Source organism: Hemicordylus capensis, chromosome 3, assembly GCF_027244095.1.
Source record: "Hemicordylus capensis ecotype Gifberg chromosome 3, rHemCap1.1.pri, whole genome shotgun sequence".
Classification (NCBI taxonomy): Eukaryota; Metazoa; Chordata; class Lepidosauria; order Squamata; family Cordylidae; genus Hemicordylus; species Hemicordylus capensis.
This window is the reverse complement of record NC_069659.1, coordinates 138,943,719-139,423,348: the sequence shown is the minus strand read 5'-3', so window position 1 is coordinate 139,423,348 and position 479,630 is coordinate 138,943,719. Positions and strand designations below refer to the sequence as shown.

The following is a 479,630-nucleotide window of genomic DNA, read 5'->3' as shown; positions in this document are numbered from 1 at the left end:
TGCATGCTAAAGGTTGGTTGAGATGTTTCTTCCAATTAAATAATGGCATGCCAGATGGGAGAAAGATGTGTGCCCATGGGCTTAAATGGGTTTCGGAGGATTGTCCAAACCAGCCCAGTATCTTTTCATTAATTTGACATAATTGAAAACCTAGTAAGAACGCCCATATAATTCACTCCTGCAAATATTTTTGACATTTCCACATGATATTCTCATGAACAAGCTGTAAGAAATATAAACAGGCCATTGGATTTAAAGCAGTGCTTGAATTGTAATTGTTAAAGAAACCAGGTAGTGCTTTGGTGTTAAACATGAAGTAGGTATATTTTCCACAAGGATTATTCCTGTGTAGAATTGTCTCTAGGCAGGGCTAGATCCAAAGAATGGTAAAAGCAGATTTTCTTCACGGTGCTCTGTGCATCCACACTCATGGAAATACGCCTGCACAAGGCAACATCCAGGACACTTCAAGAGCTTCTTGAGATGTTTCAATGTGGCCCTGAAGCGCTGGGTGTAACCTTTAAGGCAGGGAGGTTGGAGCTTCAGTTATTTTATGACCGCTGCTGAGGAAACATTGGACCTCCTCATTTTGTGCTGACAGTCCCTAGAAGAGATCACAAATATTCACAGTTATTTTGGCTGAACTCAACCTTGTTCAAGTTCTTCTGTTCAAACATATTTCTCTTGAGTGAAGTTAACTCCATTTTGATTTTGATGGACTTAAAAAAAGAAGACTTTCAAATGCTGTTTGGTCTGTGAGGGGAAATTACCATAGGCATGACTTATGTATGTTCTACCTCCAAGACGGTCACCAAGTGAACTCTTGCACAATTTGAGTTCACTTTTCTAAGCAAACAAGGAGGATTAGGGCGCTTAGATTGAGAACCTCTGGCTATGAATCCGCTCTAAAACCTCCCTCAGTGTTACTCGCAGCTGTGTCACAGTCACAGCAATGCTGCTGTGCTGCCTTATCAGTTAACAGATGTCTAATCCTTATATGTCTGTATTGTCAGAAACCTTTAAGAATTCAAAGTGTAAGTCCTTGATATCAGAGCAGCAAGATGAGGAGGATGCCTCTATTATTCCTCTAGGATGATCTTATTCTTCTTTCTTCCCTAAAAAAAAAAAAAAAAAGGTCTTGCCTAATGCAAGGCTTGCTTGAGCTTATGTCCAGGAGTTTGGTGGAATGGACGTTTTCAGTCATTTGCCTCAATTAACAAAACCACAGGGTGACACTGTAAAGATTTATGTGTTTAAAAAGGAAAGTAGCTTGAAAACTTTAAATGCTGGATGTTGCATATATGTAATGCCAAGAGCTTTGAGCCACTGGTTGACATTCAGAGCAAGGATACAATTAGAGCTGCATCCTTGCAACCAGAGGTCTCCCCACTGCTGCTGTAATCCTGCATTTTGGAGGACGCGTTCTGGGTAATTTCCCCTATCATTAGAAGTGCCCAGCACCTTCTCAAACAATGTCCCTGAGGGCCATGCAGCCCTCAGCAACACAGTTTTGGAAGGCAGAGGGCACTTCTGAAAGCACGGAAGATTGTCCCAAATAGCAACCTGCCTAATATAGGGAAGCTGCAGCTGTGGAGAAGCCTCTGACTGGACATACAGCTCCTCTGCTGCTCTGGATGTCAACTGCTGTGTTTACTTCCTTGCTGTAACTGGAAGCAGCTTGAGCAGAGTTCTCTGTCTTATATATCAGTCTTTTCCATTTTCTGCTATAAACTGAGGGAAAGAGATGTAAAATTAAAAAAAAATCTTGATAATTGAAAGGGAGCTGATTGTCCAGGAGTTTAGTGGAAATGGGCCACCATGTGGAATCTGAGTTATTTTATATAGATTAGAAGATGAGGTTGTACTTGATCTTGGGGAAAGCTACTTTTCCATTTGGGACATTTGACTATAGATAAGACAGAAGTGTGATAAATGAAGGCAGTTGGCAGAGGGAGTTGTTATGGGAACTGATGCTGCAGAAACATGTTAAATGGTGCTGCTTCAGGTCAGTGAGGTCATTGCTAGGAGGATAATCACAGAGCCTTCCATTAGACTACACAGTGGAGGAACACCTGAGCCCTACGAATATAACCAGAGCCATGTGAGACATAAAAATCTAATGGATTTGGGGGAAATCCCTCAAAAGATATCCTTATTTGTCTTATTGATGCATGGACACTAGGGAATATAAGAAAAATCAGAAGTGGGCATTCCATACACTGGTAGTTAAGATATTTTTAGTGGAGTAAAGAACTTCACCATAATGAGATTCCCGTCTTAGGGCCACCCCTCCACATTTGAAAATGAATGATGTGCAATAGGCTGAAACGGAATTGGATGCTGTGTTGTGTTTCCTGACCAATTTGCATCAATGACCACTCCCAACTATGCATTGTTCTTGATCTTCTGTTCAGTATTTGATGATTATTATTTACTACACTGTTATACTGCCTTTCTGCCTTGACAAAGGCATGAAAGCAATTTACAGAAGATTTTTTAAAAAGGTTGTCTCAGGCTGTTGGTCTTTCCAGGAGCTGAGGACAAGAGCTCCCTGGCCTGGATGCCTCCTTGCTTACCTTCCTCTCAGGGCACACTGGTCTTTCAGTACTCCTGGGAAGGTGGGGGGCTGTGATTGGTTCACATTTTCTTCTCTCTGTGACTTTTCATGAAGACAAATGCTTTTATCATGTTTTGGTAACTAGCTAGTACAACTCTCTCCTTCGCTCTTGCCATTTTTCTTGCCTTGAGTCGATAGAGAGTCCTTGTCATAAACTCTCTCACCTGGGAGTTATCTAGACATGGCTTCTTGCTGCGGGGTATCCAGAGAGCAAACCTGCTTTGCAGTCGATCCAGAGCTGTTTAATTTGGGTGATTAGATGGGCCGTTCACATAGGGTTGGTTCTTGTCCACATTCCCTGTGGATCTTTTTCCTGTGTGCTTGCTCTGGGTTTTTTCTCCAACCAATCACATCCCAGGACCAGATGAGAGACACTTCCCTTCATTATTACTTTTTTTTTTAGTTTGACAGTTTGTAGCATTCTGCAAGATTGACTCGTCAGAACACTGTGGTTCTGGGTACAGGCAGGCAAGGCTTCACAACTCTTCTGATACCCAGCAAGAAGCCCCTCACAATCTGCAGGCTCTTTCTGAAGCTGATCGGTGCTGCTTGAAGTTAAAAAAAAAAAAAAAAGGTTTTGGAAAAAGTCGAATTATTGGCAATGGCCCCTCCACACATCGCGGGAGAAGCAGCGGGGCATACCAGAATACTTGGGTTTCCCCCCCAAAAAACTGCCACAAATAGAATTTTTTTTTAACCCCGGACATAATTCAGGCTAAGCTAGAATGTGCACAGTAATCTGGGAGAAAGCAGAATCGTGTGTGAACTGGTCCCTGATACCCCTCTGAGACTTTGGAGGTAAATCCAGCTGATATGTGGACTCACACCCTCCATTCCAGAGGAGACACAAACTCAAAGCCATGTGTGTAAAACTCCCTGAGGAGTTTGATGACCTCCTTTTGCTTATGGTCTTGTGCGTTCAGGCTAAACTTTCCTTCTCTTTACTTAACCAAGAGTTGCTTTGCTACCACCCAACTCCTCAGGGAGGAGTCTTTTGTTACCCTGGATCATCTTTGGGGACACTGGAATATTTAGCTTGGAGAAGTTGACTTGTAATATTTGCAAAAACATGTTCAATGCTGATTGGGGTTGTGTTAGAATTTTCCTATAGTTGGCTCCTGTTTTCCTGCCTCATGTTACAATAACTATGCATGGTATTCACCAGCAGATGATGCTCAACCACCATGCTCTCACTGCTACACAGGCTCTATAAACTAGCAATCAGATGCCCTAGATAATCTTCTTTTAAAAATTAAACAGGCTTATGCAATCTGCATCTAAACTTTGTATATTATATATTATTTAAATGTCTAATTATGTTACATTCTTCAGGTCTGAAAAAATTTAATTTTTCCATGAAAAAAAGAATGAAGGAAAGCTTGATTTTCAGACTACCGGCAGGCTTGTCAATTGTGTGATTCAACAAATTTGAGGGGGTGATAATCCCAGAAGTCTTTGAATTCACATACCAAACACCCATAATGAGGACTAGCTGGGTTCTGGTGGTAACATGTGCTTTGCATGCGGTCAGAGCCAGTCCCAAGCATCTTCAGTGAAAAGGAATGTGGGTAGGACACGGAAGGATTTTTGCCTGATGCTCTGGAGAGCTTTTGTGGAGTAACGTAGACACAGCCCAGGACTTAACTGACCAATGGTCTGACTTGCTTTAAGGCACATTCATGTGTTTAGTGAAAATGCTGTGTGTTATTCTCCAACTGGAAGGGGTGTTTTTCCAATACTTTCAACTGAGTGTGCATTGGGATGTGCACCTCCATACGCATGTTGAAATGTGCACTCCATTTAAAGCAATGTTGCAAGTAGGCATCTGCAAAAGCTCTGTCTTCTGCAGCCCACCTATCCAAGTGCATCTCTAGCTTATGTCCACTGCTGATTCAGCTGGAGACTTTCATGCAGAAGTCTGCTTTTTCTTGTGGACCTCCTGGGAAGCACCTTGGGCTCAGCTGCTCCTTGGCTTTAGAGACAACCACCACTGTTGCCGCCCCTCCTCCACACATCAGAAGCATCCTGCTTAGCTGTCTAAACTTCCCTGATGGCAGTTTTCAGGGCATAAGGGGGAAAGCCCTAAAACAGGCACCCCCAAACTGCGGCCCTCCAGATGTTGCTGAACTACAACTCCCAGCATCCCTAGATACAATTTTTTGCGGCTGGGTATGCTGGAAGTTGTAGTTCATCAACATCTGGAGGGCCGCAGTTTGGGGATGCCTGCCCTAAAATCATGAAGCGGGGCAGCTTGTCCTTTGCTAGGGTTAGGGTTCCTCCCCCAGTGGAAAAGACAGAGGAGCTACTGAGCTCATAGGCACATTTCACCTCCCCCTGCCCAGGCCCCAGGGAAGTAAGCATCTGAACCAGTATGCATGCACAACCCTTATCCCCTGCTGCTTGGGAGTGGGAAAGCTGGGGCGGGGGGGGAGGTCTCTTAAAATATAAGATTTTTCTGCATATCTCTGGAGCCCCTTATGCACCCATAGCAGCACCGGGGGGGATGGGGACTGAGGGGGTGCACAGAAGGGACAAAGTGCACTTATGGGTAGGTGAGCTGTGTCCCACATATTAGATTTCTAAAACACAAATGGGGGCAAGTTGGGGGGCACTTGCCCCTCTCACCCCACTGGAGCAGCCCTTGGCAATAGCCTATGAGAGCCAGCATGGTGTAGTGGTTAGAGTGCTGGACTAGGACCGGGGAGACCCGAGTTCAAATCCCCATTCAGCCATGAAACTAGCTGGGTGACTCTGGGCCAGTCACCTCTCTCTCAGCCTAACCTACTTCACAGGATTGTTGTGAGGAGAAACACAAGTATGTAGTACACCGCTCTGGGCTCTTTGGAGGAAGAGCGGGATATAAATGTAAAAATAATAACAATAATTGGATTCCCTTTTGGACACCTAGTACATTTGCATGAGAATGATCACTGAAGCCCAGCTTAAGAGGAAAGGCATGCCTGCATTATTCCAGCATGTGAATAAATTAAGATAAATTGGGTTGCAATCTGGATGTCGATTAGATTCAGAGGGAAATTCCTGAAGAGGATAAGGAACTAAGCTCTCCTTTGTATAGGTCTGTTAAGGGTTTTGCTAGATCACAGAGCATATATGAGATTAAGATGCAAGTCCTTTACCTAACAGATTTTATTCACAAGCAGCTTCCTAAACTGTTTGTAGTTTGAAGCAACGGCCTTTAAAAGGATACCCACACACACACACCAGCAATCCTGGGAAACTGACTTTCCATGTATTTCGATGCAACCCTATGCAATGTACTTTAACTGGAAACTTTAGAAAAATATTTCCAGATATCTGATCTTGATTCTTGCACCAGCTATTTGTGTATTTGATCGTGAAAAGACTGTACATCATAACAAAGACCAGAAAACTACTAAGAAGGACTTGGGCAATAAGGCTTCTGCAGGAAGTATTTCCACTGAGGGGGGAAATCACAGGTTTGGAAAGGATTGAAAACGGGCAGACTGATCAAAGGCAGAAAGGTAGTGGTCCAAAAAGGTGGCTGCTTTGCCTGTAAGCTCATATGATCCTGTTTAACAAAGAACGTTGTAAATTCACTGCTGAAACCATCAATGAAAACTGACATTCAGCCCCTAGGCTGAAACACCCTAGCCACTTATGTCTGTAGATACACAGGAACAAGGCTCAAGGCAATTTATTTAAATATATATTTATTTGCTCAATTAATGTCCCACATTTGTTTCACAATGGAAAACATAGCAGCTAACAAACAGTAAGATTACCATGAAAACTCATTAAAAAATCAATAACAGGACCTACAACATTAAAATAAATCCAGGTCTTATAAGAGCAGATCAAATCAACCATCTGATATGCACATCTGACAGGACAACCAGGAGTCACCAACACTCAGGCATTAAGTCAGGAACTGCTCTGTGTCTATTGTGATGAAGTAATGGAGTTTCTAGTAAGCAATTTCTTTTCTGCTCCATTTTGGAATAGATATTGGGTTGCTAGGCAACATTTTCCATGTAGCATGCTTCTCATCAAGAGCACTAGATAAAAATCAAAAAAAATTTAACCTCCTCCTGGGTCAAGTTATTTTGGCGATATGACAAGACAAATTAAGTTAGGAAAATAGTTCTCAAAAGGGAGACTGTCTCTATTTTAATTTATCATAGTTGGCGAAGTCTGATCCAATTTATTTATAATCTGTCACTATAATGTTACTGCCTGATAATCTTTATAAGAAATTTTCAGATGAAGTGAAAATCATATTCCAGAGAACTCAAGGAGGGAGAAATCTATGGACATCTAGAGTAGAAAGCCAACCAATTTGCTGAGAAAACAACGCATTAATATCTTTTATCAAAAGCCAATAAAGCTGCTGTTGGTTCTGGTGTACAGCCGAGAGTTTCTAAAAACATCTCTGAGGAAAAATCCAATATTTTAGAAAATTGTGTTCTCTTTGAAGGCTTAATTTCTCTTGTCAAAGAGAAGAACCTGCCACTGCTCCAATTCTCCCTCTGTACAAATATTTGATGCACAGAAATCACGTGTTGTACTGAAGAGAGACACGCAGAAAGCTGGATTAATGTGTTGCTAATCTAATTGACATGTGTAAGTAACATTGGGTCACTGTTCTCTGAATATAAGTGGTAATATGTCTGTGGAGAGTAATATTGAACTCAAGTGCTTCATATATGGACTTTGTTTTGTTGCCAGAGAGATTCCAGCAGCCAGCCAATGACCCAAGAGAGTTCTGACACTCTCTCTCTCTCTCTCTCTCTCTCTCTCTCTCACACACACACACACCCCGCCCCGTTCTTGTGGGACACCATAGTTTTCCCAAGCCTTCTAGCCTTTGCGATCCCTGACTCCTCTCTGAGGAAACTTGAAATGTCCAGTCCTAAACTTTTCAACTCTTCATTTTGAAAGGTCACAGGGAGCTTTCCCAGACAGCAGGCTTTACTGTGGGTTTACTGTGAGTTTGAAGTTTCCTCCCAAAACCAATGCAAACAGTGGATTTTTTAAACCCCAGATATAAATCGGGCTGCGCGAAGGAAAAGCCTAATTGTGTGTGAAGTGCTCCCCGATAGCTCACAAGGACTTCAGGGTAAATTTGGCCAATATGTGAATGCACACTTCTATTCCTGAGGAGATGCAAACTAAAAACCATGTGTTAAAAACTTCCCTGTAGTGCTGTTATCACATTGGCTGCCATCTGAATGAAGCATGCATGTAAAGTGGGCCTGTGGGGGACACAACCTGCAACTCCCCTAGCCCCTCTATGCACGTGCAAGCAGACAGCTCTGCCTATGCTCCAGAAGTGATCTGTAAGAGAGAAAACATGTCACTATGCTGTATGGGGCATTGATTCCACAGTGGATGCCAACCCCAACCAATGCAATACTAGAGAGCAGTGAGAGAAAAAGAAAAAGATGTACTGAAACGTCTTCAAATAGCATGAGGAAGGGCACTTTCCGTCTAGTATCCTCCTGAATACTATAAGCAAGACTGATGGCAAGGTGAGGGAATAGGGAGATGTGGCCATGTTATGTGAGGCAGAAGGTCTCGGTATGACTCTTCACCCTTGCTTTCTGCATGCAGAATGATGCTAGCCTTCTCTCTTTCTGCATTTGGTGCAGTTGTAATCCCAGGAGAATTCTAGCCTTTCCCTGCCATTGCTCTAACCCTACATGCTTTCCAAATCTGTCTCCACCTCTGCAAATGTAATTACTACTTTGTGTCATATGACCTTATTGCTTACCTCATAAGCATCCTGTGATGACTGTAGAGTGGTGACTCTCTCTTATTTAGAAAAGGGGAAAGCATCAGGCCCTCTCCAACCCCAGCACAGCATTCCTCTAGGGCTCATCATCTAAAAAGAAACACAAGGTACCAGGGAACCACCTTTATTTGTTTTATGTTTTTCTGTGTAAGCCACTTTGAGAATTTGGTTTGAAAAACATTATATACAGTAAATACTTGCAATAGTAGTAGTTAGAGGGTCATAGTTTTCCCATTTCCATTCTCTGGCTCCTGGAAGGCAGTGAGGATGCCCAACAGTTGTCAAGCTTTAATCTGTAGGTTTTAAATTGCCTTTTATTTAAATCTATGGATTGATTTAAGTTGGAAGCCTACTCTGTGAAGAGCAGACACAGCTTGAGGAGGTGAGCAAGCTTTTCTAAACATCTTGCCTTCCCCCCCTTCAAACTAACTAACAGGAGGAGGGGAGATTTTGAGGGGCTGCGCTCTCTCTCTCTCGCTCTCTCTTTCTGATTTGCCAGGGCTAGCAAACTCCAGTGTTTTTGTTTGTCCCTGCCTGGAGGGGGTGGAGTCAGTTTTTGTTTGTCCCTGCCTGGAGGGAGTGGAGTCAGCTAGGCTGGGGGAGGCCCCACATTCCTTTGACATTCCTTTGACTCACATCCTGTGTCTCAGTTGGAAGACTACTCTCTACATAAGAGGTGAAGGTCCGAGAACACAGTGAACAGAACATAGCCAACAGGAATAGCAAACAGGACGTTGGAGTTTTGCAGTAGTTTAGCAGGAAGTGTGCGGTGGAGCCTGGAACAAGCTCCTGTAATCACAAGGAGCCTGGTGGAGAAGAGAACGTAAGCACAAATCCCTCCCTCATATTCTTGGGAAAGGCTGTTTGGACAGTTAAATAGCTGACCTTTACAGCTGAGACCTATCCTTCTAATAAACTATCTCTAAATACTGTAAACAGCCAACAAAACCAGTATGAAGATAGAAAGTCAGCAGGGGAGGGGGCACTTCTCAGTGTATTGCATAGAGAGTGCCACGTGTATGACTATTTGCCCCATGGGCAGAAGTCATGGGTGTGTGCTTGGTGCAAGGAGCTCCTGGCTCTCAGGGAACAAATTCGTTCCCTTGAGACCAAGGTGGCGGATCTGGAGAAGCTCAGAGAGACAAAGAGGCATGTGGATGAGACCTTCAGGGATGTGATAGAAGCATCCCACTCCAGGGCTGATAGCTATCAGGGAGAATGAAGGTCTCGGGCAAGGAGGACATCGGTATGAGGAAGAGGGAAATGTGCCTTTAGAAGGGACCCCTTCCATAGATGATGAGCCCATAACCTCTCGCACAGGGGATACTCCTCTGGTGGGTGGGGGCCTCCTTGTAGTGGGTGATTTGATCATTAGAGGTATATAGAGATGGGTTTGTGACCCGCATGTTGACTGCATGGTGACTTGCCTGCCTGGTGCAAAGGTTGCGGACATTACGCAGTGTCTAGATAGGCTCTTAGGCAGTGCACCACAGCTGTTGTGGTGCACTTCAGCAACAACGATGTGGGGAAATGTAGTCGGGAGGTCCTGGAAGCCAAATTTAGGCTGATAGGTAGAGTATTGAAGTCCAGGACCCCCGAGGTAGCATTCTCAGAAATGCTACCTGTTACCTGCGCAGGTACAGTGAGACAGGCAGAGCTGAGGGGTTTCAATGCGTGGATGAGATGCTGGTACTGGGAGGAGAGGTTTAGATTTGTTAGGCACTAGGATACATTTTGGGGCAAGCAAGGCCTGTACAAAAGGGACGGGCTGCACTTGAACGAAGACGGAACCAGACTGCTGGTGCTTAAAATCAAAAAGGTTGCAGAGCAGCTTTTAAAATGATGCCTGGAGAATAGCTGACGGGAGCTGGGCAGTATCCGGTTCGACAAATGCTGTCCTTTAAAGTGCAAGGGTGCAAAAGATTCAGATAAAACAGAAGGGGACAGAGCAGAACCGCATAAAGAGCAGACAGGAGCCTGTGTCAGCTAGGAAATATAGGAAATCTAGGACCAACAAACGGAAGTACTTTTTAACATAACGCATAATCAGCTTGTGGAATTCTCTGCCACAAGATGTGGTGACAGCCAACAACCTGGAAGGCTTTAAGAGGGGTTTGGATAACTTCATGGAGGAGAGGTCTATCATTGGCTACTAGTTGGACTGGTACTCAGGATGCCTCTGAGTACCAGTTGCATGGGAGAAATGGCAGGAGAGAGGGCATGCCCTCAACTCCTGCCTGTGGCTTCCAGCAGCATCTGGTGGGCCACTGTGCAAAACAGGATGCTGGACTAGATGGGCCTTGGGCCTGATCCAGCAGGGCTGTTTTTATGTTCTTATGTTTTTATGATATGTCTGCATATTGTGGGAATCCCTTGAGTATATAGGATTCAGTCTTTTATTTTGGGGTGGCCCCATATTGCTAAACAATTGATAGGCACTGGGGCACACCCAAGTTCAGTATTATAAGAAACAAGTGGGGACCCACAACCAAGTGGTTCCCCAGTCTTGTTAGGGATCCTGTTCAGGGCTCCAGCCAGCTTGTAGAACTAGGTGGGACTCACAAAGCAGGAGGGGGGGAGTTTCAGGAGGAGGGAAAAATTGTTTTTCTTTCCCATTCTTCAGGAACCTTCCCTCATTATAAAAATTATAACGGTATTCCCTCGGTATAAAAAATTAACAATAAATAAATAAAATATGAGTGTTGGTATGTCTGCAATATCTATAGCATACATTTAAGGTCGCGTACACGACTGTTCCTGGGGTAGGGAGAGAGGGTGGGTGGGTGGGTAGGGAAGGCAAAATTCGACCTACCTTCCCACCAGATGATCTGCAGCCTCCTCCTCGGTGCACTATTGCGCACCCACACATTCTGCACTGCTGGGAGGCCAGGAAAACAAATCCTGGCCTCCAGTTATCCCACAATGCACCGCACAATGAGGGTGGTGCATTGGGGGAATCCCTGTGAGTCAGGCACTCTAGCCACCTGACTCTGTTGCACTTGGGCTGCTTGACCCCGGTGCCAGGGTTAAGGATGTGCTGGGGTAAAGATTTGGGTTAGGCGGGGCAGAAGTGCCAGGATTGGGAGCGATCGGTATCTCACCGCTCCTCACAAGAAGCCTAATCCAGGCTGGGCAGCGCTGTGAGTATAACAATACACATGCAAGCATATGTATGTATAATTTCTATGCACATAGGCTGCAAACAAATGGTCTCTCACTCCCCCCATGCATATTTGCAGTATGTTTGTTTGTTGTATTGTCATAGGTACAAGAATTATATCCTCCTTTTCCTTTAGTCATTTAATTGAATTTGCACCTAGAAAATAATGACCTTCTTAGCTGTATCCTTTTTTCCTGAAACCTAATTTTTTCAAGATGTCTTTGTGAATCAGATGTTTTCACGATAAAATAGTTATCTAGTTCTTCTCTGTTCCTAAAATCTAACAATTAGAGAAGGAATTTATGTCTATATGAAAGGGGTTAATAATATATTTGAGCTGGTGTAACAATAGATCAAAGGAAGGATGGCACAAGGCTATACATGCTGTCCTGATTTCTATTAAGAGAAGACAGGAATGCTGACACATTTCTTTTGGGGTTTTTAGTTTTTTGCATGGTCAAGAGAAATTTTAAAATAAAGAAGGGTTAAACTCAAAATGGTGAGTCAGGATGTGTTCAATACCTCAGCTTGATTCTGGGCAGCTTGAGGAAAGTTGTGGGTAAGACTGAATTAAGAACTGACGAGCTCCTTCTAATTATGTTCACATAAAGCCCTGGTTTTTTGCTGATATTTTATGCTTTGTCATGTTTTATAATGCTTTACTAGAAGTTATAGAAGATCTTAATTCGAGAGACACTTTTTGTCTCTTGAATTATTATCTTTTAACATTGTTGTTACAATATCTTACTTCAACACGGTCTTATCTGGTGGTGTTTTGTCTCAGTGTTTGCACTCTGCTACCTGAAGAGCTTAAGGCTAATCTAAATGCTAAGAGTGCGAAAAGAAGTCTGTGACAGTACGACCAGCACTATTGAAATGACTGACTTTGGTACTGACTTCTCTCTACTCTTGACACATTTTAGGTCCTGGTGTGGTGGTTGTTTAATTTAATTTACAAATGGATATCATTCAGTGTATCTAAGCAGTCCTCCAAATATGTAGAAACCATTAACTTATTTTTGGTTGTCCTAGTTTTGCTTCCAAACTGATAGGATAGGCACTTGACCACTTGAGTTCTTCATTAGTGGGATGATGATAATGCTATGATGCTCCATTCCATTACGCTGATTCTGTGCCAGTGGCTTTCAAGCTTTCTTCTGTAGAGGAAGAATCCTTTGCATATCAGCTCGTCAACTGAAGAACTTTTGCATGCTACAAAGGATCTTGGGTCGGGTTCTAGGGTACCCAATTTGACCAGAGCCTATTGGGCCTTACTGTTACCCTAGGTGAACTGAGAGTACATCCTAAAGCTAAAGTGTGCCATCAAGTCGATTTTGACTCCTGGCGCCCACAGAGCCCTGTGGTTGTCTTTGGCAGAATACAGAAGGAGTTTACTATTGCCTCCTCCCACACAGCATGAGATGATGCTTTTCAGCATCTTCCTATATCGCTGCTGCCTGATATAGGTGTTTCCCATAGTCTGGGAAACACACCAGCGGGGATTCGAACCGGCAACCTTCTGCTTGTTAGTCAAGCATTCTGCTTGATAAAGTCATGCTGCACCACTTAAGGTGGTGAGAGTACATCCTACTATACCCAATACTCTTGCATATTGCAGGGATTGATTGACAGCAGCTGCATTCAAGGAAGCATCCCCCATCACTACTGGTTTTGAAGAACACCTGTCAAGCATCATACAGGTTTTAAATCCCTGTTCTAGGCAGTCCAAAATACCAGCCTCCCAATGGCTTGGGGGAACCACAATTGGAGATTCTATCCAGTCAGCTGATGGCAGTCAAGAGCTCTCTGGCTGCATAAACGACATTATGGCTACTGAAGAGGATTCATTTTCCTTCAGCACCTTCAATATATTTTTTCCGAGTCTTTTCTCTCTCCAGCTTCCAGCTTCCTTTTCCCGCTCCCTTTGTAATGATGAATTGGTGCTAATAGATGGGCCACAGTCCAGCTGAAGTGGCAAGCTGTGCTGTTGGGTGTGTGTCTCTGCTGAGCGCACGCGGCTGATTCAGGCCATTACTCAAACAGTATGTCCCAGCTCAATGGTTGATCTAATTGACTTTTTTGTTTCGCCTCCCAGTTGAGCAAGGCAGCCATAAAACAACTCTGAATTATGGATGTGTCTCCACCAGTAGTGCAAAGGGAGAATGAATGCAGAATGTGGAGTGTGGAGCTTGAAGGATCAGACTCCGCAGAACATTCCTTCACACCCATTCCTGAACCAGTCTCCTGTCAAAGGAACAAGCACCTTTAAGGAATTGAAACCTAGGATTCTTGGCATTTCTAGAAAGCAGTTGTTGTGTACAGGGAAGATGGGCCGCTTACCTGTTTTTACACAGCTACGTTGCATAGTTTACTTGCTTTATGGTCAGTTTTGTAAAAAAAAAAGTACAAAAGCCTCTAACTAGCGAAATAGTTGACCTACATATGCAGGCAAATCATATGGTGCAGTGTTTCCAGGATAAATATATAACTATTTTTATGGAAAGTAGTTCTCTGGAACTGCGTGCAGGCAATGTTTGTAGTTACCTCATGAACAGGCTGGCCTGCGGCTGCTGTCTCCCTATGTGTCATACAGAAATGGCACTGCCTCTTTCCCAGATTTCTGTCTGTCCAGTTGTTTTGGATGTCTCTGATTAGTGGCTAAATGCGTTTCGAGAGTATAGCACCTACTTCTTTCCATATTGCCATTGATGGTTGCAAGTGGAAATTAAAATTATGGCCTGTGGTTGCTGCTGCCTATGTGGGGAATTGCATATTTAAATGTCCTCCCACATTAAAAAAGAAAGAACTCTTGGCATATAGAAAACTGGAATGCCAAGGAGAAAGATTTCAGCCTAGCTTTCTCCCAAAATGCACCCCCCCGCCCACGAATCATTCAATCTTGCAATCTCTACCTGCAAGCTAAAGCAATTCAGATTCTCTTGATTAGGTAACTTGGCTTTCTATTGCACCCAAGTCCTGTTGATATCACTATAATAAGCAAATCATTACAAGCATAAGTCTCATTAGCTGGGATTCAATGAGGCCCATACACACATTCAGGGGTCTTTCTCCCCTGTTATGTAGGACAAAGCATGTGTACACTGCGAGAACTTCACAGTGAAGGCTAACCTGGGCACTGATGTGGGAACGATACAAAGCAAAATACCACAAGCAAAATACCACAAGCAAATGCAAAATACTAAACATTTATTGAATGACAATCAAAATATACATTCTCATTTGGGGAATATATAAAATAGGTTCCTGATTGTTGTGGGCGTGCACGCACATGGCAGGCGCATGTGTGTACCTGTGCCCAGAGCACACAGACACGCCTGATACTTCCGGTCATTCCCGGGAGACGTGGCAATGGGGCAGCGGGGAGGTACCTCATTAAGGCCCCTGAGGGGCTTTACCAAAACGGAGCACCGGCGGAGAAAATGTGGTGGGAGGGGTAAGTGCACCCTCCTCCGCCCTTAAAGATGCACCCCTCCGCCAACAAACCACCCCCGCCTGGTTCCGTGCACGTCCCTACATGGGGATGGTTCCTGAGACAGGTGGGAAGTTAATTAACATGAGGAACCGCAAGTCAGAGGAATAGGCTGGTTAGAAAAGGAGAAGATAGGCAAGAAACATTAATGCCATGCAGCTACTTTTGCAGGTGAATCAAGGGGCTTAACTCAACAAGGTCTGCACATTGTTCTGAAAGCCTAAAGGCAGAATAGGATTTAAGAGGTGGGGAGCGTGGAAAGACTCGGCTCCTGGTTTCACTATAACATAGGCAAGTGGTGGAAGGAGTCTGGATGGGGAATTTCGGAGGGTTTAAGCCAATGTTAAGTGTAGTTGGAGAAACCTATTTGTGAACATGGAACTCCACTATGCTCTTGGGAATCTCTAGAGATTCCCTAGAGAATGAACACTCTTGAGTTTTCAGTGGGGTGGATGGTCAGGGCAACGAGAATTAGGGCAACCTCAATCCATGGGAGCAGCTCAATGCACTGTGGGCAGGTGGGCAAACTGTACACATGACTAAGGGAGGGGTTTTTTTATCCTAAAGAAGCATGTGAGGACCTTTTTTGGTGTTGTGGTCTAGCGATCTGTTGTTTCTGGGGGACTCAGATAAGCCAAATTGCCTAAGTGTAGAGCTCTCTATGGGTGTGTGGCTCATCTGTTGAGATTGATCTCAAGGCTTAATCAGCAGTAGGAAATTGATTTTGTACTTGAACGGGGAGATTGCTTTGTTGGGGAATTTCTTTGTTTATTATTTTAATTTCCTTGGGAAGCTTCTTAATTTATGAATACCAAGCTTAGTTTCTGTTCTTCCAGAGTCTTCCCAAATCATTGATTTACTCAAAGGCCTTTTCAGCCCTTTTGTTACTGGTATCCAGTACGGGAGATGGACACTATTGACAAGCCTTCTCTCATGTCCTGTTGCCAAATATTTTCTTCTGTTTGGTCTCTAGTAATGCAAGTCTGAACCTGAAAGTCCTGGGAATGGAATCTGGACCCAAAAAGTCCTGGTGCTGACTGGGAGACCCATAAGCATGCAGTTTGGGCTAAAAAAGGGGCTTGCTCCTACCCCCCCCCCCCGGTCCCCCCCCTTGCCAATATTCCTTCAGATTCTCATACTACGTGAAATTCCATTCCAGGAGTTCCCCTGTACTCTGGGGGTGGCTATATGAGCAGGCGGGCTCTGAGAGCTACCACTAGAAAGAGGAGATTGCAAAGCTTCCATCTGAGTGCAGTGCATGTGCACGGCCCTTTTGATCTCAGCCAAAGATTTCACTGGGACTTAGGTGTGACTAATTTACTTTGGAGCACGGCCCATAATGAATTAGGTTGCAATCCTTCCGGTGAACATTTAACTTCAATGGACTAAATAATTGTTAATCTAATCACAAGTATATAACTTGGCAGGGTTGGGCTCTTCATCAGTGTTTCCCTCACTCCCCAAAGAGTATTACATCAGAGAGGAAATTAGCTACTATAATGAGCAATAATGCACGATGCATCTTACTTAAAGACACAAGTATCAAAAGACTTATCTATGCCCTTCCTGTAGAATCAAGATATATTTCCTAGAGTACTTTCTAAAAATAAATGAGAAAATTGAGTGATGCTTATTAGGCTATGATGAATGTTTAAGTAGGGCATTATTAAAGAGAGAGAGTTCAGGGTAACATATTGGATTTGCCATACTTCTGTTACGTGAAAGGCAGCAGTGGCAGCATGCTCGCCTTTCATTTACAAAATATGCCCTATGACCATTACAGTGCAAACAGTCAGCTTCTGATATCTATTTCTGAAGGAGCTGGAAATAACTGGAGCACCTGCGGGTGAGAGGGCAGTACTGGCAGACTTGGAGTAACCTGCAGATATGTTGGTTTCACAAAAATATGAAGATGACGGCGACTAAGGGGGCAACCCCACAAAACTGCCCCAATGTAACTCAATGGAGTGGAATGTTCATGAACTCAGAGGGCAGTTAACAGACAACCATGTAGAGCTAATGGAACTCAGTAGCGAGAGAGGGGAGGGGGGCTTGAACAAAACAGCAGAGAATTTCTCAGCTTGAAGAATACTTCCTTGAGACAATCACAACCCTTTCTGCTTCTTAGGGAGAAAGGTGCCATGCTCAGTCATAGGTGCAGCTGGCACATGCATAGTGGGAATATACTGCAACATTTTGTATGTTCATACTTTTGTAGGAAAGATAATTTTTAATTTGGAACAAAGCAATGGCTACTTTAACATGGCTGATAAGAAACATGAGGCATGGCTAAACATTTATTTATTTATTTATTTATTTATTTATTTATTTATTATTTAATTTATATACCGCCCTTCCAAAATGGCTCAGGGCGGTTTACAATTAAAACAACTCATAAAACAATGAAAAGCTAAAACAAATTAAAAACAATAAAACAACTAACAATTTAAGAACATTTTAAAACAAAAATTAAACATTGTCCCCAGACCCCAACTCAAGAAAACACGTAGACTTAGTATGGAAGAAAAGGGCCACAACTTTGTTAACTATTACACAAAGCATGGCAGACTGGAACACCAGGTGATTAATCACCCTTAGAGAACAGTGCGGGCCAATAGAAGCAGGTCAGAACTCTGAAATCCTACCCAGCGCCCTACTGGGAGACACACCCTGGCTCGGGAATGGGCAGGTACGCTCCACCCAATTCCTTCAAAGCCGACCCCCCCTTCTGTAAGAGAGGATCTGGATACTTCTAGGCATTCGTCCACCCCGGACCACACAGCCCAAAGGTTGGAGAAGTCCTGAAGCAGGGTTCATGGCAATCATTCTCCCCGTGCCGCACAGGCTACAAAGGAGCGATTAACCAATCACCCCTTTTACATATCCGAGGGTGCTCACCGATGTTCTAACCCTCAAATTACCACCCCGCCCGCACTGTTCCTGCCATTGTGGCTGACCTAACTCTAACTACGCACCCAGGACACAGAACGGAGTAGGCGAAAAAACCATGTAAACATGGAAGTAATATGTATGTATGTCGTACGAATGTGCATGGACTGCTTGCGGTTTGGTCTGAATTTGGTCCGTGAGCAGGTTCGGTTGAACCGAACAGCTAGGCTGGTCCATTCAATGACCCAGCTCAAACTGGCCTTCATGATTTCATGCTTGAACTGGCCCAGTTCGCGGTGGCCTGGCTCTCAATCGAACCGGTTCTGCACATCTATGTATGTATCTATGTGTGTATATATATTTGACTGGCACTGAGGCTTTGCACCTCAGAGATGTTTCTGTTTTCATTATGTGACTGCAAGTTAGTCCCAAAGACCATTTTCACTAATGCTACAGAACAAGGTGAAAAATAAAAATGAAGATTTACTCTTTGTTCAATGAGAAGTGGATTTTAACTACACTAGCAGGCTTGGCTGCAAAGCTTGATGACAAAGGATCTCTTGGTGTGAAAATTGAAAGGAAAAGCTCATCTGGATGCGATCATAATGAAACTAAACAGAATTTTTCGGTTGCCTTCATTGTATGCCACAGCCTGAATTCTTAATTGAAACGGATAGCTCCCTGGGTAGCTGGGAGGCGCATGGCAGCTTTTTATTGCACCCTCGATGACTTAGCTATTTTTGGAAAAGGCAGTGGATTTTATTGATATGAAGGGTAACCTCACATTATTTTTTTCTTTCCCCTCAAAACACTTAATGGGGAGTTGATTATTACTTTCTGGAATTTGATGTAAAAAAAGCCGAATTACATGAATTATCAAAGTCATCGAGAGAATACACATACATGCGCGTACACACACACACGGTAAATTTTAAAGGGCAAAAAGTTCTTTATGAAAGAAGCTGGAATAGGCATAATTTTTTCCTAAGCAGCTGTCTGAGGGGTTCATTTATCAAATGGAGAAGATTATAAAATATATGAGGTTTTACATATTCATTAAAGACTTTGCTTTAGAAAGCCAGATAAGACTAATGACAAAATAAATCATTTTGTATCCATTTAGCAATGACACTTTAGGACTAATGAACTATTGTGGGGGGCGGGTGACCTTTCCTGAGTTATAGGCTTGGTGCAGAAATGGTTGGTTAACGCCACAGCTTTGACTGGCTATAGCACAATGGCTGGAAGTTGCCCACACAAGGCCAATTGTGACTAGGGATGAGCACAAGCCTGTTTGGTGCTTCCTTTTCCAAGTGCTGAACAGGCTCATATGCCAGCATTTGAGCCAGCTTGACAAGCAGGGAGGGTGCCTTTAAGATGCAGATAAGGAGCTCCTTACTTGCTCACCCCCACCCCTTCCCCCCAACCAGCATTTTAGAAACAGCCTCGCAGGGCTGCTTCCTGCACGGCAGTTTCTAAAATAGAGCCGGGGAGGGGGGGAAGCAGCAGGGTTGGGGTGAGCAGGTATGGAGCACCTTACCTGCACCTTGAAGGTACACCTCCCTGCCCCACAAGGAAGTGCATGAACAGCTCGTGCACAAACAGCTCATGCACATCCCTAATTGTGACCTACATGGCTGTTCTCCACAGAGGAAACCATGTTGTCAGGAAGATTTGTAATCAGGAAGCTAGATTCCTGTCTCCTCCTGTTTATGGATATGTCTTGAATATTCCATGTGAATCTTGCATTCGAACATAATGCTTGGAAAATGAAAATGACAAAAGTGTGCATTGCATAGACATATTTGACCACATACCTGTTTTATAGCTGCTTCCCTTACAAACACAAAGTAATCTTAAATAGATTTAACAAAGAGTTTATTCAGAAACAACTCAATTTTTCTCCTTCTCCTTTCCCTCCTTTCCTTTCCTTTCTGGCTCTCCATCCCCCCCTCCCCCTGGACCCCCACTGGGACAAACTTCTAAGCAACAAAACATAAAAAGATACTGTGTAGCCTACAACGCATCCCTCCCCTTTATAACAACCAGAATTTAATTGATTTAAAATTAAGTGACTAAGTCTTGAAGTCTTCTAGGTAGCCTCCTGTCATGCACCCTTCTCCTAATTCTTGGGTTCTTTGACACAGGAGCTGTTAGTGATGTTCTTTCTGGTAAAGAGGACTGTCCATTATTCTCATCAGCTTCCTCTGTGAGGTCAAAACTGGTGGCAAGAGCAAACTTGTCTACAGTTCCTCTCTCAAGACCAGACTTCCTTCCCTTCCTTCCCTGCTAGGAAGTCTTGAACTGTTCAATTTCTTTCCATCATCCAATATGACAGAATCTCTTCGGATTGTGATTATTTGTTTTGGTCCAGAATATCGGGAACATCCCTTTCTCACTTTATAAGGCAGCCATAGTCAAACAAAGTCCCCCATCTGATATGTTCATTGTTTCACAGCCCATTTCTGATCCACATACAATTTGTATTTTTGTTGCTTCTCCCTTACTTGATCAGGAATCTCTGCATCCTCAGGGTGAGATGGCACGGAAACCCCTATCAATTGTTGCCACTGTATAAGTTTGGTTGTAGCTTTGTGTACTCTCAGCAGTTCAAAAAGTGGGTTTCCTGTAGTGGAATGAGGAGTAGTTCAATAAGCAAATAAAGTTTCACGGATTAGGGATGTGCGGTTCGGATTTGGAGGTTCGAATCCGGACCGAATCGGGCCCTTTTGGGCCGGATCCGAACCGAATCCGGGCCAGTTCGGATCCGAACCGGTTCAGATTTTCTGAACCGGTTCGGATGTCCCATAGGCTTCTATTGACTGGTTGGAGTGTTTATTTTAAGTTTAGAGTGTGTCCTCCATTTTGTGGCTCCTTTCTGAAACTTTTGCTCCTGGCATCCATTTTGTGGGGCTATTTTCAGGCATTGCATTGGCTGTGCTATTGATCCTTTGATTGGCCAGAATGAGTCCTTTGGTCTGGCAGGCTGCTTGGCTGTTGTACTGTTGAGAGCTGGCACCCTGTTGGCCGTGGGGGGAGTGCAAAGGTGGGGGCTCCCAAAGGAGGGAGTTTCAAACCTGCTATATAAACCCAAGCCTCTTGCCTAGAAACTTCTCTTTGGCTGCAGTTGTGGGATCATCATCTGAGACCCTTGCTCTTTTGCTGCTGGTGTCTGTGAGTCCCTGACTGTGTCCTATATTAGTGTGTGTCTCTGCTCTCTCTGTGTGTTGTTGTGTGCCACCTTCTTTTGTCCATCTGCCCTCTGTATCTGTCTGTCTGTCTGCCCAAAGTTACCTTCTTTACTTTTCCCTCAACTTTCCGCTACATTTCCTGTTGTTTTTTCTTCTGTTCTCTCCTCCTTTCCCCTCCCTCCCTTTACCCCCCCACCCTCTCTCACTCATTCCTCCAAAAGTTTTGGCTTCCTCTCCCCCACCCCCACCCATCTGCATTGCTTTCATTTATTGCTGTTTTGTGCCTTGCTTGTCTTGTTTTTGTTCCACTTTTTGATTTTCATTCAATTTGATTGTTTATTGCTTCTGTGTTAATTTATATATTTGCTGCTTTGGTTGGTTTGATTGTTAATTAATAATTTGTGCCATTGCCTGTGTTGTTGCTGGCCGCCTGAGTTCTGTTTCTTTTTGTTCAGTCTGAGGATGTAGTTTATATTATTGTTGCAATTGATTCATTGGATTCTGATTGTTAATTTGTTCCCCTCTGTGTGGCCCTGCTCCTAGCTTCCCCCCTCCATCCCATCCAGATTGTTCCCCCATCCTCGCTGGTGCTGCTTCCTGTTGAGTCCTGCCTTCCTTTGGATTTTGTTGTGAAATTAGCTTCTTTTGGTTCTGGTTTTGCTGTGTGTGTCCCACCCTTCCTCCCTGCTGGTTGTTGTTGGTCCCCCCCCCCCGAGACTTTCTGCCCAGTTTGGTCCAAGGTTTTCTTTTTTTGACTTTGCATATTGATTGCCATTGGTTTGATTCATTGATTGTTCCCCTCTGTGTGGCCCTGCTCCTAGCTTCCCCCCTCCCTCCCATCCAGAAATCCACTCCCCCCACCACCACCTCCACTCCTGCCCTGCCCCCTCCCATCCAGATTGTTCCCCCCATCCTCGCTGGTGCTGCTGCCTGTTGAGTCCTGCCTTCCTTTGGATTTTGTTGTGAAATTAGCTTCTTTTGGTTCTGGTTTTGCTGTGTGTGTCCCAGTCCCACTCCCTTCCTCCCTGCTGGTTGTTGTTGGTTCCTCCCCTCCCCGCCCCCAAGACTTTCTGCCCAGTTTGGTCCAAGGTTTTCTTTTTTTGACTTTGCATATTGATTGCCATTGGTTTGATTCGTTGATTGTTCCCCTCTGTGTGGCCCTGCTCCTAGATTTCCCCCTCTCTCCCATCCAGAAACCCACTCCCCCCACCACCACCTCCACTCCTGCCCTGCCCCCTCCCATCCAGATTGTGCCCCCTTGACACACTAACCCCCCCGAAACACATCCTCTGGACTTCCCCTCTTCTTGCCCCTGACTCCCTGTTACATACCCCAGACCCCTTGCAACACACTCCACCTCCCCAAACACCCTCTGGACTTCCCCTCTTCTTGCCCCTGACTCCCTGTTACATACCCCAGACCCCTTGTGACACACTCCACCCCTCCAAACACCCTCTGGACTTCCCCTCTTCTTGCCCCTGACTCCCTGTTACATACCCCAGACCCCTTGCGACACACTCCACCCCCCAAACACCCTCTGGACTTCCCTTCTTCTTGCCCCTGACTCCCTGTTACATACCCCAGACCCTTTGCAACACACTCCAAGCCCAAAACACCCTCTGGTCTCTCCTCCTCTTGCCCCCCTGACTCCCTGTTACATACCCCAGACCCCTTGCAACACACTCCACGCCCAAAACACCCTCTGGACTTCCCCTCTTCTTGCCCCTGACTCCCTGTTACATACCCCAGACCTCTTGCAACACACTCCACCCCCCCAAACACCCTCTGGTCCCTCCTCTTGGGACCGCTGCTGCTGCTGTCCCCCCCCACCCGATTCCCCCCTCCCTGCTGCTACATTACAGCTCCCCCCCATGCTGCTCCTCCTCTCTTCTCTCTCTCTCTCTCTCTCCCCTCATCCCTTCACTTCTTCCTCCCACAGCTGCAGCCACACAGTAGCCTACCTCCGACCTCACCTGGAGGTCCCTGCCATCGGGTTTTTTTTTCTTTTGAAAGTTGTTTGTTCATTTCATTTGTCTCTGCTTGGGGGTGAGTGAGCGACACAAATAGTGTTGTCTGTCTCCTCACTTCTGCCCCTCCATCGTTGACCTACCCCGGCTGCCTGTGCCTCGTGCGGCCGCCCTGTTGTGTCCCAGCCCAGGGGTGGCTGGCTGGCGGCGGCGCATCCGTGACCAGCAGTGAGCGGCAGGAGAAGGACCGGAAGAAGAGGCGTTAGTGCGTGTGCAATTGTGCACCTTTTGTTGCCCCCTTTCTCTCCCTAGTTGGCGGTTTTAAATAGGGACACCCCTATTTTGAAATGCATTTGGGTTGTGTGGGGGGAGGGACCCTTGGAGATGTACTGTTGTGACTTGTGTCTTGCTTGATGAAGAAATTACTGCTGTATGTTGTTGCATTGCATGCTGAGGTGGTTTTTTAACAGGTTCCCCAACACACCACCACACCGTCCCCAGGTCATTATGTTTGGAAGATAGATGATGATGTTCCTTCCATGCTGCCAAGTGTTTGATGCCCTGCTTGCTCTTGCCTTGGGCAGCAGACAGAGTGTGTGGGTGGGTTGGGTTCTCTCTCTCTGTGAAAGTGCAATTGGCTTTTGGGAAGTGCAATTTGGGTTCTGTGTCAGTGAAAGTTCCAGATAGGCTGGCTCTGTTCATCAATCATCATCAGTTCGCCAAAGAAGGGTTTCCTAATTCCTTCCTGGGGCCATTCTAGTAATCTTTGAAAGATATACGATGATGATGATGTTCCATGCTGCCAAGTGTTTGATGCCCTGCTTGCTTGCCAAGGCATTGGGCGGGCAGAGTCACAGTGGTGGGTGGGTTCTGTGAAAGTGCGACTGGGTTCTGGTTTGGGTCATGTGAAATTTAAAGTCACTAAATAGGCTGCATTGAGGTTCATGATGCTCCCCCACCTCCCCCCCCACCCCCCAGAACCATACCACACTGTGTTTCAATTCACTAAATAAGGGTTTCCTCCTTTGATCTGCAGGTTCCCAAGCTTTGACTGTGTCCCTCCCCCCCCCGGTAGGTGCTGTGCCCTCCCCCCATCCATTATCCCCCAAAATAATAAAAAGACCTGCCACCCACACCACAACTACTCCACCCAACTGCCCGTGCCACCCACACCAGGGGTCCACCCTTTAATCCCCATTAAAAAAAAACAAAAAACTCCCAGCCCCATCTCCCCCCAATTGGCTTGACACCCAAATTTTAAAAGGTCACCCTCCCCCTCACTTCAATTGGCTCCCCCCCCATCAAAAAGTCTTCCTTTCCCCCCTAATTGGCTTGCTTTTTCAAAACAGACTCCCCCCCCCGCCGGCTCCCAATCGATTGGGGTTTTTTTGCCCCTTCCAACCCCCTCCAAATTATTTTTTTGCCCCTTTCTGGCCTTACTCTTAAAGTCTCCCTCCCTCCTCCTAGATAACAACTAGGATGCCTGGCAAAGGCGATCGCCGTGTTCCGGCCAGGCCTTCTGCTAGCTTGCCAGGCAGAGGATGTGGGAGAGGCCAGGTGTGGGGTGCGCCTGCGGCACGGAGAGGGAGAGGACGTGGGGAGCCTGAGGACACCCCGCTCCTCCCCATTGGGCAAATCTTTGCCCCGGCTCCGAGTTTGGTCCGCAGGATCAATGTCCCCACGCCGCCTGCTGCCGGCAGTCACAGCAGAGGTGTCGTTAGGGCTGTGGCGGGTCCCTCCTTGGCGGCACCAGGTGCTGCTGGGGTACCACCAGTTGTTGTGGTGGAGGAGACTGAGGATGTGGAAGAGCAGGTAGAGGGCGGTGAAGACCGTGCAGCCAGGTTCTCCCTCCCTCTGGGGCCCCTTCCCCCAGCCCTTTTGCCGCTCAGTGGGGCCCCCCCTCGTGAAGCCCGACACTCTGGTGGGGAGTGGTCTGGCAAGGTGGTGGAGGAGAGGCCTGCGTCTCCGATGCCAGTTGAGCTGGGCCCTTCCTCTGGTGTGGAGGGCGGAAGGGGCGGGTTGGGTGGCAGCAGTGGGTAGGCAGCAGCGGCGACCCCCCCCCCAGGACTGCAGCCACCCTGCGAGAAACAGCCTAGGACAGCGCCCAGGGCGCAGGAGGCCAAGGGCAGTGGTGTATGGGTGCATTTTGAGGTCCCTCAAGATGCCCCATTCCACGCCCGCTGTGTCCACTGCAGGATGCAGGTCAGCCGTGGAAAGGACCCTGGGCACCTGGGTACGACACCTATGTGGAGACACATAGAGCGTCACCACCCAGGTCTCAGGGGACAGGCTGGCAGCACTAGTGCGCCTTGTGCATCTGCCACTAGGGCGGGCAGCGGCAGTGTGCCAGACAAAAGGCAGGGTACACTGCCAGTCCAGCGGTGGACGCAGTTGTCGGGCAGTCAGCGTATTGTTCGCGTGGACCATCATCACCTCACCCGCCTCATAGGGGAGATGATTTCCACTGATGACCAACCTTTTCAGGTAGTCAAGAACAATGGCTTCCGCCGGATTCTCCAATACCTGGTGCCCGAATATGTCATCCCCTCAAGAACCACACTCAGCCGGAACGTGGTCCCCTCCCTGTACCGCAAGTGCAGGGAGCTCGTGTCGGCCGGGATGACCTTGGGCTTCCTCGCCATCTCATCCCTACGGATGTTGAGACGCGGTGGAACTCCACCTTCCTCCTGTTCCAGCGCCTGTTGGAGCAGGAGAGAGCCCTTGTTGCCCTGGCGAGGGACGAGTCCTTGGACGTCTGTGACCTCTCGAACACAGAGTGGAAGCAGATGTCCGAGGCGGTGTCAGCACTCGAGCCCTTCCAGCTTGCCACGAAGGGCTTGTGTGGCGACACCACTCCCTTGAGCCAGGCGCTGCCCACAGCTATGGGTCTGGATAAGCTGATGGGTGAACTCCAGATTTCTCTGACCATGCCAGAGGGTCGTGCTCTGGCTGGGAGGCTGAAGTCAGGGGTTGACAGGCGGCTTGTTGGTGCGCTGGGAGACAGGGAGGAGTATGTCCTTGCTTGTCTCTGTAACCCAGCCATCAAGGGCAATGCCGTGAGTGCTGGCGACTTGCCCGGGTGGAGGGACATGGTACCTTCTGGTAAACCTTCTGGTAAAGAAGGTTAGGGAGGAGGAGGCCGCTAGGGCCCGCAGAGACCAGGATGTTGGTAGTGGTGCGGGGGTGGCCCCCACGGCCCAACCCGCACTCAGCAGCAGCATGGGCGGCCAGCCGGCATCAGCTTCCCCTTCCCCTCCCTCTTCCCAGTCCAGCAGCGCGGCATCCCAGGCAGCGCCATTGCAGTAGCCATTTGCTCCCGGCTCGAAATCCGCCCAGTGGTTTCAGCGGTTCTGCTATGGCGCCATGCCTGGTATGCGGGAGGCTCGACCTGCCAGGCCCCCCTCCAGTGCTGAGCAATGTGTTGCGCAGTACTTGGAGGAGCCTGTGGAGGGAGACGGCACGGACTGCGCACAGTTCTGGGCGAGCCGCCGCCAAGTCTGGCCGGACCTGGCGGTGGTGGCTGTGCGCCTCCTCTCCTGCCCCCCAACCAGTGTCCAGAGCGAGCGGGTGTTTTCACGTGCCGGGGACGTGGTGATACCCGCTCGCTCACGCTTGGACCCTGGTCTGGTGGAGCAGCTGGTCTTCCTTAAGGTGAATCTCCCCCTGCTGGGCTACCCCAAGCTGGATTTTGAGCTGGGTGAGTGATTACCATGGGTTGCCCAATGCCCCATGGTTGGTCACCTGCCTGGCTCGACCTCTGTGCTTCTCCCTACCCTCCCCCCTTCCACCTCTAGCTGAGCTGACGTGCCAGATGCTGAGCCGTGCCAGCCAGTCGCAGCGTGTAGTGTGCCCACACACAGATGCAGTGGTTGGTAGTAGTAGTTGTAGTGCTGTGACTGGCCAAACTTTTACAACGCCCACGCCCACCTAAAAAGAAACCCAATGCTGACCAGCAGCACAGGCCCTTATCTCTCCACCTGTCAGCATTTGGGGACCTGGCGTGGGCACGGCACACACATCCAAAGTAGCACAGCCCAAATAGTACTAGACTTAGCGGCAGCGGCGGGTATACGTTCTAAAATGCAGTGTAAATATGTAAATACTTGTATGTAAATAAACATGTAAATAATTTTTTCTTTAAAACCCCATGTTAAAATCAACCCTCAAAATTATGCAAAAGAGGAAAAAAAGGTAACAAAGGGAGAACAAAATGATGAATTCTAAATGAATTGATTCTATTGAAAATGTTACCAGAAATCATGTGTGGGGGGCTTGGTTTACATGGAGAAAATAATTTGATGATTTTTTTATAATGAAATGAATGAATTATTTTCATCTTATGTTCATCTTTATTGTGGTCACTGTTGATGTTGATGTTGGCTGATGGCAAAAAAACAAAAACCATCAGAATAGCAATGAACTGGCTGCCAACACAACATATTGATTGATAACTATGCAGGGGGGAATTGGGTCTGTGTGTCTGTGTGTGTGTGTGTGTGTGGTGCAGGCTCAGTCTGTCTCTTCCTGTTGTGTGTCTGTCTGTCTGTGTGAATGGATGCCTAGCACTGTCTGTGTGTGTGGATGCTTTCTGTGTAGTCTGCTGTCTTCTGTGTCTGTGCGCTGTGTATCTGTGTCTACATGTTTTTTTTCCTCCCCCCTCCGCTTCCTTCCCCCCCCATGCCTCCCTCCATCCCTGCCCTCATCCTCCCCCCTTCCTCTTCACCACCCTCCATCCTCCCTTCCAGCCCACCACCACCTCACCTGCCCCCAAACCCCGGTCTGGCAGATGATGAGAATCTGGTCTCCCACCGAAGCACACACGTGATCACGTGTGTGCATAATATGTGGCTGACCCAACTCTGAGCTGGACCCTCCTCCCCCTTCAATCCCCTCTGCCACATCCCTCTCCCCTTCCCCTTTCTTCCCCCCTTTCCTCCCCCCTTTCCTCCCTCCCTCCCTCCCCCTCCTAGCTAGCAGCACACACAAAACACCTGTGGTGGCAAACACCACCAGCACACATGCACTCACACTGGTGCCACCACCTGCCTTGGGCCTCTCTGTGTCCTTGAGCAAATATGTGGTGGTGGACCAGAGAAGCATTTCTTTCAAGTAAGGCAAAAGGCATGCACTCACTACACACACACACGAAGAAGAGGTGAAAAGACGAGAAGAGGCAACTTCTAACCAGCAGCAGGAGGTGAGTGTTGTGTTGCTTCCCAATGCCATTGCCCATGCTCAATGCTCAATGCTCAGTCTGCTGAAACTAAACTAAATACTATCATCCTCACACGCAGCTCAGCTCAGCTCAGCTCAGCTGCACAGCACTCACTAACTAGACACTACAGCTGGTGGTAGAAAGAAGAAGCTGTCCTGGTGGATTTTAAACTTTCAAATCTGTGCTAGGATTGCCTCGCCTCCTCCTCCTGCCTGTAATTGCGCCCTCTCCCCTTGCAGTTGCGTCGTGATGGGTTGGTGTGCGTGCGCCGTCTACTTAGCTCTCTCCTCATGTTGGCTTGGCACTGACTGGCAGCAGCTGTTGGCTGTGTGCTAGGCTCAGGCTGTGGTGCACGTGACTGGACTGGAAATGTTAGTGTAGCAGCAACACTGGTTGTGGTGGTAGCAGTAGTAGTAGTTGTTGTTGCTGGGCTGGTGGCTGCTGCCCTGTGCTGACTCTGCGCACTTGGTCTGGTTTGGATGCAGATGTGTGTGCATCATCCATGGGGAGCAGCAGAACAGAGCAGAGCAGGTTGGCTGGCTTCTGTCTGTCGGGCCTAGTCAGTGGCAGGCACTGAGTGAGGTGATGGTTTCTTTGGGCATCACATCACCCATCATGCAGAGCAGCAGGTCTACTGCTCTGCTGCTCCACCTCCTGCTTCTTCTCTGTGTGTGTGCTGTTGTGCTTAGTGTGCTGCTCCACTGCTGCTGCTGGCAGGCAGCAGCAGCAGTGGCCTTTTTGTTAGATCAGAGAGTGGGTGTTGTCTCTCTGAGTGTCATCTTAGTTGCTTGGATGGGTGGTAGTAGGTAGGCATTAAGGTGGACTGACTGGGTGTTACATGTTAGGGCGCCCAGAGAGAGGGCCAAAAAAGCTGGGGTGGCAATTGTTGGGTTGCCCCTAGCATTGTTGGTGGATTTCTTGAAAAGAAGAGAAAATATCCCATTGGCTAGATTGGGGTTTTTTGGGGGGCAGCCCCGGACCCGCCTCTGTGGGGTGGCAGCCCCCCCAAAGTGGGTCTGGGGGGCCATGGCAAAAATGGCCTCAGTCCCTCCCGGCAATCCCCGGAGCGATAGGAGTGATGGTTTTTTTATTAGGATTTCCTAGGCATTAAATAACTGTCTCTCTATGTGGCTTTACCTTTCACCCACTGACACACATTCTATTGTTTCCAATTAGATATTATTTAATGCCTTAGAAAATCTTAATTAAAAAACCATCACTCCTATCTCTCCGGGGATTGATGGGAGGGACTGAGGCCATTTTTGCCATGGCCCCGGACCCACTTTGGGCGTGCTGCTGCCCCACAGAGGTGGGTCTGGGGCAGCCCCAAACCCCCATTCTAGCCAATGGGATTTCCCCCCCCCAAAATTCACCAATAATACTAGGAGCAACCAATTGCCTTGGGATTGTTGGGGTGGAGGACACCCATGGGTGGCTACCACCCACCCGAGCTTTTTGCCCCTAAGTGCTCCACATAGGGAGTTATGGGAAAAAATTGAATTTTTTTTTAAAAAATGTAAAAAATCAGAGGAAGGTCCAATCGACTTGAAATTTGGGTGGCAGGTAGAACACAAGGTCCCCTTTAAAACCAGCTATTTTTTGAGATCCGAACCAGTTGGGTTCAGATCCGAACCTGTTCAAATCCGAACCAGACGGGGGGTGGTCCGGACAAAACCAAAACCGAACCACCCCAGTCCGGTTCGGACCCGGTTTGGATCCGAACCGAACCGGGCGAACCGGTTTTGTGCACATCCCTATCACGGATTGCCTCTTTCCAGGATTGTTGTTGCGTAGTAGCCGGTTGTAAACTTTCTTTTACTAATCTGTTCATTCTTTTCACTCGAGGATGGTACAAGGAAAGAGTGTTGTGTTTTATCCTATGGTTATGCAAATATTGCTCCATTTCAAATGAGGTAAGCTGTGTCCCATTGCTAGTTACTAGTGACTTTGTGACTTTCTCTCACAAAACTGTAGTCGTGAATGGGATCACCTTGTTTGTAGTAATGTTGTCAGCAAATGAAACCTCTGGCCACCTGGAATAGAAATCTACCATCACAATAACATATCTCTGTATTGTGGGTTGGTTATCAAAACGCCCCATTATATCCAGAGCAAGTTTTCCCCAGGGACCATTGGGATACTCAATCCCAATGGAGTCAAGGGGGTGGCGAATGTCTTCTGCGACTTGTTAGATACAGCACAAGCTATTCAGTGCCTATTCAGTGTCCACTAACAGAGAAATCTCCAGGGAGTTATTCACACATGGCTTCATGCTGTGGGGTAAATGTTGAGTGAAACTACTTCGAATTACACTCCCAGCTTTGAGGGAAGCAGCCCCACCCATCTGCTCTCGGGTTTTATTTTGAAACAAGTTCATATGGCATGCGTCTAGCCTTCTAGCCAATGCAGGGGTGGGTGGGTGGGGAGAGATTACTAAAGTGCTACATCTGCATTTCTAAAGAGAGTATCCCTCTTATCATGCTAATTATTCTACGTCAGTGCCTCTCCTATTTGCTCCAGCATTTTCAGAAAAAGTAGCTTAAAACTAGCATTTTAAAAACCCGGAAATACAGCGAGATAAGCTAGAATTCTCAAGACAAAGCCCAACTTGTGTGTGGTGTGGGTCCAAAGATCTCGAAGGGACTTTGTGGTAAGTTTGTCTGGTGTGTGAATGCACACACTATCTTCTGAAGGAGATTCAGGATAGAAGTCCTCTCTGTAAAGCCTCCTGGAGTTCGTTTTAATGAGCGGAGGCCACACCATCCATCAGGTTCAGCTTTTATTATCACGACATGCAGTGTCCCTGCACATCCAGTAGACTTAGCAAGAGTGCTTTACACTGTTAGAGATCTTAATGCAAACATAGGCCCACCAATCAGGGGCTTACAGCATACTGTCTGAACCAATCATGATAGAACAAAGTATCAGCATGATGCAAAGTAAATACAAACTGCCCTGAACCACTTTTGGAAGGGAAGAACAGAAATCAAATAAATTAAGTAAGGAAGGATTGTAAAGTCCCCCCCCGCCAAACCAGGAGATTAAAACATAACTAGTTACCCAATTACAGTAAAGGTCAAACATCAGACCATATAACTAATAATATTGAGAGTATGCACCAATCACCATTTACCAGCAGTTCTTAACTCTCCAATCTATAGGTTGTTCCAATTTCCTCCAAACAGTATACTGGTACATTATGTTACCATAATAACCCTTGCAGCAGTACTGAAGTTTATAACTCACAGGCCAAGTTTAGTTACTTGACTAGGCCCAAACCAGACCCAAATAAAATTTTTCTTCATCACCACCAAAACTTTATCTGATTCACCTTTTAGTCAAACTCATGCCCAGGTGACCTTCGTGGGCAACTTTGATCACTTTTGCTTGTAAGGAGGTTGGTTTTGGGGTACCTAGGTAAGTTTCCACTCCGGTAGCAGTTTTTCATGCAGTTTGTAGTAGTTTATTTTCATAACAATCTGATCCCTGATCAGTTCATCTGTAAAGTTGGCAAACTCACAGGTTACACTTAAGGCATGCAATGCTGTGACATAGATTCACCAGGCAGCTGGAATCTAGAACAGAACTTGTAATGTTCAGCAGTCACATTCAAAGTAGGGTTCAAATCTAAGGCGTCATAAGAATTGGCAATTAGGGATGTGTATGGAACTGGTTCGCCCGGTTTGGTTCAAATTTGAACTGGGTTCGAACCAGTGGGTGGTGGTTCGATTTTGGTTCGAATCAAACCACTCCTGGTTTGGTTTGAATTTGAACCTGTTTTGAACCAGTTTGAACTTGTTTGAACCTCAAAAAGTAGGTAGGGTGGTAGACACCCGTGGATGCCAACTACCACCCAAACCTCAAAGTGATTGGACCTTCCTATGATTTTATATGAATTTTTTAAATATTTTCAATTTTTGCCCATAACTCCCTATGCGGAGCACTTAGGGGCAAAAAGCTGGGATGGGTGTTAGGCACCCATGGGTGTTCCCCACCCCAAAATTCCCAAGGCAATTGGTTGCTCCTAGTATTAATGGTGAATTTTTTGGGGGGAAATTTCCCATTGGATATAATGAGGATTTTTGGCAGCCCCGAGCCTGCCTCTATGGGGTGGCAGCACCCCCAAAGTGGGTCTGGGGCCATGGCAAAAATGGCCTCAGTCCCGGATTGATAGGAGTGATGGGTTTTTTAATTAGGATTTTCTAAGGCATTAAATAATATCTAATTGGAAAGAATGGAATGTGTGTCAGTGGGTGAAAGGTTAAGCCAGCAATCCCTATGAGAGATATTTCTTTAATGCCTTAGAAAATCCTAAAAAAACCTCATCACTCCTATCAATCTGGGGATGCCTGGGAGGGACTGAGGCCATTTTTGCCATGGCCCCAGACCCACTTTGGGGGTGCTGCCACCCCACAGAGGCGGGTTCGGGGGGCTGCTCCAAATCCTCATGATAGCCAATGGGAAATCCCACCCCCCCCCAAATTCACCACCAATACTAGGGGCACCCATCAATTACCACCCCAGCTTTTTTGCCCCTATCTGGGCTTCCTAACACGTAACATCACCCAGGCCAGTCCACCTTACCTACCCAAGCAACTAGATGACACAGACCACCAACTAGTGTTGACAATGACACTGATCTAAAAAAGGCCACTGCTGCTGCCTGCCAGCAGCACAGCACACACACAGAAGAGAAGCAGTAGACCTGCTCTGCTGCTCCTGCAGGATGGATGATGTGATGCCCAAAGAAACCACTGAGGCCACCACGCAGACAGAAGCTGACCTGCTCTGCTCTGCTGTTCCCCTCCTTCATCATGGATGCACACTAGTTGCACACACACGCTACATCCGATCTGAAATTAAAAGGCCAAGAAGTGGTCCAGGCAGGCCAGGGGACCAATCCAAACCAAACCAAGCACAGACTACTAGCAACTACTACTACTAGTAGTGCTACACCACCAACATCACACACCACAGCATGAGCATAGCACACAGCCAGCAGCAGCTGCTGCCCACACAAGCCAACAAGACCTAACTAGATGGCGGCGCACGGCAGTAGTAGCCAACCCATGTGACGACGCAACTGCAAGGGGAGAGCATAATTACAGGCAGGAGGTAATTCTTACACAGATAGAAAGTTGACATTAAGAACCACCAGTGTGTCTACATAGTGCAGAGCAGCTGAGCTGAGTGTGATGATAGTTAGCAGAGCATTGAGCATTGGCAATGGCAACACTCACCTGCTGGTTCAGTAGTTCTCTACTAGTAGTAGTTCTCTCTTGTCCACGCTGGTGTCTTCAACTCTTCATGAGTGCAGTGCATGCCTTTTGCCTTGCTTGGGGAAAGAAATGGCTCTGGTCCACCACATCTTTGCTCTAGGACACAGTGGCCCAAGGCAGGTGGTGACACCAGTGTGAGTGCATGCGTGTTTTGCTTGGCCAGGTGTGTGTGTGTGTGTGTGTGTGTGTGTGCGCGCGCGTGCTGCTAGTTAGGAGGGGGGAAGGGAGGGGGAGGGGTGGGGGAGAGAGGGGTGTTGCAGAGGGGATTGAAGGGGGTGGAGGGTCTGGCTCAGAGTTGGTCATATGCCACATATATGCTGCACACATGTGATGTGTGTGTGTGCTTCGGTGGGAGACCAGTTCTCATCAGCTTGCCAGACCAGGGGCAGGAGGTTGTGGAAGGGAGAATGGAAGGGTGATGAAGAGGATGGAGGGAGGGATGAGGGGAGGGATGGGGGGGAAGGGAGGGTTGGGGAGGAGGGAAAAAACATGTGGACACAGACAGACACTAGTGCACACTAGCAAGCATCCAGACACACAGACAGTGCTAACATCCATCCACACAGACAGACACAACAAAAACACACACACACACTTTTCTCTCCAGACAAGCACGAGCATAGACACACAGACCCAATTCCCTTTCCTCCCCCCAAGAACCCAGACAATCAAATCAATCATCAATATGTTGTGTTGACAGGTTTATTTCTAGTATTATGATTTGGGGTTTTTTTGCCATCAGTCAACACATCAACAGTAACCATAATCAACAACATCAGAATTCATTCAGCAACCATTAAAAAGACATTAAACACATTTTGCATGAAAACCAACTCCACACATGGTTTCTTTGGTAACATATTTTTGAAAATCAATCCTTTTTGGAGTCCTCTATTACTTCCTTTGTTTACCAGTATGATTTTCAATATTTTGGGGGGGTTGATTAACATAACTTTTTTTTAAAAAAAATTTACATCTTTATTTACATATTTACAGAACGTGTACCCACCACTGCCCCTGATAGTCTAGTGTTATTAGGGCTGTGCTACTTTAGGTATGTGTGCCGTGCCCACGCCAGGTCCCCAAGTGCTGACAGGTGGAGATAAGGGCTTGTGGTGGTCAGCATTGGGTTTCTTTTTACGTGGGCTTGGGCGTTGTATAAACGTTTGGCCAGTTGCAGCACTAGTTGTAGTGTGGGCACTGCATGCTGCTACTGGCTGGCACGGCTCAGTATCTGTCACGTCAGCTCAGCTAGAGGTGGAAGGGGGAGGGGAGGGATGAGTGCAGAAGATGAGCCAGGCAGGTGACCAAGCATGGGGCAACCACGGTAATCACTCACCCAGCTCAAACTCCAGCTCGGGGTAGCCCAGCAAGGGGAGGTTGATCTTGAGAAAGACCAACTGCTCCACCAGACCAGCATCCAAGTGGGAGCGAGAGGGTGTCACCACATCCCCGGCACGTGAGAACACCCGCTCACTCTGGACACTGGTTGGCGGGGGGCAGGAGAGGAGGCGCACAGCAACCACTGCCAGGTCCGGCCAGACTTGGCGGTGGGTTGCCCAGAACTGTGCGCAGTCCATCGAGCTGTCTTCCTCCATAGGCTCATCTAAGTACTGGGCAACGCATTGCTCAGCACTGGAGGGCCTGGCAGGTCAAGCCTCCCGCACACCAGGCAAGGTGCCAAAGCACACCCGCTGAAACCACTGGGCAGATTTCATGGCGGGAGCAAGTGGCTGCTGCGTTAGCGCTGCCTGGGATGCCACACTGCTGGACTGGGAAGAGGAAGGGGAAGGGGAAGCTGACACCGGCTGGCCGCCCACTACACTGCAGCTGCTGGGTGCGGGTCGGGTGTGTGTGTGGGTGCACCCGCACCACTACCACTCTCCTGGACCTAGCGACCTCCTCCTCCTTCACCTTCTGGACCAGGAGGTCCCTCCACCTGGGCAAGTCACCAGCACTAATGACATTGCCCTTGATGGCTGGGTTGCAGAGACAAGCGAGGACATACTCCTCCCTGCTTCCCAACTCACCAAAAAGCTGCTTGGCCACCCCAGACTTCAGCCTTCCAGCCAGAGCACGACCCTGTGGCGTGGTCCAGAAGCCTGGAGTTCACCCATCAGCTTCTCCAGGCCCTCAATGCTGTGGGCAGCGCCTGGCTCAAGGGAGTGGTGTCACCACACAAGCCCTTCATGGCAAGCTGGAAAGGCTCGAGTGCCAACACCGCCTCGGACATCTGCTTCCACTCAGCATTAGAGAGGTTGCAGACGGCCAAGGACTCGTCCTTGCCAGGGTGCCAAGGGCTTTCTCCTGCTCCAACAGGCGCAGGAACAGGAGGAAGGTGGAGTTCCACCGCATCTCTACATCCGTAGGGAAGAGATGGCAAGGAAGCCCAAGGTCATCCTGCTTCTCGCGAAGCAGTCACCTGGACTTCTCGGTGTGGTGGAAGTGGGCAACCAGCTTGCAAGCCTTCTCGACAAGCATGGCTGTGGCAGCAACAGCACCGTGGGGGGCACGGGCCTGGGCCTCGGACACCTTCAGCTCCATAAGGCCGTGGGCGTCCCTGACGGTCAGATGGAGCATATACCATATGTTCACACAGCCCATGACTGTCTCGACAGCGGGGGTAACGTTGGATCCATTGTCAGTGACAATGAATCCCCTAGAGAGGTGTGGACACCTGCCAATCCACTCCTCTATCTGGCGGTTGCGTATGGCCTCCACCTCCTCCCTGGTGTGCCTCGTGTCCATCGTCTCCCCATGCAGAATGGCCCACCTGTGCCGTAGTGCTGTGGGAGCTGTGCCGGACCCAGAAGCATTGCCCAAGGAGGACCCCTCACTCTCCGGGCCCCACCAGTGGGCAGTGAGTGCCAGGAAAGCAGCATGCATCCCACTGACACTGGTCCAGAGGTCAGTTGTGAAATGCACGCTGGTGCCAGCTGGAGCCGCACGCAGTCCAGCTGACACGAACAGGGAGGGGACCACATTCCGGCTGAACGTGGTCCTTGAGGGGATGATGTAGTCGGGCACAAGGTATTGGAGTATCTGGCGGAAGCCAGAGTTCTCAACCACCTGAAATGGCTGGTCATCGGTGGAAATCATCTCCCCTATGAGGTGGGTGAGGTGATGATGAGCCACACAAACAGTCCGCTTGCTGCCCGACACCTGTGTCCACCGCTGAACTGGCAGTATAGCCTGCTTTTTGGCTGGTGCAGGCACACTGCCCTTGTCCACCCTAGTGGCAGGTGCACCAGGCGCACTTTCCTGTTTGTTTGTTTGTTTGGTTGGTTTGTGTATGATTTGTTCCCCTTGATCAAGCTACCATGTTGATCACTCTCCCCCACACCCCCATGAACTGTGTGTGTGTTGTACATGTGAGAGAAGTCCCATTGTGTGTGTGTGTGTGTGAGAGAGAGAGAGAGAATTCTTAAGCTTAAAAAACACACACAACACAAACATTTTCAAAGTATGCCAAAACTATTCTAGTGCAAACTTGTAAGAAAAACCCTCCTCATCCCAACAGTATACCTTGTTGTGAGGAAATTAGTTAGTGCAAAAGTATTAAACGCTTTGAAAAGAATGCGGGGGGGGGGGGATGCTCTGACAAAATGGATATGTTTTGTTTTTGTTCCTTTTTATTTCTGAAGTTACACTGCTTATATCTTTAATCTGGTCTCTGTGTGTGTTGCTTTCTCTCCCCTGGCCCTTATTAAAAATATTTATATGTTGCTTTTTTAGCAACAAAGTTCTCACAATGGCTTAAATGGCAAAATATGAGAAAATGGTTCTCTTAACATATTTCCACTTTTAAACATTACTATTTTATTTTATTTTGCTTTGTGCTTGTAGCATGCTCCCCCACCAAAAGTCTGTTTTTGTACTGTGTATACTTGCTTCAAAATAAGGCTTTGCAAATCAGTTCACAAGAAACTCATTTTTAAATTGCACATGAAATGATTGGTTGTCTTTAAATTCTGCAAAATTGGGGTAACTCCATATATGACATTCTGCTGTCCTATTTGGAATCAAAATGGTGGCTTTTCTTTCTGTAGCGTATAGACACACTATACATTGTATATATCCTGTAGTATGTAGACATACACTACAGTTGCATACGATTTTTTTGGCATATGATTTTCTTGCTTAAATGAAATATACTAAATAAAAGATCAAACTGAATTGCATGCTGCTGTGATTGGTGTACAAAACACTATTTGAATGTGCTTCTGAGTACATGCTTAGGATTGGAGTACTTGTGATGAAAAGTCACACACACAGAGACACACACAAATGACACACATCCTGTTCTTCCTCCAAAGAGGTCAGAGTAGTGTACATGTTCTTCCTCCCCACTTTTATCCTCACCGCAATCTTGTGAGGCAGGTTTGGAGGGGAGAGAGAGAGTGTCTCTCTCAGCTAAAGTCCCACAGTGAGTTTCATGACTGAATGGGGAATGCAGTTCTCACAATCCTAGTCTTAACACTCTAATCACTACACCACCCTGGTTCTCAGCTGTGAGCGTAGGATACAGGAGAAATCTGATGCAGGAGAAAAAGGAGATTCATTTTTAGCTGTGAAGCAAGCTAGTGGGGAGGAGAGTGTTGAATACCTTTAAGAGAGCATGAAAGGGTTTCATTATCAAAACGTGGGGAGGCTGTGGGCCCAAGCCCTGGATCTTTTAAGTACCTAGCAACACCTTTGTAAGGGAGAGAGGAAGAATGATAGGATTTTCCAGGCAAAAGTTGGTATTACCGGGTATGTTCCAAATTTCTTCTAAAAATAATTTTTTTAAAAATCAATCTTTCCCTGAGTGTATTTTTGTGTAAAATTAGTGAATTCAGCTAATTTAAGGGTGGGGGGAGAAAAGGAATGAGAGGAAGAGCAGAGAGGAGGAGGAAGATAGGTGGTGTGAGGTGGGCGCAAGGCTATGTGTGGCTCCTCAGAGGTGCATCAGAAGCTAATCTGGCCCACCACCAAATTTTAGTTTGACACCCCCTGGCATAGTGCATTTGCAAGAGAGAGAAAATCCAAGCCCCAATATTTATATGGGACGGGGAAATCTTTTAGGGGGGGATTCTCATTGCACCCCCTGTAATTCCCTGCTGGATCCGCCCCTGTGAACTAGATATTCACCGTATTTATATAGGGGATGTGAGTGTGAGTGCACTATATATTGTGAAGTGTGTTTGTGTGTGTATATCAGCGAGGGGCCCATTTTAAAATCTTGTCTCTGGGCCCTTGCTACACTCCTGTGGGGGGGGGGGGAGTAACTTCTCCCTGAGCCTTCCCTACCCACCCAGGGTGCTTGTGGGAATCACCCCGTAGTTTGTGACCATGGATAATCCCAGTAATCGGAAAGGTGAATGTTTGCTGTTTACAATCTCTGCTCTGTTCTGTAAGGTGAAAGGAAGGACGATCTTATTTCCTGGAAGATTTCCTATGGGTACTCTCAGGGAAAAACCAGTGTCTGAATTAACTAGATTTTCCAGTGTTCTTGTTTGGCTTAGTTCATGGTTCAGTAACAAGGGGACATAAAGCCTTGGATGCTGCTGCTTCTGAATTCTGGTGAGACAGTGACCTGTCCTCCTGCCTTTTGTACTCTTGCAAACCTATTAATGTGGGTGTATGTCATAGTGCAGAGCTGTTGGTGTACCTATTTAGCATGAGTTCAAACAAAAATTATCTGACCCAAAGAATGGACAACAATTCTGAGAGCAGGATGTATATATGAACTGAGAATGCACAAACAGTAGTACAGGCCACTGAAGAACAAACAGAACAAAGCTAACCAGAAGAAAAACCACATATCTGTAGTAGATAACTCCTGGTAAAAACACACCCCAAAAGTTAGGGCTGAACAACAGGAAGGCGGAATTTTAGTATGCCCATTGCCATAGGTTGCTTACTAAATTCTCACTTCATCTGGATATTTGTGGGATGCTTTTCAGCTGCGGTGGCACAGCAGGGAAGCAGCTTGCCTAGGGAGCAAGAGGCTGTTAGTTCGAATCCCCGCCGGTGTGTTCCCCAGACTGTGCCTAGTAAATATATATTTGTAGACACAGCTATATAGGTAGCAGCGATATAGGAAATGTGCTGGAGGCAGATGGCTGCTCACTTCACTGACATCAGCAAAGGCATCATCTCATACTGCACGGGAGAAAGGCAATGGTAAACCACTCCTGTATTCGACCAAGAAAACCACATGGCTCTGTGGTCGCCAGGAGTCCACACCGACTTGAGAGCACAATCTGTCCTCCCCCCCGCCAGCACCACTTTCTTCCCAAACAGTAAGCACGAAGCTCGGGGTGCAACTACCTGTAGATGTGACATCAGGAGGTCTGTGACTAGATGTTCTGCTGCTGTTGTTTTTAAGTATCTCTCTGTGTGTGTGAATCTAATTAGGTGGAGGTGGACAAGGATTACACCCTGCCCCGCTGAGTGCCATCATCCTGATGGGTTGGGGGGCTTCTGAAGCTGTTATTAGACTTTTAAGAAACAACAGGGAATTGGGTCATGGATCTTCCAATGTCACCTCCAGCTTGGCCTTTAGTTCTTTTCCTATTATCATTTTCCACTTCAGGGTTTTAATAGGTGTTGATAGTTTAGGGCTGATTGTTATAGCTAGGCTGTTCATTGTCTTGCTAGACTGTTGGTTTATTGTCACTGAGTTTGTTGGCTTTATTACTTTGGCTTTCTTAATTGTATTTCCACTTGTCTTGACCACTTTTTGGTTTTCTTGATAATTTGGTAGCAAGACTTCTACCTAAACATATAATTAGAATAGTCTTTAGTACTGTGTGTGTGTGTGTGTGTGTGTGTGGCATTTACTTGAATGGAAAACAGTGAATTAAAAGGGGTTGGGCAATCCTGGGTGGCATTTGGTGTGGCAAGGTGCTGGGCAGGGGCTTGGGCCAGCCCGAGTGCAGTAGTGTTGCATTTTGTCTCCCGTGCTATTGAACATCTTCATGGGACTGTTGGGTGAGGCTGCCTGGGTATTTGGGATGAGATATTATCAGATTGCCAAGGACACCCATGTCTGTTTTTACCTTTCGTTGCATTACATGCATTTCATTACACTGGGCATGCTGAATAGGTGTCTGGAGTTGGCCATGGACCAACTGAACTTCCGTACAGAGAAGGCAAATATACTGTGAATGGGGAACTGGTGTCAGCAGGAAAGTGGAACTTGTTCTAGATGGGGTGAACTCCTCATTAAGGACTAGGGCCACCATTTGGTGCTGCTTTTAGGTCTGGACTGAGCAATGCGGCATGCAGTGCTTTTCACCAACTTTGAATTGTTCATCGGCTGTCCTCCGTTCTCCTCCATCCTCCTCCTCCTCCTCGAAATGACCTCACTGTTATACATGCTCTGGTTATGTCTAAATTGGACTACTGCAACATGTTGTACAAGGGGCTGCCTTTTGGAGACCAAATTTCAGTAGATTCAGAATGCAGCAGCCAGAATGTTAATAGGGACTTGTCACAATTAACAGATGGCACTCATGTTGAAAGATCTACATTAGCTTCCAGTTAGCTGCTCAGAGTGGGGAGCAGTTCGGTTCCAGTATCAATTTAGCAGTTCTGGAGTATTTGGAAAGGTTGAGGAGACGTAGGTACAGTTTAAAAGCGTTATTAAGGGTAAAAATGGAGGTTACAGAAGGCAAAAGGAGAGTTGCAATTCAATCATTTAGCTAAGGTCCTCAATGAGAGTCCTGGTTAGAGGCTTGCAGTAATTTGGCTAGAGTACCGAATAGAAGCCTACTTAGAGGCTTGCAATAAAACCTGCTGGGAGAGCGGCGGAGGGAGCAGAAAGGGAGGCGAGCGAGAGAGCTGAGGGAAAGGTGAGAGGCCAGTTTACCTCTCCTTCCTGGACGCTTTGGTTGCATGATGACGGCTAACGTGCCTCTTATGGAGCAAAGCGTGGGGTGAAGTGGGGATATAGCGAGGGAAGCAGTGCTTCCAGCTCACTGGTGAGAATCTGTGGATAGGTGGAATTTGGGCAGAGTCCCACCAGGATCCAAGCATCTGAGGCCATGATGGCCCAGCTGGGGTATGGATCTCTGACATGTCCTGAGGCAACTATCGACTCACTCAGGCGGCTTCTCCTTCCCTGCAGGGAGAGGAGTTCTGTGCAAGACAACAGGGTCCATTGATAGTCACTTTAGGTGGGTCCTTTCTGGACAAAAGCTGAGAGCAAGCTATGCAAATGTAACTGTGTGAGGTAAATGGGCTATGTTTGTTTACTATCTCAGAGACCACGATATCTCCAGGTGTAAAGATACATGTCTTTTATTTGTTTATGAGCATCTCTCCCTTATCTTATCTTATCTTATCTTATCTTATCTTATCTTATCTTATCTTATCTTATCTTATCTTATCTTATCTTATCTTATCTTATCAGCATCTCTCCCTTATCTCTCCCATCTCTCCCTTATCTCTCCCAGTCAATCAATTTTAATGGGATGGGAAGTAGCCATTTCAGTGCTCTTGCTAAGAAGCATCCCATATGTTATCTATAGGCAGCAGGATCTCCTCCCCAGCCCATTTACTTTGACTGGTCTATTGGCCGGCTTCCTTGTTAGGGAGGGGGTCCTGTGTCCCATTTTTGTATGTTCTCTCTTTAACCTAGGGGCCAGCCTCACAATCTTTTGTTAAAGAGCAAGGTAAAAAGTTAAAGGGAACTACAATCTCATGGTCCCATGCTGTGAATGTATCGAGAGGGGTGCTTCTTGTTAAGGATGTGCAAAACGTTTCAGATACAAAACATTTCGTACTCGAAATGGGCCATTTCGGGTGTTTTGTAGTCAAAACAAAATGCCCATTTTCCAAATAGAAAAGTTTTGTACACAAAACAAAATGTCCCTGTTTCAGCTACAAAACTTTTTGTTGTTTTAGACCTCCATTTTGTGGCGATCTCTGAGTCAGTCTCCATTTTGTGTTTGACATCTCTTTGAATTTCCCACCCTTCCAGCCTTCCGATTGGTGACCTAAAGCATGGGCTGACCTGCTGATGATTCCCTCCTTGTTCCCCATTGGCTCTTTTGCCTCTTGCCACTCTTTACTGACCCCACATTGGCCAGGGGAAGAGTTGAAGAAGGGGGCAAGGGTGGGGGGGAGTTCAAGGAGGGGTTTTCAATTCATTCAACAAGTTAGTTACTCATTCACCATTCTGCCTTTCTGCCTCATTGAAGAGAGAGAGAGAGAGAACTAGTTTGCATTGCATGCCATGCCTCAAGTTGCCATGATGATGCCATGCCATTGCCTATGCCTGTCTGCCTTGTTGCCAGCCTGAGCCCAGCCTGCCAGCCTGCTATGGCTACTGCATGCCAGCCTGGGAATGGATTTATCTGCTGCATTGCTTTTTTGTTCCAGAAGAATTTTTTCCACCCCATTGAGAGATGCCATGCCATTGCCTATGCCTGCCTTGTTGCCAGCTTGAGCCCAGCCTGTAGTTTCTCTGGTAGCATATGAGATTTTCAATGAGAAACCATGAATCCACTATCATATGCTATGAGATAATCTACACTCAAAACATCTCAGAAACAACAGAACCCAGTACCCCATTATTATTATTATTATTTTATTATTTTTACATTTATATCCCGCTCTTCCTCCAAGGAGCCCAGAGCGGTGTACTACATACTTGAGTTTCTCTTTCACAACAACTCTGTGAAGTAGGTTAGGCTGAGTGAGAAGTGACTGGCCCAGAGTCACCCAGCTAGTATTATGGCTGAATGGGGATTTGAACTCGGGTTTCCCCGGTCCTAGTCCAGCACTCTAACCACTACACCACGCTGGCTCTCATGGGGGTGGTTGGCACCCTATGTGCTCTATACCACCACTTGCTCTGGGCCACCCCGGTGCCCCCCAAGTGCAGTTATGGGGCTGCTGAAACCTCCATCATCCCCTGTGGGAAGAACCTTAAAGATGCATAAACTTCATTAAATTTTTAAAAATCAGCCCTATGCCAAATTCTTTTGAAATAATTCTGGCAGCTTCCTTGCCCCCACTGGGCACTACCACCCACCCTACTCTGCTCTGGGCCACCCCCTTTCCCCCCAACATGAAGCTATACTTTTGCTGAAAGCTCCATTATTCCCTATGGGAAAAATATTAAACTTCAAAAATTCACCAAAAATCAGCCCTTTGCCCAATTTCTCTGAAATTTGGGTGGTAGCTTCCACCCATTGGACACTACTACCCCCACCCACTAGTTTTGTCCTAGGGCCATTTTTTAAAATCCAAAACATTTCAGATTTGGATTCTGCAATTTTGAACAAAGAACAAAATGGGGGTGTTTCAGGTTGGCTGATTTCAAACAAAGAACAAAATGGGGGTGTTTTGGATTTGGGCCAAAAACAAAACAGAAAAACAACAAAATGCACAACCTTACTTCTTGTGCTACCCCAAAACATGGCTTTCTGGCAACAGCCGGTAGGGCTGGGAAAGACTCCTGCCTGAAACCTTGGAGAGCCACAACCAGTCAGTGTAGACAATACTGAGCTAGATGGACCAATGGTTTGACTCAGTATAAGGCAGCTTCCTGTCTTCCTGTGACTTGCAGATTAGGCATGTGGTGACAGGGCACAAGGCTCTCTCTTTGGTGGCGCTATACCTCTGGAACTCCTTCCCACAAGGCATCATTGCTGGTTATGAGGGCACCAAACGAGAACCATTTTATGCTCATCAGATTTCAGTTAGGCTTTGTTCATTTATTAGGGTCTATTAATTGTTCAGGTAGTGACTATTGTGTTAATTTCATTTTATGCTTATGATTGCGCATTCTTGTAAGCCACTTTGAACCCTTAGTAGAAAAGCAGGATATAAGTTTATTAATAAATATAAAATGACCGAGTCCTTGTTTTCATTCTATGCATTTACACAAAGAAAGCAGAAAAGAAATGGGGCCATTCTAACCAAACATCCTTTTCTGTGATGGCAATGCTGCTGTCTCTTCTACTTTTATGAGCTGTAGCCATATCAAGTGATCTCTCTGTCCCCACATAATCAAAGAGTTTGCAGGTAGGACAGGCCATTCTTAAATTGTGTGGGGAGAGTAAGGTTGTGGCCTCAAAAGAAAAAGACAGGAGGGAAAGAACAGAACGGTGGGAAACCGTTCAAGATCTGTACAAAATGGCACAGATAGGTGTGGTAGGGATGTGATGCCAAAGACAGTCCAAGACATTTGGTGCCTGAGAAAGATTAACAAATGTTGCTGCTTATTACAGTAAAAATATAAGCAATGGACTACATCCAGATTAAGTTAATCATGACTAAGTCCCATTGAAATAAATGGGATTAATTCATTCATTCATCATTATCTAAGTTAGTCGTGACTAACCTATCTCATCTATTACAGTGGTACTCAGCTGTGACTAACAAGTCTGGATGTTGCCCAAAGAAAATAATGGGCTATTTGCTTCCTTCCAATGGTGCCTCACAATTTGCCTCCTCTTGAGGCAGGCAGTGTTACATTGCTTAATGGCAGGGCTGGCCTGCATAGTGACCCTTGCAGTGAAGTTACACTCACCAGCCAGCTGGTAATTGTGATCCTAGTGCAACCACTACATCAAAACAACCTGTGACACAGTTGCATTTGCTGTGCAAAATCATCAACTTCCCAGCAACCTGGGTTAGCAGTTTGAGTGATGGTAATTAACAATCCCATTCTACCACTACCACCACCACCCAAGTGCCTGATTGTCATCTGGGGGGATAAGTGATGACTGTATAGTCTTAATGGGCCACCCACAGAATCCGGCAAGGCCCAGAGAATGTATACCAGAGAACTGTTGTGGCATATACTGTTGAGTGGTGTTCTTTCCATGTTTTTACTATCAATGGAAGGAGCAATGGTTCCAGTCCTACCTCTCAGGCAGATTCAGATGGTGTCCCTTGGAAACCATTGCTCTTTAAAATCTGAACTTTCATGTAATATCCCTCAGGGCTCCATATTGTCTCCAATGTTCTTTCACATCTACATGAAACTACTGAGAGAGATTATCAGGAGATTTGGTGCAGGGTGTTTTCAGTATGCTGATGACACCCAGATCTCTTTCTCCATGTCAACATAATCGGGAGAAGGAATAACTGGTGATGGGTTGGATGAGGGACAACAAATAGAGACTGCATCCAGATAAGATTGAGGTACTTATGGTGTGGGGTTGGATGAGGGATAACAAATTGAGACTGAATCCAGATAAGACATAGGTACTTATTGTGTGGGGTCGCAACTCCAGGGATTATTTTGATCTGCTGGTCACACTTCCCCAGAAGGAACAGGTATGCAGTCTGGGGGTGCTTCTGGATCCTAACCCCTCTCTGGTGTCCCAGGTTGAGGTGGTGGCCAGAGGTGCTTTTTATCAGCTTTGGTTGATATGCCAGCTGTGTCTGTTCCTTGAGATAAATGACCTCAGAACAGTGGTACATATGCTGGTAACCTCCAGGCTGGATTACTGCAATGTGCTCTATGTGGGGGTGCCTTTGTATGTAGACTGGACACTGCAGATGGTACAGAATGCAGCAGCCATGTTGGTCTCTGAGTCATCTCGGTAAAATGTCGAAAGAGCTACACTGGCTGCTGATAAGTTTCCAGGCAAAATACAAGGTGCTGGTTATAACCTATAAAACCCTAAACAGCTTGAGCCCTGGGTATTTGAGAGAACGTCTTCTTTGCTATGAACCCCATCACCCTTTGAGATCATCTGGAGAGGTTTGTCTACAGTTGCCACTGGCTTGTCTCCTCTGTTGTTGCCCCGAGGCTCTGGAATGCACTCTCTGTTGAAATAAGAGCCTCCCCATCTCTGTCAATGTTTTAAAAGACAGTTAAGACACATCTGTTCACCCAGGCTTGTAATTAGATTTACAGTTTTTAAATAGTTTTAATGTTGTGTTAAATTGTAAATTGTTTTAATGTTTTAATTGTACTGTCTATTCTAAACCATCCAGGGACATAAGTTTTGGGCAGTATACAAATATGTTAAATATGATAGATAGATAGATAGATAGAGTTGTTAGCTTTTCTGATGACGTAGGCATGACTGGAACGCCAGGGCCTTTCTCAGACAGCAGGATTAAGAAGGGTGAAATACTGTGTGTTATGGGGCATATAGGATATTTCAAATTTGCCCACAAACCTGATGCAAAAAGTGGAATTTTTACCCCGGACATAAATCAGGCTAAGCTCCAATGCGCAATGAAAAACCCTAATCATGTATGGAGTGCTCCCCAATAGCTCGCAGTTACCTCAACATAAATCTGGATGATATAAGAATGTCCATGTTTTAGGGAGGAGGAATTCTCTAGATAAACTTTTCATCCTCTTGCCCTTGAATTATAGGCACAGGCATTTGCCTCAGAGTTGTGCGAGGAGGGACATATATTCAGTCCATTCCTTCCTCTATCAGTGGGAGCAAAAAGCCTGAGCTCCTCTCTGGGAGTCCATCAGACCGACAAACTGTTGGAAGTGAAGGACTCTGTGCTGTCTCTTGTCTCAGTGACAGAGGGGGACAGATTAGTGAGTCAGAGGGCTAGAGGGGTCAAGACATTGGTCATCCCTTCTCTACTGCTCTGACACTATCCCTTTGATACATAGATTGCTACTCTCAGGGACTTCCTTCCTGCCTCCCTTCCTAACTTCCTTTCCCCCTTTCTTCTCTCTTGCAGCACACACGCTCCTCTCTCCCTGTACCATGTGTGCAGAGATGCAGAAACCATCCCTCTCCATCCAGCTAGCTAGATAGAATAGAGATCCTATCTCTCCACTTTCCTATCTAGAATGGAGTTCACCAATAAAGATTCCTTATATTGATTTGAAACTATGAACTGGATCCAAGTTTCTTTTGACTCTCAGCATACACGCATGCCTAGGCAGACTCTGCTGTGTTGTGCCTCAGTGCACTCTGCTGTAAAAGAAGGGTATCTCTTACCAGAAATAATTCCAACACAAATCTCATCCGTGCTGATTCTCTCGTCTTTGGCAGCCCCTCCCTGCCTTAAATAAAGACCTACATTTAGGACACTCCTCCCCCTCCCCGCTTTCTCTTCCTTCCCTGGCCAGGCAAGTGAATTGATCACCCAATCCCTGGTTTCCAAAGGGGAGTTGTTCTCCAACTCCACCCCCTTCATTAGCCTTTCTAAACCCATTTGTAGCTGTGGAGCTGATATCATCGCTATTCCCTCTCCACCATTCTGCTGTTTCTTGGGCTGCACCCGCTCATCTCCAGCAGCTGTTTCACGTCCCTCTGAACCCTTCCTGACTTCTGAATGGTAATTACTGGGGTTGTCCCACTTCTCTCAGCAAACCACCGTTTGACTGGGTAAACAACTCTGTCTCACGGAGGAGGGTAGGAACTCCCGACAAAGAACATAAGAATGGCCCTGTTGGATCAGGCCCAAGACCCATCTAGTCCAGCATCCTGTTTCACACAGTGGCCCACCAGATACCTACTGAAGCCCAGGCAAGAGCTGAGGGCATGCCGTCTCTCCTGCTATTACTCCTCTGCAACTGGTATTCAGAGGCATACCTGACCATGCAAGGTAAAATTGCTGTCTGGCATGACTAGAGGAAGTGGTAGAAGCAGGGAAAAACGTTGTCTATTCTCCCACACTGCTCCGTATAAACTACAGAGTTCAATAAGAATGTGCTAAATGTGTAGAGAACACATCAAATTATATGATTATCCATGTAATAAGGTCAGATATGACTTTGGTGTAGAATATAATAAAGTTGTAGAATAGAATAAATAATATAATAAAATAGCTGGGCCAGGCGCAGAGCATCTGTGCCTCCGCTGGCTCGCTTCTCTCCCCCCCCCCACGGTTTCTGGCTGGCGGGCTGGCAAGCCGGCCCGCCACCTCCTCCTGCCCACCAATTCCTGGCGGCCAAGCTGGCCCACCGCCTCCGCCTGTTGCTCCCGGCGGCCAGGCTGGCCCACCGCCACCTGTTGCTCCCACTGCCTCCTGCTCCCACCAGCCGGCCCCTGGCAAGAGCAGCCCGTTTCTTTGCCCACCCGCCTGCGGTTTCTGGTTGGTGGGCTGGCCAGAAAGCTGGCCCGCCCCCCCTCCCTCCTGCCGGCCAATTCCTGGTGGTCAGCCTGCCAGCGGCCGCATCCCTATTTTCTCCCCATCTCTCACAATTGCTGAGAGCTGAGAGAACTCTTGCGAGAGCTGCCATGTATAGGCTTAACGACTGGTACGCCTAGGAGAAATAAATATATAGATAATTATCTGACCTAATTATCGACCCTTTAACTACTCTGAAAATGGGGGAGACAACATTTGTTTTCACAAGCCTGACAATGCCTTTGCAAATCAGTACCCACTAATTTGAGAAATGGAACGTGTTGAGAGCACAGAAGGATGCCTCCCTGTTCCTCTTGCACACAGTAAAAGCAGATGACAAAACGGGACGTAGAAATAACAGGATTAGATTAATGGCTGCCTTGTAATCTCCCAAGTTTACCTTCTAAATATGCAAATGCTAAAAATATGGCTAACACTCTGCAAAATTGTTTAAAAAATTATTGGGAATAGGACTGGAAAATCGAATCATTTGGTCTGGTCCATTTAAAATAATACGGAAATGCTGGCCTTCATAGTTGAACTGTTACACACATTGATGATTTTTATGAACTGGAAGCCAATTTCACCTCCCTACATTATGAAATACTCTCATCAGAAGTTAAAACACCCTTCTCCCAATCCCACCTAAATTTGCATTTAGATTGTTTGGTGCCAACATTCTCAATAAGATACTTTTCAGCTCTGTCAAACAAAACCTGATTGTCATTTAGCACAGTGGCAGTCAATTTACATTTCCATTAATGTAGATCCCAGACAATTATCGGAGGAAATAAAAAAGAAAAAGAATCTAATAGAACCAGTCTTCTGCCTGCAGTTCTTATAGAGCCCAGAAGCTGATAAAGGCACACATCACTGTCAGCACTGCAAACAGCAAGGAGGATGAGGCTCTTCTGGAAGAAAGGATTTTGGCAGGATGGGAGAGAACATCATGTTTTGGAGATGACACATAGAATAATGACCAGGAAGCCAGCTTGCAGCAGAACTGTAGAAGCAAACAGGGACTGATTCAGTGAACCAAATACTAGTCAAAAGCTGAGAATGAAGATCCAAGGAAAGAGGTGAGATAGGTACAGGGACAGTGAACAGGGTCAGGAAGAAGAGCAGAAGCAAGACGACTATATATATATATATATAGTCATACATATATACACGTATATGGATGCAATAATGTTTATTCAAACGATAATTTAAAACATCAGAAACCTGTAAAACAGAGTAAAATATCACAAAAGAAAGGCAAAGTGTTTTAACATAAACAATGAAATATCCAATATATAATATACAAAACATGTAAACCAGAGACCTGAACATTGCTTAATAAATATAAAGAAAAGAAGAAAGTTCTGATCCAGTGTTCAAGTGGACAGTTTGTCGGTGGTAAATTATTGGTTAGACACATTTTGATCTCTCCTTGTCTTCATGAATTGAACTGGAGTCTACAAATTGGCACGCCTCCTTTATTTTTGGTTTCTATTCATCACTGCTGCTTGAACTACGTTCTCTTCTATAACCACTCATCTCTTTTCTGTTGCCACTTCTTGTAATAAATTTCAAAATGACAAAATGGTATAGCAACAGATTTTCTCTATTGTGATGATAATTTCCCTTTAAGTCTCTCATATTTTATGAATATATTTATAAATATATACTTGGCCCTGCCCCCCATCCCCCAACATTCCTGTGGATGCCCATGGAGAAGGAGAGGAGAAAACAGGGGGGGGGGATGTTCAAAGTAGTGTGAAAATGCACTGAGTGCACATTCTCTGCTCTGAAGACAAATGCCTTGGAGTAGGGGTGTGCACGGACTGGTAGTGGTGGTTTGATCCGATTACTCTGCAAACCAGTTCGGTTGAACCGATGAACCAGCTTGAACTGGTTTGAAGTGGTTCACGATCAAACGGCTCGAATCGTCCCAGTTTGTGATGGATCAGTTCAATCGCAAACCGGTTCTGCATGTCTCTACATTGAAGTGCACCAAGTGCACCTTGGAATTGACACTTGGGATTGTCTGTCTTCGTCTGAGCATCATAGCGACACAAGGAAATGTGCTGCTCAGCCAAAGGCTGACCCAGAAGTATTTATTATGCATGGCCTGAGCTCATGCAAGGTCATTATCTTGGTGGTGGAGGTCCTAATGCCTGACAGCGCTACTACTACTACTACTATTACTATTACTACGACTACTACTACTACGACCACGACCACTACTACTACTACTACAGCATGTCTATAGAGTTCTAATGTTTTTAATGTAGTTCACATATGTCATCTCAGGAATTTTTACAACAGTCTTATAAATTTGGCCAGTATTATTATCTCCATTTTGCAAAGGGGGAGAGGTGCCGCTAAGATGCTGTAGCCGCTACAGGCTGATGTGCAGCCTTGCTCTGCATTTCAGCCATTATGTCATAAACAGCAAATCGGAAGGGCAGATCTGTTGCTTTAACAACAACAGATACAAATCAGTTGAAACAGCCGGTGCCAGTGCACTGACACAATCTTTTATTGCCTGGTTCAGACAACAGTAGCCCTCTTTGGACTGGTCTTCCAGCGCTCCTTGGACCGGAAGTCCACTCTTTGGACTGGACTCCCGGTCCTCCACCACTCAGGGCCCCCCAAAGGCCCCGCAGCAATCCACCCACCTGCTGATCTTGCAGGCTTGAAGTCCACGCAGCCCGCCCACCCACCCACCTAGTCTCCTGTTGAGGGTGTGTGCAGGGCCGGATTAAGCTAGTGTGGGGCCTGTAGCATATGTTATAAAGGGGCCCTAATTTTTTTGGAAAATGCACATAAATATTAAAACGTAAAATATTTACTTGCATAGTAAAGTAATTCAATTTCTTCATTTGCTATATTTTGGAGTATGGGAGACCAAGCCACAAACCCACACTTACTACAACAACAGCGAACATTTATATACTGTTTTTCAATCAAAATTCTCAAAGTGGTTTACGTAGAAAAATAAAGAGTGGATAGATGCTTCTCTGTCTCCAAAGGGCTCACACTCTAAAAAGAAAAATGTGGTATGCACCAGCAACAGCCACTAGACAGAGGCTGTGCTGGGCCTTCTCTTAAAATGCACATTTAGCAGAAAAGGGATATTTTATCTAACATGGACCAAATAAAACAAGTAAAGTTTTAACTTTAATTCCCAGTTAGAAGCTGGGTGTGTGGGGCCCTCAAAAACGTGGGGCCCGTAGCAAATGCTACATTTGCTACTATGTTAATCCACCTCTGGGTGTGTGTGTGCTGAGGGCCAGGTGTGATTGGCCAGGTGTGGCTGGGCCTGCTCTGCTTGCCCGTTGCAGTGGTGGGGTGCTGAGGGCCATGTGGAACTGGGCTTGCTCTGCCTGAGCTCCTGTTGCAGGGTTGGGGTGTATGCTGAGACTAGGTGTGGCTGGGTCTGCTCTGCCAGCCCATGCAGCATCGGCTCCCCCAAAAAGCCTTTAGGTCCAGGCTCCAAAATTACCCTAACTTCTGGCAGGCAATCATCTAGCCCACTTTCCCACTGGCTCAGAATTCGAGCGTTCTAAAAGGCAACTCCTGTTCAGCTGCCATAGAGCTGTCATTGAAAAGAATGCTTCCTGTGAAGCTCCATGTCCCTTACTGACTATAAAGCGGAGGTTGGGAAACATACAAGGTGATGTTGGCAGGAAGCAGAGCCACTTGGTGTGAACACAGGGGGCGTAACTACTATTAGGCAAGGGGAGGCGGCTGTCTGGGGCCCCCCACGCCTCGAGGGCCCCCCCCGAGGCAAGTCACATGTGAAGTGTGTGTGTGTGTATCAGCGAGGGGCCCAATTTAAAATTTTGTCTCTGGGCCCACTCCAGCCTTGTTACGCCCCTGTGTGAACATGCAGATGTCATGGGCCAGGAGACAACCTCTTGCTCCCGGGCAAACAGCTGATATGATGCGCCACTGTGAACCATGTGGGGGCTGCTGTGGAGCTGTCGAGCAGCCCCGACACTGCAGAGAACACATAGTTGCTCAAGCAGCGCTGCCACAGTTATCCCCAACTACACCACAGTTACTTCTCCCAGAATGAGAGAAACTGTGGCAGCGCTGCTTGCAGAACTATGCATTCTCTATAGTGTTGCGGCTGCCTTATGGGTCTGCAGCAGCTCTGAAGCCGTTTATTTTGTAGTGGCTCCCACAGTGCTGCGCATCATGTCAGCCACTGTTTTGAGAGGCACACCTGTGATACCGTTAATGTGTTCGCTGCACCTAACTAGGACACTTGGGCCCTATGGATGCTTGTAAAGGACCTCTGACATTTGCCTCATCTTTACCCTGCATGCTTCAGTATCCCTTAGTATTTCACTGGTCTGTTTTCATGACTTCATAGTCAAAATAGATTTTTTTTTTTTACAACCCCCATCCCCCTGCAAATCAGTCTGTACATCCTCTGGAAGTTATTTCAGAATAGAGGGAAGTCTACAATGTGGGCTTCTCTAAACTGTATCGAACGCTGGCTCTCTTGCTAGTACAGATCATATATTTGCCTTGGCACTAACTAGCCTAGCGTTATAGCTGCCAGTTTTGCCATGTTGCTGAGGTCAGGAAGTGCTCTTGAGACTATGAAAATACCACAAATGCTGGATCTGTTTCCCAGAAGATTTTAGAAATAGGCATAGCATAGATTTTTGAAAACAAATTGGAATGTTCTATCAAACAAAAATCGAGACCCTCCATGGAATCAAAATGCTGGAAGTGATACAGGGCCCAGTCAGCTGCTTTATTGCTTCCCTTTAGAGCAGGCCTGTACAACCCAAATAACCTGGAAGGCCAAAACTGACCGTGACTTGGTTCATGGGGTCGAGGACAATTTTTAGGGTGCTGATGATCAAAGTAACACTAAATAGCAATCAATTAATTAAATCAAATTAAAGTGAAATTAATTAAAATGAATTTAATCAAAATTTAAATTTGAAGCTCTGGCAGGGCAAGAGTAATTTAAATTAAAATAAAATGAATAGAATTAAAAATTCTAATAAAATAAATTCAATACAATCTGTACAAAATACATAACAATAAAATGCATTGTTCTTCCTTTCCACCTCTGCCAAATAATCACACTTAATACGGAGCACTTTTAAGGAAAAAAATTAGAGAGAATTTTCTATTAATTTTTGATAAGAAGGTTACACTTTGATAAGAAGGTTACACTTTGGAAATAGCTACCCCACCGCACATGGCCTGCATTACAGAGAGCTTCTTCAGCACCAGGAAATCACGACTCTGCTTCCGAGATAAGAACAGGGGAGGGGACTCAAGAATGCAACTTGGCCCTTTCTGCCTTTGTTGGCCAAACACTTACCGCACACGCGACAAGGGTGGGCTGCTGCAAATATTCTGGGGCGCTGCAGCAGTGGCTGACCTCGAAGGTGTTGTGAGAATTGAGGCTGATGTCCATGAAGGCCAGAGGGGAGCCCAAGCAAGGGAGAGTCCTGGTTGGGGAAGCCGGGCTCTCCGCTTCCTCAGAAGCAGGCGAAGAAGGGCTCCCCAAGGAAGAGGAGGAAGGCGAAGGTGACATGGCAGGAGCAGTGGCCCCGGTCAAACTGCAGCTCTTCAGCAGCTCCTCGAGAGCCACCACACTGCTCCCTCCCCCACTGCCCTGGGCCCCCAGCAGGTAAAAGGCGCAGCCCCCGTTGTGGAGCTTTTCTTCCCCATGCTCCGGAGCTGGTGGCCCAGGCGGGTCCTGGGAGCTCGGCAGGTCCTCCTGAGGCGGCAGCAGCAACAGGAAGCCACCTCTTGCCAAGTAGTGCTGCAGGCGGGCTCCGGTGCCCTCTTGGCTCCCATCCCTCTCGCTGTCCTTCTCCGATGCCGCCTCCTCCTCCTCCTGGCCTGAGGGAAGCAAGGCTGCCCCAGCTAATGAGCGAGGCAAGAGGTGTGCGCGTGTGTGCGCCCAAGCAGGGTACACGCGCTGGACTTGCACCTGCCCCGCTCTCGCTGGCCTGCTGGGAGCCAGAGATTAGAGAAAGGGTGGGAAAGCGAGTGAGGGAAGAGGAAAGGCTCCTCCACCCCGCGGGAAAGCCGCGCAGGTGCTGCTCGGACACGCAGCGGCTAGAGTTGGAATTTTTTTAAAAAAAATCACGGAGGTTTGTAGCAGGGAGAGGCAGGGAGAATGGCCCAGTGGGCCAGGAAAAAAGGCCTCATGGGCCACATGCGGCCTGCAGGCCGCATGTTGTGCAGGCCTGATTTAGAGCTAAAAAGTGGTGTTACTTTTTACCTTGTTGCTGTGCTATCACCTAGGTTCTCAGTGCAGCCTGTAACATGCCCAGGAGGCTTCCTAGAATCCTTCCCATGGGCCTGTAGTTGTTAAATTGCAGATTGCTTGGAGGAGATTCCATGAAGCTGAAGAAATTCCTTCAGAGAGGCCACTCATACAAGTTTCAGTAGATGACCATTCCATGGGGAAATGTCCTCTGATGAACTAACCAATGGATGCTAAAGGTTATGTTGATATTGGCCCCCAAAAGTCTGTCCAATGCTGAGTAGCATTTTGACAGTGGATGCCAACAGTGAATGGTATTTCTTAACAACCACCACCAAATATTTATATACCACTTTTCAACAAAAGTTTCCAAAGCGGTTTACATAGAGAAATAATAAATAGATAAATAAGATGGATCCCTGTCCCTGAAGGGCTCACCATCTAAAAAGACACCAGCAACAGTTACTGGAAGTACTTTGCTGGGGGTGGATAGGACCAGTTACTCTCCCCCTGCTCAATAAAGAGAATCGCCATGTTAAAAAGGTGCCTCTTTGCCCAGTTAGCAGGTATATCTCAGCCAAAAATAGGTAAGTTTCTATTTAGGAAAAAGAAAGAAAAAGAAATCTATTCTCATACTTGACTCCGGCTCTTGAACTCATCAGGATATTACACTTGCTGCCAAAATATTAATCATCCCTATTGAACTCTATTGACCCGCCTCAGTGGGCCTGTCCAGCTCTTCCAACTGGCCTTTGGAGAACATGCTTCTTCCCCCCACCCAATGCATCCTTATTGCAGCCTTTTCTGTGGTTTGCAGAAGCTCCCAGCATCCTGGTACTGGCACGTTTACGCTATGGCAAATGGCGGGCTTGTCCATCCCATGTTTAACAGAATAAACTGCAGCAGAGCTACAATACCCAGGCATTTGAGAACACAACTCTTTACAAGAAAATGGTTTACAGCTTTTGAGGTATCTGACTATGTTGCCTTTGCAAGTAACCTTTTCACCGATGTGGTTGGTTCACATCTACTGTCAAGTGCATCTGGATGTTATATGACCAAGCCTCAGTCTCACACGCACCTGCTTCTTGTCCTCATGCCTGCTCTACTTAATTAGTTAATTAATTCCTGGTTTGTTGCAAACCATCGTTTGCCAGTTTAGATTTGTGTAGCAGGGCAAGAAATGACATTAAGCAGAGCATGTGAGGGGAAGAGGAGGGCCTGCATGAGCACAGGGCTTATCCCCGTATCACCTAACGATGGTTTCATGCCCCACTGTTTTTGACTCTGCTTCTTGCCTCTGTGTGCTGCTCCCCATCCAGTAAAAGAATGCCACTTCACTCAGGTTACATTAATGGTTATTTTATTTAAAGGATGAGAAACACAGTCATTGCAGTTCATTTGTACTCATAATAACCATTGACTTTTCCTAAATTATATGTTGACATTCATATGTAACAAAAACCTTTTCTGGTAAAACCTTTTCAGTAAACTGTGCAAAGTACAAAGGGTTTGTTCAGTTAGCAGAAACCTTTTCCAGTACAATAAACCTGGCATTTTACAAAACAAGGTTGCCAGGACAATTTGTTTTCAATTGTCCGTTATAGGAAATGCACACATGCGTACACGCACACTTCCCTCCCCTCCCCATGCTTCTGTCCTTTGAATGAAATTTATCAATGGACCACTGTAGAAGTCAATTCATTGCCATGAACTCCTGTATGATGGGGAGGTCATTGTCTGGAGTCATTGGCTTGTCTTTGCATCCTGTATTTGTGCTATTTGCATCGGACTGATCTGCCACAGGAAACGACTTCAAACTTTGATGATGAATGAGAACTAAGTGCTAAAAATGAATCTTTTCAGGGCGCCAGACATTCAATGAATCTCTTTTAGCTTCAGATCACATGTGACTGAAGAATCAAATGCGGGGGGGGGGGACTTTCCTGATAGCCAAACACATTTAAAATAACAAATCCAGGACAGGTGTTTGTAAATTGGTCGTTGTGGTTTAAAGTTTGTCCTAGTGGAGTTCATGGATTAACGCTTGTGCATAGAAATGTGCAACAGCTCTAGCCAAACACCGGCTATAATGTTCCTGCCAAAAGGTGATCATCCCCTCATGTTGCTGTTGTGTGAATGCTGCTTTCAGCTGCTGGTTGAATACAATATATAAACCCCAAGGAACTTCTTTGCTGTGATATATTCTGAACACAGCAAAGAAACCATTTCTAGATAAGAGCTGGCCTCCAGTTTATCAAATAAAAAGTTGCTTGTGGTGAACAAATGGGCTTGTGTGCCTCGCAGGATTTGTGTCTTGTTTTTCTTTGAACAGTGAAGTCCACATATCATCTCACGAATTGCCTGTGAGACTTTCCTCAGTTTTAAAAGTGGCTTCGCACATAGGATAGGGTGGTTGTGATTCCATCCAGGAAACACAAGTCTGGTGCCTGCTTAGGCATATTACACTAGTTGCATGGTTCTTTGTATCCTCGGTTTTGTCTTTTTACAATGGACACCTCTGTGTAAACTCCTTTTATAACATGTATGAGAGAGATCAGTGGCTATTTGCATCAAAGGCAAGCAGGAAACACTTTTGGGCTAGCATAGATGGCCACCCAGGCACCAGACTAGATATTTGGGGGAAATCATGCATTCATTAAACAAGTGATTTCCATATTCACCTGTAAAGCAGGGGGAGAAGTGGGGTCCTACTTATACCAGCACCTGGGAGAGGGACACCTACCCCCGCCTTGCCATGCCTCACAGTGTTATGCTGCTTGAGCAGTCCCCTCACCCTGCCCCAATGGCTTCAAAGCCAGAAGCGAGACAGACAGAAAGCTGCTTAAAGCTGATATGTATGGCAAGAGAAGGTAGGGAATGGGGCGGCTTTCACTCCTCTGCCTCATGCACACCTAACTGTATACACATCAGAACGACAGCCTTGCTCTATAGGCAAATGGGGTAAACACATGCTTACCAAATGTGTGGCTGCCCCAAATATCTAATTTAGCCCCGAAGGTGTGTACAATTGTACACTGTTTTGACCTGAAATTTTCTGGGTTTTTATTTTTTAAAACCATATGAGCTGTAAAAATGCAGTGGCTGACATCCAAAGCAGCTAAATTGGGATCTGGTGGAGCTGTGTTTGGTGTCGAGAGGCTGATCTGAGCTCAGCCAGAATGTTGCCGAGCAGCAGGGTGTGGGGGATGAGGGGACGATGTTCGTTGCTTTCCTCTGTGCCTAGAAGTGCTCTTTGCCTTCAAAAATACATCCCTGAGGGCTGTGAGACATACTTCGTGGACATACTGAGGGGGCGTTGCAGTCATCTTTCGAGAGACCCTCCCCGTTTCCAGATGCCCGGTCAGGCAATCTCAGAATTTCGAGTGTTTGTCCTTGAGGCTGGGCCTCCGAGATAGGCTGGGGATTCTGTTGGTGTACCAACCACCCCGCTGCACTTCAGTCTCCCTACCTGAGCTGGCGGGAGTAGTCTCGGAGGTGGCCTTGGGTTGCCTCAGGCTTATTGTTTTGGGGGATTTCAATGTCCATGCTGAGGCCCCCCCAGTGGGTGCGGCTCAGGATTTCATGGCCTCCATGGCAACCACGGGCCTGTCTCAGTTGGTATCGGGCCCTACCCGTATGGCAGGACATACTATGGATCTGGTTTTTGCCGACTGGGGAATAAATGATCTGGAGGTGGGGGAATTTGAGACAACTCCCTTGTCATGGACAGATCATCATCTGGTGGGTTTTAGTTTGACTGCTCCATCTGCCCTCTGCAGGGGTGGTGGGCCGATTAGGATGGTCCGCCCTCGGAGGCTTATGGATCTGTTTGGATTCCAGATAGCCCTCAGGGAGTTTCCAGTGTCCAGAGCTGGTGGCCTTGTTGAGGCCCTGGTCGATCTCTGGAATTGAGAGACAGCCCGGGCTGTTGACACAGTTGCTCCTAAACACCCTCTCCGGCTTGGTGGAGCCCGATCTGCTCCTTGGTTTTCCTCAGAGCTTAGGGCAATGAAACAACTCGGATGACAGTTGGAACGATGCTGGAGGAAGAGTCGTGACGAATCCGACCAAACACGGGCTAGAGCCCATTTTAGGGACTACTCTGTGGCAGTGGGGGCGGCGAAGAAACATTTTTCTCCGCCTCCATTGCATCTGCTGACCTGGACTCCAGCGTTTTGGCAGTTCCAGCAGATGTGCCTCTGGTACCATCTGGTCCCGTTGTGTTGGATTCTTTTCAGTTGGTGCAGCCTGAGGATGTGGACAAGATCCTGGGCAGTGTGCGGGTGACATCATGTGCTCTTGACCTTTGCTCTTCATGGCTAACAAAAGCTGCCAAAGAGGGTACAGGTAGATGGTTGGAGGCGACTATTAATGCTTCATCAAGGGAGGGCAGGATGCCACCGTGCCTCAAGGAAGCGGTGGTAAGAACATTATTAAGAAAGCCCTCCCTTGATCCCTCCAACCTGGATAACTATAGACCGGTCTCTAACCTGCCCCTTTTGGGCAAGGTGATAGAGCGTGTGGTGGCGTCCCAGCTGCAGAGGGTCTTGGATGATACGGATTATCTGGACCCATTTCAGTCTGGCTTCTGCCCCGGGTATGGTACTGAGACTGCCTTGGTAGCTCTAGTGGATTACCTATGCAGGGAACAGGACAGGGGGAGTGCGTTCCTGTTGGTTCTGCTGGACCGCTCGGCGGTGTTCGATACCATCGACCATGGTACCCTTCTGGACCGCCTCTCAAGTATGGGAATCGGAGGCACTGCGTTGCAGTGGTTCTGGTCCTTTCTTGAGGGAAGGGTCCAGAAGGTGGTGCTGGGGGACTACTGCTCGGCTCCGTGGCCATTGGCCTGTGGTGTCCCGCAAGGTTCAGTCTTGTCCCCCATGCTGTTAACATCTACATGAAACCGCTGGGAGAGGACATCCGGGGACTTGGACTTTATTGTCAGCAATATGAAGATGACACTCAGCTCTATCTCTCCTTGTCATCTGATCCTAGGGAGGCAGTGGATGTCCTGAATCATGGGCCGGAGGCTGTGATGGGTTGGATGTGGGCTAATAAACTGAAATTGAATCCAAACAAGACGGAGGTACTGTTGGTCAGTAGGAGAGCCAATCGGGATGAGGAGATTTTACCGGTTCTGGATGGGGTTGCACTCCCCTTGAAGGAGCAAGTACGCAGCTTGGGGGTACTACTGGACCCGGCTCTGCCTTTGGAAGCTCAGGTGGAGGTGGTGGCCAGGGGTGCCTTTGCACGGCTTCGGCTAGTGCACCAGCTGTGTCCCGTTCTCAAGAAAGCAGATCTGGCCACAGTTACCCATGCCTTAGTCACATCACGGCTGGATTACTGTAACATGCTCTACATGGGGCTGCCCTTGAAGAATATCCGGAAACTGCAGCTAGTGCAAAACGGGGCAGCTAGGGTTTTATCCGGAGCTGCCTGATGGGAGCACATTACACCCATTCTGAAAGAGTTGCACTGGCTGCCAGTTCATTTCTGGGTCTGATTCAAGGTGCTGGTTTTGACCTTTAAAGCCCTTAACGGTTTGGGCCAGGGGTATCTGAGGGACCACCTGCTCCCAATGGTTGTTGCCCGCTTGACGAGGTCATCTGAGGGGGCTCTGCTCCAGGTGCCGACAATGAGGGAGGCTCGGTTGTCATGCACTCAGGACAGGGCCTTCTCTGTTGCTGCCCCCAGACTCTGGAATGCTCTCCCAGTGGCCATTCGCTCCTCAGACTCCACCAGTTTTTAGAAAGCTTGTTAAATCTTGGCTTTTTATCCAGGCTTTTACATGATTGTTTTTATTGCTGCTTCTATGTGTTTTTACTTGTGTATAGTTTTTTATGCTTGTATTTTATAGATTTTAAATTGCTATTGCTATTGCTAAGTGCTATTTTAAATTTGGTTTGTTTTTATATTTTTAGCTTAATATTTTTATTGTCATTTTACTGTATGTTTTTTAACTTTTGTAAACTGCCTTGAGATTGTTTTTAATGAAAGGCGATATATAAATACAACAATAAATAAATACATAAATACTGTATTGTTGAAGGCAAAGAGCACTTATGGGGCAAGTGAGAACAGGGAAAATTTGCTTTCACCCCATCCCCCATGCTCTGCTGTTCGGCAATACTCTAGCTGAACTCCATGACATCCCCAATCGGGTGCTCTGGGCGTAATCCAGTGTTCTCATCACTGTTGACTTCCTGACACTTTTCTTCTCAAGCAAATGAAGGACCAACTGTGGTTTGGTCTAACCAGCTTGATGCAAAAATGACAAGCAGCGTACAGATACTTCACTCTCCCTCCACTGGGCTTTCTGCTTCCTCATACACACACTTCTGCATCTTGTGCTACACAATAAAGGAGAACAAAAGAGTTGGAGAATGAAAAAAAACCCTCCTCCACCTTCTCAGGTTCCCAGCAGGAGGGAGGTCTGACTTCTAGCCTTTCCTTCTATGCACCCCACCCCCTGTAGGAAAGAGATGCATTTTACTGTGCCAGTCGTAAATATTTGTGCACCTCTCCTGAAGCAGCTTTGTTTGAAAGGCACCAGAGCACCCATACACATATTAATGTGTAGTGTGTAGTTTGTCCCAAGTGTTTTATGCTCGATGGAAGAGATAAGTATGTGCTTCAACATCCTCCACTGAAGAAGAAAAAATAGACTTAAAAGTGCTTTGCTTTGGCTGTTTCAAGACTGCCAGGAATCTGCTGCCCAAAGTGACTGGCTCCAATAATGTCATAGTAAGGCTGGTTCAGGCATTACAGGCCCCCCCAGCAACAGTCCCTTCTGTAGAAGAGGAGAGGATCATACTAATTTCCCCAACAGAGTCTTGTGCTATAGTGGTGTTTTGTTCATTCCAGGCAGGGAGGGTTTGGAGACACCTATGACACCTGGAAAATAAGGATGTGCACTGGAACTTCCCCTTTCAAGAAGAGAGGGGTAAGTGCTCAGTGGTGTGATTAAAGTCGTGTCTAAAAGTCATGGCCCAAAGAGGCTCCTTGGGTGCCTAAGTACAAGCCAGACTACTGCAATTTTGCTTCTAGTTCTTTTTGGGTTTGCAAAATAATTGAAGGGATTATTTGCATACTTCTTGCTACTGAACATTTTAGCTACTGACTGATTCCTTCATAGCATATGGCCTATACCCGAGTCCTAAATATCTGTGCATGAGTATCTGCCTGCAGTGGTGGTGTCATCAGAAATGAGTCTGATCAATCTCCTTGCTGCTTCAGCAAGTCTTAAGACTGGGTCACTAGTTCAGTAGCATTAAAATTAGAAAATCCAAATATAATGATTCTGCATTTTGAGCGAGTGGTGGTCTTTATTTCTGGCACTTGTCTGTATCATAGGACAAGAACAGCATAACATATGCAGCACAAAGTTATATATTTCACTTTTATGGCATTGTTTTGGGTGACGTCTCTAGTATTTGTTGCCGGCACAAGGCCAAGCACACCTGGCTAAAAATATTCTTGCACCTTAAAAAAACAAAGTTCAGATGTCACCAGTTGACTTATTACAGTTTTATTTTCTTGCATCCTATTTATTGCACCTTGAAGTTCCTGGTAGCTGGAAATTTCTATTGCCTGAGATATTTTATTATGTAGCTTGACCAAGAATAGCAAACCAAACATTGTTCAGAATGATACATTTCTACAGTAACAAATCACATGTTGAAAGTGGTAATTACAGCCATCTTCTCTCTGAAGTTAAGACAGAGAGAAAGAAAAACTTCCAATGTTCTGTGCTTGTGGAAACCTGCAGTGTTCTTTTTATTGCCATGTAGAAGTCAATTAAAATGAATCCTCTTGGAAAAGCTCCCAAATCTTCAGTAATGATCACTGTCTAGACAGAAAAGTGTGCTTTGAAGAGGCTTCTGATACAATCTGTTTGTGTGTGATGGACTGGCCATTGTATCTAACAACATCCCATAAGATCACACATACACACACACCCCGCAAATCTGGTTGCATGTAGCAAGCAGGAAAAGGATTTGATCTTCAGAAATCTGTTATGCTACAATGTGATACAGAATACACAGAGTACTATCTTTTAATACAACAGTTGGAGTATGGAGTATGTAAGCATGTGTGTTTACCAGGAGAGGTTTATTCAATAAAAGATAATGGATTTGAGCCAAAGGTTCCCTTCTCCATGCAGAAGACATCATAAGAACACAAGGATGGTCCTGCTGGATTAGGCTCAAAGCCTATCTAGTCAAGCATCCTGTTAAACACAGTGGCCCACCAGATGTCTCTGAGAAGCCCAAAGGGAAAAGGTGGGGGCATGCCCTCTCTCCTGCTGTTGTTCCTCTGCAGGTATTTAGAGGTATCTTGCTGCTGAGGCTGAGGTTAGTCTGATTAGCCATCAGACTAGTAACCATTGATATACCTGTCCTCCATGAATTTGTCTAAGCCCCTTTTAAAGCCATCCAAGCTAGTGGCCATCACTGCCACATCCTGTGGCAGACAATCCTATAGATTATGTACTGTGTGAAAAAGTACTTCCTTTTGTTGTTCTTAAATTTCCCAGTCTTCAGTTTCATGTGATGACCACTGGTCCTAGTGTTGTGAGAGAGGGAGAAAATTTTCTCTCTTTCCACTCTCTCAACTCCATACATAATTTTATACACCTCTATCATGTCTCCCTGTAGTCACCTCTTTTCCAAACTAAAACCCCCCAGATACAGTAGCCTTGTCTCATAAGGAAGGTGCTCCAGGCCCTTGGTTGCCCTCTTCTGCACCTTTTCTAGTTCTACAATGTTCTCCTTAAAATACGGTGACCAAAATTGTATGCAGTACTCCAAATGTGGCCACACCATAGAGTTGTATAAGGGTATTATAAGGGCATTATAATATAATACTAATATTATAACCCCAACCCCATTTCTAATGATCCCTAGCTTGGAATTGGCCTATTTCACAGCTTCCTCACACTGAGTCAACGAGCTGTCCGCCACGACCCCAAGATCTCTCTCCTGGTCAATCACTGACAGGTCAGGCCCCATCAGTGTATATATAAAATTGGGCATTTTTGCCCCAATATGCACCACTTTACACTTGCTTGCACTGTATAACTCTTTACACTCTTCTGCCTTCGAGAAGGAGGTACAGGGTGATAAAAGCCAGGACCAGCCGCTTGAGAAATAGTTTCTATCCAAAAGCGGTGTTAGCTCTGAACGCAGCAAAATACAGTTTCTGATGGGGTTTTTGTTTTCAGTTTTTTAGAGGTTTTGTAAGAGCAATGCGTATATGGGTGGGGGGGGCGGTATATTGGGATATATTTAGTTATTTCTTGTTAGGTCCTGTAGAGGTTGCTGTAGATTCTTTCAATCTCGTTGTTCTGTACAGGACAATGACAATAAAGATTTATCGTATTATCGTATAACATTTGCCATTTTATCGCCCATTCACCCAATTTGGTGAGACCCTTTTTGGAGATCCCTATAATCTGTTTTGGATTTCACTACCCTAAATAGTTTAGTGTCATCTGAAAATCTGTCCATATTGCTACCAACCCCAACTTTTAGATCATTTATGAACAAGTTAAAGAGCACTGGTCCCAGTACTGATCCCTGGGGGACCCCACTTCTTATTTCCCTCCATTGTGAAGACCGTCCATTTACTTCTACTCTCTGTTTCCTGTCCTTCAACCAGTTACCAATCCACACATGAACCTGTCCCCTTATCCCATGACTGCTAAGTTTCCTCAAGAGCCTCTAGTGGGGAACTCTGTCAAAAGCTTTTTGGAAGTCCAAGTATACTGTGTCAACCAGATCACCTTTATCCACATGCATGTTGACACTTTCAAATAACTCCAAAAGGCTAGTGAGGCAAGACTTGCCCTTGCAGATGCTGGTTCTCCTTCAGCAAAGCCTGTTCTTCTATATGTTTAACAATTTTGTGCTTAAGTATGCTTTCCATCAATTTACTTGGCACAGATTAAGCTAACTGGCCTGCAGTATACATTCCAACTGAGCTTCTATTATTGTGGTTTTAAAGAGGTTCTATGCTTTCTGGAGTGATATGACTCTCCGGACTTTCCCTTTCAGCTTCCTGTTTACCAGTCCCTTGTGACCAGTCATTTACCAGTCATTTGTGAGAAGTTTCCTCCTCTGACATCCAACAACATCTGTTCATGGAGGGACTGTTTTACATCTCGTGCTGAAACACTGCACAAGAAGAGTGAAACTAAATCCACAGATATTCTTGTTTGACTGGAAGCATGAGAACAACTACAGAACCTCCCTATTCTAGCACTATGTGATATTTTGAACAAGCATTTGCAGAATGGCACTAGTGGCTAGTTTCACTGAGCTCATGCTTCTTTGGATCCAACCCAATTGGGTCTTTCTTGCTCTTGGGGATGGGCATAGCCCACAACAGTTGTTGATCAGAATCCAGGGATTCTTTTCTACATACAGAGCAAATATTTTCCTTGTGCAACCAACTTTCACGAGAGAAGTCAAGATGCCTCCTTCCAGAGCACTCCTTCCTTACTCAGAAGCCAGTGTCACACAATTAACTGTGCTTGTACAGGGCCTGCACATCCATATGCAGAACTGCACTGCTAGTATTATCTTTTCCTCATGTGATCCTCTCTCTGGACCCTGGCCCAGAATCACCTTCAGCACTATATGGCAACAGTAAGATCTCTTGCATGTTTAATAAAGATGGTAACAGTTATTTCTGGTATGCTAAACCAAATCTGAACTGTCTTTAAAAAAAAGTAGTGCCATATGTTTGCAAAAGAAGAATTTCCTTATCTATATGGAATATGCAATGTATAATGTTTGTTGCATTAGAAAAACATATTTTACAAAAAAGCTTTCCTATCTGAAATACCAAAAAAATAAAGCAACGATAAACATTAGAATGCTGCAAGAAAGTTGGGTAAAAAGACTTCTCAGCTAACCAAAACGTCATAGAAACTCCTAGCTGTCAAGGGTCAGTCCAGTATATCACATTTGTGGCTCTCCAAATAACATGTTTGATCACTGATGGAACTGAAGGGCTATTCACAAACCTTTTGGACATGTGGTGGCCATAGAAAAAGCATGTGGCACCCTTTTGTCTGAGCTGAACGAATCATGTGACACACATAGCATTCCTTTTCAGAACATGTTGAGAAGCAATGGGAAAGTCCTCTTCCCAGTATTGAAAGTTGAATTCTATGTATGGCAGCAGATGTACATGATTAATGCATCTCAGGCTGGCAGTTGCCAGCTCCAAGCTTTTCCTATGGCCACCGTGCACCCAAGATGTAAGAGCAGGCTCTGACTGGTCTTCTCATGAAGAATATTTTTGAGGCATATAAAAAAGAATGACAGTAATGTCTTGGGCTCCTAATTCTGGCTGGCTGGACAATGTGCAACTTTAATTGGGTATTATTTCCTCCATATGCTCCCTTCTTCCCATATGGGGAAACAAATATGTTCATTGTTCAAGGGTTTCTTTGTTCCCCTCTTGAAATTCAATCCCTCTTGCATAGGCCAGTAATAAGAACACTGCAGCTCTGACAAATAAATTACAGCAATATAACAAGTTTCTTAATTTTTTAAAACATATTTTCTCTATCATTTACACAAAGTATAGCGGCTGGATTTTCGCTTAGATACAACTCGAACTGTGTCCTCTCTGTCTTTGATTCCAAGTGGAAGGCACTACTCCAACATACTGCTGTATGCGCTGTACCTGGGTTCGAAAGCACAGCAAGAGACCTCGTCTCCAGGGCCAAATATCAAAGAGCCCGGGGAGTCTTTGGAAAGAATAATTACAGTTCTTATTATGGCAGTGGATATTAGGAACAGTTCCCTTTGCTGTTGCTTTTTGTGCTATGGAATTTCCTCTGAAAGGTCCCTGGAGTCCAGAAAGTACAGGATGCAACCCTCAGAAGCTCTCCACAAAGCTTCCAGGGAAAAGGCCTGACCTGCCATTTCTCTGTAATGTCCCTTTGTACCAGCCATCTTCTCTTTTCTTGTGGACAAACACAATGTCACCTTCCTTCAGTTCAATCTCAGCTTCGCTTTGCGGGGGATATGGAACCACAACGCGATACCTTTCAAGACAAAAGCACAGACCTTATTGCAGATGACTGGGGATCCATTCATATGCACCTGGGCAACCTGACTGCTGTCTATTTGAGTATGCTCAGACATTTACAGCACAGTGGTAACCTCTGGAACCAGCAACCATGTGAGTTGGCCAGGGGATGTGCAAAGTTCCCATGCAGCATATTTACTTGATGTGTTTTACTGCACATCAAATAAAAGCCACTGGCTGACATCTTAACGAAGTGCATGTGTCAGGAGGCTCTGCAGGAGTGCACCAGGAGCCCACATGCCACTCCTACAGCCCTGTCTGTTGCACAAGGGGGTAGAGACATCTGAGCACTGCTCAAGTTCTGGAAGTGCTCTATAGGATTGGAAACACATCACTGAGAGTCAGCAATATGTGTCTGATCTTACAGAACGCTTCCAGTGCACAAGTAGTGCTCAGAAGTCCTACCTTCTTGCGGGAAGACCTTGGGGAGATCTGTATGGACTCCTGGTGTGCCCCCATAGAGTCTCTTTACACATGTACTTTGTTAATTAAGGTGGCAGCCACTGGCTAATCTTATTTATTATACTCCTTATTCTGTTAGAAAGCTCAGAATGGTTCCAAGTGTGGTCTTGCATCTGGTCAGTGAGGAGGTCCATTGTGCTAGCTTAGTTTCAACAATGTTCAGCATGCGGCGCAGGGGTGGATTAAGCTCTTTGCTGCCCATAGGCAAAAAGGATTTTGCCACCCTTTTACCTTAAACAAAAAAGGTTTGCCTTTAAAAAAAAAAAAGGTAAGGGGGGGATTTCTCCTTGCCCACTCCATCCTTGTTGCAGTCGCCACTGCCCAGAGAGGGGTGGCAAAATTTGACATAGTCATGAAGAATACATATTAGTGTTCATGAGCCATCCAAAATCAATTGGTCATCTTCTCCCTTCCCCAGTAAATCTAATTGCCATTTCTTTCATGTGGGCATAAGCAAGTAATTGAGGCTGAAATGTGAGCTGCTGGCTGCCTATGGAGAAACAGTCTACCCTACTGTCATTGGCAGAGCTGCTCCATTTTCTTTAGGAAGCATTGCCAATTTCAGCCATTATGCTAATGAATGTCCACATTATTTTAGACATGCGGCTCCAGTACTGACTAATTATATTATTAGATTAGAGTAATTTTAGCTAAAATGATGCCAGATTTCAAAACTTGTAACTGCGTATGGATGTGCATTATGAAACATACACAAATAGGTATAGTTTATTGAACCACATCATGTTGGCACCAAGCTTTCAAATTATTCAGAAGGCCTCAAATTATGCACATTCCAGTGGCAAAAATTCTCCACAAGAAGAACTCAGGTTCTCAAGCTGTTTTATAAATGACAGAAAAATCAGACTTCCTAACAATTTCCCCCATGAGGAATGATTTTCATTTCCAAATGGTGAAACTTAAAAGGATATATATGAACAGGCATGAATACCGACACAAGCATACATTACTGCTATTATTATTATTATTGGGTCAGCTTAGACTTTATGTTCAAGCCAACCTTACCCACACACGCAATTAGGGATCTGTTTGCTCACATCCTGCTTCTCCCCCGGCACACTGTTCCTCTTCTCATAATTGCATGTGTGTGTGTGTGTGTGTGTGTGTGTGTGTGTGTGTGTGTCTGCAGCGGGGTGGGAGTGGAATTAATCCAAGCCCCCTCACTACACTTTAAAATACTACACTTTAGAACACTGATTTTCAAGAAAAACACTCCAAGCAGTTTACATAGCAAAAAGAATCAGAAAAGGGGCTCACAATCTAAAAAGACACAAGAGAGACACAAGTGAAGACTCACTGGAAAAGAGACTGCTTTACATACTCCGCAGTGCGTTGCCCATGGAAGAGTGGGGTGAATTTGCTGGCTCCACCTGAGTTCAAACTGTGTATTTGCTTTTAACTGAGCATGCAGAGGCTCCGTCACTACTAACAACTGCATCATCACTGCAGTGACAAGCCTCCATTGGGAATAATGGTAAAAAATTTAACTGGACTGAAGCAGCAAGTATTAAATTTTGCTGGCAGGGAAGTTTTGAGGGCTTAATTAAAAGGTTGCTTTATTTCTTTGCCACCTGTACACTTAAAGTGTGATGGTTCCAAATAAAGCACATATAATGTGGTAATGTGGGAGGGATACACACTGGAGAATTGTGATTTAGAGGTGTCTGTCTTTCCATCATATTTTGTGTGCATAAGCATCAAAACACAGTTGCTGCATAAACTATGCTGCATGACAATATGAAGTATGAAATCGGTAGCTCTTGATTTCATGCATCATCTGAATTCGTTGATCTGATTCACCACCTCCGCTTTATGGATACAATAATTTGTTCTGCTTTGCAGATGAAATACAATAGAATGTAAAGAAGCAAAATTATGGAGTGCAGAGATGCAGAAGTTCCTGTACTACCCGGCTAGGGATGTGCAGAGATATGGAAGTTAATTCATAAATCAATTAGGAAACCTTGCCTGCTGAGTATAATTAAAGTTATTTTAATTAGAGGTTATTATCAGAGTTAAGACTCTGAAAGTTAAAATGCCTAAAAATCAGAATAAAATTCGGTGTCTGAATCACTAACACAGTCCCTTTAAAAATGAGAGCTTCCACAGCCCCTTTAACAAGGAGGAGAGCAGGTCCATACATGCTCTTCCTCCCACCCACTGCCATTTCTGTAATCTCGGTGCTCCTCCTGGATATCTTCGAGCACCAGCAGGTGTCTCCCAGCTGCCCCTGTGCATGACGCCAGCACACACATGGCCTCCATGCATGGTGGCCATGTGTATGCTGGCGTCACACGCAGAGGCACTGGGAGATGTCTGCTGGTGTGCGAAGATATCCGGGAGGAGCACTGAGATTACAGAAGTGGCGGCGAGTGGGATGAGGAGCATGTATGGACCTGCTCCCCTCCTTGTTAAAGGGTGTAAGCCCACTTTTTTAAAGGGACTGTGCCAGCAATCTGGATGCCGAATCACATTTCAGCAGTAGATGTGAAATGTAACTTCACACGTGTAACTTTTTTTTAAAAAAAGATACTCCTCAGCAATTTGGTGGCTTAAGGAGCATAAATAGTGATGAAATGAAATTCTAGACAAGTGCTCAAATGTAGTTGCTCAGATGATTCCAGGACTACGTATTATCCTTCTGAATTTGTGGAGATAATTAATATTCCTCATTTATAGGCATAAAGAACCATATGATCAGTTAAGAAATGTAGATAAAGCAGAGATATGGAAGTTAATTCATAAATCAATTAGGAAACCTTGCCTGCTGAGTCTAATTAAGGTTATTTTAATTAGAGGTTATTATCAGACTTAAGACTCTGAAAGTTAAAATGCCTAAAAATCAGAATAAAATTCTTAACTACTGCATAGCACAGCAATTAGCATTATCTGCAGTGTTTTAATGGATCCATCTATATAAATCCAAGTGCAGCTCATTGTAATATTATCAAGCAATGTACATAGAGGAGGCCTTCTGACTCCAAACATAGCCCATTTCATAACTTTACAATTCTGCTTTCAGTTAACTTTCATTTTCAGGGCTACAAATGCACTTTATATTATGTCCGTGTCCTGTGGACATCTGATGTGTATTTGGCTGGGGCGCAGGAACGAACCTCTCTGTGGTCATTACGTAATTCCCTTCTGAGGGAGGCACACTTTGTTTATCTTCTGGCAGTGTTTCACCGCCAGGTTCCTATTCTGCTAGGCTTTTAACATCTCTGTTGTATGACTATGTAAGTGCTAAGTGCTATCTTTTTGCCCTGAAATTACTGATGGTGTTTTTACTGATGATGCTATTTATCACATTATCTGCTATGATGATGTTTTTATGTACTATATCTGTTGCTCTTTTATTGTTTTTTAAAATATGTAGTATTTTAGTGGTTTTACTGTATTTTATCTGTTTGCTATTAGCAGCCTTGAGCATTTTATATAAAATGGAAGGGCAGGATATCTCTCTGTCTCTTGATATAGATATAAATAAAAGTATTTGGTTTAAAAAACATCAGTTTTCTACTTTTGAAAAATATGACGGGAGAGGTAGTTCTCCACAAATCCACTCATCAGCAACCAAGACCTTGTGCCCTCTGACAAGCAGTATGTCCTGCCAAACAAGGTCCTGCCACTGGAGTTCTCAGCAAATTGAAGGGATCAGCAGGGTAGGACTAGAAGACCTCTAAGGTCCTTCCAACTCTAATATCTTATTATTCTTTCAGAAATAGTAGAAGACTTTCAAACTGTTTGGAAATTATCTTGCTGGGGTCCCCTTCACATTCTCCAACCCAGGGCACAAATGAAAGAAGACGCTGCCTCTCTCTTGGATCCTCTGGGTGGACTCAGCAGAAGGGAAAGAATTGGTGGCAACCACAAAAAGACTGGCTAGGATGCTGAGCCAACATTTATCGACCCCCGGGGAATAGGCCTCCAGGCTTTGAAGTTTGGGGATACTCCTATTGGCCTGTCTTAGGAGTAACCATACAGAGCAATCTTTCAAAGAAATCTGCAAGGTCCCCCACCCCCGCCCACTTGTCTAAACACTCCTATTTTAAACATTTGTGACCAGAAGAAAAAGAGAATTCACTTTTATATTGCTTGTTTGCCTGGTGGCAATTTTAACTTTCCTTAGGTGATTGTCTGTTTACATACCCAATACATGGTTTGGGGTTTTTTTTGTTTGGGTTTTTTTTTTTTTGGCATGGTGTCTGAGCTTCCAGTTCACAGTATTAGTTATTACATGTAAGCTCTGCTTCTCCTCAGAATAGCTGACATATGCGGGCCAGGAGGCTTCTCATCTAGACAGTTTTCAGGGTCAGACCTGTTTAGTTTCAGCAGCAGAACTTACATTATATGCCTTCAGATCATTCTCTGGATCGTGTGGCTTTATATAGTAACACCACAATACAGCTGCCATGTTAGCACTGCTGCTGCTTGGAGACAGATGACAGGGTACTTGTTGAGAGGGTGTGGGAAAGCCCTCTAGAACAAAATTAGAAGTAGGCCCCAGAATGCCAAGGGTAGCAGTGGACGTGCCAGAGACTGGACAAACAGGCTGTCTGCTGCCCATCAAGGGTTCAGCCAGGAGATATACTTGGCAGAAGTGCGAGTCCTCCTGTTTTGAACAAAGGAGCAGAATGACCAGGGTCTAATTTGTATCAGGGTTGCATGTATTTTAATGCCAGGGCTTAATCCTGGAATGTATGGAAGTGCTCTTGATGAGGTTCAGTGCATTTCCCTTTTCACTGAGTCTGTAGGGACAGTCTCTGCACCTCTAGGATTAGGGGAATGACTTTCAGGTAAGAGGTACTGTTTCTTGACAGATATGAGGGCCCTGAATCATTTTTGTAGAGATTAAGCACCAAGAATGGAGTTTCTGATGATGCTTGAGAGCTGGACTGGTCATAAGCTTGTGACTTGTAATGAAGCTGTTGGAAGTGACTGTAGCTGTTCTGTTTTGCTGAAAGTTAATGGGAAGAATGAGAAGGGAGTTTGGAACCTTGTGCAGGAATCTCCAACATCCAACAGCATTTGGGGTTATGAAGAGAGAGAGAGAGAGAGAAAGATACTCTAGCAGACCCAATTGACATGATAAACTGGCCTTCCAGTTAAAACAAGTCTTGCATTGCAATCAAAATATTACATTTTTCAAATTTTCATATGTTGGTTAGCTAAAAATATATGCAAGTACAAATATGTAAGTGTGGCATACCTTTCTCGAGACAATGGCTTGGGTTCTGGACGGATGGCAGCCATTGAAGGTGGTGGCTGCCTTATAGGAGAAGGAATAGAAAAATTCAAATCCAAGGATCCTGTTTTTCTGTGCAGAGGTTCCATCTCCATCGTTCCTTGCATTTCACTTTCAATCGGGCATGAGCCTGCCCTTCCATGGCTGGAGAGCGAAGAGAGTTCAGGCCCCACTGCACCCTGCAGCATACCCTCCATCAACACCAGGGGGTCATGGGTTGGGGACATCGATGGAGGAGACCGGGATTTCTTTTTTGCTGATGCGCCTGCTAGAAGTTTCAACAGTCCACTTTTCTTTTCTTTCTGCACATAAATGAAACAAAACATAAAAAGTGAGATGTTTTAATTACAAGATTTAAATGAATGCCACTCGTTTTGTATATCCTTCAAGATCAAAGGTAGATGTTTAGATGTGGAATAATGCTAAGCCCAAGCAAGAGGCAGGCTTCTGTCAATATATATTCTATTAAAGCAGCACAGGAAGGTTTTATTTAGGTAGCAGAGTAAACAAGAAATAATATGTATCATTTGCAAATCATTTTTGCTAAGACAGCTAGATCATTATGTATTGTAAAGGTGATGCACAGTGGAGCTTCTATTGAACTGCTACCAAAACAAACATGAATGACTCATCCCGAAAAAGGAAAGTCAACCTAAACAGCTGGAATTTGAAAAGGCAATACAATATGAGTCTACTCGTGGGGGAAACAAAGCACTATTTTATAATTCTACACTGGTAATTGAATGTTCGACATCCGTATGACAACTAAGTTGCATGTGGTTTACGATTGCTGCTTCTCTCTTCATTTTGATTGCTGATTCTTTGTGCTTCCTTCTTTTTGGCTGATCTGATTAAATCCCAGTGTAAAGGACACCAGAACAAACAATCAGCATTCGAATGATGCTCTCTCATCACTTCTTTTAAGTTGTAGCTAGGCCAAGCTTTACATAATTACAACTTATTTATTATAGAAACCTTGGCTACTTCTATAGAAGCACAGTAGAAATCAGGGTGGGAGTAGTGTCTATGGAGTGTGTTGTTTGGACATGGGAGGGAAACCTATAACATAGCTATGAAATTCCTGCTCAGCTATGAAACTCACTGGGAGACTTTTGGCAACTCATTTCCTACCTCCCAGATTTATTGTGAAGCTAATATACATTGCCCTGAGCTTCTGGGGAGGAAAAAAAATGGTATACACATTATGCAAAACTGCAGATATATGATTATATTACACAATAATTAATTCTGCTTCTAATATCTGGCTTTTAGAAGCATATATATATATATATATATATATATATATATATATATATATATATATATATCCTTACTTATGTACTTATGACAATTGTATATGGGGGTTCAATTCCCATCCAGGTGGCTGAAAGACCATCTGCTTAGCTTCAGCAATTCCATGATTTGACTCAGTATAAGGCAGCATCCTATTATGTAGGATTTGGACTGGTTTTTGATGGCCAAGGATAGGCTATTCATTTATCATTTATCAAAACGTTCTTATATACCACCGTCTCCAAACACTCTAGGCGGTGAACAACAATACCAATACAAACTAATGAAATTTATTATTATTATTGTTTACACAGTCAGACAGGTGTTATTGACTGGTTTGTTTTATCCAGACATCGAGTCCTTCCCAAGGACCTGGGATGGCTGAATTTTATTGTCAATTTTCTTGCTGTTGTAATATTATTATTATTTTACACAGTCAGACAGGTGTTATTGACCGGTTTGTTTTATCCAGACATCGAGTCCTTACCAAGGACCTGGGATGGCTGAATTTTATTGTCAGTGTTGTTGCTGTTGTTATAGATATCGTTGCAGAATATAGGCTGTTCCCAGTAAAGCTGCTTTTTGTAATTGGCTGATGGTGATTTCTGTGGCCCCTATGGTGTTGAGGTGCTCTTCAAGTTGTTTTGGAACTCCACCCAGGGCGCCAATTACCACTGGGATCATTTTGGTCTTTTTCACCACAGCCTTTCAATTTCAATTTGTAGATCTTTGTATTTGGTGATTTTTTCGATTTCTTTTTCTTCTATTCTGCTATCCCCTGGTATTGCTATGTCGATTATTTTGACTTGTTTTTCTTTCTTCTCGACTACAGTTATATCTGGTGTATTGTGTGGCAGATGTTTGTCTGTTTGTAGTCGGAAGTCCCATAATATTTTTACATCTTCATTTTCTACCACTTTTTCAATTTTATGGTCCCACCAATTTTTGGCTACAGGTAGCTTGTATTTTTTGCAGATGTTCCAGTGTATCATCCCTGCTACTTTGTCATGCCGTTGTTTGTAGTCAGTCTGTGCGATCTTTTTACAACAGCTGATTAGGTGGTCCACGGTTTCATCTGCTTCTTTACAAAGGTGGCACTTGCTGTTTGTTGTTGGTTTTTTGACTTTTGCTCTTATTGCATTTGTTCTTAGTGCCTGTTCTTGTGCAGCCAGTATTAAAACCTCTGTTTCTTTCTTTAAGTTGCCATTCTAAGAATGGAAGACCATTGCCAGGTCTTGGTGATGTCTGATTTTCCACTTATATTGTGCAAATATTGACCATGCAGGGGCTTCTTTTTCCATTTTTCTGCTCGGTTCTTGATTGTTCTTTCTTGTAGGCCTGCTTTGTTTCATTGGTGTTGAATAGTTTCTCGTTCTTGACCATTTTAAGTGCATCTTCTTCACTGTCCTTGATATATTCTTCAAGGCCTCTCTCCTCCTCCTCTACTGTTTGATGGACTTGCAGCATTCCTCTTCCAACTGAGCTGCGAGGGAGGTAGAGCCTATCTACATCACTGCGGGGGTGCAGAGCATGATTGATGGTTATGATTTTCCTGGTCTTACGATCTAGCGTCTCTAGCTCTGCCTGGGTCCAGTCTATTATTCCTGCGGTGTATCTGATAACAGGTATAGCCCAGGTGTTTATGGCTTGTATGGTGTTCCCGCCATTGAGTTTGGACTTGAGGATTTTTTAAACTCTCCTGATGTATTCACTTCCAATTTTTCTTTTAACTTCAGCGTGTGCGATGTTATCAGCCTGGAGAATGCTCAAGTATTTGTAATGTTCTTTCTCTTCCAGGTTCTTGATCTTGCTTCCATTGGGCAGTTCTATTCCTTCTGTTTTTCTTATTTTCCCTCTGTTCATTATTAATGCAGCACACTTGTCTAGTCCAAACTCCATTGCTATATCGCTACTGAATATACGGACAGTGTTTAGCAGTGATTCGATTTCTGACTGGGACTTTCCATACAACTTCAGATCGTCCATGTACAGCAGATGGTTGATTTGACTTGATGTTTTAGATGTTTGGTATCCGAGGCCTGTTTTGTTTAGTATTTGTGAAAGTGGGGTCATGGTGATTACAAACAGAGGGGATAGTGAGTCCCCTTGGAAAATGCCTCTTCTAATGCTAACCTGTCCAAGTGTCTCACCATTGATTGTTAACCATGTATTCCACATGCTCAAGGCTTTTTTAATATATATCTGAATGTTTTTGCTGACACCAGTTGTTTCTAAACATTTTAGTATCCATGTGTGAGGCAATGAATCGAAGGCTTTGTTGTAATCAATCCATGCAACACTTAGATTGGTTTTTCTTCTCTTGCAATTTTTTAAAATCATTTTGTCAATCAGCAGCTGGTCTTTTGTGCCTCTGGTGTTCGGGCAATTTCCTTTCTGTTCAACAGGAAGCTCTTTGTTAGTTAATAAGTGTTGCATCACTTCATCTGCTATTATTTCTGTTACTAATTTGAACATGGTTGGCAGGCAGGTTATCGGTCTATATTTACTTGGAACTGCACCTTTTGCTGGGTCTTTCATTATGAGATGAGTTTTCCCAGTTGTTAGCCATTGTTCAATATCACCTCCTTGCAAAATGTGATTGAACTGTTTTGATAGTTGTTTATGAAGGCTTGTTAGGTGTTTAAGCCAAAAGCCATGCAATTCATCGTCGCCTGGAGCAGTCAAATTTTTAATTTTCTTTGCTCTTTCACTTATGAATTTTGGTGTTATTATTAGATCTTGCATTTGTTGGTTACATTTTTTGACCTCTTTCACCCAGCCTGCTTTTTTATTATAATCTATTGGATTGTCCCATAATTTCCCCCAGAATTGCACTGTTTCTTCTTTATTTGGTGTTTCTATGTTTCTTGTCGTTTCTCCTTCTATGCTTTGGTAGAAACGTCTCTGATTCGACTGGAATTGGAGATTCTGTCTGTGTTTTGTAGTTCTGGCTTCATATCTGCTAATCTTCTTTGACACTGCTGTTATTTGCTGCTTTATTATTTCCAGGACTTCTCTAATTCTCCTTGAATCTAGGTGGTATTTTTGGATCAGTTTTCATTCTTCAGCTTCTTGTCTTTCATATCTTTCAATTTACTAGCATCTGATCTAAGCCTGGAGATTTTATTTTCTAATCTAATCTTCCATTTAGGTGATGTACTACTTTCTTTTTTGACAGGGCCACTGATCTTATATCCGAGTTCTTGTTTTGTTATTGTTGCTGCACTGTACATCAGTTGGTTTGTTTCTTGCAAATATTGGTTGTTATTTCTGCAAGTGCAGCATTGACATCTTTTAATGTCTGAGCAAGGTTTTTTTTTGGCAACTGTTTTTAGAGCTGGAAGTCGAACCCTGGTGGTTGTTTGGTTCATGTGTTCAGTTTTTTTTTTGCTTTAGTTATTGTTGCTTTTCTGTTAAACGGCATTTGGGTTTTTGAGGTGAAGGCAAAGGGAAGGTTGCCTGGTTTTGATTTTGAAACAGTTCAGCAACAGTGGCATCTTCTATTTCCAATACCTCCTCCACCTGCGTAATATTATTATTGCTATTATTATTATTATTATTATTATTATTATTATTAAAGGGCAAACGCCAGGCGAAACAGGTGGGTCTTGAGAAGGGCCTTAAAAGCAGCCAGGGAGGGGGCTGAACGAATCTTGGGGGTAGGAAGAGTGTTCCAAAGAAGTAAACTGATATGACAGTTTTAAATACTTGTAAGGGTTTTATGTTTTGTTCAGATTCTTTTCCATTAAAAAACCTCGGGGTATAGGAGACTGAAAAAACACATACCAAACATAATACAACACAGAACAATAGAACATACAGTTGAATATTATAATTGCATTTCTTATTCCAGTATTGATTAAATAATGCCCAGACCACAAACTTATCTAGTTGGCATACTTCCCTAGCCCTTACATATTTTATCACTTTTGTCCTTTCAACTACTTGCCAGATTTTAAGCTTAGGAACAGCAGCCTTCTTCCGATTTGCTGCCAAATAAATCCTAGCATCACACACACACAAAAGAATATATGCAAAGTCACATATTTCAACATTTCAGTTGACAAAGAAGTATAGTTAAGAGGTCTAATGGTAATTCATAATCAGTAATATCTTGAGTAAGTCAAATTATTGCTTCCCAGTATATTTGTACTGTCAAGCATCACTACCAGATGTGGATAAAATCTACGGGGGAAATATCGCATCTGCAATAGTTAACTTAGTCAGTTTATATATACAGATAACAGTTTGAAAGGTGTTGAATGCCACTAATAGAATTCTTATATTTTTTTTTCTTTCAAATTTGCATAAATTAATTTCAAGGGTACATTAAGCCAATTCAATTTCAATACATTTTGTGATATTGATAGCTCAGATCTCCCTCCTGCTTTCTTTGAGATTGCTGAATTTCATCTTGATTTAAGACCTGTGAAATAACTGGGGTTTGACTCTGGTGTGTGCGTATGCATGTATCAAGGGGGCATTTACACAGTGCTCTGCATTGTCCAAGAGTACTGAGTAAATATGTCTATACAAATGTTTATCCTAGTTCTGCACCATTCAGCTTTAATGTTCTTTTAAAAACATGTTGTTAGTCATCATGAACCCTTGAGATGGGGCACCTTGAAAATAAATTATATCTGTGCATGGACTTCCACTTGCCAGGAATTAGATTCAACTTTAGCACCAGCACCAATTTCCATTTGCACTTAGAAACAAGTCCTCCCTAGGCAGTCCCTTTGCCTTGTGGGTTTCAAATTTAAATATGTAAGTGTGGCTTTCACTGGGAAAAGTTATAATGTTTTGATACTCTGACAAAAGCAATAGCCGCATACTTGGCATACGGTTGAGGGAGCCACTTCAAACGGCAAATGCTTCTTTGGGTTTACTGCACAACAGCATGTTGAAAAAGAGTACCGATGAAGAAAAACATTCTTAGTTGGAAGAAGAAAAATTTTCTTTAAGAATTCTTTTTTGTTCCAAATCTATAATTACATGGTCACATTATGATAGGAAAAGTCACTATATAGCTGAGCTTTCCCCCCCTGAGAATATCTGGGTTTTCAAACCAATTTTATAGGCAAAAGTGAAGGAAAACAAAGGCACTTTACTACAGCACTGGTGGTAAGCCCCCCCGCCCCCCGGCCAGGATATCACAAATTCCTAGTTTAACCAACCCAAGAAAGAACAAGGCTAGAAAATGAAGAGAGGGGAAAAAGCCAGGCAGGGTGATAGTAGGGGGAGCAGAAATGTGGAAAGAGCACATCAACTCTATCCCTAAAGCATGTGGGGCTTTAGTCCATGATCTGGAAGAATGCTCCTCAACACAGCATTGCCAGCTACCGAGCAGAACCTTCCCAAGCCACTCACCCTCCCTAAACATCTGCCATACATGAAGCCCAGAAAATGCAGTGTTTCTGCATAGCTGCAGTGCTTCTTCTGGCAACACGGTTGAAGTGAGATGGTGATGGTTCAACAACTGTCAGTTATGACCTGCAGGACCATAGCAGTCCATTCCATGGATGGGAACTATTTGACCTATGATTAATTGCAACAGCACTTCAGGAACAGAGTGTCTGAGGCTTGCAGCTCCTGGCCAGGGACAGTGGGAATAGCTTTTTGCAGCCACAGCGATACAGTGCCCTACAATGCTGTGTACTGTTGTAGTTCGGACTCTCAGTCTTCATAAATGTCAGTGAAATGATGCCAAAAAGAGACGGAAGGTCACCTGTAGTAGTTACACTATCCTTTCCTTATCCCTCATGTCTTCCACTCATAGTGCCACTGTTGAGTAATCCTGGGTGTCCGCTGCTGTGGTAAAACATTCTTGTGAATGGGCCCCCACATAACCAGGTTAAATCGCATTATGAACAATGATTAATGACAAACCTCCATACTGCAATTTGACCAGAATAAGATATTTTTGCAAGAAAAGGATTTCTGTAGGAGAATGAAAGGGAAAATATACAACATGTGACTTCCCTTTTCCATAAATAATTGTGTGAAGCCACCCCAAGAAAACGGTGTGGCATCTACACCCACTTCCTTATTCATCAAAACATTTGCAGTAAAAAGGCATGACAAAAGTTCTGAAGATGTTGAAAGAGATTTTTTAATAGAATAATGATACAGATCAATTCAGAGTGATAAAAACTTCCAGTCTTTTTAAGTGTACATCCCTACAGAATTCTTTCATCCCACGTTTGGTTTTCAAACTAGCACGGCATGTTTTCAAAAGATTGAGCTCAGCCATGTAATCAATGTGTACGTTAATTAGGCGATCTGTGTGAAATATTGCACAGTTTTGAAAGGCTGGATGATATATGAGCATCCAATAAATTCTGAAGTGTGCCCGGCTACTTGATATTTCTGAAGAATCTAATGAAACAGATGACTTGAAATATTTTTTGAAAACTTATAAGGAAATAAGTAAAGATTTATTTGAAACATTGGGGAAAACCACCCTCACAAATCTACTGCAACATTGCATCGATAAACAAGGTTTTCTAGTTAATAGAAATGAAATGAGCACTAAATTGGTTAGATTATTGACCAGTGCTCTCATGTTCTGGCATTCTATATATGCAAGAAAATGGTTTATTGGCTAGTATGATTTAAACGCCCACACATAGAAAGGAAAAGTTAGCTAATGTGCTGAATATTCTGGAAAGTGAATAAAAGATTCAATGATGAAATGCAGCTTGCAGCTTGATAATACTTTAACATTACACTTATAAGCTTAGCTCAATTTCCTGGCTTTCACCAAAGTGGATTTTATTTTGGAAGCAAAACAGATAAAATTACTTTAACTTTGCATTCTTTAACCTCATTAAACAGCAGACATTTGATATGTATAACTTACAGAAAAAATAAACATCTGAAATGAACATCTAGATTTTTGTAGGTGGTCTTTGTTTCATGTGTTTTTGTTTTTTTAAAAAAACTTCTCACTTGGCTAATGCAGTTGTAGTAACCATTTTTCTCAGACTCCGCACATGATTAAAGATGCAATTCTGTGCATACTTATTTGACAGCAGGTCTTGCTGAACTCAGTGAGTCCATTTATAAAATCTAAATATAAACCTCAAAACCTAATTACAGACTGAAAAAAGAATCAGCATGACTCATATGAGACTTATTTCCGAGTAAACCTGTGTAGGATTGGATCGCTTTATCCTTGGAAATCAGCACAAAATTCCTGCCAGTGATTAGCACCCTCAACTGTGTAATAATGAACATGAACTGTGCCCACCTTTGCTTTACAAAACAATGTTTTGTGAGCTCTTATCGAAATTTAGAAGTAGCTCATCTACTTGAAGGTATGAACATCTCAAAGATCCAAGAATGGCAGAATTCTTGGATCTATGCAATCAGCCACTTATGAACTCTTGTCCATCCTAGTTAATTAGAACAGTGAAGCCAGGACCTCCTGCCTGGACAGCAGAGGCAATACGTGCCTCTTTAAGAGGAGCACATGTGCTATCAGTTTTGAAAGTATTACCTGTACAACCCTTACTGGAGAAACCATCTTTGGATCACTCTATAGCACTAATTACTATCCTTGTAGTAATTACCATCTAATTTCTAACATTCTGTTCTCGAGCAAGGTGGCATCACAGTTTAATAATCTGCTGATATTATTGTTGTTGGCTTATATTTTGTTTTGTTGCTTTTTTGTTGTGTAATCTGCTACATTTTAAAATTGTGTTTTTTATAGATTGGTTTATTAGCCACTTTGTTTTTAATGTGAGAAAAGTGAGATAAAAATATTTTAAGATAAAATAAACAAACTGAAGTATATATGAAGAATAAGACCACAATTTGTCATGGCTACTACCATTTTCTAGGAGTTTGGGGGATGTTTCATGTGTTATACAGGAACAGGATCTGCCATAACGTATATATACTCATCAAAAAGCCACAGCCAATCCTGATTCTTGGACAACTGTATCTGTACAATACATGTATTTTCAACCTTGTTTGCAACATTCACAATTCAGATTTTTAAGTGTATACCTAAACAATGTAATGTAGTGAATGTAATGAACAGAGAAGTGTGAGCTCAATCATGGTTCCCATTTACAACTGCAAATTTCCATTAGTAGTTTGAATAAGCCAAGGGCTGCTCAGTTCACCAGCCCCTTCCTGCATCGTTTCTTCCCATCCAGTCTTCTCTAGCGAGTTGGAAAATAGGAGGACAAAAGGGACACACTCATATGCTGCTTAGATCCTGTCTACATGGGTCTTTTGACCCTCAAGATCCTCTCATGGTGTGGGTAGTGGTGGGTGGGACTGAGTTCCAATTCCACTGGCATCTTGGGGCTTTCTCTACTACACTACCTGTTTTTCCCTATGGGAGAAGTCAGGAGGGTGATGGGGACTGAACTTTCATCCTGACATGTTGCCTCTCAGGATGCTTAGAAATGTGAACACATTTTGCAGATTAAGAAAATCAACCTTAATCAGCATGGGAGTAGAATAAGCACTGAGGTCCATGAAGAATGATGGGAAGTCTGTAAAACAAAGACATCACCTTTGAAAAATCTCCTATGCATAGACATGCAGTTTGACATACGTATAAGCATCAGGCAGTAGCAATGGACCACACTTTCCCAAAGCATGTGCACCCTAAGTCATAATTAACACACAAAGTTAGGAGTGCTTAAACATAGAGGCTGAGATCCAGACTAATAGGACAAGGGTGCTATGTGGCACAGAGTGTTTCTGGAGAAAGGGGAGGTTGTCAACCCCCATCCCCCATGTGCGCATTGGTGCTGCATTAGTCAAACATCAATGCTCACCAGTGCTTCTCATATATGTACAAGCAGTAAAGTACATGTGTGTGCAATTGCCACATATGAATATCTACATTTAGGTTATATCCTAAAACCCTCAGAAGTGCTTTTCATGTAGAAATTCTGTAATGTGTAAAATGGCCCAGTGGCGGACCGGGACCGCAGGTGGCCTGTGTGCGGCCGCTGCCGCGGCCCCACTGACTCTGCCCCGGCATCTGATGTCAGACGCTGCGGCTAGCCACGCCCCCGTGTCTGACATCAGGCGCGGGGGCGTGGTCTGGCTGAACGAAGCCTTGAGGCTCCGTTCGGCCGGGAGTTTCCCTTTAACTGCCGAAGGGGCCGCGCAGCCCCTTCGGCAGTTAAATGAAGGCTGGCAGTGCTTTTGCAACGCAGCCCAGGAGCAGATCTTCCCTGCAGGGAAGAGCCACTCCTGGGCTGCGTTGCAAAAGCACCGCCAGTCTTTTAGCTCCTGAAGGGGCCGCACAGCCTCTTCAGGAGCTAGTTAGGCTGGCGCTGCATTTGCAGCGCGCAGCCAGGAGCGACTATTCCCTGCCGCTCCTGGCTGGTGCTGCAAACGCAGCGCCAGCCTTAGTTTAGTTCCCGAAGGGGCCGCGCAGCCCCCGCTCAGGAGCTAAACTAGCCTCCCACCCCCTTTCCTCCACACCCAGCAGGCCCATCGAGGTCAGTGCCCGTGCGCCTGCCCAGTCTCCCTCCTCCCCAGACAGCCCAATGGATAATTTGGCCGTACAGGGCCCCCTCTCTCTCCTGCCTCTCCTGGGAGTTGCTCCCAGCTCCCCGATGGCTTCTCCCAATGGCTGAGTGCCCCGCTCCTGCTCTCTCTGCCTGGAGTTGCACGGCGCCTTCTCCCACCCCACCCGATCGGTCCCCCTGGCTCGGCTCAAAGTCCGTCTTTCCCTCATCCAGGCCCTTTCTTCGGCTCCCTGAATACGTCCCCGCCTCTGACATCAGACGCGGGGGGGGGGGGCGTGTCGGGGCCACTCTCGCGGCTCCTGATTGGTCGGCGGCCCGGGTTCTTTGAACCCATTGGCCCAATGGTGGCTCCGCCCCTGAAATGGCCTTTAAATTAATGTAAACTCCATCTTCAAATATTTTCCCTTCATATTTTTAAAGTTTCACTTTAAATGCTAAAGTGCATGGCACAGAACCACTTCAGATGACACTGGGAACATTCCACTGTGGTCACTTGGGAAGAACCCTCTGATAACATTGAAGAAAATTTGCTTTCTGGGGATAGCTTGGCAGTAAATTCAAAATGGCATCTGGATCTCCAGCATCTAAAGCATTTCTGAACATCAAAAGTGTTTCAGGAAAGTCGTTTTTTGAATCTTGTCAAATTACATTTGTAAATGAGCTAGAGCCAACAAAGGGGAAAATCTGCTGTATAGCATCTGAAGTATACTATGTTTTGACAGCTGTGGTTCATACGTTTGGCTGGGTTAATTGCCAGCCTGAGAAATATTCATCAGTTGATTGCCAGTTTTTTGTCCTTATGTTCTAACACTTTTTTTAGAAGTTGGGAAGATGCTAAGCATGAGTTTACTACTCTAGATAAACATTTTTTGATCAGAAGCCTCCATGACTGTGAAACAAATGAGACAAAAGAAATGTACAGCTCACAGTCAAATCCACACCCCAGGTAATACCAAGTAATACCAGTTGTCTGAATTTACAGCAGAGAATTTCAGCCTATCTGGACTGTTGATCCATACAGCTGGAAGACAGTGGACGCATTGGAGAAGGCAGGAAGATGTGTGCTTACAGGTGCATTCAGTCTCTCTGCTTGAGGAACTTGATGTTTGAGAGCCAACTGGTATGCATTTTGTTATTAAGAAGAGCTGTTTGTAGCTCTGTCATTAAAGGGCTTGTCTAGCTAAAAAACAAAAATATGAAAACGTCTCAGTTAAAGAAATGTAGACACATCTAAGGCCTAATGCAATAGCAATGGTATATTTTATTTGTCATCATAGTAATAGATACTGAGATGTGCAAAACTGCCCTAAATATTCTTACTCAGAAGTATCACTGAATTCAATGGAATTTAATCGCTAGTAAGTTGCTGACATCCAGAGTAAGTTTCTCACAAGTAGTACTCGGGAATTATTCTAAAAGGATTACTCTAAAGTACTACTTAATTTCTATAGGACTTCAACTGATTGAAGTCCTTCAATCTTCCTCCACATTCCTCTTTCTGGCATCTTCTTAGCTATAAAGGTGTACCCTTCTGGTAGTTTAGAGGGGAACTGGGTTAACATCTGGTGCAAATTCAACCTGCACTCGTGTTCTACCATTGCTGCTCTCCAGTTGTCTACACTACAGGCTGAAGGATCAATTTAGTGTAGGCCATTGTTCCCAGCCTTGGATCCCCAGACGTTGGACTACAACTCTCATCATCCCTAGCCATTGTGGCTGGGGATGATGGGAGTTGTAGTCCAATAACATTGGGAACTTAAGGTTTGGAACTCCTAGTGTAGACCATAAAGAATAAATGGCTAGAGTCAGACTTCAAGCCCCCGCCCCCAGAAAGCTTTTCACTATGCTTTCTTTAACCTATGCATTCCTTGTCTATGGTACTAAACAGAAACATGGAAAGCTGCCCCCAGATGTGTTCCAAGAGAGACTTTATTTATGTATGAATTTTTTATCAGCATCCAAAATTAAAAATGAGCAAAACAGGCTAAAAGCAATAAGAACAATAAAATGTGGTGCAAAAACAAGACAGAGCTAGCAACAGAACCACCATCACACCAGCATAACAGGCTATCTAATGGAGCAGCTCCTTTCATACATACCTGCCTGTGCATTAAGATTGACTGGAGGGGGTCTTATCCATGTTCCCCCAGTATTAGAACCGCATTCAGTTAACATGCGAGAGGGCCTGCTCAGTGGCTGTGCCCAGTTGTGGAATTGCTTCCCCAAGAAAGGTCTGTTTTGGGTTTTGGTCTTGTATTGATGTTTTTAATAGGTAGATATATGAACACATGCACAAACAAGCAAATAAATAAAGGCTAAAATCAGCTTGAACCCAATTCAAAACAGGAAACAGAAAATGCCCTCAAAAATAGCCTTGTGAAAAACCATCAGAGAGGGAGCTGGGTAGACTTCCCTGGAAAGTGCCTTCCACAGTGCGGATAGATACCACCACAGTGAAGGTCTGGCTCTGTACCCTCATCTGTGGGAAAGGAGGGATGCAAAGAAAAGCCTCCTGACCTTCACAAACTTAAAGGATTGAGGAGGATCTATTAGAAGTAAGAATTCTAAAACATTGCTTTTAGCACCGCAGTAACCTCTTCTGACCACTAGAGGCATAATAAGATGCTAATACTAGGTCTGTCTTGGTCAGTTAGAATTGTTCAGTTGTTGTTGTTTGGGTATGTTCAATCTCTCTCTCTCAGTAAGTGATGATTTAGTTTCTTAATAAACCTTTATTTGTTTATTTGAACTCAACCTAGTGTATCTGGGTAATCTCTTGGGCTAAACTTCTTTTCCACAAGAGCATACTCTGCTGTGTGAGGATTTTAATGTTTCTCCTCACACCCCTCAACAGGCTCTTGTCTACTTATTATTATTGGCTTACATTATGAGAAAAATTACTCAAAAGTATTCCCACTTAATCTTTTCAGTTTCAATGGGATTACTTTGAGTAATTTCCCTTATGTCATAAATAAATAAATAAATAAATAAATCTCAATTCATTTTGCTTTGCAACAAAAATGTTCTCAAAGTGGTTTACATAGAAAAAAAGATTTTTTATTTTATTTATATACCACCTGACTCCAAAGGCTCTAGGCGGCTCACAAAAATTAACCCCATAAAAACTAATTATTAAACAATTAAAAAAATTTGAACATTCAAAGATTACAGCAATTTTAAAAAGTAAACAGCAATTAAAAATTTAAAACATGCAGAGAGTATTAAAAGCCTGGCCAAAAAAAAGTGTCTTAATGGCTCTTTTAAAGGCTGGTAAATAAATTAAGCCACAAATGTCTATAGGAAGCGCATTCCAAAGCCCAGGAGTGACTATAGAGAAGGCCCATTCCTGAGTCACTGCCAGATGAGCTGGAGGTATATGGAGATGGACCTCTCTTGATTACCTTAATGTGCGGTGGGGATTATGCAGAAGAAGGTGCTCTCCCAGGTAACCTAAGCTATTTAGGGCTTTAAAGGTAATTACCAGCACTTTGTATTTTGCTGGGAAACCTATTGGCAGCCAATGCAGTTGCTTTAAAACAGGCACAAAATATGGTCTCTCCGAAAAACACAAGAGACTAATCTAGCCGCTGCATTTTGAACCAAATGAAGTTTCCGAACTACATACAAAGGCAGCCCCACATAGAGTGCATTGCAGTAGTCAAGCTTAGCGGTTACCAGAGAGTGCACCACAGTTCTGAGATCATTGTTTTTAAGGAACAGATGCAGCTGTCGTATTAACCGAAGTTGATAGAAAGCACTCCTGGCCATAGGCTCAACCTGAGAAACCAGAGTGAGATCTGGGTCCAGAACCACTCCCAAGCTACATACCTGTTCCTTTGGGGGAGTGCAATTCCATTCATAAAAGGAAGATCTATCACATCCCTCGAAGTATGACCCCTTACCATGAGTAACCTCTGTCTTGCTTGGATTCAGCTTCAATTTACTATCCCTCATCCAGTCCATTACTGCCTGTAGGCAGAAATTTAGGGGGGGCTATGCTATTTCCTGATGATGATGTCATGGAGAAATAGATTTGGGTGTCATCAGACTATTGATAACATCCTGCTCCAAATCTCCTGATGATCTCACGCAGCTGTTTCATATAGATGTTAAAAAGCATCAGAGATAGGATGGAGCCCTGAGGGGCACCCTACAATAGCTCTCGTTTCAGAGAGCAACTATCTCTGAGCGATACCATCTGGAATCTACCTGAGAGATAGGAATGGAACCACTGCAGAGCAGTGCCACCTATTCCAAAATCCCCCAAGCAATCCAGAAGGATACCATGGTTGATCGTATCAAAACAGCAGAAAGGTTAAAAAAAACCCATTCTGGACATTCCTTCTGTCCTTTCCTTGGTAGAGATCATCCCTCAGGCCGACCAAGGCTGTGTCCACCCCATAGTCCACGCTAACGCCAGTTTGAAATGGCTCTAGATAGTCAGTATCATCCCAAACTGCCTGGAGTTGATCAGCCACCCCCCTTTCAATTACCTTGCCCACCCAAGGGAGGTTGGAGACTAGCCTATAATTATACATCACTGAGGGATCTAGGGAAGACTTCTTAAACAAAGATGTCACAATTGCCTCCTTCAAAAATGGAGGCATCCTGCCCTCCCTCAGCAAGGCATTTATGATGTCAACTAGGCCATCTCTAACAACATCCCTGCTAGATGTGATACACCATGTTGGGCATGGATCCAGAATAATATAAGAAAACGATCCTATTCAGGGTTTTATAGCTTTGCCTTTCCCATTCTGGCTTGAAGGTGTGCATTCAGGAAGCCTCTTTCAATAGAGGCTGATCCAGCAAGGAACATCACTGAAATTTTCTTTTGTCTCATATTCAGTGAGTACTAAACAGTTACCAGGGGTGGGGGGGTGGGGAGGCTCTTTTAGACAAACCAGGCTCCTAATGAATCACTTGATAATTCTTCTGGAGCAGGGAAGACGTGAGCCATGTGCACTGGATACAGCCCCATATGTGCATTGAAAGGAAATTGAAGTTTAGCAGTACATGAATTATATTTGAGATTTTATCACTGCAATGTAAAACTTGGCAGAGCTATGTTTCTATAGTTAGAACAAATTAGAAATGAGGAGAACCAGTGTGTGCAGCTGTGAGCTATTTGGTTATACTTATTATATTATCTTCTGGATTTAAAATCTGTACCAGTCCCCACAAAAAGGCAAGACTCTCAAGCACTTCATATGTACTAAGTTGAAATAAAACATCCAACTTGATTTTAGGTCAGACATAGGCCACTTCCTTACAACAATAAAGTGTTGGATATTCGAAACTCGTGTTCAAGTTCCAAGAGTGATCTACTCGCTGTGCACACGGCTGCTGCAGAGTTCCACGCTGATTCTTAGCATTATCTTACCCTCTGTACACATGCTAAGCAGGGACCCCGTACAATTTTTGCAGTGCCACCAGCAGGCCAGCTCTTCAGTTCTGAGTAGAATCCGCCCTTTCCCGCAGTTACTACAGAAGTGGTAACGAAAAAGGAGGGGTGTGTGTTTCTTCTCAGAATGGAAGGGCTAGCCAGCAGATGACACTGAGAAAATCGCAGAAGGTCCCTGCTCAGCGTGTGCCCAGAGGCTGAGATCATGCTAGGAAGTAGCATGGGATCCCGTAGAAGCATGTGTACAGGGAGCAAGATGGTGCTTCGAACTCAGGCAAAAGTTTTGAGTATCTCACACTTCATTGTTCTATGGAAGCAGTCATGCTTAATGATTGATTTTATCCCGATTACCACAAATGCGTACTGACTGAGAGCACAATATGAATTTTGTGTTTGCAGAATACATTGAGAATATATGATAGGCACTTATCTTATTCTTATCTTTCACAATTCTGCTTAATATGTTACATGAGAATGGGAATTTGGACATATTGTATTTTTCACAGAGCTGGCCATTTTTAAATGTTTCGAAAAAGAAATCTGTCTTCTTCCTAGGAGCTATGTGCAGACAAAAGCACTTTTTCTTTTTGAACAAGCTTAAACAAGAAGTAGTTGAAATACAGATGTTAATACTTAGTCAACCTTGTCTGAAGGATGAGGTTTTTTTATGCACAGCCTACGGTTACAAGTGATCATATTAATATTCTGATTCAAACCAATTTAAGTGAGCAATTTGAAGTTTTATTTTTAAAAAACACCCTCTCTGATGAAACAGGAAGACAATTCATTTTTCTTCAACAGAAATGTTCAAGAAAAGTTTGTATCCAGAATACATCTACACACAATGCTATATAGTGTTGTTGTTTTTTTAAAAAATATGATAGTATGGAATTTGCAATCATATATATTTTGGGAAGCAAATTCTTCAGTTTTCACAACCAAAACTATTAGAATATGGAAGCATGGAAAACTATACCCAAGCCCCATCTGGAGTGGTGGACCGTAGGGATGTGCGAACCGGTTCAAATTCTAACCAGTTCGAATTCGAACCAGAGTGATTCGAAGGTTCGAATTCGAACCGAACCAGCCATCAGGTTCGAGCTGCAGGTCTGAATTCGAACCAAACCAGGGGGTGGTTTGATTCGAACTGGTTTGAACCAGTTTGGACATCCAAAAATTGGTAGGATGGTAGCTGGCACCCAGGGGTACCTGCCACCCAAACCCCAAAGCAATCGGACACTCGTACGATTTTTTTATGAATTTTTGAAAATTATTTTTATTTTTTTCCTCATAGAATATAATGGGACTCCAACCAGCCCATTATTCCTTATTGTGGATGCCAACAACCATGCAAACCCTGAACCAATCAGACACCCCTATGATTTTTTATGAATATTTGAAATATTTTCAATTATTTTTCTCATAGAGTATAATGGGACCAGAACCAGTCCATATCCCCTATTGTGGAGCACCTAGGGGCACAAAAGTGGGGTGGGTGATAGACAGACAGAGGTGCCTACCACCCACAAAACCCCAAGGCAATTGGACACTCCTCTGATTACTGGTGAATTGTTAAAGTATTTTTGAATTCCTCATAGGGACTAATGAGGATTGCAGCAAATGTATAGCTTCACGTCGGGGGGAAAGGGGTGTTGTAGAGCGGAGTGTGGTGGGTCGTAGGGTGGGCAAGGAAGCTATCAGAATTATTTGAAAGGAATTGGGCAAAGGGCTGATTTTTAAGTGATTTTTGAAGTTTACGTGTCTTTAAGGTTTTTCTCCATAAAGAAGCATGGAGGTGTCCGCAAATGTATAGCTTCACATTGGGGGCAAAGGGGTGGACTAGAGCAGAGTGTGGTGGGTGGTAGTGCCCAAGGGGGGCCAGGAAGCGATCAGAATTATTTGAAAGGAATTGGGCAAAGAGCTGATTTTTAAGTGATTTTTGAAGTTTATATGTCTTTAAGGTTAGCAATGAGAGTGGATTCATGGTTTGTCATTGAAAATCTTATATGCTACCAAAGAATCTACACTCAGAACACTTCAGAAACAACAAAACCCAGTACCCCATGGGTTAGCAACCCATGGGGGTGGTCGGCACCCTCTTTGCACTAGACCACCACTCACTCTGGGACACCCCAGCACCCCACAAGTGGCTTTAAGGTTTTTCTCCATAGGGAAGAATGGAGGTTTCAGCAGCCCCATAACTGCACTTGGGGGGGCTGGGGGGGCCCAGAGCGAGGGTGCCAACCACCTCCATGGGTTGCTAAAATAGAAATAATTTTCAAAAATTCATAAAAAATCGTACGAGTGTCCGATTGCTTTGGGGTTTGGGTGGCAGGTACCCCTGGGTGCCAGCTACCATTCTACCAATTTTAGGGTGTCTGAACCAGTTCGAACCAGTTCGAATTCGAATTCCGTCTACAAACATACAGACATCTGCCACACAATACACCAGATATAACTGTAGTCGAGAAGAAAGAAAAACAAGTCAAAATAATCGACATAGCAATACCAGGGGATAGCAGAATAGAAGAAAAAGAAATAGAAAAAAATAACAAAATACAAAGTTCTACAAATTGAAATTGAAAGGCTGTGGCAGAAGAAGACCAAAATAATCGCAGTGGTAATTGGCGTCCTAGGTGCAATTCCAAAACAACTTGAAGAGCACCTCAACACTATAAGGGCCTCAGAAATCACCACCAGGCAATTACAAAAAGCAACATTACTGGGAACACCCTATATTCTGCGACAATATCTATAATAATAGCAGCAACAACATTGATAATAAAATTCAGTCATCCCAGGTCCTTGGGAAGGACTCAATGTCTGGCTAAAACAAACCAGTCAATAACGCCTGTCTGACTGTGTAAATAGCAATAGTAGTAGTAGTAGTAGTAGTAATAATAATAATAATAATAATAATAATAAATAAGATGGTACAACATAATTTCTGAATAGGGCTATGGAAATCAAATCTTGTAAGCCCCTTCAGTAACGATCAACACTTTGAACAACACTTTACTGTTCACTGAGAACAGATGATTATTTCAGATAGTTTTTTTTCAAATAGTTTGGGGTAAATTCTGCTATTAGAAAACAATAAAGACACACTGTAGCTTATGGTAAATTAATGAACTGCTCCAAGAAGCAACAACTTATTCATCACTTTAACAGTCACTGTGCCTGATGTTTTGGAGAAGTTTAATCAACATTCTCATCAAAAGCCAAACCAGTAGATTTTTCAGAAAGAATAATGAAGTGCTTAAACTACCCAGTGTGATTTACTTTATCAGATTAAGCTGTTGGAACCACATCCGTTCATTAAAATTAGTTATCTGGGGTGGCAACCATTAGCGAAATTATGACAGTCATATGAATAATTGGTTGATATGAAACCATAAACTAGTTTATAATTATCTTATCAGGCAATATTTAACCTAGCTGATGAGAAAACCTCAACTGATGACATTAACAAATACTATGCATTGGCTCAGATAAATTTTATAACTAGGATTTCCCACCCTATTCCTTCAGAGAATGGGAAGAAATTCAGTATGCTTAAATGACAGCATTGGTTTTATATGTGTTTGTATGTAGCTCCGGATAATCACTGATGCACACAATTAATAGGTTATTAGATGAAATAAATGTTGGGGTTTGTGATTATTTCGCAAAGTGCCAAAAGAAGTTACCCACTCTAGTTACAGAGTAGAGTGCAGAATCTAGTTGTTGTAGTTATTTAAAAAACTTGCATGGAGATTGTTGTACAATCTAAACCAAATAGGTTTATCGGTGAAGTACATTTGAGATAGGAAAGGCCTAGTCCTATCTATCAGCTCCATAATGGATAGGTAGAGAGAGCGAGAGATGTTTCCATCTTCTCTCTAGAAGCAAAGGAAGAGGACTGACTCACTACAGGATGTACCCAAGGAGTCAAGGCAGGGGTCATAGAGTAGAGGCAAGCAGGGTCAGGTAAGGAGACCCTCACTAACTACCTCTACTCCCAATGCCCCTAGTGGTCATTAGGATAGTTGGTGCAAAAGGTCGATGCACTGGAACTCTATCTCCAACAAGAAACTGATGCAATTTCTACTCTAGAAATGATGCCACTGACACATGGTTATAAATTTCATTCTACCTCTTCTATGTCTTGGTACTATTGGTAGGAGTGACCCTGTCTCTGGTAAATGGGTTGTTTCAATGCTTCCTCTTAGACTAGGCAAATATTATTTAGCAGTAGTAATCATTTTTATAACAGAGTGAAATAGGACATTTTGAACAATGGGATTAGTCTTCTTCTCAACAGTGCTGAACATCTCCAACTTCACTGGCATTTTTCCTTCCCAGAGTATCTCCTAAATTTCTCTTTTTGGTCCTGCTTCTTCTGCTAATCCTCCCTTATATCATCCTGTTAAATTGTCCTGCATAGACAATTGGCCCATTGCTCCTACTTGAGACTTCTCATTTATTGTCACACTTTTAACTTCAGGCAATGCTCTCATAGTTTAGCTCCTCTCTTCTGCTTTCTAGAGTGTTCCATTATTGCTTTGCTTGTGTCAACATTCTAGCATTCTGTAGAAAATCAGTTTGCCTTCAAAACTGGCCTGGTCCAGCTTTGCTCCTATTCCAGGTAGGGATGTCACTAGGTTTTAGAATTGGAAGGCAGGGGTAATGAACTCCCCCAGTTTGGAAATGCTGGGACAACCATAAGTTGGGCCGAACTCTCCTCTGAAACTGAACTTAGCTCACAATTAGTTCAGCTCAGCACAACAGTTCCCAGCCTTTCTGACTACTGGTTTCCCTCATCACCTCTTTTCCAAACTTACCTTAAAAAAGGAGATAATGTAAAACTGGCATCAGGGAAGGCTGGAGGCAGTGGAAGATTTAGGTTTCAATTGTGTCCCCAGCAACACAGTGGAGATTCCAAACATGCTAAAAAGTCTCAATTGCAGCTGGGAATGCTGGGTTGTGTTATTTTCATTCCTTCTGGCCCAATGAACAGTCAGGAATCCCACTGTTCTCAGTGGTTATGGAAGGCTTCTGAATATGCTTGGAAGCCTCCATCATATTACTGGGAACAAAATGAGAACTTAAAACTGGGCCCTCCACTGTCCCTTGATTCTAATTTCTGCCTCCCCTCACAAGACAAGTTTGGGAAGTGGGAGAGAAGAGGGAAACTGTAGTCAGGAAGGTATAGGACGGAAGAAGGTGGATGGGGAACTCCTGAATGAATGTGATCTTTCCAGTTTTCAGATGACTCTTAGGAAAAGCCTGAACTGCTTATGAGAATTACCATATTTTTTGGACCATAAGACGCACTTCCCCCCCAAAAAAAGTGGGGGGGAAATGAGGGTGCGTCTTATGGTCCGAATGCTGTCGCCCGCCCGCCCGGATTAGGGGCCGAATCAGCCCAAGCTACTGCCGCCGCGGCCGCCGACCGCCCAGATTAGGGGCTGAATCGGCCCAAGCTACTGCCGCCGCCGACCGCCCTCCCAGCTGCCCGAGTCCTCACCACCTTCAGGGACCCGCAATTGGAGAAGGAGAGAGGAGCTCGCAAACAGAGCTCCTCTCTCTGCAAAGCCTCGGCCCGAACTGGCGCTTTGGGTGCAAAGGACGCCTGGGAGTTCCGACGCTCTTCGGAACTCCCAGGCGTCCTTTGCGCCCAAAGCGCCAGTTCGGGCCGAGGCTTTGTAGAGAGAGGAGCTCTGTTTGCAAGCTCCTCTCTCCTTCTCCAATTGCGGGTCCCTGAAGTGGTGAGGACTCGGGCAGCTAGGAGGGCGGGCGGGCGGTCGGCGGCGGCGGCAGTAGCTTGGGCCGATTCGGCCCCTAATCCGGGCGGTCGGCGGCCGCGGCGGCAGTATCTTGGGCTGATTCGGCCCCTAATCCAGGCGGGTGGGCGGGCGGCGGCAGTATCTTGGGCCGATTCGGCCCCTAATCCGGGGGTGCGTCTTATGGTCAGGTGCGTCTTATGGTCTGAAAAATACGGTATCTGAAAAGGCTTGGAAAGACCAAATCCATTTGGAATCAAGGCAGGTAAGTTTTGCCCACCTCTAATCCCAACCCTGTTTATCTTGTGCCTCTGCTCTACTTTTCACTAAGGCAGGTTTCTTACCTGCAGCCGTAATTCTTTTAGTGTGCACTGCTTTCACACCATTTGATATGTGCCTGCACAGAACCACATTTTGAAACTTTATAGAACTTTACCTTATAAATAAAATTTTGTGGGAACCCCACCCCTCCTAAGGGGTGCTCCACCTCTTCTCTTCAGTCTGAGCAACCGCCATAAACCCAGTGTTAAGTCATGACAGGCTGCTGCAGTGGAGAAGGGTAGGATGTGTGGATGCATGGAAGACCACTTGATGAATTAAAGTTACATGTAAGAAACCTGCTTTCTTCTTCATAATCTCTGTGGATATCCACTATTGGGATCATACCAAATACCATTTTACCTGGATGGAAGGTGCAGCCTATGCAGATATAGACTCGAGGAAGGCAGCTTCAAAGGAAGCGTGAGATCTGGCTCATAGGTCCAGAGTGTAGTGTCTGATGCATGTAGAGGGAGATGCCCAGGTTGCTTCTTTACATACTGCATCCAACAGTATCCCTCTACAGAAAACCATGTGTGTAGCTGTTGTCAGAGCTGAATGAACTCCAATGGGATCAGGCAAAGGTGGCTTTGCCAACTGCTATGATATGTGGATAGCATCAGTAATTTAAGTGGATAGACTCTGAGCAGAGATTTGCAGTCCTTTATGTTGGAAGTGAAGGACTATACACTGTCTCTTGTCTCAGTGACATAGGAGGACAGACTAGTGAGTGAGCGGGCTAGAGGGTCAAGACATTGGTCATCCCTTCTCTACTACTCTGACACTATCCCTTTGATATGTAGATTGTTAATCTCAGGGACTTTGTTCCTTCCTTCCTTCCTGCCACTTCCTCTTCCCTTCCTTCTCCCTTGCAACATGCAAGCTCCTCTCTCCCTACACCATGTGTACAGAGATGCAGAATCCATCTGCTTCCAGCTAGCAAGACAGATTAGAGATCCTATCTCTTCACTTTACTATCTAGAATGGAGTTCTATAATAAATACTCCTTATATTGATTTGAAACTATGAACTGGCTCCAAGTTATTTTACTCTCAGCATACACACATGCCTAACCAGATTCCCCTGTGTTGTGACTCTGTGCACTCTGCTATAATGAAAAAGGGTTTCTCTTACCAGAGGGAATTCCCAACACTTTATTATGGCCTCCATAAACCACAAATTAGGCTTGAGATTTAAGAAAGAGTTTTAGTTCTATAAACACACACACACTCTCTCTCTCTCTCTCCCCTCAGGCAAAGCAAGTCCACAGACTGGATAAAAGACCTGAAGATATGCTTACTGAGGTGGTCAACGAAAGGCTGAGGAGAAGAGGTGAAGCAGCCCCGGGGGGTGGGTGGGTGGGGACAAGGTTCCCACCAAAAATTCCTTATAAGGTAAAGCTGTAGAAAGGACCAAGATGCAGCTCTGCGCAGGCACATACCCAATAGCACGAAAAGCACAGAGATCACAAAGAAGAATGTTAGAATAAGGAAAAGGCACTCTATATCTCTGCAGCTGCTCCCTCTTTCATCAGGCTGACATGAGTCATAAAGTTGGTGAAAGGACAGCAGCTGTACCAGACTACAACCGTGAACAAGCAGTTGATTAAAATGCGGAGCAAAAGTATAGGCAAAGTCCCTGGTACCGCGCAGCTCTGCTGAGCATTGAAATAAAAATGATAATATGTATGCGGAGGTTAGTTATGATAATAGGTATGCAGATTTGACTAGCTCTGCAGTTAGCCATCTTCTGTGAGCAGCTATTGTATGAAGTCTGTTGAGGGGCTCTGGCTTACCTCAAAAAACTCTCTATTGAAATTGAAAATTGAATTACAGTCATTTTTTTTTTGTTTTTTTTAAATGAGCAAAAGAGAAGAGATGTTTTGTTTGAAAGGTTTTAAGAAGCAGGCTGGTATGCTTACTCAGGAGCAGATGTGTCTGGGAATAAAGTGAGTTAACAAAACCTTTCTCCTTTATAGGAATTTGGATGGCTAAATCCAAATGGATTGGAGTTAGGGGCACACCTAGGTAATTTTGGCACCTGGACCTGAAGGGCTTTGGAGGCCCTGCCACTGTGAGCCCCCCCCCTTTAATAATTTTTAAAGGATACCATACCTCCCCCTGCCGCTGCTCCTTCTTCCTGGGGGTCCTCCAAATGATCTAGGGGCCTCCCCATAGCCCTGCCGCTGCTGCCCCACCACCGCCCCACTGCTGCTGCCCCACTGCTATTTCCTCCTCTTCATCACTGGGGTGGGGGGTGAGCTGAGCGGATCAGGCCACCGCCACCTCTTCCATGGCAGCGGTGGGTGCCGGTGGGTCTCCTTGGCTGGCGCACTGGTGCAGTTTGAGTATGGAGCATTGCATGCCTGTGACATCACGGGCCCATGACGAACTTAGGTATAACTAATCTCTGCTCTAAAGCCTTTGGCTCCCCTCTTCTTCTGCTTCCTTTAAATCCAAAGCTGTTCTCTAAGACCATTTCTCTGGTCAGCCTTGGGTGGATTTAATATGGATCTCAAGCCAAAATGCCTCCTTGTGAGCTTCAATTTAGTACTATTAATGTTATCAGCCTGGTTATTTTTGTTAGTTAATATTGCGTTGCTTGCTAATGAAGATTTCTTTCCTGTACCCCAAAACTCTTAAATAAACCAGATTCTGTTTTTGAACTTCAAACTCTCTGTCAGTCATTTCTGTGACTCTGAGCCATCCCTAGGGGAGTGCGGGGCTGGGGGCGAATCAGCATGTGTGGGACCTCCTTAACATTTCATATTGTTACAGAATCGTACTGATCAATGACATACAGTGTAAATAGTGTAAGTGAAGTTTTTGGACATGTCCAACCAGCTTGGACATATAATGCATTTCTAAAGAAATAAAAATAAAAAGCACAATACATGCTTCATATTTCTCAGACCTTCTGGGTTGCAAATTAATTTGAGCATAGTGCATTTATATATAAATATACATATTATATATTGTTCAAGATATTTTTGTAATTTTCTGCCATAAAACAAGCCACTTATAGGACTTTTTAAATGGGTATTTTCACCAACAATTTGTCCAAACCACTTCAATTTAAATATACCTATTCCTCCCACCCTGCCCTACATCTCTGCTCAATACCAAAGCCCTATGGCAAGCCAATTCCTAAATATTCAAGGCAAGGGGATAGCCACATCATAATCACATAATACCTCCATCACTAAGCAGGCAAAGGCTGGGCAGGGCAGGGCAGAGGGTCTGTAGAGAGCTGTGGTGGGCAAGGGCAGCCAGCGCTGGACACTTTGCCTGCCTCCTTCCTTTCTTCCTGAGCTTCAGGTTTTAGCGAGGCCTGCATGGAGACCTTTCTTGAAGCCCCACCCACATGCTGAACAGGTGAGAGGTGGAGAGAGAAGGAGCTCTAGCAGCTTGCCTGGGAGCCTTTCAAGCTGCACATCCACACAAAAGATTGGCTCTGGCTGTGCTGTGCTGTGCTGGGGAAAGATAAGTGGCTGGGAATGGGGGAGAGAGGAGGGCAGGTTGCACTGCAGTGTGCCCAGAGTGGGGCCTGTGCCAGCGTGGGGCTTGGGGCAATCGCCCCAGTCGCTCCCGCCCTATGGATGACCCTGCTGTGACAGAACCTTTGCACACATTTATTCTGAAAATGAGCTGCTCCATCTAAACTTGCTTGTTTCCACACAAGCCCAAAGGTAGTCAAGGGTATCTGCCAATTCCCCCAGGAGCAGTATCATTAACGACGCCACATGTGTGCTGGCAAGGAGGACCTGCTCTCCTCTTTTTTAAAGATCCCACTTGCCACTCCACTCCCCACAGTGCTGAACCAGTGCATGAACTCGGTTTGTGCACATCCCTATTACACATGTAGTCTCCCATTGAAATGCAAACCAGGGTAGATTCTGATCAGCAAATGGGACAATTCATGCTTGCTCTTACAAGAACAGCTGGTGACAATGAGGCAGTTCAGGAGCTTGTAGAAGGGTTTAGGGTGTGGCTTTTGGCTTTGTCAAGTTTGAAAAGTTTGTCACTAGTGTCATCACACTAGGGAGAGTGAAGAGGTCTGTATTTTGGAATGAGTTCTATAGTAGAAACTATACAAATTATTTCCTATTTTTCTTCTTCAGAAGAAAACCCTGCAAATTAGTTGAGCCTACTCCAAATAGTTTTAGTCATCACGTAATATAACTAGTGATGAAAATGACACAGTATAACTAGAAGATGACATAACAACTGTTTCCCCAAAATATCCAGTGATGAACATATTTTTGAATACATGTTTACAGATCTTAGATTGCATTACTCATTACTTGTCCTACAGGCTCCTTTTTTATTTCAAAACAACTAAATCTTTAAAACCTTTAAAGCCCTGAACAGCTTGGGTCCAAGATATCTTAGAGAGAGCCTTCTTCTACATGATCCCCACCGCACGTTAAGGTCATCTGAGGAGGTCTGTCTCCAGTTACCACCAGTTCGTTTGGTGGCGACTCAGAGGCAGGCCTTCTCTGTAGCTGCTTCTGGGCTGTGGAATGCACTCCCAGCAGAAATTCGTAATCTTAATTCCTTACTGACCTTCAAGAGAGCCCTTAAAACCCATCTGTTTGGCCTGGACTTTCAGGGTTTTTAATTAGTTTTAATTGTTTTAATGTTTGCCCTGGTTTTCCAGAGGTTTTAGCTGTTTGAATGTTTAATTGGTTTTATTCTGTTTTCATAGTTTTGATTTTAATTGTTAACTGGTTTTACTTGTTTTTATTCTGTTGTAAACCGCCCTGAGCCATTTTGGAAGGGTGGTATATTAAATTGAATAAACAAACAAACAAACAAATAAATAAATAATTTTAAAAGATACTTATTACCCATCAGTGCTTTTAGCTGTATGGCAATGTAAAAGTCTAAAAAGTAAACAGGCTAAATATAATGGGCCAGTATATGGAACTCATTATTTGGAAAGAAAGACTCCTAAGCATTGAATATGAGATGTGATGTCCATGTCCTTTTGTTCTACAAAAATCCCCAGAGACGTTCAAGAAGGGTGACTAAATGAACCACATAAAAGCTCAGTGTCTTTAGTTTCAGTGACCAGCTGTGAAGCTGACCACTCATCCGATTCATTAGATGTTCTTCAGCACACTCAGCAGATCTCTAAATGTGGATTTTAGCACACAGGCGCGTAACAACGATCGGGCAAGGGGAGACAGTTGTCTGGGGGCCCCACTGCCTGGAGGGGCCCCCCAGAGGCACCTCACGTGACTCCCCATTGCCCCCTGCCCAGCCCCAAGGCCCCTCAGCCACTTGCCCTGTTCGCCGTCTCTCCAGCTTGTTCTCCTGGCCGGCAATGGAAGCAGCAGGCAAGCTGCAAAGAGCTCCTTTTCTCCCGCCTCTCAGCTGATCGGCGGGTGGGCGGGGCTTCCACGGAGGCCTCCTGTAGGCCTCTGTGAAGCCTGAACTCCAGTAGGGCCCAAGCCAGCCTGGAAGGAGGAGGCAGCCAGAGTGGCCACCACTGGTCTCTGCAGCAGAAGACCCCTTGCTGCCAGGTAGAGTGTGAACTCCTTTTGGTGGTTACCTTCCCCACCCCCACCCGGATATATAGGGATCTGCTTGCCATAGGGCTTTGATATGGGGGGGAGGGACTGAGAAGTCTCTGAATATTTATTTTTAAACAGCTTGGAAAATTTGCTGGCTTAAAAAAAACTATCTAAAAAGTCCTATAAGTGGCTTGTTTCATGGCAGAAAATTACAAAAACTTCTGGAAGAAACAGTATTATATTTATTTTATTCATTCATTTATAAATGCACTTATGTTCAAGTTGTTTTGCAACCCAGAAGGTCTGAGTGAGAACTGTGAAGCATGCCTTCTGCTTTTATTTTATTTTATTTTTCTTGTGTGTGAACTGCTCCCCAATAACTTGCAGGGACTTCAGGGTAAATCTGGCCAACATGTGAATGCAGCACCTCTATTCCAGAGGAGATGTGTGTTAAAGGGCTTTAAAAGCCTCCTGTGAAAAACCTCCTGCAATCAAACTTGACTGAATTTGTTCAGAATTCTGAGAAAACAAACATAGGCTCACCCTGCATGGTTGAAAGTCTCCTTGGCTAATCTGCAGCGAGGGGCCCATTTTAATCATTCATCTTTCTAGTGTGTTCTAGGCATTAAAAGTAAAACAAATGTATAGTACTCAATGTATATCACTGTATATTGTGACGTGTGCGTGTGTGTATTCAGTGAAATGTATTTCCAGGCAGCATACTTATTTTGGAATATCAGACTTAAATCCTTGGGGGCCTGGGGTGTGCGGAGGCCCTGGACTTTGAGTGGGGGGGCCCCATTTTAAAATCTTGTCTCTGGGCCCACTCCAACCTTGCTACGCCCCTGTTAGCACATCTACACACACACACCACAAGTTAAGAGGAAAATCTAGGCCTCCTCCTCCTATACAGTTCTAGGCAAGCTCTGCAATAAATTTCCACTGAAACAGGCTTCAGCACTGATGTATAGGATTGTTAGCAAAGTGTAAACTCTGTACGAAAGCAAAATACTGCATTTGTTAAAGACCTAACAGGCTGAGCTTGTTTAAAGCAGCTTGACACTAGCTTTCATTAACAACACGTTTAATGTGCTGACATTAAAATATTACTCCTAAGGCTGAATCCTAAAAGCTTGCACCTACAATGTATCAATCACATATTGCAACGAGTCATATTTAATCCCGTTCTCTTTCTCTTTTTCACTGAAGCAAGGCAATGCAATTTTCTGAAAGTGGAGATGTTTAACATTACTGTATAGAGCTTCAGCCATTTACAAGTCAGTGTTTTATTATGGCTCTGACTGCAAGCCCCCAAGGCCTGAACCTCATATAACATCTTCTGTTTAACTAGGCAGATAGATGTCTGACTTGGCCATATGGTGATGAAGGCTGTGACACTCCTTGGATATCTTTCTGTGCTGTTTCAAAGATTTAGACAAAGAGCATGTCAAGTGCTAGAAGAGGAAAAGACAGCAGATGGAGACCTCAACTGAGTTCTTGTGTGCAGGTGGGCACTCAACCAACCAGCACCAAAAATAAATCAATACAAACTGTGTAAATAGCTTTAGGCCATAAATGCTCAGCTTAAAAAACTATTGTTACTCATTCACCAGTCACTTGGTAAGTGCCACTTTCCCTTTCTAATCAATTAAATTTTTGAAGATGATAGCCAGATACTTTCAGAGGCCTTGTTATTTATTTCTCCATAGATAGTAGTCAGCAAGGGATAAGAGCAGCCTATGAAAAGCAGGCCTGATGATTACCAGACAAACTTCTCTACAAAGAGAGAGAGAGAGAGAGAACCATTTTAAAGATGCTAACCAACAGCACCTTCGATTCTCTCTATCTGTATTTGTTCTGTTTATACATTGGGCTCTAGTGGTCTGCCATCGAGGTCTGCAGCTGCTTAGCTTAGCAATTCTGCAGCATTGTTGAAACCCTAACCATTCACTGAACCTTGTATTTTTAGGGAAGGGAATAAATCTTGCTCCACTCTGATTCTTTGCTACACCAAAGAAGTAAATTACCTTTTCATTTTTCCTCTCTTCTGCTTTGCAGGCTGTGTTGGTTGGACTGCAGGTTGTGATGCTGCTGATGGGCCCGCTTTCTCCATTCAGGTTGATGGCAGTGACATTGGGAGGAGTAATAGCGGCTGCTGCTGAAGTAAGAGGAATGATGGGCCTGGCACACTGTGCTCCAGGAATGACATGCACAGGGGAATGATGGATATGCTGTGGAGAAACCACTGAGTGTGGCCTGACCACAGTTGCCGGGAGACGGGATGGAGAATTCTGGGTTCTCAATGGTGAAACTGTTGCTGTGGGCCGGTCCTGTGCCTGCACAGAAGTATGCACCACTAGAAAGTTTAAAAAAAAAAAAAGGAGGGGGAAAAGGCACAATAAGAAAGAACGTGACTACTGACATTATCAAAATAGCAAGGGGCATGATATAGCCATGCAAATTCAGCACTTCTAAAAGTCCAGTTGGAATGAATAGGATTTTTAAAAGCCTAGCTTTGTCGGGTTTGCACCTAAGCTCTGTGATTACCATCTGGAATTTTGGCTTCTCAAGTTATAATATCAAAAGTTGTACTAAAAAGCCTCACTGTTAATGTAAACACCCCATAGGGTGTATTACTTGGTTCAGGATGGTGGGTGTGGTTAGGGGGAGGCTAGCTCTGCTGTGAGTAGACCCAGAGGGAGATAATGAATGTCTGTCTTTCTTATGCATGAGACAGAAATTGAATCAGCCTGAACCCCTTGCTTAGATAAGCAGATGTGTATTTAGTTATAAGTGCAGCCTGGGGGTTTGTTTTGTTTTGTTGTTACTATATGTATCTATTATTTAATTGCAGGGCATTGTGATTCTTGAGTTTGTCTTGTGGGCCTTCCTGGAAAGCTGCAAGTGCTTGAAAGAAAAGAGGAGCTGGATCAAGTCTGCAAATTCAGAAGGCAGGAGTTTCAAGTTGGACAGTTTTTTCTTTGTTCCAAAGCTGTTTGGATCAGTTAAAAATTGGACTTTCTAAAGAAAAAGAGCGGGTGTGTGTGTATGTAAGAATATGTTAACTGTTTCTCTAAATGTATATTTGCATAAATATACTTATATAACTTGTTTTACTTTTAATACTCTTGCAAATTTGATTGCTGTTTGGGCCTTTAAGAACCCATGTGTTACACTAAGAATATCAAACATGGAATAAACAGTATTTTAAAAAATCTGTGGGACATGCATTCATTGCAAATGACTGAATACATTTTGCAATCTGCAGCCAAAACTATCTGTACACTTAATTTAGAAGCAAGTTTATTTCCAAGCTAATGTTTTCAGGATTAGGGTGATATGAGGTTCTGTAGGAATAGCCTCTTACAAAAGCTATGAAGGTTACCTCATTTAATACCACAAAGTAATCTTAAACCAGTATTATTTTCCATACTTGACATTTTCCATCAGATAGTTATTACTGGGAGAGATATTTTCAGTATAGTTTTAAACACTTCCATTCATAAAACTATAAAGAGCAACAAGTTGTTTCTGTCACATGGGATTCATGGGTCATTACAGAACTGCAAGAATGAATTAACCCACCTGGTGCAAGAAGCTGCCTCACCTTCCTTTACATTCAGACTCATATACAGTATGACGTTCATACAATACCCCCATCATTATGACATACCCAGGAGAAATTTTAAAATCTTTGAAGGCTTCTCCTCCTTAGTATTCTCCTAAGGAGATGTGGAATTTCATTCCTTCTTCTGACTTCCTACTGCATAGCTTTTATCAATGTATTGTTTATTATATATGAAACCATATTCTCCATTTTTAAAAAGCTAGATCTCTGTCATCTATTAGTCTCCCTGAACACCCTGGGGTAGCACAAGTTGTTCACTCTAGGACTGAAACAATCAATTAACCCCCTCATCCACAATGTGGCACTTCTGCCATATGCTGAGTTAAATAAATTAAAAATGCTCAGGACAAATTAGATAACTCTGCAGGATAGCAAAGCAAATTGGCAGCCATCAGAAAACAACTCTGAAAAGCCTTTGAATTGCCACAAGGATATTTAATTAACTATTGTTGCCAGTGCTGTGAAAGTAGTATGGATGTGTATGCAGGGAATTCTTCTTTGAATTTCTGCAATGCCATCTAGGAAAAAGGTTCACTACAAAGGCATATTTTATTTACATGTATTTAAAAAGGTAGCTGTAGTCAGATCTCTGAATTTATCACTTGTGTTTGCTTTACATAATAAACACCTTTCATCTTTCAAAGCTTAATAAAATGTTTTAAAATGTAAAAGCCATGCAGTGCCTGTCAAGTGGATTTGGAAGTGTTAGCCCTCTTATGCAGGATGTTTTATGATACAAAATGAATTTGTGCAAATATTTGTAAGCGCTGTAACTGAATTCAGATGTGGCAACAGGACAACTTGATAAACAAAATGTAGTTCCATACAATCAATGAATACTACCCTAAATACCTCAGGCAAATAAAGCCTATCCTTGTTGCATGCTGGGTTCTAAATAAAGCAAAAGATTTCCTGAGGAAACCTACAGAGACAAAATGATTCCAGTGGCTTGTACATCAGAGATATAATATCGGATTGGGAGAATGGAATGTCTGCACACATGAAGGACTTGACGTACCCATTTGTACTGAAGTGCGAGGCTGCATAACCGTTTGCTGGGAGGAATACCTCGAACAGTTATTCATCTGTGGGGAGGCTGTAGGCAGCTGGGGCTGAGAGGGAGGGGTAGTGATTGGAACAGCTGGTCGGATAACAGTAGCAGTGTTTGTAAGAGCTGGACCTCCTGGGTGTGCAGCTCCTGGAGAACTTTTCGCAGTTGGAGACCCTCCTGCAATGCTCCTTGACTGACCAGCTCCTGCAGGAACTCTGGAAAACGAACAAGTGCAGATATGTACAGACATTCAAGACGAGACAAGCCATACCCAAGAGGATTCTCCATGCTTTCTCCAGCAAAATCAGGGTTTGAGATTATGTACTGTGATGCCAAATTGCTGTAAGAATATCTTAGGGAGACACAGGAGCTAAATTTGAGGCAAGTTATCATATTTTCATTCACATGAATTTAAAGCTGTATGAGATCACTGGCTGACATCCAGACTAACAGCGCTGGTTCTACAGGGGTGGGACAATTTCCATCTATCACCCCTTCATTCTGATGCCCACTGTGCCTGCCAAAAATATGTTCTTGAGGGTTGTGCATAGGGATGTACACGAACTGGTTTGGAGGTCCTTTTCCGGACCTCTGGACCAGTCCAGTGTTCAAGCTGGTCCAGCAGTAGGGGGGTTACTTTTAAGGAGCAGGGAGGGTGCCCAACTAGGAATGTGCACAAACCGGGGGTGGGCCGGTTCAGTAGGGGGTTACCTTTAAGGAGCAGGGAGGGTGCTCTTTCCTCCTGGCATTTCCCCCGCAGGCGCTGTGTCCAAAATTGCTGCATGGGGCAGCAGCATACCTTCTTGCCACTCTTGCTGGCATCAGACTGCAAGTGGGTGGTGCGCGTGCTCACATCACACGTGTGCACCGGCCACTGATGCCGACCAGTGTGGCAAGAGGGTACGCTTCCGCCCCACGCAGAGATTTTGGACACAGTGCTGGTGGGGGAAACACCATGGGAGGGGAGGGAAAGAGCACCCTCCCTGCTCCTTAAAGGTACCCTCCCTGCCAAACGGGCCCATCGCCGGTTCATGCACATCCCTAGTTGTGCAACCTTCAGGGACATATTTTTAGCAAGCATAGTGGGATTCAGAAAGAAGGGAAGATTGACAAAAATTGCATCTCCTCCTAGGATTAGTGCAGAGTTAGTAGCTCAAGCACGATATTACTGGATGTCAGCGACTAATTTTAACTGGCAAAAGGGGCACACCTAGGTCCAAAAGCAGCCTGGACCTGAAGGGCTTCAGAGGTCCTCCCATCGTGAGGCTCACCTTAATCTTAAAAAAAAAAAATTCCTGATGCTGCTGCGGTAGGCACGGGGCGGTGGTGGGGTTCTCCTCCACTCGCTGCTCACCCCACACCCCTAGCAGTGAAGATGGCAAATATTGGTGCAGAGCAGTGGTGGGGGGGCAGTGCAGCTCTGGGAGGCTCCCCGATCATTTGGGGGGCCCCCAGGAGGCCACAGACCTTGTCCCCGAGGTCCATGGTTAAATCTGCCTCTGACTGGCAAGGCAGTTTCTAATTTTGCTAGACTTCTTCAGGGCAGGCCTCCTTCTTTGCTTCATAATTACTGTAAATAAGTAGCTAAAGAAGAAATATCCAATGCAAAATACATATTTGAAAAATCACCAGTGCCTAAAATGGAAATCAATAGGCTCAAGCACACTTTACATAGGATTGCAACCTTTGTTTTCAAGTGCTGTTTCTTGCACATAGAGTCCTTATATATGTTAGAGAGAGCCAAAGAGAAATCCTTAATTTCACAATTGTTTACCTAAGCAGATAAAAATTCTGTCGTGCAAACGGCATGTGGGCTGTATGATCAGAAGTTCTGAACTATGTCCCTGGGTAGTATAAAAGCTGTATATACAGTATGGTTGCAAACAGATATATAATAATTACTTTGCAACCAATTAGAATGCATGCTTGTTCAGTAAATAACATGAATTGGAAACTTAGATCAGTGATTTAAGATCAACTCTTAGATCAACTCTTTTTGGTGATTTGTAGCATGAATCAAACAAACAATTTGAATTGGCTAGATTAAAATTAATCCACTCTGCTGGAAACTGGTAAAGGAAAAAAGTAAAGAATGGAGAAAAAAATTAAGCAGCCTGGATTAAACATGGACGTAAATGTCATAAGGATAGAAGAAGCTAGCTACCCTATTTGTTAACACTTTATTGAAATATTTTTGGTTTTATAAACTTCTCTAGTTCCCCTTGCCCATTTCCCTCTCCCATCCCATTCGTCTCACATAAACTTAAAAGCACATATACAAATAGTTAAAAGGAAAGAAAAAAGAACAATTAATAAAAATAAAACCCAAGCATCCTATAGTGCACTCCTGATAGATAGATAGAAGCTGCACAGAATTGGAGCATCTACCCCAAAACTATCTAAGCCGAGTCTGCATGGAACCGACTGGCCCGGTTCGGTTAGATCTCAGGTATCAGAGATCCAAATATAAAATGTTAAAAAACATTTAAAAAACCATCAACCTCAGACCAGCACTGGGTCTGAGGCCACACAGAGGCAAAGCTTGTGGTCTGCCACCGAGCTGCAGCCAGGGCACTGATGTGGCCTCAGAGATCAAGGTCATTTGCAAGTTGCGTATCAGATGCCTTGAAAATGCACATCCCGTCCTGTAAGAATGGCTCTTGCAGATACATCCTGAAGATGATGTTATTAAAAAATGTCTTATGAAATGGAAAGCAATTTCAATAGGAAAAGCAAACAAATGGAAATAACTAAAGTGCTATTGTTTCTATGTATCTGTTCTTGTAACTGGGCTCAGGAGGTGTCTGACTTCCCATAGCCTCTCACCTGGAAACAGGAGTTACATAATTGCCTGGAAAGACTCCAGATGTGCCATTTCTCAAAGATGTCCCTTTGAACCATCCATCCTGACATTTCTCAATAACACGATACATTTCGCCCTTTCGTAGCTCCAGCTCATCCGTCTTCTGAGGCTTGTATGCATATAATGCTAAGTAGCTGCAGGAAATAAATGACATAACCCCTCAATGGATGAAGCTGAAACACATGTGATCATCTACTATAAATTTTGAATAATATGTTTGTATGCTTTGTGCAAAATAAAGTGATACTTCCCGATGACCTACAGATACCAAATTTTGCATATGCAACCCTACTGCTGAAATCAGTAGTGAATACACTACTTTCCCCCACTGAAATATGCTTGGGAACATTTTTTATTTTAAAAAAACCATTTTAGCAGAAATTCTGAATTGATATTTTATTCTTAATGTTTTTTAACTCAATAATTTTAATCTCAATAACTTTAACACTTTAATCAGCTCAAAAACTCCAAAATGACATCATGCCCAAGAAAAGCAGAAGAAATGTCTCAGTTTCAAATTTATTATGATTCAAATTTACCTTATATGGTCATTATACAATAAAATGAATAATGTTTGAAGTTGAAATCCTACAAATTGTAAACTTCCCTTTTGCAAGCACATTAATACAATATTCTATTACATATATTTAATGTCTTGAACTTTCCTAGAGGTGTAGTCTATGCAAAATTACTTTGCCCAGTCAACAATGGGCCTCACCTACTAGTCAGCCTATATTTTAGCTTAACAGATGAGATAGTCCTGTTTATGAGAAATATAGTACATAGGTAAGAGGGGAGTTACTAGAATTATAAAGAATGACAAATAATATTAATGAAAATAAGAAAAAATGAAAACTCAGTGGTCCCAATCCAGCTAATGTTACTCATTACTTCTAAGACCCATTGAATGCAATTAAATTGTTCCATCTAACTTTAGATAGGGGGCCACTGAAATGAAAAGCAACAAATGAAAAAGAATGATGGAAATGATGTCATAATCAAAAAATGCTGCAGAAAGTTCTACATAAAAAGTGCACAGCTAGCCAGTGGCATTAATTATGAGGCCATTGAGATCATTAACATCTTAAAAGACTAGAAATAATTTATAAAAGGGGCACAAGAGTGCCCCTTTAGTAAGGCAAGCAGTAAACAAAGGTTCTGCAATGATAAGACTCAATATTCTAGTGCATATAAATATGACAACTATTGAGCTAATAACTTGAAACCTGGCATGTGTGTTTTACTTGGTGAGGTCTACAAATGTACCTAATTTCAAGGAGATCTGATAAGAAATGTCACAGCTACAGCAGTTAAAAAGTGCTGAAAACTGACAAATTGACTTCTTTTGTCCAAACTTTATCCAGGTGTATCATCTAATTCTTTCAAATTTTGGTTAAAATGACTGATTTACTCTGTCAGGCTTGTTTAGGAGTGCCACCTTTTAATGGTTTGGTGAAGTTTTGAACAGTAGCTCAAACGTTATTAAGGGTTTCTTGCCCCACTAAAGCATATAGGAAGCAAGTGCTGGCAAATACAGTAGGGATGTACAGAACGATTCACAGTTGGAATTATTATTTATTTATTTGATTTGTATCTTCCAAAATGGCTCAGGGCGGTTTACAATTAAAACAAACCACTAAAACAACAAAGAGCTAAAACAAATTAAAAACAATATAACAACAATTAACAATTTAAAAACATTTTAAAACAACAATTAAACAATTACAGTGATTAAAAGCCCTCAAATCAGGTTAGAATATTAAAGCAGATTTTAAAACCCTGGAAAGCCAGGCCAAACAAATATGTTTTAAGGGCTCTCCTAAAGGCTAATAGAGAATTCAAATTGCGGATTTCCGCAGGGAGCGCATTCCACAGCCCTGGAGCAGCTACAGAGAAGGCCCGCCTCCAAGTCGCCACTAGACGAGCTGGTGGTATCTGGAGATGGACCTCCTTAGATGACCTTAATGTGCGGTGGGGATTATGCAGAAGAAGGTGCTCTTTAAGGTAACTTGGGCCTAAGCTGTTCAGGGGTTTAAAGGTAATAACCAGCACTTTGTACTTTGCCCAGAAACATATCAGCAGCCAGTGCAATTGTTTCAAAATAGGCGTAATATGGTCTCTCCGGGTTACCAGAGAATGAGTGCCATTTCCTGAAGATGAAAGGGAGAAGTAGATTTAGGTGTCATCAGCATACTGATAACACCCAGCACCAAATCTCCTGACGCACCCAGCATCCAGTGGTTTCATGTAGATATTAAAAAGCATTGGTGACAGAATGGAACACCGAGGAACTCCATATAACAGCTCCTGCTTTGAGGAGTGACTGTCACCAAGCTCCACCATCTGGGATCTACCCAAGAGGTAGGAACGGAACCAATGCAGAGCAGTGCCCCCTATTCCCAACTCCCCCAGGCAACCCAGAAGGATACCATGGTCGATGGTATTGAACGCCGCCGAGAGATCCAAGAGGACCAACAGAGTCACATTCCCTCTGTCAGTTCCCCGGTAAAGGTCATCCATCAGGCTGACCAAGGCTGTCTCAACCCCATAGCCCGTTCTAAAGCCATTTCAAATCAGTTTCCTCCAAAACCGCCTGGAGCTGGTTAGCCACCACCCTCTTGATTACCTTGATTTGATTGCGAACCAGGCCATTCCAAGTGTTCCAAGCTCAGAACAGAACACCCTTCAGATGAAGGGCCTTTTCTAGGCTTGGACTGGAGGGACCCTGTTCCAAGCTCAGAACAGTTGGACCATTCAGTGTGCCATTTTGTAGTCCAAAATGACACTCTTCTGGCCTCTGCACATGCCTGGTGGCCATTTGCGTGGTCAGCACCACCATACAAATGGCCAGTGCATGTGTGCAGAGGCCAGAAGATTACCATTTTGGAGTCCAAAATGGTGCTCAGAACAGTCCGACAGAATGGGGTCATTCTGTCAGAAGAACCAGCATGACCAGTTTTTCCAGCGGACCACTCCACGGATCTTGTGTTCTGTCCCAAACTTAGAACGGAACACAAGATCCAAGATCCATTTAATGCACATCCCTACTGGCAAAGTTATGCAGAGTATGACTGTTTTGATAATGAACTGGAATGTTGACAAGGTTTTGCCAGTAGTGTGACATCAGCAGGAGGAACTAGCTACTGGATTCTATTGTAGGTGCATTGCCTGTTCTGTTAGTGATGGAATGTGAACTCCCAGGGAAGGGCAGAAGAGGGAGGCATATTGGGAAAGCCAGGTGAGGAATTAGAGCAGTGTGGGCAAGAAGCAGTGTGTGGGATTATTTCTGAGAAAGCCTGCCCAAGATTGCAGCATTCTTTTCTTCCATTCCCCCTCCTCCCTTATCTGTTATGCAGAGTGGGCCTATTCACACAAATGTGTGGGCACAGTTGGTTGGGGGGGAGGCAGGGTTCAACCAACTTTCCCCTCTGAGCCCCAGCGGTGTGCAAGCTGCGCACCCACAACCACCACTGCCGGGAGCAGCATGGGTAAGCAGCAGGCCATTGTCCTGGCCTCTGGGAATCCCACAGTGCACCACATGCCAAGCGCAGTGCACTGGATGATTCCCCCAGGAGATGAGCACTCTAGGCACCCATCTCTATGTCAATGTGAGCTGTAAGCCGCTCACGTTGACACACAATCAAAGGAGCCAGTTCAAGGCTAACCGTTCAGTGCTGGGTTTAGCGCTGCAGCACTGCCGGGATCATTGTGAATCCTGGCAGTTCTCAAGGGCAGCCAATCCCAGCCTTAGCTGTGTAAGCCTGGAGTTGGCTGCTTGTGAGAACAGCCTCAGTGACTCCCTGACACTGCTTCAGAATTACCTCAGTTGACACTATCTTTGCTGCCCATCCCCCATTGTCAGGATATTGACTGCACTGGAAGGTCTCATTGACTTCAGTGGGCAGGGCTACTTTACCTACACCTATTTTATATAAAATAACAGTAACACTGAGGTGTTACTTCAGTGGGCAGGGCAACAGAAATGGAGAACACAAACAAAGAAATGGAGAAACACACACTTGTGTTTCTCCATTTCTGTGTTTGTTTCATGTGAATGACAATGTTTCATGTGAAGGTGTCATGTGAATTTGCATGTTTGTGTCATGTGAATGTGTGTGTTTGTGTTCAACACAAACACACATATTCACATGACACAAACATGTGTACACTCATAAGCACATGCAAACAATACAAACAAGTGTATATAGACACTCATAGAGGTACAGAAACATGCACACGAGAAAACAAGTATATTCACACACAAACGCACACACACATGAACATGTACCCAAACAGAAATACCAATACATGCATATGCAATACAAGCATACACACAAGCATGTGGAAATATATGCACACACATGTGCAACACAGGACACACACAAACACAAGTGCCTCCACCAACAGTGCAAACAGAAATGCATTCTCTTTCCACATAAATGCAAACATACTCACACACATGGAAACACAAGCATAAATTTCCTTTTCACATACCAGGGAAATGTGATGAACAAAAAACCTGCCAATTTAAGACCAAAGTTCAGGTTCTTTCAATCTGGCTCAAGCTCCACAAAGCCAGGAAAAGGAAACCTATGCCTGATGCCTGAACAGACATGCCACGTGATTAGTAATGATGTAGTGTAGTGTCACAAACTGTGCTCACTTCCAACTTGCCCTCCATGGACCCACACTTTTCCTTGGTCTTTGAGGCCCAAATCAAGATGGGGGGGGTGGAGAGCCTGGCACCAGCAAAGATGCCCCATGTTGTCCTGCTCTTGTACTGCCTTATGAAGCATCTGAGCGTTACTGCAGGGTTCATTACTGATCACGTGGCACATGAGTTAAGGCATCAGCCTTAGATTCCAATTTCCTGGTTCTGTGGAGCTTGAGCCAGATTGAGAGAGTCTGAACTTTGGTCTTAAATTGGCAGGTTTTTTGACCATCAAATAATGAAGGCAATTCCCAAACTTCACTGTGTATGGATTCACGAGTACTGCACTCTTTTACAGGTTACAAAGAAGGATGGGCTGTGGTATATAAAGCTATATTTATGCTACTAAATTCAGTGTGAATCTCTCTTGTAATAGGTGTAATGTACAGTGGAGTGGAAAAAGAAGATCAGTCTCACAGAACAGACCAAAGACATAAAATAAAATAAATACCTAACATTATTACCACCATAACTATAGACTGCGGCCAATACATATGAAGCATGACTTCTTTTACTTGTGCTCTCTCAGTAACATAATTGAGGAATAAATCCTGTTTGTTTTATTTATTCTATTCCTTTGTAATACCAAGATTGTTTTAAACTGCTTTGCAGACAGGAAATAAGCAGCAGAAATTATTAGAACACTTATATTTTGTAACAGCTCCTCTAGGCATACTTTGGCTCAATTCACCATGCGCTTGCAGCACACAATATCTTGGTAAAATAATTTATGCTTTTATTTAACAAAGGACTTAAAGCATTCTGGTGTCCATTTTTTGGCCATGCATGTGCATATAGCATTGGCCTCCTTCTCAGGCCTGGTTACAATCAAGGCTGGGCAGAATAAACTGGACAGGCATAAAGCCTGAAGGTCTGCTCAATGCACTAGAACAGAGTAGAAGTCAAACTTCCCAGCATAAAGGGACACATTGAGCTTATTTTCACATGCACCATAACCCAGGCTAGGGTTTGACTGCGTGTGAGAATCACTGGGATTGGGTCTGAACCCCGCAGGGCAGTGCTGCCTAGCCCCGCTTTTAAACCCAGCTCTTAGCTTGGGTTAAAGGCTTGAGTAAGCCCCTAACCTGGGCTCTGGCATTGTGTGTTCGCTGGAACTATGTTCAGCCCCAGCGGACACAGAGATGGGCACCTAGAGCACCCGTCTTCTGGGGGAATCCCCCAATGCATAGCCCATGCTGCACAGTGCATTGTGAGATATCTGGAGGCCAGACGGGGACGTAGCAAGGTTGGTGTGGGCCCAGAGACAAGATTTTAAAATGCCCCCCCCCTTCACTGAAGCTCAGCTCATGAAGTAAAGAAATCTTTAATGAGGAGGTTTTGTAAATTGTGGATGATGCAAGTCATGTAATGGTACAAGAGAAAGACATGCTGTTCTGGTAGCTCCAGTTCTTAACACTCACATCAGTTTCGGAGGATGAATACAACTGAAGGAAGCCCGGGCGGGTTCGCGGCTGGGGGAGTCAGTCATGTGACTTGTCTCTGGGGGGCCCCTCCAAGGCAGTGGGCCCCCAGACAACTGTCTCCCCTTTCCCTATTATAGTTACGCCCCTGAGGCCAGAATGTGTCATCCTGGCCTTGGAAGCTCCATGCTGCAGCACATAGCATGGATTGTCTGTGCTCCAAGGAACAATCCAGAGCTCATGGGGGGGTGGTTCCTGATCAGCTTTCCCACCCACCTGGTTGTGTGAACGACCTCACTATTTCTTTGCTTTGGTGCTGGGAGCTTGCCATTCCTTCTGTGCTCGGGCAGCTGCAGGAACTATGGAGTAGGGGGTAACTTCCTTTGTGTCTCAGAAGAATTGTTTAAAGGGCTTCCAAGGGCAGGAAGAGAATTTAAGAGATGGTGGAGAGCAAGGTGCCATGCCCCCAAGAGTAACTTGCTCCTAAGGGCCTAAGGGCTGCCATACCCAAGGCCTAGTGCTATGTTGCTGATCAGGAACTATACTATCATTGAGTTGTTCAGATGTAATGCTAAAGGATGAAGAAACCATGAGGCGCTTCACATGAGCAAAGTGAAGTTGCCTTGAGGTGGTGAGCAGGGAGAGCAGGCTTAGCCCGCTCTTCCAGCACATGAGCAGGGAGCTGTTCCTGGGCGGCTGGATCAGCTGCCCACACAATTACCAGCTCCATCATGGAGCTGGTAGGGGTCGTGGGGATCGAGGGCCGCCTGGCCCCCAGTAGTATCAGGATGCCCTGTGCAAGTGCGTGGGGCATCCAGTCAGCCCCTCTGCCAGTCCATCACTGACAGGGAGAGGAAGCAGCGGCGGCGAGAGCCTGGTTTAGAAAAGTCCGTGACTGCCACTCCCAGAGGAGCCGCTGCTCTTGCTCATGCGGGGAGAGACCACAAGATCTCCTCCCGGGCAGCCCGCTCCCCCCTCACTTCAGACTGTTTGCCCTCACTGGAAGAGCGCTTGCCTCCCCTCCCTCTGCCTCCACCATTGGATTTTTTAAAAAAGTATCTTTCCTTGCACAAGCCCACAATGATGAAAGGCATTGTTTTGGAATGGCGCTTCCCCCTGCTGGTGGATTTGCTCAAGTGCACCAAGAATTCTTTTTTTTTTTTTAAATGTTCTGTCGCATCAGTGATCTCCCTCTCCCGCTGCAACCCCATTAACCCAAAATTGAGGAGAAGGAGGGGCCAGTGAATGAGTTCCAGAGGTGGAATATGGACACTCCTTGCCTGGAAAAACTGCTGCATTGACAGGCAAAACCTTGTCACGTTGCATATAATATTGCCTGAGAATTGCTGCACTTGTGGTTTCAAACTGCTGCCTCATTCTGTTACACATTGCAACACTTTAAGTGTTAAAAATCTTGTAGTTTGGAAAATGCTCTGGAAGTTCAAACTATAATGTAAATCCTTAACTATGATTAGCACAGATCATGGGTTTGTGTTAATTTTGAACACAGCCAATATCTAAAGTGTTGGATAAGACAAAGCTGAGAGCTATCAGTTTTATTTTGTTTACCAGTTTTCAGTCCTTATTATCTTTCAGCAGCGTTAATCAGAATTGCTGTTGGGATCATGTCTGAGCCCTGTGTTGTCTCTTTATTGACTATTAGTATAATTGATACATAGTTTATAAAAATAGCTGTATTTGCAATTCTAAGTCGATTTAACACTGTGTAGACTGAACTTCACACATGTGGGCTGGATGAAGGTAGAAGAGAGCTCTGCTTGACACCTGTGTCAAAAACATAAAAGCTATTTTTGTGCAGAGATGGTATAGATAACTAGAAAAATATTTTAATATTTCCTTGGAGTGCATTCTTGGCAAAGAACTGAGATTAACAGCGTTATCCAGCTGTGAAGTGTCTGTACAGGACTGCTTTTAATCATTTGCTACCCTACACTTTGAGGCAAAGCTAAAACTATGAAAATCACCCTAACACCTTCAAAGCTGCAATGAGATGACATTTTGCAGTATTCTGGGTGGGTTCTAGTTAACTGACACAGTTTTAAACTATGATATTCAGCACTAAAAGTTGCCTGCCAGAATTTCCAGCGTTAACTTTAGCCTGAGGGACTCAACTGTGACTGAATTTATAATGTTGAATTCATGGTGCTACGGTTAATGTCATCTCTGTGGGTCCATTATAAGTCTGAGATACAATTGCTTTGAAGTGAAGCCTCGCATCCAGGCAAGAAGAGCATGAAGGTACTTATTTCGTTCCCTCTACATATATTAAAAGACTCAATATCTTGGACAAATGAAGTGTTGTAGACAGCTAAAATTAAAAGGGCATCTGCCTTATTTTTTAATGCAACACAGAGAATTAAGCATTCATTATAGACTGAGAATATTGCAGATTGAAATATCTGCTATTTGTATAATACACAGTTATTATATGTGGTGAAATGTTGCATCTATGCAATTTCGTTCACTGTGGTAGAAAAAACACCTTAAGAGCCAGTTTGGAAATTCCAAAGAAGCTGGGAAGAAAGAGGTGGGAGTAACTTGTGCTTCCTCCTGCCAAGATTTCCTCATTTAAAGTGAAATGTTATTGCAGTTCTCAGATGCCTTGGACAGTGATTCAGAGACAAAACCTATAGAAGTGGGTAAGCTGAAGTCTGTCTTAGGGGTCCTGGAGGCCCAAAGATGATCCAAGCCTAGTCTGAGGGATGGCACTCTGCAGGCCCTCCAGAGGAAGAGGAGTTAATACTGACACTGTATATGAAGCTGGGAGTTTAGGCCATATTCCACCCAGGGGCATAAAACTGAACAAGGGGGAGGACAGACCAACTATTATCATCATCATCATCATCATCATCATCATCATCAATTCAATTTCTATACCGCCCTTCCAAAAATGGCTCAGGGCGCTTTACACAGAGAAATAACAAATAAATAAGATGGCTTCCTGTCCCCAAAGAGCTCACAAACCAAAAAGAATCATAAGATAGACACCAGCAACAGTCACTGGAGGTACTGTACTGGGGGTGGATAGGGCCAGTTACTCTCCCCCTGCTAAATAAAGAGAATCACCATGTTAAAAGGTGCCTCTTTGCCAAGTTAGCAAATGTCCCAGGCCCCTGAGGGAGAGGGGGCCCATAAGCTGAGTGCGAGTTTGCTCTTTGCTCTCTCCCTCATGTCTTTCCGAAGAATAAGGCGGGGAGGTTGGGGTGGAGACAAGAGCCCATCTTAAGCTTTTCCCCAGGGTCCACTCCAACCTTGCTATGCCCCTCCTGACAGAGAAGACAGACATTCATCAGATGCATATTTTATAAATTTGACCTCAAGAGGAAAAGGTCAGATTTATAACACATATGAACACACTCATACCTGTTGTACTTTGGGAAGCCCAGATAAAAGTTCTGCCTTCCCTTGACATAAAGGAACTGTGCAGCAGCAACATCAACAAATCAATTATGTAAATCCACAACCAATGATGTTATCAGCACAGAGGGGTACACTGTATGGCCAGGTTAAATACAGATATGTTCATTCTAATCTAATTGAACTATATCATACAGTACATTAGTATGCATTTTAAAAATTAAATTATATTGTTGACAATACAGGAACTTAAAAAATTCTGTTTTTCAAAAGACATACCAAATGAATTGTATCATAAGTTATATATTCATAGTTCCTTGAATTTCTCCTTTGGGCAGAACAGATGATTAAATCCAGAGCTCATTTGAGAGGAATATATTGTGTACAGGAATCTCATTTGGATTTTCTGTTTGTACAGTGTAAATTGTTTCAACTATCTACAAATGTAAAGAATGAAAACCCACTGGAAAACTTTTATAACACATTTTTGAATTTCTGAGCTAGTTAACCTTATATTCTTCCAAGTAACATTTAAGCCTGCTACCTGCTTGTATTTAAGCTAAAATTCTTGTATGTATCATGTTAATGTTATATTCTCATTTGTTTGTACTACAATACATATCTGGATCATTTTTATGCTAGAAACTATGATTCCTAACAATGATAGTCCCAGGTGTTCAACTGTATGGGAACGTTATTTCATAAATGGATTAATTTAAAGGAGCAGATTTTCTCCAGCTGATAGGCACTCAGCCTTCCATATAATGATTCATTGAGCTCTAATAAATATCTTGGAAGCTAAAAATGGACTATGTAAAAAAGATGACCTGGCCTTTCACTGCTCATTTTTCAATTCTGGCAGAAGGCTGGGCCATGTCCAAGATAACAATAGCTGCATGTAAAATGTTCCTCATAGAGGACCTATTCTCTCAAATAATACAACCAAAATGATTAGGTGACTGTTAAAACTGCATTCAAGGCAAAACTGATACTTACATGTTGAGGGGTAGCTGGACCTTTGGTGGTGTTCCCTGATCTCCAATTATTGCACTTGTTCTGGGTCCAGCCATGGTTGCAGAACCAGCTAAGGTAGAATCCTAGAAACAATATAAAAATGGAATAAAATGAATTACATCATTTCATGAAACATTTTAGAGCTGTGTTCTTTCTTAATCCCAAATATTGGCACTTGCATAGTGACCAGTAACACTGATGCCTCATTCCTGTAATTCTTGTAATGTCAACTTAAAGTTAACACAGTTAACATTAACTTAATGTTCCAAACATGCAAAGAGTCTATTAGAGGGTTAGAATGCTTCCCAGACAGACAGGTTTTCACATGATCAGTGTTCTGAGTCAGTTCCATGGTCACTCTCATACCATATAATTGGCACAGGAATACAGCTACCAAAAACAGTGGCACTAGCTCTAAACATTTTTTCAGTGAAAGGTTTACTTTCACTTTGTGCTTCCTGGGTGTTGCTATTGGAAGTGTCTTTAGGCATATGTAAGTGAGGGCACCAAGACAGTTTTAGACGTCCCTGTCTAAAACTGCAGGTCCTCATGCTACTGGGTTTCTCCAAAATTCTCTTTGAGATGAGCAACAGAGGGGGTTATTTCAAAGGGGAGGCAATTGCCTAACTGTGTTCATGGAAGCCCGCTTCAGGATTCACTATATCCCGGCTACGGACTGGATGGGACATTAGCAATAGCAATAGCAATAGCACTTACATTTATATACCGCTTTTATAGCCGGAGCTCTCTAAGCGGTTTACAATGATTTAGCATATTGCCCCCAACATTCTGGGTACTCATTTTACCGACCTCGGAAGGATGGAAGGCTGAGTCAACCTTGAGCCCCTGGTCAGGATTGAACTTATAACCTTCTGGTTACAGGGCGGCAGTTTTACCACTGCGCCACCAGGGGCTCAAAAAAACATTGTGAATAGGGTGCAGCAAACGATACACCTCCGGAATACTTATGAGCTGGTATATCACAAGGCTCTAAACATGATCTGTGTGTAGGGCCTAACTGGGCTCTGCAAGGAGCTCGCCCGGAGCGGCCCAATAGGCTGCCCACACAATTACTGGCTCCATCACGGAGCCAGTAGGGGCGGTGGGGATCAGGGGCCTCCTGGCCTGCAGAAGTCCCAGGATGTCCTGCACGAGTGTGTGGGGCATTCTGCGGAGACCTATGAGCCGGGAGGCTTGTAGGAGCCTCCTGGTTGGGGGTCTCCTCGTGAGTTGCTGTGGCACAGAGCCGCAACATGGCAACAAACGATTGGTGAAATGGGGTTAGTGGAGTGCTCACTCTGCTAACCTTGTTTAAGGGTGGGGCCCGTAAAGGAGGTTTGCTGCTGGGAGCCGCATGGCTCCTGTTGCAGCGCATGACCTCCGAAAACCGGGTTGGGCTCCCGCCCAGTTTTCGGAGGTCGTGAGAATAGCCTCCATGTCTTGTGACTGAAATGTCAGCACTTCAAATAATGCATAATTATTTTAGTTGCTTTGTTATTTTTTAACAAAGCAAATGAAAGAAATATGCACTATTTGAAGTGCTTACACTTCAAATAAAAGGAATATGCATTATTTGAAGTGCTTTTAGAGTGCCTCTTTATTACATTGAAGCATGTACTTTTAGCTTTACAATTTCTAAAAATACCATTCTGACACACGGAACACTTGCTTATTAACAGCAATTACAGTTCAGCTGCAACATGCCTATTGCTAGATTAAGATGAAACACAAAACCATGGTTTCTTTAGCTAAAACCAACCCTCCCCACAACCATGGTTAGTTTGAAGCCAACAAACCAGGACCTGAAACCACAGTTTGAAGCTGCTTTGTAAACACAGAGAGGTGGGTCTCATGATTGGTAAGACCTGCCATAACGGGGTTAGCAGGGAGAATGGGCTTAGACGATATCTGCTGCAACCTTTGGCAGCTGGATCGGCTGCCCACACAACTGCTGGCTCTGTCATGGAGCCGGTGGAAGCTTGGGAGTTTGGGTGCCGTGTGGCCTCTGGAAGTTCCAGCATGCTCTGTGTGAGCGTGCAGAGCATGCTGGAGAGACCCCCAAGCCGGGAGGTTGCTTTTTAGCTTCCCAGGTTGGGGTCTCCTCGTGAGTTGCCACGGCGTAGAGCCGCGCCACGGCAACACACAATCTGGAAACTCCGGTTAGCGGAGTGCTCGTTCCGCTAACCTGGGCTAAGGGGAGGGCTTTGCAAGCGGGTTACCAACTTGTAAACCACCGGGCTCACCTGCGAGCCCGATGGTTTACACGACCAGCAAAAATCGGGCTAGGCTCTCCTAGCCCGATTTTTGCTGGACATGAGAATAGCCTCATTGGCTATTCACACGCATGGAGGAAACTGGGCTAAGGGAGCCAAGCTCGCTTTCCCCTGCGTGCATGAACTGCTGGGAAATGTGCAGCTCCCACAACCTGCCTAATTGTCCCCCCCAAAAAACAAGCTCAGCAGAGCGAGCACTCCGCTAACCCCATTATGGCGATCGTGAGGCTCTGCAGCATGATTCTGAGCCGCAGTGACTCACGAGTAGACCCCCGATTGAGAGGCTACAGCAAGCCTCCCAGCCTTGGGGGTCTCCCCAGAATGCTCGCATGGGGCATCCTGGGACTTCCAGGGGGTGGCCCATGATCCCCACCAGCTCCATGATGGAGCTGGTAGTTGTGCAGGTGGTCAATCTGGTCGTCCAGGGCTAGCCTGGGGATTGTCTGCGGGCAGAGCGGGCTTGACCCACTCTCCCCGCTGAACCCCTTAAGGTGAAGCTCTATACACTGTGTATAGAGCTTCACAGTTATATTTATATTTGAGTCCACAGATCATCAACAAAAACCAGTTAGGGTTACTTCTCTACCCCAACGAAGCTACTGCACCATGGAGATGAGAATGGGCTTATGAATCTGAATCCTGAGTACACGGAAGACTAAAGTGCTCTAAACTATGCCTCCCCTGCTATATGTCTGCAAGCTCAGCCCATGATTTGAATTCTGAACTATGGTTACCACAAACCATGGGTTTGCTTAGCCTATAAATCTCAGCACTCTGCATTTGGAAAGCAAATTTTTATAACTAATTTACAAGATATGCTCAGTTTTTCGATCCCTGGAAGAGCATTTAAATTGATAAGTGGCATCATTCTCCAGCTACTTCATCTTCTGTTTAGTTCTTTGTGTAATAATAACATTTCACATGCTTGATGAAAAATAGATTATCATAGTTTAATCCAGTATGGTTTTATTCTGATTATTAGTTTTTATTACCAGGAATGTTGATCTTGCGAGCGCAAAGGGGCACACCGCAGAGCAATGAAATCATCATGATCATTTCAACATTGTTTGTACTGAAGTTTACATTGCTTTTCACTCTCAGCTCACAAAGCACTTTCAAATAGGAAATCAGACAGAATTTTACCTATGACTAGGGATATGCACCCTTTTAAATGAAGGTGGTAGGTCTTCTGTAGATGATCATAGCTAAAAAAGCTAAGTCATTATGATGGATGGTGTGCATGTGCATTGGAAGCAGGAGTTGTGGAATCCCTGTCAATAAGAGCCAGGCCACCCCGTGTAACTTTCAAGTTAGAATAAAAGCAATGCAGGGGTGGGCGGGTGGGGGTGGGAATTCTTTTTTATGGATTGTTAGTGGATGGATGGCCAGCAGATGGCGAAATTATGTTCTTTAACATTATCTGGATATTTCATTACATCTCCCATTGAAATTTGTGCTGAAGTTGGAATAAATTACCATCTGGAAGAGCCCCCTGTGAGTAGTGGCCAGATTATCCCTTTCCAGTTGATGTGCCTTTGAAAAGGCAAGCCAGAAATAAATAAGGCTGGGTTCTGCCATGGGGGCGGGGAGAGCCTTTCACTCTGCAGACTGTTAAGAACAGTAATAACAATAATCAGAATGGGACAAAAAACTCCAATAGAACAGCAGCAGCTTTATTGCAAAAACTCCTCTTCAGAGAACACAAGCTGACTCCTCTTAAATTTCCACTCTCTATAAGTCCCTTGGTTCCTCCCCTGGGCAGGATCATATTTCTCTACAGAAACCATAGTGAGCCAGTGAAAGAGGGCATCCTTCTTTAGGGATGTACATGAACCTGTTTTGAAGCCCTTTTACAGGCCTCCAAACAGGTTCAAACACTGGGCGATTCGAAGGCAGGGATGGGACAAATTTAAGGGCGGGGGAGGGTGCACTTACCCCTCCCTCCGCTCCCCCCCTGCTGGCACCTGCTTGAAAACCTGTCTGGCGGGGTGGCAGTGTACCTCCGTCACCCCATCCACTCTTCGGACTGGAAGTAGGCAGAAATTGCTTGCGCGTGGAGAGAGGGGTAAGTGCACCCTCCCCTGCCCTTAAAGTTGTCCCACCCCTGCCTTCAAACCAGCCCCCATTGGTTCTGTGCACATCCCTATCCTTCTTCCCGACATGGCTTCCTCCTTGCAATTGAAGAGGTAGACCAGCAGCAAAGGGAGACAGAGGTATGTTGTGAAATTTGTGAGGAGGGTGTCTTGGTGTGCTTGGTGATGGAGAAATTCCGGGAATTCTGGGTTCATTTAATGGGCAGAGGCCCTCACCATCCTTCAGGTTCAAGCTTTATTGATCATGGCATGCTGGGTGTCTCTCTTCCAAGAGCACACACTCAGGCTTTTGGCAAGAGTATTTTATACTGTTTACATACAGGCTATAGGATTGAGTACAGAGCCTATCAGAGGCCAAAGTTTCATGGTATATACCAATCATACTAGTACAAGCAGAATAAAGCTTAGCCATTGGTAGACAAGGTGAACCAATTACAAGGCAGAAACCAGCAATAATGAACCAATCAGCTTTAGCTATGTTTATGCCTAGTCAGGACAGGGCAAGCTGTAGTCGACATGTGTCTATCTCTACTCAGGTGGGGCAGAGTATTGTTTCCAAGAAAAGGGGCCCTTGTAAAAGCAGGGTGCAGAAACCTGTGACTTTTAGGACTTATGTAGGTTACACAACTAGGTGAAAGGGGACAGTGAAATTTGCCTTCATCATTGGTGAATATTTTTATGTTTATGACGATTCACAGAATCTTATGTATCCACACCTTACATACTAGCAATATACAAATATCTTTCACCACCCAACCATTTACTATGACAGCAGAAACTGATGTGCCATTATTATATTTACAGCACCCTATAACTGATTCATTTTGTGAGAACTGAATAATTTATTTTATTTCATGATCCAGTTCTATGCATATTTAGAACTGGGAAGGAACTGGCTAATGGTCCTAGGTTGGGGACTATTAGCCAGTTCCTTCCCAATTCTAAATATGCATAGAACCGGAGCATGAAATAAAATAAATTATTCAGTTCTCACAAAGTGAAACAATTATAGGGTTTCCCCTTATGGCAAGTGGCTTGACTTACTTGCCCGAGTAATCTACATCTCTTCTGCAGACAACTTTGGCATGGCAACCTCTCTGCTTGTGACATACTATAACCTAGATCCAAATTTCTAGAAGACTGATGGGTCTAGGATCCTATTTTAAGGCAGGTGGCTAGACTTCATGACCTTGGGTTCTCCTTAGTCCTTTGATTCCAATAGTGATTTCAGCTAAATTTAGGAGGCTTAAATAGAGGCTCTATTCTGAAGAAAGAATGTGAAACCCTTTGAAACCAAAGAGACAGCACTGGTGTCAGTAAGGCAATAGTTTAAATTATGGCTGTCAACATCAAATAGTAGATTGTTGGTTGATTAATCATTTGATTTTTAACTCATTCAACAATTAATTGATTAAGTGTAAACAAAGATGAATATTAACAAAAGTTTAATTTTGGTGTGCTTTTGAAATTGAAGAAACACGACAACTTACAATTTAATAATCAAAAGCTACCACTCACTGCTGGAAGGAAAGAATTTTTTTTCATTTCTTATTTCAATAATTCACCAGGGTCAAAATATGTTCTTCAGAGAAACAAGGTTGCCCTTAATTTGCAGCTCCACCAATTAAAGTCTTTGGCCATCAATTAACCAATTAAAGTTTAATCAATGAATTCACTAATTAAATTTATTAAAGTTTGCAAGCTCTTTGAGCCAAACCACACAATTATGTTAAATGCAGTTTGGCCCAGTGTGTTTATTTTTTAAAATTGTAAATACTGGTCATGCGGTGGGAATCAGAACTGGGACTGCATTTTTTTTAAAAACCTTTCTCCTCATGTTCTGAGGAGAATAAAAAGCCCCTCCCTTGAAGCTGCTATTTACTTTGGGAGGTAAGGTGGCAGGGACAGCTTTCCTTTCAAGACAAAAAGCAGCTGGAGGAGCAGATTTTTGTCAGGACTGCAGCATAAAGGAGACAGGTTAAACTCTTCTTGTATTGTGGTCTTTATTGTGATCAGAGCTCGCACAGCTACTATTTCCCATTTTAAAACAAGTTTTTCTAGTAAGAACTAATCAGCCTACTTTCTTTTCACTGTCCCTACATCTGGACTAAATTTGTTGCAAATCGAGGTCCACAAGTCAGATCTCTTGTGCCTCAAATGTTCATGCGTCTGCCATCTTCAATCGGGGTGCATGTCATCATTACAAACTACATCATTGAGGCGTCCCTGTGTGTCACTCACTACCACTGTTCCAAATTTGGTTCAAATCTGTTAGACAGTCCTCAAGTTAGTGCACTTGCATGTCAAAAGTTTATGCATCCGCCATCTTGGATCAGCGTGGGTAACATAATCACAAACTACACCATTGGGGCATCCCCATGTGTCCATTCAGTTGTAGCAAATTTGGTTCAAATTGGCTGTCAACAAGTTAGTGCACTTGTGCCTCAGATGTTTGTGCCCACCATCTTGAATTGGGGTGGATGACATCGTCACAATCTTCACTGTTGAGGTGTCTCTATGTGTCCCTACAGCTGTAGAAAATTTGGTTCAAATCGGTTAAATGGTTCACAAGTTAGCTCACGTGCCTCAAAGGTTTATGCCTCCGCCATCTTGAATCAGGGTGGATTACATCACCACTAACTACCCACTGAGGTGTCCCTGTGTGTCATTCACTACAATTGTATGTAATTTGTTTCAAATCAGTTAGACAGTCCACAAGTTAGCCCACTTGCACCTCAAACATTCATATGTCCACCATCTTGGATTGGGGTAGATGACATCATCACAAACTATACCACTGAGGTGTCCCTACAGCTGCAGCAAATTTGGTTCAAATTGGTTAAGTGGTTCACAAGTTAGCCCACTTGCACCTCAAAGGCTTACATGTCCGCCATCTTGAATTGGTGTGGATGACATCATCACAAGCTATGCCATTGACATGTCCGTGTGTCACTCATTGCAACTGTACACAATTTGGGTCAAATAAGTTAGGCAGTCCACAAATTAGCCTGCTTGTGCCTCAGATATTCATGCATCTGCCATGCACATCACCTGGAGTGAATGACATCATCACACACTATGCTATTAGGGCATCCCTATGTGTCCCTAAAGCTGTATCAAATTTGGTTCAAATCGGTTAAGCAGTTCACAATTTAGCCCACTTGGCCTCAAAAGTTTACACATCCGCCATCTTGGATTGGTGTGGATGACATCATCATAGACTATGCCATTGAGGTTTCTCTGTGTGTCATTCACTGCAGCTGTACCCAATTTGGTTCAAAGGCAGTCCACAAATTAGCCCACTTGCACCTCAGATGTTCACACAGCTGCCATCTTGAATTGGATTGGGTGACATCATCACACACCACGCCATTTGGGCATCCCTATGTGTCCCTACATCTGTAGCAAATGTGGGCCAAATTGGTTAGGCGGTTCACAAGTTAGCCCATTTGCGCCTCAAACGTTTATGCGTCCGCTATCTTGGATCAGGGTTGATGACATCATCACAAACCATGCTGTTGAGGTGTCCCTATGTGTCCCTACAACTATACCTGATCTGGTTCATATTGGTCTAGGTGTTGCAAAATTGATGGGGGACACACATGGACGGACACACAGACAGAATGCCAGGTAATTTCATAAGCCTACTGGAAAGTAGGCTAAAAATCAACATTCAGGGCCAAAGTGTGCATTTAACATGCAGTCTGTAAATGTTTCAAGAACATTGATCAAAGATAATCACATTCATGAGGGGTTTTTTTTTGTTTTTTTGTACATACATTCAAAATATATGTAGACTAAACATGTAGAAGGAGGAGCTGGACTGCACCCACTATTTCAGACCTTGACCCTCCATGTGTTCATCAGCCTCTGTAAACAGAGCCAATGAATGAGTAGAGATCCAGGACAGAGACAGAGGAATGTTCTCGCTCACTCCCCTACAAGTTGACTCCCCTTCTCCCTTGTGTGCATTTCAAACACATATACAGATCTTCTGAAGATAAGAAGCACAGCTTCTCTTCCACAATCCAGTTTGACTTTCCAAGAATGGCAGCTAGGAGTTGTTGTTTGTAAAAATTAATTCAATAAGAAACTTCTTATCATCATCATTTTAAGTTATTTTGGAAAATGAAATTATTTCAAACTTCTGATTTACAGAGAGAATAAATGTTTCAGGCTTTAATAATGGTAATATTAACAAACAAGTATACTTTTCAAAGGAACAAATTTAGAGCACTTCTCAGTTCAGAAGCACTAGTGCTTCTAGATTTGAACACAGTTTGAAACACATTTGGCTCAATTGTAGGTTCTATATCCATTCTAAAGTGATGGATCCATTTATTCAGTTATTAAGGGGATGAAATATATTTCTAAATTCTCCACCTCTTTATGGTCTTGTGGGATTTTTCAGATCCATGAGGCACTTTTTATAAGCTGTGAAGTGTGACAAAGTTTTAATTCTTATTTTCACCTCACCGTCTTTTAATTTTAAAACTTCTACCAGTCATTTACTTAGCTGATGCCAGCACCAGGATGTGGTACAAAGGTAATGATGAAGAATCAGCTCTCTCTGAGGCTGAGCTGTGTGTCTGGTTGTGTGTTCATTGCCCTTCTGAAAAGGACAGGTATTGGGATATTACAGAGGAGCAGAGGTTTTAGCAGCAGAGAAGAATCAGGAGGGAGAAACACATTGTACCTCAATCCACTGTACATTAGGCGGCCTGATCATTAAGAAGAGTACAGGTGGCTCTCGTTACCTGCGGTCACGGCAACTGCAGGTTTTTAATTTTTTTTTTACATATTTATACTGCCCAAAACTTATGTCTCTGGGCGGTTTACAAGATAAAACATTAAAAAATTAGTTAAAAACAAAAAAAAATTAACACACAACAATTTAAATTTTTTTAAAACAATATTCTAAAACAACATTAAAAACAATCAAAACAATATCAGTTAAAAGCCTGGGTGAAAAGATGCATCTTTAAAGATTTTTTAAAAATTGTCAGAGATGAGGAGGCTCTTATTTCACTAGGCAGAGCATTCCAAAGCCTTGGGGCAGCAACAGAGAAGGCCTGTTTTGCGTATCCATAGATGGGCCTTAGAGGCCTGGTTTCATTATCCGTGAGGCAAAAATAGGGTTATTTTTGCCTATTCGTGGTTGCTGAGTGGCCGGAAACGACTTCCAGTGACATTTCCGGCCACCATTTTAAAACATTGAGTCATTTGAGGTTCCTTCTGTTTAAAAAACTCTTTTGGGGGTGAATATTCTCCAAAAATTAAGCCAGTTTGCAGTTTTCCTAGGGTATTTCTGGAGCTCTGGAGAGCAAGGTACTGTTCATTTCTACTCTTATTTTTTTCCCCCTCCCACTTTTTTGGCATTTGTGTGTATAGGAACCTAACCCCTAGATTCCCATAGAATTCCCTAGATTCACAGTTTCCGTATTTGCGGTTACAGGCGAGAACAGAACCCCAGCCACCTGTACTCTGGGAACTGAGATGAGTGTGTGTTCCATTCTCTTCAGTTATCCAGTTCAGACACTTAACTACCTGAGCAGTGACAGCCTTCATGTGGAGATGGGCAGGCACTCTCTTCCACATACCCATAACATAATGAGGAAATGCACATAAGCAGCTCTACCCAGGCTCGCACAGCCCTATTTGGGTAGGGCTGCCCATGTGCAGCGCCAGGATCAAACCCAATCCCGATGCTGCCATACCAGGTAACCCAAGTATTTTACCCAGGCTATTATTGAGGTAGAAGGGTGCAAGCGTGCCCTTCTACCTCAATTTCTGGTCATGTGCATGCTCAGGCTGCTTGCAAAGCCAGGTGGCAAGAGTGTCTGGCAGTCAGAGAATCCCCTGATGCACCACACTCCTGGTACAGTGCATTGTGGGATGCTGGAGGACTTCCTCCTCCGGCTCTCAGCTCTGCTGCTTGCCATGGCGCTGATCATGTGTCGGGCAGGCGGTGGAGATAAGGTATGCTGGGACATCATGTGTGTGGAGGCATGCAGGAGCCTGTCTCCACGCCTTCCCTCTCCAGCGAGATCATGAGAACGACCTCAGTTTGTGACATGGGTGCTCCATGTGGAGGTCCATGCATGACTGCCCAATACTTCTCTCATACAGAAAAAAAGAGAAAGGCACAAAATGGCACAAATCAGGTGTTTATGTGTATGGATCTTCAGGTGGTGCTCCTGTATCTTACAGTTTAAGCGGAGAGGAAGAGCACACTCCTTCAGCATGCAAGGGCTGTTGCTGCCTGGGTAAGTGTCTGAATTGGATCTATGTGAAGGGAAACTGTAACATATCCAATAGGATTCCACTGCCCATGCAAAGTTGCATTTCATAGGAAAAAATGGGAACATTTGTGTAGCATAGGTTTACAATTACAGTGTGCCTAATTTCCTGGTAGTAATTGTTACCTGTTGTGTTTATTATTTATTTACATTCCTTTCCCACCTGATCCCAAGTGTCCAAGGTGAGTTACAATATAATCTGCAGGATAGTTTTGTCTCATGAAGACCCTGTGAATTCAGCTAAGGGACAATTATTTTCCCAAGACCATACAATGTACTTCATGGCTGAGAATGGTTAGACTGTGGGCATATATCTTTAGATCCAAGACTCTCTGCTGCATATTAGAAATACTCTATAATTAATTTTTCTTATTCCCAAACACTGCATATGGATGGTTAAAACCAAATACCTTGTCCAAAAAACAAACGTGGTACAAATTCGCTTCCTTGGAGTTTGGCTTTGTTATGCACTAAGTACATACATTCAAAGTACACATATTTAGTTGCTTTAAGCAGCATTCTTAGTATTATCACCAATAAACAGGGAAGCACGTTGTTCACAATGGGGAATTGTGATTTACAGGCCCATAATCTATAGAAAATTACATTGCATTGATCTGTTATCAGAATGATGTTGACAGATTTCTTGCTTGTCAGCAGGTCATCTGTTGTTTGTTAGCAAAGGATCAATTTCTAGAGCAGAAATTCCACCATCTAGCAAAATAACAGAATGGATCCCTCTTACTTGGGAGTTTGGCCAGACATTACATTACATGTTTAACAGGGCTATTTGAAGGGAATATGACCCTCTCTACATACATACACCTGCAACAACAGTCAAACACAAAATAAGGTAGAAAGCAGCTAATTCCAACTGCCATGTCTTAGCTGTGTTTGTAAATATGTTACTACAAGTAAGAACCTGCAAGCAATTGTGAGCAGGAGGAAGGGGGAGGGGATCCTTTATCCTTCCCTCCCTTTTACCTCAGTCTACCATTTGTTGCCCCACTGTTCCCCATTCACATCTTCTTCTCTCTCCTCACCCAACCTTTCCCCCAATCCTTCCCGTGCCCTTAGCTCACTTTTCTACTCACTCATTCAACTCCCATTTGAGCTCTCCTTATTCCATCCCCCAAATCCTCCCTGAGATAATCTTCCTCCCTCCTTGACCTTCTTTGCGATAACCACAGGTAACATTAATAGTGCTTCTGAATATCATGCTTAAGAGTGGTCATAGCGCTTTCTTTTCAAAAGACCACAATGGTGGCGAGGCCCTGGTCCAAATGAAAACCATAGGAGTGGGGAAAAGAGAGTTTAGCACTTTCCCCTGCACTGTTTCCCCTTTGGAACCCACCCCACCCACCCACCCATGATAGTGAGTGTGGCTGGTAACACTTGGTCTCCTTTGTCCTCAAAGTGATTGGTGGTGCTTAAATTTATCATGGTAGGGAGCAGAACCGAAGAACGGGCACATTGGAGGATGCAATAACTCTCAGGCTGAAGCTGGTTTCTCCAGAGTTGTCCTGCCCAGCGGCTGCTAGTGTTGGCTGATCAAGAAACAAGTTAAGCTTGTTTCCTGATCAGCCAACACAGTTCCTCTTCAGGAATTTCTGTCCTCTTCAGGAAGGTCCTCCCAGGAAGATCACTACTGCTGGTGATATTCTCCATTGACATGAGAAGTTCACATGTGCATGGGCAGGACATCAGGAGTCTGCTGAGGGGTGGGTGGTGCTTGTTTTGACATCGTCCCCTGATATTTTTATGCTCTCTCCAGCATTGCTCTGTCCTTGCTTAGGGTCTTAGGACATCCCATTTTACAATTATAAGTAGTGACTGGTTTGAACTGTTTTTAATTTAAGAAAAGTGGAATATGTTAAAATATCTAAAAATAAATCAATTCCACAAATAAACAAACAATAAATATTAAACTGTAGCAACAGCATGCATTTTCAGTCTACATTCTGTCCCGTCCCACCCCCCACTTTTTCATTATAGGTGGGGATTTCTAAAAAGCAAATCCCAAATGTTTTTTAGTCTGTTTGAGGGTTATGGAAGACTTTGTTAAAGCCTGGGAGCCAGGAGGACAGTCGTAAAAATACCAAGAGAATCCAATTTCGCTGCAAGTTGGAGGGGGAAATTGCTGTTTTTATTAGATAAGCGTTATCTTTAACAAAACCAACAACTCAGTATTGCTTATCCCAACTTTAAAACACATATATCCAAATCTCACCATGAGGTAATTCTGGCTAAGGATGTGCGTTTTGTTTCGGATACAAAACGTTTTGTGCACAAAGCAGGCCATTTCGGCTGTTTTGTAGCCAAAGCAAAACACCCAATGCTCAAAACAGAAAATTTTGTAGCCAAAACGTCCCTGTTTCGGATACAAAACATTTTGTTGTTTTCGGCTGTTTTGGAAACTCCATTTTGCAATCACAAAAAGTCTTTCTCCCTCAGTCTCCATTTTGAGTTTTGACATCTGTTTGAATTTCCAGCCCTTCCAGCCTGCAGATTGGCCAGCGAAAGCATGGGGCTGATCTGCTGGCAATTGCCTCCTTATTCCTTTTAAGCAAATTTAAGGGTAAATTTTACCCTCATTGGCTAGTGGGGCAGTGTGCATTTACCCTCATTGGCCAGTGGGACAGTGTGCATTTCATTGTTGTTGTTTCACACTGTTGTGTGTAGATCAATTGCATTTTGGGTGGGGGGGATGTGGATGTGCATGACCTTTGGAAACCGGCCTGATTTTTTCCAAAGCTCTGCTGTTGTTAATGTGTGATGTTGATGTTATTTGGGGTGGATTTGGGGCAGAAAGGGGGATTTGGGGCAGAAGAGTAGTTCAGGTGGTAATGCCCCCCATGGGTGCCTGCTGCCACCCAGATTCCAAAGGGTCATTCTTTAATTTTTTAAAAAGAATTTCTGAAGTTGGCATGTCTTTGGGGCAGATTCGGGGCAAAAAGGGGGCTGAGGGGAAAAACAGTGGGTTGGGTGGCAGTGCCCCAAGGGGTGCCTGCCACAACCCAGATTCCAAAGGAATAGGGCAAAGGGCTGATTTCTTAGGAATTGTTGAAGTTTACGCTTCTTTAAGGTCCCCCCCCCAAGGAATAATGGAGGTTTCAGCAGACCCATAACTCCACCTGGGGGGCACTGGGGTGGCCTGGAGCGAGTGGTGGTGTAGTGCTCATAGGGTGCCAACCACCCCCATGCTGGATCTGTTGTTTTTGAGGTGTTCTGAGTGTAGATTCTCTGTAGCATATGAATATGAGATTTTCAATGACAAACCATGAATCCACTCTCATATGCTAACAGAGAATCTGAATCTACACTCAAAACATCTCAAACAACAGAACCCAGTACCCCATGGGTTAGCAACCCATGAGGGTGGTTGGCACCCTATGTGCTCTACACCACCACTCATTCTGGGTCAACCTGGTGCCCCCCAAGTGCAGTTATGGGGCAGGAATTTTGGAGGTCCATCATTCCCTATGGGGAAGAACTTTACAGATGCACAAACTCCATTACATCTTTAAAAATCAGCCCTCTGCCCAATTCCTTTGGAATAATTCTGGCAGCTTCCTTGCCCCCACTGGGCACTACCACCCACCCTACTCTGCTCTGGGCCACCCCTTTCCCCCCAACATGAAGCTATACTTTTGCTGAAACCTCCATTCTTCCCTATGGGAAAAATCCTATACTTCAAAAATTCACCAAAAATCAGCCCTTTGCCCAATTCCTCTGAAATTTGGGTGGTAGTTTCCACCCATTGGACACTACCACCCCCACCCACTAGTTTTTCCCCGGGGCCATTTTTTAAAATCCAAAACATTTCAGATTCAGATTTAGCAATTTCGAACGAAGAACAAAATTGGGGTGTTTCGGATTGGCTGATTTCGAACAAAGAACAAAATGGGGGTGTTTCAGATTCGGGCCAAAAACAAAACAGAAAACAAAACAAAACGCACAACCCTAATTCTGGCTACATTCATTAATGAAAGGGAAATGCACTGATATATTTTATTTTCTACAAAAATGTTTAGTCTTCTCCAAGAAGGTGTGTGTGTATGTGTGTGTGTGCGTGTGTGTGTGTGTGGTGTGTGTGTGGTGTATGTGGTCCTATCTAAGAAGTAAGACACACACACACTCAGATATTTCATGCATAGTGATTAATATGCCAACTCCTGGAAATATCTGAGCTAGAAAACCAGCTAATGGTCCTTGAGATTTATGCTCCTCATTTCTGTCAAATTCACTGACTCCATAAAACAATGGGTCATGCAATCACTCCAGGTCTTAATGTTCTTCGAAATAATGTGAAAGCACTTAATTCATAGTTGTGCTACCAAGTATTGGCAAGAAAGAGCTACAGTCAAGAAAGATCAAGTGGTCTCATCAAATCTTAATTACTGAAGTGGGAGGTAAAACACCCAGTAGCTCTGGAATAAGACTTTTAATAGTGATATATATATATAACACCCTTATATACACAGATAAACATAATTACAGCTGCAGATGGGCACATACAACTATTTGTCTATTGCAGAAGGTGATAAACATCAATCTCTGGCTATAGGTTTATCTAGCCTATAAATTACTGAACCATCTGTGGTACTTCCAGCTTTCCCTACTACAGGCAGCATGGGTGGCTGGAGAATGTTTTTTCAATCAGTTTTTTTCTATTATAGCTGGACAGGGACATACTGATGGCTTAGAAATACCCAGGAACATCTGCTCCATGAAATAGTACAGCGGGGAAGATCTGGACTGCAGAATTCATGTGAATGGGTTTTTCAGTTTCCATTTGCATGATGAATAGCTTATGCTTATCCTAACCAGGATATCCCCTAATGGGCATTACTATCTTTTGAGTCTTATGTGAGATAAGCAAGTCACTTAGCCTGTTCCTATGAATTTTTACTCAGTAGGAAGCCCCACAAAATTCATTTGACATAGGCTTGCAGTAAACTGCAGTTTAAAAAGGCAGATTTAGCAAAGTGAATAGGAAATTTCTATTGCTCACCTACAATAGATGGCTCAGCTTCAGCAAGTTGACACTTTGATTTTGGAAAAACAGCTACTCTGCATAGTTACAAGCATTACCAAAAGTGCTGGCCTTTCTGTTATAAGGTTCCATAACATTTCCTCCAATCACTTCCTACCTCTCTGTGCTACAGTGCCAAGTCAGGAGTCCAAAAAGCTGCGGCTTCAACAATTGAAAGCACTAGCAGAGGTTTCCTTATGTGGGCAATTCCCATGGCCCTCACAGTCTGAATAGTGATCTCTGATTTAATTTAATTTAATGTTTATTTTGAAGTAAATCCTGTTGTGTTCAATGGGACTTATTCACAGGTGAACATTTATTTATTTTTATTTATTAAGAAATTTAACATACCACCCAATCCACAGACTCAGGGCAGTGTACAAACAAGAACAGCATCTGAGATTTTAAATCAATCAATCAATCAGTAACTAAATGGGCAAACGCCTGGTGGAAAATAAATGTCTACAATAAGGCTGAAAGGGAGGAGACAGACCGAATCTGGGGGGGAAGAGAATTCCAAAGTGAAGGGGCAGCAACAGAGAAAGCCCTTCCATGGGCCCTAGTACTATGGACCTCTCCGAGACCAGGGACCGAAAGAAGGGCAACCTGAGAAGATCTCACAGGACGGGACAGGACTGGCCAGGAGAGGCGGTCCTGAAGGTAAACAGGTGCTAAGCCCTGAGGGGTTTTAAAGGTGAGAACCGGCACTTTGAATTGAATCCAGAAACAAACAGGTAACCTGTGCAGCGACCGCAAGAGAGGTGGCACATGATCATAGTTCCTAGCGCCCATAAGCAGGCGGGCTGCCGCATTCTGGAAAAACTGAAGTTTCTGGGTCATCTTCAAAGGCAACCCCAAGTAGAGCGCATCACAGTAATCCAGACGAGAGATGGCGAGGGCATGAGTTACCATTGCCAGGGCCTGCCAGTCAAGATAGGCCACAACTGGTGGACCAGCTGAAGCTGGGCAAAGGCACCTCTGGCCACGGCCTCCACCTGCTGCTCAAGCAGGAGCCGTGAGTCCAAGAGGACCCCCAGGTTGCGGACCACCTCTTTCAGGGGCAGCGCAACTGCGTCCAAGGGGAGACTCAGAATCTCACCCCAAACTGACGGATGACCTGCCTCAGTGGTTTCATGTAGATGTTAAAAAGAATGGGTGCGAGAACTGATCCCCGAGGCACCCCACAAAGGAGTGGCCACAGGGCAGAGCACTCTCTACCAACACACACTGACTGAAAGCGTCCACTAAGGAAGAAACGGAACCACTGCAAAACAGTGCCCCCAATACCCAATCTGTGCAGGCACTCCAGAAGGATTCAACTGTTGATGGTATCAAAAGCTGCTGAGAGAACTAAAAGGAACAAGAGAGGGGTGCTACCCTTCATTAAGGTCATGATACAAGTCATCAACCAGAGCGACCAGTGCTGTTTCTGTGCTATGCCGTGGCCTGAAACCTGACTGACAAGGATAAGATTGCAGCCTTAGAGTCTGCATGACTCAGTATTCATTTCTGCTTCATGTTAAGTGTTTTGGCCACCAGAAGCAAGATTCCTAGTGCTAGATTAGAGATTTGAAAAGCTTATCCATGCAACACATGCCAATAGTTCCTGAGGATACCTTCACAAGGAGAACATATTTGTGACATGAGTGATCCATGGATACTAGGGATGTGTACGAACCGGTTCGAAGGTCGAGTGTTTGGCCAGTTCATTGGTAGGGGGAGGGGTTACCTTTAAGGAGCAGGGAGGGTGCCCATCCCCTCCACCACGTTTTTCCCACCGACACTGTCTGCAAAACTGGTGCCGTGGGGCAGCTGTGTGCCTCCTTGCAGCCCCATTCAGCATGCGCACCGGCAACTTTCGGTACACCACTGGATGGGGCTTCAAGGAGCTATGCAGCAGTCCCTCAGAACCGGTTTTTCAGACAGCGCCGGTGGGCACCTCTCCCTGCTCCTTAAAGCTAATCCACTCACCACCACACCAGCCGATAGATATACTGGTAGATATGATAAGATGGATACGGCCTATCCAACCCCAGCATGGCATCGCTCCAGTGGCTGTTGCTGGTGTCTACCTTGTGTTTCTTTTTAGACTGTGAGCCCTTTGGGGCAAGCAGCCATCTTATTTATGGATTTATTTTTCTATGTAAACTACTTTGAGAACTTTGGTTGAAGGAAAGGAAGGATTGTGCAGTCAAGTTGGAGTCCACTCTTGGCAACCAAAGAGCCATGTGATTGTCTTTGGTAGAATACAGAAGGGGTTTACCATTGCCTCCTCCCGTGCAGTATGAGATGATGCCTTTCAGCACTTTCCTATATTGCTGCTGCCCAATATAGGTGTTTCCCATAGTCTGGGAAACATACCAGCAGGGATTCAAAACTAACAGCCTCTTGCTCCTTAGGCAAGTTGCTTCCCCGTGCGCCATTAGGCGAGAGCAGTATATAAATATTCTTCATAGTAGCAGTCGTAGCCAAAGCTACCAGAAGCAAATCTTGTTATTGTGGCAGCTGAAACATGTGTGGCTCCGTTAGTGGAAAGCATGAAAGATGAAGCTGTGTACTTGGGTGTCTTGGACAACACACCAAATTCTTTATGTAAATGCATACCTGTGTACCCGTGGGCAGTTTGGACAAGGTCAGTACTAGTTGTGAGGCTGGGGCAAAGTCATGCACCAGGCCCCTCAAGGCATGTTGAGCCCACCTTCCATAGCACTCCCCGATGGCACCTGGGAAAGCTAATTGCACTGGCTGCAATGCTGAAGGAGGAACATCCAACCATTACCTAGTTGGCTTTCCCAGCTCCAGGGGCTGGGCTGTGGTACTGAAGAGGTGCTGAAGGACAAGCATCTACTGCTCCATTACTGCCTGGGCAAGCTCCCCAATGCAGGCAAGCTTACTTGGCAATGGCGGGTATAGTCAGGAGGTGGAATATGGGGAATCTAAAACAGCGCTGCTGATGAAAGAGGATGGTCCTCTGCTGCCACCCACCATCACCCAGTAAACCTGCCTCCCAGTAAGGGATCAATGAGGAGGCTTACCCGGCAATGGTGGGCAGCAGCAGCAGCAGCTCCTAAGGATCGATGCTTCAGGGGCTTCAAAGACTGGCCAGGTGGAACTTCAAGCCTGTTCATTTTTACATCCTTTGTGGACTGGGCCCTAAGCACAGAGCAAATTCATAGCCAGCGTGGTGTAGTGGTTAGAGTGCTGGACTAGGACCGGGGAGACCAGAGTTCAAATCCCCATTCAGCCATGAAACTAGCTGGGTGACTCTGGGCCAGTCACCTCTCTCTCAGCCTAAACTACTTCACAGGGTTGTTGTGAGGAGAAACTTCAGTATGTAGTACACTGCTCTGGGCTCCTTGGAGGAAGAGAGGGATATAAAATGTAAAAATAAATAAATAGACAGATCAATAAATAAATATTAACAGCCCAATTCATAATCCAGATAAGAAAAGTAATTGGATTTAAGATGTCTGGCAGTCTAATTCCTAAAAAAAAAATTACTTGGAATTAAATCTAATTATTGTAAATGGAACTAAAGTTCCACTTAGTTGGCATAATCTAGATGCCAAAAACCCCCTTAGGTGTCCCCCTGCCCCCAGGCACATAGAGGCAGATGTGACAGGCAGCAATTCCCAGTGGATTTATAGAGCAAAAAGCAGTTGTGCAAATGTTCTTCAGTGACATGGTGTCGCTACATGTATTAATAGGAATGGCTAGAAACAATTACCCAATTACACTTGCACAACATGCACGGAAAAGGGTAACATGCCTAGGGGAAAAATCAGTAACACAGCTTTTGGCATGCTACAAGTATATGTGAATCTATCCTGATTTTCCAAAAAATGTACTTATGATGTTCAAGCTGTTTTGCCTAGAGGTTGCTAAATCAGCTCAAATGGGTTAGGGAGTGGGCCTAATGTGATGCAAAAGAATGTTAAATTCATGAGCTCATATGATATGCGTAAGCGTGGTTATCATTATCCATAAAAGCAACATTTCTTTGGAGTCAAACAGAGAATGGTTCGTGTGCAGAATAAACAGGCTCAGTTCAAGTGCTAAACCAGAAGGGATTTGAATGGTTTCTCTTCCAGTTGCCTATGCACGGACATAAAGCTAAAGCTTTGCCTTTGGCGCCTTTCTGTTCTAAACATAATCTGTATGATTCTTTTCTCCAGTCTCCCATTGCAATGATATAGTTTGCAGTGTTAAAATCCTTCCCCTTGCTAGGACTCAGCTGCCACTGCCCCAACTCCTTCTATATTGGAGAATTGTTTAGGAGGGCTCTATTTGTTTCGTGTTGCTGTCACAACTTGGAGCAGATGACTCTAGTTGTTTGTTGTTCTTTTCCAAATGTGTGCTTTGCAGTTGAGAACTATGTGGGTTGCTCTTATCGTGAACAAACTGACTTCCTCTTCAAGATTAGAATTTATTTTGAATGCACTGATGCAATGCTGTTTTCTCTTTCCTTCCCTGCTCAGATTATATAGTGGGGTTCAGGCAGCATACTTCATTATTTACGAGATCCATCTTTGGTCAGAAAAACCTTGGGATTTGCAGCAGGCTGACCTCTGACCTTTCCAAATAGCAAGGAAGAATAATTCATAAGGGTTGCAAATGGAGAGAAGATGAGCCATCTGAGGCCTAGCTGAGATTAGTGAGCCAAGGGGGACCTACTCAGATATACAGGGCTGCTCACTTGAGGACAACTCCTCCACTAACCTAAGAGCTAACCTCACTCAGGCTCAGTTTTATCATTGGCCTGCAGCTGTACTACATTCTCAGTACAAATCAATTTAACTAGCCTGTTAGAACACTCTGTGTGACAGACAGACACAATTTAGAAGGCAGTTTTTTATGTTTAATGGGTTGTACTCAACATGCAGGCGTCAAATATGCTGGATGCAAATTCTCTTGAAAGGGAACACAATGGTGATCAAGACAATAGTTGTTTTCACAACCCAGTCCCCTAAACAACAATACATTTGCTTCCTAGCTGCTGCAGAACTCTACTAGAAGCTCAGTCTGTGTCCTATCATTTTTCTGTACATTGTGATTGGAATCTCATGGTTTTTTTTACTTTCAAGCTTCTCAGACAATGAAAAGGTTTTTAAGACCACCACAAATTTTCAAAGGCATTCAAAGCAGCACAAAAGATCTATACAATTCTAATTAAATAGCAGGGATTATATCACATATCAAAAATGACAAAGCAAACCTCTCAGTCATCAATAGTTAGCAAAGTGGTATCTCTAAATGTAATTTTTGTTTAAACTTCTATACTATATAGTGGTGACTTCTTTGCAATGCTAAACATATTTTGTAAGAGTATTTCTTATCAGGTGAATATCTTACAAGGATAAGTGTATGTGAAAAAGAAGTCTAAACCTGCAGTCTTGAATATACTGACTTGGTGGTCACTCACTGAAGACAATATTAATGAATAACATTCTTTGGACTGGGAAGCAAGTAACATTAAAGGTCTGATACATTTACAAAATGGCTAATAATATTTTAAAAATAAAAATAAAATTTACAGAACACTATCTATTGAAATGATTTTTAAAGTAGCCAAATGTGCCATCTCTAAATCAATAAACATAAATCCTTGGGATTTTGTATAGATGTAACATGTTACAACTTCGTGTATACTAGCATAGGCAAAACTACTCTACTTTCTTTTATAGATTCAGAAAATACTTCATTAAAGATAAATAGGTTAGCCTCGCTATTTCAAAAGGGAACCTAAGGATAAGAGATACATCATATCGCATGAGAGGTATAGATTCATCTATTTTAAAAAGCACCATGAAATGGTTTTCTGTACAGTACTTGGATCCTAATTAGTCAAGGAATACAGAAACCTATAACCATTTTAAAAGAAGGAGGAAATCCTATGTTTTGATGTGAGGTTTTTTTTTAGTTAATCATTCTTGGGAAATTCAACCACCAACAAACCTATCCAGAAATAATTCAGGTTATCCAGCCTTTTACCACTGCACCTTATGGATGTATGCTACCCACCAACACCCATATCAAGTAAGACCCAATTCATATATACCTCTAGCACAGGTGGAGTACTTTCCCCAAGTAACACCCAATTCACATATATCTCTGGCACATGTGGAATGCTTTTCCCATGTCAAGATTCCACATTATTGTGGGAGACAGCTGGGTCCTTTTGATCCAGTCAGACAGTTCTGCTGACATAGCTCCAGTATTCACATAAGTACCACTAGGAAGCTGCCATATACTGAGTGAGACCTCTGGTTCAGCGACTTCAGTATTGCCTATACCAGGGTTTCTCAACGTGTGGGTCCCCAGATGTTATTGGACTTCAACTCCCATAATCCCCAGCTCCAGTGGCCTTCTGTTGGGGATTATGGGAGTTGAAGTCCAATAACATCTGGAGGCCCAACATTGAAAATCCTTGGCCTATAAAGAGCCCCTGGTGGCGCAGTGGTAAAACTGCTGCCCTGTAACCAGAAGGTTACAAGTTCGATCCTGACCAGGGGCTCAAGGTTGACTCAGCCTTCCATCCTTCCGAGGTCGGTAAAATGAGTACCCAGAATGTTGGGGGCAATATGCTAAATCATTGTAAACCGCTTAGAGAGCTCCGGCTATAGAGCGGTATATAAATGTAAGTGCTATTGCTATTGCTATTGCTATACTATGGCTGCAGAACTGTAGCCCTCCTGCAGATGGTGGATTACAGCTCCCATCATCCCTGAATACTGGCCCCATAACTGAGGATGATGGGAGTTGTAGTCCAAAACCAGCTGTGGACCCAAAGTTGTGCAGTACTAGTCTAACAAAACTGCCTGGTAGTGACTCTTCAAAGTTTCAAGCAGGAGTCTTTGCCTAGCCTACCTGGAGATGCAAGAGATTGATCTTGGGACCAGAGGCATAACTAGGGAAAACGGCGCCTGGGGCAAGCACTGAAATTGCACCCCCCCCGCCGCCCCCCCAGCATACATCTGACTGACACACATGTTTCAGAAAACTTTTATTTTAAAACTTTTAAAAATTACAAAAATTACCAAAAATTTCAAAATGCACTACATACTTAGGTTTTTCCTCACAACAACCCTGTGAAGTTGGCTTGTATCTCAAACATCAGAATTATGATGCAATGATGATTATTATGATTATGATGCCCCTCCCTCACGCCCTGGTTCTGTTCCTGACTTTCCCTTGTGAGTGACTGTATTTTAACAAAATTAAAACCAAGGACTCCAAAGTAATTCGTGGGACTAGGGTGATAGTGCTAAAGACTCCTTATTCTCCCACTGTTAAAAAAAGACTCCCCTTTTCCAAAACCGCGTGCTATTTACACCAGAAAAGGTTTCAAATGGAGGGGGAAGCATTTATGCATTTATGCTTTGTTTTATGTTACAATTTCAAAGTTAGAAAAACTATAAAAGGGCCATTTTAGAGAAGATATGCACTGCCTTAGTTGCAAATCCTGCTTTTTTGAGATTCCCTGCAATTGAATAAAGCGATAATATACACATTTGCTATTTAAATTGGTTGGAGAGTATTTATGACAATAAAAAATGAAGTGGCATTTCAGTTGCAACATTGGTTGCCTAAGACCACTCAGATTTAACTAATCTTCGTCACATTGACAAAAAGAGCAATTAAAATTAAAATCCATGATTAAAACCAAACCACTTTGGGGTTGTTTTTAATGAAAGGTGGTATATAAATTTAACAATAAATGTTTAGAAGTATATACTTTCACCCCCTGCCCAACCTACAATTAATTCCAGCTTATTTTCAAAGGGCTTCTAGTTTTATTTACAAATTGCTTGGCAGCACCAATGTTTAAGTAATCGCTAATTGCTCCTAATGATAGTTTTACTTATTGTTAAATTTATATACCACCTTTCATTAAAACATTCTCTGTTCATCTGATTTTCAGTCTGGTTAATTAAATCGGTGGAGGTTTAGACTTTCCTGATGGGCTGAAACAGCTAATCCATTTTGATGATGACATATAATTAAATTAGCTTGCATTACATAGTGAAAAAGTCCAGGAAGGGAGAGATGGGGGGATGTGGAACCCAAGGTTCCACATCCCCCCATCTCCCCCTCCCTGAACCTTTTCAGTTAAAACGTGGTTAGATTATAGGGGAGGAAGGACTTGAATGAGCAAAAAGGGGAACTGGTTCGGGCGTTCAGGAAGTTGTTCAGAAGAGGGAGTTGTTCAGGAAGTTTGCTCTGGTGCGTGTCTTCCTCTCGACGCATGTGCGACTGGTGGCGGGGCGGCGGGGCGCGCCGGGGAGTGAGAGACAGAGACTTGGACTATGAAGATGCCACGGTGCCCAGTGCTGGATGAGCAATGCCAATGGGGGGGGGGCGCGCCAGGACCAGGGGAGGGGGACTGCTCTGCAAAAATAAAAAATAAACAAAAAATAATAAAAAAAAATTTTCCGGCAAATCGGCGGGGGCACTTTTTGGCGCCCCCTGCCAAGTGGCGCCCGGGGCACGTGCCCCCCTGCCCCCCATAGTTACGCCTATGCTTGGGACCTTCTATATCTAAAGCAGATGTTCTATCAGTGAGCTATGACCCTATCCCTTGCAGCATGGTTATTTATGTATGGAGCCTATGTTTCTGGTTTTGCAGGAGGGCAAGGAAAAACACTCTGCAGCATGTCACTTTAGAAATCCAGAGAAGTGCTTGAAACCTAAAGTCAGTGTGTAGAAATGTGCTGTAATAGCTTCAGCCAGTAAGTTTAGTTAGTAAATGTACTAACATTTAAACGTAACTAAAATATCGTTAGTAAATGCACTAGCATTTACTAGTAGTGATCTTTATTGGAGGCAGCGTCCCTTCCTTCTTCCTGCCTGTACTTCTTGTTGAACTTGTCTCTTCCTGTACAGAAGTCATAGCCTATAATGGCTGCCTTCCTCTGAACTCTCATGACATGGTATCAGAAGTCTGAGTTTGAATCCACAGACTTTGAAATGGCTCACTTTCCTGCACCAGAAGCCCTCAGCTTTGGCAAACCTACTGCCTGGTCAGAATGGAAAGTAATATTTGCCTGCTTCAGACTAACTACAAGGGTCTACTAAGAAGAAGGCATTGTACAAGTAAGTTTCCTTCTCTATACCATTGAAAAAGAAGAAAACAACTATAAATCCTTTACCTTTGCTGAAGAGGGTAATAAGAATGACTATGAGACTTTTGGCTAAATCTGATGCCCATTTCATTCCAAAACAGAATGTGCTCTATGAGAGGGCTTGCTTTTCTCAAAGGACACAACAGCCTGGAGAAAACATGGAGGCGCTTCACACAAGCAGTGTGAAGCACCATAAGGAGGGTTGTGGGGAGAGCGGGCTTGACCACATGAGCAGGCAGCTTGCCCTGGGCAGCCGAATCAGCTGCCCACACAATTACAGGCTCTGTCATGGAGCTGGTTGAGACAGTGGGGATTGGGGGCCTTGTGGCCCCTGGAAGTCCCACAATGCCCTGTGTGAGTGTGTGGGACATTCTCGGGAGCCTCCCAATGCTGGGAGGCTTCTTGTAGCCTCCCTGTCGGTGGTCTACACATGAGTCACCATGGAGCAGAGCCATGCCGTGGCGACACGCGACCAAAAAAGGGGTTAGCAGAGCACGCGCTCCGCTAACCTCATTTAATCAGGAGTGGGGGGATTTAAGAGGGCTGGCTGCTGGGAGCCGCATGGCTACCATTGCAGCACATGAGCAGCAGAAACTGGGCTGGGCTCCCTTAGCCTGGTTTCTGCTGCTCGTGAGAATAGCTTCACTGAGTCATTTCTTAAGAGGTCTGTAAGAGCTCTCTAAGAGCTCTCTGAGTATTGTGATATTGCACATAAGACATCTCAAAGACAGGCTTGTCCTTGGGATTCTAGATAAAGGATTATCGGAGCAAATGCAACTCACAAAGCCATTGTAATGGCAAGGCAACCAGAGTTAATAAAAGTACAGATCAGGGAGCAGAGGAAACCTGAAACCAGTTTGGAAGAAATAGCCTTATTTACAGCAAAAAGGCATACACTCCCTGTCTGTATGAACAAGATGTGGGAGGATGCGTAACATTGAAGGAATTTGTCCTACTAGAGGTGCTTAGTGCAAGAAATTTTAAAAAATAGGGCATTTTGCAATAGCATATCGTATACAAATAGTACAAGAAGTTACACAGAAGTGGAGGATCAGTTTTCTTAGGCTCCATTTTTTGCAAAGGCTCTGAACCTGCATGGAGGATTGATTTAATGATTAATGGCAAGCCTGTAAATTTTCAAAACAGAATCGGGGCAGATGTCTCAGTAGTCTCAGAGGAGACCTATCCTAGCCTCCAGAATCCTCCTCCACTACACAAAGCAGAGACTGTTCTACGCAGCCCAGGAGGTCCCCTGGACCATATTGGACACTATATAACACAAACCAGTCATAAAGGCAACCAATACAAGTTTTCTGTGTATGTGATTAGAGGCCATGATCTGGATAATCTCAGTTGTGGAAAAGCTACCACAATGGAACTGATGAAAGCAGTGGGAGAAATGGAAGAAGTGTTTGGTAACGTTGGCCTACTCAAGGGAGACATTGTGGACATTGTCTTAAGACCAGATGCTAAGCCATATAGTGTCCACGCTCCCTACAGGATTCCCATTCCCTTACTCCAGAAAGTAGAAATAGAACTGAAAAAGGATGAAGGTACATGACATAATTAGGGAAATCACAGAGCCTACACCATGGTGTGCTCAAATGGTCCCAGTCACAAAGGAAAAAAGAAAAATCCATATCTGTGTAGATCTGAAAAGGCTCAATGAAGCAGTAGTTAAGAGAAAAATATGTACTTCCTACGCTGGAAGATCTACTTCCAAAAGTGATTGTAGCGAAAGTATTTTCCAAATTAGATGCTTCAAGTGGCTTCTGGCAAATATCTCTGACAGATCAGAGTGCCAAACTAACAACATTTAAATCACCCTTGGGGAGATTCTGTTTTCAGTGCTTGCGCTTCGGGATCACCAATGCTCCTGAGATCTTCCAGAGGAATGTAACAGAACTCCTTAGAGACATAAAAAGGGCCATTGTTTTCATGGATGATATTTTAGTACATGGCACATCACTAGAAGAGCATGATAAAACTCCAACCCTCATCCTAAATTTGATCCAGGAGTCTGGACTTAAACTAAACAAAGAAAAATGCATTTTCCGCTAAACTGAAATAGTTTTCTTAGGACAAGTGATTACAGAACAGAGTATGAAGCTGTGCCCCAAGAAAGTAAAAGTCATTAGAAATGTTAAAGTACCTACAAATGTCACTAAATTGAGACACCTTTTAGGAATGGCGAATTATCTCAGTCGATACCTGCAGGACCTCTCTACAGAGACACAGCTTCTAAACCTGCTACTGCGATCCAATACATCCTGGAGTTGGGTTGGGGGCCAGATCAAGAGGCCGCCTTTATAAAAATAAAGGACATGATATCAAATGCTCCAGTTTATGCCAACAAGCCGACAACGGTTAGTGCTGATGCAAGCAGTTATGGACTAGGTGGGGTTCTATTCGAGTAATACAGTACTAGAGGTGGAGCCTGACCGCCGGTGGCCTGTGTGCGGCGGCGGCAGCCACACTGACCCTGCCCCCCGCATCTGACATCAGATGCAGGGGCTAGCCACGCCCCCGTGTCTGACGTCAGACGCGGGGTGTGTGGTTTGGCTCCCAAACAGAGCCTTGAGGCTCCGTTCAGGAGTTGAACTACTGAAGGGGCCGCGTGGCCCCTTCGGGAGCTAAACTAAGGCTGGTGCTGCTTTCACAGTGCCAGCCTTTTAACTCCTGAAGGGGCTGCACCCTTACCTACTAGACCTTGGAAGAAACTTGCAACAGACCTGCGTGAATTTCAAGGCTGACACTATTTGATCATCATAGACTATTTGTTTAGATACACTGAGATACTTTCCTTGTCTACTATCACATGCCACAGCATCATTATACAACTGAAGAAAACTTTTGCCCGTTTTGGCATTCCAAAAGAGCTCATGACAGACAATGCATCCCAGTTTATAGTAGTGGAATTCTTTACGGCAGTGGGATTCAAGCTCTTTTACACGCCATTTAACTTTAACCATGTTACTACAAGTCCTCACTATCTTCAGGCAAATGGGGAAGCAGAGACGGCAGAACAGACTAAGAAAATTTTGTGCCAGGATGATCTACATCTTGCTCTCCTCAGCTAGAGAGCCACAACATGGATAGCTACTGGATATAGCTCTGCAGAGCTGTTAATGGGCAGACAAATCAGAACACCTGTTCCAACCCTAGAGAAAAATCTGGCTCCAGGGTGGCCCGATCTGCACAAAGTTGCATCTTCAGATCACAAGGCCAAAGACTGCTATGGGCAGTTACAGTAGGTAATGTTCAGTATAACTGCTACCACACTTAAAGCCTGGCAATATAATATATATAAAGCATGATGGAGAAAAGTCATGGCAGACTCCTGCTACAGATGTAGGAAGGAGAGACACACCCAGATCATATTCAGTCCAGACGGATAGTGGAATAAACAGAAATTGCAGATATCTTCTTTTCATACCTAAGAATGAACAACCTTCTGCTGAGGAAACAGAACCTGCAACCCCAAGTTCTTCTTTAGAAACTGTGCTGGAGCCAGCCACCAAAAATGAAAATGATACCAGCACTACTCATTCTCATCGAATTATCCGGAAACCCCTGAGGTTTTAAGATGAGTAATAGACCTATGATTTGCCAATTGTTTAGATGTGCTGTTTTATTGTTGTTGGTTTAAGAAAGTGGGGGAGATGTGCGGAAATGTGCTGTAATATGTAATATGTCCAGTAGTGATCCTAATTGTAGGCAGAGTTCCTTCCTACTTCCTGCCTGTACTTCTTGTTGAACTTGTCTCTTCTTATAACACAATAAATAAATCTTAGCCTATAATTTCTGCCTTCCTCTGAACTCTCATGACAGTCATTTCACACAAACAAGCACTGCTTATTTTATACAGATATACTATTCAATGGAAAAACTTTAGTGTGAACCAGCTGCTTACATAAGAGCAGCTGCAGCCACTGTCATGATCAAAGCTGCTGTTTCTAGGTCACCACCATCACTAAATGGTTGCCACAACACCTTTGCAAGTGGCGCTGTCAAGGGTATATTTTCTCTACAGTCATGTACCTGAGTTTATGCATGGAGAAAACAAGGGGCATTTGTTTGTGTAAACTTAATTCTGCTTACCCAGGGAGGCTTTATTTTTATTTTCTCCCTCTAACAGCAGCTCTTCCACACCATTCACTACTTGTGTTTTAAACTCAAGGGAGCTGTGAAAACAGCACATAGAGGCTCTTACTGTGGGTAAAAGGTTTAAAGACAATCTGGGCACGGACAAGCCATTTTGTATGCCTGAAGGGACTTACTGGATTGCATACTGTGGGCGCATCTCCAAGAGCAGGATTCACAGCCACATAATTTTGAATCTGTTACATGGATAAATAGGACATGCAAGTCCACTGTGTTATGACTGCACGATAAAAAGCTCTGTATTTTCCATCTGTTTTCTGAAAACAGTGAGGTGTAAAAGGCAGGGCATACTCCCAGCTGAAGAAAAGGCAGGTAAAGGTTCAAGAATTCTGTTCCTCCTGGCAGATAAACACTTTAGGGAAAATATAGTTAATATATGGCTAGCATGGAGCTTAGCAAAAGCATTATCTTCTATCATACACTTTGAAATTCTCATTAAAGGTATTCAAGAGCATAGTCACTGCTAATAGTACTATAAGTAAATAGGCCATACTAGTGACTATGTGTGTTGGGTAAATAGCCAATTGCCAAACTTTAGCCAATAGAAAACAGCTGATCAGTGCTCCAAAATGTCTTCTAAAGGATCTCATTAAAGCTATTTTGTCTTTTGTTTGGAAATAACTTCTTAGCTGATAAATCATATAGACAAATAGGCATGAAATCATTCTGCCTGTTGCACTACACTGTCCCCAGACCCACAGCTCTCAGCCTATTGAGTCATCAAGCCCACTAATGGGAAAACCTAAGACGTATGTGTGGTGAGAAATTACTGGCTACTTGTCTTGATGGCTATATGCTACCTCAAAATTCAGAGATGGTGAGGCTCTTCACATGATTAGTGTGAAGAGCCGTAAGGGGGTTTCTAGGGAGAGTGGGTTTGACCTGCTCTCCCCACAGACGATCAGCCCGTTGCTGGGTGGGTGGATTGCCTGCCCAGACGAGTGGCGGCTTTGCTTGGGAGCTCTTGCGCCTGGCCATGGCTTGTAAGGCAGCTCCAGGGGTTGGGTAAAGGGAAGTGCCACAGCGTGGTGCCCCATCCCCCGGAACACCAGTAATGTGCCACACGAGTGCACGGTGCATTCCTGGGGTCTGCCCTTCTGTCTTCCCCTTCCTTGAGTGTGGCAGACACATGACCAAAGAAACTGGGTTAACTGAGCGCTTGCTCCGTTAACCTCGTTTAAGGGGGAGGGCATTTAGGTGGGCTTGCTGCCGAGAGCCGCACAGCTTCCGTTGCTGCACATGAGCAGCAGAAACCAGGCTGGGCTCCCTTAGCCCGGTTTCTGCTGCTCATGTGAATTGCCTCAGTATGTCTGCAGTACCAGTTGCAGGAGAGCAATGGCAGGAGAGGGGGTATGCCTTCATCTCCTGGTTGTGGACTTCCCAGAGGTATCTAGTGGGCCATTGTAAAAAAAAACAGGATGGTTGACCAGCTAGGTCTTGGGTCTGAACCAGCAGGATACTTCTTGCATTTTATGTATGAGCACATGGACAATTCGCACCATGTGTTCGTAATTAGCCTCCTAACATGCCAACATTTATTAATGTATTGAGAATAAAGGCTTATGAGAGAAATTACATCAAATATTTCAGCAGAGCTGATATTAAAACTATATAATAATCCTCTCTAAAGAAGGGTACACCAGAGAGAGTAATAGAAATATACTACAGAATTCTGACACATTGCCTGCAATGTAACATGATGCAAAAAAAAAAAAAAACACCCTTCAGTACCTTGTCTAAGGGCCAACAGGTTACCATACTTTTTCTATTCAGTTCTCCCACCAACATCATTTTGCCCTTATTTGGTTCATCTGATGGATGATTAAGAAGTTATCACCACTGGGGAATATGTGTCAAAACTCAACATCTGGCTTAGGCAATTGTGATGTGATAGCCCAAGCACATGGAACTAATTTTAGCTGGCTTGCCTCTTCCTCACAGTTACGGTTAATTTATCCATAGTTTACCTGGACTGGAGCGCTGGATGAGAGATGAGTCACATCTCCAATTCTGGCAGCAGCACGGGGGTCACTTGAGCTGATGAGGACAGGGGCACTAATCTCCATGGAATGCCTGTTATTCATGGCTTGGGAGGACTTATGCGTCATACTGAGAGCAGTGAAGGAGTGGCGCTTCTTGGCATTCTTCTTGCCGTCAATATGCCGCTGAATGGCACTGACTGCTCCGGCACTGTTCAATGTACAGCACTGGGCTGTGTTTACTGCCAGGTTAGTGTCAGCTGGCAAAGGGACATCACTGCCAGATGCAGCAGCTAGATTGGTCTTGTCCATCTCAATAAGCTGTTTGGCTGATTCGTTGAGCTAAATGAAGAAATAAAAAAAGAAGGGAAGAGGTGGGCATTACAGAACTGTTATGTCTGTATAGTCCAAGAGCTCAAATTCTACACTCAGATGTGCCTTCACTTATACGAGCCCTAAAAATACACAATTGAGGTCCATCTTCCTGCTACTGAACATTTAACAGAACTTGACGCTAAGACTGTAGCTTTCAAAAGTGACTAAAACACAGAGGGGGATATTACTGAATAGAAATACTCCTTTTTGACAGATATAGTATGATCCCAGCAAATTCCTCCCATGGGCAAGTAGATGGCTTGCTCTGTAAAGTGTAAGAGTATGAAATCCCAGTGACAGTTAAGGGATCTGCTGAGAAATTAAAGAGCATGTATTATTTATTCATAATAGAATTTATTTATCTATCTACCTATCTATTTATTTATTTATTTTTACATTTTATATCCCGCTCTTCCTCCAAGGAGCCCAGAGCGGTGTACTACATACTTAGCTTTCTCCTCACAACAACAACCCTGTGAAGTAGGTTAGGCTGAGAGAGAGTGACTGGCCCAGAGTCACCCAGCTAGTTTCATGGCTGAATGGGGATTTGAAGTCGGGTCTCCCCGGTCCTAGTCCGGCACTCTTGCCACTACACCATGCTGGCTCCCATGGTGCTTGTGATACACACATGGAAGTAACAGAAGAAGAAGAATAGAAGACGGGCACATTATAGAACTATCCCTTTGGTGCAATCCTAGCATTCAGATTTTTGAAATGCGCCATAGGTATTGGATCTTCACAAATGCAGATGCGTATCTAGGGAAAATAGCGCCTAGGGCAAGAACTGAAATTGTGCCCCCTGCCAAACATCTGACACTCATCTTTCAGATAACTTTATCATAATATCAGCTGAAAAATATAAGTCAAGCTTGTTAATTTTTTAATATTTCAAAAACTATGTAGCAGTGGATGTAGCCAGACCAAAAAATGCTGGAAAACTACAAATTTCAGTATGCTGGGGTTCATGAAATACCCAAATACTATGTGGAGGTATACTTGGAAAACTAAACAGAAGTGCCTGTCTAATTCTCTACTATGCATTGTAGCATCACTATTATATAAGTTCTAAAAATAAATGGAGAATGTGACTTTTCCCAGATACTCTGAAAATAATTAAAGGATATGCAGAGTAAACTGTGTGACTGCTTAGAATATCTATATATATATTTCTCCTGGGTGTGCCCAGGAGAAATGTGTCCTGGCAGCCCAGCTGATTGGCTGGGCTGCGGGGGCGCCTGATTGGTCCTGGTGCACCCAGGAGAACGGCGGCGGCCATGGCCGGGGAGCCAGGCGGGCCCGGCCACAGAGTCGAGGCGGCGGGCCTGGCCGGGCCCGGCGGCGGCACTCTTGGGCCCGGCCACGGCGGCACTCTTGGGCCCGGTGGCGGCGGCACCCTCGGGCCCGGAGGCGGCACCCTTGGGCCTGGCCGTGGAGGTAAGGCGGCGGGCCCGGCCACAGCGCAGGCGGCGGTGGGCCCGGCCGCACTAGAGGCACAGATGCTCTGTGCTCGGGCCCACTAGTATTCTAGTATTTCAGAAAGACAGTTAAAATGAGAGAAGGGACGCAAGAAACTCCCAGTGGGCCTTAATACTAAGGATTTCACACTGATTCAAAGACAAACTCACCATTAATAGCCATATTATTAAGACATCATATTTAACTCACTTATCACAAGAAGCAAAGTAAGAGCGAATGAATACAATCCTAGCTCATAAGCTTCAGCTCAGTATTCACAAGCCCCGATTCTCTGTACAAAGTGCCACACTGAACATGTGTACAGTGACTTATATTAAATCAAAAAAATTTTTTATCTGTAGCCCCTTCGGGGGTCTTCTTAAAGGCTGGGGGTGGGGTTTGCAAAAGTTCCCCACCCCCCACCCCCTGCTGGCCTCTAGGGCCTCGCATGGACCATTTGAGCATGTGTGGTGGCCATTTTTAAAAATAACTGTTTTTTTAAAAAGTGGCAGCTGAAAACAAAATGGACACCATGCATGCTCAAATGGCCTCTGTGAGACCTGGCATGGCCTAGGGCCTCACTGAGGCCATATGAGCATGTGTGATGACCATTTCAGTGGCCATTAAAAAAAATTAATTTTAAGAAATGGCGCCCCCTTCAAGTGGCGCCTGAGGCACGTGCCCTGCCTGCCCCACCCTAGATACACCCCTGAACAAATGCAAATCATAAAGACAAACAACAATGCCAAACGACCCTAACTATTATAAGTGATCACTAACTAATATACCCCTTTATTAAAATTTGAGGGTGGGGCTGCATTTCGTGTTACTTTTTGCAAACACATGATGGGCCCAGGAAGTGACTTTCATGCTGAACACCACTGGCCTTTTGACTAATCTGTGAGGTGCAAGAGTGAAGAACCTGTTGCAGCATATATTACACATTCTCAAAAGATCCATAAGAGGCATCCTAAGTCTGAAAAAGTTCTGTGAGAAGCAGTCTTCACATTCCAAGCCTAAAGGTAAGAGGAGATATGCTGAGTGCTTCAAAACTACCTGGCTCCCTGAAGTTCTATTCAGTTGACACTGTTGGCTTCCAGCTTCTGCCCTGGGAAGAAGGTACCTGCATTTTCCCAAGGGACTTCCTCCACTGCTAGACATGTGCTATAGAATCAAAAAGGGAACACAGGAAGATGTTGCTTGGCCATGCCATAAGATTGTGTTGGCACTAGCACAAACTCAGGAGTCTGCTCCAAACCAGATGAAGAATCTGGTGAGAATCTGCATGGTGAAAAGGTTGCAAATCAAGTGTGTTCATTACCCTGTGCTACCCACAGAGTGTGGTGTCAGCATGTTTAACTACTTCCCCCTGATTCCTTTAGCCACTTTAGAGTCTCTCTCTCTCTCTCTCTCTCTCTCTCTCTCTCTCTCTCTCTCTCTCTCTCTCTCTCTCTCTCTCAGCACCCCCTCCTTAAGTGACATGAAGTGGCAGGTTTCTTCTTAAATGCCATGAAAGTTCTTCAGAACTTTGGTTAGCTACTTTTTGCCTCAATTCCCTGTACTTTCTACTCTTTTCCTTGAGCCTTTCTCCACCTACCCGTGCTTCAGGTCCCCCTTTCTTGGTACACTGCCTGATGTATACCCTGCCTTCCACTTCTTTGCCTCTGGGCTCCCTTGTCACTTGACTTCCCCAAGTCCTGGAACCTCTTTCTTGCTTTCAATCATCTTCTGTGTGTGGTTTTAATCCCTGCCAGCTTTCTCTTCCCTCACAGAAGCTTTACTGCAAATTGTTTTGTTCCCTGAGCAATTAAACATTTTGACCTGTCACATCAGTTCAACAAATCTATGTGAGAATCTTTACTGTCACAAGCATAACACAGATATTGTTGGCAGAAAAGATCTTTACAACTTGTAACTTACCATATACCGTGGCCTGCCAAGTGCTTGAAAAAAGACAGATATTCTGTCTTTGCAAAAATTTAAAGGTTTATTTGTGGTAGTTCCTGCAGGCACATTCGCAGCTGATGAGCTGTGTGTGTGTGTGTGTGTGTGTGTGGCTGTGTTCACACAATCACAATAACCCTGGTTAAAGAATTAACCAGGATCACTAAGCCCTGTGGAGCTGTTTGTGAGAATCCAGAATTTCTGGACAACCCTGATCAAACTGCTGTGGTTAAACCACATTTAACCAGGTTAGATAACCAAGATCAGATCCTAGTTGTCTCTCCTGGTTAAATGTGGTTTAACTACAGAAGTTTGATCAGGATTGCCTGGAAATTCATAACCTGCTCCATGATCCTCAGGATCCTTTCCCGAGCAGGAAATTCTTATCCTGCTCAGTGATCCTGGTTAACTCTTTAACCAGGATCACTGTGGTTGTGTATGAACACAGCCTATGTCTCAAGTTTCCCTGATGCAAAGGTTGTGAGTTTTATCAGATAAACTTGACTATGCATTTGACTGAAAATCTTCCTTTTCTTCTTCTTCACCACTGACAACCTTTTCTACAAACAAAAGCATTTCCAAAAATGGTAGTAGTACATCTGATAACTAAAAATACAGACAGATAAGTCCTTCAGCTTTTTTTTTAGGAGAAGGAAAACAACAAAAAGCCCAATATCTCTGCCACTAGTATAAACACCAACACAAACGTTCTGAGCAAAAGAAAATAAAGATCCAACTCAAATGGAAATGAAAATCCTGAGGATTTTCTGCTCTCTCAGAAAAGGATTAAGCTGTGCCATATTCAGAAATTCTGTTTTTCTAAAAGTGTGTTACATATGCAGACTACATACAAGGTTACTCAAAGTTTGCCACCAATAACTTCTTTAAGTTAGGAAAAAAGTTGAACCTCCTGAACTATAACAATCCTCAGTCTATTGTTTGGCTGTCCAATGAGAAAGGCAAGGGTAGCCTAGAAGGAAGAGTGTATTATGCACTGCACTGGGCATCATACTTATAGAAATCTTATCTCATTTGCAATACATATAAAAGAGGCCTGCAACTGGTTCCTTCTCATCCCTTTCTTCTTGGAGGTAACAGAATGGAGAGGGTGACTCCCAAATAAGCACCCACCTTGAAATCTACCCTTTTGTTCTTCCTGTTTTATCAATACATCTTTGCATGGGCCAGAATCATTTTCTGGATAAAAAGACTGAGAGGCGTCCTCTCGGGATTTTTTTGAGAGGATAATAGAACTCAGAGTAGAGGCGAGGACAGAAAGTGACCATCATCCTCTTATTCTATCTTGCATATTAGCAGCTTTTGATTTTAAAGATTTACCGGGTAATTTAAACATGGATGCAAATATTGATATAAACACAGCCCGACAAAAGATTAAATGGACACAAAGATCCGCCCAGACAATAAATGAGTGGTGTAGCTCTGAAATATGTCGGAGGATACGTGATTATTTCATAGGTCAGTTAGGACAGACTGATCATATATCTGATATGGATATGACTCAGACAACAGTTAAGCATAATGAGATGATGACAAATTATGAGTATTTGATCTGCCAGCTTAGGCCACTGCTGTCAAGATTGAGTAAATGTGGTGGGGGTAACCAGACTAGAAGTAACAAAAAATGGTTCGATCAAGAATATATTACGGCTAAGAGAGCCTTAGTCCAATTATCAGGTTACTTCAAACAAAATCCGTCTTTTATCTTACAACAACAATTAAAGGAAAATAAAAGGCAATATAAATCTCTTCTAAGAGTTAAACAGGAAATTGCTATGAAAGAGCGATGGGCGGCAATTATAAAAGCTGTCAAAAATAATGATTCAGTTGGATTTTGGCGGTTAACCCAGATGCAGGCATATTTACAGAGATCTATCCCCATCTCCCCAGAACAATGGGAGAACCACTTCCCAACGCTCTACAGCAAGACCTCCTTTTACCCGCAACCGGATATTTCCCTGACCTCCTTACCTTATTGGTCCCCAGTAACAATTCAGGAAGTGAAATGCTTAATCGGCCAACTTAAGAGGGGTAAATCTCCAGGAAATGATTATATTCCTCCAGATTTCTTGATAGCAAACATAGATTGGTGGGCGCCAATCTTAGCTGCACTATTTACCTATATAGACTGAACAACTCATATCCTCACTGATTGGGGCCTTGCAGTTGTCGTCCCAATATATAAAAAGGGAGCGCGGGATGACCCTTTGAATTATAGGCCGATAAGTCTCCTCAATGTCATCAGCAAGTTGTATGCTAAGCATTTGTGCCTCGAACTTTGTGAGTGGATGGACCGAGAGGACATTCTGCAACAAGAACAAGCAGGTTTTAGACCTGGGAGATCAGTGATGGATCACTGTATTGTGCTCCAATAACTAATAGAAAAATATGTTTATACTAAGAAAATCCCATTTTATGCAGCTTTCATTGATTTTCAGATGGCGTTTGATTCCATCTCAAGAGGCATCCTCTGGTCTAAATTACTTAACATATCAATTGATAGGCGACTATTACTACTAATATATAGGCTTTATGAAAATTCGACTCTCTGCGTTTGTCTTACCCCTGCAGGTCATCTTTCAAAGAAGATTCCAACAAATAAGGGAGTCAGACAGGGCTGCATCTTAGCGCCGTTTTTATTTAAGTTTTATGTGAATAACTTAATTCAGTGTCTACAACAAACAGATATTCATGCGCCCAAACTATCAGATAGATGCATACCAATCCTTATGTACGCTGATGATGCAGTTATTTTGTCTCAGAGTAGAATAGGCTTGAAGAAAGCCTTGGGTGTGTTGGTTGGTTTTTGCAAAGAAGAACAGGTAGTAATAAATTATACTAAAATGAAGATAGTTCATTTTAGTAAGGAAAACCAAAGTTATAATTGGTCAGTAGATGGCCACAAAATAGACCAGGTTAAACAATTTAAATATTTAGGGATGACCTTCCAGTCCAATGGCTCCAAAAATGCTCACATCAGCTTAATGGCTGAAGTGGCTAAACGTAATATTGCAGCAATACAGAGATTTTTTTGGTCTAAGGGGGGGAACTATATTCCAGTAGCAATCAAACTCTATAAGATCAAGGTGGTTCCTCAATTACTATATGGAGCCCAATTGGGGATGTATGCAAAATCTGGCGAACTCAAAAAAATCCAAACGGGTTTCTTGAGGAAGCTATTCAGTGCCCCCAACTGTGTGTCCAATGCAGTGATCTGCTCAGAAGCGGGCATTCTTAAATTGGAGTCCAAGGCCTGGATGTTATCGATAAACTATTGGATAAAACTGCATCTTTTCCTGACAGGATTACTCCCCAAATTACTGGCAGCAGAACCACAAGCATCCTGGTGCAAGGAAATAATGCATAAGCTTTCCTGCTGCGGATTATCTCCCACTTTTTTGTTGGAGGCTGGTGCATCTACAGCACGCAAATTGGTGCAGCAAAGACTGGTCGACATAGAAATACAAAATGAGAAGGCTATTTTACCACAATTTTTCAAATCTGTACAGTTTAAGACAGATTTAAGTCCAGCTACTTATTTGTTTATGATTACTCATTGTAATAATAGATGGGCCTTCTCTAGGGCGAGGTTTAATGCCTTTCCATCAGCACTATTATACGGGAAGTATAACAAATTGCCCTATGAAAAGCGCATATGTCCTTGCGCCCAGGAGATCGAGTCAATGGCCCATATTCTTTTAAAGTGCCCACTTTACCAGGATGTGAGACAGCAATTAATTAATCCCCTGCTAAATAATCTGAAGGGAAAAACTGGGGATTTCCTCGTAAAGTATTTATTAGCTGATGAAGATTCAGTAATTTCTAGAATAGTTGCTAAGTACTGTTATGTGGTTTTTAAAATAAGAGTCTCAAAGTTATGAGTGTATTTTAAAATTGCCATTTTTAGATACATGTATATGCTTATTTTAAGGATATTATGCTATTTTATGTCATTTACCATTGAATATCTCTCTTTTGGTCATTGACCGTAAATAAAGTAATCTGAATCTACCCTTCCTGTTTTATCAATACATCTTTGCATGGGCCAGAATCATTTCCTGGACAAAAAACATTATGCATTTGGTGGGATTTGCTGAACTTTCCTAGCACATGCTTGTGTCTTCTTATAGAAGTTTGATCACCCACACTGGACACTATAGTCATAAACTTTATAAAAAGATAGACCAGAATGATAACATTACAACCAAGTTCCTCCAACTTCATTGAGAATATCTTATTGATATATAAAGTCCCTTCAATGCTTTGTGATTCATGGAGCCGGATCTCACGATCAGTGAGACCCGGTTCTGGAGAGTGCGTGGGGAGAGTGGGCTAAGCCTCTCTCCCCACACACGAGCATGGAAGGAGCCCTGGACACGATTGCTGGCTCCGTGACAGAGCTGGGTAGGGGTGTGCATTTTGGAATTTTCTTGTTTCGATTTGTATCCAAATTGAAACACCCCATTTTGTTTTGTACCCAAATTTTCTGAATCCGAATCAGCCCTGTTTCGTTTTGTAGCCGAGTTTTCCGAATCCAAATCGATTTGGATTTTTAAAAAGGGTACCAGGGCAAAAAGAGTGGGTGGTGCTGGTAGTGTCCAGTGGGTGGAAGCTACCACCCAAATTTCAAAGGAATTAGCCGAAGGGCTGAATTTTTGTGAATTTTTTAAAGTTTACACATCTTTAAGAATTTTCCCATAGGGAATAATGGGGATTCCAGCAAATGTATCGCTTCAAATCAAGGGGAAAGGGATTACCCAGAGTGGAGTGTGGTGGGTGGTAGTGCCCAAAGGGGGCAAGGAAACTTCCAGAATTATCTCACGATTTTAAAAAAAACCTGGGTTTGTGGAGCACTCGCTCCGCAAACCCAGTTTTAGGGGAGGGGTACTTGAGCAGGTTACCTGCTCTAGAACCACCAGGCTTGCAGCCGAGCCTGGTGGTTCATACAATTGCAGATGTCATTGTCAATCTGGAGCAAGACAGTTTAGCAATTCATAGCCAAGCAGAGAAACCCACTTGTGTTCAGTTAAAAAATAAAATATGGGTTAAACTTCTGATGAATATATAGTACAATGATTAGATCTATGTTGCTCAATGCCACTTCAGTCTTTACTTGGAATTTCCAACACTCTTGTCCATTCTACTGCTGACAGCTTGGCAAAACTTGCCCAAAACTTCTACAGTTCATTACCATTTGCAGCTTACTATTGTAAGGAATATGGATCAATGGATGTTAATGATTTGCCCCTCTGAAAACAGATATTGAAGTTCATATAACTCACTTCCTTACCTATCTGCTGAAGCGAGTGGTACATGTGGACCTCATTATCCATGGGGGTTCCATTCCCACAGATTATCGTTGGTAATGAAACCGCAGAGAATGAAACCACGGATAATGAGGCACTGAGACTATGTGGACGTGGGGGTTAGGTTCCCAGATCTCCCCAAATTGCCCCCAAATTGCGCAAATGGGCCAAACAAAGTGCCCTACCATGTTCCACAGGTCTCCTGGCATCCCGCAATGCCCCTAAAAGCCCCTCAATGGTCTCAAAAAGTTGTGGATTCCCCACGCCTTTGTTGTTTTTGATGAAATGAGCCACAAAATGGCTCCTGCAGACTTTTCTGGCCTTCTAGGAACCGTGGATTTAACTCATGGATTTTAACCCTTTTGTATCCACAGATAAGGATGTTGGGTGTATATCTGATACCAGTGGATATGTAAAACCGCAAATAGTGGTTCTGCATATAACGAGGTTTGCCTGTTCTCCAATTTTGCCCCACAGCAGGCAGGCGAAGAGGAGAATTGATGGAGCTCAGGATAAAATAAGGAGGTACTGTGGTGGCAACCCTTCCTACTTCACGGACATTATTCAACGTGCAATTTCCAAGTGTGAAGTATTTTCCTATTACATGTTACTCTACCGGGCTTCTCTTCTTTCGGTTTTGACTTTCCATTCAGTCAAGAAGCTTAAAATGGCTTTTTGTTTGCTCCAAGTTTCTCTGGGGTTGACATCCATTCATAAAGCTACAAACATACTGGGTTTGCTGGATAGAGGTCATTATGCATTTGGTGGGATATTATGCAAGATTTTCAATAGAACATTCTGTATTTTTTTTTAAATTATTCCTGCCCCATCATCATAGCAACCGCAACAAATGATGGAAATATAAGAGATGGTTGCCATCTCCCGCACAGTATGAGATGATGCCTTTCAGCATCTTCCTATATCACTGCTGCTTGATATAGGTGGAAACATACCAGCGGGGATTTGAACCTGCAACCTCTGGCATGCTAGTCAAGTCATTTCCCCACTGCACCATTAGGTGGCTGTTAATCAAATTTAGGCATACACCAAAGTATCATATTCTTTTAAGCCCTTTTAAGGTGGGGATAGGAAGAATAAGACATAATGAAATGGAATGATCAAGGTGGGGGAGGAAATGAAACCCTGTATTCAAATATTGACATGCCCCCTCTTAAACTATCAATAACATACCAAAAAGGTTTTCATCATTTCTCATCACCTAAGAGAAATATTAAAAAATATTGGTGCACAGATATTTTATAACAAATGTTTCACCTGGGTCTGCTGCTCGGAGGGGGTGGCAGCCATTGCACCTATAAAGGTGAGGGCTGTGCCATGGGTGCAGCTGTTGGCATGGCTGATGGTGGGCCGCTGGACGGGCTGTCTGTAGGTGGCTGCTGAAGCCAACTGCCAAAAGGGGCAGGCCTTTGGGGGCAGGCTTTGGGGGTGGGGCAGAGGGCTGAAGCAAGTCATGCTGTTGCTTTAAAAACGTCTCTATTTGCTAGATTTTATGCAGGTATGTGTTTTGGTGTGTACCTGGAGTTGTGAGGAGCGTGTTCACTGTCCCTGGGGTGATTCCAGTGGTGGTGGGTAATAGAGGAAGATGTGATGTTGGCAAGGTAGCAGGCCGTTATAGAGGAAGGGAGATCAGAAATTTAATAGCTATTAACCCTTCCAGCTTCCCTGCCAGCTCTTTTACCTTGAGGAGCAGTACCAAACTCCCAAAGAACCTCAGATTGCTTCTTTGTAATGCCAGGTCAGTTCAAAACAAAACAGAAACCATCCATGATTTGATTGTGGATGATGGAGCTGACCTAGTATGTATTACAGAGACCTGGATGGACCTGGGCAGAGATCTAATGGTCCAGTTTGGGCCTAGCTTCTCCTGGCAGGATACTCTGTTGTGGAGCAGGTGAGAGGATGTGGGTGGGGATCAGGAGTGGCTGTGGCCTATAAGAATAAAATCTCTCTTACCAGGGTTCCTGTCAGGGAATTGGCCTATATTGGATGTGTGTACCTATGTCTGGATAGACTGGGACTTCTGTTGGTGTACCATTCACCCACTGCCCAACAGAGTCTCTAATTGAGCTGACTGACTTGGTTGTAATTTACACACCTTTCTACACTGTTATAACAACTTACTAATGTCCACATGTTTTTGATGATAACCAATTAAGTTGTGGGTTGTTTGACCCTATTCTCTTACCACTTATGAGCATAACAAGATGGATAATAGAAGAAGCTATTCAGGAAAATGCTAAACAAACAAGAAATAAAAACAACAGATCAAAATCTATGGCTAGTTCCAAAGAATTGTGGAACTAATTCTGTGAGAACTTGTTCTTTAACAGCGGGCTCTCATTCTAAACAACAAACTGCTTTTGACACTGAGGGGAAATTCAAAAGCACTGAGAGGAAATCCAAACGCATGAGAGGGGTAGTGGTCAGCTGTTAGAAAATTCCATTGGGCTGGAGAAAGCCTGTTTCATCCCAGCCTCTGTTTTCCTCTACAGCATGGGAAGCCAACCCAATTCTGCTCTACAGGGTCCAACATCACTCCTAAGTGGAATCAAGTAGAAAAGAGGAAGTGTGTGTGTGTCTCGGAGGGGGAAAGTTATAATATTAAAGCTACTGGAAGAAACCAAATGGTCCTAGTGATGCCAGCTGTTTAGAGACAATGTTGAATATCATTTGCATGCTTTAACAGTTGATCTTGTAATTACACAGTGTATACAGTTAACACAATTTTAATCTGAACCATTCTGAAGAATCACAACACATGCATGTGAAATAATCGGAAAATACGATTTGAACAATGTACATGAAAAATCATTTGGTAAATATACAATGATATTTTCCTTCAAAAGCTGTTTTGCACACAAGAACCATTTTTGTGTATAAGAAATTCAATTCAGGTGCATATCTAGGGGAGAGTGGGCTTGTGCTCACCCCTCTCCCTAGAGACCTCATGCACAGGGGTGTTGCCAGCACCCAGAAGAGCTAGCATAGCCCTCCTGAGTTCATTTCCTAGCAGCTTCTTTGATGGCTGGGTGTTTCCTTCATTCTCTCCTTCGCTCTGACGTGGGAGAGAACAAAGAAAATACTCATCTGATAACTAAGCCGGCTGGGAAATGAGCTCGGGAGAGCTATGCTGGTGTTTCCAGGTGCTGGCCATGCCCCCACCATGTGATGTTATGCGCAGGGGCATGGCCAGCACCCAGAAAGGCCAGCATGGCCCTCTGGAGCTCATTTTCCAGCCAGCTTAATTTTCGGCTGGGAATTTCCCTTGTCAGAGTGAGGGAGAGAACAAAGAAAATACCTAGATGACAACTAAGCTAGCTGGAAATTAGGCCAGACTGGAGCTTGGGGGAGGGGCAAGGCGTGAGGCAGGAGGCTCTTAGGAGCTGGGCGGCTCAGGTCCTTTGAATTGGCCCACCCAATTATAGTTCCGCCCCTGTGATTATTCATGTGCTAACATCTTAAGTGTTTTTAAATGAAATCTATGAATTACTTTTTGTGTCCATTGGAGTGCTGATGCACACATGGAGAGCCTCCTCATTCATTTCAAAGGCAGAAGCAGATTTACATGCATGTTCAGGATTATAGTTCTGCTTGATCCAGTGAAATGAATGGGAGAGGCAGTGGCGTACAGGTCTCTGCACTGGGAAGAAGAGATAACTGACTTCCATTGGAAGGTGACTGATTACTCAAATATTGGGATTATCAAATTTTGTTGTATTTCTGTCTGTGAAGAAGGGAGAGATTTTTGCCTCAGAGTAGAAGGCTTCTTCTTTGTATGAAAGGTTTGCTTGCCTTAAGATCTCTATACAGTTCTTAAATCTACGTAGTGTGTTCAGTAGCAAAGCGTTAACTACCTTACCAAACTCAGCCACCAGGTAGTAGTTTTCACCTTGGTCTGTTCAAGTAGAGATGTGCAAATCGATTCGAGTTGAATCGATATGAACTCAAATCAGGATGATTTGAGTAATTAAAACTCGAATTGAATCACCCATAAAATAGAAGGTCGTGATTTGAGTTCAAAATGAATCAGCCCCAATTTGAGCTCGAATCAATTCGAGTGATGGGTGCCATTTTGGAGGGCTGTTTTTCCCTTGCTGATTGGTTTGCTGGTATTGGCTTCCAATGAAATCTTGCTTCTTGAATGGCTTGTTATCATTCAAATCAAGTGTTGTCAGGGGCAGCTGTGCCCCATTGGCTGGGAGGAGGGAGCAGGGAGAGGGGAGGCCAAAGGAGGGATTTTCAAAATGTAAAGGGGCTATTTGGAGGCAGAGAAACAGAGAGCCATTTTTTGCCTCAGCAGATAAGGATCATCAGAGAGAGACTGTAGCAGAAGCAGCACTAAGAGCAGAGACTGGTGGTGGTGGTTTGGGCCAGCCTGCCTGCCTGTTGGACCCAGTGAATGGAGAGAGAGACAGAGAGTGCCTGCTGATTTATCTCTCTCTCCATTTTTAAAATCCCTTTAATTTGCACTGCCACTACCCACAACTGCTTTTGTTTTCTTTTTATATTTTTAAATAAAATAGTACTAGCAGCCCCCAGTGTCTTTAACTGGGTGCTACTTGGAACTTTAAAAAATTGAATTTCTTATTACTGCTTGTAGCCAGCTTACAGAGGCTTTAATAACTGGGATGCTGTGTGGATCTCCCCGCCCCCCCACCCCCCACTATCCTAAAAAAAAATGTACCAACAGTGGCTTTAACTGGGTGCTTTTTCCTTCGTGTATTTTTTCTTTTAGCTTGTAGCTTCCAGTGGCTTTAATAACTGGGGTGCTGTGCTGTTCTCCCACGGCCTAATTTTAAAAAAAAATGTACCAGCAGCCCCCAGTGGTAAAGGTGCCAGCACCTTTAACTGGGTGCTGCTTTAAACTTTCTTTTCCTTCTGTGCATTTTTTCTTCTTGCTTGTAGCCCCCAGTGGCTTTAATAAATGGGATGCTGTGTAGAGATGTGCACGAATCGCAATTTGAAGCACAATTTGGAGGCCATGTGTGTGCCAGGGTTCGAAACCGGACCGCTTGAACTGGGCCGGCTTGATGTCAAGCCCGTCTCGAAGTGAGATGGTTCACACATCCCTACCTTGCCCAGGGGTATGGGAGGAACCCACTGAGCCCTGCAGCAGTGCTGAGCAGTGTGTGCTGCAGTACCTGCAGGAGCTGGTCACAGGCCAGGAGATAGAGCCGATCCAGTTTTGGACAAGGCATCGCCAAGTCTGGGCAGATGGTTTCTCTCAGCATGGTGATACCCCACTGCACACACATCGATGCAGTGGCTGATCTTTCTGAAGGCCAACCTCCCCCTGCTGGGCTATCCTGAGCTGGCCATGGAGGATCAGTGACTAATGGTCACCCCCTCCCCTGCAACAGCACTGGCAGCTCATCCCACCCTGGCCAATGCCAAACCCAGATGTGTCACAGTCTGTCTGTTAGTGCTGCTGACACACAGAAATGCATGCACGCCACCGCCATCACCGATGATGAGATGATGGACTGGTACCCTGACCCATGTGTCAGGCTGTCAGCTGGGGTCCAGCACCAATCTGGGGCCTTGGTGTTATCCAGACACAGGCAGGCAGAGATGTACACTGGATAAGAAAAGAAGACTTCTCATGGTAAGAGTATAAGAGACTGTTCTCATGCACACCCTAAGTCAGGCTAGGGAAGCCCAGCCTGGATTTTGTTGCAGGCCCGATCCCGGTGGGGCAGCACTGCCTAGCACAGCTTTTAAAACCAGCTTTTTGCTGGGGTTAAAGGCTCGGGCAAGCCCTCAACCTGGGTTCATGTGTTCGCTGGGGCTGTATTCAGCCTCAGCGGACACAGAGACGTGCGCCTAGAGCACCCGTCTCCTGGGGTATTCTCCCAATATACCATGCATGTCACACAGTGATTTGTGGGATATCTGGAGGTGGGGACGCATCATCCCAGCCTCCGTAACTCTGTGCTGCACCACACAGTGCAGATCATCAGGGAGCACAGTCTCCCAAACTGTTTCTGGGCCCAATTCAAAAACAAAGCAGGGACAATGGAGAAAGCCCTGATAATGTCCCCAGACAAGGAGGAGAAAAGAGAAACAGCTTAACTTTGATTCATTCTTACCTGAGAGAGTGCCTTACCCCATATGTCCCAACCTGGCCCTTAAGATCTTCTTTGGAGGCCCTCCTCCAGGTATCCCTGCCAAATGAGGTAAGGCAGGTGGCTACTAGGGAGAGGAACTTTTTGGTGGTTGCACCCTGTTTATGGAATAGCCTTCCCAGTGAGGTTCACCTGGCTTCATCACTTTGTTCTTTTAGATGCCAGGTAAAGACCTTTTTGTTCACCCAAGCCTTTTAAATACTAATTTTCAGATCTGATCTGATCTTTAACTAATTTTAAAATGAGTTTTTAAACTGCTTTGTATTGTATTTTGAATTTTCTTTTCTTGCTTTTTGTCTGTTATGACGTAATGTGTTATGTGTTTTTATTGTATCGGCAGAAGGTGGGTTGGATCAGCCTTCCCCTCCACTTCATGCTCCCAGTCATATGAATGGCCTCTAAGTTTGTGTTTTGTCAGACCACTAGTCCATGTTTTTTGTCAGGCCATGAGTAACTGCTTTGTTCTCCTGTCTCTCTGTGACAGGCAGGATGGTCTTCAATATGCTTGCTGTTAACTATCTGGTTTTGCTGGATCTCAGATTGACCATGGCAGAACTTGGGTGTCTTCCTGCTGTCTTTGAGTTATGGTTTTGTCCATTTGTGAGATGGTGTTGTGGCAAGAAATGGACAGTGGTAGCTCTCTTTCCCTATATCTGTAATATTTCTTGGTGATTGCTGTGATGAGCTCCATGTCTGGCCTTGAGACTAACTTGTGCTTCATTCACTACTCTGGTCTGCTCTGCAATCTACATTGCAAAGTGTACTCAGTCAAAATGTGGCTGAAGACGTTGTTCTAGTTGAGTTTATGGCTATGCATGCTGGCTGCTAAGAGTGCTGCTGTGGCAGCTGTTGCAATGCTATGAAGTAACGTAAAGAGTCATGATCGTGTGTGAGAGAGCAACTTGTGCCAGTGATGTTACTACAGCGCAGGAACTGTGGCTGGCAGTGGATTCTGCCATTTTTGGACTGTGTGTTTGACAAAATGTGGTGTCCTGTGTTGGTAGGAACGGTATGCTTCTATTCTGCAGTGTTTTTCAAGGCAGGGTTGCAAAATTTGTGGCTTGTTTTGGCCATTGGGAACAATGGGGAACTTGAAATACACCACTGTTCCCCATAGGTATGTCCAAAGTCACTAGAGTGGGCTGGATGGTACGGCATGATGTACCTACCATCTAACCCACAAAAGAAATGAGCAAGCAGGTGATTTTTAGAAAAACGTTAACCTTTCCCAAAAAACCCACGTAGGATCCTATAGGGTTTTTTGGTTAACAAGGGTTTTTTTTAATTGCCTGCTTGCTCATTTCTTTTAAGTGGGTTGGATGGTAGGTAGCACCCATCATGCCCTGACACCGAACCCACTTTGGTGTCCTTATGACCTACCCACAGGGAATAATCGGGTGTTTAGAGTCTCCTATTGTTCCCTATGGCCTAATAAAATGATTTGAGCTGATTCGTTGAAACAGCAGGCAATGGCCGCTGTTTCAACAAATTTATTCAAGTATTTTGCTATTCGATTCAAGCTCGAATTGAATTGCAAAATACGATTTGTGCACATCTCTAGTCAGTTGCTAGTCACATTCCTTTCCAGGAGCTCTGCAACAAACTGACCTCTCCCATCTGTCTTCTTCTTTTATGCCTCTCTGCCTGAAGCTGTGTGGCCAGCATTTCCTGCTTGGCCTTCCTTCCCGTTTCCTGTTCTTTCTTTTATTCTGAAGCAGAGGTGCACCTAGGCAATTTTGGAGCCTGGACCTAAAGGCCTTTGGAGCCCTCCACCCCACACCATGACACACACAGCAGTTTTAACACGTGGGTTCTTAAGGGCACAAACAGCAACTGAACTCAGAGGAATGGAAGAATATAAAAGAGGTATATGTATGTAAATATGCTTTAGCAGAAACATTTCAGCATGCAACTTAACATATTCCTATCCCACATATTTCTCTCCCCTCCCTGATCTATCTCTAAAGCGCAGGCTGGTGGTGCGCGGCGACTACACCACCCAGGGCAGACTCAAGAGGATTTGAGGGCCCTCAGAAGGTGTGGAGGCCTTGGACTTTGGCCCCAAAGTCCAGGGGTAAGAGCACCTGAAGCCTAGAACTCCTGGGAAGACACTGAGGTAAAGGCTTTTCTTCTTTAGTTTCTCTGACACTGTCACATGGTTCTACCTCATGTTATCCCTATGAAAAGACTATCAATTTTACTCTAACATATAATTCTGAACTTTTAAAAATTGGTCTTCCTCTGTTTGCAGAAAGGAGGCTCCAGGGAAGGTACTACCAATGGCAAAGAATGTCATGAAAAATGATGCATTACTCAATGGTTCTCAACAATGATTGTTGAAACTATTCATTGTTATGCATATGTTAATTTATGGCTGGACAGGGACTCACAAGCACAAAGCACATTTTTCTAGAAATGGTTCATCCATCCTGGAAGGTTCATCCATCCCACACTCTCTACTATGATTCAAAACAGATTTACCTGTCATGTATATTTACATGATTGAGTATGACACATCACCCAGACAGTTCACACAAGCACACAGGACACAGATAAAGAGAGGAATGAAGTGTAATTAATGTATTTAAGAGTACTTAATTTTCTGTTAGACTGTGGTAACAGATTAATACACAAAATTTCTTCGCTAGCATAGAGTACAAAGGTTTAGACACAGACTCTCTGTAGATGGGATGCAGACATGTGTTCTTGCTAAATTGTACTCATATGCAAAAATGAAAGAGATGAATTTGTAAATACAGAACTACTCAGATATTAATGGCTCTTCAGCGCACATTCTTCTGACAGTGTTGAATGCATTCATGAATATCTGTGGAACCACTGTTTCTCTCCCTTTAGTATTTTAGTATTTAATGCTTTTGTAGTGACATACAAAAAACATGCACTTGGCAACAATATGATCTTTAAATGAGATCCTTATTATTTACCAGCAGTGTTGTCTCTAAGATATCTGAAGGCCAAAGGAATGCTGTCAGGGAGAACTGCGTGTACTTGGGACAGGACGTCACCATGAGCTTGGAGGATGAAAAAAATATGATGCATTCAGCAACAGTAAACATTAATCCCTGAGTACTGAACTGGGAATTAGTCTCTCCTCAGCAACTACAGGATTCAAATAGGAAATGCCACAGTTGTATTGTACCTGAGCCAAAAATCCTTGGTAGCAGGGAGGGGAGAATTATGCTCGTCCATAACCTTTATCAGAAATGTTACATGTCCTGAATACAAAGTATTCAAGAGACATCTTTAATTCCAAATATGACAGATTGAAGATATTGAGGGCGGGCGGGGGGAACCCTTGAACAGATTGTTTAATCCCTTCACCTCATAACTTCACACCAAACACATCCTGGCTCTTCCTCAGCTGTGATTTGCTGACAGGCAGCACAATCTAGCTGTGTTAAAGGCTCCATAACAGAGCCCAATGATATAGGTCCCAGTCTTTGATGTATGGGATTATTCTGCCAGAACTTCTATTCTGAATGGCAAGCTCTGCAGCCAGAATGTACAACTTGGTAGATTTAGCTTCAAGTTTGCAATTCTTCAACTGCTTAGTGGCTGAGGCTGCAGCAGAGCAAAAGGGGAATAAAGCACCAGGACATACCCTCACATTACTTGCACAGAAACAAGCTGAAATGTTTACTGGCTGTACCACCAACTTATAATACATGGCCAAAGAGACCTGTAATACCATCATTTTATTTTATTTTATTTTATTTTATTTTTACATTTATATCCCGCTGTTCCTCCAAGGAGCCCAGAGCGGTGTACTACATACTTGAGTTTCTCTTTCACAACAACCCTGTGAAGTAGGTTAGGCTGAGAGAGAAGTGACTGGCCCAGAGTCACCCAGCAAGTCTCATGGCTGAATGGGGATTTGAACTCGGGTCTCCCCGGTCCTAGTCCAGCACTCTAGCCACTATACCACGCTGGTCTCTTGCATGGTCTCATCATGCATGGCAACCAGCCCTGTAATACCATCAGGATATTAAAAAGGAATGAGAGGGCAAAAAAACACATGAGCAGAGGGGAGTCCATATGGTGGGATAGAATTCATGGCCAATCCCAGGGACATGATCTGTCAGTGGCAAAATATCAGAAGGATTCACAGTCCTCTTAAAGATCACTCTTGAAAAGGTTATTCCAATGGCTACAGGTGTTCCAGTTCATCCCCTTTGAAATGTGATGAGTCCTTGTCTATTAACCATCATGTAAACCAGAACTCACTGAGGAATTTTGCACTGGAATTGTTGAGATTGGAGAAGTCATAGACCAAGAATAAGTCCTAAGTAGGACTCCAGTGTTTAGTTGGTCAGAAATTAATTGATAACAACTCTTCTAACTGATTAATCAGACAGCAAATTTAAATTTTTGTTCTTGTAGATTCAATCAATCAAACAAAAAGGAAATATAGTTCATAAAATCAATCACTAATTTCTTTGATTTATTGAACAGGTTAACAGTTCTAGTTCTGGGACAACCAGCATTGATATCACAGTATGGGACGAAGTATGCACAACCAGGGCAACCCTCCCTTCCCAAACACAGGGTATATTCAGGCCAAGTTGGAGACATCCATTATGCTTTATACTGCACCTGCTGAACAGGGCAGAAGCACACTGAAATATATTTACATTGACAAAAGAGATATATAAGGAGAAAAAGGGCTAGATAGGTAGAAAACATTTTCCTGTTGACTGAGATTGGCTTTGGATGTTACACTGATGCAAAGCACTAGCTCCTCACACTTCCTCTACATTGTTATGATGTCCAACCCCCCGCCCCACCCCCAAACAAAAACTTTACACCTCTTCTGTCAAAGCTGCTGCTTTGAGGTAGGCTTGCAGATCTCCCCCACAGACAAGCATGCAAAAGACCTAGTTCCAACACTAAAATGATATGGAGAAACAGGAAGTACAATGCACTAGAACTTACTGCCACCTTCATGTTACATAACATCCACAGTTGTTCAAAGCACGAGGCTGCTTGGACACAGGACATTAGATAAAAGTGATCTTTTATCATTTTGTACCACTGGGGTCAAGAACAACAAAAGTACAAGCGCTTCCCTGAGCAGGGAAATAATTCCCACCCACCCCTAATACACGGCAGTGAAAACTCTGAGGAAAAAGAGGTGTGTGTGTGGGGGGGGACTTGCAGGGGGAAAGCATAAAAGCCCCTCTGTTCCCACCATCTCAGACCTACCCCTCACCCACTTGACAACTCTCTTTCACAAGAAACAAGTGACATGCAATAAGTTTTCTTTTCTCTGTCTCCGGACATCCTTACTGTGAGAGAAGCTGTCCCCTTACTGTCCCCTCCTAACTGGGTAAAGAGGCACCTTTTTAACGTGGTGATGCTTTCTTTCTTTCTTTTTTAGCAGGGGGACAGTAACTGGCCCTATTCACCCCCAGGACAGTACCTCCAGTTACTGTTGCTGGTGTCTATCTTGTGTTTCTTTTTAGATTGTGAGCCCTTTGGGGACAATCTTATCTATATATTTAATTCTCCTAAATGTACCTGTCACTAATCCCATGTGTGGCAGCTCTCGCGAGAGCAGCTGCCTGGGGATAGCGATGGGGACAGGAGACAATGGCGGTGGGCCAGCCTGACCCGGCCACCCACCGGGAGGAGGAGGCGGTGGGCTGGCCTGGCTGCTGGTAGGCCGGAAGAGGCAGCGGGCTGGCCTGGCTGCCCGCCGGGAGGAGAAGGCGGGAGGAGGAGGTAGGCCCGGGCACTGGGAGGAAGGAGTGGGAGGTGGTGGTGGGCCGGCTTTCCGGCTGGCCTGCAAGCTAGAAAGCATGGGGTGTGGGGAGAGGAAACAGACTGGCCCGCCGGCCCGCCAGAAAGCGCGCGGGGGGAGTAGGGGGGGAGCAGCCAGCTGACTAGCCAGAAAGCCAGGCATGCCGGCGTGGTGGTGGTGGTGGTATTGGGGGAACAGTGCCGGTGCGTGGGTTGGCTGGAGGCACTGATGCTCTGCGTCCAGCCCAGCTAGTTTATTTGTTATTTCTCTGTGTAAACCGCTTTGGAAAATTTGGTTGAAAAGCAGTATATAAATTGTTATTGTTGTTATTGGTACTGGTACAGAAAGCGCTGCAGTAGGCTCCTGGAGATTATGAGCCCTGGAAATTATTTCCTCTTACTCTGCTCTCAGATAGGAAAACGTGAAGCATAAACTGATAATTTCAAAAAACAAAGTCCCACTGAAGACAGAGGCCTTATATGATAACTCCGTTGATTCTCCTGGACCTCTCAGAGGCTTTCAATATTATCAAGCATGATATCCGTGGCTGCGGTGTGTGTGTCTCCTGATGTCCTCCCTCCTGCCGCCGGCCTACCCCAGTCGTTTTTGGCCCATCATGGGCTGTTTTTGGACCATTTCGAGCTGTTTTCTCTTTGTGGTGGCTATTTTGGAGGCCACCACACATGCCTAATAGCCATCTGCATGGCCTGGGTCATGCCCCGGCCATGCAGATGGCCACTGGGCATGCGCGGTGAAATGGGCCAAAAACAGCCCGTAAAGGGCCAAAAATAACTGGGGGGAGGGGACATCAGGAGACCCCTCCCATGGCTGCAGAGCCCAGCAATGGTGATAAGTCTGCCTTTTTTTTTTTCAAAAAAAAGAAAAAACACACACCCCTGAATTGACCCCAAACCGGTTAATTTTGAGCCAAACAGGGCCTGGTCTGGTTTGAGGGTGAGCCCTTGAGTTGGGCCAGTTCAAATGCAAGCTGGCTTGAACTCGAGCTGGCTCACACATCCCTAGTTATATAGTGGCTCCGTTCCTACCTGGAGGGTCATACCTGGGGGACACCTTTGGCCTATAGGGTGTCACAGGGATCTATTCTGTCCTATGCTGTTTAACGTCTACATGAAACCTCTGGGAGAGGTCATTTGTGGGTGTGGCCTGTGGTACCATCAATATGCTGATGTCACCCAGCTCTACCTATCTTTTAAATCAGAAGATACTAGGGTGGTAGTGGATGCTCTAAACTGGGGTTTGGAAGCTGTTTCGGACTGGATGGGGGCAAACAAGCTGAAACTTAATCCAGATAAGATGGAAGTGTTCTGGGTTGGTAAAACTGATCATCCAAGTAGTGAGGTATGGATGGGGTCTTGGACAGGGTCACACTCCCTCTGAAAGACAAAGTCTGCAGCTTGAGGGTATTTCTGGACCAGACACTGTCCTTGGAAGCACAGGTGGCGGTGGTGTGCAGAGGTGCTTTTTACCAGTTATGGCTGGCACACCAGCCGTGACCCTACTTGGTGAAGTTGGATCTGACCTCAGTCACTCATGCTTCGGTAACATCCAGATTGGACTACTGACATGCGCTCTACATGGGGCTGCCTTGAAGATGGTTCGGAAGCTTCAGCTGGTCCAGAACACTGCTGCAAGGATGCTCATTGGCACAAGTCACTTCATGAGTGTTACACCCATCTTGTGGCAGCTTCATTGGTTACCAATCCTCTTCCACCCTAGATTCAAGGTGTTGGTCTTGACCTTTTAAGTTCTACATGGCTTGGGGCTGGGGTACTTGTCGAACCACATTCACCCATCAGAACCTGCCAGGACCCTCCGCTCGGCATCTCAGGCCCTGCTCATGGAACATAGGAACATAGGAAGCTGCCATATACTGAGTCAGACCATTGGTCTATCTAGCTCAGTATTGTCTTCACAGACCGGCAGTGGCTCCTCCAAGGTTGTAGGCAGGAATCTCTCTCAGTCCTATCTTGGAGAAGCCAGGGAGGGAACTTGAAACCTTCTGCTCATTCCCAGAGCGGCACCATACCCTGAGGGGAATATCTTACAGTGCTCACACTTCTAGTATGCCTTTCATATGCAACCAGGGCAGACCCTGCTTAGCTAAAGGGACAAGTCATGCTTGCTACCACTTGACCAGCTCTCCTCCTCACCACATGGCCCCACCACTAACACAGATCTGGTTGGCAGGGACTATAGACAGGCCTTTTCGTGTGTGGCCCTTCGGCTTTGGAACACCCTCCCTGAAGAGCTTCGCCATGCTTCCTCCCTCAGTGTTTGAAAACAATTAACACACATATTTTTAAAAAGAGGCTTTTTATGTTTTATCTGCTGCTGATATCTGGTAGGTTCTTTCATTTTTATTGTCCTCAGTTTTTAGCTTTTTATTAATTTTTAATTTGAAACTTTTTTAAAAATGTAGTTTTAAATGTGGTTTTAGTCTGGTCTTTTAACTTGTTTATTAATTGTTTTAATTTTACATTGTATTTATTTTATTAATGTTGTGAGCCGCCCTGAGCAGTAGTGTATTGGAGGAGCAGGGTATAAATATTCTAAATGAATGAATGACATTAATCAGTGTCAAAATTAGTTAGGATGGATAGTAGCCTTACATGCCTTCAGTTCTCAGAATGTTTTTGACTGAACATTCCACTCAAGATTCCTTTACAGAAGGGCTGCTCAACTTTGGCCTTCCTGCAGATGTTGGCCTACAACTTCCACAATCCCGGGTGATTGGCCAATGTGGCTGGGGATTATGGGAATTGTAGTCCAAAAACAACTGGGGGGCCTAAATTGAGCAGGCCTGCATTACAGTAATTAGCTTTTTCCTGGAGCAGTGACTGGATATTAATATAACAGCTAGGAGAAGCCCACTGTGTATCATTTAATCAGATAACTGCCTGCTTCTAACATTACAAGAAGAGAACATCACCAGCCATTAAGCTTCCATAAGCAGTCAATGTTTCAATAGTTACTAAATTCTCAGTTTAAAATTATAGCTCTTGTCAATTGAGCAATTTATATTCACAATGCTTTACTTAATATTGGCTACTGCTGTAGTAAATAATTAGGCAGGTTGCAAGAGTTTTTTGGTGAGGACGATGGCATTGGCAAAGACTTATTTCTGAGGGATGTCATGTTACCATTAGGCCTGTGCAGAAGGGTTGAAGCGGAATTGTGTACACATCACCCCAGGCCCTGTGGACACTCCTACTACTAACCTCTGCACAGAGTAGTCCTGCACACAGAGCGGAGAGGGTCCATAAAAGGAAGCAGAGCTGCAGGAAGCCCAATGACATCTTGGGAGGCACATGGGGAGTGTTGGGAATGCAGTCCTTCCCAGTGATTTCCCCATAGAGTTCTATGGGGAAAGCTCTGGATAGGACTACATTTCCCAGAACTCCCTACACACCTTCCAAAACAGCATTGGAGTTTTGCATGGCTCTGAATCCTTTAGAGGGCTCTTCCCAGCACTGTGCACAGGACCTCTGTGTCCTCTTTGTGTGGAAGCTTTGGGAACAACCACCTCTATATAGGGCTAGGGACAACTGAACCCTTGTTCTGCTTCAACCTTTCCAAACTGAATATTTGCATATGCTTAATTACCATGGTCTACTATGGCTCTGATTCTCTATGTGGTTTAACAAGAACAAACCAGGAACAATGGTAGATAATTCATTAAAACAATTCAAGTATTAAGGTCAGAGACAGGTCTGTTTTTAGTGGTGGTCAGAGAATGGCTTTATTTTATTTTATTTTATTTTATTTTATTTATTATTTATTTATTTATTTATTTATTTATTTATTTATTTATTTATTTATTTATAATATTTCTATACCGCCCAAAACCTATGTCTCTGGGTGGTTTACAATTAAAATAATTTAAAACATCAAATCACTTAACAATTAAAACTATTTAAATCATAGAAAACATCTAAAACCCGACATTAAAATATTAAAACTATTTTATACAGAACCTCAAAGGGCTGTGGGGCTCTATCTTACCCCCACCCCAATGTAATTTAACATCCACGTGAAACTGTCCAAGACTGGGGTGGGGAGCCATTAACATGATGAGGATACCCAGCTCTTTCTCTCCTTTACAACAGTTACCAGAGAATTGGTGAAGTTTCTGAACTGGTGTTTGAGATGGCCTGATGTGGACTAGCAAGTTGGGACTTAATTCAGATAGGGCAGAATGCCTTTGGTCAATAAGAAAGCTGCCCTTGAAGCATCAGGTTTTCAGCTTGGAAATGCTGCTGGACCCAGCTTTGTTTTTGCATGATGAGGTAGCAGCTGTAGCCAGAAATACTTTTGCACAGCTTTGGCATGTGTGCCAGCTGCACCCTTTTCTAGAGAAGGAGGATCTGCCCATTATCACATCTACCTTGGTCATATTTGGGTTGAACTACTGCAACACACTCCATGTAGGATTGCCTTTGACAAGTGGTGCAAAATGAGGGCGTTTTGACAGAGCCCATGTGATTCCATCACTGTAACACCATAATTGGTCCCAAGCCCAAATCAAAAGCTTGTTTATAATCTTTAAAGCCCTAAATGGTTTGAGAGTTGGAACCAGGATACTTAAAAGGACCATCTTCTCCTATATGATCCTTCTTAATTATTCAGGTTTTCAATGGAAGCCTTGCTCCTTGCCCCACCATGAGCAGAACAGAGGTATGGCTGGTAGGCATGTGGGATGGCTACCCATAGCCATCTCCATAGACCGAGAAAGTTCATTTAGCCTCTTCCCAGTTGGTATTCAGACACCAGGAAAAACCCTATATTGTTCTACCATAGTTTTGGGATGGTTGAGGTTTGAAATTCTGCTCTTCTCTTGGTTATGTTATGAAAGTTTTTCTGCTATGCTTCTCATTTTGAAAAAAGATTTTATTGTTTTTTATTTTAATCTCTGTTTGCAAGCCAACTTGGGGGTTCCAATGCTGAGCAGAAATATGGGTAAATATTTTAATATATATATATTTTATTTATTTATTTTTATTATAAAAGTATATTTTAAACTCAAGTATACAAGCCACTGTGAGATGATGTTTAAATCTGAAAACTTTTAGAAAGGATTTTCCTTTACTATAACTTGAATCTTTTGCATGGTAAACATGGTACTCAACTGAATCATGAGGCATTAAAAATCCCCTACTGAAATAACTACTAAGAAATAATTCTATACCGTTGCTAGCACACACAAGGGCTAAATAATAAAAGAACTGCAAGGAACCCCAAAGGTAATTTGATCCAACTCTCTGTAGGACTTCTTTGATTAAAACCACCCCCACCAGATGCTCATTTCAGCTCATTTCTTATGTTAGCTTGGCAACCTGTAGAATTGAAATCTCATGATTAGGTCTTTATGTTCCAGCAGTATCTGTGGGTATTTCCCATATCAGTGCAGTACTACATTTATATCTCTTCATTCTAATATCTGCAGTAGATAACTTCAATAATTTTATGGAAATAATAATAGAGTTTTTGCCTGCAACAAAGTTTTGCTTGAAAGACATTGGACACTTGCCTTTTTGACATTAAACTACCTGTTGATTTTGCTTTTTTATGGTCAATATTCCTTGCTGATTCTACAAGTAAGTGTGTGTGTGTGTGTGTGTGTGTGTGTGTGTGTGTGTGTTGGGAATTGACCATGCAATTTGGCCAAAACATTTGGCAGGTGTTTGCATATGTTACCAATGCAAAGTGGAGCTCAACCATGTAGCAATGAGTTTTCCTGGGATGGGCTACCACAACATCAAGGAAGTATAACCAGCCATGCCTTCTATTTCTGGTAGGTAAAGACTGCTCCTACTCAAGGGATTGGTTAGCAAGAAGTTAGGTATTACAGCAGCTACCAGTTGGGTTAGCAGAGGATTAAAAAGTACTCCAGTGATTCATGGAAACAGAAAACAGAACAAGAAAATATAGTTTCTGGGGGAAATACATTCCTATACTATAGAGACTGCAAATAAAATTTGAGACTGAAGTTTGGGCTTCAATTGTTGTCTCGCATTTCCCCCATGCATCAGCTGAGATAAAGTCATATACACTTGACAGAAAAGCATTTGACAGTTTTCAAGAGTACACTGGATGCATGATATAAATTACATTGAATAATATATGCATTTTTCATTGGATGGCTGATATCACAGCAACATGAAAATTCTATGCTTTGCAGTTTTGCCTTCCAAAAGAGTTTGCATTTCTCATTCTCTCTCTTTTAGAAATATCATGATTATGGCTTTGATATGCTTTCTTGTTAAGATATAAGACTCTAGGTCAAATTTTGTATATTTTTATTTTCTTGTCAGTTTTTTCTTCTTTTTGTAAAATTAGAACTCTTTCAACAATAACTAATCTTAAAAATTAAGATTAAAAAATATATATCATGATTACAATAACCGGCTTTGTCTTCGCATAAACAAGCAAAAGGCAATCTGCGCTTACCTCAACATAGAGGATAGGAAATATTCCAATCTTATCTCCCAGCATTCCTTCTGCCCAATTATCATCTACTCTCCTGATGACAGTCAAAATTTCATCCTAAAATCATAGAGATCACAACATTATATAGGACATAGATATATATTTCCTGTTCCTTTGGGGAAAAAAATGCTGGCTGACATCTAGACTAATAAAGATTATGTGCAGAGACATAGAGTTGATTCTTGTTGATTTCCCCTTCGTTCTGAGGCTGACTTCCAACATTATGTCCCTGACAGCTACACGGCCCTCAGGGTCATATTTTCAGGAGTCTCTATTGGCTCCAGTGTGACGGTGGAAACATGAAAATCACCCTTCTCCTGGAGTTCGAGCTGTGAATTTGCTGCACAAGTGCTTTATTAGTCTGGATGATGGCCAGCAATTTCTTCAAATACAGTCCATAAATTTCCCACAAGGCAAAACAGCATTCCAGGAATCAATCAAGTCTTCCATAAGAGGAAGACATGATGGGTTGCACCTTTCAACTTTCTTTTTTAATTATAGTATTTAGCTTCTGGAAACAGGAATAGTAATGCAAATTCCTATATAGGTTACATCCTATTGAGTTGTCTGGATGTTTTTGCACACTCTTCCAACTCTGAATAAAATGCTGCCTAGTTTAAAAAATGTTGAAGATGCAATTCATTTGATGCAAAAGGAATGGATCAGCTTCAGAATGCATGTGCCGAAATAGAGAGGTTATTGCATTCCCTGGAACGTTCACTTCGCTGTTCCCTGAAACAAATTATAGGCTAATTATTTCAGCTGAAGAGATATAAAGGAAGTTCATGCCCCCGGTTATATATAAAACCAGATCACACTGCATTTCAAATCTGTATTGATACACCCATTTCTGGGTTGAGTAGAGAATTTCGAATAACTTGACTTAGAAAATGCAAAGTGATTATATTCCCTACATTATATTCTATCAATAGTTACACATTTCTGTAAAAATGAATCCATAGCTCAGGTGAATGAAATCTGAAATCTACAAGATTATATTGATTCAAAGTGTTCACCAAAATATTCTTCTTGTTACATTTGTTTAGTTCATGAAGTTGCTCGGAAGACAATACTCTAATGACTGAACGCTTTGAAGCAGGAAGATAAACTTCTGGGTCTGAAATGTTCAATGACTAAGTTGTACCTGCCCAATCTCCACACTCACTGCAGCTGTGGAATTTGCATATGTGCAGGGGGGGGAGTCAGTGGATGACACTTTCTGGCACTCAGAATGAACAATTTGCAGGAGAAAAGCACAGCTGTTGACAATGCTGTAACATGCCTTTGAGCAGAATGTAGAGAAAGTCTATGGATTGCACCATATCCTGTTCTGACTGAGAACAGATTCAGAAGTCACATTATATGTATGAATGGCAGATGTGAGAACACTTGGCCTTCTGCTCCCACACTAATAATGTAGCATACAAATGACTAATACACCGTTCTCAGGGCTATGTATAATTCACACTTTTAAAAACACCCCAACAGCATTCAGGCAATCCAGATTTTACACTGTAACGTATTCTACAGTAAAGCAGGGCTTACGAACTTCCTAGGAAGCTCTGCACCATGAAAAACTGAATTCTGCAATTTCCGCATATCCTGCTTACATGAATTTGGCAAGTTCACTATACTGCATGCTTTATTCTGGTTTTGCTAGTCATGAGGAGGGAGAAGGAGTTATGCAGGGCACAGGAGTGCCGCCCTAGCCAAAAGGGAATTTGGGGGCCCAACTAGACATGACATTCATCATGTGACTTGGCCTTGAATGCTAAGGGGTTTGGGGTTTTTTTAAATGTAGATAGCAGCGCCAAGCAGTGTGTTCTCTCTAATTTTTTTCATCTGTGTGCGGAATGAGTTTTGTTCTGGGCGCAGTATCAAGGCAGTGTGCGAGCACATATATTCAGAGTGGGACCTTCCTAATGCAAGTTGAGCGGAATCTAAAATTGACTGAGTGGACAGCAAAAAATGTGAGCGTGCGCACACCGGCACCAAAGGTTCTCCACCCAAATTGGGGCTGCAGAGAAGAAATTAGGTCCTCTCCTCCTATTTAGTCCAGATGGTCTGTCCCCAAGCTTGCTCTTTATATTGAAAATGGCCAAGCATACAGGGCCAGATAATATGATTAATGTCACTTGAGTCTGGTCCTTATTTATTTATCATATTTTTTATACTGCCTGATATGTACATCTCTAGGCGGTGTTAGAGATAATACATCTCTTATTCAGCTCCTGTATGACTTCTGAGATTGCAGCAGGAATTGCCAAGAATCTTCAAGCACATATTTGCAGCCATAAGCACTAGGAACCTTTTTGTTAAAAGGCTGAGATTCTCAGAAAGCTGAAACCTTTGCTCAATGTCACATTTGGTGCTTTTTCTGTGCTTTTTCTGCTGAGGAATCGTGGCATAAATCCAGCCCCAGCCATGACCAGTTCCACATGTTCCAAGAGCTTGTTCATTTCCGGACATAGATCAAAGAAGGATGACTTCCATCTATCCTTATTGAGGTTGCGCACATGAGCAGCTCTCCCCAGGTTAGGGCTGTTCGTGTGCAGTGCTGGAATCGAGGCTGATCTCAGCACTGCCTCCCCGGTAGCCCAAGGCTTTTACCTGGGTTATAGGGCACGAGAGCGCTCTTTACCCCAGTTCTGGTGTCGTGTGTATGCCCGGGCTGCATGTAGCCCTAGCATACACAGGCACCTAGAATGCCCGACTCCTGGGGGAATTGCACAATGCATGGCACTCATTGCACGGTGTGTTGTGAGATTCCTGGAGGCCAGGAAAATGAGTTCCGGACTCCAGAGGTCCGTGCTACATGGAGCAGTGTGGATTGTGTGGGCATGCGCCAGCACGCCAAAGAAGACTTACTGATCATCTGGGGAGAAGGTAGGTCCATCCCTGCCTCCCCCCCCCGCCCACAACCTCATTGACTTCTGATGTAATAATGGGCTTTAAAATGGAATAAAAGAATTCATCAAGGATAGGTCTTATCAATGGCAGTTAATCCCAAGATTCAGAGCGATACCACACTTGCTCCTGACACTCCAGGTAGTGTAAACTACCACATGTCTATGCTTTTAACTGACTTGGGGGAATTAGCTCAAAAACCATACTGGCAAGTGTGCATAACAAAAGGATTACAGTCAACACAGGCAAATGCCAATATTAGGGTACCTCAGAGGAGCAAGGCTTTTTGAAACAAAGAAATAAAAGGCTCATTCACACGACTGCCAGCAGGGTAGGGGTAGCACCCAGTATCAGTAAGAGAGCTGGGCATGCTCCTGACCAGCGGTCATGTGTTTGTAAACATCAAGTTAAGACGAGGGGAGATCATGTGTGCGGCGGCAGTTGGATAGAAAGGCTTTCCCTCCTACATCAGTAAAATGCTGGGGACGGAACCTGGATGGGGTGTGCTCATCCTACCCAGCTGCTGCCTTGCACACAATCATACCCCCCCTTCTACCTTGATGTTTGCAAACACATGACTGCTGATCAGGGGCTTTTCCTACCCTGCTGGCGGTTGTGTTAATGAGCCTAATGTGTATTATAGTATTTGGCAACCTTGGTAACACAAAGGATACAGGGAGTTCCCGGGGATTAAACAAGGAGGAAGAGGAGTGAGTGAGTGAGTGAGTGAAAGTTCTGAGAGCCTGCACTGGAATATGGGTGAAGGGGGGGAGGGAGGGGCAGAGAGAGAGAGAGAGAGAGAGAGAGAGAGAATAATGGGAGAAAGAAAAAGAGATTAGTTATTCTTTCTGTTATTTTGTGTGTGCAAAAGGGAGAAGGGGTCTCTTGAAAAGGTTCTGCCAAAACAAAGCAAGGATAGATAGCAGGGTGTTAGTTAAGCACACATAGACTGTGGTTCCACGCAAAACCACAGCAGGCAAGAGGAGCACTGACATTCTCATGCAGTCAGGCACAGGAGTCAGTCTGCATTTAGTCCGCATTGGGAAGGACTTAGCCTCAAATACTTCTATCTAGGGGTTTGGCTCAGGAATCTCTCTGGGTTTCCCACTCAGGGAGTCTGGAGTTTCTCAGGCAGTCAGACACAACCGTGATCTCATGCAACACCATGCACAGAAGGGACTAAAGAACACTCAGGGAAGTGCAGAGCAGAGTCCCCCTCAAACTGTCCCCATAACAAGTGCTCACAGAGTTTAGGGATTCAGCTCAGGATTGGACTTTTTCCAGTCCAGTCCATTTGGCTTGCTGAATCTTTCTGAGCATAGTTATTAGGCCAGAGGCGTATCTAGGGAAAATAGTGCCTAGGGCTAGCACTGAAATTGCGCCCCTATCCAAACAGGGATGATGGGACTTGTAATCAACAATATCTGGAAATCCCTGTTAAAAGGAACACTGTACCATCTAGACATGGTTGTTGATCAAAACCTGAAAACGTGAGCCATCTCTGTAAAAGACTTAGAACAACAGTCAGGAGTTATGTGAGGATTCCAAGTGTCATTTTCTCTGTCTCATCTCATGCTTTTTAAAAAATATGACTTTGTCCTAGAGGATTACCTGCCCAAATAGCCACTAACAAAATAGGGGAAGAAGAAGATGGCGGGGCGGAGGGAGTCTATAAACCAGTGAATGATTCCTGCCAGCCTTTGTCTTGTAATGACTGTTGGCTCATGATGGGGTATATGTGCATTCACCATTCTAGTGCTTACTTTGGCACCAGGAAGGAGGAGGATACATTAGTTTGCCACACTAGACAGAGGAATTTGCAACAGGAGCAAACAGCCAAGTTCTGCCAGGACCAAAAACAGCCCCTGCCAGACTAAGAAATCATTGTAATTTGCCTCTTCCTGTCACAAGCAGTGTGCTGTTCTTTTATTATTGACTCTAACTCTCAGATATCCCAGTCATGGATGGAAAATTCAGGGTCAATTTACAAGGGACACATTTTCTACATGGAAGTTTCTTCTGTGCAGGTGTTGTGCAGAAACCCATGTGTAGTGGGCAATACATATGTATCTATTCCACCGGGGGCATAGCAAGGTTGGAATGGGTCAAGACGAGATTTTAAAATGGGCCCCCAGCCCCTCAAAGTCCAGGGCCTCCACACACCCCAGGCCCCCAAGGATTTAAGACTGATATTTCAAAATAAGTATGCTGCCTGGAAATACATTACACTGAATACACACATGCACACTTCACAATATATAGTGATATACACAGAGTACTATATATTTGTGCCACTTTTAACGCCTAGAACACACTAGAAACACTAATTATTAAAATGGCCCCCTTGCTGCAGTTTAACAAAGGAGACATTCAACCATGCAGTGTGAGCCTATGTATGTTTTCTCAGAATTCTGAACAAATTCAGTAAAGTTTGATTCCAGGATGTTTTTCACAGGAGGCTTTTAAAGCCCTTTAACACACATCTCCTCTGGAATGGAGGTGCTACATTCACATGTTGGCCAGATTTACCCTGAAGTCCCTGCAGGTTATTGGGGAGCAGTTCACACACAAGAAAAATAAAATAAAATAAAATAAAAGCACAACACATGCTTCACAGTTCTCACTCAGACCTTCTGGGTTGCAAAACAACTTGAACATAAGTGCATTTATAAATGAATGAATGAATAAATGAATAAATAAATATAATCTTGTTTCAGAAGTTTTTGTAATTTTCTGCCATGAAACAAGCCACTTATAGGCCTTTTAAGGCAGTTTTTGTTTTTAAAGCCAGCAAAGTTTCCAATCTGTTTTAAATTAAATATTCAGAGGCTTCTCAGTCTCCGCCCCCCACACTCCATATCAAAGCCCTATGGCAAGCAGATCCCTATATATGGCGGGGGGAGGTAACCACAAAAAGAAATTCCCATTCTACCTGGCAAAAGCTGTGCTGGATGGTCTGGGCAGAGGGTCTTCTGCTGCAGAGAACTCTGCCTGCTTGCCTGCCTGCCTGCCTCCTTGCTTTCTTGGGGCCTGCCGAGTTCAGGCTTCAGGGAGGCCTGCACAGAGGCTTCTCTGTAAGCCCCGCCCACCCACCAATCAGCTGAGAGGCGGGGAGAGAATAGCTCTGCAGTTTGCAGGCCAATCCTAGGCCGGAGGGCAAGGCAAGCAGGACGGCAAGTGGCTGAGGGACCCTGGGGCTGGGCAGGTGGGCAATGGGGTGGGGGAGCAGGCACTGGCATGGCACCCCCCTCAGTGGCACCTAGGGCACATGCCCTGGCTGCCCTCCCCCAATTACACCCATGTAGTAGGCTGCCCCACAAGGGTGCAGCAGCAGCAGCAGCAGCAGGCTTTGCTACTTCTTAGGCATCTTCTTCACAGAAACAGAACAATCACACAGGCTTGGGGGAGATATCAGCTTTTATAGGGTTTTGTCTTGTGTAAGGTCTCAAAGGTGGAAAACTCTTAATTCAAAAACAGGTTCAGGGGAGAAGACCTTGGAAAGGGTGTGAGTGTGGCTTGGTCCATTTAGAAAGGAAGAACAGAACAAAAGGGATCTATTGTCCATAATCTGCATGCCTAGCTTAGGTTCCTGGCCTTGACTACATTCCGGGGGTGTCTGAATAAGCTGAAGGCTACTCTGGCCTCATATGCCTCCCAGCACATTAGCATTTCTTTTGTCCGTCAGGAACTCAGGCTTCCTCAGGGAGGCACATGACTCTATGGGGGAGTGGGTGCTCCCATTTCCCAGGTGGCTTTCCCTCTCATCTAGTCTAGTTTTTGTACAACATTCCCATCTGATTTATTGTGAGGCCAACTGCCTCTGTGGCATCAGATGCCTGCTTATGCTGGGATGCTTCCAATGGCAAATCATAGTTTTCCAACACAGATAAAAGGAAAAAGCGGGGAGGGGAAGCAGACTGTGAGCTAACAGCAGTGTTCCTCTGAATGCCAGTTGCGGAGGAACAAGCAACAGCAGAAGGCTGCCACAGAAGCAATTGTCCAACCAGTGCATGTAAGAGGATATTGGACTAAATAGACCAAGGGTTTCCAGTTGGAACTCCTGAGAAAGACCATCAGTCTGATCTGATGGATAGCTCTCCTTGCATTGTTATGTGCTTAATCTATATCCTTGAAAAAAGCCCCTTCATCTTTCTGCACCGTCTGTTATTCCATACACAGTATAGCAAAGCTTGAAAACCATTATTTCAAAAGCAACTTCCATTGTTCTGCAGTGACATTTTATGTCTTTTCTTTTGTTTATTGTGGCTCAAATGCCTCAGTCTGACAATCTCTTCAACAGTATTGTTAAGATGTGCAATTCCATTTTATAACTACTGTCATAAGCTATGTTGAAGATCAATCTTTCCAAGCAAGATTGATTTATCAAAAAGACTCCAAAAAAAAGAGGTAAAATATTTTGTAGGAAAAATTACATGAAATCAGGTATCAAATCCAGCTCAAATATAACGTGAAGTGGCATTTAATAAAGTCATTCATGACATTTTACTGGGAAAGCTTAAGAAAACTGAGTAATGGGAAGATTTCAGTGATGGCAAAATGGCATCATGGCATTTGCTGTGCTGCTGTCACCACCATCATTAGGTATTACCTGCCAATAACTGTGCACACATTTATAATCTTAAAGGAATATGAATACGAATATGATGAATATTTACATACTGCTTTAAAACAGAAGTTCCAAAAGTGTTTTAAATAGATTTAAACAAACAAACAATCAAATGAAATGGGAGAAATACTCTCTCTGAGTAAATGACCAAGGATCTAACACTAGAATATTCTGATCATGCACTGCTACTCCCAATGGCAAAATAATTTTGGCAATGTGTGTGTGTGTGTGTGTGTGTGTGTGTGTGTGTGTGTGTGTGTGTTGGGAGGGGGTCAACACTTCATTCTCTTAGCTCTAATTTTGGTCACTTTTATAATAGGCCGCATAAGAATTAAGGACTTTATATTAAATGAGTTAAAGCTCCTTTGATTGTTAAAGGAGCTGAGCTGAGAATGAGAAGCTGAGAATGAGAGCCTAGGAAAATCTAAGAATCATGAGAAGCTTACTATTGAGACGACTTGTATTTACACAGCAATACTTAGTTTGCTATGTAGAGTTTTGGAGCCCAGCTATCTCCTTTTTCATAGTAATCTCATCAGGAAAAGATTCAGTTTTCAAAGGACATATTGAATATGCCATGTGGACACTTAACCTAAATATAAGGAATGCCAAGTAATATTGAATGGTCTATGAATGGGAGATAGGGTGGGGGGTTTCCCCCTCAGGAATGCAAAAATGAGAACTGTATGTGATGGCATTCAAGATGCTTGGGTGATGGTGCATGCACTGATGCTGCTTTTGGAATGGTGCTGCTTGTGCTAACTACAGCTTCAGGTAAGAGATTCAGCACATAAGTGCTTATATGCCAATGGCAGAAGCTTGGTTGCTAATGAAAAAATTGATATAGTGGGCATAACAGAAATATGGTGGAACAGTGAGAACCCATGGGACACTGTTATTTCTGGATACAAACTTTATAGAAAGGACAGGGAGGGGCGAATTGGAGGTGGAATAGCACTATATGATAAAGAAGGGATAGAATCTAATAAGCTAGAACATCTAGGAAGACAGGAGCTGTCCACAGAAACTCTGTGGGTGACAATACAAGGCCTGAAAGGAAATGTGCTACTAAGAACATGCTATCGCCCTCCTGACCAAAACGCTGACAGTGACTGAGAGGTGCAGAATGAAATCAGGGAGGTAGCAAACAGAGACAGAGCTGTAATAATGGGTGACTTTAATTACCCACACTTAGACTGGGTAAATTCCATTCAGTTAATGAAAAAGAGGCCAGATTTCTAGATACGCTAAATGACTGTGCCACAGAATAGTTGGTCATGGAAACAAGCAGAGAGAAGGTGACCTCGGACTTAATCCTGAGTGGTGCCCAGGATTAATCCCGAGTGGTGCCCAGGTGCGAGATGTCAGTGTCATGAAACCTTTAGGGAACAATGACCATAGTGTGATCAAATCCAGCATACATGCGAGGAGAGAATCGCCAAAGAAGTCTAACACAGACACTTTGGACTTCAGATGAGGAAGCTTCTCTAAAATGAGGAGTTTGGTGAAAAGAACATTGAAAGGGAAAATCAAGAGAGTCACTTTGCACCAGAATGCATGGAGTTTATTTATTTAAAACCACAATACTAGAAGCCCAGTTAGAATCTGTATACCAAAAAGGAGGAAAGGTACCACCAAGTCCGGGAGGATGCCAGCCAGCATGGTTAACAGGTAAAGTCAAGGAAGCAATAAAGGGAAAGAAGTCCTTCTTATTCAGAAATGGGAAGGACTGCCGAAATGAAGAGAACAGAAAGGAACAAGAAGAAGAAATGCAAGGAGACAATAAGGGATGCAAAAAGAGAGTTTGAGCAACATTTCACTAAAAGCATCAAGAGGAATAACAAAAATGACTTTAAATACATCAGAATCAGAAAATCTGCCAAGAAGGCAGTTGGATGATGAGGGAGTGAAAGGGATTATTAAGGAGACTATGGAGATTGCAGAGACACTAAACAGATTATTCGCATCTGTCTTTACAGCAGAGGACAGTGGCTGAGCTTGACGGCTGGTGGCCTGTGTGCAGCCATGGTGCCAGCCCCACTGAGCCTGCCCCCACGTCTGACGTCAGACGCAGGGCGCCCCCGCACCTGCCGTCAGACGTGGGGGCATGGTCTGGCTCCTGAACGGAGCCTTGAGGCTTCGTTCAGGAGTTGGGGTTTAACTACCGAAGGGGCCCCGTGGCCCCCGCTTAGGAGCTAAACTTGCACCCCCGTGTCTGATGTCAGACGTGGGGTGTGCGTCAGGGCTGCAAAGCGTGGCCCCTGATTGGGCACAGCCCGGGTTCTTTGAAGAAGAATTCTTGAGAAGGCAGATCTGGCCACAGTTACCCATGCCTTAGTCACGTCACGGCTGGATTATGGTAACACGTTCTACGTGGGGCTGCCCTTGAAGAATATCCGGAAACTGCAGCTAGCACAAAATGAGGCAGCTAGGTTTTATCTGGAGCTGCCCGGTGGGAGCACACCACACCCATTTTTAAAGAGATGCACTGGCTACCAGTTTGTTTCCGGGTCCAATTCAAGGTGCTGGTTTTGACCTTTAAAGCCTTTAACGGTTTGGGCCCAGGATACCTAAGGGACTGCCTGCTCCCAAGGGTTGCTGCCCGCTTGACGGGGTAATCTGAGGGGGCTCTGCTCCAGGTTCCGACAATGAGGGCAGCTCAGTTGTCGTGCACGCAGGATGGGGCCTTCTCTGTTGCTGCCCCCAGACTCTGGAATACTCTCCTGGTGGCTATTCGCTCCTTGGTCTCCATCACAGCTTTTAGAAAGCATGTTAAATCATGGCTTTTTACCCAGGCTTATATTTGATTGTCTCTGCTGCTGCTCTTTGTACTCTGTATTCCTTTTATGCTTTTGTTTTAAATTTTTAATCAGATTTGTTTTATATTTTTAGCTTAATATTTTAATTGTGTTTTTTTGGGGTTTTTTTTTTACAATCTTGTTTTTAAATTTTGCTGTAAACCGCCTTGGGATTATTTTTTAATGAAAGGCGGTATATAAATTTAACAAAAAATAAATAAATAACCCGTTGGCCCAATGGTGGCTCTGCCCCGGCGGAGGATACTGAGTATATACCTGTGCCTGAACCAAGCTCCTCAGGGAAAGAGGCTAAAGAACTGAGCCAGACAGAAGTGATGAGAGATAATATTCTAAACTGTCTGGAAAAATTAAAAACTAACAAATCACTAGGGCCGGATGGCATCCACCTGAGAGTCCTTAAAGAACTCAAATGTGAAACTGCCGACCTCCTTGCAAAAATACTGTATATAGCTTATCCCTACAATCAGGCTCTGTATCAGAGAGCTGGAAAGTAGCTAATGTAACAACAATTTTCAAAAAGGGATCTTGGGGGGGATCTGGGAAATTACAGGCCGGTTAGCTTAAAGTCTCTTCTGGGCAAATTGATGGAAAACATTTTCAAGCATAAAATTGTTAAGCATATAGAAGAACAGGCCCTACTGTAGGAGAACTAGCATGGCTTAGGCAAAGGTAAATCTTGTTTCACCAGCCTTTTGGAGTTTTCTGAGTGTGTCAACAGGTGTGTGGATAAAGGTGATCCAGTTGACATAGCATACTTGGACTTTTAAAAAGCTTTCAGCAAAGTTCCTCATCAAAGACTCTTGAGAAAACTTAGCAGTCATGGGATAAGGGGACTGGTTCATGTGTGGATTGGTAACTGGTTGAAGGACAGGAAACCAAGGTTAGGTATAAATGGACAGTTCTCTAAATGGAGCCAAGTAAGAAGTGGGGTACCCCAGGGATCTGTACTGAGACCAGTGCTTTTTAATTTATTCATATCTGATCTAGAAGTTGGGATACAAAGGCCAATTCCATGATTGGAATCATTAGGAAAGGGATTAAAAATAAAACTGCTAATATAATAATGCCAATTTATAAAACTATGGTGCAGCCACATTTGGAGTACTGCGTACACTTCTGTTCACCATTCCTCAGAAAGGACATTATAGAACTCTGGAGAAGGTGCAGAAGAGGGCAACCTAGATGATCAGGGTCCTAAAGCACCTGGGGCTTTTTAGTTTAGGAAAAAAAGACAACTGAGGGGATGACATGATAGAGGTCTATAAAATCGTGCATGGTGTGGAGAAAGTTGATAGAGATAAATTTTTCTCCCTCTCTCATAATACTAGAACCGGGGTTATCCTGTGAAATGGACTGTCAGGAAATTTAGGACCAACAAAAGGAAGTACTTTTTCACACGATCCACAATCAACCTATGGAATTCTCTGTCACAAGATGTGGTGACAGCCAACAGCCTGGATGGCTTTAAGAAGGGTTTAGATAAATTCATGGGCTTATCAATGGCTACTAGTCTAAGAGCTATAGGCCACCTCCAACCTAAGTGGCAAGGTGCCTCTAAATACCAGTTGGAGGGGGGAAACAGCAGGAGAGAGGGTATGCCCTCACTGCTTGCCTGTGGGCTTCCCAGAGGCATCTGTGTGAAATAGGATGCTGGGCTAGATAGGCCTTGGGCCTGATCCAGCAGGGTTGTTCTTATCTGCTCCTTGTTCTTATCTGCTGCTTATTTCAGGAACAGCATTAAGGCTGAAAACATAATGTCCTTCCTGTATCCAAATATATATTTGTGATTACCTCGCAGGAAAGTGGGATGCCCACTTTACCAAGGATCTAACCCTACAGTAAACTGTAGTTCACCTTACAGTGGAGTTGGCTATGACAGTCTTCTGACAACTGGCTGGAATTTTATAAGCTTACCTCCCATTTTATCCTTTTAGTTAAATGCAAGGTTGCAAAACCAGAAAGATTCCAGCAGAACTGTCTTTTTCTTATCAGTGTGCTTTCATATACTGTTAGAGTGGACCAATACACATGAAGATGTTATGTAGGGGTGGTTTCATTTGTAGTGTAATAAGCATGCATGCACTTTGCACACCATGCATACTGTAAATCCATTTGTTCTTGTCCTGGGCATGGAGATCTGACTCAGTCTCTCAGTAACCAGAACATGAGAGGTGACTGGTTTTGCATGGTGCATCTGGCTAGACTGTTTACATGTGCATTGCTTGCCCAGAGACTGCTGTGAAGACAAACCATGCCATAACTGAGTCCAAGCCTCTTCTACTTAGTTGAATAATTTCCTCCTAACTTGTCTCAGGTCACCTCTTATCCATGCACTGGGCCTTTGAGGCCCTTTCCCCCCATAGTGTTTTCCTCACATGGGAAAGAGGCTCTACACATGCTCAGAAAACAAAAAGTTGACAATCTTGATCATAAGAGTCAGAAAAGATCTCTGAACAAAAGGGTCATTGCAATATTTGTTGAATTACTGAAGGAGGCCATAGGTTCCTTGGAACATAGGAAGCTGCCATATACTGAGTCAGACCATTGATCTATCCAGCTCAGTATTGTCTTCACAGACTGGCAGCAGCTTCTCCAAGGTTGCAGGCAGGAATCTCTCTCGGCCCTATCTTGGAGATGACAGGGAGGGAACTTGGAACCTTCTGCTCTTCCCAAAGCGGCTCCATCCCCTGAGGGGAATCTCTTCCAGTGCTCACAATGCTAGTCTCCCATTCATATGCAACTAGGGCGGACCCTGCTTAGCTAAGGGGACAAGTCATGCTTGCTACCACAAGACCAGCTCTTTGCACAGAAACACAACTAATGGGAATGTGAGTGAACAGCTGCTACTACCCGAACAGGAATGTGGCAGTGAGAAAGCTTCTGAGTTTGGGGGCTTGAAACACTGAATTTGAATTCCACCATAAAAGGAAGAACATTGTTATGGCACATATTATTTGACAGTAAAATAGGTTTTATTAGTACATTTTTCAAAATTGGCCCCTGTAATATGCTTATTAATACAGTCACTTCTAAATGTCTTGTTATGATTTTAAGTGAACTGGTTGGTCATTTAAAGTAAGGCAAGGAAGTAATTCTCTTCTTATTTATGCTGAATTTGACACTTGCAACCCTACTGACTCCAGTGAAAGTCATTAATAGAAATGAGATTGAAATCCAGCCTGGGTCTCCAGAACACAAATAGGTTCACTTTCTTTCTCAGTCACACTGAAATGAAATCTCAAAGTCTAAAAGTCATCTGACTGACAAACCATATCTATGGCAATAGGTAGCTCACACCATTCACCATTCGTGGAGGAGTGAACTGACTAAGACTTGAGCAGCGTGTGGGATCTTGAAATCCAGCTGAACAGGAAGCTTCATCAGCAAGGTGACAGCTGCAATTAGCATAGAAAAGCCTGATGAAATAAAGACAGAGTGAAGTCCCGAGATGAGAAATAGATTATCTGCTGTCAGAGAAAACAACAGACAAGAGACAAAAGCACAGTTACTAGGTGACAGGGTCTATATAGCAGGAAGCAAGCTGAAGAATAAAAATGCTGTGGAGGAGCAATCAGAGTCCCTGAGGCAAAACAAAGCAGCTATTGGTAGAGGAGGGAAGAAGCATTAATAGAGACAGTAACATGATCAAAGATGGATGAGAAAGCAGTTATAAAGCTTACTGGGGCGGGGGGGGGGGGGACACACGACTTGTATTTGAAAATGATACCATTTATTCTCAATAGAAGAGGAGTAGTAGTGTGTTGCTAGAAGCAGCAGCAAGTCATCTGTCATTTATGCCCAAAAAGTTACTCCAGTCAAGTCAACCGTGGAAGTGCATTTATGAAAAGATGTCCTTTCTATTATGACTGCTACTGAGAGACAACAATATGCACGATTGGTTATTATTCATGGAGCTGCCGTCACAAGATAATATTTAGCTGCTTCCCTGCCACATGCATCCCAAATAGATCTATCTCAGAGGAATTCCTTTATCACTCACAGTGATGTTCATAGACCCCTGACTGGTCCTATGAGTACATCATTGTATGAATAGATCAATATTTAAGCATATCCTGGAAAATGTTGATTTTCTGTTGATTTCTAGGATAATTTCTCTTTGGAAAAATGTCAAGAAGAATTTGGAGTTCTTTGAGAGTGTCAACAGGCATGTGGATAAAGGTTGACATAGTGTACTTGGACTTCCAAAAGGCTTTTGACAAAGTTCCCCATCAAAGGCTCTTGAGAAAAATTAGCAGTTCAATTCTGGATTGGTAACTGGTTGAAGGATAGGAAACAGAAGTTAAGAATAACAGATTTCACTATGGAGGGAAGTAAGAAGTGGGGTCCCCCAGGGATCTGTACTGGGACCAGTACTCTTTAATTTGTTCATAAATGATCTAGAAGTTGGGGTAGGCAGCAAAGTGGCCAAATTTGCAGATGACAAACTATTTGGGGTATTGAAATCTACAACAGATTGTGAGGAGCCCCAAAAGGATCTCTCCAAACAGGGTGAATGGGTGATAAAATGGTAAATGCAGTTCAATGTAAGCAAGTGTAAAGTGAGTGGACAGAGATAATTTTTTCTCCCTCTCTCACAATACTAGAACCCGGGGTCATCCCATGAAGCTAACAGCCAGAAAATTTAGGACTGACAAAAGGAAGTACTTTTTCACATGGTGCATAATTAATGTACGGAATTCACTGCCACAGGATGTGATGATTGCCACTAGCTTGGATGGCTTTAAAAGGGGCTTAGACAAATTCATGGAGGCCAGATCTATCAATGGTTACTAGTCGGATCAGACTAATCTCCAGTCTCAGAGGCTAGATGCCTCTAAATACCAGCTGCAGAGGAGCAACTGTAGGAGAGAGGACATGCCCTCAGCTCTTGCCTATGGACTTCTCAGAGGTATCTGGTGGGCCACTTTGTGAAACAGAATGCTGGACTAGATAGGCCTTGAGCCTGATCCAGCAGGGTTCTTTTTATGAACCTTCATTTAGACATCTTTCCAGCTAAATCATTTGTGAAAAGCTACCCCTAACATTAATTTTTTTAGACTGCAAGTCCTTTTGGGACAGGAGACTGTTATCTCACATGTTTTGCTTTGAGAATGCTTTTATTGAAAAATGGTATAATAATAATAATAATAATAATAATAATAATAATAATAATAATAATAATATAATAATAATAATAAATAGTCTTGTACCTATCAGCAGGACAGTGGACCTGTAGGCCTGTGCAAACAAAGCAGGCCTACAAGAAAGAACAAGTAAAGAACCGAGCAGAAAATGGAAAAAATAAGCCACTGCATGGTCAATATTTGCACAATATAACCAGAAAATCAAACATCACCAAGACCTGGCAGTGGCTCAAGAAAGGCAACTTGAAGAAAGAAACAGAGGGTTTAATACTGGCTGCACAAGAACAGGCACTAAGAACAAATGCAATAAGAGCAAAAGCAGAAAAATCAACAACAAATAGCAAGTATAAAGAAGCAGATGAAAATGGCTTCTCTGTAAAGAAGCAGATGAAACAGTGGACCACCTAATCAGCTATTGTAAAAAGATTGCACAGACTGACTACAAACAAAGGCATGACAAGGTAGCAGCAATTATACTCTGGAACATCTGCAAAAAATACAAGCTACTTGTAGCCAAAAACTGGCGGGACCACAACACTGAAAAAGTTGTAGAAAATGAAGCTGTAAAAATATTATGGGACTTTAGACTACAAACAGACAAACATCTGCCAAACAGTACATCAGATATAACTGTAGTTGAGAAGAAAGAAAAACAAGACAAAATAATCAACATAGCAATACCAGGTGACAGCAGAATAAAAGAAAAAAGAAAAAACAAAAAACAAAACAAAATACAAAGATCTACAAATCAAAATTGAAAGGCTGTGGCAGAAGAAGACCAAAATAATCCCAGTAGTAATTGGCGCCCTAGGTGCAATTCTAAAACATCTTGAAGAGCACCTAAACACCATAGGGGCCACAGAAATCACCATCAGTCAACTACAAAAAACAACTTTCTTGAGAACAGCCTACATTTTGCGGCGATACCTATAACAACAACAATATTGATAACAAAATTCTGGCATCCCAGGTCTTTGGGAAGGACTCGATGTCTGGATAAAACAAACCAGTCAATAACACCTGTTTGACTGTGCAAACGAGAAATAATGGTCTTGTACCTATCAGCAGGACAGTGGACCAGGGCATCCACAAACAGGGCTGCATACTCAAAGATTTCCAGTTATGCAGAAAAAATAGGAGCTTGTAAATTGAAAAAAAGATAGGAGAAAAATTCAAACATAGCCCAGTAAGGACTAAGCAAGCTCACTGCCCTCCTAAGCGTCAACTAGGAACTAACTGGCCAATGGTTCCTTCCAATGAACTGTTACAATGTTTCCTGGGTTGTTCCAGGACCTTGCCAGATGAACAGGAAGGGCTACAGAAGTAGACTTCAGGGGGACTTTGAATTCCTCCAACATCAAGGAGCTCTGAGCTTCATGAAATATTCAGTAGTAAAGCTGAAGAAATTAAGTGTGGTAAAAGCTCTAAATTCTGAAGGAATTTGATATTAGCTGTAAAGCTTCTTTCTCCAGTGCACCTACTCTGTTGAGTAGAGTAGACTATCAGCTACTCAACTGACTATCTTCACTCATCAATTCAACTAATCAGTGAAGACTGCTGGCACAGCTATATAGCAGGAAGTTCAGCTTGATGGCCATCTGCTCCCTTCATAATCAAGGTTTCTATGATAAATCTGCCCCATCCCATGAACCTGCTTGACTTCAAGCATCTTAAGTGGCATACATGAGAATGTGACAAGTCTAGCCACGTCACAGTACGTGAAAGGATCCCCACATTTTTTGTCCCGAAATCTCTTCCTAGTTTTTAAACAATACAAAATCCACCCTAAATGCTGAGAGGAGCTCATAAAAACATAGGGACAAGGATTTGACTCATAGTGTAATTGCTGCTGGATTCTTTGGAACAACAAAGGTTTTGAATCACACATATACTAATTAGGAAGGGACGAGGTATTCTACTTTACCTTAGTAAAAGTCAAACAGTCCTTGTCTTGATCCTTGTCCTTTATTTCAAAGTCATAAAGTGCTTTGCCTTGAGGTGGAGCTGGTGGAAGAGGCTTGATACACTGGATATAGCTTGCTGGGAAAAATCCATGATTCCCATTGAGTTCCCCGTGATACCAGTTCTCATCTACTTTTCGTCGCAGTGTAATAATGTCTCCTTTGTTGAACTTGAGGTCACCTGGTTCTTTCCCCTCGTAAGCATAGAGAGCTTTCCCATATGGAAGCTGAGAGGAATTCTGCAACAACAAAGAGAGAAAGATCTGTAATTTCAAATTAATTATACTACTAATATATTCATTTTTACTTTGTCTGCATAAAGACAAGGTTGTGTGAAATACACAATTGTATGAAAATTCATATATTGGTGTGGTCACGGATGCAAAACTTAAGCTTCCTAAAAAAACCTCAGCTTTTGCTTACTGAAGTAAAGTAGCTGACATCCTAACAAGGTGTGCACATTAGGAGTGTATGTGGGGATATGCTGGGAGCCCTTGTGCAAGTCTCCCAGTCCTCATGCGCTTGCACTTTTGCACAAGGAAGCGAATACTTCCAAGTGCTGCTCACACTCCAGAAGTGCTCTGTCAGGGTGGAAACACATTGCTGATCCTCAGTGGCATGTTTTCACTCTTCCAGAGTACTTCTAGAATGTGAACAGCATTCGGATGTATTAGTCTTGTGCAACGACAGGTTGCTTACCTGTAACTTGGGTTCTTCTAGTGGTCATCTGTGCTCTTACACGAATGGGCTTTGCACCTGCGCAGAGACCACATCGGAGCTTCCAAGCTAGAGATCTAACTTTTTGGTGGTAACCCCGTCCCCTCAGTATATAGGTGGCTGCGCGGGCTTCCCTCTCCAGTCTTCTGAATCTGCAAATCTGAAAGATTAGCAGAAAAGACATTAGAAGAGGGGAGGAAGGGTGGGCATGTAAGAGCACAGATGACCACTAGAAGAACCCAAGTTACAGGTAAGCAACCTGTTGTTCTTCAACGTGGTCTCTGTGCTTTACATGAATAGGTGCATAGCAAGCTGCACCCGTGCCATGCTCACCTGGAGGAGGGATCAGGCAAAGATGGATTGTATCACCGCCCTGCCAAACGCTGTGACTTTTCTGGCTTAGACATCTAGGGCGTAGTGCTGTACGAATGAGTGTTTTGACGCCCACGTAGCCACCTGGCAGATGATGTCCAAAGGAATGGACCTGTCAAAGGCAGTGGAAGCTGCGACCGCCCTCATTGAGTGCGCTTTGATGGAGGGTGGGAGAGGCTTCCTGGAGAGTTGGTTAACTAGAGAGATGGTGCGAACCACCCATCTGGATATAGTTTGTGTAGAAGCCTGCTTGCCTGTAACTTGGCCTCTATTGGGTCCAGAGTAAAGTACGAAGAGAGAGTTAGAAGTACGGAGAGTGGAGGTCCGGTCTACGTAGAAGGCAAGTGACCTGCGAACGTCGAGAGTGTGGAGACATCGTTCGGCCTCAGTCGACGGCTCAGAGAAGAACGCAGGTAAGGAGATTGGCTGGGAGCGATGAAAAGAAGTGACTACCTTTGGTAGGAAGGTAATGTCCGATCTAAGAACGACTTTTTCCTTGTGAAAAACCAGGTAAGGAGGGTCAACTCTTAAGTGCTCTGAGTTCACTGACCTGCCTGGCAGAAGTGATGGCTGTGAGGAAGGCTACTTTGCAGGAAAGTAGGTCCAAAGAAATTGTAGCCATGGGTTTGAAGGGAGGGTGCATGAGAGAGCAGAGGACTAAAGTCAGGTCCCATGCAGGTGCCATGATCGGAGGGTCTGGGTAGAGGTGAGTGAGTCCTTTGAGGAAATGTTTGACCGTAGGGTGTTGGAACCATGATGGCGTAGACGGTGGGGAGTTAGCCACTATGGCAGCGAGATGAACTTGCAAGGAAGGTATCTTGAGACCAGCCTCCTTGAGGGAGAGTAAGTAGGAGCAAACATGTTCCACAGAGAGGGAATGTAAGGGGACATCCTGTCCTTTAGAAAGTTCTGAAAATGTGTCCATTTATGGGAGTAGAAGGCGGCGGTAGCAGGTTTACGTGAGGCATTGACTATCCTCTGTAGATCTATGGGCAGGTTGGGACTATGTGCCAAGCCATGAGATGGAGACGCTGTAGGTCTGGATGTAGGAGGCGACCACCCTGCAGGGATAGGAGGTGAGGGATATGTGGTAGATGGTGATACTGATGGTTGGAGAGGCAGAGGAGGTGGGGGAACCAGGGCCTCCTGGGCCACCACGGGGCAATGAGTATGCAGTGCGGCCAGTCCTGGGAGATTTTCTGAAGGACTTGAGGAAGTAGAGGAATTGGAGGGAAAGCGTAAACTAGATGTCCTGTCCAGTTCAAGGCAAACCCCGCCTACTCCTCCGCCCTGAGGGAGTTGGGTCCGATCCCTGACCTGGAGCAAGACAGGTGGCACTGCGCATTCATCTCTGATGCAAAGAGGTCTATTTCTGGGAGAAACCAGCATCGGAAGAGGGAGCGGAGCATGGGGGGGATGTAGTTGCCATTCGTGTGACATTGATTGGGTCCTGTTCAATCTGTCTGCCGTGGTGTTTTTCTGTCCCTGAATATGGACCGCCTGGGGGGTGATGCCATGGCGAATGCACCAGAACCACATTTCCATGGCTAGAAATAGGAGGGAGCCGGAAGAGGTGCCACCCTGCCTGTTCAGGTAGGCTTTGGTGGTAGTATTGTACGTTTGGACCAGAATGTGAGATTCCCGTATCAGAGGGAGAAAAGCCCTTAGAGACTTGAAAATGGCCATCAGTTCAAGGTAGTTGATATGGTGAGCGGCCTCGGACGGAGACCAGGTACCGTGGATGTTGTGGTTGCTGGCGTGGGCACCCCAGTCATTCATGGACACGTCCGTAGTGAGTAGGAGGACATGACGCAGGGCTTGGAAGGGGGAGCCGATGCTGAGGTTGGCAGGGTCCGTCCACCACAGCAGGGAATGCAGGATTCGAGGTGGGAGCATAAGGGGGTGGGTGAGGGAGTCTTCGTGTGGGGAGAACAGGGAGAGGAACCAATGTTGCAGAGTCCTGGCACGCAGATGAGCATGAGGTAGAATGTAGGTGGTGGAAGCCATGTGGCTCAAGAGGCACTGGATCGTTTGAGCTGGCTGACACGGGTGGTAGAGAAGGTCGGATGACAAGTCAAGGATGGCCTGGATCCTGCACTGAGGTAGGAAGATCCTCGAATGGATGGAGTCGAAGACGATCCCCCAAATTCTATGGTTCTGGAAGGGTTGAGCTTCGACTTTTCATAATTCACCTGGAGCCCCAGGTTGGAAAGGAGGTCGATAACCGTGTGGAGATCCTTCAGAAGGGATTGTGGGTTGTCGGCTACCACGAGCCAGTCGCCGAGGTACAGAAAAATTTGAATGTTTTGTTGTTGCAGGGCCACCACCACTGGAGCCATGCATTTGGTGAACACCTGCAGAGTGGATGCCAGCCCGAAGGGAAGGGTGCGAAACTGTTAAGTGGTGTCCACTATCTGGAAGCGGAGGAAACGACAGTGCTGGGGTCTGATGGTGACATGACAGTAGGCATCCCTGAGGTCTATTGAAATGAACCATTGGTTCTTGTGCAGGAGGGAGATGATGGTGGGAATGTTGACCATACAAAACCTCCGGTATGTGACATAAGAGATCCAGGAAAGGGCGGAGGCAGCCGTCCGGCTTGAGTACGGTGAAGTATAGGGAATGGAAACCCGGGGACTGTGGGTTGTGAACCAGTTCTATTGCAGATTTCGTGAGCAGAGAGTCGACTTCCGCTACGAGAGCTGGGGTGGCCGGCATGGGGAGCGGGGGGTTGTACAGAGGGGTGGATGCAAATTCTATAGCATAACCGACCCTCACAATGGTAAGAGCCCAAGAGTCGGCGGTGATATTTTCCCAAGTGGAGACGAAGGGGGAGTCTGGTGCCCCAATGGGGAGGGGGCTTCAAGTCTGTCTCTTGGTTTGGGGCTGAGACCCCTTAGAGCGTAACTGCTGCTTGGAGCCGGAGAAGTTGGAGCGCTTTCTGTATGGCTGGTACCTGGCAGAATGAAAGGATCTGTCTTGTGGTTGGTAGTAATGGTGTTTGGAGGAGTATGGCTGTTGCTGCCATTTCTGAGGCTTGTAAGGCCTGGATGAGGACTGTTGAAATCCCATAGACCGGGCCATGTTATGAGGTTTCTGGACTTTCTGAAGTGTATCATCCATCTTTTCTCCAAACAGGGATGAACCGTCAAAGGGAAGATCCTCCACCCTGGACCTAGCATCGGGCGTAAGGCTGGAAGATCGGAGCCAGGCGAGTCGACGAAGAGCTACGGAGTTTGTCATCACTTTAGCAGCGCCTTCAGATAGGTGGCGGATTGCATGGAGTTCCTGTTTAGAGACCTGCGTGGATTCATGCAGAAAAACTTTCGCAGGGCCCTGCTGCTCTTCAGGCAAATTATCTAAGAAGAGGGCTACATGGTCCCACAGGAAATACTGGTATCTGGCGTAGTAGGCCTGATAATTTATAATTCTGGTCAATAAAGATGAAATGGAATACAAACGCCTGCTAAACATGTCCAGTTTCTTTCCTTCTTTGTCAGGTGGTGTGGATGAGGTGTATCCATGGAACTTAGAGAGTGAGGACTCTACTACAATAGAGTCCGTGGAAGGGTGTGCTTCAGAAAGGAGTCATCCTGATCAGCAGAGGCATGCATCTTAAGAAGGAATCGAGCTTCTTCGATATCTGGGGCAAGGAAGAGGGTTTTGACCAAGAGGCCTTGGTGACCTTGAGGATGGATGGATTCAAAGGGAGCGATACCGATGGGCGGGCATCGTCCTCAATTAATTGAAAAAGCGGGTCTGGCTCGGATTTATCTCCTTGGGAAAGTTGAACACCCAGGGAGGTCGCCATACGGGAGACAAAGTCAGTATATATTCAGAAATCTTCCGATGCAGAGCTGGGCCTAGGTTCCATAATAAGGGTAGGGGGCGAAGAGCCCAAGGATTTCCTGTCAGATTGAGGAATCTGGTCCCTCTTCATCCGAAGATGAATCTGAGGAGTCACTTGAGACTGGAGGAGGAAGGAGTCGGATTCAAAGCCGAGTAGGAGGTGATAGAGAATTTGGGATGATCGTAGCCGTGGCCCCCTGCATGGGAGAGCTTCGCAGTGGAACCCATGGCGGTAGCAGAGACGTGGTTCGGGGTGGAGGCGGAGGGAGAAGAGCTGTAGTGTCAGAGCGTGGGTTTGGTATTGAAGCTGGTACCGAGGTTGATGGCTGAGGTGAGAGAGAACGCCAAAGGGGCGGTTCCGTGGCAGCTGCAGCTCGGCAGTGTTGGCGAACCTCTTGGTGGGTGTAAAAGTAGTCCGCCTCCTGCTCAACTTGACGGGCACAGTGCTCATCGAGAGCAGCTTTGAGTTCCCGATTGGACCAACGACAGGGCTGCTCAGGGGTGATCTCTTCAGGTTCAGAATTGTGCTTGGATTCGTATACGGGATCATGGGAACTAGCTGCATAGACCACCTAAGCATCCAGGATAGTCTCCGTTTGGAGCGTACAGGATCGGTGTTCGGTATCGTAGGTCGATCTATACTTTTTCTTAGGAGGCTCTGTAGGAGCATGACGGGCCTTTTCTCTCTTCTTCTTTTTGGCAGATTGAACCGAGCGCAGTTCAATAAGTGCCGTCGTCGAGATCGACGCTGCTACAGAACTCTTCGGTACCGAAGTCGAGGCCCGAGCCACGGGATCGACCGGTACATTGGCCTCTGGAGTGGTAACTGAGATCCCCGGTGGGGAGGAAACGAGCTGTAAACCCCAGGCCAAAGGAGAAGCTCTTGAAGGGGCCTGCATTGTAGGCGGTTTGTCCGATCCCAAACACTTAAAGGCCTGTTCCCAGAGCCAAGACCGAAGTTGAGACGCTCGATTCTTGCTTGCTGTTTGGTAAAGGCTGCGCAGTGAGCAAGAGCCAACTTTAAGGGCCTTGCGCAAGCAGAAAAGGCAAAGTTTGTGGCTGTTGGTCGAGGGGATTTTAGATCTGCAGCGACCACACTGCTTAAAGTTAGTAGTTTGGGCCATAGGTCGAAGAAAGACCAGAGAGTCCATAACATGCCGGGCCCGAAGGCCACGATGTGACGGCGAACTCGAAGAACTTCGAGGGGGGAAAGGGGGGGTACCGAGGATGAAATAAAGACGCTAACGAGGGGGAGTACTGAACAAAAGATAGGGTAAAACCAGCAAGGGTAAATACTCAACATTGTAGTCTAGCAAGGAGTGCTCAACGATGTCTTCTATTGCGGACGAAGAAAGACTGGAGAGGGAAGCCCGCGCAGCCGCCTATATACCAAGGGGGCGGGATTACCGCCAAAAGTTAGATCTCTAGCTTGAAAGCTCCGATGTGGTCTCTGCGCAGGCACAAAGCCCATTCGTGTAAAAAGAACAGAGGATGTCAGCCAGCGCTGACATAGTTAGGATGTCAGCCAGCGCTTTTAGCTTTCATGTATATGGAATACAGGTGAAACTCGGAAAATTAGAATATCGTGCAAAAGTCCATTAATTTCAGTAATGCAAATTAAAAGGTGAAACTGATATATGAGACAGACGCATTACATGCAAAGCGAGATAAGTCAAGCCTTAATTTGTTATAATTGTGATGATCATGGTGTACAGCTCATGAAAACCCCAAATCCACAATCCCAGAAAATTAGAATATTACATGGAACCAAGAAGACAAGGATTAAAGAATAGAACAATATCGGACCTCTGAAAAGTATAAGCATGCATATGTATTCAGTACTTGGTTTGGGCCCCTTTTGCAGCAATTACTGCCTCAATGCGGCGTGGCATGGATGCTAACAGCCTGTGGCACTGATGAGGTATTATGGAAGACCAGGATGCTTCATTAGCAGCCTTCAATAATTCTGCATTGTTTGGTCTCATGTCTCTCATCCTTCTCTTGGCAATGCCCCATAGATTTTCTATGGGGTCAGGTCAGGTGAGTTTGCTGGCCAATCAAGCACAGTACACTGTATACTTTTCAGAGGTCCGATATTGTTCTATTCTTCAATCCTTGTCTTCTTGGTTCCATGTAATATTCTAATTTTCTGGGATTGTGGATTTGGGGTTTTCATGAGCTGTACACCATGATCATCACAATTATAACAAATTAAGGCTTGACTTATCTCGCTTTGCATGTAATGCGTCTGTCTCATATATCAGTTTCACCTTTTAATTTGCATTACTGAAATTAATGGACTTTTGCACGATATTCTAATTTTCCGAGTTTCACCTGTACCTGAAAGTGTTAAGACATGTGTCTGGAAATCTCAGAAGCCAGAATGGGTGGCTGTACAAGATTTCCAAAGGCTAGGGACATAAAAATCAGAATTATATAAATTATGCAAAATATGAACAATTGTAAATAAATTATACATAACAAGGTAAATGATGTACATCTGATGATGCACAATTCATACAGGAGCTGTTCAGCATAGAATTTCAATGGTCTGGGTGCAGAATTTAATTTTTTTTATCATTGTATGTAGAGACCTGCATAAAAGGTTACTAATTACAAGCAGGATGTTTTCACACATGCTAGATGCAGCTGGCTCAGTATTTTTGTATACCTATTAACTACACACAGTGTCAGCACCCTGCAAAACTATCAGCATTATCAGCTTTAGGTTTTCTCACTCATGTGCAGAGATATATAGCTGATCACAGCCACCTCCATCCACTGCCAGAAGTCAACTACAAAAACCCATCATAAAAAGGTTTTTTAAAAATCACAGAAGATAATGCTTCATCTAAGCATTAGGTACTTGTGTCTAATGTCAGAGTTTAATAAATTATTCACAGGGCTGACATCCACACTAACACTGTGCTGGTACTACAGTGGCTGACATCCAGACTTACACTGCGCTGGGGCTAAGGAACGGGCAATTTTCAACGAGCTCCCCTTCTCTTACTCTCAAGGTCAGCTAGGTTGGCTATCAACCAATGTTATTGTTTTGGACTCTTTCCTTGTTTGTAAATCTTCAGACATCTACCTCTGATCATAGAAGCATCCACTCTCCCTTCCATCTCATGGTGCTATACAATAAAGTATCAAATACTCCAGTAAACAATTAGCTTAGACATCTCACCTGCTAAAAATTCTACTTCTAAAACTCATTACTCAGAGTCAAATTTGTGATGTATATAATGCTTAATATTAGCTTCCAAAATAACACACTGGACACATTTAGCAAATTTCATTTATAAAGAATTCTATAGACATAAAGGGGCTACTGGATATATAATTATCTCCTAACCTCCATTAGTGGAAAAAAGAATGAGTAACCAGAGTATGTTTCCTTTTCATTCATCTGGATGAAAGCTTGACATCTTACACTCTTTTTCATTATCAGAACTCATCTAATAAAAAGACACAGTCTGCCTGATTTATGCCATTCATTTGCTGAGATCAACAGGGCTGTAGAACTACCTTATAAAAGGCTCTGCCTGCCTCCCAGAATAGTTTCTATCAGCAACTGTTCCAGCTGGCTGCATCAGAGGGAGAGGTGAGACAGGGAGGCCATTTCTACCAGCCTAGGTGGGACAAAGGGTGCTTCTAGATGGCTATTTAGTCTAGGATTGTCACATTTTGCTCACACACTCATACAGGGAGTTCACATGGCATCATCATCCATCTGCTGGCCACCTGTATTTTCTCTACACTTAAATTTCTTGCATTTACTAATGCATGGGAAATCCAGCTTTTTTTTTTTTTTTAAGAACAAAACTACAGCTGTGATATGTCTGCATGAGTGGACTTTTGTTAGGGTTATGTCCCACTTTTTCTGACAGGTGAGGTTTTGAGGTATTTCACTTGTTCAGTTTTCATGCCCAGATACAAGAGGAGGAGTAAAAGGAGGGAGCTGTTCACACTATTTTACACTATGGATCACCGACAAGTGTGGATGGGAGACATTGAGTTAGCAAGGCTAAGAAGGTTTTGCTATCAACAATTACTGCTGTTGTGAACTGTCACTGAGATGATCTTATATACACTAATTAACACTTGTATGTGGCACCATTGTTTTCTCAAATCAAGCCTGAATAAACAGAATAAAATATTTTGATCAGCTCTAATTCAGTTGTTTAATCAAATTAAATATGGATTCTTGTTTATTTCAATGTACCAGATTATCCTCTGAGAGAGTCAATTTGTTTACCATCTTCTACATTTATTTCTGAATAAAATATATTAATTGCCTAGCTGCCTATAAGGGACCCAAGATGAATTGCAATTAACTCTGCATGTCTATCTACACACACACACACACACACACACACACATACCACATTCCAAAAATGTTCATATGAATTATTTTTAAAGCTCAGTTAAATGCTAAAAAAATTTTTTTAAGCATACTTAAATAAAGCATACATACAAAGAAGACACTAATTTGTAACGTTTTTTCATTTCATCCAAATCCAGCTTGACTGTTATGCTATTGCTACTGGGCAAACATCCTTCAGATTTCAGTTCAGTGTCTTCATATCTTTCTTGCACTTCATCAGCAATTGAATACAATGGGACAAAAGTGGAAATATTCACTGCACCATCAATGAAAAATTGCTGTGTGTGAGTGGATATGGTTAAGCTAAGGAGAAGAAACAAATCTTTACTTTTACTTGAAGGGCATTCCACACATTCTTGTATATAGGAGAGGAGAGCTGGTCTTGTGGTAGCAAGCATGACTTGTTTCCTTAGCTAAGCAAGGTCTGCCCTGGTTATTTTATTATTTATTTATTTAACATATTTTTACACCGTCCCAAACCTATGTCTCTGGGTGATTTACAACGAAACAAAATAAATGACCATAAATAAAAATAAAAATGTAAAAGTTTAGTTAAAATAAATGACAGCAAAAAAGTTAAAACATTAAAACAATTTAAAATTTTAAAACTTTTTAGAACAATGTAAAAACTATTAAAACAGTAATAATAAACTATTAAAAAGTATTAAAACAGTAATAGTTTAAAACTATTAAAAAAGTAATTAAAACATCTGGGTGAGCAGATGCTTCTGGTGAGTCAGCATGGTGTAGTGGTTAGAGTGCTGGACTAGGACCGGGGAGACCCGACCAGTGGCGTAACTATAGGGGGGGCTGGGGGGGCACGTGCCCCGGGCGCCACCCCGGCGTGTCATGTGGGGGGCACCAAAAAGTGGCTTTTCCGCCGCCGCCCCCCTGTATCGCCTGCCAAGTGTGGCGGCGGGTGTGCGGCGGCAATTCGGCGGCGGGTCACCCGCCGAGTGGTGGCGGGTCGCCCGCCGAGTGCGGCGGTGGCTGGTGTGGTGGCTGGCGGCATCCCATGGCCTGTGTAGCGGCGGCGCGGAGTGCAGGCAGCGACGCCGAGCCGAGCAGCCCGGCGTCGCTTCCCAACTGCGCAGGCGTGCCAGGCGCACCTGCGCAGTTGGAATGCCGACGCCGGGCCGCTCGGCTCGGCGTCGCGGCCTGCACTCTGCGCCGCCGCTACACAGGCCATGGGATGCCGCCAGCCACCACACCAGCCACCGCCGCACTCGGCGGGTGACCCACCGCCGCCGCCGCCACTCGCGACCCGCCGTCGCCAAATCCCCGCCACCCCGCCACCGCCGAATCGCCAGCCGGGCCAGGTATGTGGGGGTGGGGGGCGCCATTTCAGGGCCATAGCTTGCCCTGGGCGCCATTTCCCCCCGGTACGCCACTGGACCTGACTTCAAATCCCCATTCAGCCATGAAACTAGCTGGGTGACTCTGGGCCAGTCACTTCTCTCTCAGCCTAACCTACTTCACAGGGTTGTTGTGAAAGAGAAACTCAAGTATGTAGTACACTGCTCTGGGCTCCTTGGAGGAAGAGCGGGATATAAATGTAAAATAATATTAATAATAATAATAAAGATTTTTTTTTAAACTGTCAAAGATGAGGAGGCTCTTATTTCAGCAGGGAGCACATTCCAAAGCTTCGGGGCAGCAGTGGAGAAGGCCCGGCCCTGAGTAGCCACCAGACGAGCTGGTGGCAAATGCAGACGGACCTCTCTGGATGATCTCAATGGGCAGTGGGGTTCATGATGAAGAAGATGTTCTCATATTTTATTTATTTATTTGTTTGTTTGTTTGTTTTGTATACCGCCCTTCCAAAATGGCTCAGGGCGGTTTACAATTAAAACACACCACTAAAACAGTAAAGAGCTAACACAAATTAAAAAACAATATAACAATTAACAATTTAAAAACATTTTAAAACAACAATTAAACAATTACAATGATTAAAAACCCCGAAATTGGGTTTTGAATTTTAAATTAAACCAGAAATTAAAAACCCCACAATTTAGGAAGCTGAGAAAGCTTGGGTGAAAAGAAGGCTTTTCAGGTGTTTTTTGAAAATGGCCAGAAATGGGGAGGATCGTATCTCAGCAGGGAGCGCATTCCATAATCTCGGGGCAGCGACCGAGAAAGCCCGTCTCTGTGTAGCCACCAAACGAGTTGGCAGTAACTGGAGACGGAACTCCTCAGATGACCTCAATGGGCGGTGGGACTCATAACAAAGAAGAGGCTCTCTTAGGTACCCAGGTCCTAAGCCGTTTAGGGCTTTGTAAGTTATAACTAGCACTTTGTATTCTGTCCAGGAACCTATTGGCAGCCAGTGTAACTCCATCAGTAAAGGAGTAACATGGTCTCTCCGAGATGACCCAGAGACCAACCTGGCTGCCATGTTCTGAACCAACTGAAGTTTCTGGACTACATACAAAGGCAGCCCCACATAGAGCGCATTACAAAAGTCACGTCTGGAGGTTACCAGCAGATATACCACAGTATGGTTGCATATGAATGGGAGACTTGATGTGTGAGCACTGTAAGATATTCCCCTTAGGGGATTTAGGGGATGGAGCCACTCTGGGAAGAGCAGAAGGTTCCAAGTTTCCTCCCTGGAATCTCCAAGATAGGGCTGAGAGAGATTCCTGCCTGCAACTGTGGATAAGCCACTGCCAGTCAGTGTAGACAATACTGAAATAGATGGACTTATGGTCTGACTCAGGATATGGCAGCTTCCTATGCTCCTATATACAGTATGTGTAAGTGCCAAACGACACATTATGTTAAGACCGTTATTAAGACTGATGCACTTAACTGAGTAAATAACAGCCTTGTTGGGGCCCCCATGGATTAAATCCACAGTTTGTGTTTGTGTGGGGGTAGCAATTTTGCTCATAATCATGTGGTGGATAGCACGGGCGGATGATATGGGCCCAAGTTAGCATATGTCAGAAGTTTAGCTGTGGGCAGCAGTCACTAGAGGTGCAAGAACTCAGGTTGAGCCATAACTGGGAGAACCAGGAATATGTTAGGGGTCAAGCCAGGTAGACAGTCAGGAGCCAAGGGCCAAGACAGGAGCCGAGAATCAGTAAAATGCCAAAGGTCAAGCCCAGTAGCAGTCAACAACCAGAGGGTCACAACAGCCGTCAGGAACAAGCCAAGGATATCACCATGCAGGCCATCAGGAGGAACAATGGGACCAACATATCAGCACAAGAGGGCCCTGGTAACAAGGCAAGGCCTGCCTTAGCTGGGGAGCCTTTTATACTTCCTGCTGCAAGGAGAGCCAATGGGTGAACCTGTGGTCCTCCAGATTTTGCTGAACTACGACTCCCATCACCCCCAACCACAATACATTGGATGAAGATGGTGGGAGTTGTAGTTCAGCAACATCTGGCAGACCACAGGTTGAGAACCCCTGCTTTAGAGAATAAAAACCCTGCTACAGTGCAGCCACAAAGGGGCAGCATTGTGTGTGGCTTTGGATAAAGTAAGATATGACTGTCCACATTCCACAAATTATATTTAAAAAACTTCCTTAGGTGGCAAGGAGGTAGGCTTCTCCCTGTTTTCATTATGAATGATATAAAAATAGTACAAGAATAAAAGATTTTCTTTTAAAAAAAACCTATCACATACATAACAGATAAGGTCTGAAATGGACCTGAGAAGAAGACATCCCAGAATTCCTCCTCTTCTTAGCACTTTCTGATTGCCATGCAAGAGAAGAAACCTGCTTTATTCTCTTGCATGGCACTTCAACTGGCCATTGTCTCTCCCACTTGGGAAGCACTTTTCTCATGTAATTCCTGCAGTTGTCTTGATAAAAAGGTCATTCTGAAAATGCAGCTTCACAATAATGCAGAATCTGTACAAAATGTACTTGCACTAGGAAAATTGATTAGTTATATTGATTTTCCTATGCATTTCTTATATTAACAAGAAATAAAACAAGAATGTCCATTTACTATGGATTTAAGTATGTCACAAAAATATTGAAGGCAGGGGGGAGCCTCGCCAGTCCGTGTAGTTCAGTGTTTTCTGAATTGTGTAGAAGGGTTTCCCCCCCTATTGTAATCAATCAGTTCTGACAAGGGAGCTTGAAGCATTAATACTCTGAAAAAGTATTTTACTGGGGTCCTAATGATGTGCTGGCAACTCATTCTGCATTTATGTTTCAGCCAAACCAAACAGCAGCACTTAAAGCAAGTACCTGCTGGCAAACTGACAAACAACATTCATGAGGCGAATTCAATTAAATGGTAACTAGAAGCCTGCATTGATGAATTGGGTGGTTAGCTGAAATGCATATATGAAATTCAGCCCCAACTATCTCCCTATGCTCCCTTAGGACCTTAGCCCAGTGTGGTCAGGCCTCTAGATCTCCCTTATCTGACCACTCATCCATGCCAACAGCACATAACTTCTTCTGTTCTTTGGCTCTAAGTGAGAGTTGGCCTCAGTGCTACTTTCTCCTCTGCTCCTCCTTTTTTCAGCTCCATGTCTCCTCTACCCAGTGTTTACTAAAGTTCCTGCTTCTATTTGCTGCTCTCCTTTCTCCACCCTGTCTCTTAGTCTGCTACCTAAGCATGTGATCCTGCCTTGCTCCCCACCCCACCACACAGCTATGCTTGCCCTTAAGTGCCGCAAGGTCTCCTCAGAATCCCCTTTCATTAACCCCTTCTTCTCTCAGATCCTTGTCTTTTCTACACTTTTCTTTCACCTACTTTTGTTTCTCTTCTTGTTTCTAAGCCAAAGCCTACTCTTCACCTTTTCTTTGGGTTGTCCAATCTTTTTGCATGAGGGGACATGTCAAAATTTTAACTTACTCAGGAGGCTATGAGCAAGAAATTTCTAGAATGAGGCTAGACATTTCTTATGTTATTAATCAAAACAACAAAAAAGTGCTTATCTTGTCATCACTAGTCTGAATACTGATTTAGTGAGATATCTGACTTTCATTTTTGCTTTATCTCCTACACATATCCGACACAAGAAGCTTTCGCTGTCCAACAAAAAATCTACCTAAGAGCCTTTGGAGACCGATATTCAGTATCTTCCCTCTTCTTGCTAGTAATTATGGGGGCCACCATCTTTGTTTTTATAAGCTATTATTTAAAATGCATTCATTAAATTGTTCATATATTTGAAAATATTCAATTATACCATTTTTTGCTACGCTTGATCTTGCTTCTACATATTGTTTTTGTCCATCCATTCCTTCCTTTCTCTCTCATCCATCCGCATGGAGAACTCATTCAGAGCTCCCTTCTTCTTCCCATCCCCACCCCCAGCAACTAAAACAGTGGAATAAATTAGTGTGGGAGAGAGGGAACCTGCTCAATCATGCACGCACACACAGAGAACTCAGTTAGGATCCCCCTCTTTTCCCCACACACCCAATGCAGGCTAAGAGTGGTGGTGCATCAGAGTTGACATGTGGTCACCCTACTGCAATCCCACACCCCATAAGAAGGAAAGAAATGCAGGAGGATTTCTCTTCCCACCCAACAAATTGCTCACCACTGTTGAGATACAGACAGTCAGACACAGTGGATTGGGTCTCCCTGCTGCCATTCTCTTTCTTATCATCGAAGGTTTGCTTGCTGGCAAGGCATAACCCAGAAACCACCATTCTTGTGTAAGATGGGTGGAGTAAGCAATCAGGGAAAGCAGGAGAGGATGTCAGGCTGGCTTCCCACCAGGAGGATTGGTGGGTGTGCACCAGGACAGGTTGGCAAATGCACAGGATGTCTCCTCTGCTTTGCTTTCTTTCCTGGCTCGGATCAGCCACGGCATTGAGTTGCAGGGGCAAATAGAAGCTTGGATGTAAGTGCAAGTGGGCGAGATAAGTAAGACAGGCTGGATGAAAATCTTTGTTAGTCCATGCACTGGCCACAAGACCCTGCTTTAGCCTGATAATAATAAACTTCCAGTGTATTAATTGTTTTGTATCCTGAGGCCTCTTCCTAGTCTTCAGCTTGCCCCACAAAGCTGCTCCTAAATCCTGGGTGAGATTTTAATTCCAGCCAAACAGACAGCTTTCCTTCTCATCATACCAGCTGGATTGCAAGCAACTTTGTTCCTGAAGAATTGCAATGTTTATGAGCCAGCTCAGCCAATCACTACTAGTACTTCCACAAGTGAAGAAATACAGGGTTTTTCTTACTGAGGATTTTTCTTACTGAGCCCAAAGAACAAAAGAGGGAAAGTGTTGCCAATAAGTCTACCGCTGGCAAGCCTTGTACTATAATTACAATACTTTTCAAAAATAAATCTTTCTTTCTAGTGAGCATTTTGTCAATATGCTTCAAATAATACAATACTGAAAGGGATGTCAGGGGTTATCTCAGCTCCAACAATCAATAAAGACCATCTTTACAACAAAACAAGTTCCATTTGGCACATTCCTTAATATTTTTGTGAACTGCTTACAAAATGTGACTTCGTTACATTTAAAAAAACATGGACACCACCACTCAAGATTTTGAAGCAAACACTTTACTGATACAGCTCAAGAGCTTTAAGCCAGGATCCAAAGAACCATGCAAGTAGTTTCACATGCCTAAAGGGGCTTTGGATCTGAGTTTCTTGAATATCAGTCCTCCCATCCCAAGCCACAAGGCAAAGCCCATTGAAATGGAGGAATCTTACAAAAGCAGATTGTAATATAGTATGGTACCCCTGCTAACTTGGCAAAGAGGCACCTTTTAATGTGGTGATTCTCTTTATTGAGCAGGGGGAGAGTAACTGGACCTATCCACCCCCAGCACAGTACCTTCAGTGACTGTTGCTGGTATCTATCTTGTTTCTTTTTAGATTGTGAGCCCTTTGGGGACAGGATTCCATCTTATTTGTTCTTTCTCTGTGTAAACCGCCCTGTGCCATTTTTGGAAGGGTGATAGAGAAATAGAAATTAATAATAATAATAATAATAATAATAATAATAATAATAATAATAGGGCCTCCTGTTCAAGAAGGGGGAAAGTAAACAACCAACCAACCACTGAGCATGCCCAAATCCATAGATAGGCTTAAAATAGTTCTTTGTATCCTTGCCTTGATTTCTAAATGCAGAGGAAATGTCAACAATACAAATAATACCTTCCTGCTCCCAAGCAATTCAGGGAATGGTAGTTTTGTAAGGAGACAAAGGGACAATCTACATGTTACAAAAAGCACATGATTGGTCCCCCCCACACACACACACACACCACAGAGGCTCTCTGGTATATGGGCTGGTTGGGAATAACTCAGTAGGAAAGGAAAGGTGCTCTGTATGTGCTCAGAGGGCACACTCTATTATCTCACACAATCCAGAGTTGATCCCTGGCACTGAACTACTGTCACAGGTTCCATGGCGAAGTCCTCTGAAAACACCACTAGCCAATATATCCAGGCAAAATATGGAAGGAAAATAAGGACACCAGCATGATAGCCATGTGGCATCGAAACAACAAATGCCTGCATAAGACATTAATAACAATTAAAACACATAATGCTAATTTTGCGGCTCATTACTTGGAAAGTATCACACCACACACTCACTCTGCACAAGACGTGTGGCAGAACTCAGAGGAGTTCCTCCGCATTCTGATGGATGCTTCTTGCAGGCAGCCAGGACAAGGCTTCAGCATATGGTATCTGTCATGCATAACAGCTTCTTGGAAATCACATCAGCTGTATCCAGAAGGGAAAGGGGCTTTCTTATTGGAATATATATTAAAATAATTTCAACAAACGGAAGTAGTGGTTGTGGTGGGGAGAGGCAGCAGGGTAGAGAAACTGCATGAATTGGAGCATTCACACCGTGATATGTAGGCTTTCATGCTTGAAGCAGTAATTTGAAGCAGTTCAACCATAACTAAAAGGCACAATCCTGTGATGACTGTTCAGTTACCTCTGTTTAAAAAAACCCTACTCAGAATATAAAAAGATGGAAGAAACTGATAAAAGCCTCAGCAGATAAAAGTATTTCTCAGTTGACAGATTCAGTTACATGCTCATGTTCAACAGAACAATCGGCAACTTTGTTTGACAGCTTGAAGGAAAGGTCAAGAAATAATTCTGCACAGCAGTTATAGACAGTTCCTGCCATGTTGGCACTATAAAAATAAGCCATACATAACACAGTTAATGAATGATCTTTTATGGAATCAAGGTCTGTTGGTGTAGATGTATGCCAGCTTTTGAATTACACAATACTTTACATCAGGCAGAGAACTACTAAGGTCATTCACATGACCACTGGGGTTGGGGTTGAGGAAAGCTGGAGGAAAGGCAGGATCCTATCTACCTTACCCCCACATGGCTGCCATTTCTGCTGGGCGCCACCGCCACTCAAATACTCAGATGATCAGCGCTGTGGCAAGCGGCGTGGTGATCCAGAGGCAGGAGGAAGGAAGCTTAGCCACCAGGAATCCAGCAATCACAGTGTGAGCAACATGGTGCACTGGGGGAACTCCTGCTACTGGGTCCCTCCTCCCCCCGGCTCTATGATCCAGATGGCTACCAGCAGCCTGAAAGGAGCTGCTGGCATCCCGATCATCCAGATAACCCAGGCATGAGTTAGGAGACGTGCATGGAGTGAGACCTCCTACCTCACTTTTAGGCTGGGTTTAGGACCAGGGCTACCCAGCGGAGGAGCGATGGGATCACATGCGATCCTGGTGGTTCTCATGACCATCTCTACCCAGGCTAGTATTGCCCTAACCAGGTAGGGCTGGTCACGAGAACGACCTCACTATGTGATTCAAAAGCTTTCATAAATGCCAGAAGGAATTGGCCAAATGAAAGGTACCAGCTTATCTAATTTCTTAATTGTGCCATTATTAGGAATGGAAAACCTATTTTGCTAACATCTTTCCCCTCAGATCATTCAAGCATCTCACAATCAGAACTGGTTTAATTGTACCAATGATGTCCACAATTTATGTCTTTGGGGGACACTTTCCACATTAACTTGCCTACTGAGAAAACCCTGCCATGGAATTCTCAGATCATTCACAGATCAACCGACCGACCATTAGGCCTCACTTTCGCCCCTCGTGAACTGAGAACATATCCACTCCTCTGTTTCTGAATGCTGCAGGAGAAGATTGGTAGTGATAGGCAAGCTGTCTTGCAGGGATGCTTGTCTGCCATTATTGATTTTCTCATTGAAGAGCTCCTGATAAGTCTCCAAGGAACTCCAGGGTTCCTCAACACAAAGTAGGACAGTTCACACAATCAACAAAAGGAAATGCCTTTTACCCCAATAAGTAAGAGCAGGGAACACTCCCAATTTTCGATTGTGTGTTAGGTTTAAAAAAAAAAAATTGGAGTGCGGGAGCTTGATCATCAGTCAAGCCCCAGCTGGCTAGGATAATTTTCCCACCTACCTTGTTCCATATTGCCTACCTTGTTCAGAAGCTGGAGGCAGAAGCTGGGAAGGGCGTGCTCGTCCTACCCAGTTGGGGCTTGCCTGATGATCAAGTTCCCCCACTCCGAACATGCTTTTATCCAACAGAAAATCAAAAATCAGGAGTGTGCAAATCTCCTGGATTAGGGTAGGAGTCTTATCCTACCTGAATGTCAATTGTGTGAACTGCCCTAGCCAATTTAAAACAATAGTGACTCCTATGGCAGGGTATTTTTAGTTCAATTTTGTGGTAGACATTTGATGCACAGATAAAACAGCATAACCAGATGCACAGATAAAACAGCTTTTGATGCACAGATAAAACAGCATAAACAGTTGTACAGATAAAACAGCATTTGATGCACAGATAAAACAGCACAAACTTACTATGAGTCATGGGGTTATAGTGAGGCTGAAATGAAAGAACCCATATATATCACTCTTTGGAAGAAAGGTTGGATTAAAACGTGATAAACAAAATTGCTGAGCATTCCTTTTTCTAAACTTATCATGAGCTTTTTACATGAGATGATTACAGGGAAAGGAAATGTAATGGCTCTCTTTCCCATAGGAACATTTGAATAGATATATGCTCCAAGAAAGCTTACCAAGTGCAAGTCTTCATGCAGAAGTGTAAATAAAGAATTCCAACCAAAGTCTATCTTCCAGTCAGTGAGAAAGATTTATTATTTTATTTATTTATTTAAAATATTTATACCTCGCCCCTCCAGCGCATTACTGCTCGGGACAGCTTACAACAATAAAATAGATACAAGATACAATTAAAGTAATAAAATTAGACACGTTGAACAAACAAGTTAAAAGGTTAAAAACCACAATCATTATTAGATTTAAATTAAAAATTATTTTTAAAAACTAAAAACTAAAGTTATAAAAAGATTTAAAAAACCCCACCAGATATAACAAAAAATTGAGCATTAAAAAATGTGATGATCCAGAGACAGGGGGAAGGAAGCCTAGCCACCAGAAATCCCACAATCACTGTGTGAGCAACATGGTGCATTGGGGGAACTCCTGCTGCTGTGTCACTCCTTCCCCCCCCTTCCTGGCTCTATGAAAAGGCTGTATTTTGGAAAAGCATGCCTATAGGAATAAGTATTTTAGTCTTGCTAGAGAAACAAGGGTGTTTTTAATTTTCTCCAACAATAAGGGAAGACTGAACAATAACTCTTGGCCCAAGGGATATATTTTATGCCATAAAAAGATGCAGCAATGTTCTTCTATAAAAGATTTGTGTTCACACAGAAATTGGCAAGTGTCTATTCCTTTTTAGTTTTGAAAGCTTCAAACTGAGAAGGTTATAAGAAGTGAAACTATTCCTCTCGTGAAAACATATTTTTGAAATAATAGGCATTTTTGCATTCTTAAAGGCCTGGGAGATGGAGAAGGATAACATCAGGCCAAAATACAGGGCTCAGTCCTAAGGCCAATGGCTCAGTGAGGAGCTACCTACATCGAGCTGTTGCACCAGTGGATGGCAGGCAGAGAAGGAAAGGTACAGTATTTGAAGCACCTGGCTGCTCTGCCCCTTACAGGATCTCACCTGGATCTTAGCTCAAGGAGGGCAAGTGTTTGTTCTTGCTTCTTCCTCCTGGATAGGTCTGCAGGAATGGAGGCCTCAGGCAACCAAATGGATGGTTAGTCTCCTGATCTGGCCTTCTAAGGTGCGTTGTCACTACTGCTCTTGGGGTCTGCGGGTGACAAAAGGGTTGGATCTAGAACTAGAGAAGGATCCAGACAGGGGTCATTGGATCCCCTGATATCTCAGCTTCCTTGAGTGGGATGTTACATGCCTGGAGGAAATTATGGCTGCCCCTCTGGAGCTGTTGACTTCTGAGGGTCCCCATCTGAACTGGTAGCCACAAAAGAGTTTCTCTGTCTCTTGCTCTCCAGCATAGGTCTCAACAGGGTCATGGTCTGGTTTGATTCTAATATCTGCTAACTCTTAGAGTTTGTACAGAAAGCTTCCTCAAGCCACTTGATTTTAGCTTCTCTATGAAATACAACTGAAGAAAAATTGGCCTACAGAGTTTGTTTATTTATAGTTACACGTATAAACCACCATTCGCCAAATGGCTCCAAGGCAATGTTCACCATTGTCTCATGAAGATTCTAGGAAAAGAGAGGGGCAGCATTACATGGGCCCATAAGTTCGATAAAGTCCACATGCGAAACAAAATGTAGGAAAAGGCAAAGCACAGATTAATCCATATTATCCAGACTGGAATGAGAAAAGACTTATATTTTGCTCCTGGCCAGCTCACAACCTACACAAAATATGTGGCAGGGTGGCCTACAGGCTCATTCTTTCACAATTTCTCATTCATCCATAGGAAGATTCAACCCATGATGCATCTTTGTTTGAGGCCCGTTTACATACTGGTGAACCTATAATTCATGGACCCGACATCTGTGGTTCCGCACATCCATAATCGGGTAATTGACACCTGACCTCGACTTACACAGGGGAAAAGTGAGTTGAAAGGTTATTTTCCACAAATCCAGTTTCAGGGAAACTGGAAATTACCTCAGAGGTCCTTTTCGGCTCCCATTTTGTAAAAAGGAGCCATTTTGTGGCTCATTTGGTTATATTAAAAAAAATTCCCCTTAAAAATTGTGGGGAAATGGCAGTTTCAGACACTTGGGGGCGCGCTGTGGGACAGCTGCATTAGGGGACTTTCTTTATTTTTTATTTATTTTAAATATTTCCATTTGAAATATTTATTTGCATTATTTCCACGTCTCACCATCCCCCCTCCCCCACAATTTTGAACCCTCCAGGAACCTTAGCCCACCAGTCCTGATGACTTAATGCCCCAGTGTCCCTGCTAACTTGGCAAAGAGGCACCTTTTACCGTAGTGATTCTCTTTATTTAGCAGGTGGAGAGTAACTGGCCCTATGCACTCCCAGCACAGTACTTCCAGTGACTGTCACTGGTGTCTATCTAATGTTTCTTTTTAGACTATGAGCCCTTTGGGGACAGGGATCCATTTTATTTATCTTATTTATTTGTTATTTCTCTGTGTAAACCGCCCTGAGCCATTTATGGAAGGGCGGTATAGAAATCTAATAAATAAATAAATATCCGTTCTCTGTGCGATGGTAGTGGAGAATGGAACCCCCACAGATAACAGGGTTCACTTGTATTTAACTTTTGGTTTTGGATAGAGGAAAATCCAATTTAAATGTCTGGAAAAGCACATGGAACATGGAAAGCACACATAATAGGTGCTTACTACGTGCACCAGGCCATTCATACACAGTGTTAGCTAGGAAGTGACACATTTGTCTAGGCCATAGACCACTCGTATGTTAGCTGTGCATTGGAATGATCTTTTAAATGAGACGATGGCAGTAGGGAACACTTTGTTTTACACGTAGCCTTGCAACGCATTTTGAAGACAAAACTATGGGCTACGGTAAATTACTGTTATTCTTAAATTACACTAATGGGGAAAAATAGAAAATCTTATGCCAAAACTTGTTTTGGTACAGTTCCATTAAAAGCAATGTGGGAAGTCTGTGGTTTGGCCAATAGGATTCTAAGGTTGTTGCTTAAGCAAGAATCTAAAGAAGAAGTATAACATGTAAAGGCCTACAAGTATTTTTACACTTCTGGAGAAACAAGGCTTCGCTTTGCAGTTCTGGAGTGATGCGTAGTCTTCTCAAGGGCTGCCAGTTCACAATTACATTAGGGCTGCTTTGGTGCTGTGGTCTCTGAACTATAAGATATCTGTTATGGAAACATACTGTATTATGTGCAATATGATACGGTTTTCTTGGCCTTTTTTGACCCACTGTGTAAAGTTTCTCCCCCACTCGATATCTATGCATACATATAGAGTAATAGAATGTTTGAGTTGGAAGGGACCTTGGAAGTCTTCTAGCCCAATCCCATGCTCAGAGCACATGACCTCAACTAGGGTGAATATTTCACACATCTGAAAAAGTGAGCTCTTACTGGTCAAAGCTCATGCCACAATGTATTTGATAGCTCTTCAGCTGTCACAGAACAATTTTTTGGGGAAACATGATACACATGTTCTTTCATTGAATATTGATTCTTTACAGTAATGGCGCAGCGGGGAAATAACTTGATTAGCAAGCCAGAGGTTGCCAGTTCGAATCCCTGCTGGTATGTTTCCCAGACGATGGGAATGTTTCCCAGACTATGGGAAACACCTATATTGGGCAGCAGCGATATAAGAAGATGATGAAAAGAATAATCACATACTGTGCGGGAGATGGCAATGGTAAACCCCTCCTGTATTCTACCAAAGAGCTCTGGGGTTGCCAGGAGTCAACACTGACTTGACGCCTCATTCTACCTTTACAGTAGTGTAAGGAAAAAATCCTGAATTTTTCAAGTCCAAGTGTTTTCAAATTATATGCACATTATTTAACAATATATGTTTTCTCTCTGCTTCAGTTCTGGCTGCTTTTCTAACAATTAATGTACAAGCACCTTCTTGTTGAATTCAAGTGATATATAAGCTATCTGGTTAAATAGGGGATAGGCACATGGAATGAATGAAGCCCCACAAGCTTTTCTGAACTTATTAAAAAATCAAAAAGAAGAAAAATAAAGTTCCTGGCTCTTGTGGTTACAGAAGTAACTTCGTGGTGAAAAAAGAATCAGAAACCAAACAAAAAATGAAGAATGAACTTTAAAACAAATTCTAATGGCTTACATATCAAGATCTGTCAAGGACTGTTTTTTTAATGTATTTATTGTTTTCATACTTGAAGGAATCAGTTTCTGAACAGATGTACAATGAATGCATTTATAGATTGCACTCACCATCATAATGAAAATGGTATGCAAATTATGCTAAATCATAATTTAAATGATACAAAAGGCTATAGCCCTTGGGTTTGTGACTGTTTTCTGACATGCCCCTTACCGCTGAAGAAATTGCCACTTTCTGAACCAAATCATGGCAGCATGTTTCCTCCCTTCTTTAATTTTCTAGATCCCTCCATTTAATAAGTGCTGTAACATATGAACATTTGGGAGTCAAATTAGGTGTTTTGTTTTCCAAAAACTTTTAGTAGTATCTTCAGTGGAGCTGCATATTTGTGCAGTTATATAGTTAGAACTTGGCTCTGTATTCTCCACTGGGAGACAGTTGAAGCGCTAAACTAACTAATTTTTACACTAGTTGTTCCAAGAAAAGTATGGGATGGATGAAGAACACAGATTTGGCAGCTGGTTCCTATCAAGACAGTTAATTCTAGAGGTTTAAGCTTTCATTAATGGGGAATGACTTTATTCAGGTGAGGGAGGCAGCAGGGCTGTCCTTAGAGAGCCCTGGCAGGGTGCGGGGGCCCCCTTCCAGGGGGTTAAAAGAGCGGGGCCCGGGGCAGTCGCCCTGCTTGCCATGCCATAAGGACAGCCCTGGGAGGCAGGCAGGCAGGCACAGGCAGGCAGGGAAACAGAAAGACACGGCAACAGAGTTGACTGGGTCCTCCTTTATCCATCATAGTAAGATGGCACAACTTGTGATCTAACAAGTTAAACACAGCCCATTAGCCACGTACAGCAGCCCATCAGGGTGTTAACAAGCCTAATTTGTTTTGTTTTGTTGCTGTTTGTCTGGAACTGCAACAATGGGAGTGGTGTGGGTGGTGTCAAGAGCTCACTATGGATGATTAGCTGGCTGTTGTTAGCTTGGTGTACCACAAGTTGTGCAAGGACTGTACCATAGTTGCCATCTTGCTAAAAATTGAGCTTTCTTTTTCAATGCACTCTTAAATACTCCATTATGAAAATGAAGTAGCCTTGGGAACCCACTTCACACTTTTCTGGATTAATGACTTCAGTTTGGTTGACAATCCACTCAGTGTTTATCAAAAGGAATAGTGATTTCGGAAGGCATTCAAAACAATGCAAGGCAAGAGGGTAGTTTCATGCCTGGCAGATTTTCTGATATGTGAAAGTACTATAGGTGTACTGCCAGATGCATAAAACAGATAGTCTGCAATACTAATGGAAGCACCCTTAGGGCTTCATAAAAACAGCAACAAACAACAGAATTAAACTCTGTTATGCAAGTGCTCAAGTAGCAAAATGTTTAGAGTTGCTGAGTCTTTTGCACTCTAAACAGTGTGTTAATCCTTTCAACATACATAAAATCTCTCATTTGATAATTGCTCAAATGACACTATTTCACTAAGTTCTACAAATGCTGCACTTTTTGGGGTTCATTTCATTTTCATGATCTGGCAAGCAATAGCTTTAAAGCAAAATAAAATGAAAACCTTTCCTTCCTAATGTATTTCCCTTCCCTCCCTAACCAATTTCATGGCAATATTATAGACCTGGGACTGCGTGCATCACATTAAGCTGCAGGGCAAAACTCATTCATCTCATCTTACTCATTCATCTTTCATCTTTACATACTTACTAGGGATGTGCACGGAGACAAGTATCTTTATTTCTACTACCCCATACTTTCCCTTCAGAAGGTGGTAGTGGGGATGATGTCTGAATGGCTGACAGGCTATCATTGGCATAGACTGTTGTGAAGCAGGTATTCTTCAGTAATTTGCCACTGCTTGTCCTCAAAACCGAAAGGACAAAGGCTGTTGAAGTTAGTGTTCTTCAACACATCAGAAAAGAACAGATAAGAACATAGTCTTATGATCATAGGCAAAATGGATAACCAAGTCATGACACACTTCTTTTTCAGGTCTGAAAAAGTTGGCAATCTGAGGATCTGCAGACTATAAAGTAAGCATAGGAGGAATGCTATGAGAGCCCAGAGGGCAGCAGTTCAGGTTATACACACATCCTCCATTTCTGTTGGTAATTTACCACTGTTAAAGTGAAGGCGTTGTTTTTTTAAAATTAAAATTATAGACCTGAAGATGTTTTTGTACTAGAACTGAAAAGGAGGCTCTTAAGGATGTAGGTCAACTCTGGGTGCTGATAGTGGATCAATACTGGAATGGAAACTGATGAGGACACTACAATGGGAAGCCTTCAACAGCAAAGCTTTGTTATGTTGTCATCAATATGTTTAGGTATATTTGCACATCCTGGACCTGTCCACCTGATCAGTTTACCAATCAGATAGTGATCAAATAGATTTGACTGTACTCCATACTGGAATATGCTTCTGGGGTACTTCCACACTAGCCTTTTTCTGGTCTCAACATCAATTGTTCACTCATTTATTCCAGAGAAGTCAGATTACATTCCTTTCAAACTGTTGTTTCCTTGGTGTCTTCCCCTACACACCCCCAGGTTCTAGCTATTTTTAGAGTTTTAAGGGCAAGATCAGTGCAGAGCTTTCCAGTGTGAATTGATCTGTGCTACTGCCCTCCATAGTTTGGAGGCATGGTTTTTGATGTGGTTGGTTACAGTCCTGCCTCATTCTATTGCCTGCCCTCCCTTCCATTATTACCAACATAGTCTCCCTATTTTGTTCTCTGGTGAAACTGACAAGGTGGGAGCAACTGATAAGGTGTGAGCAAAGCGTTGGCAGTTTCATTTCTGCCTTATAAATTCTGCATTGGGGGAAAAAATATTATTATGTGCACCAGCAATGCTGCACATACATTACATGACCTTTGCAGGGAATGCAGGGGTGGAGAGAGAACATGCTCTTTGGAAGTAAGTAAGGAAGGAAGGAAGGAAGGAATAAAGGAGTGAAGGAGGCAAAGGGGCAGGACTGTAGCTCAGTGGTAGAGCAGTTGCTCTTCATGCGGCGGGTTCTAGAACTTCCCTTCCAAGAAAGAAGAGCAAATTTGTGCAAGTGAAACCACCACCTTTTATTTCTCCAGAAGTACCCCTTTCTGCTGTGGCTTAGCAAAGTGGCTCCACAATCTTCTTCCAGCTGCCTTTCTGACCAAAATAGAAAAGATGCTGGCACAAAAATTTTACATGGATGAGAAAGTGGTAGGCCTGATTCTGAGTGGACAAATGACTGACAAGGAAAGGGTTAAACCTCTCCTCCCCACGGCCACTGGTTCTCCACACCATCTGAATCACTATGGCTGCTTTGCATTTTTTTAAAAAAAAACTATCACAGAACTTCATGGACTGTCTAGTTTGACCCTAAGGATTTAGTTTGTCCCTAAGGATTTGTTACAAAGAGGCACACGCCAAAATTCCTACACGAGAATCCTGCATTTAGCATGTGGGATAAGTCTGTTCTGCTTGTTGCCTCTTATGCCTAGTTCTTGTGGAGATGGTAAATTTGTATTTGGGCTGTACTACATCAGGCGGCACAAAAGTGTATATTCCTCCACGCACAAAAAATTCCCTGCACAAAACTATCATGCTATGGAGAAGATTCAGCTAGAACCCTTGCCCCGGCACACTACTTTTCTATGTGCACTGATTCTTTCCTTATATGGAAGAATGGGCAGCATTAAGTGGTACAGCCCAGATACATGTTTATCATTTCCGTGAAAACTATACCTCAGTTGCAATGCCATCAGAACAGGTGTCTATCATATATCAAATGCAGCTATGATGTCAATGTAATTGGCTCCAGAATAGTCCAAATGACTTTCAGATACTTTAAAGATCAAATGTCACAATCCTGGTCTTATACCTTTTCTCCAGACACTGCTGTGTCAGTAACTTTGTGTGACAATATAAGGGCCATTTTATAGGGCAAGGGCCATTGCTAAGGCAGTGGTGTCTACCCTACTACTACTACAACAAGGAATATTTATATACTGTTTTTCAACAAAAGTTTCCAGAACAGTTTCCAGAGGGGGGGGGGAGATGGTTCTCTGTCCCCAAAGGGTTCACAATCTAAAAAAACACACAAAGGAGATATCAGCAACAACCACTGGTGGGATGCTATGCTGAGGCTAGACAGGGACAATTGCTTTCTCCTGCTAAACAAAAAAGAATCACAACTTTACAAGGTGCCTCTTGATCCGTTAGCTCTGCCATCACATCTGCTAGCATGTCATGGGATATGAAATTGCACTGATAGAGAGTATTCATCATGCCCCATCCTAAATATAAAGTTGCTAAAAAAGAATCTTATAGGATTAGGTCATCTGACTACTTCACAGCAAACAAACGATACAATCAATAACAAGGCATTATAAATAGGCTCTAAGCAACATTATGAAGCATGATAAAGAGTTCAGTAAATCAGGCTGATAAGCCAAGTGTTGAAAATCTGTGATCTGGCACACTGTCGCTTTCTTATGATTTTATTAAAGTGTTTTATCTTGTGCTTTGTAATAAATTATTATAGTTCCCAGGAGGTGACTTTTTTATTACCTTCACAGCTCATGATCATGAAACTAATCTAGCTTTGCATGCATACACACTGTTGTCTTCTTACCCAGAAATTCATGAAGCACCTTCCAAAAGTGCCCTCTGGGCACTTTATAAAGCAGTATTAATGGTTTCCTTGAGATCAGATTAACAAAAAGAACACTAGCTAAAGCTGCCAGAAAGTCTGATAGTGAAGAGACTGGTTTCTTTTTTTAAAAAAAAACTTTATTTACCTTGGAATTTTGCAGCAAAACTCTACATTCTCATGACACCGGATTAATATTTATGGCCGGATCATACTTAACAGTGAAACAAATATCCTACTTAAAGAATTTTTTAAATTAAAATTTCAGATTTTTTTTCAAAAAAGTGACACCCCTTTTCTTCAAAGGGCTAGCCATCAAATGCAATTTTGGCTCACAGGTAAAAGGAATTTTGGCTCAGCTAATGATAGAATATTTTATTCATTCATTCTGCAGACAATATGAATGGTTCTGTCTTGCTTGATCAGACTAAGATCTTTTTAGCTCAGTATGCTTTCTATAGCCATGGCCAGCCAGATGCTTGGAAGCTCAGCAGCCCGGCATGAAGCTTATAGCCTTCCACTGTTGTTTATCCCCAGTGTAAAAAACAGGAGGGGGAGGAAATGAGGCTTGGCAAGGTCTCATGTCCTTTTGGCCTCGGAACTGACAGAAAAAGACAATGGAGCTCTTTTCATGATCAAGGAGAAGAGCTCCATGGAGGTCTGTGGGGAGAGTGGGTTTCACTTACCCTCTCTGCAGATGATCCCCTGTTTGCTCCTGGGTGGGCTGATCGCCTGCCTGGATGAGCGGCGGATTCCCCTGCGGCTCGCCCAGCAGCTCCAGGGTCAGGGTGCCGGGACACGCTGTCGTGTGTCTCCCTGTCCCCTGGAGCCCAAATAATGCACCACGCAAGTGTATGGTGTATTACTGGGACACATCCCCATGTGATCCAAAAATGAGGTCAAGGGAGCACTCACTCAATTAACCTCATTTTAGTAAGAGGCTACTTAGGTGGGTTTGTCGGTGTGTAGCCACTGGGATTGGGCGCGATCTTGGTGGTTCACAAGCGTGTGCAAAACCGGGCTGGGCTCCCTTAGCCTGGTTTTGCCCGCTCATGTGAATAGCCTCAATATGTCACCCAAAGCTCTGCTCCACAGCCACTGATCTCTGGATGTCAGGAGATGGGGGAGGGGTTGGGGGAAGTCTTTAACAATCCTGCCTTGCCTGCTTCCCTTCCCTTAGGGAGAGCTGCACACGGTGTGCATGCTTGTCACCACCCAGATTTGTCACCCAAACACCAGGTGTAAACTTCCCTCCCTCACCTAGAAGCTCTGCTGGCCCTTCTCTGATCCCTTGCTACCTCTTATAGCTGAACTGCCTCAGGCTAAGCTGCCTCTATTAATTGGGCAAGAGGCACTTTTTAAAGTATTGATGCTGTTATGTTTAGTAGTGGGGTCCCCAGCAGAGAAGCCCTCTCAGAAACTGTGGTTTGTTTATTTTGCATATTGGTATACCGCCTACAACAAATGTCTCAAGATGGTTTCCTTAAGAATTAAAATACAGCCACAAAAATTAAAATAAACAGAACATTTAAAGAGTTTAAAATTTAACTAAAAGCTTGGTTGAATGATACATCTTCAAGATTTTTCTAAAAACAGTCAGAGATAGTGCAGCTCTTATTCCAGCAGGGAGGGCATTCCAAAGTCCCTGCTGCTGTCTCCCTTGTATTTCTTTTTTGACTGCGAAGTCATTCACACAATCAAAAATGGTGTTCTACCCAGGTTAGGGATCTGTGTGTGCTCCCAATTTTCAGTGGTGTGGAAGCAAGGTAGGAGGAAAACCGGGGTAGCTTTACCTTCTACCTTGCTTCCACACTATGGACCGGGTCTCATGATCCGTGACACCCGGTTTGGGGCGGTGAGCGGGAAGAGCGGGCTAAGCCAGCTCTCCCTACTCACAAGCCGGCTGCTCACACAATTGCCAGCTCTGAGACGGAGCCGGCAGGGGCTGGGGGCAGCGGGGGCCCCCGCAAGCTCCAGCATGCCCTGTGCAAGCACTCAGGGCATGCTGGCAAGGCCCCTGGAGCCGGGAGGCGGCTTTTTGCCTCCCCTCCGGGGGTCTCTTCGTGAGTAGCCACGGCGCGGAGCCGTGCCGCGGCTACTCACGATCCAATAGCCCCGGTTTGCGGAGCACTCGCTCCGCAAACCCGGGCTAAGGGGCTGGCTACTTGAGGGGGTTAGCCACTCAAGAACCATTGGGCTCAGCTGCAAGCCCGATGGTTCTTATGACTGAAGACAATCGGGCTAGCAGAGGCTAGCCCGATTTTCTTCAATTGTGTGAACAGCCCCTATGAGGCTCTTCCACGATGAATGGAAAGCAGGCTAAGGGAGCTTAGCACACTTTCCGTGGAGCATGAGAACCACCGGGCTCGTGGGCGAGCCTGGTGCTCCCAAGTCAGCTAGCCCGCCTAAAACATGACCCCCTTAAATGAGGATAACAGAGCGAGGACTCATTTTGTTGCTTGTGTATCACCGTGTAGTGCGGCAACACACGAGTAGACCCCCAGCTGGAAGGCTGCAAGCAGCCTCCTGGGCTCGGGGGTCTCACTTGCACGGGGCATCCTGGGACTTCCGGGGGCGATGCGCCCCCCGATCTCCGCAGCCCGCACCGGCTGACTCCTGTCAGCTGTGACTCTTGTCAGGCGCTTCGCATGTGTCATGTGAAGCGCCTCAATCACTTCTACACAGGTTTTCCTAGTATCTTGCAATCAAAATTTGGGAGCAATCGAAAATTGGGAACAAACACAATTCCCAAACTTGGGTAGAACACAGTTTTTGATTGTGTGAATGGCCTCTGTGAGTCCATGCAGGACAGGAACCATCTTCTCATACTTATTGCTTCATAAATTGCTTTGAGAACTGTTGCTGTTGCTGAAAAGCAGTATATAAATATTCTAAACAATAGGCACTAAGTTCCTTGCAGTCTTGCTGGCTACTGCCCTTAGTCAATGAGAAAGAAGTCTCATCTCACACTAGCAAATAATACTCATATCCAAAATATACTGCCTCTGAACATGGAATATTCAATTTGGTAACTATGGCTAGTAGCTGCTGACACACCTGCCTGCTATAAATGTGTCTTTAATAGGCTGCCATCTTAAGTGTACTGACTAGGGCGTTATCCCCATTGTACACAGCAGGGTTTACTTCTGATTAAACAGGCTACAAGTCTTCCCTTGTTTAAAGACACAACAAACCATCTAAAATATGCCTTATGTGTTTGTCAAAAACTAAAAATAACCAAGTCAATAACTGTATTAGAAATTCAACACAGCAGCTATGTTTTTCAGTTGTTTATATACATGGTCTTATAGAAATACTTCCAGTCATAACAACTCAAATGTTGTATATAATAGGAGCCAAACCCAGCAAACTTTAATAACATTTAAATTACAGGAGCGACAACATTGCCTTACAAACCACATACTACTTTTATGCTAAAGATGAGCTACAACCCCAACCCTCGCCCGAAAGTGGTATTTTCAGCACCTCACTGTTTTGATCCTTTCACCCAGATCCATTGCATGTAGAGACTCATTAACTGCAATTCACTGGCACACACACTCCTCATAAAGACGATTAAGAGGCTCTTGAAAGTCTAAATCCTGCTGACAGTACAGATTGGCACATTCTCATACAAGCACGTTAGTCTGCCGACTGTCAGAGGGTCTTTAATCAGCTCAGCCTTTGATAAGTGCTGAGTGGGTCGAGGAGACAGCTTGCTACAACATTGACCTGTGCCTCCAACAAGCTCTGAATACTGAAGAGGTCAAGCACCCTCACATTTCAAATTGCCTTCTTTAAAAGAGGAGAGCTCTTTGCAGATAAAGGCTCCCATTAAGAAGTGTTCTGCCTCTTTTTTACTTCAACTAGAATAAACCCTGGCATCATTATATATTTTTTGATCAAATAAAGCAGCAGTACTTTTCTAGAACAAGCTAGTACTTTTCTAGAACAAGCTAGAAAAAGGCATCAAGAAGAGGCAAATATACAGAATGAAAGTTAGTCTTTCATGTCACCCCACTGGATCTCTTAAGGTAGAAAACAGTTGATTGTCTCCAATATTTGGATTACCTTAGACCACTCTAGCAGGGATTCCCAGATGTTGCTGACTACAACTCCCAGGATTCCCCAGCTGCAATGGCTTTTGCTTGGGGATTATGGGAATTGTAGTCAACAACATCTGGGATTCCCTGTTAGAGGGAACACTGCTTAAGACTCATCAGTTTAATTCCAGCTAATGTGTTCCTGAGATCTTTGGTGCAAGTAACAATTTGACCATGTCACCTCTCTGCAAAAGAACAGGAACAATAATAAATACTTCAATTCTTGTGATCTATTCCCAAATGCTTTTTGAGCATCAGATTTAATTGATACTGTCTACTGCCTCTCTGTGAATGATTTAAACAAATTTTATGCAAAATTGAAGGTGACTTTTGCTTACATGTCTCAAAGGGACGGGGCTCAGAGCAAATACTGCTGGCAGCCTTCTGCTTTTTTTGGATTATTATGCTTGCAAGTCATCAAGACCACAGCTCAGTTAGGTTCTGATCATGATTGGTGCATTTTAGTGCTACCACAATAAAAACCAACAATAAGAACTATAATAATATAATTCTAGCAGAGACGCAAGTTTTGGGCGGTATAGAAATATTTAAATATATATTTTTAAAAAATCAATAATGGGGTATAGCAATCTGACATGCCCAGAATCATGAGGTAGATGGACTTAAATTGAATTCTGAACATGCTTGCATATCTCTGTTCAGTCTGACCCTTTTTATGCTTATAGTTCTTGTCTAAGACAGGTATGTAGGCAAGGGGTTCTAGAAGATGGTATTTCCTGAACATGGCCATAAAGTGCCAACAGCATTTTAAGAGCATTATACTGTTCTGATGAGAACTCATGTTATCAGCATTTACACGCTCACGTGTGATCCTGTAAACATTATCCAATCATCTTCAGGATGAGGGTTCTGCTTGTCTGGTTACCTTTAATTTCTACAAATTGGATAGAGATGATGAAGAAGTTTTGCTGATATTCATGCAGTTGTTGTTGTTGTGCATGCCTCATATAGCCTGCTGAATTTAATGTTATTTTTAAAGTGAAATTCTCATTGCATTTGTACCTGGTGAAATACAGATATATGTATTTGTCATATGCAATGGTGTGTATTTATCTGTGTTATATTAGTAATTTCCTAGTACACAGGGGTATGCCTGCATCCCAGGTCATGCTATACCTGCAAGAGGTGAATGTGTATATGGCACAGGCTTGCTCTCCCACTACATATACAGAATTTCCATACTGGAGATTATGCAAAACAGCCTTTACTCTCAAGTAAATGTGTTTGTGGACTGGGATACAAGATATCCAGGGTGAAAACAAAAACAAAAACAAAACAAAACAATGATTGTCCTTCCTTTCATCTCCCTTCAAAGGCCTCAAAATGCAGTAATTGTATGTAGTATTAAATTAAAACATATTGCCAATCACAACACATCAAGTTGCTTATTGCTTTAGGCATCTCTTTTAATTCTCATTTTCCTCTGGTACGACCTGTGAAGTAAGCTGTGAAACACCCAATTATCTGAGTTCGTAGATGCCAGAAATGGAAGCGAAGATAGCTGTAGGTCTGATGGTAAGCCATCTTGGTTGAAAGATTTGCAAAATTTGGCTCCATGGGCTAGAGAGATGACTCCTTCTAGCCTACTGGATCTTCAAGGGAGAACAAAGAAGAAAGACTAGTTGCCACATTACAACAGTTTCTTCCTTCCAGTTTCTCTATCATTCTTTTCTCTATCTCTTAGAATGGCAAGAAAAGAAACTCGGAAGACAGCATTTCAGATAGTAAGGAGGAAAAAGATCCCTCACACCCAGGGAAAATGTAGCTGTCAGACTTTGGAAATAAGTCCTGCTAGATCAGGCCACCCATCTATCTAGACCAGCCTTTCCACAGTGGTCAGCCAGAAGACTCCAGAAAGCCAAGGAGCAGGACAAGAAGGCGACAGACCTGGCCTGTTGTTGCCCCTCAGAAACTGGTACACTGCCTCTGAACATGGAGGTTTCATTTAGCCGTCATACATAATAGCCACTGATAGACCAATCTGTCTCCATGAATTTGTTTAATCTTTTAATGCCAGATAAGGTAATAGCCACATGGCGGAACTTAGTGCTGGGAATTATGTTTTGACAGTGATTCAAGAGCAAGAGCAACGTAACTGTGACCCAAAATATAAAAGATCAGCAGGTTACATATAAATCCAGAACAAGCCATTAGATTATCCATCACTCCAAACATACATTACATTGTTAGAATGACAATTAATTATTTAAATAATTATCATATAGTAGCAATCTCAATTTATCAATTTATCTACTGCTAATTTATCAATGTATCTTTATTTACTAATACATTTATCAATTTATTAGTAAATTGATATCGCAATCAATTTACTAGAATTGGACCCTCTACACAAGGTTGGGCCTTTTATGAGGCAAGATGGGGCAGCTATCTCAGGTGGCAGATTGCTGAGGCACCAGGTGGGTGGCAAAATGCCCCGCCATTGTCATCAGAGCCACCTGACCCTTACAAGTTTTGCAAGGAGCATATCCCCTCACATGTCTTGCAAAGCTTGCAAGATGAATGAGGCTGCTGGCAATCTCCCCTCCTTCCCACCCCGGGTCACTTCCAAAGCTTGTAAGTGTTAGTTTTGAAAGGGAGTTGGCTCCTACCTGGGGCGTGTGGCATGGCAGGATTTGCACCCTGCCTCAGGCACCACAATACCTCGGGCTGCCCCTGCCCCTACACAAATACAAAAGTGCAGAAAAAGAAGGTGCCACAGGGCACTACTGAGAATGCCTTAAGGACCCATGGGCACACACCAGAGCTTTTCCAGCTTTTTTCCTTTTGGTCCTAAAAACAGCTCCCTTCACCACAAGTCATATCTAACCTTCCCTCTAAGTTTCAAATGAGCTTATCAAATAGTGCCAGAAGCTGCTGCTAAGGGAATTTTGAAAAGAAAGCTTATGAAGCCCTACTGCTTGTGCGGAACTTACTATGTGATTATCTGGATCACAGCCAGAAGTGTTTGCAAAGGTTCAGAATTCATTTCAATTAAACCTGAGATATGCTGACTACAAAAGAAAGTTCCTGTAGACTGCTCAGAAAACAACAGAGCTTAATGATGTCCAGAGGAAAAAGAACAATACTGATTAAAGGGAGATCAAAGAACATTATTCTTGAAGATCTGCTACATGAAAAGGCTAGTGCAGAGAAATTACTCATTCGTTTTAGTAGTGTTACACGGATTGTACACCCAGATGATCCTCCGCTGCCTCAGGCAGCGCAGAGGGTCGGGGGCCAGGGCGTGTCATTCCGGCCCCTGGAAAACCCATAATGCACAATGCAAGTGCATGGTGCATTATGGGTAACGCCCCCCAGTGATGGGCGGGGGCCCTCTTGTCTCCCAGCCCCAGTTGCAAAGCACCGTCAGGATTGGGTGCGAGCCTGGCAGATTTCACGATCAGCCAAACTTCCATAGACTTGGCTTCCTTAGCCCGGTTTTGGCTGATCATAAGAACATCCTCTAGGTGGTGGGGCAAACTATCAACACAACAGCTTCTTTTTCGTTAACTTTAAATTCTGCTCTATTTTCAGCATAGCAGTGAATTACTATGATTCTATGGTATGGCTAACTATCCTCCATGTACACAAAGAAATTTCCATTTGTAAGCAGCCATTTTGGAGATTACACCTGGAAAACAACATATATATCAAATGAAGTTGGAATTTTGTAGGATAAAACATGTTTGTCTCTTTTAAAACATTTCATGCTGAAAACAAACCAGATGAATTGCATATTTATCATGGGAAAGTAAAAAGATTAACTCAGAACCACAAAACAGTGTGGAAGTTTACTTCAAAGAAATGAAATGGATGCATTAGCTATAGTTATACCATGTGTATTTCGACAGCTGGTGTAATCTGGTGACAAATAGTCCTTTGTTTTGCTTGAGGAAAAGGCCACCTGATATACTAGCAGTAATCTAAGTTAATTAAGTTGGGTACTTCATTGTGGCAAGAAGCCATTCAATCACAAACCATTCAAAAGATTTTGCTTGCCATCCACATGGAATATACAAGCTTTACCAGAAACCTAATCCTTGATGTTTGCAAGTGCGTCCTGAGTGCACCTGCCCATGAGATGGTTGGTACTGTCAGTTGTGATAGTGCTGTTCATCTACTGGAGAAGTGGTTGGGGGTGGGGCTGGATTCAGTCCCTGTACATGATAATGACACAATTGAGAATATCCTAATATCCGTTTGATGCAAGAGAACTACATCACCAGGTTCAGGATGTAGAATCTAGCAAAGGGACACCCCCTAATTTAAATACACGGAACCAAGGCAAGTCCCATTTCAAACTGGCTTTTGTGTGGGCTATGGGGTTGAGAATGCCTTGGTCGGCCTGATGGATGATCTCCAACTGGCTATTGACAGAGGGAGTGTGACTCTGCTGATCCTTTTGGATCTCTCTGCGGCTTTCATTACCATTGACCATGGTATCCTTCTGGACCGCCTAAGGGAGGTGGGATTGGGTGGCACTGTTTTACGGTGCTTCCGCTCCTACCTCTCTAGCAGATACGAGATGGTGTAGCTTGTAGACTGTTGTTCCACTAAGCAAGAACTGAAGTGTGGAGCCCCCCAAGGCTCCATACTGTCTCCAGTGCTTTTTAACATCTACATGAAACCGCTGGAAGAGATCATCAGGAGGTTTGGTGCTAGGTGTTACCAATATGCTGATGACACCCAGATCTACTTCTCTATGCCAACCTCACCAGGAAATGGCATATCTTCCCTAAATGCCTGCCTGGTGGCAGTAATGGGATGGATGAGGGATAACAAACTGAAATTGAATCAAAATAAGATGGAAGTACTGACGGAGGGGAGGGGCAGGACCTGAGAGATGGTTTACATCTGCCTGTTCTGGATGGGGTTACACTCACCCTGAAAGATCAGGTACACAGCTTGGGAGTGCTCCTGGACCCAAAGCTCTCCCTGGTTCCTCAAGTTGAGGCAGTGGCCAGGAGTGCTTTTTATCAGCTTCAGCTGATACATCAGCTACATCCATTTCTATAGGTTAATGATCTTATAACAGTGGTACATATGCTGATAAGTTCCAGGCTTTACTGTAATGCATTCTACATGGGGCTGCCTTGTATGTAGTCCAGAAACTCCAATTGGTACAGAATGGGGCAGCCAGAATGGTCTCTGGGACAACAGGAAGGGGCCACGTTGACACCAATTTTAAAAAAACTGCACAAGCTGCCAATATGTTTCCAGGTGAAATACAAACTGCTGGTTATAACCTATAAAGCCCTTAACGGCTTAGGTCCAGGCTATTTAAGAAAGCACCTCCTTTGTCATAAACCCTGCCGCCTGTTATGATTTTCTGGAGAGGTCCAGTTATGGTTGCTTGTATGGTGGTGACCCATGACTGGGCTCCCTCTGTGATGGGTCACAGCTTGTAAAGGTGTAGGTGTTTGTATTGTGTTTTATTGTGTTTTTTTTTTCTTATTTCCCAATTTTGGGCTAAGCCACTATGAGTTCTTTTTTGAAGAATGGTGGGATATAAATCTTTAAAATAAATAAATAAGAACTAATTACAAAGCAGTTCATTATTTTCAACTAGTTCTAATAACTTGTTTACTTCTCTAGGTCTCACTTCCTCTTCATTCCTTTAAGAAAGATGCTCTTAAAGATCCAGTGTTTCAATTGGAAACTATACTTTTTATAGCAGTCATTCCCAAGCTGTGCGCCATGGCCATGAGAAAGATATTAGTTAAATAATTAAGGCCTCCTGTAAGACTCTGAGCACATCCGCTTTTAGAGCAGATCAATCTGCTGTGTCTCCACACTGGGTATGATAGAATGTCCAATTCCACCTGATACAGAAATTCAGAAATACCTGCCCTCAGTGGAAGTTACTCCCTTGATCACTGCATGAGTCACTGATTTAGGTGCTTCTCCTTCCAGTAATCTAGGTTGTAACAGTGAAGTCAGCCATCAATATTAATACAGAAAAATAGTGTGCAATGATCAGAGGTTTAGAAAAGATTGTTTTTTAGGGACCCATACTGGAAGCCCACTTTTGCTCTCATAGATCATCCCTGCTAGACTGAGGAACTGTTCTCCAGGTATGAGTTTGGATTAAAATCTGTCATTTGGGACTGGCTGTCTTGGATGTCATAGCTGAACCCAAGTAGAAGCAAGCAACCATACTGTGTTTATTTGACTGTGAAGTCCACACTGAAGATATCTTGGGGCAAGCAATGATTCTGCTAACTGCTGTTTCCTAGCCATTCCTCCTCAGCCACTATATATGTAAATAAGCAGATTTTTCACAAAGATATTGCAACATTCCAGTTCCTCTGTCTCCTTCAAAACAAACTGATTTGAGAAAACTGATTTGAGGACAAACTGATTTGTCCTTGTGTGACATTCTGCTGCACAGAAAGGAAGAAGCAAAACAACATCATAAGCAAACATACCAGATATGTATGTGCAATCGTATTCCCTCCAAAGGGGATCCAAATAGGGTAAGGAAAATTCACAAATCTACTGTGTTAACATGACATTTGAAAGAATATGATCAACATGGAAACAAATGCTTTTAAATTAACCATAAAAAGCAGCAGTTCCTTTCTCTTGGAGATAGGAAAGTCAATAAAAATGAAAATATCCAATTATAAAGCAACCACAACAGCATACAATGTCCCCCGCCGCCCTTTTCATTGTTATACTTGTTCTCACTAAAAGGTTAGTTACATTTTCCTGAGCCAATGTGCACAGTATATGTTGATCATGTCCTTTCTGACTATCACAGTGTGAAGCATGAACTTAATGCAACAGCAATTTACTAAGGTATATCTGGAATCAGTTCCTGAATGATACGACGAGTGATAATGAATCTGCTTCTTCAGACTCTATGGGACCTTAGTAACAGCCACACAATTTGGCTAGATATTTTGCTGTGTGCTAGGGAAAAACTCTGTGCCCTGTTGTGCATCATGCTAATTCAAAGTGTATGCATACATATTCCCCTCAAAGTTTGCAAGATGTAAATCTATCAGCTAGGTTAGTAGGGAAATATGTGAACAGGCTGCTTCCAAACATTGTAATAGCTTCCATCTAGAGAAGAAAGTTTGGAAATTTAACTTAAAATACACATCTGCTCACTGTATTTCTTAAATAAAAGTTAATATGATCCCTGTTAAATAAAAGTAAATAGAAATGGCACTTCCTGGTTCAGAACTCAGCCCACAGAATCTGTAGACTGTCAATTCCACTATCTACAGTGAGGACTTCCTAGTTACTTTTTATACATTTTTATTTTGATCTTAAGGCACAAATGCCAACTGCCCATGGAAAACAATGGCAATATCTAGGAGATTAGCAGAGCTGTAATTGGCTGTCAGCATGTTTCCCCTACACCTCAAACTAAAGGTGGAAGCAGACAGGAATTCCTGTTCTAGCCCAGATCCTGATCTTGTGATTAACAATATAATAAAATAAAAGTCATCCAGTCAATTAAAATGCAAATATAGCCTATAATTACCATTCCATTATTACAGGGTTGTTGGGTTTCTTTGCGGGGGGTGTGTGTGCTATGGCTGATAGAGGGTGGCTTACCACAAGTTGGCAATATAGTGCACTACTAATATTGCAGGTTAAAGATGGAGCTGCAATTGAGATAATGGCTTACAACAATCCTGCATTTTAGTCGAGTGTTGCTATACCCATATTGCCAAGAAGTGGAGGCTAAGACACAGTAAAGTAGTGCTGTCAAGTCCGTGTCGACTCCTGGAGACCACAGAGCTATGTTGAATAGTGTATGACAATCCTGCATTGTAGTCCAGTGTTATTATCCAGTCTTTGGGTTCCCCCTGCCTTTTAAAGGGAAATATGGTAAGCTGAGCACAGGAACAGTTTTGTGCAAAGGAATAATTAACCCTTCCCCCTCAGGCTATCTTTCTACTCAAAATCACACCTTACTCCTGCTTTTTCATCTCTGGAAGTTCAGCAGTTTCTATCCCCACAGGTGGGAAAGCAGCTGGGGAGGATATTAATAACAAAAATGGCCCGTGGGGAATGGAGGGTTTCAGGTTTAGCGGCTGAGGAACTGGGTGAATTTGAGGTGACAAGGGAAGATGTTCTAAACTGTCTTGAAAAGCTAAAAAATAACAAATCGCCAGGGCCAGATGGCATCCACCCAAGAGTTCTGAAGGAACTCAAATGTGAAATTGCCTTTTTCCTAGCAAAAATATATAACTTGTCCCTACAATCAGGCTCTGTACCAGAGGACTGGAAAGTAGCCAATGTGACTCCAATTTTGAAGAAGGGATCCAGGGGGGATCCAAGAAATTACAGGCCGGTCAGCTTAACTTCAATGCCAGGTAAATTGATGGAAAGCATACTTAAGGACAAAATTGTTAAGCACACAGAAGAACAGACCTTGTTGAAAGAGAAATAGCATGGCTTCTGCAAGGGCAAGTCATGTCTCACTAACCTTTTGGAGTTCTTTGAGAGTGTCAACAGGCATGTGGATAAAGGTGATCCGGCTGACATAGTATATTTGGACTTCAAAAAAGCTTTTGATACAGTTCCCTACCAAAGGCTCTTGAGTAAACTTAGCAATCATTGAACAAGGGGACAGGTTCATCTGTGGATCGGTAACTGGTTGAAGGACAGGAAACAGAGAGTAAGAATAAATGGAAAGTTTTCACAATGGAGGTATGTAGAAAGTGGGGTCCCCCAGGGATTGGTACTGGGAACAGTGCTCTTTCACTTGTCCATAAATGATCTAGAAGTTGGGGTGACCAGCGAAGTGGCCAAATTTGCAGATGGCACTAAACTCTTCCAGGTAGTGAAATCCACAACGGATTGTGAGGAACTCCAAAAAGATCTCTCCAAACTGGGGGAGTGGGCGGCAAAATAGCAAGTGCAGTTCAGTGTTGGCAAGTGTAAAGTGAGGCACATTGGAGCAAAAAACACCAACATCACATATATGCTGATGAGATCTGAGCTGTTGGTGACTGACCAGGAGAGAGATTTTGGGGTCATGGTGGACAGCTAATTGAAAGTGTCATCTCAGTGCGTGGCAGCTGTGAAAAAAGCTAATTCCATGCTAGGAATCATTAGGAGGGGGATGAAAATAAAAATGCTAATATTATAATGCCCTTCTACAAATCTATGGTGTGGCCACATCTGGAGTACTGCAAACCATTTTGGCCACCATATCTTAAGAAGGATATTTTCGAACTGGAAAAGGTGCAGAAGAGAGCAACCAAAATGATCATGGGCCTGGAGCACCTTCCTTATGAGGCTAGGCTACAACATCTGGGGCTCTTTACCTTGGAAAAGAGGCAACTAAGAGGAGACATGATCAAAGTGTATAAAATTATGCATGGAGTGGAGAGGGTAGACAGAGAGAAATTTTTCTACCTCTCTCACAACACTAGAACCAGGGGTCACCCCATGAAACTAATGGTTGGGAAATTTAGGACCGACAAGTGGAAGTACTTTTTCACACAGTGCATAATTAATCTATGGAATTCCTTGCCATGGGATGTGGTGATGGCCACCAGCTTGGATGGCTTTAAAATGGGCTTAGACAGATTCATGGTGGACAGGTCTGGTCTGATATCTGTGGACCATCTTCAGCCTCAGAGGCACGATGCCTCTCAATTCCAGTTGCAGGGAACAACAACAGGAGAGAGGGAATGCACACACCTCTTGACTGTGGGCTCCCCAGAGGCATCTAGTGGGCCACTGTGTGAAACAGGATGCTGGACTAAATGGGCCTTGTGCCTGATCGAGCAGCTGTTCTTATGTTATCTTTATCACTCTGTTTCCCCGCCCCACCTCACTGCTGTGATTAGCTTTGCAGTTTCACCAACATTATACTTCCCTTAATCATGTGTGATTTGAGTTTCAGGATAGTCAAATAATGCTTTAAAAGGCTGTAGTGGAAGTTTTTGATACACACACAAACACCCACTCTTCAGTTTTTAACAAGAGCTTGTTTGGATTTCCAGAAAAAAAATCCCATGCCCCACAAAACACACCTCACCCAGGCTGCAGTAAAGGTTAAATTGTCTCCTCATAGCTGTGCAAGCCCAAGGTTGGAGCCCCATTGTATGCAGAAGCTTGGTGCTTCACTGATATACATGAAGCCAATCTGCACCCCTTGCATGTTCAAATTTCCAAGAAGAAAGCTGGGAGATCAGGAGATGTGAGTCTAGGGATTTGTATGTCTGTGGTTCAGCCATTAACTTTCTAGCTAGCATCAGGCAAGCCACTCTTAGCTCACTGTTGCTCTTCCTTACTCACTGTCTTGCGCACACACACACACACACACACACACACACACACACACCCCTTTGCAATTAATTCATTGAACAGAATTTCCTTTCACTTTTTGAGCCAAACAGGTTCGCAGAGTAGGTCACAATAAATCTAAAAGCACCGATATAAAATAGACACATCATTAAAAATAAATTACAATACCCGCAAAGGTCTGAACAGAACCTCAACCTAATTCAATTGATTCAGAAAATCACCCAAAATAAAACTCTTCACCTTACACCTGAGCAGGGGCATAACAAGGTTGGAGTGGGCCCAGAGATAAGATTTTAAAATGGGCCCCCCTCACTGAAGCTCAGCTCATGAAGTAAAGAAATCTTAAATGAGGCTGAATAGTGGTAACAAAAAGCATATGCATATATATATAATATATATATATATATATGCCACCATAGAACATCATCCTAGTTTTTTGTTTTTTTTAAGGTTTTGTAAATTGTGGACAATGTAAGCAATTTAATGGTACTAAAGAAAGACATGCTGTTCTGGTAGCTCCAGGTCTTAACACTCACATCAATTTCTGAGGATGAATACAACTGAAGGAAGCCCAGGCAGGTGCGTGGCGGGGGAGTCAGTCATGTGACTTGCCTCTGGGGGGGGCCTCCAAGGCAGTGGGCCCCCAGACAATTGTCTCCCCATGCCCTATTATAGTTACGCCCCTGCACCTGAGTGCAAGCAATGAATGAACAAAAACAGCTAGGAAGAGGATTTTGATCACAAAAATGGCCTATGGAAAAAGGTCTAATAACGCATGACCCTCCGAGACATATTTTCAGGAGGCATAATAGGCTTCAGAGGGAAAGGGAGATAAGATGATTTGTGAAATTCTTCCCTCAAAGGCTCCAACAAATTCACTGTACACATTTCAGAATGACAGAGCTTGGGCAGCAGGATTTTAGCAGCATTCCCCCTAGTACAGGCCTTGTGTTTTTTAGCTTTGCATCTCAGAAAGAAATTGCTTCAGCTTAAGCAACAACAGAATGTCATCTCATCCAAATTTGTGTCCGAACAGATCTGGACACACAGATCAGTTCTGAAATGCCTTCCAAGTGACCGGAAAACACAGAGGTTGCTTATCTAACTACTCCTCAAAAGGTAAGATCTATGCAGACCAACTTCCAAACAGTTTGCTCTCTGGAGTTAATTTCCTGAAAGTTGCTAGCACAAAGATTTCTTTCTGATAAGATGGCTTGTCATCTGTAACCAGAAGGATGCCTGTTAGGTTACATCTAGCAGTAAAGGATCACTATCCAAATAAGGAATGGCATTTTTAAAAGAAAGGATGAAGTTGATGCATTGACTCAGGTTATACTGAGTCAGGTTATACAGGTTATACTCTGTGAGAATGTGACTCAACAATGTATCACCTTGTCTTTGAATAGAACACATTAAGGTTGCTTATAAGGTTTGCCAGCACCAATTAGCATGGGGCTGGTTAGGATGAGACAGCCGACATGTTTAAACAAGTATTTGAAGTGCATGTACAGGGGCCATTCAGACAAACAGTCCACCTCCACAAAATAAAGTGATGTGCCAGGAGGGCATTAGGATGGCTGCAGAGGACATCCCAATGGGTACGCTCTTGGCGCCTCCCTTTCCTGATTGTGTGTGCCAGTGGCTGTCTTGTCTGAACCAGCCCACAGGGTATCAAAGTCACTAGAGCTTCCAAAGAGTCAGTCCTACCCAGCCTGAACCAAGTGATACTGGATGCCTTAACGTGGGCCACACTGCACTAAAGCCATTGGGAAGAAAACAATCATTAAAATGTTTTTATTTTGATGTAAACCAGCCTGATCCATTTTTGGAAGGGTGGTATATAAATCAAATAAATACATAAATACATAAATGAATGAATGAATGAATGAAAGAATGAATTCAGCATAAGCAGTAAAACAGATTGTTGTAATCTTTAAAGGAGTGGTTTTCATATTTTCCACATTCTAGAAACCTTTGTCACATCAACTTGTCTTTCCAGCATCTGTCACAGAACCCCAAATGCAGAACCCCAAATGCACAGCAGATAATTCTGAACTTGTTCTAGAGTACACACGCTGTTCACATGGAGTACTTCCCATGCCTGCTAGGCCCCACTTCCTTGCACAGTGGATGTTTCCCAGGCTATGGGGAACACCTATATCGGGCAGCAGCAATATAGGAAGGTGTTGAAAGGTATAATCTCATACTGCATGGGCGATGGCAATGGTAAACCCCTCCTGTATTCTACCAAAGACAACCACAGGGCTCTGTGGTAGCCAGGAGTCGACACCGACTCAATGGCACAACTGTAACACAACCAATATGTTTGCTGACATGCTTGCTCACAAATGTGTATACTAACCATATGTGTATCTAGATGTTTATGACAAACTGGGGGAATTTAGCAAGTGTGCATAACAAATGGACTGCAGTCTGGACACAGGCAAATGCCTCTGTTAGGGTAGCCCAGAGGAGCAACAGCCTTTGAAAGACAAAAAATAAATTAATAAAACAGATGCAGAATGCAAAGAGTAGTATTTGGCAACTTTGATAAAACTTTGTTGCAGTTGCACAGGGAGTGTAGCAACTCCCACGGAATAGATGAAGAGGGAGGGTGGGAGGGAGAATGAAGCCTCTGGCGGGCATTGGAATGTGGGCAGAAAGAAAAGGGAGGGAGGGAGAGAGAGAAAGCATAAAGAATGGAGGGGAAATAGCAGCTTATTACTTGCTCATGCCTGATATTTATTTATTGTTTATTTTTATTTATTTATCATATTTTTATACTGCCTGATATGCAAATTTCTAGGTGGTGTACAATTTTTAACATTAAAAATCACAAGTTAAAACACAACAAAAACAATATAAAACAAATGATTGAAATAATTAAAATCCTAATTAAAAGCTTGCAAGAACAGGAGAGTCTTGAGAGTCTTGCTGAAAACAAACAGAGTCGGAGATGCTCTTATTTCAGCAGGGAGCATATTCCAAAGCCCTGGGGCAGCCACAGAGAAAGCTGGTCCTGAGTTGCCACCAGATGAGCTGGTGGCAACCGTAACAGGACTTCTCAGAAATTCCATGTATGATTCTGAAAGGAGTAACTTCCCACCCTAAAGAAGATCCGGGGTCCCTCACGAAGGTTTTGCCAAAGCAAGGGCAAGGAGAGGTGAAGGGGTGCTGGTGTGGCATCAAGGTCTATGGCACTATGCATGCCTACAAAGGGGAGCACCAGGATTCCTCACCAATCAGGCGAAGGGGTTATCCCATGGCAAGCCCACACAGGGAATGACCCTGCCTCTAGGTTTCTCTCTAGGGTTCTACTGGAGAGTTGAGGGGCTCTCAGGTAGCCACACACAGGAATAGTCCTATGGCAAGCCCACATAGAAAGTGACCCAAGAAGACTCTGGTATCCAAGAGTGTTGAGGGCAGTCCAGGGCAGATCTCCCCACAGCAGTCCTATGTAAAATACCTTCAAGGCTAGTGATTTCAGCTCAGCAGTAATTCTGAACCCTCTGGTCCAGTATTCCAACTTGGGGCTAAGCAGCTCAGTGATTCAGCTTAGAAAAGTGAAAGGATATAACTACATGCAAGTTCTTAGTCAAGTGAGCTTCTGAATACTCTTCTGAGTACTCTAAGTATTCTAAGTAGACAGCTTAGGCCCTACAATTTCAGCAGCAGCAGTGGCGGTGTTTCAGGAAGAATCACCAAAAAGCCACATGTGTCTGGGGGCGACAAGAGCTTTGATAAGGTTCTGTGTCCAGCAAAATCCCTAAGGCAGGAAAGCTCTAGGTACAAAGACAGACAAAGTGGACTGGACTTGAGGAGGGTGTGGGTACAGCAATGTCTATTCAGAGGAAGCACAGAACAAAAGGGATCTGTTATGCCAAATCTGCATAACTGGTTTGGGACCTGATCTTGATTGCATTCTGGGGTGTTTTTACAGATATACAGCTCTTCAAGCCTCATATACTTTTAGAACTTCTTTTGTTGTGGCAGGAACTCAGGCTTAATCAAGCATAAACAGGATTCAAAGCAGGGGAAACCACACTTCCTAGGCAGCTTTTGCATTGGTTCAATTTCTACATAATGCTTCTGCGTAATCCAAGAAGAGGCCAATTTCCTCTATGGCACCAAGTGCCTGTCTGTTATGTTTCTATTGCATTTTTGCAGGAAAGCAGAGTTTCCCAATGATAAGGGGGTGAGGAAAGAGGCTGTCTGCTAACTTTTTCCTATAACTTAATGTTGTAGTAAAAAATTGGAAATAGTGGACAAGGGGGCTTTCAGGAAAACTTGTCTGTCAGCACCAATGTTCTTATTGAGGATCCCCTGAAAAACTTCCAAGGGACCCCAGGTTTTCCCATGAATACAATCTGAAAACTATTGCTCTAAAGACACATTAAAAGGACAAATATCAATAGTGGTTTAGCCACTATCCACAAAACTAAAAATGCTGCAGATTAATTTAATCAGCAGGGGGGAGAGCTCTGATGCCATAATGTAGGGCAAACAGCTTTAGGTTCAATCCTAAACACAATTACTTAGAGAGTAAGCTCAACTGAACACAGTGGAACTTGCTTCCAAATAAACATGCAAAAGAACTGCCCTGATGGATCAGGCCCAAGGTCTATCTAATCCAGCATCTTGTTTCACACAGTAGCCCAGCAGATGGCTCTGAGAAGCCCACAGGCAAGAAGTGATGGCATGCTCTCTCTCTCTCCTGCTGTTGCTCCCCTGCAACTGGTGTTCCGAAGTATATTGCCTCTGAGGCTGGAGCTGGCCTATAGTCATCAGATTAATAACCATTGATAGACCTGTTCTTCATGAATGTGTCTAAGCCCCTTTTAAAGCCCACCAACCTAGTGGCCATCACCACATTCTGTGGCAGAGAACTCCATAGATTAATTATGTGATGTGTGAAAATGTACTTCCTTTTGTTGGTCCTAAATTTCCTGGCCATAAGTTTCATGGGATGACCCCTGGTTCTAGTGTTGTGAAAAGGAGAGAAATATATCTCTCTCCACTCCAGGCATAATTTTATAAACCTCTATCATGGCTCCCTCCCCATAGTCACTAAAAGGTTCCAGATGCTCTAGCCTTGTCTCATAAGGAAGGTGCTTTAGGCCCTTGATCACCTTGGTTGCCCTCTTCAACACCTTTTCCAGTTCTACAATGTCCTTTAAATACAGTGACCAAAACTGTACAAAGTACTTGTGAAGGAATCACTCCTTCCCATTATGTTTTGTAGTGTGCTTTCTTTAATTTGTTCTGTGTCCCTGCCAGGCTCTGCAGAGGCCAAAAGATAGCAACCTCTTACAGCCAAGTCTGAGGTAAAAGTTGAGCTCTTTCTTATGAGCCAGTGAGAAAGGGCTACCTGGTTTGCGAGGAGGGAGCCCGAATGCACTTACCTCCCTGCAGAGGATTGTTCCACCATCCCTGGGCGGGCAGATTGCCTGCCCAGATCAGCACCGGCTGCTGCCGGTAGCTCCAAGGGTTGGGGTGCTGGGATGCGCCACCCCACCTCTGGAGCTTCAATAATGTACTGTGCAAGTACATTATGGGGATCCCGCTCCTCGAGTCTGCCAGCCACAGCCACGGCTGACACATGATTGTAAAAAACCACCAGGGTTAGGAGAGCACTCACTCTCCAAACCCTGTTTTAAAGGGTGGCTCCGTAGTTGGGTTTGTCGCCATGGTGCCGCCAGGATCAGGCTTGATCCTGGCAGTTCACACACACGTGCAAAAATGGGCTGGGATCTCTTAGCCCTGTTTTGCATGCACGTGTGAATAGCCTCACTGTCTGCTGCAGAGTTTTGGAGGGAAGGTTACAAAGTGTTATGGTTGTCTCCAGGCAGAGACAAGAGATTCTGGCTGCCTGGGGGAAGAAATTCCCTGAATGGTTAATGTATACCTTTGGAACTGGATAAAAAGGAAGGTTGAACAGCCAGGAGGAGGAGGGCTGTAGGAGAAGAGTTCTGTAAGAGAGTGTGCGAGCTGCTGAGTGCTGTGTGTGCTGGAAGGCTGGAATACCACCAGTGTAGGGTCAGGCTTAAACTGCTAGGGAAAGTAGCAGTGAGGGAGCTGATCCTTCTAGAAGCTGCTAGGCCTTGGGAGAGAAGGCTAGCAAGCTCGTTTTATATTTTGTATTTTGTACAAAAATGAACTTTATATCATTTGTTCCTGTACTGTTTTTTAAATTTTTACCTTTTATAATAGTAAACCTGTTATCATTTAATACTGTTTTAATGGTGTCTCTGTCTGTTATTTTAGTCCCACCTCATGCCTACCTGCCCATTTTATTTACCACACTACTGAGTTTTTATATATATTTGAAATACAGTGGGTTCAGTGACTAGGAGTGAAACTAGTCACACTAGCTATCTTATTTTGGTGGCAGTGGATGGTTAGACTGAGGGTCAGCTGCGGCCAAGCCCTCACAATACTCCAAATGTGGCCACATCGTAGATTTGTGCAAGGGCATTGCAATATTAGCATTTTTATTTTCATTCCCCTTCCTAATGATCTATAGCATGGAATTGGCCTTTTTCACAGCTGCATGCCACACACTGAGTCAACACTTTCAATGAGCTGTCCACCATAACCCCAAGATTCCTCTCCTTGTCAGTTGCCAACAGCTCAGACCCCATAAGTGTGTATGTGAAGTGTGGTCTGGTGGGGGGGGGAGGGTTGCCCCAATATGCATCACCTTACACTTGCTTACACTGAGTTGCACTCGCCATTTTCTCGTCCACTCCAACAGTTTGGAGAGATCCTTTTGGAGCTCCTCACAATCTGTTTTGGATTTTATCACCCTGAATAGTTTAGTGTCATCTGCAAATGAATAAATTAAAGAACACTGGCCCCAGTACAGATCCCTCACGGTGCACAGGACTGCACTGTTAAGTTGTCTTAATGCAAGGTCCCATTCTAGTTTCCAGGAGTTGATGAGTTGAGGAGCTTCCATGAGTTGATCAAGTCAGGCACCAGCACAAGTGCTCATGGCCAAACTCTCAAGGTCTCAGGCCATATGGGAGATGGCAGAGACACTGTTGCCATGAGCCTCTCCAGCGGAGCTTCTTCTCTCACTGACTCCCTCCCAGAGCTGCCTGTGATGGCACGTGGGTTCTGAGAGGAAATTCTATTCACTGACAGAGAGGGGATGGGACGGAACAGGAACTCATCATCCTCAACCAGGGGCGTAACAAGGCTGGAGTGGCCCAGAGACAAAAATTTAAAATGGGCCCCTCGCTGATACACACACACACACACACACACACACACACACACACACACACACTTCACAACATATAGTCATGTGACTTGCCTCTGGGGGGCCCCTCGAGGCGTGGGGGGCCCCAGGCAGCCGCCTCCCCTTGCCTAATAGTAGTTACGCCCCTGTCCTCAACTCTTCCTTCACCAGATCTCATTGATATGGCACTAGCAGCAACTGCAGCAGTTCTTCCTTCTCCCACTGACAGGAGTGGACAGAGGAAGAGTGGTTGCTGCTGTATTGATGAGGAAGGTGGAAAAAGAAGGAGCTTCTGTTGAGGGCAGGTCCCTAGGCGGCAATTACTTTCCCTCCCATCTTCCATATTAATACGGAAGCAGTTTTTCATCTCCATCCTTCAAGGGTGGTGTAAGGAGGAACTGCTGCTCCATCAATAAGGAAGGAGCTGATGCCATGCCCCCCTCATAAAAGGAGCTGATGCCATGCCCCCCTCATAAAAAACTGCCCCCCCACATGGATATGGGGGCCCCTTGGCGTTCATGTGGCAGCTTCCTATGTTCCTATGTTCCATGTGGCCCCCACAGACCTGGAGCCTGCCCTGCCAGTTTTATGTTTGTAGAAACTGAAACAATCCATTTGTGAAAGTAGTTCCTGTGTGAGGTAAAAAGCTACAGGGTTCTGATGCCATAATAAATGTAGCATAGTATATGGGGAAAGCGGAGAGGGTGGCTATGTGTGTGTTGTCAAAATATAGCATTTGCTTTCCATTTTTCTTTTCCGATTCCAAGTGTATGAAGGCTTGGCAAAGAATCCAAGACATCTCCTGCCTAGCTTATATCTGGCTCTTGATTGCACCCTCCTTAAACTCTGAACTGTCTTTAAATCAAACTCAGCTTCAATTCTGATGAAGTTATTTGGAAATGTGTGAACCTGGCTGCTCAAATATTCTCCCAGTGGGGAAGTCATGCCAGAACTAACTTCATTAAACCCATCATAAATCTTTCACACAGTGAAGAAATCTAGTTGAAACACCAGAGGAAGCTGCCTTCTAGGTCGCATGCAGACAATGGAGGGGAATGAATTATTATGAACATGTGATTGAAGAATTTAAAAGAGAGAGAGAGAGAGAATTATTTATTGCTGATGATAAAACTATCAGTAAGTAACACACACCCCTTCAAGAAAGCCGTGCCTTCTCTTGTCTCAAAAAGGAATCATGCCTAGACTTCTTCCCCTAAGGATATGGTTTTCCAAAAATAATAACTTAAACATTATATAGATGATGTCACTGACAAAAAATATTTCCCATGGTCTCCGGAGTTCATTTCTTCCTGCTTTTCCCCTCTGATTAGGCCATATCAGGGAGCACAGACTTCAATATAAAGGCGTTATATATGTGGTATAAGGAATATGCAAAGTCTGTACGGAAACATAGCAGTACAGTGGAACTTGAACCCTTCTACTAGAATGTCTGTGTGCAAGATTCCTAACCACTGCGCTATGGTGTGTTCTGAGAGGGGAGGCACTGACAGTGTGATTATGTATTGTGTATATGAGGGGCTATAGGCTGGCTTCTGTGACATCACTATAGCATTTGTGCCATCATTATGTGTCTTCTGTGCATAGGGTGTGTGTGTGTGTGTGTGTGTGTGTGTGTGTGTGTGTGTGTGTGTGTGTGTGATCAACAAGCAGCACCATGATTGGTGGGTGCTGATAGCCAGGAATGCTATGGGTATGGCTGTAAGTGTAACTACATTGGCTTTTCTTCTAATGGTATTCACTTTGTTTATTTTGCTGCTGCGAAAGCACTGAATTTCAACAACTCTATGCTGGTGTTGCCCTTGAAAAAGCAGCCACTAGTGTGCTTAGCGCAACCACAAGACCAGCTAGCTCACCGCATACATCAGCACACATAATTTTTTAATGAATAGTGCAAGCACCAAAGTACATATGGTAGCTTTGATGCAAAAATGTTTGCAGTTCCAAACTGAAGAATCTTAGTTAGAATTTGAAAATTGCTGATAATATGGACTAATATGCTTCCGATGCAAAGAACATTAAAACTGAGAATGTAGCCAAAAGGCAAAGGTTCACAGGAAAGGGCAGTCATGCTGGACAAGAATTGAGGGAAATGTCTATTTAGGGAAACCTGAATTAGTGTGGAAATAAAAAAGAGACATGAGAAAGCAAAGTTTAAATAGTTCAGTACAATCTGCATTCAGCTTTGTTCACCATTGCAATATAAGAAAGCCAATCCATATATCCTTTGCAATGCCTGAGGTTGAGTTGATATCAAACTGTTAGAAAATGCCAACTGTTCACCATGAGATGATACCACCGAAGAATAAATCAAAAGTGAGTTATCTAATGATTATGGAAATGCTATACTCAATTCAACTGTAGTAAAAATAAAAAAAAAGTTCTCACAGAGGTGAGAAATAAGAATCTTTTTGAAAAATGAGACCATATAGGCCAAAGAAAATCTCCACCCACACACTCCCCTGCCCATCTCAGTGCCATTTCACCCATGACAAAGTGCCTACATTGTAGTCACTTTCTAAATCTAAGAGTGGCACACCCAAATCTTCAAATATAGGCAAAAGATATGAGACATATATCACATCATTGTTTTTGTGTGTTGGCTAATCTGGTGAACTTTACTTAAAAGGCAGAATAAAAATATTTCAATACATTCAATAAATAATAAACAAACTACTTTACTTGTGTCACCCTCTTTCCGGAAGCCCACTTTGTCCTTCCTCCTAACCCAACAGACATTACGCATCCAAACACACATGAACCCAGGGCTGGCATCAGGGTTGAGTCAACTTGGCCCAGGGCCATTAAAGGACCCATGACTGCACCTAAGGCAAGTGTTCTTAAACTTGGGTGGCCAGATGTTGTTGGACTTAAACTTCCATAATCCCTAGCCACAATGGGGACCATTTTGACTAGGGATTATGGAAGTTGAAGTCCAACAACATCTGATGACCCCAGTTTGAGAATCTCTGACCTAGGGCTTTGATGAAAAAAGATGGCAGGCTGTTGCCACTACCACCAGGTAAGCCTTGTGGGAATTAACATTAGTTGGGGTGATGGCTTGGGGCACTAGTCAGCTGCCACCATCTTCCTTTATTTATAAGTGATGTATTAGTAGAAGGCAGGGGCATTGCATTATAGGTCAAAACCATAGCAGTTGCCAGTACAGTTCTCCACCCTCCACCTCTAAGGAAGTTTGCAAAGGTATTTGGCGGAGTGTCTCCTCCCACCCTCACAAACCTGATGCCAGCACTGCACCAGCCACTGCTGCTCCTTCTTTACCTACTCTAGTCCTAGAAATACTAGCCAACACCCAGACTAGTTAATCATTACTAAGCACCTCTGAAATAAATAGGGCAAGTTACTCATGAGCAACTTAAACCCCATTAAATTCAGTGGCATTTATTCATGACTAACTTATTGATGCCATAGAAATCACACACTGCTGTTGATGTTACTGCCATTCTTACGGTTGATTGATTCAAATTATTTTATTTATATATTTATTGATTTCATTCATTCATTCATTCAGTATATTTGTTCAGCACCCCAGACTCATGTCCCTGGGCAGTTTAAAGTTCCTCAGTTGTATTTCAGAGATTAAATTGTTGTAAACTCTCAACCATTTTTGGAAGGTAGGTATATAAATGAAATATGAATGAATGAATGAATGAATGAATGAATAAATAGGACAATGTAATTTATCACTAAATGAAATATTTACACTGGCTGTCATCCTAAGCATCTGCTTCTGAAGCATGAATTTAGCTGATTTTCTCCTGATGCACTCTGTGCAATGCACAAATATGTCCCTGAGGATCATGCAGCCCTCAGAGACCAATCTGCATCTTGTACAGAGTGCTGCTGGGAGATGGGAAGACTGCCAAACCCCAAACCCCATGCAAGTATCCATACTTAGGATGCGGGAATATATCCACTGCACAAATGCTTCTTTGGGTTGAATGTATGCAGTATTTGTTAGGATGCTGGCCACTATCTAGCAGATAATCCAAAATTTGGCTAATGTAGCTCACACATCTCTTGCAATTAATTGTTCTATCTGCTTAGAGATGGAGTAGAGCAAGCATGAAAATTATTATTATTACATTTATATCTCGCTCTTCCTCCAAGGAGCCCTGAGTGGTGTACTACATACTTAAGTTTCTCCTCACAACAACCGTGTGAAGTAGGTTAGGCTGAGAGAGAAGTGACTGGCCCAGAGTCACCCAGCAAATCTCATGGCTGAATGGGGATTTGAACCCAGTTCTCCCCGGTCCTAGTCCAGCACTCTAACCACTATACCACACTGGCTCTACCAAAATGGCAACCCTGTCAATTTCTTCCTGTCATTATGCTGAGTATCTCCCCAGCTTTACCAATAGCAGCCCATGTTGTGGAGCAGACCAGGCATGGGGAAATAATGATGTCAGCATAATGATTCCAGGACATAGGTTGTACAGTATTACATGTTACAGAATGGAAAGGGGAACTAACAAATAAAAGTACTGCGTGCTAGTTTCTTTTAATATGTAGTTCTTCTGTAAGCAAGATCATTTTGAGTGCCCAGAATTTTCCAGAAGGTAAGAGCTAGAAATTTATAAATCACTGTTCTAGATCACAAAAAGAACAGTCCATTTTGTTGGCACTCAGTAATTTTATTTAATTAACACCAAAAAAATTCTTCAGTCAAGTTCATGGCAATATATATAGGGTTCCCTGGAGATCTCCCATTTGGGAGCTAACCACCAGACTCAGACCTGCTTGGCTTTAGTAAGGTTGTCACATCATGTACTTTAGGCCATAGCCCTCGCTTGCTCCATCCTTTCTTATGTGGTAGTCTCCCACACTGAACAGACCATTAAGGGATTTGGTGAGTCTGATTACCCATCCCATCCAAATTAATGACTGTGCCTGCAACTGAACTCCGACTGCAAATTCAACACGGTGGTATAAAGAATGTGGTTGTACATAGGTCAAGTAGGCAGGACATTTTGTATTAAGAAAGAAAGAAAGAAAGAAAGAAAGAAAGAAAGAAAGAAAGAAAGAAAGAGAATCCTACATATGAAGGCATTTTTCTTTTCTAATATAATTACTTTACTGAAAATAAATACAATGTTTTGAAATAGAAATACCAAATTTAAAACACAAAACGTATTTCATAGTTCTGGTCTATTATATAGATCTATACACATTGCTATACTGTAAAAGCAAGACTTGGTGGATAAAAATTTAAATGCTACAAACATACTTTGCACTTCTGCCTTTTAAAAAAAATTAGTCCTTATCAAGGCCAGAGCTGCATTTACCTGTAGGCTGCACTATTAAAACAAAAATGGACCACAGAAGAACATATTCTGCGCCAAGAAAAGTATTCAAATTAAACCAGTTCACTTCTGCTAGTTGGAGGCATAACTGGAAAGTTATATATAGAATTGAAGCCATTAAAGTGGAAACCCTGCTTTACCTACTGCCATCCCATACCCAACTTCTCTGATTTCATCAGGCACTGCCAAAATACTTTCTTCACTGCCTTGAGGGCTGGAAGCCCACTTATTGTTTTTGTTGACATACTGACAGCTTTTGTTAAAGAACTTGCTTAGTTCTTTGCCCAAGACCAAATTCCACAATTGGGAAATTACAGAATACACAGATTTCTCAACATCTAATAAAACAGTGTAGCCAAGAGAAACAAGTCTCCCAATTCTCAATCTATTTGAGAAGTCCTTAACTCCATGTTTCACATCGTGACCTTTCCATTAAAACAAAGTTCTTTTAAAAAAAATTCTGTCCTTTTACGCTTTGACACTACCTTTCCCCACATTCTGTGGCCATGATTGCCCTGAAACATTTTTATCATACTTCTGAGAATTGCAGCGTGTATGTTGAGAACCCATTTTGTAGCAGTCATGGGAAAATGTCAGACTTTTTGACAGGATAATTAGTCTCCACACAGCGTCAAGTGAGGTGAATAGGGCAGGATGCACTTTTAAGGACCAATTCACATCACTGGCTCTCCTTGACACCAAACAGATCCCTAGTTGTCAGCAGTTACAGGGTACAGCAAAAAGAGGATATTCTATTCCAAATCCTTATTGGTACTTTCACATCTACCTTTTCCAGCAGTAACTTTATCAAGTAAGGTACTATCCTCATTAACACTATAGCTAACAAAATACTGCTGCTAAGGAGTAATAGAGTGGCTCCAGAACCTGTTGGCACAAACACTCCTGTCTGTGTCACCCACAATCCTCCAAGGAATCACCGGCCCCTGCAGGTACAATGTAGAAATGAATACCTTGTGCAACATTTATGTACTTCTTTACTATTTCTTCTTTTCAATCCACCAGTAATATGAACAAACAACAAGCAGTAGATGTATGAATTTAACAAATTTATTCTGGTGTCAGTAGGCCTAAGGAGGAGGAGATCACCCCATCAAATGTTATTACTAAATGCTACTTGAGGAAATGTTTGCTGTCATTTTAATAGCATTTAAAAGAAGGAAAATACACGAACTTTTTTTAAATCCTAAAATGTTTTTTAAGATTCCCTGCTCCCCATTTTATAAAAGCATATGAATAATACAGAGGAAACAATTTTAGCAGATTTTGAATTATGAAGCCAGTCAAATAGTACATTTTATAAGTTTTATTTACAGAACAATATGTATAATGGACAGACACAATATGTCCCATTGATTTCAGTAGTTTAACCACGTACCTTACTATTTCCTGCTGAAATAAATGGGACTTTAAAGTGCTTTGTTTTGGCTGGATCATCTGCTTTACCACCATTAACTATCCCCTAGTGTGGAAAAAACATAATTTTGATCCACCAGTGTTAAACAGCAGCTGTTTTACTGTTCCCTTGACAGACCAGATAGGTCAATTTTCACACTGCTCTGATCAATTTCTCAATGTTTTAGATCAATTCACAAGTCAGGATACATGCTGAAAATATGCCATATATATGGAAACACTGTGAAGGAATTAACAACAGCAGTGTCAATTGCTATAATCTTGCTACGAGCACTACAGAATTTTTATCCAATGGGTAGGACTGGTGGACCAATAGTTTGCTATATAAAGAGCCTGGAAGGGACATTTTTCATATGCATAATTATTCAGCAGTGATTAATTTTAGAACTAGGTGCTATATTATTTCTGTAGAAGTCTCTGAGAACATTGCTTCTTTACATATAGAGAGAACTATATTAGGGTGTGTAAACATTTTAAAATTGAACCATGTTTTAGAACTGCCATTAGTACTGCCAGTAAATATAGTGCCTTTCACCTGCTTAATATCTTCAAGCTTGGCTGCCATTAAAGGCATTGGAGCAGGGTAGAGACTGTGGAATGGGATGGAGTAGGAAAGCTGGATGGCAACTCTATCAAGATGTTATTTGAAACAGGTGTTCTCAAACTTGGGGCTTATCCACCTGGTTTTTCATTGTTTCATTGATCGTAGAATGACAGCTTTTTCCTGAGTGCAGTTTTACGAGTGGGTTAGAGATATCTTCTATTACCTTTTAAAATATTATTATTATTTATTTAATCTATTAATTAACATATAATCCAATAACAGTATTGGATTAGTACCCTATTTCACAGATGTTTGCACGCAGCAGATGGCAACATATGTGTGGCTACATAAAAGATTCTTACTCATTCTGTTGCGGAACAAATAGTTGGTGCTAGGCTGCAGGAGTTGAGGGACATGGCAAAATAGAAAATGTTTACATGGGGGGTGCCCAGGTTCAAAACTATCATGTGGATCCTGCTCCTCCACCACTATATAACTATATATTCTTAGATCAACACACTCTCAATAATTTTGAGAAGAATCCCACTCCTATGCATACATTAGGGCAGTTCATATCGTCAAAAATAGCATAGGAGGCTCCACCTACCGTATTTTTGGTCAAGTGAACTGCCCTAGTTCGGGAGCTGTGTATGCTCCCAATATGTGATTGTCAGTTAAAATCAAGGTTGGAGGCGCTGTCTGTGATTATGTGCTAAGCAGAACTGGATTCTACCCTATTTTTTATCATGTGAACTGCCCTATTTTCTGGTCCACCTGTTTCTTGTCCACCTCCCTACTCTTAAACAGACTCTTAGAAATTATCTTACAATTGACTCCTGTGCCATGTCACCTCAACAGTAACTTGGTTTCAGTTATCCAATATTGTGCAATAATATATTTTGCCTACCCTCTTGTTTTTTACAATCAGACAAAAGTATCTGCAACTATATAAAGAAAAGTTTGTTATGCTGTTCAGGGATCTTTCACCACTAATGCCCAAAAGTTCTGCTTTAGTTGAGACTGCAATGGTACTCTTTTCAGTTAATATAAGAGCCAAGATGAAATTTTCTTCTCAAGTTCTGAAGCAATTTCAACATGGCAAGACACAATAATATTTTAATTGGGTCACTTGGGAACCAGTCAGATTTGAATTCCTGATTTATGCTAATAACTATCTGAAAAGTCTGTTTCTCTTTATACCATCTTCATTTTATGTATAAGCAAGCACATAATTAACATTAATACATATGTGTTCTATAATTTGGGGGGGGGGGACAAACCAAAATTATCATTTCTCTCAATGTGTTTTTGTAAAATATCTTTACTTATGCTTTAAAAGTTTTACTTATTTCAGTCTAATATTCCCACAATATTGCCTCTCCTGTTCTACCATTTTTGTGTGCTTTCCCAAGTACATTCATGTAAAGGCCACACTTGAACTCTGCCCTTCTTAAGACAGGTACAAGTCAGAGTTGCTGTAAAGCTGTCATCCAGAATTCATGGGATTTCTAAGTCTGCAAACTATTTTCACCATCACAATATTTCACATGAAATCATTTGAGCCAAGAGACCTTGTCTAACTGCCCCAACCTGGATAAAAAGGTTCTTCTCTTGGTAATCCCTGGTGCTCCCTTTCCTCCTTAGAAAGTTCATATGAAAACAAAAATAACTCCATTCCATAATAAGTAGAAATGAACAGTCAATGATTTCCAAATTATGTTTTGAGGGATTTTAGGGGTTGTTTGAAAGTTTATCAGAGGATCCTTAATACAAAGACCAGTAACAGATAAGTTCACTTAAAGACAATGTACAACTGCAGAAGAGGGTTCTAGGGCATAACCTCAGATGTCGGAGCATTTGGTTTTAACTGTGAATGGGACAAAATCCCATTGCATCTCTAACCTAACAGCAACCTGGTTCTTCCTTCAAATCTATCCAGTGATTCCTTATCGTCCATGTAACCCATTTGCACTTGGCCACAAAAGATCAAACATACTGGCTGACATCCTGACTAATGTAGCATGAGTGCTATATGAGATGTGCACAGGCTGGGATGGCTTCAATTAACTCAGTAGCAACGATTGCATGGGGGAGGCAAATCTTGCTATTCTCCTCTACCCCCAGAAGGACCCTGCACCATCAGAAAATATATCCCTGAGGGCCAAACCACAAATTTCTGTGCCACCAGAAAATATGTCCCTGAGGAAGGAGACTATACTGTGAACATAAGAACAGCCCTGCTGGATCAGGCCCAAGGCCCATCTAGTCCAACATCCTGTTTTGCACAGTGGCCCACCAGATACCGCTGGAAGCCACAGGCAGGAGTTGAGGGCATGCCCTCTCTCCTCCTGTTACTCCCCTGCAACTGGTACTCAGAGGCATCCTGCCTTTGAGGCTGGAGGTGGCCTGTAGCCCTCCAACTAGTAGCCGATGAAAGATCTATCCTCCATGAAGTTATCCAAACCCCTCTTAAAGCCTTCCAGGTTGTTGGCTGTCACCACATCTCGTAGCAGAGAATTCCACAAGTTGATTATGCGTTGTGTGAAAAAGTACTTCCGTTTGTTTGTCCAACCTTAGTGCTATATTTAATGCTATTTCTGTTAGCTTTGGGATCTGTTCTTACTGAATTGTTTTCTTTTAAGTGTGCTGTGAGCCACCTTGGGACACTTGTGCAGAAAGGTGACATAGGAGTAAAAAAAACCCCAATAGAACAGAATAAATAAAGCCTAATTTAGGGATACTTATCTGTTATGACTGATCTTAGAATGAACACTTGGATTTCTTTGGTGTTTTGACAGTGGAAGGGGAAAAAAACCCAATATTGCAAAGGTTAATTGAGTAAAGGGCAGAACATTAAGATTGAGTTGGGGGGATGAGAATCATACACTGTTGCTATGAGCAGTCATTCTTGCGGAACGCTGATTGTCAAAATCAAAACAATATATATATTTTAAAATTGCAAAGGCACACCTCGCATGCACCATTCAGAAAAAGGGAGGTGTGGCATCCCGCTTTCTCTAGGAAGCAATTGGCTAGAGAAAAACCCAGAGCAAGCTGTGCGAATGCAACAGAAAAAAATATTCACAGGGAATGCGGAGAGGAACTGCATCTACCACATCCCTATGCGAACAGCCACATTAATCCCCCCAATTTAACTGGCACAATTCTGGGGCAAAGTGGATTCACTCCTCGGATGCCCCGCTCCATTAAGCCAAGTGTGAAAAAGTTCCAGGGGAATGAACTTAATCTTCAAGTCCTGTTTGCACATGCCCAGCAGCATCTGCCTGGCTGGCTAGTTGAAACAGAATCCTGAACCAGATGGATCTTCAAATCAAGCAAGGCACTTTGTATGTATAGTGCTAAAGACAAAACATAAGTTAAAATTAGCTGACCATTTTGTAGGGGCTCCCTTACCATCTGCTAAAGAGCTGTTTTCCCTGAACAGTCTCCCAGAATTCAAGACAGGCAGATTAAATAGAATTCCTTCATTTCTACTAACAGAGCCATTGCACAGAGTGCCCTGCAAGTCTCTTCTATTCAGCAGTTATTTATTGTTAATAATTCACTGCCTGCTGACAGAGAAGGGCATGATGGAGCTAATTTAACATTTCTTTGGTCGGATTCTATTCATATCTGAGCGAAGTATCAGTAAATAAAAGTGAAGCACCATTTATTACATTGCTGGAATTGTCACAGGTTAGGTTATCATACACCTTGTGCTTGTGGCAGGAAGATTAATTCCCAGTTTTGTTCACACACAAGACATTCAGCCCAGGTGACCTGACTTCTCAGAGGCATCGTCCTCTAAATATATGGCTTCCCCCAGAATGTCTGGCTGCGAAAAGTACAGCAAAAATAGTGAATGTGGCAATTTAAATTGAACTGTTCTTGCAGCTTACTGCCTTTTAATGTGGAGATGCATACATTTTCTGTCTTACAGACACTCCTATTATTTTTGTTTTACATAGTTCTGTGCCAGCTTGAGCATAGGAAAGGCAACTTATAAATGATTTAGATAAATAAATAAATAAAAGTATATAACTTTTTTTTAGTCCCACCTAACCATACTTAATACAGAATTGATTCTGTGCTTGTGATGTATTTTCACAGCAGCCAATCTCTGGTTTTCCAAGATTTCTCTGGAAATGCTCAGTGAATTCTGCTCTCCATGGACTCAGCACAGGTATGGGCACTCCAAGAAGAACCACATCATCATCATCATCATCATCATCATCATCATTATTATTAACATTTCTATACCACCCAAAACTTGCGTCTTTGAGCAGTTTACAATTAAAATAATTTAAAACCATCAAATCACTTAAAAATTAAAATCATTTAAAACATGAAAAATTTAATACATTTAAAACCCAGTATTTAAAAAAACCAATTGTTTTTTTAGCACCATAGTTCTAATTATATAATTAATATCATTTGTGCAACTCCTTGAAGCTTTTCTCAAGATCTGTGAGAAGAGCTTCCTTCGGGTCTGCATGGAGAGCGGGCTCAGCCCATTCTCCCCACAGACACTCAAAAGGCAGCCCTGGGTGGCTGGATCTTAGCCTGCTTTCCAGGGATCATGGGAACCACCGGGCTCGCAGGCGAGCCCAGTGCTCCCAGGTGGCTAGCCCGCCTAATCCCTCTCCCCTTAAATGATGTTAACGGAGCAAGTGCGCTGTTAACCTCATGTTTTTGCTCATGTGTTGCTGTGGCGCGGCTCGGGGGTCTCTGCAGGATGCCCCATGCACTTGCATGGGGCATCCTAGAACTTCTGGGGGCCACATGGCCCCCAATCCCCGCAGCCCCCACTAACTCCTTTAGCCTGCTTTCCAGGGATCGTGTGAATAGCTTCCTTGTGAGAAAAGATTTGGGGGTTGGGTTTTTTTTTTTGGTGATGGAACCAATGAAACAAGATGAAGGGCAGACATTTTCATATGTGTAACCTGCATAAGCTGTTTCAGTTTGCTGTTTCTGATAGGGTATACATCTCCCATGAGATTGTATATCCTCCGCAGCGCATGTGGGGAATCATTTCTATGAAAGCAGCTCCATGTCAAAGTCTATTTGTGCAAGGGAAGATTTACCTAGTCAGGGACAACATTAGTTGGGCAGGGAGACTATGACGTGCGGTAGCTTTCAAACAAGAGACTCCTCTCATATGCATTCATTGGAACATAGGAAGCTGCCATATACCAAGTCAGACCATAGGTCCATCTAGCTCAGTATTGTCTACACAGACTGGCAGTGGTTTCTCCAGGGTTGCAGGCAGGAATCTCTCTCAGCTCTATCTTGGAGATACTGCCAGGGAGGGAACTTGGAACCTTCTGCTCTTCCCAGAGTGGCTCCATCCCCTGAGGGGAATATCTTACAGTGCTCACACATCAAGTCTTCCATTCATATGTAACCAGGGCAGACCCTGCTTAGCTAAGGGGACAAGTCATGCTTGCTACCACAAGACCAGCTCTCCTCTCTTCAGAGTGGGATATAAAATGTAAAATAAATAAATAAAAATAAATTTCTGTGATTAAAAAAAAATGTAACATATCAAATACAATAGCTGACATTCTGACTAATGCTCTGTGTGTGCTCCTAACAATAGCGCTTATACAGTAGTAACCCAGAATACTTCTGAAGTGTGGGCGCTCTTGCACATAACATGACCTCTTGCACATAACACAACTATTTGTTGTCCTCTCCCAGTGCTCTGGAATCACCCTGTTACAGTGGAAATATATTCTTGACCCTCTGTGATGTGTTTCCACTATAACAGAGCACTTTCGGAGCACTGAGAGAATGTGAAAAATAGTTGTGTCCTTGCACAAGAGCACCCGTGCTTTAGAAGCTAGGGGATAGCGCTGCATGTGCACTATTAGAAGCACGCACATAGCATTCGGATGTCAGCAAATGTGTTTATAAACGCAAGACTCGTTTTAGGAGGAACTGCTATTCATGGTTTCATGTATCCACGAGTGGTAAAAAAGACTCCCAACCTCTCTATCTGTGGATATGAAAGGGTTAAAGCCCATGTATCCATGGTTCCTAGAAGGCCGGAAATGACTGTGAAGGTAATTTCCAGGCACCATTTTAAGAAACCGAGCCATTTTGTGGCTTTTCTCCTTTAAAAAAGAGACCCCCCCCCGTGATTTTTCATCTGTTTTGGGGGGCATTCTGGGGTTTTGGTAGGCATTCCTTGACACATGGAGACCCTGTAGAGCACAGTACTGTAAATACTTTCTTTTATTTTTGCCTGAAATTGCTGGGTTTTAAAACCCTTTTTTCACTGTTTTTTCACTATTTTCCCCATTCTGGAACCTAACTTCTGTTTTCCCATAGGCATAATGCCTAGTTACTCATAGTTTCGTTTCTCATGGTAGTAGGCAAGGAACAGAACCCCCGTGAGTAACAAGGTATACCACATTTGAAAGTCAATCCAGAACAAAAAAGAGGTGTGAGGGCAACTTTTACATTTTGATCCACACATAAATCTTAATAAGTATGGTAAAAGAGCAAGAGGCACAATCTGCTGTGATGTCTGAGGATGCAAAATCAGTCCAAGTTATCTAATCTGAACTTAAACATGATAACACTTTATATTATCCTGCTATTGAATGTAACAAATATTTAGTGGCACTCAGTCCACTTTTTTTGGAATGGCTAATTTAGTAGCTATTGTGCATTTATTCATGGTGAATGTTTTAATATGTCACATCCATATCATATGCCACATTTGTTCACTATCAGCTCTTAATGTAGTAGACCATTGGTTTTCGGCTGGCGGGTCCTAAGCCACAAGTGGACAACAACCTAAAAGAAGATGTGTCACATCAGATCCATCATCACCATTTCTCTTCTAGTTATTATTTAATGTGTTTTTGAGGGGCGGGTGTTAAGAGCAGAGAGAAAATTGTTATAGGAGAAACAGAAATGTAGAAAGGATAACAAAGAAAGGAGAACCACAGACAAAAGAAATGATGCATACATTAAAAAAGAGAGTCCTATGTTGTTGAAAGATGGGACCCAAGTTTGAAAAAGCTGCAGATTATTTATACAGATGGCAAGGCCACTACTGTGGAATCACAACACGCTATTGCATACATCCCAAATTCACTGGATGTTCTTTATCTAAGGCACTCAATTCTAGAAATACTATGCACAAGTACAAAAATTTTAGACCAGTTTTGCATTCTATACTGAAATTCTCGGCTACATCTACTGCCATTTGGGAGAATTTAATCAAGTAGTTTCTTTAAACTTATCTATATTTGCAAAGTTTCAAGGACCAATCAAACATTACAATGCAAATTTCTATAAGGGAACAATGCATAGCTTTTCCAGACTTGAAAGGAATGTGAAGCTACTGAAGGCTAAGAAGTGTTTCTAATAACTCCTAACCACTAAATCAAGCATTCCAGGATCCATAATTCATAATAAAGTGCAAGACTTGAAGCACCAATATTGAAAGGAAAGAAATTCAAACGATTGTGGAAACTAGAGGAGCTAGACAACTGCATGCGTTAGCAAAGTTCATGATGCTAGGGCTATGATTTATGCTATGGCTCACACCATTCATTAGAATGTCATAGTCCATCTGAAGTGAGTGCTATATTTAAAATCTAGTCATGCAAAAAGGTACAGAGGAGAATCACCCACTTTAATACAGTTCATCAATCAAAAGGGATATTTGCATTGACTTACATCTCTAATAAAGCAGCAAATCATTCTCTAGTTTTGCTCTCAAGGGTCATTACTTTTAAGAAGTGCTGTATGTGAAACAAAAATTCATCTATTACAGCCAAGTAGCAATCTGGTAAATTAGAGGGCAGAGACATCTTCCCTTCCTAAACATTTTAGAAAAGTGTGGCTGTTTTGAATTGTGGAAGACACTGCAGTGCTTAATTGGCCAAAGTTGCTTGCTATAGTTTATTATTCTTGCTCCTGACACTGCTATGGGCAACTCCACACATTTATTACTCTCAAAGACATTCTGGGGTGATTTTAATACTCATGATCCATACTAGGCTTCATTTTTGGGGGGACATCTCTTTATTTAAACCCAAGCAGGTACAGGTTCCTGGGTATAAAAAAAACAAAACAATTAAAAATAGCTGACATTTAACACTGTTTCTTACAAATGGATTCCCAACCTATCACATGTCCATTGCTGTATTATATCATGGTCAGTTAAGCAAGGTAGTGTGAGTGAGAGCTTTCAATAAGCCTTGGAGAAATGAGGAACTATTAAACCAAAGGAAGATTTACCCAGAAAAAATAATTTTGGAATGTCAAAGGGATCATAAAATGGCATTTAAGTCAATGTGACTCTAATTTTTACCACTGGTGGCGCAGTGGTGGCGCAGTGGTAAAACTGCCGCCCTGTATCCAGAAGGTTACAAGTTCGATCCTGACCAGGGGCTCAAGGTTGACTCAGCCTTCCATCCTTCCGAGGTCGGTAAAATGAGTACCCAGAATGTTGGGGGCAATATGCTAAAATCATTGTAAACCGCTTAGAGAGCTCCGGCTATAGAGCGGTATATAAATGTAAGTGCTATTGCTATTGCTATTGCTATTGCTAATTTCCACAATAGAATAAAGAGAGATGAAGATTCTTATTTTAAAAGTTTACAAAATTATTTGTCTGGGACATAGTAAGGCTGATCTCACAAGCAGCCTGGTTGGGCTGCTCATGTGGTGCGCTGGGATTGAGCCCAATTCACGGAGGTAGCCCGACTTTTTACCCTGGACTTTAGCCAGGGTTTAAGGGTGTGAGCATGTCCTTAAGCCCGAGGCCGGGATTGTGTGTATGCTCAGGCTACATGCAGAGTTAGGTGCCTAGAGCTCATGTGGTGCATGTAGGGATTCTTGGAGTCTGGGCCTCATTTTCTGCTGGGAACAGTGTGAATCCTGTGAGTGTGTGAGCTGCATGCCACATAAAAGAAGCCTGATGTCTATGGGGAAGATAAGCTTTGTCTTGCCTTCTCCCCCTCCCCTGGGCCCTCCCTCCCTGCCGTGAATGGTTGTTGCACAACCTTATTGTATAGGGTAAAAACAGGTACATCAACAATGCTTATGGAGGTTCTAAAGGCTCCATCTTGTTCCTTGTGCTATTCAACATCTACATGAAACCACTGATGGGGGTTGTGCACAGATTAGGATATGGTGCCATCTATAAATTGACAATACCCAATTTTGTCTCTCTTCTAAATCACATTCCTGGAAACTGGTGGAGGTCATGAACTGCTATCTGATCAGAGATTGACTGGATGTGGGCTAGCAAGCTAAGACTTAATAATCCAGGTTAAGACAAAATATTTTTGGTCTGTGGGACTGCTGATTTGGTGATAGGGATACAGCTTGCTTTAGACAGCATCTTGAAGAATGAGATTTGCAGTTTGAGAGTGCTCCTGGACCCAGCTTTGCTTTTGTTTGGCTATGTGGCAGCTTTGGCCAGAAATGTGTCAGCTGTGTTTGTACCTGAAGGAAGTGGACCTGGCCATGATAACACATACTTTGGTCACATCCAGGTTCGGGTACTGTAACATGCAGTGTGTGGGACTGTTTTGGTTTGGTACCTTTTTATTTTCTTACATTACACTGTGGTGTTTTGTTATGTTTTATTATTGTTAGCTTCTTTGGGTGTCCCTGTGATAGGACAGAAATGTAGAGTGTAAATATTTTAAATCTAAACATATAGACCAGAAGGAATTGTTGCTAGCAAAATGTATCCGTCAAGCAATAAAGGAATAACAATGACCACGAATCAGACAAAATTGTCTCGTAATCAAAGGAGTGGTATAGCATCACAGCTACACATGGAGAGAAAATGTGCACTCTCACCTGATCAAGGAAATCTTAGTGCATTAAACATGCAGGGCTTACTCAATCAATCAATCAATCAATCAATTTTTACATATGAATAAATAATTCTGATGAAAACATAGTCTCTTTGTTTTCAGATAATGCCCACATATGTCATAGCAGGCATAATCTTAGACAAAGTGAGTCCCTTTTATATGAGAGAGGAGAAGGAAAGATTATAGCTGTCATCCACAGTTTTTGTAAATATTTAATATTAAAAATAATTCAGTTTTTAAAAAATCTGCTGCCTGATTAGTTTGATAGAACTTTTTAATACACAAAAAATGTTTAATAGGTTAATATTACAGATTTAATAATATACAATGCAATCCTAGGCATGTTTTATCAAAACTCCCACTAAATTAATTGGGACTTATTCTCCAGTAAATGGGTGTTGGATTGCAACCTATATGTTGCAGTCCTAGAGTCCCTACAGTCCTAGGGAATACATTTCTGCAAAGAGTATGATTACATGCACACGCACACCCCTCTGCACTGCCGAACTTGCTTCAAAAATAGTCACCCAATAATTACAAAAGGGATAGAATTGGCAATGAATGACAAAACTGTGCAGAACACTCTGCCTGCCTAGCTAGAATCTGTTTAGGTCTCCTGCCACATATTTCCAAGTAGGTTTGTTGTGGTACAAGACATCTGAATGGTCACTGCTTGTCCTAACATGTCTCCACCCATCAGCCACACACCAGAAATCCTAGCTCCTTCTCTATGGGTCAAATACTGCCCACAGATATTATACGACCTGATTTGCCACCAGGGGGAGGAGGGGCTGGCAGGAAGGAAGGGCTGGCAGGGAGGCAGGCAGGAGACTCTATCCCCCATTCACTTTGCTATTCTCTTCAACACACAAGCAGCAAGTGTCACAGCAGGGAGTCAGGAAGTCCTCCAGCATCCCTCCATGCACCTTACCAGGAGCGCAGTGCACTGAGGGATCCTCCCTCAGCCATCCTCTCTTGCTGTTCAGCTATGTTTGTGCGTGGGCAGCCTGCAGCCCACTCACACGCACAAACCTGAACCAGGAGTTAAGGTCGCACTTGAGCTCTTAAGCCCAGGTTAAAGTCTGGGGTAAATTCCTTGGCTTGGGGCCGAGGCAGTACCGGGAATATATACTGAATATTACTAAGACTACCAACCTGCCACGTGGATAGCATACGTAACTTACATAAAATAAGGGTTAACTGTTTGTTATTTGGTATTTGGCCACACAGTAGGTAATCTCAGCATCGGAGTCAGAGAGGAGGAGATTTACATAAAAGTCGTCTGGCCTGCCTGGATAGTGTAAAAAAAAAAAAAAAAGGATGAATAAGAAAAGAGAATGTATATCGCTGTAAAATACACAATAAAGTAATACATGCTCCACTGACTCGATCATGCCTGAGTGGCAGGGGTAGGGACAATGGGAATATAGCATACAGCTAAATCTACCCTCCAAAACAGCCAAAGATAACACATTTGAACGGGTCAAATTAAAAGCATCGCGGAACTTAGGGAAAGTAAGTTTGCGTAAGTAATTAGCCAAGGTCCGGGGGTTAGAGTGCCTCTGACAACATCTGCCTTGACCAATAGGTATAATAGTGGAAGTGTAGACCATGACCATAGTTTTTTGATAGTTAATTTCTAATTTTTCCTCCAAACAATAGGCAGTGAATGACTTAAAAGCTCTTTGCAAGCCTATTTCAGAAAAGGATAATATTACCATATTGTCTGCATAGAGAAGGAATTGGATGGTCCAGGAACTGGATGCCAAATTAAAAGTGCAGGAATTGGAAGCAACTTCTGCAACTGTGAGCAGAATTCCTGTCCCCTTCTCCAGATACAAAACTGGAAGTGGGCAATAAAGCCAGCCTGGGCAGAAAAGTCATTGTTCCTGCCTTCTATAAAAGAAAAGGGGGAAAAGGGGGGGTTGTAATCTGTATTTTGGCCCTTGAAAACTTTCCTTCATGAATATAATATAGATGTACAAAATTACCTTGTACAAACTGCTTTAAAAATGTAATATAGGTGATAAACGAGACTAGATAAACGTTATCTTAATCATTCTCTCTTCTACCAAATTCCTCTGTGGCTGATCATGTCTGTTAATTCATGAGCAAATGAGGGAAATCACTTTGCAGAATCATTGTCAGCTGTGTGTATATACTTAAAAGCCCAAAGGAAACCAGGTTCAGGATATAACTCTGTGCACCATTAATCCAAAAAGAGTATTTTTCTTTCCTACATATTTGTTTCAATTAGAGCTCACTGAATCATCTTCACAGCCCCAGAGAGAACCCTGAGCAAGCATCACTATTGCTAAAAGATAATTGAGAATGCTGCCTGGAATATTTGTTCTTTCTAATCATCTGTGACACTCTGCTCTTTTAGTATGTTTCCACTCAGACACATGAGAACAGAAAAGTGAATCAAAGTGAATGAGCACACACTGGAATTTGGCAATTCTGTGCATACAAATGAGCTCCACTAATAAGGAAGCCTAACCTTTCCTCAGGCAGTATTTCAAGCCCTCGTTTAGTCCCAGCCTCAAAGGAATGTAATATCACTATATAATTTGAATGAGAGAGAGAGAGAGAGAGAGAGAGAGTTTACCATGTGTCTGTCATCTGAAAAGTATTCTTGACAATTAAGTGATCCAACATTCTTGTCAGAACTATTCCATTTTGGAACAGCAAGCAAGCAAGCAAAAGGATATTTGTGACATATGTACGAAAACCATTACTCTAACAACTGTTTAAAAAAAATTCCCAGGAAACAAAATAGTAACACTCACAGCCTTGTTCTAAAACAAAGTTACACAGAGACACACAACAAAATTATAATAGATTACACAGACAAGTCCTCACTGAACCTAATGCAAAATGTGTACTTAAGCTCTTTATCTCAAGGTGATTAACTGCAGTGAAAAGTTTAGCAGCTGATAGTGCCTGGGTTGGAAGAGCTTTAGAGGCAGATCCTGATCTCAGTTGTGATTGTAAATCCACTCTAAATCCACAGGCTTTAAAATAATGATTCTGTGTGAACACTGGAAGAGCTCAGATCAGATGATCCAGGAACAAGCAATGTTGTTGCTTTTCAAATCCCATTGTTCAAATGTTATTACAGAAAAATACACCCCTAGAAAGTTGAAACCAATTTCTTAAAGATAATGAAGAGTTACACCTGTAACTAATTTACTGTGGCATAAACATTCATAGTCAATTTCATCAGATGTGTGAAATATAAGAGACACATTTGTGACATTAATGAAAAGACAAAGAACGTGAGTTCCGGGTGGAGGATACTGACCATATACCCTCTGAGAATTGAGCTTCTCAGACCTGGAGGCTAAAGAACTGGGCCAATTTGAGGTGATGAGAGAGGATGTTCTAGACTGTCTTGAAAAACTAAAAATTAACAAATTGTCAGGGCCAGATGGCATCCACACAAGAGTTCCAAAAGAATTCAAATGTGAAATTGCTGATCTCCTAGCAAAAATATGTAACTTGTCCCTATGATCAGGCTCTGTACCAGAGAACTGTAAAGTAGCTAATGTAACTCAGATTTTCAAAAAATACAATACAACTTTTTTTGTTAATTAGATGTATGCTGATATGCGAATATCAAAATAACATTGGCATACATTCTGATGAGAAAAACCATTTACAAAAGGCTAGAGAGTGGTTTCTAAATTAGTTGCAACAACTCCATGTTTAAATCCATTATCTCAACTATCTACTATATACATAGCCAGCGTGGTGTAGTGGTTAGAGTGCTGGACTAGGACCGGGGAGACCCGAGTTCAAATCCCCATTCAGCCATGAAAACTAGCTGGGTGACTCTGGGCCAGTCACATCTCTCTCAGCCTAATCTACTTCACAGGGTTGTTGTGAAAGAGAAACTCAAGTATGTAGTACACCGCTCTAGGCTCCTTGGAGGAAGAGCGGGATATAAAAGTAATAATAATATGGATTGGTGGCTGCCGGTATTAGCCTCTCTGTTTACAGCAATTGATCAGACGACCTCGCCCCCTAGTGAATGGGGATTGGCAATTGTAATTCCTATATATAAGAGAGGCCAAAGACATTTGCCATCTAATTATCACCCTATCAGCCTTCTTAATGTTATTGGCAAAATGTATGCATTTTACCTACTTAACAAATTCCAGGACTGGATGGATAAAGAGCAGGTGCTGGCTGATGAGCAGGCAGGCTTTAGGGCCAATCATTCTACTATTGAGCATGCTTTAGTCTTACAACATCTAGCGGAGAAATATTCTAATCTACCCCATTCCACTCTTTTTGCTGCCTTTGTGGATTTTAAATCAGCATTCGACTCCATATCCAGAGATAAACTATGGGAAAGACTGTTTAACTCCTCTATTGATCGACGTCTGCTACTTTTAATATATAAACTCCACAAGAACTCACGTCTGAAGGTTCGATGTAGCTCAGCTGGAATCCTCACTAAAGAAATTCCTACCTTTCAAGGAGTGAGGCAAGGCTGTATACTTGCCCCAGCTCTTTTCAATTATTATATTAACCCCATTGTGGATATTATTACTAATCCATCTTTCCATCCACCTAAATTGGCCAGTAGACAGGTTAATATTTTGCTTTATGCAGATGATGCAGTAATTTTATCTCGGACTCCTGTTGGCCTCCGTAGAGCGCTTTGCTCTCTGGCTAATTTTTGCCATGAATACGCTCTGGAAATCAATTATAGCAAGACCAAAATTATGGCCTTTGCTAAACACCCAAAGACCTTGAAATGGTCTTTGGCTGGACATAAACTAGAACAGGTTAAGACCTTTAAATATCTAGGGGTTGTTTTCCAGGCCTCTATGAAACGCCAAGCACATCTGCAATACGTTACCCAAAATGCACGTAAATCGGCATTGGCCATTGAACCATATTTCCACCAAGATGGGGCTCAATTTGTACCAGCCGCCCTTAAGTTATTTACAGCTAAAGCCTGCTCTCAGTTGCTTTATGGGTCGCAGTTGGGCCCGTATACTAACTGCACTCCACTAGAGATAGTTCAGACAAAGTTTCTGAGATCTATTCTACAGATCCCTAGATGTGTTCCCAATGTAATATTGAGGATGGAAACTGGCATGCCTAAGATGGAAGCCCGGATGTGGTTTTCCATTCTCAGCTTCTGGTTGAGATTGTCTTTCTTTTCTACAGGCCTTGCTCACTTAATTTTTATTGATAAATTTAATTCTAGCTGGAAGCAGTCAATATCTCGCCAAATAAGTTTATATGGCTTTAGCCTGGATGGTCTATTAGAAATGGGTTTTTGTCACACGAGACTGATATTAAAGCAGCGGATCTATGATATGGAAATGCAGACTGATCGATCTTTAATCTCTAAAGAAGTTTTCCTAGGTTTACAAATGTATAATACTAAACCTGCGAATTACCTGGGTAAGATTACTATCACTAAATATCGCAGGATGTTTACATTGGCCAGATTTAATGTGCTACCTTCAGCTGAATTAGAAGGTAAATTTAGAGGGATCCCAAAAGAACAGAGACTATGTCCTTGTGGCTCTGGAGAACTGGAGTCTATCTTTCATATCTTACTCCGCTGTCTTTTTTATAGGGACTTACGAACTTGTTATATTTCCTCCTTACTGACTGATTTCCCAGGGCATACAGATGCATTTTACGTCAACTATCTGCTCTCAGATCAGAAGGAGGAAGTAACATTTAAAGTTGCTAAGTTCTGTGAGGCAGCTAAGAAGGCTAGACAACAGATGGTAAATCAGATTATGCTAACGGGAAATTGCTGATTAGGATGAGTCCATGTTCCTGATTATATTATGTATATATTATTACTATATTACATGTATTATTATGTATGTAAATTTTGGTCTATGACCGTAAATAAACATGACTATGACTAATAATAATAATAATAATAATAAATAGGTGCCAAAATGTCTCCAAGGCGAGGCAATATTGTTCCTCCTGTATCTCATTATCTAGAGTAACAGTCAGATAACAACATCCTTTCCCTACAGAAAGCACTGATACCATATAATCTTTTTAATATCTAGCTTAATGCTTGCTTAGGTGCATCCATCACCCAAATACCCAGAGGATTCTCAGATGATTTATTAGCATTAGATGTTGCTAACCACTTTTTCCTCAAGGTGCTGAACCCACGAAAGCTTTGCAAAGTATATGTATGATGACCAGTCACTAGCTAGATTCAGACATAATGCAAAATCAAAGTTTGTGCTAACTGTAGTAAGAACACACAACACGGCCTGAAATTTTAGGCTTATAACAGCCAACCCATAGTTGTGAGCTGCTTGTCTGATTTTGTTTCTCATCTCAGGACTTGCTTTCACACATTCCAGAGATGTGGGCTGGAACATTTTCCAAAATGGAAACATTTCCAGAAATTTTTCTAATACTTAATTTTTTCACAGAAATATTTCCATTTCTAAAATTTCATTGGCTGACATCCAGACTAGCATTGCACACGTGCAGCAGTTTCAGATTACTACTATGCTGTAACTTGAGCAGGCAAAGGGACAACCCTAGGGGACATATTTTGGTAATGTACAGTGGGCTTAAGAGGGAAGAGAAGATTAGTGAAAATTGCCCTTTTCCTCACTCAAATGACGATGCAATGGTAATCCTGAACTCTCACTGCTGTATGTATGCAATGCTAGTCCACCTGACCCACATGGCTTCATAAAATTCATTATTCCATCATGAAATTGATGACAATGCAATTAGGCAAGTTTAGCCATTTCAAAGTTATAGTTACTATTTTTTAGGTGATTAGTCTATCAAATATTTCAGTTCAACGGCTACTTGAAATACTTTTGAGATAAAGTGTGGGAAATTTATATGATGGAGGGTGGTTTTTTTAACTGTATAAATAGATCAAATAACAAATCAAATGAGATCACATTGCATCAGGAAAATCTGTACTGTATTTTTTTAAGGAGAAATTTAAACTAAATATTATGCAAATAAGGGGGACATTTGCATGTGGTGACATTCCCCCCCCCAGAAGATATTCTGGAAAATTTTCCAATTCAAAATTCAACACCACCTATCACTGCACGAGTGCTTCAAACATCAGCATGTACACAGCATTAGCCACTGCACTAGTCCCTAAACTTTCAAAGTGTGGGTGCTCTTGCACAAGAGCATAAATGCCTCAGAGCTCTCTCAGTGCTCTGAAAGTGCTCTGTTAGACTGCATGTCGCTGAGGGTCAGTGATGTGTTTTTGGTCTAACAGAGTGCTTCTGGTGTACTCGGAAAGCTCTGAAGTATTTTTGCTCTTGCACAAGAGTGCCCATTTTTCAGCTACTTAAATCACCCTTCCAACACCAAAAGGAGCAACTATAGTCACATCATCATAATGATAGCCAATTCTATACAGTTAATTGCTCCATTAATGCTGGATCATAAAATTTGAATGATGAACTCAGATACTTAGGCCAGGATACAAAGACTTGCTTTAAATTAATTTGCTCAGTGGAATTTTTGCCTTCCCCCCCTCAAAATGGTACATTCTGAATGGTAGACTAAGAACATGAAGATGGCCCTCATTCTCCATGGTCCTGGCACCTGCAGATTCGCATATCTGTGATCAGGCAATATAGACCTGACCTTGTTATACATAGTGAGGGGGGGGGGAATAAGAAGAATTTGCCAATCTGCTGTTCCTGGGTGGACAGAAATGGCCTCAGAGGTCATTTCCACCAACCATTTTGCTGAATGGAGCAATTTTGTGGCTCTTGTTGGGCTCTGCGTGTGATTTTTCACAGAAAATCAGCAGAATTGGGGGTTTGGGCGGCGTTGCTGGACAGCTGGAGACCTGGAGAGCATGGTATGGCACTTTATTTATTTCTGCCTTTTAAAGCCATTTTTTCCACTTCCAGGAACCTAACCCCTCAATTCCCATTGCCTCAAGGTCTTGTTATCCACCGTTTCATTATTTGCAGTTGTAGATGAGAATGGAGGCCCCGTGGATAACGAGGGTCACCTGTATCACAAACTTGTTATGAAATACCATTCAGTTAAAATAATGGACTGCTGTGCAGCATGAAGAGCCGTTCTTCAAAAAACACAAGTCCAGTCCTCCCATGGGCACACAAAACTAGCGATATGGTCCTTTGGATCTAGGCCATAACCTTTGTCAAGCACAACTTATTCTTAAGTACATTTCTGTTCATCCAAACTCCATATAACACCCGTCACTATTTATGAGAGCATCCCTTAACAGTGAATTAATCAGTTACCTAGTTTTGTATTTCTTCACTATATTACAGAGATTGAGGACACAAAATGCATACCCCAGACCCCTGATACCTGTATTACTGGACAATACCACTGCAGCAGTCAGGGCTATCCCTAGGGGGGTGAGGGGCTGGGGGCGAATCAGCATGTGCAAGGCCCCCTTAATATTTCAAATAAATAAATAATATACATTTGTATGTAAAACCAAAACACAAACACACACAGCTTAACACAGCAATGGTGCACCTAGGTAATTTTGGAGCCTGGACTTACGTAAAGGCCTTTGGAGCCCCTCACCCCACTGGCTGGAGTCCCCCCCCCCGCAAGTTAAGCATCACCCCCCCTACACATGTGCACAAAACCTGTGACATGCAGTATTTTTAACCCATAGGTTCCTGAGGGCACAAACGGCAACTGAACTCACAAGAAAGTAATTTCTTTTATATTAAAATAATCAATCAATGTATGTGGATTTTATTTGTCATCATTTTAATTTGTATTGTAAGCCATTTTTAATTACTAATTACTGAAGACCTTGCAGAGCAGAAGCAGAGTAGAAAGAGCACCAGAGGGGCAGGCCAGCTCCTCAGAAGCTGCAAATAAAGGCAGCTGCAAGCACAGAAGCAGGGTGGAGATTCAACCCCCAAGGCTTTCCTTCCGAAGTTCCGCGCACCTTCTGCCCTGCCACCGCCACTCCCCCCACATCACACATGGATGGTGGCTGCCACACCGCTGGAAGCTCAGTTGGGGCACGGAGAGGCAGGCTGCTTGCTGCTCACTCAGCCACTACTGGTGATGTCACTGACATTCGCTGGAGCCAGTGCTCCTCCCACCCAAGCACACATCATGGTGGCTGTCTTCCAAGCTGCTGGCCTGGGAGCTGAGGCAGATGTGTGACACATGGCTGCTGAGCGAGCAACTGCTTGCCGCTCGTGTTGCTGACATGGCACTACTGCCACCGCGAGGCCCATCCAAGCACAGGGCCCAGGACAATCGCACCAGTCGCCCCGCCCTAAGGACGGGCCTGGCAGCAGTATTAGTATGCAGCTTTATGGGGATATGTGACATGCATCCAGGCAAAGAAAAATGGTTTTACATTACGACTGTATTTTTAAGTACTTTAGCAGATTTCTATAGTTTATTAACATAAAGCAGTTTCAGACATCAGGCTGTAGGCCTGATCTTTTCTTGTTCCAACGGTACTCTTACTAGCAGGGTCAGTGTCAGCACATGGCACTCTTGGGCAAATACTGGGGTCCCAGTGCCCCAAGAGGGTCCACAGCTGCAGATGCTTTCATTGGGTCTCCATTTCAAAAAATGCCTAAATGCCTTTTCATTCCTGGCACTTATCTTGTCAGCATGATGGAGCAATCATTTTGATTCCTCCCATGCTGATGTAATATAACTGGAGCAACCAGTGACTCACCAGGGCTCACTGGCAATGCTGAAAAGAGCACTGCTGCTATTTATTTATTTATTTATTTATTTATTTAACACATTTTTATACCGCCCAAAACTTACATCTCTGGGCGGTTTACAACAAGATAAAAACATTGAAACATTCATTAAAAACAAAAACAAGAAATTTAAAACATAACAATTTAAAAAATTTTAAACAGTGCTAGTCACCACTGTTCCCACTGCACAGTAAGAGCATTACTGAGCTTGCTGAGGGGCCCATTGGTAAAGGAAGGGACCCACTGGAGTCAGTTTGACCAAGGCCCATTCAAATTTGGAGCCAGCTCCACTTACCAGTGTGCCCTCAGCAAGGGAACCGTTCCACATTGAGACTTCTCAGTCCAAGACTTCTTACACAAGAACAGCCCTCTTGGATCAGGCCCAAGACCTATCTAGTCCAGCATCTGTTTCACACAGTAGCCCACGAGATACTCCTGGGAAGCCCACAGGCAAGAGCTGAGGCATGCACTCTCTGCTGCTCTTACTCCCCTGCAGGGGTATTTGGAGGCATCCTGCCTCTGAGGTTGGAGGTGGCCTATAGCGCTCAGACTAGTAGCCATTGATAGTCCTGTACTCCATGAATTTATCTAAACCCTTCTTACAGTCACCCACATTGTTGGCTGTCACCATGTCTTGTGGAAGAGAATTTCACAGGTTAATTATGCATTGTGTGAAAACGTATTTTGTCGATCCTAAATTTCTTGGTAATCAGTTTCACAGGATGACCCCTGGTTCTAGTGTTATGTGTGTGTGTGTGTGGGGGGGGATTTCTCTCTATCAACTTTCTCTGCACCATACATTATTTTATACACCTCTATCATGTATCCCCTCAGTTATCTTTTTTCTAAATTAAAAAGTCCCAGGTGTTGCAGCCTTACCTCTTAAGGAAGGTCCTTGCCCTCTTCTGCACATTTTCCATTTCTACAACATCCTTCTTAAGGTATGGTGACTAGAATTGTATGCAGCACTCCAAATGTGGCCACACCATAGTTTGGATAAGGCATTATTATATTAGCAGTTTTATTTTCAACCCTGTTCCTTACAATTCCAAGCATTGATTTGGCCTTTTTTACAGCAGCCGCACATTGAGTCGACACTTTCAATGAACTGTCCATCACAACCCCAAGATCCCTTTCCTGGTCAGTTACTGTCAGCTCATATCCCATCAGTGTATATGTGAAGTAGCTGTTTTTTGTCCCAATAAGCATCACTTTATACTTGCTAACATTGAACCACATTTTCCATTTTGTTGCCCACTCCCCCAGTTTGGAGAGATCCTTTTGGAGCTCCTCACAATCTGTTTTGGATTTCACTACTCTAAATAGTTTGGTGTCATCTGCAAACTTGTCCACTTCGCTGCTTACCCTAACTTCTAGATCATCTATGAATAAATTAAAAAGTATCAGTCCCAGTACAGATCCCTGGGGGACCCCACTTCTTACTTCACTCCATTTAGATAACAGTTGTTATCTGACTGTTACACAAGGAACTTTGTAGAAAGGTTTTTGAAAGCCCAGGTATACTATGTCAACTGGATCACCTTTATCCACACACCATTTGACACCCTCAAAGAACTCCAAAAGTTTACTAAGGCAAGATTTACCTTTGCAGAAGCCATGCTGGTTCTCCCACAGCAGGGCCTGTTCTTCTATGTGTTTAACAATTTTGTCCTTAAGTATGCTTTCCATCAATTTGCTTGGAACAGAAGTTACGCTAACTGGTCAGTTTGCATTCCCAGCTATTTTCTCCTCTGGATCCTGAGTCTCTCCATTTAGTTCTATTAATCATACCATTCATATTGGTTTATTTACTGAGGCATTGAACACTTAAGGAGTATCTACATTTCAGACAAAATATAATGGGGATCTTGGTAACTATGTGCAGGGAGGAGTAGGGACCTCTAACATAACTCTTATTGCCACAGTTTCCTGAATGTAATTTCGTGTTAAAGTAAGAACTTTGCCGGCTAGTCTCCTTTGTTCAGACTAGGAAATGGATTGCTGCCTCCCACTCCTCCTGCCAGGCCAGGGAATCAGTTTGGCTTTGTTCTGCTCTTGCTCAGCTGCTTTAGTTGGAGCTGTGGCCTTCCTACCTGATTGCCTGATTAGTTGCACCTGCAGGCATTACTTACCATCAGCCAAGTCTCAGAGTCTCTTGTGAGAGGGGAGGCTCTGGATTTCTTGGGCTTATAAGGAAGGAAGGCATGCCAGAGGTGTGGCCAACAGAAGGCAGCTAACCTGTAGGTGGTTTCCAAAGCCAGTCATCATAGGGGGCCAGCTTTTAGTGCTGGGTCTTCAGTGTGGGATGTGGGGCTGAGGCAAAATATATTATTCTATGGCTATTTTAGAAGCTGAAGCTGTTGTTTAGATAGCTTGTGCAGTCTTGAATCTTGGATGAGATTAGTCTACCATGTGTCTAGGCTTGTCTGGAGATGGGTAAATGCAGGGGGGGGTGTCCATTGATAATGGGGTGGCTATTCTGGTGATGGTGGGGAATAGAAGAAGTAACATTGGCAGGTCAGCAAGCTGTTACAGGGGAAGGAAAATCAGAAATCAAATAGAAGTTTCCCCTTCCAGCTGTCCTGCCAGCTCTTTGACCTTGGGGAGCAGTGCCAACTACCCACAGAGCCTCACCTTGCTCCTTTGTAATTACTGGTCCATCCAGAATAAATCAGACATCATCCATGATCTGATTGTGGATGAGGGGGCCAACTTGTACCGCAGAGACTTTGTTGCGGAAGCCTGGTGGCCCAGACTGGTCCCAGCTTCTCCCTCCAGGATACTCTGTTGAGGAGCAGGTGAAAGGACATGGGCAGGGAGGTGGAATGGCTGTGGTCTATAAGAATAATATTTCCCTTATCAGAATCCATGTCGAAGTGTCTGACCATATCGAATGTGTGTACTTACGTTTGCGGACCAGGGATAGACTGGGTCTTTTGTTGGTGTACTGATCACCCCGCTGCCAACAGAGTCACTAACTGAGCTGACGGACTTGGTCTCTGGCTTAGAGTTGGAGTCTCCTAGGCCTATGGTGATGGGGGACTTCAATGTTAATTTTGAGATCAATTTGTCCAGTGTGGCTCAGTTCATTGTGGCCATGACAACTACAGGCCTATTTCAAGTTGTCTTGGGACCGACGCATGTTGCTGGACACACCCTTGAACTGGTCCTTTACTGTGATTAGGGTAGTGTTCCAGGGGTGGGGACTCTTGTTATTTTCCTATTTTCATGGACCATCTGGTTAAGGAAGGACTTACAATCATGTCCCACCTCCGCAGGGGTGAGGGGCCTATTAGGATGGTCTGCCTGAGAAGGTTATTGGATCCAATAGGATTCTAAGAAGTCTTGGAAGAATTTAGTGTTGGCTCTGCCAGTGATTCTGTTGGTGCCCTGGTGGAGAACTGGAACAACAAACTCACAAGCGCAGTAGACATGATAGCTCCTAAGCATCCTCCAATAAGTTGCTGGGAAAAATACAAGATGTTGATTATAACCTATAAAGCCCTACGCAGCTTAGGCCCAGGGTATTTCAGAGAATGTCTTCTACACTATGAGCCCATCGCCCATTGAGATCATCCAGAGAGATTCATCTGCAGTTGCCACCAGCTCGTCTGGTGACTGCACAAGAACAGGCCTTCTCCGTTGCCACCCCGAGACTCTGGAATGCGCTCCCTGCTGAAATAAGAGCCTCCCCATCTTTGACAACTTTTAGAAATATTCTAAAGACACATTTATTCACCCAAGCTTTTAACTAGACTTGTGGATTTAAATTGTTTTAAGGTTTTTAGTTTATGTTTTAATTTGTTTTATGTTGCTGTCTCTTACCCAGAGACGGAAGTTTGGGGTGGTTTACGGATATAAGTGAGTAATGGCAGTTAAAGTGATATAAAACCAACATACATTCTTTCTTAGGGAAGATACCATTAGATATGCTGGCTAACATCCTAACAATTGCTTGCATAATGGGCAGAGTTGTGCTAGCATAAGGTCACATAAAGGAAAGATTGTGCCGTCGAGTCAGTGTCAACTCCTGGCAGCCACAGAACCATGTGGTTTTCTTGGTAGAATACTGGAGTGGTTTACCATTGCCTTTCTCCCACGCAGTATGAGATGATGCCTTTGCCATTGTCCCTGAAGTGAGCATCCATCCACCTCCAGCACCTTCCTATATCGCTGGTGCCCAATATAGGTGACTACAAATATATATTTACTAGGCACAGTCTGGGAAGCACACCAGCAGGGATTCGAAATAACAGTCTCTTGCTCCATAGGCAAGCTGCTTCCCCACTGCAATCACATAGTGGCACTAAAAAATGGGAATTTGTGAAATTACACTATAACATTCTTGCACAAAAGTTCTCTTTTAAAAAAAGGTATTCCACATGTTGTGCAACTGTTGCACACACGCAAGCAGGCTTGCAGTAGTGCAGAACATGTATGGAATGCAAGTTCCAAACTTAGTGCAAGTTTTGAGCTAGCGCTGCGCAACAACCTTCCACAAGTGCTCCATTAGGATGTACAAGCCAATGCAGTCATAATGGGTTCTGACACTATCCTTTGTAAAAATATCAGGGCTGCAGACTAGGCTTCCCCCCATTAACTTAATAAAGGTGCATCTGTGCAGCACTACTACTTCCCATTTCTCATGCATATTTCCACTGCATAGTGTAAACTGAAGCTTGGCTGGTTCCAAAATTCATTTTCAAGCTCTTGAACAATCTACATTACAAGTCAGAATGTTCACAGCTGATTAGGAACCAGCTGCCTGGTGCGCTTGTGCTTATTTATACAGTCAAAGTCATCTCTGCAAACAGGTGTGGACTTCATTTTTCCTCAGCCTCCCTAACCCCCACCATAAGAATATTATTATGACTAACATGACTAACAACTGTACTATATTGTTCCAGGTCCATGAAGTTAATGCTATTCCAAATTTACTGCACATGAGAATGTAGAATAGGTTTACATCAGCACTGAACATTTTATTTTTGGAACAGGAATACAGTACTTCTTTCTCTCTCTCTCCCTGAAGCAATACTAGTCGAATTTAATTTTATTTTGGGCACACAGACTCAAGCTGATAATCAGAGTTGAAAAAGCAATTCCAGTGTTATAAGGAGTCCAACAAAATCCAAGCCTATCCAGCTCTCTAAAACTCTTCTAGAGTTTTCTGATTTCTCTTGAGACATAAATCACAGATAATGTGGAAGGTATAAACATAAGCAGCATAAACTAGCAAGCTTATGCACCTCCCATAGTGTGGGCCCCCACAGCTTAGTGACTATGGCTGCAATCCTAAATACAATTAGCAAATTCCATTCCACTCAGAGTAGGTAAGAACTCAGATAACTGAATAACCTGTTTAGGATTGTGCTGTCAGCAAACACACTGTCAGGTGGTGCATGAATGACAAATAATGTACTGCTGTCAATGCCTGCATGTGTGTGTGTGGAATAAGTTAAGAGAGGAGAGCAAGATTGCTATTATGTATTTAAATCCCAGCCACAGGGTACACAAGGCTCGGTTTCATAAGTTAAGGCCACAGGGTCTAAACTAAAGCATGTTTAATACACTTGGCCCTCACACATGATGTCTGTTCTTACTCACTCTCTTCCTCATATGGAATAATGTTTGCTTATTGTAATATTAAAACAAAAACATTTCTGTGTTTGGACATGCAGCACATTAATTATTAGTGTTGTCTTACAAGATAATAAAGATTGGTGTTGCATGCAAGTCATTCGATCTAGAGTCAGTTCGTTTTGTAGCAGTTGTTTGTTCCACATCAGCCTGAATATCATGTAGTTTTTGTTTTCATTTATTGTTTGTAGTAGTTAAAAAACATTTTAAAATATTTGTACAAAATATAGAGAGGACAGGAGTGTAGGGATGAGCCCAAATGGGCTTGGGCAGCCATGCGTGGGGCGGGGAGCGGTTCCCTTAAAAAGCAGTTAAGCAGGTCCAGACCTGCTCTTACATCACCCCACAGCTTTTCCGGTGCCCGCTCTACAAAAGGCTGCGCGCGGCTGTGGCGTTGCTCCCTACAGGCTTTGTGTGGCGTGCATGTGTGGTGGCCATGTGCATTTTGTAGCCACACACAGGCTGCAGGGAGCAGTGCCATAGCCACGCACAGCCTTTTGTAGAGTGAGCATCGTGCCCGGAAAAGCAGTGGGTGGTGCAGGAACAGGTAAGTACCTACTTACCTGCTTTTTAAGGGAACCGTTCCTGTCCTGCCAAACCAGTTTGGCTGCAGTTGTCCAAGCTGGTTTGGCACTTCCCTATGGAGATGCTGAACTGGTTTGTGCACATCCCCACAGGAGGGGTGGGAGGAAAAACAGAATATGTAACATAATGGGAGTTTCTCATTTTAAAATAAATGACACAAAACAGAATATATATGCTTATGTATTTTAGTTGTATTTGTTGAGGAGCTGCACAGTGGTAGTATTCTTTATCACTACATGGCACCAGTGGTGTAGCAACATTAGTAGCAGCCTGTGACTCGAATTTTTGACGGGCAGGTTGCTGCTACTTGCCTCCACAGTTCCCTGCCTATTCGCTATTTGCCTCTGAGGCCTCTGCTTGGCCACTCACCCACTGCTGCCAGTTTGCCTTCCTTTACCACTGACAGTGATGTATGTGGCTAATGACTTCACAGCCCCTGTGTTAGCCCATCCCAGAGAGAACAGGCACCAGGGCAGTGAGGTCATTAGGCCTCATTGCAGCTGGCAACAAAGGGAGGCAAGTTGACAGTGACAACAGTGGTGGATTGTGGATGAGCAGCTGAGTGGGGGCTGTGGAAGCCATTGGCAGGGGCTGTGGTGGCAGAAGCTCCATTAGCGCCAGGAGGTGCATGGCAGCACCGTTTCATGACCCTACTTGGCGGCCCATGTACTTTGCATATGGCTGCTCAATTATGGATCTGCCCCTGCATGGTGCATGTGCAGACACACACATATATAGTTCTTGTATTTATTTAACACAAATATATACACCTCTCTCTCTCTCTCTCTCTCTCTCTCTCTCTCTCTCTCTCTCTCTCTCTCTCTCTCACTCACACGCACATACACACACGGCATTAGGAAAAGAATACTTACTTCTTTCAATATCTTATAGTGTCAATGGACTCTCCCTTGCTTGTGCTCAAATGCCTTGAAAATAATGAATAGTTTCATGTCACCTAACCTAGCCATAACAGAGAATCTGTTCCAATTACATTCTCTAACATGTAAAGACCTGTGAAAATGTTTTTGATTAAATCTGTGCTAGATATCTTACTCTAAGTAGGCTGACCACATATAAAAGTGTGCTGTAGTGGTCAGAGTGCTAGGCTACAATCAGTGAGACCAAAGTTTAAATCCCACTCAGTCAAGTGGGTGATTTTCAGCAAGTCACTGTCTCTAGGCCTAACCTACCGTCAACACAGCCTTCATCTAGAACAGAACAGAACACACTGCATCATCACTTTGTTAGTCATGATGTTAGGCACTGAATTTAGTTTGTACAAAATAACCTCAGCTTATACGAAATCTTATGTGTAATGATGTCATTGAGGGAACTGGGGAAGGGGAGCACAGTCATTTTGAATTTTCACTTCAGATGCAAATATATTTAAGGTCAGGACCACATATTAATACTATTTTAGCTGTCTTCTATGGGGTTTTATTTGCACTCAGTAGCAAATTGTGTGTTGGAATTATCTAGGATATCTCCTCAGATAAGGAGGATCTGGACTATGAGATCATGAGAGGGACCCCCAAGACCCCTGTTTGAGACACCAGCCATGACCCAGAAGAAGCTGCAGATGAGTAGCACCCCCCAAAGTTCCCTGGGGACACCCAGGAAGAGAGGGAGGAAACCCAGCAGGACCCAGTGATCCCTTCATCAATAGACTCGCTGTAATATAGCCCCTGTGAGGAAGAATTGCCCAAGGAGACTCGCCCACCAGAGTGCGAGGGACCCTCCACTGACCTCCCCCTGAGGAATTCTCTCCCTTTACCTCCGCAGAATCCAAGAGGTGACATTGAGCCAGTCTCACGCTGCTGCTGCAGCAGAAGAGTGCCAGATTGGCAGCTCACCAGCTTAACTGCAAAAGGACTACTCAAGAGGAAGGATCTACTCAGGAGGAGGACTGATAATACAAGCCAGCAGTGGGAAATTAGCTCTGGGAGGACCAAGAAGGCTCAAAGCTTCTATTTAAGCCTGAGAATCCCAGGGGAAGGTGCTGCTTCATCAGCTCATTTACTGATGGCCTTAGTTCAGGCTCTCATCCTGCATCTCAGAGTGACCTTCTCTGTCCTTTTTAGATTCTTGCCTGGCTCAGAAACCTATGCTGCCTGTGTGAGTGCTCCTGCCAGACTATGACCTACCCTCACCAGCCACACTCGCCTCCTTGAGGGCTTGCCTACCTCTCAGGGGTTTGCAGCTCCATTTTCCCAAGGAAATGGGCCAACTGAGTGCGTAAGCGAACATGACACTGTGAAAGAGAGGAAACATTGCCACGTTTCCCTGTTCAGTAGTGCTCACCAGCCCATATCAGGAAAGACATGTTTCCCGTGACCAGAATGGATAGTGCTATTGATTTTGTGAAGCTTCACAGAAGCTCCTCCTCTGTTTTCAGATTCTTTCATGTACAGTGATAAATTACTTCTGTGCCCTGCTTTAATCTAGCTGCAATTATGAGATAAGAAGAATCTGACTGCATTCTGAAGCCACCTGTTGCAAAGGACTTGAAACAATGCATACTGAGAGCTGCAGCTGTTTACTGAATTGTGCTTTATTTTTAAAGCCAGAAATTGTTTTATTAGTTTCAGAAATGGTGCAATCAGTACAACAGAAAACCAGCATTGGACTAAGAAAAGAAAAATCAAAGAGCTTGAAAATAGTACTGCAGTTATTCTAAAGAAAACAGAGAGGAACATACCATGCATTCCCCATATAAGAACTCTGATGTCAGGTCCAGACCCAGCCTTATCCATACAAGCTGTCCAGGACTACTCACATGAGTAATAACAGTGCAACAGTCCTTGGTTTTATTACCATGGCAACTTGGGTCTTTCAATAAATCCATCACTGTCACTTACTTCACACAGCTATCCTACTGAGTCGCCTATATTAAAATTCCATCTTAAGACTCTTGCGTAAATGGAGCATGCAATGAAAGAACCATCCAAAAGGAATGAAGGAAGCTACAGTCATACAGGCAGGAAGTCTGTATACACAGATTGTGTGAAATATTTTTTCCTTTATATACCCCATTATATATTAGACCACTTTTACCTTTGTAATATTCAAAGCATTTCCCTAAATTTCACTGGTAGGATGTTTTCATGATATGCTCTATTCTGTAAAATCACTTAACTTGGTTCTGAAATAGTTTTATGAAGATCCTGCATCGCAAACACATGGAGTTTCTACCCAGAACCCTTTAACATTCACTGTGACTGTACATAAAGTCTCGTTACTTTCAATCTTCTTACATAAAAACAGTTCAAAGGTTGTGTCGTTCAATTTAATGCTGCCACAAAAGCTTCATTGTGAAATCCTGCTCCCAGACTCCACAACATAAATCAATGTAGTGTCCAAGATGGTCTTCACCATTATAGGTCTTCTTCAACTAGCTCCATCAATAGCTTGCTCTTTTGTCTATTTCCTGCAATAGCCATGCAAATCAAACAAGTGATGCATGCACATTTATAATTGATGTGTTCTGGGTGAAACAATCACCTTCAGCAAAATTGCAGAAAAGGGACTTCAGCAAAGAAATACTGAAGTCAATGAACTAAAGTGCCTTGTAAGAGAAAGGTGTGTCATACAGTATCTGCGGCTGTACAGAAATACATATTTCTAAAGGGGGATTTTTAAAAGTGCTATTATTGTACAAGAAGCTTTATGCCATTTCAACCTGTCACATAAAATATAACTCTTTTCATTTCAAGCTTTATTTCAATGAATTAAAAAACCTATACTCAAAATTTTAATAGTAAATCCAGATCTGTTGGAAGGCATAATCTTTCATTTTTATTATATTGGCACAGTTGTGCCAGTATAGTTAAGATGAAGAGTAGTTTCAACATTCCACCATTATAAGCCCTGAACATTCTATTGCTTATAAAAACAAAACCATTGGTCTGATCTGCCTGGACATCAGCACACATTCACTAGGTGACATGAGACACCTACCCTGCAAATTTGGTGAAGATCTGTTGAAAAATGGCTTAGATAAAGCAGTTTAACGTTTTTCTGTTTTGAACAGGGATTTAAAGGGTTGGCAACACTCTTTCAGGCTGAGGAAGTGATATTTAAATGATTTTGTAGTCCATGTGCATAGTTTCAGCCTTTAGACTGCATGCCAGAAATGTGCCTTTTGTATATCCCTCTGGGACCCAATCAATGGTTATTTCACAACTGATCCTCAAAGTTACATTTTAAGAGACTGAAAAATACATCTTTACTGCTAAAAGAGTCTGAGCAGTAGGACTTTTGAGGCTGCAGTGCCCACAGCATTGCTCACAACCAGTATGGTGGTCAGCTCCTTGCCTGTCCTAGCCTTGGGAGCACAGCCCTTCAGTTTCCTTCCCTGCCCTCTTTTTTCCTTCCCTCAATGCAGCTACTGTATACCTCTTAATACTGTTTCTTTGCCTTCAAAAAAGCGCTGTTCAACTCCAGTTGTTGGTTACCCCACAGTCATCAGTTCTTCAAAACCACGTTCTGACCTCCAGCAAAAACTGGCATGCTGCTCTGTGCAGCCGGGTGTAATCAGGAGCGGGGGGGGGGGAGACGTGCTCCATTTAGCTAGCCTGCAAAGGGCTCCTCTGGGCTGCTGCTGTGTGTGTGTGTGTGTGTGTGTGTGTGTGTGTGTAATGGCTGCAATGTGTGTGTGGGAGGATGGCTGCAGTGTGTGTGTGATAGCCGTCTGTTCTCTAAAACCACATATGGTTTGTTCTGACCACTAGCCCAAACTAGTGCACTGCTCTGTGTGGTTGGGTGTAATGAGGAGGGGAGGATATGCACTCCGTTTAACTAGGCTGCGAAGGGCACCTCTAGGCTGCAGTGTGTGTGTGTGTGTGTGTGTGTGATTTTAAGAAAAAGAAAAAATGAAGTACAGTGAACACAAATTACCTGCTTCTTGTTGTGTCCTTAATCACTGCTGAATAATTATGAGGTGGGAATCACACTGTCACTATTACTGAATCCATTAATTTCATGTAATTGTGTTTTTTTTCAGATGGGTGGGGGGCATGTGACTTTATCTTAGTTGAAGATTTTACAAAGTTTTTTGTGTTCAGCATCAGCAAGTTCTATCTTGTGGTTTTTGGGTAAGCTCTTCCCCATAGTGTCTAATCAGATTTCCCTTTTAAAAACATCTCGGAAATCAGTAATCCAACAACCTTCAGTTTAAGATGAGAGTTAAGATTCTTTACGTTTTTGCTCATGCTCTAAAAAGAATGAAAATGGCAAGTTAAGGTGCCCATCTTAACTTCCTCACCATATCAGCTGTAAATATTTTGTAAGTCTGGTTGATGATGATGGCTTTAGAAATGAGGCTCCATGCACCCACACTTTGCCTTGGTCTTTCAGTTGGACACTGGACTGGGGAGGGATGTATCCAGGCAAACATTTAACAGGTGCAGTTTCCCTAATCACTTCCTAGAGATGCCCCTGATGAATTTCTGCCTGATGCATCTCTGATCAAGGCAAAGTGTGGTTGCATGGAGCTTCATTTCTAAAGCCATCATCATATACCATACTGTACAAATAAAAGTCTTTATAGCTGATATGGTATGCAAGTAAAGATGGGCACCTTAACTTAAAATTTCCTTTCTTTTTAGAGCACAAGTGAAATTGTAAAGCATCTTAACTCTCAGACTTAAAATGAAGGTTTTTGAATTACTGAATTAAACTTATGTCACAGATTCTTTTAAGGCCTGGTCACATATATAATGGTGTTCATTCCCTAAATACCTGCCTACAGGCAGTAATGGGCTGGATGAGGATCAAATTGAAGCTGAATCCAAGCAAGATGGAGGTGCTCATTGTAGGGCTCAGAATCTGAGGGATGAGTTTAGATCTCCCTGTGCTGGATGGGGTTACACTCCCCCGGAAGGAAGCAGGTACGCAGCTTGGGGGTACTCCTGGATCCAGGCCTCACTCTGGTATCTCAGGTGGAGGCTGTGGCCAGGAGTGCTTTTTATCGGCAGGTTGATTCGACAGCTGTGTCCATTCCTAGAGGAAGATGACCTCAGAACAGTGGTGCACCAGCTGGTAACCCCCAGGCTTGACTACTGTAATGTGCTCTCATGGGGCTGCCTTTGTACGTACAGGTGAAACTCGGAAAATTAGACTATCGTGCAAAAGTCCATTAATTTCAGTAATGCAAATTAAAAGGTGAAACTGATATATGAGACAGACGCATTACATGCAAAGCGAGATAAGTCAAGCCTTAATTTGTTATAATTGTGATGATCATGGCGTACAGCTCATGAAAACCCCAAATCCACAATCTCAGAAAATTAGAATATTACATGGAACCAAGAAGACAAGGATTGAAGAACAGAACAATATCGGACCTCTGAAAAGTATACAGTGTACTGTGCTTGATTGGCCAGCAAACTCGCCTGACCTGACCCCATAGAGAATCTATGGGGCATTGCCAAGAGAAGGATGAGAGACATGAGACCAAACAATGCAGAATTGCTGAAGGCCGCTAATGAAGCATCCTGGTCTTCCATAATACCTCATCAGTGCCACAGGCTGATAGCATCCATGCCACGCCGCATTGAGGCAGTAATTGCTGCAAAAGGGGCCCAAACCAAGTACTGAATACATATGCATGCTTATACTTTTCAGAGGTCCGATATTGTTCTATTCTTCAATCCTTGTCTTCTTGGTTCCATGTAATATTCTAATTTTCTGAGATTGTGGATTTGGGGTTTTCATGAGCTGTACGCCATGATCATCACAATTATAACAAATTAAGGCTTGACTTATCTTGCTTTGCATGTAATGCGTCTGTCTCATATATCAGTTTCACCTTTTAATTTGCATTACTGAAATTAATGGACTTTTGCACGATATTCTAATTTTCCGAGTTTCACCTGTAGTTCGGAAACTTCAGTTAGTTCAAAATGCGGCAGCAAGGCTGGTCTCCGGGGCAACCCGGAGAGACCATATTATTATGCCTGTTTTGAAACAGCTGCACTGGCTGCTGATATGTTTCTCAGCAAAATACAAAGTGCTGGTAATCACCTTTAAAGCCCTGAACGGCTTAGGTCCAAGTTACCTTAGAGAGCACCTTCTTCGGTCTGATCCCCACTGCACACTAAGATCATCTGAGGAGGTCCGGCTCCAGTTGCCACCAGCTCGTCTGGTGGCGACCCAGAGGCGGGCCTTCTCTGTAGCCGCTCCTGGACTGTGGAATGCGCTCCCTGCAGACATCTGTAATTTGAATTCTTTATTGCTATTTAGGAGAGCCCTAAAGACCTACCTGTTCGGCCTGGCCTTCCAGTGCTCTTAAATTGTTAAAGTGTCTTTGATGTTTGTGAACCGCCCTGAGCTATTTTGTAAGGGCGGTCTAAAAATCGAACAAACAAACAAACAAATAAATATATCCTGGAAACAGAAAGTTCCATTAACAGGCAGATGGCCAAGATCACCCAATAGATCCTTCTGATATATAATCTCAGTTTATGAATGGCTGATCATATTTGGACAAAAAGTATTCTGAATATAATACAATGAATAAAATAGTAATAAATAATAAATATATCCAGAACTTGAAACAGCACATGAGATGTCAAAGATTTCTTGCTTTATAGCTGAAGACAGATAATCCACTCAAACTGAACTGCTTGGAAATCAGACAATTTGGCATTACTACTTTACTGACATTAATAAATTTAAACTGTCTTAAATCTGACCATTCCCACTTAATCCATTTGTAAATCTGGATGTCTGAAACATATTTAGAAAACTCCATCAATACGTTTATTTTCTACTCATTCTTCTCTTCTGTGATTTGTGAGAGGAGGCCCACACAGTTCTTAAAAGGGAATGGAAGGGATAGTCAAGCCTTTGCTTTTGGGATGCAAAATGCTAAAGCACTTCAGTGGCAAGTTGGAGTTCAACACATCTCATCATCTTCCACAAGGCAGGATGATCACTTCAGGAGCAACTTACGAGTTCAGTAAACTCATCCCTCCCGCAAGGCAATAGTGGCAGCATTAATACTGATAGACTGAAGATGCTGCCAGGGTGTTTTCCAGATCATACACTGCAATCAGAGGCGGAGCCACCATTGGGCAAACAGGTTCAAAGAACCCGGGCCACTGCCAATCAGGGGCCGCACCTCATGGCTCTGACATGCCCCCAGTGTCAGACCTGGGGGTGCTGGTTAGCTCCTGAGTGGGGGCTGTGCAGCCCCCGTTCGGAATTTAAATGGCCTCTGCTTTTGCGGCGTGGCCAGGAGCGGCTCTTCCCTGCCTTTTAGGAAGGGAAGAGCTGCTCCTGGCTGTGCTGCGAATGCAGCACCGGCCGGACTCTAACTCCCGAACAGAGCCGCGTGGCTCCTTTCGGGAGCCAGACCACACACGTGCAATCCCACATGCTTAAGAGCTTCCCCATCAACAAAGAACAAAATGAGGGTGTTTCGGATTTGGGCCAAAACAAAACAGGCAAAAAAACCCAAAACACACAACCCTAGTTACAAATTAGGCATCACACACCTATATTTTGTCTTTGTCATGCAGCTCAACAACATTAGACTGGGGAGGGATGTGCCTGGGCAGAAATTCAACAGGTGCTACCTCTGAAAATCACTTACCAAAGACTAACCTGTTTAATTTCTGCCTAATTCATCTCTACAAGGCACAGTGTTTCTCCAAAATGCCACCTGCTTCAGAAGACAGAAATTAAACTGGCCCAAGCACTTCTGCAGACTAAGAAATGGAAGGGTGAAAGAAAGCCAATTAAATCAGACCAGACAATTAGCAGATAATAAGTAACAACATATTTTGGGGCATGTTATATCTATTGAATTTCTACATGGACAGGTAGCTTGTTTCTAGTTACCCTGGGTCTAGAGTGGGGGGTTGGAATTGGACTGGGCTTGGAGGCCATGCAGTCCCACATACATGGATATCTTCAGCAGCAAGGGGTAAGGATGTGCACGGAACCGTTCGGCACCCATTCTAGGAGCACCAAGATGGTTCCGCAACGGATGTTTGAACTGGTTCAGAGGGAAAGGTGGTTGCTTTAAATGGCAGGGAAGGTGCTGCCAACCTGCCAGCCCTCGCCCCACCGCTTTTCCCCTGCCGGCGCTCTTCCAAAAAGCGGGCATGCAGGGCTGTGGTGTGCTTCCTTGCAGCCTAGACCAGCATCTCCATGCAAATGGCCGACACGCATGCGTGCCATGTACACACACGTTGACCATTTGCGTTGTGACGCTGGTCTACACTGCAGCTCCACGCACCTGCTTTTTGGAAGAGCGCCGGCATGGGAAGGAGGAGTGGTGGGGCGGGGGCTGTCAGGTAGGATAGGAAGTGCCTTTCCTGCGACTTAAAATGCCCCCCCTCCCAGGAGTGGGGAGTTGGAATTGGACTGGGCTTGGAATTGGACTGGGCATCCCTAGCAAGGGGTGGTGCTCCTTTGTAGGCTGAGACCTGGATATTATAGATATAAGAAAGCAAAGTTTTATTGATAACCTGCTCTCTGTATATCCATAGAATTATTTATGTTCTACTCTCCATGCTTCAGAGGGATAACTGGGCAAAGATGCACCTTTTACCATGGTGATTCTCTTTATTTAGCAGGGGGAGAGTAACTGGCCCTATCCACCCCCAGCACAGTACTTCCAGTGACTGTTGCTGGGGTATATCTTATGTTTCTTTTTAGAATGTGAGCCCTTTGGGGACAGGGAGCCATCTTATTTATTTGTTTGTTATTTCTCGGTGTAAACCGCCCTGAGCCATTTTTGGAAGGGCGGTATAGAAATCAAATAATTATTATTATTATTATTATTATTATTATTATTATTATTATTATTATTATTATTATCCATTTCCTAACAAAGCTAAGAAACCCATCATTATTTTAAAATTTTGTTTTATTTTGCTGTATGTTAATTAGATTATAATTTTAAAATATTGTATTTATCAAATAATTACATAGTTGTGAGTGCCAGAAAACTAGTTTACCTATTTGAGAGACTGAATTTTTCACTAGTCTTTCTGGACAAACTCTGAAAAATATTATTTCCATTCCTGTTCGGAAAATATGGACCCCAGCAAATATTGCTAGCAATGAAGTTGTTCTTAGAATCAAATATGATTTTGTAAAGTTCTGTTCAATATATTTATTAAGCTATTTTACACTAGGCTTTGTACAATTGCTTTGGAATGTCCTCTTTTTTGCATATAATAAAATGTCCAATTTAATTGAGAGTAACTGGCCCCATCCACCGCCAGCTCAGTACTTCCAGTGACTGTTGCTGGTGTGTGTCTTATGTTTCTTTTTAGAATGTGAGCCCTTTCAGGACAGGGAGCCATTTTATTTGTTTGTTATTTCTCTTTGTAAACCGCCCAGAGCCATTTTGGAAGGGCGGTATAGAAATCGAATTATTATTATTATTATTATTATTATTATTATTATTATTATTATTAATGTCACTTCACAACTGCAGTTCTATTTGCTTGCACAGTTCTCTAAAACAAAGAAGAGATAGTTAAAAGATTATTTGAGCTACACATAACTTTAGCTTTACAACTTTTTGAATTTGGGAAATATGCAAGTACTTGGCATTAATCCATAGTATATATTTAGTGCAATCTAGAATTTGATACTATTCCAAGCAAGAGTGAATGCTAAGAGGGCATGTAGCCAGGCATAAGGGCCCCCAAACTGATACAAAAAGTGCAGCTCATGGCACTGCAGCAGGACTAGCATCCTATCCCAGACCCAACCTGGTAGCCTGTTTTGGGCACGGCTAAGGAAAGTGGCCACTTCCTCCCCAACATCATCATCATCATTATTATTATTTATTTGATTTCTATACCACGCTTCCAAAAATGGCTCAGGGCGATTTACACAGAGAAATAACAAATAAATAAGATGGATCCCTGTCCCCAAAGGGCTCACAATCTAAAAAGAAACACAAAATAGATACCAGCAAGAGTCACTGGAGGTACTGTCTAGGGGTGTGCAATTCGGGATTTTGGGTGATTCGGCTCGGACCCGAACCGAATCACCCCTGTTCTGTTTTGTGCCCGAATCTGGGTCACCCGAATCACCCTTGATTTGGTTCGGATTCGGATTTAATCCGAATCCAAATCGATTCGGAGGGGTAAAAAGGGGCCCAGGGGCAAAATTTTTGGGTGGGGTGGTAGTGCCCAATGGGTAGAGTCTACCACACCAATTTCAGGGGGATTGGGCAAAATCCTGATTTTTGGTGAATTTTTAAAGTTTTAGTGACTTTGGGGCAGTTCGGGGGCATAGCATGGGATCTGGGCAAAAGGAGTGGGGTGGGGTGGTAGTGCCTAATGGGTGCAGGCTACCACCCCAATTTCAGGGGGATTGGGCAAAGGGCTGATTTTTGGTAAATTTCTGAAAATTTCATGTCTTTGGGGCAGATTGGGGCATATTGGGGCAGAAAGTGGGGCCTGGGGCAGAATAGTGGGGTGGGGTGGTAGTGCCTGATGGATGGAGGCTACCACCCCAATTTCAGGGGGTTTGGACAAAGGGCTGATTTTTTGAGAATTTTTGAAGTTTTAGTGACTTTGGGGCAGTTTGGGGGCAGAAAGTGGATCTGCCCCAAAATAGTGGGGTGGGGTGGTAGTGCCTAATGGGTGGAGGCTACCACCCCAATTTCAGGGGGATTGGGCAGAGGGCTGATTTTTTGAGAATTTTTGAAGTTTGGGTGTCTTTGGGGCAGATTGGGGGCAGAAAGTGGATCTGCCCCAAAGGAGTGGGGTGGGCTGGTAGATAGTGCCTAATGGGTGGAGGCTACCACCCATCCCCAATTTAAGAGTGATTGGGCAGAGGGGTGAATTATGGTGAATTTATTTGTATGAGGTTTGTCTTCATAAGGTGAAGTGTGCTAAATTGATTACTTCCTCATATTATTCATAGTAAAGGAAAGTGTGAAAAAGTGAATGTGGGGTCATGAGAGTTGTTTAATTGAAAAAAATCTCATTTGCTATGATAGAATGAGAATTCACACAATTCTCATTCTATCATAGCAAATGAGATTTTTTTCAATATTCACTTTTTCACACTTTCCTTTACTATGAATAATATGAGGAAGTAATCAATTTAGCACACTTCACCTTATGAAGACAAACCTCATACAAATAAATTCACCATAATTCACCCCTCTGCCCAATCACTCTTAAATTGGGGATGGGTGGTAGCCTCCACCCATTAGGCACTATCTACCAGCCCACCCCACTCCTTTGGGGCAGATCCACTTTCTGCCCCCAATCTGCCCCAAAGACACCCAAACTTCAAAAATTCTCAAAAAATCAGCCCTCTGCCCAATCCCCCTGAAATTGGGGTGGTAGCCTCCACCCATTAGGCACTACCACCCCACCCCACTATTTTGGGGCAGATCCACTTTCTGCCCCCAAACTGCCCCAAAGTCACTAAAACTTCAAAAATTCTCAAAAAATCAGCCCTTTGTCCAAACCCCCTGAAATTGGGGTGGTAGCCTCCACCCATCAGGCACTACCACCCCACCCCACTATTCTGCCCCAGGCCCCACTTTCTGCCCCAATATGCCCCAATCTGCCCCAAAGACATGAAATTTTCAGAAATTTACCAAAAATCAGCCCTTTGCCCAATCCCCCTGAAATTGGGGTGGTAGCCTGCACCCATTAGGCACTACCACCCCATCCCACTCCTTTTGCCCAGATCCCATGCTATGCCCCCTAACTGCCCCAAAGTCACTAAAACTTTAAAAAATAGCCAAAAATCAACTGTGAACCCAATCACCTGAATTTTTCATGCCCGAAATTCGGGTGACTCAGCTCGTGCCCGAAAAATATCGGGGGACATAGGGGGTGATTCGGTTCGGCCCCGAATCACCCAAAATTGTTCGTTTCGGGCACAGATCGTTCTGTGCCCGAAATTTTTTGCACATCCCTAGTACTGTCCTGGGGGTGGTGAAACATGATGAAACAATTAATGCTACACATTTCCATGTAGAGAGACAGTGTACCAGCGACCACCACATGAGAACTTTATATCCAGTAGAACCACAGAAGGCTGACAAAAACTTCTGTATGCTATGACATTGCTTTTTGGGAGTTTTTCTTTAGCAGAAAATATTCCTATGGTAGGGCAAGATACAATGGCATTTGTGGAGACTGGTATTCCTGCTGTACGGATGGGATGTGCAAGCCAGCTCACTTCGAGCTGGGCACAACATCGAGCTGACCAGATCAGGCGGTCTGAATTTGAATGGGAAAAGCCCCCCAAAGGGGCCTACCGGTCTGAGTTCAAACTGGGCCGGCCCCCAGTTCAAAGAACTTGAGGATTACCCTTTACAAACAAAGGACATCCCTAATCTCAATGGTAAAGGTGACACAGGTGGGGGGCGAGCTAAAGAAAGCGGACTCCATTGGCCTCTGTACCTTCAGGGGAGGCAGAGGTGGTGGGGGGCAGAGGGGTCTCCTCCAAGCCCCCCCCCACCATTGGCCTCCAAATGACATCCCGGGCCAGCTGCGAAGCCTCTGCTGCTGACACCACTTCTCTGCCACCTCCTCTAAAGGTATGAAGGCCACTTTCTTTAACTATCCCCCACCCATGCCTCCTTTACCTTTAGGCTTAGGGATATCCTTTACTTGTAAAGGGAAATCTTCAAGGACGAATCGGACTGGGCCCAATTTGGCTGAGCCCAATGCCGAACTGAGCTGGCTCACACACCCCTATCCTGCTGCTTCAGGTTTTTAAAACATTTTTTTAAAAATCATCATTCAAAATGAAAGAAAACCAAGATAAGAGGCTTGGAATTGTATTTAATTTAAAATGGGTATTCAGATAGATACAAACTGGTTTTCCGACCTGTTTGAATTTAAGATAATAATCAACATCATTCTCTGTGTTCAAATTCAATCACTCTAATCTAGCAAGAGAGATCTACATGAGGAAATAGGTTCAAGTCTATGGATATTTTCTAATGACAATGCAAAAGTTCATGGAGGAGCCACATCAAATACTAGGGATACACCAATCACTCATCAGGAAAGAAGGCAAAATAGGCACAAAGTTCTGTCCAGACATCCTTCACCTAACCACCTAACAGGTGATCACTAGTGTCAGAACTGACTGCATTTCTCATGAAGCAGACACATAGGAGGAGATCTGCAAGGGCAGAAGGAGCAGTTTGACTCCTCAGTCTCCTGTTCTGCTCCCCGTTCCCTAGATTAGGCCTATGAATTCATTTTCTCAAATTGGGGTAAACCATTAATTCTGGGATATACAAACCAATCCAATTTTTTTAATTGGTCTGTTACTGGAATTCTAGTTTTTGCACTGAAAAACAATGTCTGCTTTGCTATACTTAAAATTATAGAATAATCAATACAGTTCTCAGATTCAGCATTTGGTATTCAGGGCATTTATTAGTGACATGAACAAACCACCAGTATGTAGAAAATTTTTATGTTTTCTTCCTAAATTCATTCCTATTATCTTGGGGCTGTTTCTAATAGTTATACTAGCAATTTTAAAGAAAGATCAAAAAGCAAAGAGACATCCCTGTCTTGTCCCTCTGAAGGATTGTGATTTGTCCACATCAATCATTAGACAGACTTGAAGGACTTGACTGAATCACTTTAATCGCTTTAATTCAAGCTATGAATTTTGCTCCAAGGCCATATTGCTGAAATGCCTTCAAAACAGATAGAACATAAAATAGTTTCACTTTCATAAATATTTAGGTATATGATATGCCACTGGGCTTTTTAAGGACAGATTCAGGCAAGGCCTTGCACAGAGTGGAATGGGTGTTTATGTTTCAGGCAAGAGTCAATTGGGCATGGAAAATGGGGCTGTAGCAAAATACTGTTGTCATCTGGGAGAAAATATCCCGTTAATCCTGGTTTAAGTAATCATGTCATCAGCTCAATATGAAGCCCATAGTGTGCAACTGGCACAGGATGGGTTGAGGAGAGTTTATGTCCTTCTAATTCCCAGTGGCTGATTGACCGAGAGGATTCTGTTCTATTGAGGATCTATCTAATATAATCAAATTAAATATTTTGAAGCGAAGAACCTATCAGTTCAAAAAGTAATATAAAATTGTAAACTTTAAAATAAGTCTCAGTTCATCACTCTGGTTGCACTTAACGGTCAATATTATCCATAATTCTATTTACATATTATTTCAAGTGTACTTAACTTGTCCCCTGCCAATCCATTCATGTTTTTCAAAACTTTAATGTATATTTTCCTGTCCCATTTCTCTCTTGTATGTGCCTGTCCTCCAGAATAGCCAAGCATATGTGGAATGTTCTGCTTTCCAGACTAAAGTAGTGTGGGTGGGCACTGAACCTGCTTTCCCTCTGAAGTACTCTGTGTCACCTGAAAATATATTCCTGAGGGTTACGCAGCCCTCAGGGACATATTTTCAGGATGCGAAGAACACTTCTGGGGGAAGATGAAATTGATGGAGATAGCCCCCTACCTACACGAGGACCCATACTACTTTAGTCTGAAATGCAGCATGCATTTTCATTTGTGTAGATGTTGGCCCCTGTTGTAAAAAGCAGTTGATAATATATAGTTTTTTGTAGATTTGTTTATAAGATGTATTCCACATCTTTTATCTAAGAAGGCACTCAAAGTGAGATATGATAAATGTTAATGCATGTGAGAGATTCTCAAAATCACATTCAAAATGATGCCCATACACATGATATAAATCAAATAACAAAATCATGCAGAGAATGAGGGCTTGATATGTGTCCTCCCTACCGCTGTCCTAATTCCTTTTGAAGCATGGAATTATAGCTTCTTCACTGACCGCATATAGCATGAATTACTCAATTTTATGCTTGTTTTCTAGTATTTAACATTTCTTAGGCTGCAATATGAAACTTACTTATTTGGTTGTAAATCCAGCTGAAATCAATGGCCTCATAATGTAAAATATGCATGACCAGAGAGTTAACCATATGCATTTAACTATGTGTTTGTTATTGTTTTGCTTTATACTTTTGAAGTGCCAGATATAAATGATCGAGGTACACTGTACTATTTCCAGGTGATGCATTTCACTAAATAGGAAATATTGTTCTGAACTCCAAAATGTTGTCTGTTAAAGACATTTCCCCATTAATTCTTTTCCTCCCCTTCCATAATATCCCATCATTTTCACACTTTCCATTCATACTTCCCCTTGAAGTGAAGAGGTGAAGGCCCGAGAGCATAGCGAACAGGGATAGCAAACAGGACATTGGAGTTTTGTTGGAGTTTAGCAGGAAGTGTGTGTTGGAGCCTGGAACAAGCCCCTTTTATCACAGTGGATAAGATATCACAGTGTTATCACGGTGGAGAAGAGAAGGTAAGTACAAATCCCTCCCTCATATTCTTGAGAAAGGCTGTTTGGACAGTTAAATAGCTGACCATTACAGCTGAGACCTATCCTTCTAATAAACTATCTCTAAATACTGTAAACAGCCAACAAAACCAGCATGAAGATAGAAAGTCAGCAGGGGAGGAGGCACTTCTCAGTGTATTACAGAGTGCCAAATGTATGACTCTTTGCCCCGTGGGCAGAAGTCATGGGTGTGTGCTCTGTGCAAGGAGCTCCTGGCTCTCAGGGAACAAGTTTGTTCCCTTGAGACCAAGCTGGTGGATCTGGAGAAGCTCAGAGAGACAGAGAGGCATGTGACCGAGACCTTCATGGATGTGATAGAGACATCCCACTCCAGAGCTGATAGCTCCTCTGCTGTCAGGGAGAATGAGGGTCTCAGGGAAGGAGGCCATCGGTCTCCTTTAGAAGGGAGATCCTTTAGAAAGGATCCCTTCTGTGGAAGATGAGCCCATAACCTCTCGTACAGGAGATACTCCTCCAGTGGGTGGGGGCCTCCTTGTAGTGGGTGATTTGATCATTAGAGGTATAGAGAGATGGGTTTGTGACCCACGTGTTGACCGAAAGGTGACTTGCCTGCCTGGTGTGAAGGTTGCAGACATCACACAGCGTCTAGATAGGTTCTTAGGCAGTGCTGGTGAGGAGACAGCTGTCGTGGTGCACAACGGCACCAACGATGTGAGGAAATGTAGTCGGGAGATCCTGGAAGCCAAATTTAGGAATTGATTGCCAGGAAATCTAGGACCAAGAAACAGAAGTACTTTTTCACACAATGCATAATCCACTTGTGGACTTCTCTGCCACAAGATGTGGTGACAGCCAACAACCTGGAAGGCTTTAAGAGGAGTTTGGATAACTTCATGGAGGAGGGGTCTATCATCGGCTACTGAACGGAGGGCTACAGGCCACCTCCAGCCTCAAAGGCAGGATGCCTCTGAGTACCAGTTGCAGGGGAGTAACAACAGGAGGGAGGGCATGCCCTCAACTCCTGCCTGTAGACTTCCAGCGGCATCTGGTGGCATCTTCCAGCGGCATCTGGTGTGAAACAGGATGCTGGACTAGATGGGCCTTGGGCCTGATCCAGCAGGGCTGTTCTTATCTTTTTAAGTGTGAAAGGGGGAATGTATAGCTTTTCTTAACATTAATCTGCCAGCCAGAATAATCTCTCTCTTTCTCTCTTAAAAAAAAGCCTCCTCCATTCTTATGAATCCAACTTGTTGCCATGCTCATATTCCCTGCTCTGTTTAACCAACATTCTGAATCCTTTACAAATTTGCTTCAGAGGGCACTGAAAAATGCAGAAACAATTAATTGCATGCTCACATTGATGTTTTGCCCCATGAGAAAAAACCTGGCCCATGTATTTCTGTCTCCTGCTTAGAACATTGGATGGCTCAGAAAATTTAATAGGAAGACCGAATTCTTTGAAACAATCACAGATACTTTTCAGAGCTGCTGATTAATGTGAACACTTACTAAAGAGCGACACTGTGGGGAAACAATGATGAAAAGAATTAGTTATTTTATGGCTACAGTTAAATAAAGCTGGTGCTCTTCTGTATTTTGAATTATTTTGAGTCATGACCCGCTTCTTTCTCTTCAGCCCCTTTTCATAATTTGAAGTTCTTTTCCTGAAGATATTGTCTCAGTGTGTTGGCTTACCAAGGTCTAAATGTGTTCAGACTGCAACCTAAAGTTAATTCTGTTGGCAAATATTTGTGCACAATAACTAATATAATAGTACGTAACACTGTAATGTGCTATGCTTTTCAAACCTGGAAAGGAAAAATTGTGCTGTTGAGTCAGTGTTGACTTCTGGCGACTACAGAGCCATGTGGTTTTCTTAGTAGAATACTAAGTGGTTTACCATTGCCTTCTCCCATGCAGTATGAGATGATGCCTTTCAGCACATTCCTATATCGCTGCTCCCCAATATAGGAGTTTCCCATATTCTGAGAAACACACCAGCAGGGATTTGAACCAACAGCCTCCTGCTCTCTAGGCAGGTTGCTTCCTCCCTTTGCCATTAGGTGGCTCTTTTCAAATTTACTTCCCATCTATTTTACTTTAGCGTTTTATAAAATGACATAACACATCTGCAGTGGCTGGCAACTTAATGTTAAGTGTACCAAATAACATTTCACAGGTACAATTTTGCTGATCTCACCCCCCCTCTGCAGCCCTCTTTGCCTTAAGGAAATTTGTCCCTAAGGGTTGCAGGATGTTTAGGGACATTTTTTTCGGAGGTACAGAGAGCTGCAGATAGTTGAAAATCACCCTTCCGTTGTGTGTGCTAAATGTTATTTGCCACATGAAACATTAGTTGATAGCAACCACTAGCTGCACGCATACTGACAGTCTACTAAATATATGATATAATCTTTTGACACTCTTAATAATTAAAACTGTTCCTGATGTCATGAACATTAGGCAGAATAATCTTTTCTTAGTTTCACTGCCTGAAACTGAATTTTCCTGAACTTAAAGTATGTATATGTGATCTAGATAGACAGTGGTGAATCCAGAAATCCAGAAGATGAAAATGATAACAGTAATGCAGTAGTTGTTACTCCACTGATTGAGTAATGAACAAGGAACTACTGCGCTACTCTTCAAAATTAAACCAGATATCCACCATTACTTGTATTCATTATGAAGACCACAACACATTTGTAAGAAGACAAAGAGGCTCTACACAAATCAACATGTGGAGCCTTACCAGGCTCTGCGGGGAGAGTGGGCTTAGCCCATTCTCCCTGCAGAGGAGCAGGGAGCTCACATGCTCTGTCATGGAGCTGGTAGGGGCGGCAGGCATTGAGGGTCGCCTTGCCTCCGGAAGTCCCAGGATGCCCTGCACAAGTGCACAGGGCATTCTGGGGTGACTCGGGTTGCGAGTCGCCACAGTGCAGAGCCCCACTGCAGTGTCTCACAATCTTGGAAATGGGGCTAGTGGAGTGCTCTCTCTGCTAACCTCACTTAAGGGGAGGGGTACTTTAGGAGGTTTGCTGCCGGGAGCCGCGCGGCTCCCATTGCAGCACAAGACCTCCCCAAAGTGAGCTGGGCTCCCTTAGCCTGCTTTTGGGAGGTCGTGTGAATAGCCTCAAAATGTTGGATGAAAATGACATCTAGTTAGGCTTTTGCAACTTTCACATATTCTGTTTTCACAAATTTATCCTATAATTTCTATGCTACCCATATTTAGCCCTCTTGCAGTCAGTTACTCATTAGCATTACTTAGCACTAACAAGGAGGCACTATCTTTCATAACTTAAAAAATAACTACTTTCCAATAACATATAAATGAAAAGGAGCTGCATCACAACCAAAATCACAAACCACCCTGAATGCTGCATATCACTTTCAAGTGCTTCAGATATATTATCTTGATGCAATCCTTACAACAATTCTGTAAGGCAAGAATTACTATCCCCATACTGTAACTGGGGAGCTGAGGCTGAGAGGGAACCTTGCCTAAGGCTGCCCAGCGAATTTATGGCAAAGGGGAGAATTAGGGAAAACTTTATTTACAGCTTAGTCTCTTAGTCACTATGTTACATCAGCTCTCACTGAATACGTGGGTAATATAAGTCCCACTCAAGTACATTACATGGAAGCTTGATCTATCATTAGTGAGGCTCAATTTCAAGAAAAAATTATTTGTTTATTATTTATTAGTTTATTTGAAATATTTATACCCCCGTCCATCCAGTACACTACTGCCTGGGGGAACATTAATACAATATATACTATGTAAAATAAAAGATTAATAAAGTCAAACAACTGAAAAGACCAGACTAAAACCACATTTTAAATTACAATTTTTAAAGTTTCAAATAAAAAGTTATTAATAAACAGCTAAAAACTGATAATTATAAAAAATAAAGAACATGCCAGATATAAGCAATAGCGGGAGGGAGCATGGCGAAGCTCTTCGAGGAGGGCATTCCTAAGCTGAGGGGCCACAACTGAAAAGGCCATCTCTAGTAACCACCATCTGGGTCTCTGTTAGTGACGAGGCCATGAGCAAGGCCTGAGATGACAAGTGGAGGGCCCTGGCAGGTTCCTATGGGCAAATGAGGCCCGATAGGTACCCCAGCCCCACGCCGTGTAGAGTTTTAAAGGTCAAGACAAGCACCTTGAATCTAGCCTGGAAGTGGACTGGTAACCAACGAAGCTGCCGCAGGATGGGTGTGACATTCATGAAGTGACTTGTGCCAATGAGCATCCTTGCAGCAGTGTTCTGGACCAGCTGAAGCTTCCGAACCAACTTCAAGGGCAGCCCCACATAAAGCGCATTGCACTAGTCTAATCTGGATGTTACAAAAGCATGATTGACTGAGGTCAGGTCCGACTCCAAGTAGGGTTGAAGCTGGCATACCAGCTGTAACTCGTAAAAAGCACCTCTGCACACCACCATCACCTTTGCCTCCAAGGACAGCATCGAGCCCAGAAATTCTCCGAAGTTGCAGACTTTGTCTTTCAGAGGGAGTGTGATCCTGTCCAAGATTACCTTTGAGATTACCTGCCAGGATTATTTACTGTTAATATTATTATTATATTATTTATTATTCCTGTATTGAGACTCCTGTAGTTTGATAAACTTCACATGGAATACGCTATAACTTTTTTTTTAAAAGTCCAAGCTTTTAATTAAGAGGAAAAACAGATACTTTATATAGATTTTTTTAAAATATAGTTTTCTGGGATCTCAAACATGGTTAAAGCCAAAAGGAACTCCGAGAATATGTGCTAAACAAGGTGTCCTTAATTGATTCCTTATTCTGAAGTTTCTATACTGTGATAATTAGAGTTTGCTGGGATTTTTGTCACTAAATATGTCAAGACATCAACCTGTTTATTAGAAGGCAGCACACAAATGTCCGATATTTCAGCAAATTTGTGAGGGAGAATGGAAATATAGATTGGAAAGGTCTGGCCAATTTTCTCTCATTATTGTCATATTATATAAATACATATTTCAAATGTCTATCATCAACTTATGTGCAATCCAAGTTATTTCATTCAATCCAATCCAATATTATTCATTCTGCACAGGCAAGCTCTAACCTATTTCAAATGCACTGTGAAGCAGTGAACAATTTCATCTTTCACAGAGAATGTGAGAAAAAGCAGCATATAAACAAAAATCAAATCAAATCAAATGGAAATAAATATGTACACGGTAAAAACAAGTACAGGAGACTGAAGAAATGAAGTTGCACAGTTTGATGAAAAGGGTAAAAATTAGGACTGCAAAGATTTGGCTTTGAAGCAGCAATGCCACAATTGTCTGCCGCAAGCAGCAATTGTCTGCACATCATCCAAGCCCCAGAGGGAGTGCTTGTCTCTGCACCTAGCAGTCCTCTGCACAGCACTGGGGAGGGGCTTAACAGGGATTCAGAACAGGAAGCCCAGTGATGTTTTGGAAGGTGCAGGGCAAGGTGCATGAAGAGTGCTGGAACATGCAGCCCTTCTCAATGCTTTCCCCACAGAGCTCAATGTAGTCTTTCCCAGAACTTCATGGGGAAAATGCTGAAAAGGTCTACATTTCCCAGCACTCTCTGTGCACTTTGCCACATGCTTTCCAAGACTAGGGATGGGCAGAACTGGTTCGATCACAAACTGGGCTGCTGTAAACTGGGACAGTTTGATTGGTTCGATCATTAACTGCTTCAAACCACTTCGAGCTGGTTCATCAAACCAACCAGCCCAGACCACGGTTTGGTCTGAATTCAGACCGAACTGTGAAAATGGGTCCATGCACACCCCTATCCAAGATATCACTGAGGCTTCCTGTGGCTCCAAATCCTTTCAACACCCTCCCCTGTGCTGTGCAGACGAGTGCTCTGCATGGAGGCAAGCACTGGGAACTGTCACCTCTCTGTGGGGCCAGTAGTGATGTGCAGATTTTTCAATTTCACAGCCCTAATTAACATGTATCCCAATGGTGATTGATTATAATGAAGCCATGAGTTTGTCACTCCATGAAATTGATTTCCAGGAAGTCTAGGGCCAACAAACGGAAGTACTTTTTCACACAACACATGATCCGCTTGTGGAACTCTCTGCCACAGGATGTGGTGACAGCCAACAACCGGGATGGCTTTGAGAGGGGTTTGGATAACTTCATGGAGGAGAGGTCCATCAATGGCTACCAGTCGGAGGGCTGTGGGCCACCTCCAGTCTCAAAGGCAGGATGGCTCTGAGAACCAGTTGCAGGGGAGTAATGGCAGGAGAGAGGGCATGCCCTCAACTCCTGCCTGTGGCTTCCAGCAGCATCTGGTGGGCCACTGTGAGAAACAGGATGCTGGACTAGATGGGCCTTGGGCCTTATGTTGTTATGCTAAAGATTTTAAATCCTGAAATAGTGTTTGAAAGACAAAATATTTGGAAGATTTCCCCCTCTGTTGCCACCACTGCAGAAGTGGGCAATTGCGCACAGCATTGCTTAACTCATATTTAGATAATGTGATGTGCCATGCAAAAATTAGAGGTCTGTGCTTGTGGCAAACACTTGCCACAAGCATAATCTGGAAACAGAAAAGAACCCAGCGATGAGTAAAGCAGTCATGTGAATCACTCTCTCACACACAGAGCTGGCTGAAAAGGTCCTGTGAGAGGCCAAAAGTGGGCTCTAATTTGTTTTATTAATAATCAAATCAAATCAAATCAAATAAGATGACAGGCTTACAGTTTGAATGAGGCAGAAAGCTGCTTTCTAGAAACTGAGTGCAGACTGGGGGAGGATTGGAGATGTGTTGCTAGGCAAATCCACTTCCTTTCCTCCTCCTCCTCCCATTACTTCCCAGATATAGACCTTTCAGACAGATAAAGGATCAAGACTGAGGTGGCATTAAGTCAAGAAGCAAGTAAGGTAGAGTGCAGAGCTGGGGTGTGCAGAAAAGTGAGACGTATAAGCAACTGAGATAAAATATGCACGTGAAGAAGAGGGAACAAAGAGGAAACGTTTGTGTATCCAGCCTGGCTACTTTGAAGAGATGGGAAGGGACAGCCCTAATCCCTGAGAATGTAATTACATCTCACTATACCATTTTCCTACTATCAAATGCATAAGAATAAAATGTTGATCCAACATCATAATCATGTTATTGACTAAAGAAATAAAGCCGTATCTAACACCAAAATTTGATCGTTAAGTTTGTTCCTTCTGTAGCTACCAGAAAGAAAAGATGGAGATTTCACAACAGACTTTAGAAATGCATTGTGATAAATGCTAGGAGACTCATGGTGCACTTGGCCATCTTGATCCCTCTGAATGAACTTCTCACTGCTCAAGGAAGTAGGAATAATTGATTCCTTGGAAAGAAAATGTGAAAGGGTGAGAAGATTGTGATGAAACAAACAGCAGCAAAGCTCTAACAGCACTCAGAGTATCAATAATCTTTGTCTGTATTGGAGTCTTTGAGTGATGGCCATGAAAGGCTGGAAGAGTACAAGAAATAGGAAATGCCACAAGTCTGTGTGACAGAAGTACATAAGCTGAAGTCTCCTGCTATGGGTGAGCAAAACCTTTTTTATAGACGTCCCCCGCAGAAGTGAGCCAAGAAGTGAACCAGGGGTGTCAAACTCAATCAGGTGGTGGGCCAGATTTTATTCTGATGCACATCTGGGGTTGGTGGCTGCACATAGCCTTGTGCTGCCTTCCATTGCTTCATGCCCGCCTTGTGCTGCCTTCAAGTCCTCCTCCTCACCCTTTCTCTCACTCTCTTCCTTTCTTCCTCTCTCCCTTGCCCTGCCACTTAAATTAGCTGAATACACTACTTTTAAACCAGAATATGCTCCAGACAAAGAGGGAGGCGGAGAGGGAGGGAGTTAATTTGCATCCTGATAGAACCCAGGGCAGAAATGTTGAACCTTCACTTTTTTTGCATTTTTCTTTTTCAACATTTCGCATCACAGTGAATCCACAAAGGAATACATGATAAAAATATATTTGAAAAATATATCCATCAGAAGATTCTTCTCTTGTGTCCCAGCTGATTTGCATGTGTTCAAACATCAGCACACCAAGACCTACTAATTAAGAAATTCTTTTTATAGCAGGCTGGGGAAAATCCTCCTGTTCCCTTGCATATAGCAAGTTAAATGCTATCTAGGCCATTTCTTTTAAAAAGTGAAGTTTTTGCCTTCTAAACAAGAAAGACATGACACCTGCAGGTCTACATCTGTGGTACTAAAAAGGGGGTGCAGGGCAATGCTAAGCCATCAAGTTCTAGCATTTTTATAACTGAATAGGGAACATTCATTTGGCCAGGTCTGAGGTTAGAGTTTGAGTGGAAGAGGTACTTTTCAAAAACTTCATTATGGTTTTTTGAACCCATTCATTCATTTATATTCCACTCTTTCTCCAAGGAGTCCAGTGTGGTGTACGTGGTTATGTTTATCCTCACAGGTAGGTTAGCCTGAGAGATACATTACTGGCCCAGAGACAGGTCCCAAACAGGTCCTCAACAGGTCCCAACAGGTCCTCAATGCCAGTGTTGTGTTGCAAGGAATGTTGGCCTGTATGTTCTATTCTGTGAAGAACTGTGGAGTACAGGAAGCAGGGTAAATATACTTACTAACCCAGATCCACCATAGCAGGGACCCTACACTGAAATAGGTTCCTTCTTAATTGCGTGTCAGTCTCAGAGTGTGAAGCTAAGAGCATGTTGCATCTCAGTTATATGCAAGAATCTTCAGCTCAATTATAAAGAAATGTAGCAAAGTGATTTGATTTTTAACAGGTATACCAAAATTAAAGGGCTTGCTAAAACAGATGTTTTGACTTATGGAATTACTTTCCATAAAGGAATTTTCCCCACTTCCAGCATTCAAGCATAGCCATCAGAACTATTTGGCTATAAAAAAACAAGTCTATGGTCCCTATATATTATTTTATTATACCTGAGTCTCAATTTATCACACACTTAATAAATACTAGTTGTAGTACAACACATTTTGAGTTTGAGTACCTCCTTTTGTTTTTAATGAAGCAATACTTAATGTTTCAGTTGTGGCAAATATTAAAGGAAGAATCTGAATTAAATAGTGTACATAACTTTTTTTTTAACTGCAGACACTTCTGCAAAGTTTTCATTGTGTCTGGCACTTCCAGAGGGATTAAGATTCTTTATTTCTCCATCAATCTTAATAATCATGTTTGAGCATGATTTGCTTCCCTTTGAGTATGATTTTCTTGCTTCCCTTTAGATCTATTTAGAAGTTTATATGACTTTCAATACATAGTTGCATTAACTTGATTACTTGATTGTTGCTTTCAGTCACCAAATCTCATTGCTCATCCTTTCCTTAGAGAGAAAACAATTCTTCAATGCTTCTAGTATAAATCAATACTTTATATATACAATTCAGAGTTACCACATTTAATGTGTTATATCTAGATAATTCAGTAGTGCTGACTGATCGACATACTATACTAATATCCAAGTCTACTAAAGCTGTAAAACAGCAAGACTATACATCCTCTCATTTTACTGTTATTTTGTTTGTCTCTCTTTAGTAGCTGTAAAACACATGTATATAATACATATACTTGCACAGCTCTGCTACCATTAATATCTCTACTCTTCTGGTCACATAATCTGTTTCTTTCTTATGTAAATATTCTAATCATTAAAGAGCAAAACACTAGTTTGTTAGTAGAAAGTGAGAAATATAAACAGAGAAATTCTACAGCAGGTAAGTGTTCTATTTTTCTGTCTATAAATGCACTTCCCTCTACGTGCATGGAGCTTTCTGCTCCACTGAATGGAACAGGAAAGCCCTTGCTTTGCTTGCAGCCAAAGGTGTTCCACATATACAGTATAGCTCCAAATCCTGGAAGAAAATCACTGAACTGAGAACTATTTGTTAAACTCAAATTTGTGATTAAAATCCACACAACTATCCATTTTTAACTATTAGGGTTGTTGCAGTTAACAAAAATGACACTCAGATGTGGGAAGCTTAGAAAAGACCAACCAATATGATTATTGATGCGGGTGGGGCTATTATTAAAGGTGAAAACAACATACTTAGCCTAGGACAGAAACCAATTGTTCTGCTTGACCTATCGGTGGCATTCAATACCCCTGCTAACTTGGCAAAGAGGCACCTTTGAATGTGGTGATTCTCTTTATTTAGCAGGGGGAGAGTAACTGGCCCTATCCCTCCCCAGCACAGTACCTCCAGTGACTGTTGCTGGTATCTGTCTTAAGTTTCTTTTTAGATTGTGAGCCCTTTGGGGACAGGGATCCATCTTGTTTATTTTATCTCTGTGTAAACCGCCCTGAGCCATTTTTGGAAGGCTGGTATAGAAATCGAAATAAATAATAACAATAACAACAACAACAACAATAATAATAATAATACCCCCAGTGAGGCACTACCTTGGCATCGTTGTGGGGCTTGTGTGCTCTGAGGAAGGTGAGAGCTATGCCAGAGGTCCAACCATACTGGACAGGTCTCACCAGAGGAGCCAGACAAAGAGTCCCTCTCCCATCAACAATATGGTGAGACGTAACTTTAATAAATCTATACCGGATCGGTCGTCGCCCAGGTCAACAAGGACTGCACCAGGTGCTATAGTCCCTGGACATCTGGTGGCAAGTGGGCAACAGGACTCAGGATCTTCAATTGAGCAACCAGGGCTGGAGACTGCAAGGTTACTGGAAGAAACGTTGCTTAACCGAAAAAAATATATGAAAAACACCAACAAGGAAATAATGATCTGCTATTACAAGTCTAGTCCAACTAGAAGAGGTTATTTAAAAGAATGTACCAAATTTGGAAAGAGAAGCATCCAGATACAGAAATAACAGAACAAAGGCTAGCAGACCAGAGAAGATTCATAATAAAAAAACCCAAATGCCGTTTAACAGAAAAGCAACAAGAACTAAAGCAAAAAATAACTTAGCACATGAACCAAACAACCACCAGGGTTCGACTTCCAGCTCTAAAAACAGTTGCCAAAAAACAACTTGCTCAGGCGTTAAAAGATGTCAATTCTGCACTTGCAGAAATATCAACCAATAATTTGCAAGAAACAAACCAACTAATGTACAGTGCAGCAACAATAACAACACAAGAGTTCAGATATAAGATCAGTGGACCTGTAAAAAAAGAAAGCAGTACATCACCTAAATGGAAGATTAGATTAGAAAATAAAATCGCCAGGCTTAGATCAGATGCTAGTAAATTGAAAGATATGAAAGACAAGAAGCTGAAGAATGAAAACACCAAACAGTATCTGATCCAAAAATACCACCTAGATTCAAGGAAAATTAGAGAAGTCCTCAAAATAATAAAGCAGCAAATAACAGCAGTGTCAAAGAAGATTAGCAGATATGAATCCAGAATTACACAACACGGGCAGAATCTCCAATTCCAGTCGAATCAGAGACGTTCCTACCAAAGTATAGAAGGAGAAACTGCAAGAAACCTAGAAACACCAAATAAAGACGAAACACTGCAATTCTGGGGGAAATTATGGGACAATCCAATAGCTTATAATAAAAAAGCAGGCTGGAGGAAAGAGGTCAAAAATGTAACCAACAAATGTAAGATCTAATAATAACACCAGAATTAATAAGTGAAAGAGCAAAGAAATTAAAAATTGGACTGCTCCAGGCGACGATAAACTGCATGGCTTTTGGCTTAAACACCTAACAAGCCTTCATAAACAACTATCAAAACAGTTCAATCACATTTTGCAAGGCGGTGATGTTCAACAATGGCTAACAACTGGGAAAACTCATCTCATCATGAAAGACCCAGCAAAAGGTGCAGTTCCAAGTAATTATAGACTGATAACCTGCCTGCCAACCATGTTCAAATTATTAACTGGAATAATAGCAGATGAAGTGATGCAACACTTATTAACTAACAAACAGCTTCCAGTTGAGCAGAAAGGAAATTGCCCAAACACCAGAGGCACAAAAGACCAGCTGCTGATTGACAAAATGATTTTAGAAAACTGCAAGAGAAGAAAAACAAATCTAAGTGCTGCATGGATTGACTACAAGAAAGCCTTCGATTCATTGCCTCACACATGGATACTAAAATGTTTAGAAACAACTGGTGTCAGCAAAAACATTCAGATATTTATAAAAAAAGCAATGAGCATGTGGAGTACACAGTTCACAATCACTGGCGAGACACCTGGACAGGTTAGCATTAGAAAAGGCATTTTCCAAGGGGACTCACTATCACCATGACCCCGCTTTCACAAATACCTAAACAAAACAGGCCTCAGATACCAAACATCTAAAACATCAAGTATAATAAACCATCTGCTGTACATGGACGATCTGAAGTTGTATGGAAAGTCCCAGTCAGAAATCGAATCACTGCTAAACACTGTCTGTATATTCAGTAGCGATATAGCAATGGAGTTTGGACTAGACAAGTGTGCTGCATTAATAATGAACAGAGGAAAAATAAGAAAAACTGAAGGAATAGTAGAACAGCCCAATGGAAGCAAGATCAAGAACCTGGAAGAGAAAGAACATTACAAATACTTGTGCATTCTCCAGGCTGATAACATTGCACACACTGAAGTTAAAAGAAAAATTGGAAGTGAATACATCAGGAGAGTTACAACAATCCTCAAGTCCAAACTCAAAGGCGGGAACACCATACAAGCCATAAACACCTGGGCTATACCTGTTATCAGATACACCGCAGGAATAATAGACTGGACCCAGGCAGAGCTACAAACGCTGGATCGTAAGACCAGGAAAATCATGACCATCAATCATGCTCTGCACCCCCGCAGTGATGTCGATAGGCTATACCTCCCTCACAGCTCAGGTGGAAGAGGAATGCTGCAAGTCCATCAAACAGTAGAGGAGGAGAAAAGAGGCCTTGAAGAATATATCAAGGACAGTGAAGAAGATGCACTTCAAATGGTCAATAACACGGAAATATTCAACACCAATGAAAGAAAGCAGGCCTACAAGAAAGAACAAGTCAAGAACCGAGCAGAAAAATGGAAAAAGAAGCCCCTGTATGGTCAATATTTGCACAATATAAGTGGAAAATCAGACATCACCAAGACCTGGCAATGGCTTAAGAATGGCAACTTGAAGAAAGAAACAGAGGGTTTAATACTGGCTGCACAAGAACAGGCACTAAGAACAAATGCAATAAGAGCAAAAGTCGAAAAATCCACCACAAACAGCAAGTGCCGCCTTTGTAAAGAAGCAGATGAAACTGTAGACCACCTAATCAGCTGTTGTAAAAAGATCGCACAGACTGACTACAAACAAAGGCATGATAAGGTAGCAGGGATGATACACAGGAACATCTGCAAAAAATACAAGCTACCTGTAGCCAAAAATTGGTGGGACCATCAAAAAAAGTGGTAGAAAATGAAGATGTAAAAATATTATGGGACATCCGACTACAAACAGACAAACATCTGCCACACAATACACCAGATATAACTGTTGTCGAGAAGAAAGAAAAACAAGTGAAAATAATCGACATACAGTAGCAATACCAGGGGATAGCAGAATAGAAGAAAAAGAAATAGAAAAAATCACCAAATACAAAGATCTACAAATTGAAATTGAAAGGCTGTGGCAGAAAAAGACCAAAATCATCCCAGTGGTAATTGGTGCCCTGGGTGCAGTTCCAAAAGACCTTGAAGAGCACCTCAACGCCATAGGGGCCACAGAAATCATCATCAGCCAATTACAAAAAGCAGCTTTACTGGGAACAGCCTATATTCTGCGACGATATCTATAACAACTGATAATAAAATTCAGCCATTCCAGGTCTTTGGGAAGGACTCGATGTCTGGATAAAACAAACCAGTCAATAACACCTGTCTGACTGTGTAAACAAGAAATAATAATAATATAATCAACCATGGTATCCTGAATCGCCTCTTGAGTGTGGTGATTGGCGTGGATTCTGTCCTTTCTCAGGGTCCAGAAGGTAGTGCTGGGGAACTACTGCTTGGCTCCTTGGCCTCTGGTATCTCACAGGGCTTGGTTTTGTCCCACGCACTGTGCAACATCTACATGAAACCACTATGAGAGGTAATCTGGGGGTTTGGACTGAGTTATTAGCAATATGCGGATGACATGCAACTCTATCTCTCCTTATCATCTGATCCAAAGAAGGCAGTGGATGTCCTGAATCGGGGGCTGGAGGTAGTAATGTGGTGGATGTAAGCTAGTAAATTTAGATTGAATCCAGACAAGACAGAGGTGCTGTTGGTCAGTAGGAGAGCCAATCCAGATGAAGGGATTCAACCAGTTCTGGATAGGGTTGTACTCTCCTTGAAAGAGCAAGTGCGCAGCTTGGGGGTACTGATAGACCTGGTTCTGCTTTTGGATACTCAGGTGGAAGCAGTGACCAGGGTTGCCTTTGCACAACTTTGGCCAGTGCACCAGCTGCAATCCTTTCTTTAGAAGGCAGATTTGGCCACAGTCACCCACGCCTTAGTCATGTCACAGCTGGATTTCTGTAACATACTCTATATGGGGCTTCCTTTGAAAAAATATTCAGAAACTGCAGCTAGTGCAAAATGCAGCAGCTAGGATTTTATCTGGAATTGCTCATTGGGTCTATAATAAGCCCAACCCAAAAGAGTTACATTGGCTGCCAATTTGTTTCCAAGTTCAATTCAAGGTGCTAGTTTTAACCTTTGAAACCTTAACAGTTTGGGCCTTGGATATCTGAAGGATCAACTGCTCCCAAGGGTTTCTGCCTGCCTGAAAAGACCATCAGATGAAGCTCTGCTCCATGTGCCAACAATGAGGGAGGCTTGGCTGTCATGCACGTGGGTCAGAGCCTTGTCAGTCATTGCCCCAAGGCTTTGGGATGCTCTCCCAACTGGCATACGGTCCTCAGCTTCCATTCTGGCTTTAAGAAAGCAAGTAAAAACATGGGGTTTTTTTTTACCCAGGCTTTTAGATGAGTGTTATGTTCTGTGCTGATAGTGGTCCTCAGGATATTGTTGTGGTTTTGTGTGTTTGTGTGTGTAGATAGATAGATAGATAGATAGATAGATAGAGTTGTTCTATTTGTAATATTGAAATTTAATACTTGTATTGTTTTAAGTGTGTAGAGACTGAAGTTAGTGATGTGCATGCCCCCTGAACCGGTCCGGATGGGCACGGGGGGGTTGTAGCTTTAAGGGCGGGGGGTAGTACTTACCCCCCCGCCGCTCTTCCCCCTCCGGCGCTGTGACTTTCGCAAAAGTTTCTGGGGCCGCCGTGCACGCGCCGCCCCAGTGCACCGCCCCAGTGCCCCGTCGACATGTGACGTGTAGGGAGGGCGCGCATGGCGGCCGCGAGTGCGCACGCACGTCAGAACGGGCGCATGCGTGGAGCGTGTTTGAGCTTGATCGGGCTAACGACGGGGCCAGGGGCGGCAGGGAGGAACGCTGCCACCCCAGAAACTTTTGCGAACATCACAGTGCCGGAGGGGGAAGAGCGGCAGGGGGGTAAGTACTACCCCCCGCCCTTAAAGCTACAACCCCCCTCCATGCCAAGCCGCCGGACCGGCTCGGAACCGGACCGGTTCGGAGGCCTCCAGAATGGCCTCCGAACCAGTTCGGGCACACCCCTAACTAAAGTGTGTAACTAGTCAGTGAAAGTGGAATGGAGAAGAAAAGAGACTTCCTATTGTTTCTTTTTCTGAAGGTCTCCAATGTCAGGACTTCTTGGAGCCCTTCTTGGAGTTCTACACTACATTGTTTTAATGCTACTAAGTGCCTTTGTTATTCATTCATACCCTCAGAGGAAAAACATATAAATTTAGTTGAAGACGCTTACTGGAGGTGATATAAAATGACCACAAACCATTCCACCTAATAGTGATTTCAGATATTGGCATTTACAGTAAACAAAGTGAAAACCATACAGCTATAGCTGCCAAATTTTTGTGGAGCTAATTCCTTTTGAAGTGTGTGTGTGTGTGTGTGTGTGTCTAAAAGAATAATGTTCCTTTTACAAAAATGCTTCTTACTGTACAAAGGGAAGGTTATTTCATGATCTTTTGGGGGATATGAACACTGGTAAAAAGGTTCAGCTCGTTTAAAGACAGGGAAAGTTGTGATACACAAACACTGCTGTACCTGGACAAAATGTCTAGCATATTACAAATATAAGGGTTGACATGATGAAGAAAATTACTCAAAGTAGCCCCATTGAAATTACAAGAAGTTAGGCATTGGCTAATTTGTCCTTTTAATTTAAATACTTGAAGTAATTTTGAAAATACTTGAAGTAATTTTCCTCATGTCAGCCAATGTATATACCATAAATAGAAGTGTAGAATCTTACCTTATTGGTTAATCTTGTTGCTGAAATAACTTTGTTCATTAAAATGTTTTGTTTCAAATTTAATTTTTTTTAAATTATTGCCAGTGGCCCACATTCTTTGCTGCTTTAGGAGGGTGGAGCCAGGATACCAGCTGCATTGCAGCCTTGCATCACAGACAAGCATGTGGAGGGGCAGGAGATGGGGAAGCAATTTTAACTTCTCTTGCAAAAGCCCTGTTCATTGCCAGAAATATGTCCCAGAGGGCCCTGGCTTGATGTGAGGGTTGAATGCTTGTTCCACCCTCATAAAGCTGTGGAGAATGTGGGCCAGTATTACCAACTGCTGTGACAGAAACTTAGATAAGCAACTATATGAGCTGTTTCCAGTTACTTGGCTTTTCTTTTGACAGCAGTAACTTATGGAATATATCATATAAGCTGATATGGTGAAGACAGTCATAAAGCTCATTCAGTCACTGTCAAGAATTTATGATGCCTAAAAGTAGGCATTAAGAGTTTTTGCTCAGTTATTTAATCTTTATAGTTATACTCCTCTACTTGTTTTGTAAAAGACAGAAGAGAACAGAGAGGGTCAAAGAAGCGAGAATGAATTACATCATAACTAAAAATAATTTCAATGGCAATCTACAGTTTGCCACGTTTCCTTAGAGACTCAACTATTTTAAATGGTTAGCTTCATTCAAAAAGCTGTCTAAAAGGCAATCTGTTGCACACAGCATTTTTTCCTTGTCAGTCCAATTTGTTACCCTGTTTTCTTAAGGCATCTGAAAGCAGATTCTTGCAGAATTTTGCATATGTAAGTAATTTTATCTAGGGTTATAGTATTAAAGCACATACTATTCTAAACCCACTGACCTTTTCATCATTTTGCTCCTCCATACAGTAATCTTAAATTAGCTTATCTACCTCTGACAAGAACTCATGCTAATGAAAAATAAGAATGTCACGCATTGGCCTGGGATCACAGTCTCCAACCACCTCCCTTCCTCTGATCCTGTTCATAGGCTGTGGAAGTGGCCTCAGAAGTGCTGGGGAGGGGGTTAATTGCCACCTCTTTTCCTCCACCAGCTGTCAGGGAGCGGGGTCAGACTGCTCCTCACCAGGAGTCTCTAGGCCCAAATTACTCCCATCTCTCCAGACTTCCTCATCCCTGGCCATTCAAGACTTAAATAAAGCCTTGCAATCAGAGCAATTCCAACCTCTCTCTCCAGACTCCGCTCTCTGCAGTGTAGCTGCCTGCATCCTTCCTCCTTCAGCTGTTGCCTGTCTTGCCAGCTGTTGAGGCCCTGCCTTCTCCTCTCCACCACCAGGAGGCAACCTGTTGGGCCCTGCTGGCCCATCCACGGTCTGTGGGTTCCTGGGTGTCCTGGCTCTCCCTGACAGCCATGTAAGGTCCCAGCTGGCTTTGTCTGTACCCAGGAGCTGTATTGCCTCCATCTTCTCACCCCCCATGACCGGGAGCGTACTCGGGCCTCCCCATGGAAACTAGGAAAAAACCTTATACCAGGCTCCAAGGGTTGCAATCACTGTTCCCTCTAAGCTGTGCGCATGTGCGCACGCTCTCAAGTTTTCTGATGTCTGCTCAGTTAATTTTAGATCCCACTCAGGTTGAATTAGGAAAGCCCCACTCTGAATGCGTGTGCGCACACAGTGCCTTGATACTGCCGCCCACAACAAAACTCATTCTGCACAGACATGGAAAAAATTAGAGGGACCAATGGTTGCAATAATTATAGGTATCATAAACTCTTCCTTTCATATGAGAACCTTTTATGTATGTATGTATGTATGTATGTATGTATGTATGTATGTATTTATTTATTTATTTGAGTTCTATACTGCCCTTCCAAAAATGGCCCACCTCTTCTTATCACTTTGGACACCTTTTGTAAGGGAGTGGGGCAGCAAAAAGCTTCTTTTAACATATATAAACATAAACACACACAAACTTTCTAAAATCCTGTATGATGAATCTAGGTGGATCTCCTTAGATAACAAGTTATAGAGCACTAGAGCCACAACCTAGAAAGCCTGCCTAGATCTCCACTTAAGGATCCTAAGAAGAGCTAGGGATGCAACAACAGAAAAGAGGGCTCATATAGAGAAAGAAGAACTTCTTGAGACAGGCAAGAGGCAGACTGTAAATCAGCACATTCAACTGATAAGCAAATGACCACTGGAGCAGGTGACTGTTTTTATTTATATGCTATTGAATTATGGTTGCCAGATTATTCCAGTGATATTCTACCCTGTGTTCAAGTTGTTTAGAATGGCATATCCATTTGACAACCCTCTGAGGCAGGTTGGACCAAGAAAAAAATGCATTTGGCCAATGTTAGGCTGAGCAGGAATTTGAACCCTGGTAATCCCAATCTCAGTTCAATACCCAACTGACTAGATTAGTTATTGGGCAGTAAGCTAATCACCACAGTCTTTAAATCTGATGGGTATGGGACAGCTTCTTTTCTCATTTGAGCAACATGTGTCCCCCAGCCCCACCTTAATTTGTGTGCTTGGAATTATGCACCCAATACAAAATAGCAAAGCCCTGTAAACAACAGAGGAGTGAAACACAGTAGCAGATGCTAAATGGGTTTCATAGAAAGGGGGTCTTTGATTCATTGCTAATGGCTTACTGAAATTCATCTGCTTCAATGGCAACCATGGAAGAGGAAGACAGAATGCTAGGATTGCCCTAGGGAGAAAGAGAGGAAAATCCATAAGTCCTCTCTATACATCCATTGTGTGCCCATATGCAAAACTATATGTGCAAGTTTTGTTGTCCAGTGTTGTCTAACAGAACTAGAAAGAATATGGCACATGTGAACAGCAGCAAATTAGGATATTTGTTTTATAAAGATAATCAGCATTTACAACCATTAAACTTAAAGTGGGGTGGAAATTTAAATAGATTTTATGATAAATAAATAAAATTTATTATTGGATTACATTTTTTATTCCATCCTTCTTCCAAGAATGGCATACACACACACACACACACACACCCGCATTATCCTTGCAACCATGCAGTAAGTGTGAAACTGACTTCTGGAAGAACTATTGCTGTCTAAGGCTGGAAACACACAACAGTGTTTAAGTGAGTTGAAGATGGAATGGCAGGGGCTTCATTGCCCATGGTGTACACATATGTTTATTTTGTCCCACTTTGCCTCTGGTCAAACTGGTTTTGAAGAGTCTAAAAGGTGAAAAAACCTTTTTAAAAAATCAAATGAGTAGATACACATCATAAGCAATGATGACTTGTTCATGGCACTTTCAGCTCTCTGAAAAAAACCTATTGTCTGTGTCAACCTAAGATGTGAAGGTCAGTCATACCACAATCTGGCATCCAGACTAAGCTTCCATTGATTGACACACCAAGGTTTTTCAGTGTGTGTGGGTGTGTGTGGGTGTGTGTGGGTGTGTGTGGCGGGTGGGTGGGGAGGTGTGATTTTCAACAATCCTTCCTTCTCTTTATATTTGCTTGTGCCTCCCAAAATGGTGTCCCTGAGAGTACTGCAACCCTCAGGTACATACTTCCAGAAGGCAGAGGTGGCTGGAGAGTGAAAGAAGTTCTCAAAAAACACACCTTCACGTGTTTTAAAACACTGAAAGTTGATCACTGTTCTTTTATTTAAAAACAAAAACGACAAACGTTTGAGAGTTACTGTTCTTAGATCAGCTACAAACCTGACTTATTACGTATGAACAGGAGATGATATATTATTAGCTACTCGGCAAGCTTTCTAAATTTTCCTCCATAATATGCAGCTGAAGCCATAGTTTGTAATAAAAGATGCAATACTGGGTGTGTAATATGTTTTCATAAAGTATTTGCACTTTGTGTGCTGAAATCCAGAAAATGCAGGGCTAATATACTGACTGTAATTTGAGACAAACCAAGTGGATTATGAAATAAATCTGGAGCCCATATCTGAAGGCTAAGGGAAGGTATGAAAAAGAAAGGCTAATAGTTATATATGTAGTTATCCCAAATAGGTCACAGTTGCCACCTGGGCCAGACAGTCATCATAACATTGGTGTGTTACAATGGCATACTACCTTAGAAAGGAATATTTGGAAGCATGCTACTCTTCAATTTAAAATGATAAACAATACAAATAATTGCCAGTGTTTTGTTTCTGCAGGTAATCAGTCAATATATAATTAACATTTTGCTGGAATGTTTTTTCTGCTTTAATGCTGCCACACACTGTGATATATTGGTGTCCCTGCTATATGCAATAAAAAATCTGAGTACATAAATTCTGTATGTCAAAAATAGGAACACAATTTCCATATAAATGTATGACATCAGTCCTAAATGGACAATAAGTGTTAGAAATTGGAAGGAGGGGGGAAGACTTATTGCTTAGTGTAAACTTGGTGTAGGAGGTTTGCTTTTAATATGGCAATAACCAAAACTGTGACCTCTCATTAATTGGATTTTTGCAGTTAGGGTTTTTAAAGTTATGCTACAATGGCCTGAGTGCCTTTGCTTCTTTACGTTTAGCAGGTTGGACAAGAGAAAATGCACATTTAATGCAATCACTGCCACTCTTGAATCATTCAGTTCAAAGTCTTCTGTCAAAATCTCCTTATTGAGAATCAGAAAAAAGGCTATAATGTTCATTTTAACCAGCTGAATCAAGATCTGTCAATCTGGACTCACTGAATAAAAATGAAAAATGAAAAGGATGCAGAAAAATCATTTCTAATTATTTGTGGAATGGTATCTTTGGCTTTATTTTTATAGAACATTCTAAACATATCATTTTACTATTACAATTAAGAAAAAATATAATTAATAACAGGAGAAATCCCAGATTTCCCTTCTCAATATTTTTCTCCAATTAAAAAGATCAAGAACATGAATAAAATAAAATGGTTGTGGGTTGGGATAAAGGATCAAAAATAATGTATATGTTTTTCAATAGATTAGTGGAACTGGAAGGTTCCCCCCACTTATTCTGTTCTCTTACTTCAACCACCATCCACCTGGGCTCCTATCACTTTGATTAATGGCTAGGCTAGTTTATTATGTTTTTCAGTTCTTTTGACTTCATCATCATTACTCTGTCAAAGACATTTTTATTTGTTGAATGAATTCTCTCAAATTTGAAGCAGCAGTTTTACAGAAACACGCCTTTTCAGGTTCCATGTCTGTATAAAGGATATACAAATAACGTCAACTACCTGAAAGTAAGGGAGACAAATTAGCAGTTACCTTCTGCTTTTTGATATGCGTCCATCAAGGCCTTAGAGCAATTAACAATGTTACTTCCCTGCAGTCTAGGAAATTTGCAGAATAAAGCACATTGTATATGAAACAGTTGATTTCATATGATTCTATTTACTAAGCTAAAAAAAATCAGTTGACAATGGCAACTGTGATTAAAACTGGAGAGACAGATGGCAAGTATACACAAGTCTTCAGAAAATAAAAAATGGGGTGATAGATCAAATATTACTTTAAATTCTCAGCCATGTATACCAATGCGTTCTTCAAAGAATGCATTGTTTGCCATATGCACTGTAGCATTCCTGAAGCTGCCAAAACTTTAACCATCATAAGGTTGTTCACAGTCTGCATATCAAACACAGTTTTGGAAACTGTACACAAATCAGCACAATTATGTCTTGGCAGGGAGTCCTAATGGTTAGCTAGGCCAGAAAACCACTCTCTCCCATCTGTTGTGAATGGTACAGAGGTATATCTTGGCAATTGCTCTCACAGCAGAAGGTCTCTGTGAACAACTGAATTCAGAAACAAGTTTATTACACAGATTTACTGAAGGCTTCTGCTCTCTGTTCAAAATGCTGACAGGACAGCATAAAATGTCCACGGAAAAAATATTTTTAAAAAACTATTACACAGCCTGGCAAAAATGCCCTCAAAAGTTACCAGTTCACAGCATAGACATAACATATGCCTATGTTAGAAATGTGTAGCATACTGTACTGACAACCAAAAAGGAAAAAAAAGCTCATTTCCTTTTGGTTTACAAGACTGTCGCCTTTCCATTTAGAAGTGATTGTTACTTACCACAGCAAGTGACTATTTACAGTTCTGATCTAACTATATGGGATCCCCAGGGAAGTTCTGTGATCATCTTCTGACTTTTTGTTAAGTCTTGTTTTGGGGCGCATGTGTGCTGCAAATTTGATTGCAGCAAGGGTAATGGGGCAGAGGGTGAAAAATCAAAATTGCTTCCTTGGTCTACTTTCCTATTTGCAGAGGGGAAACATGGCATTTCTCCTCAACCCCCGCTGGGTGGAAGAGCCATGGGAGGAGTAATTTTTATTCCAAAGCAGCTTGTGAGCAAGTTGAGCATGCCCTTCCCCAGCATGCTGCTTCAATCAAACTGCAGTCCCTGAAGGCTACATTCCAGATCCAATAAGATAAACATAAAATAAAATAATAAATCAAAAAACTGTCAGGAGACTGCTCAAGAAGCATCTCCCAGGTTTGTGTAGTTTGGTCCTGCATTGCCCTGAAACTGAAGTGATTGGTATTCCGTTAGTAAACATCACTGCAAGAATGTTTCCCAGCAGCTTTATGCTGTGGCAATAGAAGTGTAATGTCAAATGGTGCTGTTTTAAAGCTTGATCTTGAACAGTGGGCATATTTTAAAAAAAAAAATCCATTTGAAAGAACATCTGAACTTTATTCACAAAAACATTAAATATTCATGACAGACTATTAAAATATATGTACAAAATCCAAACCAGCACATACTCTGTTATCAAGCACACATTTGAAATTCAGACCAATCTGTTTTGCTACCTTGTTGACACAAAGCGAGTTAGTGCCAGTGAGCTAGATGGATGATTACTTCTGTAGCTCCTAGCTTCCTAAATCTCCTTTCCTTAGCCTTCACCTTGTGCTTCCTTGTTTCCTTGACCCTTCTGCCTGCCCTGAGCCATTCAGAAGATGTGAGCAGCTTAATCAAGAGCAGCAAGAAACACTTCAACCTCTCATGCCCCTCTGTGACACTGAGAAAGTTCAGCCCATCACCTTAAAATACCCTTTGCTCATAGCAACATAATGTGTGCCTTTCATAAGACTAAGAGCAAGATTAAAAAAAAAAAATCGACAGTGCAGACTGTATTCACTTAATTGTTCTTTTGGTTTACTTAACAGAACTGATTGTATCTCACTTGACTAACAGGCAACTTCATTTGCGTTTGTTCAGCCTAATCCCTTTATCAAATATTAAACTTAATATGCTAGCTTTTTTCTAAAGCATAATTTTATATTGCTTGAGTTGTGGTAAATTTAATTTTCATTCTTACATGTAGCATTTGATTGAATGGACATCTAAGCACCAGAGACCAAAACAATAGAATTCATAGTTTTAATTGCAATAACATAGCTGTGTCCAAATATTTAAAGATGTATTCTCCAGAGAGTCCCAGAGGGCATACTACCAGTAGGGATGGTGCCTTCCTCTGGATTAGTTGGCAGGGTCTTTACACAGAGACTTCTTCAGGGGAAGGGGCCACCTTGCCATCCCATACTGGCCCTGTCTGGCGATCAGGAAGGTAGTGTGTGTGTGTGTGTTTGCGAACTCTGTAAAGCTCACTTTCCTTTCTCCTCCTCCTCCTCCCAGGGGCATAGCTATAATTGAGCAAAAAGGTTCAAAGAACACAGGCCCCCAGCTCCTAAGGGCCCTCCAGCTCCATCCCTCCCTATTTTCTTCATTATCTCCCTCACTCTAGGGGGCCGCCAGAGAGACGGATGAACACAGGCCCCTTCTCCCCTAGCTATGCCCCTGCCTCCTCCTTTCCCTTTTGGGGAAAAATTTTCTCCCTTTTATATCCTGTCCCGTCTCTCTAGCCAAGGTTAGGGCCTTTTCACAATTAGAATTGGCAGTTCTAATAAGACTTGGCAGTTCTCGAGGAGGAGAGCGTGTTGTTTTTTTAAGCACTTGTCTTTTCTCCTCTCTGAGCTGTTGACAATGGTTCAGCAGCTCTTCCAGCTCCTAAGTGGCCCAGTACAGCCGAATTGGCCCTGGTAATAGCTCTGGGAAATCGGGGCAGAGCAGACCCCCCCCCATCAGAGTGGGGAACAGGCACATGCTGCAGAGCATGGCAGCAGATATTCTCTTGATTGCCCCCCCACTGTCCGAGATGCCTCTGGTTTCCAGCTGGAGACTGCCAGTAAGCCAGGACCTTCTGTCTCAGGTGATGGAGTTCCATCCACAGCCAGAACAGTTCTGTCTGACAGCTTGGAGGCTAAGCAGGAAGGGTTACGAGTATCCAGAGGCAGTGTTTGAAACATTACTGTCTTCTTACTGTTCAGCTAATCAAATTTACAGCACTACGAGGAAAGCTTTTTTGATGTAGAGAACACATCAGGGTAGTTCACACTTGCATTTGGACATTTTGGATATCTTGGGGTTTCTGCAAGCGGGTCTCGACAAACATCTTCGTACCAGCTCCTTAAAGCAGCAGGAGCACCTTAAAACAGAAGGTAGCAGCCCTTAATAGCATCTTGGAGAATAATGGGACGTCCTCGATCTCATCCCATCCCCATGTCAAGCACTTCCTCAAAGGGGCAGCCTTGTTGAATCCTCTGGTCATCCTTTTCCTATCTGGAACTTGAACTGAGTCCTAATGGCACATGTACATTATGTACATTTTGTTCTCTTTACGGGTTTGTTTTTTGCTTGTAGTAATTTTCTCTTCCAGTTGGCATCTATGGTTGAAGGGTGTCCTAGTTCTGCCAGTCTGGTCTGGAAGGGGAGCATAGCCCCTCCCCCTGGAGAAGTCTCTGTGTAAAGACCCTACCCACTGATACAGTGGGAGGTGCCATCCCTCTGAATAGAACAAGGAAGGAACAAGCCTAAGATAAGAAAGCAAGGAGTTCCAAAGAGCCAGGGCCACCACTGACAAAGTCTGCTTGTGTGTCTCCAATAACCATACTTCAGAAGGTGGTGGGACATATGGGAGATCTCACAAGCCAAGCGAAATAAGTGCAGTCCTTCAGGGAACATGGCCCTAAACCTGAAGCACTTTAAAAGTCAAAACTAGCACCCTGAATTGCACCCAGAAAAACAGTGGCAACTAGTGTAACTGGCACAGTAGTGTAGTGATAAGAGCCAAACATCCAGCTGCTTTTAGAACCCTTGCCACTGTATTCGGCACCAGCTGTAACAATGGTGTATTTTCATAATAATGTTTAAGCTCCATGCTTGTATTAATGTACTTTGATTTAAATGATTGCAAATACCTAACTACAAATATAATTATATCATAGATTATACATCATTATTTGTCAACCCATAATAAGGATTAATCACAAAGAGGGCATATGGAAAAGAACTGCATCATACTGACTACACCAGAGATCTTAAGTATTTTTCAAGTAGGTGCAAGTCTGGCAAAAAAAAAAAAAAAATTCAGTGTGAGAGCCATTTCTCACTGTGCTAACCTCTGTGAGTATTGTACTTTTCCCAGTGCTGGAAGGGGTGTGTGTGTGTAATTGTTGGTATTAGAGAAACAGAGCCCTGTCAAGCCCCAGCATCATTTTAGAAGCTGCACAGGGGTTGCTGGGAAGTGTAATCCTTCCCAGCGCTTCCCCCTAGAGCCTTATAGGAAAGTGCCAGGAAGGACTACGCTTCCCAGTGTACCATGAGCACCTTCAATATGGTGCTGGGGATAGACAGGACTCTGTTTCCCTTAAAGGAGCCTAGGGTTGTGCCCAAATCGGCCTGGGCAGCTGTGGGCAGGGCAGGGATCGGTTCCTTTAAAAACCAGGTAAGCATGTCCTTACCTGCTCCTCCACCCCACTGCTTTTCTGGCTGCAGCACTCACTTTCCAAAAGACCACACATGGCTGCAGCGCTGCTCCCAGCAGCCTGTGCATGGCTTCGGCATGTACATAGCCACTGTGCATATATGTCGGCCATGTGTGTGCTGATGCTGCATGCAGGCTGCTGAGAGCAGTGCTGCAGACACACATGGCCTTTTGGAAAGCGAGCGCTGCAGCCGGAAAAGCAGTGGGGTGGCGAAGGAGCAGGTAAGGTTTTTAAAGGAACCAATCCCCACCACAGTGAACTGGTTTGGATGCAGGCACCCGAGTCGGTTCGGTGCTTTCCGCAGGAGGCACTGAACCGATTTGGGCACATCCCTAAAGGAGCCCCACCAGTCTGGGAAATGCACAGCATTGCATGGTGGGTATGGTTGCTTCTGCATAGAGCCAGAGGAGCTGGGTAGAGTATTTGGCTTGGGCTGAAGTTGTGCACAGGCCTAATAAACAATTAAGTCATGAAGCCACCATTGGATCCCTGGCCTTGCAATGAAGATCACTGAATCAAACAATTGAAGCAATCTCAATTCGTGTAATTATATGGCTCAGTCATTAGGTGATACTGGATTTAATTGTATCCAAGGTGAAGTCAAGAGTTTCTCCTTCCTATTTCAAAAGAATAACATTGTGTTCTGAATACTGAATGGCATCCTATGGTCTTCTCATGACCCCTCTTTTTTATAAGCTTGATGTTTTGCAATTATGAATTTATAGATCTATTCAGACTGTCCATAGTACCTGGGAGGAGATCAGGAGTGGCTCTCAGGTTTGCATGCTCCCTCCCCTGCTAGAAAGCAGATTTTCTCTTGCAGACTGAGAAAGATCCTACATTCAAATAACAAACACAAATCATTTCTCCCAATTCCTTTGTGCATGTCTTCTTACAGTGAGGGAGGAGTATGAAAGGGAGAAGCAGAGACCAAAGCCTGCTTCTGATTTTCCCTTGTGAGTGAAATGTCATCTGAAAAAGCTCTATGTAACCTGAAGGGATTGCCTTGTTATCCTGTCTGTACCTGAGAATAAACTAAAAATAGCTTAAAAGTAACCAACAGGCATAAAAGCAGAAGTGGATAAACAATTTAGAGTCCAGAGACCAATCTGTATGCAAATGCAGCTGCACAATTGTCCAAACACAATGGGAATTAATGCAAGCCAGCCTTGTTAGTAGGGATATGCTCGAACTGCACTTTTAACCGCAGTTCAAAGTGCAGTTCGAGCACTTTGAGGAAAATTAAAAAGGAACATTGGTCTTACCTGTGAAGGGTCCTTTCCCCCTGTATCTGGAGCTCATCAGTATGGGATCAATCACTGATCATGCTCAAGACAGGCTGGAAACTCTTAATCTGTAGCTCCTCCCACCACAGGGAACCATCCCCAGTTCCAGGACTGAAGCGAATAGTGGTGAGGACAAGTAAGGCTCTGCTAGGAAATAACTAAACCAGAAAGGTAAGGTCAAACAAGTCAACAGGTAAGAGCTGGTAAGAACCAGCAGGAAGAAGAAGGACAGGTCAGAACAAGGAGAGGAGACCAAAGGTAAGGGTGGAAGAAGAAACTATGACCCTGGAACCTGCCTCCACCCAAAAGCGACCTATCCTAGCAAACACTAGCAACAAACTCAGGGAGAAAAAACATCTGGGTGGGCCTGACAAGCTCCAGATACAGGGGGAAAGGACCCTTCACAGGTAAGACCAATGTTCCTTTCCCGCCTGTCTGCAGCTCATCAGTATGGGACATGCCCAAGAAGTAACCCTGGATAATCCAGAGGGAGGAAGAATGTTCAAACCACTAGCTGTAGCACCCTGTGACCGAAGGCCGCCTGAGATGCTCTGAGTGAAGGAATCTTATAGTGCCGAATGAAGGGAGTAGTAGAACTCCACGTGGCTGCCCTACAGATGTCCGCCAATGGTGCCTGAGTAGAGAATGCCGCTGACACTGCCGCACTCCGTGTAGAATGGGCCATAATACCTGGCGGAGGGGTCAAATCCTGGGCCTTGTAAGCCATATGGATGCAAGCCCTGATCCAAGCTGCCAGGGAAGGCTTAGAGGGCCTCTGACCGAGGTTATGAGAGGAGAAAGACACAAACAGAGCATCCGACCTTCTGATACCTTTGGTGCGTAGCACATAAAAATGCAATGTGCACCGAACATCCAACTTACACCAGAGTTGCTCCATCAGATGGGATGGGCTCGGGCAGAAAGAGGGCAAAATGACCTCCTGCGTGCAATGAAACACCGAGCTCACTTTGGGTAGGAATGTCGGGTCCAATCTCAGAACAGCCTCCTCTGGCTGAAACATGCAGAGCTCTTTGTGGGATGAAGGAGCGCCCAACTCGGAGATGCTGCATATTGAGGTAATAGCCACCAGGAACAGGGTTTTGTATGACAAAACCTTGAGTGGGATAGAACTAAGTGGCTTGAAAGGAGGCACCATAAGGGCGTCCAACACTTTGCTAAAATTCCACGAGGGAAATCGAGGAACCGGAGGAGGGACCAGATTGGATGCTCCCTTCAAAAAACGTGAAATATGAGGGTGCAGAGACTGGGTACCTGGGTCAGAAATGTTAAGGACCAATGCCAGTGTGGAGACCTGTCTCCTTAAGATAGACTGTTTCAGGTGAAGAGATAAAATGGCCTGGAAGAATTCCAGGACTTCCAGAACGGCTGCCAAGAGTGGGTCCAAACGTTTCCATCGTGCCCATCTAGAGAATGCAGCCCAAGAAGCCTGACAGATATGTTGAATGGATGGGTGACAGGCAGCAAGAATGGTACCTAGGACCTGAGAGTACCCTTCTCTGCTCAGTCTGCTGCGCTCAACCTCCATGTGAAGAGTTGGAGCCAACTTGGTTCTGGATGATCAATGGGCCCCTGTGCTAGGAGGTCTGGGAGAAGAGGTAGATGCCATGGGGGGAGGGGGGTGCCAGGTTGATCAGATCTGCAAACCATGCCTTCCAAGGTCAGTGGGGCACGACGAGGATGACCTCTGCATGTTCCAGACGTAATTTTCTGATGACCTGAGGCAGAATCAGAATCGGTGGGAATGCGTACAGTAGGCCCGAGGGCCAAGCTGTCAAGAGGGTGTCCATGTCTTCTGTGTGGGGTGAGAGGAACCTTGAAAAGAACCTCAGAACCTGGGCATTGAGGTAGGATGCAACAGATAGATCAGAGGGGTGCCCATGCGCTGGGTGAACTGCTGAAAAACTTGAGGATGAAGCTTCCATTCCAACGGATTAACAGTCTGGCAACTCAACCAATCTGCCTGTGTGTTGTCGACAACTCAGGTGTTCTGCCATCATGGAGAGAATATGCCCTTCGGCCCAGGCAAAGAGGAGGTCTGTCTCCTTCATCAATCCTTTGGAACGCATCCCCTGGCAACTGATATGAGCTTTGTTGGTCATATTGGCTGTCCTGATGAGGACATGCTTTCCCTGGACCAGCTTCTGAAAATGCAAGAGGGCCAGCCTTGCTGCCCGGAGATCGAGACGGTTGATACTCCACTTCTTTTCTGACTGACCAGCAACCTTGGGTTGGACGGCCCTCGCAAATTGTGCCGCAGCCTGAACAACTGGCATCCATCGTAATCAGGATCCTGCTCTCAGTGAAGGGCAGGCCCTGCTCCAGGGCTGGAGACAGCCACCAATGGAAGGAATGCTTCATCTCATTCGAAAGAGGGACTGAAATATATGATACTGACATGATTTCCCCCGAAGAGGCAACAGGAGCCACTGAAGGGGCCGAGAGTGCCGTCATCAGACCTAAGATCTGTGCCAGGAACATCAGATCTGCCGATTCGGCATGGAGAAGAGGAGACAGAGCGGCAACTATCTTGACCTTCCTGTCCTCTGGAAGCATCACCAAAGCTGGAATTGTGGGGGGAAATGTCCCCAGGTGCTAGAATGACGGTGAGGAATGAAGACGACTTTTGTCCCGATTCACAATGAATCCGTGATCCTTCAGGCATTCCAGTGTGACCTGCACTTGTTGCGCAGCGTTCGTGAATGATGACATCCTGATCAGCAGATCGTCTAAAAAGGGGAATCGTGGGGGAAGAAGAGTGAGGTCCAGTGAGTAACCTTTGGTTACTGTGTTCAGTACCCACTGATCCTGGGTCATGGACAGCCAGGGGGCAAAGTGTTGGAGCCTGCCCCCTATGGATTGATAGTCATTGTCTCTTACCATAGTGGGCGAAGGAGCTGGAGGGCTTGCCCCCCTGTTGTCTGAATGACCCCCTGCCCCATGGTCTCCACTGGGATCTGCCAGAGCCCCTGAAGGCTGACTGCCTGTTATCACCGTATCGAAAGGAAGGTTGATACTGGAACTGCCTTTGGCTACGAAAGGAAGCATCCTGGTTATGAAATAATACGCCCTTCTGGTGGTAGGCATCGCCTTCTTGTTATCCTTGGTTTCCACCAGGACATAATCTAGCGAAGGACCAAAGAGGTTAGTGCCTGAATAAGGTGAAGCCTGCAATGCGAGTTTGGGTTTTGAGTCAACTTTCCATCCTTTAAGCCAGAGGCCAACAGAGAGGTAATTTCAGGTGACAGTGTATAGTGCTTCCTAGGAATAGACCCAATGGGTCTGTAAGAAACAGAATTTTGCCATTCTGCCATCATTACTTGCTTGAGAGGGGTAAGGAAAGGCACCGAAACCAAAGCCCCCGAAGAGGAGAGGAAAATCTCCTGGACAAACTTGGAAGGAGGTACAACATCTTTACATGCTTGATAGCCCTCTTAGCCTTGGCCAGAACGAGCTCAAAGTCAGAGGAGGAAAAAAGGCGAGCTGATATAGATGCAGCTGGAGTAGCCTCCTCTTTGGAAAGCTCTCCTTCCTCCTTATCTGATCCCCCCTGGTGTGTTGGGAGATCTGCATCAGACACCAATGCAGGCTGTTGGAGAGACAACAGGGATGCAGGGAAGACAGGGTTGAACACAGTAACAGGAAGGGAGGTATCAGGGTGGCCGCATGGTTCGGCCGGGGCCACTGGGTCTGCTGGGAGCGGCATATCCCCGTGCCTCCTCGTTTCCTTGGATGGTCTAGTCTCAGGCTCAGAATCAGAGGATGGCGAGGGCATGCACCTCCTGTGCCTGGAGCCCGGCAGCTTGGGTGCGAAACAGCTTCGCTCGGACAGGGGAATTGCATCTCTCCATAGACTTGATGCCGGGGGAGAGGAGGAGAGGCGACAGGGCAGCCGCTGGGGCACAGCAGCAACATCCAATGGCTGGAGGCCGAGGCGCGGAGGAGCTGTCAGATCACTGCCGTGAGGCTGCGGAATTAAAGGAAGGCATTGCCTAACAAAAGAAGTTTTTAACCAATCCGCCACATCCACAGGGAAGGGAGAGAAGGGCAATTCCAAAGGGGGAGGGGGACGGCATCTCAGCTGACAATTCACGTGCGAGGTTGTCTGAGGGTGGTTCTCCCCATCCTTCTGCACTCGATAGCTCAGCACCATCGCCCGCCAGGCGTGGCTGGGATGGGGCAGCAGGAGGGGCGGGTAACACGGTCCAGCTAGTTCTCTGCCCCCAACAATAACTGGCGAAGTGCTGATAGAAGCCGACTCACTCTGCAGGTGTGAACCACTTTTGGTTTTTTTGGTCTTTGGCTCCTTGGAACACTTAGAGCGTTTGCAAACAGCTTGGATCAAGAGCCTTTTGCTTAAATGTGAAAGCTTTTTCGCCTTTTTTGCCTTTTCTGCCGTTCCCCTCCTTAGATTGTTTACTCCGCCTTCATAAACAACTATCAAAACAGTTCAATCACATTTTGCAAGGAGGTGATATTGAACAATGGCTAACAACTGGGAAAACTCATCTCATAATCAAAGACCCAGCAAAAGGTGCAGTTCCAAGTAATTATAGACCGATAACCTGTCTGCCAACCATGTTCAAATTATTAACTGGAATAATAGCAGATGAAGTGATGCAACACTTATTAACTAACAGACAGCTTCCAGTTGAGCACAAAGGAAATTGCCCGAACACCAGAGGCACAAAAGACCAGCTGCTGATTGACAAAATGATTTTAGAAAACTGCAAGAAAAGAAAAACAAATCTAAGTGTTGCATGGATTGACTACAAGAAAGCCTTCGATTCATTGCCTCACACATGGATACTAAAATGTTTAGAAACAACTGGTGACAGCAAAAACATTAAGATATTTATTAACAAAGCAATGAGCATGTGGAGTACACAGTTAACAATCAATGGCGAGACACTTGGACAGGTTAGCATTAGAAGAGTTATTTTCCAAGGGGACTCACTATCCCCTCTGTTGTTTGTAATCGCCATGACTCCACTTTCACAAATACTAAACAAAACAGGCCTCGGATACCAAACATATAAAACATCAAGTCAAATTAACCATCTGCTGTACATGGACGATCTGAAGTTGTATGGAAAGTCCCAGTCAGAAATTGAATCACTGCTAAACACTGTCCGTATATTCAGTAGCGATATAGCAATGGAGTTTGGACTAGACAAGTGTGCTGCATTAATAATGAACAGAGGGAAAAGAACAAAAACAGAAGGAATAGAACTGCCCAATGGAAGCAAGATCAAGAACCTGGAAGAGAAAGAACATTACAAATACTTGGGCATTCTCCAGGCTGATAACATTGCACACACTGAAGCTCAAAGAAAAATTGGAAATGAATACATCAGGAGAGTTACAACAATCCTCAAGTCCAAATTCAATGGCGGGAACACCATACAAGCCATAAACACCTGGGCTATACCTGTTATCAGATACACTGCAGGAATAATAGACTGGACCCAGGCAGAGCTAGAGATGCTAGATCGTAAGACTAGGAAAATCATGACCATCAGTCATGCTCTGCACCCCTGCAGTGATGTCAATAGGCTATACCTCCCTCGCAGCTCAGGTGGAAGAGGAATGCTGCAAGTCCATCAAACAGTAGAGGAGGAGAATAGAGGCCTTGAAGAATATATCAAGGACAGTGAAGAAGATGCACTTCAAATGGTCAATAATGCGAAACTATTCAACACCAACGAAACAAAGCAGGCCTACAAGAAAGAACAACAACAACAACAATAATAATAATAATAATAATTCGATTTCTATACCGCCCTTCCAAAAATGGCTCAGGGCGGTTTACAAAGAGAAATAACAAACAAATAAGTCAAGAACCGACAGAAAAATGGAAAAATAAGCCCCTGCATGGTCAATATTTGCACAATATAAGTGGAAAATCAGACATCACCAAGACCTGGCAATGGCTTAAGAATGGCAACTTGAAGAAAGAAACAGAGGGTTCAATACTGGCTGCACAAGAACAGGCACTAAGAACAAATGCAATAAGAGCAAAAGTCGAAAAATCCACCACAAACAGCAAGTCCCGCCTTTGTAAAGAAGCAGATGAAACTGTGGACCACCTAATCAGCTGTTGTAAAAAGATCGCACATACTGACTACAAGCAAAGGCATGACAAGGTAGCAGGGATGATACACTGGAACATCTGCAAAAAATACAAGCTACCTGTAGCCAAAAACTGGTGGGACCATAAAATTGTAAAAGTTGAAGAAAATGAAGATGCAAAAATATTATGGGACTTCCGATTACAAACAGACAAACATCTGCCACACAATACACCAGATATAACTGCAGTCGAGAAGAAAGAAAAACAAGTCAAAATAATCAACATAGCAATACCAGGGGATAGCAGAATAGAAGACAAAGAAATAGAAAAAAATCACCAAATACAAAGATCTACAAATTGAAATTGAAAGGCTGTGGCAGAAAAAGACCAAAATCATCCCAGTGGTAACTGGCGCCCTGGGTGCAGTTCCAAAAGACCTTGAAGAGCACCTCAACACCATAGGGGCCACAGAAATCACCATCAGCCAATTACAAAAAGCAGCTTTACTGGGAACAGCCTATATTCTGCAACGATATCTATAACAACAGCAACAACATTGACAATAAAATTCTGGCATCCCAGGTCCTTGGGAAGGACTCGATGTCTGGATAAAACAAACCAGTCAATAACACCTGTCTGACTGTGTAAATAAAAATGGCAAATTAACTGCAAATTCAGAAAAAGGTAACAAGAGATCAACTCGTACATCACAAAATGTTTACGGAAAACTCTTTTCTATAGACGTAAAAGGCTAAGGCCCTGCAGCTGTCCAGAGTATGCCACTTTCGTTTCTTTGTAGTCTGGGGAGTAGGAAAAAGCACCAGGAGAGAGATCACCTGAGACAAGTGGAACTGAGAAACCACCTTAGGCAGAAAAGTTATATCTGGAGGTAAGGAGCCCTTATCCTTGTGGAAGATCAGAAAACGTGGATTAGCCAGGGACTTTTACACCCAGCAGGCTTTACCACAAGGTTACTGGTTTGTTTTACTGCAAACTCAAAGTTGTCCCCCAAAAGCAATGCAAATAATAGATTATTTTTACCCTGGATATAAATCGGGCTACAATCTAACGTGCAATGAAAAAACCAAATTGTGTGTGAACTGCTCCCTGATAGGGACTTCGGTGTAAATGTGCCCAATATGTTAATGTACCCCCTCCATTCCAGAGGAGATGCGAGTTAAAGGGCTTTAAAAGCCCCATGTGAAAAACTTCCTGGAGGGCTCTGAGCTTGCTGACATGGTGGGCCAAAGTGATCATGTTCAAGAAGGTCATTTTCAATATAAGTAGGCCGAGGTCAGTGGTAGCCATGGGCTCAAATGGCTTAGCAGTTTGCTTATTAAAGACTAAGCCATTTCAAACTGGCGTTTGTGTAGGCTATGGGGTTGAGACTGCCTTGGTCGGTCTAATGCATGATCTCCAACTGGCTATCGACAGAGGGAGTGTGACTCTGCTGATCCATTTGGATCTTTCTGTGGCTTTCAATACCATCGGCCATGGTATTCTTCTGGGCCACCTGAGGGAGGTGGGATTGGGTGGCACTGCTTTACAGCGGTTCCACTCTCACCTCTCTGGCAGATTCCAGATGGTGTCCCTTGGAGCCTGCTGTTCTGCTAAGCGAGAGCTGAAGTGTGAAGTTCCACAAGGCTCCATACTGTCTCCAATGCTTTTTAACATCTAGATGAAACCGCTGGGAGAGATCATCGGGAGGTTTGGTCCTAGGTGTTATCAATATGTTGATGACACCCAGATCTACTTCTCCATGCTGACTTCATCAGGAAATGGCATATCTTCCCTAAATGCCTGCCTGGAGACAGTAATGGGCTGGATGAGGGATAACAAATTGAGGTTGAATCAAAATAAGATGGAGGTACTGACTGTGGGGGGCCAGGACCCAAGAGATGGTTTACATCTGTCTGTTCTGGATGGGGTTACACTCACCCTGAAAGATCAGGTACATAGCTTGGGAGTGCTCCTGGACCAAAAGCTCTCCCTGGTTTCTCAGGTTGAGGCGGTGGCCAGGAGCGTTTTTTATCAGCTTTGGCTGATACATCAGCAACATCCATTCTAGAGGTGAATGACCTTAAAACCATGGTACATATGCTGGTAACCTCCAGGCTTGACTACTTACTGTAATGCGCTTTATGTGAGGCTTCCTTTGTACATAGTCCGGAAACTACAATTGGTACAGAATGTGGCAGCCAGATTGGTCTTTGGAACAACACGAAGGGACCACATAACACCAGTTTTGAAAGAACTGCACTGGCTGCCAATATGTTTCTCTCCAATGCTTTGGATATTCCCTATAAAGTGCTGGATATTCCCTATAAAGCCCTTAACGGCTTAGGTCTAGGCTCTTTAAAAGAGCACCTCTTTTGTTATAAACCCTGCAACATGTTACAATCTTCTGGAAAGGTCCAGTTACGGATGCCACTGATTTGTCTGGTGGCAACCCATGACCAGCCTTTCTCTGTGGCTATCCCAGGACTTTGGAATATACGCCCTGCTGAAATAAGAGCATCTCCTTCTCTGTTTGTTTTTAGGAAGAACCTCAAGACTCTCCTGTTTTTGCAGGCTTTTAATTAGAATTAATTTTTAATAATTTTAAAAAACTTGTTTTAATAACTATTTTATTCTATTGTTTTTATTGTCATGTATCCTAAATTGTGACTTTTAAATATTTTAAATTTTGTACACCGTCTAGAAATGTACATATCAGGCGGTATAGAAATATGATGAAGGAAGGAAGGAAGGAAGATCCCAGGATGGTGCTAGTCTGGGAGTTGGGAAAAACAAATGATCTAACCCCTTGAAAAGCTTTTTAACAGGAAGTTTAAAGAAAGAACCAGTAACATGAGGCAATGAGATGGCCACTAGGGATGTGCATGAATCTGTTCAGAGGCCCTTTTATGGTTTTGAACACCCGGGGGTTCGAAGTTCGAGGCCGGGGGGATGCCGCTTTAAGGGCGGGGGAGGGTGCACTTACCCCCCGCTGGTGCTCATTGCCGTTAAAAGCCTCCAGGGCAGCAGTGTACCTCCCTACTGCCCCTTCCCCCTCATCGACCGGAAGTGGCCAGAAGAACCGGGTGTGCATGCACCCGTTGCATGCGTGTGCTTGTCAGACGGGCGCAACGAGCACTGGTGGGGGGAAAGCGGCGGGATGGGTAAGTGCACCCTCCCTCGCCCTTAAAGTGGCACCCCCACCGCCTTCAGTCAGTGATGAGGTGGTCTACGTTAGTCCACTAGAATGCTGCTTGTGAGACTATAGGTGGTGGGCTGGTGAATTCTATGAAATAACCATGTTTGACGACGGAGAGAAGCCAAGAATCTGTTGAAATAAGTTGCCATGGGGGAAGGTAGGGTGCTAGTCTTGGTGTGTAGACAACCCTTTTTGGTACAGGTAGATCAGTGCCATCCTTTGGGCGGGATGACTGGGGCGATAGCCTTGAGCTTTGCGCTCCTGCAGGCCTTGCTGTCTTTCCCCGCCAACCACCCGCCAGGCCAGGGGCAGCAGTGGAGGTAGCACGTGAATTCTTTTAAAAGGGCCAAACTTTGCCCTGTTGGGCACCTGGCAGCAACCTCTGAAAAGTGGCAGAGGCTCACCCAGCACCCTGCAGGGAAGCTGCCCCACCTCCACCATTCAGCTAGCTTCCACACAGGCTTCATAGAAGCTGCTGCTGGGTGCTCAAGAGGGCGAAGAGCAGTGCTGTTAGAAGAAACCAAGTGCCTCCTCTGCCGCTGCCTGCCTCACCGGCTGCTGGTCCGGCAGGTAGTTGGGGGAGGGAGACAGTGCGGCCTTGGCAGCAGTGGCGGCTCCTGCACCTCTCACTCCTGCTGCTGCTGCCCAGGCTCTGCTGAGGAGCCTTGACCCCAGCAAGAGGCAGAGGAGGGTAGCCAGATGGGCAGGGCAGCTGCTGCACCTCTCTTGCTCTTCCACCGGGCTCTGGCCATCTTGGCCCAGCCCTCCTCTTTCCTTCCAGGGCAGCCTTGATCACAGGAGAAGGAGGAGAAGGATGTGGGAATGGGGGGGCAGCCATGGCCCTCTTGCACAAGCAGCATGGCAGTGTATGTCTGAGGAGGAGGACTGCTTGCCCCCAGCTCAGCACCCTCCTATGGCCCTGAGGTAGACTGCCGAGGTTCTGATGTAGCTGCCCTAGCTGAAGATTGGATAGCGGTCCTGCGAAAAGAGTTGTATTTAGCATTGCGATATATTTCAGAGTGTGGTAGATAGGACGTGTTAGATGTAGGTGGCCTGTTTCATTGTCTACCTTTCCCTGGGCAACAGAGTTATTGTAGATTGGTCATCATCAAACGAGCTGTGGATTTCAGTTTCTGAACATGCTCTAGGGCAGGGATTCTCAACGTTGGGTCCCCAGATGTTATTGGACTTCAACTCCCATAATCTCCAGCCGCAGTGGCCTTTGGTTGGGGATAATGGGAGTTGAAGTCCAATAACATCTGGGGACCCAACGTTGAGAATCCCTGATCTAGGGTATCATCGGTCTTGTTTCCAAAGAGATGTTCCAAGCCAGCCAATGTTTTCTTCGATTCTAGATTTTGCTTCAGACATCAGAGACGTGGATCTAAACCAGGCCTGCTCAACTTAGGCCCCCCAGCTGTTTTTGGACTACAACTCCCATAATCCCCAGCCACAGTGGCCAATAGCCAGGGATTATAGGAGTTGTAGGCCAACATCTGCAGGAGGGCCAAAGTTGAGCAGGCCTGATCTAAACCAAGCATGTCTCCATAGGGCAGGGCTGCTCAACTTCAGCCCTCCTGAAGATGTTGGCCTACAACTCCCATAATCCCTGGCTATTGGCCACTGTGGCTGGGGATTGTGGGAGTTGTAGTCCAAAAACATCTGGGGGGCCTAAGTTGAGCAGGCCTGCCATAGGGCCACAGAAGTTGAAATGGTGCATAAAGTCCTCAGTATGGCAAGTGGAGTGAAGAATCTTCTGATCTTCATTAAGGATAGAGCAGGATGTTTCTCAGTGGTTGGGCTGGAGTCGCTGGTCCAGGAACAAGGACAGCTTTTTGAAGAGCATGTGGACATAGTGTGCCATGTAGGCTTGGTAACTGGCAATGCTCATGTAGTTGGCAATGCACAGTTGTAGTTGGCAATGCGCAGTTGGCAATGTGCATGTAATTGACAATACTCAGTTGTAGCGCTGCTATGGAACAGTTCCTATTGCCAATCACTTCTATCTTATGCCCATCTCAGTCTGTTGGGATTGAGACATCTCTACCTCTACTGAGTTTGGAATTGGGCATTTGAACAAAAAGTTACAATCTGTATTCTGTGTGTGGTACATGTGGTACAGGTGCCTCGCCATGGAAGAACTTGTGGCTGGCTTGTCCCATGCGTGTTTGACTAGTTCCAGTATAATGGGAATGAGAGGCAGTGAGAGTGGTGTTTTAGTATCTTGTGAGTTATTAAAAAGTTTTTTAGTATTTACCCCCTCCTGGAGCTTCTCCGAGGCCACAGGGGTGGGTCCATGGAGGTTCCCCCTGCCCCTCCGGCCTTCCTCATGCCAAAAATAGCCCTGTTTTGGCATTCTTCAGCCCTTTCCAGGCCTTTCCCCCGCACGACAGCCATTTTAGAGGTCACCGCGAATGCTCAGTGGGCCTCTGCATGGCCTGACTCATTACGCATGCACGTGGCCTCAAAAATGGCAGCTGTGAAGGGAGAAAGGCCTGGAAAGGGCTGAAGAATGCCCAAACCAGGCTATTTTTTGCATGAGGGAGTCCATGAGACTGCAGTATGTTTCATGTCTCCAGTTGGGAGATCAGTTTTCTGTGATGTCTAAATTTATCATAGTATCTGGAACTTGTACTAAACACTGGACAAAACAGAGTACAATTGATAGTTCCACTCATAACATCGTCTACTGAACTTGTTACTTGCTAGCTTAATAGCAAAATTTCATTTTCTGAGCTGAACAACCCAGTCAAGAAGCTTGGCAGAAATTCAAAAAAACAGGCTTTTTTTCTTTTCTTTTCGACTGAAAAGCTTGCTCTCTCTGAGCTATGTGTTGTCATGGAAATCTTCTTTCTCCCCCAAAGATGTTTAAAGTAAACAGCCACCTTTCTGCCTTCCCTCCATTTTAATGAATGACAGCTTAACTGCTACCGCTACCTCTAATCCACAGGTGTTTGGGGCATTTTAGGGAGCATTTCTCATACTTTTTTACTTAATAGAGGTCAAGCCATTCTTTTCTAATAGTTGTCCCTTCTTCCCCTCAATTTCTTTTGAAACTCCAGCTGCCAGAAAAACTGCAGTGGTAGTCATTCATTCATTTAGGGGAATTCAAAGACAGAAATAACTCCTTGTAGTTAGCAATCTCCTTTCCTTTTATAAAGCCATGACAACATTAATATCTACAAAAGTGGAATATATTTTTAATTGCTGGAAGGGGGAAAACTGCTTACTATCCATATGCACTGAAAATAAGTCACATTTTCTTAAAGAGCCTAATGCTATTTAGGGACATCTGCAACATCATAAGATTATTATGTTGTGGCCATGCACGCTTACTCCTGAGTAAGTATTATTGAATTCAACAAGATTATTTTCAGCAAAGAGTGCAATCCTATACCCATTTACTTGGAAATAACTACAGGGCTTGAATTATGCACTAAAAGGTGGAGGGGGGCTTTATGAATCCCCCAGTTCCAATCCCCTGACTTCTCTCAAACCATGTGAATCCCTTAGCCTTATAAAAAAGAATAAGTGGGGTTAGAATTGATGTTTGTTGAACTTTAATATGAAGAGAACATGGAGACTAGAATGCTGCTGAGCAGGTAGAAAACGAAAGAGAATAACCAGTTCTAAGCAATAGTTTTCTGGTATGTTTAGAAACTCAAGCCGTGGTTTGGTATAAGTAGCACAAACCAAGGTTTGGCATGATATCGTAACTGAATCTACGCTATTGTTAACTTTTTATTGGTTATGTATTGCTTATGTTTAAAATGTGTGTATTATTGATTTATTAATAAGTCTAAATGGGCATTCCTCCCACACCCTTAGTCAAAAAGGGTATGTTTTTTCCTGTATATCATTTGTATCAAACCAGTGGATGACAAAAGTCAATTTAAAAAACAAAAACTATCCTCATTATTAGGCTATTTTAAAATATTTTAAATCGATTTGGGAATACTGCTTTATTACAGTAACACACTGCAATATGTTTATATATTATATTTGTAGCCAAGCTGTTTAAAAAAAAAAAGGTTTTATGGCCCATCTGTATTGTGGAAGATCCAGATTTAAAAGATGTACTGACACTAATTTCAGCCATGCATGTCAGCTTGTATTGTCTTTGTGTCTTACTGCAAGAAGAAAAGACATAGAGGCTGACATTCTGGCTAACAAGTCCCAGTGAAACAGGAGAAGCACCAGTGCTTCTCAAAAGCTCAACTAACTCAGCGTCATTGTTGGCTCAACAGTGGGGACAAATTTTGATGACACAGGCCTCAGGGACCATTTCCCAAGTGGCATTCAGAGGAAGGGAGGTCACTGATATCCCCTCCACCCACACTCACTCACACTAGTGCAGTTAGTCTGGAACACTTCAGAAGTGCCAGTGCTACAGCAGTGCTTCTCCCATTGCACTGGTGCTTCATTAGTTAGAATGTCAGCCAGTGATTTTATCCTGAAATGCAAAATATCTGCTACCTCTGGTTGTAAAGAAAAGCCATTTTTACATTTCTTTTTCATAAAATCCAGGAGTTGGCTAGTGCATCTGAGGCTTGTGTTCCATTTAGCCACACCCAACCTATTGTAGTAGATTTTAATTTGTATAAAGTAAGTAAAATGTGCCGTTGAGTCAGTGTCAACTCCTGGAGACTGCAGAGCCCTGTGGTTGTCATTAGTGGAATACAGGAGGGGGTTACCATTGCTATCTCCCGCACAGTATGAGATGATGCCTTTCAGCATCTTCCTATATCACTGCTGCCCAATATAGGTGTTTCCCATAGTCTGGGAAACATACCAGTGAGGATTCAAACCAGCAACCTCTGACTTGCTAATCAAGTAATTTCCCTGTTGTGCCATTAGATGGCTTAGTAGATTTTAATTTGTGACTGAAACTTTTCCAATTAATTCCACCAATAAAATTTGATGGATAAGCTAAGGAAAAAAATGACAATATTTTAAAAATGAACCATGGTATAGGCCCAGTTCAGACATCATACCAAAGCATGGTCTGCATTATTCATATCAAGCAATGGCTTGAGTTTTCAAACAGGCCATGGCTTAAAAGTCATAAATGTCGGCAAGGGCTAGCGAACTAGACCCTTGACCGGGAATGCCTTTCAACAAATCAGCCGCAACTTCCCCAGCAGCCGAAACTGCACCCAAAATGGCCAACGGCACAGAATTAGGCAGGAAACAATCGGGCAGCTGCCCTTGAACTGCTTGTAGCTGCAGCCTTTCACTGAGCGGGGCTCCTGGAGCACGCTTGCGTTTTCTTCTCTTTTTAGCGCCCTCCGAATCCTTGACATGCTTTTTCTTTGCCGCTTTGAGCAGTGCAACAGGCGTGGTGGGATCCCCCGCCGAACACGGAGCCCTCGAGTGACTAGACGTGCCGGCCAAATGAGGAGAAGCTGATCCAGGAGTCTCTGATGCGGGAAGGAGCCCCTGTTGGGGTTCCTTGCCCCAAAATTCCAAAAGAGGACCCTCCGAGAGGGAGCCCTTCAATAAGTCCCCAACTTGGGACGTCTCCATAGCCCAACAGTACTTCAGTAAATCAATGAATTAATAAATTTGAAATTAAATAGAAAAACAACAAATAATTTGATAAAACACAATTCCCTTCCCCTCCTTGCACACAGAAGAAGTAGGAAAGGAAAAAACTAGCCTGAGTAGCCTGAAAAAAATTATATGAAGAGTTAAGATACTCCAACCAAGAACTGTCTATCAGAATGAGACAGGACCGGAACTGGGGTTTGAGTGACAGATGCCTGACTAGATATACAGCGCCTGAATTTTGATTGGTCCTGTCTGCAGCATGCAGAGACTGACAACCCATCATGTTAGGATGACCTCCCTATACTATTAAAAAAACACTGAGTTTTCTTCCTATAGGACAAAGCAGTATTACTATAATGGTGAGTAGTAAACTGTGATGGTGAGTAGTAAACTGTGTTGGTGAGTAGTACTTCTTACATGGAACACAGGGCAAGGAAGGACTGGAAGGAGACACTCCGGTATTGTATTTACTGTTGCTTGTATTTTTCAGAACTGGTAGTACAGATACTTGGAGGCCTCAAAATATGTGACCCTCATTAAGAGGTTAACATGAATTGACCCCCAAAAGATATTGCAAATTATTTTGATAAATAAAGGATTTGTTCTGTATGTAAGGTTGGCAAGATCCCTGGTAATGTTATTCTTGAGCCAAATCCCTGGGCACATCAAGTCTAAGTTTGAACTTCGTGCCTCAGGGCCCCATCTCCAACAGTTATGCATGATTATGCAGGTCTGTTCTCCAAGGGCTTCACTCAGCTCATGAATATGAAGGTACAACAGAATGTATCTTTAGTGATATTATATTATTCTGTTTAAGTTCTTTATGAATACTGCCTTCTAAAGCATGCTTCTAAATTATAATTCTTTTTCTCTGTGAAGAAAAAAATACATTCATTCTTACCATGGGGAATACCTTAATCTGTTTCTCAGTGACCACCATGTTTACTGTAATCCAGTTATGGGTAAGAAACTTCACAGCACATGTCACAGAAAAGGTCAAACTCATTTGAGATATAAAAGTTGTTGTTTAACTGGGCAATGCAAAGATGAGATTCATTACTTATAATTAATCCTCAAGGTTCCTGAATGTCAGCTTACAGAGACAGCAGAAGATGCAGTTCATGGGAGGTAATTAATATTTGTTATTACCCTCGTTTGAAAAGACTGCAGGGGGAAAAACTAGTCTGTCTGCTTATGACCAAGGTAATTTATTTTTGTGATCATATTCTTTATAGAACCCTATAAAAGGATATTCCTTGATAAAGCTGCCGTTAGTGTGATAGCAATTATTGTATCCCTTTAATTCTTTTTTCTTATCATTAGTACATGTTGTTTTTAATTAAATGGCATTAATTCATATAAATACCATATTCAAAATATTTAGACCCTGCGTTTTTCCAAACCAAAGTTGTTTTAAATATTTTTTAGAAAAATAAGAGGCCTTTTATTGTATCTTAAGAAAATACTGATTTATTAATTGTTAAGCAGATTGGTTTATTTAGCATATGTATATAATGCACAAAACTCATGTCTCTGGACAGTTTACAATAGAACACAGATTAAGACAAATTAAAACATTAAAACAATTTTAAAACTATGACAAATTCTATAAGGCTAATTAAAACTGCATTTATGGATCTGTTATTTTTCCCCTATTAGATAAGTAATATTTCTTCCAAAATTATTTCTGAGGTTTTAAAATGCGATCCTTAAACTACCGGTTCAGTCTTTTTCAGTCTTGGCTGATCCTGGCCTGAGTCTGGGCTGAGCCAGGGCAAATCAAAGTTGGAGACTGGTTGGTACACTGTCCAACGCCATGGCAAAACAAAAAACAAAAATACAGTCACCTGGCCAGGTCTGAGGTTTGCTGGCTTTTCAGAACTTGATATTGGCTACCTGTCACAATGCATGTTTACTAGTTGGGCCAGTAAAATACAATTATTATTTTATTATTTATTATTTTACATTTATATCCCACTCTTCCTCCAAGGAGCCCAGAGCGGTGTACTACATACTTAAGTTTATCTTTCACAACAACCCTGTGAAGTAGGTTAGGCTGAGAGAGAAGTGACTGGCCCAGAGTCACCCAGCTAGTTTCATGGCTGAATGGGGATTTGAACTCGGGTCTCCTCAGTCCTAGTCCAGCACTCTAACCACTACAACACACTGGCTACTACACCACGCTGGCTCAATAGCCAATTGGCACTCTAGTGAAATCACCCTCCTACCAACAAAAGCCTAGCAGGCAGGGAAAATCATGGACACAGTTTTTAAGGCAGGAATAGGCAACCTTGTCTCTCCAGCTGTTGTTGAACTACAACTCCCATCATTCAGAACCACAAAGAAGTACTGGCTCATACATGCTCGCCGGGAGCCAGTAGTTCCCTCCTACTTACTTTCTGCCATTATGTCTGAAGCCACCCATTGTATTTCTTATAAATTAGAACTTAACACGTGTCATTTTTTCAATTGAATGAAAAATTGTTTTCACAATATCAAGCCATTAAAATCTCCAGTACTGCATTCAACAGTCACCTGGAGATTGATGCTGATACCTGCAGACTATTATTTTATGTATCAATCAGTGGAAAGTCCAGTCAGCAACCCTAATTTCTACAAACTGTGATTAATTAATCATCCCCATGCTAAATTAAATGTGAAAACAGTGAGGCTATTCACACGAGTGTGCAAAACCGGGCTATGGGAGCCCAGGCCAGTTTTGCATGCTCATGTGAACCACCAGGATTGTGGCCGATCACGGTGGCAAACCCGCCAAACTAGCCTCCTAGTTAAACAAGGTTAAGGGAGCAAGCACTCCCTTACCCTCGTTTATTTGATCGTGTGTCTGCAGGAAGGAAAGCCCAATAATGTGCCATGCACTCGCGTGGTGCATTATTTGGGTTCCGGTGGGGTGGGGCGCTATGTGGCGGCACTTCCCTATGCCCGGACCCCGAAGCGGCCGGGCGACATGCAGGCGATCCGCTGTTTGTCTGGGCGGGCGATCCGTCCGTCCAGAGACTTCCTGGACCTACGTACAAAGGCAGCCCCACGTAGAGCATATTGCAACAGTCAAGCCTGGAGATTACCAGCTGATGCAACATTGTTTTGAGATTGTTCTCTTCAAGGAATGGATGCAGCTGTTGAATTAGCCGAAGCTGATAGAAAGGGCTTCTGGCCATAGCCTCCACCTGAGATACCAGGGTGAGGCCTAGATCCAAGAGCACTCCCAAGCTGCATACCTGTTCCTTCTGGGGGAGTGCTTCCCATCCCTCAAATTCCAATCCCACACAATGAGCACCTCCATCTTGCTTGGATTCCGCTTCAGTTTGTTATCCCTCATCCAGCCCATTACTGCCTGCAGGCAGGCATTTGGGGAGTGAATGCCATTTCCTAATGATGTTGATGAGGAGGAGAAACAGATTTGGGTGTCATCAGCATACTGATAACACTCTGCACCAAATCTCCTGATGACCTTGCCCAGCGGTTTCATGTAGATGTTAAAAGCACTGGTGACAGAATGGAGCCCTGCAGGACAGCTCCCATTTTGAAGAGCAACCATCACCAAGCTCCACCATCTGCCTGAGAGATAGGAGTGGAACCACTGCAAAGCAGTGCCTCCTATCCCCAACTCCCTCAAGCGAGCCAAAAGGATACCAAGGTCGATGGTATCAAACGCTGCCGAGAGAGCCAAAAGAACCAACAGTGTCACACTCTCTCTGTCAGTTCCCTGGTAAAGGTCACCCATCAGGCCGACCAAGGCAGACTCAACCCCATAGCCTGCTCTAAAGCCAGTTTGAAATGAGGCTAGATAATTGGTTTCCTCTAAAACTTCCTGGAGCTGGTTAGCCACCACTCTCTCAATTACCTTGCCCAAACATGGGAGATTGGAGACTGGCCTATAACTATCCATCACTGAGGGATCTAGGGAAGGCTTCTTAAGAAGTGGTCTAATCATTGCCTCCTTCAAACAAGTAGGCATCCTACCCTCCCTCAGCACTGAGTTGGTATTAACTAGGCCACCTCCAATAATTTCCCTGCTAGATAGCAGCAGACAAGATGGGCAAGGATCCAGAGAACAAGTGGTAAGCTGCACTTCCCCAAACAGCTTGTCCACATCCTCAGATCACAGATTGAAACTGATCCAATCAAATACTGCAAGAGGGATTGCTGGACACCACCCTAATAGACTCTACAAAAAACAGTGGAGTCCAAGTTGGCCTGAATAAAAGAGATTTTGTCAGCAAAGAATCCATTAAAAGCATCACAGCAGAACAAAGTCTTTGGGGACTGGTTTGAAATTGAAGGAGCCTGAATCAAACTGCTCACAACCCAGAACTGAACGCAAATCTGCAGAAGCAATGTGTGCAGACCAGAATTGGTTTTTTGCTGTACGCACCACTTCCGCATAAACGTTCAAATGGGCTCTATGCTGTGTCCTGTCAATTTCAAGCAGAGTTCTCCTCCACTTGTGCTCCAGTCGCCTGCCTTGCTGCTTCAGATCCTGCAACTCCTCTGTATACCAAGGGGCCACTTTTAAAGCAGGCTGGAAGGGACACTTAGGAACAATCGTATTGACTGCTCTGGTGAGTTCCTTATTCCAGGTTCCCACAAGGGCACTGACAGAATCACTGGCTGGACTAACATTAAACTCCTCCAAGGTCTTTTGGAATTCTACTGGGTCCAGCAGCAATCTCAGGTGGAACATCTTAATAGGTCCTCCACTCCTGCAGGCCTGGGTTGTGTATAGTCTAGCATTCCCCCTGACATGCTAGTTTTCTATGTGCAGGGACTTTTTTGTGTGTAAGGAGGACCACACAATCATGTGCACTTGCACCTACAATCTGAAATGGTCACACACGATTTGGACTTCCACTAATTCCAGGCTAACGATTCTTCACAAATGAACAGGAGGAAACCACAAGGATCTCACAAAATGATGAAGACTAATTTGCTTGTTATATAGCTTTCCCACTTCAATGATAAATATACTTCCGCTAAGATAAAGTGATACAGATACTGGGGCCACAAAAGAACAGACAATATGAGTACTTCTGTAAGATAGGGATGAGCCTGAAAGGGCTCAGGCAGCTGCAGGTGGGGCAAGGAATGGTTCCATAAAAAAGCAGGTAAGCAGCTCCTTACTTGTTCCTGCACTGCCCCACGGCTCTTCCGGACACGGCACTTGCTCTACAAAAGGCCACATGTGGCTGCATTGCTGCTCCCTGCAGCCTGTGCACAGCATCAGCATGCACATGGCCTCCACACATGCGCAGTAGCCATATGCATGCTGATGCCACATGCAGGCTGCAGGGAGCAGCACTGCAGCCTTTTGTAGAGTGAGCACCATACCCAGAAAAGCAGTGGGGCAGCGCAGGAGCATGTAAGGACATGCTTACCTGCTTGTAAAGGGAACAGCTCCCCGTTCCACCAAACCAGTTTGGCTCCGAGCTCCCGAACTGGTTTGGCACTTCCCTAAGGAAGTTCCAAACTAGTTCGTGCACATCCCTACTCTAAAATAGTTATGCCATTGGGAAATGGTGGGCACTGTATTTCTAAACAGCTTGACTGCAACCTGGATGTTTTTCACTCACAGCCCTTTAAAGCCCTTTAGCTCGCATTTCCTCCAGAATGGAGGGTGTGTGTTCGCATATTGGGCAGATTTTTGCTGGTCGAATGACCGTAACAATAAAGATTTGAGTTAATGGGCAGATTTAGCCCAAAGTCCCTGCGAGATATCAGGGAGCACTTCTCACACAATTCAGCTTTTGCTTTTGCTTTTAAACTGAGCATTAGAGTGTAGCCCGGTTTATATCTGGGGTACAAAAATCCACTTTTTGCATTGTTTTTATGGGACAACTTTGAACTCGCAGTAAAGCCTCGCAGAAAATCTGTGGTAAAGCCGGATGCCTGGGAAAGCTTCTGAAGGTAAATCCCATTACTTTCAAGGGGCTTTACTTCCAAGTACTTAGATTTATGTTTGAAGAGTATAAAAATGTAAACATTTGAATCCATTTGATATAACAACATTGCACTGATGTACAGTATAAGAAACAATGTCTACAAAAACTACAAGAAACTGTGTCTCTTGGGAAAGCAGCCTTACAGGTTACAGGAAATTCAGATATGAAAGATTGTTTCATTTAATTTTTCTATTAAATTGAATCTTGGTTGCCCCCATATCTTATATCCTACAAAGCTAGTTTGTGGCTTAAGGTAATTGAATAATCCAATAACTCATACAAGCCACATACTATTCAATCTCCTACTAATTCCAAGCTAATGATGCCTCACAAATGAACTGGAGGAAACCGCAAGGTAAATGGGTCTTTCAAAATGATGAAGTCTTATATGCTTGCTTAAATTCATGCATTCATGTCATCACAGAACAAAGAGTAACAACATGAGAATGTAATACTGTACTTGAATCTCTCCCTCCCTCATCAAGAAACATGTTAGCATTATGCATATTTTAGTCAGAGGTTCTTCTTTACTTCATGGCTTTTTCATGTAAATGTAACCTCATACTCAGATCTACTTCTACATGTCCAGTGGGAACAATGTATGAACAGTTTGCCAAAACCCACAAAATCTTGGCTTGCGCACAAAACAGGATTCCAAGGCTATAGAAAGTGGGGGAGGGAGGGAAGGAAACTGAAAAACTATCCAACCCCTAGCAAACCTTCTGGGATATAGGAAAACAAACTTGATTTTCAGCAACTGATTGCCTACATAAAATATTAAAATGCATGATAGAGGAGCTTGCTATTTTTCAGAACCATAACCATATCTGAAATCACTACTCTCCTTGACTAGAACGATACACAAACAGTTTTTCAACACACTGCTATGGTAAACACATTGTTAACAGTCATAGGCAGGGGCCATTCACAGGCACATGCAGGCAAAACCAGGCTAAGGAAGCCCAGCCCGGTTTTGCCCAAGCGTGTGAACTGCCAGCATGGCACGGCAGCAAACCTGCTGCTTAGCCCAGGCATAAGGGTGCCCTTAAACCAGGCTTAGTGCTTTTGTGTTGCTGCTGTGCAGCTTTGCGCAGCACCTACACGTGAGTAGCTTCCTGGCCCGTGCCAAAAGGATCCACACATATAGGAGTTCCTGAGGCGGGGAAGACACATCCCAGCCCCCAACTCTCCATGCTGCCGACAGTAGCTGAGAAAGCGCCCAGGAAAGAGCCCTCAATCATCTGCCGGGGAGATAAGCATTTTAAGGCTTCCTCTCCTGCAGATCAGAGCCCTTTCTCACTGACTGTGAGAAAGGGCTCATATAGTTCAGGGCACTTAAGCCCTCAGATTCGAATAGGCCCAAGCACACACTACTGTTTTAGCCATTATATAAAAGTAACATTCCACTGAAATCAACAGGACATTTTCAAGCACTGTGATTAGGACTGGATGAAAGATTTCATATGAGTCAAACGAATACTGATGCAAACGTTGACAGAAATTAGAGAACAAGGAAAGAAGAGGATTATGTCAAGATGACTTTTAATAGGCTTCCGCTACACCTGTTTGGGGACATATTCTTGAAAATATACAGGAAGTTATTCTCCAATTAAACAATTTTATTTAATAGCAGTCACATCGGCATTCTGAGACTGTTAAAATATTTTAACATTAATAAGACAAAATTATGTAAGGCCTACACAACTTGAAACTCATAAAGCCTAACACAGCCTACAGCCATAATGGTAGCCAGTTAGGAGCTTGACAGGCCTTCTATTTTTGCTGTTTGCAAATGGAAAAATAGGTTTCAAGCAGCTGGAAGGCCACAAAGTGCATTGGAGGAACTGCATTTGACTTGCTGGGTCACAATTACATAGTACAATAACAAGTATGGTTAGTGTTGTTTCTAACCACTCAGCTGAGCACCACAGGAGTACTGGAATTTTATTGTATTAGGGTGAATGGTGGTGTTCGCCCTCCTCTTCTTTCTCTTAATCATTTGTTTTGCCACAATTTGGTGGGCAGTGGAAGATTCAGCAGTGCTTGAAGCAGCTGCTTTATATCACCATCTACTATAAGATGAGGCAGAAATGACTCAAGGTCATTTCCATCTCTTTGAAAAGTTAAAAAGATGGACAATGGTAGAAACTTGCTTCTGAAAACACTATCTCTCTTTCCCCTCTGTAAACCACTTGGGGAACATTTGTTGAAAAGCAGTATATAAATATTCTTCATATTCGTATTCAAGCACTGCTGAATCCACTGCCACCCAGAGAGATGTGGTAGAAAAAAGGAGAGAGAGAGAGAGAGAGAGAGAGAGAGAGAGAGAGAGAGAGAGACTAACTTAGCGGGCAGTTTAATTTGCAGGTTAATTTTAAGAGCTTAATAACAAGATTGCATATCAGCATGAGGCTCTGTTTATTGTGTATACAATAATGTATACATGCTACCCCATACAACAATTAATGCCTGTCCAGTCTGGACAAATAATACCTGTCCAGTCAATAATGTCTGTCCAGTCTGGCAATTTTTAAAAAATATTTGAAAACTCATTTTTTACCCAAGCTTTCTCAGGTTTTTAAAAAATAAATACTGTTTGTTTAATTTTATGGTGTTTAAATTATTGTATTGTTTTGACTTTTATATGTATTTTAATTGTTCTTAGGCGCCCAGAGACATAAGTTTGGGTAGGGTATAAATTTGGTAAATAAATAAATAAATAGTAAATATTTTCTTCAGAAACACAAAGTCAGTTTGTTCCAATTTGCTCCAAAGACATTTTGAGCTCTTTCTCATGCTTAGTGAGAAAGGACTTAAAGAAGTACATGGGAGGAAGGCTGCTAATGCTCACCTTCCTGCAGACAATCCTATCGTTTCTCTCCGGGCAGGCAGATCGCCCGCCCAATCACCAGCAGCCCCTGACAGCATGGAGGGTCAGGGGACCAGCATCCTCCTGACCCTTAGAACTAGAGGTGCACCTAGGTAATTTTGGAGCCTGGACCTCAAGGCCTTTGGAGACCCCCTCCCCTGCAAATTACCTGTTCTGAATCCAGCACAGACTAAAGAGGATTTGGGGGGGGCCCAGGGGCTGTGGAGGCCCTGGACTTCAGCCCTGAAGTCCAGGGGTAAGAGCGCATCTGCTTGGAACTCCCATAATGCGCCATGCAATTGCGTGGGTATGGGTATCCCATACCTATTATGGATATGCCAGCATTGATGGGCAGGGGCCATCACAGCTGCAGCACTGGCTAAAAGCAGCCAGCGCTGCACACAAGCAGGGCCAGGGAAATGGTGTTAAGGGAGTGAGTGCTCCCTTAACCTCATTTAAGAGGGTGGCTGCACAAGCAAATTTGCCACCGAAGTGCCTCCAGCAACTGCATGGCTGCTGGTTGTTCTTATGAACAGCCAAGACAAGGCTTCACTTCCTTAGCCCGGTTTTGGCTGACCGCAAGAACAGCCTCCTTGCTTCAGCATTTAGATTGTGAGCCCTTTGGGGACAGGGATCCATCTTATTTCTTTATTATTTCTCTGTGTAAACCGCCCTGAGCCATTTTTGGAAGGGCAGTATAGAAATTGAATGAATGAACAAATAAACAAACAAATAAATAAGAACATTAACACTAGTTCTGTGAGATGATTCATATTCAAACAAGTGACTGATGTGTGATATGCAGATCTACGTTTCTGTGCAGGGCTGGAGACAATTTTGCAATCCCTAACCTTAGCAGTTTTAGAGTAGCTGTCAAGAGTAGTTCCCTGCTCCTAGAAAACATGGTTAGAAAGAAATGAGATTTGATTGCAATTCTGCCACTACACTATGGCTTATGCCTTGTGGGGATGCAAACAAATATCATTCAACTTCATCCAAGTAAGTTCTTGACTCACTGTATGAATAAACTCTTTACAGAAAAAGTCCATGACCCTTTAGTTCCTTGTTCAAAAGGGAATAGAAGGGTTTATTGTACTGGGAAGTTACATCTTGCTCATATGAAGTTATAACTGACCTGGGGCACAGTGCATGAGTGAGAGCATCAGATGCTCCAGTATTGATGTGTGGATAATTACTAAGTACCTTGAATTGAAGCCTTATGCAAGAGCAGAATATAAGCCCCTCCCGCAAATTCAGTGAGTCAATAAAAGAATGGTTCCTTCATATTAAAGAAAGAACAGTTCAAAATATTAACAAATACAATGATTGTTAGAACCTTGCTTTTTGATATAATCTTGTTTCTGATAAGAGGGTATTCAAAGCACAGCAAGACCTCTAAAACTAATGGAGCAGTTATTTGTACTGTTTAACAAAAGTCCAGTAATTGTATTGTTCACTTTTAATATAGTTATTCATAGAGAGAGGCTACTACACATAGGAACCTAGGAAACTGCCATATACTAAGTCAGACCATTGGTCTATCTAGCTCAGTATTGTCTTCACAGACCGGCAGTGGCTTCTCCAAGGTTGCAGGCAGGAATCTCTCTCAGTCCTATCTTGGAGAAGCCAAGGAAAGAACTTGGAACCTTCTGCTCTTCCCAAAGCGACTTCATCCCCTGAGGGGAATATCTTGCAGTGCTCACACATCAAGTCTCCCATTCAGATGCAACCAGGGCAAACCCTGCTTAGCTATGGGGAAAAGTCATGCTTGCTACCACAAGACCAGCTCTCCTCTCCAGTATAGTATAGTATAGTATAGTATAGTATAGTATAGTATAGTATAGTATAGTATCGTATCGTATCGTATCGTATCGTATCGTATAGCTAGATACACTTACAGAGCATGTGTCCTAAAATTTCAGCTAACTAGAGACAAAAGTCTACAAGCCAAATGAACTGTTAATAACAGCTGGTAAATTGTCCCTGCAAAAACGGAATCAAAAGTAATATTGATCCCATAAAGAGACAGCAACTGGAAAGGCGAGAAATAAGGGTCGTATCGAACAGGTGACAATTCATAGAGGATATTTAGATAAAGCCCACTAGTGCAATACTCGTTAAATGAAATGCGGCTGGATTGATTTCTCTTTGCCTTTGTTTTTCTGAATGGATCTGGGCAGGTGAGGGGGAGGGGGGTAGAGGAGGCAGGTCAGTTCATTATGTGTAATTTATCTTTTTTTTGCAGGAGATTATAATTCTTTACTAAATTAAATTCAGAATCACTAACATGTACCTATCCATTCTCCCTCTCAGGGCAGCAGAAATGTACTTGGTCCACTACACATTCACTCATCAGAGCTGAATAAATGGGAAAGCATATGTCCAACACATCTCCGTGGGAGCTCAAATCTATTCCTGCTTCATACTGTGTTTCCCCCTCAAGTCATATTTTATATAATAGCCCAAGCTAAATTTATGTTGTAATATTCAACTTCTCTAGCTTTAATAGCATATCTGCCAACATGCCCCTATTTTCCTATTCAGGTGAATGGGAAAATAGGGACATGTTGGCAGGTATGTAATAGTATCATTTCTAAAGATCTACTATAATGATAAAAAGCTTCTGATTTAAAGTGGTCTTATGAGATCATCTTACTGCCTGTGGGTCCCTGTGTGTGAGTGTGTGTGTGTGTGTGTGTGTGTGTGTGTGAGGGTGTGAGGGTGTGTGTGTGTGTGTGTGTCCCTAACAACTTCACAATGCTGGGACCAATCTGAATCATATTTAGTACAGTTGTAGTGTCCCATAGGGACATTTCAACAGCATGTTTTTAACATACTTTTCTCATGGAAAGTTGCCTTATGAGATAGCCTTGCTGTCCGTGTGTGTGTGTGTACGTGTGTACATCCCTCCCCCCCCCCGCCACAACTTTGTGATTCCTGGACCAGTTTGGATCAAATTAAGTACAGTTGTAGTGCCACATATGGACATTTTAATGGCATTTTTAAATAATGATGTCATTTTCTCATTGCCATCCTCCACCTATGTGTGGTGTTTTTACATACGAGGCTTTGGCAACTACTATTCTACTGTACCCTGCATATCACATTTGGTATTTAACAATAAAAAGTGCATGAATTTGAAGATGGTAATGATCAATTAAAAGTACAGTGAAAGGAAATTAGGCAGATTAGTTCTTACCAGAACTACTTGTTTCTTAGTGCTGTACCAGCTCAAGCTTTAGTGCAATACTAGTGGAACTATATTGTCTCAACTTAATGGATAAGGGTTGCCTTGTCCTGGAAGACCGTCTTTCTACCATTCACCAGTACAATGTATTTATCAAACACTGAGGGAAGATGTGCATTTCGATGATGGAGTGTACACAGAATCAGTGAAGTAAATAAAGGGAGCACCACACAAAGAATAAACTAGTGACTTTGATATAGTAAGGGAATGCCTGAAGCCACTTTGAGAAATTTGAGTGGCTCAGTAGTTCTGGTCTCTTTCTCCAAAACTGATACATGCCTTCCCTAGGTTATTTTTACTTGTGGGATGAGGGAGCAAAGCGTTCACTGGGAAGCTGTCCTCAATTTGTTTTCCTAGATTGGATAGGAGACCTTGAAATTTTTATGCACAGTGTAATTGTTACTTTAGAAATGGCCCATTCTTCTAGGAGGAGCAAACATTTAATTCCACACATATATTTTCAGCCCCTGTCAAAATACTTTCAAGACCTCTTGCCTGTTCTCAGACAACTGCTGTTCAGGGAAATGCTTTATACAACCCTTACTAAGTTACATTTCATGCCCTTCTGGAACTTGCTATTCAGTGAAACCTATAGAACTGCTGAGCCAGGCTGCTCAACCCACTCCACACAAATTACCTCATGTTTCCAGCAAAATATTTACCCCCTGTGCACAGCTTAGCTAGAAGAAATCAAAAGCCAGTTTAACAAATCTAGCTACTAATCTGGTTTACCAGGACATTCCCAAGAAATACATGGACTTCTTGCAGGCTGTCCTCCCTGATCTACTGCTAGAGAATAACGTAGAAGGGATTTTGCAGCAAATTTGCAGGATATTATCAGGGCTTCCTTCTTTGTGCCCTTCAGCTAGGCTTCATCCAGCCCTGTTATCTCTGCTGCATCCCACACATCCTGCCTCCATTCTCCCAGAAGGCGAAAGGTTGTAATCTAGAGATGTTGGATTTGCCTTTACACATTGCAAGCTGCAGCTTCTCCTGCCCTGTGCCTTCAATGTTTGCTTGTTTTCCCCACCTGGAGGTTTTACGCACAGCAGATTTTACCATGGGTTTACCGGGCGGCTTTACCGTGAACTTAAAGCTGTCCCAAAAAAACTGCTGAACATAGTGGCGTTTTTTTACTCCAGAGATAAATCGGGCTACATTCGGGCGCAGTTGAAAACCCAAACTGCACGTTTGGACTGCTCCTTGATAACTCGCAGGGACTTCGAGGAAAATCTGGCCAATATGTGTACTTGCACCCCCCATTCTGGAGGAGAAGCAAAAACCTCACAGTAAAACTGCTGTGTGTAAAACTTCCTGCACTAGCAAGCAGAACTCCAATCCCACCCCTCAGCAGGCAGGGGAGGATGATGGGAAAAGGAAACAATGAAGGAATAGGACAGGAGAAATTCAGCTATATATATTGTATATTTGTATTTTCAGAGAAACATACCACTTTCCCCAAATCCTATTCCTGTTATTCAAGTATTCAAGCTAATAGACTACTAGACATTTAAAAGTTTTCACATACGCTCTGACACATACATAAATCAAGCACACATGAGCTCATTCTGATTGTATATGTACTGTACATACAACAAATGTTCTCAATGCCTCTGGTGAACAATGGGTGGAAGCAAATGCAGACATAGTGAGGAGAATGCAGGCATGCATAATTCATTATGAAAGAGGAAAAAAATCAGATATTATTATGTGAAAAAGGAAGGATTAAGCAGAAATGCCTCTGGCTATGTTTTTATCGATTAAAGACAAGGTGTTGAGACAGTCAAAGTAATCAACCGAGGCTCATCAAGCATTGATCAGTACTAGGCTATCTCCAACCACTTTGGAGAAGTTTAACACAATCTTGGTGAGTGTATAGGCTTGCAAACACAGTAACTGTAGCCCTTAGATGGCAGCAGATCAAACCTATGTGTCTAGAATGACACTCTGAAGCATCAGCATGCACATATATTAACGGTGCCATGCACAGAATAGACCATACTTCACATATGCACCAATATAGCAGCCAAGACTGCAGATGTTCCTTGGAGAATAGTAGCAAGAGTAGCAGATGCTGGATGTGAAGTTTTATATGTTGTACCACAACTTATTAGGCCCATAGGAGCAAATCCAGCAAGGGACACCATTGGATAAGGATGGCTGAGCTCCAATCAAATACATGGAAGTTGAGCTGCTTATTCCAGGCCCAGGCAGGAATAATGTGCCTTTAAAAGTAGCCTGGCAGGAACATTCTATGAGGTCTGTCACTGCAGCTCTGGGAAAAGCCCCACTTGGAGAAATGCTCTCTTCTACACCATGGTTACTTGATTAGTATAGATGGGTCCATTGCTATGATTTCACCTGAAAGACTGAAGGTCAGTCAGAGATGTTAGTCTTCTTTACTGACGGGGGGGGGGGTTCTTTAATGGTCTGGAACTCTCTGCCTTCAGAATGTGACAACAATTAGAGCTATAGGGAGAAGCAGAGAAATAGTGTGTAGAACGTTGAATGTAGAGTCAGGAAGCAGAAGAGAAAACGTTTAGCTGGACTGGAAGCAGCCAGATGTACTGTGGGGTTCCTACTGGATCTTTGGGAATCTCAGGATTGGTAGTTTTGCTGCTTGCTTTTAATTGTTTCCATTATGCTTGCATATTTGTAAATAAAACAAAATATTATAAGAAAATCTTAAGACTCTAGTACTATCTCATCCAAAGGAAACGAAGTCCCATAGCACTATCCCTGAACTCTTCACTATTTTGAGGAACTGGGGAATGTATAACAGTATTTATAAAAGCCCTTATTGTACTTGGAAATTATAAACAACGCTGGCACAAGATAATACTTTCCTTAGAGAAGCCCATTACAGAGACTTCTTGGCATTATAGAATAATTAAATACAATCTCTGTCAGCAAAGCAGCAGCCACTGATGTATTTCTATTGTCAAAGCAAGGCTCTTCTCTTCCTAGGGTCACAGGAAGATACATACACAGCATAATACTTGGGGGTGATGGTACTGACAAATCAACCAAAAAAACTATACTGATGCTTCCTAAACTTATTGACATTTTTGCCTGGTTATTCAGAACATTGTTACAAAAGCTGTTGATCGCTTAGCAAACCTGCTTACAAATAGCTTTCTGGTACTTCTTGTAAACACACAGATTCCAAACTTCAGTATAATGTTCACAGTCCTCCAGAGCATAGTTCTGCTAACTGGGCAAAGAGGCACCTTTTACCGTGGTGATTCTCTTTATTTAGCAGGGGGAGAGTAACTGGCCCTATCCACCCCCAGCACAGTACTTCCAGTGACTGTTGCTGGTGTGTGTCTTATGTTTCTTTTTAGAATGTGAGCCCTTTGGGGACAGAGAGCCATCTTATTTGTTTGTTATTTCTCTTTGTAAACCGCCCTGAGCCATTTTTGGAAGGGTGGTATAGAAATCAAATTAATAATAATAATAATAATAATAATAATAATAATAATAATAATAATAATAATAATAATAAATGGCAACCAATTAGTAGGCACCATAGATGTAAAGCCAACATTTCAATTAGGGACATTTTCATGAACCTTAAGATCATTTCAAATTTGACATCATGTTGACATCAGAAGTGGTACCACACAGAGTATTTGTCACAAATTTAAAACAAATAAATTTTCCTGGGGTGGGGATCAAAAATTTGTGATTGGTGGCTCTCTCAGACCATATGTTTCCAGATGACACACACAGGGCAGCATCCAGACTAAGCCCCATTGGAATTCATCAGACTTAAATTAATAACGAATAACTTGTCTCATTGATTTTAATGGTGCTTAGTCACTACTGTCTAGTTTGCATGTTGCCCACTTTGTCAAAAGCATAGCATGTTCAAATGAAACTCCCCAAAATGAAATTTTAAGTGCCAGTCTCCTTCATCACACAAAACATGTGCATTCTCTCAGACTCTTCTCAACACGTTCTCAATGTCATGTTTTCATAGTGTTTTAAACTTCCTTTTTTATTTAATACATTTTAATGTACAACATTTTTATAAAATAGCATGTGACTTGACAGTCTCCACATTTTTACACCCCCACATACGGGATACTAGTGTTACATGACCCTGAATCAACTCCTGTGGTTGTATACAAGGAGGAAATGTCACCAAGCATGGCTTTTCCCATCATAAAGCTGTGGTGTCAGGAGACACCAAAACTAATGGAATTTCCCCCTCTGTGTTTTGTAAACTACCTTGATTGCCATGTGAAAAAGTAGAGAAAGCAATATATAAATGAATTAAATATGTATTTCTTTAGGATTTTTACCCCACCTCTCTACAAGCAATGGCCTTCAAGACTGCTTATATTCCATAAAAACAACAATTAAAAAACAGAATTACACAGCGAGGCTGTTGGGTAGCTGTTGCTTGTTAAGAGACCAGCCACTGACCTCCAAATGAGGTCCCTCAGAGAGGGAACCCGCCAACATGTCTCCCATATGGGAGAGCTCCTTTGGGAGAGGATAAAAGAAAAAGATGAAAGCAACCAAAAGCAAAATACCCAATCAGCCAAACTGAAAAAGTAAAAAATTGCCCGATTTCTTGGAAAATCAAAACGAAGAATGACTCCCTTGATACCTTAAAGCTAAGAGAGGGGTACAGAAAGAAGCAAGCCTAATAGTGAAAGAAAAAATGGAGCTATTTCGCAGCTCAGAGCAAGACAGGACTAGAATGGGGTTTTGGCATTTCCTGAGCACTGGAAACTGGGTGTGTGTGTGTGTGTGTGTGTGTGTGTGTGTGTGTGTGTGTCAGAATTTGTGGGTTGGTGGGTGGAGTTTTTGAGGGAGTCTTTTGAGGGGACAGAGCAGCAATGGTGCAAGTCTAACGGAAGAGAAGGCAAAGGACAGGGGATTACTGTTGATGTGTTTTGTCTAACCCAAGTTCACCGCTCCTTCCTACACCCCTAACACTACCCACTAATCCCCCATCCCCAAACTAGACCCTATTTAAAGAACATGACCAAGGCGGCAGTTGGGGGGGGCCTCTCACCTTCTGGCGTCATCAGCTGGGGGCTTCCTTCTGGCGTCTTTGGCTGAAGTCTGCCAGGTGTTGCTCTCAGAGGCACTCTGGGCTGAGCAGACAGTGGGACTGAGGGGAGGGGAGGTGGGTGCCAGCAGGTGGGCCCCCACCTACCGAAGCAATAAAAATAAAACAAAAAATGGGGTGGGGCAGAGAGAGCCTGGCAGAGACTTGGTACCAGACAGAACACACCAGCATACAAAACTCAAGAATTAATCTACCAGGCACATAGACAGCTGCAGCAAAGGTGGCAGGGCTGCTAATAATAATAATAAGCATAGCCCTCCAGTTATTAAAACTACTGGGTGGTGGCTACAAGCAAGAATGAGAGATCCAAATAAAATAAAATTCTAATCAGCACCAAATTAAAGCCACTGGGACTGTGAAATTTTTTTTAAAAATAGAAAAAGGAAATAAAAGCAACTGCAAATAAATAGGAGGAGGAGAAAAAAAATATAGAGACAGATAAGCACAGCAGGCAGGCATCCTTTGTCTCTCTCTCTCTCTCTTCACTCACTGCGCCAGGCAGGCAGGCCTAACTACCACCACCAGTCTCTGCTCAATTCTGCCACAATCTCTCTCTGATCCTTCTCCTGAAGCACAGAATGGCCCTTTCACTCTCTGCCTCCAAACAGCCCCTTAAATACATTTTGAAACTCCCTCCTTCGGCCTCCCCCACTTCTACTCCTTCCCACCAGTCAATGGGAGAACAGTTGCGCGTGACAACACTTGATTTAAATGATAGCAAGCCAACTAAGAAGCAAGGAGATCTCAACCCAATCAGAAGCCAGTGCCAGTAAACCAATCAGCAAGGGGGAAACAGCCCTCCAAAATGGCACTCACCACTCAAATGGATTCGAGCTCAAATCGGGGGTGATTCTTTACAGAATATGGTTAACCCACATGGCCAGCCACTTAGATATATTGTGGCTAGTGTTGCCAGACTGCAACCCAGAAATTCACACTTTAGGACTACTGAACCTGCAGGAAAAGAGGAACTTAAAAGTATTCTCATCCATTTCCTCCCCATCGCTCCCTTCCTTTGCCCTCCCACCTGTTGCAGCGAGCAGGACTCCTCGTATATCACACAACAGACAAGGGAAGGTGATGAACAAACGGACAGGAAAGCAGTCAGGTTGCAAATCTCCAGGCTGGGATCTGGCAGCCCTACCGATGGAATCAGTATGGAGCCCTCTTCACATAGAAGTACTTTTCAGCAAACTGTAAATGACTAAGACGACCACAATGTATGAAGTAGCCTGCAACTTATCTTTGGCAAAACTCCTCACAGGAGTTTTTGAGGCTGCATTTATATCATCATCCTGCTTGCACCATCTGTCAAGAAAAGTAATCACCCTCCATATTAATCATTACCACTCTCGTTTGCATGTCAGCACCCCTGTGTTGACTACTGGGTTATTAGCACTGTAGACAGATGAGTAGGTTTCTTAACCATTGCCTCGTACTTCTTTCTGCACTCACTGTTTCTAAGAAGCCCCAAGATAGAAAAGTGTTTTCCTCTACTTTCGTTGGATATTTCTTCCCCTCTCATTTTCTAAATGCTTTACTAAGTAGAAGCAGATGAACTTCAAAGCAGAAAATGGATTCCAGTTTCATAACTGATTTGAAGTAATAAGCAACATCCAGACGAAGTTAGTCACAACCAAGTCCTATTGAAATCATTCTTAACTTGTCTCTCTGGTTTTAGTAGTGCTTATTCTATACTTATGGCTAACTAGCTGCCCAAAGCGTATTGTTTGAAGTTCAAACCAGTGTAGAAAACTGTAAAAGTAGATGAACAAATCCTCGTGTCCTCTATTCTTTTCTATTTCAAAATGTTTCATTTGTTTTTAAAGGCCATAAATGTTATTGAAACATTTTGTTAAGAAAATAACAGTTATGTTTTTTTGTTTATCTCCAGGGTCATCACAATAGCAGATCAGCTAAAAAGAAACTAAACTATTTTCAGATGCTTTGTGATTTCAATATTTGCATGGTAGACAGAAATTCACTAGAGGTAGTTTCCCCCAGTACTACAATTCCATGCCAAGAAAACTTTCACCTGTTGAATTTTTGCCTGGGTGAAAAGGTAAGCTGCTAAGGGAGAGTCTATAGCTTAATGGTAAAATACATAATTTGTATGCAGAAGGTCCTAGGTTTAATCACTGGCATTTCCAGTTAAAATGATCTCAGGTAGCAAGCATAGGAATGCATTAAGCTTTCAAGAGCTGCTACCACTAGGAACTGATACTTCTGGAGCAGATGGATTAATGGATCTGACTCCATATAAAGGTGTTCCATATGTTCAGATATGGCACAGTCTCTGCCAGGATAAAGGTGGCAACCGGCTGCAGTTGGTGAGGGTGGCGCCTGGGGTGGGGGCGGCGAGAGGCACCTATAAAAACAATTAGCAGATGCTTACTAGCATTACTGAAGTACCTGCAAGCTGCCTCAAGCAGTGGCATCCCACGTGGGGCGGTGGCATGGCCTTGGCCTATGCACGGAGGTCATGTGCATGGCCAGCATGGTGTTGCTGACTACACAAATGGCCTCCATGCACAGGCCAGGGCCCCACCCCACGTGGGATGCCGGGCGGAGCGCCACTGCTTGAGGCAGCTTGCCGGTGCTGCAGTAATGCTGGTCAGTACATGCTAATTTATTTTTAAAGGTGCCCCTCACTCACACACACCCCCGCCTGGGCACCCTCACCGGCCACCACTGGTGGCAACCTGAGAATGTATTTGTAATTTTGGACTAGAATGACAGTCATTGGCTATCACACTCCTTAGCACCCCCAAAGGTAATGCTTAGTGATACTTCTGTCTGTTGTATAAGAGATTTTTCCTCCCTTCCAACTGTATTTAATCTGAGCTAGAACATGGGCAGATCTCAAGTTCTCAAAACCAAGTGACATTTATGCCAACACGAATCTATCTATGTGGTCGCTAAGAGTTGCTTACTTGACGGCAGGGGCGTAGCTAGGGGAGAGGGGGCCCGTGTTCATTCCTTTCTTTGGCCACCTCCCAGAGTGAGGGAGATAATGAAGAAAATAGGGAGAGCTGGGGGCCCATGTTCTTTGAACCCTTTCACTCAATTATAGCTACGCCCCTGCTTGACGGCACTCAATCAATCAATAAATCAATCAATGCTTACTCAAAAGTAAATCCCATTTATTTCAGTGTGACTCACTGCCAGGAGCTTTCCCTGACAGTAGGCTTTACTGCAAGTTTACTGCAAGTTCAAATTTGCCCCCAAAACCCCAGAGATAAATCAGGCCAGGCTCTAACACACAATGAAAAACCCAAATTGTGAGTGAACTGCTCCCCCAAGATTCACCCCAGCACGAATCCAGCCGATGTGGGAATGGACAATCTTCATTCCGAGCTAAAAGCCCCGTTTGGAAATGCTCCAGGTAAATATGCTTAGCACTGCACCCTTTGTGTTTGTCAGTAAAACATGTAATGTGTCAAACACAGCTAGCTAGGATTACTAGGCAGGGCTGCTTAAAAAGCAATGTGATAGTCAAAAATTCTGTCTTCCAGCACAGAGCTACAATGATAGGAGAACGTTCCCTTGCTGACTTCTGCCTGATTTCTTAAGTTTTAAGGGGCTTTGTCCAGGAATCTATCTTTACTGAGTTGTAAATGCATTACTGGTACTTCAGAGGGAAAGCAGGTGGTCAGGAGCCAGTTAGACATGACTAAAGGTAAAGTAAAGTTGCGCCGTCGAGTCGGTGTCGACTCCTGGCGACCACAGAGTCCTGTGGTTTTCTTTGGTAGAATACAGGAGGGGTTTACCATTGCCATCTCCTGTGCAGTATGAGATGATGCCTTTCAGCACCTTCCTATATTGCTGCTGCCCGATATAGGTGTTTCCCATAGTCTGGGAAACATACCAGCAGGGATTCGAACCGGCAACCTCTTGATCACCAGGCAAGTTACTTCCCTGCTGCACCATTAGGTGGCTAAACACCACTGAAATTAATGAGACAAGTTAGGCATGACTAATATAGTCTGGCTCTTGCCCATTGCCTGGTCAATAGCATGCAGCCAACCAGGGTGCATAGTTATAAGTCAGAGAAGCTGAGACATGGGCAGCAGTCACCAGGAGGCACAAGTCCTGTGCCAGGACTGGAAGAGGCAAGAATATGCCAGGAGTCAAGCCAGGTAGACAGTCAGGACTACCAGAGGGTCTTAAACAGGAACTGAGAATCAGGAACAAACCAAGTATCCATCCATGCCAAGTATCCATCCAGTCAGAGGTTAAAGTCAGAAACCAGGAGTCAAATCCACTCCAAAGGTCAAGCCAGATCAGCAGCCAGGAGCCAAAAGGGTCAAGCATAACTCAAACACAAGCCAACAATCACACCACTGAACTAAGAGAACCTGATACTGAAACAACCCTGCTCTAGGCGGGAAGCCTCTTCTATCCTTCCTGTGTGCAGGGAGGCCTATGACAGGCTCCAAGAGGCAGGGTCAGTATTGAGACTGGAGGCTGGATGTTGCTGCAATGTGATGAATCACCAATGGGGGCAATGTGGAACAGAATCCTTGCCACAAGAATTTCTGACACTACGCAAACTTCCAAACTTTCTTACAAACAAGATTTGATTAAGAAAAGATAATAAAAGTCTGTAAGGACATTTGAGGAATGTGCATCTCTTCAGAAAACTATGGTGTCTTCCCTCGAGAAAAGCAGGACCATGAGTCAGTCTTGTGTGGCAGCAATCATGAATTGTCCCCTTTGCTAAGTAGGGTCCACCCTGGTTTGTATTTGAATTAGAGACTACGTGTGTGAGTACTATAAAATATTCCCCTTGGGGGAGGGGACTGCTCTGGGAAGAGCATTTGCACAGATCCCAGATTTCCCCCGGCACCTCCAAGAGAGTGTTGAGAGAGACTCCTGCCTGCAACCTTGGAGAAGTCACTGCCAGTCTGGGTAGATAATACTGAGCTAGATGGACCAAGGGTCTGACTCAGTATATGACAGCTTTCAATGTTTCTATGAGTGTATATTATGTATTTGTTTGTTTATTTTTACATTTATATTCTGCTCTTCCTCCAAGGAGTCCAGAGTGGTGTATATAGTTAAGTTAAGTACCTCCAGTGACTGTTGCTGGTATCTATCTTATGTCTTTCTTTTAGATTATGAGGCTGAGAAAAAAGTGACTGGCCCAAAGTCACCCAGCAAGTATCATGGCTGAATAAAAATACATCTTGCAGAAAACATCAGGGGTTTCAGGAGGGAATTTATCTTTCAGAATGCTTGCCATGAGTGAGAGTTAATGTATCTTATATTACCTGTTTTCATTACCAGGTAGCTCAGTTGTGCATTGGACATGCTAGAGAGAAAGTAAAATTGCTGTTACATGTCTTAAGGTAGGTGTTCTGTTCTACAGCCAATCATCACGAGTTCTTTTTCATATGAGAAATACAAATATAAATATGAGAAATACAAAGCTTCTCAAACTATGTTAATACTATCAGTATAATGTAAAACAAAATTGTATCTGTGATGTAAGTAAATATTCTATTTGACTTTTGAAGCTGATAATTCAAGAAGAGCTAATTAATTCTGTTTGAAATGTTATGAAGCATGTTTCTACAGGAAAAGAATTACAAAGGAATCCATTGTGCCTGAACACTGACCAGACTGGGGCCAATCCGACTGCATATTAGACATTCTCATTATTCAGATGAGCAGGATCACATAGTATTGTTCAGATGAGAAGAGGAGATCCACAAATGTTGATGTGGCTTTCTAGCCAGGCATAATATATGGCCACCACAAACCCCTCCTCTCCCCCAAGTTATCCACATGTGTAAAGTATCGAGTGTGGGGAGAGAAGGGAGTTTCTACTTTAAAGGGACTTGTGCTGCTTCTGCCTGCTCCAAAGCTCAGTGTGATATGAGAGATTTCTCGTCCCAACTTCTTTTAAATATGGAGAGGAGGAAAGATGTCCTTCGTATTCCATTTCTACCTACAAGCTCAGTGCAATATGAGAGACTTTCTTCTCTCTTTCCAGAGTCAGGGAACATAATTTCACATTCTGTCAAGCAGAGGCCCTTGCTCCTTCAAGTTTTTAACACGGGGCTTTTAAAGCCCTTTAACTCGCATCTTCTCCAGAATTTTTTTTAATTTTATTTATTTATTTTTACATTTCTATACCGCCTTTCGTTAAAAGAAAACCCCAAGGCGGTTTACAAAAATTAAAACATACAATAAAAGCAGTAAAACATCAAGCAATAAAAACATCAAGCTAAAAACATATAAACAAGCATAAAAACATGACAACAGATAACAGATAAAAACAGAGAAGCCGCAGAATGGAAGGGGTGCATTCACATATCGTCCAGATTTACCCCGAACTCCCTATGAGTTATCAGGGAGCAGTTCACATACAATTCGGGTTTTTCACTGAGCTTTAGAGCGTAACCTGATTTATATCCAGGGTAAAAAAAAACCCACTATTTGCGTCAGTTTTTTAGGACAACTTCAAATTCACAGTAAAGCCTCCCAGTAAACTCGCGGTAAAGCCTGCTGTGTGTAAAAAGTCCCTGATGAGTTAATTTATAGAGGTCTAGCTAATGGCACAGCGGGAAATGACTTGCCTAGCAAACATGAGATCGCTAGTTCGAATCCCCGCTGGTATGTTTCCCAGACTATGGGAAGCACCTATATCAGGCAGCAGCAATATAGGAAGGTGCTGAAAGGCATCATCTCATACTGTGCGGGAGGAGGCAAAGGTAAACCCCTCCTGTATTCTACCAAAGAAAAACCACAGGGCTCTGTGGTCGCCAGGAATAACCGACTCGAGGGCATACTTCACCTTTAGTTAATGTAACAGATGAGTATGAGTGCCCTTTAGTAAACTGAAAAAGGTTTCTAGATAATGGCCCACAATAGTACTTTTTGTTCTGTTTTTCACAGATGCAACTAATTATGTTTAATGCCTAGATTGTGTATATAAGCTAAAGAAAACATAAATACACAGCTAAAAGAATTCTGGAGAGCAAAGAACATTAACATTTTTATAATCTGTGGATGAAAATTAAGGCGCATAGGATTGTGATTTCATGTTCTCTATAGGAATAAGAATTGCCAAGTTTTTCTCTGTCAGAGCTCCTGTGTCTCTATCAAAGGCATAACAACAAAGAAAATCCAGCAAGCCAGTCACTGCATCAGCATGACAAGGACAGCTTCACTGCTGAATTTCTGTTGGACACACAGCTAATCAAGGCGTGGAGACCCTTCGAGGGGAAAAAGTTGGTAAACCTTCCCTTAATTCTTCTGAAAATTACCAGGTATATAGAACCTAGCTTCAGAATCTATTCTAAGTTGCAAGACCCAGCCGTGAAACACATGAACTAGCAATAAAGACAACAGAGTGCCATTCTCTCACCACACATAACCACAACCTGTCACCCATAGCTGAGTGCTTCCAGATGAGCAATTATGACGTATAGGCCAATTTAAGCTTCTCTTTTTGGGAGTTACCCACTATTAGGCTGCAATCCTAAGTACATTCACAAATAAGTCCCACTGAATACAGTGAAGCCTATGCATATTTATGAATAAATATGCATATGATTGCAGTGTTAGTCTAATTCCATCTTACAGGACTGCTAAATCCTAGAAACAATCTTACCAAACTGGCATTTTTCCATTAGCTAGAAATCAGTTGTCTCTCCACTCCTATATTAGTATTAATTAAGCCATCTTGTATTGAAGTTCCTGTAGACATAAATGTGTTGGTTGAATTTATGCTCCAAGGAGCAGAGCAGTACAAAATTGAAACAGACCAGAGTTAAATTTATACCTTCTCTGAACAACACATCTCAATTCATACTGTAAGTAGAACTTTGGAAATACAAAACAACACTGTGCTCAGCAGGAAGCTTCATTCAGCATCTAGTAATTTCTGTGGCTGTCATCGTGCCAGATTGAAAACTTGAAATTTTCTCTTATCTCAGCTCAGAGACGGTGGCTGTACATGCTGCTAAAACAAGAGCTTTGCCAGTATTAATGGTGAGAATCTCAAAGAATATTGGCATCTTGGCATAACCATCTCATTCCCATTACTTTGCTCTCCAACCAGCCTGATTTCACATCACTGAGCTTATTTTAAAATGAATTTTTACTTGACATAGCCTAAACATGATAGTGGGCTTGACATCTGTGAGTTAATTTAACTTTCAGAATGAGAGAGATTTGTGAAGAAGAATAGAAGCATTTTAAGGTGACTAAGGCTGAAGTCCTAAACACTTACTAGGAAGTAGGACCCAACACAACTCAACTGAATGTGTTTTGAGTAAGCATATTTATGAATAATAATAATTTTGCAACTGCCTTTAACAGCAACTTGATATGCGGACATTAGGAAAAGAAGCTTATTGCAAATCAAATTGCTAAGGACACAGAAGCAGGCTGGGTCAGTAGTTTTTTTTTACTGGTCCTGAACCCTATTTAGGACAAATCTGAACACTGAAAAGCATATTCATGGTGAAAACAAAACACAAAACAATTAGTTTAGAAAACAGACAGGAATAACTCAGGGCCAAATTATGTATTACATACAGTGAGGCTATTCACACGCGTATGCAAAACCAGGCTAAAGGAGCCCAGCCTGGTTTTGCACATGCATGCGTACCGCCGGGATTGGGCCGATCCAGGCAGCACCACAGCGGCAAACCTACCTATGAAGCCTCCCTTTAAAAGGAGGTTAAGGGAGCAAGCACTCCTTTCACCTAATTTTTAAGAAAATCTGTCAGCCGTGGGTACAAGCAGCTGCAGCTACAGACTCGGGGAGGGAATAATGCACTGCACACTTGGATCGGAACTCCGAGGGGCGGGGTGACGCAGGGCAATGCGTGTTTATATGGGTAGACGAACAGTCCTCCTCTATGTTTTGAACCTACTTTGGAAGGGTGAAACTGCTAGGGAAGAAACAAAGGAGAGGAAACAGTGGCTTAAAATGTTTGTCGTCCACCATTAGTCTACTCCATATCAGGTTGCTAGGGGTGTTCCTCCCTCACCTCAGAACTTTTAATATTTATTTGACTAATGAGTTAAGCATCTCCCTATTCAGCAATTTCTCTATTCCAATGGTACTCTCCCAAAGCAGCATTTGAAACCAGCAAAAGAGTGCCATTGAACTATAACACCACACATTTACTATTACATAGCTTGGGCAGGTTTGTATACTAGGGAATACAAACCTGCCCAATATGGCCTTGAAATCAGCCTTAGAACCTCTGCTCTCTATCCGATAGCCATTACAGGTTTGGCAGATAGGTATAAGGGACGCAGCTTTTTCAGTGGTGGCGTCAAAACCTTGGAATGCCATCTAGGCTTTTAAAGATTCATGTATCTGATGGTGATGTTTTATTTATGTTTTAAAACTGGAGATCTTGAAATTGTGGAGTTTTTATGTGTTTTAATTGTTTCGTGGCTGATTGCTTTATAATTGCATCTTAGGAAAGATGCTTTGGGCACACATTTTTATGGAAAAGTGGAGTATAAATATAAATTATAATAAAACCTGATATTGGATTCCAGGGTGAGTGAGTGAGAGAGAGAGAGAATGGCTCTCAGTGTAAAGCAAATAAAATAACATTGGCCAACATCCAGACAAACCCACCAGGGTTTTCCATTACGCAAGGGGCATTTCCTCCCTCCTTTGCAATCTCTGTTTCCCTCTTTGGAGGACCCTCAGGAGCATAGTTTTGAGAGGCATAGGCAGTTGAAGAGGGAAGGGGCGTGTTTTATAGCTGCTGTTTTATAGCTGCTTCCCTCACACACACAAGGAAATCTTAAGCAGATTTAACTAAAGGTTTATTCAGCAACAACTGCATTTTTGTCCTTCTCCTTTCCCTCCTTTTTCCTCTTGATCCCCCACACGCTCTACAGGATCCCCGTTGGGACAAATGTCCAAACAAACTGCAAAAGATGGCTGAATAGAATATAACAGGAAGACAACTGAAAATTACCCCTCCCCCTTCATGAATGGAGAGCCCTGGAACATCAGAGCAAGGTTATTCTGCATGTTGGCCATCATTGGTTGCTTGAAGCATATGAAATTGGTAAGCTGTATCTTTTATTGGACAATACTCTGTTGAGTGTACAACACTGCAAGCTTCCAAGTTATACAAAGATCATCCACAGAGTGAGGCTGGCAGAGGTCCGTATTCGGCCGCCGCCGTGGCCCCTGGCCCCGCCCCCGTGTCTGACATCAGACACAGGAGTCCGGCTAGCTACCCCCCGCATCTGACATCAGACATGGGGGCATGGTCTCCCTCCCAAACGGGGCCATGTAGCCCCATTTGGAAGGCAGATCAGCTCGTGCTGCAATGGGAAGTGCGGGCCACAGTGACTCTCCCTGCCTTTAAAGGCAAGGAGAGCCATTCTGGCCACGCTGCCAATGCAGCACGGGCCGATCTCCCTACGAAATGGTGACACACAGCTCTGTTTGGGAGGGAGATCACCCCCGCTGTGTTGGCAGTGAAGCCAATGCAGTGTGGGCCGATTTTGTTCCCAAACAGGGCTGCACGGCCCCGTTTGGGAGAGAAATAATGCTCCCCGCGTCTGATGTCAGACGCGGGGGGCATGTCGGGGCTGTGAGGCACAGCCCGATTGGCAGTGGCCCAGGTTTTTTGAACCCATTCGCCAATGGTGACTCCGCCCCTGGCAAAGATCTATGTAAATAAAATGTTTCCACAGTCCTTACTCAAAAGAGTAAGAAATACACACACTTTGTATTTCTTATTCTCTGAGGCCAACACGGACATACCTGCTCCTGATTTCACTGTGTGTTCTGGCTCTGGAGAGTATTTAATAAATAGGCTGGTCACAATACTGGATGAGCATGTTTATAGCAATAAGAATGGTAGAAAATTTTATTTTCTTTACAAAAATCCCTGAAGAATGAATTTGTTGCTTTAAAACGCTGCTACTCCATCTTCTTTTTAGATATAAGTACACTACTGCATCATAAGATTTGTAATTCTTATCATAAATATCAACCTTGCAAGGATAAGACAAGATCATCTTGTTTGCTCTTGGCAGTTTCCAGAACTACCAGCTGTTAATACACAATCTGTAGGTAATTCAAGGTACAACTTTTTCAGGAGGATTCACTACAGTCTTACTTCAGCTTTATGTGGCAAAACAGAAAAGGGGGAATGCTTAAAGAACAATGAACCAAAACATTTCAAAGATTCAAGATGCACATCAGTAGTAGTTGGCCAGATGGCATGTGTAATAAAAAGGCAACCTGCAGGCAGTAGTAAAATTTATTTTTCACAGATGGCAGCACAGTAACTGAATTCTCTGCTGACAATCAGGGAGACGGTCTAAATTTTAGTTCTGCCACAGGATTTATGACTTCAATAACTATGAATATTGAGGAAGTGGATTTACAGTTTTTGTAACACGTATTCTAAACCAGGGATCTTGTGTTACCTTTTGCAATGAAGATCAAAGAATTTAACCCAGCCATATAGAAATTTTGCCAAAAAATAAGGAAGTTTACCTCAGCCATTTATCCTCTTCCACTTTAAGGTGGAAGCTGTACTGAAACACTTCCATGATGAGAAAATGTAGGACGAGCAGGAAGAAAATGGCACTCTCTAAGGCTATTCACATGCGCGAACAAAACCAGGCTAAGGGAGCTCAGCCAGTTTTGCACACACATGTGAACTGCTGGGATTGTGCCCGGGATTGGATGGCATCACAGCGGCAAACCCACCTACAAAGCCACCCTTCAAAATGGGGTTAGGAAAGCGAGTGCTCTCCTACCCCCATTTTTTAAAATCGAGTCTGTGCAAGCAGGCTGGCAGACTCAGGGAGGGATGGGGGATCCCCATAATGCACTGCACACACGCACGGCGAATTATTAGAGCTCGGGGGGGAATGTGTGATGATGCGTAAGTAAGTGACCCTCAGAACTACCGGCAGCAGCTGGTGCTCATGTGAATGGGTGATCCACCCACCCAGGGGAGTCGGTTTGATCGTCTGCAGGGAGGTAAGCTCTTTAGAGCTTCCTCCCACAAACCGGGAGGAAGCCCGGTTGAAATCTGTTGATTCCAACAGAGCACCTGACCATGCCTATGACACTATTGCAAAGCTATTTATTCCTTGCACATTCCATCCATAACCTATCCAAGTCCAAGAAAATAAAGTTCAGTTCAGTTGCTAAGAGGAAAAACAAAGTGTTAAAAAAGCCAAAGCAGATCAGGAATGGCTGTACATACCTACAGTGCCACATCATCACAACAATATACAGATGGAAAAGTACTTAAGTCCATACAGAGGTGCATCTAGGTAATTTTGGAGCCTGAACCTTAGGGCCTTTGGAGCTCCCCATCCACACAGTATTTTAAACAAATTTTTAACACAACCACACTATCTGGGACAGACTAAAATGGATTTGGAGGCCGTCCCCAGGGAGTGTGGAGACCCTGGACTTCAGCCCCGAAGTCCAAGGGCAAGAGCGCTTCTGAGTCCAGATGCGGCTCAGTCCAGTTTGAAGTCAATTCTATGACCAAGCAGCACCAGCTACATCCCTATCCCCCCTGCCCTTCCAAATGCCCTACAAAAAGCTTTCCCTGTGTGGAACACTTAGCCATGTTTAATATTCTCATAGGGCTGCCAGGTTACAACCTGGAAATCCTGTCTGTCCCTTCACTAGCACTGCAGGAACAGAAGATGCAGCTACCACATCTTTACTAGCATACGCAGCCTTAACACATAATATAAATGTTTCATTGTATTGACCCCTCCTTTCTCATTCTAAAAAGCAAGTCTGCAACAGAGGCTCTAATTTAATTTATCTTGCTGAGATTCATCAGCACTTTTAAGACATTCCTGCACCTTGCCTTTCCTTACAACCCTATACTCGTAAAAATACAATTTCCCTGCAAAGCCTAGCTATTTTAAAGTCTATGTATCCATAATTTTTAAAAATCTACTAACAATATCCTTATAAGATCATTCAGATAATTTATCAAAAGTATAGCATTTTTAATACAATGACATCTGTTCACTCTCTTTGCAAGTGTTATCTCAAATTTTATTTATAACACCACATTAAACATGGCAAGTGACAGATAAAAGCAGGGCACATGCTCTCAGAACATTTCATTACAGGTTTCCTAAAACGACATATGTCAGAGTAGCAGCCAAAGTAGTCTGTTGCAAAATGAATAAGAGCCTTGTAGCACCTTAAAGATTAATAAATAACCTTAGTGAGCCTGGGAACTTTCGAACGATGTGAGGTTAGAAAATAACTTCTCTAGTTAAATAACTTTGGGGACCCAAAAGGTCTTATATTTAAATATTCATGAGATCCACTATGGGCAGATTACAAGAGACCAAGAAGCAAGACCACACACAAAAAATCCCCATAAAATGAATCTTTTATTAAAAATATAAATATTTCCTTTCATATTATGCTACACTCACCAGTGTTCCCTCTAATTTTTATCATCAGTGAGTGGAAAGTGTTTTGTTCTGGGTGGCAGTCTCTCTCTCTCTCTCTCTCTCTCTCTCTCTCTCTCTCTCTCTCTCTCTCTCTCACACACACACACACACACACACACACACACACACAATTAATGCCTTGTGACAGCAGAGCCCATGCAGTCACTTGAGAGGAGGGGTGTTGGACACTATTCTCACAAACAAAACAAATCACAAATCAAGGTAGGCAGACACCCAGGTTCTGCCTTTGTCAATCTGAGATCCAGCAAAACCACCAGATAGTTATAGCAGCACAGAATATTATACGCAGTGTAAGAAAAGAAAATCATAAAGTCAAAACTTCCTTGATTCCTCTCCACTCCTCCTGACATATCCCCGTCTTCTTCAAGAGAGGCAGGCACAGTATAAGGGTGCTCCCTCCCTCCCAGTCCCTTTGAATACATTTTGAAATTCCCTCCTTTTGTGTAAGCCCTCCCTCCTCCCAGCCAATGGGGGTACAGTTGCAGATGACAAAACTTGATTTGATAATGATAATAAGCAAACCAAGAAGCAAGGAGATTGCAAGCCAATCAGCAAGGGAAAAACAGGCCGCCAAAATGGTGCTCAAAATGTCTTGATCGAAATGGGGTTAATTCTGCTCCAAGCTCGAAACAGGCCCTTTATTTAAAAATTGTTGTGAGCTTGAAACACTCAAAATGGCCTATTTCAAGTCAAAATGTTTCACCTACGAAATGTTCTGCACATCTCTTCTCTGCTGCTTATGAGGCTCAGATGAGCCAGTTCATCTGATGGCTACACAGGGATGGGTCTTCTCTGTTGCCGCCCCCAAAATCTGGAATGTTCTCCCTGCTGAAATAAGAGTCTCCCCATCTCTGACAATTTTTTGAAAGTCTTTACAGGCACACTTATTCACCCAAGCTTTTAACTGGACTTGTGGTTTTAAATAGTTTTAAGGTTTTAATTTCTGTTTTAATTTGTTTATGTTGCTATAAACTGCCCAAAGATGGGAGTTTGGAGCAGTGTACAAACTGACTAACTAAATATGCATCCATATCAAACAGTCAACGCTGTCAGAGAACTTGACCATCTGTTAAAGCAGGCCTGCTCAACTTTGCCCCTCCCCCAACATTTTTTTGTCTACAACTCCCATAATCCCCAGACACAATGGCCAATAGCCAAGGATCATGGGAGTTGTAGGCCAACATCTGCAGGAGGGCCGAAGTTGAGCAGCCCTGTGTTAAAAGTCACACGTGGACCTACTTCACATACACACTTCTATGACTGGATGTGGAGTTCTGTTTTGCTCTTACTCCATGTTACATTTTTATGCATGCCATGCACAAGTGCTAGTCCGGACTGCTCAATGCAATTAAGCCTGCAAGGTGAACTGAGATCACACTGGCTTGAATGGGAAAATTGTGTCCATGACACTCAGCTGCAGTTGACTCAGTACCACAGTGCTACTTTATACACCAATTTCCTTGGAGGCAGTGATATTAATTATTCCCTCCTGTTTTTAGTTTGCAAGAGTATTGGTGTTATTTTTGCTTTTTATTTGCAAAAGAAAATTTGTACTTTGCATTAATGTTAATACCATTATCTCTACTGAAGTATGAATTATATGTATTTGTGACTTGCAGATCAAAGTTTTATGAGAACAAAAATGAGCTTTCCAACTTCTAGGAACCATATAATGTCCTTATGATGTGAAAATAAATCATAACTGTGAAACAGTATTCTCTTTTATTCCCTTCCCAGGTAACAGTACAGACAGGAAATATATATGCTCAAGTTTTCGTACTGCAAAGACTGGTCTCTTTCATGTTATGTTGAAGAGGACCAAAGACTTGTGTTACCTGCTTGGGAGGAATCTGTATAAGTTGCAACCCATCTGAAAGGGGGGATGGTGAAGAAGAAAAAAGGGGGGAAAGGAAGCTGTCCAGACAAGGGAGTTCTCAGTGGTTAACCTTCTGGAACACATTAGCTACTCCAAACTCCCAAATGCCCAGACTAAACAACTCTGTAAAGTCTTGATTTTATTCATAGACCGGAAATTGTTTGGTTAAAGACTGGAAAGATAGCTATGAGAAGCCACTTACAGACACTCGCTTGACTGTACTTTACTGTAAAATCATCCATGCCTAAAAATTCCACAGCTGTGTAGTGATTTTGCTTTCTTTTCTTTTGCAATGTCTAATAGCATACCACCACTGCCTTATATATGGATGGCAAATAGAGTGGAATCACCCACTGATACCAGAACTTATAAATTAGCTGTAAAATGTTCTGCTAGTGTAAGAAGAGAGCGCGCAAATTCTGTGGCATGCTTAAGTCTTGACAGCAGAAGGATATTAAACAAGGCCAATGCTACATTTGGAACTTGAAAGTGGTGCTTAAGCAGATCAGAGCTGCAAATGTAGAAAGCTGCTCTGTCTTTGATTACTTATTACAGCTGGTTTATCAAAGATTGTTCTGTAGCATCATAGCGCATACTCTTTCTGGACCTTTTTTGTATAAAATGTTTTAATGAAAGTTATTCTTGACCCTTTCTGTTTTGAACATTATTACAGCCAAAGGACATGACATTAAACTGCACATATATGTTTTTTTTAAAAAAAGTCTTAAAGAGATCATGTATATGAGTAAAACTGGGCTGCATTACTCAAATTAGTTCAAGTCTGGTTTGCGAAGGAATATTATAAAGAAATCCAATAGCTTTTTAAGCATGTCATCGGACTCATCTGTATTACATTTTGATCACAGGTCAGTGCTGACATGCATATCATATTTATGATGCATTTTGGGGATTGGGTACATTCATCTTACATAAGATCAGCCCTGCTGGATCAGGCCTGCTGCTGCCTGTCTAAGTGTCTTGCCTCTAAACCCAACTGGGTTATGAGGGAGGGGAAGAAGAAATAGCTGGCAGCAGTGGGTGCAGTCAGACATCTTCTCTCTCACTCACATGAAGCGATGTCATGAGCAGGGATGTAGTGGAGGGGGGATACGCAGGGACGGAGTGCTGGTACTTCTCGGCTTCTCTGGCTGTTGGGGTGGGCATGGCTAGGGGGGCTGTCATGGAGAGTGTCTATAACTACATCACTGGTCATGAGGCTGGCTCATTCACACAGCATGTGCCTCAGTGCTGGTGCAACAAGGGCACAAAGCGCTAGAGCCGGGCAAGGTCCAAGAGGAGGCAACGGTAACAGAGCAACAAGAAAACTACACAATTTGCAGTGCAGAGCCAAATATAATCTTAACCAGAAAATAACCAGGAAATATTGTGGTAATGTGCAGAACCTCTTCCCAAATAATAAAATATGTTTTTAAATAATTGTATATAAAAGTGAACATTATTTAAGGGTATATGTTTCTTGTACCTCTACTAAACGAATCATAAGAACATAAGAACAGCCCTGCTGGATCAGGCCCAAGGCCCATCTAGTCCAGCATCCTATTTCGCACAGTGGCCCACCAGATGCCGCTGGAAGCCACAGGCAGGAGTTGAGGGCATGCCCTCTCTCCTGCTGTTACTCCTCTGCAACAGGTACTCAAAGGCATCCTGCCTTTGAGGCATGAGGTGGCCTAGAGCCCTCCAACTAGTGGCCATTGATAGACCTCTCCCCCATGAAGTTATCCAAACCCCTCTTAAAGCCATCCAGCTTGTTACCTGTCACCACATCCTGTGGCAGAGAGTTCCACAAGTGGATCACGCGTTTGTGAAAAAGTACTTCCGTTTGTTGGTCCTAGACCTCCTGGCAATCAATTTCATGGAGTGACCCCTGGTTCTAGTATTGTGTGAGAGGGAAAAGAATATCTCTCTCTCCACTTTCTCCACACCATGCATGATTTTATACACCTCTATCATGTCTCCCCGTAGTCATCTTTTTTCTACACTAAACAGTCCCAGGTGTTGTAGACTTGCCTCATAAGAAAGGTGCTCTAGGCTCCTGATCATCTTGGTTGCCCTCTTCTGCACCTTTTCCAGTTCTACAATGTCCTTTTTTAGATGTGGTGACCAGAATTGTACACAGTACTCCAGGTGTGGCCACACCGTCGTTTTGTATACGGACATTATAATATTAGCCATTTTATTTTCAAACCCCTTCCTAATGATTCCCTAGCATGGAATTGGACTTTTTCACAGCTGCCAAAAGTCGACACTTTCAAAGAGCTGTCCACCATGACCCCAAGGTCAGTCTCTGACAGTTCAGATCCCATCAAAGTATACTTGACGTTGGGGGTTTTCGTCCCAATGTGCATCACATTACACTTGCCAACACTGAAGAGCATTTGCCATTTTGGCCCCCCGCTCAACCAGTTTGGAGAGATCCTTTTGGAACTCCTCACAATCCGTTTTGGATTTCACTACCCAAAAGAGTTTGGTATCATCTGCAAATGTGGCCACCTCGCTGCTTACCCCTACTTCTAGATCATTTAGGAATAAATTAAAAAGCGCCGGTCCCAGTACAGATCCCGGGGGACCCCACTTCTTACTTCCCTCCATTGTGAAAACTCTCCATTTATCGCTACCCTCTGTTTCCTATCTTTCAACCAGTTAGCAATCCACACATGTACTTGTCCCCTTATCCCATGACTGCTAAGTTTTCTCAGGAATCCTTGATTTTGTAGAAAGCTTTTTGGAAGTCCAGGTAGACTACGTCAACTGGATCACCTTGATCCACACACTTGTTGACACTCTCAAAGAACTCCAAAAGGTTGGTCAGGCAAGATTTCCCTTTGCAGAAGCCATGCTGTTTCTCTCCCAGCAGGGCCTGTTCTTCTATGTGCTTTACAATTTGATCCTTGAGGATGCTTTCCATCAATTTGCCTGGAATGGACATTAAGCTAACCGGCCTGTAATTTCCTGGATCGCCCCTGGATCCCTTCTTGAAAATCGGTGTTACATTTGCTACTCTCCAGTCCTCTGGTACAGAGCCCGATTTCAGGGATAAGTTAAATATTTAACAAGGAGGTCAGCAATTTCACATTTGAGTTCTTTGAGGACTCTTGGATGGATGCCATCCAGCCCTGGCGATTTGCTAGTTTTCAGTTTTTCCAGACAGTTTAGAACATCTTCTCTTGTCACTTCTATCTGATTCAATTCTTTAGCCTCCATTCCCGAAAAGCCTGTTTCAGGAACAGGTATATGCTCAGTATCCTATGCCATGAAGATGGACACAAATAACTCATTTAGCTTCTCTGCAAACTCCATATCCTCCTTTATAATCCCCTTCATTCCCTCATTGCCTAATGGTCCAACTTCCTCCCTGCAGGTTTCCTGCTTCTGACGTATTTAAAGAAGTTTTTGTTATTCCCCTTGATGCTTTTAGCTAAATGTTCCTCAACCTCTCTTTTTGCCTCCCTTATTGTCACCTTGCATTTCTTTTGCCAGAGTTTGTGTTCCATTTTGTTCTCTTCATTTGGAAAGGCCTTCCAATTTCAGAAGGAAGTCTTCTTCCCTTTTATGCCTTCCTTGACATTACCTGTTAGCCATGCTGGCATCCTCCTGGACTTAGTGGTACCTTTCCTCCTTTTGGGTATACAATCTAACTGGGCTTCTAGTATTGTGGTTTTGAGTAAACTCCATGCATTCTGGATGCGAAGTGACTCCTGATTTTCCCTTTCAGCTTTCTTTTCACCATACTCTTCATTTTAGAGAAGTTTCCTCTTCTGAAATTCCAAATGTCTGTGTTAGACTTCCTTGGTGATTCTCTCCCCGCATGTATGCTGAATTTGATCGCACTATGGTCACTATTCCCTAAAGGGTGGATGACACGGACATCACGCACCAGGTCCTGGGTGCCTTTCAGGGTCAAGTCCAAGTTCGCCTTCTCTCTGGTTGGTTCCAAGACCAACTGTTCTAGGACACAGCCATTCAGCGTATCTAGAAATTTGACCTCTTTGTCATTACCTGACTGAATTTACCCAGTCTGTGTGTGGTAATTGAAGTCACCCATTATTATAGCCCTGCCTCTCCGTGACACCTCCCTGATTTCCTGCTGCAACGCCCAGTCACTCAGCATTTTGATCCGGAGGGCGATAGCACATCCCCAGTAGCACATTTCCTTTAAGGCCTTGAATTGTCAGCCAAGGGTTTCTGTGGAGGACTCCAGTCCACCCAGGTTTTCTACCTTGTTAGATTCTATCCCTTCTTTAACATACAGTGCTACTCCACCTCCAAAGCGACCTTCTCTGTCCTTTCTATAGAGTTTATATCCAGGGATAACAGTGTCCCACTGGTTCTCACTGTTCCACCATGGTTCTGTTATGCCCACCATTTCTATTTCTGTGTTAGCAACCAAGCACTCCAGCTCACCCATCTTGGCTTGGAGGGTTCTGGAATTGGCATATAAGCACCTATATGCTGAATCTTTCACCTGGTGTATGCTATTTTTCTTTGGACTCTTTGACCAGCTGGCACAGCCTTCTGTCCGCCCTTTATTTGGTTCTGCTCTGTCCCCTTCTGTTTTATATGAATCCTTTGCACACTCGCACTTTAAAGGATGGCATTTGCCGAATGAGATACTGCCAAGCTCCTGTCGGCTATTCCCCAGGCATCATTTTAAAAGCTGCTCTGCAACCTTTTTGGTTTTAAGTGCCATCTTGGTTCAAGTGCAGCCCGTACCTTTTGTACAGGCCTTGCTTGCCCCAAAATGTATCCCAGTGCTTAACAAATCTAAACCCCTCCTCCCAGCACCAACATCTCATCCACACATTGAAACCACTCAGCTCTGCCTGTCTCACTGTACCTGTGCATAGAACAGGTAGCATTTCTGAGAATACTACCTTGGGGGTCCTGGACTTCAGTACACTACCTATCAGCCTAAATTTGGCTTCCAGGACCTCCCAACTACATTTCCCCACATGGTTGGTGCCGATGTGCACAATAGCTGTCTCCTCCCCAGCACTGCCTAAGAGCCTATCTAGATGCTGTGTGATGTCTGCAACCTTTGCACCAGGCAGGCAAGTCACTGTGTGGTCAACATGCGGGTCACAGACCCAGCTCTCTATACCTCTAATGATTGAATCACCCACTACAAGGAGCCCCCCACCCCCCAGAGGAGTATCCTCTGTGCGAGAGGAGGAAATCAAATGAAGGAAATCATATAGTCACAGATGCCAATCTGTATACTTCAAAACATACTTTGAAACCTTTCAGATCATTAGGAACTTCATGGCTACAACTCAGAAATCAGTTAAGCCATAATACCTTGAGGGGGTAAATTGTGAACAGGTCTGAACATTTCGTTCCTAGCGCAAAGCATACTGTTTATATGTTCATGCAAATTTTGTGACAAAAAGGGAAAAAATCAGCAAAAAAATATCCAGTTTAATTCAATCCTTTCCCCCCAACAATGGATCTCACAATCATAAGACATTTTTTAAAAATACTGTGGTGCAGAGACAGATTGATTTTAGCCCTACATGGTCCGGTTTGTTTATTTTTATACTAGACACCTGTGGCCTTCTGGGCCCACAGATGTAATTGGCTGACATGAATATTATGAACAGAAAAGGAGATGAGGACCTGAAACACGGAACAGTAGAACATTCCCAGCAGCTTGTCTTTTCAGACTTTCAGCTCTCAAATAAAAACAACAGAACTTATTTTAGTGGTAATTAAGATTAGCTAAGTTTCTGAGGTAGTGGTTTTATTTAGGGAGATAGAGGGGCTATTCCCACGATCAGGCGAAACTGGGCTAGGCTTAAAAGCAGCCTCCCAGCTCGGGGGTCTCTCCATCATGCCCTGCGCGCTTGTGCAGGGCATGCTGGAGCTTCCAGGGGCTATGTGGCCCCCAATCCCCCCAGCCCCCGCTGGCTCCGTTGTGGGTGGCCAGTTCCCGCCAGCCCCCACCGGCTCCATTGTGGGCGCCCAGAGCAGACTGACTGCTCATCTGCAGAGATGGGATGATCCCCACAAACCCCATCCAGGCTCTTCTCACTGATCGTGAGAAGAGCCTCAGAGTGTACATCAGGTCTGAATTTTCTATACCCTTAAATGTCCTGGAAGTATGGGTTTGGAGACTGAGCAACCAAACCATGGCACACACTTGAAAATTGTATCAATTGGATTATTAACATTTATATACAGAAGAACCTCAGTATTCGCAGGGGTTCCATTCTCCACAATTACCGCGGATAGAGAAACCGTGAATACAGAGTCGGTGGGGCAATGGGATCGTGGGAGTTAGGTTCTTTGAGGCCCGGAAATTGCCTCCCAAATAGGGGAGACTGTTTAAAAGGGCAAAATTAATTGCCCTACCATGCTCTTCAGGCCTCCAGCGAGCCAGCAATGTTCCCAGAAGTTGGAAGTAGTCCTTTTAAAAGCATTTTCCTGCTTTTGGGGGGGGGGTGGTGGTGTTTCAAGTAAATGAGCCACAAAATGGCTCCGTTTAACAAAATGGTGGCCAGAAAGGACCTCTGCGGTCATTTCTGGCTGCCTCCAGCCCACAGATAAATGGAATTAACCCCTTGCATGCCAGGTTTTTTACGTCGGGTGTCAATCACCTGACCGCCAAGGTCGGATGTCAATCACCCGACCGCAGAAACACGAAACTGCGGATGGTGGATCGCGTATAGTGAGGTCCACCTGCATCACTTTTCAACTAAAGTTCTCAAAGCAGTTTATATAGAAAAGTATAAGATGATTCTGTGCCCCAAAAGACTCACAATCTAAAAGAGAATTAGACACAGCAACAGCCACTGGAGAGACACTGTGCTGGGGTTGGATAGAGACAGCTGTTCCCCGCCCCCTGCTAAATATAAGAAAGTCACTGTTTAAAAGGTGCCTCTCTGCCTGGTTAGCAGGGTCCTGTTATGGCTCTGTAGCAGCTGGACCTGTAACTTGGGTCTGTACCTTATACCAGCTCATCATGAATATACAGAAGGCAATCTCCTCTCTGAGCATGTAACTTTTAAAGTAACTTGGGGCCTAAATGTATAAATGTCTATGTGAATAAGTCCTGCTCACACAATCCATCCACTGGGGGAGGAGGCAAAACTCATGAGCAGGACATATATACATAGGCTCCAATTCAAATTATATGTGATGTGATGGTGTATGTGTGTGCCAGAGAATCATTCCTGTAACTCACCAATCATGTGTAATTTATTCATACTTTGCTAGTAATGGGGAGGGGCAACGTGTTACACAAAGCAGGATACCCCTGATTAGGGGTGTGAACAAAACCAGAAAACCTGGTTTGGTTTGAGTAGAACTGGACTCGAACCAAAGCAGGTTCAGTCTGGTCCTGTGCACACTAGAGCTGAGCCCAGTTCAGCTTGAGTCCGAACCAGTTTGGGACTGGCTCGGGCAGTGGGGGGGGGGGAATAAAAAATTCTTTCCAAAAAAAGGCAGACTTACCACCATTGCGGGGCTTTGGAAGGTGCTGCCGTGACCGCAGGGGTGTGCGCTAAGGTCTCCCCCACTGGTCACTCAGATGGCCAGTGCACATGAACAACGGCCTCAAAAATGTTTGCTACCAGCATATAGAGGCCCGGAATGGACCAAAAACAACCCAAACTGGGCCACTGGAGACCGGGGGAGGCCAGTGGGGGGGGACCTCAGCAGTCCCCCTCTGCAGCCACAGCAGCACCCCCTGAGGCCCCACAATGGCGATAAGTCCTCCATATTTTAATTTTTTTTTAAAGGAAAACCCCCAACCAATCCCTGATCGGACCAGCAGGTTCAGCTCGACCTTGAGCCGAACAGGCCCTGTTCCAGCTCAAGGGCAAGCCTGGCAAGTTTGGCTTGACCTCAAGCCAAACAGGACCCGGTCCAGGTCAAGGGCAAGCCCTCGAGCCAGGCCAGTTCAAGGGTGAACCAGCTCAACATCCCTACCCCTGATCATTGGAAATCTTATTCAGCAACTTTTCAGCTGCTGAATCTTCAGCAGGCATCTCCCACACCTCTCCATCTTAAGCATTATTTTCACAGCCACTAGAACTAGAAACTTGATCTCTCTTACAAATGAAAGCTGTACCAGATTATTTATTTAATTATGTTTATTTATTTAACAAATTTCTACACCACCCAAAACGTACGTCTCTGGGAGGTTCACAATAAAAACACATACATTATGTGGGTTTTCTGTGCTCCAGTGGAATTGTGGTATACACACAGCCCTGAATATGAAGTGTCCAATCTTAATCAAGCCTGCCACCACCGTGCAGAATATAAAAGTTATATTTTATTGCATACTTCATCCTATGAAGCAGGCCCCACACTTCCCAACTGACTCTTATATTTAATCTTTCAAACCATCTGAAGTAGGCTAGCTTTCGTAAGAATGAAACTAAGGGATAGATTAAGGATGATATTAAGATTCATTGTATATGTGAATATATAATTTCAGAGGGCACTTTTGGCAACTTATAACAATATTATTTCTTATATCCATTCAGTAAACTAAGAAGACAAAAGGGTCCTTCACACAATCATATAGGAGAGGTTTGGGGGCAGAAAGAGCTCCTACCTTGTTTCCCACTGATGAGCAGACCCTATTTGGGTCTACAAACTTAGGACCCAGACAATCATGGCAGCAGTGGTCTCCACTGTTACAAACAGGAGGTGGGTGGGGGAGGTCCTCCAAAGATTAGCAAATCCTTCCCATCATGCTTTGTGCTATGAGGAGACTGGCAATCCTCATGGTATAATCAGCTGTCCTCTAGGGATGTGCACGGACCGGTCCAGAGGCCATTCTAAAGGCTTCCGGACCGGTCCGGATACGGGGCCGGTTTGGCAGTTTGGCGCCAGGGAGTGGACCTTTAAGGGCAGGGGAGAATGTACTTACTCCTCCCACCACTTTCCCGCCGCTGGTGCACCTGTTTTGGAAAGCATTTGGGGCAGCAGGGTACCTCCCTGCCACCTCTTCCCCCGTTCCTTGGCAAAAGGCTTCAGAAAGCCTGGCTGTGCGTGTGCACATCACAAACGCGTGTCACATCTGCACGTCGCATGTGTCCATATGTCAGATGTGTGCACATGCGTGAAACATATGCACGCACATGACTCGCAGACATGATGTATGCACGCGATGTGCGCACGCGCAGTCAGGCTTTCTGAAGCCTTTTGCCGAGGAACAGGGGACGGGCCCTAAATGCCACCCCAAATGCTTTCCAAAACAGGCGCATCAGCGGGGGGAAGGTGGCGGGAGGGGTAAGGACACCCTCCCCAGTGCCGGACTGAGGAAGTGCGGTTCTGTGCACACCTCAACTGTCCTTTGCTTGGCCACGAAAGGGCCAGGGGCAGGCTCAGTCCTATTGAAGGCATTGCTAGCAAAGGACGATTGAGTGTGCAGCATATAGTACATTCATAGATGGCAGCCATTATAGCCACAGCTCTCTATTACAAATATGGCTGCGCGCTCCCGGGGACTCCTAGAAATGGCAAATGTACCCACATGATCAACACACTGAGGTAGGACAGCTTCTATTTTTGTCCTACTTTGGTTTAAAAAAAACAAAACAGGGTTCAGGATCTGGGCTACCCACATTTGAGAAAGATGGGCTAGAAGGATTTTCGTGGGTTCTTACAAGCCTAAAAACCTGGGCTGCATGCTTCCTACCTTCATTTTTACAATCACATGAATAGCCCTATTATCAGCCCAGTTCAGACATCCTTCAAAGACATCATGATTAAATCCTGGTTTTGCATGATGTCCCCTAGTCCTAGGCGCACATGCTTCCTCTTGTATTTGTGGGTGACTGGAGAAATGATTCTACTTCCAATATTACCTCAGAGCAAGCCAGGATCTGTCACGATGTCTGAGCTGGCCAGTCTTGGTTTATTCTAGCCAGTGTTTACAAATAAACCAGGATCTGAAGTTTCCAGCTTCTGCATAACATCTGAAGTAGGCCACTGAGTAAACAGGCATAAGTTCCTCTAAAGGTATTTCGTTTCTGCACAATAGGAGTCTTGGGCAGAGCTATAATCAAGATTCACAATAGGTCTGTGCTAATCTGATTTCCAAAATGAGCTTTCATTGTGTTATCTCTGCACAGTGAAAATACAAAAATTAAGAAGTGCTGATCCTTAAAAAAATACCCATATAGTCTTGCTCTTTGTTAACTTCCAGGCTCTTTTACGACCTGGTGTCACTGCACATTTCAAGAAAATCCTGCAGTATAAGCGAAACAAGAGTTACAAAAACTACAGATAGGAAAGGAAGAAAGCAATCATATGAGAACCCATAAGCTGTTATGCATTCTCTGCTTCCAAGCTAAGCTCAGCTTTCTGACCTTTTTGTTGTTTGTGTTATTCTCCCCCACAACACCAATGCCAAAGTGGCTGCTTTATCTGTGCTGAAGCTTGCCAAGTTCAATAAAAGACTTCCTCAGCTGTTAAACTACTCTGTGCCAGTATCTTATTAAAGCAATAAGTTAAAAAATACCCCTACATATATTCCCAACTACAAAAGTAGCTTCAAAGCAAATGTTCAGGGCAGATGACAATTTCAGGAAAACAAGATGGAAAGCACATAACACAGCCATACAGTAATGACATCTGTGGCTTCCCAGTCTTGTATTATTGAACATCCATGGTCCAATTCACATGTGCTTGTACATTTCTTGATCTCTCATGCCTGGATTATGCAACACTTGGTGACTCTTGGGGTGGGTTCCTTCCTGCATAATGCCACCAAGCATAGAAGAGCCACTGGCTTCCACTGGGCACATACTTCTGTTACTGCTGCCATTTCTGTGTTGTGTGAACCCTGAAATATTGGGTGGAGAATGTTAGTGACCCCACCTCAATCCAACACTGTCAAGCCAATTTCAAATGTTGGTTACAAATGTTGGGAGAACATTTGGCTGAGGTGGGTCACAGGTATTCTCCATCCAACATTTCCAGGTTCACATGACATGGAAATGGCAGCAGTAGCAGAAGTGGGCACTTGGCAGGAACCAGCGGTTTTTCTGTACTTAGTTGTCACTGTTGCCTGTAAACCTGCCCTCAGTCGAGTGTGTGAACCACCTCCCTTGAAAATGATTGCATATGGATTTATATCAGATTATGCTCTATCTGTAGTAAGTAATCTGTGCTGATTCATTCACATATCCAAATAATCATGCAAGGATGAGCATGAATGTGTGAACCAGCTCCGTGATGAACATGTACATCACAGAAAATATGCAGAGAAAATGTACAATAAATTAACTTAACACAAAACTATGATGGAAACTGCTAATATGAGACTATAATTTGTACAGTTCCTAATTGAACTAATTAATAAGCTTTTGATTTGGCATGTTTTGAAATACTGCTACTGAGACTCTTTTACATTGGCTGAGCAAATCTCTTGTCATATAGATTGGCATGATAATCAACCTTTAGTGTTACTTTTAAAAAATTAATCTTTACAAGAGTGGAACCCAACAGAAAGTACTGTACTGCTATGCAATCATAGTTTATTTAAATGGATCGTTCAAATGAGTCCTGAGCAAACCCAATAAAATTAACAGAGACTGCACATTGGATTATGATTAATCCTTTCAAAAGGACATCAGAATATGGGTGCCATCAACTGACATTCAGATGGATCAGGTTCTAAAGAAATAGAGGATGACAGGACAAACTATAGGAAAAGAGAGAAGGAACTTGAAAACAGATGATGTCCAATTCAGGGCAGACAAGGAAAGGTAAGGGCAGAGCAAGGCTCAGTGAGAAACAAGATGGCTCAAGGTGAGCTTCCGGGTGAGGCAAAGCCAACAAACTAGCTACTGACTCACCTACTAGCAGTCTCCTCCTGCTTCCATTTAGGTGGACTGCTGAGAGGCTGGAGTCAGAGAGAGCAGAGATGGTTAAGTGGTCTCAGGTGAGTTTGCATTTTATACAAGGGGACAGGGGGCTGAAGAAGAATTCCTGGCATCTCCAAACTGAGTTTTTGTAGGGTACTGAAAGGACATCTGAAAACAAACCTGTGCCAGCCCTCAGTTATTTATTTATTTATTCATTCATTCATTCATTCATTCATCAGATGTATACCCTGCCTAAACTTACATCTCTGGGAGGCCAAACACTGGCGATGGGCAACTCCAAGGCCTCCCCGCCTCCAGCTCCTAAGGTAGCCTAGTGAGCCACCACCTGCCACCCTTGCAGCATGTGGACCAAACGATGCACCAAGCTCTCCACCCTATCTAATCTCCTCATTAATCCCATAGCACACAGAACAATCAATGATTCAATTTTTCCTCTACCCCCTGCTTGATCTCCCTCCACATCTCCCTCTACCTGGTGGCAACGGCAGCAGCTGCCACTGCCACTGCTTCTGCTGCTCATTCCACCCTGCCTTTTCACAAGGCAGATGGTGGAGAATGGAACAGCAGGAAGTGATTCAAAGTCACTTCCTGCTATTCTATGCCACCCCACCATCTTTTTAAAAGTTAGGACAGGATGAACGGGAGGGGGAAGGAGGGGGTTGATAGGGGTAGCTGGTGCACATGCTCTACCTCCAGATGAGCTTTAGGTGAGGTGGTGGGCTTTTCAACGCTGCTGAGGAAATATGTTACCAGCTGAGGCAATCCATTGCCCCTGCCAATCTGCCGTCTCAAGCAGCTGCTTCACTCAGCCTTAGTGGACTGGCCACATGAAAGAGATTGTCTTCTGGGGGCAGCTAGAAAAGGCAAATTTTATTGCGAATAGACGTTTACATTTGTAGTTTTTTCAACAAGTTTTATCTTTTTCAAATGTTCTGCAAAATTATGTTTCTGAGAGTATTATGAGCTCACTAAATCATTCATAACATAAGTTTCATTTTATAGTAGCATTTACTGAGAAAATCATCCTAAATGGCTTTATTAAGTCATTGTGTCCTCTTCTTTATATTCACACGTAACTTAGTTCTGAGCAATAAAGAGCAAATTGAACACAATGTTTATCCATCTTTCATTAATGACTCCAACACAACCATTATTTCTTTAATTGTGTGCAACACAATCCACAAAGCAGTGAAGCTGAAATTAACAGATTTCTATGAAATAAAATCAGTTTAAAACCTAGTGCTTAGATTAACGAGGTTATGGACCTGGTCTGCCAATATTCTACAGAAGCAAATATTTAGATTTGTCAGCCAATTTTAAGTACAAATAAGAGAAAAAAGGCTAAATTAAACATTAATCCAGGGCCTGATCCTCGATAAGAGGACTAAGCTGCCATGCTTGGTAATACATAAATTACCAAGACCTCAGTAGATGAAGCAGCAGACCCCTGCTATCAGCATGGCTGATTCAAGCCAGGTACTCAGTGTAGTTTCCGCATAGGGAGCTGGGACAGGGCCACAATTCAACTCCTGCACACTAGGCATCCTGTTTGGTAAGCCAGCTCTGTAGAATACATATACCTGGCTGGAACTGGTAGAGAAGATTGTGGATTCTGCTAGGGTCAAACTAGTCATAAGGGGAGGGGGTATGGTAAACTGTTATGGGAGCACAGCTCAAGCACACATGACGGGAGAGAGGAAAACTTGGCCCCTCCCCCATCTTTCTTCACTGCACTCCATAGTTGTAAGTGGGGATGTGCACGGAACTGCGAAGCTGAAGTCCGGCACTGGGGTGGGGTTTCCTTTAAGGGCAGGGGGAGGGTGTACTTACCCCTCCCACCACTTCCCCCCGCCAGCGTGCATTATTTTTGTAAGCATTTGGGGCAGCAGGATACCTCCCTGCTGCCCCTTCCCCCTCTCAGCAGCAAAAGGCTTCAGAAAGCCTTTTGTGCGTGCACATGTTGCATGAGTGCGCCACGTCTCTGCGTCACGTGCGTACATCACAGAGACGTGACGCGCGCGTGCAACGTGTGCATGCACAAAAGGCTTTCTGAAGCCTTTTGCTGCTGAGAGGGGGAAGGAGCGGCAGAGAGGTATCCTGCTGCCCCAAATGCTTACAAAAATAACGCGTGCCGGTGGGGGAAAAGCAGTGGGAGGGGTAAGTACACCCTCCCCCCGCCCTTAAAGGAACCCCCACCCCGGTGCTCAAACTGCCGAACCACCCCAAGATTGGACCGGTCTGGAGGCCTGTAGAATGGCCTCCATACAGGTCCATGCACATCACTAGTTGTAAGCAGGATTCCCTCTAACAGGGAATCCCAGATATTGTTGACTGCAACTCCCAGCATCCCCAGCTGTGATGGCCTTTGGCTGGGAATTATGAGAGTTGTAGTCAACAACCTCTGAGATTCCCTGTTAGAGGGAACACTGGTTGTAAGTATTCCCACCCCCCCCCCCGCCTACCTCACTTCTAATATCAGACCTCGGAGTTATTCACACACGACTTTATGCGGAGGAGCGAATCTACTCTGCAGTAGATTCTAGGCAGTTTAATTTGGGGGATTAGATGGACAGTTCACATAGCCATGGGTGCTGTGGGCTCCTTCCTGCAATGTTTCCCCTATGTGTGTTCCCACTGCTTGCTCTGCCAGTTTTTTCCTCCAACCAATCACATCCCAGGAGGAGGTGTGGGACACCTCCCTTCAGTATTACTTCCCCCCCTTTTGTCAGCCAGCCAGATTTCCACAAAAGTGACAAGTCAAAACAACAGAATGCTTAACCACAACCTGTAGTCTCCATTGTTAAGCTTCCAAACATCTACATATCCAAACATCCGGGGCGTAGCCAGCCCACCGGCGGCCTGTGTGCGGCCGCAGCAGGCGCCCTGATAGCCCCGCCCCCTGCGTCTGATGCAGGGGATAGCCACGCCTCACGTCTGACGTCAGACGCAGGGGGGGCGTAGTCTGGCTCCCTTGAGCCTTGAGGCTCCATTCGGGAGTTCAGAAGCAGCCTAACTGCTGAAGGGGCCACGCGGCCCCTTCAGCAGTTAGACAAAGGCTGGCGCTGTGTTCGCAGCACAGCCCAGGAACGGCTCTTCCCTGCAGGGAAGAGCCGCTCCTGGGCTGCGTTGCGAACGCAGCACCAGTCTTAGCTCCTGAAGGGGACGCACGGCCCCTTCAGGAGCTAGTTAGGCTGGCATTACGTTCGCAGCCCCAGCCAGGAGCGACTCTTCCTTGCCTTTGCAGGGAAGAGCCGCTCCTGGCTGGCGCTGCGAACGCATCGCCAGCCTTTGTTTAGCTCCCGAAGGGGCCGCGGGCCCCCGCTCGGGAGCTAAACTACCGCCCCCCATGTCTGACGTCAGACGCAGGGGGGGTGTTGGGGCCACTCTCGCGGCCCCTGATTGGCCACCGGCCCAGGTTCTTTGAACTCGTTGGCCTAATGGTAGCTCCACCCCTGCAAACATCTGCATATGTAAGCTGTATTCCTATGGTGACCGAACTTGAAAGCATAGGAAGGCACACATTTTGCTTGTGCTTGTGTTTAACTCAGGAATTTCTCCCTCCCTCCCCTTCTGGACTCCCTTCACAGAATTGCATCAATCTGCCATAACCCCTCCCCCCTGCCTCCAGTGCTTACAATTGCAAATCACTCAAAGAACACACCAGACTGAACTGTCAGACTCTCCTTTGCTGACACTTGGTGTTAGGGAAGTCCAACCAGCAGACATAAAAAACACACACACACACACACACACAAATGTGCAAACAGGCCGAATTATTGGCAATGGCCCCTCCGAACATCAAAGAAAAACACCAGGGGTTTTTCAAAAGTGGCTAGAAATACAGGATTTTTAAAAGCCAGACATAATTTGGGCTAAGCTAGAATGTGCAACCTCGATCCGGGGTGGGGGTGGGGGGTGGGGACATGTCTGTACTGGTCCCTGATAGCCCGCAGGGACTTCGGGGTAAATCCAGCTAATATGTGGAGTGGCATACTCCAATCCGGAGTGAATTCGAAATAAAAGCCCTGTCTGTTAAGCCTCCTAGACAGGGAAAAAACTGCCAGAAGCTACGGACCACAGCAAGGTAATATGCAAGAGGTCAATCTTCACTTCCCTCCTAAACAGACTTTTTCATTTAATGAGACTCCTCACTCAGCTTTATAAGCAAACAGAGTAAAAATATAATATACACCGAGCTTTCCTCACACATTGAGTCTGGCCTTTAGTGTAGCAGCTATGCTCCTGCCTGAGACTCCCTGATTGAGTTAACAGAGGTAGTCTTCCAAATCAAAAGGCAAAAGTTTTTCAGTTCCATCCTATGGTTTTTACTATTACTGATATAAAGTGAAAGGGCATCAAATAACAGGACCCCTAAAACTGGGCTGCTGAAACTTGAGACACCCTTACTTACCTTCAGATCCAGAAACTGAGTCCTAATCGGAAAAAGTAATACATTACTTATCTAACATATCCTCTATGACTACTTTGACAACAAAACCCTTTGAATATTACATTTCAGTCTTATCACACATTTTTCCAGTCTCTGAGCTGCAAGAGAGTACAAACAAATACAATAAAGAGCTAATTCATTCACTGAATGAGAGAGCAAAATAAAAAGAGAGCAGGCCAAGTTAGACCTTGCATTATTCTGAGTTTCCTTTCCCCCCACCCAAAATTGTGGGTTTTTATTAATGCTGAGAGACACAATCCAGCCAAAATTAAGTACTTTTACATCCCACAAATTTTAGTGAGGAGTTAAACAAATTCTTACCAATCCCACTGAAATCAATACAATTTAAATATGCTTAATTTTAGCTGGATGTGTAACTAATGTGTCTTCCTCATCATACACATCATGTAATTGATACTGGGGCCATTCACATGACCTGGTGGGCGAAGGGGGGGACACTGCATGAATCTTACCTTCCCCCAGTTGATCCATTAAACATTGCTGAGAATGTGGACTTTGCTCCCAGATAATCCACTGCTGCACCAGGTAGCAGAGAGCTCTGGAGGCCGGGATGACTTGAACAAAGCCTGAGGAGACACACGATCCTGCAGCCTGGGTTAACAGTGCACTGGTGCGAAAAAGCTGGGTTAGGCAGCACTGCCCAGTCCCCACCAGGACTGGGCCTGATCCCAGCGGTTCTCATGTGCTGCCTAACCCAGGCTGGGCTTCCCTAGCCTGGGCTAGGCTGTGCATGCGAACAGCCTCACCGTCATTTCAGTAAAAGAAGACTCAGGATGGCCCAGAGAATAGCCTTAAAATGCTAAGCAGATTTGACTATTAGATGGCTGGATGGGTAAACACTTGTGAACCATGTATAAGCCACCCTTGGAGGAACTTCGAGGAGTGGTATACCAATAAATGTTAAAAAGAATGACTCCATTCGTAGATGTCAGTACGATCCAGAGCTTTGCCTTCCAAACATTTTCAGACATTGAAAGCAGGTATATCATACGCATGCTACCACAAGAGTAAAAAAAACTCAGAAGGTTCCATCAGTACTGGAGAGGACGGGGAGAAAGAGAGATACATTCCCTACCACTATTGCTTAAACTGCCATTTTATTTCTTCTGTGTTTATTCTTGCAAAGCATTAGCCAATAGCAGTGGAACCAGAACTCAGGCTTCCCTGTGTGATCCAAACTGGATGAAAGATCTATAGCCTAACTATATTGTTGTAAACCACTCAGAGATGTGAGTTTTGGGCGGTATAGAAGTGTGTTAAATGCATAATAAATAAAATATATGCAGCATTAAAGACAATCACTAACCTCTGACTTGGCCTATTTCCCTCTAGCGCAAAGCCAAGCCAGGGGGTGGGGAGTCATGGTTCCAGGCTCCCTCTTCCTCTCTGCTGATACAGATGAGAGTGGGCTCAGCAATGGTTCAGGCCTACCTGAAGGCCCAGGAGAGACAGCACCAGGAGTGGAAGCAGAAGAACAGCTTGCCCAGCAGTTGACCTTCAAATACAGTAACACAGGCGGTCTGACCAAGTATTGACCAGAATGAGCTGAAATATGGAGCTGAGATACAGACAGGCTGTGTTATTGTTTGTGCTCAGGCCACAATTGCAGGGCCAGGCCACCTTCTGCAGAAAGTCTCAATCCTACAGAACGTCCTGTTGGTTCTTTGATACCTCGGCACCAGAGAGCTGGAATTCCAATTGGGTGTTTGTGTGTGAAGTTCCTCTATAATGCATGACATATTTCCCTGTTTCATATGTTACTAGCAGTTATAACAACCCATGGAGATACACACTCTCAGCTTTGTGGAAGATGGTTGAATGTGCAATTCTTTTTGATGTAAAGTATAAAATATGTTAAAATTATAAAGGGCCATTACTGACTTTGTCTATACGGTATCAGAATTAACTTACAGGAGAAGAGCTGATCTTGCAATGTGAAATTCTGGATTCCAAGACAGATTAACTTTGGACGGAATTCTAAACTTTTAAAAAACCAAAACTGTTTTGAGTGGCATAGACTCTGGCATAACGGTACCTCTGGTGTAACTTCAGCCAATGAAGGCCCCCAAAATATGGCAGAGATATGTGCATACAGTATCATGGACGAACCAGAGAAGAACTGACTCAACATCTCTTGATTCATCCACCCCTCCTACATCACCATGATGGGAATATAGGATTCAGACCTCCTCTGTAGCCAACCACAGCACATCGTCTCCAGTATATAAACCCCTGACAGGGAGAACATAACTCAGATGTGTTATGCTACACCTCTCTGGTTGCATGGCATGGACATTTAAATCACACAGAGGTGAACTCTGGGGATAGCATAGCGGCCATGGGTAAAGGGCATTTTGCACAAAAAGACAGCACTTCACACAACACAAACAGCTGTTAATCCCAAAATATATGTAAGGAACATTTTGCTAACACTTCTCAGAATTCTCATTACAACTGTTCTCCACAGCAGAATTAGCAGAAAATTGAAGTCATCTCTAGGCCACTGTATTTCCTTGTGAATCATATGCTAAGTGAATGATGAGCAACGGTCTTGCTTGTTATTCTGTATTCTCTGACATGATCTAAATTTAGATCACTCTCTTGTACTGGAACACAAATACAAAGTTGGTGGAAATTCAAAATGTACCATTGTTATGATCTTATTCAACCACTATGGGCTAGATATGAGTAAGGACAGTATATTATGCTGAGAGAGTTGAGACAAGTCTGTCTTTTCCAAGAGCTCTATTTCAGCTACAACAACAGGCCCAGAGCCTTTCTGCTGACATCCCCTTCCCCTAGATAGCAAAAGCAATAGCAATAGCACTTACATGTATATACTGCTCTATAGCTGGAAGCTCTCTAAGTGGTTTACAATGATTTAGTATATTGCCTCCCCAACATTCTGGGTACTCATTTTACCGACCTCGGACGGATGGAAGGCTGAGTCAACCTTGAGCCCCTGGTCAGGATCGAACTTGCAACTTTCTGGTTACAGGGCGGCAGTTTTACCACTGCGCCACCAGGGGCTCCACCAGATAGGGGAGTAACCCTTTACACTACATCAATCTTTTTCTGGAAAAGGTTCAAACTTAAAATGATGGCAATCAACACTTCTAACATTAACATTTTCTCCAAGAACTGAAAACTTTACAGAACAATCATTTAAAATATCCCATATTTTTAATCGGTATCTGACAGAAGGGAAAATGGCTTTGCCCTTAGAGGTTCAGAATAACAACATATTACATATTGTTGTAATATGTAATGAACAACATATTGAGCAAGAAACAGATTAAGTTAGTCAGGCCTAAATTCCACTGAAATGAAAGGGACTTAAGTTAGTCACAACTAACTTGCCTCATTGATTTTGTTGGTGCTTAATCATGACTAACTAGTCTTGATGCTGCCGAACATGTGTAAGACAATCAAGCAGTCTTGCGAATGTTCACTACGTATCTTGATTGCCACCCAGAGAATGGCTTAAGGATCATTAAGGATGTCATTAAAAGACATCAGATCAGGTGAACTGATAGGTAGAAAGAGTTCTATAACGAAGGGATTGTCACTGAAAAGTTCCTATCCTCGATAGCTACTCAGAAGGTGCGGGTACCCAAAGTTAGGCTTCTGGTGAAGATCTCAATAACTAGGCAGGACTGTATGGGAAGTAGGTGACCTTAGATAAACTTTAAAGCTCTAAATGGTCTCGGACCAGGGTAAAACCAGCACTTTGAATTGTGTCCAGAAACAGTCGGTGAAGATCTTTAAGGACTGACAAGATATGTTAATTTCTAGATGTGCCACTTTAAACCCAAACCAGGGTTCTGGGCAGTGGTGGCCTGCACAGGTGGGTCCGAGGAAAGGCATAGGAAAATGAGTTGCACATGCACTCACTCGTACTCGTTTCACCTAGTCCCAGCTGCCTCTCTGTCTCTCAACTTGCCCCACCCCCCCAACTCAGCGAACACCTTCCCTCCCTCTATTGTTTCCTTATGCCAAAGTCTAGGTTGAAAGCTCCTCAGGGCAGGGCAGGGCAGGGCCTTGCACATAGATAGTGCTATATAAATATAATATTATCCTACAGTGTTCCCTCCTGTATAAGAATAAAGACAGGAATGTCATGATGAGACATGGCATGATGAGGAAAATTACTCCAAGTAGTCCCATTGAACATAAAAGGTCACTAGGCAATGCTTAACTTCTTTTAATTTCAAAGGGACTATTTTAAATAAGTTTCCTCATTATGTCGACCACCATTCAGACAAAAAAAAAAATTAGCTATGTTTGGGGGCAGAATGCTCTTACTCTGTCCTCAGTCCTTTCATGTAAAAGTATCAGATAACAATAAAATACACATAAAATACACACAAAGGAAAACCCACAAAGTTCTCACTTATACTTTAGTATGCTGGCTGCAGTTAACAACCTTAAGCAATGAACAACTACATGGGGTCGGGGGGTCGGGGTAAACTTCACAGGTTTTACTGGAGTCTGTTAGCTGACTAACTTGCAGACTTGGGGTACTCTTGCATTACAGGCCAAACCATCCATCTAGCATGGCCTGTTGGGCAGTCAGCCAACAACTGGAGCACCTCTAGGAATTAGCTGACAACTCAAGATAAGGAGCAAAGAATGAAAAGGTTACCCTGAAAGACTACACACATAGCTAAAGTTACGATAGGAACACTTTTTTCAATGTGCACCACAATTTCATTTATAGCTCACCTTTCCTTCAAGGAGATCAAAGTGGTGCACATGGTTCTCCATCCTCCACATTTTATCTCACAACAACCCTTTGAGGTAGGTTAGCCTGAGAGAGAGTGATTGGTCCAAGGCCACCCAATGAGCTTCATGTCTTAATGGGCCATTTCAACTGGGTCTCCCCAGCCCTGCTCCAACACTAATCATTACACCACAATGGTTCACAAACACACAGAGCCACTTATCATATGTAAGGTGGCATTTCTAAATATTAGTATTCTGATACTCAAAGAGGTAGAACGCATAGGCCCACAACTTGTGACCCAATTCAGTCAACCAGCCTATGGTGACCTAACAGGGACTCAACAACCCTTCTGTTTTTTGCAATCTGCCAGAACTGCAAAAACAGAGGGGCTATCAAGTGGGTGCTAGGCCATAATACAGAGTTTGATGAGGCCTGAGTTTTGCAAGTCTGTCAGAAGAAGGAGAAGCAATAGTACCAAATCTTATGTGTTTTATTACATAACAGCAACAATAAACACTTACATAGCACTTAAGAGAATTCAAAGTATTCCATATAGATTATCTCAGTAGTCCTAACAACAGCCCTGTAAGTAAAGACCACACTACTAGCTCCATACTGAGGTGTGAAGCTGAGAGCCTAAGGGCAAATAAACAATCAAATGGCTATTGGTCTTTCCTAAAGACAGATGGGACTGGTAGGAATTCAAAGATGAGCTATTGGAAAAGATAAAACCAATAATATATTCCAATACATTTCTACAAAGTTAACCTTATAAATGCAAAGAAGTATAACTGCAAACATTCTACTGCTTCTTCACTTTCTTTCAAGGTTAACAAACATTCCATGAAGTATTGTAAAACTGATCTTGGGCTTCAGTAAGTAAGTATTATAATCCTACACCTACAACTCATGTTCTTTTCTATACAAAATAAATGAATTGCCCTGTTAAGAGGCAGAATTAAGATGTTCTTAATTCATATTCATATTCATTTTTATTTCATATTCATATTTATTTTCTGAAAAATATAACACAGAACAAGAAATTCTTGAACACTGCTCAGGATGACAAATGCTATGAATGGCTAATAACTGCTCTACACATTTACCAAGACATTATTGGTAAATTACACATTACTGTTTAATGCACACAGGGGCGTATCTAGGGTAGGGCAGGCAGGGCACGTGCCCCGGGCACCACTTGAAGGGGGGCACCATTTTTGAAAATTTAAAAAAAATTAAAAAATTAAAAACCGGCCACCAAAAACAAAATGGCCACCGTGCATACTCAAATGGCCTCTGTGAGGCCCTAGGCCATGACAGGACTCACAGAGGCCATTTGAGCATATGTGGCGGCCATTTTTTCAGTGGCCATTTTTTTTAAAAAAGTTATTTTTAAAAATGGCCACCACACATGCTCAAATGGTCCCTGTGAGGCCCTAGAGGACAGTGGGGGGAGGGGGAACCTTTGCAGACCCCCTTACAGCCCTTAGGAAGCCCCCAAAGGGGCTACAGATTTTAAAAAATTAATTTTTAATATAATATGTCACTGTACACATATTCAGATTGGCACTATGTACAGAGAATCAGGGCTTGTGAATACTGAGCTGAAGCTTATGAGCTAGGTTTGTATTCATTTGCTCTTATTTTGCTTCTTGTGATAAATGAGTTAAATGTGATGTCTCAATAATATGGCTATTAATGGTGAGTTTGTCTTTGAATCAGTATGAAATCCTTAGTATTAAGGCCCACTGGGAGTTTCTTGCATCCCTTCTCTCATTTTAACTGTCTTTCTGAAAGACTAGCATATATTCCAAGCAGTGACACAGTTTACTCTGCATATCCTTTAATTATTTTCAGAGTATCTGGGAAAAGTCAAATTCTCCATTTATTTTTAAAACTTATGTAACAGTGATGCTACAATGCATAGTAGAGAATTAGACAGGCACTTCTGTTTAGTTTTCCAAGTACACCTCCACATAGTATTTGGATATTGCATGAGCCCCAGCATACTGAAATTTGTAGTTTTCCAGCATTTTTTGGTCTGGCTACATCCACTGCTAAATAGTTTTTGAAAGATTAAAAGGTTAACGAGCTTGACTTGTATTTTTCAGCTGATATTATGGTAAAGTTATCTGAAAGATGGGTGTCAGATGTTTGGACAGGGGGCGCAATTTCAGTGCTTGCCCTAGGCTCTATTTTCCCTAGATACACCTCTGTGCACACAGAGGTGTTCCACTTAATTTTTAGGTGAGCATGCTAACTAGCTGTATCAGCAGCTATAAAGTTGATTACTCTCTCCTGCTGATTTTTTTTAAAGCAGATTAGTTCAGATTTCTTTCACCATAAAGAACCTTGTAAGGATCAGGAATACTGCATCAATTTCAAAGATAAATCTGTGAGGTCCTTCAAAAGGCTAAACAAACAGTTTCATAGAACCATTTGCACTCATGCATTCATTAGACCAGACAACTGAGAGGGGGAAAGGCAACCATCAACCATGACAGCCAAGAAATGACTTTAAAAGTCAGTCAAGAAGTTTAATCAAACAGAACATGATTGTGCAAAGCATAAGAAAATGTTGGTCAAGCAAGGTTCCAGTACAGCTTCACACACAGCTTTCAGTAAAAGATGGACATGAACTTATTGTTTATTTATATATAATGCATGTGTTAATTATAAAACAAACTGCTGCAAATTAGGCATACTGAGGCAGGATGTCATTTCATGAAACCCAATTAGTGCCTCATACAACCAACTAGTGTCTGGAGAAAATTGGCTAAGCTGATCTGTACAAAGTTCAACATGTGATAGAGCAGTTTTGTTACTGTTTTATCATCTCTCAACTGGTAACAATCTGCAATGCCATAGTTCAACACATTTTGGCATTCTAAGAGGTCATTCACACGCTCAAAAACTGTGTTCTATCCAGGCTTGGGAACTGTGTGTGCTTCCAAATTTCGGTTGTGTGGAAGCAAGGTCAGAAGAAAACCTGGAAGAAGTAATTATGAAGAGGAAGTCAGGGGCAGAGCCAGCATTGTGCGAAAGGGTTCAAAGAACCTGAGCCACCAATGGAAAGGGCCACCGAAGCCTGCAGGGGGGCATGGCTTGGGCTCCAGAACAGCCCTGAGCTAACGCCCCTCTGCATGCCCATGCTCTGGAGAGCTCCGAGTGAGCTCTTCCCTGTCCTTTTCAGGCAGCGTTTGCTGCCTGAAAGCCTTTATTTCCATCGCTGGAGGGAGAGAAAGGGAAATAAAGGCAAACTCTGCCTGAAAAGGACAAAGGAGAGAGCTCACTTGGGGCTCTCTGGAGCCCGGGCATGAGGAGTTCTCTTGGGGCTCTTCCGGAGCCTGAGTCACACCCCATGTGCGTGATGCACAGGACGTTGCTAGAGGAGCTGCCAGGTGGGGCCGGACCCAGACTGCCATTCGGCTGGCTCCGCACCTGGAGGACGTGATTATGTGGAAACAAGGTAGGAGGAAAACCTGGGTAGCTTTTCTTTCTACCTTGCTTCCACACAATCACTTCTACCCAGTTATTCCTCTTACCTTTGTTCTACACAGCCGAAAACTGGGAACACACACACCGCTCCCAAACCCAGATAGAACACAGTTTCTGAATGTGTGAATTACCTCTAGGTTTCATTTGGGAGAATGGAGAAAAGACATGAACAGACCTTCATTACATCAAGTACTGTACTGAACACATGCCCTTATGTCCATTCTGAAAGAGAGTCATTGCCTCTTCTGAAGTTTTCACATCAGAAAATATGTGGAAATTTATTGGCTGCCCCATAATGATTGTTCTCTGGGAGGTTCACCGTTATGCCACTGGTACACACTTTTAAAATATAAATTACTTAAGGATCTGACCATTTGTCATTATCAAAGCAAAAAGAACAGATGAAGAGAGTTTACTGTGACAAAGGCATCCTTGGGACTACTACACAGAACTGCATACACACTAGAGCAAAGGGACTGTGTAACCAAGCCAATATTTGTGACACAAACTTTGAATGCAATATACCTTTTACCACATTGCCAGCAGAAGAAGACCAGTGTATACAGGACTCAGGATGTCCTTATCTGAGAGAAGCAAATAGGCAGCTAACATTTTATGTGAACACAGCATAAATGTCAAATGAATAAACTATTGTAATAGTGTCTGGTGGGGGGACTAGAAACATGACAGGTCTGTACACTGGCCATTAAATAACTCAATAGGGGAAGGGATTTTGGCAAATGCAGCCTGTCCTGGCTCTAAATCATTATAAATCTGCTAAAAGTCCCTCTTCCACATAAAATTCACAGGATCAGTTAAACCATATTTGTATTAGGACCAGCTTTCAATTTGTGTAAGCCTTCTTCTCTTCTGTGCAGTTGCTAAAACAATACACAAGCTCAGTCTTCTACTCCATTTGCTTCCCCTTCTGTCTGGTGGCATAACCAGATATAAAAATTCCCAGGAAGGAATTTTTAAAAAGCAAACTGCAAATACACATTTCCCTACGAACCCCCGTATCACAGATGGCATTGCATTATACACCTTTAGTGGCCCACGCCACTCCCTGAACATCTTTATTCGCCTTTCGCCTTTCAAAATCCAACAGTAACGCTAATGAAGTTGCCGGATCTAGTGCCAACTAAGCCAACTGGGACTCTGCCAGTCAAATATGAATAGCTGGGGTAAGTGCCAGTATTACTATGCAAACGTTCAGGTCACACTAAATACAAAGTGAAGTACGAAGGGCGAAATGTATCTAATAAGCAGGCCGCATAGCGGAAATTGGGGTGGTAGCGACAGGTCCAGGTGGGGCTGTGTGAGCAGACAACCCCTGGCTGGGGCGGGGCGCTGCGTGGTGGCAGATCCAAAGCGGGGGGGGGGGGGTGGAGGCGGGAAGGGAAAGCACTGCTCGGGCACTTGCCACTTACCTTAAGCAGGGCGCTCCGGCTGGCGGCGGCGAGTTCCCTCAGGCTAGCAGCGGCTGAAGCAGCAACAGCTGCTGCCGCCGAGCTAGGGGAAGCTGCAGCCGCCACAGAGTGACAGCCAGGGGTAGCAGCACCAGCAGCGGTAACCGAATTGCTCCCTCCTGCTCCTGCAGGGCTGCCCCCACTGTGGTTGCCCGTAGTGCCCACGTTGCGCGGGGCAGTGGGGCTACCCGGGGCACAGTTGCCGCAGCCACTTCCGACACCGGCGGCGCGGGGTCTCTGTCGAATGCCGTCCAGCAGGCGGACGAGCAAGATATTGGCGGGCAGATCGTCCACGCCGCAGCCCACCAAGATGCGGCACTCCGGGCAGCGCAGCTCGTGGCGGGAGCTGACAATGCTCTCCAGGCAGCGGCGGCAGAACGTGTGTTGGCACGGAAGCACCTTGGCCGTCGTGTCCAGGCGCTCCAGGCAGACGGAGCACTCCAGGAGGTCCAGCAGCGACGACTCGTCCATGGCCCCTCCGGCGGCGGCGGCAGCGGCTCCTGCTGCTGCTGGTGGTGGTCCCTCGCCGTTGTTGCCGCCGCCTCCTGCTGCTCCGGCAGCAGCAGCTCGCCGCCGCCGCCTCTCCTCAGCTGCCCGCTTTTCGGCGGCGGCGGCGGCTGCCGCCTTGGAGGAGCACAGCCAGGACGCCCCTAGGAGCATTTAGACCAGCAAAGGAGGCCGCTGGAGAGGCGGCCGCCACAGCACATGGCAGCTGAATCCAGGGGCCGCCAAGCCCAGCCCGCCTAGGGCCTGTCAGCGAGAGAGCCGCCGACCAGAGGGCGGGGATTGGAAGACCTGCTTTATTCTCCCCCACCCTCCTCCCCAAAAGGCGGCTAATAATCCCCTGGGATGGGGTGGGCAGTGAACGCCACACGCTCCCCTCTTCCTCCCTCCTCGCTTTCCTCCAGTTTAGAGCCCGGGGCTTCCTCTCGCCTCCGTACGCAGCCTGGCAGTCTCCTTGAGAGAGAGAGAGAGAGAGAGGAGAGAGAGAACCTAGTCAGCAGCGGGCAGCGTGCGCGCAGGAGGAGAAGGCTGGCTGGCGGCACCTGTTTCCTTCCCTTCAGGGCTCCTTTCTCTCCCTCAGTTGGCAGTCGCGACGGGGCATGGCACCCTCCGAGAAGAGAGGTGGAGGGCTCCCTCGCTCATCCGCAGAAGCTGGTGTGGGGCTGGAGGGGAGTGGAATGGGAAAGAAGCAATTGCGCCGAGCCTGGGCTCTGGAGAAAGGCTGTTGTCTTCCTCAGGGCTTGGTGCACCGACCTCCTGCTGCCCCTTCTCGTCGTCTCCGAGCTTCGCCTCCCCCGCTCTTCCATTGCAGCCCTCTGCCTTGTTGTAACCCGATGGCAGCAAGAGCAGCCTCCATCACGCGGTGGCCGACTCTCCCATCTTCCGAATACTTCACACGATGGTGCCCAAGATTCAGGGAAGGCGAGTAAGGTGGGTGTAAAACCAGAGCAGCCTGGGGAGAAAGACACCCACTCACAGACACGTACCCTTCGCGCAGATAGCAGTATCTTCTCTTGATCAAATACCAGTTATCTTCTCTTGGTCGGTCCCCCCCCCCGCCCCCCTCAGCAAAGGAAAGCCACACCAACTTCCCACTCTCCGTTGCTTGCACGGGCAAGGAAACCTTTCCTAGGATACTGGGTGGTTCTGTCCGATCAAAGACAAGTTCTGTTGCTTTTAGATCCGAGGCTTTCTACCCTCCATTCCTGAAAGATCCTCTCGCCTTCTCCCGCTGGCCCGTGGTAACTAACCAGCAGGACAGCCAACCTGTCCCCGCCCTCTCGTCCGCAAATATGGCCAGCACTGTATTATTATCCTCCAGAGATGCAGCAGCTCATCGGAAGAGCCTGAACGGCCCAATTCAGTTCCTGCGAAAAGTCATCTGCTGTGCAGAGAGATGTGAGCTCCAGAAATTTCTCCGATCTAAGAAAGTCTGCATCAACAGGGCTGCCGCTTCTCCAGAAATGATTCCTCACTTTAACGCCTTTAGTTCGTTAGATCTTACTAGGTCCAAAGAAGTTAAATAGATGTCACTAACCAACACAGTTGTTCCACTATTATGCTGCGACATTGCAGAACCTTCCTCCAGCCATAGTCGCGAGGGCGGGGGTGTTGTTTTCTCTCCGACTCCGGTCTCGGGCCAGCGTCAGAGCAACGGAAATACGTACCCCTGAAGCAATCCGAGAAGATGGAGAAGTTTTCAGAAGTTTGCTCAAATCGGACTAGGAAAACCTATTCCTTACAGTGGGCTTCCCCCTAGTGGAATTTCATGTAAACAGCGTCTGGAAGTTATCAGGACATGGCTTCATGCTGTGAGGTATTTGAAGAGAGAATCTCCAGTTCGCAGCAGATTCGCAGCTGTTTAATAAGGGGGGTTAAAAGTACTGTTCGTATAGGGTCGGCTCTTCTTGCATGCATTCCCTGCGGATCTTTTTCCTGTGTGCGTTCCCACAGCTTGTCAGGGGTTTTCCTCCAACCAATCACATCGTAGAGGAGGAGGTGTGAGATGCCTCCCAAAAAGGAATCCATCCACACTTCTGTAGCACTTAGCTAAAACTGGAGTGCTTTGCCTATATCATGCTGTCATAAGTTGGGGGGGGGAGAACAGGGGTGAGGGGATAGGCCAAGACCACTTCCTGAAACTCTGGAGAGCCACTGAGAGGCCAAGACCACTTCCTGAAACTCTGGAGAGCCACTGCCAGTCAAAGCGGACAATGCTGAACTAGTGGACCAAAGGTCTGACTCAGTAGGTGGCAAAATTCCTGTGGGCTGCTTTTTATTTCCAAAACAGCAGCGGCACCTGTGCTTTCCTCCCAGCACAATTCAGCCAGTTTCTCAGGGGCTAATTTGCTGTCAAGGCGCCCGAACTAACTATCCGCTAATTGCTCTAGCTCCTGCACATCTTGTTCTGTCTTGTTGGGCAAAGTCTTTCTGTTATAACTAATCATACCCATTACCCTCCCTCTCTTTGTCTGGAGGCTTGTTGTCACCGGTGGGTTCCTGCTCCCTCTTTGTGGGCGCGCATCTGTCATCTGTGTGTCTGTTCCGGGTTCCACTCCCTTGATCCAGAAAAGCAGAGGAGGAGAAATTAATTAAAAACTGCTGGTGTTGGAAGGTACTTTGGAGCGTGCTCGGCCGTGAAAAAGAAGTGTCTTGTGGCAAGAAAAACCGATTTTACAATTACAGGAGCAGAATGAATGAAGGTGATACATTAAAGGGAAGAGAGAAAGAGAGAGAGAGAGGCTGGTGTCATGAATGCAGCAATCGTGTCTGGCTGCATCCAGCAACCTCAGTGTGCCCTGATAATACAGCAACTCTTTCTATGTGATGGACAGGGACTCCAAAACCCACGAGGAGCTGCTTGCTTCCCTTAGAGCAGACAAACAACACAGCTGTCAAACTCAACTTCCCTTGCAGAAGACCGATGAGACAAGTTGCCAAGCAGCGCCCTCTGCTGACTTCTTGGCATTCCAAAAATTTGCCCAGCAATTAAAAAAAATAAAAATCCCACAAAAGAGCGAGTTTTGGGGGGTGGAAAGGCAATTTATTGGCAATGGCCTCTCCACACATCACGGAGAAGCATTGGGACATAACAGAAGCCTCAGGTTTTTTTTAAAAGCCACTGAAAATAGAGGATTTTTTAACCCCAGACATAATTTAGGCCAAGATAGAATGTGCAGCCCTAATTCAGGGGAAACCAGAATTGTTTGTGAACTGGTCCCTGATAGCCCGCTGCAACTTTGGGGTAAATCCAACTGATATGTGAACTTGCACCCTCCATTAAGGAGCAGGTGCAAGCTAAAAGCCATGTGTGTGAAAGCTCCTGGTAAACTTGCTGAGGGGAGGATATTTCAGTTTTTCCCCATGTTGCAAACTATGTGATACTGATAATGCAATGTATATTAAAAATTAATGCCCATTTCCATCTAATTAACTGGTGCCAGCTAAACAAACTGTAGTGCTACATAGCCCTGACAATATTAATATACATATGATCTAGTTAATAAAACTAGCAGGACATATATGGCAGATTGTCCCCTCAGTTATTATATTTTGAGAAATTTTGAAATCCAACTAAAACATTTCTCTGTGTGTGTATCAGTGTGATATATTCGCTGAATAATAATAGCAATACAACTGAGTATGTACTACAAGCACAGTCCCTGTTTATTTTTCTGTTAAATGCATTTAATTTGAGCCAATCCTAATTTTATCTAGTTTACTTATCCATACAAAAAACAGACAGAGAATAGCTCAATGAATTAAAATATTATAATACTTTATAATTATAATTGTACTTTATAATTATTCTTTATGATTCTATTATATACAGTATAATTATAAAGTTATAATTATTAACATGAACATCTTAGAAACTATTGCACCTGTCCTTGCTCAATTTTGTGCTCAGAAAAGACTGAGGAAGGCTGATGTGCCCTAGTGCTTATTATTTTCTCTGCCAAAACTTTGGAAAAGACACTAAGACCTTTCAGTAAGTGAAGTATGGCAAAGTGGGGGTGGGGGATATAGAAAGGGAGGGAGGTTGATTGGCAGGGGCAGTCGCCTCGTCTCTCATGATTTCTTTAGTAACAAGATTAAAGGTCTAATTCAAAGCTAGCTTTCAATGCTTCTGTCTTACTGCAAATCACAGTTTTCTACCATCCCATCTTCCTGTGCTTGAAAACATGTTTGTGGTTTTCTTTTTAGTCACCCTTCTATTTCTCCCTTGAGTAGCACTTTTAATAAATCACCCATTAATGGTGTCTGCATGCTGTAATGGTGACATACACAGTACCATTGTCTGCTAGTTTTTTGTACATCCAATATCAATAAGCCCACTCCTTGGAGTACAATGAAATAGTAATCATAAGGAGATACTGCTGCTTCTAAAGAAAAAGATTAAACATGGTACACAAGGCTCTGTTCTTCAAACTACTGTGTCGGAGAAAGCTTCACTGATTTCAGTATGGCACCAGGCTTTGTGGACAAGGTGGCCCCTTCTTTAGAAGTCAGATGATCCTTTGTTGCTGAGTAATATTCAGCAGTGTCCTTGCAGAAAGAGTCTAAACTATCCAATAAGTTAAACCTATAAATAATACTGATGTGCAGAAAAATGTGAAATACAAGTATCAAGGACTTAGGAACTATCTCAGTAAAACTGTCAATCTCAGGAATAAAAGTACTAGAGAACATTTAAGGATAATGTACACTGCTTTGGAAAGGAGAAACGCAACAAACACATGAGTGTAACAAAATATGGCAGCTCTTTTACTTGCATTCCAGATCATTTCCTTCAAAGATGCAAACTTCAAATTTTGTCAAAGTCATACAAAACCCAGTTCTGCACTCCACTGTAAATGAAGTAAGAGTCACAGTGGAGCCCTCTTCAACACACTCCAACACACTTACTAGGGAGTAAGCTCCATTGAACACAATGGAACTTACTTTCAAATTAACATGCAGAAGATTTCAGTTCACATCTGTGCTGGCTCAACTCTAAGTAATGTTAAATTATTGTGGGTTCTGTGGCCAGAAAGAAGGGGGGAGGCATCCGATGGACTGTTCAGGAGTAGGGAGTTCTACTCATGTGTAAAAATCATGACCGCAGATGAGGGTTAAGAGGGTCTAACCTGGAGGATGACAGAGGGAAAGTAAAATAGGTGGTATAGTGATTGGGAGGATTCAGGATTACTGAAAATGCTTATTTTAAACACAGTTCCTCAGCTGACAAAACACCTGGTGTCAAGCTTCTTAAGTGTTGAGTAATTATTTGTAAACCAATTAAGTAATGTGAGTAATATGGGTCTTGAAAAGAGATGTTCACACATTTTGAACATCTTTCCACACAGCCAAGCTATTTCAAAGATGTGCAATTATTAAGGTGCATTTTACATGTGCTTGTATTTATGAGTTGTACAAATTAATTTAATAGACTATGGAGATTCTGGGAATAAAGGTAAACATATTAAAATTAAACTTAGCAGAAATTGAGCACATTCAAATTTAAAGTAATGTATGGAGCATATTGTATTATTTAGTCCTTTCCCCTATTCCCCAAAATTGTCTTTTAATAATCTTTATATGATATTATCTTTAATGCTCAGGAAAAACTATTGTGGTTTCATTGTCTGAGTTTTGAACTAGGTTGTGTCAGGTTTTCCATAAATGACTCAATTATAGATATTTCGTTTGCACATATTCTTTTTCTCATTTTATCTTACACTTAAGGAGAAGTTCTTTGCTCCTTTGTACTGAAGACAAATGACACTTAATACAATAGTGGATACACTGGCAAAAAATCAACCTTTAAAAAAAACAACCTTTAAAAAAAACAAAATGTCCAATTACATTTTGTACAGCACTTCAAAACATGTAAAGTGCTATAAAAGCACTTGGCATGGTTAGAATTCCAGAAAGAAGAAAAGCAATTAAACAATGGTTAAACCTGCTATCTTGTTCTTTCTTTCCTGTGCCGGACTGTTTTTAAATAATAACTTGCTTAAGCTTAGGAATTGAACTTTGATATTGGTGTAAACATGTTTCATACTCCTGTTCTACAACCAAATTAAAATGTTGGGCAAGTCAGGAAAAAGAGATGCTTCTATCCAAATTTCTTCATCCAAATGTAGCCTTGAGTCAAGAGTTTGTAATCTTCATGATAGGAAGATTAACTCAATCAAATAATATAATGTGTGTGTCAAATTACAAAATACTACAAATAAGCCCATAGGCTGTTTCCTCTCAGTCTATATGGATATTCAAATGGTTCAAATGGGCTGGTTTAACTTCAAAAAGTGGTGGTGCAGGGGGGATGGCGAGAAAGGTCATCTAAAGTTCTTTCTGCCTGACCCAGCCCGGCTGTTGGTGCCGCTGTTTGCTGCTCACCACCCCCTAGTGATTGATTGCCCAATTATATAACCTTAACTGGAATATTCACAGGTTGTCCTTCATCCATAAAGCCCGCAAAACTCTTTGTGCCTTCTTACGCTTCTACTATTCTAAAGGAGGCCACTATATGCCTATGGCACTCCAGGTATTTCGGGCTAAGATTGTGGCTCAATTACTTTTTGGAGCCTCACTATGGATACAGGGGGTAACAATTGAATTGGAGAGAGTACAGTCTATATTCCTAAGAGCAATCTTTGCAGTGCCTAGGTATGTGTCATATTCTGTTCTTTGCCTGGATCTGGGTCTTTCTCTATAGCCTGTAAAGCTTGGGAATTTGCTTTTGCTAGATGGATTAAACTGTTTAGAGATTCGGGAATTTTCTTTCTTCCGTTATTTATGGTTGGACTCTTATCCAAACCCCTGGTTATCTTATGTAGACAACAAAATAATGCAATTGGGACTTTCTCCTTCTGAACTACTTACTCTGGAGAATAATAAGGTGAAGGAAATACTGTTTCTACGGTTGCATGCCATTGAACGTCAGGAACTTACATCTTCGGCTAACAGGACCTGCTCTCCCCTACATTTTGGGATTCCACCCCCCCATGGCAGATAGAGGTGCAAATTATCTAACAGCGCTTCACTTTTCCAAGTTTTGGGTTGCGTTTGCTTGGGCTCGCTTAAATGTGCTGCCCTCCTTTCTTTTGGAAAGGAGGTTCGCTAAGGATTCTTCAGGTACGGTTTTCTGCTCCTGTGACTCTGGCCTCCTGGAAACTGTTACCCATGTTCTGTTATATTGTTCTTTGTATCGAGGTGTCAGAGAAGAACTTATTTCCCCCCTGTTAGTTAGATTTCCTGGAAGGTGTGAGCTTTTTTATACACAACATTGCCTTGTGGATACAAGCTGTGATAACACAAAAGTGGTGGCCAAATTTTTTTATATTGCTATGAGATTAAGGTCTCAATTTTAGGAGCTGTTTTACAGTTTTTAAAGTAATCTATTTTGGATGCTTGTATACTGTTTTATTGTGTGTTATTATCAGTTACTATTTGTGTATATTAGTTATATTTGTTATTCTGATTTTTATCTATTGGCTGGCCAACGGCTGAAATAAAAATTGATTGATTGAATCAGATTGCCTAGTCACTGCTGCATCTGCCTTAAAGGAGGCCACCCGTGTGATGGTGGTGCAGCCTGCTTAAAGATGGATGTGCTGACAGATGTATTAGTGGGTAGACAGATGTACTGGGGGGGGCAGCAAGTGGCAGCACCAGAAGCCGCACTGGGCCGGGCGGGCAGTAATAACCTTAGATTACCTTTCTCGCCACTTCCCCGCCACCCTTTGCAGGATTCCCCATCCCCTTTACTTGTAAAGGGGAGTCCTCACCAGATTTCCCCTTTACAAGTATTGTTGCTCAAACCGCTGAACTGGTTTGGCCAAACAGATCAGAACAGCCAGACGGTTCAATCAAACCAGTTTGGTGGAACATAGTTCGTATGAATTAAATTCCAATTCAAACCGAACCATGTTTTTGGGTTCGTGTACACCCCTACTATGAGTATATAAGTATATATGGAGCAATGAGAAAAATAATATGACATGGTGCTACAAAAAAAGCAATAAAATACTTCAAAATGGTAAGCATAATTAGCATAATAATTAAGCATAATAACTATCAGGTGCATGCTACGCATCTGTAAATAAATGTTTCTCTTTACATATAATTTGCCTTTTTCTACCTAATTATTTATTTATTATATTTATATACCGTCGCCTGATATATGTATCTCTAGTCAATGTACCTAATCTAAAATACAACAAACAAATATAAAACAGAATAAAAACAATTAAAACAATTTCACGGTGTAAAAACAATTAAACAGTTTAAAATTAATTTTAATTAAAATCCTGAGAGAACAAGTGTGTCTTGAGAGTCTTTTAAAAAGCAATCAGGGATGGAGAAGCTCTTATTTTGACAGGGAGTGTACAGGAGAACCTCATTACTCACGGGGGTTCCGTTCCTTGCCTACTGCCGCAAGTAATGGAACCACGAGTAATGAGTCATCATTGCTATGGGGAAAGGAGGGTTAGGTTTCAAAATGGAGGGAGAATGAGAAAAAACGTCCAAAAAACTTCAAAATTATATTTTTAAAAATGCACTGCGGCATGCTCCATGCGGTCTATTTGTTGTCAAGAATCCCCCATGTGCCCGGAAATGTGTGAAAATGCCCCCCCAACCATAAAAATCACAGAAAATGGTCCCAAAAGTCTGTTTTTTGAAGGAATTGAGCCACAAAATGACTCCCTGGAGACAAAATGGTGGGTGGAAGTGACCTCTGCAATCATTGCCACCCTCTAGGAACTGCAGATATGTGAGTTTTAACCCCTTCATATCCGCAGATACTGAAAACAGGTGTCAATGAAACACCCAACAGTTATGCGGAACTGCGAATAGTGGTTTTGCGAGTAACAAGATTCTCTTGTATTCCAAAGCCCCAGGGCAACTACAGAGAAGGCAACTGGTATCTCTCCAGATGATCTTAATAGGCAGCAGGGTTCATGACAAAGGAGGCATTCTCTTCTGTACCCTGTACCCAAACCATTAAGGGCTTTATAGATAATTACCAGCACTTTGTATTTCACTTGGGAACATATTGGCAGCCAGTGCAATTCTTTTAAAATCAGTGTTATATGGTCTCTTCAGGTTGTCCCAGAGACCAGACTGACTGCTGCATTCTGTACCAGTTGTAGCTTCCAGATTACATACAAAGGCAGCCCCATGTAGAGTGCATTACAGTAGTCAAATCTGGAGGTTACCATCATATGTACCACTGTTTTAAGGCCATTCAACTCTAGAAATGGATGAAGCTGATGTATCAGCTGAAGCGGATAAAAAGCACTCCTGGTCACTGCCTCAACCTGAGAATCCAGATAAAGTTTTGGATCCAGGAGCATTCCCAAGCTATGTATTTGTTCTTTGTGGGGTGTGGAGTGTAAACCCAACCAGAAGAGGCAGATCTTGGGTCTTGGCCCCCCACAATCAGGACCACTGTCTTATTTGGATTCAACTTCAGTTTTTTATCTCTCATCCAGCTCATTATCGCCTCCAGGCAGGCATTTAGGGAAGTTATGCCATTTCCTGATGAAGTTGGTATGGAGAAATAAATTTGGGTGTCATCAGCATATTGATAACACCCTGCACCAAATCTCCTTATGAACTCTCTCCATGTTGATGGAGACAGTATGGAAACTTGTTGAACTCCATACATTAATTCTCGCTTTGCAGAGCCAAAGTATCCAAATGACACCATCTGGAATCTACCAGAGAGGAAGGGGAAGAATGGTAGTTCATTCACCAAAGCAGAGCAAAACCAGTTTGGCGAGAAAGCAGCAAAGCAAGAGGTTTGAGACAGTTCTTTAGTACTGAAGAACTACAAGGATTCATTTCAAGAAAAGGTTACAAGCAAATGTGAAAAAGCCTGCAGCTTATTTCAGCTGTAGTTCATGGTTGAAGAGAGAGACCAAAACAAATAGCCATCTCTGGAGAGACAAAATGGAGACTAACACGGGAAGAACAAAGAGGGGAGGAGTCCAGCACTTTTATCCATGACTCTGTCCCCCCCCAGTGGTCACTATTAGACATTGCAGCTGAGAGCTAATGTTGCCAGGGTCCTGGCTCCAACCAGGACCAGGGTCCTGGTTCCTACCAGAGGTAGGAACAGAATCAGTGTTCCCTCTAACAGGGATTCCCAGATGTTGCTGACTACAACTCCCAGAATCCCTAGCCACAGTGGCTTTTTCTTGGGGATTATGGGAGATGTAATCAACAACATCTGGGAATCCCTGTTAGAGGGATCACTGAAGAGAACCACTGTAAAACTGTCCCTCCCAATTCCATCTCCCTCAGGTGACCCAGAAGGCTATCATGTTCAATGGTATTGAAAGCCACCTAGAGATCCAAACGGATCAGCAGAGTTGTATTCCCTCTGCCAATACCTAGTTGGAGATCATCCATGAGGCTGACTAAGGCAGTCTCAACCCCATAGCCCACACAAAAGCCAGTTTGAAATGGGTCTAGATCAGGGATTCTCAACATTGGGCCCCCAGATGTTATTGGACTTCACCTCCCATAATCCCCAACCAAAGGCCACTGGGGCTGGGGATTATGGGAGTTGAAGTCCAATAACATCTGAGGACCCAACGCTGAGAATCCTTGGTCTAGATAATCAGTTACCTCCAGGACTGTCTGGAGCTGAGTTCTTTCTCAGTCACTTTGCCCAACCCTGGGAGATTAGAGATGGGCCTATAGTTGCCTAACTCTGAGGGGTCCAATGTAGGTTCTCTCAAGTATGGCCTAATGATAGTCTCCTTAGGATAAGGAGGCATCCTAACTTCCCTCAGAGAAGCATTTATTATGTTTACCAGACCCTCTCTAATAATCTGATTGTTAGATAAAATAAGACACGTTGGGCAAGGGTCAAGAGAACAAGTGGTAGGACAAAAAGTCTGGAGCAGCTTGTCAACTTCTTCGGGAGTCACAAAATGAAAGTGATCTTTTCAGATCGCATAAGAAGAGTTGCTGGACACCTCCATAATAGACTATGCCCTAATTGTAGAATCCACTTAAGTTCAAATACAAGAAATTTTGTCCACGAAAAAGTCATTAAAAGCATCACATCAGGTAACCAATAGTTCCAAATTTGGATTCAACAAAAACAACAAAAACAAATACTTATAGCAATAGCACTTACATTTATATACCGCTCTATAGCCGAAGCTCTCTAAGCGGTTTACAATGATTTAACATATTGCCCCCAACATTCTGGGTACTCATTTTACCGACCTCGGAAGGATGGAAGGCTGAGTCAACCTTGAGCCCCTGGTCAGGATTGAACTCGTAACCTTCAGGTTACAGGGCAGCAGTTTTACCACTGCACCACCAGGGGCTCATATATATTACTTTTCAACAAAAGTTTCCAAAGCAGTTTCCAAGCACATAGAGAAATAAAGCACATAGAGAAATAAAGCACATAGAGAAAATGTTTCCAAGCACATAGAGTAATAATAAATAAGATGTCTTCCTGTCCCCAAAGGGCTCGCAAGCTAAAAAGAAACATTTGATAGACACCAGCAACAATCACTGGAGGTACTGTGCTGGGGGTGGATAGGGCCAGTTACTCTCCCCCTGCTAAATAAGGAGAATCACCACGTTTAAAAGGTGCCTCCTTGCCCAATTTAGCAGGGGTTGCCCAGTTTGCAGGGGATTCAATGGGGAGGGGGCTCGTATTACCCTTCTCACAACCCTAGACAACTTTGCAGGATGTAAATTTGTGGGTGCAATGTGGGCAGAAAAGGATTGCTTCTTTGCTGCATGTATTGCCAGAGCATAGATCTTCAAATGTGCTCTATGTTGTAACCTGTTGGATTCGTATAGAGTCTTTCTACATTTGTGCTCTAGTTGTCTACCTTGCTACTTCAGCTTCCATAATTCTTTTGAATACCTAATTTGAAGCAGGTCAGGGAGAATGCTTAGGAGTGATTGTGTCTTATGCTCTAGTGCAGGGATTCTCAAACTTGGGTCCTCAGGTGTTATTGGACTTCAACTCCCATCCATGGAACACCATGGAATCCCCATCCATGGAACACCACCTTGATCAGAGTAAAAGACCAAATTGAGCCTTTTACTCTGTGACTCTGTGACCACTGAGTTGCTGGTTACAGTGCATGTGACCATCAACATGTGTTGGTCCAGAGAACACTTGGGACAGGCCCATATTTGTTAGAGTATGAACTCCTGAGTTGCTTCTGACAACCTGGTCCCCAACACTGAAGTCCCCTACTACCAACAGTCTGGGCAACTCCAATCCCAGCCCTGCAACCAGGTCTGTCAGCTCAGGTAGGGACTCTGTAGGGTAGCATGGTGATGGGTCCCAATCTATCCCTGGTTCCCTGACTTAGGTACACACGTTCTATATAGGCTAATTTTGTGACAGGGATCCTAGTAAGGGAAATAGTATTCTTGTAGACCACAGGCACATCATCTCCCTGTCTACTTTTTCTCACCTGCTCTTTCATTGAGTACTCTGCCGGGAGAAGCCAGGACCAAATCGGATCACTGGCCTCTCTTGACCAAGTCTCTGGCTCCTTCATCCACAATAGGCATGTGCACGGACCGGTTCGGAGGCCATTCTAAAGGCCTCCAGACCGGTCCGGACACGCGTGGTTTTGGTTCGGGTGGGAGGTTCTAACAAAGTACGGGGGGGCTTTACTTACCCCCCAAAGAACGTGACCGAATTCTTTTGAGTAAGCGGGCGGCATACCTCCCTGCCGCCCGCTTCATTCCCCCTCTGGCGCGGCTCTTCTCCTTTAAATTCATCGGGCAACACTTGTAAACTTTAGCGAGCGGGTGGCGGGAGAACTCCCTGCTGTCCGCTCGCTTCCCCAGCTGCACTGCAAATGGCTTCTAGGAAGCCTTTTGCGCAGGCACACAAAAGGCTTCCTAGAAGCCATTTGCAGCGCAGCCGGGGAAGCGGACGGGGTCAGCAGGGGAGTTCTCCTGCCGACCCCTTGAAATGGGAAGGGAAGGGGCGGCAGGGGTCTTGGGGGTGCACAGGGGGCAGCCGAGCGGGGGCATTGATGAAGAGCTGGGCGGCAGGGACTGGAAGATACCCTGCCGCCAGATGAATTTAAAGGAGAAGAGCCGCGCCAGAGGGGGAATGAAACGGGTGGCAGGGAGGTATGCTTCCCGCTTACTCAAAAGAATTCGGTCACGTTCTTTGGGGGGTAAGTAAAGCCCCCCCCCCGTACTTTGTTAGAACCTCCCACCCCAGTGCCGGACCGCAGCTCCGCGGTTCCGTGCACAACTCTAATCCACAATCAGGTCATGGATGATTTCTGATTTATTTTGGACCGACCTGGCATTACAAAGTAACAAGTGGAGGCTATGTGGGTGATTGGCACTGCTCCCAAAGTTCAAAGATTGAGAGGGTGGCGGCTGACCAGCTCCAGGCCATCTTGGAAGAAACTGATTATCTAGACACATTTCAAACTGGCTTTAGAGCTGCCTATGGGGTTGAGACAGCCTTGGTCAGCCTGATGGATGACCTTTACCAGGGAATCAACAGAGGGAGTGTGACTCTGCTGGTTCTTCTGAATCTCTTGGCAGCGTTCAATACCATCGACCATGGTATCCTTCTGGATCGCCTGGGGGAGTTGGGGATAGGAGGCACTGCTTTGCAGTGGTTCTGCTCCTATGTCTTGGGTAGATTCCAGATGGTGGAGCTTGGTGACAGTTGCTCCTCAAAATGGGATCTGTTATACGGAGTCCCTCAGGGCTCCATTCTGTCACCAATGCTTTTTAATATCTACATGAAACCACTGGGTGAGGTCATCAGGAGATTTGGTGCTGGATGTTATCAGTATGCTGATGATACCCAAATTTCATCTTCAGGAAATGGCACTCATTCTCTAAATGCCTGCCTACAGGCAGTAATGGGCTAGATGAGGGAGAACAAATTGAAGCTGAATCCAAGCAAGATGGAGGTGCTCATTGTGGGGGCTCAGAATCTGAGGGATGAGTTAGATCTTCCTGTGCTGGATGGGGTTACACTCCCCTGGAAGGAGCAGGTGTGCGGCTCCTGGACCCCTGGTATCTCAGGTCCTGAGTATCTCCTTTTCACCCTGGTATCTCAGGTGGAGGCCATGGCCAGGAGTGCTTTCTGTCAGCTTCGGCTGATTCGACAACTGCGCCCATTCCTTGAAGAGGATGACCTCAAAACAGTGGTGCACCAGCTGGTAACCTCCCAGCTTGACTATTGCAATGTGCTCTATGTGGGGCTGCCTTTGTACATAGTCCGGAAACTTCAGTTAGTTCAGAATGCGGCAGGCAGATTGGTCTCTGGGGCAACCCAGAGAGGCCATATTATGCCTGTTTTGAAACAGTTACATTGGCTGCCAATATGTTTCCAGGCAAAATAGAAAATGCTGGTTATTACCTTTAAAGCCCTGAATGGCTTAGGTCTGAGTTATCTTAGAGAGTGCCTTCTTCTGCATGATCCCCACCACACATTAAGATCATCTGAGGAGGTCCATCTCCAGTTGCCACCGGTTCGTCTGGTGGTGACTCAGAGGCGGGCCTTCTCTGTAGGTAGCTTTTCCTGAGCTGTGAACATAGGAACATAGGAAGCTGCCATATACTAAGTCAGACCATAGGTCCATCTCTCTCTGTATTGTCTACACGGACTGGCAGCGGCTTCTCCAAGGTTGCAGGCAGGAATCTCTTTCAGCCCTATCTTGGAGAAACCAGGGAAGGAACTTGGAGCCTAGATGCTCTTCCCAGAGTGGCTCCATCCCCTGAGGGGAATCTCTTACAGTGCTCACACTTCTAGTCTCCCTTTCATATGCAACCAGGGTGGATCCTGCTTAGCTTAAGGTGACAAGTCATGCTTGCTACCCAATGCAATCCTGGCAGAAATCTGTAGTTTGAGATCATTCTGAGTAGTAGTAGTTCGAGATCATCTGTAGTTCGAGATCATCTGTAGTTCGAGATCTTTCAAGAGAGCTCTTAAAACCTATCTGTTTGGCCTGGCCTTCCAGGGTTTTAAAATGACTGGAAAACTGTTTTAAATAGTTTTAAATGGTTGCCCTGGCTTTCCAGGGTTTTTTAGCTGTTTGGATTGTTTAATTGGTTTTATTCTGCTTTTATAGTTTTGATTTTAACTGTTAACTTGTTTTAATTGTTTTTATCCTGTTGTAAACTGCCCTGAGCCATTTTGGAAGGGTGGTATAGAAATCAAATAAGTAAGTAAGTAAGTAAATAAATAAATAAATAAAGTGCTGAGAGGCCAGCTGGAAAGGGAAACAGTTATTAAATTTCTGATTCCCCTTCCCCTGTAACAACTTGCTGACCTACCAATTCCATATCTTCATTGATTCCCCATTACCACTGGAATAGCCACCCTGGGGCTACCACACCCACCCACCTCCTCACCTCTGGACAATCCCTTACACTGCACTACTGTCAGGAGATTCTGCCCCAGCCCTCTGTCCCACCACCAAAGGCTGCTGGCCCCCTTTAGTAGCCAGCTTTGGCAGCACAGCCTGCCTACCAGTGGCTACCCTGGGGAGGCTGCACCTCTGGCATTGCTCTCCATTATAAGGGTCAAAAGCCGGAAAGGTTGGACTCTCACTCACCCTATCAGCAATGTTGGCCCAGGTGCTCAATGTTACAGCAAATTAAGGGGAGCAGAGTCACAGAGAGGCAGTCAGAAAGGCTGGAAGAAGCCACAGCTCGAATTGCTCTCCCAGGCTAGAAGATATAAATTCATCATATTTATATGCTGCCTGATTATGGTAAAAGGAAGTTCATTTGTAGTGCAAACTGAGTACAACATTCATGAAACATTAAAATAGGCGTATAGGCCTATTTCAAGCATTAATATATACAATTTTAGCACTCCTAGTATTAAACGAACATTATTACTAATTAGATTATAGGTGGTGATAAATGTCTTATTGTAAAAGCAAGCTCAAATTATGGAGATTAAGGCTGCAATCCTTTGCACACTTACCTGAGAGTAATCCCTACTGAACAAAGTGACTACTTTGACTAATTTGACAGCCACTATCGATAATATTGTTTCTTTTGTAACTGTTTTTAACTTAAGCAACTTTTTGAAGCAAAACTGCCCCCATTAATTTAAGCAATCTAAATTATGAACTCTCTTTTCTCAGTAAGAACAAAATGTATTTAATTCAATAAACAACACCTCATTAACATATTGTCGTGCTATACACAATGATTAAAATTCACATTGAATCTTTGCATGCCTGGCTGAACAAGCACTGCTACAGACAGTGATCTTCTAAATACACGCAACTCTGCGGCAAGATTAGATATGAGTTTTATGGGAGGCTGGAGATAGCTTCACCCTTCAATTTCAAAACAGCTTATCTCCCTCACATATTTTATGCTACCATTCTAAAATCAATCTGCTTTGCATCTCAGACATGATGAAGGACAAAACAAGCATACAGTCAATTAAACAAGCATGTGTGCGTGCACACACACATACACACACTCAATTTCCTTTTGCATAATTCACTATTCCCTTGTTACAAATTATTAAATACATTGACATTATTTAGTAGAGTGGTTATATTATTCTCAGTTCTGTAGGATTCAAGAGAATACTGAAGATTTCTTGAAACAATTTAATAGCTAGAAGCAGAGGCATTGCTAGCCCTAAAAAGATCCAGGACTTGAATTGAGAGTGTTTCATTTTTACTCCATCCTTCATACAAGTTGTTCAGGGAGGCATATGTGGCTCTTTCTCCAACCCCAGCATACTCACAGCAGCCCTTGGAGATAGGTTATATTGGAAGCTGGTGACTGGGCTAAGGTCTTCCACTATCTGCTTACTCTGCAATAGCTTGTCCCCAGGGACGTAACGATAGGGGGGGCAGGCAGGGCACGTGCCCTGGGAGCCACTTTGGTGGGTCATGTGGGGGGGTGCCAAAAAGTGCCACGACCCCACCAATCCCCCCTGGATCGCACGGCGGCGGGCGGCGGTGGATCGTCTTTGTGTGCCCCTCATGGTTTGTGGCGGTGTGGGAGTGAGTGCGGCGGTGGTGGGCGGCGGCGGATCGCGCGGCGGTGGTGGGTGGCGGTGACGGGAGTGAGCGCGGCGGCGGCGGGCGGCGGCGGATCGCCGAGTACAGCAGAGCGACTCCAAGGCCTGCCGTCTGGCCCGGCATCACTTCCCAACTGCACAGGCGCGCCTGCGCAGTTCATAGAATGAACTGCAGCCTCCCGGGCTCGGGGGTTTCTCCAGCATGCCCCACATGCTCGTGTGGGGCATCCTAGATCTTCCAGGAGCCACACAGCCCCCGATCCACGCAGCCCTCACCAGCTCCGTGACGGAGCCAGCAGTCATGTGGGCGACCAATCTGGCCACCCAGGGCTGCCTGGCAATCGTCTGTGGGGTGAGCGGGCTAAGCCCGCTCTCCCTGCTAACTGCTTTACAGCAAGTCTCACTGATTGTGAGACTCACCTCATAGTTTATTGCACAATTGATATCCCTCCTTTCCACTGGGCAGCATCCACATTAATTCACATGTTCAGCAAACTCACTGGGGCTGTAGACATGATTGCTCCTACGCATCCTCTCCAACCAACTTCAAAATTGTCTCCTTGGTAAATGGAAGAACTATTGGGGCTGAAGCGGTGAGGTAGATGACTGGAGCACAAGTGGAGGAAGACTCGACTTGAATCCGACAGATTGCAACATAGAGCACATTTGAAGATCGATGCTCAGGCAATATATACGACAAAGAAGCGATTCTTTTCTGCCCGTATTGCATCCAAAAGTTCACATTCAGGGTTGTGAGAGGGCTAGTATAGCTTATACTATCTGGCTGGGGGGGTTGTTGTAGAAGGCCTGGTAGAATTAATAAATGCTTCCCTGAGGGAGGGCAGGATGCCTCCTTGTCTTAAGGAGGCAATTATTAGACCTCTTCTGAAGAAGCCTGCCTTGGATCCCTCTTGAGGAACTACAGGCCTGTCCCCAACCTTCCGTGGCTGGGCAAAGCAAAAGAGACGGTGGTGGCCTCCCAGCTCCAGACAGTCTTGGAGGAAACCGATTATATGGACCCATTTCAGACTGACTTTCAGGCAGGCTATGGGGTGAAGACTGCCTTGGTTGGCCTGATGGATGATCTCCAATTGGGAATTGACAGAGAAAGTGTGACTCTGTTGGTCCTTTTAAACCTCTCTGAGGCTTTTGATACGATTGACCATAGTATCCTTCTTGAGCATCTGGGTTGGGGGGGTTGGGAGTGGGGAAGGGGGCACTGCTTTGCAGAGGTTCCACTCCTACCTTTCAGGCAGATTCCAGATGGTGTCTAGGAGTGTGCACGGATCTGGCTGGCCCGGTTCAGGTGCAAACTGACCGGGCCAGTTCAGTCTGGCACCCTTCGAACCTCACCCCCACCATTTGGTTTGGTCCAGGGGGGTTGCAATTTTTTAAAATTCATTTTTCTTTACCTGTAGCCCCTTTGGGGGGTTTCCTAAAGGCCACAGGGTGTGTGCGCAAAGGTTCCTCCTCCCCCCACTGGCCTCCTATCTCACCCTTGCAGCCCATCCCAGGCTGATTTTCAGCCCATTCGGGCCTGTAAAGATTGGCGTGGTGGCCATTTTGGAGGCAACCACGCATGCACGGTGGCCATTGTGTTTTCGGAGGCCATTTAAAAAATTAAAAATAACAGCTTGCCAGGCTTCACAGAGGCCATTTGAACATGCACAGCAGCCTCCAAAAAGGCCACTGCATTGATCTTTACATGCCTGAATGGGGAGAAAATCAGCCTGGGACGGGCTGTGGGGGTGAGATAGGAGGCCGGCGGGGGGGCTGTGTTGGGGGGAGGAACCTTTGCAGACCCCCCGCATGGCCTTTAGGAAGCCCCCTGAAGGGTCTACAGGTAAAAAAAAAAATTAATTTAGAAACAACAACCACAAGCTGGGGCAGGGGGTTTCGATCCGGTCCAGTTGGACCGGGGGAGTGTTCGGTTCTAACCTGAATCCCCACACACCCAAACCCCCAAACTGAAACCCCCAAACCCTGCCACACCAGTTCACACATCCCTAATGGTGTCCCTTGGAGTTCTTCAAAATCTGAACTTTTGTATGGTGTCCCTCAGGGCTCCATATTGTCTCTGATGTTTAACATCTACATGAAACCGCTGGGAGAGATCATCAGGAGATTTGGTGCAGGGTGCTATCAGTATGCTGATGACACCAAAATCTATTTCTCATGTCAACATCATTGGGAGAGGGCATAACCTACTGTGGTGATCAGCCCTCCCCTCCCCTAAAAAGTGAACCAGAAGTAAACCCTGTCCTATCTGTCAGGCAGTGACCTCTAGGGATCAGCCACTCAGCACATGGTGACCAGGACCTAGAGGGTCTGGTGGCAGGAAGTAAAGGGGGTCTTTGTTCTCAGAAGGATCCAGGAGGGTGATGAGGGAAGATGGGGAGCAGGCTTTGTTAGAACCAGCCATGAAGTCTTGCTGTGTCATGGCCAACAGCCAGCCTGGAGACTTCTCTCACGGAAGTACATCTGCAGATCCTTGAGAGACAGGATTGCAGGGAACTTGAATTATCTCCTGGAGTTTGGGGTGAGTTCAAGGGAAAAGGAAGCCAAGGGCTTCGGCTTCGGGGAAAGGTTTAGCCAAGGAACCATGTGTTAGGTAGTCTGTGTTAGATTTCTTTTGATTTTGTGCTTTTGCAAATCCTTACAATTGGTTTAATTATTTTTATCTGTAATGTAAGAAAGATGAACTAAGCCTGAGCCCTTTTTATCCAACCAGGGTTCTGTAGAAGTCTCTGTACCCTGTAAATGAGCTTTTAAAGGTTCCTTGCAACTGGGTGTGCTTTTTGAATTATCTTTGCAACTGTGTAACCACAATTTTTAAAGTGTGCCACTCCAAACACCAGCTGGACTGATCTTTGGAAGTAATCTTGTAAAGTACTGAGTAATTTCTTTTTACCTGTAACTTAAAGCTGAGAGAGCCACAGACTGAAGCAATCTGTAGTATTTTGAATAAAGTTTTTCTCTTTTTGTTCTTTGCATTTTATCTGTCTCTGAGTGGATTTTTAATTCAGGAAAAGGGGTTTTACTCTGGAACAAACATGCCTCAATGTTGATTGCTCAGCAACTCACACTACCAAGTTTGCTCTTCATGCGTAGACTGCACATGGAAGGTTTTCTGTATTTTTCCATTAGTAAAAGAAGGAAAGTTTCCCTGAAATATTGCCCACACCAGGGAGGGATTAAACTCTGTTAAAAAGTGGGTGTGGTGGCAACCAACAAGAAACAGTTAAGTTTTAAAGGAACAGCCTTTGTTGAGCAAACATGGAGGGAATAAATCAGCATTTTTCTTTACATGTGCTTCCCTTGAGACAAAGGCTGGGCTTAAATCCATTATTCACTACACCTCCCTAAATGCTTGCCTGGAGGCGGTGATAGGCTGGATGAGGGATAACAAACTGATACTGAATCCAAATAAGATGGAGGTACTCATTGGGTCGAAACTTGGGAGATGAGTTTGATCTGCCTGTTCTGGATAAAACTCATCCCTGGAAGGAACAGGTACGCAGTCTGGGTGGGGTGTGTGTTTCTGTATCCAAGCTTCTTCCTGGTGTCCCAGATCGAGGCGGTGGCCAGAGGTGCTTTTTATCAGCTTCAGCTGATACGCCAGCTGTGTCCATTTCTTGAGATAAACTACTTCAGAATAGTGGTACATATTATTATTATTATTATATTTATATCCTGCTCTTCCTCCAAGGAGCCCAGAGCGATGTACTACATACTTAAGTTTCTCTTTCACAACAACCCTGTGAAGTAGGCTAGGCTGAGAGAGAAGTGACTAGGGGTGTGCATGAAACCGCAGAGCTGCGGTCCGGCACTGTGGGGTGGGTTCCTTTAAGGGCGGGGAGGGTTTACTTACCCCCCCGCCACTTGCCCCCATCCAGCGCGCATATTTAATGTAATAATTGGGGCAGCAGGATACTTCCCTGCTGCCCCTTGTCCCTCTGCAATGCCGCCAGCCGCTTTGACTCACAGTTTTGAAAGTAATTACTGCTGCCCAGTGCCAATAATGAAGTTGAAGAAGAAGCCGGCCTCCACTTCGGCACCTCTCCACCCGGCGGCTCCCCCAGGAGCCGCCGCCGCCTCCCAGCAGCCACTGAGAGCGGCTCTGCCATGGAGGACGTGCCGCGGCGCCGCGGCAACCCTCACTTCCGGCTACCATGCGACTTTCCCCCACATACAGAGTGGCTGCATTCTGCCACTCTGTATGCGGGGGAAGTCGCATGGAAGCCGGAAGTGATGCAACCCTCACTTCCGGCTTCCATGCAACTTCCCCCGCATACAGAATGGCAGAATGCAGCCACTCTGTATGTGGGGGAACGTCGCATGGTAGCCGGAAGTGAGGGTTGCCGCGGCGCCGCGGCGCGTCCTCCATGGCAGAGCCGCTCTCAGTGGCTGCTGGGAGGCGGCGGCGGCTCCTGGGGGAGCCGCCGGGCGGAGAGGCGCCGAAGTGGAGGCCGGCTTCTTCTTCAACTTCATTATTGGCACTGGGCAGCAGTAATTACTTTCAAAACTGTGAGTCAAAGCAGCTGGCGGCATTGCAGAGGGACAAGGGGCAGCAGGGAAGTATCCTGCTGCCCCAATTATTACATTAAATACGTGCGCTGGACGGGGGCAAGTGGCAGGGGGGTAAGTAAACCCTCCCCGCCCTTAAAGGAACCCCCCCACCCGGACCCGGACCGGTCTGGAAAGTCCGGAGGCCTTTACAATGGCTTCCGGACCGGTTCGGACACACCCCTAGAAGTGACTGGCCCAGAGTCACCCAGCTAGTCATGGCTGAATAGGGATTTGAACTCGGGTGTCCCCAGTCCTAGTCCAGCACTCTAACCACTACACCACACTGGCTGGTAACCTCCAGACTGGATCACTGCAATGTGCTCTATGTGGGGCTGCCTTTGTATGTAGTTCGGAAACTACAGCTGGTCCTACAGAAACTACAGAATGCAGCAGTCAGGTTGGTCTCTGGGTCAGCTCAGAGAGACCATATTACTTGAGATCATCAGAAGAGGTACGTCTGCAGTTGCCACCAGCTTGTTTGGTGGCTACTCGGTGATGGACCTTCTCCACTGCTGCCCTGAAGTTTTTGAATGCGCTTCCTGCTGAAATAAGAGCTTCCCCATCTCTGACAATTTTTTAAAAAATCTTTAAAGATGCATCTGTTCACCCAGGCTTTTAATTAAATACTGTTTTAATAGTTTTAACATTGTTTTAAACTTTTAAATTGTTGGAATGTTTTAACTTTTTCTGCTGTCATTTATTTTAACTTAATTTTTTCTGTTGTCATTTATTTTGTTTTAACTAATGTTTTAACTTTTCGGTTGTCATTTATTTTGTTTTGTTGTGAACCGCCCAGAGATGTCAGTTTTGTGTGGTCTAAAAATATGTCAGATAGATAGATAGATAGTTATGACTAGGGACCATTTAAATCAATGATGTGGGTTAGACATGACTATTCTGACATGACTGTCCCATTAATTTCAATGAGACTGAAGCTCTCTTAAGATGCTGGGGGGCAAAGGACACTGTACCTGCATACAGCAACCCAACAACATGGCCACAAGCCCTGCTCTGGTACTGATGAGCTCAGAAGCCTCACCTCTGCACAGTCCCCGTGTCTGACATCTTTAATATAAAATTGTGCGGGGGGAGAGATATGAGAAGCTTTTCTTGATTCAAAACTTTTTACTTTCTAAAACATATCAGGTATAAAGTTAAAAGTCCAGAATTAAAAGCTATGGATCTTTCAGGCACGGGTTCTGATTACAAAAAAAATAAATAGATTTAGTTAGCTAATATTTTCAAAGATATATTATTTACTGAAAAGAAACAGGATAGTGGGTTGAGGATAAATGTGTGGTCAGATAGCTGACATCTCAGTTAATTTGGCATTTTGCAGCCTGTTGCAGCCTCCATACAGTCCCTCTTGCACGTACCATTTTAGCCAGATTGCATGGGTCATGGGGAAGCATGACTTCACTTAGCCCCAAGCCACAACAGATTGGGGGAGCAAAGACTGGAAGCAGGCATGGAAAAAAGTGTGAACAAGTGGAAGGGAGAGCTGTGTGACTACGTGTGTGTTTGCAAAAATGTTTAACTTTTCTCCATATGACAACTTCTGCAACAAAAATCAAACCTCTCAGACATTTGACACAGAACAACATGGTCATAACACAGGGATTCTCTGTTGCTTGGGGACAGTGGTCCCTAACTCACAGAAGGTAATAGGGCAGTTGTAAATGTAACCTTAAGAGACAGATCTTGGAGGTCAACTGTTTTAAGACTGCAAAAATGTGAGTTCCCCTTGGTGAATGTTCTGTCCAGTTCTCTGGGGATAAAAAATGGAATTTAAATGTTTTGGCAAATCTTAATTTTTTAGTGCGAGTAAAGAAGTCAAAGGTAATGAAAAAGTTGCCAGAGCCATACAATAGCATTATTATTTACACTGGGAAATTGAGTGAACAGATTTTCTTGTGATTGTTCCATTAGATTTCTTGAACTGTGTGAGCATGAAACATTTATCAGTGTCCCCACTGGAAGATCTTTACTAGTTAACTTAGAGCCAGAGGCAAAGCATTCATATGGGCCATTAGCTGAATTCTGAGCAGCTAACAACAGACTCATTAAAGTATGTATAAAACATATGCAGACCCGGGCTAACGCTTGGCTCCCTCCATGGCTGAGCATAACAAACAAACACATTGTATGCTATTTGTGGTCTAGATACAACTTCAGGGAAATAGATGCACTATTGGAAATGACTTGCACAGTGCAAGTGAAAAGGCACTAGCACTCTCAGCAGGGTTGACAGTGTGGATTTGTTCTTATAGTCAGGACTGAGTGAACTACTATTATAAAATAAGCTGCAAAGTAGTGCTCATGCTGTGGCGTAGTTATCCTGGAGTTTCTCCCAGTGTGGAGAGTGTGCCGATCATGCTCTTTGTTTGTATTGGGTTAATTTACAATTCCCTGCAGCTTGGAACTTAGCAGCTGTTCCCTCATTACAAGATAGGAGGCCAGTGGCTCTATTATACATTCTCCTCCAGCTAAGATTAGTGTCTCACACATCACACTCTCTACTTCCCAGATCTAAGGGAAGTTCCAGGATATCCTATTACAGGGTCTGTTTCCTTTTGGATGAGAGAACAGCAGAGACTTATAATGTCTTGCAACAAACTGCTGAATTCCAACTGTACAGGCTGAGCAACATCAGTCCAACTCTCAAAGATCCGAAAAAGTGGCTTCTGCCAGTCATGAATCTTTTAACAATCTTTTTCAACTAGTTCCCAAAAATAAAACTCACTCTTTCACTAGTTTGCTTCTGCAAGTTCACAGCCAGCAGAATTGTATAGGGTTGTGAGAGGGCTAGTACATGCCTCTCCTTCCCTGAATGAGTATTTGGATCCATCAGTTATCTGCTGTGACATTTTAAATGAGTTTCTCGCTAATAAAATCACTCATACTCAAACTGAACTAGTCTCTACAGTTCCTGCAGATTCTACTGTGGAGGTGTCCAGCAGCTCCTCTTGCGTTGTTAGATTGGATCAATTTCAGTTTATGACTCCCAAGGATGTGAACAAGATACTTGGGACACTGCGCCTTACCACCTGTCCACTTGACCCTTGCTCAAGATGGCTTATATGATCTAGCAATGAGGTTATTGGAGAGAGTTTTGTTAAGATAATTAATGCTTCTCTAAGGGAGGGTAGGATGCCTCCTTGTCTTAAGGAGGCAATTATTAGACCACTCTTGAAGAAGCCTGCATTGGATCTCTCAGAATTGGGCAATTATAGGCCTGTCTCCAACCTCCTATGGTTGGGCAAGGTGATTGAGAGGGTGGTGGTGTCTCAACTCCAGGCTGTCTTGGAGGAAGCAGATTATCTGGACCCATTTCAAACTGGCTTTTGGGCAGGCTCAAAAGTCTGCCCAAAAACCTCTCCCTGATTTCTCAGTCTGAGTCAGTGGCCAGGAGTGCTTTCTATCAGCTTTGGCTAATTTGCTAGTGATGTCCATTTTTGGAGATAAACGACCTTAAAGCAGTCGTGTATATGCTAGTAACATCCAGGCTTGACTGCTGCAATGCACTCTATGTTGGATTGCCTTTGTATGTAGTTTGGAAACTGCCGTTAGTACAGAATGCAGCAGCCAGATTGATCTCCAGGGCTTCCTGAAGAGATCATATTACACCCATTTTGAAAGAACTACACTGGCTGCCAATAAATTTCCGGGCGAAACACCAAGTGCTGGTCATTACCTATAAAGCCCTTAATGGCTTGGGTCTGAGGTATTTAAGAGAACGCCTTCTTCGTCAACCCCACTCCCTCTCAAGATCATCTGGGGAGGTCCAGTTGAGGTTGCCACCAGCTGGGTTGGTGGTGACTCGAAACTGGGCCTTTTCTAGAGTTTCCCCAGGACTCTGGAACTTGCTTCCTAATGAAATTAGAGTTTCACCTTCCCTGGATGTTTTTAAGAAGGAACTAAAAACATACCTGCTTAGTCAGACTTTTAGTTTATAGTTTTAAGGTTTCAGTTTTTAGAGTTTTTATTGTATTTTAAATTGTTTTAATTATGTTAATGTTTCAATGGTTTTTACATTGTGAACTGTCCAGGGACTTTTTGTATAGGGCGGTATATAAATGCACTAAATAAAATAAAACAAAATAAAATTAAAATAAACAGTCAAATGCAAACTGCCCAAGCTGTCCACTCACCATCCTGATCCTGAGCTCTTTTGTACTATATATTACTGCAGGAAAGAGGCTGGGGATAGACTGCTTATAACATTTTGTTGAAGGTTTCCCCTTGTCCTTTTCTGAATTGGAGAGTTAAGAATGGCCATTTAAAAATACTTACACTGATCTAGCAGAGTGCCGGATGCAAGAAGAGATGGAATCCCTGTATACATTCATTTCAAAAGCTATCTAAATGTATGTACCAGCAGGGGATGGCACTATGTATCTGACAGCAAGTTATCTTTCCCTACCATAGATAACTGTTATTAGCTCTGTGTGAGGGGAAATGGTTTGTCTGTAATGTACTCAGTACTGCAATTCTCTTTGTTGGCAGTCTTTTCTAGAAACCAGTGCATTCTTTTCTTCCCCACGTGTATCATTATCCTCTAGGCATTATGCATCTCTCATTTTTGTGACTGGGGCAAAAGACGCTTGAAGTATCCAACAGAGCACGGGATAGTATTCATTGCAGAGCCCATGGCATGGCAGTGATGGAAGCAAATGAAGTACACTCTTCTGCTATGATTGCACAAGCACAGAATCATCTAGGAGAGCTGTCCTTCGTGCTTAGGCGAGTGTTATACCGTAGCCTACAGATGGAATTAGAGGAACCCTTGGTAATCTGTTGCTTGCAACCAACTTGCTAAACACAACAAAATCACTTTGGTATGTTCTGACTTGGATGCAACATTGATTTATGGGTTCTGTATAATTCAGGTTGTTTCTGGAGCTTCTAATTGCCCAGTGGCTTTGGATTCTTTTCCGTTTGTGTATCCTGAGAAAATGGGCAGCATATCTGGGGATGTGAGGCCTATCACTTGAGTCCTTGACCCTCCTGACCGATTAGGTCAGTCAGAGGAGAAATGGCTTTTGGTCCCAGAGGTCATATATTCCTTATTGAGGGAAGTGATGATGCCTGCAAACTTAAAAGAGGTTATGCTGTAGATACTCCTAAAGAAAAACGCTCACTTGACCCCCTTATTTGAACAGCTATCCACCAGTCTCCAACATTCCACATGTGGTCACTCTGACAGATATGGTGGAATAACATACCCTCTGTCGGGCACTGAAGGGAGTTCCACAATGACAGCAGGGACCCTATGAAAGTCAGAACTATTGAGAACCTCCAGTCTGTCATTGCAGAACACCGTCAGTGTTCCGGCATGTCTGAGACCCACTCCCCACTTCCCTCTCCTCCTCTTTATCCTCCTGCTTCTTAACCTACCTGGGTGGGAGCAAAAACCAGGGCTGCCTCATTCCCTTTTCACCAGCCCTGCCAGCTTGAAGCTTGATTATAAAACTGAGTCCCCACCCCACCATAGCTATCCTAGGCATCTGAGTGACTCAGATAATCCCAGAAGCAGCTGGGCTACTCAGGCACCTAGTAGGACAGCTTTCCTTTTAGAACACCCATGGGTCCTACTCAGGGTCACTTAGAGTCCTAAAAGGAAAGCTGTCCTACTAAACTTGGTCCTGAAGTGATAGCAAGAGAGAGAGTGACTAGCAACAATGAAGAGAGGCCAATGAGACACTGCAGCTATGGGGCTGGAGCTGTAAATAGTGGCAAGGGCAGAGTGTACTGAAATGTGAGTTGAGCAAAGGAGGAAGAGAGACATAATCTGGACTGGTGGCTTGATGACATCAGCTCTCACTCTGGGTGCAGGTGTGGGGCTGGTGAGTGATGCAGGGCAGCCTCTAGTGGTGAAAGGCAATAAGCTAGCCTTGCTAAAATATATTTAAAATGCTGGCAAATAAAAAAGTCTTCACTTGGCAATGAAAATACATCAGATTTAGCACCTATTGTATCTTCCTGAGAAGGGGATTCCAAAGCCAAGGTGACACAGCTAAAGGGCCTATTACCACTTCCCACCTACTGAAAGTAGGGGTCATAGAAAAGGGCTTCAAAGGAAGATCTGGGAAGGTTCATGTGGCACAAGGTGGTCCTCAAGATATTTTTGCCCTAACCATCTTATAGTTTTAAAGGTTAAAATCACACTTTGGAGTATGTTTGGAATTGGACAAACATTTTTTAAATAGTAATTTGAGGGAAACTGTTACAAGTGAAGGCACAGAGGTACGTAGCCCCTTATAGATTACACAGAATAGCAGACACCATGACTCTCTGTTGGGAACGTAAGGGGAAAATACACATTGTATCATCTTTGGTGCCATATTTCTGGTTATATATTAAAGAATGTGATCCAGAAGATTATGGGCTTATTTACACAATCATCAAAATCAGGGTAGGAGACAGGCTACCCTGGTCTGTATGATGATGTGAACTCCCCAAAATCCTTCCAGCCCAAGTTGCTCAAAACAGCTTTCCTATGCAGCTTTCCTACCCTGTTCTTAACTGAGGTAAGAGGAGAAGAGAGATCTCTTACCTTGATTTTCTGGTCATGTGATCCCACTCACCTCTTCTAACCAGCCACCAGGACCCAGTAGACTCTCCCTCACATGGAAACAATAGAGACCTGTGCCTTCTAAAGCTGCCATCCATTGATGTTCCACTCCGCAAAGCATACTCTATGATCCTGAAGCTGGAGCTACTTCAGTAGGGTTAGGTCTGCTTCATTATATCATCTTTCCAGTCTGCTTCTAGTACACAGCATGCTGGGAAGGCATGCAAGGCCTCAGAGAACTTCCCATGCTTGCAGCTTCTGATTTCAGCAATGGACATTGTGCCTAGCTTAACCATGTGTTTCTTCTTCTGTTTGCTGACACAAACAGTGGTTCTGGTCATGTGCTGCTAATGGGGTAGGAGCTCACCAAACCCACCCCGCAAATGGTCATGTGAACTGCCTCATGAAGTATTCTTAGGTTCTATATATTATAAGCTGTCAGGGGCTGAACGGACATATGGTAGGCTCACCACTTCAAGCACCTTATTCATGTCCTTGGACTAGAATAATTGGAATTCATCCAACAAAACATGACTAGATGGTGTCCTGAATATATCCACTGACTGTATATAGACAGGGTGGCATCAAAGTTGCTACAGGTACAAGTGATTGTATCCTCAAAGGGCTCAGAAAATAAGCTATAATAGGCTATTGCTGGCTCCTCAACAATTTCTGGTGTGTAGTTTGGCTCTTAACAGAAGCAGTCCCTTCTGGAACAGTGTATTTCCCTGGATTCTGTTCTCATGGTGGGGCTGGCTGCTGGAAAAATGAAGTTAGATTTACATTTGGGGAATATGGGAGTTAACCATGACAAGACATGGCACTGTGAACTTTGAATTCCAGTGATGCTATTTTCTATTTCCTTCATTCTCATTCTCTAACCTAATTTTCAAAAGTACAGAGCAGAAAGCCTCTTGCATTGTTCATTGGCCTTGGGTGTGACCAGGTCTTAGGATGAAATCCTATGTCACTAGGGAAGTCTATCTGTGAAATAATTTATAACTCCCCCTCTCCCAACTAAAAGGAGAAATAAAAAAGCAATTAAGGATGTATTAAAAGAAAAGGCACTGGCTAACAGGTTTTTTCCTTCCCCATTCAGCTTTCTCAGGGAAATACTAGATTCAGTTACAAGCATGTATCTGTGACACAAGATTTATTACTTGGATTCTCCAAAGGCAATCAATAAACTATATTAGAAGCTATCTACACTATTTTATCACTGCTATAATATAGGCAAAGCCTCATTATTCCACATGGTTTGCAGCTGTTCTAATTTTCAAGAGTAGCATTGTACAATTATATCAAATATTATTAAATTTTAACTGTTGTATCTACAAGGGGAGAATTCAAGACAAATATGTAACAGTGAAAATCTGATTAGCTCTATGAAGAGACAAATATATCATCCTAAACTGAAAAGGGCAGAATAACCACAAAATGATCAGTACGTGGTTTTAGAGTAGCCACCTAATGGTGCAGTGGGGAAGTGATCTATCTATCTATCTATCTATCTATCTATTATTCTATTTCTATACCACCCTTCCGGCTCAGGATGGTTCACACAGAGAAATAACAAATAAATAAGATAAACAAAATGGATCCCTGTCCCCAAAGGACTCACAATCTAAAAAGAAACATAAGATAGACACCAGCAACAGTCACTGGAAGTACTGTGCTGGTGGTGGATAGGGCCAGTTACTTTCCCCCTGCTAAATAAAGAGAATCACCAAAAAGGTGCCTCTTTGCCAAGTTAGCAGGGGACTTGCCTAGCAAGAAAGAGGTTGCTGGTTTGAATCCCCGATGGTATGTTTCCTATATTGGGCATCAGCGATATAGGAAGGTGCTGAAAGGCATCACCTCACACTGCACGGGAGAAGGCAATGGTAAACCACTCCTGTATTCTACCAAGAATACATGGCTCTGTGGTCACCGGAGTCGACACCAACTCGACGGCTCAACTTTACTATACATTAGATTTTAGAGCAAAGATTAATGGCATTTATGCTGAAAATAAATGGCTTCTGCTTCAGAGTACATGTAATTTGCATTGAGAAGATGGGAAATGTGCATAGGCCTCCCATCCCTGTGCTGCCTTTGCACAGCTGGGCACACTTGTACGTAGGTGGAAAAGGGTGTGAACTCTGGGATGTTCTTGGTGTGCCTATATTGTAAAGATTGAGTCTAATATTTCATGTACACATGGTAGCACTAAGCAGAATACAAGCCACAAATAACATTGTTTGGGATTCTTTTTGAAATATCTGTTGTATTGGTGGAACCCTTTTAGGTCCTTTTAAGTATTGTGGCTAGTATTACTGGACTTAGAGGTACAATGGCAGAGAACTTAGGCACATTTAGTAACTCATCAGAATATATAGCCAGTGTTTTAAATCCCTCCCCTTTCTTTCACAACATGAGGAGGGAAGGTGGGGAGGGTGCTCATACCAATTGGGTTAAGTATTCAAAACTTTGTGCCCAAATTACAAAATCCTAGGGAGAGCTGGTCTTGTGGTAGCAAGCATGACTTTTCCCCTTAGCTAAGCAGGGTCCACCCTGGTTGCATATGAATGGGAAACTTGATGTGTGAGCACTGGAAGATATTCCCCTCAGGGGATGGAGCAGAAGGTTCCAGGTTTCCACGTTTCCAAGGTTCCCTGGCATCTCCAAGATAGGGCTGAGAGAGATACCTGCCTGCAACCTTGGAGAAGCCGCTGCCAGTCTGTGAAGGCAATACTGAGCTAGATGGACCAATGGTCTGACTTGGTATATGGCAGCTTCCTATGTTCCTATGAAAAGCAGAGAATTCCAAGGGGCTTAAAAATACTCAAAGATGGTGTGCAGCTATTGACAGAAAGGCAAAAATTCTAGACATGCTAAATGACTGTGCCTTAGAACAGTTGGTCATAGAACCAACCAGAGAAAAGGCAATCTTGTACTTAATCCTGAGTGGTGCCCAGGACCTAGTGTGAGATGTCAGACTTGTAGAACCATTGGCAAACAGTGACCATAGTGTGATCCAATTCAGCTTATATGGGAGTGGAGCACTGCCAAGGAAGTCCAACACAGATGGATTCAACTTCAGAAGAAAGAGGAAAATTCTCAAAAATGAGTGGACTAGTAAAAAGGAAGCTGAAAGGGAAAGTCAGGAGGGTCAGATCACTCCAGAAAGCATGGAACTTATTCAAAACCACAATAATAGAAGCTCAGTTGGAATATATACCAAGAAGGAAGAAAGGTACCACCAAGTTCAGGAAGACGCCAGTGTTGTGCCTCAAAGTCACTTTTCCTCTCTGCGTATGCTCAGGAGTTACGTCGGAATAAGAAGGAGCTTGGCTTCACTTTCCATCCCATGGCTACCTGTTCTTTGTACAGCAATCACAGATCAAAACTGGTGAAAAGGTGACATAAGACCAAATCCACACGTTTATGCAATTTTAAAGTTTTATTGAACTAAGAAGAACAACAGAAGGCAAGTGGTCCATGGACTTTGTGAATGCATGGTGGCCTCCAAAATGCCTGCCACCAGTACACAGAGGCGCAGAATGGGCCCAAAATCACCTGAACTGGGCCATTTCGAGACCAGGGGGAGGCTGGAGTGGGGGAGGGAGAACCACCGGAGATCCCCATGGCCGCGGCAGCACCCCTGTTCTGGAGGCAGTGAGCCCTTAATTTTTTAAAAAACGTTTGAACACCTGAACCAGCTTAAATTTGAGCCAAGCCAGGGGTGTTTGAGGGTACACAAAACCGAACATGCCTGGTTCTGTTTGAGTTCATTTGAGACACAAACTGAACCAGGCAAATAGGTTTTGTGCGCACCCCATATCACATATGAATAACTAGTACTCTGGTTTTGATTGATATGTGTACTAATAATGATTATTTGTTGTTTTCAATGTATACTGTATTATATTGCTATTTTAGCTAAATTATTCTATTAAATTTTGTTAATATACTGTCTACAGGTCTTATAGCATACAGAAGTTCATGCAAATCTTTTAGGTATAAGAATAACACCTAATAATAATAATAATAATAATAATATTCTTGTTCATTTTCAAACAACAGATTTGTATATAAACAAGAAGAAAACATACTTGGAGAACAAATGTTTGAAGAATACTATTGCTTATTAAGTAAAGAAATCACTTTCTGTATCCTTTCTCCTTTTCTCTTATTATTTCTCTTCTATCCTTGCAGGAAACTGAATTTACAATGCATCTTAGATATTACTAGCACACAATCATGTAGTCCAGGTGGCATGGTACTATAGTCAAATATTAATCAAAACTGCCTTTATTCACCAATCTAGATAATCTTACAAGAAATGGGAAGATTCCAAGCAAGAAATGTTGTTATAAACAACATCCGTAGCAATACCATTGATAAATGTGCTATACACCAAAATATATTACCATTTGCAACACATTCTATCTTTTCTCAGTGTCAAGAAAATAGCATGTTTGTTATTTTCCACCAGGGCTAGAAACAGGAGGCCTCCTGATTTGTGTTTTGTTGTCTCATGTAGTGAGGCACTATGAGTTGTAGAGACATAGTGAGAAACAGTTATATTATCCCCATCCCCACTTTCAAATTTGAACTCAGCTCCATCCATTCAAGCAGCCCATTGGTTTCCTTTGGCCTGCCCTGGAGGAATTACATACAGGGCTTCTACTCCAAATCTCCTTTGGGAGATAGTGTGTGCATTCACACACCAGCCAAACATATCCCGAAGTCCCTTCGAGATCCTTGGACCCACTCCACACACAAGTTGGGCTTTGTCGTGCGAAGTCTAGCTTATCTTGAGCTATTTCCGGGTTTCTAAAATGCTAGTTTTAAGCTACATTTTCTGAAAACACCGGAGTAAATAGGGAAAGGCACTGATGATAAGAGGGATACTCACTTTAGGAATGCAGATGTAGCTCTTTAGTAATCTATCTCCCTGCCCCCATTGGCTAGAAGGAAAACACGGATGCCTGCCAAGTGAACTTGCATCAAAAGCAAACTGAGAGCAGAGGGGAGGGGCTGCTTCCCTCAATGCCATGGGTGTACTTCGAAGTGGCTTCGCTCAAGATTTGCTCCACAGCATGAAGCCATGTGCGAATAACTCCCTGGCCAGGCTAAAAGTGCTTGAGGCTCAGTGTTTGCCTGAATAACGGCCAGTTTCTTCTTTGTTTGGCTGTCTGGTTACTTTTCAGGTACCTGCACTCCCAGTCATTCATTCCTACTTATCCCCCAGTCTGTGTTTCCCACCCCACTTAGTTCTCCTGCCAGTTTTGCCACTGCATTTCCTCACAGACTCTAGTTTCATTCCACTCATCCCTCTGGTACCCTGCACTTCTGGCTGCTTGTACCTGTTCACTCTAAACTGGTTGTCTGAGCAAGCACAATGCAAGCTGCATCTAGCACTCTAGCTGCATCGTGCCTATCAGGGCCTGGTCCTTTCCAGTGCCACATGAACATGTGACTCTGCTGGTCAAGAATTTCAGGAAAGAAGAAAAATGGTTTTCATGGCGGGGGGGAGTGGTTTTCAATTTTAAAAATAGTTGGATGTGGTTAAAGCGTGGAAGGCCCCCAAGACAGATGACTTGACACTAATGAGAGGAAGTAAGGGCCATGCACGAGGGAAAGGGAGCAGGCTGGCTAATGGCACAGGCATACTTTGGTAGACAGTACATGGTTACTTGAAGGAGCAAGACTTACCCTCTCTAAATAGACAGGCCAAAGGAAGAGTTGATAATCATGGGAGCCAGTTTTACAACTGCTATGATTTTATAGGGCTGGTCACAGGGTGCTTGTTAATTTATTCAGTTATACAGGGATGTAGAGCTGCTGGGTGACCATCTTTTGTGAAGATATGGGGTGATCGGCGGATGCACCCTGAACAGGAGCTAATGACTGGAGATTTCTCTCCCTTGCCTTTGGAAAGTGATACCCTCCAGCTAGTGGTTCCCTAATGCTGGAGTTACACTGCGCTGAATGTCAGCCACCAAAAAGCCCTTAAGGTGCTCCTGAATGCCAGCATGCATCTTACTCAAGCTACACATGCCAACGTGCACAGGCAAGCATTTATTTTAACAGTCCCAGTGTAAAACGTCCTCCTGATATTTGGGAGTAATTCTGACACCCCATAAAGTCAAGCTGTAATATTGGTTCCCAGAACATAATTTTCTTCAGTATGTCACACACTGGGGAAAAGAATTGCTCTGAACATTTCCTTCATGCACCAGCAGTTCTCCTTGTCCTAATGACCTCCAGCCTCTCTCTACATCACTCTTCCTTTAAACTAGCTCTGGTTTGCCTGCAGAGATGTTTCCTGGTTGCTCCTCTGCGAGCTTCCTTTCCCCACTCGTGGCGCCAGCCTGCCTCCCCATGGAGGTGCCTTGTTCTGAAATTCAGCTTGGCAGCAGAAAGGCACTGTGAGCCAACTGCCTGCAGCTGAGCAGGTGGAAGTTCAGGCTGTGTTGCCAACACTCCTCAGACGTTCCCAGCACCAGCGCCACCCAGGATAGAGATGTGGGTTCCTGAGACAATCTCAGCTCCATCAGCATCTTGGAAGGTGATAAAACCACCTAATCCCCCCCCAAAAGCCCCTTATTAAACTAGCTTCAAAGGTAATTCTGTATTAGTTCAGAATTATGACTCTAACAAGACACAGGCGATAACATGTGCATCTATTAATTTCACAGACACAGGAATATATCATCTGAAAATCTTCTCGAGCTGGTGTAGTGTGGTAACTAAGAAACTAAGCAACAAATTAGAAGGTTCCTGATCCAAATCTTATTAACTCACTAGGTGGCCGTAGGCAACCCACTCAGCAGCCCCCCCCCGATCTGCAACACAGGAATAATCATAGCTACAACATCGTTGTAAGAATTATAACAAGCTAATGTGTGTGAAGTACTTTGATTACTCCCAAGTGCTATTATTATTAAGTATTATTAATGTGACATCAGCTCAGTGTGCTAGAGCCACCATACAAAACAAGCAAGCAAATGTTTCCACGCTTGCTCACACGTGTGCATGCTACATATATGTGTATCTATGCTTTTGGACTAATTTGGGAGAATTTGCTCAAAACCGAATTTGCAAGTGTGAATAACAAACAGATTGCAATCTAGGCAATGCCAATGTTAGGGTACCCCAGAGGAGTAAAAGACTCAGACGCAAAGGTTTTGAAAACAAGACATAACATATATTTGTAAAATGTGAAATATGGGGAGCTGACAACCTTAGTGCAACAGTGGTTGTGCAGGGAGTGATGACAGCTCCAGCGGGGAGGCAAAATAAGGAGAAAGGGGAGTGAGGAAGTGAAAGTCCTAATAGCCTAGCAGTTGGCAGGCCATGGAATGTAGGCAGAGAGATGGGGGAGGGAGAAAGAAGTAGGGAAAATAAAGCATCAAGAGCGGCTTAATGCTTGTCTTCATTTGGCTGTTCCATGCACAGTGCCCAAAAGGGTGACTTTTACTAGGAAGAATTTGGAGGATCCCAGCTACAAAGGTTTTTCTAAAGTGGCTGGTTTGGCATCATATTCAAGGCCTGTGGCACTTCGCATGCCCACATCAAGCAGACCCAGCCTCAGTGGCTCAAGGATTTCACTTGGAAGTTCAAGGACTCTCAGGTAGTCAAGCACAGGGCTTATCGGCAGGCCCACAAAGAGAGTGACCCAAGGACACTGGTTTCCAAGAATGTCCAGGGCAGTCCAGGGCAGGTCCCCCCACAACAAGCCCACTTCAGGAATGCTCTGGAATAGTGATATCGGCTCGGCTCGGCAGCTCTGGACTTCATGATCCAGTGTTCCAACTCAGGGACTCAGTAGTCCAGTGATCCAGTTTGTGAAAAAGAGTCTGAGTGAGCATACAGGTGAGTGCTCAGCTGAGCAGGCTTCTGGATAGTAGAAAGCAGTGTGTAGCTCCCATTACAGAAATTTCAGCAAAGAAGCTCTATGCAAAATAATCTCACACATGCATTTAGGAAATTTTTTTAAATAGAGTTCTTTCCTGTGCTAGATTCCAGAGGTGGGGAAACTTAGGCCAAAAGGGACAAAGGTGAAGGTTCCAGGTACTAAATCTGCATAAGGTATGGGTATGGTAGTTGCTATTCAGATGGGACACAGAAAAAATGGGCTCTATAGTGCCAAATCTACATAATCGATTCAAGGGATACTAGTGGGCCCGGGCACAGAGCATCTGTGCCTCAAGCGGGCCCGCTGCCGCCGCCTCTGGCCTCCCCACGGCCAGGCCAGGCCGGGCCCACCGCCGCCACCACCTCTGGCCTCCCCGCGCCCGGCCCGCCGCCGCCTCTGGCCTTCCCGCAGCCGGGCCCGCCGCCACTGCCGCCGGCCTCCCTGCGGCCGGGCCCGCCACCGCTGCCGGCCTCCCCGCGGCCGGGCCCGCCGCCGCCTCTGGCCTCCCCGCGGCCGGGCCCGCCGCCGCCTCTGGCCTCCCCGTGGCCGGGCCCGCCGCCGCCTCTGGCCTCCCCACAGCTGGGCCGGGCCTGCCGCTGCCGCATGGCCCGCTGCCTTGCCTCCGCGGCCGGGCCGGGCCCGCAAGCCGCCGGCTCGGCTCCGCCTGAGCCCGCTGCCGCCTCGCCCGGCCGGGCCCGCCACCTCGGCTCCGCGGCCACCATGGCCACCCACACTCCTGGCCCGCTGGTTCTCCTGGGTTGTGCTGCCAGGACCAATCAGGCGCCCCTGCAGCCCAGCCAATCAGCTGGGCTGCCGGGACGCATTTCTCCTGGGCACACCCAGGAGAAATATATATATAGATGATCTTGATTGCATTCTGGGAAGTGTTTCCCTGTTTCTCAAGGGTAATCTAAGGTTGAAGACTCTTTGTGGTATTAAGAACGCAAGGAATTCAGGGTGGCATTGCCTTTTATCACATAGCTTTTGAACTAATAAAGGAGTTCATAACACAGGTGATCCAAACAGAGGCCAGTTTCCCTAAGTGCTTGTCCATGCTTTGCTTCTGTGCTTCTATGGGAAGTGAGAGTTTTCCAAAAATTGGGGTGTGTGGTAGATGGGGTGGTTTGAGGCTGTCTGATAACATAGATTTCAAAAATTAATTTAAAAGAAAGAGAAACAGGAAAGGTGATATTTGTTTGTTCGTTTGGCACATTTCTAAACTTCGGGTGGTTTACCATTTAAAACAATTTAAAACACAACAATAATCAAAACACGAACACAATTAAAATGAATTGGATAAGAACTCTAAAACTTAATTAAAACTGGATTAAACAAGTATGTTTTCAGATTTTTCTTAAAAACATCCAGAGAAGTGGAGGTTCTAATTTTGTTAGGGAGTGCACTTTGTTAGGGACCTCCCCTGATTATCTTAATAGGTGGCGGGGTTCAGGAAGAATAAAGCATTATCTTAAATTAACTTGGTCCCAAGCTGTTCAAGGCCTTATAGGTAATAACCAGCACAATGTATTTTACAAATACAAATATACGAATATGACAAATATTTATATACCGCTTTTCAACAAAAGTTCCCAAAGCTGTTTACATACATACATACAAACAAACAAACAAACAAACAAAATGGCTCCCTATACCTAATGGGCTCACAATCTAAAAAAGAAACATAAGATAGACCAGCAAGAGCTGCTTGCTGGTCTTGAGGAGGGAGGAAGCAACAAGCTTGTAGCAACATTTCCACAGCAAGGAAATAACATAAACAAATAAATCATCAAGAAAACAAGAGGAGAAGGAGAAGCTAGGTCTGCTAGGGCTGGAAGTCTCCTAGGGTTGGATTTCTGGCTGGCTGGCACTGTTTGTGTCTTTGCCAGAGGAGAAACCTGAGTGGGGGATTCATTCATTCCATGGAGGGCCCCAGCTTGTGAGAGGCCCTACATTCCTGAGCTGAGTCAGTTTGACAACTGGTGTTGAATACAAGGCTCGGACCAGAGGAGCTTTGCTCCCAGGAGATTTCCTAACAGGAGTTTGCAAATAGATAACGAAGGAGTTGAGCAGGAGTTCAGCGGGAGATTGGCAGGAAAAGCTGTGGGGAGACACTCAAGGCAAGAATAAGGTGAGTACTACCCAACCTTTGTAATTTCCTTGGAGGACAAAACTAAAATCCATTAATTAGCTGACAACTGTACCCAGTACCTAGCTTCAAACCCCATATAGCCAATAAAACTACTTATGAAGGTAGAATGCCAGCAGGGGAGGGGCTGCTTTCCAGTGTATTGCACAGAATGTCGCATGTATGACTATTTGCCTGTGAGGCAGAAGTCATGGGTGTGCGCTCGGTGCAAAGAACTCTTGGCTCTCAGAGAACAAGTTTGTTCCCTTGAAGTCAAGGTGGCTGACCTGGAGAAGCTCAGGGAGGCAGAGAGGTGTGTGGATGAGACTCTCAGGGATATGATAGAGTCATCCCATTCCCATGCTGACAGCGCTTCTGCTGTCATGGAGAATGAGGATCTCAGGGAAGGAGGACATCGGTCTGAGGTAGAGGGAAACACTCCCTTAGCAGGGACCCCTTCCTTGGGTGATGCCCCTATATCCTCTTGCACAGAGGATACTCCTCCAGGGGGTGGGGGCCTCTTAGTAGTGGGTGATTCGATCATTAGGGGCATAGAGAGATGGGTCTGTGACCCGTGTGTAGACTGCACGGTTACTTGCCTGCCTGCTGTGAAGGTTGCAGACGTCAGGCTGTGTCTAGGTAGACTGTTGGGCAGTGCTGGGGAAGAGTCAGCTGTTGTGGTGCACGTTGGCACCAACGCTGTTGGGAAATGCAGTCGAGAGGTCCTGGAAGCCAAATTTAGGCTGCTAGGTAGTATACTGAAGTCCAGGACTCCCAGGGTAGTGTTCTCTGAAGTGCTACCTGTTCCATGCACAGGGACAGTGAGACAGGAAGAGCTGAGGGGTCTCAATGAGACGGTGGTGCCGGGAGGAGGGGTTTAGATTTGTTAGGCCCTGGGATACATTTTGGGGAAAGCGAAGCCTGTACAAAAGGGACGGGCTCCACTTGAACCAAAATGGAACCAGACTGCTGGCGCTTAAAATCAAGAAGGTCACAGAGCAGCTTTTAAAAAGATGCCTGGGGATTGCCGATGGGAACAGGGTGGTATATGCTTCTGCTGGCAAAATCCACTAAAGTGTGAGGGTGAACATGTTTTGGATAAACCAGAAGGGCACAGAGGAGAGCCAGGAGTTGAGCAGAAGGAAACACAGGACAGCTTGCCAAATAGGTCAAATGATGATAAGAGGGATAGCACACGCCAACACTAGGTGAGAGACCTGGCTTATAGGTGTCTGTATACCAATGCCAGAAGTCTCTGAGCCAAGATGGGTGAGCTGGAGTACTTGGTTGCTAATGAAAACATAGTTATAGTGGGTGTAACAGAAACCTGGTGGAATAGTGAGAACCAGTGGGACACGATTATTCCTGGATATAAACTCTATAGAAGGGACAGGGAGGGGAGGGGAGGGGATGGGGTATATCAAAGAAGGGATATATTCTAATAAGCTAGAAAACCTAGGTGGACCAGAGTCCTCCACAGAATCATTATGGGTAACATTACGAGGACTGAAAGGAAATGTTACTAGGGACGTGCTATCGCCCTCCAGATCAAAGCACTGAAAGTGACCTGGAGTTGGAGAAACAATTAAGAGAGGCGTCAAAGAGAGACAGGGCAGTAATAATGGGTGACTTCAACTACCCACACATAGACTGGGTAAATTCACATCCAGGTAATGACAGAGAGTCAAAATTTCTAGATGTGTTAAATGACTTGCCTTAGAACAGTTAGTCGCAGAACCAACCACAGAGATGGTGACTTTGGATTTAATCCTGTGTGGTGCCCAGGACCTGGTGTGAGATGTCAGAGTTGCAGAACCATTGGGTAGCAGTGACCATAGTGTAATCCAATTCAGCATATATGCGAATGGAGAATTGTCAAGGAAGTCCAACACAGATGCATCCAATTGTCAAGGAAGTCCAAAACAGAATTGTCAAGGAAGTCCACTTCAGAAGGGGAAACTTCTCAAAAATGAGGGCACTGGTAAGAAGGAAGTTGAAAGGGAAAGTCAGGAGAGTCAAATCACTCCAGAAAGCATGGAACTTATTTAAAACCACTGTACAAGAAGCACAGTTGGAATGTATACCAAGAAGGAGGAAAGGTACCACCAAGTTCAGGAGGATGCCAGTGTGGCTAACAAGTAGAGTCAGGGAAGCTATAAAAGGGAAGAAGACTTCCTTCAGAAAATGGAAGTCCTGCCCAAATGAAGAGAACAGGAAGGAACATAAACTCCGGCAAAAGAAATGCAAGGAGACACTAAGGGATGCAAAGAGAGAGTTTGAGGAGCATATAGCTAGAAGTGTCAAGGGAAATAAAAGAAAACCTGCCAGGGAGACGGTTGGACTTTTAGATGATGAGGGTGTGAAACGGATTATTAAGTAGGATAAGGAGATTGCAGAGAAGCTGAATAAGTTATTTGCATCTGTCTTCATGGTGGAGGATACTGACCATATACCTTCTCGAGAATTGAGTTTTTCAGGTTTAGCGGCAGAGGAACTGGGTGAATTTGAGGTGACAAGGGAAGATAGGAACATAGGAAGCTGCCATATACTGAATCAGACCATTGGTCTATCTAGCTCAGTATTGTCTTCACAGACTGGCAGCGGCTTCTCCAAGGTTGCAGGCAGGAATCTCTCTCAGCCCTATCTTGGAGAAGCCAGGGAAGGAACTTGAAACCTCCTGCTCTTCCCAGAATGACTCCATCCCCTGAGGGGAATATCTTTCAGTGCTCACACTTCTAGTTTCCCTTTCATATGCAACCAGGGCAGACCCTGCTTAGTTAAGGGGACAAGTCATGCTTGCTACCATAAGACCAGCTCTCCTCTCCAAAAAGAAGCCAGAGAGGGAACTTGGAACCTTCTGCTCTTCCCAGAGTGGCTCCATCCCCTGAAGGGAATATCTTATAGTGTTAACATGTAGTATCCCTTTCATATGCAACCAGGTGGACCCTGCTTAGCTAGGGGGTCAAGTCATGCTTGCTACCACAAGACCAGCTCTCTTCTCTGTTCTAAACTGTCTTGAAAAGCTAAAAATTAACAAATCACCAGGGCCAGATGACATCCACCCAAGAGTTCTGAAGGAACACAAATGTGAAATTGCCTATTTCCTAGCAAAAATAGATAACTTGTCCCCACAATCAGGCTCTGTACCAGAGGACTGGAAAGTAGCTAATGTAACTCCAGTTTTCAAGAAGGGATCTAGTGGGGATCTGGGAAGTTACAGGCCGGTCAGCTTAACTTTGGTGCCAGGTAAATTGATGGAAAGCATACTTAAGGACAAAATTGTTAAGCATATAGAAGAACAGGCCTTGTTGAAGGAGAACCAGCATGACTTCTGCAAGGGCAAGTCTTGCCTCACTAACCTTTTGGAGTTCTTTGAGAGTGTCAACAGGCATGTGGATAAAGGTGATCCAGTTGACATAGTATACTTAGACTTCCCAAAAGCTTTTGATAAAGTTCCCCACCAAAGGCTCTTGAGTAAACTTAGCAGTTATGGAATAAGGGGACAGGTTCATGTGTGGATCAGTAACTGGTTGAAGGACAGGAAACAGAGAGTAGGAATAAATGGACAGTTTTCACAATGGAGGTAGAGACGTAGTGGGGTTCTCCCAAGGATTGGTACTAGGACCAGTGCTCTTTAACTTGTTCATAAATGATCTAGAAATTGGGGTGACCAGTGAAGTGGCCAAATTTGCAGATGACACTAAACTATTTAGGGTAGTGAAATCCATAATGGATTGTGAGGAACTCCAAAAAGATCTCTTCAACCTGGGGTGCTGGGCGACAAAATGGCAAATGCGGTTTAGTGTAAGTAAGTGTAAAGTGAGGCACATTGGGGCAAAGAACACCAACTTCACATATACGCTGATGGGATCTGAGCTGTCGGTGACTGACCAGGAGAGAGATCTTGGGTTCGTGGTGAAAGTGAGTTTGAAAGTGTCATCTCAGTGTGTGGCAGCTGTGCAAAAAGCTAATTCCATGCTAGGAGTCATTAGGAAGGGGACTGAAAATAAAAATACTAATATTATAATACCCTTATACAGATCTATGGTGCGGCATAGATCTGTACCATACGCAGGTACAGCTTTGGTCACCATATCTTAAGAAGGATATTGTAGAACTGGGAAAGGTGCAGAAGAGGGCAACCAAAATGATCAGGGGCCTGGAGCACCTTCCTTATGAGGCTAGGCTACAGCATCTGGGGCTCTTTACCTTGGAAAAATGACGACTAAGGGGAGACATGGTCGAAGTGTACAAAATTATGCTTGGAGTGGAGAGAGTAGACAGAGAGAAATTTTTCTCCCTCTCTCAGAACACTAGAACAAGGGGTCACCCCATGAAACTGATGGTTGGGGAATTTAGGACCGACAAGCAGAAGTACTTTTTCACAGAGCACATATTTAATCTACGGAATTCCTTGCCATGGGATGTGGGGATGGCAGATGACCACCAGCTTGGATGGTTTTAAAATGGGCTTAGACAGATTCATAGTGGACAGGTCTATCAATGGCTACTAGTCTGATGGCTGTGGGCCATCTCCAGCCTTAGAGGCATGATGCATCTCAATATTAGTTGCAGGGGAGCAACAGCAGGAGAGAGGGCATGCGCATACCTCTTTCCCAGAGGCATCTGGTGGGTCACTGTGTGAAACAGGATGCTGGACTAGATGGGCCTTGTGGCAGGGCCATTCTGATGTTCTTATAGACCCCAGCAACAGCCACTGGGAAGATGCTGTGATGGGGCTGGATAGGGCAGGTTGCTCCCCCTCTGCTAAATAAAGAGAATCACCACTTTTAAAAGGTTCCTCTTTGCTCAGTTATCAGGGCATAATAAGTTTACAGGAATTTTGCCTGTAAACCTATTGGCAACCAGGCTGGAACTCCTCACTGTGGGTGCAGGGCTGTGGGGAGCATTGGGCTCAGGGTGATCACCCACTCCTAAAGATGCTTCGGGTGTCTAGTGGTGTTTCAGGTGTGATTTTTTGTAATTGTTTCTTTGAACCATTTACTCCACTGCTCTGAAGGCAGCGGCATCAGAAGAGTTGGAACTGCTAGATCCTGTCGTGGTAGTCACCTTCTGACCACCATTTTTCCTGGGAATGATGTTACATCATGATGTAGCATCATTCCCAGGGCATTCTCAGAGGGTGGGGAGGCAGCTACACAGACCCAGCTGCCAGGAAGAGCTTCAGTGCTTTCAGTGCTGCTGCCGCTGCCCACATAAACATGCCATGAAATAGATACAAAACAAGAAAAACTGCTGCTGCTGCTGCTAACCAGTGGTCAGCCGCGCCTCCATGAAACTTTAAGAATGTGAGCCTTATCCTTAACTCGAAGAAATCCCCTAGCCATTTTCACTGCCTGCAAATGGAAATAGTTCTGAACAACACCAGTCGTGACACCAGCCCTCTTCAGATATTATAACCTAAATGTAATCTTTGAGTGTTTTAGAGTGTTTTAACAGTTTGTCTTATTTTGTTGTTGTTGTGTTTATTTTTTGTGAACCACCTAGAGCTTCTGGAGTCCAGCAGTATATAAATTAGATAATAAACAAACAAACAAATAAGTCCGGAATTCCCACCCCTGTCACTCAGCCCTGTCACTCACCACCTCAGCCAGCTGCTTAAGGCTACAGTGATGCTTGTCTGAAGAAGCCAACACCACTTCCACGGTGGCAGACACTTCCATGATCAGGAGACTGGGGTGTCAAGCTGTATATCTGAGACACTGTAAGTGGGAACTGGATATTTTGGTACAACATCTGAAGAGAGTTATAGTGTCAGAAGAACATGGCTATTTGGGTGAAAATAGCAGCTGTTAATTAGGTGAGAAATTTCTCTGGGGGGAAATGGTGGCTTCCAATGGGGTGAGAAATTTCTCAGAATGCTGAAGGCTGCTCTAAATAATTGCTGAAATTGCTCCCCTATATATGTCACTTGAGAATTGGGTGGAGAAAACAGGAGGGACATTTTGGATCAGCTCCATACACACAAGGATTTTTCAAATGTTACCTTGTTGAAAAACCATCCTGATTAATCAAGTAGAGTCTTGAATTTATTTTAAGGATGTGCACGAACTGCAGTTCAGCGCCACGATCTGGGGAGCGGTGAGTGGGAGCTTTAAAAAAGATAAAGCTCCATCACCCCATGCAGCACCCTGGTGGGGTGGCGCTCATCCCAAGAACCCACGCATGGCACCGGCACAGACATAGTGTCAGTGCATGCACAGGCGCCATTTGCATGGTCAGCATGGTGTTGACCATGCAAATGGCACCTGCATATGCACACAAAGGTTGTTAGGACAAACGCCACCCTAGCAGGAAGCTGCACAGAGTGGAAGGAGCCTCTTTTTTGAAAGCTCCTGCTCACTGCTCTCCTCTCCGCAGCGCCGAACCAATAGTTCATGCACATCCTTACACACATTTGTCTCAGTTCATGAAACTTGATCAAAGTGGAAGTGTCATCTTGTTCCCTGAATCAAAAACATTATTTTATTAAAGCATTCCAAACTCTGTTAGATTTGAATATTTGGTTGCTTCATTTGCTCATGCAGCCACTGCACAAAACTATTACTTTAAGAAAACGTTTCACCAGTTCTTGACATTTAATGGCTTAGAATCCTTGATTACTATTTATTATTATTATTATTATTATTATTATTAGTAGTAGTAGTAGTAGTAGTAGTAGTAGAAATATTATAATTCATATTTCTTTATTAATGGTATTGTGTTATTATTAATTGTATTTCTTTATTATTAATTGTAGAAACCAATTCTTCTCCTTAGCTGCCATCGAATAAATAAATAAAAATAAATAAATTACATACATGCTAGTTTTCATGAACGCAAAGAAGCAGAACAAGTACGTTTATCAAGCGAATGGCTTAACTGTGTGTATGGGAGGGAAAGAGCAAGTGTCTTATTCAAATAGATTTTCTTGTCTTGTGGTAGACCTCTAGGTGGTGCAGGTGAGTTTCCACAGAAGGGAAGACCCTTGTGCATTCTGTAGTTTTCAGACGTTTCAAACTGGAACGAAAGCAACTTAGGAAAAAGTTGCAGGGAAGTCCTCTGAGATTGCGAAGTGAGCGTAGGACTTGCAAAGTACAGGATGCATGGTGACCCTTGCTAAACAGGAGTGGGTCTGGGAGCACCCATGGTAACCTGTCCACTCACATGGCTTGCAGCATCTGACAGTGTGTTTCTCCTTGGCAACTGTGCAAACCGCTTCGGATCTTTGAAACTGGATATTGTTGCCGTGTTATTGACATACTGATTGCCTGGCTGGATCTCGGCTTTGTTATATTTAATTCTGTGCAAGGTAAGATTTTTTACATAAACTATTTCGTTTATTTGGAAATGCTACATACTCGTTGTGGCAGTGATCACAATAAAGCAACAATAGAACAATATGTCATATTAAATATTTTGTTCAGGAAAATGCCACAAATTATGAGATATTACTACTAAAAGCACTGAATTCCACTTTTTTCGTATTTGTCTAAAACAAGTGTATGTGTGTTCTCAGGAGATCATTTGATTAATCTATGAGAGATTTTGTGTGTGTTTCTTTGCAATAGTCAGTCATTCAAGAAAATGTATCTCATACCAAAGAAGTAGGATTTTCCTGTACAGCTATTTGCAATAATGTACAAATGAATGTAGAGGTCTGGCATTCAAGGAGTGAAACTGTTTGTGTGGACACTACACTTTTATTATTTCCACTGTGCACTAATATAATGCCTACATTTTACAGTATTTATAAACTCGCTGACACAAAGAAAATTACTTCACAGCACTTCAGCACCCACTGGGATGAGGTTGATTGAATGTGGGGAATTACATACCTGTAAATACAAGTTTCAAAGCATGCATGGTTTTGTTTCCACGGGAAAGTTTGCTCAATATTGCTAGTCAGGAAGAACAAGGGACTCAAGTGCTATAGATAAGAGAAAATGACTGATTCTACTAGACCATTGAACATAACTTAGCTGATGGACAAAGGAAAACCACAAGGGCATATTTCTGAGTTCCACGGGAATGGTCTTTCATAACCACATAGACTGGAGACATTCAGTGAAATTGTCTGTGTAAACAATCAGATCCTTGGCTTAAGTCTCCAATAATTTACTGAGGGCAAAGTTGATTTGCACTGTACAAGGACATAAGAACAGCCTGGCCAATCATAATATGGCCACCAATGGTAACTATAATATGCTGCAGATGAAGTGTGCAAATAGGCAGAATAGTTTGCTATAGTTGAACCTAAAGCCTACGGGCACTCTGATAATTAGTATCAAGCACTGTCAGCATAAGTCATACCTCAGTAGAGAGAAACATAGGCTTTGCATATTTAAGGCCCTGGCTATATGCCCTGAACACTTTGCCTAACCGTTACTGATATCTCCATGCCTCATTCCCATTTAGATATTTAACTGGTTTTCATTGCAGTTGGTGGCAGTGTGATTTTATACATTACAGAATCACATAACTGGAAGAGACCACAAGACCTACTAATCTAAGTGCCACTATACCACAGTAATCCTTCCCTCTTCCTGCCACCTCACCTTGCTGCCACAATCAATTTATGCACTCAAGACCACAAGAAAAGAGCAGGTGCATCACATGAAGGTGTATGCAGACTTAATACTTTCAGATGCAAGAAAGCCAAACGACAACTATCATAGGCATCAGTCTATCAGTTTTGAAGGCCAGTCTAACCAAGAGAAAATTCCTTCCTGACCCCAGAGATGGTGATCAGTCAGACACTGAGTACAAGAGAGTCCCATCTCCTTCACTGTCATCGTAAGTTACATGTTGCGGGGTAGGGTTCCAGTTCCTCACTAGCTAGCATCCCACCCTTGGCTGTGATGACCTGAAGAATATGGGGTGAGGGCAGGAGAAACAAGATATGTGGAGAAGTTGCCATTCTCCAGTGATGTACCCGTTTTGTCTACATCATAATGCTACCTTTGCCCCCACTTGCTGTTTTGGTGCTAATCTGAATAGATCAGGTCCTAAAATATATGAAAGGGTAAATATTTAACCCCTTTGTTGTTTTTTGAAATAACAAACTAACTTTTGTAATTTTTTGAACCAAGGATGTGTGTATGTACCAACAGTGCTACAAAAACTAAAACTGTTATCCTACTATTTTACCCTTACTTCAATTTTTATAGTCTCCATGCTAACTGTAGCATTTATGCTAGATGCTGTACAAATATGCATTATGAGTTTCTCCTTCCTTCCCAATAAACAGGGGGATTACAAGTGTATAATGCTGTGTATTCTTATTGTTCATCACGGTTTCCTTTGTGTGACAATTCATAGTTCAGTTATTTAAAATATTTATATTCTGCCTTCAAGGAGAAATGCCTCACAAGGTGGCTAACAACACATTTTAAAACAAATAAACAAAAAATAGCACAAGCTGGTATAAAATGGCAATAAAATAACAGCAGGACAACAGTAAAACAGCAGAACAGATGAACACAACAGATAAAACCACAGAATATCTTAAATAAAAGTCTTGTGGAATGGATAAGTCTTGACTTCATGTCTAAAAGCAGGAGGGAGTGGAATCTGGCAAACCTCATCAGGGAGAATATTCTAGAACTGTTGTGCCACCACAGAAAAAGCCCCATCTCTCTGTTTCCTGTCAGTGTCAATGACAGGTCAAACAGCAAGCTTTCAAGGCCAGTTGTAAAGTCTGGGTAAGCTCATATGGGCAAAGGTAGCTTGGCTCCAGGTTCCAGGAGCCTTAAGGTAGCTTGGCCAGAGCAATACTTTGAACTGGACCTAGAAGCAAACTGCCAACTAATACAGCTGGTGCAGGGCTGATATTACATTCCCATGGCAGCAGCCCCCATGAGCATCCCAGCAGCTGCATTCTGCACCAGTCGAAGTTTCTGAATCCTTTATGTAACCACTGCATGAGTGAGCAGGGCTAGATCTACTTTCTCCAAGTAGGGTCTCAGCGGACATGTCAGCCAGAATGAGTAAACAACAACGCTAGCAACAAATGCCATCTAGGCATCCAGGGTTAATGCTGGATCCAGCAGCACTCTCAAACTGCGGACTCGGTCTCTCTCATCTGGGGGTGGGGTGGGGTGGAGTGCAACCCTATCTTCAACAGATTGCACACCATCACTTGCATCACCAATAAACCATTTGATTCAAAAGGATTAAGTGGTGTCATGTTGATTTCTATAGAGGCCCCATGAAATTCTGAGTTTCTATAACTTTTGATTTTGGGATTTATTTTGTGCAATAAAAATTCTGCACTGCCAGACTTATTGCTGCTGCTGAATACTTCCTGAGCAAAGGCTACACAACAGAGTCTAACAGAAGTCCCACATAGTTTCCCCTCCCATTACGGTCAGGACTGGACATAATAATGATCTGCTAGGTTTTAGGTATGAAATTGCAGCAGAGACTGACATTTTTAAGAACCAAATTATGTAAAATCATGAAAATGAAGATAATAATTGACTTAGGTGGGCGAAAGGAAGTCAGCTAAGTGACTAAGATCAGAAGTATTTAATTAATCTTCCTTGGCTGAGAAAATCTGAAATATTTAATTTAAGAAAGCCACCAAGGAGAAAATAATTATAACATGTTAATGTTTGTAATTATTTCCCCAAGACATATTTTGTTCCCAATTCTGAGTACACAGGCAAAAACTCTAAGTGAAGGAAATACATTGCCTCTGGTGGCAGTCTTCTTGGCTTCATGCTGAACTGCTTGAGCCAAAGCCTGACCTGCGTTGCATTCATATAAATCTGGAGTTACACATTGCACTTTCATCTCCAATGAAATAAGTGGGTGCCATGGCCTGTGTGGGAAGGCACCACTGGCTAGGGTTTCCTGGCACATTCATACTAGATGAGGACCCCAGAAAAATACATACATGTTCAAGCATCACAGATGATTGATGCTATAAATCCAGGGGTGATCTTTTCATGAGGCAAGGGGAGGTGGTCACCTCAGGTGATGGATTATTGGGGCACCAGCAGGGCAGAAAGATGCCCCTTGCTGCTGCCAGCAGAGCAGCTCTTCAGGGTGACTGACCCTTTGCACTCCTTGCAAAGCTTGTAAGAAGCATGAGAAGAGAGGAGGCTGCTGCTAACCTTCTGTCCTCCCCACCTCCTCCCACTTTCAAAGATTGCAAGAGTCCATCCTGAAACGGGGCTGGACCCCACTAGAGTCCTGGGGCAAGGCAGCATTTGGCACCACCCCTCAGGAGCTGCAATACTGTGGGCCGCCCCTCTGTAAACCACCTTGGACAGAAGTGGAAAATATATGTACCTGCTTTATTGACTCTGGAATTTAGTAAAGTTACAAAACAGCCAAGGCAGTCCTTAGGGCATAGCAAGCAGGGCAACCGCCCCGGGCCCCACTCTTTTAACCCCCATTAGAATTAACTAGAAGGGGGTCCCACACGGGCTGATTTGCCCCGGGCCCCACACCCTGCCAGGGTTCTGTAAGGACAGCCCTGAAAACAGCCCTAAATAATAATAGCAGTTGGGAATGAGAGGCAAATTATGTGCATGCCAATTCTGTACATATTTACAGAAGTAAGCTGCACCATGCTCAATGGGACTTACTTACTTCTAGGTAAGGGTGGATAAGACTGCAGCCTTAGATTGTCAGTTAATTACAATAATATTTGTACCACCATAAAGACAAAATAAATGTGAAAAATAAACAGGGTGGCAGTGTGCAGGAGGAGAGAGAGGATCTGGCGTCTATACTTATGGTTTGTTGAAGACATTGCTGAAATACTGTGTTTAGCACAAAAATACATCAACAGTTAGAAAGCATTCAGAGATGAGTTTAAAGAATGTTCAAGAACTGGAAAACAAGCCTAGCCGCAAGTTAACATGATCAAACTACTTATATCAAAAAGGAGTTAAAGAGGTGGTTTGTCTACAGGGTGTAAATACTTTCACGAGGAGCAAGTATTTCATCATGGAATGCTCTCTAATCTAGATGAGGAAGATAATGTACTAAGGACCAACATGGAATGTTAGAATGCACCTTCACAGGAAACAGGTTTCTAATAGTGAGGATGAGCTAACTATTATGATATAGTGTCATGGAAGTGTGATTTGGTTTCAGTCGTCTTAGAGTGCAAGTTAAACATTATTTCAAGACATGCTTTTGCCAAATGCAACACATGCATGTCAGGAAGTATTGCATGAGTGTGGACGTTAATTGTTTTGACTTTATAGGTCCTGGTTTTTGCATGGACCTCTAAGGGGAAGTTACTACCAGAAGTGTGATATGTTATCACTCAAGTACAGTATGATGATCTAGTTGGCATGTACATGATGCCGAGATGTACCAGCCATTGAGCTCTGTGGAAGAAATCTTTCCATCATTTGGTGGGGGGGGCGGGCATGGTGTATGCACATGCAAAGTATTCCTGACTTAAAGTGTAAGGACTGGAAACATCACACATGTTTATGTGAGGCTCCTAAGATACACAAATATTGTCAATTCAGACAAAGATTACCAACTTCCTGAACCTGAGATCCCACCGTCTCCTTGAGACCACTTGGAGGCCAGGTCCTGTATCCCAGCTATGACACCATTGCCAGTCTTGAAACAGAAGGGGAACAATCCCTGAGTGAGCACACCTTTGACTTATATCTCACCAGAGCTCCTAGGCTTGGGGTGGCTTACAGCATTTTTTGGTAGACGTTCACAGTCCTGTTCCTGAGGGGTTCACAATCTTAAAGGAGACTTAGAGTAGAAAGAAAGATATAACAAGGATGCACACAGAGGTGCTTTCATGATCTCTGAAGCTGGTCTTAGATTCCTCTTCCACTTTCATGCCATCCTCCCCTCTGCTCCTCACCTTGCAGGTTGCATACATGCTTATAGATAACTTTTGTGTTATGGAACAATAAAACCTGTGGCCCATCGGTTGGCCATCCCTGATGTAGACAAAGGAAAAGCATGGGAAATGGTTCTCAGGCATAAGTTTGCATTATCTGATGAATAGTACCTACTCTTCTGCAACTGTAAAGCTTTAAGCCTGATATATTTGGCTTCCCAAACAAAGGAGAGGGGATATAAACCATTTCCTCTGGTGATGGGACCCCTCCTCCCAATATGATGCGCTGTGACTGCTAAAAGTAACATCGTCCTTTAAAATGCACACGAGGAAATAATGAAAAATAATGATTGTGCTGTTCTGTTTTAGACTTATGTAATCTTTGAAATCACTGAGTAAAGATAAGTAATGAATCATGCAATGAAATACAGGTCTGGCAGAGGTAATGGTGGAAGTCTAATAACTTCAGCATGAGGCCATCATACAGTGCACAGTTTCATACATGGCACTATACATAGTGGATGGATCAGCTCCAGAGAAAATCCACATGGTTTACATGATCTGCAGCATAATGTGGGTGGGCCTTGAAAAATTGCCCACACCACTGCAGGCTCTAACACATGTGGTGACGGCTGCATGTCACGTGCTAATTCCATTATTCCCAATGAAAGCAGTGTATAATATGCGGTTGCACAAGAGGTCAGTAGTTCCAGTACTGCTCTTTGCATAGCACTGTTGTTTGTGTTAGCTCCCCACAGTGACAACGGTGGTTCTGCAATGCCCACATTATGACGTGGGACATGTAAATCCATGCCATTTAATGAGACAGTTCACACATTTGGCTGAATTTGACTCAACAAATTTTGAGTCATCATAGCAGAGAGAACAGATACATGCATGTGTGAAACAGCTCATCAATGCTTTCCTGGCATGCTCTACACAACATTTTCACATCGGTTAAGACTTAGTGGCTGACACCCACACTAGCATTGCACTGATGCAACAGCATTGACATTCAGACTAATGCTGCACCATTGCATGAGAGGGGAAGGGTGTGACTGATCTCTCCCCATCCCTCTGAAGCTCACTGCATCTCCCAAAAATATGTCCCTGAGGGCTATGCAATCCTCAGGGGCATATTTTTGGGAGATTCCGTGGGCTTTAGAGTTAAGTGAAAATGGTCCCCCTCCAGGTGCAATGGTGCAGTGTTAGTCTGGATGTCAGCACTATTGGACCAACTATGCTAGTGTGGATGTTCGCCAGTGAATTCATGAGACACTATCATGATTCTCAGAATGTATAGACGTGAAGCAATCATAGTGTGTTTACCACAGCCCTCTTGCTAAAGGCCTGTGTCAGAAAGAATGATGTTTACTATTTTAATAGCTTTATTTCAGCTGCAGCCCTGAAGACACTTATTCTGGAATCATGCCATTGATCCTAATGGATCAGCTTCAGAGAACATCCACCAGTCCATATATTGCAGACTCAGATCTCAGTCTTACCATGCCTCCTGCTTTTGCTACCCATCTGGGACTGCAAAGTGTCCAAATTGGGCTGGTGGTGATTGTTAATTTTCCAGCTGTGTTTAAGGTGTTCTGATAGATAATATGCAACAGTAATGAGTGTTTGATAGTTGACTGTTTATGAGACTTCATATTTGAAGTTTGCCAATCAGATATTTCAACAAGTCCAAAGCAAATGCAGATTTGAGTTTTTCTTTGAAATTTCTCATTTAAAAATTAGGGGCAAAATTGGAAAACTTGTCAAACCTCAAATACTTGTTTTGTCACAGGATGCTGTGGACTGTAATCTTCACTAATAGCAGACAGACATCGTATTCTCCTATGTCTGGAGGTGGAGGAGGTTTTAGCAATGATGGCTGTTGCTTGTGATGGCTGTTGCGTCAGACCTGTTGCTTCTGAAAACATATTAGGGAATAGCCTATGGTCACAGAAATGCTATCTCATGTAGTTCTTGCTACTAAGTGTTGTAGTAGATTATTATATTAATAATACTGACAAGAATATCTACAATTATGATATATATAAAATTAGCAAAATAGTAGTATATCAGTAGACTTCCCAAAATTGTCAACATTAACCTTAGAGCTAAGGTATCTTGTCTTATAGTGGTCGTTTTCTTTGAAACTAACTGCAACTGTCTGTCCAGCATTGCACATGATTACTGACATGTATTGCATACTCCAGTAAAAGTTCCCAGAACAAAATCAGGGTTTTGTTCTTCTTTTTGCTGGAATTGAGATTCCTGGATTTGGTCCTTGGAGATACCTACAACACTGGGGTACACTGTGCAAAAAATAAGCATTAAGTAAGCCAGTATTCAAGGCTGTACTCTGTTGCTTCTATTGGAGGAGACAGTACTTAAAAAACAACACACATCTCATTTTGGCATAGACTCTAGATGTCTAATCTTTTATACATGTCCATTGTCTTAACAATTCTCAGAGGCCCTATTTTTTGTGGTTGCTGGTTTTGATTTGTTGATCTGCATAATCTTGTTGATTATCATAATTTCAGTTTTCCTCTCTTTCTAGCCTGATAAACTGATGCTATACAGATATGTAGTTTTTCCAAAATGTCTTGAAATTATTCCAATTTTGTGTATACAAACATTTTAGATTAGTTTCAGCAATCCACTTGTTATCCCTTTGCACAATTCAATATTCACAGTATATGAATAACTGTTGGTGATAGTAGTAGTATTATTCTAGCTTTGCTCCTGACTGCAGTACTCATAGCTGAACCCTCTAAGTACTTCGGTGCACATTCTCCAAAATAATGTTAGCACAAAGACAGACAAACAGACCTTTTAATGAAGAAAAACATTTCTGCCATGCCTTCGTAATTAGCCACTAGATACAGTTTTACGTTGTGACAAGTAAACAATAAGTTCTGGTAAGAACCTATCTGCCTACTTTCCTTTCACTATCTCTTAATTTGGGAATACTCAACTGCATTTGGTCCAAATCGGTTATGCGGTTCACAAGTTAGCCCACTTGTACCTCAAACATTTACACATACACCATCTTGAATTGGGGTAGATGACATCATCACAAACTATGCCTTTAAGGTGTCCCTATATGTCCCCCAAAGTGTTCCAAATTTGGTTCAAATCAGGTGGTTAACAAATTAGCACACTTGCGCCTCAAATGTCCATGCATCCACCATCTTGAACTGGGGTGGATAACATCATCACAAACTACCATGTTTTTATTTATTTATTTTATTTATCAAATTTATACCCCACCCAAACTTACGTCCCTGGGCGGCTAACAACAATATTGAGGTGTCCGTATGTGTCATTCACTGCAACTGTACCAAACTTGGTTCAAATTGGTTAGAGTTAGCCCACTTGTGCCTCAAATGTTCACGTGTCCGCCATCTTGAATCAAGTGGATTACATCATTACAAACTATACCACTGAAGTGCCCCTGTGTGTCACTCACTACAATTGTACTAAATTTGGTTAAAATCAGTTAGATGGTCCACAGGTTAGTCCACTTGTGCCTCAAATATTTATGCATCTGCCAACTTGAATCAGGGTGGATGACATCATCACAGACTATGCCGCTGAGGTGTACCTATGTGCTCCTTGGTTAGGCGGTTCACAAGTTATCTCACTTGCGCCTCAGATGTTTGTGTCTGCCATCTTGAACTGGGGTGGATGACATCATCACAAACTACTATTTGTCTGTAGCAAATTTGGTTCATATGGGGCCAGGCATTGCAAAGTTGAGAGAGAGAGAGAGAGAGAGAGAGAGAGAGAGAGAGAGAGAGAGAGAGAGAGAGTGTTGGGTGATCTTATAAACATAACATACAAAATATGGGCTTGAATGTGAATAAAAATGAAATACTTAATGGTTCATTATTGAAAGCACAGGTTGACATCCAAAGCAAGGAAAGAACCAGTGCAGCAAGAGGAGCAGACTAACAGCACTTCCAGGGGCTATTCCCACGATCTGCAAAAATCAAGCTAGGAGAGCCTAGCCTGATTTTTGCAGATCATAAGAACTACTGGGTAACCCGCTCAAGAACCCCTGCCCCCAAACCAGGTTTGCAGAGCGAGCACTCTGCAAACCTGTTTTTCTAGATCATGAGTAGCCACGGTGCAATCCAGCTGCTCAGGGTTCCCTCTGCGCTTGTGAGCGGGGAGAGCGGGCTTAGCACACTCTCCCCGCTTACCCAGCAAAACCGGGTCTAATGGATCGTGAGACCTGGCTCCCAGACTAACTACACTGGTGCATCAGTAAAGGGTTTTTTACACTCTCCCCTTCCTCAGAAAGTCTTATGTGCCACCTGCAAATATGTCCCAGAAGTCTACCCACAGCCCTCAGGGACATATTTTCAGGTAGCACAGAACACTTCAGAGGGAAGGGAAGGTTGTCAAACAATGTCCCTTTTCTGGTACACTGGTGGAGTTAGTCTGGAAGTGATGTTAGTCTGCTCCTCTCTCTGCACTGGTGTTTGCTTGCTCTGGATGTCAGCCAGTATCTGTTGTGTTTAGTAACGTTAGAAATGGAGACCCACAAACATTCAGGTGTAGTTTGTAATATATTCTATGTACCTATACTGCATTTATGCACATTGAATCATGCACTCCTCCATGCTCTCACAGACTATTCAGACATGCACACACTAGTTATATACTCAGCCTAATTACCAATCACCCTGGCAACTGTGACGCCTCCACACTTATATGCACACACAACCTCCTACCTACAGCACACAGCCTTTTCTATCCTTAGGCATTCTGAGCTATCAATTAAAAGCTGTCGTTCTCCTTAAAGAGCAGGATGTTAATCAAGCATATTTCAATAAGTCAAGTCTGAGCTCTTGCAGCCATTAGAATGGGAAGTTTTCAAACACTTCTCCCTGCTTTCACTCTGGTTTTGTTTTTCATTTTTAGTTTTTGGGAGAGATGCAAACTGAAAACAAATACCCCCTGGCTTCATTTGCAGGATAATACCGATATTATTCCAATTGTGAACTATTTTTGCACATTTTTACCCCTTCTATATGGCAGATATTAGCTTCATGGGAATTCTGCCCACCCTAAACATTCTAAAAATCATAACCTTGACACTGTTCCTGTTGTAAAATCTAACTGCTTTCTGTTACTGAAGAATGTAGAAACCAAAATCAGTCAATCACTTATTTTTGTCAAGCACTAAAGTTCAGTGATTAACTGCATCCTCCCAATGATTCAGGTCATTAATGGTAGAGTTTTCATTCCAAAAGAGAGACACATCAGCAAAACACATGATCTATGAATGAATATTTATTCATATTTCTGTTACTGTGATATGCCTTAAGAGCTCATCCATATTGGCCAGACTTCACTACTGTGATTTTATTGGGTCCTTCCAAAACAAGCACTCATTTTATATGCATCAGTGTTGTTACTTTTATACTGTTTTCCAAAGTATATACTACAATGCTGATGTTTTCCTCTTCAATATTTTTCTTGGCTTATCTAATGAGGGTTAAAAAAAGACAGCTGTTGTGATGAAAAGCAATATATTTGAGTTGACTGGCTCTTAGATGTGTTGATCATCATGCACTCTTTGATTTTTATCTTATTCATTCTGGAACAAGAATTAAACATTGGAAAGCTCAAGGCTTGGAAGGAAACAAGCCAACTATGAGCTAGGCAACCCCAAGGAACCATTAAGAAGCACCTTGACCTAGTGCCCAGTGCTGGATGGAGGATCAGAATTTTAGAATCAGAAGTCTGGATTCTTGAGGTCCTCTGCCTATTGTGAATGGGAACATCAATCAGTTCACAAGTCAGTGCTAGTGACACTTGGCATGTATATAGCATAATATATGTTCAAAGAACTCTCTGTCGCTCAGCTCTATAATAGGCTAGTATTATTGTTCCCAGATGAGAACCTGAGAGATCCTAGCTTAAAGTAACAAAGTGAGTTTGTGGCTGAGGTAAGAGTGTTCAGATCTTACCAGGGTCTTCCTGATTCACAGTTCACACTCTTAAAAGGGCCAAACTGCATGTTACATTAAACACATGGTTTAGTCTGGTGGATTTTTAAAAGCTTAAATAGCAGCCAAAAGAAGAGGATCAGGAGTGGAGTGAGTGAAGAGAGCATTTAATCTCTTCCCTTTGCACCATGGTCCTGAAGGAAATGTCCTGAAGGGAGGATGACTGGTCTTGTGGTAGCAAGCATGACTTGTCCCCTTAGCTAAGCAGGGTCCACCCTGGTTACATTTGAATGGGAGACTAGAAGTGTGAGCACTGTAAGATATTCCCCTCAGGGGATGGAGCTACTCTGGGAAGAGCAGGAGGTTTCAAGTTCCCTCCCTGGCATCTCCAGGATAGGGCTGAGAGAGATTCCCGCCTGCATCCTTGGAGAAGCCTCTGCCAGTCTGTGTAGACGATACTGAGTTAGATGGACCAATGGTCTGACTCAGTATATGGCAGCTTCCTGTGTCCCTATGTCCCTAAATCCGCCTTCCAAAGCTGCTATTTGCCTTGGGGGGAAAGTTGTCATGTCACAGCTAGGAGAGGGTGATGTTTGTTGGGACTGTGATGAGAGGGGAAAGGATTAATTTCCTCCCTTTGTATGCCATAATTCTTATTCTGATTGCTTACTTAAGATTTAAGGTTTTGGTTTTGGTTTTAATACAGGGCCAATGTACCCATTTAACACAACTGCTGTTCACACGAGCAGTCCCACCCAGGCTTGGGCAGCCTTAACTGGGTAGGGCTGCTCATGGCTGATCTCGGCACTGCCTCGCCAGGTAGCCCAGGTATCCTCCCCCGAGTTTTTATTTGGGTAAAAGGGTACAAGTGCACCCTTTTACCCAAGTCCCCAGTCATGCGTAGCCAGGTAGCTTGAGTGCCAGGTAGCTTGAGTGCCCAACTGGAGGAGAAATCCCTCAGTGCACTTTGCTCCTCACATGGTACATTTAGGGATATCTGCGTTTTCCTGGCATTCAGATATCTGCACTGCCCAGAGCAGTGCAGATCATTGTGGGTGCATGAGCCACATGTCCCACACAAAGTTCCTGGTCATCTGGGTCGGGGGAGGTAAGATACATCTTGCCTTTCTCTCCCATACCCTCCCTGCAGGGCTGCAATGGTCGACCTTAATGTGTAGTTGGCCCTTAATGTGTAGTTTGGCCACTACAATCTACAGCATTTTCCCACCAAAAGAAGTGAATGTTGTTCAGTAAGATCTACTCTGTACTTCAGTTTTAGTCTCCTCCAGTGATAAGGGGGCTGCACCACTTTGATATGAAACAAAGAGGATAATCCAGGTGCTATAGAATGTGGACTCTTTCTCAGGAGGATTTCCTTGCTTCATTTCTCTCAAAAGAGGGTCAGGCTTTGAGTTAGGTGCTGTCTCTCACTAGAAAGATTAACACCTTTTTTTTTTTTTTTTTGGCCTTTGAGAGAACTGGCTGTGGTGTTTTTGGTTAATCCATTCCTTGATCCAGGCCAGCTAAATGCCAGGAGGAAAGGTCTGAGTCCAGAACACATTAATTTTTTTAGCAATAAAGTTGATTCTATAGCACCTTTGAATTGGATTCTCTCCATCCAGTCAGTATCACTCAAAGCAATGCTGCCAGTTTCCTAAGCCTTAAGAGAAAGAACACCCTCCACTCCTGTATAGAGAAATGTTTCTTTTATAGTTGAAATAATGAGCATTTACTTGGCAAAAGAAAGAAGATGATATATCATCGCATAACTAAGAGGGGTTGTGGAGTAATAGGGGTTCCAAACACAACTCTTGCAAACTAATAGAAATGAGAGGTCAAAACACTTTATGAGATTATAAGCATTGCATTTTGGAGAAAAATGGGAACTTAGATTACTTGAGACAGAGAGAATTATATCGAAATTGCCTGAACCTGTTACAATGATGCTAGTGGGAGAGTGGGCCTTAGATTGTTATTTCTTGCAGCCAAAAAAGTCCCTCCCTCCTGTTTAAACATGCAGTTCTGTTCACTGGGAAACAGACTGTTTTGAAATAGCAGTCTCCCATAAAACTGCTATTAGTTTTTGGATGTGTGTGAAATATGGGTACAATGCAATATGGGTACAGTGCAGTGCCTTACACATACACCCACCCACCCATGGCTAATAGCAGTTTTGCAAGGGTGGGCAATTTAAGTTGGAGAAATGGCACAGAGAGAACGTGTTCGATCCCCTCTCCCCACCAGAGCTGCAGCCCCAGTCCAAATGCCCCCTCCACTATGACTACTTTTTAAGCAAAGAAAAAGACTTGAGTTGATCTGATCAGGGCTCCCGCATCATGTAAAATTTGTTCCTCTGTGAATTCCTTAGAAATTGGCAGTTGCCAGGCTCCAAATGACAGGACTGAATACAAGCTGCCAAACTCGGCACACGGCATTGCTGAAAATGTATGACAGAATGGGATTGCTGCATGTCATACATTGCTGCATGTTTGTGGCCTGGAGGAAGACAACAGAATTGGTTTTTAAGATATGTGATTGTGTTTCTCAGCTTTAGTCAATGTAGCTAGGTGAATAAGTGTCCAAAATGAAGGGGGAAATCATGATCCTAATCAGATTCCCAATGATGTACTTAATTGGAAATTAGATCAAAACTATGATTTGTTCCAGTAAATACTTGCCAGTAAATTCATCAGGAGTTAGATCAGGCCATATATGTACAGATTTGATTTTTATGGGGAAACCATATATGTAAGTACTGAACAGAAATCAAAATCTAAGAGCCAAATTAGGCACTGTGCTGCACTTGTCTTTCCCATCTCCACAGAGTTACAGCAGCTTTGGGTAGGCAATTTAGATTGGGGAAAGGGCAAGGAAGGAAAGGGTTAAGCAGCATGCCACTGCCCTGATCTTCAAAAGAGGAACATGGAGTTGCTAATTAGTTTTTGGTTTAAAAAAAAACCCAAAACCAACACCCAACAACTACCAGAGATCCTAATCTCTCATATTTAGTTTGGCCCTAAGGCTTGTCAGCAATGCATGTTTTTTGAATCATGGTACTTTCTCCAAAGGGTGTTTATTTTAAGTGTGAAGTTTGGTAGAGGAATTGCTGCTATGCCCAAGCAGGACTCCAGACAAAGTTTCAATGTATATATTACTTTAATGCAAAAATGCTGCTTCTTTGTGGCCTGTGCAGCTCCAGTAGAATGAAATGAATACACCTCCATGGGAGGACTATGAGGGGCTACATCCTGGCTGGTGGCCACTGATGTGTGGCTGGAGAAACAGGGAGAATGAACTAGAGAGGGACAGACTTGGCAGGCACAGCTAGCAGTGATGATGAGAGGGGCCGGGATATCTGCCTGCCAGCAGGAAAAGAAGGAGGCAGCACACCTGGTAAGATTGGGCTGGGCCAGGCCATGGGTGGAACCACCTGGAACCAGCCACCCACCTCCGCCATTAACAGGGATGAACTGGAGAGTGAGGAGGTTGACCAGGGAGGATGCGGAGGAGGAACATTCATTCATTCATTCGATTTCTATACTGCGCTTCCAAAAATGGCTCAGGGCGTTTTACACAAAGATATAACAAACAAACAAGATGGAACCCTGTCCCCGAAGGGCTCACAATCTAAAAAGAAACATAAGATAGACACCAGCAACAGTCACTGGAGGTACAAAGGAACAACACTTTTTTGAGCTCCAAGGCCAAAACAGATATAGCTTCAGGCCCATGGGAAGAGCTCCCCTGATGTCTTGAGGAAGCAGCCACTGTAGATAGCTGTGAAGTGAAAAGCTCCCCCAATCCCCTGAGGTAAAGGAACCCAACCTACTGGTGAGACTTGGGGTGAAGAAACCATCAGACAAGAAGAGATGGGGGATCCTGACAGGGTGAATTAACCCTGCAGTTGAATGCCCATAATAAAGAAAAGCTGTGTTGGAAGCAGGCTTGACTGATATGTCTGGTTCCTTTGCAAGTAGGTTCAGCCGAACCCTAACCCATTTAATGTTGAATTGACGTTGCAGACCAGTCACATGAAAAATTCCTACATAAATGTCACTTCACCCACTAAGAAAAGACAATGGCTATGTGGGAACTAACCCCTAACAAAGATGAAATCAAGAGCATGGAAGGAAGGAAGAGAAATAAGGAACTGGAAGGAAGAGGGTTTCAAAGACATTGTTCTTGACCTCTGATGTGCTTTCATCAGCTGTTATAGCAGGAATAGCATAACAATATAACCTTGTATATATTTATTTCTTCTCTGGTATGCTTCATGTTGCATATAGTGATGGAACCCTATAGTGATGGTGTCCTTATGTGTTAGACCATACCTTAACAAGTACATCTCTCAGTGAACTCAAGACAGTTTGCCAATATGAAGAACTTGAACTGAACATCTTAACTGAAGATGGCATCACTTTGATTGCATCTGAAATGGAATCGGGTTATTATTTCGTTGCTGTTGCTGTTGTTAATGAAGATATGCCTCACTAAAATGCATAATGATCTTTTGCCGTCAGGTTATGTTAGCGGAAGCTTTGAGATGAGGTTTGGGGTAAAAAAGTTCATTTATGAAAGAAGATTAAAGTTAAACAATTAAAGGATAAGGGTCATATTTAATTTTTTCTCTAAAATGTAATTTCTCATGCAGTGACAGCCTCAAACCCTTTTCAAGTTTTATTAGCTATTTCATCTTTGGCAGAAAGAACAGGAAACCATCTGTAGCAGGCCAAGATCATTGTAAGCCTCTTTACTGATGGAGGGGGCGGGGGGAAAGATTAAGAGCAATGAGATGATGACTTTACATGAAAGCTTTGAAGGTGGGTAAAGTAGGATGTTTGTTTCTGTGTGGAGCCTTGATTTCTTCAAACAAACAAAAATAGTGTAAAAATTACTTTTAGAAAAATGAAGTATTATAGTAGAAGAAAGAGGCAAAGGTACAAGGAATTAATCAAGTTTGCATGCTTAGAGTCTGATCCTGTGCATGTTTACTAGGAAGTAAATTCACACAGCAGGGAAATGACTTGACTAGCAAGCCAGAGGTTTCCGGTTCGAATCCCTACTGGTATGTTTCCCAGACTATGGGAAACACCTATATCTGGCAACAGTGATATAGGAAGATGCTGAAAGGCATCATCTCATACTGCACGGGAGATGGCAGTGGTAAACCCCTCCTGTATTCTACCAAAAGACAACCACAGGGCTGTGTGGTCACCAGGAGTCGACACCAACTTGCTGGCACACTTTACTAAATTCCACTAATGGGACTTATTCCCAAGTACTGTCGCTATGTATAGGACAGAACCTATGCAACACAAGGTTCTGCATATATTTATGCAGAAGTAAGTCCTACAGAGTTCAATGCGGTTGCTCCTAAGTACTCCCTCACTTTTAAGTAAGTTTGCATAGGATTGCAGCCTTAGTTTCTCTTCTCCTCTGAATGGAAACAATGACTGGGCATTGCACCCAGACAAATAAAGACACGAGAAATAATTGTGGATTAAGAATAGAGCCACAATGTTATTAATCGCAAATAATGAGACGATAGAGGATTGACGCACACCCCACACCCCCAACAGTGCAGTCCCAAAGACTCGCTGCTTACGTGCGAGCCAACTGGACGAAGACCTAGGGCGAGACACCTCCGCTCATCATCCCAGTCTCCACAAGAGCCTACACATGTACGGGTCTACAGGTGTACATATATAAACTCTGTACGTGTTTGGTACACTGAAGCTTCGCAAATTAATATTCACATAGAGATTGCTTATATGGCAAAATAATGGGGACGAAGCCTGGAAAAGCCTAGGTTAGTAAAAATCAGAAGAAGCATGTGGTATAGTCCTTTTAGGAATGTAACTCTTTCTTTCATGTCAGAAAGTCCATGGAAAATTGCATTCAGGGGAAAGGAATCTAGTGTAGCTGTCTTGCTGGCATGCTTGTTTCCTATATTTGGGAAGAATTTTTCTTGAGAAGCATTCAAAGATGCAATCCCCAGTCTACCTAATAATAGTCATAATTAACATTTACTGAACGCTTTAGGGCAGACCTATGCTGAAAGAGCAACACTTTTCATGAAAAGTGAAATCCTGAAAGCAAGCAAAAGTGTTTATTTATGCAGAGAGAGAGAGAGAGAGAGAGAGAGAGAGCATGCAAGAGAGAGCAATGGATGAACTTACTGGTGTAGATCCCTCATGTGACTGATACAGGAAGCATCATTGTCCCTCTCAATTGACTTATAATTTGTGCTCAGTGATATTGTCACAGAGCCACATTTGAACTGGTTGTAAACAGTGCTACATCATTATATTAACTACTTAATCCATGATTGGTAAGATCACCCCAATAAGAAGAAAGCAGCCCAAACAAACAAACAAACAAACAGGAACTGGAGCCAGGGGCGTAACTACCATTAGGCAAGGGGAGGCAGTCATCTTGGGGCCCCACTGCCTCGAGGGGCCCCCCAGGGGCACATCACATGACTCCCCACCCGCCCATGTTGCACCCCCTGTGAATTATGTTGAGTCTCTTGGAGATTGGCAGGAGCTGAGAGTAAAAAAATTAGATTCCATGTGAACTAGATATTCACCGTATTCATAATAGGGATGTGAGTGTGAGTGCACTATATATTGTCAAGTGTGTTTGTGTATGTATATCAGCGAGGGGCCCATTTTAAAATCTTGTCTCTGGGCCCCCTCCAATCTTGCTATGCCCTTGACTGGAGCAGCTGCAGAGAGGGAAAACAAAAAACAGCAAACAGGAGCAACCAAGCTTTTAAAACGTGGGCATTTCGATGTGGGTGGGAAGAAATACTTTGACCTCTCCGGAAAGGTCTGACTTCTGCAAATCCAAAGAGGGTAACATTTGGCCCAGCCCTACATTAAAGTGTTCAAAAACATTTCATGTATATTAATTATTTGCCTATCTATTTTGTTTATAAACTGCCTTTGGTTCAAAGAGCCCCCAAGGCAACTAATAATATAAAATCAAATTTAAAAACACATACATTAGAATAGTAAAATAATTTATGAACATTCCTGTGAGAATGTTTTAACCTTTAAAACAGCAGCTAGATGAATCAAACACTATCCCAGCATCCCTCGGCTTTCAGACACCCGGAGGCTTTACACACATGACTTTTACTTTGAATCTCCTCTGGAAGGGAGTGTGCCAGTCTACATATTCGCTGCATTTACCCAGAAGTCCCTGCAGACTATCAGGGACTAGTGATGTGCAAACAGGTTCGACGTTGAATATGTTCGAATTCGAACTGGTTCCGTTTGACCATTGGGGGTCGAACTGAACCACGCCCTGTTCGGTCCGACCCCAGACCAAACCCCCACCTTGGGTTTTTAAAAATACCCCCCCACAAACACACTTACCCTCTCCGTGAGAGTTGTTGGAGGTGGCGGGTGTGTGTGTGTCTGTACTGGTTTCCCCTCCCCCGTTGGCCTCCTTTAAGCCATCATTCAACCACTTGTTGGCCTTCCCCCCTTGGAGCGGTGGCCATTTTGGAGACTACCTCGCCTGCACAATGGGCCTCTGCATGGCCTGGGTAATGGGAAGAGGCCCATTGCGCAGATGCATCAGAGTCCAAAATGGCCACTGCATCAAGGGGAAGGCTGAAGAGTGGCAAAAGAATGGCTTAAGGGAGGCTGGCAGGGGGAGGGGAACCTTCGCGGATCCCCCCACCATCACCTTGAACAACTCCCCGGAGGGGGTAAGTGAAAATTCAAAAAGACAAAAACAAAACTCATGACCCCCCCAGACCAAACTGAACCAGGGGCAGGTTCAAGGGGGTGCCAAACCGGCCCAGTCCAGTTCAGGTCCAGTTCGGACTCAAACCGAACCAGACCAGCTAGTTCCATGCATATCCTATCAGGGACCAGTACAGATATGACTCTGTTTCCCCCTGAATCAAGGCTGCACATTCTGGCTTCGCCCGAAGTATATCCAGCTTTTAAAAATCCTCTAGTTTCTGCAGCTTGGGTGGGGGGGAATCCCAGAGCTTCTGTTATGCCTCTGCCGCTTCTCCCTTGATGTGTGGAGTGGCCACGGTGTTTTTCAAAACTCAGTGAAGGGGAATTTGACAGCTGTGTTTGGTATGGTCTGCTTTGAGTATTTGCAATTGCAAGCGCTGCAGGTGGGGGGAGGGGTTTCGCAGATTGGTGAAATTTTCACAGATTGGAGGGAGTCCAGAACGAATGGGGAGGGAGAAATTCCTGAACTAAACACAAGCACAAACTGCAAAATGTGGGTCTTAACATAGCCTTTAGATATGCAGAATGGAAGCTTGATGTAACCATTTTGTCTGAGATGATTTGCCTGAAACTTCCCTGCCTCTTAGATGGTCTGTGGGGGTACGGGGACATGAAGTGATGAAGGCATTCACTCACAAAGGCAAGTTCATTATAAAAATCAGCAAAGATTCAGGTTAGATTCGGCAGGCTTGGGTTAAGCGTCCTGCTGTTTGATCCTCCTGCTTGGCAACTCGTCATGCTTTTCTTCCATTCTTAGCTGTCAAACTAACAACAAAAAAGCTCTCTTGCTCTCCTCCTCGCTGATGTGATTTGTGATTGGTTGGAGGAAAAACCCTGAGTAAGCCAGTGGGGATGCACAGCAAAAAGATCTGCCAAGGATTGCAGAGAGGAGCCAACCCTGTGTGAACTGTGCATTTAATCCCCAGAATTAAACATCCTGCTAATCTGCTGCGAAGCAGATTTGCTCTTCAGATACCATGTGTGAATAACTCTCTGGGTGTTATGGAGGGTGTGCATATCAGGCAGATTTACCCTGATATCAGGCAGATTTACCCTGAAGTCCCTGCAAACTATCAGGGAGCACGTTCACACCTAAAAAATTCAGGTTTTTTACTACACATTAGAGTATAATCTGATTTATATCCAGAGTAAAAAAATCAACTTTTGGTCTCATTTTTTGGGGGACAACTTCGAGTTTGCAGTAAAGCCTCACAGTAAACCCGCAGTAAAGCCTGCTGTGTGAAGAATGCCCTGGAAGACTAACAAGGCCTTGTGTCAGTAATTCCATACGGTAACTTTGTAAAATAGGTCAGCATTATTATTCCCCTATTGCAGACTGGCGAGCTGAAGTTGAGGGACAGTTGTTTGCTGTGGACTTCAAACTGGAGGTCTGGCCAATCTCTTAGCCACTATGTGTCACACTCTTTGGGAACATGAATTCAATCAGCTGTATAGCTTTTGCTGGGGAACTTGGAAGTTGATAAATAAATATGCATATGCTAATTTCTTCCAACCGTACAATTAAAATGATTTGGGAGACAGGATGAGAGGAAATTATCTTTGAGAAAATCTAAAAGGAGTTTGAGCTTTTAAATGTAGGGAATAAAGAAACCCATGGAGAACAATACAGAAGTTTACAAAAATAACTGGGTGGTGCAGAGGGAGTAAAGAGAGCAGTTACACTTTTTTTCACCAAACACATCCAGTGAAACTGACTGGCAGTAGATTCCGAAAGAACAAGAGGAAGTTATGCTGAACTCATGAGATAATTAGCTGATGGATGCACTGCCACAGGCCACCAGCTCACACACTTTTTAGACAGAGTTTAAAATTATTATTATTTATTTTTTAAAAAAAAAACATAATTGCAATGGAACTTCCATGTTTACAGATGCTGACTACGTCCGGGCAATAGCCGCTTGTCCCAGGGAGGGGGGGGGAGGGGCGCTAACCAAGGTGCAGCTGCCTCTAGGACCTGGCAGCCCTGGCGGCTCCTTGCTCTCCCATCCTGCCCTGCTGCAGCATTAACAAGAGCAGGCCAGTCATTCTTTAGGTAGAACTCTGCAGGTTAGTTAATAATTGACCAGCCTGCACAGCTCTACCTGACGAATGGCTAGCCTGCAGTCAGTGCAGCTCTTGTTAACACTGGGGGAGGGCAGAAAGGGAGCACGAGGAACCACTGGAGAAGCCAGGAACCCGAGGCAGCTGTGCCTTGTTTGCCCCGCCCCGCCCCCCACCCTGCCCAGGCTCCTTGGGATGAGCCGCTACTGTCAACAGGAACTCTCTGTGGCCATCATATCCTGCAAGCAGCCGTGGCTGTCAGATGATCAAAACAACGGGGTTAAGAGAGCACTTGCTCCTGTAACTTCATTTTAAAGGGTGGCTACTGAGGTGGGTTTTCCGCCATGGTGCTACCAGGATCGACTTTGCCTGAACATTAAGAGAAGCTTTTTTAACAATAAGAGCAGTTTGACAATGAAACCAGTTACTGGGGGTGGGTGGGCTTTCCCTCACTGGAGGTCTTCAGGCACAGGCTGGACAGCAGTGTTCTCTCTAACAGGAATTCCCAGATGACATTAACTACAACTCCCAGAATCCCCAGCTGCAAATTTATTTATTTGTTTGTTTGTTTGTTTGTTAGATTTCTATACCGCCATTCGCTAAAAACAACCCCAAGGCGGTTTACAAAAGTTAAAACACATAATAAAAATAAATTAAAAGTATTTAGCTAAAAATATAAGAACAATCCGATCTTAAAATATATAATATACAAAATAATATACATGGATAAAAACACACAGACGCAGCAATAAAACAATCATGTAAAGGCCTGGATAAAAAGCCAAGATTTAACCAGCTTTCTAAAAACAGTAATGGAGTCTGAGGAGCGAATGGCCACAGGGAGAGCATTCCAAAGCCTAGGGGCAGCAACAGAGAAGGCCCTGTCCCAAGTGCACGACAACCTAGCCTCCCTCATTGTTGGCACCCAGAGTAGAGCCCCCTCAGATGATCTTGTCAAGCGGGCAGAAACCCTTGGGAGCAGGCAGTCCCTCAAGTATCCCGGGCCCAAACTGTTAAGGGCTTTAAAGGTCAACACCAGCACCTTGAATTGGACCCCCAAGCTTGGGGGTCCAATGACTTTTGCTTGGGGATTATGGAAGTTGTAGTCAACATCTGGGAATCCCTGTTAGAGGGAACACTGCTGGACAGTCCTCTGTTGGGGATGTTCCAGCTCTAGATTTCCTGCACAGAGCAGAGGGTTGGACAAGGTGGGCTACATGGCCTCTTCCAGCTCTATCTATCTGAAGAATGTGGGTGCCCCCCCCCCCGCAAACCAGGGGTATTACAAGCATGTCCCTATTCTTATTTGTGAAATGTTTCATTTGTGACAGGTTATGCTTGTATTGATAAGAATGAAAATGTGCTACAGAATCAGAAATACTGGGATTTCTGTGCCCCAAATCATTAGGCTTTTGAGATGTGATTCTTGAGTATATTTCATGATCTTTGAGGCTCTCATTTGTGGGGTTGTTTTTTTTTTTGCAATTAACAGCTCTGAAACAAACATGTCCTAGATCAAGGCATACATGCCAATTAGCTGTGTCTTGGCACCTATTGTATTAACGGGGGTGGGTGGGATGCAAATGCTATGTTTAGATGTAGCTTAAATATTGTTCTTTCGTCCCTCCAGCTTGCTTTTCATTGTGGTCCCAACATGGACTACAGTGCCTAACCCTGGGTTAGCTTTTAAACTTGGAAGTTAACTGCCTTCCTTTTAAAGCAGTTCAGCATAAATTAAAAAGTTGATTTACCTCTTTCAGTCTCACACACCCTCTCAAGCTAGAAATCTGCTCCACCTTCCAAGTATCAAACACTAAATCTAGGCAAGGTCTCAGATGCAGCGCAAGCTTTAGAGCTGTTTTTATCCATAGTGTTGTGATGGAACAGCAAACAGAAGAAAGCGGCACAATGGTAAGAGATGAGATTGGAATATCTTTTGAAACTACTAACCTCTGTCCAGCAAAATGGATTATTTTGCCAGAGGGATCAAAGATTTAATCTTTCTGCATATACATCAGCCAAGGATGATTAATCTGAAAACAGATAACAAGTCATAATTCTAAATGCAAGGGAGTTTTGGAAATGGATATGTATAACTATTCAGTAGAAATGGTCAGTTTTGTTGATTTATATCCTTCTGGTTTTTTCAAAAACATTATTGCATAAGATCATTTCAGCAGTTTCATAAATTGCAATAGATTATGGGATAACCATTTTATCATTTGTGGTTATAGATTTAAAATGCTTATGCTGTAAACTGCCTCAAATGCCTTGGCAGAAAACTGGTATATGAATGCAGCAAATACATAAATATGCTTTTAAAAAAGTACACAAAATGACTTGAAATTAAGAATGGATAGACTGATCCACACCTCAGTATGTTGAATATAGTGTACAGCCCTTCTTTTATGCCTTAAGGGGTGGCCTGTGAATTTTGTTATTTGTTTGTTATTTATGAAAATATGTCTATGCCACCAAGGAGGCTTATCACATTATTCAAAACACAGCAATCCAAACAGGTGAAAAAGGCAATGAAATGGGGACAGAAATGACAGCTAAAAGAACCTTTAGTGCAGGGAGCTAAATAAAATCATCAAGCAAGCAGGCCAGACACCTGCCAGAAGAATAGGTCTTTACCAGGCAGCAGGAACACATCAGAGAAGGGACAAGGAGAAGAGAACGGAGTTCCAAAGTTTAGGCATGGCTACAGAGAAGGCCTTTTTCTGTGCAGTTATTTTAATATTTTTAAGAATCTTTGTGGGAGAGAATTGTGATTGTCTTTTCAGAGATAACAATGTATTCAAGAAAACTCCTTTTAAAAATGTGCATTCTGTACTAAAGATAATCTAGTAAGGAAGATTAGAGTGGATTCCCCACCCCGCACCCCAAAGCTTTTCCGATACCCTTACAGGAGATAGAGAAAGCACATTTATTGGCATTAGTCATTGTGAATTTAGAACCAAACTGTCTTGATTTCCTAAGGTTATGATCATATGGATACAGCCATCATATGGATGTAATACCTCCTTGTCTCGTAAATTCATTGATACTTAGCTGTAGGAAGGGAAAGTTCAAATACTGTGACAATATGTTGGAGTGATTCAATTAATGTTTTCTGTTTCACATTTAAAAATATATTCAGTGTCCATTCATGCAAACGAAACTCAATTGTAATATTCTGTTATGGATGACAGCCTAAGGAAAATTTGGGAATGAAATCCATTACATATTAACCATTAAATGTGTTCAGGACTGCAGTAGAAAGGGACAAATTCCAATGTGCCACACATCTAAAATGCCAAATGTTGTTCATGAGTTTTGAGGATGCATGTATTAGCTGGCAAGTCTAGCGAAAAATGAGCAAATCTTCTGTGTTTATGCTTGCAGAGATGTAGGTTTGTCTTGAGGGCATAATTCCTTATTTCAGAATGGCCAGATTCACTGAAGTCATTGCCAAACACTTACTGACTTCCGTGGATTAAGGTTACCCCCTTAAGCATACAGGAGCCTATATCCCAGTGGCTTTTAATAAGAGATGTGCTCCTCAAATGCCTAAGGGTCAGATTATTCAAGCATTACATCACAGTAGCAAAAGACTTGCACCCTGAAGGGGCAAGACTTCTAATGAAGCCTAGTAATTTGATTATATGTGTCATATAGCAAAGCCATTTCCTCACATGACTCCATTAGCGGGCCCTTTGAAAAGAGGCTATGTATCTTTCAAAGTATCCATGCAAATAATTGGAACCCTATAGACAGCTACATAAAGATGCATGAAAGAAATATACCGTACAGCAACATCTTAGTGTAGCTCAACTATATTACATCAGAAATGCAATACGTTCTGAATTCGTTGAACCTTGAATTTCACAGGGAGACAAATAATGCATGGAGATGTTGCTCTAAGAGCAAGGAGTTTCCTCTTCCACCAATAATGTTGGAGTGAATTTTTGTTTTACATTTTGTAGTGGGTATGGACAATTACAGAAACCTCTTGTCAGCCCAATCCTTCCCCTATTGCAGCTCCTGAGTATTTGAAGGGATATGTTACAATTTTAACCTGTATGCACTTTTGAGGCTCAAGGAAGGTCCTCCTAAGCATATATTGTAAAGGTAAAGGTAAAGGTAAAGTGTGCCGTCGAGTCGGTGTCGACTCCTGGCAACCACATAACCCTATGGTTGTCTTTGGTTGAATACAGGAGGGGTTTACCATTGCCATCTCCAGCACAATGAGATGATGCCTTTCAGCATCTTCCTATATCGCTGCTGCCCAATATAGGTGTTTCCTATAGTCTGGGAAACATACCAGTGGAGATTTGTACTGGCAGCCTCTGGCTTGCTAGTCAAGTCATTTCCCCAAATTTAAAAGTAGAAATCAACCTGCCCAGGTAGCACTTTGTAAAAGGAGCACTTATTTCTGTAAGGATGTTCTCTTCCCAGTGAATGTCCATTGCTCAAAAGATGGCTGGAGAGTCTCTTGCTATAGAAAGGCCACAGGCAAGCAATCTTGCCAGAGCTACAAGGCAAAGTGCCTAGTAGGTCCAGAGCCAAACATGAGCTGTGGATATGCAGTTGCACCCCATGAAGTCCCAGTGGAAGAAGCTCACTGAGAAGGATGAAGGGGGATATGGTTGCAGACACAGGGAGAGCAACTCCTCACTTAAAATTTTTGGGAAGAGAAGACACTTAGGGGGGAATATGGGTTCCAGGTTTGGTGGGGGGCATTCAGTAAAATAAGGTGGGAAACTCCTCAAATGCTTTGGGAGAAATCTGCATCCCTAAAGGAGAAGTTGGGAAGTCAGAAACCCAGGAAGAGTCAAGGGAATGTATGCTTGTGTGGCAGGCCAACTGAGTCTAGAGAAGTCACAAGGATGAATGAGGTAGTGCTGCCAATTTCAGGAGCTCTAGGAATGTTTGTGAGCATGGAGCATTTTTCAGTATTTCACCTGGGATACCAAAATGCTCCTAGGGGATATACTGGATGATATCCCATTATTGGGTTTTCATAATCCTAGGCAGTAAGGAGCAGAGACAGCAAGATGTAAAGTGGCTTTGGAGGTTAATTATATGCATAAATAAAAGCAGCACAAATCTCTCTCTCTCTCTCTCTCTCTCTCTCTCTCTCTCTCTCTCTCTCTCTTTCTCTCTCACACACACACACACACACACACACACACACATGTCACTGACCATGTATATGAAAAGTTAGATTACTTTGGGAGCTAGTCTTTCTCTTTGGCATCATTACCACCAGACCTGGAATATTGATAGGCTGTCTGGCCTAGAAGTGGATTCTCCAACAATGACATTAAGGAAAATCGGGGGTGCGTGGGTGGGAGGGTATATGACCCTTGACTCCCCATCCAACTTTTTGATTCTATGATTGCTTGTAATATATCAGACATCTCTAAGAGTTCGCTTATTGCCACTTGCATTTTTAGAGTTGCATTATTCCAGTATATTGTATGCAGGATATTGTATTGTGATAGGAATGAAAATAAGAAAAACTAAATTTATTTTTACTTCTATACCCAACATAGCTGGATTAAAAAAAGAGAAAAATCTCTCCCATGATGTTTCCTGGCACAAAGTGCAAACAACATACCATACAGGTTGTTAACAACAGTGAGAACACCCTTTCCTTAGGACACCATTTCTAACTTTGATGTGCTTAGCTGAGTGGAACAATAGCCTGATTGTCAAAATGTTCACTGTAGGTCATTAAAAGAACATTTAATATTTATGGATTTAATTAAATGTCACTTGCAGTGTGAGCTGATATCATGTAATGTTATATATTCTTGGCATCAAGGAATAGATTTATGGAAATGATTTAAAAAGCAGAAGCCAGCCAGCTGGGAACTAACCTGGAGCATAGTCCATTGTATGTAAATGCAGGAAGGCATCTAGAAATTTATGAGTGCCATCCTACTTTGCATTACAGTCTTTATCAGTACATAAAATGTCTGCAGAAAGAAAACAGGCAGGTCGGGCCTGGGGGCCTCCAGCATTTGTACTGAGTGCCACATGTACAACAATCTGCTTGTTAGGCATAAGCTGTGCATGTACAAAGTGCTGATGGAAAGTGCTCTTGTCTTTTTTTGGATTCCTGAAAACCAGATGTCAAAGTTGGTGACCCCGTTGCTGATCCTTTCTAGTCCAAATGTACAATCAGGATCACTTTGCGGAGAACAGCAACTATCATACTTCCTCAGTGATGGTAACTGAAACTCTTCTAATTTCATTTAGAGTAAATGAAACTTCTATTAGTTGGTTTGTTTATTTTATTTTATTTTATTTTATTTTATTTTATTTAAAATATTTCTATACCGCCCAAAACACTAGTCTCTGGGCAGTTTACAATTAAAATCATTGAAAACATTTTAAAATCTAATATTAAAAATATTAAAACGATAAATCTAATTAAAAGCCTGGGTGAGTAAATGTGTCTTCAACCTTTTTAAAAGTTGCCAGAAATGGAGGAGGCTCTTTTTCCAAAAGGGAGCACATTCAAAAGCCCAAGGGCAGCAACAGAGAAGGCCCATTCCTGAGTAGCCACCAGACAAATTGGTGGCAACCACATATAAACCTTTCCAGATTATCTTAACAGGCGGTGGGGCTCATGGCAAAGAAGACAGTCTCTTAAATACACAGGGCCTAAGATGTTTAGGGCTTTATAGGTAATAACCAGCACCTTGTATTTTGCCTGGAAACATTTCAGCAGCCAGTGTAGTTCCTTCGACACAGGAGTAATATGGTCTCTCCTAAATGACCCAGAGACCAACCTGGCTGCCGCATTCTGAACCAACTGCAGTTTCCGGACTACATACAAAGGCAGCCCCACATAGAGCGCATTTTAGTAATCCAGCCTAGTGGTTACCAGCATATGTACCACTGTTTTGAGGTTGTTCATCTCAAGAAACGCAGCTGGAATATCAGCCAAAGCAGATAAAAAGCATCTCTGGCCACCACCTCAACCTGGGACACCAGGGAGAGGTTCAGATCCAGAAGCACCCCCGGACTGCATACCTGTTCCTTCTGGGGGAGCATGACCCCATCCAGAACCAGCAGATCAAAATTGTCTCCCAAGTTCTGGTCCTGCACAATAAGTACATAGTTGGTTACTTCCTTAATAAGCATGAAATGTTTTCTGCTTCTCCTTCTGCGTTGGCATGACAGACACCAAAGTCAACCTCTGGAAGCATCTACAAACGCCAGGGTGGTTGGTTGAAATGGAACAGCTGAGGAAGACACAGAGGTGCTCCTGTGCAGCATAGAAGGTCTTGGGGACAGAGGGTGTCAAATGAACTTGTTGAAATGGGGAACAATCCCATTTTAATGATCAGCTGATATTTTCTTACATTGAGGATATGTCTTGGGTATGGATAGGTCCAACACAAACCTAACATAAAATAGTTGGGTGTGTGATATATGAACAAACTCTATGCAGACTTGCTTGCCCAGTGTGAAGGTTCAGACAGACCATTAGACAGCAGTGGTGGGGAGTTGGTAGTGGTGTTACATCTGTGTACCCAGTGGATTTGGGGAATGTAATCAGGAGGACCTAGAAGCCAAGTTTATGTTGTCAGGTAGGAGCAGTAGAATAGATTGATTTTTGGTCTGATGCAAGAACATTCTTATTCATTTTTCATTGACTTCAGTGGGTCATAGATTGTGCCCCTCAATGTTTAACTGATCACAGTGCTTTGTTGGGTCAGCTTGCTGCTCTTACCAGTACACATACAAGTTCACTATTACAGTCCAGCTACTGAAGCATTCTAGAAAAGGGTATTTTTCCAGGGCATTGTGTTCACAGAAGGGCATCTTTAGACTTGCTGGAAAGGCAGTTCTGAGACAGTTGTGCTTTACAGACTTTGTCTTTCTACTACTGCATTTAAAAAAAGAATCTGCATGGCATCATTTTTTGATTCACTTACTTCACTACTTTTCCTGCTTTTTTGGTGGTAATTCAGAGAAGGACTCGGCCACAGATAATCCTCTATGACGTGTGTGCTTGGCTGAGTCTAAGCAATGAGAACACTACATAGGCATGGCTACTGGGTGCAGGATGTGGCTTGATAAACTGCACAGGAACACTGTCTCTTCCCTTGCCTTGAGGAAAGAGAGGTGTGGCACCATGCATGGAGAGGCTGTTCTTTAAAACGTTGTCCTCTAGTAAATTGCATTGTGCAAGATGATACTTTATCAGCTCTAATTTGTGCTGAAACTACACCGGCACACCACTAAAGTGTCGCTCAAGGGTAAGGTGTGGTGTACAGAGAAGCACAGGTTGGGTCCCCTTTGTTATAAGGGCCAGAGGCATCAGATAGAGACTTCTGTCTTTTACCTTACCTTGGAATTGCATGGATTTGAGATTTGTATCTAGTAATCAGGATTCCGATGACATCCTGGCAGAGACTTTGTAAGTCAATATGCCATCATGCCCTGTTGGGATGATTTATTTGAAACTGAATTTGTGTTTTCCTCTCTGCATCCCCATGGAAGTGGATAGCTGACCAGTGATTCTCATACTTTAACAATAACTGAAGTGTTTGGGACACTGAGTGTACAAATGATGAATTTTTCTTAAGGCTTGCTAGGTTCTAGCAATTTTTTGCAAGATGAGAATACTGCTGGCTTGACATTTCTGTTCAGGAAATTATTCTGCTATCCAGCAAGAAATACATTTTTGTCACTGTTTATTCTACTATGTAAAGTAAAGTAAAGTTGTACCATTGAGTTGGTGTCGACTCCTGGCGACTACAGAGTCACATGGTTTTCTTTGGTAGAATACAGGAGGGGTTTACCATTGCCATATCCCACACAGTATGAGATTATGCCTTTCAGCAACTTCCTATATTGCTGCTGCCCGGGAAACACACCAGCGGGGATTTGAACCAGTAACCTCTTGCTCCCTAGGCAAGTTATTTCCCCGCTGCGCCATTAGGTGGCACATTCTACTATGACCTCTCCCTTTTTAGTGCAACACTTAGGCCTTTGCCACAGAAAAGCAGAGACATGACAAATGCCAGCACAAAGTACTGACAGCACTGAGAATTGAATGCCTTCACCATTATAGAACACGTATGCAGGCACAACATTGCATTAAAATGTGTATTCTTATATGTTTTTTTAAAAAATTACATTCAAAATCTAAAAGAGGGGTGTAACACTGCTGTGTTATCTAGATCATCTTCATTTCTTGCAGCTCGAACCCCCTTTCCATTTCCTGGGCGTTTTCCAGATTACATGCTCTAGAGAGGTTGGGGGCGGTGTAAGATGCTTTGGCTTTGTAGGATCTCATTGGAAATGTAAAGAAAGGGTAGAAGCCATTTGTTACATAGTCTGTGGAAGCACCAGCAGGAACCGTCCATACTGTGTGCTCTCTGTGCCCCATTTTGGGCCAATGAGGTTGCAGAGGAGGCGGGGGACAATGACATGTGAGGCCTTAACTTTCTTTTCTTGGAAGCTTTGAGCAAAGCAGTAATTGCACAAACCCCAAAACAAATTTTTTTAAAATAAATACATACATACATACATACATACATACATACTACATTTGCACAGCTCCGCCAATGATGCTGGGTCCCAGACTTGCTGCTTCTCCTCCTCCCACTATGTTCCCGACAAGTTCAGTTTGTGAATGATTCACGCTCCATCTTGCTGCACTCACTACAGTTCCCCCAGCCCCCATTTCCTAGCTGGGAAGGTGGGATTTGCAGGTTGCTGTGTCATTCAGGGAGGAGGAGGAGACACAGGCTCGCTCCCTCTCAGCAGCCGCACCACCGAACTCCGGCCTTAAAGGGGAAGCAACAGTGCCTTCCCAGCACAAGGGCCAGAGCCACCCTCCGCCCTGCCCTTTTAACGTGCAGCAAGCTGGGTGCTCAGCTCCATGCAGGGCTTCCTCCTCCTCCTCTTCCTCCTCCTCACTTCCAACTTGCCTGGTGGCTCCCAGAAATGTCACAGACGAAGTTTTCCCAAGCAGCTGATGATCTCCATGCCAGGAAGAGCATAAGTGCCACTGCCACCGCTACCGCCTGCGTCTTGACTGCTCACTCCAGGCAAAGGGGCAGCAGCAGGAAAAGCAGCTCTCCCCAAAGGAGGCAGCCCTAATTCTGTGCCCGGCCCCAGTAGTGAGGCTTGAATGGATGGCAGGCAGCTCCACAGAAGCAGAGCAGTCTCCCCGCCCAGCCCGCTTTTTCTTGAGGGGAGTGTAGGGGGGCAAAAGGGGCTGCATGGGCAGTGGCAAGGGTGGCTGCTGTGGCGACGAGCTTGGGAGAGCAACTCAGCACAGCCAGCATCCCACCGCGCAGATTGAACCATACACACACCACACCACTTACAATGCCAAAACAGCATTGTAACTACCCTAGAATGGAAAAATACAGCTTTTTTTTTTTTTTGCAATGGACATACAACATTATAGCACTAAAGCGCAACAATAAAATCTGAAAGGAGGCATTGGAAATGTGAACGGCACCCCGCTGACAGCGGTGTCACAACACAGGAAGTACCGAAGCACAGCACACTTAGCAGATATGTCATGACCCCGTTGTAGGGTCTAATTTGGAGAACGCACTGCATTTGCATGAACGAAATGGTGGGCAAGCATTTTACTATGCCTTGATGAAAATGTGGGCGGGAGGCAAATAAAAGAGTCTCTGGGCTCTATCCATCCAGTTATTCACCCAGTTATCCAGTTTTACTTATCCAGTTACTCATCCAGTTACAAATCCATCCACTTGGCCATTTCTGAATGAAATAATAAAATGCCTAGCTTGCTAATCAGTTTATGACAACTGTTAATCAGGGTGGTCAGCAAGAAGGACAGAGCAAAGCAAGTTTAGATGAACAGCTAATCAAATTATTTGAGGAATTAATGTGAGATTTTTCATCCTTAAAACAGATAAACAAAACTGATTGACACTTTAAGCGTAAAAGGCTTTGTTGTGTTGCAGTTCACTTACATTGCTAATGTACTATCTTTTGCATGTGTTTAACAGACAAATTCTACTTTTTTGAACTTTTTAAGAGAGAAAACTTAGATAAACTTCCCTACTTTATTCCAACATGTAATATCTTGCCCAATTTCTGTCACATATTGAACTGGTTTTAATGATGCAAACTGTAGAAAATGTTCTCCTGGAGATGTATTATTAAAATTACAACGCTGAAGTCCAAATATCTCTGGATCATATCATTTGATCCAACTATTGCCAGATAATCAGGACCAGCACTGATGATGATATGGACTGTGCTGGGTCTGTTGTGGAGACTGACGCTGGCAGCCCTGACCCTGCTGCCGTAAGGCAGGGCAAGCAGGATGACTGCCCCAGGCCCTCCTCTTTTAACTCCCATTACAATTGACTGGAAGGGCCCCCACACTGGCTGATTTGCCCCAGGCCCTGCACCCGTCAGGGCACTCTAAGGACAGCCCTGTCTGGCAGCACCACTTGCAACTGCTTGTTCTCAACACAGCCAGGGCTACCTTATGAATTCACAGCAGCCCCGCCATGGTTTGCACCATCACTGGTGCACTGGACATCATGTAGGACATCTTCGGAATCTTTAGACTTTGGAATGCTCTCCCAGTGGCCATTCGCTCCTCAGACTCCATCACGGCTTTTAGAAAGCTTGTTAAAACTTGGCTTTTTATCCAGGCTTTTACATAGTCATTTTTACTGCTGCTTCTGTGTGTTTTTACTTGTTGTATTGTTTTTATGCTTGTATTTTATAGATTTTAAATTTGGTTTGTTTTTATATTTTTTAGCTTAATATTTTTATTGTCTTTTTATTGTATGTTTTAACTTTTGTAAACCGCCTTGGGGTTGTCTTTTAACGAAAGGCGGTATAGAAATGCAACAATAACTAAATAAATAAATAAAATAAATCATGTTAATTACAATAATGTAAAAAGGGAAAAAGGCAAATGAATCCAACTTCTGCAACTAAACTAAACACTTCTGAAGGCAAATTCAATCTGGGCCATTTTGCTGCACTGGACTCACTTGGTTATTGCTGTCCAACCTCTGTTCTCCACATTTATCACAATGTGAAATCAATAGGGCTGGTGCAGACATGACACAAGGAGCTCTTCCACTTGTCCTTCCTGGGGATGGAGCCAGATGGGGAATCAGTGTTTGAACAATGCACCGCGAATGCAGCTGCAAAATGTGCCCCTCTGTTCATGAGGATCGCCACTGAAAAGTGACATCAGTGTCTGAGGCAGATGTTATTATTTCCACCACACAGCTGCATCCCCAGAAATGGGTGGCCTACTTCATGTGGAGTAATTGCACCCCTCTGAACTAGCCCATGTGTGTGGTTTCAAATGCAGATCTGTTTTTTTAAAACCTCAAATGTTTCAGCTCTACAATCATAGATTGCTTAATATAATCTCCATATAAAATACCTAGTATGATAATTCTATAGCATGCCTAATTGTAGCCAGACTTCATAATTTGTAAGTCATCTGGTTTGCCAAACAGATTTGGCTGCATGGGAAATTTCTGTGGCCACCCCCACTGTAGATCAGCACTCCTCATAGAACATTTCTCCCTCCCTCCTGCTGCTGCCTTCCTGTGGCTTCCTCTTTTATTTGTCTCTTCTATCTACTCGTCCTTACTCCAATCTCTATAGGCTCGTGAACGGTATTGGGGATCTGATGCCTCACCCCCACTTTGCTCACCTAAAAGCACTATCCATTCCTTGTGCATTTATCTGAGCTTATGTGGTCGTCATGAGATGAAGTACCTCAAGCAGTCAGTCTGCGGTTGATTTGAAAACAGACGAGTCTCAACAATGAGCTTAAAGAAAGGTGTCAGGTATAAATCAAGTCTTCAAACGACGAGGGTGCATTCCAAACTTCAGAGACACTTCTTTGTGCAAAGTGGGTTTTTTAAAATCTCTCCTTTTCTTTTCCTTGTGCCTGGAAGAGGATGAAAGAGCAGGGGTGGGTGCATTCATTTAGTCTAATAATGAGGGTGAAGCTCACAGGCATAGTAATTTGGCAGCCAGTCTGCTTCCTGTAACAGTTAAACTTCTCTCTTTTTTAAATCCAGGGGCTTCTCAAAGAAAACATTTTTCTTTTTATTAAACTGCTGGTGGTTCATTTTATGCAGGAACCATGCAATTAATCTTGTTTGTATTAAAAAGACAGGTTGCCTCTATAAGCTTTCCTGACCTATAATTAATGAAGATCAAAACTGTTACAAAGACCTAACATTTAACAACACAGGGTAGGTTCTGCCACAAGCAGAGGAAGGAAAGCAACACTCGTCTATTCTTCATTCAGATTTTGTTTCACTTTTAAATTGCCATGTATTTTTCCCCATATCACCCTCTTTGATTAAAGAGATGTGAAAACAGTTTAGTGGATAAACAGTCTCAAAGCACCTAAAGCTCTAGTCCTCGTACTGTTCCTTTGTTGGAAGCTCTGGTAATTTAGGAGGGATTTGGGTGCTGTTCCATTGCTATGTGCACCACCCTTCCCAATTACTTTTTACTGTTGCGTTAATATTGCGTTCCCTCTGAAGCTTCTTTGTGAACACTTCAACACACATTCATACCATATCATATCTACTACATTGTTACACTTATTGAATGTGTGTTGTCCTGGCATCTGAACATAGCCTGAAATTTCCACAAGACATGGTTCTCTACTATCAGGTGCTCATAGTACCAAAAAGCTTGATTATGTGACTCCAGCCCCAGCAGTGCCTCAGCTGGTGTACATATTTTGAAATGTGTGCTACTAGCTTATTTTAATTATCAGCATTTGCTTCCACACCTGACACTTGAGAGCCATCTTTAGGCTCCCTCTCAGGCAATGTGTTAGAGGCATAAATATTAAGACAAAACATAGCTCAGCAGAGAAATGAAATATATATTGTTGCCCAATGCAGGTTCAACATATGTGTTCCAGATTTTATTTAAGAACAGACCAAATTAAACTCTATGTGTGAAGAGTCTTAAGTTTGAGTCTTAAGAGTCTTAAGTTTGAATATTTTGAAGATTGAGATTTAGACCCTTCTGAACAGTTTATCTTATGTCCTTGGTTCTCAAATATTTTGAATAGCTTCCTTCCTATTCTGAACTTATTCTTCTTTACAGGATTCACCTCCCCTGCACCTACCAGCTCCTTGTTTGGTGAGTGAATGTGAAATGATGCTCTCACTCAGCAAAATAACCTATAGATTAGAGTGAAGAGATGCTCTATATTACTTTTAGGCAGGAGCACTTTCCCTCATCCCACCTCTCCCCATCAACCCTACTTTCTTGCCTGGTGGTAACAAAACTTACCTGGATGCTCTAGTCTTACACCATTTGGAACAATGCTGAAGTTGATTCCTAGTTCATCATAGAGGCAAAGAGATTCATAATCTGCCTAAATAAGGAATAAAGTTTTCAGGGCATTGCACCTGCAAATGACCTTTGGGTTACTGTCATATATCTTGATCACTGGAAAACTATACTCTGTGAGACACTGAAGGATTCAGCCTGGGCCAAAGTGTTGTTTTTCCACAAAATTCATTGATACATGATGGCCCCCAACCAGCACATAAAAATAAGGAATACACCCCCAAGGAAGCCATGAAATATGCCAGCCCAATGCTTTGTTTTTGCTCTGGGCCTTGCCAAATGCACTGTCCCCAGGCCAATAATTTTCAATATATGTACAAAAGAATAAGAAATTGCTGTTGTACAATGCTAGGGCATCTCAGAGAGGGAGGTCTCATGGTCATGAGGGTATGTGACTTGGGGTGAACTCAAATTTATTTTTGGTTGTATAGTACCAGTTCCTTATTTGTAGTTGTTGCTTGGGAGCATCATGTGTCAATGCATTTTGTGCAAAAACAACACTTGACTTCTGGTGACAGGGGGTATATGACATGTGGTAACCCCAAGGTTATTTTGGAGTGCAATGGCGTGGAAACTTAGTTCCTTATCCAGGCTGCTTATACAGTAGGGGTGTGCATGAATCAAAATCTGTGATTCCATTAGCGGTGGAATCTAATCACAGATTAGTTGAACTGATTCGTTGAAAGCAGCTGGCCTGGCTGGCTGCCTTGGCAAATCAGCTCCGAATCACCTGAATCAATTTGGGTGATCTGCGTGCCATTTTGAAGCCTGTTTTGCTGGAGAAGCACAAAATTGTGCTTCCCCCCAACCCCCTGGGAGAGATAGCCTAACAACTGGGATCAGTAGGTAGACCAGCATCAGCCCACCTCAGAGGACAGGTCTACCCAAGTAGACCTTGAGCTGAAGTGCTAAGTTCAGAGGGAGGGCTGGTCTACCCACCTATCACAATTGGTAGACCAATTCTATCACAATTGGTAGACCAATTCTCCCTGGGGGGAAAGTGCCATATTGAGGCCCATTTTTCCAGCAAAACAGGCCTCAAAATGGCACATGAATCACTTGAATTTATTCAGGTCAAATTTAGGGTGATTATCCTTGACTCAGTTCAGGGTCGCATGTGCGAATCACCCCTGATTCGATCCAGATCTATTCAACTGAATTGAATTCCACACCTCTAGTTCTTGGTCTCCATAACAATTGGGAATTCGGATGTTCCAGCTTCAGCATTGTCCTGAATGAGAGAAACCAAAAGGTCGCTCTCTCCAGCTGCCACTTGCAGAGTGTCTGCTGGGAAAGAGAGAGACTTGAGCTGCTGTTTGTCTTTTCACAGCAGTGGTTCACTCCCAGAGCCCCAGCATTCATGCCTCCACTTGCAGGTGGCTTGCAACTCCTCAGGGGATCCTGACCCACAATCAGAAAATTTCAGCTTTAAATCAAAAGGCTTTTACTGAAGGCAGCAGGCCTGTGGCTGATTCATTTCTATGGAAATGAAACACCTATTTTATTATTGCAGTTTAAAAGGTTAACATCTGCAAGGTGGCACCATAACTGATTGGGCACCTGTCATTTTGCATGACTGAACCTATAAACTGGTTTATCTCTTAGGAACTTATCAGGAAAATGTATGTGTAGATCAAAACTTCAAAAGGAATGCAGCAATTTCATGATTTCACATGTACCAATAAAATAAAATAAAATAAAATCCTGGATACCATTCAGCATTGTGCAGAGTAGATTATATTTTCTCTGCTGCTTAATGATGTTATTAAGTGGGCATCATCAATAATATACTTGACTATAGGTAACACTAAGTAAAAAACAATTCTGGGACCCATAAACTCATGCACAGCCTCCAAACTGCTCACTTTTCCACTGGCAATGTCATTCCATGCCTCCATCCCTGCCCCCCTCACAACAGCATCAGTAATTTTAAAGAAATCTAAAAGTGGATGTAAAATGAATGATCCATGGTGATTTTGATTGATGATCCGTCAGTTCAAAGAACTGCAGGAAGATGTTGATTCGCCTATAAATCAATGGAGCAAATGCAGGGCCAGCTGCTTCTTAAGCTCAAAACACATAAAAGGTTTTAAAATGTGATGGAACTAGAATATGTTGTTGTTGTTGTTATTCTGTTTCATGGGGGGAATAAATCAGTTCCCTTGATCATGTAGACTTTGAACTTACAGTATTATTCACATAACAACTGGCTCCAAAACCATCCTGATGTAGTAAGATTACTCAGGTGTAACAGTTTATCTATGTTATGTCTTGGTCCTATGAAGTTACTCAGTTTCCTCAGTTCTCAGGTTGACTTGTTTTGCCACTATGAAAGTGACATGATACATATGCTTGCAAGAGGAGAAAATCAACAGGCTCTGTTCTGTTTGCCAAGCTAAACATCTTGTTCAAAAATGCAAAAACAAAACAAACTAGAGTTGGGCTTTCACTCAGGCCCTGGGACCCTGTCTAAGTAGGGAGGACCCAGAAGGGGCTTGCTCTGATCTGGCTCCTTCTGCTCTGTTAGCGGGGCTAAGCAATGACCAGCAAGTCTGCGGGCTGCACTGTTTCCCCAAGAATTAAAATTAGAAGGCAAGGTTCAAATTCTAAGAGGGATGGAAATGAGGGGTGAGACTGGGGTGCCCTAGAAAAAATGGAAAAAAAGTTTCATGATCACTTTCTTTAAAGATTTACCATATATTTTGAATATCTTTGCATATATTTTCATCTCATAAAGTTGACTAGTCAACTCTGAGTCAACCCCTGCTAACTGGGCAAAGAGGCACCTTTTTAGTATGGTGATTCTCTTTATTTAGCAGGGGGAGAGTAACTGGCCCTATCCACCCCCAGCACAGTACTTTCAGTGGCTGTTGCTGGTGTCTATCTTATATTTCTTTTTAGATTGTGAGCCCTTTGGGGTAGGGGTGTGCACAGAACTGGCTGTTCTGGTTCGGTTTGGGTGCAAACTGCATCCGAACCTGACTGAGCCAGTTCGGTCTGGCACACACACACACCCCTGAAGCACCCCAGTTTGGTTTAGTTCGGTCCGGGGAGGTTGCGATTTTTAAAATTAATTATTTTTAACCTGTAGCCCCTTCAGGGGGCTTCCTAAAGGCCGCCGGGGGGTCTGCAAAGGTTCCCCTCCCCCTGCCGGCCTCTTAATTCACAGCCACAGCCCATCTCGGGCTGATTTTCGGGCCTGTTTGGGCCTGCAAAGATCGGCGTGGTGGCCATTTTGGAGGCCACCATGCATGCTCAAATGGCCTCTGCAAGGCCTGGCAAGGCCTAGGGCCTTGCAGGGACCATTTGAGCATGCACAGTGGCCATTTTATAATAATAATAATAATAATAATAATAATAATAATAATAATAATAATAGCAGCCGCCAAAAACAAAACATCCACTGTGCATGCTCAAATGGCCTCTGTGAGGCCTGGCATGGCCTAGGGCCTTGCAGAGGCCATT

General features: G+C 43.6%; 1 protein-coding gene and 2 long non-coding RNA genes across 9 annotated transcripts; 2 read left to right on the top strand and 1 right to left on the bottom strand.

The window, feature by feature from the left end:
- Positions 1 to 62,394: 62,394 nt before the first annotated feature.
- SH3RF3 (SH3 domain containing ring finger 3) lies at positions 62,395 to 396,617 on the bottom strand. Of its 5 annotated transcripts, XM_053307321.1 has the most exons (11): positions 396,535 to 396,617; positions 394,455 to 395,949; positions 194,481 to 194,756; positions 177,021 to 177,116; positions 149,536 to 149,889; positions 118,565 to 118,665; positions 108,022 to 108,192; positions 105,163 to 105,410; positions 102,544 to 102,872; positions 72,677 to 73,014; positions 62,395 to 66,943 (listed from the first exon to the last, which is right to left on the bottom strand). In XM_053307321.1, exons 2-11 carry the CDS (start codon positions 395,151 to 395,153, stop codon positions 66,775 to 66,777), a joined length of 2,781 nt encoding a protein of 926 aa, XP_053163296.1. In that variant the 5' UTR covers positions 395,154 to 395,949; positions 396,535 to 396,617; the 3' UTR covers positions 62,395 to 66,774. The 5 variants fall into 5 exon arrangements, 4 of the variants coding, with proteins under 4 accessions (XP_053163296.1, XP_053163297.1, XP_053163298.1 ...); XR_008319086.1 differs by lacking the exons at positions 62,395 to 66,943; positions 72,677 to 73,014 and adding exons at positions 80,109 to 82,518; positions 84,581 to 84,691 and having other exon boundaries at positions 394,455 to 396,616; XM_053307322.1 differs by lacking the exon at positions 149,536 to 149,889 and having other exon boundaries at positions 394,455 to 396,616.
- On the top strand, positions 100,372 to 104,809 carry LOC128349957 (uncharacterized). Of its 2 annotated transcripts, XR_008319088.1 has the most exons (4): positions 100,438 to 100,525; positions 101,868 to 102,023; positions 102,575 to 102,679; positions 103,371 to 104,809. It is a non-coding gene; the product is annotated as an uncharacterized LOC128349957 (long non-coding RNA). The 2 variants fall into 2 exon arrangements; XR_008319087.1 differs by lacking the exon at positions 101,868 to 102,023 and having other exon boundaries at positions 100,372 to 100,525.
- Positions 361,908 to 368,719, top strand: LOC128349958 (uncharacterized). 2 transcript variants are annotated; one of them, XR_008319090.1, is made up of 3 exons: positions 361,908 to 361,971; positions 362,999 to 363,171; positions 368,327 to 368,719. It is a non-coding gene; the product is annotated as an uncharacterized LOC128349958 (long non-coding RNA). The 2 variants fall into 2 exon arrangements; XR_008319089.1 differs by lacking the exon at positions 361,908 to 361,971 and having other exon boundaries at positions 362,882 to 363,171.
- Positions 396,618 to 479,630: the final 83,013 nt, after the last annotated feature.

What these genes read in the sequence shown, in the direction of transcription:
- SH3RF3 (XM_053307321.1), bottom strand. Translation starts at nt 395,153, where the DNA reads ATGCTCCTAGGGGCGTCCTGGCTGTGCTCCTCCAAGGCGGCAGCCGCC. An exon ending in GCCGGAGCGCCCTGCTTAAG is followed by an intron (nt 194,757 to 394,454) that starts GTAAGTGGCAAG and finishes TTGTTGTTGCAG; the next exon opens with AATTCCTCTCAGCTTCCATA. An exon ending in AAGCCATTGTCTCGAGAAAG is followed by an intron (nt 66,944 to 72,676) that starts GTATGCCACACT and finishes TTGTCTTGAAAG; the next exon opens with GTATCGCGTTGTGGTTCCAT.